We start from the raw sequence: 576,716 nt of genomic DNA, 5'->3' as shown, positions 1-576,716 counted from the left end.
AACTAGTGATCCTTCTCCAGCTGCATGTTATAAGCAAGGAGGGGCAAAGGTCGAGCAAGCACATGGGAAAATACTTCCCTCCAACCACTGTTTCCATGTCTTTCAGGTGTCAGTAACTAAAATTCATCAAACAAAACAAGAATAGACTGCCATTTGGACCATCCTGACACCTTATGTTATGGCATGTATTATAGAAAGGGGCAACTGCCAAGACTTATCAGTGAACTGGAGCAAAATTCCTCCCAAATGCTGATCAGTTAAAATGAAAGTGTGCAAAACAGTAGTTTTCATCGGTTTGTGTGTGTGTGTGGGGTGTGTGTGTGTGTTTTTCCTTTTCTTTTTCTTGCTTGGGTAGAGCTTTCCAAGCACCTCAGTTCTTCCTGTGGCAATTTTTTTACCAGTTTAAAGTAATAGTATTTACAAGGCAAATTTTATATATTCAAACTGATTTACAATTTCTTCAATAATCCTTACAACAATCCTGTAAGGTGGGCACTCTTATCCTCATATTGCAGATCTTACACCAGACTATCAAACCATGCCCTTCCACTCATCTTTGGCTTACCCATAGTACTTCTGCATTCTGAATACTACCCAGCATGCTGCTAAATAAATGTTTGTTGATAAAGGTAATGCCAAAGGAGATGGAGACAGAAAAAAACAACAACATAGACCACAGTCCAAAAGGCCACTAATATGTCAATTAAAAATAATCATACAAGCTCTGCTTATGACTGCCCTCCTTCCAATAAGAGAGTGGTTTATTTTCTTGCACAAGAGCTGAGAAACAATCCCCAAATGAAAAGTGATTTAAGCATCCTCTACTTAACCTTATTAGGAAGGTCAGCCAGTTTTGAGAAAGAACACTCCCTGTTACCCACATGGGATAATAAAAAACACATGGAAAAAAACACCATCTCCAGATGCTCAAAGAGTTTTGGTTTTGCCCTGCTGTAGCAAGTTTCATTGGAAATCTTTTCAGAAGCTTTGCTGAAGTTTTGACCCCTAATCTGCAAGAAGAACTACCTTGTGAACTCAGAGCATCATCCGTCTTGTTCAACATTGTGCTAGCATTATTGATCTGGAGTATTAACAACCTCTTAAGGGAGCTATTATCCCAGAAAAGGTGCAGAGGAGTATGGGGGACTTACACAGTCAATGCGTCTATCTGGTCCTCTGTTGGGTCATTGCCTGCAGCTGGGTGATGGCTTGCAGATCGGACTCCTCTATTCTTCTTGATTAGGCCCCTGCTGATCAAGCTGTCTGGCAGCCAAACTGATGTTCCTCCAGCAGCTTCCCAGCTGGTTTGCTACCACCATTGCTCCTGCGGCCCAAGCAATGGGGGAGATCTGGGAATCAAGGTAGGGCTGGGGATGGGGTCATGGGGGGGCAGATGATATAGTCCTTTCCAGGCTGCCCTTGGACTGATGCTGGTTATTGTTCTGTGCAAATGGGTTGCTGCATGGGGCCCCAATCCTTTCCCTCCTAAGAGGATCTTGACAACTAGGCATGCTTAAGTCTGATAGATTTCAAGGAGACTTCAGTGTGTAGTGAACTACAGGAAAATAGGAAGCAGCATTGGATGTTGCCTTATACCAGGCATCCCCAAACTGCGGCCCTCCAGATGTTTTGGCCTACAACTCCCATGATCCCTAGCTAACAGGACCAGTGGTCGGGGAAGATGGGAATTGTAGTCAAAAACATTTGGCGGGCCGAAGTTTGGGGATGCCTGCCTTATACAGTGGTACCTTGGTTCTCAAACTTAATCCATTCCGGAAGTCCGTTCCAAAACCAAAGCATTCCAAAACCAAGGCGTACTTTCCCATAGAAAGTAATGCAAAATGGATTAATCTGTTCCAGACTTTTAAAAACAACCCCTAAAGCAGGAATTTAACATGAATTTTACTATCTAACGAGACTATTGATCCATAAAATGAAAGCAATAAATGATGTACTGCAGTCAAACAGTTAATTGATCATAGGTGAACTGGGTTCCACACAGTCACAAAAACAAAACAAAAAGAACAGCAAAAACAAAAATGCAAAATAAATAGCCAAAACAGACAGACCTCAGAGTAACTCTCAAAACAGATGCGTGACACTCAAATCGGAAGTGTAACACTCAAAACAGAGCCCATTCAGCTTCCCAAAAAAGTTCGCTAACCAGAACACTTACTTTCGGATTTGCAGTGTTTGGGTTCCAAGTTGTTTGAGTACCAAGGTGTTTGAGAACCAAGGTACCACTGTACCAGTCAGATCAGCTGGTACAGTATTGTCATCACTGACTGGCAGCCTGTTGTCTCAGACAACAAAGGGGTGGGGAAATCAGCCCATTATTTCCTGGGCGCAGAAAAACCTATCTTACAAATGCAAGCCTCCCTCTTTACTGTATTTCTTTTGAACACTTTTGGATTTGGCTTTTTAATAGGCAAACCAGTCAGCCGCAATGGGCAAGACACGGCTTGTGTCAGCCAGTCAGAGATGACTATTGCAAGGGGAAATTGGATTAAGTCCTGCTAAATATTGACTCGTTCACATGCCACTACAGCGTAGTCTGACAGGATGTCAAAGCTTCATTTAGCCATCCACAGGTCACTCACACTTATTATAATCTCTGACCCAACAGCTTGGAAATAGGAAGAAGTATCTGAGAAGTGTTAGGGCTCAATGGCAGATTTTAATTCACAAAGGAAATTACATGGGCACACACTTGTCCAAGCAAACTTTTTTAGGCAGACCTCATATATGGAGCCTGTCCAAGTTAGCTGACCAAACTTTAGAAATCCATCTTATTCCTTCAAAATCACCTCTGGGGTGCTGTTTACCTCCCAAGGGAAGAGATTGCTTATGGGGAAGCAGAACAGGGGAGGGGGGACACCATTTTGATTAAGAAGATTACCCAAAAGGAAAGGGTTACATAACGCACACCCTGACCCAACTGATGCGAGCTGACCTTCACCCTTTTTAAAAAATAAATAAATGATGGGATGGAGATCGTCATGAAGAAAAAGAGATATAAAATTATAGAACTGCAGAGTTGGAAGGGACCAAGGGTCACCAAGTTCGACCCCCTGCAGTGCAATGAATATACCACTGGTAAATCTCACCATTGTAACCTGGTTTCGGCATTCAATCCTCATGCAAACAGGATTATGTGAGATGAGTGCAGGGCTGCACTCACAGATCCTAGTCCCTCTGCCATGTTTCTGTGACCTGCATGCATCATGTAAAGGGAGATGCTTCCCCTTGTTAGGGGCAGGACAAAAGATGTGGATTTCAACTGTGATCTGCAGCAGGAGGCTGACTTGTTCCAAATAGGCAGTGCTATTTTTCTAGAAAAAGAGGTGCCAGAACTCACCACGAGCACCTCCCCTTGTTCTACAACAACAACAACAACAACAACAACAACAACAACAACAACAATTTTTATTTGTATCCCACCCTCCCCGGCCAAAGCCGGGCTCAGAGCAGCTAACATCATAAAACAACACAATATCCATAAAAACAGACATCAATTAATTAAAATACATCTTAAAATTAATTCAGACAAGTTAAAATCTGGGCAGGTGGCAATTATCAGGTTGGAATTGAGAGTGGTTAATACTTGCCAGGACCAACTGTTTCCACTGATCACACAAGGACCTGTGAGCGGGTTGGGAGCCTCCACCGGGCTTATTTTATACAAAGGAAAGTAAGTCAAACTGCATCCTGCCCAAAGGCCTGGCGGAACAGCTCCCTCTTGCAGGCCCTGTGGAAAGATGTCAAATCCCACAGGGCCCTGGTCTCTTGTGGGAGAGCATTCCAGCAGGCCGTGGCCACATCCGAAAAGGCTCTGGCTCTAGTCGAGGCCCGTCTAATGGTGCCTACCTGAAAGGTGCCGGAACTGAATTCGGGTGAGTTCCAGTTGAAAAAAGCCCTGCAAATAGGTATAACAAGAAAAGAAAGCCCCTTCTTTTCTGGGCAACTGCTTTTGATGGGCACCAGGAGTTTTTTTATTTTATTTTAAAAAATTAAAGTCTCCTCCCCCCTGCCCCTGAGAGTAGCAAGAGGTGTTTTTACCAGCTTCTCTGGGAACTGCCATTTCCCAAAGAAGCCAACATGTTAACGGACTGGCAAAGTGCTTAGTGATACTTCACTGGCTCCTAGAGGTTAATCCAAGATAAATGATTTGTGTGTGTGTGACATCGGTAATGCTTTGCAGCACAATAGAATTGCCAGTTCTTTGCTTTCAGATAAAAAAGGCATCATTTTATGAGAGATGTAAACATTAATCAGTGCAGTTAATCATTTGACGCATTGACGCCAGACTAAAATGCCACAACTGATTTGTCACTTGAGTTTATATCTGTGTAGGGAAGATCAGTGCTGAGAGAATGGGCTAATTATTTGTGTAAGTATACGACAGATTAGGGGCCAAGCTAATCTGAAACATCTTCTGTTGTGCACAGTACAGGGGAGCCAAACTCCACCTGTGGGACCTCTGCCTGTTATGCAAGTTATACAACTTTTGTCAGGGGAAAAGGTGCCATTTCCTGCTCTGATCTGATATAGCAGAAATTGCAAACACCCCCCACAGAAGAGCTAAGACATATCTGGAAGGAATTCTGAATAGCTTCACTCTTGAATGCTGTCTTGACTTAAAGCCAGTGCAGCCTCATAATTTTACCAGTTTATGCCAGTGGATAAACCCAAGAGTGCGGCTTGCAGCAGCTGTACCTGGCAGAGGATGTGAGAGATCTGCCTTTGGCACTGGCAAACTCTCTCATATCATAGTGAAAGCTTTCTGGCATTCGCCTTGTTTTGCAGTGCAATTAACTGGCACAAATTTTGTTCTAAGCCCATTGAGACGGTATCTGCAACCAAAAGGGAGCAAAGTCCACATCCTTCCCCACAGCATTATTAATTCTAATGCCAAGGCTACTGGGATTTTGCTTTCTGAACTAAAGCCAGCAAGGCAGCAGAGAAAGTGTTGAATCTAAACCTCTGATTCCCCTTGGAAGCATCTGATCCCATAAAGCTAAGCAGCATCTGGCCTGGTTGATACTTGCATGGGAATACTGGGTGCCATATTTTGCCTCCTCGAACTGAGATGACTCAGTCAGTAGAACTCTTAATCTCAGGGTCATGGTGTGACGACCCGGGTCCCACTCTGCCTTACTATCACTGCAACACAGGAATCCAGAGGGGAAAACACCCACCCTCTTCTCCTGCCGCCTCAAAAAATAAACCCCTTTTCCTAATGGGTTTCTAAGTAAGGAGAGCCTTCCAGCCTACGTGGCCTGGTACCTTAAGAAACTCTAGGCTGTCCCCCAGGAATAACCTCTTGCCTCCTGTAAAGGGTCTCCCTCAGTTGGATTCCCCCACTGTAGAAGTTTGCCCTAGGCACTCTGGCAACTTCTTGGCACCTCAGGTTACCCTTCTAAGCCTCCTCCGTGTAACTTCAGGACACAAACCACCACCTCCCTGCCTGAGGTGAGTTTGGCCCTCTCTTGAGTCACCACGGCTGTGAGTCCTGGTACCTCGCTGGAAAAATACAAACGGACCTCTTGTTGGCAAAAACAGAGATGAAGTTTTATTGTGTTAAAAACATAAGTGATTCTTTAACGTGTCATTTATTAATTAGCTTTGTTCCAGTTGTACAAAATAAACTCAGTCAAACATTTAACTTTAAGTTTTCCTAGCCTCTTAACTGTCTTCATATAAGCCACCACATAACATCACACCACACCTTCCTCCCTCTCCCTCCTAACTCACCAAACCGACTCTCCCTCCTTTTTTAAAACCGGGCACAGTCCCGCCCCCATCAGAGTTCTATGCCAGTCAGGCTGAAGGTGGGTTAACTCTTTGCCAGCCGGACAGAAATAAACATTTCAAAAGTGCTTCAATTTGTCACATATCTCCCCCACCACAAAGACATTGCGTCGGCTTGCTCTTAACTAACTAGAGCAATGCCAAAGCAATGGGCTTGGGGTTATAAATCCTTCAATGCATTCTATAACACTCATATTACAAAGTCAACTAAATTAACATCTCATAAACTTGTACACAAATAAACCATGTTTGACATGTGTTAGATTATAACGCCTAAGCACAAATGTTTTGCTAGGGTTACCACCGTTTCATATAATAATTTGCACCATCCTATACCTCTCAAAAATACCTGGATAAGGCGTCCGCTATGATGTTTTCCTTCCCACTTATGTGCTTACCCTGTGTCTATTACATGAGTTGCTAGGCTGGTCCTCCCTGGGATGTTTGAGAAGATCTGGGCAAACTGAGCAAGGACTATTTTTAACGGCTCCTTTTTCTCTGGGGTCAGACTTTCATCGAATGACACTTCTGCTAGAGTTGTGCCCTTACTCAGCTCTCCCCACCCAGTTAAATGAATTCCTTGTGTCATCTTCCCCTTTACTTGTAACACCAACTTATTTCTGTCAAAATAAGGCTTAAGTAAATTTACATGAAAGTTTTTACATCGGTTCCCTTCCCCATCTAACTCTACCAAATAGTTCACCGCTGATATCCTCTCGACCACTTTGAAGGGACCGTCCCACGACATCTCCAACTTCTTTCGACGTCTTGTTCTTAACACGAGCACACTGTCACCAGGCTGGAAAGATCTGTCTCTTGCGTGTGCATCATACCACTGCTTCTGTCGACGCTGTGCCTGCTGCAAGTTGTGAGCAGCTTGCTCCCGTAACTCTTGAAGGTCGCTCTGTAGCTCCTGTAGATACGTCACAACATCAGGGCTGTCGATCTGCTCCTCCCCTGACCACGCTGCTTTCATCAAGTCTAGGGGTCCTCGTGGCTGTCGTCCAAATAGGAGTTCAAAAGGACTGGACCCTGTGCTCTCCTGCGGCACTTCGCGATAACCAAATAGGAAGTGTTGCAGCCTCTCATCCCAGTCGTTAGGATGATTGATGGAATAGGTTTTTAGCATCCGGCTCAGGGTCGAATTAAATTTCTCCGTCAAGCCATTCGACTGTGGATGATAAGCCGTAGTTTTAACATGCTTAATTCCACAAAGAGTTAAAAGCTCTTCCATGGTCTTGGACGTGAAGGATGTCCCTAAATCTGTTATAATTTCTTTGGGGAATCCCAGCCTTAGGAACACCGACATGAGGGCTTTTGCTACAGTCTTTGAGTCAATGTCCTTCAGAGGTATTGCTTCTGGATAGCGCGTAGCATAATCCACGAGGCATAAAATAAACTTATTCCCCCTTTTTGTAACTCTGGAGATAGGCCCGAGGATGTCCACTCCTACTCTGGAAAAGGGCTCAGTAATTACGGGAATAGACTGTAACAAGCCTCGCGTTTTGTCCGCTCTTTTGCCTGCTTTTTGGCAGATCACACAGGACTTGCAATACTCTTTGATGTCTTTGCCCATCCCAGGCCAGTAAAATCTTGCTTGGATTCTATCACTAGTCTTTCTAATGCCTAGATGCGCTGCTGAGGGTGCGTCGTGCGCCATTTGTAGCACTTGCAACCGGTAAGCTCTTGGCAACACTAACTGTTTCTTCCTTTCCCAAACAGCAGCAGTTTTCCTCCTCCTAGAAATTCTATACAGTCTTCCCTCAATGGTGGTAAATAAGCAGGGGTTTTCCACAGTTACTTCTGCAGTAGGACTTTGTGCTTTACCCCACAGCTCTTTTATAGTTTCATCCTCTTTTTGATCACTCAAGAATTGGGCACCGTGCTCCTGGACCACTGGCACGCTAATCAGCCCTTCATCCTCACCAGGCTCTATGGGTGACTCTATAACTGCAGGAGGATTACTCTCAGTGACTTGAGACTGTGACCTAGTTATCACTTGAATACGGTGCTTCTGACTAGCTAGGTCATTCCCTATTAAAAAGGGTACCTCCAATTCATTTAGGATTCCTACTCTCCATTTGCCACAAAATCCTTTGTAGGTAATATCAACTTCAGCTAATGGTACTTCAAAATGTGGGCCCCATATGCCTTTTAAACTATAGGACTGACCCTTGAGGTACTGCTCCTTTGGAACAAATTGTGATTTGACCAGTGAGACTTCTGCTCCAGTGTCCCTCAAACCTAAACAAGACTGACCATTTAATTCAATTGGCTCCATGTAATCTTGGTTGCACTCCTGCTCAGCCCTCCAGACCTGTAAGACCTTAGAAGTAGTCTCAGCTGGACTGTCTGATTTCTCTGAGCCTTCTGTCTGAGGCGAGCTATTTTCCTGTGACTGCATTACCAGTTTTACTTGTTTAGCTGCAGTAGGTGTAGTTTGCGACTTAACCAGCAGGGGGCACCTGGCACGTACATGGCCCTCACGATTACAGAAAAAACAAGTGATTTTCTTAGACCCTGTCTTGTCAGAAACTGATTCCCTGACAGGAAAATTTTCTTGCCTGTCTTTAATTTCTCTGTTTCTCCATGGATTACCCTTCTGTGAGTGTTTTGGGAATGCTATTTCATTGAAATCACCTTGTAGTTCGTCTAAGACCTCGGCAACCTGTGCCACAGTTTTCAGTTTTTTATCCCTCAAGAACCAACGTAAATTGCTAGGGATTTGCTTAAAAAATTGTTCTAAACAAATTAATTGTTTTAACTCATCAAAGTCCTTCACTCCACTCCCTTGAATCCATCTGTCAAGTAATTTATCTAAGCGGCTAGCTAGTTGGGCATAAGTCTCTTTATGTTCCTTTTTTGCCTCACGAAAAGCCTTTCTGCTTTGTTCAGCCGTGAGTCCACATCGAACCCTGACCCTTTGCTTAAATACTTGGTAACTTGACAGCTCTTCTTCCCTCAGGTCAGCATAAATTTCACTTAGTATCCCACAAATTTGAGGTCTTAAATAAAGCATCCAGTTCTCCTCAGGTATTTGAAATTCCACACAAACGCGTTCGAAGGTAAATAGAAACGATTCGACATTATCGTCTTTTCCAAATTTGGGGAACCTTTTTAAATTAATTGCGATACTATCATTATTAACTGGACTCTGAGTTAATTCTGATCGCAAACGTATCTCTTCAAGCCTCATTCTGTCCTGTTCTAATTGTGCCCTTATCCTCTCTGACTGCATTCTCTCCTCAGATGCCATCTTTTCCCTCTCAGCTTCAATTCTGGCTTTTTCCCTCTCATTTTCAGCTTCAATCCTAGCTTTTTCTCTCTCACTCTCAATTCTAGCTTTTTCCCTCTCCCTTTCACTTTCAATTCTGGCCATCTCAATTCGTAGTTTCATAAGTTCTACCTGAGAATCTGGGCTTCCCTCAGCCCCTTCCGTTCTTTCATCTCCTTTTGCCTCTCTGGGTTTTCTTACGTGAGTCATTTTCCTCACAGGAAAATCCTGACAGACTCAAACCAAACTAAGCGCGTGAGCTTTGAATTTCGATCACGACGCTGCCACCAAAAATGTGACGACCCGGGTCCCACTCTGCCTTACTATCACTGCAACACAGGAATCCAGAGGGGAAAACACCCACCCTCTTCTCCTGCCGCCTCAAAAAATAAACCCCTTTTCCTAATGGGTTTCTAAGTAAGGAGAGCCTTCCAGCCTACGTGGCCTGGTACCTTAAGAAACTCTAGGCTGTCCCCCAGGAATAACCTCTTGCCTCCTGTAAAGGGTCTCCCTCAGTTGGATTCCCCCACTGTAGAAGTTTGCCCTAGGCACTCTGGCAACTTCTTGGCACCTCAGGTTACCCTTCTAAGCCTCCTCCGTGTAACTTCAGGACACAAACCACCACCTCCCTGCCTGAGGTGAGTTTGGCCCTCTCTTGAGTCACCACGGCTGTGAGTCCTGGTACCTCGCTGGAAAAATACAAACGGACCTCTTGTTGGCAAAAACAGAGATGAAGTTTTATTGTGTTAAAAACATAAGTGATTCTTTAACGTGTCATTTATTAATTAGCTTTGTTCCAGTTGTACAAAATAAACTCAGTCAAACATTTAACTTTAAGTTTTCCTAGCCTCTTAACTGTCTTCATATAAGCCACCACATAACATCACACCACACCTTCCTCCCTCTCCCTCCTAACTCACCAAACCGACTCTCCCTCCTTTTTTAAAACCGGGCACAGTCCCGCCCCCATCAGAGTTCTATGCCAGTCAGGCTGAAGGTGGGTTAACTCTTTGCCAGCCGGACAGAAATAAACATTTCAAAAGTGCTTCAATTTGTCACACATGGGTTTGAGCCCCATGCTGGGCAAAAGATTCCTGCATTGCAGGGGGGTCAGACTAGATGACCCTCATGGTCCCTTCCAACTCTACAATTCTATGATTCTATGAAACGGCGAGAGAGAGAGAGAGAGAGAGATGTTAATACAGACAAACCTTGAGCCAGCATTCATCTGGAGGATTTCATATCACAGTGATCCTTGGTGGTATTTCTGTGCATTCTTTAATTTCTTATTTTGTCCTCACTTTAGCGATCTTCAGTTGTTACTCAGATGTGTTGGAGATTCATTCCCCGTTGTCTGTCATAGGTTTGTTGTCTGTCATGTGACTATATGTGTTTTCATTCCACAGAGTGGGAAGTGATGTAGACAGGATGTTTGTCTTACTGTGTTCCTGAAGTGGAACTGTTGTTCTTTGTTCTTTCTCTTTGCTGTCTGATGCTAGAGAGAGGGAGAGAGGGAGAGAGACATGTTTGCAGTGCTCCGTGTGTTTATATGTAAATAAAGCAGATTAGCCAAGATCCTGTGCTACAGAGTTCTGTGCTACTGAGTTAGGCAACTGCGCAACCTCTGTGGATCCATGAAGTGTGCTGATGTCTTCTGGCATAAGTCGCTGTGATGTTTGGACTGGGGAATGCTTAAGAAGCTCCTGAACGATCGCCCAGGAGGGAGGGAACATGCCAGTCGGGCATGTGTCTCTGCCGAGGTTCTACTTGTGAGTAGGACACCTCCTGACAATATGAAGGGGGAATGTGAGTTGGGTCATGCTTTTAGCCCCACACTATCTTTTTGATGCTTTTGTGGGCTGATCACCCACAAAAGTTCAGTTGCAATTTCTTCAGGGAGGAGTCCTTTCTACTCAGGAGGTTCCTGGCCATCTGGGGTTTTAAGCTGCATTGAGAGCTGCATTCTTGAACAGAAAAGGTTTCCATGCAGAAGTTATGGCTGAACTAGTGAGCCCCTTTGTCCTCACTTACCCTCTTCCCATGAGTTACAACAGTAGAGGACTCCAGGGGCATGTTAAATGCTACGTAACAACATTATCGGTGGTGTTTAGAAGCTTGCTCGGGCAAGGCTTCTCTGCACAATTAATTTAATAAGTCTGCATAGCACTTTTATTTAAGACACTATAGCAGCTGTCCACAAACCTTCTAATTTGTTTGGCATTCATATTCACAAATTGTTACATTTCTACAAACATATTATAACTAATCATCCTCGAGGTTGCATTCCTCAATCACGCATACGCGCACGCTCACACACACTTCATCCCAGGCCACTTTCTTATTGAGAAAGGTATCGTGTCACCTGGGCTACCCACAGATACACCTGCAGCTTCCCAGCAGCAATTTCCACGATAGGCTGACCCATTTCCCAGACATCACAGTCAAGGCAATTTTTTCTCAAAGATCACATGGAGTGCACATGCACAAAAAAAAATGCACATGGAACAATTTTTTAAATGCCAGAGCCAGCTCTGAGAAAGAGGGAAGCACAAGATCTGCCCATGTGGGTAACAGAAGAATAATATCTGCTCTCCATCCCAGAGAGTTTCCTGGACGCAGGAAACAGAGTTAAGAAGAATTTTGGAATACCTTGAGATAATGTCATTGAATCAAATCATTCATAGGGCAAACAAAAGAGAAAAGTAAATAAAAAAATCAACTACATATTACAGTGGTACCTCGGGTTAAGAACTTAATTCATTCTGGAGGTCCATTCTTAACCTGAAACTGTTCTTAACCTGAGGTACCACTTTAGCTAGTGGGGCCTCCTGCTGCTGCTGCACCGCCGGAGCATGATTTCTGTTCTCATCTGAGGTAAAGTTCTTAACCCAAGGTACTATTTCTGGGTTAGTGGAGTCTGTAACCTGAAGCATCTGTAACCTGAGATACCACTGTATTCCTGTGCACAAGACAGTTGCTCAATACAAAATGAAGGCATAACTTTCCCAGAAGTGCCTGATGCTGTTTAGCTGTGTTTTCAAGGAATGTATTTCCTTGTCCACTTACCCCTGACAAAGAAAAAGAAAAAGAAAAAGAGACCTTGTTCGGTTCCCATCACCACTCCCGTACTGGGGGCTATTAAAAAAAGAGATGTAAGTCTTGGCTACCTTGAGGCCACCTGCTTTATTTTTGCAGCGACCTGCTCTTGCAGGACACAGCAAGCCAGACCACGGCGAAGGTTTGTTCTTGGCTACAGCTTGTGATTAGCAAGGAAAGGAGTTCAACCACAAGACTTGCTTTCGACATCGCACTAAGCCAGACTTTGGCTTAGCTCGACATGGCAGCATGCTTCTGAACACCATAGTTCTGGTTACAGTCGTTTTCGGTCATCAACAGCTATCAGTCAGTCAATCACCCACTTCCACCACCCTTCTGAGTGATCTCCCCTCCCCATCCCCACCCCTCCCCACCCCTTCTCTACATAAGTGCCTGGGGACTTCTATTTCACTGTATCTGAAGAAGTGTGCATGCACACGAAAGCTCATACCAAAATAAAAACTTAGTTGGTCTTTAAGGTGCTACTGAAGGATTTTTTTTATTTTACTTCGACCCAGACCAACACGGCTACCTACCTGTAACCAGAACTATGGTGTTCAGAAGCATGCTGCCATGTCGAGCTAAGCCAAAGTCTGGCGAAATGAGGTGGCAGAAAGTAATTCAGTCATACGGATGCTGTCTGGTTGGGGTTTTGTACTTGGATGGATTTTTTTTTTATGGATTCTAGGCAATGCAATAAATTAACATTTCAGAGCTGTCTGTTGGCAGGGATGGTACATAATTCATGAAGGGTTTAAGGCATCTGAAGAGTCCACCGACTCCAAGGGAGGAATCTTAAGCATTCTGGGTTTATCGTGTTACACTTGTAACCTCTCTGGTCAATGCTGAAGAATCTGAGACGTGTTGAAAAAAGTGTGATGGCGTCTGAAGGTCATTCCCTTGCACAAACCGAATCCTTAGCAAGTCACATAAAGTAATGCTAACTATCTACCTATATGGGCTTTCCAAGTTTCCTGAGACTTTTTCTATAGACACTTAATTTTAATGATGGCTTTTCCTTCCCTTTTTTATTTTGTTTGTCACAAGAACATGAGAAGATAAGAAGAGTTTAAGCAGGATCAGGCCAAATGCTCATCTAGTCCAGCACTCCATTCTCACAGTAGCCAATCAGATGCCTGTAGGAAGCCCACAAGCAAGACCTGAGCAAAACACTTCAAATTGTCCAATAGCTCAAATGTGTCCATCAACCCACCCCCCTACGACCCACTTACTAGAGGGCATTAGCCAAATGGTACATTGGTGCAACATTTAAAAGACTCTTAGCTCATGGGACAGGCTCTAAATGGGATGCAACAGCACAAAAATTGGTCTAGATGGAAGTCACGGGATTATTAGGATTTTCCTGTTGCTGCTGCTATTTGTTTTCCTTGACTGCAGCTCCTTGTCAGCTTTAAACAGGGATGTGGAGAAATTTGGTTTAGTTTGCATTTAAAAGAGAACTTACCAAGTTTGCTCTTTCTGGAGCAATATGAGAACTGAAATACAACCATCTTGCAAATTCACACTTATCTGAATTTTGTGGTGCAGTTTTCCAACCAAACTATGTTTCCAAAAATGCAGTTATTAGGGGGAAGTGTGCCTAAAAATGAATATGGTAGTGGAAATAACATTCAAATGCATGCTATTAGAGGAAATTGCTTGCAAAAATGTGTCTATTAGTTCAAATTGCATATAAAAATGTGTTTATTAGGAGAAATTTGCACTAAAATGCTGATGAATTTTCACGAGAAGCATGATTTGGCTGCCAATCTTGTTTTTTGGAAACAGAATGCAAGAGGTGCCACTTCTGCCTTCAACTTGGGCAGCAAAAAGTCTCAGGCTAGCCCTGCACTTTGTTCTTATGTGTGCAGAAAACATGGTTGGCTGCATAAAGCATGCATACAATCCGTTCCTAATATATTCATCCAATCATTTTTTATGCCTTTTGTATGCACAGCACTTTCTAGACTAATTTAAGCAGCAGCAGAAGTCTGCTGCAGCAGAAGATCTCTGCAACAAAGAGATGTTACATTATGCAGATAAAAATGTTTTGAAAGAGAAAGCAAGTGTAACCATTAGATTGTTTGTTTTTGCTTTTGTTTGCTTTTTAATGACATAAACCCACAATTGTGCAAGGGTGAAATGGAACTTCCTAAGAAAAGCCCATCAGCGGGAAAAGAAAGCATGATCATAGGGTGTTGGGAGGGGGAAGTTTTAAAAGAAAATATCTTTCTTAAGACATTGAAATCCCTCAGGAAAGTCACTAGAGTTCCTTAGAATTAAAAATCCCGCTATTGCCCAATAACTCCATGTGAAATGAAGATTAGGTAAAGGTAAAAGGACCCCTGACCATTAGGTCCAGTCGTGACCGACTCTGGTGTTGTGCGCTCATCTCGCATTATTGGCCGAGGGAGCCGGCGTATAGCTTCCAGGTCATGTGGCCAGCATAACTAAGCCGCTTCTGGCAAACCAGAGCAGCACATGGAAATGCCGTTTACCTTCCCGCTGTAGCGAGTTCCTATTTATCTACTTGCATTTTGATGTGCTTTCGAACTGCTAGGTTGGCAGGAGCTGGGACCAAGCAACGGGAGCTCACCCCGTCACAGGGATTCAAACCGCCGACCTTCTGATCAGCAAGCCCTAGGCTCAGTGGTTTAGCCCACAGCGCCACCTGGGCCCCTGAAATGAAGATTAGTTTATGAAATATTTCATCTTATAAATTCAGTAGTGTTAAGGGACTTTATGTTCATGTCTCTCACAGTGGATGATTCTGAGACATATTAAAAGAATTTTTATTATTTACCTGAGTGGGTGAGTAGGTAAGTAGAGTGCCATTTGAAAGTTCTGCCTTAGATAGGGTTGCCATATGTCCTCTTTTTCCAGGACGAGTCCTCTTTTTCATGGGTATGTAAAATGAGAGTTGTCATAGTGATTCATGTGTCCTCTTTTTTTGCTCTTCAAAATAAGGCAACCCTACCAGGGCCCAGCCAGCCTTGGGTTGACATGTCATGTCTTTATTTGAATTTGGAGAGGCTCAAAAGTGTTCTCCGTTCCTGTTTGAAGAGCTCTGAACCTTCAAGGGCTATCCAGTTGGCTGGAATAACTTAGCACACATCCAGCATGACAAACATCAACCTTAGCTGAGGAAAACAGGAAGAGCAAAACTTCCAACAAAATTGTCATGTGAATGTGTCCTATTTAGCGCCGAGTTTAAGTCTCTCTTGCCATGAAGTACTAAGCATTTCTAAAGAAGGGAGAAACTTTAATCAATATTTACTTAAGGGTGATTTTCAATCAGTAGACCAGTTGAAATTAGTGAACTAAACTTTGTCATGTTTATTCATTTCAGCAAGTCTAGTCTGCATAAAACTTACTTGAATACCACCCTAAGAGTTTACTGAGAATACATTGATTCTGTTTTAAGGTACCTCTTAATACAGGGCTGTCCCTACCATTAGGCAGAGTGAAGCTGCTGCCTTGGGTGGCATGGAGCAGTGGGCAGGTATTAGAGAGCAGAGCTGTGTGTGCCAAAGAACATGCACTGCATCTCCAGAACAAGCCTGTTGCCCTGAGATGTGGTAGAAGATGCTGAAGAAAGGGTCAGCTACCAGTCTAGTTGGATTTGGTATGAGGAATTTGGGGAGGAATGGAAGCCCCATCTTTTCCATCATCTCAAGCGACATATTTGGAGCCACCCTGTCTTCACATGTTGTTTTTCTTTTTTTAAAAAAAGAATATAATATTTGAAGAAATCTCAAGCTTGAGATGACTATATCTGTGTGAGCCAACCATGAAAAGCCTACAAGCACTGTTTGCAAGATGGTTGTATTTCATTTCCCATATTGCCCCAGAAAGAGCAAACTTGGTAAATTCTCTTTTAAATGCAAACTAAACCAAATTTCTCCACATAGAAAAGCTATGGTTTTCCCAGTAGTGATGTATGGAAGTGAGAGCTGGACCATAAAGAAGGCTGATCGCCGAAGAATTGATGCTTTTGAATTATGGTGCTGGAGGAGACTCTTGAGAGTCCCATTGACTGCAAGAAGATCAAACCTATCCATTCTTAAGGAAATCAGCCCTGAGTGCTCACTGGAAGGACAGATCGTGAAGCTGAGGCTCCAATACTTTGGCCACCTCATGAGAAGAGAAGAATCCTTGGGAAAGACCCTGATGTTGGGAAAGATTGAGAGCACTAGGAGAAGGGGACGACAGAGGACGAGATGGTTGGACAGTGTTCTCGAAGCTACCAACATGAGTTTGACCAAACTGCGGGAGGCAGTGCAAGACAGGAGTGCCTGGCGTGCTATGGTCCATGGGGTCATGAAGAGTCGGACACAACTAAACGACAACAACTGTTCTATGTGGGTGGGAGGGGGGGAAAGCCATTGGATTAAGATCTGAAGGCGATATAGCTCTTCTGTAACTCCAACTTGACTTGATTATTAGGTGGCAATGTGAACATTTTGGGGCTCTGAACTATGTGAGGGGTATTGTTTATTGATTCTCCAAAGGAGATTCATTTGAGGGGTTAGTAGTTTTATTACATGTCGGGTCTCAAGTTGAGAAAAAGGAGGCAGGAAGGAAACACCTGGAATTTTTTTTAAGGATGTGTCCAATCAGCAGCCACATCCCCCAGGAACAGCGAATCGGAAAATGAGAGGCATTGTTCGATTAGATGTAGCATTACCTGCAAGAGACCCCCCCTTTAAGCAGACAGCCTCAATGATGGGGACAGGGACTGTTCACTTTGTAGACACCTGTCCACAAAGGCATTTATGTTAGTGCAACCTCATGTGTGCAATATATAATAGCAACTTATTATAATGGGATTGCTTCTGAGGAAAAAGGCACCTCTCAGAAAAAACCACAAAGGACCAGGGTGCTTGGAAGGTCTATGGAGCAAATGCACAACAATAGTACCAATCAGGGTTATTTTTGATCTTTTTAAAAGGCCCGTTTTGGTCAAAGCTGCATTTTTAGCAAGAAAACAGCTTAGCTGAAATTCTTCTCCAAGCAGAATTTAATCAAAGCCTATCCCTGTTCTGGGATTTGGCTTTACTTACAAAGTAAACATAGCAAACATTCCAGACCCCACTTTCCCCACCGTTTGACTTCCTTTATATCCCACGATGAAGTTAACCATTCCGTTCCTGCCTTGCCATAAATCTTTGCTGCTGCAAACACATTCACTCAGGGAAGATCAGAAAGGGTTGGGGTTAGGGCATTAAAAATGTGACACCGCAATTAAGTCAGTCTGAAATGGTATAGTCCATTCTACCATATTAAGATTCAACCATTATGTGTGCAAACCAGGCAAATGGGGCGCACAGGTGGAAGCGTTTGCTAACCCCTCTCCTCACCCTGTTCTTGCGTGGTTTCAATGATGCGGCTGATTGCTATTATATGTTCAGCGCTGATGGTTGGAAGCTATTATCTGCTTTGAGTGCCTCCACTGGAGGGGGAAAGCAGGGTGGGACTCTTAATATCAATAAAACAATATTTATTCTGCTTCAAAGTAACTTCCTGGAAGATATCATCACCGGCAACAAAGAATCAGCTGCAAACTGAAGTACTGTTACCACTTTGTGTATGTAGCTCTGCCATCATGGGGCGGGGGGCCTGACTTTGCGAAGCCTCCCAGATAAGTTTCCATTTCACTCTTTCCCCACTGTTCAAAACGTCTTTAAAAGTTTGCCTGCATTTTTCCCCCTTGATAGGTTTTGAATCTCTGACGTGCTCAAGGTTCCTCCACACCTGCTTGAAAAGCCAGCTCTGCCTCCTTGTGACAATTAGATCCGCGCAGCCGAAAAATCAATCTGTGAAGCAAAATTGAAATCCTCTCAGACGCTCGGCATGTGGTGTAAATGAATAGACTTGTCTGTACCAACCAGCAGGCAAGAGAGCAAGCCCGTGTTTCTGCTCCTGCCAGCTATTTTTTTGTGGAGGTGGTTTTAAGTGCGATTGCTACCATAAATTAGGAAGAGTCACTATTAGGATGCATGCAGTAGTCACAGCAGCTATCCTCTTGTATGACAACATAACTTGGCGAGGAAAACTGTTGGCTTTGTCATCTCTTGGGTTTGCCAGAAATAGTTGCTTATCATTCCCAGCGGGGGGGGGGGGGGAGGGAGGAAGTGTGGAGTGAGGGGATGGATTTAAGACAATAATATACAAACACAGAAGACAGTGCTAAAGTGAAGAGAGTAGGCATGGGGTTATAAGACATCCTTCTGACATACCGTATATTCTGGCGTATAAGACGATTGGGCGTATAAGACGACCCCCAACTTTTCCAGTTAAAATATAGAGTTTGGGATATACTCACCGTATAAGAAATACAACCCGGCGTATAAGACGACCCCCAACTTTTGAGAAGATTTTCCTGGGTTAAAAAGTAGTCTTATACGCAGGAATATACTGTATTAAGGTTGCCATCCTTTCCCCTCTCTCGAGGTTCCTGTACCTTTTAACAGCTATGTGACAGGAAATCCAACAGGTGAAGCTGTCTTCCTCACATCATCTCTGCAACAGAGAAGTTCCACGTTGAATCTCTGCATGCTCTGTAGTCTTTAAAGGCCCAAGAGTGCTGCAAGGGGGGGGGGAGGCAATTCTTAAACATAGGGATACCTGAATAATTTGATTTCTGTGTATTTCAATGCAGACCAATGCAATGTTCAGCTCCTGGCCGAGCATGTGGATCAGAATGTAATTTATCCTTTGGATTTCACTCTTCTCCAAAGTTTGTGAAATATCTTCAGAGAGAGAGAAAGTGAGCGCAGGTTTAAAAGCCGATACAAAATAAGTGTGTAGCCTGATAGCATATGTTCAGTATTAGTGACCGCTGGCTGAGCCACAGTACACTTGTAAAAATTAGGTAGTGTATAAATCTGCATTTCAATGCCGAAGGTTAACCAGATGCTATAAAAATCTCATTGCCTGTGCCATAAAATTGATCTCGGTGGATGTGGTGCAAAGCCTAAAACGTGTTGAAATGCATATATCTCCATATGCTCATTCATCTTGCAGGTCTAAAACGCACATTGTATTAATCAGTAGTGCGGACATCTTTATTATCTGCCTGAAAGGTCAGCATGTTACTGATTTTACAAATGAAAAGGGGGTGGGCAAGAAGAGAGAAAATTACAAAGTGAAAGTGAGCTCAAACAAACATTAGGTAGCTTATGTAAACAACACATTTATTAAGGCTCCCGTCTGCACGATACATTTAAAGCAGTATCAGACCACTTTAAACAGTCATGGCTTCCCCCAAAGAATCCTAGGAACTGTGGTTTGTTTGGGGAGCTGAGAGCTGTCAGGAGACTCACAGAGCTACAGTTCCCAGAGTGATTTAACAACCAATCCCTTTTCTCAAGGAACTCTAGGAACTGTAGATCTCCTAACTCTCAGCACCCTTAACTACATTTCCCAGGATTTTAAGTTGTCCAGCAAAGACATTTTTATTTCCCCGATGTTTTACCACTGTTGTGATTACTTTCAGGGGCAGCTTGAAAGTATAAAGTATAAGTGTTCACTATCAATCATCAAAGGGTCAGAAATATTTGCAGAAGGGTGAATCAAGGGGTGCAAATCTAGCATTTCATTAGAAGAATTTAAGATTACAGAAGCTCTACTATAGCCACTCTGTATTCTCAGACAACAAACTGGAGATAGAAAATGCATCATTTTAAAATGAAAGAAAGCTGGCTATGCTTTGACTATCAATGAAAGAACAGAATACCAAAAAGACATGAAACAGGCGTTCACGTGCAGTGGTTTAATAAGCTATTTATGAATGGCAGACCCCTCTAGCAGAGTACAGGCAACTGGTTCTCTGCTCTGGATAATGAAGAAGTGAAATGCTTATCCTCTCTGGAGGGGTGCTGAAAAGCTCCAGCACACAAAGGGAGCCCTCGAGCAGGAATGCAAACTGTAAGGGTTGATTCCTGCTCTGTGAGACTGCGGCTGACTCTTCCATTTCCCCATTGCTTCTCTTCTAAGTAGAGTTGGACAAATCTGTGAATTTTGGTTTCCCTCGGTTTCTCATTTCTCCAGACGTAACTTCAGCTTACCACAATTCGCCAGCATTTTAATGCAAATCTCTCCTAATAAGCAGTCTCTGTAAATTTGCCCCATGTACACATTTTTGCAGGCAATTTCCCACAATATAATGAATTTTTAGATGCTGTTTTCACTTATAAAAGGTAAAGGGACCCCTGAACATTAGGTCCAGTCGTGACCGACTCTGGGGTTGCGGCACTCATCTCGCGTTATTGGCCGAGGGAGCCAGCATACAGCTTCCTTTTTTTTTTTTTTTAAATATTTTTATTAATTTTCCAATTAAAACCAATTATATCACATTTCAATATTTCAAATTATACACATATATATATCAATCAAACCGAATGTTATGCCAAATCATCTAAATAATTTATTTTTGGGTTCCCATGCTTCAAGAAATTGGGAATTCCTCGCAACTGTCCACTGCCGTCTTATTTCTAAAGTTCAAATCGTCCTCCAAGCTCATAATATTCCAAATCTTCCCCTTACAGTCACCTAGATGTTTTCCACTTTCATCCGATTGTTCCAGCTGCTGAGATAAATGTCAAACGAAGTTTCACAGATGTTCTTTCTCCTGTGTGAGTTAATCAGTCCAGCCTCCCCATAAATCTTCTTAGTGGAGCTCCCTGTTGCGACGGAGTAGCAGCGCCATCTTAAAAGGCTCAAATCACTTTCATTTTCTCTCATAGCCATGAAGATTTACGATTTATTTATCTTTATAGAATTTACAGCTTTTTCAGGCAGGAGACCCAAACATCCAACCATGAACTCTTGGTAAATTAATGGATCTCCTTGCCCTATAGCTGAACTTAGCTTCAGGTCGCTGCTCCAATTTAAAGTGCGTCACAGCTCATAAATCCTCCGAACGCGTCCAGAACTCCTTCCGTCTGACTAGGGGGGGGCTTTTCTCATCGGCAACTTCACATCTTTAAGAAATATGCTCAGTAACAACAGCTATAGAGTTCAACTCACACAGTCTTTTGCTTCTCTTTCACTCCAAACAAGCCAGGACATCGCGTCCGGGAAGATACGAGGCAACAATATGAAGAAAAAATAAAAACTTGCTTCCCTTATCGCTCCGTCCCCATCAATCCTTCTTCCTGATGCCGTACATTCTTTGACTCCTCTCGCTCAGCAGCATAAAATTCTCAGCAGTAAACAGCGCTTCTTCCCCTCCTTCTGAAGTATGTCCATAGATTTAAGCCTAATTATCTTCTTTAACCATGGAAATCCCCGCCATGCAGATTAGCGTCCGGGAGTCCTGGCCGTCGTAAGTGCTCAGCCCAAGCTCCCCCCACTCCAAAAACAGTCGGAGTGGGTCTGGGGGCATCGCGGGCCAGCGGCCCCTCTCCGTAACCCCCGGAGAGGGTAGGGGGTTGCCATTTACTCCCCTAGCAACCGCCAAATTCCTTACGAAGGTCAGAGAGATGGAAAACAGGTCCGCCATTCCTGCAGGCGGAAACCGGAACCTGAGCATACAGCTTCCAAGTCATGTGGCCAGCATGACAAAGCCGCTTCTGGTGAACCAGAGCAGCACATGGAAACGCTGTTTACCTCCCTGCTGTGTTGTTGTTTAGTCGTTTAGTCGTGTCCGACTCTTCGTGACCCCATGGACCATAGCACGCCAGGCACTCCTGTCTTGCACTGCCTCCCGCAGTTTGGTCAAACTCATGTTCGTAGCTTCGATAAATAGCGGTAGCTATTTATCTACTTGCACTTTGACATGCTTTCGAACTGCTAGGTTGGCAGGAGCTGGGACCGAGCAATGGGAGCTCACCCCGTTGTGGGGATTTGAACCGTCGACCTTCTAATTGGCAAGCCCTAGGCTCTGTGGTTTAACCCACAGCGCCACCCATGTCTCTGTTTTCACTAATAAAAGGTAAAGGTAAAGGGACCCCTGAACATTAGGTCCAGTCGTGACCGACTCTGGGGTTGCAGCGCTCATCTCGCGTTATTGGCCGAGGGAGCCAGCGTACAGCTTCCAGGTCATGTGGCCAGCATGACAAAGCCACTTCTGGTGAACCAGAGCAGCACACGGAAATCTATTTCACTAATAGATGCCCATTAATGCTCACCTTCTCCTAATACACATGCAGTTCAGTGGTAGAGCATCTGATTTGCATGCAGAAGGTTCTTGATTCAATCCCCAACACCCCCAGGAAGGGCTTGGAGTGGCCACTGCCACTAGAGCATCAATGTAGCCAATACCTCTTTGTAGCCAGTAAAGTATGGTGGTCAGAGTGTCAGACAAGGACCTGGGAGACCAGGGTTCAAATCCCCGCTCATCCATGAAGCTCACTGGTTGCCCTGGGGCCAGTCACTTCCTCTCAGTGTAACCCACCTCACAGGGTTGTTGTGGGGATGAAATGAGGATTGGGGAAACCATGTACGCCCACCCCCTTGAGCTCCTTGGAGAAAAATGTGGGATATAAATGTGTGAAACTAATTAATTATTTGATTGTTGCATCATAAACGTATGGAGAAGTGTGAGTATTGAAGGATATTATTATTATTATTATTATTATTATTATTATTATTATTATTATTATTATTATTAAAATTTATATACCGCCCTATACCCAGGGGTCTCAGGGTGGTTCACAGAATAAAATCAATATATATATATATATACCAGTATATAAAATACATAATAAAAATAAAAACAACAACCCAATAGCCCCCCCCCAAGAACATTTTAAAAGGGCATAGGACTAGGCAGAGGGCCTTCTCGGTGGTGGTGCCTGCCCTGTGGAATGCCCTCCCAACAGATGTCAAAGAGGAAAACAACTACCAGACTTTTAGAAGACATCTGAAGGCAGCCCTGTTTAGGGAGACTTTTAATGTTTAATAGATTACTGTGATTTATTTTTCTGTTGGAAGCCACCCAGAGTGGCTGGGGAAACCCAGCCAGATGGGCGGGGTATAAATAATATATTATTATTATTATTATTATTATTATTATTATTATTATTATTATTATTATTATCAGATCAACCAAAGACCTGGTTTAAAAGGAACATTTTTGCCTGGTGCCTAAAGGTGTATAATGAAGGTGCCAAGTGAACTTCCCTGGGGAGAGCATTCCACAGACAGGGAGCCACTGCAGAGAAGGCCTGTTCTCGTGTTGCCACCCTCCAGACCTCTCGAGGAGGAGGCACACAGAGAAGGGCCTCAGAAGATGATCTCAGGGTCCGAGTAGGTTCATATGGAAGGAGGTGGTCCTTGAGGTATTGTGGTGCTGAGCCATTTAAGGCTTTATAGGTCAAAACCAGCCCTTTGAATTGGGCCCGGAAACTAATTGGTAGCCAGTGCAGTCGGACCAGGATTGGTGTAATATTCTCAAACCGTCTTACTCTAGTAAGCAACCTGGCTGCTGAATTCTGCACTTAGCTGTACTTCAGTTCTTTGTGTGAATTAGGTGGGCTCGCATCAAAATCTGAACCGAACCAAATTTCTCCACCCACCTCTGCTTTCAAGTCAGCTATGATCTGCATACCAGCTGAATCCACTTCTAGTGGGGAAGGGCCATATCTCAGTGGTTGAGTACCTGCCTTGTGAGCAGAAGGTCCCAGGTTCCGTCCCCAGCATCTCCAGGCAAGGATGGAAGAGATGACTGCCTGAAATCCCAGAGGGCTGCTAGAGGAACCAATGGTCTGACTAGGTCTAAGGGAGCACCCTATATTCCCTGCAGTTAACCAGGAAGCTCAGCAACCTAGGACAACAGCACTGTGATGCTGATGGGACAAAAGATGGGAGGCAGGAAATATTTGCAGCCACTTGCTATTATTTGTCCAAACTTATTTTGCAGTCCCCTAATCCTTCAGGGGTCCTGCGCAATAGCTTAATTTCAGCCCAAAGTCCTTTTCATCAGCTGGGATTTTAATGCAACAGCACAAAAAATGTGAACATGCAGATGTTCGATGAGCACAAACAAGGGTGAGTGGGAGAAAAAAGGGGTTGGGAAAGGGTGTGTAAGGCTGGCAGCTCTGCTTTTATAATTCCCTGCTGCCCTTTAACTTCAAGGATAAAAAAAAAACAGACACAAGCTCTGCGTTCAGGGATGAGTAATTACTTAGGGAAAAAAATCACGAGCCAAAAGGGTCACAGTTAATGACCATAATTTGGGCATAAATTGCATAACAGAGCTGATTGCCAGGCCACAGCTGGTCTGGGAAGAGTATTGGTTTTATCTGCAATATTTTTCATGTAACATTTCCAGAGCAACAGAAACAATAAAGAGGTCTGTAGTAAGTTTAGGAGCCCTTGTGGGAAACAGGGGAAGGTTGAAGACTATGGAGGGGTTGGGTGCATTATAGAATCAGAGTCAGAAAGGACATTGGAGGTTAATCTGGTCAACTCGCTTGCTTCATGCAGGGTCTGCAGTGCAGAATGAAACAATAGCATCCATGACAGATGGCCAGCCAACCCCTAGGAAAGGGAAGGTCTATCACCTTCCAATCATCTGACAGCTCTTCTCATTTGGATGTTTCTCCCAATTTAAAGGCTGCAATTTCTACTCATTGATTCTCATTCTGTCCTCTGGATCAAGCAAAATGGGGGAGAAATTGAATTCCGGTTGTGTTTAAAGGCAAAACTACACAATTGCCCTTTCTGAAACGATACACAAACCCGAAACACAACCATCTTTTGGAATTTGCATTTCATGAATTTTACAATCCACTCATCCAGCCTCATAATGTGTACAAGAGGGGTAAGGTGAGCATAAAAATGCATATACTGGTAAATATAATATGCAAATATGCATTATATGAGGGGGAACTGCTTTGCAAAAATGTGTGAATTAGGCAAAGCTGCATTCAAACAGGTATGTTTCGGAAGACATTCACACTGGATTACTGATGAATTTTAATGGAGAGTTTTCTTTTTTAAAAAAAAATACAAACTAATGTTGAAATGTGGAGAACTGAACTCAAGACTGGAGAAAACATTTGATTGGCACACTGACAAAGGCTCGTGCCACTTTGAGGGCGAGCAGAGGGATGCTCGGGCATATCTACCACCTTTGAATTTGGTCCCGGATGGAAGATCCTCTACAATGCAACAAAAGGACCACTTTTGAGCAGAAATGAAATAACAGAAAGTGGCTGGATCCCCAAATCTGTTTGCGAAATCTTAGAAATGGTTGGCAAGAAGAAAATCTGTGGTTGCTTCCCTCCCCATAAATGTCAGCTGAGTGACACTGTTGGAGGTAGCCCTTTCTTTAGATCATGTTTATATCACACTTTTCTTCTCTCTCTTTCTCTCTCTTTTGCAAACCTCAGAGTGCAGTTTCTAACTTCACAGCCACAATACATGGTAGCTTTTTGGCTGCAAGACAGAGATTTGCCCGGGGCCGTTCAGTGCGTTTCACAGCAGAAAGAGGATTTGACAGTGTTTCCAGCTGCCTTCCTTAGACCTGGTTCTGTTGAGGCAACGAGCCTTTCATTTTTCTAGTTGCCATGCTCCATCTCTCAAGGACATACCTGACATGAAACTTTGAAAGATAAGAGGCCCTTTGGTGTCGAGGGCGGCTGTTTTTCCATGGCTGCATCTCCAGCCTGGCAGACTTCTAAGGGTCACGTCGCTCTCTTCAGAGCGGATTTGTTTTTCAAACAACTGGTCCCAGGGAGAGATTGTGTCCTGCGCAGCATTTGTACACAACAGCGGCACTTTAAAACGGAGAAAATAATTTTGTAACTTTTCCCCTTGAACCCCCCCAAAGCAGAACATGATACTTTGAAAGGATGAGAGCTGTTATAAGCCATTAACTTTAACTTCCCCTTCCATTACTCCTCCAAAAGGCCTAGATAAAAGCCTACTCCAAAGGGACAAGTACTAATTCGATTCTCACAAAAGAACCTAGATTTGTGATTTCAGCACATCTGATCTCTCACACAATACACATGTCCAAGGTGCTGCAGACCACACTGGTGTTCCTGGGAATGCACATGACTGATGGAAGTGCTTCTGGGACCAGAGTGGGCTGTGCAATGTGGACATCTGGTCTCCTTTTGCAAAAAGGACAAGTGCCTGGAGAAAACCATGCCTTTTGCAGTCCAACTGGCAGCACACACAGCTGCAGTTTGGAACTTTTCCGATACTGATGAACGCACACCCCCTATGTTTGTTTCATCCATGATATATTTATGAGCACACATCTTTATCTCATTAAAAAGTAAAACAGGCGATGTTAGCCAAAAAGTTAGGCTATATATTCCTCCCCTCCCCCTTCCCTCCTTTGATATATTTGAACATGGCTATTGACCAATGGTCTTTTAGGACTTTCCAATCTTTGGCTACTTTCACTGTGTATTTTCTGTACTCACCCCCAGTTGAGGACTATGGAGAGACAGAAACACTCCTCCCACTGGCTGAATGAAAGTGCCGGCCAGCAAGAGAGAGGTCTTCCAGCACTGCTTGCAGTTTCAGCCTATTACTTGCAGTTTGTGCTAACAACAGGCACCACCAAGCCTAAATCTGAACCAAAGATAACCAGGGCTTAGAATACAGTCAGTGCCGGGGCTCATGGGAGATGTGAATAATGAAAGCAAGTTGAGTATATACTGAGTATCTTTCCCACAATAGTGAGGAAATGTTTCTATTCAGTAGGCAGGACCTACAGACATCTCTTATTTTAAAAGTTAAACACTGACACCTTGGGCTACTGCTGGCACACCAAAGCCCTGGTTTCATCAGTTATTCTGATTGCCCTTGGCGCATCAATATTTTGCAAGTCTTCTGAGGCTCCGTTCCTCCTCTTCACTTGTGACAGTATGGATAATGTCCTCCTGACCCACACTTTCAATAGGAAACACCTTCCAATGTCTCTGAAACAATGACAAGCAAATCTATCAATCACATTTTCACATCAGTTTGTGATTATTTTTAAAGTCCTCACGAAAATTCATCAGCATTTTTATGATAAACTCTCCTAATATACACAATACACACGTTTGCCTGCAACCTTCCCAAACATAACACATTTTTGTTTGCTATTTTCAATACTACATGCATTTCCGGACACATTACTTGACTGAAAAGTGAATCAATGAAGGAGGGCCGTGTTCCAATTCTTGTGTTGTTTCAGAAAGTGTGAATGAGATGGGCTAGCCTTGATATTTGACCTGAATCCATTCCTTCCCCCACTTCTACTCTGACGTTACCTTAGTGGTGAGGCTGCTATTTATATTCCATGCTCTGCCATGCTCTGTGATACCTGCAGTGGGCATCTGGTACAACCAAGAAGAGGTAAATGGGTAACTGTTGAACAAGGTGGGAGCTGGCCTCACCATTTAGAGGTCTGTCACGGAGAAAAGCTCAGCCATCCAGGTCTGCCTCTGACCGCGCTTCCACTTCATCTACAGCAGACATCGCCTAATGCCACCTAGAAATGGCAATTAAAATGATCGGTTTCTAAAATAAACCTGACAGAGAAAGGACACTCAGTGCAGCAGCCACAGCTAAACAACAAAGAGCTTGCTCTTTCAGCATTGACTCAGCTGTGGACAAATCTTTGGTGGGCGTAAATTAAGTGCTTACACTGCTATACAAATCTCTTCAAGGGCGGATTAAGGCGTTTTTTAAATGGAAGCAAGGTTAAGAAAAGGAAAAGGTAGCAGCTGCGCCAGAACTAAATATGCAGGCTGACCTTTCAGAAGCCTCGATTTAGCTGTTAAGTGGCACCTGAACTTTGTAACAATGTTACATGGTGAGGCCTATATTCTCCTACTATCCAGAGAAAGCAGAGGGGAGGGCCATTCTCTCCCCCCCCCCCGCTTTTATTGTGCAATGTACAAGAAAGATTATCCTTGTAGCCTATGTTCCAGGGGAAGAGAAATAGGCTTGGAGAAATCCCCTCCTTGCCCCACATTATAATTTTGTTGGGTGATAATTTTGTTGGGTCTGTTAGGCAGTTGCCAGCAGCACGCTTGATAATGCCTTCCGGTAGCTATCTTGAGGAGGCCAGGTTGGCCTCAAGGAGAGCCCATCGCTCCATTTGTAGAGCACAGTGGCTTGCAAGGTGCTGGATACAATCCCTGGCATCTCCCATTTTAAAAGGAATAACTGACACAAGTGCTGTGAAATCCCTCTGCCCAAGGGCCTGCAGTTAAAATGGAGAAGGCTGATGGTCCAAGTCAGTATTTATAAAGCCCTGTCATGTGCTCAAGATTAGGCTTTGAAATCCCTTGCCGTTTGCAAAATTGCCTGCTTGTCTAGAGTTCCTGTCTCTGGCGTGATCCAATCTGCTTTGAGGTACATATAACCCAATTGTTGTCATACAGGACAAAAAAAAATGTGCAACCGCCAGGATAACTTGTTGGGCTGTGCATTGCAAGCCATTTGTTTGAATCTTGACTTGAATCAGGCCCATTTGTCCTGATTTGTGCCAAATCCAGATTGGGTCAAGGCAGCTGCAAATAGCTATGGAGTGGGTCAGGTGGACCCAAATCGATTGGTGTAATATAAGGATTGTCCTAGACCTCAGTGAGCATCCTGCATCTCTGAATGGGCAAGGCCAGTTACCATCTAGCACCAACAGGATACCGCCAGAGTCACACCAGCGCTGTTGTCTGTCAAACAGCCTCATGGTGCAGTCTCAGATGAGCCATATGCCACTCATGAACCTTTATAAGAGATTTAAGGGCTGTGTGTAGGCTTCCTCCCTCAAATTGGTGATGGAGGAAGGGCTGTAGCATCTCCCTTGCACACAGAAGATTGCAGGTTCATTTCCAAGTAGGGGACCCCAGTTGAAATCCTGTAGAGTCAATCTAGGCAATTCTGAGCTAGATGGACTCAGTATTAGGCAGTTCCCTATGGTTTTTAAGATAGGATCTCATTTCATTTCAAAGCATCCTTCCAGAGGTTCCAGGGGAGGGGGTGAGTACCTATATCATGGTTGGACAGTTCCCTTCATAGAGCAAATGGCAGCTTTTAGGAGGGGCTTTAAATCAGGAAAAGATGCAGGGATAAGGCCTCCTAATTAAGAACACAACAACACACACACATTCACACATGGCTTCTTACACCTATCCCCCCGCAAACACATGGGTGAACGTGTCAATTAATGTGCCACAGATTGCGCTCACAGATTATGATCACAGATTACTCTTCAGTAGATGATTCCCTTGCGCTTTAATACTGAACCTTAGGTAGTAAAACACTTTTCTTTCTTTCACAAATTAGTACATAGCAAGGAATCAGTGAATGCCAATCCATGGTTCTGACCTCATCGATAATCAAGTGACAAACGCTGCTCTGAATTTCAAGTGTGAAATTTGCACATCAAATCTACTTCATAAAAGAGTTGAGTTTGGATTTCTGATGAGCTGTAATCAAGGGCATATTCAAAGACAGCAAGTCTAAGCACTATCTTGTGCACTTGATAAGAAATACACAACCTTGAGGCTCTAAGAAGGATGCTCTAGTTTCTCTTTTCCGTGATAGAAGTAGTGCAGTGTGCACTGTTTTCGCTATAATTCTGTGCATGCCCCTGAACTGTGTGACCACTTTGGCTTTCCTGTGTCCAGTGAGATTGGTACCTCTGCAAACTAACAGAGGAAGCAAACCTTGGCTTAAATTGGCTGACCTCCCTAAACAACAGGAGCACTACAAAAGAGCAAAATCTAATTAAATCCCTGGAACGCCATACTAATGCAAGCATTTCCATTCAGCCTGAGGGCTTCCTCCCATCTTCCACCGGTAAATAGATTGGGACTTAATCTGTATTTCCCAGGAAGGTGCCACCCACTTTCTCCATCTGTTAGTTCTGGTTAGCCTGAGACCTTGTGATCATACTGCAACTATGCAAAAGGAATATCCTCTCCATCCCGCTCTGCCTAATGAAATGAGATTTTGCTTATGGACTCACAAAGCTGTTTACAGCCTCAGCATAACATCACAATAAATAGAAAGCAACCAATTTACATGACTGCAGGCAGAAGCAGCACACTAGGTGGGTAGAGGTCCTATGTGTCATTGTTGAGGGCTGAGGCAGTGAGAAGGTCAGCACAGTGCAAATGCACTGGCAGAGCCAATCCAGTGCTCCTGTCAGTGACTTTGCAGCATGCCAACCTCACCACTTTCTTGCTACTACTTCCTCGTCCCCTGGTAAGCAACAGCACCCCAACTTCTGGGAAACTAGCATAGGGGCTCACCCCACTTAGCAAGCTGATTTTGACTGCATGTACGGATCCCTCCCAAAAGCATTAAGCTCTCTAAGAAAGAATGAGAAGGCCTGCACAGTTTGCTTAGTTTTTGAATGTTGCTATTTATTTTGAGTATTGTGGAAATACGTGATTTAGTATAGATTCCTGCATTGCAGGAGGTTGTGGCTCCTTCCAACTCTACAATTCCATGATTCTGTATTTCAGTTCAAACCACTTGCATAACTTAAAAAAATAAATTGCATTCCCCCCTTCCCACAATGCCACTGTCCCGCACCTTTTCTAGTTAGAAGCTGGGGTGGAGTGGGTGTGGAGGAAGACACAAGAGTAAGTAAAAAAAAAAATCAGGTGGCATTTGGAAAACTTGCATGCAAAACAAAACATAACACTGAGGTCAGAAAGGCAAAGTTTGTAGGTTATCTATGACAATAATTGAGGGGCAGCAGGTGGTGTTAAGTGCATTCTTAAATTCCATTGAGGCTAATGAAAGACAGAATCTGATTTGTCTTGTGACTGTGACTACTTCTTTAACAGAAAAGGGAAATCAGAGATAACAAGTCTTGCAAAAATGTTCCATGGAATTGCTAAATGCGAGTGAATATTGCATGCAACAGATGTTTGCATCCCAGTTTCTCTTCCTTGCAGTCCAAATAATCAGAAAACCTAACAAATAAGTTAAAATAAACTACAGCTTGCATGCAGTGGTCTTGAACAGAGGTACTCAAACTCTGGGAGTCTTATTTATCAGGAAGTGAGCAACATCATAGCATGTCAAATAACAAAATCCCTACAACTGGCCTTGTTATGCCTGCTTACAGATATAAACATGGATGTACCCCATAGCAAAATCTTCATAGGCCACATTTCAGTGGCAGCAAGATTAACTTGGTATTGTAAAGATATGGAAGGCACCAGTCTTAGATTAATGGTATGGTGATTTTTGTCATATTGCTTTGATAGTAAAATTCAGAAGGTTGGGAAAATATACTGGAACTTCCTAGGAGGATTGGTATGACTTTATTGTGAATATGAATAACAAAACACATCACAATGGAGCACCTTCCTAATTTCTGATGGCTAACCTTCTGGGTTTTTTTAAAATAACAATTTATTAATTCCCACCCACCCACCAAAAAAATAACAAAAATCAAAACAATACAAAATCAAAACAAAACAAAACAAATTGACTTCCCCTAGTCCCTTCCTTGGTTCCATTATTTATCAATGTACTGCATGTCCATTGTTAACTTTGAAATTCATGTAAATTACCAATTGTCCATTCATAACAAAATTACAAGTACAGTATTCTTAAAACTCTGCTAATGTATTAATCTGTGTACAATGCTTCTGTATATATGCAATAAACATCTTCCATTCTTCCTTAAATTCATTGTCGTCTCTTCCTCTTAATTTCACAGTCATCTTTGCCATTTCAGCATATTCCATTAATGTGACTTATAGAATCATAGAATCGTAGAGTTGGAAGAGACCACAAGGGCCATCCAGTCCAACCCCCTGCCAAGCAGGAAACACCATCAAAGCATTGCCAATCTTCTATAGCTGGGACACCTTCTTGCTTCCATTGTTGTGCTAATAGTGTCTATGGCTAACTTTCTGGGGGCCATGGGCCAGTGATGAACAGGGTCAGAGGGAAACAGTGGGCGTGGCCAGAGACAAATGTGGGTGGAGCAATGGGTGGGACTCTTTCCTTTGCACAGTAGCCTGCATTTCAGCCACACAGAGAATAATAATAATAATAATAATAATAATAATAATTTATTATTTATACCCCGCCCATCTGGCCGGGTTCCCCCAGCCACTCTGGGCGGCTTCCAAAAAAAACAGAAATTCTAAAATACAGAAATCCATCAAACATTAAAAGCTTCCCTAAACAGGGCTGCCTTGAGATGCCTTCTAAAGGTCTGGTAATTGTTCTCTTTGACCTCTAGTGGGAGGGCATTCCACAGGGTGGGTGCCACTACCGAGAAGGCCCTCTGCCTGGTTCCCTGTAACTTGGCTTCTCGTAATGAGGGAACCGCCAGAAGGCCCTCGGAGCTGGACCTCAGTGTCCGGGCAGAACGATGGGGGTGGAGACGCTCCTTCAGGTATACCGGACCGAGGCCGTTTAGGGCTTTAAAGGTCAACACCAACACTTTGAATTGTGCTCGGAAACGTACTGGGAGCCAATGTAGGTCTTTTAGGACCGGTGTTATGTGATCTCGGCGGCCGCTCCCAGTCACCAGTCTAGCTGCCGCATTCTGGATTAGTTGTAGTTTCCGGGTCACCTTCAAAGGTAGCCCCACGTAGAGCGCATTGCAGTAGTCCAAGCGAGAGATAACTAGAGCATGCACCACTCTGGAGAGACAGTCAGTGGGCAGGTAGGGACTCAGCCTGCGTACTAGATGGAGCTGATAAACAGCTGCCCTGGACACGGAGTTGACCTGTGCCTCCATGGACAGCTGTGAGTCTAAAATGACTCCCAGGCTGCGCACCTGGTCTTTCAGGGGCACAGTTACCCCATTCAGGACCAGGGAGTCCTCCACACCCGCCCGCCTCCTGTCCCCCACAAACAGTACTTCTGTCTTGTCAGGATTCAATCTCAATCTGTTAGCCGCCATCCATCCTCCAACCGCCTCCAAGCACTCACACAGGACCTTCACCGCCTTCACTGGTTCTGATTTAAAAGAGAGGTAGAGCTGGGTATCATCAGCATACTGATGGACACCCAGCCCAAACCCCCTGATGATCTCTCCCAGTGGCTGCATATAGATGTTAAAAAGCATGGGGGAGAGGACAGAACCCTGAGGCACCCCACAAGTGAGCGCCCAGGGGTCTGAACACTCATCCCCCACCACCACTTTCTGAACACGGCCCAGGAGGAAGGAGCGGAACCACTGCATGACAGTGCCCCCAGCTCCCAAGCCCTCTAGACGGTCCAGAAGGATGTTATGGTCGATGGTGTCAAAAGCCGCTGAGAGATCCAGCAGAACAAGGAAACAGCTCTTACCTTTGTCCCTAGCCCGACGGAGATCATCGACCAGTGCGACCAAGGCAGTTTCAGTCCCATGATGAGGCCTGAATCCTGACTGGAAGGGATCCAAATGGTCCGCTTCTTCCAGGCGTGCCTGGAGTTGTTCCGCAACCACTCGCTCAATCACCTTGCCCAAGAATGGAAGATTTGAGACTGGGCGATAGTTGGCCATATTGGCCGGATCTAAAGATGGTTTTTTAAGAAGCGGTTTAATAACCCCCTCTTTCAGTGGGTCTGGGAAGGCTCCCTCACAGAGAGAAACATTCACCAACCCACGAAGCCCATCGCCCAGCCCTTCCTGGCTAGCTTTTATAAGCCAGGATGGGCAAGGATCAAGGAGACAGGTGGTTGGTTTCATTCGTCTAAGCAGCCTGTCCACATCCTCGGAGGTAACAGATTGAAATTGATCCCACAAAACTTGACTAGACAGGACTCTAGCACTCCCCCGCCCCGGCCCTGCTCCCACGGTGGAGTCTACCTCTTCCCGAATCTGAGCGACTTTATCTGCAAAAAACTTTGCAAAATCATTGCAGGAGATCATGTGGCCCGTACTGGGCCCGGATGGAGCAGGTGGTTCCGCTAAATTGCGAACCACCTGGAAGAGTCTCCTGCTGCTGTTTTCTGCAGATGCGATGGAGACGGTGAAGAAGGTCCTCTTCGCCGTCGCCATTGCCACTTGGTAGGCTCGAAGTTGAGCTCTAGCCCGTGTCCGGTCTGATTCAAAATGAGTTTTCCGCCACCGGCGCTCTAGCCGTCTCAACGACTGTTTCATTGCCCTCAGCGCCGGGGAAAACCACGGGGCTGTCCGGGCTCCATGCAATCTGAGAGGGCGCTTCGGAGCCAGACAGTCAATAGCGCTGGTTAACTCCGCATTCCAGCGGGCCACCAGGGAATCAGCTGAAAGGCCATCGACATGGGATAAAACATCCCCTACCACTCTTTGGAAGCCAATTGGATCCATTAAGTAGCGGGGGCGGACCATCCGAATCGGTCCCACCTCCCTGCAGAGGGAAAGGGTTGCGGAGAAGTCCAGTTGCACCAGAAAGTGATCTGACCATGGCACTTCTTTTGTTTCGCTTTTACTTAATATCAGATCACAAACATCCATAGAGGTAAACACCAAGTCCAAGGCATGTCCGCGGCTATGAGTTGGGCCAGACTTATTCAGGGACAGCCCCATGGTGGCCATGCTTTCCACGAAGTCCCGAGCGGCTCCTTGTAAGGTCGTGTCGGCATGGATGTTAAAATCCCCTAAGACAACCAAGCTAGGTGTCTCCAGGAGCACATCCGACACGACCTGAAGCAGCTCGGGCAGGGAATCCTTGGTGCAGCGGGGAGGTCGGTACACCAAAAGGAATCCTGTACTGCCTCTATTGCCCAACTTCCAGAACATGCACTCAGAGAACTGGGTCTTCCCAATAGGACGCCTGGTGCAAACTAATGACTTCCTAAAAATCACTGCAACCCCCCCTCCCCGCCCAGATGGCCTGGGTTGCTGTGCATAAGAGAAACCTGGTGGGCAAGCAGCGCCAAGAACGGGCCCATCGGCTTCCTCCAACCAGGTCTCTGTCACACATGCCAGGTCAAATCCTCCATCCACAATCAGGTCGTGAATGGCGGTGGTCTTATTCATCATCGACCTGGCATTGCACAGCAGCACCTTCAGGTCATGTGGGTATCCCTTGCTGATTCCAATATCCGTCCGGTCAGGACCAGACCTGGAGGCAGGGATAGTCCTCAGACAACGACTAAGTCTGCCTCCTCGGTAATGACATGGTCTGGTCTTAGCGTAACTCCTCCTCCTACCCGTGACCACTGAGATCGGTTGTTCCAGTGCACACCCCCCTGTGGAATCTGCCCCAGCCATTTTGCTTGCTGGGACCCCCTCCCGGGCAGCCCTGACCCCTCCCCTTAAAAACAAAATAAAACCTCTGTAAAAAACAGCAAAGAACTCAACAAAAGAAGAACGCAAAAAAGACAATAAAACAATAAAACCAAAAACAATAAAAATTACAAATACACTAAAATTTAACAGATTCCCACACCCAACTAAAAATCCCTCCCACCTACCACCCCAAACACAATAAAACAATAAAACCAAAAACAATAAAAATTACAAATACACTAAAATTTAACAGATTCCCACACCCAACTAAAAATCCCTCCCACCTACCACCCCAAAGAAGATAAAAACATTAAAAATTCTTTAAAAAGCATTTTAAAAAGGACTCTGTGCTGTTTCAAGTTCCCCTGGGCAGCACCAGCAGCAGAGCGGCGGCAGCAGTCCTTTATGAGGCCTTCCAGGCCCCGCCCTAGACCAGGTGGAAGGAGGCAGGGACAGGGCCTGTGGGCACTCACAGCAGGAGAGAGTCCTGGGCAGCACCAGCAGCAGAGCAGCGGCAGCAGTCCTTTATGAGGCCTTCCAGGCCCCGCCCTAAACCAGGTGGAGAGAGGTAGGGACAGGGCCTGTGGGCACTCACAGCAGGAGAGAGTCCTGGGCAGCACCAGCAGCAGAGCAGCGGCAGCAGTCCTTTATGAGGCCTTCCAGGCCCCGCCCTAGACCAGGTGGAAGGAGGCAGGGACAGGGCCTGTGGGCACTCACAGCAGGAGAGAATCCTGGGCAGCACCAGCAGCAGAGCAGCGGCAGCAGTCCTTTATGAGGCCTTCCAGGCCCCGCCCTAAACCAGGTGGAAGGAGGCAGGGACAGGGCCTGTGGGCACTCACAGCAGGAGAGAGTCCTGGGCAGCACCAGCAGCAGAGCAGCGGCAGCAGTCCTTTATGAGGCCTTCCAGGCCCCGCCCTAGACCAGGTGGAAGGAGGCAGGGACAGGGCCTGTGGGCACTCACAGCAGGAGAGAGTCCTGGGCAGCACCAGCAGCAGAGCAGCGGCAGCAGTCCTTTATGAGGCCTTCCAGGCCCCGCCCTAGACCAGGTGGAAGGAGGCAGGGACAGGGCCTGTGGGCACTCACAGCAGGAGAGAGTCCTGGGCAGCACCAGCAGCAGAGCAGCGGCAGCAGTCCTTTATGAGGCCTTCCAGGCCCCGCCCTAGACCAGGTGGAAGGAGGCAGGGACAGGGCCTGTGGGCACTCACAGCAGGAGAGAGTCCTGGGCAGCACCAGCAGCAGAGCAGCGGCAGCAGTCCTTTATGAGGCCTTCCAGGCCCCGCCCTAAACCAGGTGGAAGGAGGCAGGGACAGGGCCTGTGGGCACTCACAGCAGGAGAGAGTCCTGGGCAGCACCAGCAGCAGAGCAGCGGCAGCAGTCCTTTATGAGGCCTTCCAGGCCCCGCCCTAGACCAGGTGGAGAGAGGTAGGGACAGGGCCTGTGGGCACTCACAGCAGGAGAGAGTCCTGGGCAGCACCAGCAGCAGAGCAGCGGCAGCAGTCCTTTATGAGGCCTTCCAGGCCCCGCCCTAAACCAGGTGGAAGGAGGCAGGGACAGGGCCTGTGGGCACTCACAGCAGGAGGAAAGTGGTGTACTCCATTGTTAGAGATCAGGTAATTACTTTATAGTTTAATTTGTACACTCCGGTTTATATAAATAAACCAACCGCCAGGGCAATGCTAAGTGCACTTACTCAGAAGTAAGTCTACCTAAATTCACTGGGACTTAGGCCTTTGCAGGTATGCTCAGAAGTGCAGCCTTAATGATCTCTCTGCTGTGCCAACTCACAGGCAGCGGGAAGACATGTTGCATGTCTAACACATCGCTTTTCTCCCAACTCTCAGGTTCGTAATTTTGTACAGGCACAGAACACCGGGGACTCAGCTAGAGTAGTAAAGAAAAAGCTATTTATATGTGTTGTGTGTGCAATAAAACATTGTTCCACCAGATGGCGATGTGGAGTCCCGTTTGTCTCTACCTGTTTTCCGTGTTTAAATTTACAACGCTTTAAACTGAAATGCTTCTTTGATGTGCCTAGATTCAGCCTGGCTATTATCTAGCTATCTACCAAGGATCTGTAATATGCAGGCCTGCCACATTAATTTGGTTTTATAGATCTGCGGTGTTCAAGAATAGGTAACATCCTTTACATTAAAGGACAGCCCATAAACAGTGTATCTGGCAATTCTAGCTATAAATCACACCATTTCAGGCCTCCGCATGCTGTGTGAGTACCTAACTCTGGCTTACTCTTGTTTCCACTTATAAGGAATATCTGTCTGTGACCCGGTCAGAGCACTCTAATTGGAATCACGCCCCTCCTCTCAGCTTCTTTTCTTAGCCAGTTTTCCTCACCTTCTGACATATGTCAGATAAAAATAGGTACACCAATTTTAAAGGAATTGACAAATGTGCATCAGGCTTTGTGGTGAGTAAGAAAACAGTATGAGCAAACCAGGTTTTTTTTTAAGGTGGACGTGAACTGCGTAAACACCTTGTTTGCTTCACAAACTTCATTTCAATTTGCAATGCATCAAAGTTTCTGATTACCTGGCTTGGGAGATTAATTAATTTAGCTCTCGGTGCTGTATTTCAAACAGAGGGTGCTTCCAAAAACAAACAAACAAACATGTTTATTGAGCATTCATCCTTATTTTTTAGTGGGGAAGTTAGATGACTGTTGCATCAAAGCGTTATCTCACACTTTCTACTGCATTGTTCATTTTTTGCAAAAAGTCTGATCTTTGGGGGAAAGTAGACTCATTTGGGAAATCCCCTTCCCCACAAATCAACTGTCATTCATAGCCAACTGACTCGTTCCAGAGTGTGGGAGCCAAAATACAACATCCCAGGATGGAATCAGAAGCTGGGGCAGCTTCTGTAGTTCTGAGATGTCCCACTTTAATTGGGACAGTTGAGCGGTGTGTCTCCCTTTGCAGACACCAGCTAGGGATGAACGAATCTGTCCATTTCAGTTTCTCTCTTTTTTCACTCTTATTTCAATTCCCCACTTTTCTACATCAGTTTTTCATTTTTGAAAAACCAAGTTCTCATGAAAATTCAGCAGCATTTTAGAGAACCTTTCTCCTAATACCTTCATGAGCAATTCGGGCCCAATATGCCATATTTTTTCCATGTATAAGACTATATTCCCTCCCCCCATTTTTTTCAAGTTTAAAATTGGGGGTCGTCTTATACACGGATAGTGCAAATGGGGGATTTCTTTATTTGGAGTCCCAGAAAATAGGGGTCATGTTATACACGCCGTGTTATACACAGAAAAATATGGTACACATTTTTGCAAAGCAGTTTCCCCTTTTATAATGCGTTTTTGTCTCTTTCGTAGCAGAGTGGTGGAGTTTTATAAGTTTTATAAATAAAGAAGAGATGAACCAATCTGTAGCACCAGTTTTATGGAATATCTGGTTGGTATGGTTTTTGTATTCAGCAATGTCTTTGTGCTTAGACTGCTTAACTTGTGTGATGAACCATACCTACCTTGGCATTTGTTGTCTGTTGTATGCGGGAGGCATGCCAAAATATGCATTTTAATGCACACGTTACCCTAGTATATGCCTTTTTGTACACATTACTTGGCCTGAGAACTACATTGCAAAATTTGGGAGAAATGCAAATGCTGAAGGGTGGACATGCTTCAGTTCCTATATGGTTTCAGAAAATGTGAATTAGGTAGATTCCTCTGTAGGTGCAAATTGAATTGAATTTCTCCCACATCCTTAACTGCAGCTGAATTTCAAAACAAGGGCATAGCTTAATTTCAGGTTCCAGCTTTTTGCTCTTGGCAGTCCCTCCTGATTTCAACTTCTCCATCCTCCCCAGGCCTAGATTTGGATATGGCCGCCCCTGGCCCTTGGCTGTGTCCAGAGTCAGACACCAAGTGCCTGTGCTAATTCAGAGTGCAAAGCTGATCAACCTCATTTAGCCTTGTTGTTGGTTTACATCCTCCTTGGGAATCCAAACATTTCATTACCTCTCTTATTTATTTATTTATTTATTTATTTATTTATTATTTTTTGCTTTTGTCTCTTTGTAAAGCTCAAATGTTGTATGATAGAACACTTGAAACACTCAGGCGGCACATGAAAGATACCATCAGTCTGGCTTTGATGTAAAGAGATATATAAATGTTCAGTATTTGCCCTGGCAGGGACATTCTGTAGCCCAAAGATGCGGTGAAATAACTGGGACAGGACACTAGGTGTTGGGTAAAAATCAGGCCACATCTTTTTTTATTGAGTGGCAGCAGGCAGGCAGGATTAGTATGACCATGTGGCAAGAATCAGTTCTTCAATAAGATTTGCCATTCTTATTGATGGAATGGCACTTATTGTGATTGGGAAGTATCCAACCCTCCTCCATAGGAGTTGCCCAGCTTTAATCCCTGTCATGCCAAAGGCACCAGCTTCTTGAGATGGTTGAGGGGATCCGACGCAATATCCTAATGTCACACGCACGACATCATGCAACATGCAGGCATGACATCACGAGGAGCTAGAGGTGGAGCCAAACGCCCTCTGAACATTAAGGGTGGCCAGTCCCCTAAAAATAATGGGGGCCAAGTGCTTCGGCCCCTAGAAGCCAACACCTAAGTGTCATGGTGAAAATGAAGCATCAAGCGTCTCACTGGGCAATTGGTGTTAGTATTCTAGTCAGGCAGTGACCCCAAAACAAACTTAGGGCATGCTGTAGCTGAACCTTTATGGCCCCTCCTTTACTATGTTGATCCCATCCAATGCCATGTCTACGCACAGTTGTAAAACAAATTACCCAACCCCCAGTGTAAATAAGCTGCATTTCACTGTGGGGAAGGTGGGACAGCTCCCACCCCAAACCAAGGAGCAATTAAGGATGTGAGGGGAAATTCCTTGCTGGGAAGTTTTCTTTCAGACGGAATCGTTACAAGCATTGATGTGTGACAGCTTATTTATAAAGGATTCCAGTGATGCCAATATTGATGATCCGCTTGTTGAGCAATGGTACCCTATAAGTGTATACTATATACCTGAGCTGGAAAGTAAAGTAACTCATGCAATAATAAAATGCTGATGGAAGAAAGCTGTTTTGGGTCTTGGGGTCCTTTATTATGGAAGTTGCTGCAGAAGTATCAAAGCAGGGAATTCAATTTTGTCATATCTGCTCACTTCAAAGGTCAAAGAGTGCTCCAGCCATTTTCTTGTAAAGGTTTTTTTAACACTTGCATGGCTGGTTATTACTGTACTAGATTTTGTTTCGCAAAGGTTAAGAAGCGGCTGTAGCCTATCGCAGATGGTCTCCAGAACTTCAATACTCTTTTGAAGTATATTGCACTGGTCACCAGCATGCCTTTGATGCACATCAAAGCTCTCCTCCAAGTTAGAGCACACCAGCATTCTAGGTGGAGCTTGTTAAAGCCAATCTGAGCATCTTAAGGAGCATCGTACATCACCTTTTGCACAAACACATTTAAATGACTGGCGAATAATAATAATAATAATAATAATAATAATAATAATAATAATAATAATAATTTATTATGGTCAGAGACCAGTTTGTAAAACAGATAATGGGACTGCACTCCCAAAAGCAAAGCAGACATTTAAAACAATATACAGCAATGGCTTACATGTTAAAATACTGGAGAATACTAAACAGCCCAAGGCCTGGTTGAAGAGGAATGTTTTTACCTGGTACCTAAAGATATATAATGAAGGCACCAGGTGAACCTCCCTGGGTTGGTTTGTTTTTAATTATTTTTTAAATGCCTGCATGAAGATTTGCATGCCCCTTTTTGCCCATTTCTTCTAATACACACATTTTGCAAGCAATTCAGCCTAATATAATGCATTTTTGTATGTTATTTTCTCGATGACATGCCTTTTGGGTTGTTTGGCTTGACAATTGCATTGTGAAATTCACAGAAGTGTGAAGTTTGAATGAGACCTGTATTTTGGCTCAGAAAGTGCAAATTTGGTAGATTTGCCCCAAAATGCAAACTGAACCAATTTCTCCCCATCCCTGTCCCTGAAATTGTCAGCAACGGATCAGTCTTCAGAATCTGGGACCGAGAGCACCATTTAGACGGAGCACACTGTTTCAAACCACATTTGATAATTCTTCAAGAGCATATATACCTCAGGTTAAATTATTGGTTCTCAGACTACATGACAATTAGTCACTTATACCAACTCATTATATGTGCCCACGATATTTTCAACGTAGTTCACCGATTGTATGGGTTAATGTGTCTTCTTTCTGCAGCCATGATAATGGTCTGCCATAGGTTTGTTACAGTCATAGTGTCTCAATGTATTAGGAGTGCACAACTGCTACATTTTAACTGCTACACATTTTAACTGCTACACAACTGCTACATTTAACTTCTACACAACTGTTACATTTTGGCATTTTAAAAGCAATTTAGGGTCCCGGCACAAATATCTGAGGCTGTGTACGCACTATACCTCTAACACATATTCAAAGCTCATTCTTTCCTTCAAATCATTCTGGGCACTTTCGTTTATGCCTTCCCAGCAGCACTTAATATACTACAGTGCCCAGAATTCTTTGAGGGAAAGGATGTGCTTTGAATGTGCTTTAAAGGTATCGTATGTACACAGCCTTATTAAAGAGAGAAGAGGCCAGTTCCCACACAAATTCCCTGACATACGCATGCTTCAAATAAAATTAAAAGGTGCTCGATCTCTTCTGGGTGTTGAAAGCAATTTAAATTTCACCCTTGTTCACAAGGAGCTGGTAGCTCTGCTGCCGGCTTGAAATTGCTAAGCGTTGGAAGTCTGTACTGTATTGGGTCCTTCTGAGGATGAATGTTTTGAAAGGTTGTGGGACGTTGCCTTATCTGAGCATTTAAGCCAGCAGAAGAGGGGCTACAAAATGAGGCCATTCTGATGTTGTCTGGTTTTTGTTTATATGCTTTTTAAATAAACGAAAAATGTGCTGCAATGACACACAACTCTATGCGAAAATGCTACCTTATTGAATATGTACCATATTTTTCCGTGTATAAGACAAGGTTTATTTCTGTAAAAAGGATGGTTTAAAATTGTGTTCATCTTATGCATGGGTAGTGCAGAGGGGGGATGGTGGGTTGTTTCCTACCATGAGCCGTAGATTGTCACTGGCGTTAGTGCATGTGATTGGTGGCTGCAGCCATGGCTGTTGTCGATTAGGCGCTGCTGCGGGAATTGTGTGGGTGATTGGCGGCGGCTGGCGGCAAGCGGAAATACGATTAGAGGCTTTTGTGTCACGTTCGATCAGAATCATTGGCCAGTCAGGTGAGCATTTTTAGGCATCCCCCCCCCTCCAAAAAAGCTCAAGAACTCTGGGCAATCTCACCCCCTTCTTAATTTTGAGTCCCCCAAAATAGGGAGCGTCTTATACACAGAAAAATGCAGTAATTCTTACTAGTTACTAAATGTCCCTTGGTGGAATCAATTTTATTATGATGCCTCCTGAAAAAGTGCAATGAACCTTCTGTTTATTTTATTCCAACTGCAATGATGTGCTCCACGCAGTCCTTGTTGTTTGTTTCTTTATCATTTGTGTGATTTGCATGTTGTTGCCTTTGAAAACTCAAGAAACACTTTTAAAAAGGGCTACAAAAAACACAACTCCCAAACCTAACCAAATCCAGCGAAGTAACCAGCAGAGTCAGTTTACCTGGTGGCCAGTTTGCAACCAACTCTGGAAATGCATTTCTTTTCTGAGCAAAATTTAATCCCACGGGTCTCCTTGCAATAGACCGATCAATCAGTCCCAAGCACTCAAATCCCAAACAAAGAACATTTTAATACATTAGCTGCTCCTGCCAACTTGTATAAATTCTGAAAGGCAAAATAGATTGTATCTTTATTACTGGGTTGCCAGCTCTCCCTTTCCTTAGGTTTAATTCTGAACACAGTTAACTGAAAATGAGATTGTTATTTAAACTCATAAATTTGATTAACTCTGAATGGTATGAGAGAGCTTCATCTCTCGGGAATACACACTCTCTACCCACTGTCATTCACATCTATGGTTTGCATAAGAAGAAAATCGTTTGGAAAATGAGGTCTATAAACAACATGCTTTTTTAAAAAAAAACAAATTAGCTTCGATATCAAGCGGCTCCAGGGGAGGGAAGTCTTCAGTTAGAGCCTATTTAGCTACTGTAGAATGAATGGCTTTGCTTCCTATTTGGGCCTCACAACTTTGCTAGTGCGTGAGAAATATTGAGTATTTTAACGTCAACAGGAAAATTAAAACATTTTGCATGATGAAACAAGTGGTGCTGTGACCCCAGAGTCCAGCAGTGACCAGGACACCACATCAGAGGCTACCGAAGCACCTGATGCTGTTGGTCAAGAGTCCACTGGTCAAGAGGCAGCCACTGAATGAGATGCCATATCATCAGGTGCCACAGAGCTGCAGCCAAGACCCTCATGGGCTCAGGAAGTGTGATCATATATTGCGTCTAAAGCTTCAGAGCAAGGCCTTCTAGGCAAAGTACCCAGGTTTGTGCATGAGTCATCACTGTGGTTTGCTATGGCAGCTAGAATGCAAGCTTACCTGGGATTAAGGCTTGTTGAAAACAATGGGGTTTATTTCTGATTAAATGTGCATGGGATTTTACTGGAGTATCACATTAATCACCTGTCCCCTGAGGTCTGATCAGTGGTCTCTGACTGAATGACATAGCCTTTTATGCTCTTCGTTGTCTGTTTGATGCTCCTAACCCTTCTTTTAGATTATTTTAGCTTCTTACAGTCTTTTACATATAACTTCTGTTTTAATAACTTTAGATTTCCAAAATGTTTTATAGTTTTTAAATGATTGTACCCCACCCTACTTATGCTGGTCCATGACCGTAATAAATATTTGATTGATTGACAGCATGACAATGAGAAAGACTTCATTCCGACACAAAGCCTGGGCCTACTGCAGCCACTCACCACTGGAAGGCATGAGCAGCCCAGATCAAACCTTTCTCAAGAAGGGAAACAGGAAAATTTAGAGCTAAAATAATTGGAGTCCGTTGCCAAATTCAAAAAACTTCAGAGGCTTAGGGAGGAACTGGGACACAGTGTACTAGAAAACAGCAGCGACTTGGCTTCTTACCTCCTATTGTGTGCCATGTAGAAAGACTTAGGCTGCAGGACAGAAGCTCATTTAAGCACACTTTCTTCTGAATGAAAAAAAAAAATCATTTACCTGCTGTTATCCCTAATTTGTACAGTACATCATTTAATTGCTTGGTAATTATCTGTGCTGTGCATTTCCTAAGTTGGCAGAATTTAAAGTGAAACACTCTGTGTATGTGTGTTAAATTAGACTATACCAGAAAAAAATCTTATCACATTTTTTTAAGGATGCAGGAAGGAACATAAAAATTAAACTCACATTGTTGAAAGTAGAATAATCATTTCTGGGTTATTTCTCATTGTATTTTTCAAGGTCTTTGTACAACAAATAAAGCAGCATTAGAGTTTCAATTAGCCCATGAAGCTGTGTTCTGCTGTAGGTTAGCAAATATGTCTCCATTACTCCTTGAGCTCAAGGAATACTGCAGGCCCTTGTCTTGTTCATATAATTACATAGCAATCCGAACTCTCCCTGGGGACCAGTGCAGTGGCAGATTCACCATCACATCTGGAACATCTGGAAGGTAGGCTGTGGGGTTTTTTCCTCCATTTTTTTTGCTACACTAGCTCCAGGCTGATGGAGCTGAAAGCCCCAAGGATCAAGCCACAGGGCTTTGCATCCAGCATGTCAAGAGCCCTGTTTCAGGATATTTCACTGCCTTCCACACTGCCAGTGGGAGAACTGGCAGTAAGAGTGAAGTACTGGGTGAAGCTAAATCCTCTGCTATGGCAGAGTTTCTCTCCTCCACCTCTCCACACTGTCAGAGGTCAGCAGAGAGGACACAATGGGTCATCCTAACTGCTCCCCAGCCATCAACATGGTATTGGGGTGGGTGATGCAGGATTGCACTCTTATTATATAGCATCTTACATCTATACTTAGGGTTGCCAGACTCAATAGTGGACAGGACTTCTGTGCCTTTAATTGCCCTGCTCTCTTTTGAGTCTGGAAGCCTTAAAGAGAAACCAGCAGACCCTTTGTTTAATTTCCAAGCATAGGGTCTGCTGGTTTCTCTTTAAGGTTTCCAAACTCAAAAGTTGTAGTTGTTTAGTCGTTTAGTCGTGTCCGACTCTTCGTGACCCCATGGACCATAGCACGCCAGGCACTCCTGTCTTCCACTGCCTCCCGCAGTTTGGTCAAACTCATGTTCGTAGCTTCGAGAACACTGTCCAACCATCTTGTCCTCTGTCGTCCCCTTCTCCTAGTGCCCTCCATCTTTCCCAACATCAGGGTCTTTCCCAAGGATTCTTCTCTTCTCATGAGGTGGCCAAAGTATTGGAGCCTCAGCTTCACGATCTGTCCTTCCAGGGAGCACTCAGGGCTGATTTCCTTAAGAATGGATAGGTTTGATCTTCTAGCAGTCCATGGGACTCTCAAGAGTCTCCTCCAGCACCATAATTCAAAAGCATCAAAAGAGAGCAGAGCAATTAAAGGCACAGAAGTCCTGTCCACTATTGAGTCTGGCATCCCTACTGGTGTTTTACACAGTGACAATAAACTTCGTGCCAAACCTTGCGGCCTTCAGCTTTCAGGGATCTTAGGCCCAGGAGCTCCTCCTCCTCCCTCCTGCCAAGCTAAACAAAGCAGCTGCCACTCAGCTTGGAGGGAACAGCCTCATGTCAGTGCAGAGGATCTGACTATGGAGGGAGCCCTCCTTGCCAAACTGCAGTCTGAAGAAAGATAAGACAAACTGAGCTATTGTGTGGCTCAATCGTGCTCGCTTCTCCCCTCACCCAAACTGCATGTGGAATTAAATACATGCTCACATTAGTGTGTGTGTGTGTGTGTGTAAGTATTTACAAAACTCTCTGTGAGAGGGGTAACCTTTCCCCTCTGCTTCAGGGTCCTATTTGCTCATATTTGCCTGACCTGAGTTGGGGGTGGGGAGGAGAGGAGTTATTGTGGGTGAAAACAGATTTTGACTGAATGCTAGAATAAACTTTAAGATCATAAGAATTATTTGACTGTGGAATAGGCTGCCTCAGGAGGAGGGTGTGGTCTTCTTTGCTGGATATATTTAAGCAGAGGCAAAGGGATGCAGGTGGCGCTGTGATCTAAACCACTGAGCCTGTTGGGCTTGCCGATCGGAAGGTCAGCGGTTTGAATCCGCATGACAGCGGTGAGCTCCCGTTGCTCTGTCCCAGCTTCTGCCAACCTAGTTGTTTGAAAGCACACCAGTGCAAATAGATAAATAGGTACTGCTGCGGCAGGAAGGTAAATGGTGTTTCCATGCACTCTGGCACTCATCATGGTGTCCCGTTGCACCAGAAGCAGTTTAGTCATGCCCGCCACATGACTCTGGTACCCTTGGCCTGAAAGCGAGATGAGCGCCGCAACCCCATAGCACAGCTGCCAAGTTATCCCTTTTTTAAGGGAAATTCCCTTATGCTGAATAGGCTTCCTCGTGAGAAAAGGGAAAGCTTGGCAGCTATGCCCCATAGTCACCTTTGACTGGACTTAACCGTCCAGGGGTCCTTTGCCTACCTATTACATGAGCAATACAACATTGACATCAAGATCAAGTAGCCATCGGTCTGCCTATACAAACAGCAGATTCCTGTTCCAAACCATTCCCATCTGGGTAACTTCAAGGTTGGACATTTTTACTTTTTTAAGCAGAGGCAAAATGACTATCTTTCATGGATTCTATAACAGCATCTTCCATTGCAGATACGTATTTTAAACAGGTTTTCTGATTGGTTGTGTAAGAATAGCTTCTGGTGTGCTTGTGGTCATTTGGTAGATGGTTGCTTATTCATAGTCCTCTTTTATTTTCTTTAAAAAAATATCCACATAAGTAATCAATGACAACTCATTTCAGCAATAGAATTCTCTTTATATTTTTCAGACCAGCCCTGGATTTGATTCTATTTCTTCTGTGTAACAAAAATAAACCTGTTGTACTTCGCAGAGAGCATATGTACCTTCTATATTAAGCCAAGCAGCTCATTGCTACTCCACTTTTAAAGCTACCATTGTGTGGGGATAAGGAATAATTTGAAAGCAAAAAAAGAAATTTATTCAAGGGTTCAACTGTGCTATTTCTCATCCCTCCGGTTCTTATTTTGGGAGCAGTAATTTGTAGTGCAGAGAAAATATCTTCACTTGATAGAAACAAAAATTAGATACAAGCACTGACTTGTGGTTGACAGATTCCCCCCCCCCTTCAGCCGTGTGGAGAAACTCATTAGAATTTTTCCCATGACACTTCACAAAAGATGGCTAGAGAAAACAAAGTGAGAGATGCTGGGGCTTAGTCGAAGCCTTTGTCCTTGAGAATCTCAGCCTTTCTGAGTCTCACGGGCCAATGCTTGCAGAATTTGGGGCAGCTGATTAATCTTTATTGTGTCCTCTTGCCTAAATATAAAGGTTGTGGGTTGGAGATACAATGTTGGGTTAATTGCAGGTTGTTAAAAGCTCTGTGATTAGCTTTAATGTTTACAAAATGCTCTATCATAATTGCCTCTGATTGAGCCTAACCTTTTCTCTGTGAGGTAGGGTCTAATTTTCATAGTGGGGGTGCTTTCGAACTTGCAACTCCTCCCCACACAAAAATAAATGTGGTAGAATCACACGAGAGGACTGTACCACAGCAGTTTCTGCATACTTGAATCTGCACACCATTTAGAACTGCAAAGGAAATGCAATGCATGTGTTCAGCCTCATTTGAATATCGCACTTTAAGAAGGTTGTAGACAAACTGGAATTGGTTCAGAGGAGGACAACAGAGATGGTCAGGGGCTGGAGAAGTGAGCATGATTAGCCTAGAGAAGAGAAGACTGAGGGCAGATCAATCAATCAATAAAATATGAGAGGAATTCAACATCAAACTAAGGTGATTATTGCATCAAGGCAAGCATTTCGGCTTCTCCTGCAGAATGATCACACCCGCCCTTCCCTGTGTGCTGTTCTGGGGGTTCTGCTGACCCCCCCCCCAATCCAAGCTAAGTTTGGAAACATGGGGGAAGTGGGGGAAGCGCTTCTGCTCAGGACACATTAATTGAATCCCATCACATATATTTATTTTACAATTTATTTTACAAATTCTATACTGCACTTTACCAATAATTTCCTACAACTATTACCCATATACTCTCAGTCTGCCTTCCATGCTCCAGGTCATGGATCTCTTCACAAGTGTACACATCCTTTACATATAATGCTGCTACTACTTCCTTCCTGTTTTGTCCATCCCTTTTGAACGGGTTATGCCCCTCAGTTTCTACATTCCTGCCACAAGTCTCATCTCACCATGGTTTCAGTAATGCCTATATTTGGCATCCTGTATTAAGAGTTAAAATTTGTCTTGTTTGTTTCCCATACTCTGAACATTAGTATAAAGACAACTGAAATCATGAGTCATTGCCTCCATCTGCTACCTTCTTGTAGTTTCCTGCCCTTTGGCAGGTTGCACTAGATACCCTATTAAGACTACTTGCAATTCAGTTTATAATTATAAGTTTAGAAATTAGTAATATTGATAACAGTGTTTCAATCTGTTTCAGACTATGAATGCAGAATGCTTTCATATATTTGAATCCTGAGGAAATATGCTCCTGAGGAAGTATAGAATTATGTATTTTATTGATGAGGATCTCAGGGCCTTTCTGCATGTTCTTTTTTATTTGAAGAAACAAGGCTTTCCTGTTAGTCGTGTGTGTGTGTGTGCGCGTGTGCTGTTGCCTATACATAAATCCTGAAGTCTGTGCATGTGGTTTGGGGATGCCAGACTTTCTGAGATAGAAACAAGCAGATTGTAACTGCTTTGCTTTATTTATAAAGCTTATATCCCCAGAGAAAGAGTTACCTTTGAAACACGCCAGAAATAAAGGATACAGCATTGCTCTGCGTTGTTGTCTTTTGCCTTCTGCTGAATTTAGACATTGTTCCATCTAGCCCTGTAGCATCTAGTCTGACTGTAAGCAGCCTCAATCAATTTTTTAAGTGGAGATAACAAGAGATTGAACTTGGGGCTTTGTGCTTGCTAAACTCATGCTCCCTCTAAGGCCTGGCCACCTATCCCTAGATGTAAATGGTCCATGCCTAGTATGCACCACATATGCAGGTCTTCCAGCCAGCAGCAGCCAGAGCAAATACTTGGCTCTTTTATTTCCCAGACAACGAGCAAGTAGCCCACCTACAGATAATGATACTTCATAATGTCTTCCATGTGACTGGAAAACAGACAGTCCAGCTGTAGGCAGGCAGGCTGTGTGTGGTGATCTGCCACTTTAATTTGCTTTGCATGACTGCTGCCTCCATATGCAGATTGTTTGGAGCCACCTACTACCACCACCGCAAAACCCACAGGTGGGTGGGTTTGTGGCAGTGCAGGAACACAGCAGCTTTTCCCAAAAGGCAGATCACTCCAGACAAGCTCTGAGAATGAGGCGTGGGAAGAGAAACTCGTCCAACTCGCTTATTAATGCTTCAGAACTAGTTATGGGAGAAGTGTTTGTTTAATTCTATTAAACCAACATTGACGAGTGAATGATCAGTGGTGTGGGTCTTTTAGGATGCCTGGGAAAATTTCATATTCCACCCCAGGTCGTTTTAGAAACACCGAGCTCGCACCCCCTGTTTATGCCACGACTCACGCAACAAATGTTCACTTGCCTGCTTCAAGGGGATACAAATTTCCTCCTAAATGCTTTGCTTACGAGTAGTATGATGCTGCAGGCATTGGGCAAGGAAAGAAGTCAAAGCCTGTTGCAAATTGCAAAAGTGGTGCATTGTAAAATGGAAGCAGAAGAAGGTTTCTTTATGCAGGTTAGCTTTAACATCTGCAAGGCCTACTTAGTGCAGGAGGAGGGATCCCCAAACTGTGGCCCTCCAGATGTTTTGGCCTACAACTCCCATGATTCCCTAGCTAACAGGACCAGTGGTCGGGGAAGATGGGAATTGTAGTCCAAAACATCTGGAGGGCCGAAGTTTGGGGATGCCTGGTCCAGGCTAACAGCTCAAGCTGCCAGCCTGTCACCTATGAGACTTCAAGGTGCAAATGATGTTGCTGGAAGCATTGCAATCAGCTCAAGGCGGATGGGGTGGGTCAGGCTACAAAGCATTCACAGCAGTTGGGACTAATCTATGTTCAACAGGAGAAAGCTGCACTTGACAGGAGCCCTCCTCAGGTATTCAAGAGAACAGCTCCAACTCAGTAAGGATGTGACCTCACCTCCTCCACTCCCAACCTCCCTATGTTGAGTATGAAGGTCCGGTATGGGTTTCATACTGGAATGTGGTTAGAATCCTCCCTTGATAATTGGGATTCCAAAGAGAAGGGAAGATCTGAACCCCACGAGGACATTGGGGCTGGGGCTGGGGCTAGGATGCATGTGCCTTTGTCCCCTACCCAGTCTGAGCAACTGTTGCCCGCCCTGTTCCTTGCTTAAAGTGGGATGTGTGAATCCCTTCCGTAAGAGAGTGAATCACGAAGAGGAAGAGGAAGAAGAGTCACAGCAGAGGTCAAATCACGGGCTTTTATATGCTAGCTGGAACCACAGAACAGACTTGTTAACAAAGTTCCATGCGCTTGATTTGAGATCCTAAGTGAACTGCTGGAAACATTCACTTTAAGGAATTGTAGGACTGACCAGACGCAAAGGAAGACAGGAAACCTGGGCTTTGAATAGGACAACATTTTGGAGAACAAGACCTTTTGGTAAGCTAGGCTCCATTTGTCATGCAGAGTTTGTTTGTTTTAGTTTTTTTTAAAAAGCTGCCCCTGCTGAAATTCCTTCTTTTACATGACTTTTTGAGGCCTGACTTGAATTCTGTTTCTTGCTGCTCAGTAGGGGAGACCCACCTTTCTCTTCCAGGCAGCCCTGTTTAGGGAAGCTTTTCATGTTTAATAAATTATTGTATTTTAATATTTCTGTTGGAAGCTGCCCAGAGTGGCTGGGAAAATATTATTATTATTATTATATTTAGCTAATCAACAGTGCACTCCTATACATGTCTGATCAGAAGCAAGCCCCATAGAGGTCAAAGGGACTTACATCTAAGTAAGTACCGGTAAGTACAGTCATACCTCGGGTTGCGAATGTGATCCGTGCAGGAGGCACGCTCACAACCCGCAGCGCCACATCTGCGCATGCACGTGATGCAATTTGGCACTTCTGTGCACGCACGTGGTGTCATTTTCGGTGTGAGCACCGAAACCCAGAAGTTACCCGTTCCGGAACTTCTGGGTTTGGCGCGGTCCACAACCTAAAAACGCGCAACCAGCAGCATTCACAACCCGAGGTATGACTGTATAGCATTACAGCTGTCTGGCTAACTGAGCAATTCTCCTTATCTGTTTCAACGGAATTTTGGTCAGTGTTATTCACTACTTTATTTGATGGCATGTGCTGACTTTGCAGGGATGGTGTCAGTTTTAGTGTTAACATTTTTTTTATATCCTGGTATAGAATGCATTCAGGAAACTGTTGGGTCAGTGAGCAGGATATGAATAATACTAAGTGAAAAAGATAAAATTCTGTCACATTACTAAACTTCTCTCTCAGTTTGGAAAAATAGTGCTCGTTGTCCAGTTCCCCCACTTTAAAATGCATTACTGCAAACTGCTTTCAGTGCTGAAATGCATGGAAAAGTGGAAATCTGCAGCTTAGAGCAGAATAATTACTTCCTGGCATTTTTTTAAAAAAATCTTATTACAGCATTTGTGCAGGGCCATTTATTCATTAGCATTTAATTTGATGGACATGGAAACAATTGCCTGATCTGAAGTGGCAGGCTGGGAAATCCAAGCCACTTTTTGGGAAGGGCATCACTTGTAGCCTCGTGGTTTATAAGCAGTTAGAGCTAGTACTGCGTTGAACATTTATCCTGACTTAGTTCTTGCTGTTGTTACCATTCTCCAGCAGTTAACAAGAACAGAAATTGCATTCGAAAAATATCAAAGGGAGAAGAAAAATTTGGTGAAGTTTTCACGTGGGAGGTGCAGGGTTTGGGTTGTATTTACCTTACTTTTAAGCTGGCCAAGGGGTGTTTATGAGCACTCTTTCCTGAAAAGTCCTGACTTTGTAGAGAAGTCCTCAACTGGGCTTCCTTGTGAGGTGATCCCAGTAGGTGATTCACTGCTGCTTACTGGGAGGAGGCAGAGGTGCAGCGTAGCAGGGAGGGAGCTGCAGGGACATTGGATTGGCTCCTCCGGTGCACGTGTAGCATGCCACTCTGCCTGCTGCCTCGCCATTCCCCCTCCTCCTTCATGAGAGCAAGTGGGGCGCTGTCCCACCAACCTCTGCCCTGAGCCAGTCCCCACCTGCTTGCCTTCTTACTTAATCCCATCCAGTCCAGAGGGTGGCACTTCCTGTCAGCTTCCTCCTCATTAGCAGTTAGCTATGCCTGCCACTGGCACTGGTTGTACAGTGGTACCTCTTGAGATGAAATTAATTCGTTCCACGAGTCGTTTCATGTTGCGATAATTTCGTCTTGCGGAGCGCGGTTTCCCATAGGAATGCATTGAAATTTAATTCATGCGCTCCTATGGGGGGAAAAGAAGTGCAAAAGAAAAGGCGCCGACTCACCTGCCACGGCTGAAAGTCTTTAAGGTTCTGGGGAGGGGGAAGCAGGAGGAGGGCCAGGGGTCTCCTCCCGCCGCAGCCTCCGCTCCTTCAGGTGGTGCCACTGTTCCCGCCAAGGGCCGCCTGGCAAGCCCCGCTGCTGCTCCTGCCGGATCCCGCCAGCCCCCGGGGAGGAGCTGCGGAGGCCACTATGGCCGCCGAGGAGGGCAAGGCCGGAGCCGCAGAGGCCGCCATGAGCGCCGCGCCGCTGCAGGAGGCAGAAGCGGCGGCCATGGACGTCACAGGCAGAGTCCTAAAGGTAAGCGGCGGTGGCAGCGGCTTCCCTTCCCTTGAGAGCCAGTGTGGTGTAGTGGTTAAGAGCAACTCTCAGCACCCTTAACAAACAACAGCTCCCAGGATTCTCTGGGGGAAGTCATGGCTGTCAAAGTGGCACAATAGTGCTTTAAAATGTAAGGTGTAAGTTGCTGGGAAAATGAGTTTCGAAAGGGTAAAAGGCAGCCTTCGGACCACCTCATAAATGCATAAGTATCTTTCCAACCACTCTGCCTAAGGAAATATATATATCAGAATGCAACATGAAATGGAATGGGCTTAATATCAATGATGTGTAGAATTGACGCACCTGATCCATCAGTCCCTAGTCAGGAGTTTCCTGTTGCTGCTCTGTTCTTATTAGGAAGAGAAAATAAGTTCTTGTCTAACTCTGAATGCTGCGCCCTTCTCCATTACAGTCAATAGCAAGGTTTTGTTTTGTTTTTAAAGAAGAAAAACTGACCCTGAATTCTAAAGGCATATAAGGTCAAGTGCAATCTTTGTAAATTGTGTTGCATAGAGCAGGCTTATCATCAAAAGCTTTCTGGCATCAAACCTTTTACTGTTTACTCCTTTTTCTCTCGCTACACTTCTTTCCAAGGACATTTTTATGTGTGGGTCTCACTGCTTTTAGGTGTGGGAATTGTGCAACTAAGTTGACCTGGTTTACTTTGGTCTCCTTTCAAGAAACATTAACTTAAAAGAAAAACACCAGGAAACAATTTGCTCCTTTGTGAAGCTTGCAAGAACAATGCATGGGTTTGTAACAAAACTCTCTTTATGTTACCTGCAAGTTATTTACCTGCAAATTATCAGCAACTTTATTTCTTTGCATAACTTAGTTTCAATGCATGTTAATGGAACTGGATGGAGTTCAGAGAACTGCGTAGCTTCTCCAAGCCACATGGCAACCTACTTTTGAAAGTAGAGGGGCATCAATAATGGGTTGTGTGCTATGGCAATATGTGGGCTGCGGGAGACACTTTGCTGTTGAAAGGGAAGCAGTAAAAAGAGGGTGCATGCTCAGAACCTCAGCTATATAGCTCCTGACCAATAAATAACAACAAAGCAAGTGCTTTTCACAATGAACCCCATATTCTATGAAATAGAGTGTCCTATGTATTTTGATGTAGTGTCTGCTCTGTGCCGCTGTTCATAATCTTACACCAGTATACATTGGTTGGTTGGAACAAACACTGGCCATTAGTTGCCATATTTACTTTTTATAGAGTTGCTTATGTTTCATTTGCAATATTCAACAGCATTACAACAATAATGCACCAATATAATACTGTACTCATAATAATAAAACGGGTAAAAGAGAGAATTACAATTATATTCAGCACATATATTTAGCAATAGAAGGAGCATTTGCAGAGTCTAATACTTTATAGATTAAACTAAATGGTATGTAATATCCCCAAAGCTACGTTAAATTCATAAGGAAAAGGAAAATAATTTTGCAATATTCCCAGCAGAGCGTGTGGATTTGTGTTTTCCTATCCCTTATTGCACCAGTTATTTGCACCATAACAAAGAAAGCCCATTTTTCAACAACAACAACAACAACAACAACAACAACAGTGAAAAATGCAGTCATGTAGAATTGTAGAGTTGGAAGGGATCGGAGGGTCATCTAGTCTAACCCTCTGCTATCCAGGTATCTCAACTAAAGCATCCAGGACAGATGGCCATCCAGCCTCTGCTTAAAAACCTCCAATGAAGCAGCATTCAATACTTTCCAGGGGTGTCTGTTACACTGTCAAACAGCTTTTACCACCAGGAAGTTCTTCCTGGTGTTTAGTCAGAATTTCCTTTCTTGTAATTTGAATCCATTGGTTTGGGCCCTACCCTCCAGAAAGGGGAAAAAACAAGGTTGACCCATCTTCCATGTGACAGCCCTTTAGATATTTAAAGATGGCTATTATATCTCCTCTCAGTCTCCTCTTTTCCAGGCTAAACGTATGCAGGTCCCTCAACCGTTCCTCATAATCATGTCCCTCACATATATGTTGGGAAGTAAAGTCCTGTGTGAAATCACACCAATTACTGTTTCATTGCCTGTACATAGTAGGAAGCCACTGCTGAGTGCAATTTCCCAATGTCTACACATCCTGAATAGCTATAGCTTAGGGCCCCACTCTCTTGGGGCCCCCCAAAAAAAATTAAAGGGAAAAAACCTGGATGTACATTTCCAAAATATAAGATAAAAAACAAATAAAATAAAACCTACATACAGCAACATGTGTTCTGTAGGCTCCTATGAGGTAAGTAATGGGTCCTGCCTGCTAGCCTGCTCCCTAAAGTATCACTGGTTTGCTCATTTCTATATTAATTGCTTTGATAAAATACATATTTTGTTATGTGCAAATGGCTTTAGATACCTATTAGGTCCATAAATTATCATATAGCATATATTCAACACAAAAAACTGTGACAATTTGTTGTTGACAAAGGATAGCTGGACATATAAAGGGCCCCATTACCTTCAGTAGCTTAGGGCCTCATCAAACCTCAATCTGGCCCTGCTTCTGACTCAAAAATTGTAGACAAAATCTTTTCAAGCTGCTTTGTCTTCTGCAGAAGGGTTCGTGGGGGGAGAGGGGCTGCTGCTTCAAAACTCCCCCCCCCCATTTTCTTTAAGTAGATAGGGCATGGATTCTGCACAGCAGCAAGAGGCCAAGTTCAATTGCTTTTCTTCTATTTAAAAAAAATGTTTGGGGTACTATCATTATCCTACTACTCATATTGAAATATTCCTCCTCAATGAGGCCAAACTTAAATTCACAAAATGTTTAGGGGTATGCGTACCCCTGCGGCCCCCCCCCCAGGAAAAAAAGCACTGTCTGTAGTGCACGAGAGCAGACCCACAGTAGCTAAGCATAACTCTAATGAAGCGCATGACACTTTCATGGCTCTCTTAATGGCTGTTTCCATTCTTCTCTTTAGTCTGATTACAATAAATGGTTCCCACTGGCCTGACCCTCCCTGGCACTTACTTTCCTTCTAAATGCTACCGAAACGGCTTCCCTGGGACCCGAAAACTAATTTATGCAAATTGTTACACTGCATTACTGCCGCTGTGATACTGCTACATTGTTGAGATGGCTAATTACTGGGATAATGCAATTTGTTCTTTAGTCTCTTGTGCTAATGCTAAAAGGAAACAAAAGGCATGGCATAACAGAGACAAGGCGAGTGAGAGAATTGAGTGCCCTATTAATAGGAGTCATAAAGAAAATAAAAGGATAAGGTTGATTCCCAACACAAATAGTGAGATGTTGTCTGTGCCACAGGAGGATCTTGGCTATGCGTATGAAAAGTTATTTGTTTCTCAACGGACAGAGAAAACTCAAGGCTGCAGCCCTATGTACATGGGTGTAAGTCTTATTAAAATCAATTGGAGCTACTTTTGAGGAATGACCGCTTCCCCAACATAAAGGGGAGGCGCATTTTGCGCAGTCGCGTGCAGCCCCCCCCCCCCGGGATCCCTGAGGCAGTCCTGGAAGTTTGGGGGCTGGCACTGCCTACCCGAGGCTGGAGGCTGGAGTTGCCACCCACTCAGTCAGCTGACCAATCCGGCCGAAGGGGGCGTGCCAGGGGGATTGGCCAGGTAGGATCAGGTAGGCTTACCTGCACACAAGGAAGAGGAGCCATTCTTGGGAAGCAGCTGACGGATTCAGAGCTTTCCCACCCTCCACTCCCTAACTTTTTGCTTGCTTTACAGGTTATTTACTTCCACAGGCTTCTTGCTTTTCAGGTTTTTCTTCCACAGGCTTCTTGCTTTTCAGGTTTTTCTTCCACAGGCGTACACGCACGCAGGCGCTGCTACGACCGGTCGCTGTTAAAGGGCTGGAAAGGACTTTCCCTGCATTGGCAGGTTTCGCCTTTCCCGTAGCAATTCGTCACAACTTTGGCGGATGCAGGCCTTGGGCGGAATCCTTTAGTCAAGGTCTTCCTACATCTGAATTTCAATAAAGTTGTGGCCAATTTTAATCCCATAAATACGTGGTCCTGTGTCATTATTCCACTCGGGGCTGCCCTGGGGACTGGGGGGGACTCCGCCTGACTGCGCAAATATGTATTGGGTCAGGCTGAAAGTGACTTTCTTTACTTGCAGAGATTGCCACTTGTCGCAAGATAATCATAAAGCCTGAGATGGATTTTCATTGCTACATCACCATTTGACTCGCATGAAGTGTGCCCTGACAAATGTTTTACACAAAAATGCGGAGGGTGGCTAGGTCCTCCCCACCACCACTGGTGAATGCAGATGGTGATTGATTCCTTCTGATAACTCATCAGTAGCATGATTTTTTATTTCACAAATACCTTCTCAATGTGAGTGGAGATCATGATTTTTTGTTCATTAAGAGCTTTTCAGAAAGCTTTTACTCTATGGTGTGTGTGTGCGTGCGCGCGTGTATGCATGCAGAGGTACACACACACACACACACACACACACACACACAGTCATTCCTCTCTAGGTCATACCTGCCAAGTTCTGGCCTGAGAAATAAGGGACTGGACCGGAAGTAGCAGACCGGAAGTAGCGCTGCCGCCATTTTGGAACTGGGCGGAGCATGCTCAGAAGCGACTTTTTATGCTGCTCTGCCCTGTTCCAAAATGGCCGTCACACCAGAAGTCGCGCTGCAGCCATTTTGGAACTGGGCAAAGCAGCATCAAAAGTCGCTTCTGAGCATGCTCCGCCCAGTTCCAAAATGGCCGCTGCGCCAGAATAAACCGGGGGGAAAAAAATCAGTTTTTTCAGCTGGGGACAGCTGGAAAAATGGGGGTTTCCCGGGGAATACGGGAGACTTGGCAGCTATACTCTAGGCATACTGCTCCTTATGGAAGCTTGCCCCTCAGTTTGAGAGTGTGTGGTGTGCAGTTAGAGCCACTTACAGCATATTGTTACTGTTGGCCTTTCTGATTATTGGACTCTTCAATCAGAGAGGATGCTTCTATTTTGTATTTACATTCTGCTGTTCTAGCTTTAACTGCAGAATGCAGCTTTTCAAAAGGTCTGAGGAAAAGGAAAAGGAAAGAGGGACTTTATACTCCTTTTGAATTCCTCTTAGTGCATTAAGTTTGCCAGGAATGGCTTTTTTAACCCACAAATAAAACTGAAATTGAAAGATGAGATTAGAGGCAGGCTGTGAAAAGGATGACATGCCACTCTGGTTCCAAAACATTTCACAGGGACTGTGTAAGTCTTTTAACAGTTTACTTCTGTTTCAGAAGGCAGACAAATTGTCATACACATCCACAGATGTCATGATCAAATGTATAAAATGTATGGCTATGGCAGGGGTGGTGACAGTCTGTCTTCTGCCTGGCTTGTTTTGTCAGCAACATCAATTAGAGTCTCTTTCTGTCAACAGTGCAAGCCAATAACTGCTCTGGAGAAGTAAGTGCAAAACATTTTTATTACTTTAGTTCCAAGTGCATTGCAGATGATGATATACTTAAGGCTGGGTATAGGGAAGTAACGCCACAAAGAGAGTCAGAGCTGTTTCACATTAGATGTCATGTATATAGATGCCTCCAAGCACCTATAGTGGGCTTTTGACCAGACTACCACTGCAGGAACATGTGGCTAGAACACTTCCTCCCTCTTTACTTCAGGCAAGGAGGGAAACACTGGTCCCTGCTCACTGTTTTTTTTTTTAAATTATTAAAGATTTCTTAGTTTACAAAAATTACCAACAAGACAGAAACAAGAATCCACAGTTTATGAATCCATATGGCTAATCTGATCCAAAAATCCACCCCCTCACACATTCAGTCACTCACACAAACAAATCTCACTACAGCCAACCAAAGACATGGGCCAGGAAACCGCAAACCTGTGCCTATACAGCATTGTTCAAAAGGTAAGTGTGGGAAAGCCCTAACAGGAAAGGTGAACAGAGAAGTTGGTACTTTCTGTTTGGAGTATCTTCTTAGTGGGTGTCTAAGTTTTCTAGCCTTGTTTACTTCATCAGGCTGGATGAGAGAAAGAGAGAGACCATGATGAAGTTCATATTTCCCCAAACAACAGTGGTCCAATATGTCGCGACATTTCCTGCCCTTTGGCAGAGTTAGAAAGAATCCATCTTAAAATATTAAGTCAAATCTATGTTTGCAGAAGAGAAGAGAGGGGGAAAAACAATTTAATGATAAGCTTCATTAAGGACAGGAACATAGCTTGATGCCTTTTTCTGTAACTTTTCTGCTTACCTCTGGTTTTCAAGCAATATTAAGTGCCTTCCATATTTGTATCTCAGTGGCCAGATTCTTGCCCTTAGCTGAACATACTTTTTCTTTTCTTTTATGTCTTCATTTTTCTGCTCGAAATAGTATTACTTCCTTCAATCAAGCACAATTACCTTCACTCCCATCTGCAATTCTTGTCTTTTGTGGAGACTGTTTTTTCCCCTTGGGGCTTCTCTTTGGATATTTGGGGAGGCTGCTTTATCAGCAGAGTGCATTGGGTCGGGCTATCTTTCATCTGCAGATACCTGTTACTAAACTGACATCTTATTACAGTGACTTGCAGCCAGTTCTGAAATAATATTTTGTATATATAGAATGACTTGGAGTTCCCCAGGGAAAATGCAGACAGCCTGCTTATAGACCACTGCACACAAACCACATCTATTTACAATCCAGTCCCATCCATCAGATATATGTCTGACCCATTCAGATACCATTGGAAACACAGAAATTAGAAGTGCAAACCACTTGAGACCCTTCCATCAGATATATGTCTGACCCATTCAGATACCATTGGAAACACAGAAATTAGAAGTGCAAACCACTTGAGACCCTTCCATCATGCTCCTTAAGAAACAACACAGCAGCTATGGGGATAGGCCACCTCAAGCTAACTTTATTGGCCAATGGGATAGTGGTGGTGAAAAGTCCCTGGCATGCATGCACAGGATTTGGTTACAGCATGCCACCATGAAACATTCTACCTGTGGGTTGGAAAGCACCCATAGAAACTGCCTTATACTGAATCTAGCTCAGTATTGTCTACACTGATTGACAGTAGTTATCTGGAATTTCCAAGAGAGGGGTTCCCAGCCCTACCTAGAGACCCAAGAGGACCTAGAGGACCTGGGATCTTCTACATGTGAGATAGATGCTTTTCCTATGACACCATGGTCAGGTGTAACTTGACATTTGCTTAGGCTAGTACAGGGGTTGGCAAGGTTTACCTCGCCTGGGCCGGTTCACTCCAGTGGAGATCCCTCTGTGGGCCGGATTGCATGTGCGCATGTGCCTGCGATTTCTGGCATCTGCATCTGCGCAGACATGATTTCCGGCATCTGCACATGTGTAGATGCGATTTCTGACACCGCGGAAGTGAGTCCCCATGCTGCGCCAGTTTAGCGCAGCACGCAGGGACTCGCCAAATGGGTGGCTCGGTTCGGGGGGGGGCGGCTCGTTAAACAACCCCTGTGGGCTGCTTGTGGCCCATGGGCCTTAGGTTGCCTACCCATGGACTAGCGTCTCCTCAAGCTGCCACAGTGTGAGATGCTAAAGAAGACGGGCTTTCAGATTACTTTCCTCTGCAGAGTTCCCATATACAAAGGGCTTTTTGCCTCTCCTCATGTTATTCCTGAGAGGAAGTGCCGCTCAATCATGTATTTCCAGAAATGGTTTAAATTTTTTTTAAAAAATCTCGTTTTACACTTCCAGTAAATAAAAAAAAGGGGGGGGGGAAGGACACCTTTTACTTTTTCCTGTAATCTTTGAATAAGAGTTCCAGCTTTCCCTAGTAAATCTCAGGAAATTATACCACGAGTTATCCTGTGGATATAAGATGCTGTGCCAAAGACAGGCTCCCGGCATCTGAGAGTAAAAGAGGAGTGGGATAAGAGGAAATCTAAAAATGTGTATGGGGGAATAGTTCAACCCCTTGGCAGCCAAAATCTCACAGATGCCTAGTAGTGGTAGCCCATATGGAACCCCCAGTCCAAGGTCATAGAAATATAATATGACTCCTTGGTGCCTCCTGCTTGCCATTACTCTTTAGACACATATTCTCTCAGAAGGAGGTAAAAGAGGACCTGAAACATATGAGATACATTTCTTTATTTTGCCCGTGTTCCTAATGCAGCATCCTATAAATGAGGTCATGAAATTATTATCAGATTCCAGGCACTGTATACAATTCTACACAGATTGAGAGGAAGCAAAAGAAAATGAGTTGAGTTTGAAGCATCTTTTTCAAAGCCAGTCTAGAGCTTACAGCAGTTTATGGAAATTGTGCACTGATAAAGGCATACCAGAAAGATGAATTGAGTAAAAATAGACTTTTGAAAATAAATTTGCTGGTAGAATTCACTGGCCCCTTAATTTTAAAGGGAACTATGGTTGGTTTGATGGATACACTGGAGCTGGAAGATCTGAACCAGGCTCAAGGGCGTCCCCACATAGAACACTTTGCAGTAATCCAGCCTCAGGGTTACTGATACATGGACTTGTGTCATCAAGCAATCCCTGTCCAGGAACAGACATAGCTGGTGAACCGGACAAAGTTAGTAAAAGGCATGCCAAGCTACAGAAGACACTTGGGCCTCTGTATATCCAGATACCTTAAACACATTCTTGCAAGATAGTGCTGCCCACTGCCCTTAAAGAGGTGGTGGTGTGACCCACTCTGGCTAGCTTTTATTAATACCAATAATAATAATTGTTATAACATTTTTATTGAGAATATTTCAATTGAACAAAATAAAATAGAAATAGAAAGTGAATTTTTTAATTAAAAAAAGGAGGGAAATGTATATTATATCACTATGTATGCAAACAACTACTGTTCCATATATGCTTGTCTGTTGTTGTTATTTGTGTTTTGTGCTGACCTTTAAAGCCTTAAATGGCCTCAGCCAAGTATACCTGAAAGAGCACCTCCACCCCCATCATTCGGCCTGGACACTGCGGCCAGCTCCGAGGACCTTCTGGCGGTTCCCTCACTGCCAGAAGTGAAGCTACAGGGAACCAGGTGGAGGGTCTTCTTGGTAGTTGCGCCCGCCCTGTGGAACACCCTCCCATCAGATGTCAAGGAAATAAACAACTATCTGACTTTTAGAAGACATCTGAAGGCAGCCCTGTTTAGGGACATTTTTAATGTTTGGTGTTTTATCGTGTTTTTAATATTCTGTTGGGAGCTGCAGAGTGGCTGGGGAAACCCAGCCAGCTGGGTGGGGTATAAATTTATATTCATCATCATCATCATCATCATCATCAATATTTAGGTACCGGTACATAAATTTTATTATTATCTAAATACATATGTGGTTCTTTATAATCTACTATATCTTTTATTAATGCGTTCCAAGTATTGTTATACTTCCCAGATAAAGTCTGGCTAGCTTTAATAAGCCAGGAATGACAAGGATCTAATGAGCAGGTGGTCAGGTACATTGCTGCAAGCATCCTGTCTATATCATCAGGCTGTATTAACTGGAACTGATCCCACAACACTGGGCTCAATGTAGTTTTGGCCACCTCTGCTTGCAACAAGATCCATGATGCAATTGTATAATCTGATATGACAGGAATAAATCAGACATGGAAATCATGGCATGTATCAAATCATGTTTGAAACTGACCGCAAAAGCAATACAAAAAAAAGTATTCAAGTGTTAATAGACTGGAGTGGGTTGCTGAAGACACTCCCTGCCTGGGGCACCAGTTAGTCTAGGGCAGAGCCTAACCTTATAAGATTGGAGGGGGGGGAATAAAAAAGTGGGGTCAGATAGTGGGAAATGAAAAGCAAGTGAAAGGAGCTTTAAGTAGCACAAAGGGGAGGGGAATTGATTCTGTTCAATTAATCTTGAAATAAGACCTTATCTCTCCCTGTTTGCTATGCTAGATTTTTAGGTATCAGTGCCATTGCTGTCTATTTTCCTGCAGGATTGATTAAATATGCTGTTTTTACAAAAAGACATTTAAATCGGGGATCTTCCATTTTTCCATTAAAAAAACTTTTTATCTCATATGTTGCAACCATACAAATCAGCTGCTCATCAACTCTGAGTAAACTAGCTGAGCGGTGTTGGTAGAAATCCTCTGTGGCCTAGTCACATACTGTCCCAGTTAGATAGAGCCAGATGAGTGATGGGGCCAATGACACAAAATTCTTACCACCTGAATCTTGTCCCTCCAGTTGGACCATATTCACAGTGTGTGATTCCTGTATCCTATCATTACAGGAGCAGGGTTGGAAGAAGCCAGCAGAGAAAAGTTGACGTACCAGCAATCTGGTCCACCCATCACCTCAGCTCTACCTCATAGTGATTGATGAATCTGCCCATTTCAGTTTCTCTTGGTTTCTCATTTTTCCAATCTTAAATTAAAGTTATGACATTAGTCTGAGGGTTGTTTTTTAATAATAATAATAATAATAATAATAATAATAATAATAATAATAATAATAATAATAGATGTCTTCATTAAACTTCATCAGCATTTTAGTGCACCTTTTCCCTAAAAGGCATCTGTATATGCAATTTCCGCTCATATAATGCATTTGGTATGTTATTCCATGGAAACTACTGTATAATGTTCAACAACTGGTGTGAGTAACTGTCAGGAAGTTATCTCATCTGTAGCCCTGGAAGGCTTGCACAGGAAACTATCAGATATGCTTTAAGTAAAATATTTCTGGGGTTTAGACAAAGTTAGGAGAAGATCACTGTGTAGCTCATTGCAAGGCTCATGTTTAACACGTCTTTGATGCCAGAAGGCCAGTAAGGTAGAAAATCCTTGCTACTGTATAATTCCCTCCCCCCCCCCTCCAATATCTCATATAGTTTCTTTTCACTCGCCAGAAACATCTTTTCCCTCTATCCCTTCCCCACACATTGTGATTTGAATGCTATGCACACAGTCTGTTCATGAATGCTGAATTACATACATGTGAATTTCCTTAGGCAAAATTGCCTGGTCTGACAGAAAAGCTTTCCCTCGGCAGTTGCAGAGGTGACTCTGGTTCTCTCCTTGAAAGACGGGGAGAGAAAGCTAAGTTAACAAACAAGGAGGGGAATCTAGGCAGCTCCAAACAAAACAGAATCTGAAGAGGGTATAATGAGATACAAATTGAAAACAAGAGCAAGCATTGGCATGTTGTCCATCTACGCACAGCGAAAACATCCACCTTGCAAAATGCACACTGTGCAGCAAAATGCATAAAATCCAGAGTCTGCTGCCTCCTGCATAATATTTCTGAGGAAGATGAGCTAAACAGTAGGTTTTTGGTGCAGTTGGCTCTTCCTACTGAAATTCATTCTGTTAGTTTGGGCTATGTTCTCCAAATCTGTTAAGGTCATCTTGAATCCCAATTCTGTATTTGCGGCCTTGGCTGCCCCCTCCCAGCTTGGTGTCATCTGCAAATTGGATGAGTGGATTCCCTCAATTTCTTCTGTTTACAAAGATGCTGAACAACAACGGACAAAACCCTCCAGCATCCCGCTTGTCACTTTTTTTCCAGGATGAGGAAGAACCATTATTGAGCACTCTTTAGGTTCAGTCAGTCAATCCACCTAACACCTTACAGCAAATCCACCTAACAGCTGCCTCAACCAGCCCATATTTTACCAGTTTCTCCACAAGAATATCATGGGGGATTTTGTCAAATGCCTTATTGAAATCAAGATGCACTTACATCCACAGCATTCTCCAGATCCCCCAAAATCTCCTGATTTCAAATTAAAGTTAAGAAAGGGTAATGAAATGGCAGCATATATTAATTAAAATAGGACCCCACAATCATATTGCTGAGGAAACTGAATGAAGAATTGCCAACAAATGTAAACACAGTAGGAGATATATTAGCAGCAGACAGAATGTTGATTGCTAAACACTGTAATACCCAAGAGCTGTCATCTATTGTTGCAGGAACAAACAATTTGCCTAGAATAGTAATGTACAGTATCAAACTTTTGGGATGGGAAGCAATACAGGGGGGAAAATCACTAGAATGTTATAAATTGATCAAATACTATAATAGTAAAACTCATTATAAAAACATTGCAAAGGCTATGTGGCATGTAATCCAGAACTGTTTTGCTTATGAGTAAAAGATAAACTGGCAGCACAACAAAAAAACATTTAATTCTAAATCTTTATTCTTTGAATTTTTGTGGTTAGTTTCCTTTATTTGTAATTTTGTTACCACAATATATTCTGGCAATAAAAGTAAAAATATAATTTATTGCTGATAAATAAATTTATATATTAAAAAGAAATAAATAAAAAGAATGAAAGCGTGGAAATTAAAAAATAATCTAAATTAACAGATTTTATTCTAATCTACTGTACAAGGAAGTCTGTTATATTAAACAATGGCATTGAAAGCGATGTAGTACAAATTATCTACATTCTGACCTGAGAGAAATGACTTCCTCTCTACATGGACATTTATTTGAAATAAAGTCTAAAATATACAGGGAGCAAAAGGGGGAAAGACACACAACACAACAACACACAATGTCAGTTGTTTAGGACTGGACACTTGTCTCACTTTGGACAGTGGTATGAAACTGTTTTGAATTCAAAGATTCTGGGGCAAGCAGGTTGTGAACTGAATGCCTTGAGACTTGGCCAGGGAAATTAATTACCTCAGGGGCCAGCCAACCTTCAAATAAAGGAAAATATTAGCACCTCATAACCTGTAATTGCCACAAAATGCTCCAGCAGGCCATGAGAATAAGTCTCTCAGGAACCCTTAGCCTATCCCTGTCATGCCTTTATGTCTCTCCCCACCATTTTGAGATCTGTTATCAGTGAATTATTTTGGGTTATCAACAACCTGTTGTGTGAATCATTAGTACGTAGCCAGGTCTGAAACCAAAAGGTCTTTCATCAGAGGGCCTCAGAGTTTGCTGCTTTTATATAAATAATCAGTGCCCTGTTGGGGGAAATAAACGGAAATAGGCTCTGAGAATGAACAGCATGTGTTTATTGAGCATTTCCCCTGTTATCTGCTTCCAGCTGCTTCCTTTCCCAAACTCAGCCCAGCTTTTTATGTTGACCCCCACTTGCCTGCTGAAACACCCACTTGCCAAGCCTGGGTCGGGGACTTGCCAGCTCCATCCCGCCCTTTTCAATGGAAGTGGCATACCCATGTCTAATAGTCCATTTTATTCCACCAAAAACTGTCCATTTTTACCAAATCATTAGAGATTGTAACATACTTAGAGAGGTCACCCATTGTTATTCTTCTTTGCAGTGCTCCAGCACTGCAACTCACCAAGCTCCCAAAATTAAGATGGCTTCCTTACACACACATTCTGGTGTGCGCACAACTGGCAACCCATTTTCCAGCCCTGTTGTCTCTCTTCTGAAAGGACTCTTTCACTTTTGGCTCAGTAGATCTCTTTATGGATCTCCTCCCGTACAGCATCCATCCTTCTTTGGGTATCCTAGCTCAGTAGTGTGACCTGTGCTTTGCATGCAGAAGACCCGGGTTCAATCTCTGGCACCTCCATTTAAAATGATCAGTGGGAGAGCCTGGAGAAGACAACACTGGGCTAGGCAGACTGATGGGCTAACATTATATACACTCTTTTACATAGATGTCTGTGCATGTATGAACAGAAACACATACACTCAAGTTCTCCACAACCTTCTGCAGCAGGACTTCCAAGTTTTGTGATGGGGAAGTCCAAACAATTATTGCTCTGGCAAAAGTGTTAAGAGGGATTACCCAACATGCTGTCCTGTCTTGATGGCCAGTTCCTATGGGAAGAACCCAGTATTGCTGCTGGAATAGGGGTCTAGAAAAAAATAATGTGTGAAAATAACTAGGTAATCTCCACCTCCTTGTTTTCTTCTCTCCATCTGCTAAAGGGTGAGCCAAGAAAATATTCTCTTACAAAGTGATTTAACAAAACTGCATGAGAAAAACAGTGGAGTAACGAGTCATTCATTTCTATTTTTGCAGTAATGATAACAAATGTGTGCAAAAATAGCTCGTGTAAGTATAGCTGATGCTGAATAATTCTGTTATATAATAAAAGGAGGGACCTGTAAAAATTATATTATAGTTTGTTATTATTCCCATCACTCCTGCCAGATTTGGACAGCGATGAAGTGCTATTTCCCTGTGTCCAGGTTGCAGAGAATGATGTAATATCAATTTCCTTTTCTCTGATTACTTGGCAGCAGAATTATGTCTATAAATAAGCACAACTGATTATGATGATTCCCGCCTTTATTTATTATTTCTGTGTACGTTGCAACCATAGCAAATCATTCTCAAACTTTTTTAAATAAAAAGTTATATTCTCCAAAGGAAGTACTTTTGCATAAAGTGTTCATTAAAGTTAGTGGGGAAAGTATTCCCTTCAAAGGTTCATAAATGACCCAATTGAATAACCCCAGGCAGAAATGCAGATCACCCTAAGTCACTGCGATCAGGTTTTATACTTATCTAAAAAAATCAGGGAGCACTCTGGGAAGATGTAGAAAATGGCAAGGAGCGAGAGCTTTCCAATTCCCTTAGTAAGACAAAACTTGCCACTTGAGACTTACCGGTAATTTTGCCTTCCAAAACCCAAATATCATCACCCAGATTAAATAGTATCTGAGGCCATTTGCCTCATATCCATTGGATTTTCATATAACTATATAGATTTGGAAGGGACTTCCAAGGTCATCGAGCCAAACCCCCTGCTGAGACAGAATTTGATGAGCTCGAGTTGATGAATATTACTAATGGTATGAAGAGGAATCTATAAAATATACAGCATTTGCAAAGGTAAATATAGTGGACAACTTGAAAATGGAGAGTACAGATTGGTGTAGCTAGGCATGGAAGGAACTTGTCTAGTGATGTCATCATAGCTACGTACCACCCAGTATGGGCCATGGTATCATTAACAAAACCAGCTTTTCTGTAAGAAAGGAATCACACTAGATGGGAGCAAGAACTGCTTGTTTATGGAATGCTCTCCGCTGATGCCAACACTGTCATTGTTTTGGCACCAAGCAAAGATGTTTTTGTTTTCCTCGGCATTTGGGCAGCACCAGTGATGTGTTATTGTACTGATAAATCTGCTGTATACAGAGCTTCGTTTCCCATCGTGTTTTAACAGGCAATCCCTCTTCCTATGAATCTCGGGAGATCTCCTAAGTTCCCACAGATCTCTGCACCCCTAACAAACTACAGTTCCCACAATTCTTTAGGGGAAGCGGTGAAAGTGGTATGATGCTACTTTAAACGTGTAGCACAGATGGGTCCTGAGGCAGCTGTCTATGTTCTTAGAGGTCTCCATTATGCCTGAACTGGGGAACTATTGGCTTAATACAAGCCAGAATCCTCATGCCAAAGCAAGGGAATGATGGAACAGGGGACAAGCACTGAGCCTCAAAACTCATTCCTAGTTTCATGATAATGGTTTACAATAATCATGTGATTTGGGCCTTTCTGTGTGTGTGTACATGCCTGCCTGCCTGCCTGCCACACCCTCCTCCAACTTGTAAATTTGTAAATAAAATAAATCTGGGGTACTCTATTTTTCTCTCCCTCATAAAGAGAATGGCCAACTTGAAACAACACTAATGGGTTGCCCATAGGGGCCTGCTGTCTATGCAATCACTTTGACTTCAGGGAAGTCATTTGATTTCAGTTTGATTATGATGCTGCTGCTGTAGCAAAGAATGATAGGGAGGGTGGAAATCTAATTAACAGTGGTATAATACTGCCTAATTTGTGCAAAGCAGTGCCTGAGTGGCTGTAAATTAGATTACCATATTCAATTACTTACTGGAAACATTCCTTGCTGAGAATCACCTAGGTCCTAGGAGTTCTGCAGGGGGGAAATGCTAGCCCCTCACCCCCATGCCAAATGCACTTTTTTTGTTTTGTTTTTTACAATCCCTGCCTCAGCACACATAAAAGGAAAGACAGAATGGTCAAAGACATGTTGTTTAATATTTTATTTGGGTAGATTCATACAACCAGATATCTTCAAGGTGATCATTTTTTCCTACCAATGGTGGATAGCCTCAGCTTGACAGGGTTTTTCACAGGGTTTTTGTGACGGCAAAACAACACAACTACATGTAGTCATGGAAGCAATGCTCTATAAATTACAGTACATACAAATTAATTGAATTTACACATTACAATAAATTAATGAAAGTTTACTTTTTGCTGTTGTTGTCCTAGAGGTAGGCAGCACTAGGTTTCCAGAACACCCTTTGGCAGAAGGTCACCTGATGCCAAGTCTCAATCTCATATTTTTGTACAGGCCTTTCAATCTGTCTGCATTGTTGAGATACCATATTCATTTGATCTGAGCTGTACTGTGTAAGTTATATTATTATTTATATTTGTATTTATTTTATGTTCTCATTTGTTTTTGAATGTTGCCTGTAAGCTAGTTTTCTTTAATCTGAAGGATGGGGTGTTGAATAAGTGAACGAATGAATGAACAAGTGAATTATGGCAAAAAAGTATCCCAAATATCCTTAATATCTATTTATTTTAAGAAATTTTATTTGCAAATATAAGAAAGGGAAGGGAGGGAGGAAATAAAAACATTGCCAGCTGACCCTCACAATTAAAATATTCTATCAATCCTGATTTAAATGCATAGATTAATATAAGCAGTCCATCTGTCTAAATAAGTAATTAATCAAGATTGATTATTATAAGCCATTTTTTTTTGCTTTCAAAGGTAGAAAGGGCAGTGAGATCTTCAGACCACTGAGTCGTGGATCATTGGTGTTTGACCTTCCAGCTTTGCAGTAAATGTTTCTTGGCCACCACAAAGTCTCACAGACCTCACTTTTGTTGTCCATCTGCTAGTTCCCAAGACACAAGGATATAAAGGAAGAGTGTATGAACATCCACAAGCATCAAGGATTTCTCCAAGACAAAGTTAACATAAATGTGCTGTGGAAGGGGGGTTATTATGGGTTTGTTGTTTTTCTTATTTTTTACTATGTATTCTGTGGCTTTTATATTGTAATGTAAAGTGTGTCCTCCCTAAAAGAGGGCACATATTGCAGTGAGACCTGGAGACTGATCCCCTGGTTTATTGGGTTTATTGGTCAGTCACAACACCCGATTGGTAGGTCCCTCGTTGCTGGGTGCAATCTGGCCAATGGGGTGCAGTCTAAACGGGCCGAGGGGCCAATATAGACCTATGCACGTGACCCAGAGCTTCCTCTTTTGGCTCATGCATCGGAACGCCCACCCACCTCTCCCTATATTTAGGGCATTTTGCGCTTGACCTTGCTATGCCGTCATGTGTCGTCTGTCGTTGGGACAGGGGCACGGCAGAAATTCCCCCCACTTGGCTGATTGGCTGTTGCCATTTGGGTTTCGCCTGCCGCGTAGCAAATCGTCACAACTTGTAAGGTTGCGGATAGGCACTGGTTCAGGTGATAGGGATGGGAGAATGGTCTCGCCATCCCTATGTGAAGGGTATTCCATTAAAGGAATCCAGGAACTCAACTTGCTTTGGTCACCCCCGAGAGGGAGTTATTCCTGTGCCTGAACCCAGGGGAGCATCTAGGGAGTGGATGTAGTCTGTTCCCAGCTTTATACCTACCTACCCTTGGCTGACCTATGATACAGCTCTGGGTCAGCGCTACCTGCAAGGGTGCAGGGAGCTAGTCGAACCAGAGCCTATGCAACCACTCACTTTCTGTAATCAATAAAGTTGTGGTCTAAATTCTGCCAAAAACCAAAACTAAAATTTGAGTCAAATGTGTCTTTATTTAGGGGGGAGGTCTCTGGGTCTGAATACGCAATGTTGTGTACGGGCTTGAGATCTACAGATGTAGGTCAGTATACAAACAAATGGAATAAATAATAATAATAAATAGGGTTGCCATATTTCAAAAAGTAAAATTCCTGACACCCTGAACTTTTTTTTAAAAAAAAATCATTTAATGTGTCAACATGAATAGAAGTTATTAATATTGTAGTTGTTGTATAAGGGATTATTATTATGACCGGAATGTAATTGAAATTAATAAGATTTTGGAACGCAGAAATAAAGAAAATCATCAAACCATCAATTCTAGCATGTGTGGGGCCACTTTATATAATTTATATAATTGGTATTTGAACGTTTGGCAAGATGAGCGCAGTAAACCCATGGTCACCTTAGACTGGGCTTAACCGTCCAGGGGGTCCTTTACCTTTTTACCTTATTAGTAATCCTATATAATAAAGTCCAAGTTGTCCCTGCGTCCAAGCTGTCCCGTGTGTCCCTGGGGTACTGCGCATGTACCCCAGAGACACAGGGATTGGACGGAGAGACAACCAGGGACACAGGGATTGGACGCGCGCACTCCCCCCCAACCCCTCTGCCAACCCCCGCTCCGCCAACCCCCGCTCCGAAGCCCAGTCTCATGCTGGAGGTGCGCGGTGAGGCGGCGGGGGAGAGAAGCACTCCCCCCGGCAGCCTTGCCGCGCACCGCCGGCATGGGACGGAGGAAGCCGAAGCGGCAGCGGGCGCCGATGGAAGGCGGCTTTGGCTTGGCGGCGGCGGGAAGAAGGGGAGGAATTCCTCCCCTTTTTCCCGCCGCCGCCAAGCCAGTCCCTGAGCCGAAGTGCGGCGCGGCGGGGGCTTTTCGCTGTTTGCCTTCCCGGAGCCATCTCCCTGCCTGCTTCCCCGAGCCGTAGCGCATCGGGGGACAGAGCCGAATTGAGGCGGGCGCTGTTTGCCGGGGTTGACAAGCCCCGGCAAGCAGCAGCCGCCGATCTTCGTGTGACAGGCGGTGGGGAATGCAGGCAGGCAAGAGAGCAAGCGCCTGCCTGCCTTCCCCGCCACCAGTCCCCCGGTGCTTTGTGCAGCGCTGCTGGGTGCCGACCCGGCAGGCCGCTTCCTTGATCTGGCGGCCTGCCAGGTCGGCGCTGATCAGCGCTGCGCGGAGCCATGCCATGCCATGCTTCTCCCGCCCCCCGTCCCATGCCGGCGCTGCACGAGAGCAGCGTTCTAGCGCCCGTGTTTAAACGGGCTGAATTCCACTAGTTGTATTATAAATCGGTAATGTTATAATGAGGCTATTATTTGATTGTAATTGAAAACTAATAAAAATTATTAATTAAAAAAACATGTAGCGAAACATAGTCTTCAAATGGTTGTTATCCTTTAAAAGTAAGAATTCCCTTAAAGGTTTCCCAGTGAGCAAAATTTAACAGTTTAAAGGGTTGTTTATATATTGACAGAAGCACAGTTCAAGGACCTTGGCTGATGAAATCAAGTCTGAAATGAAATCTCTTGTTTGGAAGAAGGTGTAATAGTCAATAAATGATCCTGTGGCCTGTAAGTATGCACAGGGCCGCTCAGGACTCTCCAGCGACGGTTCAGTAGTTTTGAATCACTCTGTTTCCACTAAGATTTCCTTTGTCCTTGAAATGACAATCTTCTAGCTAATCCTTTGGAGGCCACATATTCTTTGAATTCATTAGACATACATATTTTTTGCTCCAAAAGCAAAAAACAAAACCATTACACTCTTTTCATTTCCTTGAGACAGGGTATGTTAAGTCTCAGTAAATTCAATTAGTAATTCTTTATTGTTCTAGCAATCATCTTGGACCGAATGACTCTCTCATAAGAGAAAGCACGGAGGCCCACAAATCTGAGCATTATCTTAAAAAACTAGAACAGAACTACCTATTTGAGTCTTCATAACAATAGAATTTACCTGTTTCAAATCACCTGCACCCCACTTATGAAAGTAATTCTGCCTTCATAAATTTAGTAAAGTGAAACATTTCTGTGTCTCTTTAATACATGGAAGAAGCGACCAAAGCAAGCAAAAAAACAAAAACAAAACTTAATTATTGATAGATTAATCAACTGAAATTTGATTGGTGAGGTTGAGTCCTAAAGGCATACATTTCTAAGGTTATTAGTTTTTTATGTTTGTTATGATAAATGGGAAATTAAAATACCAAATAATGTATTTTTTCTATCATCATTTCTATTTGTTAAATTGTATGCTATCTCACAAATCTTTCAATATTTCAAAAAGTATACTGCTGATGTAGCACAGTATCTAATAGTGCGAACCTTTTCACTGTGCAGCACAAACGTGATCCCAAATCCCATTATGCTGGCAGAGCAGCACATCACATGAACATAAAAGAATCAGGCTGGCAAAACGTCACCTGCACAATAAAAGAAACTTGGTTGTAGTGGGGGGCATGCAGAAAAGGAACAGAGATTACCTGGAATCCAAAATGCAGGGGTGGAGAACTTCTGGCCCAGAAGTCTTCCCTATTTGGTTCACCATTTCCTATTTGGTTCACCAGTCCATGCCCACCTGACCCACACCTGATGGGCCACCTGTGGTATTGTCACCTGTGGGAAAGGTAGAGATGCAGCTGGGCTGGCTGCTCACACAGCTGATTCCTGCAGAAAGCAAGACTTAGTTCCACACACACCTGCAGGTTTTGGGTGTGTGAAAGTGTTTCATGCAAGGAACTCTTTAGCTTACCTGAAGCCTGCAGGATTGAACACCCTGCACATCTGCTGAAGTGCAGGGACTTTAATCCTGCTTGGTACAAGAGGTATAAGAGACACCCTCACAGGAAACTCTCTCATGCATCAGAACCCTGCAGAAAGCAGGATTCAAATGTGGGATGTTTAATCCTACTTGGTCACTATCTCCTACCACACGCATAGGGCAATTTTGGCAGATGGGCAGGACCACCTGCATGTCAGTCACCTGAAATAAATATGGAAATCCGGCCTGCCGGGCCTGAAAGATCCATGCCACTGCTATTCTCCCTCAAGGGACCACATAACACCGGTCTTGAAAGACCTACATTGGCTCCCAGTACGTTTCCGAGCACAATTCAAAGTGTTGGTGCTGACCTTTAAAGCCCTAAACGGCCTCAGTCCAGTATACCTGAAGGAGTGTCTCCACCCCCATCATTCTGCCCGGACACTGAGGTCCAGCGCCGAGGGCCTTCTGGTGGTTCCCTCACTGCAAGAAACAAAGGTACAAGGAACCAGGCAGAGGGCCTTCTCGGTAGTGGCACCCGCCCTGTGGAACACCCTCCCATCAGAGGTCAGAGAGATAAACAACTACTTGACATTTAGAAAATACTTAAAGGCAGCCCTGTTTAGGGAAGTTTTTAATCTGTAATATTTGATGTATTTTAATGTTTGTTGGAAGCCACCCAGAGTGACAGGGGAAGCCCAGCCAGATGGGCAGGGTATAAATATTATTATTATTATTATTATTATTATTATTATTATTATTATTATTATTACCTATTATTATTAGGTCATCCCATCTCTTTCCATTATACCTCCAAAAGCTGAGGTGTCACTCCAAACAATGTGGCACAGTGAAGCACACAGAAGTTCCTCAACTTCAGTGGGAGATAAACAAGTTCATTTGCTGGAGCTCTTGTTTTTAACTGTCAACTTTTCATTCTGTATGTTTTAATCTGCTCTTTTATATGGTGCCCACCCCCAACCTTTATAATGTTGTAGGATATAATTGGGAAGGGGGGTGTACAAATTATAATTTCATCATTCCCTCTACCTTTAGCTTTTCTCTAAAGCATGATATCTGCTCCCAATTCCATTGTTATTGCATTTCCCATATGGCTCACTGGTGCAGTTTGTACCATGTTCTCCTTGTAGTCCCTGTTGTTTCTCGTGCCTAATTTTAAAGAAAAAATGTATAAATTATATTACAGTATTTATTTATTTATTGCAGAAGGGTTCTATCAGTGTGTGTGTGTGTGAAAGAGAGTGGGGGGAGGGAGGGGTAGGGAGAGTGAGAATAGTTTTGCTATGATTTTAGGAGAGTGAAAAATAAAGAGAATCCACATATATGCTTTGTTCTGTGTGGTTATTCATTTCCCTGAGGAACAGGAGGGGAGTCACGGGGTCTTGGCATGCAAGGTTTACAAGCTGAGCAGAGTTAGCATCTCTCTTCCTGACCAGACCCCCTAAACCCACGCTATTTCATTTTCAGCAAAGTTATCTAAAGCTGACCTTAGATCTTGGTGTAAACAAACCAGTGTAAGCCACTGTCTCTTATCACAGTCTACGTGTGAGAGCTGCTTTAGCCAGAGGGGCACGTAGACTTCTTTGGAGGGAGAAGCTTCTTCAGTTAATCCTTGCTATCATTTGGAATGTTTTAAACATGTCTGATTTCTAATAAGGGTTGGCCATAAGACACCACAAATGGAAGGCCAGAATCGCCTCCACCCAAATGCACCACAGACTCTTATTCCCTATCAAATCAGATGTACCCAAAGAAAACTGCAGAGATGGAAAAGGCTCAGAAAAGAGTTATTAGACTGCTCAAGAAAAGTTTTTCCCCTTTCCCTGGGCAACTTAAACTCGCCAGGAGCTTTCCATATGTGCTGCGTCAGGAAGATTTGGGGCATCGCATGGCAGGACAGAGTCTCAAACAAAGATGTGCTCTTCCAAGCCCACATTCCCAGCATGTTCCCACTTCTATTTCAGCAACATCTCCACTGGCTTGGTCATGACCATAGAATGGAAGATGGCAGGATCTCCAAGGACGTGCTCTGTGGGGAGCTGGCTTCAGGCACCAGGCCTGTTGGCAGACCAACTCTGTGTTACAAAGATGTCTGCAAACGGGACATGAAAGCTGACAGCATTAACCTCACCATGTGGGAATCCCTTGCAGACAGTCACAGTGCCTGGAGAAAGACAGTCAGGTTGTGTATCCAGAACAGTGACATGAGGAGAAATAATTGCTGGGAGAAGTAAAGGAAGAAGAAATGCCATGGTGCATCTGCAGCAGCAAAACTGGACACCTCCATCTGCCCCAGCTGTATTAAAACATGTCTCTCCTGTATCAGTCCCTACAGCCACAGCAGGTGCTGTGACTCTCAAATGGTTTGACTTTACTCCTGAAGGTGAACTCTCCAGAGACAGACAGATGGCAATCATCTCTAACACCAGAGTTACTTTGCTTCTGAATACTGGTTGATGGGAAACACAATTGGGGGGAAAGTGTGCTTGTACTTTTGGGCTTCCCATAGGCATCTAGTTGACCAGTGTGAGAACAAATGCTGAACTAGATGGACCTTTAGCCTGTTATAGCCAGGCTGTTCTTATGAAATTATTCAACAGTGGTGCAAATAATTATTATTTATTTGTGCATTTATTTATTCATTTCATTTATGAATTGCTTCCCCTGAGGCATTCCAAAGAAATCTGCAATACAACTTTGGCTGCTCATTCCCCTTGCTCGTAATGAGCATGTTTAGTTAGTATTGCCTGTGATTGATGTACTTACATGGCAGTGAGTATGGACATTATCATAGCTGTCAAGTTATCCCCTTTTTTAAGGGAAATTCCCTTATGCTGAATAGGCTTCCTCGCGAGAAAAGGGAAAACTTGACAGCTATGGACATTATACATTTAGATAGCATCAACAATAAAAAAAAATGATGTGGCTACTTCTGACTGCCCTTCTGAATTTTTCTCACCTTCTTTTAGGTCTTTGTTTCTCTACCTCAGCCACTCTCTCTAGCCCACATTAGACAGAGAACGTCAAGCAGACCTGTCTCTTTTCCTGCAATGCAGTGACTCCTTGTGGATGTAGATGCAGAAGCTCTGGTGCACATGTGTGAGCTCCACTGCCCACAAGAGCATCATCTCTTACCTCAATGGAAGGAATAGCTCCACACACACAGGGAAACCCATACATGTGTACCTACTGCGTAAAAATGAATGAGAAGGCCTGTTCTGTATGCAGCAGTGTATAGATTGAATTGTTGCTCAGGTTAACAGTAACTTTGCAGATCCAATGCTCCAATGATGTCTTTCCCCCCAGTTACCCATCATGTCTAGTAGCAACTGAGGAGAAAACTGAGCTATGCCCTTGGGAGACTCAGATCTATTGTGAGGTGCTGGGCTAGATGGGTCATTGCCCTGATCCAGCAGGATTCTTCTTTTCTGGCCACTATTCCCAACCAGAGACCTCTCCAAAGAGGTTGATTATGCTGTGTTTATCTTGGCTTTCTCCTGGCTGCTACACACACCCCTTCCTCCTCCAGGTTCTGTTGGTCTCCTTGGACCATGGGATGTTATCTTGTTCAATATTGTCTACACTGACCTGCAACAGCTCTCTGGGATTCCCATCTGGAGACCTTGGGGATCGAACCCCAAAGTTCAATAGCAGATGCTCTGCTATGGAGCTATGGAGCCCTTCCTCTTAGACATTCTTTTAGACGTCTCCTCCAATTCATTCCCCACTGCTTCCACATAGCCAGACTGAGTTCCATTCCTGGCCTTGAAGAACATCTGAGTGGTGTCATTCTTGGGTAACTAGATGCAATAATTCCAGGGATTATTGTTGAAATATCCACAGAGCTTCCAAGGATCTCATTATGTCCTTAATCTAAACAGCATCCATCTTTATTCAATCGCACACTACATGCTGAGTGTACCACAGCAATGTATTGTTTATCTAAAGGCACACTCTTGACTACTCTGAAATTGCTTTTGGCTGGCTAAACAAGTTTTGAATAATCTCATTACAATGCCTCCCTTCTCCTGATACCGGTAATCTGAGTAGCTCTTCTTCCGCACTTGGCCCAGCTTGAACGAACAGTTCTTGGACATGTTGCAGGGCTCAAAACAGTGCACAAGAGAAGATTAATTTTTGATTCTCTTTAGCCATTTTTATTTTAGGAAAACAGAATAAAAAAAATCCCCCAACAAACAGCAAAACAAAAAGGAAACATAGATGTAGTTACCTCTACAAGTAAAGATGAATTTGAGCAACATTGCATCGGGGCTTACCGGTAGTTCTGGGTCATATAAAGCAATAATTGTGCATAATGAATATTATTGTGAATATGCTCATGGGCCATGCAAAATAACACACTCTCTGTTTAGATTTTTGTTCAGCTTGGTACTTGATGGTTGCAGAGGCGCCAGCTTGAGCAGAAGATTGCAGGGAAGCGATGACACTCACCTAATGCAGCACAGCTTCAATGGCTGGTGGCTCCTTCTCTGTGGCACTTGGCCTCCTCTTCCTGTTGCCACTACTGGCCCAAGCCTGCTGTCCCCCTCCTTCCTCTCCACAGCAGCAGGAGGAGGATGAGCCGCCAGCCACTGAAGCTGCACTGTGCTCGGTTGTGCACTCGGCCTCCTCCGCTCCTAATTGTTCTCAGCATTGGGGTGGGGTGGGGTAAAGGGACCTGGGCCTCTTAGAGTTGGCGCTTATGGATGGTGGACAATTGGCTTTCTAAGTATCAGCTGGTGCAAACTAGGGAAATTTGTGTTAACTCCAGTCTTTATTTGCCAAGAGGTTCCTGGCTCCCAAAAATTATCTTGAGGGTTGAAGTCCACCACACAACACTAGAATTTGCCCCACAGCAGCAAATAAGGGGCAATCACAGCTTCAGGTGGGACAATTTTAATGTGAGTAAACAATGGCTGTGGTTAGCTTTTGAAAAGTGGGAGATCCTGATCATGGATCCATGCTTTCTACCCAACTGTTCAGCCACTGCATTTATGAATAGGCAATTTATTCAGAACAAACAGCACATCACAAGTCTTCAAGCCCCTCTCCTCCTCACAAAGAAACTGCCCATATAAAAACTTCACCTGGCCTATAGTTTGGATAAGTAAAAAATACAAAAAATAGGTGTGTTTATATATTAACTGTGTTTGTGTGTGTGTGTGTGTGTGTGTGTGTATGTGTGTGTGTGTGTGTATTCAGGTTGATAATGATGAATAAGGAAGTGAGAGTGCCTTTGAACATGTGCTGCATACTCCTTTTACAGCCCCAAGTGGCCCAAAATTAGCCAAGGATTAAGAGAGAGGGTTGTCAGGTCAAAGGACATGACTTTCTAAAAAGCACTAGCCCTGGTGCCCCTTAGAAATTCATAAGGCACACAGCATTCCTAGCGAGACCTTATCTCTTAGGCAGATGCCAGGGTTTTTCACCCATAGGAGTACAGGAATGCAGAACTAATCTCAGGCAGCTTTAATTGGTTTTAGGAGAATGCAACCTGGCTGAGAGGCAACCAACTCTTTGCGGCTCATTCCTACTCTAGACTGATACTTTTTCAAGAGGAAAAGGAATATACCTGTTAAAGGAGGAAGGGGGGAAGAAAGAAAAGTAACTAAACAGAATATGTGGGTGTAGTCAGTTGGTGTGAAAAATCAAACATTAAAAATCCTCATCTGCAGAGAGATAAAAATAGGTAGCACATAGGAAGCTGCCTTATACGGACTCAGACCATTGCTCCATCTATCTCAGTGTTTATTGTTTATTGTCTACTCCACACAGACTGCCAATAGCTCTCTGGGGTTTTATCTAGAGATGCTGGGGATTGAACCGCGTGCAAAGCAGGTGCTCTACCACTGAGCTCCAGTTGAGAAAGAGAAATTCCCTATTTCAGCTTTCAGGTGTATCTCGACTTGGACACAAATGAAAGAGCAAACCAAGCTCTGCACTGCAGCCCCTTCAGCAAAGGCTGAACATGCACCTTCTCCAAAGCAGCCAGGTGCTGTTTAGTGTAAATGTAGGAAATCCAGCCCATATAATAAAGCATTGTGATATTACATGTGATGGTATCATTGCACCACATGTCCAGTGCTTGCATTTTGTGTGTTTTTCTGCTTGATAATTGGCTCCAAATATCACTCTGCCTTCCTTGGGCCATCTTCTTGCATTGGATGGGGTGTGAAAAACCGGCAACCGTCATTTGCAAATATTGGCCTATGGCCAACAAACACAGTTGCACAGTTAGCAACCATCTGTTCAGCTGCCAAGGCTGCAAAACTCAGATTTGTCTCCATTCCTTTTAATTTTGCAAACAGTGTGTAGTTTGCTGTCAAAGAATAGGAACCTGGCTGGGCCAAATGCTGTCTTGCAACCTTATGTTTTGATGACATCTGGCGGTCAGGTTGACAGATTATTTCCCAATGCTCTCAAACGTTTGCAGGTGGAATTTTAACTGCTCACGTAAGTACTTCAGAAGTATTTGATTAGCAATAGGGCTTTTATTGACTAAAGCTTTCTAACGATGTGGTCTAACACAAAAATGCACTTGTTGTCAGGGGGGTTGTTCTCTTAAGTGAACACACCACAAAGAGGCATGAGTCAGTGCTTGCATTTCCCCAGTCACCATGGACAACTGTCATGGAAACAGATATAACTCTGTAATCTTGCCAAATCCATTCAGCTTTGTCACCAAGGGAAGTGTGTGTTTGAAGAGCTCAGGCATATGTGCTTTGGCCTCTGCTGAATAATGTCTGCCAGCATGAGTGTGGCTTAGGGGGAAATGTGTGGCTCTAGACAAAAATAAAATTATAGATGTTCATAGAAATCCGACCTCATACCCAGAACCTGGGCTACCCATGAGAGTGGACCTGTGCCCTACTTTACAGAAGAGAGGTCTCTTTTCGAAGGGATGTGCTGTTTGAAGGATTGTCCGATTTGAAGATAAAAGAGCCCAAAGAAGGGGCTTGGGGAAGTTGTCCATCAGTTGCACGCACACAGGTCACTTGGTCATAGGGCAGGATTCAACAAATAAGTCCAGTCAGCGGAAGCCCTGCACATGTGATCTCACTCAAAAAAACAACAACCCCAAAGCCTTGGTAAACTTGCAGGTCTGGAGTTCTCACCACTCAGTGGCGAACGGTGCCGCTTGGCTGACTGGGGCGGCACCCCCTAGGGGCGGGGCAGCACTCTGCAGCACGCATGCATCCTGATGCATGCATTGTGATGTCACGATGCACGACGCGCACGCCAGGACGAGCCAGGACAGACTGCGCATGTCCACACATGCACAGTCCGTCTGGATTGGCGCTGCTGCTCTGCTCGGGCAGCGCGCTCTAAAGCAGAGTGCGCTATGGAGTGAGTTGCCACTGGGTGGTGGCAGTGCTGGCAAACCGTGAGCAAACCGCAGCTCGCAGTTTGCCGCTACCTGGCAGCAACTCGCTCCATAACACATACTCTGCTTCTTCCTGCTTGGGCAGAGGAGGTGAGGGGCGGGCCAGGGGCCGGGGGCAGCACCCCCGTGCGCCGCGCCCGCACTGCCCCCACCAGAGCGGAGCTAGGGATGGTCCGCCCCTTCACCCCTCCCTTGCTATGTGCCTGTCACCACTCAGATAATTGGGATACAAGCTTTTAACACTGCAGAAGTCCTATGTTCATATTTACAAACCATCAGATTGTGGGGAATAGTCATTTTTTGGATAATGCAGTATCAGGAGAAATGTTGTGGCATATCCCTTAAGACAGTCTTCATTGTTAGCTTACTTAAAATTAATGAGAGGCTTCCGGTGAATATAGAAAACTATCTCAAGCATGATTGCATGGAGCCTCATCTCCATGGATCTGCAAGACTCTGCAGTCCATTCTGACAGATGTTCTGTGTAGCAACCACACATGAAGCAGAGAAAACAAAATATACAGTGCAAAATGTTGCTTGCAGTACGTCATGGTGCCTATTTTATATCCAAGTAATTCCATTTTTCATTTTCACATATATTTAATACAGTATGTTGTATATCATTTAAAACCTGAGTAAAACAATCAGAAGCAGGACATGCAAGATGACCCAGAATTTCTTTAATTTCCCCCCTAATCTTCCATTAAAGGCCTCTCCAATGAAATAGATAACATCTTAATGACCTTTTGTGGCATTGATAGTTTTGCTTTATCATTTGATAAACTGAATAGGAATAAAATCAGAATAAAACTACTCTCGGCTCTGTGCTATGTTGGTTACCAAAACACTTACTTTTCCCACCTAACCAAATGACAAGATATATACGTGTGTCTGTTTGAATTTTATTCTCTTCTTTGAGTTTATTAGCATTAAGAAAATGTGACAAAATGTTACCTAAAACATTATTTACATGTAACAGTTCTTGTGACCAACACATCACAATATGCAACTTACAAAGCATATCCCGTGTTTCTCCTAAAATAAGCCATACCCCGAAAATAAGACATACCCTGAAAATAAGCCACTGTGTGTGTGTTTTTAGGGGGAAAATTAATATAAGACGGTGTCTTATTTTTGGAGAAACACTGTATGTGTTGTAATGCACATTTAAACTCCTTTTTAGGAATGTTGTAATTTCGTTCCTGATTCTTCTTCTTCTTCTTTGGCAATCACTTAGCCAAGTAAGATTGTCTTCCATAAACACAGTTTTAAAGGTGAGTCCGTAAGTGACTGTGGAGGCCAATTCTGGATCCACACGTCCTTCCACAGTGGGGACATAGTTTTCTGGGTGGGTGTTGATCATAATTATAAGGTCTATTATTTGTACAATACCATCAGTGTAGGGCACCTTACAGGGTTTTACAAAAAGAGACAGGCCCCTGCTTTCAAGAAGCTTACAATCTGAAAGATACCGTATTTTTCCATGTATGGGATGATGCTTTTTGCTAAAAAAAAAATTTTTGACAAAAATTGGGTGTCATCTTATACACAAATAGTGATTGCAGAGGGGGGACGTGCAATTAATGGCAGCAGCAAGCAGGAGATTGGCAGAGGCGATTGAGCAGGTCATTGGTGGCTGTGGCTAGGTGTGCGATCGGCAGTGGCTGTGGCAAGCAATTGGCAGTGGCGGGCAGGTGGGTGAGCAATTGGTGGAAGTGACCGCCCCCACCCCCCACCCCAAAAGCTAAACAACTTAATTTCTTGATTTGGGGTTTAAAAAATTAGGGGTCGTCTTATACATGGGGGCATCTTATGGTGACTCAAGCAAGAGAATAGTGGATATGTTACTGGCTGTTCCACAGTTTGCCTGTGTAGAGATTAAAAATAAGACACAGCTGATTTTTTTTTTAAATCATTTAAAGCACCATTCATTGTTTGTTTTGCAATGTTTGGCAGATAGCTGTTCCTAGACGTTAAAATATTAGTTGCATCTTGTGATCCTGTGTGTCCAAACGGAAAAAATGCCATGCCTCCTGTGATGGATCCCCCACCTCACTGCTTTAACCTCAGAGGCTCTCCCTGTGCTTCTCCACAAACAGGAGAAAAAAAAACCTCCAGAGTCCAAATAGGACTTGTCTCCAGAGTACCTCAGGCTCTGCGTTCGAAACCTATGGCCACCAGTGGGGTCTCCCTCCCTGGGATCCCTACTGCTACAGTGTGCCTCTCCCTTAGGCAACTATGTGGCTCCTTCGGCTTCGCTAACCAGCCCTTTGTATGACAGGAGAAACAGCAAACAGTTTCCTCTTCCCCAGGAAAGCTTTGTTCTCCCCTCTTTGTCACACCTCTGAAGGTACTGAGACACTGCCGAGTCAGTGAACGTTTAAGCACAATTAACTTTATTATTTAACTTATAAACATGAGTTTCTTTGGTTCTTAAAAGCACCTATCTTCTTTTTATTTAACACAGTTTTCTTCATACAGCTCCTGCATCCCTCTTTAACACTCTACTCTCTACCAACTCCCTAACTCCCAACTGCCAATTGCCTAACCACCTCTCCCTCGCTCCCACAACTCTCTCTCCGAATTAACTGCCTCCCATTCCTTTTAAACTCCTGGCAGTCCCGCCCCTCAGGAATGGAATGCGTCATTTATCCAGGAGGTTGGGGTTTAACTCTCTGCACCCTGGAGTTCTTTTGCCCACCAGGCCAATCCGTCACACCTCCTCATTAGGCCCACTGAGCACTGCCACTCTGGTGCCATGTTATAAACCAAGTTGTTCCATCCGGAGCAGGAAATGACTCTTAACTTCTAGTTAAAAACCTCCCATCCAAAAACCCAAAATATCCTCAACCTACCCCATCTCCTGTTAAAAATGCATTGATTTGACGCATATGACTAACCACATTGCTCTTTTACACAGCTCCTGATGCAACGCTTGGCAAATCCGTCCCTTTAGGCCCTTCCTAATGCCTTTCACGAGCCTGTTTGGTCTGTCTGCTTAAATGCTTTGGGACACCAAGTAGACGTCCAAAGGCATTTCCCATGAATTTTGCCCTATTGTGTGCAATACACTTTCAATGCATATGATCCCTAGTGACTCTGAAAAGAGAAAGAGAAGATTATGTTTTAAATGAGTGCTTAATGTGCTGTTGGCTGGTGAAATATTGGTTAATGTATTGCTCTTTTGAAGCTGGGAAAAAATATTCAGATAAAGCAGGTTAGACGAAAAGGAAAATCTTGTAAAAAGGGGCAGGACACAATCGTAAGAAACTTTCTAGACTGTCGTTTTACCGCACAATAAATACAAGTATTTTAGGGGAGGGTGGCTGAGCAAGATGCCTTTTACGGGCTCCTGCCCTCCTGCCTAGGGGTGTATGCCTTCCCCTACCTCTGCACTAGTTTCCGGTGTGTTGCTTCCAGGCTGCAGGTGAATTGACTGTCTTTCCTAGCCCTGCCAATACCTTCTGTGATTGGTGTCCAGGAACCAACCGCAATGCCCTGTAAAACCTTTGGCTGTATCATCTGATCAAAGTAAATGTGGGCAGTAAATTATCCACACAGTTACTAACTTAAAAGAACGAGAAAGTGGGACAACTTGCCTCCAGCAAGGAGAGACTATCACATGCATTGAATCAGCTTGCATGAGGATGACATTTCTGAAAGATGGCATTGCACAGATGGGCAAACATCAAAAGTATAACCAACTTGTGGTTTGCTAGATTTCCTTTGCTGGGTGGTATAACAGAGTGATTAAGTTTTCGAAATCTTGAATTGATTCTCTAGCTTATATGGTTCTCCTTACAGCATACCTGCCAAGTTCGGGACGTAAAGATCCGGGATCGGCAGCACGCGCATGACCGGAAGTGGTGTGACGCAACTTCCCGTGGCGCTTCGCCCTTCTATGGGCACCAGAAAATGGTGGCGCCAGCGCCGGAAGTCGCTTCCGCGCATGACCGGAAACACGTAAAAGCAACTTCCGGCGCCGGCGCCGCCATTTTCTGATGCCCATAGAAGGGCAAATCGCCACCGGAAGTCGCGTCACGCAACTTCCGGTCATGCGCGGAAGCGACTTCCGGCGCCGGTGCCGCCATTTTCTGGTGCCCATAGAAGGGCAAAGCGGCACCAGAAAAATGGCCGCCGGGCAGAAGCCGATTTAAGGGACAATACCGGGATTTTTCACTAAACGGGAGACCGCCGGGAAACGGTAAGAAAAAATGGGTTTTCCCAGCGGAAACGGGATACTTGGCAGCTATGCCTTACAGTGGTAAGTATAAGTGCTTGTGAAATATTAGACACTGTCTTTAGATGCAAACCTGCATGACCCTAGCAAAACTGCCTGACTTTATTCACATTATATGCTAACCTGTTAACTTTCATATTGATTAGTGCTAGGAATATTGAATAGATCATAGAATCATAGAATCATAAAGTTGTAGAGTTGGAAGGAAGCCTGAGGATCTAGTGCAATGCAAGAATATGCAGCTGTGTAATATGGGCCTTGCACCTGCGACCTTTGTATTATTGAAGGCTGAATGTAACTGCATTGTAATAAAGGTAAAGGGACCCCTGACCCTTAGGTCCAGTCATGACCGACTCCGGGGTTGCGGTGCTCATCTCGCGTTATTGGCCGAGGGAGCCGGCATACAGCTTCCAGGTCATGTGGCTAGCATGACAAAGCCGCTTCTGGCGAACCAGAGCAGCACACGGAAAAGCCGTTTACCTTCCCGCTGTAGTGGTACCTATTTATCTACTTGCACTTTGATGTGCTTTCGAACTGCTAGGTCGGCAGGAGCTGCATTGTAGTATGCCTGGCTATAAAAACACAGCTATGTGGTGGCTGTTGTAAATAGTACAAAGTGCCAGAAGTTCCCCATGTCTTTTGATTCCAAAGGAAACCCAAAGTCAGAAGTGCTGGAAACCCATAACTTTCACTGCTTGGAGAACTGGGGTATATGCATAACAGTGTTTTCTCAATCCCTCCTTGCCATCTTTTTCTCAGCTCTTAAAGCTTCCTTTGAATCCTCATCTTTTTCATGTAGCCTTTGGTAAGACACACTCATCCTCATGCTTTACCCAGACTATATCACAGTACACATGTAACTAAGCTGAAAATTCTGAGAGAGCATTCCAAACAGAGAGCTGTTGTGATTCTGATCTTCTGTTATCCTAACTGCATTAAGTAAGCTGTAAATCAAGGTGGGCTTCTCTTAACTCTGGCATCATGCAATATTATTCCAGTCTATACTTTCTATTTTATTTACATATACACTCAGGTTATGCTTAGGTGGGGGGAAGTGTTTGACAGGGTACACAGCCTAGGGGGTACCGCTGCTGTCACCTGAGGCTCAGGTGGCCTCAGTGGCATGGAGTACCTTCCATCAGCTTTGGCTGGTGGCCCAGCTGCGCCCCTATATGGACAGGCATAGCCTAACTTCTGCTAGCTATGCTAACCTCTAGGTTACATTACTAATACTGCAGTATGTTATGCTTGAGGCTGCCTCTGAAAACAATTCGGAAATGTCAACTGAGGCAGAATTCAGCACATAGGTGGCTCACCAGGGCAAGATGGTTTGAGCATATTACCCTGACCCTGACACTGACTGACAAGTAGTTTCTGAGCTCAATTCAAAGTGCTGGTTTTGAGCTATAAAGCCTTTACTGCAGGGACACTTGGAGGGTCTAGTCTCATGGGCCAATGTTTGCTGCAATACAAAGGAAAAATAAGTCACTTGACATCATTGGGATGTCAGGTGATTGACAGGTGGGCAGGCTGCAAACACTTGTCAAAGTCCTTAGAGGAAGAGCAATATATAAATTTAATAAGTAATAATAAAAGTCACCCTCTGAGGTTGGGAGACACCAAATCTAGCCAGAAAAAAATGTTATGGTTCCTTGACAGAAAACTTTAGATTCCAAAGGTTTCTGTCAGGAAACAAGACCACTGTATAATAATTTTGTTCACAAGGGAAATGTTTTAGGCAATGCATGTTCTACCCCAGATAAGTGAGCTGATTATCTAAGAGATCAGTAATTAGTCTCAAAGGCCTCTGGCTGAAACATTAGCTGACCTGTCTTGCCTGTAGTTTGTTTATAGAAGAATCAGACAAATGACGTTTTCTGCTTTGCCTTCAACTGCTCTTTCTTGTCCACACCCTTTGGTATTAGATAAAAGAAGCTGGGAGTCTCTGCAAACTTTGAAGACTAAACTCTTACCATCTTTCATGTTATCCCAGGCAGCCTCCACTTAAGAAAAATGCTGCATTTGAAACACCAATCTTTGTAATAACAATCTTAAGATGCAGTGTAAGGAACTTAGTCCTTCATGCAAAATTACTGAAATAGCTATTTAGCAACAGTGATGGGTGGGGTCGGGTGTAAAAGGCAGCGTCAGTCTCTCTCAATTACCCCAGAATACTTTCCCAAAATTCACCTTTACATATTTGAAGGCTCCAAACATTCCTCCCTCCCTTCTTCCAGCAAATTAAATGCTCAAAAGAATGCCAGTCCACACGGACCTGGTTTTATGACTTCTAGAGGAATTAAATAAAAAAAGTCATGTTAGATGTGACATGTGCTCCATGAATAGCAATGTTAGGAGCTGCTTGCACATGGGTGTGAGCCTCTTCTATTATTAGGATTTGTTTGGGATTTTTCCTTTACTACTTTGGACCATTTAACCAATTGTCTTTTTTAAAATAAGGAGTATATTTAGTTCAGCTTTGCATGGGACCCTAAGCAGAAAAAAATGTAACAGCTTGTTTTCGATAGAACAAGAAAGCTACATGAATCTTGTCGATTGGAAAGTGTGGTTATCATTTTGTTTCAGCTGCTCAGAGGACATATTGTTATATGTCTGGGTCCCAGAGTCATGGGTGCTGGGGCATTAGTAAAATTAATAAATTCTAGTAAAAGTTAAAACTGTGACAAATACTGAAACCCATTGATTGAGCTCAGTGCTTTTTTTTTTCCCTGAGGGGACGCATACCCCTAAACATTTTGTGAATCTTCGTACTTTTGTCTATTTAGTGTATTTATTGTTCCTGATTTGAACTATAAAATGGTGGTTTTCTTGAGTCAAAATGAGAGTAGCCCTAAACATTTTTTTTTTTAGAAAAAAGCACTGATTAAGTTTATGCTAACAACATTAACCAGTTTCCTCATGAGGTAATCACCATGATTACCTCATCATGGAGATTACCTCATGAAGGTTCCATGATCACTGCAGATGGTGACAGCAATCATGAAATTAAAAGACGCCTGCTTCTTGGGGGGAAAGCAATGACAAACCTAGACAGCATCTTAAAAAGCAGAGACATCACCTTGCCGACAAAGGTCTGTATAGTTAAAGCTATGGTTTTCCCAGTACTGATGTATGGAAGTGAGAGCTAGACCATAAAGAAGGCTGTTGCCTGTGGTAAACAACAGGGGAAAGTGCTTTTTTGCAACAGGCTTCGGAAACAGGGGTTGCCAGGGTGACAGTAGGTGATGATGTAAACAAAAGGGGGACTTGCGTTTGGAAGAAGTTCCGGGAAGAAGAAGCAGGAAATGGACAAAACTTCAGGCAAGCTAAGATAAGCTGGGGAAGAGACACAGAGATGGTGCCCTGGAATCCATTCCTAAAGGAAGCAAGACCTTCTTGAGATGTGAATGCTCTGAACTCTCTCCACAGTAGGTTCATGTGTAAATAAACCATATTTCATAAAGACACTTCAGTCTCTGCTGTGCCTCATTTTTCCAAAGGAAACATAAACCCTGGTTGAGTGCCAAGACCCCTGGAATCTCACACCAGAGATTGGGGTGGCCTGTAACAATATGTTAATTGGGAGGGGAGGGCATCACTACTGTAAATAATAATAATAAAACCACTGTATCAAGGGGTGGCTGATGCTCTTGTCTTCTGTTAACAGAGTCATGGGCCAAGGCTATACACTCCTATAGCAAAGATGTGTGGGTTGGTTACAGAGCCCACTAAACTTCTGGTTTTTGTGAGGCAGCCTGCATATCATGGCATCTTCACCCTTGTGTTGGCAAACCCTTAGCAAGCTACTGGGTGGAAGAGGAAGAAAAGGTAAGGTTTATCAGATGCATTACCTTTCTCCCAGAACCAAGCCATTTTGTTCCATGGTCCTTCTTTGATCCTGCAGCCTGTGACATATATAGATCATGAAAGAAGGATGTGGACATTGCAAGTGACACACGCAGTGTTCTTGCTCTTCTCCTTGTGGGTGTGCACCAGGAACTGAGAGTCTCACAAGGCGTTTCCAGCTAAAGGAAAAATGCAAAATGAAGTTATGCAATGCAGTTTGCGAGAGACTGGCGGATGTCCCTGAAGCGGCCTTTTGCTTTTGGGTGACCTAGGAGATGGCAGTGCTGAGCCTCAGAAGAACAGGTGCTGCCAAATCCTGAGAAAGGCAGGTTCTTGAGACACCATCCTGGGAGTCCCACCATCACGGCTGTGACTGCAGTTAGCGAGAAGGCTTTCCAAAGGTAACTCATATTGAATACACTGGAATGGGGGAGAAGGAAAGAAAACCCGAGGGTTCTTCCTGCTGTTTAGTGTGTGCAAGATATTGCAGGCCCTTCAGGCTCTGCCCTAGGTGGAAATCAGGCTCCGCTTACATGGGGTCTGCCACAGAACTATGTCTTCCCCTCACTAAAGAGACCCATTGGTTGGTGACAGATCACATGGTGGCATGCAGAAGATCCTGGGTTTAATATCTGGAGCATCCCAAGGTAAAAGGATCAGGAAGCAGAGCTAGATAAGATTCCTGCTTTAAACCCTGGAGAGCAATTGCCAGCCGGAATAGGCACTTCTAGGCTTGAGAACTTTAGGAAGGCTGCTGCTACTGCAGAACAGAACACTCAAATGGGAGGTGGGACGGAATAAGGGGAGTGAGGGTTGGATTTCATATGCTGTATGGCTAAACTAGATGGCTTAAAAAGACAAATTCATGGGGGATAAGGCTATCAATGGCTACTAATGGTGTTGGTTGTACTTTACTTTACTGTCTGAGTCAGTGTGCCTCTGAGGACCAGGTGCTGGAAACTCAGGTGGGGAGAGACCTATTGCCTTCAGGTCCTGCTTGTGGACTTCCTACAAGTATCTGACTGGCCCTTCTGAGAAGAGGATGCTGGAGTAGATGGGACTTTGCCCCAGTCCAGCAGGACTCATCTTACGTTTGGAGGAAGATGAGAGGGTACTTTCCAGATGGCTGGTTTTTCTGGATCCATTCCCCCCTCCCCAGTCCATTTTAGCTTATCTCAAGAGCCGTTCTGGTTGGTTTTGCTGGCTGCCATGATGGACTTACCAACATAATTGATTTGATTTATTTTAATCACTTATATACAGCTTTATACACATATATATATTTAAAATCCTCAAAGCAATTTACAACCTAAAGCATCAAATAAAACATTGTAGATGAAAGCTGAATACACAAACATGTCAGAGAGAAAACACGCCAGCTTGTGAGACTCCTCAGTGACCCTTGCAGAGTTCGGCTGCACTTATTTTTTAGACACCTATTTTAAGGGTGCTTTTCAAAGGGTATTGGGGGGGGGGAGAGAGCCTGACTCCAGAAAGCAGACACAGATCAAACCTAACTGCGCCCAAATCTCCACCTTGCAAACATTTCCATTTTCTCCTGGAGCAGGAAAAACATAGCACCCTTCTTCCTCTTTTCCAAGGCACACAGTTATCAGGGAAATTGGCACAGCAGCCTGTATGCATCATGAGTGTGGCACAACTCTGGACAAAGTGTTCCAAGAATAAGCACACCAGTAAAGGAACAACCATTCATAATTAGCTCTTTGAGGGGGCGAGAGAAGAGTAAGTATAAAACCACAGCAACACAGAGATGGAGAGGGCGAAGGAGTGAAGAAGACTGGTTGTGCAACTCACCAATGAGAGCAATCTCTCACCCTGTGGTTGAATGAATGCCAGGGTAAGATTATGAATAGAAGATGACATTGTTTTGACACAAGCTTGCGGTTTCCTCTCCTGATACATGAACTGGGGTCATGTGATTGTCTTGAGTCACGTAGCCCTTTTCAAAGTAAGCGCTTGCTCTGGGAACGATAGACTTTCATATCAGATAGGTCTCTGCCTTTGATCAAAATTATTGCCTTGGAGCTGTGGCCACTCCAAAGTCGCACTGAGTCCAGCTAATGTCTACATGCTTCCACAATCTTTCCAGAAGGTAAAAAGAAATGAAGTCTGAAGTGAGCACCGCAGAAAAGAAGATTACTACATCATAGAATTGTAGGACTTTGGAGTTGGAAGGAACCCAAGGGCCATCTAGTCCAACCCTCTGCAATGCAGGAATGAGATTCTGCATGCAGAAATCAGCTGCGCTAGCAAGACGGCAGCATTGGAAACAACCCTAACAGCTGCTGATGCGACCACTACGATCACGTAAAGAATGGAAGCGCAACAACACAATTGTGAAATCTTTCAAATAAGACTATAAAAAGGAAAGCTGGATCTTAGGGGGAATTGGGACTCCGTCACATTCCTATAAAATAAAAATCTAAGCGAAGATGAGCTTCCTTGATTTTGGGATCGTTCATCTTGATGGCTTCTCTCTTTTCCTCTCACTTCTACACTCTCTTGGTATGAGAGCTTTTAGTGGGACATTTTTTGAATTCCCTATGTATGTAAGACCTGAGACTGAAACAGAACGCCTGTTTGGTTCTTAGGAGGGAACCTAATCTTAGGTGCCCTGACAGAAAGAATGAAAGGGTGTCAAGATTGATAAGTAGCAGGCCTATGGAACATGTTCACAGCTTGGTACAAACTTAAAAAAATCAATAAATGCCAGCCCTATCAGATTTCTGTGGAATAGACGCTGCACATTCCTAAGAAGGAACTGACTCATGGGGAGTTGGAAAATCCATTCCCTGGACAGAGATATGGAGCAAGCCATACTGATCTCAAATCAGCTGCCCAACAGGGCTGACGGAGGGCGGGGGAGCTTTCATGTCCTGGGAAGCAGCAGAGACTCTAAGACTCTGATCTACACTGTGGAATTTGACTGCCATGGTTTTGTGAGCATTTCGAGAGGATAAACTGATTCATTCCACCGGTATCAGCCCAAAGGGTCAGAGATGTCACCCACCTGGGGAATCTCTGGGAATTGTCCATCACAGTTTATGCCTCACTTTGATGGAATGTAATACAATACCAGCTCCCTAAAGTCTGCCCTGCCCCGAGCATGAGCTCATTTTCACATTCCAGAGGAAGATTCGGGACACTTTGTGGCCATTTGGTGAACTGTTTTTCAAGCACTTTTGAGTATTTGGACGACCACTGGTGCAGGAAGGATCTCTAAGTTGTCTGGCCTTGCCTGGATTGGTGCTTGACCTGGGAGTGTGCTTTCCTCCTATGTTTTACATTCTCTCACCTGTCTACTCTGTGCATGGTAAGAACTGCTCCCGTTTTTGCACACGGCTAAATTATGCACCTGAGAAACAAATGCCCAATGGGTGCATGCGCTTCCCACAACCAATGTCCGTACCATGGAGGCCCACTTTGACAACAGTTAGAACAAGGCTGGGGAATCTGTGGCTCTCCATATGTTGCTGGACTGAAACTCCCACTATCCCTGAATATTGGCTGGGGCTGCTGAGAGTTGGAGTCCAATGGCCTCTGAAGGACCCCAGGCTCTCCATCTGTGAATAAGATAATGAATAAAAATATCAGTGAGAGATCACCTTGTTGCAAAGAGTCTGCAAAGTCATTTGCACCTTCCAAGCATTGAAATTGTTTTTTAAACAACAACTGCTGGATGCCTCCTCCTTCCCTGATTTTCCTTGCAATGTGGTGTTGCTCAGACCATTAAGCATTGTGTTCTCCCCTCCACACATGCATACCTTTTATTGCAAATCATGCACCCTGCAGGGCTGCACTTCTGCTATCTGTATGTAGAGTCAGGTTGCCTGAGTGATGGGGATTAGTTTGAGCCTTCCCATTCTCCAAATGAACCACATTGTGTAAGGGGTTATAGCCTTTCTTTAATCTGAGGGGCGCATTCCTCAGTGCACAATCTGCCAGGAGCCACATACCAGCGTTGAGCATGGCCTTTTTATTGCGTATAGTGGGTGAAGAGATACCAAGGGAAGACAAAGCACTGTTTATGTATGCAACAACAGTGGCAAGAATTCTTTTAGCCCAAAAATGGAAACAAGAACTATCAAACAAAGAAGAGTGGCAGATGAGAATGATGGACTTTGTGGAACTGGTGAAGCTGACAGGAAAAATCCAAAATCAGCATTATCAAGTATTGCAAAAGGACTGGAGCAAATGAGGAATGGCTTAGGAACGGCTTAGGGAGCTGGGTATGTTTAGCTTGGCTTGGAGAAGAGAAGGTTAAGGGGTGATATGATAGCCATGTTCAAATATATAAAAGGATGTCATATAGAGGAGGGAGAAAGGTTGTTTTCTGCTGCTCCAGAGAAGCAGACACGGAGCAACGGATTCAAACTACAAGAAAGAAGATTCCACCTAAACATTAGGAAGAACTTCCTGACAGTAAGAGCTGTTCGACAGTGGAATTTGCTACCAAGGAGTGTGGTGGAGTCTCCTTCTTTGGAGGTCTTTAAGCAGAGGCTTGACAGCCATCTGTCAGGAATGCTTTGATGGTGTTTCCTGCTTGGCAGGGGGTTGGACTGGATGGCCCTTGTGGTCTCTTCCAACTCTATGATTCTATGATTCTAAATTCATATGGTATTTGAAAGATTACTGTAAGCAATTAACAACACTACTAGCAGGGTTGTCTGAAGACTAGTAATGAGAAATTTTCTCCCTCTTTATTTTAACTTAAATTTTAATGTGTTTTTTTTTCATAATGAGTGAAATTAGAATTGGAAAATGTAAAAAAATGCAATGATATAAAGGTTGCTTTTGAAAGCCATAAGGCGGAAGGGAAGGAAGTCAGTGGGCTCTAAAGAGCCATGGAGGTAAAGTGGATAACAATGATATGATTATATATTATTAAATGGAAAACTAATAAAAATTATATACACAAAACAAGAAAAGAAAGTGGTGTAATCAGACCTACACCGGACTCCATTCTTCATCCAGGCAAGCAAGAGGTATTACCATGGTTCAAGCACACATGCCAGCCTGACAAAATCATGAAAAAAGGGTCAGAGGAGGGCCAGTGAGGGGTGTGGCCAGGCTGCTTGGCAGAGTCCCTAGAGCTAGGCCAAGAGGTCTGCATTTGGCTCCCAGGTCTGAGGGTGCCTATCCCTGAAAAAGCAGATTAAAAACTCTTATGTAGGACCTAACTTCAGGAGCCATAAGCCCATTTAGCCCAGCATCCTGTTCTCACAGTGGCCAATGACAAGCCTGTGGGGAGCCCCATGTCAAGTCACTTTAACGATGTATTAACAGGATATCCTTTTGTTGGAAAGCTGGTTTCAGTCTGTTTGGTTCAGTGCAGTTACAACCAAAGGAAACTCCGGAGTCCTCCCTCATCTCGGAATCTCAAATATTCGAGCAAAGGCTGATTTATACCCTTCAGCCTGCATTGCTGAAAAGCAACACCGTGCTGCCCTCTAGTGGCTATTTCATTGGCTGCCCACATGATATTCCCCAAGGAGATTCTACCTTGATAGGAAATTCCTGCCAGTCTGTTGCTGCAAGAGCAGCCCAAAAGTCCTGTGGCACTTTAAACACTTAGTCAATTTATTGCAGCATAGTTGTTTGCGGGCTTGGGGCCACTTTATCCAGTGCATAAAGTGGGCAGAACTGCTATTCCTTCCATTTCATAGCCTTTTTTGGTGCCACTGTTTACAAACATTGTTCCTTTAGAAGATTGAACAGTGGAACACATAGTTCCGAACGAACAAGTGGAGCCTACAACAAAATGTTGCAGTGTGAGGTACAGCACTTCCTTGTCGAGTTTCCAGCCCCTCCATTCCATTGTCCCTCCCCACAAATCTTTCATCTGCCCTGCTGGACCCCCCAAAACAGACAGCATTCCAAAGCCAATGAGCATACAGTCTCCAGTGCAGACATAGGCAAACTCAGCCTTCCAGATGTTTTAGGACTACAACTCCCATCATCCCTGACCACTGGTCCTGTTAGCTAGGGATGATGTGAATTGTAGTCCCAAAACATCTGGAGGACCGAGTTTGCCTATGCCTGCTCTAGTAGGCTGTTGGGGGGGGTCCCCCACTTTGGGTTGTTCCTCCCTAAATATTTTTTGTACTTCTGCAGGCCTCAAAATTTTTCCCCTAGCCTAAAAATACTGTGTGTGTGTGCGTGTGTGTGTGTGTGTGTTGTGTCATTTTGGCTTAATAAGCAGCAGCACCTGAAGTCTGAACACCAAAAATGGAGGGCATGGCACTGGAGGGGGGCCTCTTCCCAATGAATAACTTTCACACACACCATGTGCCATACATTGAAAGCACATGGCTTCCCCCAAAAAACAGGGAATAATTTTCATCCAGTTCACGTTTAAAGGTTTGTTGTTTAGTCGTTTAGTCGTGTCCGACTCTTCGTGACCCCATGGACCATAGCACGCCAGGCACGCCTGTCTTCCACTGCCTCCCACAGTTTGGTCAGACTCATGTTCGTAGCTTCGAGAACACTGTCCAACCATCTCATCCTCTGTCGTCCCCTTCTCCTAGTGCCCTCAATCTTTCCCAACATCAGGGTCTTTTCCAGGGAGTCTTCTCTTCTCATGAGGTGGCCAAAGTATTGGAGCCTCAGCTTCACGATCTGTCCTTCCAGGGAGCACTCAGGGCTGATTTCCTTCAGAATGGATAGGTTTGATCTTCTTGCAGTCCATGGGATTCTCAAGAGTCTCCTCCAGCACCATAATTCAAAAGCATCAATTATTCGGCGATCAGCCGTTTAAAGGCACTTTTCAAAACAATACGGGAAATAAAACACAGGCATCCTTCAAAAATCACACTTCTCAAAATTTTGCATTGTCTTTCTCCAGCCAAGTATTATGTACAGTGGTAACTTGGGTTAAGAACTTAATTCATTCTGAAGGTCTGTTCTTAACCTGGAACTATTCTTAACCTGAGGTACCACTTTAACTAATGGGGCCTCCCACTGCCACTGGGCCGCTGCCACACAATTTCTGTTCTCATCCTGAAGCAAAGTTCTTAACCCAAGGTACTATTTCTGGGTTGGCGGAGTCTGTAACCTGAAGTGTCTGTAATCTGAAGCATCTGTAACCTGAGGTACCACTGTACAAAAATGCACATACTAGGGCATAGTGAGTATAAAACACATATATTAGTGAAAACAACATACAAACATTCATTGTACATAAAATGGCTTAGCAAAACTGTGCATTGGAAGAAATGTGCACTAAAATGCCGATGGATTTTCATGAGAGTTTTTATTTTTAAATAATAAAAATAATCTCAAACTGATCTAGAAAAGTGGAGAACTGAATTTAAGATTGGAAAAGTGAGAAATAGTGAGGAATTGAAACTGACCTGCCCCTAGTTGCAGGAGAGGGAGATAGATTATGATTTCATGGACCATCCTTATTTTTGCATGCAGTGAATCTGCAGCAGTTGTTGCCCAGAAGGAATGACAGTGCCCTGTTAACCTGTCATATTAAGATTCTGGATTATTAATAGGGACGATACCTCCCTTGTAAGCAATCAAGCGATCAGGCCTCCCAATTGACCTTTCAGTCACTTCTCTTTATGGCTAACCTGTAACTGTATCCCACCCACACGCTACTCAAAAGGCTTTCATTCCTCTGAGCCAGCTCTTCCCACTGTTACGTTGCGAAAGAGCAATATGAAAAACGCTGTTGCTACTGAAACACACTTTGTAACTGGGTGTTAAAGGGCACAAATTATGCAGATAATGATCAAGTCAACTGTAAAGCCCTTTTCGTCTAACAGAACAAGTGAATAAGTAACAAGTTCCTAAGGCATTTTCAATGCTGGAGAAGGTAAAGTTCATTGGCTTTTGCCCAGATGGTTGACTTGACATTTTTGCATTACAGGAGAAGCAAAGTTGTTGCTTGGCTGTCATTTCTCCCCCTTCCCGGGATTCCCCATCTGGAATGATTCAGTGAACACCTGAAACCTTTCAGTCAACAAATCTTGTGTGACCCGAAAATGGAGAAGCATCTGAAGAATATTATTGTGGTTTCAGTTGGATTCTTGTTTCTATTTACTGCTTATGGAGGGCTCCAGAGCTTGCAGGTAGGTGGACCTTGTCATGGAGTGTATTACATTTTAAGGGGGTATCTTTGAAGACGATCTGTGGGGATATAATGCAACAGGGATGCTAGCCCAGTGAAAGGTAGCATGGGTCTTCCATAACAGAAGAGAAATCCCTGGAGATCACACAAACTTCTGGATCAGGTTAAGGGTCTGTCTAGTCTAGCACCATAGAGACCTACGGAAGTCAACAGCCCTCTTCCACTTTTGCTTCCTAGCAACTAGTCTTCAGTGGCATGTGGTCTTTGAACATGAAAGTTCAATATCATCATCATGGCTAATAGCCATTGGGAGACAATGTCTCCATGATTTTGCCTAGTTCTCTTTTAAGCTAGTGGCCATCACTCCTCCTAGCAGTGAACTGCATTATCAAATTATGCATTTCTTTTGTCTCTCCTGAACCTCCTACCAGCCGGAGCTAGAAGACTCTGAACTCTGATATTATGAGAGAAGGAGAAAACTTTCTCCCTCCTATCAACTTCTTTGACACCATGCATCAGTGTATAGACTTCTGTCATGTCCCCGTTAGACATTTGTTATAAAAATTGTTTTTAACTTACTGTATTTTAATATTCTGTGCTGTTGTTGTTGCATTTATTTCTGACCCTTCTTCCTCCAATGAGCTCAAGGTGTCGTGCATGTCTCTCTTGCTCTCCATATTATACTCAGTATTTCCATTGTCCTTTGCAGTGTTGGTGCTTCCAAATGCTCCACTTAAGTCCTGGTCTTAAGGACTTGCTGACTTCTCTCTCTCTCCCACCCACCATGGTCAGTCAAAGTCCCCTCATTTATTGCAACGTTTTTGATTCCAATTCATTTTATCTCTATAGAGCAGCCTCCACTCTCAAGAAGGCCTGGGCGTTGCCTCTCTGAGTGTTGTCTATGCAGCCCTTATCCTCTCCTCCATGTTTCTCCCACCAATCCTCATTAAGAAGCTGGGGTGCAAGTGGACCATTGTGGGATCCATGTGCTGCTACATCACATACTCTTTGGGAAACTTCTACGCCAGCTGGTAATGCTGCTAGCCTACTTCTGATTAGATCTGCCATATATTTGGGGACCCTGGTCTACTTCCATCAGCAGCCCACATACAAACTCCAATGCAGAAAGGTTCAGATACTGAGTAAACAGACAGACTTTTGTCCATAGAATGACTGTGGCATCACTGCAAAGACATAAGGAACACCAGTTATGGCTCCTGCCACATCTCATTTGACTCCCAATTGGTTGGTTCTCCGAGATGTCCACAATGTTTTGCCATTTCTCTAAGCTCAATGCCTATTAAATGGTTTTTGGGTTTTTTCTGGAACTCCATAATGGGCACTCAACCCTGGAACTTCCTTTTCTGGTACTCAAACCTGCTTTTTCTTGCCCATTTCCATCACAAATACAGTATATTCCTGCGTATAAGACTACTTTTTAACCCAGGAAAATCTTTTCAAAAGTCAGGAGTCGTCTTATACGCCGGGTCATTTTATTAATACGGCGAGTATATCCCAAACTCTATATTTTAACTGGAAAAGTGGGGGGTCATCTTATACGCCGGAATATACGGTATATTATGAGGATTCGCAGTGGATGCAATTACCTTTCTACCACAACTTGCAGTGCAATCCTGGACATGTTTTCTCAGAAGTATGTCCCATTGAATCTACTCCCAGCTAAATGGGTATATGGGTGAAGCTTTAATGTTGTGTTTTTCCCCCAAATCACTCTATTGAGAGCTACATGAATGAGCTTATTTCAATCCCCCACCCCCACCTAACTTGAAACGAACCTGAGACACAATTATGCCCCGCCTCCTAGACCTGGGAAAAAACTTCCTGGTGAAAAGTCCAATGCATATGGAGGTCTCCATCTATCATGCATTAGCCAAACATGAATTCTGAATATTGCTTAGAATATGATAGGCCGGGAGTTAGCAGCGAACCTTCAATACCATCTAGTTCCTTGTAGATCTTGTATCACATGAATATGTCTCCTTATAGTATAGGGCATGGGTAGGCAAACTAAGGCCTGGGGCCAGATCCAGCCCAATCGCCTTTTACCATAAATCCAGCCCGCAGACGGTCCAGGAATCAGTGTGTTTTTACATGAGCAGAATGTGTCCTTTTATTTAAAATGCATCTCTGGGTTATTTGTGGGGCATGGGAATTTGTTCGTGGTTTTTTCCCCCTTCAAAATATAGTCCAGCCCCCCACATGGTCTGAGGGACAGTGGACCAGCCCCCTGCTGAAAAAGTATGCTGACCCCTGGTATAGGGGTAAACATCTGAGCAATTCATCTTGAATTTAATGATGTAACAAGCTGTCTTTGGCCTCTCTTTCCAGAATGCTGGCAGCTTAAAAGAGATATCTAAATAATGTGGTTTTTTGCAGGTACACACTGATCCCCACATCTATGATCTTGGGACTAGGAGGAGCACCACTCTGGTCAGCCAAGTGCACATATCTCACCATCGCTGGAAACGCATATGCTCGGAAAGCAGGGAAAATTGGGAAAGATATTGTCAACCAGTACTTTGGAATATTCTTTCTGATATTCCAGTCCTCTGGAGTATGGGGAAATCTTATATCGTCCCTTGTGTTTGAGCAGACTCCCAAACAAGGTAAATATTACATACACACACACACACACACACACACACACACACACTAGGGGCTGTGTCCCTGCTTACACCACCTGCCAGCTCCCCTGCTATCCATCCCCATATGAACCCTGCCTAGAGCTTGCCCATCCCACCCCATGCCACTGCTGAACTCTCCATTCACCCTACCAGCCCCGTTTCTGAAGCTGCTTCTCTTCTATTCTACAGCCTCTATCCCTACAGCCTTGTTTAGGGAAGTTTTTAATCTGTGATTTTTGATGTATTTTAATGTTTGTTGGAAGCCGCCCAGAGTGGCAGGGGAAGCCCAGCCAGAGGGGCGGGGTATAAATATTATTATTATTATTATTATTATTATTATTATTATTATTATTATTATTACAGTCCTGCTTTGCGCCTGTTCTCCCCTTCGCTCCCATGTCCTTGCATCCTACCTCTTCCATTTGTGCACCCTGCCTTTACGCACAAACCACCCTCCTGGTAACCTCTGCCACCTTCCTCCTCTCGCACATTGCAACTACCTTTTCACTCTGACTTCATGAAAATCCAGGATTCTGATGTGGCACTACAGATCCTCCAATGAGGGCTACATGATGACAGCCTTACATTTTTTATGATATTACCACTTCCTTGCCTATATCTGCCTTTGGAAGTGCTACTGATAAGTAAAACCATTTTTTCACCATTATTATTTTTTTTATAAAAAAACCCTGTGATAATGTATCAGATACAGTAGTATAGATGCAATTTTAAGGATAATGGAATAACCAAAGCCTAGCGTGGTTCTTTCAGCAGCCCCCCATAACCTACCTATATTGCTCTGGAGGGCATCTTGATGCCCCCTAGTGTGGCTGCAGGGGGGCGGGGGCGGGAAAACACCTTCTGTTCAATTATCTGAGGATCTAAACTGTTAAACCCACTTAAAGGATTGTTTTCTTATTGGTGTGGGTGTCCAGATTGCAGTTCCTGTGGACAACTTCCTAGAGCATTGGGAAGAGGTCTAGTGGAATGGTTGTGGACTCTCCTTCCTTGGAGGTTTTTAAGCAGAGGTTGGATGGCCATCTGTCATGGATGCTTTAGCTGAGATTCCTGCATTGCAGGAGGTTCGAGTCCCTTCCAACTTGATATTCTAGGTCAGGGGTCCCCAAACTACGGCCCCCGGGCCGGATGCGGCCCAATTGGCCTCCCAATCCGGCCCGCAACGACCCCCGCCGCCCGCTGCTGCCGCCCGCTCTTACGGCGCGTGGCAATCTTCAAAATCGGCAAAAAATCGCCGAAAATCCTTTGTGCGCATGCGTATGGGCCTCTCCCGACCCAGAAGAGGTCATTTCCGATGCACTTCCGGGTCGGGGGAGGCCCATAGGCATGCACACAAGCGATTTTCGGCGATTTTTTCCGAGCGTGTGCGTGTGCGCACGGGCGCGCAATCCCCCGCCCTCCGGCCCGCTGCGCGCACACTCCCCTGCCCTCCGGCCCGAAGTCCGGTAAGTCTGGGGACCCCTGTTCTAGGTCTTCTAATGATTCAGTCTACTCTATGGGTTTGTCTTCTGTGTGTGTGTGTGTATTCAGCACAGGAGTTAAAGGATTAACTGGGCTGTGGTTGTTAACTCAGGCCAGGTGGAGTAGGCCAGTTAAAAGCAAATCCAGGGATAACAATAAAAGCAGGCTGCCTCAAGGGACAGATTAGGGCTAAATGTCACCGGAACTATATGGGGCGGCGGGGGGGGAGCCTGTTCCACAACTGCAGTCTTAAACTAGTCTAAGGGGATAAAACTCCATTGGCTGACCAACCAAAAGTTACTGCAAGGAGCAGATTAGAAAATGCTGGTAACGTCCTTGAAGACTGGCAAGGGATTGAAACATTTGATCATGACTCAAAGGCGCAGTTACTTTGAAACTGCAAAATACCAATACCGTATGAAATAGCAAAGCTTAAAGAACAGAAGTAGCATCCTCTGAAGCTGTATCTGGCTTTTACACTATTGTGCGTGACAGTCCAAGTGAGTTCCCTACAGCACTATCAGAACCTATAGGACCACAAGGAGCAATTTAGATGGTCCTGATCTTTGAAGTGCCAGAGGGCACAAGAGTGACCAGTTATGCATTGATGGGGCACATCAAATGCCCCGCTGCTCAAGCAGCTGCTTCCACATGGATTTGTCCACTAAAGGAACCATGTCAATTGGCTATGGCATTTCTCTGTGTTGCAAAGGATTCCTGGACAAGTTCCATTATTGCCTCTCAAGCAGCTGTCCACCATTACTGATCTCATTGACGATGAGAACCTCAGTCAGATTTTGAGATACCTACCTCAGGGTTCTTTGGAACATACCTTGAAATCCATTGAGGATGTATGCTTGAATTTATGGTCTTGATTTTGACCGCTAACAACCACTGCTCTTTTCTTTTTCCTATGGTCTAGTGGAACACTCAGACGCAGATCTGTGCTGTGGTGCAGAACATTGCATGGGGGTAAATGCTACAAACAGCACTGTGGCTACAAAGAAACCACACGATACCTTAATCTACACTCTGCTGGGAATCTACACAGGTAGGTGCTTCCAGACACCATTTGTTTGTTTGTTGTTTGCTTGCTATTTCAATTTATATCCCTCCCTTCCTCCCAAAGGAGATTGGGGCACCAAGCATATAAATAAATAAATTAAAAAACTTTTAAAAAGCATTCTAAGAACAGTTATCTCAGGTGTGCCAGGAACAATGTCTTTTAGCCATCAAATGCCTAGGTAAACAGAAGTGAACTACATGTCCCAGGATTCTTTGTGGAAAGCCACAACTGTTAAAATGTTAACTGTTAAAGCTTTAACATATAGCATAGAAGGTGCGCACCAGATCATCTCCAACATTTCACTTTAGGTGGTCATTGCAGAGGAAGAAAATGAGTGGTGGGCAAAGAGTATTTCATGGACCTTTGTCTGCCATTATGCTTTGTTTCCTGGGAAACCATTTGTGATATATCATATTTTGACAGTATTTTATGGTATGCAATATAATTTAACTGTTTTGATAGCTGTCTTGTAACTCACTTAAAAAAGCTTACAGCATTTGATAAACAACATGCAGTGATTTTTTGTATTTGACAGCTTTCAATCTGCAAAATCTAGGACTGGTTATGATGGAGGCCCCCAGGCAAAATTATAACTGTCAGAAAATACCAACAGTTCCAAAGCCTTCAAATTTTAATTTTTCGGGTCAAGATTTCATCTTCCAAATTGTTGGTTCAGATTATGAATATGAATTTTCCCACTCATAACTTAACAGGAAAGTTCAGCAAATTTGACGTATTCGTGAATATTCATTTCAGATCTAAATTGAATGGCATATCTTTGCCTATGAGTGATTCAGGTCTCAGTTAATGAAATAAAGTCTAACATTCCAGTTCCATAGTATAATTTCTCTTTTCACATATGTTTTGGAAAAGACTGTCACTAATTCTGAAGCCAGAGGCTCTGGAAACAAATTCATCTAGAGGCAATGTTGACAGATGCAATCCTGGTGCCCCCATGGCTGATCTCTCTTTAACCTCTGACCTAACCTGGAAGGGTAAGAAATCTGTCTTATGCAAGAGCACAGTTGGTTTTTCCAGCTGTCATAGCACAAATGGCACCATTGCTGTGCATGGTGGATGCCCTGATATCGAAGGCAGACAATTAATTTTATTTAAACTCTCTTGGCCTCTAGGGCTGAATTTAAAGACACTTATTGACTGAGTATTCTAAACCCATAACTGAGCTCTGAGAATAAATCTATGAATTGCTTGTCACTTTGGGAATTGGTTCTTATTCCAATGCATCCAGGCAGTGGGGTGCTAGCTGTGTTGCTAGTTGCTATTTTTCTGGATCGGATCACAGACGACCAAGCAGAGGGCGAGAAAAAGGAGACACCTTCCTTGTGCTTCACTTTCATGGCAACATTGCGGCATCTCAAAGATAAACGCCAGTGTCTCCTGATTCCCCTGACCATGTACAGCGGGTTTGAACAAGGATTCCTTGCTGGCGACTACACCAAGGTAGGAACTCAAGCGAAATGCGGTTGTTACGTTGCCTACCCTGAGTTCTTCAATGAATACATGGGGAAATGTTCATGGGACACTCAGGACTCTTGAGTCCCACCTCCCACTACAGATAGATGCCCTACTGAGAATACGTGAAACCCGCCCAAGAAGCCTCTGGAGTCAGTGAAGAACGTGTTTAGATGCCATTAGCCAGGAAGAGCAGGAATCAAACAAAACACACCAGTAGATGCACCAAGGGACCAGAGTAAAGGTAAAGGGACCCCTGACCATTAGTTCCAGTTGTGACCGACTTTGGGGTTGCAACGCTCATCTCGCATTATTAGCCGAGGGAGCCGGCGTACAGCTTCCAGGTCATGTGGCCAGCATGACTAAGCAGCTTCTGGCGAATCAGAGCAGCACACGGAAACGCCGTTTACCTTCCCGCTGTAGTGGTACCTATTTATCTACTTGCACTTTGACATGCTTTCGAACTGCTAGGTTGGCAGGAGCTGGGACCAAGCAACGGGAGCTCACCTCGTCGCAGGGATTCGAACCGCCGACCTTCTGATTGGCAAGCCCTAGGCTCTGTGGTTTAACCCACAGCACCACCTGTGTCCCTCCGGAGAGACCTGATGAAAATCATGTGCCATAAATCCCATGTGGCTCCAATGCTTTCTAAAGGTTCTGTTGTCACTCGGGTCCTGCTTGTGGGCTTCTCATAGGCATCTGGTTGGCCAGGGTGAGAACAGGATGCTGGATTAAATGGGCCTTTGGCTCTTCTGATGCACTTGTTATGTACTTATGTGACCCGCTAAGGGGAAGAGGGAGCGGACAACCACTCGGTGCTGCAGGGATCAGAGGCAGTTGGATCTGAATGGGGAAACATTGATATAAGGAGCAATTGCCATGGGTCAGACGTCAAGTGCCAGGTTTGTCACTTCTCTCACACAAGACACAACACCCCTGGAAGTTTAACTAGTTGAGGTTTATTAGCAATAACAGGCTTCCAGCAATCCGAGCTTCCTACAGCTCACTCCTCACTGTCGGAGCCAGTTGACTCGACTGGCTTCCTGCCCTTCCCAAGGCCAGATATACCCCAGGCCCGCTCTCGCTTCCTGTTGGTCCTCCTTTGTTCTAATCACTTGCTCCACCTCCTGCTTCTTGGAGACTCGGGTGCAGCCAATTCCTCATCCTCAGGTATTGAATCCAACTCCCTTTAGCACCTGCATCCTGCTCCTTCATCTCTGTGCTGCTGTGAAAACTTACAGGCAGCATTCCAAAGCGAGAAGGACTTACCTCACATTCGTTGTGTGAAAGAATCAAGTTTCTATTTCCCTCTGCCTCTTCCTCCCCCTCTGCAGATTCCTCTCTGCTGGCCATGTCTATGGCATCAAGCCTAGAGGAGAAAGGCATCTTTCTGCCTGCCATATTGATGGATTTGCTTTATTAATTTAATGTCCATATTGTCCCCCAACCCAGGGTGCCTTGCAAATCACAGAGGCATTTCTTATTTGGGTAGCCCTTGCATTGCCTCCTAAACAGCCCTATAGTCGCACAAATCTAGCTGGCTGACAGTTTGCATACTCCGAATGGGCATGCACAGGTACAATATCAAAAAGATACGAGGTTAATGTGAGCTTAGTGGCAGCTATAAGTGAGCATACAAGCAGGTCTTATGGTGCTTTTTTTGTTTTAATGACGCAGGTCTTAAGCCATATTTTTAGTAATAGCTTATTGCTTCTGTGGTCTCCATCTTATTAAATGCATCATACTCTGATGTCCAGGAAGCCAAAGAGTTACTCATATGGTTGGCAATCATCTTCCTTTGTGGACACTTCCAGGCAGCTTGTTTATGATGTTACATCTAAGCAAGTGTTATCCTAGATCAGGCATCCCCAAACTGCGGCCCTCCAGATGTTTTGGCCTACAACATGATCCCTAGCTAACAGGACCAGTGGTCGGGGAAGATGGGAATTGTAGTCCAAAACATCTGGAGGGCCGAAGTTTGGGGATGCCTGTCCTAGATCCACACTTCCCAGTGCATTTCCCCATCACTTTCCTTACTGCAAAAAATCCCATCTTTGTGGGAAGCAGGCATGTTATGCAAGACCTTCCAAATCAATTATTGTTGCCCAACCTCAACTCAGTGGTATGTGATTGAATCCCACCCCAAAATAGTGGCAGCCTGGAAGCACTGTGTGTCAAGTCCTCTCCCTACATAAATGGTGTCCATCCATTTTCAAAATCACACATCCCCAGTTCTTCCGCTGCTTCAGCTTTTGATAACATGTATGGCATATGAGGAAATTATTCCCTTCCCCCCCCCCCCGGCCCCATCACTGCACAGCAGGCACACACATTAAAACTGGAGGCCCTACGGCAAGGCACAGAGCTGTGCTTTATTGATCGCATCTTCTCTGTATGAATATTCACCCAGCATTCAGAAATAGACACGAAGTCCTAAGCCTCAGATGACAGAATCAACGTTGCTGCGTTGAATAATAATGCCATGTGTGCCTGTGTGTCTTTCTCTTTTCCTCTAGTCCTATGTGACCTGTGCCCTTGGGATAAATTTTGTCGGCTATGTGATGATCTGCTTCTCGGCTGCAAATTCACTCTGCTCCCTGCTCTTTGGGAAGATTTCCCAGTTCACTGGCAGAAAAATTCTATTTGCAATGGGTATGTAAAGGCTAACGGAGGACCGGGGGGGCTCATTTAGTGTGAAAAATTGGGTGTGCTCATACTAAGAGGCAGGGGGCAAGATTTAATGAAGAACTGGCTACAAACATGATCAGTCCAGATGAGGATTCTCCCCTCATTACTGGGAATGAAACAGTATTCACCAATTTGAATTTCAAATATGTCTGTTTGCTCAGTCACTTCAGAGAAAGTCTCAGCATTTCTAACACAGCAGAAGATGGTTCTCAACTCGTGAATCACATATACTAATAGCAATCTCAATTCTCTGGGGGCCAGTTCTGAAGCCGTCAAAACAGCACTATTCTCACACAAGAAAGTGGGATCAGCAGAGCTGGTTTGCAGAAGGATAAAAAAATATATATATTGAGGGTGGGGACCCCAAAACAGTCCATTGAGGACTGAGGGTTGCATCCAATGTAATACTAACAAACACATTCTGTCAGGAAAAGATTTATTCTCGTGCAACAAAATGTCCCCCCCTCTCCTCCCCCTAAATGTGTTCTGGGGGTTCTCCAAACCCTCCGGGGCAGATTCGGAGAGGGCACAGATTGTGCATGAGGAAAGGACAAAGAAATCCTTGTGCAAACAGAACACAATAGTCAATGTCACCCTGAGCATGCTCGGTTGGTGTGGAATGCTCACTGGTGGCTAAGAGGGGGAACAGGGAATGGAAAATGGAGATGGAATAGAGGAGCCTAGGAAATAATGTGGCTGGTTGGTTGGAAATCTGAGCAGAAGCAGATTTTTGCTGCAGGTCCCCTTTGTATTTCCAGAGTGGCTGGGGAGACTCAGCCAGATGGGTGGGGTATAAAGAATATATTGTTGTTGTTGTTGTTGTTGTTGTTGTTGTTGTTATTCCTCTGAAACTTTACTTCTGTGTGTCCACATGAGGTTCTTGGAGTGGTTGCATGGCATACTGATTTATACCACGTGATCCAGAATGAAACGACCCACTTTCCTTTCAAATCACAAATAAATCCCATCCCAGCATCTTGGACAGGGGAGAAGGTGGCTCCCTTCCTTTCATCCAATGACTGGCATTCCCTGAACAGGGAGGTGTCATGGCTTCTGCGGTCATGAAGCAATATGCTACCGTACATATTTGCCTGACCCTTTTGGAGGTGCTGATCTGACAGTTGCATAATTTATAGAGTCAACCGGCTGCGCTTGCTAAGGCACTGATCTGACCAACATCAGGGAGGGAGGGAAGGCTATGAAGAAACATTCGGTGAACTTGGCACTGCTGGCAAATTATGTCTCTTGGGGTTTCTATTTCTCATGTTCCACTGGACTTTTTGTTTTTTAATGAGCTAGCTCTGCACATTCTCCAAACTGAATGTACTTCACATCTAATATGACTTAAGAGGAATGTTCCCAGCTACACAACCTGGATAAAATTTCACTCTTGAGGAAATCAGCTGGCATTTTTCTGCCTACGTCACCCATGTCATTAGGCTGACAGGTGCCCATTATTTGCCAGGACTAAATTATTTGCCTTGACAATGCAGTGGCTGGCTTGTACGGCTAAGCCAAGCCAAGCAAGAATGGGTGGGCAAGAGAGTTCCCAAAGAAGAGATTGTGGCTCCTGCCTGCAATCCTCCTGCTGCAACACCACGGTGCCCTAAGCCATGGTTTGGCATAGCCAGCATGTCATCTGAACCAGGACTCGGGGTTTGTTTCCTCCAGGCAACCAGCAGAAGAGATAGCGGGTCCTTACCTCTGTGACCTTGGGGGCCAATGGGAATGAGAAGACTCTTGATTTGTTTCCTGAATGGCAGGGTACATTGCCCAGCCACTGTGCTCCTAAGCAGCCTCATTGCCCCTCTGTGCACTCTGGTGGCTCTCCGAAACATTTATGTAGCTGGAATTTTGACATCCCAGGTGGTTGCTTACTTCATCTTTATACTATAGCCAGGATTGCTGATCCTGCTTCTTTGCTTCCAAAGTCACCTGGGTGGCTGCCACTGTTGGAAGCTAATGGACAATGTGGACCTTGGCCTGGTGCTTCTATATAATTCTCACTATCTGAAATGGCCCACTTCTGAAACTTTATAGTGTTTTCTCTCAATCTTTCATCATCTTCCAGGTGGAGTTCTCAACCTTGCCTGCATAATAGGACTATTGCTCTGGAAACCTCGCCCAAGCCACCTTGCCCTGTTCTTCGTATTCCCTGCCCTCTGGGGTGTGGCTGATGCTATCTGGCAAACGCAGACCAATGGTAAGCCTTTTCTATCACGGAAGACTGGCAGCACAAGCAGAACTCTATGCAAGTTTACTTGGAAGCCAGTTCCACTGGGATCAATGAGGTTTACTCTGAGGAAAGTGTGCATGGGACTGTGTGGCCTTAGTCTCACTGAAAGCAGATTATCTAGACTCCAGTAACTATCAGTGCTTCCAGATGGGGGCATAATATTGCAAACTGACTGTTGCAAATGGGAGTTGCTAATAGCTTTTTTTTTTAACTGATTAGATTTTCCCTAGAAAGGGTAACTTGGAATTAAGTGATGGGGTGAGCAATTCTATGCTGGCTGGCATTCTATGCTGACATCACATGGATGCTGTGAAACATTTCTGTGCATGAGGAGCACCCGTCTGGAAGCTCCTGAGATATGTCTGAGTAGAATGCACCTTGGCAGAAAGAGTTGGAAGACTGGGGCTAGATCTACACAGCTATTAAAAAAAACCCGTTGCAAAGCTCACAATGGAAAATATCACTGAGTTGTTATTTCAGCTCTACAGCACCATCTGGTGTCACAGTGTTATAACACATTTTTAATGTTGTAATTTGACTAACGTAGCTGAGTCCTGGGTCTAAAACAGGTATGCTGTAACATCACTTGGGGGGGGGGCATTTTATGTAGCATATATGTAGCGTTTTATGTTTTTGGCAAACTTTTCCATGAATCTTTGAATGCTGCAGTGAGAGAGGCATGAGCTGCTCTGTTTAATTACCAGTTACATGACTCGGCTCTTACTTTAACAGAGTTTCATTACAAAGTTCCAAAGAGAATTCTAAAGACTGAAAATTTAACTCTTATCAGGGTTTAAGCAAGTAGCTGTTCCAGATCTCTTGTGGTTGTGGAATCTAATATTGACCAAGGGCTCCCCCTAAAGGATTTTAATGGGAAATGCCTGAATCTTTGCCCTACTCCACATTTTCAGATTCACCTATCCAAAAGTGTGTGTCATATTTTGGCACCTCACTGTATTGTAAGTTAAATCTGTTTTATTTCATTTGTTCTTCTATAAGAGCTGCTTTGTATATACTGTAATAATAAGCATACTATTATGTACACACAAGCATCTTCCACACAAGCATACTATTATGTACACACAAGCATCTTCCATGCTGGAGTTTTGCAGTAGTTGTGTTGTGGATTCGAGCCCCATGTTGGGCAAAAGATTCCTGCATTGCAGGGGGTTGGACTAGATGCCCCTTGCGGTCCCTTCCAACTCTACAATTCTTTGAGTCTATGCTGTTTAAAGAGTTGCATGGCCCTGAACAACACCATTATTATCCTCTTCAGCAGGATGTAAAAAGACCCCTGAACATGTTAGAGCATGAGCATGTTCTGCCTTCACTCTTAGAGGCTGTTGCTGGGAATCGCAAGTGAGTAGAGCGGCTGTTGCATTCAGGTCCTGCTTAATGCCTTCTCACGGGTATCTGGTTGGCTGCTATGAGAACAGTAGCGCTATATTAGATGGGCCTTTGGCCTGATCCAGCAGCCCTTGCATTCTTAAAAGTAGAACAGATGTTCTAGCCAGCAGCCTCCCCAATGTGGCATTTCAACAGCTTAATTATAACATGGGCACTTCCATTTGATGTGTGGATCATCCCAGGAAGTTATTCAGCCTCTGTATATTACATACCAGAACTGAAAGCAGATATTACCATACCCTTCCTTTTTTTAGACACAAACTGCCTGATGTCATCCATGGGTTAGTTCATATATTCATTCCTGCAGCAACAGAGCTCATAGTTTGCATGCGTGAGGGTCCAAGTAGCACTGTTTTGAAGATATTGCTAAGAGCACGGATAACATTGGCCATATTTGCACCATACGTTTAAAGAATTGTGATACCACTTTAAACAATCATGGCATCGCCCAAATAATTATGGGAGCTGCAGTTTGTTAAGGGAAGGGTGCCGAGAGTTGTCAGGGTGCCCCTGTTTTCCTCCACTCAGAGCTACAATTCTCTGAGTGGTTTAACAATCCTTCACAAGGAACTCTGAGCATCGCAGCTCTTGTGTCTCTGCCCCTTCCACCAGCTGAAGGTGTCACCCTCCAAAAGGGGAGAGAGATTTCCCACACAAAGGAACAAAGATCGTTTTTTAATGTCCCTGGACTGCTGTTGCCTGGCGATGGGCCTGTTCACAGTATACTCAAAACCCAGCAGTATATGGTTTAAGCTACAACGTTGTGTGATCCTAAGCAGCTTCCTAAGAAGACATCCATCATGTATTTTCTTGCAGCATGACCTTTTCTGGGTAGAAAGAGGGTTAGCCAGGCCCGGTGCGTCCATTTAGGTGGACTAGGCCATTGCCTCGGGCGCCAAAATGGAGGGGGCGCTGCCGAGCCTGCCCCGCAATACCCCCGCGGCGCCGGCGCCTGCCCACTCCCCGAGGAGCTCACAGCGTCGTCTCCACAGGCGGGAGGAGCGCGAGCCAAAAGGAGAGCTCAGCGCCCTCCCACCCACGGAGGGGACGCTGTGAGCTCCCCAGTGGCGGCAGCGCCCGCAGCTGAAGCCTTCAGCTATGGGCGCTGCTGCCGCCGCCGCCACTCACTGCAACCGCCGCCACTGAGGAGCTCAAAGCCTCCCCTCCACAGGCAGGAGGGTGCCGAGCTCCCCCCATGGCCCGCGCTCCTCCCGCCAATGGAGGGGACGCAGGGGCATCAGCGGCGTGCGTGCGTCATGACGCATGCGCCCGGGGGGGCGCCAGAAAGTGTTTTGCTTAGGGCGCAAAAAGCCCTAGCACTGCGCCTGGGGTTAGCTACTGCTGCTACAGTTACAGACCTACATGGGTGTCAGATTTAGGCTTCAAACATAAAGTTGTGCCTAATTCTTCTCTTTCCATTTGTTTACAGCTCTCTATGGAGTGTTGTTTGAAAAGCACAAGGAGGCCGCCTTTGCTAATTATCGCCTGTGGGAGTCCCTGGGGTTTGTCATCGCCTTTGGTTACAGCACGTTCTTAAGAGTCAGCGTCAAACTTTATATTGTGCTGGCTGTACTGGTGGTGGCCATGATATGCTATGCAGCAGTCGAGCACCTGGAATCAGAGTCCTCTCCTGGTCCTGAACCGCCCAGTATCTCAAAGCAGGAGCCAAACAAACTAGACGAGAAAGATCCGCAAACCCATTTGTAGCCCAGCAAAGCAAACCTCTGTAAGGCCAAGCAAATGGCCCAGTCCAAAAGTGCCTAATTTTGCCCATGTGCATTTTGTATGGGCTACCAGAGAGTAGTGCTGACATTGAAAGAGGCAGCACATCACAGGACTGGTGCCACAGATGGCTTCTCAAAAGGCTCGACACCAAGGAAGGCTACCATGATTTGTGCAATATGTAAATAGAAATTTCAATTCTTTCGAACTGGTGCAAAAATGTACATAGGATTTTTTTTCCCTGCCAATACTATAATGTCTTCAATTAAGACAGTACAATACTAGGGACCTTCTCTTCTTGCTACTAGTGACAAAAAGTTTTAATGGGTCTTTGATTTTTTTATGGGGGGGAATAAATATACATTGATAATTCAAAAAAGTTTTATTTCTTACTAAATCACTCATACCCACATAGAAAATACAAATTGACTCTCAACTGGAATACAGGCTTACCACTCCCCTCAAGGAAATAAACATGAAACAGTGTTTTCTCCATCCAAGTCTCCTAAGGAAATTGTTGGAGAATGCCCTGGGGGTGCCTGCAATCCCCCGGAACGCTGAGCATCCTCCGGTACGCACAGCTCTGGAAAAGGCATCTCCCTTCTCTTCCAGTGCACTTCTAGCGACACACATCATAGTGATATATGCACACTAAGCTTCTGGCAGCAGAACACAGCAAGAAGCGTGAGACATCGATGAAATGGGGGTGAAGGATGCGACATGGCATTTGGATGAGGCCAACGAGCTGCACCGAGTCCACAAGACACTGCCATGTGGAAGCAGTCATGTGGTGCAATGAATGTCCCTCCCATCAATGGGAGGAATGTCATGGGGCAGCCAAACAAAACTTCAGGAAAGGACAGGAGAGCGCAAGAACCAGGGGCGCCAACTTTACTAAAATATTGGGGGGAGGGGCGGTTAAGCCCCGCCCTGCATAATTGATCACATGATGTGGTGCATGGACACCATTTGAATGGCAATGCTCATTAACTTTTTTGGGGGGGAGGCCTCCTCCAATATTGTATTGGGGGCGAAGACCCCCACAGCCCCTAGGAGTTGGCTGCTCCCACCCTACCAGCACAAGCCCAGCACAATGCTCGAAACTACAGTTCAGCCGCTGCCACTTCCCTTTTGGATTGCAGCTTTAGTTTTGTATTAACTATCCACTGCTTTGGCACATCGTGCTGTTATTATACAGACTGGATTCCCACACTTCTCATGTGATACAGCAGCCACCTGAATACCCAGACAGAACCGCATTCTTCTCCGCCCTCTATGGCTTCATTCTTAGCTGAAAAGTTCTGCTGGAATTGGACACAAATTCTGTGCCATGATTATACCCATGATTGTGCTTTAATGTTGCAACCCGTCCTTGGACCTTAGCATTAAGGTTGGTCAATAATAAATAATTAGAGCAAAGGCAAGTAAATAATAATAATAATAATAATAATAATAATAATAATAATAATAATAATAATAATAAGAGCATAGCAGCAGGGCCTGTAAAATAGTTGGCTCAGTTTGAAAAGAGGTCTAGAGTTCAAGGATGCGGGAAGTGGAAAAAGCTCCTGTGACCATGAGAGCATTCGCTTTTGTTCCCAGGATCTGTTTTGCATTGCTAAGCAACCAAGCTTTAACCCTCCTGGCTGGCTGGCCATCCAGGTGAAAGCAGAAAGCAGGTGATGATTCAGACAGCCCGCAAATTCCTCTTCGGGTCTCAAAAAGAGGACGGAAGGAAAAAGTCCTTAACTGATGCCCTCAGCAGTGGAGCTAAATGTGTTGCACTGGTGACTCTGAGGATAATTTTTTATGCTGAAGGAGAGGAGTGCCATCGCTCCAGTGCAGGCATTCCCAAGGGGGAAAGGTATGTGGATATTACGTATTGCAATAAAAAGGTAGCAGCAATTAATTTTAACTATGTGACCATGAAGGAATGAATTGGCCACAGGCAAGCCATACACTCTGGATTGTATCCAATGCTTTTCCAGTGGGGTTCCAGTGGTGCAACAGAACTTCTGTTTCTCCTCCTCCCTTCACGCAGCCCCCCCCCAAAAAAAAATCTGCTGTGGGATCCCCCAACCTTCCAGAGCTGATGGGGCTGGTGGAAACAGGAGAGTGAATTCAGTTGCACAGATGGGGGCGCGCGCTTGTTTGAGCGGATAGGGCCCCCAGTCCCAACCCCAGTTTAGGATGTAAAGAGGTACACCGGCCTACCTTGGAGTCATGTTGTAAGAAAGTCTGAGGTATGGTATGAAAAGCAGCATGAATGCTCTGGGATCAGCAACTGGGCATGTGTCCAAATGTAGGGTACCCATTTTACTAATGGGGTCATGATTCTGATGTCGCTGCCTATCAACAGGATTATTCTCAAGTGCCATAAAGGGAAACAAATTGTTAGTATTTAATTTATGGCTATAGCATTCTTACTCCCAGTCAGGGAAAGACATTGGTGGGATTCTCTGCCTCAAGCGTCAAAATAACTGAGCTGTTCTCTCTTGGACTGGCCTTGCTATAAGGATGCAATCTTATGCACACTTATATTGACATAAGCACCACTACATGGTGGGATTTATGTCTGAGTAAATATTATAGGACTGCTCTGTAAGTAAATCAACGTTCTTTTAAATCTATGGCCTGATCTAAAAGCTGATACATTTAATATAAAGGTTACAATCTAATTTTTAAAAAGTTAACATGAAAAAGATATCAAAATAGAACATACAGGGTGATATTCAGCCATTTTTAGTCTGTGCAGGCCAACTGGAATTAATGAGCGTGAATGAGTTAGGTCCATTAATCCCCAAAGGGTCTACTCTGAGTAAATTGACTACCACCCATGGCTTGGGAAGTAATGTATTTATTGAATGCAAGAGTTTAATGCAGAGGGAAATCCGTTGAGAGCTTTCCTCCTGGAAGCCCATTTCAATAAAAGCTAATTGTGGAAAATATGTCTTTACCTTGCACAATTTCCAAACATCTCCCAGTGGGGTGTGAGCAGTGGGTAGTGCCTTTCCATAAATGCACAATCTGAAAAGCTGTTCTAGCTGTGAGTGACCAGGTAGTAGAACAATATGTGAGATGAGGGTGTCCCTGAATATTCTACAGAATGCTGAAGTGTGTGACATGCTGGCACAGTGGAAGTTTCTATGGTGATTTAGAACTTGAGAAATATACATGATCAGTTTTGCTTCGAAAGCTGGGACTCCAGAAAGGAAGAACAAAAGATTTTTCAACCCATCATGAGATGGTAACGATGTCACTATGGCAAAAGGCAAGCCGCAACCCTGAAGAAGAAGATCAGATTTGCACAGCTACAAGAGAACTAAGGTTTGCACATTTTCTTTTTGAAGTAAATGTGGGTATTCAGGGACCAGGGATCTTCCGTATTACAGATCTATAACAGGGAAGGGGAATCATAGCAGTACAATAGGACAGAACAGCTAAGGACTGCCACTGAAATAGGAAAAGAGCTTGCAGCTCTGATTCGTAAATATTATTTGATTTTATATGGTGCCATCACCGCAGCTGGTAGTATACATAGAACCAAAATAAAAGTACTTGCTCCAAATAACTTACAATCTAAATTTTGATGGGGAAAGACAAGAACACAGGATACTGTAGGTAAGAGAGACAAGGGACAACATGGGGACTAACACAAATGGAAGCATTCGAGATGGAGATATATGATGCTATGTAATACAATTTTATTTGACAGTTTCTCATTTACTCTTGCATATTCACAGTACTGAACACCTGGTGGGATTGAGGAGTCCGATAAAAGGTATTTGGTTTTTTTGAAAAAATTCTCTTTAAACCTTCCATAAACTCAGCTGCCTGAGTTTTCCCAAGCTGGTATAAAATTATATTCATCACTGAAGCCTGTTTGGCATCGTAATGCAAAGCCTACAAAACAACTTAATTTCTCTTGGGACCTGAATATGAATAATGTTGTAGTTTCCCTGGTTCTGGCTTGAGCACCTGACATAGTTCAAATAAGAACCTCTCTGAGCTCCCCGCCACATACTTGCTGTTTACAATCAAGCAAAAAATAAACGGGAGCTTCCCTCCCATTGTAAACAGCAGGTATGGAGTCCAATGATTTGGCTTGTTTCTGCCACAGCCCCAATCTGGCTTACATGTGCTCTGATGTCATTTTTTAAAAGTAAGCATGGCATTAGGGACATGACATCAAGCTTGGCCAACCCAATAACCCACCATGCTAAGGTGGTCACACATATCACAACCAAGAAAGAAGCTCGTCACTCAAGGAGAATACAAGAGATGGGAAAGATCTGCATGAAATTTCCAGACACATAATTTATATGTGTTTATACAAATTTAGAAATACAGTGGTGCCTCACTAAACGAATTTAATTCGTTCCACGGGTCTATTTGTATAATGAAAAATTCGTTCAATGAATCCCATAGGAAAGCACACACACAGATATATACATATATATATGTGTGTGTGTGTATATCTGTGTGTGTATATATGTATATATGTGTATATATGTATATGTATATATATATATATTCCTTAAATTTCAATGCATTCCTATGGGAAACTGTGATTCGCTAGATGAATTTTTCATAAAACGAATTCGTCTAGCGAGGCTACCTCCGCTCGAAAAATCTCTTCGTTAAGCAAAAAATTAGTCTTACAGGGCATTCGTCTAGCGAGGCACCACTGTAATTACTAAAATCTAAGTAGAACTACAATGCAACCATTTCCTCATGATGGGGAAGACCGCAACCCAGAGACCCAAGTATCAGCTTAATTTGTTGTCTAGTAGTTAACTGTTGATAGGCATCTTCCAGCTCTGCTCTCCTTTCTTAGGGTTATCTTTAAACTGACCTTGGGCCAGGCAGCCCTACAAATAGAAGACTTTCCTGTGTAAAGTAGGACACACAACCACCTTAAGGGACCCAGGGTTGGAGAACACATGCTAGATGTCCCTGTTACTCATGACTCTTCCCTGGGGATCAGATCTGTGAACATCGGTGAGAGTCATTGGACTCACATGCTGAAAATGCATGTCTGTTTTATTACCATGCATCAATCAATGTGTTTGTACCTTGCATATAACTATATGCACGGGACAACTCAGGTTGCAATCAAAGGAATGCATTCCTGTCGCCATTAAATTACCCAAACCAATAGAGAGTCAATTGTTTGCTTCCCCCGCAGAAAATACCAATTTTCCAGAAAATCAAAGCTCCACCATAGCAAAAGGGGTTGATTCAGGAGGCTCCATCAAGCCACTAGCCTTCCGGCTACATGACAGCGTTCCTCAATTAGTCCGTGAGATTCTACTGGAGCGTGGCTGGATCGAGTATGACGAGCACGAGCAAGATAACGAGGACTGGAACCTGTGCTGGCAGAACCAGCCTTTCCGGATGACAGACCACCGAAGCATTAAACCATGGCAGAGGCTCAATCACCACCCAGAAACCTTCCGGATCACCAGGAAGGACTATTTGGCAAGGCATTTGAAGCGCATGAAGGGAATTTATGGCACGACCCTCTACGAGTTCAGTCCAGCAACTTTCATCATGCCCAACGACTACATAAAATTCATAACACAATACACCAAGGAGAGGCAGATACCCGGCAGGAAGCTGAGCTACTGGATCTGCAAGCCTGTCGCCAGGTCTCGTGGGAGGGGCATCCTCATTTTCAAGGACATTAAAGACTTTGTTTATGACTGCATGGTGATTGTGCAGAAGTACATCAGCAACCCCTTGCTTATTTCCGGCTACAAGTGGGACCTCCGCTTTTACGTTTGCGTCGCTAGCTTTTGCCCCCTCACTGTTTACGTGTACGAAGAAGGGCTGGTGAGGTTTGCAACAGAGAAGTTTGACCTCAAGGCCCTGGACAATGTTTACGCCCACTTGACAAACACAAGCATCAATAAGTTTGGGCCCTCATACAGGAAGGACAAAGATGTCATTGGCCCCGGATGCAAGTGGACGTTCAGCCGTTTTCGGGCCTACCTACGTAGCCGCAATGTGAACGATGTGCGCCTCTGGCAAAGGATCAACCACATCATCACCCTTACCTTGCTTGCCATCACCCCCTCGGTGCCATTTACCTCTAACTGCTTTGAGCTCTTTGGGTTTGACATTCTTGTGGATGACAAGATGAAGCCCTGGCTCCTGGAAGTGAACCACAGCCCAGGTCTGCACCTTGACTGTGCCACAGACGCAACTGTGAAAAGAAGCTTGCTCCATGACATTGTCGACTTGCTGAACTACAAGGAGGCCGACGCGCTGAGAAAAAGCAAAGGGGTGATCCGGAAAGTGTCGTCCTTTGGCCGAACGCAGTCTTTGTTGACTACGAAAACGGACATCTCTCTCGATTTCCTGGCTTGTGAGAAAAGAACCAAGTCCGCAGCTACTTCCCCATCCCCATCACTCTTGCAGGTTAATAAGAGGAGCCCAATATCTGACAGGACGGGCAGCGCATACCCCAGGAAAACCTTAACCTCACAGCTGCGTGAACGAATGAACATGCCCAAAACATCCCTGCTGCCATCTAAAAGCAAACAGTTATTAAGAACTAGTAGTTTCCTATATGAGCCTGTTCAGTCTACCCGGTGGCGTAATTCAACTCAGCTCTGTACACACAAGCCATCTATCCCTCCCTTTTTCCTCTCAGATAAAGACAAAAAGCCATTCCCTCGGGTGGGTGACTTTGTCCTTATATTTCCTTTCAATGACGCAGTCCTTGAAGCATCTAGGGATGGGATCAATGTCAAAAGTGTAATAAAAGAAATACACAAAGTAATGAGCAAAGAATTGCAGCCAGAACACCGGAAATCAAATAAAAGCTTATTTAACCAGTAGATGAGCGGGACGAGCAATCCTCTATGTCATTCACACCAGAGGGTGCATGTGCTACAGCTACGCTGGCACATGTTATGCCCCATTCTATAAGACTCCCACATAGGTGGGAGGAAGGATGCCACTATGAGGACATCTGCACCAGAGAGCAATGGCTACACCACTTTAACAGTCAGGGCTTCCCCCAGGAGGATGTGTGAGACCATTGTTGAAAATCCATAGCCGCTATGGATCCCTCTGACCTGAACAACCATTAGTTAGTGTCCCTTTTGGGGGTGGGCAAAGTGTTGACTTCAACTCCAGGTGCTTCTGGATGAGACAAATTGTATAGACTCATTTCAGTTAGGATTATGGCTTAGATCTGGAACAGAAACTGTTTTTTGGTGGCCTTAGTAGATTGATTTTGTTTATTTGTTTATATAAATTGCTGGACCGTAATAAAATGTTGCAGCAGTGCACACCAAATTAAGCACACACACACACAAAAAAAAAAAGTACAATAAAAGTTCATTAGTTCAGCAGCTTTCGATATCATTCTGAACCACCCTGCTGCGTTAGGGCCGAGTGGCAGAGTTTTGTACTGGCGTTGGTCCTCCCTGAATGGTAGACCCCAGAAGATATTGCTGGGGAATTAAACATTACACTCATTGGCCTTTGACACACAGCATCTCACAGGGTTCCATCTTATCCCCTCCCCATGCATCTCCATGAAACTGTGGGATCATCTGTAGCGTCTGGGTGCAGTCCAACCAATATGCCAATGATACCCAGTTCTCCCTTCTTTTTCCATCAAACCGGAGGCAATGGAAATTTAGCACTGTCATTTCTCAAAACTGAGGCACCCATTTTAACTGCCTCATTTACAGGACACATTAGAATTTCTTTATAATCTTGGTGAGTGCAGGCCTGAGCTTGCCACACCTTTGCAAGGTGGCCAAAGTTGTGTGTGTTTCTTTAAGTTTGTCCAGCACTCTGCAGTCTCCCTAGCTGCCACATGCTACCATTCCCAGGCTTTTACGTGAAGTGTGGGAAGCCAAGCAGGATGATTACTAGGAGCCTGAGATCGGGGCACTTGATGGTTTTGTTTTTAAGGGAAGTCATTGGTTATAAAACAACAACAACACTTATTTCATTAAAAATAAAAATACTTCAGTTGGAAGTGGTCAAACTCATATTAGGCAGCCTCCAGGAAAGCCCAGCCAGGGATGTCATAAGGCCTTCAGTAAGCACAGGCACCTGGGAAGGCTGCAGGTTGCAGACTCCTGGAGAGTTGATTTGTAGAACGAACAGAAAGGACACTGTAAAGCTTTTGGCCACCACAAAAGTAAGGTAAGTTCACCACAAACCCCACACCCTGGACAAGGCGGCTCTTGGGCTGATCCAGCAGGACTCTTCTTAGGTTATTATTGTTTGAGGCTAAGCTGATGGAGACGTGATATTTGGTCTTCTCCATGGTGGCTCCCGGGCTTTTGACCTCCAGGAGGTGTCCATACTCCTTTCTTTACTTTATTCTTATGACAGAAGGAAGTAAAAAATTAAAAACAACAGCTAAGCTATTCGGATGCATCAAATCTGTCTGGCTGTTTTGAAGACATTACTGATATGTTGCTGTTTTCAGCTGCAGTACTTTGATGCCAGTTATATTTTACCTTATTGCTTAAATGGTGTACAGTCATACCTTGGTTCTCGGAAATAATCCATTCCGGAAGTCCGTTTGACTTTCGAAAACCAAGGCACGGCTTCCGGTTGGCTGCAGGAGCTTCCTGCACTTAATTGGAAGCCGCGGAAGCTACGTCAGACGTTCGGCTTCCAAAAAACATTCACAAACTGGAATGCTAACTTCCGGGTTTCTGGCGTCCAGAAGCCAAAACGTACGAGTACCAAGGCGTTCGAGAACCAAGGTGCAACTTTGGAGACACTTCGGACCTTTCTGGCCAAAAGATGGAATAAAAAATAAACAATAACATAACGTCATGAAAGACGATGTAAGAGAACATAATGAAATGCTAAGACCACCACCCAGCGAACACAAGTTACTCCTCATCCAGGATGACAATCTCCTTCTCATCTTTGATTCGAACCCGTCCTGAAGAATACTTGGTTTCCTGCTGGCCATTAGCATAGACAGTCTTGACAGTCCCATCAGGGTATTCCCTTCTCGTAGACTGTGCCATATGAATCTCCTTTTGCCCGTTATGGAACTGGATGGTTTTAACTCCACTTCTGTAAAGTAATAAAACAAAACAGCCCACTTCAGAGCATGTATACCCATGGGAACTCTGTTTACATTTTACACATAAGAACAAACCTAGTAAGTCAGCTCAGTTGCCCATCAAGCCTAGTATGCTGTCTCTGGGAATTGCTAGAGCTGGGTGCTTGGGGTAGGGGGAAACACAACAGCACAAGGCATGTGCCCTATAAGCCTGCAGATCTAGAGCAAATTTATAGTTTGGAGTAACATGTATTATATGTAATGAGGACCAGGGCAGACAACTGCCTGGCTTTATTGGTTTCTGGCAAAGGGGCCAATATGATTTTGCTGCCCAAAATTTCCCTTGTAATATGGCATTGCAAATCCTGAGATCAAATATGTTAATATCCTTTGTACCTCAGCACTGACAATCAACACAAGGAGTCGGGGCAGACAGACTAATGGATTCCACTGATAGGGCCCATTTGGGTTAGCACTGGCTCTATGTTCCCTGGCCCCACTGGGGGACATAGTTATGGGGGTACCAAATACAAATGTTTCTTTTTAAGATGATGACAAACATTCCCTGTTGCATTCAACCTCAACTTTGATTGTAATTCTCAAAAAGGGTAACCATGCTATTCCACTGCAGCAAAACACACACAAAAAGGTGTCTTGGGGCACCTTAAAAACGAAGACATGTATTCCAGCACAAACTTTCGTGGACCACAATTCATTGGATACACAAAGTGTATCCAGATTTTTTTAAGCAAGGAGGTCAGAGGGAAATGAATGCAGAAAACACAGAGGCAGTGATGATTATGTAACTGACAGTGGTTATTCTCATTTTTTTAAAAAAAACAACACCTTTGGTTCTGCTTGTATTTATGTAAATGGGAGGGCAGAATCCTAGCAAAGCACAATCCCTTGCAACAATTTTGCCTTGCAGAGCTCTACAAAATTCTCCAACGTGAACAGGAGAGTGTTGAGACAGTGCTGAAATGGCACTTCTATTGAATGGTTCCCCCTTTGCAGTTCCTGAGTACTTTATTACTTACTTTTCCACTTTCACAACTGTACCGTCTGGGAAAACAGTTTCTTCCACCATACCTCCGTCATAGCGGCGTTTCACACTCTGATCTGGAAACACGATTTCTTCAGTGCCGTCGGGGTGGTACTTTTCTGTGGAGCAGGACATTGTTTAAAAGTCTCATTTGAAACATGTGTGAGCTTACCTTCCCAGTGTGGCTACACCATGCCTGATACATTGACACACGTACATACACACACTGCATGTAATGACTTACACACAGATTGCATGTTATTTCTCATGTGGATGTGCCTCAAATGCAGATATATCTGGCATGTCTGAAGCAACCTGAAATATGCCACTTGGGATGCTTCACAACTCAGCAGGGATTTCTGCACAGGCCTGTTGGGTCCCACCTCAGTGTGCAAACTGAATTTCTGAATAATATGCAATATGAGAGTTCATTTATTTATTATATATAAGTTCTGACATCAGTTTTTAAATTGATTGTCCTTGGAGGGGAAAATTCAGAAAATTTATTATCTGATACGCTGTTTGGTAAACATTGCCTTTAAAATTAGTTCTAAGTTCATAGTAAATTGACGTACCAATCTGATTATTAGGAAACTGCAGCACTTCCAATCCATTTGGGAAAACGGTTCTGGTTGTCTGTGTCTCTGCATAATAATAAATCTGCATAATAATAAATAAGGAAAACAATAGGAAAATGCACTGGAAAATGTGGAATAACAATTGTTGATGCAAATTCACAAACAAATCAGAACGAATGTTCAGTAAACAGCTGACATCATCTAACCTCCCCACAAACATTCTGCAAATAAATCAAGATGAATGCTCAATAAACTGGTTGTGTAGAATAGATCATAGTTCACTCCCTCTCATCTCTGGCAAGTCGTCTACAAAGTATATACATTAACACATTCAAAAGTTTGTTGACTTATTTTGAGGTGGAAAACTGCTCAAGAAGGGGGGGGGAATATGGCTGCCACCATAGTGACTTTGTTACTGTTTATAAATAAACCGTTAAGCACTCTCAGAAGCCAGAAGGGTGGAAGAGATTCAGTGGTGTGAACAACTCTTCCCAAGACTGGCAGAAGTGAAATAAATTATGCAAAGTTAGGATTTGCAAAGTAAGCATTTGCATAATTTATACATCGCAGAATTCAACCAGTGAGTTGCTCTGGCACAGATTTCTTTCTGCACAAGAAATGTGGAGACTTGCTAACTTGCTTATAAAATATTGTTTAAGCTCAGGTCAGAGCTCAGTTAAAAAAAATTTCCCCTTCTTGAAAATTAAGACATTTAGAACTGAGGTCCATCATTGTCATCACAATTTAAAGCCCCCCCCCCCTCAAAGCAAAATAAAATAAATATACATACCACTCTTTGATCTGGCAAGATCTTCTTAATATCTCCATTGTAAAAAGTAACAACAGTTGTTCTTTTATCTGTGCTGATCTCCATTTTTGTTCCGTTGGGATATTTAGTAATCCTGCGCCCATCAGTAAACAGTTGTTTCACCTTTAAAACCAAGACCAGATGTGCAGGGTTGGTGTGTATTCACATTCTCTTTCTTCCCTCTCTTCCCCCCACAACACCCCTCCCCCGTAGTTAAACTGGAATACTTGAACTGAAGAAGACTCTGATTCATGTAAATGAATCACTGTGCTTTATTATATTAGATATTTAAACTTCTGTGACTTTTAATAAGCTTCAGCCCAGAACACCAATTTTAACATGTTTCACCAGGTTAGTTCAGAAGGGCAGAGCTACATCAGAGGTGAGCAAGCAGACCAGGGATTATCCAGTGTTCCACCTGAATGCTCAGAAACCGGCATTTGAAAGAAAGCTAAAAGGAGCCAATTTATTTCTTTTGTCCAGAATGAACTTTCCCCCTCTACCTATTCCCAAGTGGGAAAGTTCACAATGGGAGTCAGAAAGGAATAGCAGGCAGCAGAGACAGATCCCATCCAAGGTGAAACAGTCCTCTCTTCTTTCCTCTTGATCCTTTGTAAAATGAAAACACACTAGCGGAGGTTGCCTCGCTAGACGAATGCGTTTTACGAAAAATTTGTCTAGCGAATCACGGTTTCCCATAGGAATGCATTGAAATTCAATTAATGCGTTCCTATGGGCAAAAAAAATTATAAAAAAATTCAATGCATTCCTATGGGATTAGCTAGACGAATTTTTCGTTATAAGAAAAGACCTGTGGAACGAATTAAATTCGTCTAGCGAGGCACCACTGTACTAGCTGAAGGAGTTCTCAACAATATTAACTCTGGCTAATGTCAGTGATTGAGGACAAGAGAGGAGAGGATGGGAAGAATGGGATCCTATGGTCCACTCCTGATCTCTTAATCATGGTTAAGAGATCCCTCCACCAGTCCAGTGAGAGTACAAATTCACTGTCCATTTTGTAATTTTGTATAGCATCTGCCAACATAAAGGTGCAGAAATCTGGGGCGCAAAGTTGGAAGAATATTCAGATGCCCTCCCCGGCGGCATGGGGCCATCCCACAAAGAAGCAGCTCCCATCATTGTACAAAATGAAGCTAAGTGTGAGGATATGAAGGGCGTAACAAGGCCAGAAGGAAGACCCTTGTGATTGAATGAATTGCTCTTTATTTCACAGGTTCATTGCTTGGACATGAATGTGGCTTTGACTTGTTTTACATTTCCACATACACTAGGTTTAGTTCCATCGGTCGCTCTGGTGTTTTGTGCTAATTAATTAAGTTGCTCGCGGTGATTCGCTTTGATCTTCCTTTTGGTGTGACAGAAGCAATAAATGACGTTTTAAAATATTATGCTACCTCTGTAGTAGCAGCATGTGGAGTCACTTCTGCCTATGTGAATGGGTGGCAGTGAAGTCAGGGCGGTGCAGGTACACCAGTGCAATTTCTGGATTGGCAGCAGTGGTCCTGCCACTGCATCACATAGCCCCCACCTTGCTGCTGCCCTGCCCCAGCCCTGCCCAGGTAAGTAGCAGTGTTGCCAATGTGGGGAGAGTAGCTCTAGGGCCACACACCCCACTACTTCTCTCACTTAATATTTCTACTGCTTTTATACTTAGCTAATATTTCTTACCTTTCCATCAGGGTACTCTATTACTTCTTTCACTTCCCCATCCTCCTTTATTTCAGTATATAGTGATGCTCTTCTGGACAGTATTGATTTGAGAGGAGAAGCCTATCAACAATCAAACATGATTTTTAATTGCATGTACTTTTCTGCACAGAGTGGCATGATCTATAAAATCCCACATAAGAAGGGGAGTGGCATGGTATTTTATTCAAGAAGAGGGTGTTAGGGATCCCCCCATATATATCCTTTCCAACTGTGATGCCCAAGCTAGCTAACTAAAACAAATAATGAAAAACAATATAAAAAACCATAAAACAACACATAGATAAACCTGGTGTAAGTCTAACAGAATTGAAGGTTATCTTAGCACTTGGTTGCATGACAGAACAAAAAAGAAACACTACTGATACAGAAACATAGACTTGCAAGGAGAAATTGAGACACCCAGAAGACCAAACCTTATTTTTAGTTTCCACAAAAATAGGAAGATTTTCCACAGGTGTATTCCTGCCATTTGAGGCAATGCTGTTTTTCCTGGAGGTGGACATAGAAACCACTTGCTCAGAAGATTTATTGGATCTCTGAACCCTTTTATGGCTAGGATTCTCTTTCACCTGTAAAAATTGTTACCTGTCAGTAATCATCTGAAACCACTTAAGCCATATGTTTAAAGGAATCTACTATATTTAATGCCATATGGTTTAACTGATCAATAAAAGAACCCTGTTTTCCCCACCCCTTTCCCCCAGAGCAGTGGCGTAGCGTTGGTTACCAGAACCCGGGGTCATGTGGAGGGCATGGGTGGGTGGGAGGGAAATGGGCGGAGTGCGCATGCACATCCAACTGCCTAATGGCGTTTGTGTCACCTAGGAGATCGCAGCCACAGAGATAATAAAAGAAGAGTTGTTCCGTTGTCTGGCGAGGTCACTTCTTGGTTCGTATGGAGAAGCCATTTTTAATCGGAGCCCAGTGACAGAAGCAACTGGGGCAACTGCCCCTGTGCCCCCCCCAAGCTACGCCACTGCCCCAGAGACTCTGATCAGAGTAGGTTTTTAGGCCTGCTGTAAAATATGCTCAAGGCTTATACATAAACATACCTGTATTCCCACATTACTCAAGGATGCGGCGCTTAAACTGTCATTGCTTTGACTATTTAAAAATGCTGTGTCTTCTGAACTACCTGAAGTGGAAGAGAACGTGCCTAGAGGGATTAAAATATTTACATATTAAAAACTGTCAACAGCCACATATGAAAGTACCGATATTTTAAGTCCTGTATTCGGACTCCAAAATATTGATACTGATGTTGATTTTGGCCAGCAAAAGGGACATGTCTGAACAACACAGAATCATAGAATTGGAGGTTCCGGTTTCCGCCGGCAGGAATGGCGGACCTGTTTTCCATCCCTCTGACCTTCGTAAGGAATTTGGCGGTTGCTAGGGGAGTAAATGGCAACCCCCTACCCTCTCCGGGGGTTACGGAGAGGGGCCGCTGGCCCGCGATGCCCCCAGACCCACTCCGACTGTTTGTGGAGTGGGGGGAGCTTGGGCTGAAAAGCACTTACGAGGGCCAGGACTCCCGGACGCTAATCTGCATGGCGGGGATTTCCATGGTTAAAGAAGATAATTAGGCTTAAAACTATGGACATACTTCAGAAGGAGGGGAAGAAGCGCTGTTTACTGCTGAGAAATTTATGCTGCTGAGGGAGAGGAGTCAAAGGCTGTATATCATCTGGAAGAAGGATTGATGGGGACGGAGCGATAAGGGAATTGAGTTTTTTTTTATTTTTCTTCATACTTCGTACCTTCCCAGACGCGATGTCCTGGCTTGTTTGGAGTGAAAGAGAAGCAAAAGACTGTGTGAGTTGAACTTTATAAACTGTTGTTACTGAGCATATTTTTTAAAGATGTGGAGTTGCCGATGAGAAAAGCCCCCCCCCCTAGTCGGACGGAAGGAGTCCTGGACGCGTTCGGAGGATTTATGAGCTGTGACGCACTTTGAATTGGAGCAGCGACCTGAAGCTAAGTTCAGCTATAGGGCAAGGAGATCCATTAATTTACCAAGAGTTTATGGTTTGATGTTTGGGTCTTCTGCCTGGAAAAGCTGTAAATTCTATAAAGATCGTTAATCTTCATGGCTATGAGAGAAAACGAAAGTGATTTGAGTTTTTTAAGATGGCGCTGCTTCGTGTTGAGAGTCGACGCAACAGGGAGCTCCAGACCAAGAAGATTTATGGGGAGGCTGGACTGATTAACCCACACAGGAGAAAGAACATCTGTGAAACCTTGTTTGATATTTATCTCAGCAGCTGGGAAACAATCGGTTGAAAGTGGAAAACATCTATGTGACTGTAAGGGGAAGATCTGGATTATTATGAACTTGGAGGACGATTTGAACTTTAGAAAAAAGACGGCAGTGGACGGTTGCGAGGAATCCCCAATTTCCTGAAGCATGGGAACCCAAATAAAAAAATTTCTAGACGATTTGGCATAACATTCGGTTTGATTGATATATATATGTGTATAATTTGAAATAATGAATGTGATATAATTGGTTTTAATTGGAAAATTAATAAAAATATATTTAAAAAAAAGAATCATAGAATTGGAAGGGACCATGAGAGGGTCATCTAGTCCAACCCCCTGCAGTTCAAGAATCTTTTGCCCACCATGGGGCTTGAACCCATAACCCTGAGATTAAGAGGCTTGTGCTCTACTGACTGAGCTATCCCAATAGGAAATATGCAACCATTTGAACATACTTTACCTTTCACATGCAGAGCTGGGCTGGTAAGTGCTCTTGGTTCTGATTCAGACACTGGTGTCTTCCTTCCATAACTGTGCTGCTGACTGTGAGCCAACTGAGGCAAAGCCTACAATGGAGAGGAAGCCTTTAAATGAAGGCACACAATGCTCCTACGTACTTGAAGTGATTGAACAGGCAGGCTTTCCTCACTGTCATGTGGCGCTGGGCCAAAAGCAGCAGGAAATGCCATGACTCTTAGAGAGAAAGGTATTGTGTGCTTTAAGACACCAGATTGAAGATACGCTCCAAAATGTTTAAATTTGGATGTCACTTGGCCACACGCTGTAGATCTTGTGAAGATTTGTTTATTTAGAGCATTTGAACCCTGCTCTCTTCAGCCAAAGAGGCTCCCAAAGCAGTCCTTTGGCAAAACAAATTCACTGGAAAAAGAGGCTGGCTTAGCCATGATTAGGATAAATGCATTCAAATAATGCCTAACTAATTTATCTTTTATTTAAATGGGTCTACTATAGGCCTGAAAGGTAAGTCTTGATCTAACCCAAAGGTTTATATATATGCAGCAGGCTAGTTTAATTATATGCCAATAAAGAAAAAAACATTTTGTAAGAGGAAGAGGCAGTAGGCAATAATCTTCATAGCATCCTGCTTTGCCTTTTGCAGCATTTCCCCAGAAATAGTAATAACAAATCAACGCTGCCAATCTCTGTAGACAACACTAAGGTAAATGGACCAATGGTCTAACTCAGTACAAGGCAGCTTTTTACGTTCCTAACTTTTCAGTCTACTCAGACATTCCTAGATTGTTAATATCAGCAACAGTTGTGACTTGGTTACTGTGTAATCTGTTGCACTGCATTTCATGCTACTTTAAAACTTTATTTATTATACACCGCTCAGAGGTTTCTTTTTTTAACATAAGCATTTTTTATAAATTTCCTAAATAAAGTCAAAGAATGTGCATTACTTTCTGTAGTCCAAATGGTGTTTGATGAGGGATCCTGTGGCTTATGGGTGTCACACTTCTGTTATGAACTGTTTTACACGGGCTCTTCACTCTTTGTTCTCCTGCTGCAGATTTCAGTGACTCAGACCTTTGCAGAGCCCTCCTTGTTGCCTAGAAGAGATTAAATGCTTTTAAAAAAAATACTGCATGGTGTTGGCTTTTGCTGTCTTATTTGTGAGCATGCAACTAGGAATACTTAAAAACTGAAGATTTAACATGTTTCCCCAGTATTTAATAATACCAATAGTTAACATTTTCATAATACTTTCAAATGTGCTTCATAAGCTGGATGTAATTTTTACAGCAATTAGGGATGCTCAATGAATTCTGCATGATGGACTAATCTGATCTATTGAAGCATAACTGCATTCTGTTTTTGTTTTATAGATATAATTTAGTTTTTGTTTTATAGATATAATTTTATTGCAGATGTTATGTTCATTACAACACACCAGCTGTACACCGACTGTATGTATGCTAGAAGCAGTATAAGGTTATATGGGGACTGGGGAGGGATCAATATATCTTACCTGTGAATCTCTAGGGGCCAATTCATCTGGTGGTACTATTTTCCTTCCCAGACACTTATCATCAGGGCTCTTGTGGCTATTTTGCGGTGGTTTCTCTACCAGGGTTCCTTCAGATGGTGTCCCTCTCAAAATAGCTGATGAGACCTGAAAAGGAAATTATAATGTAGTAGCAGTTAAGAATGTCTCATGTGCTCAGTAGGTTCAGCAACCATTCTCTATACGCAGAGCCGGCGCACGCATGAGGCAAAGGGGAACAGCCTCGGGCGGCAAGAGCCACAGGGGCAGCGGATGTGTCCTCCAAGGAATGCATTCAGGTGCCAAAATGTTTTGGGCCAGCCTTGTCTATATGTCTAATTTAAAGAGCAGACAAAATTAAGGCTGCTTGCAGGCCAGCCACGTTCCTCCTGGAAAAAGGATGGCAACTCTCATGAGACTGCTGCTCCCTGTAGATTCCTACTCAAAACAGATGTGTTAGTGAGGATGGGCTCCAACTCTAGCCTGTCTCTTCTCAGAGGATCCATTGCCTACCTGTGAGCAGATCTGCTGGTGGGGAAAGAAAGGGGGAAGGAGCCAGCTTTCCCCCATTCCTTCGGGAAGAGTTCCGAAGCCTGCTCTAGTATAAGAAGCAACATCCATAGTCGTAATCCTTTCCCCATCAGTGAATTTTTTAACAATGAGCATGGCTACATCAAAACAGCCGCAGCTCATTCCCAGCAAGGGGCAAAGCAAGCCAAGAGGCTACACACAAACGCCTATCCTACCGGCGTTTCTCTTTTTCTGCCAATCAAATCCACAGCTCCATGTTTTCTTTCGTTTTCCATCTTCTGTTGCTCAGAGACCCTGAGCTCGTCTTGAAGCTCCAGGTTCTGTTTGGTCAGTGCTGCGACCTGACTCCTGAGCTCGCCATGCGCAGCGTACCAGCGGGTCTCATTCCTTCTGAACTCCTCCTGCAGCCCTGCTATTTGCTGCTTTAACATCTGTCATTAGGAAAACAAGGTTGTTGATTTTCCAAGGAAAGGTGCGTTGCCATTTCTGTGTTGCAACATGGCTGAGTGACATCAGGCCCTCTCCTTATTTCACTAAACCCCACATGAGTACTACTGCTAGGAAACTAACCAACATGTGGTTAATACCCAATTGCACCACTGTGGGCAATTGTCAGCCAAGGCTGGGTCATCTGACTTAACTCAAGCAGGGTTTCTAGGAGGAGAAGCCATGTCCACTTTAGAGTCTCGTGTTCTACTGAGCTATCCCAACGGGTAATATGAAACTGTTCTGTTGCATCTGATTAGCTGCCTTCTGAATTTAAGCTGCTGAAAGTGCAGCTGAGGGAGAATAAGTAAGTCTATTCTCATATAATTTGGGGGTATGGTGGAGATGTGTGCCAAGGCGAGGCAGGGTGTAAGCACCATTTGTAACTTAAGGACTTGGGAGGTAAATCTTGAAAGGACCAAGTCCAGGGTAGTGATAAAACAGGTTCTTGTACGACAGGAACTGACAAGCCTGGAAACAGAAATGTAGGGACTGGCAGTGGTCTGAAAGAGACTGCTCCTGAATGTTAAAGGGCTTCTTTTCCTGTGTAGGAAGTAGAGATGAAAAGAGTTGATGAAGGACAAGACAAAGAGCAGGAAAGAGAGAAGTCATTAGTCAACTTAACGGCAATAGGAAAATCTCCCTAGGTACAAGAACAAGCCCTCCTTTCCCCTGTCCTTGCAAGTAAACTCCACCGTTAAATTGCAATGCAGCACTCACCATTTTTCCAGCTCCAGTAAGAGGAAGTGCTCTGATACACCAAACTAAAGGAGGGCAGGCCTATGGACAGCTGCTTTAAATGCTCATTTAAAAGACGGAATTAGATTCAATTATGGGGAGATAGCTCAGTGGTAGGGATGTGGGTGGTGCTGTGCCTAGGGCTTGTCAATCAGAAGGTCGGTGGTTTGAATCCCCATGAATCTCCCGTTGCTCAGACCCTGATCCTGCCAACCTAGCAGTTTGAAAGCACGTCAAAGTGCAAGTAGATAAATAGGTACCGCTCCAGCGAGAAGAAAAACGGTGTTTATGTGTGCTGCTCTGGTTTTGCCAGAAACGGCTTAGTCATGCTGGCCACATGACCTGGAAAAACTGTCTGCAGACAAACGTTGGCTCCCTTGGCCAGTAAAGTGAGATGAGCGGGCAACCCCAGAGTCGTTCACGACTGCACTTAACTGTCAGGGGTCCTTTACCTTTACCTTTTTTAGCTCAGTGGTAGAGCATCTCCTTTGTGTACAAAACAGAACAGGTTCACTTCCTAGCATTTGCAGGTAGGGCTTGGGGAAGCCCTGTCTGAAATCCTGGAAAGCCACTGCCAGTGTAGACTGCACTTAATTTTGAAGTTTCTATGATGCAAAAAGCATCATTGTGCAATATACAACTTACTTGTATTTCCCCTGATTCTCCTTTACCTACTGTCGTATGCTTCTCAAATTCTGCCTTTTCTTTCTGCGATTTCAGGGCTTCCTCAGTCTTGCACTGCTCCAGGGAATGAAACTTCTGTGACCTCTTGGCCTCAAATTGGTTTATTTGTCTTCTGTTGAAAAAGAAACCAAGGGGTGATGTAAAAGACTAGGATATCACATGTACAGGAACTCAAGGGTTTGTTTTCACAGATCTGAGACTTGGGCATTTTTTTAAAAAATAGGGCAAATGTGCTTAATATTACCTGTATTAAAATCAGGTATGTCATAGTCTTGAAGAAATCTATCTGTACTGGACCACAAGGCTGGAATGGAGTGCTGTTACATTCACATCCGTCTCAAATTTTGTGGTGTCTTCCAAAAAAAGCTCAAGCCTAGTTTAGTAGAACTTGAAACTTTTGCACTATTCTATGACATTTTGGTTAGCTTATGAAAGGTCTTTCCCTAATTTGGCTTGATAACGCCATTGTGCACTCAGTTGTAGGCTGGTTATTAGTGTACAGGTGACACTGACACAACTTATAATTTCAATCTTTTCTTTATGTCTTTATTGTTTGTACAAGGACATTTTGTTGCATGCAGAAGCTTTTAAGAATAGACGGCAAAGTTTGGAAATCTAAATAGCAATGCTTTAAAGAAGGATAATGATGTTGTTCTTTGCCTCAGATACAAAGGGATTGCACAAGAGCTACCCAGGGGAAGGATGGCATATGAATTCCTATAGGAAAATAACCACAAACAATTTCCTTACCTAAGAAAGTCCATGGCTTTTGCTTGTTCTTCTTTCATCTGAGCTAGGAGAGAAGTTTCTCTCTGATGCACCTGAACTTCTGGTTCACATTCTAACTTATCAGTGTGCCTTTTCTGAACTTGCTCTACGAAGAGATTTATGTTAACGTGTGTTAAATCACAAAGAGTCAAGTCAGTCTGTGTAACCATTTTGGTTGAATTTGATAATGGAGGTGTCTTCAACAAAGCTTTACTACTGCACCATTTATCTGAGCTTGCTGAATGCAAGCTGAATTTTCTGGATATTGAATAAAAATCACTTGTCATTTTAAAATGTCTTACCTGGGGTAAATCTTTTATCATCTACATTTGCTTTGCTTTTGAAAGCAGGGAAAAGGTTGGCCACAAGATCACTTGTCAAGGAAGGAGGTTGCAAATTATACTCTGCACTGTAATTGCTGGCAACACCATTGCTCTGTGTTTTTGGCTTCCTTCCTCCTCTTCTAGTTTTTGAGGGGTGGCAGGAAGATCTTCTAAGGAGGGAGAGAGTCTTTCCCAATTTCAAGCTGCCATCATCAACACTAGATTCATTGCTGCTGCTACTACTTGTGATAAGAGTGGCCTCCTGTTGACCTGCTGGCTCCTGGACACCAGACTTACTGGCAGGCAATTTTCCATGGTTTTTCAATGAGTAATCATCAGCTCCACTGGGTTCATCAGTGGCATAGTCAGCATCGGAAAGATCCATGTTCTTGCCAATGTTAGCTGGTCTATGGTTACTAGGCCTTATTGCGTACTGAGAGCAATGAGATTTAGGTTCATCTTCACTATCAGTAGATGTGCAGAGTGAATCACTAGAGAGGGGTTTTCCTTCCCGTGTGTTAGCAGCACCCGCATTGCTGTTCTTTTGGAAATTAGCCCTTGTGGTGACACATTTTATATCTGATTTAGGTGTAACTTTTACTATTTGATCATTGAGCTTCTTAAACCCAGGGTTAACTTCCACTTGGCCCTCTGGGCTTTCCCCCTCAGCAACACAATGCTCATTTTCACATTGTCTAATCCGAGTCACACTTTGAGCAACCTGAAGTCCAGAGCTCTGCTCCTCTTGGTTGCCTTGGTTGCTTTCTAAGTTATGAAGCTCACGGACATCTGGTGAAGCATCCATGGACCTTCCTACCACCTGCGATACACTGTCTTCTATGTTCTCCATAAGCCACATTGGAACCTTAAAATCCAGGGACCTCTTGTCAACCCTCACCAAATGATCATGAAACCCAAGACTTGAGGTTTCATTTTTTTCAGTCACCTTTGCTTTAATGTCAATTATTTGTTCATGACATTCCTGTGAACATTTGGACCTGTCAAACTGAGGTGGTACGCCAGATTCTTTTCCATTTACCATCCCTTTGCTATCACGACCACCAAATTCGCAGCTGTCTTTTATTTCATCTGACCTTCTCTCACAATTATGAAGCTGGCCTTTTACATCACCCTTGAAGGTGATACAATGTGTGTTTTCATCATCCACGATCAGCACGGTGGGGCTAGTGACCTGCCCTTTCGACCGTGAGAAATTATTTTGACAATCAAAACTAACGCATCTAGGAAGTCCAGCTGGCTCCTTGCCAACACTGTCTCTCTTTTTTTCAAGCCTTGCAGTCCCTTCCCCGCGTTTCAGAAATGACTTCTGAGCAGTGGCTTTAGTCTCACGGGAGTTCTGTAAGGAAGGCAGTGACGTTAAAATGTGGCGAGATATCTTATCATTTCTAATAAATCATGAATCCCATTAAAAACAAGCAATCTCAAAGAGCTTGGGTGTGAATTTCCAAAGTTTCTGAAGAGAAGAATTCTGGCTCCAAGGACAATGGTTAGCCTCCTCTTGATTTTATTGGGGATTTATCATAGGCTACCACGTTAGAGGTCCTCCACCTCAAGATGATGGTGGTTTCCCACAAGTATATATGCCAGGCCACTGCCAGCAACCTAGTGTTCTCTTGACCTCACGGCCAGCTTGCTTGATGCCTCTCCCAAGGAATGACTCTGACGCACACAGAGAGACACCTGCTGATCCTAGGTGTCTCAAACCTTACATCTACACACCAGAGTGTTATAATCCGAAGCCCTGCAAACATAGGAGCTTCCAATTTTCTTCTACGGGCCAAAAGGTGTTGTTTATACATGAGAAGTCCTCAATAAAGAATGCCAGGCATGTTCCTGCTCACAGAAGGAACCCCTGTTCAAAGAATGAATCATGCCAAATGGGTTTCAAAATCATGCAGAACCATAGGGTTTTAGCAGCATAACAAACTTTGTATTAACACAACTTATGCTCTGGTACCTGTTGGTGCTTCTCTGCTCGTTGAGAATCGACTTTAAGTTGCTTCTCAACAAATTCCTCAAACGTCTTCTGCCTCACTCCAATTCCAGGTCTGATTGGTCTAGGGAAATAATATAGCAGATTTGAACATAAGTATTCTGCAGCCATTTTCCATAAGGACTAATGGTGGCTGAGGCATGTTACGCTGCTTCAAACTTGGAAGGGGAAATGGCAGAATACTAATAAGAGAAATGGCAATGGATATCCTACCATTGTGTTCCCCCCACTCCCCCCTCAAGAGGTTCAGAATTTCCTCACTGTGTCAAGTCTAATTAGCTAATATTTATCAACACCCTCATGGTGCTTTGAGAAAACCTGCCAAAAATCCTAGAATGCCACTGCCAGTCACTGTTGACCATACTGAGCTAGATGGACCAAGAGTCTGAAGAAGTCTAAGGCAGCTTTCTACAGGTGAAACTCGGAAAATTAGAATATCATCGAAAAGTGCATTTATTTCAGTAATGCAACTTACTATTTTTTTATTTTTATTTTTATTTTTACAAATGCTTTCTTTTGGAAATTTCACAGTAATAAAACAAATAGTTACAATAATACAAAAATAAACATCGCTATTACATTTCATTAATTACATTCCATTTATAATTGACCCCCCCAACGACAAATAATTACAATTACAACAAATAAAGGCTTGACATATCTTGCTTTGCATGCCATGCATCTATCTCATATATTGGTTTCACCTTTGAAATTGTGTTACTGAAATAAATGCACTTTTCGACGATATTCTAATTTTCAGAGTTTCACCCGTATGTCCCTGGGCTGATTTTATGGTAAGTTTCTTAATTTTAACTTGAAATAATGCTGTTCATGTAAAAAATGCTTCCATCTCTAGACATTATTGGATTTGGATGTTGTAAAGATATCGAGGGATCCTTCCTATATGAGGGGTGAGGAACCTATGGTCCATGGGCTGGATCTCACCCTGTACTGAATTTCATCTGGACTGCTTGTAAAGTGTGGGTCTTTGGAGGTTTAGAGAACTTTGAAAGTGCCAACCAAATTGGGAGACAGTTGGGCCAATCTGCACATTCAAAGCTCTCCCTTCTCAAGTGGAAAAGTACAATCATCACCAGTTGTCTGCTGATGTGATACATGCTTTCGGTGGCGGAAACCCGGACTGGGTCAGCAATACACATTTTCAAAACTCTCTTCAAGAACTTTTTACTTTTGTGTGGCCCCTGATTGACTCCTCGCCCCTCCACCCCATGGGACTTTGGCTCCTGAGAGAAAAGTTTCCCCATCCCTATCCTATACAAAAAGGGGATAAATAAAATGTGCTCCTTTCCTCACTTAACATTTACACCAAAAGAAGAAGAGTTTGGATTTGATATCCCGCTTTATCACTACCCGAAGGAGTCTCAAAGCGGCTAACAATCTCCTTTCCCCTCCTCCCCCACAACAAACACCCTGTGAGGTGGGTGGGGCTGAGAGACTTCAGAGAAGTGTGAGTAGCTCAAGGTCACCCAGCAGCTGCATGTGGACGAGTGGAGACGTGAACCCAGTTCACCAGATTATGAGTCTACCGCTCTTAACCACTACACCACACTGGTTCTCAAAGCTTCCACCAGTTGTAAATGTTTTAACAGTTTTAGAATTTTTTAATGTTTTAAGAGCTTTATAATATTAGATTTTCCCCTCACCTGTCATCTACATTCCGTGTCTTCATGTTCATTCTTAGTCCAAAGGGGGAAAGAGAAGCATTTTCCTCTAACTGTTGCTCCCCTTTTTGTTCTGCAACAGGTGGCGAAGTTTCAAGCCAAGGTTCTCCACCTGGCAGACTTGCTTCTAAAGAATGAAAAGGATAAAGGCTTTTACTACATTAATTAGGTCTCAGGGGAGGGGAAAAGGAGGGGAAACTGGTAACAATGTTCCAGGGAACCTATTCATGTATTAAAAGGTAGAAACATACCCAAAAAATATTTGTTTCTCTCAATAAACTGAGACTGAATCTGGATAAGATGCAGACTGTTTGCGGGAGCGGCTCTTGGATCTACCATTGTCATTTGAGGCCCAGGTAGCTTCAGTGGCAAAGAGTGCTGACTCCCCTCCACACACACACACACACACAATGCAGAACTCGCATTTAAGGGATGAAAGAAAGCATCCGTTTCCACTCCAACCCAGGTTCATCGCATGCAGCACTGTTTCCACTGCACTGCAGGTTAGCTTCTGGCAAAAACTACACTAGTTGTGTACTGTGTGCTGTGGCGGAATGTCATGTCATGTCATGATTACATGATGTTATACAATAGCATTCATTTCAGTGCAAAGGAAACACAATGGAAATGGGGGGATCATTAATTACACTCCACATGTAGACAAAAATAACAGTGAATACCTACTGTAGACATTGGATTTCTGTCCACAAATAAATGAACATCAGCCATTTCCGCTCTTGTTAGGCTACTCCACCATCCCTACTACCAACTAGGGCTGGTGGACAATTTTGGTTCACTCTGTAATTTGGAGGGAACCTCTCTGGGTCCATATCCAATTGTTCATGCTCAAATTAGAACCTAGACACATAGATTCAATTGCATGTCTACACACCTTTCCAAGTCTGATTCACTCCAACTTATGTTTTGTGGGTGGGTGGGTAGGTGTGGGTGTGAGAGAGAGATAATAAATATAAAAACAAAAAATCATTCACTCTGTATTTCTTTCTTCTGTTTAAACCATTGCTAGGTGCTTGCAGTTTTACTTTGGTTATTTTATTTTAGCTCGTCACCTTTTTTGTGAGGTTCAAGGTGCTCCCTTGAAACTTCTAAGAAGTTGCTGTTTGCTGAGGTTTCTGTGGCAAGTTGCTGCAAAGTAGGCTTTATTATTAAGGAACTGGTTTGTGAGCTTCCATTATTCTGAGCTTGCAAAGAATTCTCTGAAGGAGATTGGACAGGGAATAAAGCAGCTGGGACTCCTGGAAGGGATGGGATCATAGCAAGAAGGTGAGGAGGAATACCAGCAGAAGCTGAAAAGCCTAGATAAAGAAACAAAGCAAGGAGCAAAAATTAGTGTGGTCCTTGATGTGTATTCCCCATTTATCCAGAAAGTATCTACTAAACTGACTTCACACATGCCTGGGAGTCATTTTGGACTCACAGCTGTCCATGGAGGCACAGGTTAATTCTGTGTCTAGGGCGGCTGTCTACCAGCTCCATCTGGTACGCAGGCTGAGACCCTACCTGCCCGCAGACTGTCTCACCAGAGTGGTGCATGCTCTAGTTATCTCTCACTTGGACTACTGCAATGCGCTCTACGTGGGACTACCTTTGAAGGTGACCCGGAAACTGCAATTAATCCAGAATGTGGCAGCTAGACTGGTGACTGGGAGCGGCCGCCGAGACCACATAACACCGGTCCTAAGAGACCTACATTGGCTCCCAGTACGTTTCCGAGCACAATTCAAAGTGTTGGTGCTGACCTTTGAAGCCCTAAACGGCCTCGGTCCTATATACCTGAAGGAGCGTCTCCACCCCCATCGTTTAGCCCCGACACTGAGATCCAGCGCCAAGGGCCTTCTGGAAGTTCCCTAACTGCGAGAAGCAAAGCTACAGGGAACCAGGCAGAGGGCCTTCTCGGTAGTGGCGCCCGCCCTGTGGAACGCCCTCCCATCAGAGGTCAAGGAGATAAACAACTACCTGACATTTAGAAAACACCTAAAGGCAGCCCTGTTTATGGAAGTTTTTAATCTGAGATATCTTAATGTATTTTGGTATTTGTTGGAAGCCACCCAGAGTGGCAGGGAAAACCCAGCCAGATGGACGGGGTATAAATAATAAAAAATAATAATAATAATTTAAAAAACAAATGATTTATCAACCTCAGTGCCAAACTAGTTGCCCAACCTTTCTGAAGGCTATTGATTGTTTACTTCTGAATGCACATATGGTGAAACTATAGGCAACTCCAGATGAGATCTTAAAATCTGAATGTAGATTATTGATATTATCACAAATGGGTTGCCAGCATCAGCTTTTTCTTAAACATTTGATAAACTCTAGGTGCTTCCAGATGGGGGCTGAATTTTCAAATAGGTCACTGATATATCTCAAACAGGCTGTTGACTAGAGGCCATTTCTACTCGCTGGATTTTCCCTGGAAATGATAGACCCAGAATAAAAGGGTATGGAGAGTAAATGACAAGCTGGAATTTTGATGCCAATGATGTGTGGGTACTACCCAAAAAAATGCATGCATGAGGGGACTGATCATCCTACAATAAACACCTGTCTATTCCATCTATGTCTATCATTAATCAACAGAAAATGATTATTTGTGTGTGACATTTTAATAGGCACTAGAATTGTTTTTGTGGAAAAAGCCAAGCATCACTAGAATGTCCTGCTTACCCAATCTTCCTGAAATTCACTGTAATTTCTTGCATCCACTCTGCTCTTTTGAAATGTGTTTTAAAAACCAGCACCTTGGGTCAAGATGACCCAAAGAGCTATGGTTATTTTTATAGCCTCCTCAAATTATGCTGGAAGATAACTGATGAAAAAGGCAGGAATCTGACATTCCTTGTAGTACCTGAATTAAAGAACGAAATTATTTTCTGCTGTTCAGCTACTAGCCGTTGAAGGTGCTCCATCTGGTGCATTATGAGCTGTTCCTGCTGCCCTGGACTCTGAAAGAAGAAAAGAAAATGAAAAATGGTCTAATTTAACCCTTAAAAGACAAAGATGGGGACATGGCCGTCTCTAGGCCCGGGTCCGGTGGCGCGGGGCGCGAGGCGCGAGGCCACCAGGGGCGCTGCTGTGCCCACTGAGAGGCGCCGCTGAGAGGCGCGGCGGAGGCCGCCCCAGGCACGCCTCTCAGCTGTTCAGCGGCTTCAGGCTGCTCTCCGGAGGCACGCGGGCCTGGGGCCACCTCCGCCGCATGCAGGGGCGTCGCAACAGGGGGCGGGCAGCGCCCCCTGGCCCAGGGCCAGCCCTAAAGCCAGGCTGGGTTGCGCAGGGCTCCGGTCCTCCAGGTGGCAGCCGCGCTGGGAAACGGGGTGGGGCGGGGGCGCCGGAGGGATCCGTCGCACCATGGCGCCAGGGCGCCAGGTATGTTTAAGACGGTCCTGGATGGAGAACCTGTGGCCCTGCAGATTGTTGGGCTCCAACTCCCATCTGCCCCAGCATGGCCAATGGTTAGGGATTATGGGAGTTGTAGGTCAACAACCAATGGAGGTCCACAGCTTCCTCATCTCTGCAACTGGGCTTAAATTAGTCATGGGTTAACTACAATCCTATGTACATCTGAGAATGAATCCCTCTGAGTACAGTGGGACTTACTTCCAAGTAATGTATAGTCAAGGAATAAATGGTCAGGGCAGATAAAAGAAAGTATTTCTTCACACAGCACATAGTTAAAAACTACAGGATTCACTCCCACAGTGATGGCCACCAATTAGAAGAATTAAATAAATTCATGGAGGATGCAGCTATAAGACTCTCTCAAGGCAAATCCAAAAAAATGTAATATAAACACCAACAGTTGGGAAACACTGGCCTGCAAGCATTCCAGTTAGAGAACAGCTTTTACCATGGACTTTGAAGACACTTGAACTCAGGACGAGAAGGAGAAACATGCTAAGAGGAAGGCACACTTGGCAAATCCACACCGCGATCAACTCCTGTCTGGAAACCTATTTCCCCGCTGTGGAAGGACGTGTGGATCCAGAAATGGCCTCCACAGTCACTTACGGACTCACTGTTAAGACTGTCTTTATGGAAGACAATCTTACTCAGCCGCGAGTGATCGCCAAAGAAGAAGGAGTTGTAGTTTCACTGTTGGAGGCAGTATGCCTCTGAATACTAGTTACTGGGAATCACAAGGGGGGAGAATGCAGTTTCATTCAGGTAAGGCTTGCCTATTTCCCATTGGCATCTCATTGGCCACTGTGGGATCCTGAACCCGACAGGCTTGCGGCCTGACACAGTAGGGCTCTTTGTTGTTAAATGCAGATTATATCTTTAAGGGAGGAATAGACAACTGCAGTACCTCTCACATTATCCTTAATTATTAGCCGTTACTAGGTGAGGCTGACGGAAGTTGAAGTCCAGGTACTGTAATCTATTTATTTAGCATTCATCATAATTTGCCTGCACAAAACTTACATAGCTGTTAGAATATCAGTATGTCATTCATTCTGATTTGTTTACAGAGCAGTTAGACAGCAACAAACTTTCATCCTCATTTGCTTGTGGGGTGTTTACATGCTGCCCCGTTAATCATTCAATCATCTCATATTTTTCAGTCCATTTCCCCATCACTTTCTTAACCACAAAATATCCATTTTAAAATTATTTTTAAAAGTGGATTTGTTGCACTAGGACAACAGGGTGCTTTAATACACTTTGACTGTGGAAAACCTTAAATTTAAGCACAAATTTAAGTGTGTGCTTAAATTCCTCCTGTAAAATAGTGACAGCCTGCAGGCACTCTTTGTTTTGGATAGACACTATCTTGCCAACTAGTGCAGAATTCAGCAGGGTGTACAGAATTAGAGGGTTTGGATTGTAATAATGTTAACTTAGTTTAAATGAAACACAACCTCACCTGTTTCTTGTTTTGGCAGCATATAGCATCTTGAGATATCAGAGGAGCAGGATAAGTAGCAGCGGCAGCACTGGGGATTCCCAGGGTTTCACTGTTTTTACCAGCAGGGACTGTTCCAGCCTGAGTTGGTGGTAAAAAGTGAGGAAAAAGAATAGAGCTGGCTGTGTAACCGAATGGCTTGGCATCCTGAAAGGTTTGAAGGTGGCCTAGGTCACCAGGTAGGCCAACATCTCTTTCCAGTGTGCTGGACGTATTGAAGGATGCAACCTGTGCAGGAAAGGAGTTGTTTGTGCTGCTTGCCCAACCCAGACTTAAGGAAGATCCCGTTCTTTCATCAGTTGTGCTATGACATGATGCTTGGGCTGGCGAATCTTTAACAACCTGCTGAGATAAACAGTCTCTCCTCTTGAAAATATCTGATTCCATTTCCCACCTTTTGAAACTCTTCTTAAGGAACTGTGAATGTAGCTGAAAATGAGTAAAGTTTGTGGAAACTAATCCTAAGGTCCTTCATTTTGATTTAACAGAATTGGGGTGTTTTGGTGTTTTTTTGCACTGAAGGATAAAACCTGGAAAAAATATGCAGTAGTCAGGTTTTAAGTAGCTAAACAGTAAACATTAAGTAAGCTGTTGCTGTTGTTGTTGTTGTTATTCATTCTAAACTAAGGTTACCAGATTTTTTTCAATGAATCCGGGAACACTTTAAATAAATAAATACTACACGTTCAGGACGTTGATGCTGCAGTGATGGTAGTGGAGGGTTGTCCTATCTTTTGTACAAAACACCCAAAACCCAAGATTTCACAGCTGCTCGGAGCAGTTTCAGTCCAGAACTATATAGGAATTCAGCATAAGTTTTCTTAACGTTTAACTAACATCATTTCTGAACTTTTTTCTTATTATAGTTTTTGTGACACACGCACTTTAAAAAATACAGTAAGTGCAAGAATAGCCAATGTTATAACAGCAGCCATTTGCACATTTGAGAGGTTTAAGATGAAATACTGAAAATCAGATTACGAAACTGCAAAAGGCACCTGCTTAATGCAATCCTATGTACCTTCATGGGAAAAGTGTGAAATTTACTCCTGATTAAAGCTGTCTCTTAGGTACTATTTGGTAAAGGGTTCATGCATTACACTGTCCAAGCATGAAACATAATGACTGAGCCTAGTGGGAATTGCTCCAAGGTAACTGTGAGCAGGATTGTAGCCTCACAATAGCAAAGAACTTGAACCATACACTTCAGCCACACAGGCATCAGAAATGCTGTATGGTTAGGAAATATCATTAAAATGTCATGAGGCTCTTCCAAATTGTGTGCTATGTATCCCAAGCAAAATGTGCCAAGGAGCCAGTGTGGTTCTAGACTAGAGCCTGGATATCCCAGGGTTCCAATCCCCACTCACTGGGGAAGCCACGAAGCTCACTGGGTAAGTTTGATCCAATCATGGTCTCACAGCCGAACCTACCTCACTGGGTTGTTGTGAGTATAAAAGAAGCAAGAACACCACATTGAGGAAAGGTGGGATGTGTTTGTGACAGAGGAAAGCGTTCACCTCTAGCGCTCATCCAGACGCGTCTTCTCCACTCTGACCGTCTCGGTCGCTGCTGTTTCTGGATAGGAAGCCTCCCGGGGCTTGAAGGAAAAGACCTAATCCTTCGAGGAGCAACAGCAAGACGTCGAGGGCTGCCGTCGTAGCTACAGCAACCGTAAACAGGAAGGGCTGAAGCCTCGGCTCGCCAAAGGGGCGGGGAGGGGCGGCAGCGTGGGAACCCCGCTTACTCCCCCCCCCCCGTCGGAAGAGAGCTGCGGTGCTCCTCGCCTCGTGGAGACAGACCTGGTGGGAAGCTTCTCCGAGGGGCGCGGAGGGGATTGCAACGAACAGAGCAGATCCTGGACGTGCACAACCGGCTGGTCCTTCCCCCTCGTAGGCTCAGCCTCTCAAGCCTCCTCGGCCAACGGCAGCGTGCCGTTGGCCAAGCAGCGTGGCTCCAGGATCGGCAAGCAGCAAGCGGGAGAAGGAAGTGTTGCCACCGCCCCGTCCCGGCCGAGACCCACCTCGGGCTGAAGGGGCAGACCCCACACATCCCTCGGCCTCGGCGTCCCCGCAGGGAGATCGTGGCGGGATGGGAGACGAGGGGCGCGCGCGGGCGCGCAAGGCCAGCTCCCCGCAGGATTTCCCGTGCTTCCCGTGGTTCCATAACTGCAAGCCCAGTTCAGCTACAAATAAGTGCATGTATGTATACATTCAGGGTCGCCTCCCTCCATTTCTCTGCTGGGACTTTTGTCTTCTGCTTCTGCTCTTTCTTAGGTTCACCTCCAGTATATGACACCATCAAGTTCAGCTACTGCCTTGCACGGGATTGTCAAGTCCTTCGTTGGAAGCATTGCCATCCTCATCTGCTCGCTTTCTTCTTTTATTGGGGCTCGAGCTATAAACGTTGATTGCAAATACTGTAGACGTGTGGGAGAAAGGAGGGGGAATCCCTGTGGCAAAAGCGCAGTTTCATTCATGCAGGCAGGGCAAGACACAGCCCATGGTATTGTAATACGTTTGTGGGGTGCATGGGCGTAGGCAGGGGGGGCAGGAGGGGGCAATTGCCCCCCCCTAGAAGCAGGGCCACTGGCCAGCCTGCCCCACTGCCCGCCCGGTGCCGTCTCCCTTCTCCCTGGCTGGCTGTGGGGCGGGCGGCGGGAAAGCACCAGAGCCGCGCAAAGCGTTTGGCTGGCTTTCCCTCCCTCCGCCCCACAGCCAGCAAGGGAGAAGGGAGACGTCCCTTCTAGCCGGCTGGCTGTGGGGCGGGCGGAGGGAAAGCCAGGCAACCGCTTTGCGCGGCTCTGGGGCTTTCCCTCCACCTGCCCCAGCGATTGCAGAGGGGGAGGAGGGGATCGGAGCAGCCCGATTTCGGGCTGATCCTGGCTCCCCCTCGTCCCTTCCTATCGCGGAGGGGGAGGAGGGAGTCGGAGCAGCCCGATTTCGGGCTGATCCTGGCTCCCCCTCGTCCCTTCCGATCGTGGAGGGGGAGGAGGGAGTCGGAGCAGCCCAATTTCGGGCTGATCCTGGCTCCCCCTCGCCCCTTCCGATCGTGGAGGGGGAGGAGGGAGTCGGAGCAGCCCGATTTCGGGCTGATCCTGGCTCCCCCTCGCCCCTTCCTATCGCGGAGGGGGAGGAGGGAGTCGGAGCAGCCCGATTTCGGGCTGATCCTGGCTCCCCCTCGTCCCTTCCGATCGCGGAGGGGGAGGAGGGAGTCGGAGCAGCCCGATTTCGGGCTGATCCTGGCTCCCCCTCGTCCCTTCCGATCGTGGAGGGGGAGGAGGGAGTCGGAGCAGCCCGATTTCGGGCTGATCCTGGCTCCCCCTCGCCCCTTCCGATCGTGGAGGGGGAGGAGGGAGTCGGAGCAGCCCGATTTCGGGCTGATCCTGGCTCCCCCTCGTCCCTTCCGATCGTGGAGGGGGAGGAGGGAGTCGGAGCAGCCCGATTTCGGGCTGCTCCGATGTGGCCCCGCCCCCGCCCCTTGCTCCCCGCCCCTTGCCCCCCCCTGATTTTCATCCTGGCTACGCCCCTGGTGGGGTGCCTGGAGCCCTTTTCTACCGTAATTTCTAGATGCCAAGCACTAGGTTTAGCATAGTAAAATTGTTGTTGTTTCAATTATATACTGCCCTTTATCAAAAGATCTCAGGGCAGTGTAGAACATTAAAAACACATTGGAAACGTTAATGATAATCTCATAATAAAAACACCAGTATCCTGAGCGAAAGGCATCCTGAGCGACAGCCTATTAGTAAAATAATCAGCATAATAACAGTCTTCTCCCCCACACTTCATAGAACAAACCAGTCTTCCTGAGTCCAAGCTAACCTGAATAGCCAAGAAAGAAAGACAGGGTCAAGATCTATTCAGGGAGCCATCAACAAGGCAAAGACCCTCTGCCAGGCTGGAGGTGAATCTTTGCCCAGCCCAGAACATCTCCCAAGGCACAGAGTTCACCATTCCACCTGCCCAAAGTGCAGGTAGAACTACTGCCAGCAGGCTCTCTTGTCAGCAGCAAACCCACTCAGAGTGCCCCAGTGGAGTTTCACATGGAGGGACTGTACCTGCCCAGGTTCCACTGGCTCCTGAAGCAGCCCCAATGATGACGCTGGGCCGGATTGCCACACCATCTCCAGGCTAGTGCAACCCACAAGCCTGCCCTGGCCAGCCCGAGCGATGGGGTTGCGGGTGTCTGTGTCATGTGACTCTGCTGCCTCCACCTGGCCAGTGTTTGGATTCCTCAGTCAGACTCATCTTCATGCTGCTCTGTATTGGTAATAAAACTAGTGAAACACTATGCCATCTTAGGAAAATAATTGAATCTGCAACACAAAAATCTTTTCATGCTGGAGGTTTTTTTTGGGGGGGGGGTGTCAGTCTGGATAATGCCCCGAGTCCCTTCCCATTCCTGGGGCCCTGATTCCAGTGAGGGTTAAAATCTAGTAAAGGAGGTTCCTGGGCTGGTCAGCCATGTTTCTTTGGCCACTAAGCCAAAGCATCCCAAAACAATGAGCTAGGTTGCAGGATCTACAAGTAAGTAGTGGTGCCCTCCAGGCTAATGGGTGGGCTTTTCCTCCAGACCCACTCACCTAGCTACTAATTATGAGAACAGTAGCCAGAAGAATTACTGCTATGTGTGAGGAAGCTGGAAGCAAGAGACACAGAGACATGATTGCTCTCTGCTTGAGCCATAGCTCCAACTTTGGATGTTTGGGGTATTCATGCTGCAAGGTTATGCTCAGGTTGTATATACTGTATGCAGAAATAAAAACATAGTATTAAACCAAACCAGCTAAAGAAAAAGAATTGGGGAGCATTATTTTATTTTTAAAAAGCAATTGTCAAAAACTTTTCAGCCACCACTAGAAATCCAGTCAATAACAAATTGTTTGTACATCTAAGTTACAAAAGTAATATACAGCTAAGAGAAGTGCTTTTTAGTAAATAATGTTTTGTGAATACTACTCAGCCATCAAGCAAGGCTGCTATGTAATGTACCCTTGACGGGCCAGACAGATAGATTTGTAACTGATCCAGTATCATTAATATTGCTGCTGCACTCTGATCATTTCTGTTGTTGTGGTGCTTCTTCTTCTTCATCACCATCCTCGCTATCTAGGAAAGCCATTTGTCTTGTGAGGGAAGGGTGTTCTGTCAGATTTAGAGATCCTGAACTCTTGACATGGTTCAGCAGCTGCACTGGCCTCCAATCAGCTCTGCTCTCAGGATGCTCTCCTTTATCCTCAGGTTGGTCATCTGCAAAAGACACTCTGCGCTCTGTTTGTCTGGAAGATTCCAAAGTTTCTGCATCCGATATGGATAGCACTCGCCTTGGCCTCAAGTCAGTTAAGCTCCCAGTATGTACACCTTCAGCATCATAATATTCATCTGCAAAAACCACTCTGCGCTCTGCTTGTTTGAATGATCCCGAAGTCTCTGCATCTGATACTGGTATCTCCTGCATTGGCCTCATATCCGCTCTGCCCTCAAGATGCTCTCCTTCATCTTCAGGTTGGTCATCTGCGAAAGCCACTCTGCGCTCGGCTGGTTTTGTAGGTTCTGGAGTTTCTGCATCTGATATGGTTAGCACCTGCACTGGCCTCAAGTCAGTTACACTACCAAAGTGCACATGTTCGCCATCATAATGGTCATCGGCAAAAGCCACTTTGCGCTCTCCTTGCGTTATAGATCCTGACATTTCTGCATCTGATATGGGTAGCACCAGTATCGGCTTCAACTCTTTTGTGGTATCAGGTTTCTCTTCTTCTTCTTCTTCACCATCATATTCGTTGAGGAAAGCCACTACATCTTCTCTTTTATGGGGAATGCGTTCTGAGTGTTTTGCAGAATCAAAAGTTTCTGCATCTGACACGGTTAGTTCCTTTTTTGGCCTCAAATCAATTTCACTTATAAATTTCTCTTCTTCATCAACCTCAAATGTGTTTAGAAAATCCAACATGTCTTCTTTTTTGTAGGAAATGTATTCTGGATGTTTTATCAATCCACTTTCACTTTTAAATGATGTTTCTGGTGTGTTTAGCTCTTGCATTGGCATCAAATCTGTTTTTCTTTCAACCCGTTCTTGTGAGTCAATATCTAATGTCACAGCAGAAGATTTTGGTTCTGCTTTTGTCAAAGTCCCTGTCATACTTTTAAAAGATGTTGCTTCTGACTTCATTATGCTTTTTAATGATTTCACACTGAATGATTTAACACTAAATCTTTTTGAATGACAAGATTGAGTCTCATCAGCATCAAAAATTGTTTTTGTGTATGAGGAAGTTAGACTCTGAAAGAAAAGAAATACAGAAAAATTATTATAGGGACTTGATAGAATGAAGAATCTGATGCAAACAATATATGATCTTAAGAATTTTCTCTGACTTCATATACCCTGTCCCAAGGATCATCACTGTTCTTAGAAATTAAGAAAGCTACATCAAATTATATTGAAACCTAAACGTTTGCCTATTAAATAACACAATCCACAGAATCTTAATGATGACTCAAAGCTCTTCCCACAAGAAATTGATAACCAAAACAATTTCAAGAGCATATTCTCTGGGTCAAAACTGAATCCCAACAAAATGAGTCACTTTGGGCTAGTGGTTCTCTATTTTTCTATAAGCAATTTTTATTAAAAGTTTTCAACATAAGATACAATAAATGTCAAGCAAATCTAAAGAAGAGAAATGAGAAAGAGATCAGAAATTCCCTGTCAGACACCCATCTGACAATGACTATATTTCAGTGCCAAGTCAAAATCTGGCTTTTTTTACTCAGTAATCTGGGCCACAGTGAGGGTCATGCAGTGTTTTGCGTGCTTGTGTTGTTTGTTGGTGTTGAATAATATTAATTTTTGTAACACTTTTAAACTGCACAGCCAGGATCACCCACACTTTTGCCCTGTACAGATAGTACAAAATTCTGTGGCAAAGCCAGATTCTACTTGTATAGAAAAGAGTGTAGAATAATGGTATTTACCCCTAACGAAGGAGTGGGAGATTGCCAAGGAACTATGGTGTTTGTTATCACACATACAGAAGCATTAAGATAGTTTTTCGATGACTGTGTTGTTTCTCTTTGCAGCCATGGAATGAAAGCAAGGATGCTAGCTGCGGCAATATTGCAAATTCCAGTTACTACAAAACCAATGTTGTAGCTGCCGAGCAAGTCATACATTGCACCTGCAATGAAAAATATGCACCTTACTTTTCCAAACTTAATTTCTCAAAGAATAACTTCATTTCACTTTGCTAAATAACTGTAAGGTGGTGGTGGGGTGGTGGTGCTAGGAGCTAACCGCCTAATAAAATAACAGATTTGGATTGGTTGATTTACCTGCAAAGGGTGCACCAAAACAACTGCTTGCATTGACAACCATGAGAAATCCCCACGCAACTGGCATTTTCTCTGGCCCCATCAAATCAAACGTAAGGACAGGTAAGAGAACATAGTTTCCTGCATCAACAAATCCCAAAACAGAGCAAGCTGCTATTAGGGAGGGAAAGTTTGTACAGTGAGGAATGATAAAATATACCACACCTGGAAAACAAAACAAAAAAAACTACATTGTAGGATATTTTATTACAGACAAACATGCTTACCGATTCATTAAAACACATGACAATAACGTTACAGGCTTAAAAGTCCACTATCCAGCCCTTACGAAAGCTCAGTGTGCCTTACTCTACAAATTTCTGTTTCTTAAACAGCTTCCCATCTCTGAAGGTACCATGGAGTAAATCAGTGCTGAGACACTGGAGGTTTTTAAGCAGAGGTTGGATGGTCATCTGCAGTGGCGTAGCGAGCCGCCACGACACCCAGGGCGGCAAATTCCCATGCACCCGGGGGGGGCGTCGTCGCTACGTAACGACACATGCGTGCTACTGGAGGGGCTCCCCTTGGGAGTCGCTGGGTGGGGTGCCGACTGTAACCCCCCCCCCATAGTGGAACCCAGGGTGGCCCGCCCCCTAGCTCCGCCCCTGGTCATCTGTCATGGATGCTTTAGTTGAGATTCCAGGATTGCAAGAGGTTGGACTAGAATCTCTACGATTCTATGATTGCTTAAACTCAGGAGAATTTCATAAGCAGATGGGCAGGGAATCAAAAGTCTATTGGGTTAACACTAGCCATTTTCTAAACTACACATTTGAATATCAGATTACCTCAACAACTGCACTGTTATTCCTAGGCTTTTTTTCAGAATACTTCCAAAATAAATAAATCCTATTGAGTGCTTTTTACTCTGTTTACTGGGCCGATGTTTTTTTTGGATAGGATACATAAACAATATCATTGGTTGATCCCTTAATGGGCGTATTTCAAATGGTGGTGGAACCCATATGATTCTTTTAACTGGTCACAAATGTTCTTAAAAAGTTGGGGGGAGACTACATTTGAATACACAAGGTATGTATACTTCAGCATTAATCCTAAAAACAAATACTAGATAGTTGTTGCTGATAATTATTTATTTATTGAGCCATTAAAGGGCAAGTATCCAATGAAAAATGAACAGTCTAATGCTTGTCCTAGATATATAGAGGCCCTATAATTCTTATGATCAGCCTAGTGTGTTGTTTGGGATGACTTTTCCATCTACATGCCGATAATTAAGAAGAAATGGAATATCCATTCCACTGAGCCCACCCCTAAGTAGCTGACCTCCTCCCCCCATAAGACACTTGGCAGAGAAAAGAGAATGGAGTGGGTCGCATTTTCAACTTTTTACAAAAAGGCTTTGCACACCCTGACCAGAGAGAGAAAACACATATGCAACATGCCATCCAGCTGTGGAGACACAGGTAGAGTTCTGATTACACATGCATGGCTGAATCAAGTAGTAGAACTTCATTTATTTCAGTCACAGTCTTAATCGGCAATTGTGCTCACCAACCTATATCCATGGAAGTAGTTTTTCTAATATTGACTACTGTCTTGAAAGCTTTGCACTATTCAAACAAAATCAAATAAATACTTATGCAGAATACTTACCAACGGACAATATGGACACTTGGTTAAGATACAGCCGGTCGATTCGTTCAATATCACAGAGTTTTCCAAATATAAGAGAGCTAACCATGCTGCTCACTCCAATTGCTACCATAAGGTAGGATGCTTTCTCCAGTGGAATGCCCAGGTCACCAGCAAGTTTAATCTGCAAAATGAGGCCAATGAGTTTATATTCACCTCTGTATGCATTTGTCAAAAATACAATGTATATTTAGGCAACTGAGTGCTGATTACAACTGAGCAATCCAGGTAATTAAGTGTTACAGTGGTTCCTTGTGTAAGTCAGAGTGTTTGAACGCACACTGCTGGGAGTCATCAAAACATACATTAATGCAACTAACTGAGAATCTGCCAGGAAGCATCAAACCTCCTACTTCTTCTTCTCCTCCTTGCGCTCTCCCTCTTCAGTAGAGTATATGAACAGCTGCAATGACATCATTGATTTGTCATCATAAAGGGATGTGATCATTTGCATCTGACAGGTTCTTCATATAAAATAATCTTTAAGCCTTTCTGCAGAGTAATTAAACAACGAAGGAAGGTGCAAATGGTCTCAAAAGGAACTGCTAAGATACCCTTTTCTCATGCTTATTTATCTATTGCATTGATATCTCTTCTTCTCAAGGAACCAAAGGTGGAGTACATGGCACTCCTCTTCCTCATTTATTCCCCTACCTATGAGGTAGGTTAGGGTGAGAGGCAGTGACTGCCGCCCCAAGGTCACCCAGCGTGCTTCTTGGCCAGGTGGGGATTTGTACCCTGGTGTAAGGGACTGGGCCGAGGAGGAGGAACGGTGGAGACCGCCTCCGCATCCTGACCCTTCCAGGGAGGAGGAGGAAGTGGAAGACAGTATAGATTTACAACAGGGGTTTGTGGGAGGTGGCAGCTCAGAGGCAGATGAGGGGAAAAGCTGGGAAATCATGGGAGAGCCAGAGCAACACCTGGCTGACATGTTGTCATTAGAAAGCATTCCAGACCCTCCATCTCCCAGAACCCAGTGAGCCTTAAAAGTAGGAGAGCAAAGAGCTTGAAGACAGAGCACATGTAGCAGCACCCACAGAAGAGAATGACGAATGAGGAAGTAGGAGAGATGGGGGTGTGGAGATTCCCTTGGGACAACACCTGGTCTCTAGCTGTTAGTCTGACACCCCGATTGCTACACTACCCTGTTCTTGTTAGGTGAGTCTGCCCTGCCCCCCCCCAATGATTTATTTGAAGTCTATTTACACCCTACACCTTCAGCACTGTAGTATTCCCAGGCCAGCGTAAAAGTTAAAATCATAGAGTTGGAAGAGACCACAAGGGCCATCCAGTCCAACCCCCTGCCAAGCAGGAAACACCATCAAAGCATTCCTGACAGATGGCTGTCAAGCCTCTGCTTAAAGACCTCCAAAGAAGGAGACTCCTCTGCTTAAAGACCTCCAAAGAAGGAGTTGAATGTAAAAATAAGCAACAACAAAATCTGTGCCTATAAAGTGTCATCAGATATATACGGTCCCTTGGTAATTATAGCAGATCAACCTTTGCCAGCCTTCCCCAGGGTTATTTAAGATGAAAACAATAAAATATTATCCTTTTTGGTGCACTGATATAAGATCACAAATATCTCCTATTCTCAAAATGAAGACAACCAAGGACTTCACTTTTTTGTACCAGCTTTGTGCAAGTCACTTTTTCTCAGCCACCACTGACCATCTGTAAAATGTGGATGGAGAGCACAGTTGTCGTAAAAGCACAAACTACAATGACAATAAATTGCATATCTGGCATATAAATAGGTTACATATTACCACAATACAGCTGTACCTTGGAAGTCGAATGGAATCTGTTCCAGAAGTCTGTTTGACTTCCAAAGCGCAGCTTCTGATTGGCTGCAGGAAGTTCCTGCAGGCAAGCAGAATCCATAGAAGCCCCTTTGGATGTTCGGCTTCCCAAAGAACGTTCAAAAATGGGAAGATTCACTTCCGGTTTTTGATCGTTCAGGAGCCGAAACATACGAGTTCCGGGGCGTTCGAGAACCGAGGTATGACTGTACTTGCTAACACTTTTTAAATTGCCCAAACACTGACTGGGTTTCCCCCCCCCCCAGGAAGATACTTATTTAGAAGAATTTTATTATGAAACATTTGATTCTATGTTGAATGTTGTTGCATTGTAATTATATAGAAAATTACATATAAAATACTGCAGAAAAGAAGTATACTGAGGATTTCGCATGGAAACAAATGTACAAACTAGTTCTTACCATATGCACAAATGGTATGAAGAATCCAAATTTGGCTAATCCAAGAGAACACACCCAAACCTCAAAGATACGATCTTTCCACAAACTTAAATCAACAATAAAACCTCTTAGTGGGGATGTCTTAAACTTTTCGACTACACTTGGATGAGCTCTATCTTTAAAAAAAAAAATACAATTGAAACCAACTATTATTTGCATAATAATATTTACAAAATACCATGGCTAATAAGGATGGGGGCCCACCATCAAGAAGCAGTAAAGATGAGAAGACCCGTTTTAAACCCTGATCACATATATGAGGTTTCAAACACATACAGCCAGTGCACAAAGATCTAATTTGTATTTTTGCTTTAAGTACATAGAGACATAGGAAAATGCCTTTTGCTTAAAAAAACAAAAGGTAAAAGTGATTCCTAACTTGTCTGCTATGTCTGCATAAGTGGTACTCTGACCTCGCCCTTAAATTTAGGAAGCTTGCTACATTAGAATTAAAATGCTCATATCTCACTAAAATTTCACAAAACAAGATGGAAATCTTCTCTTTCCCCCCATTGGCACCAAACCCTTTATCAACTGAATCCTGGGGAAAGAGGGGGGGTCAGTTGTGGGATACTGGCCTAGTTTCAGCCACTGCATGACCTGGGAGTCCTGATCAGGCTACTCTACTCAGCCCCTTGAGTACAATTTTTTTTTCAGCCAGAACTTGGCAGAACTCAGTTCTGACACCTCTCAGGTGGGTGCCATTGTCATTCGAAGAGAATGAGGGAGGTGTTCACGGTGAGTTCCGGCACCTCTTTTTCTAGAATAATAGCCCTGTCCTTGAAGTTAACCGAAGACAAATTTCTCATGTATATTTCAAGGTCCTGTTCCCCACTCTGTAATGTCTAGACTAGTTCAACTGACTCCATGACCTAATGCCATTATAATGGGCATTCCCTGCTCCATTTCACATCACTGATGGCTGGCAAGGATCTAGTTACAGGTAGGTAGCCGTGTTGGTCTGAGTCGAAGCAAAATAAAAAAATTCCTTCAGTAGCACCTTAAAGACCAACTAAGTTTATATTTTGGTATGAGCTTTCGTGTGCATGCACACTTCACACATTGTAATGGTATCAGGGTGTGGAAGAAATTAGAATTTGTTAGATATCTAATCAGATATTGTTGGTGGGGGAAGAGGGACTTAACGTGTGCACATCCTTTTCAGCTGCAGCCCTGTACTTTAGTTCTAACTCAGCAATTACTTCTGCATCTTACAGGTGATTCTGAGCCAATGCAACTTATGCATTCTTAACATGAAAATACGAAAGGAGCCATGGGAAGTCGTTTGCAAGGTGGGGTGATCAGGTAAGATACAAGACTGAACAGTGAAATGCAAGAAGCAATTTCAGCATGTGCAGCTTTCCTTACTCTTCATTCAGGAGTGGCAAACTATACTTTCCAAAATCTCATTTTCTTCTGTGGGGAACCTTTGGCCCTCCAGATGTTGCTGAACTACAACTCCCATCACTCCTGACCAGTTGCCATGTTTGCAGAGGCTCTTGGAAGTCGTAGTCCAGAAACATCTAGAGAGGCAAAGCTTCCCCACACCTGCTTTAAACATTTCAAGTCTGTCTGGACATTAAGATCTGCCTTGGAAGACCTTGCTTGCAAGCCCACCAGTAAGACTGATTCAGCTGCCGGGCAAAAGAGACAAAATATTTTCTGTGATGACTGCCGGATTATAACTCCCTCCTCACAGAGGTATGGATGACCCTGACTTCAAATTTTTAAGCAGGGTTTCAAAACCTATTTATTTAGGACCACCTTTTCTTAACTATGGCCATCCTTCAAAGCAGGGCTGGGGAACCTTTGGATCTCCAGCTGTTGCTGGACTCCGATTCCCATCAGCCCCACCCAGCACAGCTAATGGTTAGTGACTATGGGAGTTGTAGTCCAGCAACAACTGGAGGGCCATAGGCTCATTGTTCCTGTCTTCCTGACACATCTAGTTGGCCTGTTGCAAATGAAAACATATCTGCAACAGGAATATAACAAGGCAAGAAGAAGAAAAACTAACTAAGACGATCAAAACATTACATACGTTTTTGAAGGGGTTTATATGCAAATCCCGCAATGATGCATATTGTTAGAATTACACTGTATACACGTAGACTACGTCTCCATCCAAGTTTCTGAATTAAGTACTCGTGAAGTTTATTCTGCACAAAAGTTCCTGCGCACCCTCCTGCCATCACCATTCCAGTTGCAAATGAGCGCCTTTTAGTAAAGTAAAGGCTGACCATTATCAGGCCTACAAAAAAACAAATGGCAAAAGTTACTAAGGTTTTCCTGCCCCATCAAAGTCTATGCAAAACAAGGTTTGGTAAGAGAGTGTCCTGCATGACTGAAAGTAAAAGTGCAGCTACAATTTTGTCAGGACCGCCATGTCTGCAGGGGGGAGCCACCTAGTGGATGCGATGTGTCATGCCTTTTCTTTTAGTTAAGAAATATCAGTGTGGAACAGTGGTTAAACAAGAGGCCATCAACTCTCTGGAGCCCATGAGCATATTTAGAAACTTGAGGAAATGCCATAGGAGGCCATTCCCCATATCCACACATGCACCCCTGACAGCAACACCTACACCCCATATGACAGTGTGGTGCAGTGGGTAGATGAAGGGTCACAACCCACAAGCATTTGGGGTCTATGGGCACCTTCAGAAACCTGAAGAACTGTCATGGAGGACACCCCCCACCCACTGCAGTGCAAACCCCTCACACTCTTCACACCTCAACCCCATAACACTCCACCCTGCTGTGACCTCCACATCACAGTGCCCGACACTGAAGCTCACACCCTGCACACACCACCCCTTCCACACACAGGAGATTGCACACCTAAACAGATATATATGCTTCAAATAAATAAATGGTAGCAAACTTTTCAGAAGACAGAACGAATGCAACTGGCTATTTTATTGTGATCCATGTTGCTTGACTGATTTTTTTTTTTAAGTGTTACCTGGGGTGCTGCCCAGGCTTGATCCTACGCCAACAATGATTCCTTGAGTGAAAAATAGTAAGCGCAAATCATAGGAATAAGATGAACATGTTAGACCAAACATGACAACCATTGCTCCAATTATTGCCACTTTGATGGCTCCATATTTCACCAGAAGTTTTCCAGATACAGGACCAAATATCATAATGAAAGCATAGCTGATGGATCCGATCCAGGCTAAAAAAAAGACAAACAGCTGTAATTAAATGAAGGAAAATGCACACATGCCACGTACAATATACATAGGAAAAGTGATTGCCATATGCTTCACAGGTATGAAATACTATAACCCTTGAGGTCTATGAAAATACGGCAACATATACAAGCCACATTGTTTTGTTATTTCAACACATCAACAAGATGCAACAGGAAATATTAACTCCCTCTTTATTTTTTGTATTAACCCTTAAGGTTGTAGTCAATGTAGCGCTAAGGTAAATGTTCTGTCAGCACAAAGATTTATCCTTGCGCAACGCAACATCCCACTTCCCCCCGCACACCCACTAGAGTAGACCTTTTGAAATCCACAGGCCTAGCTTAGTTAATGTTTGCTCATTTCAGTGGGTCTACTCTGAGTAAAACTTAGTTGAACACCATCCATTATATCAAAGTCATACTTAATCCAACTGTAATTAACATGTGACGATGACCTACCTATCCGTGAGTTGCTTGCCTTGAAGGTTGTAAGAAGGGGCATCATATAAACGCCAAAAGCACTGTGAAAGCCACTGATAAACAAAGAATGGGTCGCTGCTGCCAACACCACAACCCAGCCCCAACCCCCGTCAGGAGGGGGGTATAAAAAAGAAGCATCTGCATTGATCTCAGCCAGAGTTCTCTGTCGCCTCAAGCCATGTCTAACGAACAGTACCATAGACTGAAGTCTCCGCAGTATGCTCATGATGGAAAACAGAGATCTGTAATGGGGAGGGGGGTGGAATGGATGTCTGTTAGCCTGCAAAACATGGAAAGGGTCCTTAATATATAGATTATATAATCTAAAAATCTCATTATTGGTGCACCAAGACCTGCTCTGCAAACGAAGTTGAACCGGTTATAATCCACAGAAGAATTCGCTGATTATTAATTTTATAAAAACCAGCAAGTAACTCTGTTGATCATGTTGATTTTTTTAAAAAAATACAGAAAATTAAGGGAATCTTTGAGTACACACTTCTAATTTGCTGCAAGATGCATCTTTCCACTTAATTTGGTGCATGCACTGTTTTTTAACATGATAAAATCCACCTCTGGGGCTTTTTGGGTTGTGGGAAGGTAAACAATGAGGTGAGGTTTTTAATTGAGCATATAAGTATTATTTCCTGTTTAATTTCTGCATTGCCCCTTCCTCTTATGAGCATAATAATAATAATAATAATAATAATAATAATAAATCCCTCAACTGTTTAAATAATATGAGGAACGTTTAAATAATATGAGGAACGTTAAGGCTTTATGTTCACCATACTGTTCCCAATTAACACTACTGGACTATAACTCCAGTCATCCCAGGCCATTTGGCCATGCTGGTGCGGGCTGCAATCCAGTAATGTCTGGAAAGCCACAGGTTGCACATTCGATTCCTCAGATTGTTCTTCCCGCTATCGACCTATTTACACTCTCCTGACCAACACCTTCTACGGAGGGAGCTAAACGGGAGCGGGCACCGCACCGCAATTTCGCGAAAGGTGGGAGGTTAGCTGGGGTGTCATCGAACATTCGGACCTTTCCGTTCTAGTCCACTGTTAGCATCCCAGCAGCCGAAGGTGGCCTAGGCCCCGCCCCCATTCCAAAGCGGGGGCGGGGACAATGGGAATGTGGCCGAACACACACACACACACAGAGAGAGAGAGAGAGAGAGAGAGAGAGAGAGAGAGAGAGAGAGAGAGAGAGAGAGAGAGAGAGAGAGAGAGAGAGAGAGAGAGAGAGAGAGAGAGAGAGAGAGAGAGAGAGAGAGAGAGAGAGAGAGGCGGGGGGCGGGGCTGCTTTCTAGGTTGCCACAGAGATAGAAAGATGAGAAGCACACTTCCACTTTAAGGTTCCAACGCTCGAGGCTTTTGTCAACCGCGTTGAAGTTTTATTGCCATCAAGTGGCACATAAATCTTGCGAAATAAGTAAAGGAGGCCAGTGCGTCGTCAAGGGAAGTATATTATAAAGCGCGCCTTCCTTCAATGCAGCGCTACTTCTTGGGGTTTTTGAGACCACTTAAATGATATTATTATTACCCTTGGCGCAACTTGAAGAGCGTTTTATAAGGTTCTGGTTTTTCTTTCTGCTGGAAATTCAACACAGTCCTGGCAGAAAGTAACGAGTGCTGTATGTATTTGCGGGGGATTTGTGCTCCTTCGGGTGTTGCTAGCATAATTTAACAGTCCTGGAAATCGCCGACAGATCGAGGATAGACTACCCCTCCCAAATTTCATTCTTCTTGAAAATGCACGTGCTTGCATCGACCAAAACAACTGCGTTGCGAGGTCGACTCTGTTTTCTGGGCAGTAATAACACACCCACACCCGACCAGTCTGCCTCTCAACTGTTTTCCAGGCGTGACTTGGAGAAAGGGACTCCAATGAGTGTTAAAGCAGCTGGGGAGTCTCTCTCTGGGAACAGAAAATGCAGCAGTTGATTACCCATTTACCCTCTTCCTCGCCACCCACCCACGGCCACGGATGCTGCGGAGAGCGACTTCGCAGAACCCACGCCCGCGAGATCGATCGTGAGGAATCTCTCCGCGTCACGTGTGAACCTGATCTCTGTAGGAAAGGGGGGAAGGTCTCTGCAGTCAGCAAGGGGGCGAATAAAACACTGAAATGGGAAGAAATATACAGTACGGTAGTTTTTTTCTCTCACACACACACGCGCGCGCGCAGACACACAAAGAAAATGAGAAGAAAAGTGCCTGTACATTTTGCCTCCTGTCTCAGGTTCTACAAATGCTTGAAACTCACTTGAAAAGAAAAGAAAGAAAACGGGGGATCTGGAGATTATGGTTCATGGGGAAACAGAACACTTGTTCCACACCCACACCCAGCCATGGACACTCATGGTACATGCATACCGTTTGTTTGTTTGTTTGTTTGTTTGTTTGCTGGTTTGTTTAATATCCCACCTATGCTTCAGGGAGCTCAAGGTATTGCTGCCATTTATTTTCAGGACAACCCTGTGAGGTTGGTTAGGCTGAAAGTGGGTGACTAGCCCAAGGTCACCCAGTGAGCATCATGAGCTGAGTAGGAATTTGAACCCTGGTCTCCCAGGTCTTAGTCCAGCACTCTAACCACTATAGCACATTGGCTCATAATACTTTAATAATTTGCACCACAATAGGGGGGGGGGGTATCAGTAACCAGATCCTGCTTATTCTCTGCCCCCACCTGCAAACCACTTGCCTCAGCCCCACTTTCAGCCCGCTTTAGTATTGACAGTGGACTTCGCTGAAGGACTGTCACATAAGCTACCATTTCTCAGCTTCCCCTGCCCCAAATTTTCAATGTGAGGATAATAGGGGACTGTGTTGCAGAGTTGTGGCAACTTGAGCAAGGGACAGTTGTGCAGCTGGCACGAACTTCCTGGTGGTTCTTGCTGTTAGCTGCTAGGAAGAGGCAAAAGGAAGTTTAGAAATGCAGATATCTATTATAAGAAAAATCACAATAAACCTAGGAAGCTACCCTCTGTTGAGTCAAGATGAGGACATTCCCCCCTGCTGTGTTTCCAAGGTGCATTTTGACGATATTCATATTAGAGAAGAAAGGGTGGGGATGTCTTCACTTGATGTACATGACCTTTTCAGATCCTGCCCTGAACACTCCCCCCCCCAATAAAACTCATGAAACTCATCTGCGTGTGTGCGATGGCTGCCACAAATGTACACACCATTCTTAAGTACAAAATGAATGCAGCTTAAATTTTCAAGTCAGACTGAGGCTGGCTTGAGGGGGAAATGCATCAATGTCAAATGTATATTGTCAAGTAACTACAGGAACATTATGAATTGTGGCTAATGTCATGTGAGCACAGCTTCAAAAACTAGTAGTAGGAGCGCACTGGATACAGAGTGAGTGGTCTTGTGAACAGGCAATTGATACATCTATTTTGCTGTGATTCCTGCATTGCTGAAGGGCTGGACTAAATAACTCCTTGGGTTCCTAAAATTCTATAATTTGTTTGAACTGTAGAGATTCTGCACTGACTGGAAATAGCTCTCCAGGGTTGGAAGTAGGCTTTGCTCCTAGCCCTACCAAGCAATGCCAGGGATAGCCCTTTTCATGCAACTCCTGAGCTACAGCTCTTCCTCAAATATTCCTCCCCTCTTGTTGATATCTCTCTCCTGCACAATAAAAATTAGAATAGGAATGACCTTGTATTGGAACACCAATACAAGGTAATTTCTTGTATTGGTACAGGATGGGTGACATCTGGCTTAAGAGCAGTACATGTGAAAAGGATCTAGGAGTCTTGGTAGACCACAATCTTGACATGAGTCAACAGTGTGATGCAGCAGCTAAAAAAGCCAATGCAATTCTGGGCTGCATCAATAGGAGTATAGCATCTAGATCAAGGGAAGTAATAGTACCACTGTATTCTGCTCTGGTCAGACCTCACCTGGAGTACTGTGTCCAGTTCTGGGCACCACAGTTCAAGAAGGATACTGTCAAGCTGGACCGTGTACAGAGGAGGGCAACCATAATGGTCAAAGGCCTGGATACAATGCCTTATGAGGAACAGCTTAAGGAGCTGGGTATGTTTAGCCTGGAGAAGAGAAGGGTTAAAGGGTGATATGATAGCCATGTTCAAATATATAAAAGGATGTCATATAGAGGAGGGAGAAAGGTTGTTTTCTGCTGCTCCAGAGAAGCGGACACAGAGCAATGGATTCAAGCTACAAAAAAGAAGATTCCACCTAAACATTAGGAAGAACTTCCTGACAGTAAGAGCTGTTCGGCAGTGGAATTTGCTGCCAAGGAGTGTGGTGGAGTCTCCTTCTTTGGAGGTCTTTAAGCGGAGGCTTGACAGCCATATGTCAGGAATGCTTTGATGGTGTTTCCTGCTTGGCAGGGGGTTGGACTGGATGGCCCTTGTGGTCTCTTCTGACTCTATGATTCTATTTTTCTATTATTTTTTTACCTCTTGGCCCCCTTGTAGCCCAGGGATGAGCTATTTTGGTGTGAGCAACAGTTTCAGCTACAAGGAAATGAAACAGGATTTTAAACGGGTACACATCTAACTTGATTTTTTATTTATAACAGACTAATGAGAAATCAAGGAAAGTTTAGATCTAAAATTCAGAATTTGAAGGTATCAACTCATCAGATAAAACTTAAAAAATAATGTACCTTCACCTTGTTTTTATCATTTATTTCTTTATTCACTTTTTTTAAAATACAAATTGAAAATCAAGCATAAAAAAACAGGCGCAAAGGAAGAGTATTAACAAGTCTAAGGCACCACGGTCACTATGTATACTGATAATCTTAAACATTTTCTCCTTTAAAGTTCATTTGCAGCGTTTTTCTTCACAGGGTTTCAAGATAAAGAGAGAAATAACTCCCAATGTCTATAGTCTGGTATATCAGGGATGGAGGGCAGTCATTATCCTTTACACTTGACCAATCAATAAAAAACTTCCTATATCTTCTTGAATGGGTCCTTTATCTTTTGCCCCCTTATTACCTTTAGTTTTTGCATTTTTGACTACATATGATAAAATTAATTAAAATGATAATTCTAAAAACCCTATTACGGGCCAGAGAGGGGAACCCAAGCCTATTTCAATCAGCAAAAGAGAAGCCTATTCCCAGTGGTCAACAGGTGCCATTGCTAACAACTTAGCCAATTCAAGAAAGCAGTGGGGCAAACCATAACAGCACACTTTCGATAATTCTTTTAATATCAATAGCTGAAGTGGAACTATAACAAAACCAACACAGGAGCCGGCTGCACCCATTAAAGGAAGAAAGAGTCCCTGCATTTCCAGAAGATGGCAATCTTGTGTTTTTCTGGTATGTCTGAAGAGAAGAGGTATGCATGCAAACACCCGGAAACCTGGTCCCACTATGGGAACAGAGAGACTGGCTTTATTTGAAATGTGTAAAGAGCTATTAGCTACCTTTGAAACTGACCAGTTTTCTGTGGCAGAAGCTTATACGGGCATGATGTATTAAGTGAACTGATTTGAGCAGTATAAAGAAGCCAGCATATCTGTGTGAGGCCTGAATAATGATTCTACCCGAGAAAAACGATGTTGTATATACACAATAATCCATTCTGTCATTCACAAACTTCACTTGTCTGTCTGGAGTGGACAGTATCGGAACTTATCTTTGAACCAAGGGTAGTTCCACAGTTCATATGTCTCACACAGCACAGGCTTGTGATTATTTTCACAAAGTAGTTCCTGAACTTCACACCAATGAATGCATACAGCACAGGGTTCATACCACAGTGCAGGAAAGCCAGAGTTTCTGTTACATATTTTGCGTAAGCCAATTGCTTCTCACTCTGGCAAGCTTTGTCCAGTTTCCCCATAGATTCTGCCGTCACCAGGAGAACCATATTGTACGGAACTTGGCACAGCAGAAAAACAACCACGATAGAGATAATCACACGGATGGCTTTGCTTCTTTTGGAATTCTGAGCCTGCACTAAGGTTTTGACAATGAAGGTGTAGCAAAAAACCATGAACAGCAGAGGGACAAAAAATCCAAATAAAAGCTGGAAACTTAATATCAGCAATTTCAGTTGTACATTGGAATTTGCACTGGATTTGTGGTCACAAATGTATGTGGTTGCATTGCCTGGAAGTGCGTAGCTTTCACTGAACATGAAAGTAGCACTTGAGATTAACATAGAGGAGACCCAAACAGCCAAGCAGATCACTTTACTGTGGGCTAGACACCTTGCCCGAAGTTTAAATGACTTTATGGCCTGCACAATGGCAACATACCTGTCTATGCTTATGCAGGCCAAGAGCAACATGCCACAGTTGAAGTTAATGGCATAGATACCTTTGGTGAGCTTGCAGAGGATATCCCCAAAAATCCAGTTGTCCAGAGCGTAGTTTACTGCCCAGAAAGGAAGAGTAAGAACAAACAATATGTCTACAATGGCCATATTGCAGAGGCAGACATCAGTTATAGAGTCAGACCTCTTATACAAAACAAATGTCATCACTACAAACATATTTCCCACAAACCCCAGGACACCGATCAGGGAGTAAGCAATGGGAAGAAAGGCTTTCGTAAAGTTTCTGACTTCATCCTTGTCACACGGCATTGCAATCTCAGCATACAAATCGGAATAATCTGCGATGGTTGTTTCTTCCTGAAAGGACAATGGATTCCGTTAAACTCGCATTTTGGCAAGCTCTGGTTTAGGTAAGGAAAACTTTTGGTAAAAACATTTGGTCTTCCTTTTGTCTGGTTCTTAAATTTACATTCCGAGGCAGGGGGAATTCCATGCTCCATAGGAAAGGCCTGGGATATATGTAGTGGGAATGGAGAATCACCAACATTAAGGCAGGGACAGGATTTCTTTAGTCTGGAGAGAGCAATGTACATAGAGTGGCACACATGTCTGTCTCAAACTATGACCCCCAAAAACTTCCTGTACGAGGCTCAACACACTCCCTCACTCCATCTATTCTAGCAGAGAACCTTGGCTGGCAAGCCTGCCGTTCGGAATGTCGTCAATTCTGTTTTAACACTGCTTAACTTCTGATTGGCTTCAGCAAATCTCATAAAATCACGATGTCCCACATAGCCACAGCAAAATAAGTTACCACAAACATCATTAAATGTGATCGCACAGTTTGGTCTCAAAACTTTCCCACACAGTAATGGTCTTACAGCCCAGTCTTCCCCTTCCCCCACCCTAAAAAAACCATCAAGACACAGTTAAAGTGCATCTCCCCACATACCCCATACATGTAGCTTTATATCCACACATTATAGGATGTGTGCATGTAGAGGAAAGAGGGAGAAATGCATACATTTAATAAACTCACACAAAGTCATAAATGAATCAGCACTTAGATTAGCACACTTAGGGGTGCCATACGTCTAGGAATTCCCGGGCGGACATGTCCTCTTTTGGGGTTCCTACATGCCCATCCGGGGGAAATTTTACATTTGTCCTGGATTTTTTGTTTAAAGCTTGTGCATTCTGTTTGTGCAGCGTCTCCACCTCCACCTCCATCGTTCTGCCCAGAAACTGAGGTCCAGTGCCGAGGGCCTTCTGGCGGTTCCCTCGCTGCGAGAAGCCAAGTTACAGGGAACCAGGCAGAGGGTCTTCTCGGTAGTGGCACCTGCCCTGTGGAACGACCTCCCACCAGATGTCAAAGAGCAAAACAATTACCACACTTTTAGAGGACATCTGAAGGCAGCCCTGTTTAGGGAAGCTTTTAATGTTTAATAAATTATTGTATTTCAATACTTCTGTTGGAAGCCGCCCAGAGTGACTGAGGAAACCCAGACAGATGGGCGGGGTATAAATAATATATTATTATTATTATTATTATTATTATTATTATTATTATTATTATTATTACAACCTAATATGCTTAGGAATTATGGACAACTCTGTGACATATTTTTCACTGAAGTCCTGTACGGAGGATAGTTAGGACGGGCATTTCAACCTAGTCTGAGTTATATGCTGTTGGCAGACTTGCTTCAGAGAGCTGTTTAGGGACAGAATAAGGAACAAGAAACTTAAAATATTAAATAAACATAATCTCCTGTGGCCTCTTCCACCTAGCATTTGTTTCCAGTGCATGTGGCAAATCTGCAGGTGTGGTAAATATATATTTTTCAGAAGGAACCAGAAAAAAGTTGACCAGTGAACCGGAGCGAGAAAAGCTGTCATTTCCATTGTTACAGTGCAGTTCCATACATGTTTATCAAGTTCAATGAGAATTACATTGCAATCCTAACTTAATGGGACTTGCTCCTAGGTAAGTGGAATTAGGATTGCAGCCTAAGGGGGCTTCCAAACTGTCACTGTTTTCAAGTGAGATTCAGTCACTTACGCAGGCAAATTCAGGTTGCACAGATCAGACTTTTTGTATTAAGGAAAGTGAGGGGAAATGCAATGGAAAGTGTCAGATGCCACTGGTTTTGACACAACAACCGCTAGCCAATGTTCTCTTATCTTCCTGTAAACAAATCAAGATGAATGTGCACAATCTAAAATTCCCCCAAGTCTCACACCAAATATGCACAGGTTGCAGCCTCAGAGGAAGAAACAGAATTGGCTTTGAAGTTCAAGGCAGCTCTGCTTGATCTCCCTCACTGGTTTCAGTATACATAACATAGTATTGCTTCCTCTTTTACCCTCTGTGGCGAAGAGAACTGAGTTCAGCAGAAAAAGACATACCCCGCTCATTATGGTGCTCTGTCTTTCTTTTGACCAGAGAAGACTTGTAGCAATGGCAGTGACAGTTCAGTTGGATGAACAGAAAGTCTCTGCAAAGAAAGGAAGTGGATTAGGAAAATGAAACAGGAAAAGTATGGGTCTAATAAGCCCTATGGAAAAACTGGTCAAAGTCTAGATTAGTGTCTCCTTGAACTTCTTGAAGTACACTTATTAGCTATTGTGCTGCCTTTGATTTCATAAGACTCTGTGTATGTTAAGTTCTCCCAGAATTTCAATATGTGGAATAACATGAAGGACTGAATCCAAGCAGCTCAGACTCAGAGCTATTGAAATCAACGGCTGTGATTAACATGTCTGTTGATTTCAGTGAGTCTGAATATGATTTGGTTGCATTCAATCCGGACTTTTTACTGTTTAATGAACGTGAACAGCTAAGCACAATACCATTATGAATAATTGTTTTTTTAATAAATAAATGAATAATGATTTTATTTTTATTTTTTATATTGGTTTGTTTTCTGCGGCTTTATTATGAGAAAGTTGCATTTTAGTTGTTGAAAGTGAATCTGAGCAAAGGGAAAGTAGATGGGTGGGGAACATGTTTCTAAACCAACCTTTTTCCTCCAGTGCAGTCAAGGTGATCTACATACAGAAGAAGCTTTCAGTTGTTGTTGTTGTTGTTGTTGTTGTTGTTGTTGTTGTTGTTGTTGTCTATTTCCTGCCCTTCACCCTAAGGTCCCAAGGAAAGTCACAACATTAAACTAAATTAACATTAAATTAAATTAAAATACAACACAGGTCAAGTGTCAAAAGCCAAGGTAAAAGGGTTCCTTTAGCATTCGCCAGGAGCTGTATAATGAAGGTGCCAGATGCGCCTCTGTGGGGAGTCCCACAGCTTAGGGGCTGGAGAATGTAGCCCCATTGCATCCTTCAAGTAGCACAATGGGTTAGTGCATCTGGCTAACCAGAAGGTTGGGGGTTTGAGTCTACCCAGTGACATCCGTTGGCAAGATTCCTGTATTGCAGGGGGTTGGACTAGATGACCCCTGGGGTCCCTTCCAGCTCTACAATTCTGCTTCTATGAGTCTATGGCACTGCAACATTCATCCAGGCCCCATGGAACTGACTGCATGCATCTTCCCATACAGCTGTGAAACACACATCCCAGTGCAAGGCAATCAGCTGTTGCGCCCAACTGGTGTCCTATGTCAAGAGCTAGACCAGGGCAAAAATGACATAGAATAAGTGAAGATGCAGATTTGGGCTTTTTAATGACTTGCTTTTTTTTTAAGTTACTGCACATGAAAAAAAATAAAGTATAGAAAGTACATGGAACTGAATGAAAAATTCAGCATAAACCAAAGGCTGCAACACAAGAAAGCTTACTGTGAAAAGTATTGGCTGAGTGGTGCCAATGAAGACGAATCTCCTTGTTGAACAAAATAAGTGTATCCAGTAATGTCTGAATGGTTGCATGCATGTGTTGTGGCTTCCTGTGCACACAACACGAAGTCTTAAACACAGCACATTTCAACCTTAAAAGTTGTTTCAATCCATTTACCTGGGACCAAAGTGCCTGGACTGTTGATCTTATTTATTTTATTCCATTTATGAATAGCTTCCTGTAAAACAAAATATTTTTTTAAAATACGGTAAATAATTAGTTCATTCCTTTTATATTCTGCCTTCCCATCAGACAGCTCAAGATGGTGTATGTGAGGATTAAAAAGAGGGTCACAGGGCTGAATGTTCATCCAGTGATTTTCATAGCCGAGTGAGGATTTAAGCCTGGCTTCCCAAGACATATAGACTAGCCATTACACCACAGTTCCTTTCCATTTACTGTGGACTACGTCGTTTGGTCCAAATAAATCTAGTAAGGAAGGATGATACCTTCTGCAGTGAAGGCAGATTGAAATACTTAATTTTGCTTCTCTGCTTCTTTGAGTATTTCATTTGCATATTTATCCTCTAACAACCCCATTGCCTCTCAGGTTAGTTCCCTGCTTTGATGCATTTACAGCACAAACCTGTACAAATTTACCTGAAAGTAAACCTTGCTGTGTTCAGAGGAATTACTTCCCTTGTAAGCAAGTTTAGATTTACAGTCTAAAAGAGGTTTTAATTAATAGGCTGTGGAACAAGCAAATGCTAGCAATCATATTATTAAATCTGATTATTTCTTCATCTGAATTACTGTCATGGTATCCGTTAAGCAGACATATATACAATTTTTTTCGGGGGGGGGGCATCCACCTAAACATTTTATGAAGCTTTGTACCTTTGTCCATTTACTGTATTTATTTTTCCTGATTTGAACTATAAAATGGTGATTTTCTTGAGTCAAAATGAGAGTACCCCTAAACATTTTTTTAAGAAAAAAGTACTCCATATGTAGATCAGTGCATTATATTCAGCAACAAGAAAATATCTGAAGAAGTTTAGTTTCTATCGTGCCTATTGCAGTTAGCTGGACTTACCTGCTCAGTGTGATACCTTTTGCCGTGGTTATTAAAATCTGCAGAAAATGAGAGATGTTTTCCAAGTGCTGAAAACACATATAAGGTATTTTCTAAAGCACCTTGCCTGAAAGTCTGTTACGCATGCAAATAAAACCTACACGTTGAAGCCTTTGTTCTTCTGTCTCAGTTTGAAAAAGAACATTGACTTTGCTAGTGTGGTTATTGCGGTTTTCCAAATCTCACCATGTGTCAGCTCTTGGCTACCACAAACCAAAGCAAATTAGCAGATAAGCTGAGAGAAAACAGGCACATGAAACTCAACGTGCTCCAAATAGGTTCCCAGGTGCAAGCAGCTTTTCCTGTCCCCTGCTTCTAACCTTCATCACAAACACACAACTTATTTTAATAATCTGCATAATTGCAAACAGTTTTATACATACAAATTAGCTTGGCATTTCTGCACAAAAGATACGCAGCTTAGTGCGTGACAAGTATTCTATGCATTTTATTTCATGGCTTACTTAGGCAAGTTTGTGCCTACAAACAGTGCTGAGTGTCGCTTTTTTTTCCGCTGCAGAAGTGAGTCTGGCTTCTCAGGAACTTTCTACTTCAAATGAGGGCAGATACCTGTTCTGAATCAACGCTGATTTCCTTTTCAACGTGGATGTCTGCCTTTTAAATAGAGTTTTCATGTCTTCAGTCATGATGCGATCAAATGTTGGCTTGGCACAGCAACCTCTGGAGGGCCACAGATCCCCCACCCTTGGTTCAATTCCTGTTTTCAAACTTGAAAAAACTCCTGAAAGATGGGTTGACATGGCCCTACAGAGAGGGACTCTGATTCTTATGCTGTGTGTGAAGCATCTAGACCACACATAACTTGCTCAAGTGTTATGAGTTTTTTTGGGGGGGGGGTAGGTTGTATGCCAGAGCCCCTCTTCTAATTCCTGCACCCAGCACAGATTCAATTGCTGCAAGCGCCAGGCCAGCCTGGTAATTGCCCTCTAAGTATGAGTCGCTAAGGGAATCGAGCAGGATTGAGTTGCATCGCGATGCCGACACACCCACCTCTGTGGCTGGGCGCATCCGCGGTCGGCCAGGTCCTGCTCTCCCTGGTTGTCCATGTCCTGCCCTTGCTCAGGTGTTGTATGTGTGTCTGTGTGTCCGCAGTCGAAGCTGTGCTGCTCACAGGGCAAGGCATGGTCCTTCTGGGGCTGACGCGGACTCCCGAAAAGGGCACAGAGGTGGGAGAGGCTGCGGCCGCCGGTTTTTGCCTTTCATTTAAGGGCCAAGGTGCGCTGGTTTGGGGGTGGGGTGGGGTAGGAGAAGCGGCACCTAGGAGAGCTCCGCAGCCCAGCTGGTTTGAGGAGGGAGAGAGATCACACACTGGTTTAAGGATGGAGAGGAGAGGAGGGAGGCAAGAAGGAGCCGTGTCTCTGACAAGGCAAGGCAGGATCAGGACCAGCAACAGCATCGCCTGCGCAGCTTTCTTTGATAGGGGGTGGAGGGAGGGAGGGAGAGAAGGCGGGATCTGCATTGCGATCGCCTGCGCGACTCTTTTTGACAGATTTCAATTTCAATGGGGGGGGGGATTTCTGCACTGGGTACCACAAGACCTTGCTACGCCACTGAGGCTCAGGTTGTATATATGTGTAAATAAACTATCATAACGACACCACAGTCCCTGCTACCCCTCATTTCAGGAAACCAAACCCTGGGTAAGCACCTGTAACCCCTTGAGTCTTGTACTGCTTGGAGATTGGGGTGGCATACAACTATATACATTCCCCTGAGCTCAAGGGAACTTACTCCTAAGTAACGTGCATGAGATCACAACTTTCAGCTGTAATCTTGTGCCCACCTTCTTAAGAGTGAAAGTCATCCTGAAGTAGGACATGCCAGAATAAATAGGCACAGGAATGGTTTTTGTTATTTCTCTAGATAGATAATTTTAGATATTATCAAAATTCACTTAAAATTTATTATGTATTCTCATAGCAGATCACTTCTCCCCCCCTTTAAGATTCTTTATTGGAATACCGTATATTCAGTGAAATAATCGAAAGTTGTTACCAAATAATGCTGACATGCAATGCACATTTACTTTGGTGTACAGTGTTTCTAAGTATGTTAGACATACCTGTACTTAGAATCACAGAACAGTAGAGTTGGAGGGACCCAAAGGATCATTTAGTCCAACCCTCTGCAATGCAGAAACCCTGACAAACCCATCAACCTGTTTATAAACATCCAATGAAGGAGAGGCCACTACCTTCTGAGGGAGTCTGCTCCATTGTCAAGCAGCTCTTACCCTCACCTCTGAGTCAGTCAACAGGCATTGGAGTAGGTCGTGTGTGCTGAATTTGGGTGCTAGGCACTGGACACCTCACTCCTTCGTCTGACTTTCCAAGCAGTTCTTTGTTGCTGGGTTTTACTTCTTTAGCACTCTCCTGTTTCCAATTGCCTCATCACCCCAAATAGTTCAATCATGTGCTAGAGGTAGCTGCTTGTTTCATAGATGTCCACCACCTCAGACCCGTTTCTACTATTCACAATAGCAGCCCACACAGTATTCTTTTTATGGGTTAATTAGAGCTCGAGTTCAACCATGAAATACATAAATAATAATGAGAAGAGTTCCTATGAACACATATAGAGCGCTGGTCCCACTGCCTCTAGTAATACACAGCCATCATGACTCACAGTCATTGATAACCTTAACCTCCATGAATTTTTCTACCATCGCCATAACTTGTGGCAACGAACTCCATAGTTTTAAGAATGCACCATGTGAAACATGTGGTTTCCATTACACAGGATCTCCCTGTTTAAAAAAATAACTTTTAATTATTACTTCCATTTCTGCTGTTTAGGCTTTATGTGCTTTTATAGTATGTCACTGGAACAAAACCAATGATACGAGCGAGATTTGGGGGAACCTTGAGGTTGCAGAAGTCCACTCCCCCCCAAAAAATGGCTTTAGAAAAAAACCTTTAGAAGCAGGAGTCTCCCCCAAAACAGCCCAACGGGGACTGAGCAGGCTCAGAAGTCATGGACTGCTGTGGAGGAAGGTATGGCTGACTGATTAGAGCAGTGATCAGGAGCACCCCATGTGGCAACCTTTTGTTGCTGGTCTCATGTGCAGCTCTAGAATTAATACCTTTCAATTCTAGAAGTCTTTCTGGATCTGGCTTAAGTGTTTTGAGATTCGTTTCACAAAGAAACTCATCTTTCACAGGGTCCCAGGAAGAACAGGAAAAGGCGACACCTGGCACAATCTCCCCATCATTGTTAAATGCAAATGAGCCAATATTTCCTGAAAGACAGGAAATTGTCTTTCACATCGACTCGCTGCAAGTCATAACTTCAGTTTCTTATTTGAAAAACCAGAAATCACATTAGCAACTCTTTCCAAGACCATTTCTTAAGTCTGAAGCACTTCCAATAGGTGGGGACATTTAATGTGATATCTCGAACACATTAAAAAGGTAGGGACATGACTATAGCCCAGGCATCCCCAAACTGTGGCCCTCCACATGTTTTGGCCTACAACTCCCATGATCCCTAGTTAACAGGACCAGTGGTCGGGGAAGATGGGAATTGTAGTCCAAAACATCTGGAGGGCCAAAGTTTGGGGGTGCCTGCTATAGCCTCAAGACCAGGCACCCTCAAACTTCAGCCCTCCAGATGTTTTGGCCTACAACTCCCATGATCCCTAGCTAGCAGGACCAGTGGTCGGGGAAGATGGGAATTGTAGTCCAAAACATCTGGAGGGCCAAAGTTTGAGGATGCATGCTCAAGACCATGGGTGGAATTCAGCATTGTGCTCTTCTATCCATTCTATCTATATAAGCATTGCAGCTTGCCAGGTGGAACAATTGCCCCTTCTCCTTCCCCCACAAGCTGTTATGGGGGTTATCCCATCACCCCCCCTTTTTTCTGGACTAGTTTCAAATGAGGGGCCTAAATCCATGACTTTTTTTAAAGAAGAACAAAAAAACAGCTTTGCTTTTCAAGACTGTTCCAGATGCACACTTGCCTTCCAGATGCATACCTATGGCAGAAGATTCTGTGTCAGCACACTACACAGAAAAACAGACACATCCCCTAATTGCAAGAGATAAGAACATCTGGCTTAACATCCATCAGAGCTTTTGCACCCATCTGCTCAGTTCCCTGTTTTACATAATTTGGTTAATGCGGTTAATTATCAGTCATAAGATTTCAGAAATTTTCTATCTATCTCATCTTGCAGTTAGCATATGCGGTAAGAAAATGGTAGAGATGAGAAAATAGGTCATCTGCCATGTGATAATGCTGAAGAACTGCAGAGAGAAATTTCTTCCAAAGCCAATATGGTAAACATCCTGGAGATGGATGATGATACTCAGTCTGGGGAAGAGGGATTTATCTCTGTCTGGAAAAGTAGGATCACAGCTGCTAAGCCTTGTGTTATGGGTTAAGGTTTTGGTTCTTCTGTGTAAACTGGCGATCAAGGCAGAAGGATGAGGTTGTATGTCTAGCTTCTCTCTGAAAAACCATAAAGGAGCTGATGACGGGGGTGATTTTTGAAGGGAATTGTGCATAAAGCACTAAACAGCATGTTTAAAAGAAAGAAACACGTAACAATTCCCCAGTCTTTTAAGCAAAGAGAGTAATCCAAAAAGTTATAAGGCATCATTATTTGTGGATTTTCTTCCTGCCCTGATTTTTTTTTTTAAGCGATTCATGGACGTGTATGATAAAAATGTCCCTGACGACTACATAATTAGTGGAAGCCTTAAGAACTATTTTAGATGGCAGAAATCCCTCCATTTTCACATTTCAAAAAATCCACATTACCCCCTCCCCAAGCAGCTGGCAAGGCTTTTAAAAAATGTACAACTAGGGGGAGGGGTCTCTGTTACACCTGTACTGAAATCTTAAGAAATCCACTCATACCCAAGAAGAGCCTTCTTTTTTAAAAAAAATAAAAAATAAACCCCTCCCTTTGCTCAACCTCCTTAGACTTCTTAGTACCACGAAGTGGCACAGACTCCCTTTGTCTCTGGGATCAATGTCCCTGATTATTATGGCACACTGAACCCTCTCACCAGGTAACCCACCCTATGGCTTTTGAATAAGGAATTCTGGTACTGGTGATTCTTGAAAGGGCACGTTACATAGGAAAGCACAACTCTCTTGATCCTAGCTTAACTGCACCAGAATGCTCTCTGTTCAAGCCAAGGGCCTTAATTAGCAATTTGCTGTTCAGAATGCTGCTTGCTCTGATCCAGCACTACTTCTCTGATTAACTCCAGCAAATCTCACAAGACCTCAATTCTAGGTAGTGTACATAGCTACAGGAAAGCAAGTTCCCGTAAATATCTCCAAACATGCAAAGTAGCCACCATTGTTTTCCTGTAGTCTAGAACTACACTTTCTAGGCCTTGGGCCCTGCTTCTAGCAGTTATGGCTACTTAAGACAGGAAGTAGTTATTCCTGATTAATTAACCTGGTATGAAATTATTGACACCTGCCATCTTTAAAAATTAAGCAGCCCTTTAAAAAAAACCCTACTTATTCTACATATAGAATGTAGCTCATTCTAACAAACTTAAGCGCCCATGAAAAGCTCTGCTAGCTGCTTAACCATTTTCTAGTTTCCTGTTTGCTATTTATGTAACTGACATGTATTTGTAAAACACATTACATTGGTCTAAGACTCTCTCAGTTAAAGAGGCAGGGAAACTGATAAATTATGTTTATGTGTACATGTATGAAGGGAACATTATGTTTGTTGGTCTCTCTCCTCTAGAATAAGGGGGATCAAGTACCTAGGTTATCTGAACAGAAGTATTAATCCCCATTACAAATGATACAACAAGTGTTTGATTTATATAAAGGAGCATACTTGCGGAATAATACGGTGCAAGTAACAGACACTACAACACATCTCATAAATCAACATGGTTGCACGTTATCTTGAACCTTGTTATTCCAGAATAGAATGAACAGATACCATTTTCCAACAGCTTGCCTGCCTTCTCTGTCTTGCTTTGCTAAAATTGTTCATTGTTTTCTATGGGCTGCTCTAATTTCTGCCACAGGTAAATGGAAAATGACCTCTAAGAAAAATGGAAAGCTGGCTAAAGTATGCAAATCTAGTAATGAAGTCCATGGTTGGAGGTTGTTGAAGCTGCAAATTGAGCATTTAATGCTGCCAACATTATGTATCAAAGGCCTAGTTTCTCAAATATAGTAAGCCCATGAAGTAATTCATCTGGAAGTAGTCTTTAACTAGTATTTTCCCCGTTTGTTTTCCTCATCCGTGGCTGACCTTGTCTATTTTTTCCCTACTCTTTTCCTTCCAATTAATGCTAATGCTATTGCATTAAAATAAATAAATGAAAAATCTTGTGTGTATTTTTTGTCTTTTCTTTCTTTTTAAAAGATGTAAACCCACTCAATTTAAAATAAAGTTTAAAAAAGGGGAGGCGGAGAAAGAAAATTGAAGGAGGAGCTCAAGCAGGTTAAATAGTTTTTGTTATCATGTATAGTATATGACCCCTTCATGGATCAATGCCTTGTCGTGGTGAAGGGGCTTGAATAACTCAGAGAAGCTATGAGCTATGCCATGCAGGGCCACCCAAGATGCGACAGGTCATAGTGGAGAGTTTTGACTAAACGTGATCCACCTGGAGAAGGAACTGGCAAGCCACTCCAGTATCCCTGCCAAGAAAACTCCATGGACAAAGACAACAGGCACATAAAAGTTATGACGCTGGAAGATGAGCCCCTCAGGTCGGAAGGTGTCCAACATGCTACTGAGGAAGAGCGGAGGACAAGTACAAGTAGATTCAGAGCTGATGAAGCGGCTGGGCCAAAGCCGAAAGGACGCTCAGTTGCGGATATGCCTGGAAGCGAAAGGAAAGTCCGATGCTGTAAAGAAAAATATTGCATAGGAACCTGGAATGTAAGAACCATGAATGGAGGTAAGCTGGATGTGGTCAAAAATGAGATGACAAGAATAAGTATCGACATCCTGGGCATCAGTGAACTAAAATGGAAGGGAATGGGCGAATTCAGTTTGGGTGACTATCATATCTACTACTGTGGGCAAGAATCCTGTAGTAGAAATGGAGTGGCCCTCATAGTCAACAAAAGAGTGGCAAAAGCTGTAATGGGATGCAATCTCAAAAATGACAGAATGATCTCGATAAGTATCCAAGGCAGACCTTTTAACATCACAGTAATCCAAGTTTATGCACCAACTACCGGAGCTGAAGAAAGTGAAATTGACCAATTCTATGAAGACCTACAACACCTTCTAGAAATGACACCAAAGAAGGATGTTCTTCTCATTACAGGGGATTGGAATGCTAAAGTAGGGAATCAAGAGATAAAAGGAACAACTGGCAAGTTTGGCCTTGGAGTTCAAAATGAAGCAGGGCAAAGGCTAATAGAGTTCTGTCAAGAGAACAAGCTGGTCATCACAAACACTCTCTTCCAACAACACAAGAGACGACTCTACACATGGATATCACCAAATGGGCAGCATCGAAATCAGATTGATTATATTCTCTGCAGCCAAAGATGGAGAAGCTCTATACAATCAGCAAAAACAAGACCTGGAGCTGACTGTAACTCAGATCATCAGCTTCTTATAGCAAAATTCCAGCTTAAACTGAAGAAAGTAGGAAAAACCACTGGGCCAGTAAGATACAATCTGAATCAAATCCCTTATGAATACACAGTGGAAGTGAGGAACAGGTTTAAGGATTTAGATTTGGTGGACAGAGTGCCTGAAGAACTATGGATGGAGGCTCGTAACATTATACAGGAGGCAGCAACGAAAACCATCCCAAGGAAAAGGAAATGCAAGAAAGCAAAATGGCTGTCCAACGAGGCCTTACAAATAGCGGAGGAGAGGAGGCAAGCAAAATGCAAGGGAGATAGGGAAAGATACAGGAAACTGAATGCAGATTTCCAAAAAACAGCAAGGAGAGACAAGAGGGTCTTCTTAAATGAGCAATGCAAAGAAATAGAGGAAAACAATAGAATGGGGAAAACCAGAGATCTGTTCAAGAAAATTGGAGATATGAAAGGAACATTTCGTACAAAGATTACCATAATCAAGGACAAAAGTGGTAAGGACCTAACAGAAGCAGAAGACATCAAGAAGAGGTGGCAAGAATACACAGAGGAATTATACCAGAAAGACATGGAGGTTTCGTACACCCCAGGTAGTGTGGTTGCTGACCTTGAGCCAGACATCTTGGAGAGTGAAGTCAAATGGGCCTTAGAAAGCACTGCTAATAACAAGGCCAGTGGAAGTGATGATATTCCAGCTGAACTATTTAAAATTTTAAAAGATGATGCTGTTAAGGTGCTACACCCAATATGCCAGCAAGTTTGGAAAACTCAGCAATGGCCAGAAGATTGGAGAAGATCAGTCTACATCCCAATTCCAAAGAAGGGCAGTGCCAAAGAATGCTCCAACTACCGCACAATTGCGCTCATTTCACATGCTAGCAAGGTTATGCTTAAAATTCTACAAGGCAGGCTTAGGCAGTATGTGGACTGAGAACTCCCAGAAGTGCAAGCTGGATTTCGAAAGGGCAGAGGAACCAGAGACCAAATAGCAAACATGCGCTGGATTATGGAGAAAGCTAGAGAGTTCCAGAAAAACGTCTACTTCTGCTTCATTGACTATGCAAAAGCCTTTGACTGTGTCGACCACAGCAAACTATGGCAAGTTCTTAAAGAAATGGGAGTGCCTGATCACCTCATCTGTCTCCTGAGAAATCTCTATGTGGGACAAGAAGCTACAGTTAGAACTGGATATGGAACAACTGAGTGGTTCAAAATTGGGAAAGGAGTACGACAAGGTTGTATATTGTCTCCCTGCTTATTTAACTTATATGCAGAATTCATCATGCGAAAGGCTGGACTAGATGAATCCCAAGCCGGAATTAAGATTGCCGGAAGAAATATCAACAACCTCAGATATGCAGATGACACAACCTTGATGGCAGAAAGCGAGGAGGAATTAAAGAACCTTTTAATGAGGGTGAAAGAGGAGAGCGCAAAATATGGTCTGAAGCTCAACATCAAAAAAACCAAGATCATGGCCACTGGTCCCATCACCTCCTGGCAAATAGAAGGGGAAGAAATGGAGGCAGTGAGAAATTTTACCTTCTTGGGCTCCTTGATCACTGCAGATGGTGACAGCAGTCACGAAATTAAAAGACGCCTGCTTCTTGGGAGAAAAGCAATGACAAACCTAGACAGCATCTTAAAAAGCAGAGACACCACCTTGCCGACAAAGGTCCGTATAGTTAAAGCTATGGTTTTCCCAGTAGTGATGTATGGAAGTGAGAGCTGGACCATAAAGAAGGCTGATCGCCGAAGAATTGATGCTTTTGAATTATGGTGCTGGAGGAGACTCTTGAGAGTCCCATGGACTGCAAGAAGATCAAACCTATCCATTCTTAAGGAAATCAGCCCTGAGTGCTCCCTGGAAGGACAGATCGTGAAGCTGAGGCTCCAATACTTTGGCCACCTCATGAGAAGAGAAGAATCCTTGGAAAAGACCCTGATGTTGGGAAAGATTGAGGGCACTAGGAGAAGGGGACGTCAGAGGACAAGATGGTTGGACAGTGTTCTCGAAGCTACGAACATGAGTTTGACCAAACTGCGGGAGGCAGTGCAAGACAGGAGTGCCTGGCGTGCTATGGTCCATGGGGTCACGAAGAGTCGGACACGACTAAACGACTAAACAACAACAACAACATAGTATATGAATGTCAGGATCAAGGGGAGGTGCACTGTAAGATCAAAAAAGACCCCTTGCTATGTTGCCTCCTTCTCCCAGCTATAGAGAAATAAAGTATTATCAAGTCAGTTCTGCTAGCTGTTTAGTACTAAATAAATGAGAACTAAAGCTTCTGCTAGATCAGGCACCCCCAAACTCTGCCCTCCTACAATTCCCATCATCCCTGACCACTGGTCCCGTTAGCTAGGGATGATGGGAGTTTTAGTCCCAAAACAGCTGGAGGGCCAAGTTTGGGGATGCCTGTGCTAAATCATACCAAAGGCTCACCTAGTCCAGCATCCTGTTTTCCAAGGGGCCAACCAGATGCAACTGAACTCTCCCCACTTGCAATTTCCAGCAACCAATATACACCAGCTTTCTGCCTCTGACATGGGTTGAATGCAGCCATCACAGTTAATGAATACCACAGCAGTGTATGGTTCAGAAGGATAGGCAAGGGGGGGGGGGAGCTGTACACTGCTAGTCTCAAGCACCTCCACAATGTTTTTGTTCCAGCCTTTAGCCCTTGTGTCAGGGCTGTAGATATACCCCTGCATTTTGTTCTGAGGATGGTAAAAATACATGTACTGTATTTATGGCACACAACTGATATCAAGCTATAGAAACAATCACATCAGTTAATTGTGAAATTTAGTTCTTCAACTATGATGGACAAATCACATCAGTCCTGATTACCAGAACAACTACTAAGAAAGTAGTTACAGGTAGGTAGCCGTGTTGGTCTGCCGTAGTCGAAACAAAATAAAAAAATTCCTTCCAGTAGCACCTTAGAGGCTAACTAAGTTTGTCATTGGTATGAGCTTTCGTGTGCATCTGAAAGTGTGCATGCACACGAAAGCTCATATCAATGACAAACTTAGTTGGTCTCTACAAGTGCTACTGGAAGGATTTTTATTTTGTTTCTACTAAGAAAGAAGTTTGTAGTCTTAAACTTTAAAGTATGCTGCCAAATACAGTAAATGAATGCTTACTGACATTTGTTACGATAACTGTTATACCAAGAAGTAAACTGCTCAGAAAGAAGCTATCTTTTTTTTTTACTTAATGTATCTGAGAAGTTATTTTTTTACAGTACCCAAAGAATTACATTTTTAATTCCAGTTTCACAAAATGACCAGGACTTAAATTAACATATCATGCAGCAGGTATTGCTGAAGTTGTATCAACTTTTGCATCACTGACTCTATTTCACAAAGCTTATGGTTAAAACCTGTTTCCACATACATTTGCTCACAGACAAGTCCCACTGTGGTAGGGCATGATTTGAGATTAAGCATGCGGTCCACCAGAGTAGTCCACCAACCTCTACACAGCCTCCCTATGTGCTTTATTTGGAAGCTTTCGTATTGTCATTCTTTGGTGAACTGCAGCCTAAAGCTGCAATTCTGCACAGTTACATACATACAGGTCCCTTTGAAATAAATGAGGCAAATATATACACAATTAGGGGTGAAACTTAATTTGCATAGGGGGCTTCAATGAACTTACAAAGGGATGCTTTAGATGTTTGCCATTTTTAGATATTTGGATTCAAATTGATGCAGGTGCAATCCACAACTTAAAAGAGGCCCAGATTAAATGCTCTTCAAATCCACACGTAAAAAACAAAAGACCACACACACACGCAATCATTTTAAGTGAAGGGTTCTCATCACATAATATTTCCAAACTTTAAAACAGTCGTTCTTGGGATAGTTTTATTCAGTATTAAGCTGTGTTTCAAAAAACAACAACAAAAAACCAACCTCATGCTAACAACCATTTATAACTTTCATTAATTTAATAAACAAAAGACTACCTTAGAATAACAAATGTTTAAATATATAAAAATAAGTTTAGAGTTAAGGCTCATATTCCAGCTGCAATTTTCAGAAGTACCTAGTGATCTTGGCCATGCAAAACTAAGCACCTAAGTTGCAACAAGGGACCAGCTGACTAGAAACCACAGGGATTCATGATTCAGCAACTGAAGTATTTTAATATGCCTCATGTTAGGCATTCTAACAAGTCAGTTTTGAAAATCTTGGTTCATATCTCCTGGTCACTAATGTAATTTCAACAGCTAAGAGAGAAAAACTGTAATTTTAATTAGGTCAATAGAAGAGCAAGTTGAAATACTGTTTGTTCTTCAGCAAAAAGCCAAATGGTTGCCATGACATTAAGCCATGTTTGCCACTGTTTATCTGTTTTGTAGATCTCTGCCCTTATGAATTCTTGTAGATCAATCATCTTGATGTGTCTGTCGCCTGCAACGGACATCTTTCTGGGAAATATTTGACATATTACACATACAAATTAGCTTAACGAGACCGCAATACCACACTCCAAAATTACTTCTTCTTTCAGTTCTTCCAAGTTTAAAAACTCTTTCCCCAACTCCAGTTTGTTGGGGGAGTTTCTGTTGAAACACAAGGCACAATTTGGGAGGGGATATTTCAGCAGAGTGATTGTCTTAAAATATAGTCTACAAAGTTCCTCAAGTCAACAAATTAAGATCTTTGCTTGTTCTACTCATGCAACATCCTCTAGGTAATCTGCTTCACCACTTAACTGAGAAATGGTGAAATCTTGTGTGAAGTCTTCAAGCTAGGAGAAAAGAAAATATTAAAATGTTAACTGATGTTTAAAATCCAGTGTATTTTATAGCTATGCTGTTCTTTAAAACATTATCTTCTATTAAAAACTCCTATCAAGACGATCTCAAGTACTTTCCTATGAGCAAGAGGCAACACACTACTATCTATCTATCTATCTATCTATCTATCTATCTATCTATCTATCTATCTGGGTTGCCATATTTTAAAGAACAAAGAAGAGGACATATTTGCCAACTTCTACTTTTAACTATGGATCGCTATGATGGAGGAGGACATGTCCTGGAAAAATGGACATATGGCAACCCCACGTAAGTCTCAGTGAGTTCAATGAAATGTATTCCTAGGAAAGATTGTATAGGATAGCAGCTTTAGTACTGTACATTAAATTTTCAGTAAAATAAGGAAGGAGAGCATATTTTTAAAATCAATATTTAGAAGCTTTGTGCCACTGCCATTTTATTATTGTAATGCTACCAACAGGGCTTCCCCTTATCTTCTTCCCTACAGCATGCCCCTAAAATCTGCTCCAGAAGATTGGGAGACTCTCTGCAGCAGATTGTGGTCCAGGATGGAGCAGATGCAGGCATAAGGAGAAGAAGGTGAAGTTCCATTGTGTTTGCTGGCATGATGATGGATTTCATGCATAGTTTGGGAAATATATTAGCAATTTCATATACTCAAACACGTTATTTATTTCTTTTCAGTGAAGATTAAAAAATAAACTTTTACAATATATACTTGCTACTGAAGCAAAATGAAGAATGAAATGGCATTTGTTAATGTACAGAGAGGCTACCGAATACTCCTGAGGTAAGAGAACAGTGATTCATATCATACAGATAATTCTGTTGCCTGAACTGTAGACTTAAAAGTATTAAGCTTTATTAAGTTCACATGAGACTGTTAGTTACTTGGAAAATCTCAATATGTTTCAGAGTCTCAGGTGCCACCCCTCCCTCCCTTATTTTGACCATATGGAAAAAGCATGTGTGAGCTATACTGTGCTATGCTTCTTGAAATATGTGGTATCCCCAAAACCATAACCTCCACCTCTCATCCTCCTTCAAATAGAGAATATACTGCAATTATTAGGGAGATCTTACATTCAAATAAATTAAGCAGAGCTCAGTTCACACATTACTCATTCTGCACCGTAAGGAGAAAGGGCAGGGAATGCTAATGTGGTACCATCCAGATGTTGTGAACTAGAACTCCCATTCCCCTTTGCCTGCCCTTCAATCCCATCCCCTGCCTGGTGTTCCAATCAGTGCTGCAAGGCTAGGTCTGAGCGCCATCAATTAAATTTCCAGCAGTATCCCTGATGTAGAGTTGCTCTGGGGCATTGTGGGATTGAAATGCTGATTCCCAAACTCAACCACCAGGCACTGTTTGGAATACCCCTGCTGCATTCAAGTAAACCGCCTGGGGAGTGAGGATTACACTAAAGTAGGTGGCCCACTAGGTGGCACTTGGCAAGGGTCCCTTAAACACAGTTGCAAACAGATACAGCTATTGTTTGGCTTAACAGTTTCTCACAATAACGGTATGTTTACAAGCAACCTTCAGGAGAATACAAAAATGGGATTCTACGCAAATAGCTTTCTACTGAGAATGAAAATGGATACATGCCCACCCCAATGTAAAGTATAATATACATACTTTATCACTAGTATTGAAGTCGTCTAATTCCACGGAAATATCATCTATTTCTTCACCAATGCTGGCTTCACTTTTCTCTGACCGATGACTAGTACTGACATGAGGAAAAGTTAAAAGATTGAAACAATGAAGCTCTATTCTTTAATCTTAAAGAACGCCTTATAAATTCAAATATCTACGAGAAACATTTCTAAATACCTAATAAATAAAATGTTGAATTTCAAAGTTACGTGTGGGCTGAACTGCTTAAAAAATCCTACATTAAAGTAAATTCACCAAATACCAGGAGTCATTACTTCAAAGTGCCAGTGACTTACATGGAGCTCCCCGCATCCCACAAAGTGATTCTATAGAGAATTGCTGGTGCCATGTGATAACTTAAGGAAGTGTATATTTACTTGACTTCAAGAACCAACCACGACAGCTCATTAAAAAAAATATTTTCACACATTAAAATTGGAAGCACATAATTGGCTGTGTTCACATGACACAGTAATCAATGGCTAATAGTTTATGTTGAACACTCTACTCCTTTCTACTAGCAAGCCAGAGCAAAACACCATGATCCTTGGGCTTAGTGTTACATCTGAACCAGGGATCAGGGTCTTGTTTCACTCCGAACAAATCACTGCCTGGAGCAAAGGTTTGTGAAACAAAGCATGATCCCCAGCTCAGACACAACACTAAGCCAAGGATCATGTTTTGTTCCAACTCAATAACAAAAAGGAGCAAACTGGAAATTATCAGCATGTTCGCTAGCCATGACTTTCCATAATGTGTGAACATGCCCAGAGTATTAGAACATCAAGAAATTCATAAAAGAGCAGTAAATAGTTCAAAAATGCTTGTGTGGTGTATAGCTATATGGAAACACAACTTTTTAAAACCTTTTTGAGAAATAATGTGCATCCTTTTTAACTTATATCAAATGCTTATATCAAATGCAAATAAATGCTTGAAGTATACCACTCTGAATTTTCTCTTACCTATTGAAGTCATCAGCATATTCCTCTTCATCCCCTGCTTATAAATAATTAAAATGGATTAGAAAACTTGAAATTGCATACAGTATTTAATTAGAAAGATGTGTTTGCTATCAACCTAGTTTAACAATGAAAAGAGTACCATGAGGATCCCCCCTGAAAAATAGTAACTTTAGAACAGCTTTTAACATGCTGCAAAGCATTTCATCAAATGCTGAAACAACTTATTACATTAATCTATGTATAGAAATATTTTTTATTTTTTGTCTGAACAATTACCAAACAAGATGTGGCAATAAAAAGTTCTTAATGGTGTCCTTCTGAAGAGCTACTTGCCTAGTCCAAGTGATCCAAATTTAGAATTCATCTTCTTTACATCTTTCAAAATTGAGTTTGCATCTGTAAAACAGAGGTTAGGAAGATCAAAAGAGTTTAACTGCTTCCTACAGAACCTACTTAAAATGCATGTTAACCAGAGAGATGACAAGAGTGAAAATTTGAAGTTGCTATGTTGGTAATGGGACCCAGGTGGCGCTGTGGGCTAAACCATTGAGCCTAGGGCTTGCTGATCAGAAGGTCGGCGGTTCGAATCCCTGTGATGGGGTGAGCTCCCGTTGCTTGGTCCCAGCTCCTGCCCACCTAGCAGTTCGAAAGCACATCAAAGTGCAAGTAGATAAATAGGGACCGCTCCAGCGGGAAGGTAAACGGCGTTTCCATGTGCTGCTCTGGTTTGCCAGAAGCGGCTTTGTCATGCTGGCCACATGACCTGGAAGCTATACGCCGGCTCCCTTGGCCAATAATGCGAGATGAGCGCGCAACCCCAGAGTCGGTCACGACTGGACCTAATGGTCAGGGGTCCCTTTATCTTTACCATGTTGGTAATAAGAGCAGCCACGCTGATTTTCTATGCTCATGTTATCATGTCAAGATAAGACAAAAACCATGAGTTACTATGTATGAACAAATTACACCCACTTCACTACTCCTTCCTGCTTGTACTGGAAGCAGTTGCAGTTAGTGGTGAAGGCTGCACTGCGCACCTGGCTTTTGAATAGCAAGCACCGACACTGCTTTCTGAGCAGGAAAGGGACAAGGTGTGGGGAGCTCAACACAGTGTGGGTCCAGTGGTAGGGCCAATCTGACTCTCTTGCTCCCCCTCCCCATGAGCTCCCTGCACCTCTTGTCTCCTAGTAAGTGGGAGAGGTGTCTGCCGTTTGGAAGCCAGGTGCCCCGCTGACTGCCATTGACTGGAAGGAAACAAAATATGATCAGTAAGCCAAGAAAAAACCTTGGCTACAGACTGTGTTTGTTTGTACTGAAATAAACCATGATCCCTGGTTTAATGCCATATTTGTTTTTTTCATCCTAGCAATGAGTAGGGAGAAGCGAAGAAGGCGAGATTTGTTTATGCACAGTAAGTCATGATTTATAGCTTACTGTGACATGTGAATGCAACCTTCATATAATACTGGGGAACATACTTGACAATTCACTCTCCTACTTCATAAAAGGTGACTGTTGCAGTTGAAAACAGATAGCTATCCAAGAAATATAGAATGAAAAAGTGCCTAAGATGTTATTTGATTGTTTTGCTGATTGAACAGATTCTGTTTAAAAATTGCAATCTGCTTTGGGTCCATTATAATAGTCAGCAGATCATATAAAAGAAAGATGCATGCTATATAAATTAGAACCAATGTACAAGAACAGTGGGGGATGCAGAAATTTGAATGGATATACAGAATGGGTGACTAGCCTGTGGCCTTCCAGATGTTACTGCACTGCATTTCCCATCATTCTTGACCACTGGCCATGCTAGTTGATGGGAATTGGAATTCAACAATTTCTGCAAGTCCACAGGTTAGCTTTATAGCATCTGAACTGGTTGTTGGGAGTAACGTGCTGCAACCAGCAATGCACAAGAACACTACATCACTATTTGCCAACTAGTCCTGGTTGCACAGCATTTATCACAGCCAGGTACCTATCCTCTTTTTCTGGTGCAAAATAATAACTTTAAACTGTTTACAACAACACCAGAATGTACAAAGCTAAGTGAAGGTATGCTCTTGTAATGCAAGATTATTATAATATTTAGAGCAAGGGAGTGTAATTTCTCACTCAATAACTTACTGTCAGACTTTTTTAGAGGAGGTGCTCCAGACAAAGAGCTCAGACCAGTCTTTATAGGTGGTACATCAGAAAGAGAAGCATTTCCTTCCTTGATAGAGTCATTCTTCCTTTAAAAAGGAGGGAAGGGGGAAAGATACATCATTTTCTAACTGCTTCAAAATTCATTAACATGCTCCATCTGACAAAACAGGAAACAAGACTATACCATTTGCTACACCAAGACAACAAAATAGGTACAAGCAGCATCCACTGAGTAATGAATAATGGCTCTTAATGCCTTATGTGGCAAGAAAAGCTCTGTACACATTCTCATCTATTCCCTATCCCAAAGCTTCTTCAGTGTAACTGTTTATGTCATGTGATGTTTTATCAACATAACCCAGAGGAAGAGATTTAGATATAAATATAAACTGTATCAACCATGTTATGATTTTGAATTCAAGTAAAATTTTCTTCAGAAGAAGCAAATCTGAGTTGACATGGCATCAGTTGATTATTCCTTGAACCTGTATAAAGTAGTATGCAATAACAACCATTTGGTTGTTACTATATTTCCACTTGCCTCAAGGGAAATTATATGAGCACAGCATACCATTTGCATGTGGGCAGAGCAATCCACACACACACCCCTCAATACATCAGCTTGTTGCTCACTTTGAGACAGGGTTGAAGTGTCTTCTGCTTTCCTCTCCCAGCTAAGCTGGAGTCTGCAGACTACCAAAAGTGCAGGCTGCCTGCTGGTGGGATGCCTGGAGGCAGCAGTTAGCAGAAAGCCCTGAAACAGAGCATTCCAAGACTAGGGAGGGGCTGAGCTGATCTAGTCCAGGATCTGCTTGATCAAGTCTCACTTCTGTCATGCCGTGACATTGAGTTTGATAAGTATTGGCTTGTGTTGGAGGCGGGTTTTGGAGTGCCATTTAGTTTCTGGGACAGCTTAGTTGATGCACAAAGCTACTTTTAGACAGAATATTCTGAAGCTCTGCTGCATGCAGGGCTTCATCCATCATTCTCTAAGATGAAGCACTGGTATCCTGACACCGCCAGCCTTTCCAAACACACTGAAGCCATTATGGTGTCATCATCACAAAATACATCTGCATATATAAAGACATGAATATAAATATTTCTGTATTACAGAGTTCTATTGTCTAGTAGGAAATATATTTTCTTATTTTTGAAAAAAGTGATTTCTGTAAATGGGGGAAACACACAGGCAATCTATGGGCACTGCAACAAACTATTATTCTACATTTTGTGCAAAACATGAACCCTCTCTTTTATTTATTCTAAAATACAAAAGTGCAGCATCCTCCAGCCTAAAATGTCTGACTGTTTTATTGTCTAAAGGAAACATGCATAGTTGTAGTTCATTCATTTTACCAGTCATACGTTTGTTCTGGTTTTGGTATGGGATCATCAAAGAAGGAATCTCCCTCTGTATCTTCTTCTACTGCTAGATTATTCTTTTCTTTGGTATCTGTATCTTTGTTTGGTTGAGAAATTAGTTTTGTTTCATTGGGTAAGAAGTGAATGCTGCCTTTGCTCTTTGCTTCTCCAGACAAGATACTTGTATCACTATGACTTGTTCCAGTAACCTAAAAAAACAAACAAACCATTTCCTTAAACAAGTCATATAATTTGCTTCCCTTGAGCTATAATCCATTTTGTATACAAAAAAGAACATACAGTAGTACATCAACAGTTAAGTAGGCAAAATGTCACTTCAACAGTTTTTCAATTATTTGTTAAATTTATTGCAATGTGTAGACAGAAATGCCAGTTTCAGAATCTTGTAAAAGTAGTTAATTTTTTTAAATATGTGTATTCTGCTGTAGCATAAAAAACATCAAAGCAGTTTACAGCAATAAAATCATAATGCCATATAATAAAAGCATAAAAAGTTAGGTTATTATAGTTATTAACCTGTAACAGATATAGTTATTAAAGCTCTGAGATGTTTGCTACTCACTTGAGCAATATCATTTTTCATTCACAAGATTGGTAAATTAATTTCCACATCTGCACCAACCGTTTTGCCCAAGCCTGCATGGAGTTCAACCTATTTATCAGCCTGAGGGGTCAGGACATCACCAGCATTCCAAGCCAGCACTCCACACATCAGCATAGGCAGCCACACGCTTGAGGTGGTAGACTGGGTTTCACCATAACCAGCAACCTTTCAATCGATGTTGAGCTGGACGAACATATTGGCAAGGCAGCTACAGCAATGGCTCATCTCTCCAAAAGGGTATGGGGAAATGTGATGCTAACAACCAAGACCAAGATGAAGGTCTACCAGGCTTGTGTGCTGAATATACTGTTTTATGGAAGTGAGTCATGGGCAACTTTCACCCGCCAGAAGCAATGCCTCAGGCCTTCCATTTGTGCTGCGTCAGGAAGATTTTCAGCATCACATGGGAAAACGAAATGTCAAAGAAAGATGTGCTCTGCCAAGCCCACATTCCCAGCATGTTTGCAACCCTGTCTCTGTGACATCTACACTGGTTTGGTCATGTACACAGAATGGAAGATAGCAGGGAGCACTAGACCTGCTGGCAGACCAATTCTGTGTTAAAAGATGTCTGCAAATGTGACATGAAGGCTGGTATGGGAATCCCTTGCAGACGATTGTAGTGGCTGGAGACAGGTCATGTAGCCACAGCAGTGACCAGAGGAGGAATGACCACTTTGAGAAGCAGAGGGAAGAAATGTCATGGCACACCTGTAGCACCAAAACAAGATGACTTCATCTACCCCACCTGTAATAAAAATATTTCTCTACTGTATTGTTCTCTATAGCCACAGCAGGTAATTCTCCAATGGTTTGACTTTACTCCCAAAGGCTCACTCTTCCCAAGACAGACAGATGCCAACAATATCTGCATAAGCAGTGTCAGCGATTACTTTTAAATCCAGGTCCCTTACCCAAATATAAAACATATAGAGTACTAGAGTTAAAAATTTAAAAGGTGTCGTATCAAAAACTCTTCTTCAGACTCTCACAATTCAACAAAGCTACAATTTTCTTAGAATAGAATTTTTGCATTAGTAATCTGATACAATTTTATAGTTAAGCATTTATGTCAGTTTCATTGTAACCAGTTCTGAAACCAATTTAGTAGTTTTAGCAGGTAAATTGCCATTAACCACTCATCTAGAAATTTCATCTAGATTTTGAAGGCTGACTAATGCAAATTTTCATATAGTGAAACAAATTACAACTTTGGATGAATGATTTAAAAACTATTCTGAACACTTAAAATGTGGTATACAAATACTAAGCATTACTATTACCACTTCTCAGTAGCAGCATCCTACGTAGAAGGATGATACCAAAACCCTTGTCCTTTCATAAAGATTTACAGGCTGAAAAAAACTATGCAATGCAAACAGGTAGGCACATCATTCCCCAAACACCTGCTATATAGTTAATAGCAATTGGTCCACCTAGCAGAATATTGGGAAGGGGGGTTAAGGTGGGTTTTAGTGCAGTATCAAGAGGGTAGGAGTGCTTAACCTTTGCCTTTCCCCCACCTATCAATCCTTCCCAATTCTTCAGCTGGGGGCCTATTTTTTATCTTTGATCTGGCTATAAGGGGGAAATGGCCACTGAAAAAGGTTGCAAATGGCCACAGCTCAGTGCTAGAGCATGTGCCTTGCATGCAAAATGTTCCAGGTTCCATCCCCAGCATATTCAGGTAGGGTTTAGAAAGACCCCCGATTGAAATTCTGGACAGCCACTGCTACACAGTGTAAGCTGTACTCTGCTAGGTGGACCAATTGTCAAACTCAGTATAAAGCAGTTTCCTCTGCTTATCTGTCCAACTGATATATTTATTAAAATATTTCTATCTTGCCTTTTCATTAAAAACTACTCAAGACAGCTTATAGAATAGTGGAGGTGACATAATGAATCTAGGAAAATATAACCTTAAGACCAAATTAGAAACTAATAAAAAAATAGAAAAGCATCACAGGGTGGAAGAAAGGTTAAGCATCACTGCACACATGCAAATGTCTCCCCCACCCCACCGGCATTCACACAATAGGAGGCAAAGATAAAGCTGGGGACTGTCTAGTTTCATCCTGAATACACACCAATGAAGCTGGTTCAGAGTTACCGTAGGTCACATCCACCCCATGCATTTAAAGCACATGGCTTTCCCTGAAAGAATCTTGGGAACTGTAGTTTGTAAGTGTGTCTGCATGTGGGTAAACTTCAGTTCCCACAATTCTTTGGAGGAAGCCATGTGCTTTACATTATGGTGCAGATGTGACTTCAGTTGAAAGTAAAAGCTGCTTTCAGAATAGACAAAATTCTGAGACACTTTTAAAAAGCAATCCAACAAATGCCTGCTAGCCTTCAAACCAATGACCAATGACAGTAAAGCAGGCACCCCCAAACTTCGGCCCTCCAGATGTTTTGGACTACAATTCCCATCATCCCTGACCACTGGTCCTCTTAGCTAGGGATTCATGGGAGTTGTAGGCCAAAACATCTGGAGGGCCGCAGTTTGGGGATGCCTGCAGTAAAGTGTTTCAAAAAGAACTAAAGGTCAAGTGCAGTCATCCATTACTTGGCCTTTATGCACACACTAGAACCTCAGTTCATAACCCAAGGCCTGCTCTAAGTGACTCTGCCAATTGAGGTATAGGTAGTAGCTATGCGTGAAAATACGTTTTTTGCTAGTATCCCCATGGTAGTTGTACGGGCTCCCTAGAGAGACTTTGCTAGTATCTACTTTAACATATTTTAGTGCCAGGCAAATTATCTGTTTTTAACACATTTCAATTGTAATTGTGTTCATTTTTTTATCGTGTTAATCTCCCAATAGTTTCTGTTACAGGAAGGCTTATAGACTTTATATGCAAATAAATAAATACACTACTTGATGGTGTAGTCTTTGCCTTCTCCATTCCTTCAGAACAGGGTAAAGAAGGGAATATGAAAGCTACCTCCTAGGAAAAACAGGAAAACAACAAAAGCATCCTTTCCTAGCTCTCTTCATGCCTTCTGGACTGGCTTTCAAAAGATGCACAAGGCTGGGGGTGGAGCAGAGGAGCAGCAGTACTGTATTCAAGTAAGTGAAACAGGAAATGGGTGGCTATTCCTTGAAATCTTAATTGCAACTCTGCCACAAAGCTGTTTTTGTATAAGGGTCCAAATATCCTAACAGCCAAACTGAAATGTTTCAGATCAAATAATTCACTCAAGATTATCAAAGATACACACTCCCATTATCTTAGCACCAGTACACAATATGTTTAATGAGCAACCACATGTAACTCAGCCCTGGTCTGCCTGGTTGGAATCATAAAGGTTCTCCCTTTATTCAGGGAAAGTTAGATAGTCCTCAGCTGCTTGCCTGCCCCTCACCTTGGGGGTGGGAATTATCGGGTCCTCTATCCTCAGCAAAGTGAAGGTCAGGCAAATGCTTTAAATTTTAAAGTCATATTTGGTATGTAGAAACATTCAGAATTCCAAGTGGGTAGGAAAGGATATAATTTCATGAGTTAATGTGTGAACTGGCCTTCAGTTAACCAAGAACTAACAATATACAATAACATTACTGAAAGAAATTGTGTCAATATACCTAATTGTTAAAGTTTTGGAATCCAAAGATGTGACCTTTTGATACAAAAACTGCACGGAGAGTCATAAAATGCATGAAGGAGGGCAGGCAAGCCAGCAGCCACTCCATAAATATAAAGGCAAAGGTAACCCTGACCATTAGGTCCAGTCACGGATGACCCTGGGGTTGCACACTCATCTCGCTCTATAGGCCGAGGAAACCGGCGTTTGTCCACAGACAGCTTCCAGATCATGTGGCCAGCATGACTAAGCCACTTCTGGCGAACCAGAGCAGTGCACAGAAACGCCGTTTACCTTCCCGCCAGAGCGGTACCTATTTATTTACTTGCACTTGACGTGCTTTCAAATTGCTAGGTGGGCAGGAGCTGTGACCGAACAACGGGAGCTCACTCCGTTGCGGGGATTCGAACTGCCAACCAACTGATCAGCAAGCCCTAGGCTTTGTGGGTTAGACCTTTAATGAGGTAAAGCTTATTAATAAGCTTTGCATTAAATTTACATAATGTAATTAATATTGTGCCACAGAGTCTGTGTTACATCTACATATTTGTGGAGTTAGTTTGCACAATGCCATGAGTCAGTTGCAATGATTTTTAGTGCAAGCTGCTCTTTCTTAAAGGTAGAACTAGAAGCACCTGTCAGTTTCTTCTCCTCATGCATTTTACCTGCTCAGTTGTGTCCAAGCACCATTTCTGTTTACGATGTCCTTTATACCTTGGTATCTGAGCACAAGAATAAAATAATGGCACAAAAATGAAAATAAATTATATGTGGGTTATGTTATGTGAAATCTAGATTCTTGAGTTAGATCTATGCTATCACTCTAAAAACTTGATTAAAAGCCTTGCCTACTAACCAACATTCTCTCTCTGCTTGACCAGTAGAATACTTCACCTCCCAGCTATTTAAAAATAATCACAGGCTTCAAATAAAATATGGCAAGAGATGTGATGAATGAGTCTGATAAATTTCATAAGCATTATAGATTATAATCTACAAAATTTTCTTTCCAGTTTCTTGCCACAGGAAAAAATTCTGTGTTCCACCATGCTTTGCACACGTACAATTTTACCTTTCTTATTTGGAAGGCATTTATACTTTTGATGTTGTAAGCTACACTAATCAAAGAGTGGGTTTTACATATGAGTAAATGAGCACTGGACTAGTGTGCAAGTTCCATAAAAATGCTAGAGTACAATTTTATATGTGAAGTTATAAAAGGTGATATTTTGTTGTGAAAAGTAATAAAATATATGTAGGTTTGATAAGGAAGTATTACTAATTCTATTTCCCCCTGAGGAAAACAAATTGGTTGCTTTACATCTCTATACAGGACATTTTTTTTTATCTACTAGGAAGACTATAAGCACTTGGTAGGATTCAAATGCCTTGAGTCATGTACCCTCTGCTGCTCTGTACAGAATTCTGTTCACAGATGTGCAACTTGTGCTTAAAGACTCAGACTGAAACCTTAAATGAGACCACAGCCAGTATGCAGATTTTACAATTATTACTTAGACACCTTGAACAAAACATTTTCATTGTTCATTGCGGGAAGTCATGCCAGTTAAAACAGTTCTAAACTAGTATAATTTAGCAAACCAAAAAGTTCTAGCATGTGACATCAAAATCATGTTCCAGTTTCTCAACACCGACAGCACCACTATGACAGTCTCCTTTTGACCATCAGTCATTTTAGCAGTGTTCAGAAAGACATCATTTAAAACACACAAACAAAAACAAACACTTTAGTATTTCGCAGCAGCCTAACAAAAGATAGCCATCAATTGTAATCTTCTTACAAGATTCAAAAGAATCTTCTTACAACTACTGTATCCACAACAGTATCCTCACAAAACACCACTAAAACATTTTATCTTCAGAAAAACATTACTAGCACATTGTTAAGTTTAATAGTTCCTGTGATCCCAAATGATTACCCAAGCACTGGAAGATGCTATAAACATTTAGAAACCTTTAAAAAGTGACTTGGGAAAAACAATTGGGGTGAATTTTTGTGAATATACCGCCACCTTGCTTTCAATATTTACTCTTCAACAAACTGCATTTAAAAAAGAAAACAGGTATTGTCAAGATTTTATCTTCGGATCACACAAGGCATTGTGCAGAGAACATTTTTCACCTAGATTTAAGAAAGGGCCAATTCACCCAGCTTATCCTCTTGCCCCCAATAAAGGAAGATTCATATGAAATGATGGTGTGGGAGTTATCCAGGTAATGAAACCCATAAAAGGAATTCTCCAAAGCTAGAACAAGCAGCTGCTACTTTAAGTGTTCCAAGAAATTAACAAAGACTTTGGGCTGCATGACAAATTGTTAACATGTTCTTTCTAACGTTGTAATGTATGCAAACAGAAACATTAAACAATGCATTGCACTAGGGAGTCAGGATTGGCAACAGCTTTCTGATACATGTAAACATGGTGGAAAATGTTATTGATGCCAAGAGACATAAAACAACATTAGCTTACAGGAAGTCAGACATTACTGTTCAACACATCAGAGTGTGGTTGGGTTTACATTTACAGGGCTCCACTTCACTGATGAAGTAAGTGGCAGAAGTTCTCTCTGCAATGTTGTTTCTACATATAGACAAAGTAATCTCTGTTCTCTGTCCTACAAGCAGCTCATTCACGCTAAAACAAAGGTACCTTTTGCTCTTCACAATCACATCAGTAGTGATTGTGAAGAGTGAATGTGAATGTGATTTGCTCTTCACCATCACATTGAATACATAATCTCTCTGTTTTAACCACAGCTACTACAACTTTTTAGCCGGTAAGAGGATCGTCTCTGTTCCACAGCAACACCAGCAGATGTCTTACCAATTCATGCCAGTTTTATATTGTCACCTACAAAACAGATGATTCCTATGACCTGATCATCTTATTGCCTTCTGGTATTTTCTCTTGCAACCCCAATGCTCCCCAAAGAGAGGTGGAAGAATCGTCATTTGTACTTAAATACTCTTTTTCTCCAGCAGATCAAGAAGCAAGCACCTGGCCTCTGGAAATAGAATGGTGGACTAGATGGGTAAGAAGCCATCAAGCCTGTGGTCCACCTAATCCAGTATCCTGCTCTCACAGTGGTCAACTAGATGCCTAAGGGAACAATTCTTTCAGTTAGTTTACCTCTGTCCAGTACTTCTCTATGTATAGCATTCTTTATTCAGTCTTTATTAAAATAAGCAAGAATCTGGTTAAGAAACATGAGTCTCTTGGGACAAGGTAGAAAACAGAAAAGCAAAGAGGTTGCAAAGAATTTCTCAGTAACTCTAATAATAATAATATAATTTATTATTTATACCCCGCCCATCTGGCAGGGTTTTCCCAGCAACTCTGGGCGGCTTCCAACCGAATATTAAAAACAGTACAGCATCAAACATTAAAAACTTCCCTAAACAGGGCCGCCTTCAGCTGTCTTCTGAAAGTAGAATAGTTACTTATTGCCTTGACATCTGCTGGGAGGGCGTTCCACAGGGCGGGTGCCACTACCACTACTCTTCTAACAATGTAAAGCTTTAATCAAGATAATCAAGGGTGAAATTTCTTTTTAATATTCTGCTGGATAGTCAATACCTCCTTTTTGTATTGGCACACTCCTTGGTTTTGCTAAAACTACTAGAAACACAGAGCCAATCAACAACAGTTAGTCTTCTACCCGCAGACATGTATCTCATTAAATCTGTTTGCTCCTACAACCAAGGCATAGAGTGACACTGATACAAGCCTTTAAAAAATCAAACTTGCTGCCACCACGGTTCTTTTAAGTTGTAATTTGATAATAGGAAAAAGAAAAAATCAACACTACTAAAAATCTAACCTTCCTTAACCGATACAAGGAACAAACAAGAACAAATATGAAAATAAACAAGTCACATATGGTCCACATGGTCTACAAAACTAATTTCCCCAGCAAGTAGGCTTGCACAATTTAATATGTATCAAGGTAAAGGTAAAGGTAAAGGTAAAGGGACCCCTGACCATTAGGTCCAGTCGTGACTGACTCTGGGGTTGTGGCGCTCATCTTGCGTTATTGGCCGAGGGAGCCGGCGTATAGCTTCCAGGTCATGTGGCCAGCATGACAAAGCCGCTTCTGGCAAATCAGAGCAGCACATGGAAACGCCGTTTACCTTCCCGCTGTAGCAGTTCCTATTTATCTACTTGCATTTTGACGTGCTTTCGAACTGCTAAGTTGGCAGGAGCTGGGACCAAGCAACAGGAGCTCACCCCGTGACAGGGATTCGAACCGCCGACCTTCTGATCAGCAAGCCCTAGGCTCAGTGGTTTAACCACAGCGCCACCTGGGTCCCAATGTATCAAGGCAAATACAGGTAATTCAATAAATCCATAATATTCAAATCAGGCAAGCAACCTTAAGTAAACAGAAAGCTGGTACAGACTGCCCCCCACATTAAGTTTCAATGACCTAGTTTGCACATTACATTAAACCACAATTTAAAACAAATTTCTGCAGCGCTCCTTCTCTCTCCTAGCATAGGCAAAAGAAGCTAGAGCCTTGTCATATCAGCTGAACCTGTACTTGTGGTTTGATTTCACCAAACAAACCATGAACAATAAGCCAAGAACAAACTTTGGTTACACTTGTAACCTTTTGATTCCTTCAGATAAACCACATACCTGCATGTGAATTACATGGCCATCCAGACTTTGGCTAGTTTATCTACAGCATACTGTAGCAGCAGGAGTGGGGGGGGGGGAAAGCAGTAGAACTTTTCAGCTATTCATGCTCTGCCTCTCAAATGAAGTAGCAACAAAAATTGCACATCACACATTGTCATTCTAGTTTTATAATACCACATTCCAACTTCTTTCTAATTTATACCTGCACCCCATCAGATTATGGTTTTATTTCATTGAACAAATATCTGTCTTTATCATTCCCTGATATCTTACTTCCTCTTTAGAAAGTCAAACAGGGTCTATTAACAAAATGAAAGACGTGATAGACAAGAATGAATAGAGAAAAAAACCTGAAAGTTCAAAATGTGCTTCTCAAATAATATTAAGCTTAATTCCAGTACTCTGACTTACCTTACTTGGCAATGAGTGTATGTTAGATCTTCCATCTGATGATTTTGGAGGAGAATGTATACCATCAGATATTACAGGGGCTACCTAAATAATAGTTTTAGAATATAAAATAAACAATTTTAAACACACCAATAATAAACATTTAATTTGCTTGTCATAGTTTGTTTAGCATGCCTACATCAAGATAAACAGTTTATCAAGAAAGTTAGTATAACTAAAATACTACACATTTTCAAAATCCTTACCTCTCCAAAGTTAGACACTCCCTTCTTCTGCTGGCATCTTCTGATCACTTCCAGCAGTAAGGGCGCTTCTTTTGTAGCTTTAGCTTCTATAATTCCCAAGTCCCGTGCTAAATTTTCTCGAGTCTCAATGCCATTTAACTAAAAATAAGCATAAAGCATTCCAGGCCATTAACACAATATATTTTACTCAATTGTTCTTTCTCAAATTCAAGATTTGACAGCTGATTGACAGAAAAAGAAATTGTCCCTAAAGTGCATGAGCACAACATTCAAGTTAAAGTTCTTAATATCCTCCCCCATTTATTCAAAACCAAAACCAAAGGTTTAAACAGTGTTCTATTGTATTTTGGAGGGAGGGGGAAATCAGATTAGCTCTGCAGTCTTATGCTTGTCAAATCAGAAGTAAGCCCCACTGTGTGCAATGTTTACTCCTAAGTAAACATGCTAATGAACTGGAGGGATGATGCAGAAAACTGAAATTGGGGACAAAACTGAGGGTGGGATAATTTCAAGCCTTTTGGTCAAATTATTGTGTTATAATGTATTATTATAACAATTAAATGTGTTATTATATTATGTGTTGTTATAAGAATTAAAATGAATATAATGTGTTATTCTCTAATGTGTTCTTATGATTAAAATGTTTACTTACTGTGCTTGATTCAGGCTGAAAGACAGCCAAAGTAAAATCAAGATTGAAGAATTGAAGAAATTCAGCAACCAGACTAGCCACCAATCGACCTACAAAAGAAATGAGTCACATTTGGTTTTCCTGTATAGCATTTGGATTCACTATTTTCAGTTGAAATGTGAGTTAAGTGCTACTGTTTACAAAACAGGTATGATAAAGTGAAAAAATGCTTTTGGCATTCAGTAATGAATTTGTTTGTAGATAAGTCTTCCTATATTTCATTGGGTGGGTGGGGACAGGTGAACAGTAAGGAAATTCTAGGCAAGGGAACCCTTTTCATTGCATGGTTATAATGAAGGTAGACAAGGAAAGGAAGAGCCAGTGGTAGTGATGCTACACTTGAGAACGGGAAAATAGGAAGAATGGAGAAAGAAATGGGTGGAGGTAGGGCTAGATAAAAAGCAGTGTGATGCTATGTACTGTGTTAGTCATATACTGTACTCTGAAATACTCCTTTATGAAGGCCTACAAAGACAGGAGGACTTCGCTTTACACCAGCAGTGGGGAACCTCTGACCCATGGGTCTAATGTGGCCCAGTATGGGTCCAAATTTGGCCTTTAAGGCAGTTCCCCACAAACCAGACCCACCTGCCTCACACTTGATGTTGTATACAAGTTCCTAAATGCTTAAATAGTTTAGATTTTAGGTCCTGCACACTTTTCAAAGTTGACCCATGGGTTGGGGGGGGGAAAGAATCAGGGATCTGATCCACAAGCTAGATTCAGTTCCCCATCCATTTAAAATCTTCTAGAAACAAAAGTCTTATTTCGGGGACACACACTTCTGTAAATTCCAAGTTACTTTAGCCCTAAAACCCTAGCAATTTAACTGAGCACATTTCCCCAGAAACATCCATTTTCCAAATGTGATGAATAATCACTCTGCAAACTTGCTATAACCTACATTTAAATATGAAATGCAGCCTTGTTTCCACTGAGGTTGCTGAGACTGGCCTTTAACTGTAAAGCTATATCCTTCACTTGAGTTTGGGTTTTATTATGAATAAAAGGATTTATTAAGCCTTTTAAATCTTCAAAATATTTTACACATTACAACAATCCTGATAGCTTACTATTCCTATTTTACATAGGGAGAAGCAAGAATGATTTGCTCAAGAACATACAGAAAAGTACCAGGTCCAAGTATAGCTTTTAATCCACTTACAAATTCCCATTTAGTTTCCCTTCCTCCAGTTTTATCATTCAAAGGTCTGACATGAGTAAAACTTTCACTCTGAAACTGCTTGAAGTTCTATGCTTATACTTGCAGCCAACAAAAGTATAGCCAAGTGTAGAATTTGCAGATTCTGTCAATCAAACGCTGACAAGATGGAATTTGAACTAAATTAAGAGGGATGATAGAAAGTTAACAGAATTTGGAGAGACAGAGCTTACCATCTTTTGTATTTAAAAACTTTTTCAAACTTTCATTTACCAGAGGTGTTTTGTTCTGTCGAAAAAATGAGAACAATTAATGATTACAGACAGAGATATAAAACAGGTATATAACAATTATCTATATATGAGGATGAATGCTTATGCATCCTCATGGTGAAGCTACGCCTATATCATACACTACCAGAATTTGGCAGTGATTGATTTTGAATGCCCAAACCAAGCTGAACTTGGGTATTCTAGGAAGAAAAGAGCAGGATAAAACATTAAATAATAACCAATGCTCTGTTTTGTGCAACAATACACAAAGTTTGAAATTTCAGTTCTGGAAGTAAGTTGGCAGCAGCAGCACCATTTTATTTACTGTTGACTCATTCTTTACCTACTTGATGATGCCAAAGGCTAGGGAAACAACACCCTGTTTTTTTCTGGAGCATTTGGCTTTCATCAACTGTAGACTTTAAAGTAAGGAGAAAGCACAGTGTTTCCCTCTCCTCCTTTCAATTTGCAGCAGTAGCCCTAGAGTTCAGCATCTCAAGCTATACTGTCTACCTTGGGAGACAGAAACAGTTGGTTAGACTTTGGGATGCTTGAACAAATAAGATCCACAACCCAAGACATACCTAGGTGTAACACAAACTGCAATAACTCAGTGATTATACTTCTACCTGAAGGCTGGCTTCCGAGGATAACAATGAGGGACACTTGTTTGACTCCTTAGAACTTGTGTTGTGAGGTCACACAGGATTCTATTATGCTTCTTAATGCTTTTTGACATCTATATGAAATGAAAAGTTCATTGTTTTGGCAGCTCCTTACCTCTACTTTCTCTTGCTCTTCTAGTGCTAAAAATACAGCTGCTCGCAATTCTGCCTGTAACAGAGAGCCAGCATTTGTATACCGGTAAATGTATAGCATTTTGCAACTATATATTAAGAAAACTTGATACCAAGACAAACCTCACACAGAAGGGTCCAATTTATTCACACAGAAACACTGTTCACACGGAAGTATGGTTAGGGCTACAGTACCTCCATCATTTAAACTACAACACAGAAAACCACATAGCAGCACTTAAGCCATGTGAACGACACTTCAAGTGTTCAAGTCAAGTCAATACTCATGAAAGAGTCTAGGGACACCGATTTTCTATTTACTTACCCTTCACACATTGTATAAAGTAGCCAGTTTAGAACTTGGAACAATATCATTATTTTATTAATTTAATTTGCTAGTCACTTTATCTTGCTCAGGACAACTCAAAACAACATACAAACAGACAATATATGCTATTGTGTTTGATCTAGTGATTGCAATGTTGTTGTTTTTTAATGCTATTGTGATTATTATGAGCTGCTCTGAGCTCAGCATTTGTTGTAGAAAAAGTGGAATGCAAATATGTAATCGAATCAGTTAGATACATAAAACCAAGAAGAAAAAACATTTAAAATACAGTATCCTGCTCACATGTATTTAAAGTTCATATACAGAATGAAAGGAAAAGAAGTATTATATTCTCACTTGAAGTTGTACAAAAGTATGTAAATGCTTTAAATAATGTTTGGACACAACTGGAAATGGCTAAAAATACGAATGACAAGGGATAATTTTGGGTAATGGATTATAACTGGAGATAATGTAAAATACTTAACATAGTAATATTAGAAGTTAGGGTCACATCAATAAAGGCAAGAGGGAAGTCATTTAATCAAAACTGTATTAATTTGGTATTAATTTGTAATAATTTGTGGAGATTGGGTTGAAATTTAGAAAATCAATCAAAATAATCGGCAAAAAGTAAAGTTTTTTAACCCATGGGATTGGTTTCCTTTCTTCAGGCTCCTTCTGTTGGGGGTCTTCATTTTCCACTGACACTTTCTCATCCATAATTCAAATCCTGCACCCCTTCTCTCCTACTCCATCTAGGGACATTCACTTCATGCCTACCCTCTCTACACAGCAAGTAGCCCAAATATTTAATGAACTGTCTCATGCTGCAAGGTGAGACTGCCACACATTGCATCTGCTTCTGAAAAATGAACCCAAGTAAATGACTGTGCTAACTTATCATTGTAAGATCTATAAACCTTTTTCTTGGACGGTAATGTGTGCGTAACCCCAAAGAATGAGAGAAGCAGTTAAATTCGAAATAAAAATGCCCAAAGGCTATTGGAAAGCATATATCCTGTGTCTTGGGGAAATGCTATACATTCTAGCTAATATATGTCATGGACTGCAAGAAGATCAAACCTATCCATTCTTAAGGAAATCAGCCCTGAGTGGACCAGGGGTGTAGCCAGGATCAAAATTAGGAGGGGCCAAGGGGCAAGGAAGGGCCAAGGGGTGGGGGGAGGGGCCACAGTGGGGCAAGGAAAGCCATGGTCGTTCAGGGGCGAGGGGGCGCCAGGATCAGCCCGAAATGGGGCTGCTCCAACCCCCTCTGCGATCGGCAGAGGCGAGGGGGCACCAGGATCAGCCCGAAAATGGGCTGCTCCGACCCCCTCCTCCCCCTCCGCGATCGGCAGGGGCGAGGGGGCACCAGGATCAGCCCGAAATCGGGCTGCTCTGACCCTCTCCTCCCCCTCCGCGATCGCCGGGGCGGGTGGAGGGAAAGCTGGCTTTCCCTCCACCCGCCCCACAGCCAGCCAGGGAGAAGGCACCGGGCGGCGGCGGGCAGCGGGGCAGGCTGGCCTGCGGCCCTGCTTCTAGGGGGGGCAACTGCCCCCTCCGGCCTACGCCCATGGGAAGGACAGATCCTGAAGCTGAGGCTCCAATACTTTGGCCACATCATGAGAAGAGAAGACTGCCTGGAAAAGACCCTGATGTTGGGAAAGATTGAGGGCACAAGGAGAAGGGGACGACAGAGGACGAGATGGTTGGACAGTGTTCTCGAAGCTACGAACATGAGTCTGACCAAACTGTGGGAGGCAGTGGAAGACAGGAGTGCCTGGCGTGCTCTGGTCCATGGGGTCACAAAGAGTCGGACACGACTAAACAACAATAATTTGTTTATGGTGCCTGACAGACAGTAAACAATCTAACAACTATGTATTAAATATTAGTGATCCCTCCTACTTCTACACTGTAAAGAATGAAAACATAGACCAAACTAAAATGAAAAAGTCAATCAACAAACAGAAGTATGGCTTCAGCCTTCATTTCAAGGTCAGTGTATTCTCAGCTTCAGCTTTAAGTGCAGCTTATCAAGTGTAAGTGTTGCCCTCAGATCAATTTAAAGTCAGTTTTTAGTCATTTAAAAACCTACAGTGCAAGTTTAGAAAAGTGCACACTGTGGTGTTCATAACTTATCTAGAGATAGGGTGGCAAAACCAAAGAGGGATTGGGAGGAGCTCCAAAAGGAACTCCCCAATATGAGTGAACTGGCACAATTTAAGGAGGATATTGACAAGCTGAAATGTGTGTGCAGAGGAGGGCAATTTGATCAAAGGTCTGGAAGCCAAGCCTTATGAGGGAGCTGGGTATGTTTAGGCTGGTAAAGAGGAGACTGGGACTGTAGCACTGCGTCCAATATTGACTAAAACAGCCAATATTGTAATGCCTTATTATAAGTTTATGCTATCTTCACACTTTGGATACTTTGTGTAGTTCTGGTCAGTGGTCACCCAATGTTTTTAGCAAAAGGTGAGAACCGGGGGAAACAAAAAGTTTATACGCTGTGGAAAAATCATGAAAATAAGTCATCTCCCTTTCTCATAATACTAGAACTCAGATCGCCCAATGAAGTTGAATGGTGTCAGGACGAACAGAAGGACTTTTTCACACAGCACTGTTAAACTGTGGAACTTGCTTCCACCAAACGTAGGAATGGTCACCAACTTAAATGGGTTTACAAGAGGATTGGAGCATAAGAGAATCAGAAAATAGTATGCCTCTGCATACCAGATGCTGGGGAGCAACAGCAGGAAAGAAAGCTCCTACGGCCTGCTTTATGGGCTTCTATGGGGCACCTGGCTGACCACGGCGGGACAGGCCTTTGTTCCGGGGCGGGAAGTCTCTCCGTTATGTTCTCATGACCACCAACCAACCCTCTTATCGCTTCAGGAGTTCCACGCATGCGCCACGAAGCGAAAGGCAGCGCGCGACACTTATGCCTAAGCGGCATTGTCCAGAGGGCGGGGATGACAGTTGGGAGTCCGTTAGCGCCGTTGGTGTCGACCCGCTCTCTCGCGAGGGCCGCGCCACCAGCACCTCCATGCACAGCACGCCTCTCCCGGCGTCAGGCGGGCATACACCGACACATTTCTGAGGCGCTCCCCTCCATTCCATAAAGTCTCCGTCCCGCTCCCCGCCAGCTCCTCACCTTGATTTTATTCAGCACCCCGCTCGTCTCGAGCGTCTGCACGAGGAGATCCCTCAGCTCCGTGTCTTCCTCCGTCGCGGTCGCCATCTTGCTTCTCCCTGACAACCGCCTAAACTGAGCTAGTGACGAGACGAGTCCCCGCAGATTCGTCGCTCTGGAGTCTGGAGCAAAGGGGGATATTTGCCGGGAAAGAGGCGGAGCGCAATGGGCCAATGACTTCCTGGCCGCAGTCGCCGCCCAGTTTGGAGGAGGCTGCCCAGCGAGCCGCGCTTCCGCGCGCGTCGAATGTGCGAGTACGAACGGGCTGCTTGCGATCCGGCTCCGCGATTGGCTGGGGAGCGCGAGAGGCGGGAGGTTTAGAAGGAGACGATATTTCGCTAGATGGGGCTCTGCGGTTCTTGCCATCCTAACTGTGCCTACTCAGAAGTAAGTCCTGTTGAATTCAACGGGTCTTACTCCCAGGTAGGTAAATGGAGATTAGGATTGCAGGCTCAAGCTCAGTCCTGAATGGAAATACATAGAGCGGGGTTTTGTTGGTACGTCCCCCCCCCCTCTGGCTGGCATGCAAAATGGTAGAATATGCACTGCACTTTCATATGATAGAGTTCATTTGCCCCACGGCTCTTCGCGGACTATTGTCCAATGAAGATTCATTATCGCAGAATATAACTAGATGAGAAAGGGCCTGCATAAACTGAGAACTGCAAAAATACCAAACTCCAAAACAATGAATACTTGCAATCTAATTCAATGTACATGTATTTGGAAGGAAGTACGATCTAATTTAATTGGAGTTACTCCAGTTAAATTAAGCAAGTTTAGGATCCCAATCCCTAAATATATTTTGAACCACTAGGCACTGTTTTTTTGTTAAATGACTGGCATCCTTAAATGTACTGTAGTTCATGAAGCATTTACTTATGCCCCAATTCTAAAACTATTTAAACTCAAGCCTTATTGGTTGTACCCAATGTTATGCCTCCTCAGACCTGTTGAAATGAACGGTCATGGACTATCTGAGGTTCATTATTTCAGTGGTTCTCCTGTGTATAAGTTATTGTATACTGTACAACTCTAAAGTCTAAGGCTGCATTCACACTTCCGTTTACTGTGCACTTGTGTTTGCACTGCTGGGTGTTTAATCTGTCCTTACATGTTGTCCAAAACACACTTTGTGGTTAAATATTACTGGTTTTTTGCATGCGTAAAGACATCCCTGCCTATCAACACCCACAAACAGAAATGAATCTGACACTTATTAAACTGTTGATGTCAACAGCTAGGGGCAAAGCAAATTTTTTTTGGGGGGGGGGCAATATCATTGTCTCTAAGGTGGAATTGTGAACACACCCATAAGTTCTAGTTAGGTGTCTTAAGGTCTGTTTCCTGAAAATATGTGTGTGGTAACTAATAAGATCAAGAGCTGAAGGTTTTGTCAGAAATTATTTGGGCTGCACCTGTCTATGAACACTTTATCTGTGAGTAACATGCACAGGATTGGGCTGCTTTGCTGGTTCCTGCACCTATTGTACTAATTATGGTTAAATCAGATGACAGTCCAAATAAGGAAGGGTGGAATTGTAAAATGGTAGATGCTAGCAAAATTGGAAAGGGCCAGAAATGTTTATGCCACAATCTTATGTCTGTTTACTAAGAAGCTGAACTCACTATGTTCAGTGAGATTTACACGAAGAGTCGGACACGACTAAATGACAACAACAAGTGTGCATATGATTGCAGCTTTATAATTTCATTGGAGCAAGGAAACATCCAATGTAACTGTAATGCAGAGGAGAAAAATCTCACTCAGAGTGGATGTTACAGGTCAGCTTAAAACACTTTAGTGATGCCTGGGTGTACCGGTAAGTAACATTGGAATCAGCTTACCTTTTAAAAATATTTGCACTCCTTTTAGATTTTGTTCTGCTGAAAGCAACAAGAAAGCAACAATCACCTTAGTGATTTTAACCTGTGCTGAACAACACTTCTAGGGCCACTTTTTGATGGAATTCTAAACCAGTCTGCTGTAAACCAAGATGTAATGTACAGTATTGTGTTGAGTGTTTATCATTGCACAGTGGCCCTGCCAAACAGATGAAATAAGCCCCCAAACTAATGCTGATACCAAGCTTGTAGAAATGTGCATTGTACTTAGTGTGAAAAGCTACCCTAATATTCAGTGTGATTCCTTTTTTCAAATGAAAATAGCATGATTAATTTTTAGTGTGTTGTTTCTAGAATTATGCTGCAGGTGGCACCAAAAATCTGTTCTGAAGTGCTTTAATACTGCTGACTTCTGAAGCCGAAGACAAGTATGCATTATGCTTACTTGTTTAGGAATAACCACTATTGAGTTTAATGAGACTTATAAATAAACACACCATGTGAGTCTTTAATGGGTCTGTTTGTTTGTACTTGGTAATTTGTAGTTTCTTCATTATTATTTTTATTATTATTATTTGAATTTGTGTGCACTGCTCTTCATCTGAAGATCTCAGGGCAGTTCACAGCATAAAAATACAAGCGAAAAACGCAAAATACATAATAAAAAACAAAACAAAAATGTTTAGGTTTGGCATGTGTAAGCTTTCTGATTTTACAGAAACCTAAGAACCCAAAGGATGCTTAGGGATTTTTCATACCCTGGCCAGTACTTTCTTGATCTCCTGCCCTTGGACAGAAGATATAGAAGCATGATTAGAAGCACCAACAGGGTAAAGAAAAGCTTCTATCCGTGGGCTGTTAGGCTGCTGAATGAAAAGATAACAACAGGGCAACTGACTTGGGTTTGGTGGGTGTGCGTCAGTAAACGAGGGGAATTAAGACTAAGAGAGCTGAGTGGGGGTGCTCGTGTAATCTCGCTGTATACAAATTGTACAAGTGACAATAAAGTATTTCAGTTTCAGTTTCAAAGCTTCAAACTCCAGTAACCTTTTGTAAAACTAGGAAGTACTGTAGTAAAAAAATAAAAATCCTAAACGGAGCCACGAACATTCTTTTTTCTAAAGAAGGTGGGGGGGGTGGAGACCCTGAGATCTGAAAAGCCATCTGAATATTTGTGGCAAACAGCAACAGAAAAAGAAAAATCCTTTTCATTATATGCAGGAGACAAGTGGAGGCATAGCAGACTGCAGTCGCTGTATTTACGCAACGCCTTTTCCGTTGACTAGACACGAACGACCCACAAGGGGCTCAGCGAGAGGCTGTGTGTGGGCGGGATTTAGTCGCCCAGCGGAAGTGCTGGTTCCTGTAGGGAAGCGAAAGCTGATTCCCCCGTTGCACCAGCTTTCTAGTTCAGCTCCTGCAAGGCAGGTACAAAAACAGCCGGTTAAACTTGTGAGTTGATTATTATTTTTTACAAATCGTAATCTCTTGAAACTTGGAAGTAAGTCTCCCTGGTGCGTTTTGTTTTGTTTTGTTTTGGAGTTCTAAATAAATACGCAGCTTAGAGCTGCAGCTGTAGAGCCGGGTATGATATGTTTATTCGAAGTAAGTCACACTGTGTTTAATAGGACTTACTTCCAATAACTAGTGGAACTTCGTACCTACACAATTTGGTATCTAGTCCTATGTACAAGTAGTACAGTACTTGCGAATACGCAGCAGTGAACATTTTCTAGTAGCCACAAAGAAGACGCTGGGCGAGAGGCGGCGGTTGGAGGCTGAAGTTTCTTAGGGCTTTTCTCCTCGAAATCATTCCGGGCATAGGACGTTTGAACCATGTGGGCAGTTGGGAGATTGTACCATGTAACTCGGCAAGGATGACTTCGAACAAGGGGGGTTAGGGAGCAGCTGTATGTGTGTATTGGGCACTTCTGTTATGCGAGGCTGCCTCGGGTCGGAGCTGTTGTGTTGCCAAGTGTATTGGCATATGCTGCGCATGTCAAGAAGGGAAGAGATTTTGAATTATTTTATAGTGAGTTGCATGGTGGAAGTTCTGGGTACAAGTAGAGTTTAGAGGAATTGTTTTTAGATTTGTGGCCTCTTTGTTCTCAAAACATTTCACAATCTGCATTTTCCGGAGATGCTTTTTTAATTGATTACAAGCACCTAGTTTCTATGCTTGGTTTGATAATTTTCTGGCTTCCAGTATTTGCATTGATATACTACTACCTTTCTTCTGTAAGACAATATATTCTCCCTAGGCATCCAAAGCAGCCTCGTGTCTAAGCACTGTCTGGATTAGTTTCAGATTACTGTAATGAAATGTCCACATTACTGTATCATGTGCCTTCATGCTACACTCACCCTTCCTTTCCTATGACAGATATTTCCTGTACCCTTTAATGAGGGTGATGCAAGGGGATCTTCCCTGCAGTTGTGTTAAGCTTTGAAGGGCTCAAAAAAGAATGGGAAAGATTCCTTCTCTACAGTAGGTGGCCAAGGTGTTCAGAATCTTTTGGCTGTGCAGAGCCAAAATGAGCCCTAGACTTTTCCTTTGGTTCTGTTGGGGAAAGTTGGGACAGGCTGTTCTTGCATTGGGCAGCCAAAATGCTCAAATGGCTCAGTTGGCCATCATGAAAACAAGCCTTTTCTCTAAAAGTTGGAGTTGGAGAGGAGAACAGGGCCTCACAAGGTCAGGAGCTGAGGCTGCTTACTTGAGGATGAATATCATTGTACACAACAGAATTCATTTCTGAATAAACATCTTCTGTATGATCTAGTTGAGATTCCTGCATTGCAGGGGGTCAGACTAGATGACCCTTGGGTACATTCCACCATTACAGTTCTATGATTCTCTGCATTTTCTTCCACTGAAGATGAGGAGCAGAGTCTTGCCAACAACAGTTCTTGGCTTGTCTGGCAAGGCCAGCCAACATTTGTGTCCCCCTGCTTCAGCCTGTAGACCTGTTCCTGTGACTAGAGCCACACCTCTTCCTGTGACTAGAGTCTTGTGCTGTTTATAGCTGAGGAAGTGGTGCTAGCGCCAACCATCTGTCATTCCCTCCTCTTGTCCCCCTCTCAACAGTTAGCTAGCATTTTGTGGCCACTAAATATGCTCAGACCTCATTGACCTGTTTGGGAGGTGTTTATTGTTTTATCCTGCTCTTTTAGACAAGTGCTGTCTCCCCAAACAAACAGCTTGCATCAATAAGAAAAAAGAGAGAAGTCACTGTCATTATGCTTACGAAGAGAAACACAGGAAGAAAATTGGTGGGGATAAGTAGAGAAGGAAGTTTGCTTATTTAAGACTAGAACAAAATGGTGAGCTAAAAGAAGGCATTTGTACAGAATGAGGACCAGATCAACCTTCCCTTGTTCTTGTTCTTTCTTGAATAGCAGTTAGTCTCCTGCCACCCATTCTTTGGCTCATAAATGGAACAAAATCTCCTCCTCCTCCTTGCTTCTTCAGCCCCAAGATAGCTAGCAGTTGAAACCAAGGGTTCTTTCCTGAAGGAGAGGAAATCAAACTTCCTTCATCTGCTCATTTTCTGACCAATGAATGTGGCCAGGTTTGTCTCCCCCTTTCCATGAGCAGCCTTATATGGACTTTGGTCCCCTAGGCATTGGCCAGTGTATGCTGTTTTCAGTGTGTGCTGCTTTCAGCACTGTAGTCCCAGGGTAAATGTTATAGTAGTGTCTATAGTGTAGCCCCCAGGTTTAAGATGATAATTTTTAAGAGAGGTTGTTTTTAACGCAAATAATAGAGCATTGTTGAATGTTTTAGAAACAGCGGAATGGGGGGGCACTTCTAATTCTAGGGTAGTCAAGCTGGTAGGGAACTAAGATGAGAAATAAAGGAAGTTCATCAAGGAAAAGCACAAGAAGTGAGTGGTAGTGAAGAGGAATCAGAGTTCTGCTTTATGCATATATATTTTATCGTGTTTGAAGATGATTCTGTTTTGACTTGATCTGACTGGAGTTGTGTGCCAGGTAAACTGATACATGAACAGAACAGAACAGAATCAGCTTAAATGCAAATACTCCCTTTTAATTGACTTATGGAGAGAGTTTTGGCTTTTTGTGATCTGCCTACTTTTTAGTGCCATTTAATTCTCAGGGGTTTCATTTGAAGACATTTAAAGGAAGTTTTGAGTAGTGCTCAAATTTGTTTGCATGCACTTAATGGCTTTAGCAAAGCCAGAAACTATAGAAGGCCCAAACCGCTTGGTTTGTTTATAAGGCTCACTCTGTTCTCTTGAGCCCTCTCATCAAGTCCCGTTTTTCCTCCCTTCTCATGCACACAGTCATTTTGCCAAGTTCCTACAGGTTCCTTCGCTTTTCATATATATCCATTGCTAGCTCCCTAACACCACCACCACCTTATCTGGTATCAGATTTGTGCACACCTTTCTCACCGCAAAGGAAGTGGGGAACAGCGATCTGCTATGCTCCTTGGGATCCATCCGCATGTGGATATTTTACCTACAGTAACGTTGGAATGAGCCCCCATATAATCATGTTAAGATCCATGTTATTTCAACAGAGAGAAAAAGAAATCTCGCAGGAAACATTAGGAAGCCTAGAGAGGAAGAATGACACCCAATAAGATACTTGTATTACCACTGTATTCCAAACAGCCAGCATTTATGGAGAAAAGCAAAGTGACTGTGCTATCTCTCAGAGGAATATACCCATTTTTAAATGTGTTGTGTTCAGTTTATCAGGATAAATGTTTTACTGCATAAGTTGGCCAGGCCACATTCTAAGGTTGGATTCAACCCAAAGAGTTAGGCTTGGTTAAGTCAATTGATTTCAATTTGTTTAACAGCATTTAAGTTTGTATTAGACTGCAGCCTTAATTGCTAGGGTTCACAGTTTTAAAAATTGCAAAGGTGTAATGTCACTAGGTGTGACTTTCTTGCACATTGCTGGAGCAAGAAATACTAGTAATCACATTGTATATTTGAATTGAGTATATGTGTAGCTCTGAACTAAATACATAGGACTTGTCTATCAGGAAATCTGGTATTTGCCCCCAATGGATACCAGAACAAATAGATTAGTAAATGAAAGGATAAACATTAGGATACATGTATGGTTTTCCTTTTTGAAAATCATGCACAACTTTCTATTGCAGGTTGATTGGCAGCAATTGATTTCTAAAATTTCAGTTCTCGTTCATGGTATCATTTGTTTTAAAACTGCGATTGAGAATCTGTGTCCCTCCAGATGTTGCGGCACTACAAATCCCATCGCCATTGACTGGTGGTAATGGGAGCTGGAGTCCAACAAAATCTGGAGGGTCAAAAGTTTGATTTCTCATTCACTTCTAACAGTTGCCTGATTGTGGTCTTGTGTTTACGTGTTTTCTTTTCTATCATAGAGTCACCAAAAAGGACCATGAATCCTATTACGCCATACTGTTTGTTTGTTGGGTGCTTTTGGCTTGCTATCTTTGGTGGGGCTGCTGCACATGAGTTGGAGGATAAGTAAGTATTGAAACATCTTGTACAGTGAAGAAAGGCAGTTTTAATAACTTCTATGCTCTGTGTCTGGTCCATGGGGTCACGAAGAGTCGGACACAACTGAACGACTAAACAACAACAACAACATAACTCTGTTTCCTATTTCAGCCAAATACTATTGCAGGTGTGGATAACCTCTTTTCAGCCAGAGGCAAAAGTGGGCAGAGCAATGAAGATACTCTTTATTATTTCTACACACCCCTCTCTACTTTCCTGGTTTTAGAATCAGCATTGCACGAAAATAAATCCAGAAAGTGGTCTACAAACTGACCTAGGGTTTTAGAGAAAGCAAATTCTTTTCCCATGGTGGGCACAAATTTATTTTATCCCTCTGTGGTCTCTCATAAAATTGGTTTTGTTGGCTTTTTAAATAATGCAAAAACCTGTTTACAAAAGGCAAAAGTGAAGCTAATACACACACTTCAAGTCTACATCCTAGCCTGCCTGCAAGTCCGAGGGGGGAGGAATGTATGTCCATCTCACTATAAATTCTTCCAGTAAGGTGTGCCCCACATTTTACTCTTAGAGTGTGGCTTTGTTAAACAGTAGTTCTGTAAGTGAGCTAACTAATCTCAAAAAACAAAGTGTTGTGTTTCTTATCATATTGTATTACTCTTAGTTTAATTATTTTTAATAACCATAGCAGTCATTTTCTTATAGTTAATTTCACTTCTGCTTGCCTATGTTTATTTGCTATCCCTCACATAAGATGAACCATCTCAGGTTTTTCTCAAAACAAATGTGGGAAATGAATGCTTTGAACCACAGTTCACCAAATCTATTGATGCATACAATGGAGAACTGTGTTTGCAACTGGAAATTTCTTTGTTGTTTCCACCACTACTGCTCATAAGGTTGCCAAGGCATTTTAAAATGAAAAACGTGTTTCTTCAGCAGTTTGAACAGTTACTGTAGAAGCTTCAGAACAAATCTTGGACTTTGCTTGCAGTTTTCGGTTTATTTGGATCACAGCCTTAACATTCTTCTTGTAGTAAAGGACCATAGAAAATGGCTCAAGTTATCTTACACTAAGCAGTAGAAAACCCAATTGTAGTATTAGATTGCTGTGTACAAAGCTGGTAGAACTGTACATTTTATCAGCTGTAAAAATTGATACTAAAGATCCCCCGAAATTTCTATTGTTACTTGCAGCCTTTCTGTTTTTCAAACTTCTTGAAAAATATATTTTTTGTTTCAGTAATGATCATCCTCATAAGTGGGAAATGTTGTACCTTGTGCATCAGTGGCCAGTGACAGTATGTAAGGTGAGTTGTTAATAAAGACATGCATTTATTCAAATGTATACGTAGCCCTATCATAAAAGCTAGTGGTAGATAACCGATTTTTTAGCAGCATGGAAATTTAATATATGTAATTTAATAAATAAAAATAATAATGATGATATTAATGCTCCTGTTCTTTTAACAGCTATAGCAATTGGCAGGTTTAGCTAAGTTTGAATATTGGAAATTTTTAGCTTAAAACTGTGTGTGTTTTTGTTTAGCTGTTGTTTAACTGGCTTTCCCTGATAAATTGGTTGACTTGTTTTCTGCAGATGAATGAACATGATTGCAAAGAAGATCCGCTATTGTACTGGACAATCCATGGACTCTGGTAAGGTTTTAACTCTGAAAATAATGCTACATTATATCACATTTAATTAAGAGTTTGGCCTAGATGACCTATATAACTCCTTTTGGTCAAAGCCTGCGTATTGAAACCCCACAAAAAAAGAAACTCATTGGAATGTGATGCATCAGATCCAATGAATGGTGATGGCCTTGAATTTCGATTCTTCAGGGATTGGAGGAGGATGCTTAGCTGCAAGGCCACTGAATGCTCAGCCACAAACCTTGGTGGTTTTATTTCCGGGCTGGGGAACCTTTAGGCCTCCAGATATTGCTGGACACCAACTCCCATAAGCTCCAGTCTGCGCCAGTGGTTAGGGATGATGGGAGTTGTTGCACAACAGCATCTGAAGGGCCACAGATGCCCCACCTCTGTTTTAGTGGCACCTAACCCTTACTATTTTACACCTACTTTATGCATGTCAAACTATTAAGTACAGCAATGGTCACTTACACTACATCTTTTTATAAGCTGGTAGTGTCTTACATTTGACAAGACTGTTAATAGTATACCACCTCTGTTCATCCTATATAATAATGTGCAAGTGTCTCTGCGTCCAGTATTCCCTGTGTCCGCGCTACTGCACATGTGCCCCACAGACACAGGGATTGGCCGCAGAGACTTGAAACGCACACTCGCGCGCGCGCGCTCTCCCCACCCCCCACCCCTCTGCCAACCGGCGCTCACTGCGCGAGGAGGAGGCTGCTTCCTTTGCTGCCGCCGCAGAAAGAGATCGAATCACGGCCTTCTCCTGGGCGCCCGCTGGCCAGCTGGCCCAGCTGGGCTCAGCGGAGCGCCCCAATGAAGCGGCGGCCGTGGGAGGGGCCAGCCGGCCCCCCCACGCGCCACCGCCGCAGAAAGAGGCCAAAACGCGCTGTCAGACGGGGGGAGGGAGAAGCGGAGGATCAGATCGGTCCTCCGCTTCTCCCTCCCCCCACCTGACAAAGCCAGCAACCCCGGCATCTGTGCTTTCTGTCGGCGGTGGGGGGGAGAGGAATGAACGGAGAGAAATGGCTGCTTTCTCTCTGTTCGTTCCTCTCCCCTCACCTCAGACAGAAAGGACTGATCTCGGGATGTCTGCTTCCTGTCGGCGGCTGGGGGAGAGGAACGAAGGAGAAGAAAGCAGCCCTTTCTCCTCCTTCGTTCCTGTCCCCCTGCCGCCGACAGCAAGGACAGGTCCCAGGGTTCAGAGAAGTGCTGCGCAAGCGCTTCTCCGAACCCCGGGATGTTCTAGCGCCCGTTTACTGAACGGGCTGAATTACACTAGTTTGGAATAATTAACCACCCTATTTTGAAATACTCAAGAAAGGCAACAACTTTAAATGCATAATCACAATAATTTTAAAATGCCTTCATTACTGTTTCCATTGTCCTCCACCTCTATGAGAAAATGCAAGTACGGATCGGTACCTCCTGGTTAAAATGGATGCATTTCTGCACATTTCATTATCACTGTAATTTGCCCTATTTTGAACAAAGAAAAATTCATTTATATTTAGGATATGCTTGATAGACAGGTCAAGTTCTGCTGGTACATGCTATTGGATATCAATGCAGTTTGAAACTGCTAAAGAAGCTTTTATGTAGCTTATTTGTTTTTATAGTGATATACTGTGAAAGCTTTCTATTAGGCATAATATTGTAGAAAAGGGATTCATTTTTTCCAAATGTAATTTCGAATTGCAATATTATGTAGACCAGCTTCATCCACCCCCACCCCCACTGTTTAGTGGCATTTAAATTTTGTTCTGTTTATTCTCTCATAGGCCTGATAAAGCAGAAGAGTGTAATAAAACTTGGCACTTTGACATATCTGAACTTCAGGTATAAATGATATGAAAATGCAGATTCTGAGTATGGTTTTGTTTTTTGTTGTTGCCTCATCCAGATTTTTCATAGCCTGTCAATTGCTACTGGAGGCAGATATGCTTTTTTTATTCTAAATCTCTTTCTGTACTATCCCACCCCAAGGGTTTGTGGTGGATCACAAGACATTACATTTTATTTTATAGATAAAGTGTTTGTTTTTTCATATATGGTATATTTTTTGCATTTTCAAAAACAGGAACAGAGAGCATACTTGACCCCCCTCCCCCTCCCTCGCATCCCCCTGCCCCACTTACAGCTTCGTACCAAATACAGCATGTATACATATACCATATGACTTCCCTTCCACCTTTTTCCTGGTCCTTTTGCTTTTCTACTACTCTGCATAATCCAAATTTTATAGACAAAGTGTTAGAATATATAGGGATTAATACAGTGGTACCTCTGGTTACGAACTTAATTCATTCCGGAGGTCCGTTCTTAACCTGAAACTGTTCTTAACCTGAGGTACCACTTTACCTAATGGGGCCTCCCCGCCGCACCACTGCACAATTTCTGTTCTCATCCTGAGGTAAAGTTCTTAACCCAAGGTACTACTTCCGGGTTAGCAGAGTCTGTAACCCAAAGTGTTTGTAACCCGAGGTACCACTGTATAGCCTTGTGTTTGTTAAAATCTTGTCACTGAAAGCCAACCCAGAAAGTTCTTAGAACACCTTTGGGACTATTTGAGCAAGTATCCAGAGAGAAGGGCATAATACTTTAGTAGCGGAACACCTGTTTTGCATGTGGAAAATGCCAAGTTCACTCCTAGGCATATCCAGTTAAAATGACAAGCTAATAGGCAATGAGAATCTTCTAAGACTGGCATCTTGAAAGACTGCTGCCAGTCAGAGTAGACAACACTGGTCTAGCTGGACAAATAATCTGAGCTGGTATATATAAGACAGCTTCATCTACCCTTAAGTGTTTAATTTTTTGTGTAAGAGCCTCTATGCTCGAGTGTGGTGTCTTAAGGTGTGGTAGAGTCTGGAAGGCATTCTGTTTGTTTGTTTGTTTGTTTGTTTGTTTGTTTAGGTTATTTCCAGGTTACCTGATGACAAGGTTCTCTAGGCTGCATAAAATATAAAAGAAAAAAATAATATAACAGCACAGTTATAATAAAAAATACAGAAAAGCAACAAATAAAGCACCACCTTAGATTGAAATGCGTCACTTAAAATAGGGAAACAGGGATAAAAATACACAACATTCTCGCCCAATGATTCACAAACTTTAATAAAATAAAATAACTATTTTAAAATCTATTGTGCTCCACTTTTCTTTGTCCAAGAGGAGCACAAATCAGCTTACACTTAAAAACTTATCTTACATTTAACCCCAGTGGAAATTAAGAGTAGATATGTGACATTGTACAAAAATAGAAGATTCAACATTGTTGCTATGTGCCATGTGTGAAAGAAGCTTATGCGTGAGATGACCACACAAGTTTTTTGCTTTGTTTTTTTAATGCAGATGTAGCTGAATAGACCTGATGGCCCCTTGAGCCCCATCCAAAAAACTTGCCAGACAGGAGCTGAAATACTGGGTTGGCTCCTTGTGATTTAAAGTCTGCAGGCATAAGTGTACATGGGGGTGCTGCCATACCTGTGTTTGCTCTACAGTCTTTACAGCCAGGGATAGGATCAGATTCTCAGTGTAGCTGCATGTTTTATATGGAGCTCAGTGCTGCGTTTTAGCTTATGAGAACTTTTATTTCCTTCCTTCCTTCCTTATAGGATCTCATGGGTGACATGAAGAAATATTGGCCAGATGTGCTTCATCCAAACCATACCTTTTTCTGGTGAGTTGTGCCACTATTGAACATTTCGGTAGTGTTACAAAATTATTCATTTTCAGTTCTTTTTTCCAGCGTGGATAGACTCTAGACATCCGTAGGAACTAGGTGAAAGTGAAATCTAGCACAGAACTTCTGGAAATTATTATGCCTTTGCTTTATCTCCCTTTTCACCCACACAAATCTCTGGATTAAATCCAGAGTTTCTTCTGCTGACAGCAGCAGCATCTGAAAAAGGGGACCATTGCCTCCCATTTCACCTCACCCCTTGCTTCACCCCCATGCTGTTCTTGGGTGTTCCCCAACTGCCAGATGGGCCTCTGCAGGAGGATGAAAGAACTGACAAAAATGTCCCCCTTTCTGTCAGTGGGACTGCACTGAATCAGAAACTTTGGGTAGACAGATGTGAGTCCTTATGTTGGCAGAAGGCAAAGTCTGGATCCAATCCTCTGTAAGTTTGTAGGATATATGGAATTTTATGTCAGAGGAATATATGTACCAGATCTCAGTGCTATTTATTTATTTATTTATTTATTTTAGAGCACCTTTCAGGAATAAAATTCCTCCCAAAGCAGGTCACATGAAAAACAACAATAACATACAATGGATAGCATTTTAAAACATCAATAAAACAATTCCATCTTGTTAAAACTAGCAATTCAATGTCAAATATACAACGTAATAAAGTAACAAAGTTACTGACACAACAATCCTGAGCCATTGACATTATCAGGCAGAATTTTAGATTTATTTCTTGCTTTAAGTCTGATATAGCAGAAACAGCATTTATTCTTTAAAGCAGTCCATCAGGCATGGTTGAGTTATAACTCCCGTTTCTTCCAATTGAAGGTGCTTTCTGCTCTGTTTGAGACTGGACTGAAATACGGGCCAGAACTAGCCATTACGGGGAGGATATTGCCGTCACAACCAATGTCTCCATGGAACTGTCTAGTAAAAATGATATGTGATATGATATCCCTGTGCTCAGTGTGTTCTTTGCCCTGTACAAATGGCAGCCAATAAAGTGGAGTGGGCCCAGGAGTAGTGCGCACAGTGATAGTGTGTCATGCCATATGTCTTACTTTACTAGATGTTGCTAATGAATCAAGGGTCAGAGCCAGCCACACATCTCCCTTAATGGCAATGTTGGGCCATAGTTGCAGCATCACACTCTTGATGGCTGCATGCACAATTCCATATTGGAGCTCAAAGCTATATAATGTGAACATAGTGCAAAAGTCCCAAAAACTGGTAGTGGATAAAAGAGAATGCAGCTTGCTGTAATGTGCGCTGCTTTTCTCTGTTCCCTAGCTGTCTCATTGATATGTCAGGGACTTACCCTAAATAAATAAATAGAATTTGTATGTTGAATGTGCAAAGTCCTATCTGTTTTCTATCTGTGGTGCTCCTCTTTAACCTTTCTCTAATTCTCTTTCAGTGCGTGTTAATTGTTAATTGTTCAATATTCTCTTTTGGTGTGTGTTGTCAACGCTAAAGCCTTGTACAGATTCTTCCTCCTTTCAAGGTTACAGACCCTCTGTAACCTTGAAAGGAGGAAGAATCTGTACAAAGTTTTAGCGATGACAACACACACTGAAAGAGAATATTGAACAATTAACCTTTGTCTTTTTCTGTGATGCAGTCAAGCTAGTGACATCGTGCTTCATATTTGACAAATGGAAATCTGCTAGGAACAAGGACAAGATGGTTTTGTTGTCAACTGACAAATGAAAAAAACCACCTAGTTTTTCTTATATGCAGAAGCTTTCAGCGTTTGTGGTTTCCATGGTTTCCAATTTCATATGAAGCAAAATGCTATGTCTTTGAACTGAAGCATTCTACTAGCTTATCTCTTTCTGAGTACTAACAGGTTCCTTGCAAAATACAGAACCAAACACCTGAAGAACTCCATTAATACAGAAAAAGATTCAAGAGCATTCAAGCATACAAGTTTCTCTTCAATATGGGAAATAATTTTGAACCCAAAATCACAATGGGAAAATATCTAGCAGGCTTCCACTTACGTAGCAGGACTTGCCCTTCCTCTCCCCTTCTTGCATTGCCTCCCAATTTCCTTTGGAGGTTCTCCCAACACCTTGGAGCTGATTTGGGTGGTGGCTGTAAGGGTTATACAAAAACTAAACTATAAATATAAGGGGGGGAACAATATTATAGGAGCAAGGTGTAGGTAACACATTTCAGATACCTGTTTGGATCCTAAGTTAAATAACACAAATGTTTTCATGAAAGGAAAGCTCCCCATTTCACCCTAATCACCCAACCCTATCAACACACGCTCTTTCTTCCCCACCACCCCCCTTACAGGGACCCTCCCCTAGTCATCCTGACCAGCACTTCGCCCAGTGACAGCACTAGCAGCGGGTCAGGAGGAGTGAATGAGGAATGGAGCAGGGTGGAGAAAGGGTTCTCAGACGCGTCAGAGCCTAGGCACCGACCCAGCTGGCCAGAGAGGGAAGGGCAGCACAGCGAGGTGCCGGAGCCTCTGCAACACTCCACCCAGAGGACGGGAGAAGAAACGCAGCCCTTTCCAGCGCCCAAATTGAGGCGCGCACCCACACGCAGGGCTAGGGGGAGGCGCTTTGGGGTGCCCAGGCTTTTATGCTGGCCGAAGAGCCGGAAGTAGCCATTGTCGGGTTCTGAATCGGACTAGGCAGTCATGTTTTCTGATATCTCTGCACTGTAAATAATATGCACAATAAAACTCTGAAAGAGCGGACTGGAGCGTCTTTACTCAAGAGTAGCCGCAACAATCCCCTGACAACACCTATGCTAAAATTACGAATACTTGGGTTTTTTTCTATAGGGCAGCAATCACTTCACCAGGGAAAACAAGCATAAAGAGTTTGAAAACAAAGCAAGAACTTTCTTCTTAAGAGTCTCTTCATCTAATTGGCTAGATCCTAAATGTGAATCATTGCTCTGGCTTCATTCTTTGGTGAAAAACACTAGTGGTGCCTGCAAGTTTTGTGGTTTCTCATACCACAAATGAGGGTGGTGCCTGCAGGTTTTGCCTCATATGTCAGGTTCTACAGTTGCTAGACAATTACTTTTTATAAAAATGAAAGCTGGGAATCTAGGGATTGTGGTTTATGGGTGGGGGGGACAGCCGCTCTGGCCTCTTTCTACATTGGGAGTATACTCATAGAAATGAACATTGTGATTGAGACTTCCGAAGTGTTTAATGATATGAAGAATGAGAGTGCTTAAGGGGAAGAGTCCTTTGAGTTGGAAGTTTAACCAGGTGCACATTTGAAATTTTCTTCTGAAATTTTTAAGTATTTTTGCTATAGAATTTTCTTGTAGACCTCTGAATATATCCAAATCTAAAGATGTAACCCAACACTTTTTGTTTTCTTTTATGTAGGAAACATGAATGGGAGAAACATGGGACTTGTGCTGCTATGCTGGAATCCCTTAATTCTGAGGAAAAGTATTTTAGTAAAGCTCTGGAGCTCTATAAAAGAATTGATCTTAGCAGGTGGGGAAATGGATTTCTTCGGAGACCTCTGCAACATACAGGCATTCATCAGCAGCTATATTTACTATAGCTATATAACCATGAATGTTAGCAGGCCACTGCTTTCCAACAGCCAGGACTTTCCATTGATAAAGTATATGTCTATAACACTTTAAATGTTAATTATTTCTTTATGTGGGCCAGAACTTGAGTTGCCAGTAAAGTTGAGGCTTAGTAGAGAATATATTTTAAAAAACCATAAGACTCCAATTCCAATTCATTCTTATTGAAAGCATCTGTTCTGTATGTCGCTGGCAAACAAGTAGCTACTGAATACAATGCATTTAGATATTGGGGGGTCAATATTTTGAGGAATACCAACAACTATCCAAAATAACAAAGAAGCTTGTGGGAAGATAAGGAGAAAATTAAGTGCATGGAAAAATAAAGTATAGACAGAATCTAAAGCGCTCTGGACAAGTTTCATGTGGGTTGGTAGTCACACCTCTAGGGTCTCATCATCATCCTACCCAAACTGAAGCTAGGGTGTCTTACCTCAGTACAAAGTTGAATATTGGTTGACTATAACACAATAGGGACGCGGGTGGCACTGTGGGTTAAACCACTGAGCCTAGGGCTTGCTGATCAGAAGGTTGGCGGTTCGAATCCCCTCAACCTAGTGAGCTCCTGTTGCTCGGTCCCAGCTCCTCCCAACCTAGCAGTTTGAAAGCACATCAAAGTGCCAGTAGATAAATAGGTACCGCTACAGTGGGAAGGTAAACAGCGTTTCCGTGTGCTGCTCTGGTTCACATGACCTGGAAGCTGTACACCAGCTCCCTTGGCCAATAGTGCAAGATGAGCGCCACAACCCGAGAGACGGTCACGACTGGACCTAATGGTCAGGGGTCCCTTTACCTTTACCTATAACACAATTGAATGTAGTGAATTTTTCCTGTTCAGTGCTAGATGAATTATGTCTTTCTTTCAGTCATCTCTCAAAAGTTGGGATAACACCAGGCAGTACCAGCTACCAGGTATGAGGAGAAATTGTTTTGCATTGTTCTATGCCATTGTTTTGTTGTTGTTTTTTAATAGGTCTTTTGGTGTATTGTTTTAATTCTATTTGTGTTGAGTACCTTTTTGATAATTATCGTTCTGTGGTTTTAGCTTTCTCTATTTTATCTGTAAGCTATCTTGAGTCCCTGTCTGGGGGGAAAGCAGAGTATAAATAAACACAGAGTAATACTTTGGTACTCGAACGGCCTGGCTCCTGTACAAATCGGCTCCCAAATGCCGCAAACCCAGAAGTAGGTGTTCCGGTTTTCAAATGTTTTCCGGAAGCTGAACGTCCAATGCGGCTTCCGCTTGAGTGTAGGAAGCTCTTGCAGCCAATTGGAATCTGCGCCTTGGTTTTCAAACGGTTTTGGGAGTCAGACGGACTCCCAGAACGGATTATGTTAGAGAACCAAGCTACCACTGTAATAATAGTATTAGTAAACTGTTAAATGTTACTGTTGCATCGTAAAACAAAATTAGTAAACTGTTAAATGTTACTGTTGCATCATAAAACAAGATTTAAATATAATTCTTTATATTTCTTTTCCATAAAGCTTTTGGGTAAATATTTGTTGAAGTGGTATTTTAACTCTTTCAACTCTTTCATGTTTAAATCCCTAGCTGGCAGCCATCAGAGATGCTCTTACAGATGTTTATGGTGTAACACCAAAGCTTCAGTGTCTTCCTGAAAAAGAGGTATCTGTTTATTAATCTTAGTCAACGTTTCTCTTTTAGAAAGATTGTTTTCATTATTTGACATCTTGAAGTGGGGATTGCCCCCAACTTTTGAAAATAAAGATGTCTTACAGAATTGTATCCATTATGTTAACCTTTCAGCCCACTCTATTCCTTGATGAAAATCTGTTAAACAATTTCTCAACATATGTTGGAGGGATGTCGTCCTCAAATTTTGTTAAGATCCAAATTAATATTCACAGAATTTGAAACCTTCCTAATCTGAAATGATACATTTTAGTTTATGTTTACTTATCTCTTAGTCATCTTGACAATATAACTTTTTAGTCCAAAAACAAAAAAAATCATTATAAAATGAATATTATTTAATATGAAAAAATGTAGTACACCTATATCTCATTAAATGCAGCAACTAGCACTTTGTTTATCAAGATTGTGGCTTCATTTCACCCAAATGCCACACAACTGATTAACCAATAACATTTCTCTTTAGTGTTTAATATTTCTCTTTTTCTAGAAATGTCTATAGTGGGCTTTTAAAACAGAAGCTCCATTTTTGCTTTATTTCCCTACCAGGGTCATATACAGATAATCGGCCAGATGAAATTCTGTATCACCAAGGAGTTTACCATGAGAAACTGTACAGAGCCAAAGACAGATTCCTCTCCTGCCCCTGAGCAGCATTACTTCCATACGGAAGATTTGGAAATATGCAATGATACACTGACATATTATCCTTCACATCTCCGTGAATGAAGCAGGAAGAAATTGAAAGTACTTTTTGAAATACCCTTGAGATTTAACAAAACATATTGCATTATTTAGAGAGAGAGCCATCCTTTTATCCCACAAAGATACTTACTGTAATACTTCATTTGAAATTTTTGAAATCCTACTTGCTTTGGAACATGTGCAAATGACAGTATTGGTACTAAAGCTATATAAATGGAGAAGATTCATTTCTATGGAATAGCTGTTCTTTTATTTGGGCAACTAAATTACCATTTTTATATTTTAAAAGGGGACTTCATAAGGCTTAGCTTTTCTTTTTTGAGGAATTGTAACTACTTGAAAGTGTTTGCACTAATGCAAAATTCTAAATTAGTAGGTAATTCTATTAGGATTTTATGGAAGAGCTTTCTATATGTTTCAGAAAGTGCATGAAACATTCCCCCCTAGTCCCTCCCCCATTAAGCATTACTGCAGTTTGAATATTGTTGGCAACAATGAAGGTACAATACTGATTGCTTCCTTTCAGAGAAAGTGAATTTACATAGTTGATAGCTGGTCAAATAGCAAGCTGCTTCTGGTCTCTATGGCAAAAGCAGTAATGTATAGCTTAACTTACACCAAAGCAATGGCTGTAGAACAAGTATGTTGAAACTTTGAAATTACTACAGGCAGTAACCATTTTAGGTATGTCTGATATGTACACAAGCACACACACCTGCATTGCGCTGAACCCAGAAGTGACCCGAAAATGTCACAAAAAGGGGTGGGGCAGGGGCGGAACAAGGTGTTTTCAGGCTTTTCTAGTGATGTTTCAGGTGTATGCAATGTCATGTAAGCACATGGTGCCTTGGAACACAACCCCCATGTAAATTGGGAGCTGCCTGTGTTCAAACAAACATGGCCAGTATTTTTTATAGAAATTTTGGCTTGGGCCTGCAGCAGTTTATCATCTCACATTCCATGAGGATACTTTCCCCATTCCACCCCCCCCCAAAAAAAAAAGTTGCTGGAATTTCATCTGTGGATCTTAATTTTTAACACTGAAATGAGTTTGACAAGATTCAGGATCCATTTCTCTGTATCGGTGATTACATTCAGCACTTTGACATGCATGGAGCAAAAGTTTGTGCATGTTAGAGCAGGCATCCCCAAACTGCGGCCCTACAGATGTTTTGGTCTTCAACTCCCATGATAGCTAAGAGGACCAGTGGTCAGGGATGATGGGAATTGTAGTCCAAAACATCTGGAGGGCCGAAGTCTGGGGATGTCTGAGTTAGAGCCTGTCACTTCAAGCACTCTTTTTTTTTGCTGTTCAACTCTTTATTAATTTTTTGTTTTTACAAAACATAGCAGAATATCCCAAAATGACAATACAAAATAAACAAAACACATAGAATAATATAATAACAGGATATTCCCAAGTAAAATACAATCCTTGGCAAATCAGAATAAAAAATCCTTTCATCCAATCATATCAGTCCAATTCTTTATCTCCTCCCCTTACCTCCTCTCCTGATATTTGCCCTCCCCCTCCCCCTCCTGACTTCCCTCACCGATATACAATCTCATTTAATCTTACCTATAAATTTTCTGTTGCGTTATATAAATTATATTTGAAATACTTTCCCTTCCTGTACAATATATTCCTCCTTCTGGGAAATGTCACTTAAATAATAATAATACTCGTGTTGAGAAATTATGTGTTACCTTGTCAATTCTTCTTTTTTTCATATCACGGTATCCTGGACTGGTTCTGTGGAATGGTAATTAGGGGCACTGTGCTACAGTAGTTCAGATAGTAGCACTGGGAGAGTGCTTTTTGATCCTCTGGTGGTTACCTTATCAGGGCAGTATTTGGTCTCCAGTGCTATTTAATATGTATATGAAGCCACTGGGAATTGTCATTAGGCGTTTTGGGGCAAGCTGCCATGAGTACACTGATGACATTTCAGCTGTGTTTCTCCGTAACTTCTGAATTGGGGCAGGCCATGCGGTCCCTAGGCCAGTGCCTGAACACAGTAGTAGAATGATGGATGGGGGGGGGGGAGCTGAGCTTGAATCCTGAAATGATGGAGGCACTGTGGGCGAATTGTTCCTGTGTCCAAGAAATTGGGCAGTTTTCTTCCCTGGACAGAGTTGCACTCCCCCTGATAGCTCATATGCAGTCAGGCGGGGTTGGAGGGTGTAATTCTGGATCTAGCTTTGTGAGTGCAGGCCCAGGTAGCCCCAGTGGCTAGAAGCACCTTTTAGGAGCTGCCACCGTTGGAAGAGCTTGACCACCATAGTTCAGGCAATACTGACTTCAGTATCGGATGAATGCTATGTATTCTGTGGAACATCCTTTGTGCTTGACCTGGCAACTGCTGTCACTGCAGATTGCTACAGCATGGTTACTAATATCAAAAGCAACACGGTGGCCAGAAACAATTACAATGTGAAAAACTTTACATCAAAACCAACAAACTGAAGTCTCTGAAAGTCCTTAAATGAATCACGGTGCTAGATTTACCCGGCGGAGAACAAGCTGTAAAGCTTTGTATAATCGGCAAATGTCCAATTCTGATGTCCAACTCTGAACTCTGCTGAATTTCTTCATCAATCTATATAATCGCATGTGCACTGTTCCAGAGTATTTTTCATTCAGATGTATATTATATCTATTCGAAAAAAGATTGGTTAATGAAGATATTCAGCAGAGTTCAGAGTTGGACATCAGAATTACATGCATCCATGATGTCCGTTTTGTCATCCTGTCATGTGAGGAAGATTATGGTGAGAGATTAAACCTTGGGCTAGTCTGCTTAAATCTCTTACAGGTTCACAAATCAATAAGGGAATATTAGCTTTTCATTTTATTTGTGCCTATCACTGTAATAATAATCTGCTGTCATTCAGAACACAAAATAATGACTAAGTCTTAACCTTGCAAGAGATATGGTAACCTGTTATGGTTATTTGTTGGCAGAAAATTGCCTGCACTTAAATTGTCACTGTACAAATTGGGTTTTGCTAGACTGTTAATAATCTTTAGCTTCCTTGCTGTTAAATGCCTGTCTTTTGGAGAGTGTTGAAATAGTACACTTCTAATGCACTTCTGCGAAAATTCAATAAAATTCCATTTTATTGTTTTCTTTAATAGTTTTCTTCTTCATTAAATGTTTAGGTGCATCACTGTTGAAATAAGGTGAGATATTATCAAATAAAAAAATGAAATAAGGTGAGATATTACCATAATATGTGGTTTAAGAAACTCCCTGATGGAAGATTCTGTCTCTGTAGTTTTAATCGAACTGAAGTACCATGAACGGCAATGATGGAAACATGTTAATAACACTAGATATATTTAACATATGTATTTCTACTCTGTTTTGAACTGTAAAACTCTTGTATAAGAAGCCTCCTAAATTAAATGTTGCCTGGTTTCGCTGCAAATAATAGTTTGTTTCTGGAGTACTGAAAGACACATAAGCTCTCAAGACATTGTTTTGGACAATGTATCATTATTCTGATTCTGGTACTCTACAAGCAGAAAATATGAGAGAGCCAAACTCAGAGGTGCAGGATGTGTAAAGGTACGTATATAGTTAAGACTTCTTATGCTAGTGATGGGTAACCATTGGACTACAACTCCCATCATCCCTGACCATTGGCAATGCTGGCTGAGGCTAATGGGAGCTGGAGTGCAACAACATCTGGAGGGCACCATGCTGGTGGCAGCTTCTGTAATTGCCCAGCTGCGTCAAGACAACAGAAGAAGATGGTACAACATTTTCTTACTCCTGAGGAAGCTTGGCACCTACAATGCTTTCAGTGACGCTTTTCCTTGTAACAATTGGAAAATGCCAAAAAATTCTCATGTTGCTTTCTTCTTTTGATCATTGACCTCATAACACATTCATCTGCTATGTTCCTGCTTGCTTTTCCTTGATGAAATTGTAATGTATTTTTTAAAAAACACACACACACACCTTTAAGCATATTTTAATTAGTCGCATTATTCAGTTCTCTTGCCACATGTGGGAGTGAAGGTATTGTCTTTTAAACACAATTATTTCAAAATTGCACATGAAACCGCGCTCTCTGAATGCAAGCCTTTGGTGATGTGCTTTTAAAATGTGTTTTGAGAGAGAGAGAAAACCACACATTTGCCTTTTAGGTTAGAAGCCCCTCTGTTTTAAACGTAATATTTGACAATAAATTGAGTGGGCACATATTCTCTTAATTATTCTGTTAATTAATCAGGAGTATTCATTGGCACCTGCAGAGGGGAAGGGAGAGAGAGAAATTCTAAATGCATTTATGCATTTATTTTAATGTTCACAGACACACACACCTCCAGCTAGTCAACAAGAAGTTTAGAGTGATCTCTGAGATCACTCCTATTGACAATGGCTGCCACACTCAAACTCTCTGCACTTTCCTAGAGGGAGTGCCTTTCTGGGCCAGTGGACAGCTCAGATAATTTTTTTGCTTGTGATCACAAGTGAATATTATTCAATGAAAAAATTCATTCCAGTAGCACCTTAGAGACCAACTAAGTTTGGCATTGGTATGAGCTTTCATGTGCATGCACACTTCTTAAGATGGGTATCTGTCTCTAAGGTGCTACTGGAAGGAATTTTTTAATTTTTTATTTTGTTTCGACTACGTCAGACCAACGCAGCTACCTACCTGTAACTAGAATTATTCAATAATAGAGCCAGTCACCAGAGTTCTGCAATCTATGAAACTACATAGATGCAATGGAACTTAAGGACATATACAAGAGTTGCTAGGAATAATGGAACAGCACAGGGAAGCCAGACCTTTAGCATAAGAACAGAGAAGTGCAAGAAATGGCAGAGGAGGTAGGTGTGGAGCATAAAATGCCCAGACAAACCAAACAACAGCAAAAACAAAAACACGCCAATCATCCCAACCAATCCACAAATGAGTTCAATCGGTGGTCCATCTACATCATATTGTGAGTTTCCTCACTTCTGTTCCTGTGGCAGCTGGTCACAGCATGATGGTGCCTCGTTGCACAGTAGACATACTACAGTATATCTCTCATACGGTCTTTCATTAGCTGAGTCTCTCATGGGTTGCTATATGAAGACCTTGAGGGAAAGACCTTGTATCCAGAACTGTATAGGCACATTTTCCCTAGAGGTAGCTTTGCCCCTCAAAACACTGCCATGATGGGAGTCAGAATCCAATAGCATCTGGAAGGCCACAGGTTAGCTACCGCTGTTAGAGCCCAATGCTGGACTAGCAGTAAAACACTGGGGAAGAAATGGAGATGAAAGGAAATAGTTCAGTGGTCTGGATCATTTGTGTCTGTAACATTCATTTGTATAACAGAGCTTGATTATATAACAGTGCAATTAATACAGTTGATTTCAGTAGCAATTGATGGAACATCCTTGTGAGCAACTGGGGAGGGTAATCATAATTGTTTTTGTTATTTGTAGGGAGGGTAGGGGAATTCTGTTTCATGCTTTCTGACTTCTGAGCAAAACATTTATTAAACTTTTTGTTCACAGTATATAGAAATGGAGCTCTTAAATATCAAAACAAGCTGAGATGTGTACCTGATTTGCTTCCTCTTCTCTCATATTTAGATATTCTTCACTTGAAAGAAGCCCTGAAAAATGTCATTCTTATAACTACATGTATAGAGGCATATTCAGAAACATTAGCACATTAAATAAGATTCCCTTCATTTTCTCTGGCGTTGCAATGAGCCTCAGTGATCTCTCTGGCTCTTCTGAAGGCTCCTAGGGCCATGGAATTTTCAAGCACTGCTTTATTAAATGCTGTAAGAAAAGCAAGTCTTTTTGCTAATCTGGAGCTGTTTACACATTACTGCTTACTCTGCATCCAGTGTGCTCCTAACTGCTAGTTTCTTAAGACGCATAGACATAATGTTAGCTATAATCCATTTTGATTCTTCAGTTCGTTGAAAAATATGGCTGTTTGCTGCACTCCCCCCCCTTAAACTAGCTTCAATCCAACTAGAAAACGTAAGCCACATTCACTTAGTACTTGAACCAAGTGTGTACCTTTGAGACAGTTGCTGTGCATGCACAGATGAATACACATCCAGCAATGACCGCTTCAGAAATAGGTGTTCTGGGAGGCTTGGAGAAACCAAACAGGTCATGTGCAGTGGGTGAAGACATCCCTGTCCCCACACTGATGTGTACAACACCATGCCAATGCAATTGGACATGCAGTGGAGGAGAGGGCAACCTCGCTGCATTTTAAACTGATAATGCATACATAGTCTGAGTAGGGCTGAGTGCAGGTCTTCTGTGATAACTGATGTGAAAGCTGTTAAAGAAGACAACTCCGCTGAAAAACATCCAATAAGTAGACGTTTAAAACAATGATTACAACAATTAAAAAAAACAACACAGAAATATAGGTTCTTACTCAGAAATGTTTTGCTTACTAAATTATAGCATGGTGTTCTGTGATTCAGATGACTGTACAGTTAGTGTTACAATGAGGACAATTTTACCTGTTTCTTTGTAGTTTTTTTTCCTATTTAAGTCCAATGTTTCATCTGTTTTCTTGGACTTCCAGGACAGCATTATTCTGACAATTTAAAAAATGAAAATCAGGACATTCTGTTCCTGGGTGCATTTATGTTTTGGATGCTTCTGTGTGAAAATAGCTGTGATCAACATTACTGTTATATAACAGAATTTGATGCTTCTGAATATCACATTTCATTTAATCTGAGGGAAAAAAATACATTTTATAGCTATTGGGTATAAGAGTGACTTTTTTTTTAATAAGTGGGCTATAGCTAAAGGATATTAGCATACAACCCAAACTTATGGATGTGCATTACCTGATTTATTTCCCCACACCAAACTCCATTTCACTGAAGCTGTTATTTGTATATGTACAATGGCTGCCTGAAATGTACACACTGGCCAGTGTTTTCTAATTGGATGGTAGCTGGATTGAGGGGAAGCACATCAAACAGGAGTATTTCCCAATAAGCTACAGGATACAGATGGATTGTGGCTAACGTCGTGGGTATTTGGCTGCAAACTGCTTGAGCCACAGAAAATGGTAATGTGTACACGGCCTAAGTGCCAGAGATCAGTAGGGTCAGATAGCATGGTCCAAACAGGCTAGTGACCAGGTAATGGAGCAGGCAGACAAAGATACAAAGGGCCAGAAGCAGATGATATGATCTAATATGGGGTGCTGGTGTTTAAGTACTGGAGGGAACAGACAAGGGTGAGGTGAGCATCTGTTAGCACTTTCTTGCTCAGGAAAAGACATAATAAGGCCGGCAGGACCTCTGTTGACTTTCCTTCTCTCCATTACTGGTGGGGAATAGTGGTGCAGCAAAGCTCAGGTCTGCCTGTTTACCCTTCTCCAAGTTGTCAATAGTGATGCAGAGAGTCAGAGCCGTCTTTCCTATTGGGCTTAGTGGCGCATTCTGCCAGGGCACTGGCCTCTCAGGGGCACCCCAGCGAGTGGGGGAGCTGTGCGGCTTTGTTGGCGGCCTCCCCTTTCCCTGCATGCCCGCCAGCTGTGCCCCATCAACCATATGGCTGGTGGGCATGCAGCTTGCCTCCCAAGCCTCCACGGGAGAAGAGCGATCCCCGCAAAGGCTAAGGATGGAAGCTGCACCCTGCCAACTATATGGCTGGCGGGTGTGCAGCTTCCTTCCCAAGCCTCCGTGGGAGGAGAGTGATCCCCGCAGAGGCTTGGGGAAAGGTAGACAACTCTGGGAAATTGGGGGGGGTGGCGGTGCTGGAGGGATCTTTGCACTACGGCACCAGATATGCTTAAGACGACCCTGTAGAGAGTAATGCACCCTGCTGCCAGATTGCCTAGTTTAAGCCTGCTGGCACTTTTCAGTACATTTAGGGTTTCCAACTGACTATCTTTTAGCTATTTCAGCCTTTTCTTTGTTTTTAGCCAGTTGCTACCGGTAGACAAGAAAGCTATTCATTTTAAAAATGTTTATCTGTATTATTTGAACTGTAGATGCACAATGTTCCTGGAGTGGGTGGAGTCTGAGTATTTGATAGGCACAAGTCAGCAGCATTTAAAGCTATCTGTCCAGTAAGGCTCCCTGACATCCTCCCAGCTTAAACTAGTTGGGCTAGCCCAGCTGCCCCCCCCCCACAACTGTGCCAACTGCAGGACTGGGGAAGTCAATAAGGCTCTCAGCAATGCAGTGCCCCCTCCCAGCTTTGCCTGGTTGCCTGGTTGCCCCAAGCACCATGCTGCCATGCACACTCCTCCCCAGATTGACCTTGCTTGCAATCAGAGAGGCATGGGCAGGGTTGAGAAGGCACCTCTTTACCAAATAAGTCTGTTGACCTGCCTGGGCTTGTTTGTCAACCTGTTTATGTACTGTTTACCCATAATGTCTTGCCCCCACATCTCTATGCCTCTCTACTCTTTTGGGTCTCTGTTCTTGTCTATCCCTGGGGCTGATTTTATTATTTGGCTGTGCCTCCTCCTCGCTGGTATTTAGGAGGCTGGTGAAGGCTGTTTTATTTCAGAGGGCATTTGGCTGAACTTCAGTTGAAATTCTAAGCTGTGGAAATGAAGGCTTTAATTCCTATTTGGTTGTTTATTTCATGGATTTTTTGTGATGGCTTTGTTTTTTGAATTTATTTCAATAAATAGAGAAATATACAAATCAGCAACCTATACATTAAATAAGTAGCCTAGAGTCTGGACAATGCTATGGTTTGTGATGATGTGATATGTGCAGACAGTTAATATTGCTTGATGATAGGGGACTAATAAGGACATGCCAAGTATGAACAGATGCCTTTTGCAGTGGGTTCTGCCCTTGGAACCAACTCTGAGCCTGGCAAACCCCATACTTGGACCTGCCTTAGAGCTTAAGAGTTGGCAATTCTGTGAGATTTGTTCTAGGGGGAATTTATTCTGGAGTCCATTCGTTTAGAATGATGTAAGGGTTTGGCTATGACTTTCCAAGGCTGGAGCAAAAGACCAGGCATTTTACTGAATAGAACAATTTTCAAGAGGGACATCTGGACTATTCATTTTATTTACCAAATACCTTTAAAATGCCCCTCCCTAGTCCATATGCACAATTGAATATGTTACAGATACAAGTTTACAGAAACACATGAGGCACCAGCACATAGATAACAAATATGCTACTGGTGACACAAATTGGATGGTGCTAACAATGAAAAGTCATGGAGGAAACCATTATTTATGAATACTTAATTAAGCAGAAATGCCATATAGTCATGCAGCAATCCATACTAAAACACGTTATGGGAAATCAATGGGACAGTTCATAACACAGCAGGCGATATCTGCAGCAATCTGCAGGGCCACTTCTAGTGGATGCTCTGCAAATGCAATTAACATACAAAACAGCGCTTAATGTTTTTGTTTGCAAGAGGAAATTACCCATTGTTACAAGCAAGTAAGCAAACTAAGCTTGATGCTTTCTCAAACCATCAAAATAGATGTCAAATAGCAATTGCAACTACGTACATGAAATCAAATTGTGTTCTTTGGTTAACCCTAATGATGGTGCATAACTCATTTCCAGGTTAGGGTAGAATTGCAGCTTCCAGGTGATGGTGGGGAAGCTTTCCAGAGCAGATATGGAATGTGTGGCTTTCTGCCAGACATTTTTTGGAGCTACATTAGTGGTGGACACAGTACAGCCCTGGTTACTCCACAGCTGCGCTACATTTTACCACTTTAAAATGCTTACAAGACCCCCAACATTGTGGCAAATGTGTAACAACTTTTTTTTGTTTTTAAAAAACAAACTGTTCTGCAGTAACACCGAGTAATATACATTTAGTAGCATTCCAGGGCAGGGTGGGATGTTTTTCTGCTCTAGCCATACAGTACAGTACTTTGTTTTTGAAGAGCACTGACTACGGCCACTTCATGTTTTCCAACTGACCTGGCTATGCCATGCCCATTGAGGGTGGGTGGAACACAGCAGCATAGATACATACACAAAATGCTGAAGCATGGAAAGCCAAGTGCAATTTTGCATATACTGTACTGTACAGTACAGTAGCTTTCAAATAGCAGTGGCTAATGAAAAGGACAGAAAAAGTGGTGTCTTCCTGACAGTGGCAACACTGTGCTCATTGTGACAAGAATGTGGGGGCCCCCTGCAATGTTGGGGAGCTATGGGTTGCACACGCACCTGGAGAATTGCACCACAGCCATTTTTATTTATTTATTTGCATACATTGAGTTTACCATTGTAGAAGTCCAAAAGAGGCATATCTCAACTTAATTTGAGCTTGATCTTATGCTATGTTATCAGCAATAATTTCAGTAGTGGGCCTTATGAGTGAGGCTTAATCTCACAGAGCTATACGCATATTTAACAATTGTTAAACATTATGTTGTTGGAAAGCCATCAGATACTCACCATAGCAGAAGGCTCAGCAGGTGGATGCCCAAACAACCGACAAAAATAAATGGAAAACAGAATACAAGAAGATAATTGAGCAAATATCAAACAACGTGCTAGGGAAACTCCTGAAAATAATTTATCTGTAAAATGAGAAACTTATAGTATTTATTGTTGTTGTTGTTGTTGTTTAGGCTGCAGATGCTTCCCTCAGAAAGTAGGCACATTATGTTACAGTTCCTTGGATAGAAGGGTCAATAGGGAAATGCATATTTAATTAGCTTTTCACTAACTTAAGAGTCACAGTGACACAGCAAAGCAGGGATGCACTTAATCCTTCCCTCCATCCTCTGCAATTGTTAGCAGCCAGTAAGTAATATCATCATGACATAAGCAAAGCCCTGGCTAAACTGTACATTGCTGTCTCAAGGGGAAACGCAGAAAAGAACAGAACGGAGAAGGCATCAATCATTTGTGCTTAAAATAAGCTGCTTCTGAAGTCATGAGAACATTTAAAGCTCTAGCTTTCAGGGCAAGCAGAATCCTGACTTTTGTAACACCAACATGGGAGTAGCCAGAGAGGCCAGGGGGCAGCTGTTTCCCCTAAATCAAGCAAATAAATAAATAAAGCTACTTAACTAAAAGTAGAAATAATCAGAATATTTGAAATTGAAATGCTCACTGACGGCACTTGAATGATTTTGTGGTGCATTCTAGCAACACAACTGGCAACCTGACTTAATGGTAGGTGTGGCTTCCGCAAACTGACCAATTGCGTCGCAGGTAGCTCAGTTCTAGAACAGGACAGGTGGGTGTCCTGCCCCGCAAACATAAATCCCGGCCACACCCATGTTTCACATGTCTGCACAAATTCTAGCATCCAAGTATACTTCATGGCTAAACAGATATCTGAAACTGCCCTTTCAATATCCAGAAACAATTTCCGCTGTACTCTGAGCCAGCTACCAAGAATGGATTAACTTCTATATTTTATCTGTATAAAACTGATCCCAGTGTAAGATCTGAAAGGCACATGAAGTCACCACCTAGCTGAAGTTAATCAGGTTTGTATCTGGCAAGTGCCCGGATGGGAGACCATCAAGGAATCACAGGTAGGCTCTAGGGTCCCATGATGGAAGAAAGGCAGGATTTAAGTGGAAGAAAGTGATACATTTTTTCATAAGGCATAGAGCAGCAACAAAATATTTGCTAAATAAAACAATTGGTGTCTCAGTGCCCTTGGGAAACGATTGCTAATTTGTCCTAGAACTGTTATTACTGAATAATAAGTGAAGAATTAATTGCCTTGCAGTGGTTTTGTCCTCATCTTTTAACAACTTGATTGGAGGTACTGCTGCAGTGCAAATCAAGTGTTTATGAAGCACTAAGGATTTTGTCATGAGCTCAGCAAACTTGGTGGTTCTCCCCACCCCACCCCACCCGATTTCACCTTATAAGTTATTTAGATGTTAGAAACCTTTTTCAGCTTCGTTAAAAAGTACGGGAGAGGTTCACAACTGTGCAGCAGACATCTGGGTTAATTCTATAGCAAAGAGATAGGCCAACAAGGTTCAATCATTTAAAAACACATTGTTCAGGTTCTTTTACAATGATATACAAAGACACAGCTGATAACATTTGGCAGTCCCTTTGACTGAACTCTAGTGACACTGGAATTGGCATTTACAGTGACTTCGTGCGATCTTGCATAAATGTTGAGATATACTACATTTTGGTCTATACTACAAATAGTGTAGAATAAATTCCCCTGTAATATTGCTGGCTCAGACAGTTTGGGTGGGCATGCTGCCCTGTCCTTTGAATCATCTGCACCCGGTGGAAGGTCACATTTCGGTTCCATTATTGAAGGTTTGCATGCTCTCCCTCTTTAGTGCTGGGCTGCATTTCTTACTCCATTTGTTATTAAAGTGGAGCACAAAGTCCATTTCTCTCCATGCAGTGATGGTTCCCACTGATGCATGGGGACTGGATACTGTTGGCACTGTAGCATCACTAGCGTGAGTATAATTGAAGGGAAACTAGAGGTAGGTGTGTGTGTGTGTGTGTGTGTGTGTGTGTGGTGTGTGTGTGTGATATATATATATATATATATATATATATATATATATATATATATATATATATATATATATAGGGACCCCTGAGCATTAGGTCCAGTCGTGACTGACTCTGGGGTTGCGGTGCTCATCTTGCGCTATTGGCCAAGGGAGCCGGCGTACAGCTTCCAGGTCATGTGACCAGCATGACTAAGCCGCTTCTGGCGAACCAGAGCAGCGCACAGAAACGCTGTTTACCTTCCCACCGGAGTGGTACCTGTTTATCTACTTGCACTTTGACATGCTTTCGAGCTGCTAGGTTGGCAGGAGCTGGGACCGAGCAACGGGTGGGGGAGATGAGAAATAAGCAGACCATCCGATGTACAGTAGTTGTTTGCTGATATCAGTCTCCAAGGATGCAGGGCTTGCCTATGGACAGAATAGGGAAATATAACACACCACACGGCTTCCTCCCACCTCGCAAAAGGACAGAAGCCGAGGGAATCACTGTTTAGTCTGGAGTCGACAGACGGTTTCGTGTTTGGGCTGTTTCTGCCTCCCCACTCCTTTTTATCTAGCTCTCCTGCAAATGCACGGAGACTTTTGTCTGCCTCCTCCGTCCTGACACATTTGAAGCGAGCTTCCCTCCCCTCTCTTCCCTAGTCCGCCCCTCTCGCCCTCTTCTTCCCTCTCTACAGTCAGCCCTACGGCAGGCAGGCAAGGGGCTCCCGGCTTGGCCCTTCCGCCCGGCAGGCAACCCTCGGGGCGGAAAGCAGAGGCCCCGCGCGACGACGCCTCCCTGCAGCCCGGTGCGCGGATGCAGCAGTTGCTATAGCAGCCTCGCACAGCCGTCTCCTCAGGCTCAACTTTCACCCGCTTTTTTGTGTGAGAACGAATTGGGAGGGAAAACACACACACACACACACACACGTAACGGCGGGTTGAGGGAGGAGAAAGAGAGACTGAGGTAAAACGTAGTGGAGTTGAAATGCTGCTAAGGAAGCTCTTCTCTTGCCAACAAAGTCAATTTGCAGCGCAGGGCTGTAATTACCGCTCCCCCCCCCCCCGCCGCTTCTCTTTCAGACGAGCGCTGGGAGGCAGAAGCAGCGGCAGCTCCTCACAGACTCTCCCCGCGCAGCTTAGTGGCTGTTGGAGAAGCCATTGATTAGAGAGCCCGCGCTCGCGCTCGCGCTCCCGCCCCGCAGCCAGGCGCCCTCAAGTGGAGAGGCGCCTTCCCTCGGGACTCCTCTCTTCTTCGGGAACTGGCCACCTTCTTTGCTTCTGCTTTCCCCTCGCCAAAGCTCCTCCAGCGCGCGCTCCCCCTTGCTCCGCGGACGACAAGAAAGTCCTCAGAGATGCCAATTGCCCATTTACTGGAGCTATGGAAAAAGATAGAAGTGGAGCCTATGGAAACGGAGGTGAGCAACCTAAGGCATCGCGCGGCAGCTCCCGAGCGCCTTGCATGCAGGGTCAAAATGGGGCGAGGGACCCTTAGGAAGCTGGTTTCTCTCTTTTAGGGAACTTATTTGTGTGTGTAGTGGGGCGGGGGGGGGAAGAGACTTATCTGAGCCCAAGGGGAAAGAGTGAGCACCTGTCTGGTCAGTTGGACTTTAAAGATGTGTATCTATTCTCCCCCACACACACTCTCTGTGTGACGTATGCAGAGCCACTTGTTGATACACTGCGAGAATGGGAAGGGGAGGAAGGAAGGGAGCCTTGTGACTTTTTGTGCACAGGCACATGCAAGAAGCAGCTTAGATTTAAGGAACTGGCATGCGCTGTTTGCGAGCCTCTGGCCCCTGCAGTGCTGGCAGTGGCAGGCAGCTTCAGCTTCGCAGGATTTCTGCATTAGTCCTCGGAGAAGGCGGGAAGCAGCGCGGGACCAGCCCTAGGTGTGCGATTCACAAAGTTGGTGCCTTGTGTTCATCCAGCACCAGAGACGGCTGCATATTGTTCCTCAAAGTTGCAATTTCGTGTATGGGCTTGCCTTTCCCTGGGACCACAAAGAGATGGCCCTTGCCTTAGTTAGGACTGAGCAACTCCAAGGATAGCAAGGCTTCTGGCCTTTGGGACAACTGTTTGGTGTAAAGTTGCTTGTATTGGGAGTCAGGGACAGTTTGCATCTTTTCCTTTTGTTGTGTGTCAGGTGCATGGACAGTTGCCATGCATATGTGCCCTCAGAATTACAAAGAGTTGTGACCAACCCTTTTCCTTAAGAGTAAATAAAGTGAACAGTAAATATCCAGACTTGATAGTTTAATTTCCTTCTTCAACAAGTGTGTGTGTGTTGCCTTCTGTCACCCTTCACACACCCAGGAAGAAACTAGTGATTGGCTCTCTTTTATGCCACTTGTTTGGGAGACTGCACTTCATTGGTGCCTCTCTGTCAAAATGCAACACATTCAGTTGCATGTCCTCATGACTGTTCAGTAGTTTATATGAAATTACCTGTTTCTCTGAGCTATCAGCATCACACAAAGCTACTTTGATGACTTGAAAGTTCCTTATCACAGAATGCTGTTAAAATGGGATGAGTATTAACACTTAACAGTGCAACAAGTTAATAATAATGGGGCTGTGTCTGATACCTGAACTTACAATAGGTGCTTGTTAGCATAGGTAACAAGTTTGCTATGCTACCACATCTTTACTATGGTTCTACAGGCAGATATACCAGCTAAAATGTTCTGGAAGAGAGGTGGATAAATATAAATTTCTCATCCCTCTTATTCTGGTGGCATCCATAGATGACTTTACCAACTAACTTTATGCTTGTAGATGTCACTGATGTATAAAGCAATTGTGCACAGCACAACTCTAGTGAGATTCTGACTGAACAAGTGATCTCAAGACCACAATATCCCTACTTTACAGCAGTTCAGTGCAATGTGATGGTAACACTGTAGAGAATACAGGACGGCAGCCTGAGTATTTCAGATTGTTCTTCTGCTTCAGTCATTCATATATTGAATGGTTGAAGTAGTCTTGTCACCACAGCACTAAAACATGTATGAAAATAAAGAAAACAATAATTGGGCAGGAAAAAAACCATTTTTAAATAATGTTAACAAGGCTTCAGTATCTTGTGAATATCAGGTACACAAAGCAGTGCCATTTAGCTTTTATTCTATAGGGTTTCAAAGGAACTGGTTTATGGGTGTCTGTGGACTTCAAGGTACTACTTTGACTGAGACAGTGGGCACCATCACACAATGCTGGCGGGTGCCATCTTTCATTCTGCTTCATCTTATTTTTTAAAAATCACCATCTCTGACTCAAAAACATTAAAGTAGTTACACCTCTTCTAAAATAGTACATGACACCTGCTGGAACTGCATGATGATGCATGTATGCATCATAGTATACAGACACTACATTAGAAGAGACATCCTCTCATGTGAAAGAAAATGGATAATTCTCTTCTAAGGTGATGGCATTGGCTGTCTACAATTTTTTTCAAGTACTAACATTAAAATACTAGATTTAAAGCCACTCAAAAAAAGGTTTAATCTGTTAATCTAACTCATTAATCAAATGTGGGATATTGGATTCAATTGTTGGGTCAAGAATGTCCACAAATATAGAACTTTGGGGGTATAGTGTTGTGGTGTGTACTGCATGATCAAGGAAATCTGCAGTCCTGTTTTACAGGCAAGAATGAGACATGAATGGGGCATTAACATCAGAATTCGGCTTCTACCATTATGCATAATGTGTAATACCTTCTAATGAGCTATACCTAAGCAACAGATGTGGCATTTGGGAGGTTTGTCCTTCTAAAACCCTAGCCCAAATGGTATGACCTATGCTCAAAACTGGTTATGTTTTATGTTCTCCCTCAGAGAAAGATTTTGTTGTTTTTCCAGCTTTACAAAATACAGTCTGTCTTGATTTCAAGTCAACAAGATTATTCATAATCTTGTAATGTTAATTGAACAAGTCTGTTCTAGATTATTCACCCGTACTCTTGCATAAAACCCCCTAGTAATTATTCAGACATAAGCATGCTTGCTTAGGAAGCGATTCCCACCAAAGGAGATGTGACTTCACAGTAAGTGTGTTTTAAGACCTTTGGATGTTTCCGTACAGGCATTTAGCACTGTAAACAGATTGTTGAGATACCACAAAATGATCACTGGCAAACAGTTTGGTTATTTATTTATTTATTTATTTATCGGATTTTCCCTGGAAAGGGTAGGTCTGAATTAAATGTGGGTGAAAACATGGGCTGGCATTTTGACAACAGTGTTGTGTGGATGGATGCTGCAAAAGACTTGCACGCACACAGAATGCCCACCACACAATAAATACCCATTTGGAAGTACCCTTTGTATCTTTTCACTCATGCTGCTTTCTCTTTATTTTTATCTGTTTTATCTTCCTTTGACTTAATTTGATCGGAATATTTTCTTAAATAAATGCATGAATTACAGGCTCATGCCACATAAAAACAAACTTCCATTCAGTGCCTTATACTGTGCTTACAAAAGAAACAGGTGTAGATGTAATATCATACCATATCCAGGAGGCAAAGATTGTCCACGTATCCCAACCCCTACAAAAAGTGTGCAATCCACTAACGTTAGTTAATTCATTAATTATTCCATACATTCATTACCCACCCTTTACAAAGGATACTAGTGTGGATTAAAAGGTAAAGGTAAAGGACCCCTGACAGTTAAGTCCAGTCATGAACGACTCTGGGATTGCGGCACTCATCTCACTTTACTGGCCGAGGGAGCCGACGTTTGTCCGCAGACAGTTTTTCCAGGTCATGTGGCCAGCATGACTAAGCCGCTTCTTGCGAAACCAGAGCAGTGCATGGAAACACTGTTTACCTTCCTGCTGGAGCGGTACCTGTTTGTCTACTTGCACTTTGACGTGCTTTCGAACTGCTAGGTTGGCAGGAGCTGGGACCGAGCAACAGGAGCTCACCCTGTTGCAGGGATTCGAACCACCAACCTTCCGATCGGCAAGCCCTAGGCTCAGTGGTTTAGACCACAGCGACAGTGTATTAAAACAGTAAAATACACAAAACACACAAATAATGAATCACTAAAACAACAGTGCAACCAGTAAAGCTATTAAAAGAGGATGAATAATCAGACATTTCCAAAAGCCTGGATAAAAAACTATGCCCAAAGCTTCTTGGGTCTGAGAAGACCATCTTACATAGGACTGACATACATCTGGATCTTCCCGAACATTACCGTGATTTCAAAGGTGGAATTGATGTCCAGGGGGAATTTCCGAAAGGTAGCCCTTTGTCCTGGATCTTAGGCAAGTCATTCGAAAAATTGCATTTTTAGGGGTGTCCTGGTTTTTACTTTTTGAAATATGGCAACCCTGTCCTACATGGTGCCATCCCATAGACCTCTAAGGGCACTAGGTTTTCCAATGAGGTCTCCTTTGCCTTATTTCCAGGCTGGTTTATAAAGAATGAGGTGATCTTGGGACCCAAGCTGTTAAGGGCTTTATATGTCAGTACCTTAACTTGTCCCTGAAAACAAATAGGCTACCAGTGCAGTTCTCTCAGAATTAGTGTAATTTAAGTCCTGCTAGCTGTGCCAGTCTGCAGTCTGGTAGTCATATTCAGGGGATTGCATTGCAATAATTCAGTCTAGAGAACCCAAATCATAGACCACAGTTACCAAGTCATCCCTTCATGGCACTTTCATAGAATCATAGAATTGCAGAGTTGGAAGGGACCCTGAAGGAATCTAGTCCAACCTCCTGCAATGCAGGAATCTCAAATAGATCATACATAACAGATTACTATCCAACTTCTGCTTAAAAACCCCTAAGGAAGGAGAGTCCAAAATGTTCTGAGGTCTGTCAAACAGCTCTTGCCATCACAAAGCTTTTCTTTTGGTGCTGAATCACACTGTTGATACTAAGACCTCTAGATACTTTTCACACGCACTACTGGCAAGCCAGGTGTTTCCCATCTTATATTTGGCAGCTGGTATTTCCTGCCTAAGTGTAGACAGTGGCGAAGTAATGGGGGTGGGGTGGGGCGCCGCCCCAGGCAGCAGGCCCGGCGGGGGGCAGCAGGCTGGATGGGACTGACCACCTCCAACGGCCGCCGCCACGTGACACAGCCGCCGCCATGGAGGAGAAGCCCCAATGCAAGCGAGACTGCCTCACTCTGCGGCTTGCTCGCGGGGTTTGCCGCGTCGCCGCGTCGCATGCCTCCTGTGTGCACATGTGTCGCATGCTATACCGTGTGCATCGCACATCATGACGCACGCGACGCATGCACGCGGCGGACACCCCGCCCTCTGGCGGGGTGCCTTCCAGTTTGCCGCCCCGGGCAGCCAGGTGGCTAGCTATGCCACTGAGTGTAGAACCTTATATTTGTCCCTATTGAAATTCATTTTGTTAGTTCTCCAATCCGCAAAGGTCATCTTGAATCCTGATTCTGTCTTCTCTGGCATTGGCTACCCCTCCCAGTTTGGTGTCATATGCAGATTCGATGAGCATCCCCTCAATATCTTCACCCAAGTTGTTTATAAAGATGTTGAACAACAATAGGCCCAGGACAGAACCCTGTGGCACCTCACTTACCACTTTTCCTCAGGTTGATTAGGAACTATTAGTGAGTACTCTTTGTGTTCAGTCAGTCAACCAGTTACAAATCCACTTAACAGTTATCTTGTCTAGTCTACATTTTACCAGCTTCTTCACAAGAATACCATAGGGCACTTTGTCAAAAGCCTTACTAAAATCAAGATACAATATGTCCACAGTATTCCCCTGATCCACCAGGCTAGTAACTCTATCAAAAAAAGGAAAGAAATGAGATTTGTATGGCATGACTTACTTTTTAAAAACCCATGCTGGGTCTTAGTAATCACAGCATGTTTTTCTAAGTGCTTACAGACCCACAGTTTAATTATCTGTTCTAGGACCTTTCTTGGTATAGACATCAAGCTGACCAGTCAGTAGTTACCTGGATCTCCCCCCCCCCCCATTTTGAAGATGGGAACAACATTTGCCTGCCTCCAGTCCGCACTCTGCAGGGACCTCACCTGTTCTCAAAGAATTCTCAAAGATTAGAAAGATGCGCTGAGATTACAGCTGCAAGCTCCTTTAGTACCCTTGGGTGCAGCTCATCAGGCCTTGGAGATCTGAATTAATTTAAAGTAGCCAAGTGCTCCCTTACTACAGTACCTCTTTTTTTTTAATCTTGGGTCGCAGTTCCTTCTTTGCATCATTTATTCCATCATCACCATGTTAGGCACTGACAGGCCTTTGATTCAATCTTATTCAGCTGGGTCTTCTTATGAACCATGAACCAGTTATTGGCTCTTATCCTAATAAAAACATGACAGATAAAATAATATTGCTATGATCACTCACCGATTCTATGTTGTTTTTAGCCACTGAATGAAATAAATCCAGTTATATGCAATAATGTTACAATAGCTGGTTTTTTTGTTTAAAAAAGAACAATTTATGTATTTGATGTGCAGTTTAATGGTTTCTCAGATTTACAGTGTCTTCATAACATCTCCATCTCTCTTTTTAATTACCAGCCGGCAGCAGAAGATGCCAGCCTGGATGAGGGCTTGGATGAGTCTACAAATGAGGTAATTCCATTTGTTATGCCCACTTCATTAAAAATAAATAAATACTGAAGATGCTTAGCATTGGTTATGTTGTTAGAAATCTTGAGGATTTCTACTGAGGAAACATCTATATGTGAGCGAAGGATAGTGAGTTCATCAGGGAGCTGGACTTGCGGGTTTTGTACTTGGTTCTGGGTGACAGAGACCGAAAGATCTTGTTGGTGCACTGGCTCCTCCTGCAGCTCAACCACCTCCATGACTGAGCTAGTGGAGGGGGGCTCTGGTGTGGCATTGGATAATCGTAGGACAGAAGTGCTGAGCATCTTCAATATCCACGCAATCCTGCTTTGCCTGTCCAGCTCAGGACTTTATGGTTGCGTGGGGCTTTCTCAGTACACCATACATCCAATGCATATTGCAGGTCATACCCTAGATCTGGTTTTTGCCACACAGGGGATTGGGAAGGATATATTGGTTCTGGGGTGTGTGGGCATGCACAGATCACTTCTCGGTGAGGTTTGGTTTGGTTTGGGTGTGACTTGCACACCCTGCAGGGGAGGGAGAACAGTTGTGGAAGGATTTCTGAGCACTGGGGGATTTCCCAGGCAGTATGACAGATGCTTCTGTTGAAGCCCTAGTTTTACCGTGGAATAGTAAGATGGAGAGGGCCATTGACATGAATCCTCAGGGAGTCTGAGAAGTTTATTGGGTTTCTGAGGAGCTCCAAGCGATGAAACAGGCCGGTTAATGACTAGAGTACATGTGGCTCAAGAGGTACAAGCACCCAGCCATGCATACCATATGGCAGTGTCGCTACAAAGAAAATATACCTACCTCTGTTGCAGCTTATGAATTGTCCCAGCACTTCATCATTAACAATGGACCGTTCAAGAACCTGCTGTGAAAGATTTGTGAGGCTCTGTCTATCTGTTAGAACAACCAGTCACAGTGCTGCTTGGTTTCATTCAAATAAGACTTCATAAAGTAAGAGGGTTAATAAGTGATTACTGGAAATTAAGAATGAACCAGCATTGATAAATAATGCATTTTCTTCATTTGGATGATTTCTGAATACATATTTTTGTAGTTAGCCAATGATATATGAACTTTCATCAAGGCTAGCAGTAATCTCCACTCCAGTAAGAAATGCACTTTTGGTACTTGAAATAAATTATGCAAATCATGGTTTGCATTAGTTTACATACCAAATTCAAATTACAAAACTCTCTTTCAAAAGACATTCCTGTCTGATGAGTTTCAGGTGGCACTTAAAAGCATTAGTCTTTCACATAGCCTTTGGTGAGGCAGATAAAGGATGTTCTCTGCTACTTACGGTTTTTAAATGTCTTTTTTTTTTGTCTATTCTGAGTGTTAAGCTATTATGCTGATATTAATTCTACGGTGCTTTTTTTAAAAAAAATGATAGCTGCCTGTTGTAGATCTTTATTTTGGAAAGGCAACATGGGAAATATTACACATTAATCAAGGTTTCAAGGTTTCAACATGCAGAGAACCTTTTTCAGCTCAGTCCTGTGCATCTCTCTACTCAGCAGTTAAGTCCCATTGAGTTTAGTGGGGGTTACTGCCAGGTGAATGTGCATATGATTACAGCTAGTGGTGCCATCAATGCAAGACTTTGGGGCTGACAAATAAGCCAGAGGGCCCCCAAATGCAGCAGGGCTGGCTTACCACATTTTGAAGTAAGTGAAGCAATGCACATTACTATCTAAATAGTGCCCCCCCATAAGATAGTGATGACAAGTTCTAGCCTTATTTATAAAACAATAATGGGCAAATCATTAGGACATCCACCCAATAACTCTTAAAGAATTCAAACGTGTCCTCTTTTTTGGTGATGCATAACTGGCCACCCAAGCCTTCATGAAAACAGACCAGAATGACAAGCATTTGTTTTTATTTGGACTGGCCATCTGCACAAGACTAATAATGCTAAAAAGTGAGGTTGTAATGAGAGAAGCAGCAATTGCTTTAAAAACAAAAATCAAAACCTTCACAGTATGCATTTAATCTGCAGGTGTTTTAGGTTAATGTTTAATTAGAGGAAATACAAAACAGGTCAGGCAATATATGTAATGAAAAATATTCCATCCTTATGAATAAAGACACACACTTTTCCTTCTCGTTTCTGTTGTCATGCCAACAATAATCTATTCAAAACAGTTCTCTGCTTGTGGAATACACTAAACTCAAACCAACACTAGAAATGTCCTTGTAGAACACTTAGGCATTTTTCATTTACAAGTTAAGGGAAACCTAGAACAACAAATGTCTGCCCTATTTACAGGTAATCATAATTTGATACTGGAGGCACAACAATGTTCTTAACTAGCCTCTGAATTCAGCAGACCACATTTAACATGAGCCTGTGATTTTAAAATCAAGTTCAGACATTAACCCACCCCCCATGTTTTAATGTTATGTGTGAATTCAGTTTATGTATCTTACAAATACTGAACTCTGGAAAGTCTTATAAAACTTAAGCAATTACCTAGTTACAAACCTTAGTTTCTCATAGGGGGCTAACAGAAGTTCCGTCGACACAAGGATTTATATTTGCACAGAGTAGATTTCTCTCCCTTCCCTCTCCCTGTGCACACCCTCCGCAAATCTTCTCCAGAGGATTGGGAGAAGCCCCAAGACAGATGGGGCATGAGGAGAGGAGAGGGAGGGGAAGTTCTGGTGTGAAAGTCCCTTGTGCTAATGGAACTACTTTGTAGGATACCACCCATGAAGTTTAGTTAACTAAATCTGCTAACATGTGCATTTGAGAAAGACAACTGCAACACATGTGAACACAGGGATTGACGGCACACCAACCTAAGGTGGGTCAACAGCTGCTACCTGGACATCCAAACCAAAGCTAGATCTAGGAGTACCCTCTGCCTGTTGAAGGAGAGTGATAACCCATCCATTAGATGCTGAATCCCTATTCCAGAATTGGCTCTCTCTTAACCAGGATCACCTTGTCAGGGTCTGTTCCTCCTCCATTTAGACTATCACCACCTGCAGGTACTGTATTTCTATTTAAGTTACAGCAACCATTTCTAAAGTTGCATCTACACATAAACATTCACTTGTGCAAATGCAAATAACAGATACTGTTAGAACCACAAGATAAACAGCTCCCTGCTGCCTTGATGGGTAGCTGTTTGTGATTGATTTCAAATGCCAAAAAGGTATTTTAAATAATATTGCTTTACTAGCTAGCAGTGAATGAAAAACATATGTGGTGCTTGAAAAGGGGGAAATGAAATCAGCTTTAGCATTTCTGCATGAATTAGGAGGGAGTACCTGTTGCTCCATGAATTAATCAGATGATGAGACTCAGTTAGCAAAAGAAAATACTTTTATCTATTATATTTGGTTTCCCTCTTGGTTATACAGGCCACTGCCTATTCTAGCTGAGGTAAGCAGAGCTGGCCCACCCATTAGATGGGGTGAAGCATCTGCCCCAGGCCATAGCTGCCAAGTCTTCCCTTTTCTCGTGAGGAAGCCTATCCAGCATAAGGGAAAATCCCTTTAAAAAAGGGATAACTTGGCAGCTATGCCCCAGGCACCAGAAGCGCAAGAGACTGTGCCCTGCTTGCTCCACTGCTTCCTCCACCCCACCCCAATTAGGCAGAGAGAGTTGATTGCCAAGACCTCACAGAACAAATTTTGGCAAGGGGGGAGGGTTGGGCAGTGGCAGTGGCAGTGGTGGGGTGGGGGTGAGGCATGGCTGCAGGAGATGCGGCGACTGGGGGTGGTGGCAGGAGATAGCACATTCCTCTTTCATGAAATGGGACAGGCCGCCCCTGGAGGTAAGCATCAGGATCTAAACTGCTCATTTGGAAAATGTGTTCACAATTGGTGTATAGAATCATAGAATTGTAGAATTGGAAGGGATCCTAAGGGTCATCTAATCCAACGCCCTGCGATACAGGAATCCTGCCCACAGCCATCCCTGGGTGGGCTCAAACCATCAACCTTCTGGCTAACAGACAGACCCACTGCACCACTGCAATTGCTTTAAGAAGAGGGTTTTTTTTATTGGGTTGTTATTTTTGTTTTGATTTTATGTGTTTGATATTTTATGTGAGACCTGAAACCTTCGGGTATAGGCCGGTATAGAAATTAAATTGAATGAATGAAAATACACCCAAGGAAATTAAAACAGAAAAGATTCACAAAATTCAATTTCAAGAACAAATTAGAGTTGATAAACTGTAATAATTTAGTTAAACTTCAAACCTTTTATGTAACTCAAGCTGAAAAGTAAACTGAGAACATTATTAATCTTATCCTAAAAGCTTCAAATGTTATTTACTTTGGAACATAAAAATAGAGACAATGTAATTTTTATATAGTAGACACAGTTTTATACTGTATGCAAACATTGCCAGTTTATGTAAATTATTTAAAAAAAAATACTCTGAATTCCAGCTACAATGTTTAGTCCACCAGTTTGTTGACAATTGGGACCTGCAACAAAATGGTGCAGTCTATTCTCTGAGAGCCAGTGTGGTGTAGTGGTTAAGAGCGGCAGACTCGTAATCTGGGGAGCCGGGTTCGTGTCTCCGCTCCTCCACATGCAGCTGCTGGGTGACCTTGGGCTAGTCACACTTCTCTGAAGTCTCTCAGCCCCACTCACCTCACAGAGTGTTTGTTGTGGGGGAGGAAGGGAAAGGAGATTGTTAGCCGCTTTGAGACTCCTTCGGGTGGTGATAAAGCGGGATATCAAATCCAAACTCTTCTTCTTCTTCACCCATAACATGAATGTTCCTGTTCAGGGTTCTAGCTAGTCACCCATACCCCCCTCCATTACAGTATATGCCAGGGTTTCCCAAACTTCGTTCTCCAGCTGTTTTTGGACTTCAACTCTCATCATCCCTAGCTAGCAGGACCAGTGGTCAGGGATGATGGAAATTGTAGTCCAACAACAGATGGGGGAACCTTGCTATAAGCTATAGCTATAGGCATGGGGAACCTTTGGCCCACCAGATGTTGCTGAACTATGACTACCATCAGCTCTGGTCATTGTCCATACTTACTGGGGTGACAAGAATTGTAGTTCAGCAACATCTGGAGGGTCAAAGGTTCCCCACACCTGTTTTAATGCAATGAAGCAGGACTTTCCATACCCACACCCAATTTTCATTTACAACTGTTCTTTAACATTATGCAGATACTGAGTATGTTCAATCCTCTTTGCATTTAAAATAATAATCTATTTCTACAAACTTTAGGGCTCCCTAGAGAATGTGAATACTCCCTCTTGTTTTGGCTCCAGTTCTATTGGCACACAGTGTTCATTATTAGTTCAATATTAGAGGGAGTGCAGATGTAGTGTGGATTTAAAAAGTACTCCAAGGTAATTTAAAAATGCACTGCCAATTTTCAAAGTACCCCAATCAATGCAGATGGCAAGCACTATCTTACTTATGTATTTTGCATGCGTTTATAATCCACACTTTCATAAAAATATATCAAGGCAGTATACAACATAAAAGAATAAAATCAGCAAAAAGCATCCATAAAAATAACATTTTTTAAAAAATCAATAAATTATCAGTAAATAGAGAACAACCACATTGCAAACGCCTGCCTAAACAATAGTTTTCAAAAGGCATCTGAAAGAAGCAAGAGATCTTAGAAGAAACATTCTCTACTGCAGAGCTTTCTAAACTGTGTGTTGTGATGTGTTAGTGTGGTCGGCTGCAGTGTGTAGGTGTGTTGCGTGAACACTCCCTACACTCCTGGAAAGGGGTTAGTTTAATCTCCAGTTTGCTAGTAAAACCGAATCTGTGTCACAAAATGATGCATGTCTAAAAAGTGTGTCACCAGTGGAAGTTTGGAAAGCTCTGCTCTACTGGGTGAGAGAGAATGGAAAGTAATTCTTAGATGATACCTGCTATGACAAAAATGCACTTCATATAAAACAAAGACAATATAAAGAAAAAAAAAATTTTTTTTTCTTTTGGATGATGTTCACATGTGTTAATTCTTGAAGGTTTGCTCTCACCATGGAAGGAATGCCTTAGTTCCATCCTGAAACACCTTGCAGAGCTGGAGGAGGGCTCACAGGAAGGCAGATACTCTGGAATTCCAAAGAAAGACACCCAAACCACCAGAGTGATCAAGTCTAACAATTTAATAAAGAAAGGTGCAAACTTATAGCAAAGGTCCAACGGCTCCTTCCTTGCCTCTGCTCACAGCATTCCGTGGGATGGACTCTACAGCGAGTAATGGTTAATACCAGGCATCCCCAAACTTCCCGTCCAATGCCCTGCTGAAAGCTAGGGCCATGGCACGACCCCCGATGACACCAGGGGGAGCTTTCAGTTGTATTTGCATCAACAGGCTCCTTGTGTTACCCCAAACATGCTTATAAGGATATAAGTGCAACTCAAGCCACTCGGAGCTGCAACCTTCTGTTTCAACATTTAAATGTCCGCTGACAACTTTCCAACTCCACCAGGCAAATAAGAATGCATCTTTCCACAATGATTAATTGATGCCTGTTTTTTACTGTTTGGCTTTTACTGCATTGTTTTATGTTGGTTTCTGTTGTGAACCACTTTGATATATTTTATAAAATAACACTACTATACAGTAGAACCTCAGTTGTCGAACGTAATACGATCTGGAAGTGCTAGGAAGCTATTTCAGTTCTATGAATGGTGAGGAGAGATTTACTTAAAATGCAAATCCATAGATTATAGATTTTGGAAACAAACAAAAAGCTCAAATGATTTCTGTACAGTATTTTCCTTGGACTAGATGACCCTCCAGGTCCCTTCCAACTCTACAGTTCTATGATTTTGTGAAGTAACAATGTAATTGCCTAACAACTGAAAAAGAACTGCAGGAAACAAGTAATAACAAGAAAATGAACATGCAAAGAATACCAGTTTCCCTAGATCTTGTCTAACACAACAGTGAATCATCTGGCAGTGTCTTAAAAGGTACAAAGCTCCCTTTCTGGGATTAGTGATGAGGTAGTTAAAGCATTTTTCCTTGTTTAATGTTCTGCCTTAGATGACACTGTCACATTCTGGGCTTGATGAAATGTTTGTTACATATGTTTAAATAAGGAAGCTGCTCCAATTAAAATCAATGGGGTCGATCCAAATTTAATCATGCTTTGAGTTGGAATCGTTAAAATCAACAGGACGTCGTCATGACTAACTTCAAGGTTGCATTTCTGTGGGCTGAAGGCCTTTTGTTAAAGGTAATAATATACACATGTTGAACCTCTGCAGCCACAAGACTTGATCAGGGGATGGGCAAACATACAGTACTGTATATCCCCGGCTGAAATGCAGCTTGCTGACAGTTGCGTCAACCTTTGCCAGATCACAGAAACCGAACAGCCAAGTGGCTCCAGTTGGCAACGCTGCTGGAAATAAAATTCACCAGATGCCATTCAGAGCTGAGTAGCTGCTTGACTTCTTGTCCAAGAAGTATCACAGCGTAAGTTTCCTTGCTTGCAAGGGATAGGGAAGAACTGGCAGCTGCAGCACTTTCAGCACTTTTCTGACGGGGAGACCAAAGTGTTAATGGGCACTGACTGGGGAGCAGTCAGTGCTGGTACCAGGCCACGAAAGGCAGCCCAAACCTGGAGCTGAGCCCAACAAAACATCAGGTCCCTGTTCCAAGGAACGTACATAATCTAAAATTCAATACGGGGAGACAATAGAGGGAGAGGAAGGATTATTTCTAACTCTATAAAATGAATAATAGATTCCCGATTCTTGAAAAAAGAACCAACATCTCATAAAAAGCCCCATGCCTCTCTTTATTATTTTATTTAAACAATTCTACATACCACTTAACTACAATAATCTCTATGTGGTTTGCAAGGATACAGTCAAAAATGTAAATAACAGTTAAATCTATAGAATCAAATTCCAATTAAAATGCCTGATGGGATATTAAAAAGCCTTTTGGATGATCCCTTTATTCAGAGTTGCTTGTCAGAGTTTCCTCTGTAGGGTACGCCTGACTTTATGTGGGGGTCATCTGAATCCAGGGGTAGACCCTCTCTGCTGTCCAACCATTCTTCGCAGCCAGTGCCTCTGGGTGCCAGTGAGCTCTGAGAACACTGTGACTGCTTGGAAATTTACTGCCTAAGTAGAAAACTAATTCCTTACTTACTGCTTAGCTCGCATATGGAACGGGCAGCACTGCCATCAAGTGGCATTTATTTAAAAGGTACAGAAATATTTGAAATTGTGACACTTTTACAACATGAAGATTTTTCACCCTGCCAGGAAAAGCATGGACCTCCTTCATTTAATACCCATGATATCATAGTTACAGGTAGGTAGACGTGTTGGTCTGACATAATCGAAACTAAATGAAAAAATCCCTTCCAGTAGCATCTTAGAGACCAAGTTTGTCATTGGTATGAGCTTTTGTGTGTATGCACACTTCTTCAGATACCTCGTGTGCATGCACACGAAAGCTCATACCAATGACAAACTTAGTTGGTCTCTAAGGTGCTACTGGAAGGAATTTTTTTACCATGATATCATAAGTGTCCTTTTCACCCTGGATGTGTCAGGAATGGTACATCAGATCCTCAGTGTATACCCCTCGGTCTTCCAGCACTGTGGTCTTATTCATGTTTACTCAAAGGTATGCCCCATTCAGTAGTGGGTGGTGGTGGGGCAGCCTTGCAAACAGGACTTGTTTGTTTCCTCTGGAAAGTAAAGGGTTACAGCAACAAACAATTGAGCATGCAGACTTTGGTTGCTTGTTCCTGCCAGTCATGCAAACTAGGCAGGGTTAGTTTGTAATCAATCTTGGTTTAAACTATTAAAATATTTAAGTTTGTTGGATGGAAGTCGGACTTTCCTTTCTTGTAACTTGAGAAATTGGATTATTATGTATTTTATGAATTTGGGGGATAGATTAATTGACATTGATTTTTCAGAGTTTCGTTGTACAACCTTATACACATCTACATATGCTTTTGTAAACGCGTACAGTGGTACCTTGGCTTATGAACTTAATCCGTTCTGGAAGTCCGTTCTTAAACCAAAGCGTTCTTAAACCAAGGTGTGCTTTCGCATAGCAGCAGGGGACTCAATTTACAAATGGAACACACTCAACAGGAAGCGAAACATGTTCTTATTCCAAGGCAAAGTTCGCAAACAAAAGCACCTACTTCATGGTTTGCAGTGTTCTTAATCCAAGTTGTTCATAAACTAAGCTGTTCTTAAACCAAGGTACCACTGTATATGATTGCAACCTTGACAGCATTACTTACAAGTTGTTTTCAGCAGCATGGTAACCTGATATTTCAGCACAAACATGACAGTTTTCACATTTTATATTTTTTGTGGAGAATAGTACTCTTACACTCTTAGTGTTTTTTAAAAAAATATAAATTACTAAATTGTAATGGGTGGGTATATAGTTTTGTAATGAAACTATTCTTTGCTTGCAAAGTCAGTGATCTAATTGTGCAGTAACTTTACCTGACAGCAGAGGTCTCTCTTGTTTATCAAAATGAGAAACCTCATTCTGAATAAGCTATACAGTGTACTGTATTACTTTAGCTTTATAATTTTGAGACCTGGGTGTCCCTTACTCCTCTGATACTTTCCACTCTCTGAAGAAGTGGGACATTCATGAAGAGCAGACAAATTGTGTCTGGTTCACACACAACCTCATTGCAATGGCATGCATGTATGGTTTTGGGTTCAGGTTCCAAACACATAGAAAGATGGGAGTGGGGGGATCCCATATTAAAAGCAAAAAGAGGAGCATGTGTATATGCAGCTAAATGTTCCACAGTTGCCAGTTGCTAAGGCTGATGTTCAAAGAAGAACCAGAGAACTAAAAAAACACCTGGTGGATAAAAAAAGCTCAAGAGATCCATCACTTAGCCGGCACTCATGATGCACAGAGTTTCTTTAAAGCCACAAAAACCATCTATGGGCCAATAAATGCCCCCTATGCTCAGCAGACAGTAGCACACTTCTGAAAGATAAAGAAGCTATTGCACTGTGCTGGAAAGAACATTTCCAACATCTCCTTAACTGCAAATCCCTCGTATCTGCTGAGGTCCTCTCACAAATTCTGCAAAAACAAGTTAGGGATGAGCTTGCAGTATCTCCAAAACTGGGAGAGTTGTGTACAGCTATTAAGCAAATGAAAAACAAGAAAGCCAGTGGACCTGATGGAATACCTGCCAAAATCTTCAAGGTGGGTGGAATTGAACTTACACACCAACTTCACAAGCTCATTGAAAAAATCTGGGAAAGAGAAGAAATCCCGGCAGACTTTAGGGATGCCAAAATTATCAATCTCTCTTAAAAAGGTGACAGAACTGACTGTGGAAACTATTGAGGCATCTCTCTATTAGCTGCCGACGGCAAAATTCTTGCAAGGATTTTAGCAAACCATCTCTTAACAATATCCGAGGTGACCCTTCCTGAATCCCAAAATGGTTTTCGGCCTTCTAGGGGGACAGTGGACATCATTTTCAATGCTCGACAGCTTCAAGAAAAATGCAGAGAGGAAAACCAACCCCTGTATATGGCATTTATTGACCTAACTAAGGCTTTCGACACTGTAAATCGTAACGCCCTGTGGACTGTCATCATTCGGCTCCTCCATGATAATATGACAGCAACAATCGCAGATAACAATGGCTCTCAAAGTGAACCATTCACAGTGGGATCTGGTGTTAAAAAGGGTTGTGTTATTGCCCCAACTCTATTCATTATTTTCATTGCCATGATCCTACACTTTGTCAAAGGGAAACTCCCCACCGGAGTAGAATTCATATATTGAACAGATGGAAAGCTCCACTGACAACCGGGAAACACTGGCCTGTGAGCGCTCCAGTTGGAGAATAGCCTTTACCAAAGGTGTCATGGGCTTTGAAGACACTTGAACTCAGGACGCAAGGGAAAAACGTGCTAAGAGGAAGGCATGCTTGGCAAATCCACACCGAGATCAACTCCCGCCCAGAAACCAATGTCCCCCACTGTGGGGGGTGGGGTGGATCCAGAATTGTCCTCCACAGTCACTCATGGACTCATTGTTAATAATAATAATAATAATAATAATAATAATAATAATTTATTTATACCCCGCCCATCTGGCTGGGTTTCCCCAGCCACTCTGGGCGGCTTCCAACAGAAACATTAAAATACACTAATTTGTTAAACATTAAAAGCCTCCCTTAAAACCGTGTTTATGAAAGACAGTCTTACTCTGCTACAAGTGATCGCCAAAGAAGACTGAAGAAGACTGCCTTGCAGCCCCTCTCTTTCCTCAAGTGCTTTTCTCTTTTCATGACCATTTTTTTTTGTATTGGAGCCCTGACTGAGGCCTGTGGGGTGGGGGTAGGATTTTGCACTCCTTACCCACAAAACATTTTTGGCCTCTAGTCACTCTTTCTTGTGTGGTTTACATAGCTCTCTGTTTAAATGCACAGTGCTGATTTTGTCACACTTTATTTGGCTCTAGGCTAACCTGTTTCCTAAACAACCTGGATTTAACCTACCTGAGCAACCATCTCTGCCACAACCTCAGGTGCTCCCAGGCATATAAACAAGCCTATAGAAGACACAGATATCATAGAAATTCTGTACTTGGAATGATGGCTCTCAGTAAGGCATATAAATGAAATTGGTCAAACACAAACAACTTATAGAACATATATGTATACATTGACACCATCATTCTGATTATGGTATGCTGCAAGCAGAAAATATGAAAAGACCAGACCTTAGAGGTACAGGATGAGTTAAGGCATGTAATGAAGACTTCTTATGAGGAACCTGGGGCACTCCAGATGTCATTGGAATACAACTCCCACCATCCCTGACTATTGGTCATGCTGGCCAGGGGGGTGATAGGAGTTGGACTCCAACAACATCCAGAGAGCCACAGGTTCCCCATCCCTGCCTTAGGAGACCTTGAAGAATGAAGACCTTTCTTTGAATTCTATTCCAATCATAGTCTGAGCTTCAGTGGCCTCGTGAAAGTCCTTCACTTGCAGTTTCCTCATATTTATTATTTATTAAATTTGCATACCACCCTTCATCAGGGTGGTTCGCAACATGTGTAAAGTTTTATTAATAACCTATATGAATGAGTTGTTATAAGTGTACACTAAGTGCTGAAGAAATGATAGCAAAGCAATATAATATGCACCCAATACTGCATATTCATTAGGTTTGTGGTGTAGAAAGAGTATCAGATGTTTAGGTAAGTCACTCTCTTACAGCCCACACAGGACTGCTATCCTCACAGGGTTGTTGTAAGGATGTATAGATTAAAGAATTGAGTGCAGTGGGGGGAAAATGGATAAAATAAAACATAAAGGACTACCAAACTTTCTTTTTCATCATTTTGAGTGGCTTTCTTTTAGGTCAAAATTTTAAAACACAAAATTCTGAGCTCAAAGATGCCTGAAGAAATTATTGTGTTTGCATGGGGGACATAGATGGCATGTGTTATGACTCTTCACTCTGACATTTCAGGAAAAAGCTGTTTTCTGCTCTATTAACCATGAGGGAAAAGCAGTACAAATTCATACAGCTGCCTAAAACAATGTTTCAGAATCATAGAAGGGACCCCCAAGGGTTATTTAGTCCAACCCCCTGCAATGCAGGAATCTCAGCTAAAGCATCCATGACAGATGGCCATCCAACCTCTGTTTGAAAACCTCCAAAGAAGGAGAGAGATTTTTTGCAGGTTGGAAAAGGACAAGGTAATGCACTAAAAGCATTTTATGAAAGCACGTCAAAATGCAAGTAGATAAATAGGAACCGCTACAGCGGGAAGGTAAACGGCGTTTCCATGTGCTGCTCTGGTTTGCCAGAAGCGGCTTTGTCATGCTGGCCACATGACCTGGAAGCTATACGCCGGCTCCCTCGGCCAATAATGCGAGATGAGCGCGCAACCCCAGAGTCGGTCACGACTGGACCTAATGGTCAGGGGTCCCTTTACCTTTACCTAATGCACTAAAAAGTGTGGGATAAGGACTGAATGACAGGAAAATGCATAAGCTCCTCACGAACAAATCAGAATGAATACTCAGTAAAGAGTGGACGTTGTATAACCTCCATACAAGCTTTGTGCAGCCACATCAGAATGAATGCATTATAAGCAAGTCATGTGGAGGAGCATACAAACAAATAGTTATTTCATTCTGTTCTCAGTTTGGTCAAGCAGGTTTGACGGGGAATTTTTGAAGAAATATAACACCTGTTTTTGAAAGACAAAAGTGGGATTAAAGTAGCAATCCTGCTTTCTATTTTTATATGTTTTGGTTGGCGGTAGAAAACCATCTTATATTGATGCTAAGCACAAATCACTAGTATGACTACTATCTCTGCACTTTTAATACTCTGTATGTATGCAGGGACCCAGGTGGTGCTGTGGTTAAACCACTGAGCCTAGGGCTTGCTGATCAGAAGGTCAGCGGTTCAAATCCCTTTGACGGGGTGAGCTCCCGTTGCTTGGTCCCAGCTCCTGCCAACCTAGCAGTTCGAAAGCACGTCAAAATGCAAGTAGATAAATAGGAACCGCTACAGCGGGAAGGTAAACGGCATTTCCATGTGCTGCTTGGGTTTGCTAGAAGTGGCTTTGTCATGCTGGCCACATGACCTGGAAGCTATACGCCGGCTCCCTCAGCCAACAATGCGAGATGAGCGCGCAACCCCAGAGTCGGTCACGACTGGACCTAATGGTCAGGGGCCCCTTTACCTTTATGTATGCAATTATATGCATACAAGACATGGGTGGCGCTGTGGGTTAAACCACAGAGCTTAGGGCTTGTCGACCAGAAGGTCAGCGGTTCGAATCCCCGTGACGGAGTGAGCTCCCGTTGTTCGGTCCCTGCTCCTGTCAACCTAGCAGTTCGAAAGCGTGTCAAAGTGCAAGTAGATAAATAGGTACCACTCCTGTGGGAAGGTAAATGGCGTTTCCGTGTGCTGCTCTGGTTCTCCAGAAACGGCTTAGTCATGCTGGCCACATGACCTGGAAGCTGTACACTGACTCCCCCGGCCAGTAAAGTGAGATGAGCACTGCAACACCAGAGTCGTCCACGACCGGACCTAATGGTCAGGGGTCCTTTTACCTTTACCTTTAAGACTTCAAAAAAACTTATCTCGTATTTGAAGAGATGCATGCACTGAAGTGTTCAGACATTTGCAATAAAGTAAATAACTGTAATCATTTGTTCTTTCGTGATGCTGCTAAGCAGCAACCCACAAAGTGGCCACTAGCATCAACGTTTTGTTAGTATACCATATACAGGTATTGAAAAAAGTCCAAACCTCTGTGCAAAATTAGAATTTGAGATCACCCCTCACACTGCTTTTTGTAAACACCCTATCCACCAACAATTCTAACTTCCCCATCAATTTTCTAAGATTGGGCACTCACATATAAAATTCAGACTTCCCTTCCCTTTCTAATTTTAGAAAGATGTGTTTGTATTCCTTATGTAAGTCTCACTAATTCATCCAAAGAAGAAGTGAAAATGGCAGATTATTTCATTGTGCTTGGCTGACTCATACAGAACGCTCACCGTTAACAGGTGTGCTGTGGCAAACTGCATGCAGTAGGCATAGCTTGGTATCTCTTACTGTTTTGGATACTGAAACAGATTCTTCTGTTGCACGGGCTTTTAAGGAGCAGATGTTGAGAGAGGTGGCTTATCTCCTGCTTCCCCCCCCCTTTTGCTTACGCTTCCCTTTCTAACAAATAATGCAGCTTCCTTTCACAACTTCTCAATTTATTTTGATGCAGACACAACCAGGAGGCTTTTTGGTTACCTTCTACTCTCTTTTTAGCTGACAAATAGAACTACTTGGCACCATCCAAAACCAGAGCACAAGTCTCCCGGTATTTTATCTGAATCAAAGATTACTTCCAGCCTAGCCCTTTGCTTGTAATCTCCAGCTGTTTGGGAGGGGTGCTGTTTTCTGGTGTGACGTGCAGGGTTAAGCAGCTACTGGGAGATAACCAGAGAAGATGAAATGTGCCTGTTTCTCTGGGCAAAATGGACTGAAAATCCAACCGATGCCACCTATGTAAATGCTGAATAAAAATGATAAAGCTGCCTCACAAGAAATTCCAAAAATTGTTCCTTAAAAAGGTAAGTTTCTCTGTGGGATTTTTGTGTGCATGTTTTTGTTGCCTTGATTCACTAAAAGTTTTGACATTTGCTTTGGTTTCATGTGATAATAAATACAAAGGCTCAGTGACATAGAACATCATTCATGCAAGTTCTGCAGCATGTGACATAGTGCAAAACTGGTTTATTGCTTGCAAACATAACCCCCTCCCCCCATTCTGGCTATGGTGTTTGGGGAAGTAGTATGTATTCCAATAAAAGTTTTTTGTTTTTTTGACTGTAATGTCTTTATCAGAAAGATGATACATAATACTCATCTCACCAAGTGATATATACTGATAGAAGAAGAAATGTAAGGGGAAACCCTGGGAAGAGAAAGGAAGAGTACACTGGTTTTAGTGTTTTATTGGGGCATGTTCCTCTGATGTTGGTGGGCGTGCAGGAAGTAAGAAAGAGTAAAAAATGTGCAGTAATTATATTCAGCTCTGATAGATAATTGCAGGTGATCTAACATGGGGATTAAATTGTGCCTTATTAGTTGCTATATCTGGAACTTTGTTACTCCTATAATTGCCCTTTTTAAATATCTTAATTTCATGCAGAGAGAAGTGTGCACTATTACTGTAAAAAGTTTTTTAAAGCATATATTCTTCACATTTCCACCTTTATCTTCATCTTCCTGTACTTGGTGATTTCATGGTATTTTTAAAAATATTGTAATAACCATGGCAGGTAAGACAAGGGGTGAGGAGTTGGCAAAAACTTTAAGGTTTCGGCCCCTTTATGAGCATTTTCTAGTGCCACTGAATAAGCAAGGAAACCTTTGCAGCATCCATTTAAAGGACAGCTTATGTCCCTGCTGAAATCTATTATTTCTTCATCCTCTTGGCACATACATCCATTCCTGTTAATTCAGGGAGACTGTAAGTTTTCTGTTCAAGGACAGAATTGGTTTTTTGTTTGTTTTTGTAGAAGCAGTATACATGGAGTGCAATGTATCCAAACCATAAAAAGCAGAGGAACCTGTAAACACAGAGTAACAAGAAACAATGAAACTGCACCAATGATATTAATCATTGACTCCTCCCACATTCCATCATAGACAAGACGTCATTAACCATAGACTTTAATCTCTTCATTGCTTAAATTGGCTGTTGTACTGTACTGTTGAATCTCTCTCTGTCTCTCTCTCCCCTCCCTCCACAGTAGCATTTTAAGAGACTTTAGTCTCTCCTTTTTCTCCCAAGGAGCTCAAGGTGGAATAATTGATTCATCCCCCTAATTAGTGTCACCATCACCACTACCCATCTCTTAGACTGCTGTTGTATCTGCACATTAAAGTCTGAATTTTAGTGAATTTAAACGCACAATTTGGTGGTTCTGGGATTGCCTTGGGTAGCAGAGATTAGATAGGAAAACAGGAAATTTCTGGACACAGGAAAACCAGGAGGATGGAGAGAATCCGCACTATATTGGATCAAGGCCATAATATATAACCATGGATATCTCATCAAACAGTCCCACACATTTTGATTGCTGGCATTTATAACCTTTTTAAATAGTATGCATGAGAAGAAAATATTTAATTCTTCACCCTTCAAATTTTAATTTTGTGCAGTCTCTGATTTATGTAGTTTGTGTTAGTGTGGCTCACTGCTGAGCAACTGTTTTGGTCAGATAAAGTGAATGTGGGTGTAACAGAAAAACGCTCAGCATTATTCAGAGTGGAAAAGCAGCTAGATTATTGGTGATGCTTGGTGTCCCATAGCAACCTGTTCTCTTGTGAAAAGGTGTATCTATGGGGTACACACTGGGATATATATTCATCAGTGCTCTGTTCACACCATGTGGTTTGTTTGTTTTTACCAGACATGCTAGAAGGGAATAATTTTTCCCCTTTCGCCAGGAAAAAAAAAGACTTATTTATGCCAGTCCAACGTGAAAAAGCATAAATGTGCAGCAGTGTCAGAGTTTTCGAGCAATAACAAGGAAGATTCTTGAAATACCTGACTATGACATACAGTCACACTTTACATTCAGACATATACACAGAGTCTGTGTAGAAATATAACATTTTCAAATCCAAAGATATTGGATTCCTGTCTCATTACATATGCTAATCATCTGCATTCTATCCCTTGCTTTTTCCTGTAGGACTAATTGCAGTCGTTAACAGTCATCAACAGGTTTACCATACCCATCGAGTCAATCACCCATCTCCTACTACCCTCCTGAGAAAAACCCCACCCCACCCTCCCACTATATATAAGGGTCTGGTGACTTCTGTTTCAGTGTATCTGAAGAAGTGTGCATGCACATGAAAGCTTATACCAAGAACAAACGTAGTTGGTCTCTAAGGTGCTGCTGGACAGTTTTATTTATTTATTTTTCAATACATTTCCAAAGCCATTTCTTCTACACCATCCTAGCATTGGTAATCCCAATTTGCTTTGGAAGCAGGATAAACATACTAATGTAAGGACCCAAGGGTGAGTCTACAAGTGAGAATATCTGAGGCCTGGGACACAAGGCACATACTTTGGTTTGAGGGTTCAAGTAGGCTTAAAATCCCATGAAGGAACTTCTCATTTCCTCAGCTGCTTCCACCCGCAAATGTATCTCTCTCCTAGCTACCAAGGGGCTATGCTCGTGGCTACTCTTCTTCCATAGGGATCTTTCCAATGTCACACTCCATCCATAGAGGTAATGTCAACCTGCCTTTCCATGATTCAAAATAGTGACAGGAGTCTCTGGGTAGTTCTGTGCTCTCAGCACTGTTGTGAATCTTCACACTGGTATGCCTGAAGGGTATGCCTGGGGTATTGTCTGAAGGCAACCCCAAAGCCACCCACCCAATAGCAGATGGCCTAGTGGGGCTGTGGGGCTCATCTGACCTCCAGTTGGTTACTCAACTGCTGCTTACAAAGAGGATTGGTTCTGTTGCAGCATCTGCACCATTCCGACCTCACTCCTGTCTCCTCTCCCTCTTATCTCCCAGTAAGTAGCAGCACAAATGACTGGCGTTCAGGTGATGACTGCCACCCCATCATGCTGTCCACCTTACCAAAATTAAACAAGTCTGAGTCTGATCAGTGCCCAGCTGTGTGGGTGACTGTCTTGGGTTCCATGAGAGGATAGAGGTGTTGTACAAATTTAATGAAATGAATAAGCCATTATGTTGCAAATTGTAACTTAGAAACCACAAAAAATATGTTTAGGATTAACCTAAACCACAGAGCTTAGGGCTTGCCGATCAGAAGGTCAGTGGTTCGAATCCCCGCGACGGGGTGAGCTCCCATTGCTCGGTCTCAGCTCCTGCCAACCTAGCAGTTCGAAAGCACGTCAAAGTGCAAGTAGATAAATAGGTACCGCTCTGGCGGGAAGGTAAACGGCGTTTCCGTGCTCTGCTCCAGTTCACCATGCTGCCCACATGACTCGGAAGCTGTACGCCAGTTCTCTTGGCCAATAACGCGAGATGCGCGCTGCAACCCCAGAGTCGTCCGTGACTGGACCTAATGGTTAGGGGTCCCTTTACCTTTACCTAACTGCACATTAAGGGAAATTTTAAAAAGCTGACGAGAAACACTTGAACTTAAGTGTTATAAGGAAAGAGAGAAACATGATGAAAACATATTTTCATTTTTGTAAATTGGAGGGTGAAAAATTATGAAAAATGTAAATTATGTTGTTGGTTGTTTCTCATTTGCATTTATGTAGTGCGGCTGATATTCAGCCAGCACTTTATAAATATGCATATATAAATGTCTTCTCTGAAATGTTAGAAAGGGGAGGGGAATAACCTGATATATTCCTCCTCAAGAATATAGGAGGATTTTATGTTGCCTGATTATTGCTTTGTAATAGCTTGTAAGAAATAATCTCCATCTGATCTGACTACTATCACCAGTGGAAGTTTTTGTCCTTAGAGAACATATGCTTGAGTCATCAATACAAGGGGAAGGAGGAATGGAGAAAAGCGAGATAAGCCTTTCATTGCTTTCAGCTTTATATATCTGTTAGACATCTCTGAGGATCCACCCATTTCATATGAGAATCATATACATGGGCAAGGTATTTCTGTTCTATTGAAATTGATCCCTTTTCTTGTTTTTCCACAATTGCATGAATGTGGTAGAATGAAAAACGTTTCTCCTAATTTCTACTTAAATGCTTCCTTTTGCACTTATTTTTGCTGTTTGTCAGTGCCTGCTGCTTCTTATAGCTATTTGTGAGGTGCTTGTTTATTTATGAGAGAGGAAGAAAATCTGAAAAGAGGAGAAAAGACATAGGTAGATTCGTATGCAATTCTGATCCAAGTTTGAACATGAGTGCAGTTAACTCTCTTTTCCTGGTACTCCAAAATCAAAGTGAGGGTTGTAGGAAATGTTGGTTTTAAGATTTAACTCTGGAGTTAATATGATTCAGTTCTCAACTATGAAAGGGAAATGTGCTTCATTCATGAAGAATGCTGTATGATTTATGATTAGCATCAGTATTTAAATAGCAAAGGTCCTCAAACCTGCAGATTGCTTACCGTAATTGTCTCACTAAGCCAGGCTAGCCCAACCATCTAGGCAGGTGAGTGCCAAAATTCCAAGGCTTTCTGCTTCACCTGCATAGGAATTTTAGAAAGAGAGAAATAGCCACTGCCTGTACTTCTAGAGGTGGCAATAAGACAGCCTAACAGCTGGTGGACTGGCTGATATGCCCCATATTACAGCCAATGACATTGAGAGCTATCTGATCACAGATGCAAAAAGGAGGATAATGTAACAGAGATTTAAAAGTGAAAATGAAAATACTACATTCATGTAAGAACTCAGCCACATAACTTTTATTTAGGGCTGGTCCCCACAACATTGTAAGACAAACTATGGCTTAGTGAGACTGCAAACATGTGGGCTCCCTGAGAGGAACTCACAGTTGCCCCAGTCCTTTTTACGACCGTGCCATGCTGAGCTAAGCCAGGGTTTGTTTTGTGTGTCTTCCAAACTAGGACTTTTAGTTAAGTTCTGTCCTTACTAACCACAAGCTGTAGCCAGCCTTGGTTGCAGATCAGAGAGAACTTAACCACGAGCCTTTTTTTAGCTTCACCACAAGCCATGGTCTCAGAGTTTGGCTTTCAGGGTTCTGTAAACCAGTTTAATGTCCTGTCTCCCTGTCTGCCTTTCTTCCTGTCTTGGCTCTTATTTAAAATCCCATTATCGTTGCTAATTTGTTATTTCAGCACCTTATATGAACATAGGGAGTATAACTGCCTAGCAACAAACAGTAGTCACTTTCAAACATCAGTCTTATTCACTGTCCTAAGATGAATTTTTGAATGCATGGCTATCTCTGAGATTAGGATCAAAGCACAATATTTTGAAATTGTTATTATGTATAGCTTCTTTATGAGATAGGGACGCGGGTGGCACTGTGGTCTAAACCACAGGGCCTAGGGCTTGCCAATCAGAAGGTCAGCGGTTTGAATCCCCGCAACGCGGTGAGCTCCCGTTGTTCGTTCCCTGCTCCTGCCAACCTAGCAGTTCGAAAGCACATCAAAGTGCAAGTAAATAAACAGGTACCACTCTGGCAGGAAGGTAAACAGCGTTTCCGTGCGCTGCTCTGGTTGTTTGGTGTGAGAAATAATAATATATATTATTTTTGTGGTTTAATGCTTTCTTTTTCCTCTCAGTTCATTTAACATCACCATTTTGTTCCTAAGCTATTAGTAATCATTTGTTTCGGTAATTTCCAAACCATCTCATTTTGTGATTAGCCTATTATGTTTTAATGGTCCACATACATGTGTATGTGTGTCTGGACAGATTTCATTAGGAAAAAAGCTTTTAGCAGGAACCCATGAACTCTGTTGCATCATCTGAATTTTATCCAGCTTCCTTTCACTGCATTTTGTGGATAATTTACACTAAGGGTGCATCCATACTTTGGTTGGGTCCACTTTCTCCGAGAAAACCTGCTGTTTTGGAACAAATGTCAGTGGGACAAAAGAGAAACCTCCCAGACCTGTTCCTAGAAGTCATGGACCAAACAGAAGAAATTGCAGGACAATGGGAAGAGTGGGTGAACCCTAAGCAGGCATTTTGGTTATTCTGAACCTGAAAGCTCGACCTTTAAGCTAACTCTTCTGTGCAGCCGCTGCTGTTGGGAAAATGCCTCAGACATATAATGTATTAGATCAATAGGGAATTGCTGCCTAAGTGATGACAGGTACTAGATTTCTGTCCTCATTTTATTTAAAGATGTTGGTCTGAAAAGAAAATGATAAAAGTAAGCAATTTCAGTAGCTGGATTCATCTCTGAAACCTTTTACAGATGCCAGCCCATGAGAGCTATAGAGAACTGAAATACAAAATGTCTCTTCAGAATTGTTACTCAATTTTGGTGCCTCCATTTTTGAATGCCTTTCTTTAGAAAGCTTAAGCCTTCTATTTGTCTATTCAACACTGTCATCTGTCACTGAGGTAGAAGTATTTTCCCTCTTAGTCAAACCTACTGGTGTTAGGTGGGATTTCAAAAAAAAACCCATGCCTGGTAGCAAGTAGTAGGTCCTCTGTGTGGAGAAGATGGAGAAATGCTGTTGGATGACAGAAAGAAAGTGGAACTGCTCAACACTTACAGTACTTTGCCCAAAAGGAAAGGAGTGCCTAATTTGGTGATAACAGAATAAACAAGCAGCCCAAGATAAAAAAAAGAGGTAGTAGGGAGCATTTGGCTACTATAAATGAATTCAAACCTCCAGGGCCTGATAAGCTGCACCCAGGGTACTAAAGGAGTTTGTTGATGTAATCTCAGAGGCTTTGTCTATGACAGGCGTCAGCAATGTTTTCTGCCCGTGGACCGGAGGATTCCCATGGACTATTGTCCATGGGCCGGACATGGGCTGCATAGGCGCAGAAGCGATTTTCGGTGCTGCGCTGCCCATGTCTCAAACACCAGAAATGGCTTCTGTGCATGCCCGCGGCTGCGCAGAAGCAATTTCTGGTGCTGCAGACATTTTGGAAATGGGCAGCGCAGCACCAGAAATCACTTCTGTCTATGTCCGCGGCTGCACAGAAGCAATTTCCGGTGCTGGCTGCCCATTTCCAAAATGTCCGCAACATCAGAAATCGCTTCTGTGGCTGCGTAGATGTGATTTCCAGTGCCGCTTGGTGAGTCCTTGCGCAGCACTGTGCCGGTTTACAGCAGCGCATGGGGGGCTTGCTGAGCGGGCGGATCGGTTCACGGGCAGCCCGTGGGCTGGATAAATGGCCTCCATGGGCCAGAGGTTGCCAATGCCTGGTCTATGATCTTTGAGAATTCTTGGAGAACAATGTGAGGTCCCTGCAGACTGGAGGCAGGCAAATGTTCCCATCTTCAAAAGGGCGGGGGAGAAGACCCAAGTAATTATTGACTGGTGAGCTTGACATTGATAGAACAGGCCCTACTAGAACAGATAATGAAATGGTTGGTCTGTGAGCACTTAGAAAAGGATCTTCTTCTTTGGTCATCACTCATAGCCGAGTAAGATTGATTTCCATAAACATGATTTTAACAATGGGTCCGTAAGTGACTGCGGAGGCCAATTCTGGATCCACACGTCCTTCCACAGTAGGGACATTGGTTTCCAGGTGGGAGTTGATCACAGTGTGGATTTGCCAAGCATGCCTTCCTTTTAGCACGTTCCCCCCTTGCATCCTGCGATCAAGTTTCTTCAAAGCCCATGATACCTTTGGTAAAGGCTGTTCTCCAACTGGAGCACTTGCAGGCCAGTGTTTCCCAGTTGTCAGTGTTTATACTACATTTTTTAAAGATTTGCCCAGGGACAGTCTTTAAACCTCTTTTGTTGACCACCAGCATTGCACTTTCCATTTTTAAGTTCGGAATAGAGTAGTTGCTTTGGAAGATGATCATCAGGCATCCGCACAACATGACCAGTCCAACGAAGTTGATGTTGAAAAACCATTGCTTCAACACTGGTGATCTTTGCTTCTTCCAGTACACTTATATTAGTTTGCCTGTCTTTCCAACTGATGTGTAAAAATTTTCGGAGATACCATTGATGGAATCTTTCAAGGAGTTGGGAGATGGCGTTTATAAGTGGTCCATGTTACACAAGCATATAGTAAGGTTGGTAGTACAATAGCTTTGTAAACAAGCATTTTTGTTTCCCTGTGAATGTCCTGGTCCTCAAACACACTGCACTTCAGTCAGGAGAAAGCCGCAATTGCAGAGCTCAGGTGATGCTGGATTTCAGCATCAGTGTTGGCCCTTGTGAAAAGATAACTGTCTATGTAGGAGAAGTGATCGGCATTTTCCAACGTTACACCATTGAGTTGGATTTGTGGCACTGCAGAGGGGTCATTTTGTACTTGTTGGTGCAGCACTTTGGTTTTTTGGATGTTGAGTGATAGGCCAAGCTTTTCGTAAGCTTCTGCAAAGATATTTAGGATGGTTTGGAGGTCATCCTCTGAGTGTGCGCACACTACGTTGTCATCAGCATACTGAAGCTCTATGACGGAAGTTACAGTAACCTTACTCTTTGCTTTCAGCCTGCTCAGATTGAAGAGCTTTCCATATATTCAATATACAGTATGATTTCTACTCTGGTGGGGAGTTTCCCTTCGACAATGTGTCAGATCATGGCAATGAAAATAATGAATAGAGTTGGAGTAGTAACACAACCCTTTTTAACACCAGATCCCACTGTGAATGGTTCACTTTGAGAGCCCTTGTTATCTGTGTTTGTTGCTGTCATATTATCAGGGCCATCCCTAGGCTCGGGCTGGGTGGCGCAAGGCGCCAGGGTGCCTGGCCATCAGGTGTGCGGAAGGGGCGCCGAACACTGGTGTCTGCCTCCACGCACCTCTGCTGTTGAGAGGCTTCAGGCAGCTCTCCGGAGGTGTGTGGGGAGCGCGGGCCTGGGGCCGCCTCTGCCACGCCTCTGTCTCAGCTGTTGAGCAACTTCAGGCAACTCTCCAGAGGCACACGGGGAGCGCTGGCCTGGGGCTGCCTGAACAACTGAGAGGCGCAGTGCGGCGGCCCCAGGCTCGCGCTCCCCGTGCGCCTCTGGAGCTTCGCGCGGGCAGCGGGAACCTGGGGCCGCTTCCTCCGCGCCTCTCAGGTTTTGAGCGGCTTCAGGCCACTCCCGGAGGTGCGCATGGAGCACGAGCCTGGGGCTGCCTCCTCCACGCCTCTCAGCTGCCCGCGCATCCCTCCTGCCCGCTTCACTCACGGGGGGCGCCGGAGGGATCTTGGCACCAGGGCGCCAGATATGGTTAAGATGGCCCTGCATATAATCATGGAGGAGTCAAATGATGTTTACAAATTTATCTGGGCAGCCAATTTTCAGAAGGGCAGTCCACAGGGCATTACGATTTACAGTGTCGAAAGCCTTAGGTCAATAAGGCTAGTTAGGTCAATAAAGGCCATATACAGGGGTTGGTTTTGCTCTGCATTTTTCTTGAAGCTGTCGAGCAGTGAAAATCATGTCCACTGTACCCCTAGAAGGCTGAAAACCATTTTGGGATTCAGGAAGGGTCACCTCGGATATTGTTAAAAGACAGTTTGCTAAGATCCTTGCAAGAATTTTGCCATCGGCAGCTAATAGAGAGATGCCTCAATAGTTTCTGCAATCAGCCCTGTCACCTTTTTTTAAAGAGATTGATAATTTTGGCATCCCTGAAGTCTGAATTTGCCATTCTGATTGAATCCCCCCCCCCCAAAATAGTGACAGTCTGGAACCACCCATAGAATACAGCAGTGAATTTTAAGCCTCAAGTCTGTGACTATAAATGCTAGCTTATACACATTAGTGGTATATCTGTCATTGCTTTGACAGCTGGCTTGGGCTTTCCTATGCTTCCAAACTGTGGTACAGTGTAAATGTTAATTGACTGTACAGTTTCTGAATGATGTAAAAATTATTTTAGAATAATGTTTATAAACCGCCCTATACCCAGAGGTCTCAGAGTGGTTCACAGAATAAAATCAAAATATAAAACAACAAAATACATAATGAAAATAAAAACAAGAACCCAATAACCCCCCTCCCCCCCAAAACCCACATTTTAAAAGTGCAGCAGATGTCAATCAAATCCACCAAAGGCCTGATAAAAAAGGAACACTTTTGCCTGGTGCCTAAAGGTAGGCTATATAATGAAGGCACCCGGCGAAGTTCCCTGGGGAGAGCATTCCATAGATGGGGAGCCACAGCAGAGTAGGCCCGTTCTTGTGTTGCCACCATCTGGACCTCTCTAGGAAGAGGCACACGAAGAAGGGCATATTTGTCATTAGTTGGTAGATGAAATGCTACCTGAAAACTGTAAACCTGAAGTAATGATAACTATAGTAATGTATGCTGGCAGTTTTATAGTGCTATATTAACTGCCCAGCAGAACAAAGCTCCAAAACACATATACTGTAAAATCCTTTAATCCTCTTTAAATCCAGACAAATCTGCATGACTGTGGGCAATATTTTAAAACTGTATCAGAGAAGCCACACATGGAATATTGTCAGCCTGATAGTTCTTCATTAAGTGTTTGCACATCTATTCTTCCCTATCACCCTAGACACTAAAGATACATTCCTTTTATTGCTGAGTCTCTTGTAATTAACTGTTACATATACCCTAAGACCACCAATTTCCTACCGATGGTGAGGCTATAAAATAATAATAATAATAATAATAATAATAATAATAATAATAATAATATATTTATACCCCACCCATCTGGCTGAGTTTCCCCAGCCACTCTGGGCGGCTCCCAATCGAGTATTAAAAACAATACAGCATTAAATATTAAAAACTTCCCTAAACAGGGCTGCCTTCAGATGTCTTTTAAAAATAGGATAGCTGCTTATTTCCTTGAGATCTGGTGGGAGGGCGTTTCACAGGGTAGGCACCACTACCAAGAAGGCCCTCTGCCTGGTTCCCTGTAACCTCACTTCTCACAATGAGGGAACCGCCAGAAGGCCCTCGGTGCTGGACCTCAGTGTCCGGGCAGAATGATGGGGTGGAGACGCTCCTTCAGGTATACTGGACCAAGGCCGTTTAGGGCTTTAAAGGTCAGAACCAACACTTTGAATTGTGCTCGGAAACGTACTGGGATGACCTAGTTTCATCTGGGATGACCTCAGAGCCGTCTTTCCTACTGGGCTGACTGGTGCGTTGCGCCAGGGCGCCGGCCTCTGACTGGCTTCTGAGGGGCGCCCCAGTGAGTGGGGGAGCTGCACGGAACAAGCGCCCCTCACTGCCCACATGGAGACGAGGCCGGGGTCCGGCTCCTCCATGGCATCTCCTCCCTGCCAGAGGAGCCGCCCTGCCAGCAGCGCAGCCCTCACCTGCCTCCACCATGTCGCACTGCAGCTGGAGCCTCCTCCCTGCCGGAGCTCTGCCATCACTCTGAATTTGCGTTGGACGGATCTCGCGGAGAAGGCAGTGCAGGGCTGTTCCCTCCCCCGGCGCCTTTCCCGGGCTGCTCAGCCATGGGGCCCGGAGGCGCCTTGCCTCGCTCCACCTTTGCAACACCCCGCCCGCCTGGCACAGCCAAGCAGGTACTGGGATGCCGCCCCCGCCCCACGCCGCCCCAGCATGTCCAACCTCGACCCGCTGCTCCGAACAAGCAGCCAGAGAGAAACGTAAGGAACCCCACCACGAGGCCCCGGGCTGGGCTGGTATGGGCTGTGGAGCCCGGCACGCAGAGCTGCGCTCCACATGGCTTTTCTGCGGCTCCAGCCTGTGTGCAACACGGTTTTTGCCCAGGGCGTGTGTGGAGGTCGCCCAGCACTTGCCTTTCCCCGGGCGGGAATGCTGAACGGGGCGTGGAAGAGACGCACTTGCGGCGCCAGCTTCATATGGGTGGCAGGTGGTGAGAGTGCACCTGCCCTCTCTCTGTTCTTCTAGCAGTACCTCACACACGTGTATGCATGAGCTCACACAGTTACCAGTGCCACTCTTCCTGGGTGGGGTTGGGGCACCAGAGGGATCTTTGAACCACAGCACCAGATATCCTTGAGACGGGCCTGGATGACCTAGTTTCAGCCTTGAGATTCAAAAGCATTTCCAGGTATTGCTCTGTGTGGAGATGTAGCTCTGTGGGCTTCAATTCCTTGTTATAGACTCCCAGGAGAACAGATGCTGATGCCTGGAGTTCAGCAGCAAGATACCTCTAAGCAGTGTGTGTGAAAGCTATCAGTCTGTCTGTCACTCTTCAGTTGGCCTTGACTGCTTGCACAAACAACAAAGTGCTCTTACATCAAAGTTGCCCATCACCAAGTTCACACTTTTAAACTCACAGTTGTAGAATAATAGGAGCAAAATGATTTGGCACTATGACACATGTGTTGTTATGTGACCTGTGTTCCTTGGCTGGGGCTTATAGACACCTGGTGCTTTGCTGCGATTGGCTATGGGGTCAGTGCCAGAATATTTTCTTCTTATCTGGCTTATCGTCTGCAGGAGACAGAGGGAGGCAGTTGCCAGTCTCTTCACTGGCTCTTTCCTTAATTGTTTTGGTGTAAAGTTTTCCTGGAATCATGGGTACAATTGGGAGTGACCTGAGCAAGCTGGGTTGCAGCAAGTCCTCATGAAAGTTCATAAGCATTTTAGTGGAAATTTCTCCCAATGTACACATTTTTACGTAGCTTTTGACTAATGTACTTGTTTCTGAAAGCAATTTATCCTATATTTTCATTTTATGGCACACTTTCCCCAATATATACAGTGGTACCTCGGTTTGCGAACGCAATCCGTTCCGCGGAGGCATTCGCATGCCGAGGCATTCGTTCGCCGAAGGCAGGCTTCTGCGCACACATGCGCTGTGCAGATTGCGTCTGCGCATCTGATGCTGCAGAACCCAGATGTAAACACTTCCAGGTCCACGGTGTTCATAAATGGAGGTTTTCGTAAACGGAGGTAGTCGTAAACCGAGGTTCCACTGTATATATTTGAAACATTGTTTCAGGTGAGTGTCTGTCACCTTGAGCTCTTTGGATAAAAAGTGGGATATAAATGTAATAATAATGAAATAATTCTTTAGTTGGCAATCTGCATTGCCAAATTCGGAGGTGTGCAAATTTTGAAGGACAGCTGTGCTTTGGCTAGTGCATTAGTTTGAGAAGTGTGAATTAGGTAGTTTCTCCATAGCCACTAGCCATGATGGCTATGCTCTGCCTCCATAGTTGGAGCCAATAACGCTTCTGAATACAAGTTGCTGGATACTGCAGGAAGGGAGAGAGCTATTGTGCTCGGATCCCACTTGCAGATTTCCCATAGGCATCTGGTTGACCACTGTGAGAACAGGATGCTGGATTAGATGGACCATTGACTTGCTCCAGCAAGCTCTTCTTCTGTTCAAGAAAATGCAAACAAGATTAAATCCCCCCCCAAAAAAATCCCTGGAACAAGCATTGGATTCTGATTTCGATCTACCCTGCAACATTCAATCACTTTCCATTTCCTTCCTTAAACAGGTGATGCCCCACAGGCATGGGAGTTCCACTGGTACAGCCTTCCCCCTGTGCAGCTGCACCATAACTTTGGCATAACTTTGTATTCTGCCAGCCGAGGGGGATTTCACAACCACTCTGTCACATGAGGGCCTAACTCCAGGATAAGATGGTTCTGCTAGACAAGAATGCTGTGAGGAGAAATAGTTGTTAAATATCAGCATCGGAAACACCCATGCTGTTACAAGATTGAATCTCTGCAACAAAAACAAAAAAACCCTACACTTGCACTATATAAAACTTTACTTAACAGGAAGAAATACGATTTAGAATATGAAAGACAAAAATGGAGTAAAGAGCTAGGAGTATAGATAACAAATGATATATGGGAGACAAGTATAAAATCAATAGAAAAAGCCCCTATGGATTTAAGACTTAGACTTATTCAACAGAAAATAATATTTAGAGTCCACTGGATTCCAGCAAGATTATATCAGAAGAAAATAACAAGTGTAGATAACTGCTCGAGATGTGGGAGTAAAAATGCAAACTTAATACATATGTTGATTAACTGCCCGATGATCAGACCATTCTGGAGTGAGGTGAGGATATTTATAGCAAAAGTAATAAAAAGAAATTGTTATTTAGGGGAACTGAATTTAATTCTAAATTATATTCCAGAAACTTGGAAGATCTCAAGGGGCCAAAAAAAGTGGTTGTATTGCACTATATTAGAAGCAAAAAACCTTGTTTTGATGAATTGGAAGAGTCACAAAAAGATTCCAATGACCATATGGATTGATAATATGGACAGATTAGCTATATATGAAAAAATTGCTTGTTGACGCAAAATAAGAATGGATAAATACGAAGAAATTTGGAACGAATATCTAAGTGACAAGGCAGATAATAGTGGGAAATAGAGAGGGGAGAGAGTGGTGTTAAACAAGGAATAGGCTTAGGGATATTAGGTAAAGGTAAAGGGACCCCTGACCATTAGGTTCATCACGGACAACTCTGGGGTTGCGGTGCTCATCTCGCTTTACTGCCCGAGGGAGCCGGCATACAGCTTCCAGGTCATGTGGCCAGCATGACTAAGCCGCTTCTGGTGAACCAGAGCAGCGCACAGAAATGCCGTTTACCTTCCCACCAGAGCGGTACCTATTTCTCTACTTGCACTTTGACGTGCTTTCGAATTGCTAGGTTGGCAGGAGCAGGGACCGAGCAACGGGAGCTCAGCCCATCGCAGGGATTCGAACTGCTGACCTTCTGATCGGCAAGCCCTAGGCTCAGTGGTTTAACCCACAGCACCACCCGTGTCCCAGTGTGGTGTAGTGGTTAAGAGCAGTATACTCGTAATCTGGTGAACTGGGTTCGCGTCTCCGCTCCTCCACATGCAGTTGCTGGGTGACCTTGGGCTAGTCACACTTCTTTGAAGTCTCTCAGCCCCACTCACCTCACAGAGTGTTTGTTGTGGGGGAGGAAGGGAAAGGAGAATGTTAGCCGCTTTGAGACTCCTTCAGGTAGTGATAAAGTGGGATATCAAATCCAAACTCTTCCTATAGTGATATCACTGTATCTAAATTTGTGTTGTCAATTTGTGTTATTATTGTTATTATGGTTTTTTGTTGTACGTTTTTTAGTTTGGTGTTTGTACTGACTGGAAAAAATGAATGAAAAATTTTTAAAAAGAAGAAGAAAGAAATAGTTGTTAAATAGATATAGATATGTATTAGACAATGTTTGTAGTTACTCATGTGAAAAAGAATTAAAAATGTTGCAAAGTACCGGTATTAGTTGAAACAATATTTATCTCTGAGTATGTGCAGTTGGCCTTTGACTCCACGGAGATTAAAAATAAATAAATCCCAGTGGAACATCTAATTTTTGGTACAGTTACTGGTGTTCAGTCGTTTTAATGTGCTTTTTACACTCACTCACTCCTGTTTGCTTTGGAGGGAGGTTTAAATGTGTGCTTTGATGCCTGATTTATTTTAAAGCTATGTGTTATGTCCTTTTAGCAGTCACAGACAGATTTAGCAATGGTGCTATTTTAAGATACGATTCATAATGCATCTTGGACTGATCATTATCATCTCCCTTGTCATTCTACTCCTTCTCTTATGAGGGTTGTATTTGTGTGTTCATTATGCATATCAGGTTAATTTAAGGGTGTGTGTACAGCACAAGCTTAAAACTAGCATAATTCCCTCTTCCCAGGAAGCTGTAGCTCTTTGTGAAGGCCTAGGAATCTCTCAAAGAACTTTCCCTGCACCATGGTTGGAAAACTAATAACAGTAAAACTGGTATACCAATATAGGTTTCATATGCTCTTACCACTATGTTTAAGCCACCTTAAATTACTCAGTGTGGTGGGTGCTGTTGTTTAGTAAACTGTTGGTTTGGTATAGCTCATCACATTGATTGGGTGGCATTAATTATGCCAGGGATAGGCAGAAAGTAAATTGTAGTACATTGGTGGGTCATTAGGTCATCCTAGTTGGCTACCTAGTGCTCACTAGTTGTTGGGATTGTTCTAAAGAATGCTGGATCTTAGGTTTGATCCAGCAAGGCATTTCATATGTGCTTAAGGAAAAGGAAAGACTAGGAACCACTTAATGCAAACTACTTGAGTTTTAACTGATGAAATCCTAAGTATGCTTTCCAAATGTCACACATTGATGGACAACGGTGATTCTTCTCCCCCCCCCTTTTGCAGCAATAACACCAGATCAGCTTTAATTGTGTAACCTGAATTTGTTGGTATGCAGTTGAATCAACCCGTAATAGCAACAATTTAGAAGTGCTGGCAGTTAAAAGAGAATGGGAATATTTACAAGTGATTTTTGTACTGTGACTGACATTCTCCAAGCTAGATTATTATTACATGGGTTATACATTTCTCCAAAACAAATAATTTGGTTTGCAGTGGACTATTATCAAAACGTTCCCAAACATTATTTATACAATAGATAAAAATTAACACTCCCAAGAATCAATGAAAGCCCTCTGCAAAAGCTTCCATGGGCTGATCATGTTCATTTCACCTTTGAATCATGGGGGAAACTCTTGACAAACTAAAGAGATAAGTATCTCAGGTGCTTGGCTTGTACAGTTGGAATGGTTTATAATTAGGTTTATTGCAGATTTTTAGTAATTTTCCACAGTACTGTGTTGGGAGATTGTTGGAGTATAATGTGCACTTAAGTTGAACCAATGCTTCACGGTGATAACACCGGCTAGACTTTGCTCTTTGAGGATCCGGATATTTTCTTCTGTTTCAATGTTTACAAAGTACAAATGCACAGCTAACTAGGTTCCGAGTGCCAGAAAAGATTTCTGTTGGTGTAACAAAAATGCTCCCACATAGAACACCCACACAATGTCTTTTCAAATATATATGTTGTTTCCTTTTATGCAGTGGATGTACTGGAAGCCACAACAGACATTTCCTCTATGCTACCACCGTTAAAGAAAAATGCTAATCAAGTAGTATTTATCCTATTATCATGGATGAACTGATCTGGACCCTACAATCAGCATCTGAGGCCCTCCATGAGAGGATGGCAACACAAGAACAGGCCTTTTCTGTGATGACTGTTTGTGGAATGCTCTCCCCAGGGAGGCTCACCTGGTGACTTCATTACATATCTTTAGGCCCCAAGCGAAAATGTTTTTTCTATAACCAGGCCTTGGGCTAATTAACATTCTGTGGCCTTTTAAATGTAGATAGATAGATAGATATAACTTTATTGTCATTGTACATAGCACAACGAAATTGAATGCCGTCCCATGTGTTTGTGGGAGGGGAGTTATTGGTTCATTTTTGTTTAATTATGTTCTCATTTTGTATTTTTATGTTGTGAACTGCCTTGAGATCTTTGGAAGAATGCAAATTTTTAATAATACTAATAATAATACCACCAGTTTCAGGAAATAGACTTCAATTTAATCATTTAATCCCAATATAATGTGAGTTAAGGGTCTGATGTTTTTGTTTTGTTCATTATTAAACACCTATGAATATTGCTTTATCAGATAAGACTGAAAAGTCTGATTAGTTGCTGTAGTTTGAATCCTTCTCCAGACTGGAGCCTTCTTTCTACTGGAGCTCAATACTCTGCTGCAAATAAACTGGATTCTTTTTTTGGAAGCCACATCCATTGGCAATTATCAGCAGGTGCTTAATAAGCAACAGACACACGACAGCTTATTTAAATGAATTGATTACAAAAAAAAATTCACATTCTCCACCTTTCCCCACACAATCCCCATCCCCTGCCAGCCCCAAGCATAGGTAAATACACTTGAGTAGGCTAAACATGCCAGTCTCCCCAGCCTTAGTACATCAAACTTACAAGACATGAGCTGCAATTCCAAATTCCCTTTCCTCTGGAAGAGAACACCCAGTGGGCAACTAATAAATAACAGATGCATAATGACCCATCTGGGTGAATTATTTACAACCCTTCCTACGCCACACATTACCATCTGATTATATACATGAAATTCTCTCCTTGGGGAGCAGTTTATTCACACAAACTATTTCACTGGCTGGAGAAATGCATACTAACAAGCAAGTCAACAGACCTAGGTAGGAGTCTTAGACCATTTCTTGAAAGCCTCTGGTGGTGTGGTGAAAATAACAGTGGCATCACATGGGGAAGGGCGGCGACCCCAGTCACATTTTTTGGGAGGGTGCATTTTGCTCCATGCTATTCTGCCAGCTCTGCGCCACTGGACCCCTGTTTGCGTGTGGCCCTTGGTGGGCACATCAGTCATGAGCCCGAGGAGCGCACTCATGCTGCCCTGTCAACCCTGCACCACTTTGCGATGCTGTAGGGCTACATGCATGCACCCTTACTGTTCAGGGCCCGTGCCTGTTGTGTCCTCCTCATGAAGACCTGCAGCATCCTAAAGCAGTGTGGGGCTGGCAGGGCAGTGTGAGTGTGCCCTTTGGGGGCTTGTTTGTTGCGCCCGCCAAGGGCCACGGGCAGGCAGGGGGGCAGCGTGGCCCTGCTTGGCTCTGGTGGGGTCACTCCGGTACCTGTCCCCGTGGCTACTAAAGAAGGGGCATTCTTCACAAATCTGACATGAACTCTGTACTACTTCTCATATTCTAAAATCAGGATGCCAACACCAGTGATACTAACACCTGTTGAATAACATTATTGTTAGTGCTGTGAAGCCTTTGAACAGAATGTCTTGCATATACTATTAGTATATGTATCCTGAATTGATAATGCAGATCTATTATTTCAGCTATTGATTCATAATAATTAAAGGCATGATAAGTTCACTCTGTGTTTGTTTTTAGCTTCCCAGGTTTTGCAGGTCTGCTTTCACAAATGAATTATTTAATGGTTTAAAAATAACTTTCTCTGTGACATTGTGAAGTGTTGGATCAAAGGATTAATATATTTTTTGCTGTGGAATTCAGCAAAAGGACCCTAGTTGGTTCATAACATCAGCTGTTCAAGAAAGAGAGCTTTCGGTGTTTTTCAGAGATGAAGTGTTTTAGTCAATGATTTTAGTCATAATGATTATGCAAAACCTGTTGATCATGAGCTCTACACATTAAGTGTTTGCAACGTGGTCCTCTTGGATAGGGAATGGTGTGTGTATCCCTATAACTTTCACCGATCTCCAAGGGAAGAGGAACATTTTTATGTCCTGGCAGAAGGAGTTGTACATGAGGTCAGATCCCTTGCTGGCAAATGGCTTCATAGATCAAATCTAAAATTCCAGTCATGTGAGAGCTCACTAGTACAGCATAGATAAAAACATAGTCTGGAACTGTATTTTGCATTTCTGCCCAAGAAGCATGCCGCTCAATAAACCCTTGTTCTTTTGAACAATGCAGCTATGCTTGGAGCCTCATGGACTGTCTGTATCTCTGAATTGCTATTTCCACCTAATTTGAATATTGAGTTGGAGGATCAGGAACCCCTAAGTCCCAGCAGCCAGACAGAGATACTAGAGGGCCTCATTCAGCCCTTGGGGTGGAAGTCCCCACCCCTGCTCTGTTCCAAAGGAAAGTCAACCACCAACTTATCTATACATTGCTACCAACAGACACAACTGATTCAAAATATCCAAGTGTCTTTGCTGCAAAGTGCTAAAATGCGTAACCCTGGCTTCGAGTTTGGATTTTTGATTTGATATCCTGCTTTATCACTACGCTAAGGAGTCTCAAAGCGGCTCACAATCTCCTTTCCCTTCCTCCCCCATAACAAACACTCTGTGAGGTGAGTGAGGCTGAGAGACTTCAGAGAAATGTGACTAGCCCAAGGTCACCCAGCAGCTGCATGTGGAGGAGCAGGGACGCGTGTAAAAACACAATACTGATCATTTAAAAAGTTACAGCCCCTTTGCTGAAATGAATACGTCAGGGCCCAATGTGTGTACAGAATAACCCTGTATGAATTTGAACACATAGATTTCTGGGGTAAGGTGACATCTTCTGCCTTACTCTCCACAATATAAATACACATTTTGTCATGTAATTAGTAACTTTCCTAGTAATATGCACTAGTAAACGCTTCTTTGCTCATTTCTATGTATGTGCAGTAGTTTGATTGGCTCAAATGTAGTAAGACGTGGTTTGCCTCATTGTGTATTCACTGTGTAGGACAGCAATAGGCACTTTTCAGGAAACTAACCCTCATTATAATGACAGGTCCAGAATAGATTCACCCTCCACACTATAAATCTTTCCCCCCAGTGTGAACAGGTGAAGATGGATGGTTTGCAGTAGCTAAGAGATTGAGCTACAGATTAGGAAATCCTCATTTTAGATCTGAATTCTTACCTCAGCCATGAACACATTAGGTAACAGCCATCCATTACCCCCCATCCTTCAATGCAACCCTAATATCTGCAACATAGGGATAAGAATGCTAAATTGTCTTGCAAAGTTGGTGCACAGATTTAAAGAAGAGAATGTATGAAGTACTTGGAACATGCCACACTATGCTATTCATTCTTACAGATTTTTAGCTAGTCAGATTATTTGATCCTATTCTTTATTTCAGATTTCCTAGATAGTATCTGATCATGTTCTTTTCCTAGTTGCATCAGCAAGAGAATCCACCTCAGATTGATGATATCTATATATCTATATTATAAAAGATGGATAATGTTTAATAGCACTCCTACACATAGTTTTGGAAGTGTAGGATTTCTCCATTTAAAAAAGGAACAAAGCCAACTAGCTTTAGAAAGATTTACAAAAAGTTTATCTGTTAATGCTTAAGTAATTATCGTGATTCTGTCTATATTTCTTCACCAGAGGATTTTGGGCGGTGTGTGTGTGTGGAAATGGGAGAGAGAACAAGAGAAAGAAAAAGGAAGAGATGTACATTTATATTTACTGGTTTATTATAACTTCTACCACACATGGCTGCAAATAGATGTCATTCTAAACAAACAGTTGATTGCTTGCTTTTGGGTGACATTTATAACCAGCTGCTGTTTATTTACCACTTGACATGTAGGAGACTTTTGGATAGAAGACGTTGATAAAACCATTACCTCAGTACACAGTACACAAGCTTCTATGAGAAATAATTCTCAATTTGGGGTATGTGATTGACAAAATCCCTGTGATTTCTGCAAACTGTTTAAAGCTATCCGCAACTCTTCTGATAACTTTGCATACATTTTCATGTAACTAATGTGATACTTACGCTTAAAATAATGTAGGGATTCTTTAGGAAACCACTGAAATGTCCATGAAAATCCGGACATATGGCAGCCCTAAAGAATGGTAAGTTTCCTTTGGAATTCCAAGGAGGAGGAAAACAACCATGGGCTGTTCCAACTGGAGCTGAAATCTACTGAATATTGTAGCATAGTTGCCAAACCAGAATTAAGTAAAAATGAGCCACAGGAAGCCTTGGGCTTCATGCCCTCCCATTCCTACCTCATTGCAAGGAAGGGCTTAGAAGTTTTCACTTCCATTTCCCCCCTGAACCATAGCTTGTCATATTACCCAAAGCCAACTAAAAGTGGCTTATATTAACTATGGTTTGTTTGAAACATGCCAATTTTAAATCATGGTTTAGGTGATGTTCAGATCAGTGACTACTGAGGACAGTGGATTTTGTGGAGTGTGTGTGTGTAAACATGAAAGTGAGCTGTGATTAACTGGCTGGATCTGATTTTGGAAGGGATGTGGGCTGTCATCTGTTCTCAAGGAGGCAATAGTTAGACTTCTGCACTCATGCGAAAAACTTTTGCCAACCTGGCTACCTACATTCTCCAGCCTCTTCATTCCGTGCAAGGTGACTGAGCTTATGTCAGGATTGTGACTCCAAGCATTCCTTGATCAAGCAATCTTCCTCGATCAATTCCAGTCTGCAAGGTGAACTGCATCTGATAACCTTCTTGTGGTTTCTCCTATATCATTTGGTGGCCTTTGAGGTTTTAAAACTGTGATTTTATTACGTCATCTGGAAAAATCTAGGTGGCATCTTTGGAAAGGCTTTTGATTGATTCCACTTAATTCCTCTCAGGACTTAGCCAGAGCGTTGCCTGTTTCACATCACAGCAATTACAGTGTAGTCCTGGAAATATTTAAGATTACATTTCAAGGAAATAGCAAATTTTAAAACAATTTGTTGTAGTGACGGGAAAGCTCTCAATTCGGATTGGGACCAGCAATTATGAATAAAAGTGAATAATACATGCGAGATGAAGGGAGTGCCAGTCCTATTGTGTGACACACCCACCCATTCCCTGCTTCCCACTGTAGCACTGCAGTATGAATGAGAAGGGAGGGAGGGAAGGAAGGAGAGATACCGTCCCCCTTGCCTTTCTGCCACCACTATGCTGCAGCAGCTAGGAAAATGAGTGTGTGGGTGAAGAGTATAAATGGAAGGAATTATTTTGTAGCTTATGTTAGAATGCATACCAGAGAAGAACTCAAAAGCTATAATACATGTACAGGCTAGGTCAAATATCCTGTCCTCTTCTGCAAGATTCCCTCTGTGAAAAGGGGGATAGTTGGAGGCACTGAAGTGTGAGTGAAGAAGGGAGAAAATTTTAAGAAACTGAGCAATATATACTTTAGTACATACCGTTTCCCCATATTTTTATATCTTAAGAGAATAATTGCACTTTTTTTTCATTAGGGGAAATCTCTAATGCTTATCTATCTTACATGATATATGAAATTATATAAATGAAGATGCTCTCCTTTCCTTCATTCTAGAGCAGCTGAAATCTCCACATAAGGCTTCAAGCCAGGGATAGTGATTAGCCAAATGTATTTTGGTGACGATAATATTCCTATTCATCATCTCAGATTATGTCCTGAGAATATTAAACATCAGTATGTGGGGAAGCCCACACCTTCTATTTGATAGGGTTTTGGTGTTTTGTTTTTTTGTTATTTTTATCATAGTGTTTTTTGATCAGGCCACCATCACTGGTTTTGAAACTTAAATTAATATTGGTCACAAAATCATAATGTGCTGATTGTCTCACCCTTTGTTTTATTCTGGTTGCCAGACTGAGCTGCTACTGAAATGATAAATCTTGGCTCCTTCGCTGCCTCATCTTTTCATCCGTCTCTCTTCCTTCATCATAATTTAATAGATGTTTTGGGACTGTGATTATGAGCATTCAGAATACAATGAAATCCCTTTCATTTGCAGATTTGGATGGCAGGAAATCACTCTATGATGAAAATCGGTAGCCCTGCCTCCAGACAATTTGAGGTGATTTGTGGTGGCGAATCTGCAACTTTGATTTAGAGCTGTTTTCTGTTCCATGGATCAAGCGGATTAGTACTAGCCCAAATTATTTAAAGCCTCATTCCTCATGGCATGACAATAGGCAGCTGAGTGGAATTTGCACAAATTCTGCAAGTTTCTAATCCTGGACAACATATTTTGGCTGGAAGAGACTCATTTAATTACTACTAATTTTGCTGTCTTATGTAGTCACCCCCTAATTTGCACATGTATATAGCCTATATTAAAGTTTACAAAATAGCGGTTTTCTTAAGACTGCTCTTCTATTCCCCACACGACACACAAGCTAAATGAATGAAAAGTATCAGTGAAAAGTATAAACCTCTCTTGATGCTAGGTCAGTCCTTAACCGTTCCAAGAAAAATGCTGCTGTGCCAGTACTAAGGGTGCTGACCTGTAGTTCTCAGTGAGGTTGGTATGGGAGAAAGTGCTCCTTCAACTGATTGCCCTTAGAGGGCTGGAAAGGAATTTTCCATGCCAGTTTGAGTGAGTTAGAATCTGATAGAGTTTGAAGGGGCACACACATTTGCTTTTTTCACAGTGCAATCTGCCCTTGGGGAAGTTTTATTTATTATTGACTGTATTTACCTTTGGACCAAGTTGACTGAGTCTTTGTGGTTATCACTTTCAGTGTAGCAACTCTAAAGCAGAGGTCAAGCACCCCAAATGTTGCTGAACTACAACTCCAGTGATCTCCAATCACTTGCCATGCTGGCTGAAGCTGAAAGGAGTTGCAGTCAAACAGCAGCTGGAGGGTCACTGGTTCCCCGCCCCTGTTCTAAAGCAGCAGTGAAGGAACATCAAAGTTAAAGATATGCAAAAGGAGGATGCTGGATTCCTCAGCGAGTTGTGGGTAGACAGAGTGCCAGAACTCCTAAATCCTCCATCTTCCCTCCAGACTTTGATGGAACTTGGAGCTTTCCATGGTGCTGCAGTCCCTGGTCTGCCTTTCCTTATGGATCCCTTCTGTAGGCAGGTCAGAACAACAGCATTTAATTCAACTTTCAAAACAGCAGTCTTATGCATGGTTACCTTAGCTCTGTTTATTGCAGTGAGAAGTACTTCAAATACAATACACACAAGATTTGACTCCACAACTATATTAGTAATTCTATCCAAAGCACCCAACGATCTCATAAATTATATACTTGTGGGTGCCTGTCTCTCTTCATTTTCAGTTTCATGAATAAGCTAGAAGAGAAGGAAAAAGTGCTACATCACAATGCATACTGCACCCACTCTTTCTTAAAGAAGAAAGAGTGGTTAGTGCAATTTGGGATAAAAACAACAACCTTCAGATTTATTGTATGGCTATTTCTGGATCTTTACAATTGCTGCTAGATGCTGTAATTTTAGTTACATGCACAAAATTCAGCATTATGTAGGCCAGAGGTGGGGAGCTTTTTTCAGCCTGAGGGATGCATTTCCATGTAGGCAGGCTCTTGGAGAAGAATTCTTCTAGAGGTGTATGGGGACCAGAGGCAAAAGTAGGTGGGACAGGAACTGATGCCCATATACATTGCATCAATATAGTACCCATTTGTCATTCAAAATATATAAGTGGATTTGTTGGGGCTGTTTTTTTGTTTTGCTGAACTTTCTCCTGCAACCCCCACCTCACACCCAGAAATTGTGACTTTTAAAAAATAATAATTGACACTTAAGTTGCACTAACCAGACTGCAACAAAAAAGAAGCATCATCTTGCTAGCCAAAATCAGAATGCTTTATATACCCTTCACACATCCCACACACAAACTCTATCAAAATTTCAGTGCTTTAAGTTCCTTCAAGTTGCTTTGACTGACGTTTTTCACAGTTTTGCTTGCTATGGAAGGCGGAGGTGCAGGGGAGCATCACCACTGGTCCTTAAATGAATTTTTCTGACTTCATTGAAGACTCTTGGGCACTGGCAATGATTGCTAAGTGCTCTGGGAGTCCAGGGAAGGAGGAAGCCTTGCAAGAAATGCTGTAGTAGCAGTGCACTTGTTTCCTTACAGACCCACAAAGATGGTTAGCCAGTTGGAGGAGGAGGAGGAGGAGGAGGAGGAGGAGGAGGAGGAGGAGGAGGAGGAGGAAGAGGAGGAGTTTGGATTTGATATCCCGCTTTATCACTACCTGAAGGAGTCTCAAAGCGGCTAACAATCTCCTTTCCCTTCCTCCCCCACAACAAACACTCTGTGAGGTGGGTAGGGCTGAGAGACTTCAGAGAAGTGTGACTAGCCCAAGGTCACCCAGCAGCTGCATGTGGAGGAGCGGAGACGCGAACCCGGTTCACCAGATTACGAGTCTACTGCTCTTAACCACTACACCACACTGGCTTTCACCAGTGCAATCAGGCCTAAAAGATGCCTGATTGCAGAAAAGGGATGGTTTCAAATTGGATGCAAGACTATATGTCGAGATTCCTGCATTGCAGGGGGCTGGGCTAGATTACACTTGGGGTTCCTCCCAATGTTAGACATATTTTATTTTAGGGTTAGGGTTTCTCTACCTTTAGTTCTCTTTGTTTGGAAAGATTCACATTTTGGTACATTGTGCGGTTTTTAAAGCCACAATATCCTTTTCAGACAAATATGGCAATGCTAGGCATATGTCTAAATTTTGCACACACATCCTTTCACAAAGCAAATTTGAAGTCAAGAGTGTTTTTAATGTTACATAGTTCACATCAATGGCTTCCAGCTTCATTGGATTATGACTAATGCTAGATGGTTCATTGATCCTTTTTCTTCCAAGACTCCAAGTGAGACAAAACAGAAGGAAACCAAGGGAGAAGCTTTGTATTGACCGATGCAACATTTCATGTTGTGAGGGCCTTTGGTGGTAGTGATATATGCATAACCTACATCTGGTTATGCTATTCATTGAAATTGACATGGCAGGGTATAGAACAGGGTTCCTGAATTGACTCAGAGGACTGCTTTAAAAAACATTTTTAGTCATTCAAGAGGACTGTATTAATCATGAGAATACATTGTTATAATTTTAATGCAGCATTTTCTAAATTAATTCTCTCTTAACCTTCTCTCTGCACCAACACAGATCTCAACTTCTCTATCTTAACTCTCCTTTATTTTCACGACCCTGTAGTATTCTTCATTCTATACATCAGCATATGTTATTATTTGTTTGTATTATTATTACATTTATATCCCGTACCTTCCCCCGAAGGGGTCCAGGGCAACACAGGTTGCTTTCTTCTTTTTCCATGTTCCTTCCTCACATTTTCCTGCATCTCTCTAGAGATGAGAAAGAACTGCAAACAACTAGTATTTGGAATCCTTATGAGGAGCACAGGGACACAGGAGGCTGTCTTATACCAAGTAGAGGGATGGATCTGTCCATTTCATTTTCTCATTTATTCCACTCTTAAATTCATTTTTTCAAATCAATTTGTGATTAGAAAAACAGAAGCCCTCATGAACACTCATCAGCAATTTTGTGTTCATTTTGCCCAGTATATACACATTTCTGTGGAATTTTATTTCTGTGAAACACACATGTTTGCGAAGCAATCTTCCCCAATGCAATGCATTCTTGTATGCTGTTTTCACTCATACGTTCATTTCTATGAACACTTTGCCAAAGTATATGCATTTTTCCACACATTACTTGGCTGAAGAACTGCACTGCAAAATTCAGAGAGGTGAATTTTGAAGGATGCCTTGTTTTGGTTCATGTTTTGTTTTGGAAAGTCCAAATTTGATACCTTAAAATGAAAACTGAACCAGCTTCTGCCCATCCCTAAAACCATTGACCCATCTAGCCCAGGATTGTCTATTGTGTCTGGCAAAAACTCTCCAGGTTGTCTCCCAACCCTACTTGGAGATGCCAGAAATTGTACCTGGGACCTTCTGGATGCACATATCCACAGATAGTTAGGGAGAGAAATGATTTAGATTGCCCAGGCCTGTTTTAGAAGAAACAATAATGTGTTTATTTACTAATTTATTTTCATTGTAAGGACAGACCCATGGAAAAATGTGGAGTCTAACCAAACCAGGAAAGGGAACCCCTGAATCTGCTAGGATTAATCACATCACATATTTATTAGAAGTTTGAAAACTCAGCAAGGTCTGTCTTAGCCTATTCACATGATATGAAAGAAATCCTTAAACAGCAAGGAAGAGGGGACAAGACTTAAGGATGTGTTGGCCATGTTTCCACATTTGAAGCCTACACTGTTACAATGTTTTATTTCCAAATACCATGCAAGACTTGATTGTTTTGGAACTTGCTCTAGTGCAAGCGTCCAACACAAGCCTTTGATAGGAGCCTGCTTGTGCCTGTTCTTAATCCTGACCACCGCACGTTCAATGGTTCTGTGTTGGCCTTGATGATTTAAAGTGCTTTGTTTTGGTGTTGATTAATGATTTCATGGGCAAGGCTGTTAGGCATATGTGTCTTTGTGTACATTATGCATTGAAAGAAACCTACAATTATTGTTCTCTAATCAGTCTATGCAGAGGAGGTGGCATATATAATAATAATAATAATAATAATAATAATAATAATAATAATAATATATTTATACCCCGCCCATCTGGCTGGGTTTTCCCAGCCACTCTGGGTGGCTTACAACAGAAAAATGAAATAAAATAATCTATTAAACATTAAAAGCCTCCCTAAACAGGGCTGCCTTCAGATGTCTTCTAACAATCTTGTAGCTGTTTTTTTCTTTGACATCTGATGGGAGGGCGTTCCACAGGGTGGGCGCCACCACCGAGAAGGCCCTCTGCCTGGTTCCCTGCAACTTGGCTTCTTGCAACGAGGGGACCGCCAGAAGGCCCTCGGTACTGGACCTCAGTGTCCGGGCAGAATGATGGAGGTGGAGACGCTCCTTCAGGTATACTGGACCGAGGCCATTTAGGGCTTTAAAGGTCCAGCACCAACACTTTGAACTGTGCTCGGAAACGTACTGGGAGCCAATGTAGATCTTTCAAGACCGGTGTTATGTGGTCTCGGCGGCTGTTCCCAGTCACCAGTCTAGCTGCCGCATTCTGGATTAGTTGTAGTTTCCGGGTCACCTTCAAAGGTAGCCCCATGTAGAGCGCATTGCAGTAGTCCAAGCGGGAGATAACCAGAGCATGCACCACTCTGGCGATACAGTCTGCAGGCAAGTCGAGTCTCAGCATACTATATAGTTCTCAACCATCTTTATTATGCTGGTCTACAAACAGTGCTTTTATTAGGGAACCAGTTTCCATTTTTGAATTCTCATAGGGGAAAGTGGCAGATTCATGGTAGGAATTGTGCTGTTAGCATCAAATATTACTCTTCATATACTACTTCCTTCTCTTTATTGATTTTAGTGAATAAACTGGAGATTTATGCATGCTGTTCGAAAATGAAAGGGTTCCTCTTCTCCTTTTACATCTCCTTTGATGTTTATACTGAGGCTGGGGTTTTTTTAAATAAATAAATAAATGGTGCAAATGGCCCAAGTATGACATCTCCAGGAATATCCAGGTGCAATTAGTGTTCCTATATCTGACTGTGGAAAAAAACACCATGTGTTTTAATGAGCGTAGATCCTACACAGATGTTAATTGTAAATCAACTTTCAGTGATTAAGACTGAAATTAGAAAATGTGACCTCTCTATCTTAGCAGGAGGCAGATTTGGATGCAAACTCTCTCATTATTTGCTTAGCTGGGACATCTGTCTGCTGTGTGTATATAATTAATGTTGCCAGAGAGTGTGCGGCTGCACATTCTCAGTGGAAAACTGTGGGCAGATGTGCCTGATAAATGGAGGTTCTTAATGTCATTGGATTCTAACAAAAGCTGGTGTCTGGCATGGAATAAGAGGAAGCCAACTAATGAAAAATGACCCAAAATATGACATCTCATCTTAAACATTTTGGCTGGATTCTCTCCACTTTAACTGATGTCATAGGATACCATATATCCTGATATCCCAAGAAATTGAGTAGGAGACTGCTATCTACTGTTTGTGGGAGCTGTTTTTCCAGTTCTATTTTCAACTTGGTCTCTCTCTTTTAAACAAAAAACAAAAAAAAACTATTCTGTCACAGTTATTGCAATCAGGCATTGCAATAGGATATAGCTACTACACCAGCACCTGCAAGCTTGTTCTGCATTTCAGAGTCCGCAATAGGATGGCGTTTTCTGTGCAGATAATTTGTTTCATGGGCTTCCCACACACCATAGTGTCTTCACTCCTTTCCATTTGGATGAAATCTGACTGCAAGGTAGAGCCTGTGGCTATGCCTCATCATATCACTGCATTGCATGCTTGGCGTGCAGCATAGCATAGCAGTAAAAGAGCCCACATCCAGAAAGTGCTTTAGAAAATGTGTTAATGGTGCCAGCATGTTAAAATATGTAGTAGGCTTAAGAGAGCTGTGTAGGGTGGTTAAAGCACTCCTGCATTCCTTTTCTGTCACCCTCAACACAGGTTTTTTTTTCTGGCATGAGTACCTGCTTTTAACATGTGGACATGCATACAAATAAAAAGTGGCAGTGTAGCTTGTCCACTCATGCTCTGCAATGGGCCATTTGGATTATAGGCATCGCCAAGGTGCTTGGTTTTGGTTTTTTAGTAGTTGCAAAGGTTGTGGTGTAAAGCTTGAATAGCAGACCTTTGGTTCAGGGTTATTCCATATGGAGAAAGGCTGTAGCTCATGTAGCTTTGCATGCAGAAGGTCCATGGGTCAATCCTTGGCATCTCCTGGTAGAGTAGAACCCTGTCTGAAACTCCGGAAAGGCATTAGTTACAGGTAGGTAGCCATGTTGGTCTGCCATAGTCAAAACAATTTTTTGTTAAAACAGAAAGGCATTGTTGTTGTTGTTTGAATTTATATACTACCCTATACCTGGAGGTCTCAGGGCGGTTCACAGAACAATCATGGTCATTTTCTGGGAGAAAGCATGCCAGCAACATAGCTAGCTAGAGGATGAAGTGATACCATGGTTTCTAGGTCAGTGGTTGGCAGATGACTCAGCAGGACAAATGATGTTCCACCTGGCCCTATAATGAAGCTTCAGACTCTGGTGTGATTACTCGTTCTGTGCAATATGTACCTTTAATGACCAAACTGCTCAAAGGCTGCCGAGTGCTTACTTGGCCTTTTAGGGCTCACAGTTTGGGAAGAAAGGATTCCACCATTTGCTGCAGTTTGACCCATGACCCCTACTGCCAATCACTTTCCATCCTTTCTTTGGGACTCTTGCCTCTGTCCCTGCTTCGTCATCCTCCACAGTCACTCAGTTTTGATTCCATATGTAAGCTGGGCTGTTTGCTTCTCAATTCAGTGCAAATCATATTCATATTTCTTTCCTTTCAGGCCAGTGAAGCAGGACTAGTGATGTGAGATGAGAAAATTCTCCGGAGAATATTCTCCACAAACTGTAAATTCTAATGTAAGAACCAGTTTTACAAAAGTGGATGCAGTGGTTGTTAGGATTTTGTGTACCTGATGTAGGGCAGTGTGATTGGTGTGAATCACATGAGTTGTCTGAGAAAAGTGTGGGAACGGAAGACTGCCTTATCTCTTCCGTCTGAGAGTGTTATTGGATTGTACTTTCACTTCTGCAGTGTGTGTTTTAGGGCTTGTTCTGCTTGAGCTGGAGAACACAGACGTGCTTATGGATCCTCTGTATATATTGTAAATAAAACATAGTTTAGACCTACGGATGTTTCTTCTTCTTGCTGCAAGATGCCAGACGAACTGTGTGCACTTTTCCAAGGAGGAGTGTTGCAGAGAGGCACTCTGGGGTGAAGGGGAATGCCATTCCAGAGACGTGTCTTCCTGGATTCACTCAGAGGTACTGGGCGTCTGTTGTCCCCTCCCCAGGAGTGCATTCCAACAGTGGTTTGGTGGAAGGGAACTTGCTTTGGTTCAAAGCTTAGCAGAGTGGCTGTGAACATTTTAAATATGCCACCAATGACAGCTCCAAAAGAACATAGCTTCAGTACTTCTGGACTTATTCATTCAGCAAAAAGGAATAGGCTTACTGTAGACAGAGCAGGAAAGCTTACATATGTAGCTCATAACTTAAAACTCCTAGAAGAGAAGAAAACACAGCTTCTAAAGAGCTGTGGTCTCTTCCAACTCTACGATTCTATGATTCTATGATTCATACATAAACAACATAATTAGAGTTCAAAGTTGATGGTAAATATATAGTTAGTGGCAGGCTTAGTGATTAACGTGAATTATTCACGTTGAACTTTCAATTTCAAGTCTGGTGTAAAAAAATCAAAGAATGAATAAAAGTATTGAATAAAAGTATCTGTACAGTTTTTGGTTGCCATCTGAACAAGTTTACCCATGAATAAACATGTATATTAACTAATCATATCATTTTCAATGCATTAAAAGGAATATTCTCCTATTTTAAATGAAAATTCTCTAATACTGTATTCTCATTAATCAAGACTATTCTCCAAAATATTCTCCAAAAGATTATTCCTGAGAATTTAACATCACTAAGCAGGACAGTCTTGCTTTGCCTCTATCCTTGGTTTATGGTGTATTAGTCACACAAATAGGTCTGAGGTGAGGGAGAAGAATGATGAAAAGGCTGATTATATCATAAAGGCAGAGGCAGCTCCCTAAATCAAAGGAAAAGAGCAGCACTCTCTTGTGCAGTTCCTAGACGAAAGCGGTCTTTAGAAGTGCCCTCAGGTGAGCGCTTTCCCAAATTAACTGGCACTTTCCCTTCCCTCTCAGCTTTAAAGGTACCCCTCCTGCCCATCTGAGCAAATCAGTTCAGGAGAAGAAAATGGACAGGCTCATTTGGCCATTATTATTAATATTGACAAATTGCATTGCTGCATAATATAAAAACAGCATGTAATCATCGGCTGCAGTGTAACACAGTTTAAAGTGCCCTTAAGCCCATGGCAGTCAATTACCTTAATCATTCTAAACAATGCAATGGATTGTAGCTTCCATCCTGGTCCCCCATACCTGAGAGTAAGCTGCATTGCATTCAATGGTATTTCTGAGTAAATGTAGTTAGGACTGAGCTTATAAAAGGAGAAGAACTGGTGACCCCCAAAAGGAGACAATAGTATCAACTTGTTACTACCAATAAAGGGTTCACACCATCTAGAGAATCAGTTCTTTTGCAGGTGCATCATAATTGTTTCTCCCCCTCCCCCAGCGTTTTATCAGTAGAGTTACGTGCACCTAAAGCCATTCATTTAATGGACTCAAGTGTGCCTATCTTTATTTATTGAATAGGCTGTAGTCCTAGCAGTGAGATATTTCAATAGGTAATGTAGATTGCGTTTTGCAGCCTTAATCTTATGGTGATTATTTTGGAGCCAAATTTTCTCCCAAAATATTAGGCAGGTGTTCCTCAGAGTTAAAACCCACAAACAAGATCATAATCCAGCTAAGAGTTACAGCATTCACCTAAGCATGTTTGCTCAAAAGTAAGTCCCATTGATTTAAATTGGACTTAATTTCTAGATGAGTATGCTTGTGAATGATGGCCTTAGACATTCTAACAGTGTGCTGGATTGTGGCCCATCTTGTGTCTACAAACATTAATAATTTTTCCCCCAGTAAGGTAACCTCCTACTGTTCTTCAGCAACCTTACAAAAGAGAACCTTGTTAATTACAGTTTATCCACAGATGGCTTTGAAAAGAGACTCTAGTGTTCCATTCCAAAATTGCACAGGTATTGTCATACCAAGCCCTTACCTGCTTCTAAGTAATGAAACTCTTACTTTAACAAAAGAAAACAAAAAAGCTAACTTGAATGCTGTACAGTGGTACCTTGGGTTACAAACGCTTCAGATTACAAACGCTTCAGGTTACAGACTCCGCTAACCCAGAAATAGTACCTCAGGTTAAGAACGTTGCTTCAGGATGAGAACAGAAATGGTGCTCCGGCAGTGTGGCGGCAGCAGGAGGCCCCATTAGCTAAGTGGTGCCTCAGGTTAAGAACAGTTTCAGGTTAAGAACGGACCTCTGGAATGAATTAAGTTCTTAACCAGAGGTACCACTGTACAATAAATTCTGCACTACAAAAATGTAGTGTGTGTGTTGAAATTTAACCATGTTTAATTATAAAATCTCAAGAGAGGAAAATTTGCCATTTTGTGAATGAAGAAGCCGCCATAGAAACCTGAACTGTATAACAGGTAGGTCAGGCAGTGTTTTCCTGGCCAATTGGCAACCTATTCCTGAGTACGTTGGTAAACAGAAACATTCTAACTCTTGGATGCAATATTCTTCCTGTTGGTAATTTCTAATGTATACAATGAATTATGCTATAGAGCAGCTTTCTTCACCCTGCTTCTCTCCAGTTGTTTTGACCTATACCTCCCATCAGCCCCAGCCAACAGGGCATCTACTACTGTTTTTATTGTTGTTTTCACTGCACAACAAGGTAGGATATCGCTCTGCAGCAAAGTCAACATTGGACCTCTATTGCCAGAAGAAACGATACAAAAAACCTCACACTGTACATGACAGTTACACTTTCTAATGGTTGCACAAATCAGATTTTTGTTCAACCTGTGAAATTACCAAGGGTATACTTAATTCATCGGAAAAGATGTCAGAGACTGTCAAAAACTCAATGTGGTTTCTTGTCAGGTCTTTCCGCACTAGTACAATGCTAGGCAAAGTAATCAGACACCAGGGTTTTTTAAAAAAATATTCTGCTCTGTATTCTTTCCAATCTATTTCTCCAGCTAGTTGGATGATGAGGCAGACATGTAGCAGATGTTGAAATCTGCTCTGTGTCTTTATTGAATATATATATATATAATGTCCTTTTTAAGTGGACAGAAATAGGTCTGTGATAAATTGGATAAATTGGAGCATCTGTGGTTATCATGGTTACTTGAGATGGGTATGGAGACTGTTGGCTGATTGGATTTCAACTAGCACAATCCCTTTTAAGATCTCCTACCCATTTAGAACCCCAGATTGTCAGAACATGTGTTTTTCCCCCCTACAGTGATTCTATCTAAGGACAGATGGATGAAGGTGGTTTTTTAAAATCGCCAAATATATTACTAATATTTGATAATTGAGACCACAAAAGAAGATAATTCTCCTGCAAGTCTCAGATGAGAAGGAGACCGGAGGGAGGGGGTGCAATTCCATACATTAACATTGATCTTAGAAGCCAAGCCTGTTTAGGGTCAGTTGACTAATCTGCCTCCAGCAGACTCTTGTGCCCCAGTGTTGAAGAGTGTCCCCCATCTTTCGAGCCTACATTTCAAGGGACAGCCCATTATTTGAAGGCATCCTATATCCAGGGCCGTCTTAAGGGTATCCAGCGCGTGGTGCAAAAATCCCTCCGGTGCCCCCCCCATTTCCCTCCTGGTGGGCAGGCTGGAGGGCGGCTCCTCCCACGAGGAGGAGACTCTGGGTGTGGCACTGCATGGTGGAGGCAGGCAAGGGCTGCTAGGAGGGTGCTGCCGGCAGGGCTGGAGGAGGCGGGTAGCAGCTGGAGGGCAGCTCCTACAGCAGGGAGGAGGCTCCAGGAGCGGCGCAGCATGGCGGAGGGCAGCGAACTGTTGCCGGGAGGCACCGCATCCAGCCTCACCTCTTCCTTGGCGCCCTCCAAAACGTGGTGCTGTGGAGCCCCACGCCACTAGCTTCTATGGGCAAGACGCCCCTGCCTATATCTGACGTGTTGCCAAGCAGCAGCAATACACTCCCCCTGGAAGTGAAATCAGGGAGGGGGAGTTAAGGTCAGGGTGGACTAGCAGAGCCAATCCACTGCACCTGCCAGCACACCTGTGGCACTCCAAGCTCACTGTCGCCTCTTCTGGGAGGCTAGTGCTGCAGTTCTACCCCACCAGGTAAGCTGCTCCTGCTGTCTGGTCCAAGTCCAGTTTAATGAACCTTAAGGAGGGAGACTCAGGGGGGCTGGATGTTGCCCATTAACAGGTAGTACCCTGACAGTAGACTAAGGCACAGCAGACTAAACATGGGTTACAGGTTTTCCCATGATGGTGAGTTGTATGATTTTCTATTTAAATTTAGTTTGAACTTACACATGTAAATTAGCACGTGTAATTTTTTATTGAAATCTGCATTCTCTTTTGTTATCTTTTTTTTTAAAAAAAGATGGGATGGCGTGCAGGACATACAATTGGATGCTGGGGCCAGGATAGGGCATTTCCGTTTGTGAACTGCTTTGAATCAAGTTGTCTTAGGTTCCAATCCATAAATAATAGGAGGAAAGATTTTAAGTAAGTGAATATGATGTTCCTACTCCTTGGTGTGGTGCCATTCTGGCAGGTGCATTACAGAGCAGCACAAGGATCTGCATGTGGGCACTTCTAACATAGTAGTTCCTGCATCTATAGCTATAGCTATATATCAAACTGACAGTTTTATGAGCGAGGCACTCTGTGTAACCAAAACGGAAATACGGATACGCCTAAGGGCTGCCTCCACAAGTGATTTATCTGCAGTAACTACGTAGCATGAATAGTGATGGCCAGCAACTTGGGCGGCATGAGAAGACAATTAGACAATTTTGTGAAGGATAAGACTATCAATGGCTACTCAGGTATCAGAAGCTGCATGCCTCTGAATATTCATTCGTTGCTGGGAATCACATGTGGGAAGAGCTTCAGGTTGGCCTCTATGGGAACAGGATGCTGAATTAGATGGGCATTTGGTATGATCTGGCAGGGCTCTGCTAAAATATCACCTGTGGTATCAGCATCTGTTTCCCTAAAGAATTGTTCCTTATAACTTCTCTGATAAGTGAGCCTCAGCCTACAGATGACTTACAAATAAGTACCTGCCTCTTCTCTTCCCATCCCATCTCTTTTTTGTGTCCTGTCTATCAGGTGTACCATGTATGATACAATCTTATGCATGTATACTTGGAACTAAGGATTGTGGCCTAAACTCTAATGCACTGTGGGTGGAATAATTTTTAATGCTTAATAATAATCAGGTAAATTTGTGTTCCTGTTATCATCTACCAAAAATGCTTAAGGTGAAGCTTATGTGGGTGGAAAGTGGCTTTTAAATATCCCTTTAGTTTACTTTAGGGCATTTTGTTTTTTAAAAGGCTGGGAAAGCGATGTATGTTGCATTGGCAAACCATAGCTATGGACTCTCTCTGAGCCATGTGGGATCTGAGCAATGATCTGAGCAATGATCTGCTTTTCACAGGCTCCTGAATGGGTATGGAGAGCCTATATGGCATTATGGAGAGGAAGGGTGGGATATAAATTCAATAAATTATTGTTACATCTAAATTTTTGCATATGATCTCTGAGTAGGTAACATGAGGCTCTCCACTTTTGAAACCTGAGAGCCACTGGCGGAGGAAGAGGAGTGTGTGGGGAGCGCACCGCCCCCGGCAGCGTGATCCTGGCGGGGTGCAATCATGGCTGCACCACACCCCCAGGACACACGCCAGCCCTGCCCCCGCCTGCTCTCCACCCCCCAGGGTTGGACCATGAAGCTCCGCCACTGCTGAGAGCCAATTGTTATTCCTTGCCTTAAATCACAAACGTCTCAGTATAACAAAGGCATACAATAAGACTTAAGCAGAGTAAAGGTGATAATATATAAATACCCAAAAGTTAAATCACCCACACTCTTTCATTGCCAGGCCAGTACTGAAAAGACCCTCCCTCCTTCTTGTAGCCACCCCTTGTACTATGGCAATGCAGTTCTCAGCCAGAGCCCACTCTTAGGCTATGTGGGCCCTTCTCTGCTTGTAGCAGAGGGAGAAAAGTTTTTCGCAACCCAGAATCGTTCATGCTCATTCTCAGCATGCTTTGTTCAATCTAGATTGATTGTAGATCCTGCTTGTCTGACAAGTAGTTGGGCATGGTTGCTTGGTATGTGTTTGAAAACACTTCCCTTTATTAGATCGCACATTTGAAAACCCTCCTTTTGCGATCTTGGTGTTTGTCCAACAACAATGTCATTGGGCAGACGTGGATACACCCCTCCATCGCCAGGACCACATACACCTGCTTTCAGATGGGTACACCACAGGGCAATGTAGAATCAATCTGCAAGAAGGTTTTATTTTGGGGATGAAACCAGTTTGTCAGGAGCAAAATATATGCAATAGATCTATATTGTTTATGGACTACATAGGAAAAAAATAGTTTCCATTTCTCCCCCAAGAAAAATATGTCATGTGTATAGAGTCTTAAGTGTGCCTTTGAGCACACAGTGGATATCTGCCTAGGACTGGGGCATGCCTAGAAGGAGCAAACCCAACATGTTTCCATACTGGCTATGCCACTCTAGGTTTTCTGGCTCTCCTCTGTTCTCCTCTGACTCTACAGATACTCATGAGCACATCTGAGCCTCAGTCTAATTGTGGAAATAGGTTCTAACAATGCACTATATAATGGCATTTTCTTCTGCTTCTTTCTACTGCATTGTACACACTAACATGTGTGTGTGCTTTCTATCATTTTTAGCCATGTTTTCTAGTTCAGTAAGATCTAAGTTCAGTAAGAGTCTGACCAAACTGTGGGAGGCAGTGGAAGACAGGAGTGCCTGGTGTGCTCTGGTCCATGGGGTCACAAAGAGTCGGACACGACTAAATGACTGAACAACAAATATCTTAAAATTGTTTATGGCTCTTCCAGGTTTTGTTCTATCTAGAAATTGCTCTCTATTTCTCCATTCTGTTCCTTAATAGCATTATCACATATAACTGTACAGACCCTTGCAAACACCACCAGATAAAAAGCTAAGAAGCTTTATTTATTAGAAGATTTGCACATGGTGGTTTATTAATAGCATTATTAATTACTACTTTATTTCCTAGCTGTCCATCAAATGGTAGTCTCTATAGCCAATATTTTCCTGAATGATTACGACTACATCCAATATTTTTTGATGGAAAAAGTTACCACTTTCAACAACTTTTGCTAATCAGCTTCCCCTCACCCTGTGATTGATTTCACCCCTTGACATCAGCCATGGAGTGTGGTGTGGTGCCAATCAATGGAGTTGTGACATTCTCCAAAGATGAGAACTTCCTTGAAGATACATGTCTTATTTCAAGTGAAAACAAATCAATGAAAGCTCCTGTTTTGTTTTGCAGGCATTATCTTTGATTTTCCCCTATTCTGCTTGGAGAAACATAAAACAGGTCAGCCTGTAGCTCTAGTGCTTTTCATTAGTGTACCTTAGAAACAATCGCCCATCTGGAATGGTCATTAGAAATCTTAAATCCCACATTACATTGAAGGCTTCAGCGGAGATAAGAGAATGCCCACAACAACTTTCCCATTGAAAACAGGACTCTTGTTACAGGACTCTGCTGTAACAAAAGAGTTGTGATGTAAAGGTAAGCTCTCCATGGCATATTGTGCCAGGCTGAGCTAAATGACCATACACTGAAGCTATTGCTGGATGCTGCCTATTGACTTGCAGGGGTCAGCACTCTTCTAGGACTACTAAGCAATTTGCCTTCTGCTGCACAATCTTGAGAAAGGCATCGTTCATCATTTCATACTGTAAGTTGTTTATTGCTGAATACAAATTTCCTAGATTCTATTGCACAGGTGCTCACAGTGGTTGTCTTCTAATGATCTTGATGACTTTTAATCAAAAATCTTTATAGGGCTATCAGAAGCTACTTGTGCTGAACCCTGCCACTGGTCTATCTAGCCTAGTATCTTCAACACTGGCTGTAAGCAGTTTTCCTGAATTTCAGATAGATCTTTCCAAGTCCTACCTGAAGATGCTAGGGACTGAACTTTCTATGTGCCAAGCACATGCTCTGTCACCAAGCAGTAGCTGTCCCCCAGAAACCACAATGTTCTGTACTAAAAATGCCAGCATGTTATTTACCCCTGAACCCCCCCCCTCATATCTCACTTTATGCATATCCATTTATTGATTTCTCTCCCCTCTCCTTCTGTGGTGGTAGAAGTTCTTCTGAGGGGAGTCAATTAAGTAGTTACTAGTACGAATCCCTAATCTCATTTTTTTGCAATGTAAATTGCTCCAATCATTGTTTGTCTGTAACTACAGTGGTACCTCCGGTTAAGAACTTAATTCGTTCTGGAGGTACGTTCTTAACCTGAAACTGTTCTTAACCTGAGGTACCACTTTAGCTAATGGGGCCTCCCGCCGCCACCGCGTCACCAGAGCACGATTTCTATTCTCATCCTGAAGCAAAGTTTTTAACCTGAGGTACTATTTCTGGGTTAGCGGAGTTGTAACCTGAAGCATTTGTAACCTGAGGTACCACTGTACATCGAAGCAATTTCCAATTTAATTTATTTTTGGCTTGTCCCTGTTTATTGGAACCCTGTTGACTGGAACCCCATCACATATGCCTTGGGTATATTTTATTGTCTGCAAATAATGTCTGTGTAGGTCTTTTGCTGGGATATAAAACAGTCTTTATCCTCCTGCATAGGCAAAATCTTCAAATTTACAATTTCCATTTTATGTATTATACTTGTATTCAGTCATAAATCACACCAGATTTGCCAGATCAAAATAATGCACAATTTTTGAAGCTGCTGCTGCTACTAAGAATAATAATAATACTGTAATTGCAAAACAATGGACAGTTTTGAATTGTATGGGATCAAGGACTGTACTGCCTTTCTGACCACAGAGAGGCATTAAAACTACTGTTTCAACAGCTGGAGCCAGTTTGTCCAGGAATTCTTTAACAAGACTTAGTTGTGATTCCTGTATTGCAGGGGGTTAACCTAGATGACCCCTGTAGATGACTCTACAATCTCATGATTCTAAGACAGGATGGACACATGCTGTTGTCCAAACACTAATTGACCCAAGAAGATGCTGATTACATATGAGGATACTTCTTGTGTGTACACATTCTAGTACAGTAAGTGGTGCATGAATATGGTGGACAAGAAGTGGGAGTTGTGTTGGGATTTCATGAGACTATAACTTAAAATATATTTCTGTCTTTTCTTATATTTCTGACTGGGTGGCAAATGGCAGTTGACCAGCATAATCAGCTGAGACAACAGAGAGACATGATTAGCAACTTTCACACATGCTACATTCCTCTTTTTAAGGCTGAATGATTGGTGGCAGTAGCAGTGGCCTCTGGGAACTATCTTCAGCATTGTGTTGTCATCTACATGTATCTGACCATCCCAACTGAGTCATGAATAAGTCATCAGACAAATTCATTGTCAGTGTGGGAAGGAGGCATCTCCATATTGTAACCTTTTTATGTGGAGACAGAATATTAGCAAGAGGGAGGTGCAATGTTAGTTTGGTGGAACAAATGTGGGGAAGAACTTGGGATTTTTTTAAAACATTAAAGAAATTCCCTACCCTACAGCTAAGATAGAGAGAAATGTTCCCAAGAGAAATTGCCAGCATAGGCTTCCAAGTATGGAAGAAGAAGAAGAAGAAGAAGAAGAAGAAGAAGAAGAAGAAGAAGAAGAAGAAGAAGAAGAAGAAGAAGAAGAAGAAGAAGAAGAAGAAGGAGAAACCTTCAAGTTCCACATTCAGTGGAGTGGCCATTTTGGCAACTGTTACTGCTGGATTAAGGAAACTGTGGCCCTCCAGACTCCAACTCCCATGAGCCTCAGCCAACCTGGCCAATGGTCAGAGAATTAGAATCCAAGGACATCTGGAGGGCCACAGGGTCCCCTTCTTTGCAACAGCAACAGCTCTTTGATGATGCCAGTGCTCATTTAGACATTTAATGTCACAAGAACATAATAGCAGCAATGTTTCATAATTTATGTACCTGACTCATTTTAGAGCTTGGTCCTTCGGATGCAAATATCAGCTGGCCCCCCAAGTGCTGCTCTCCCACCCAAACCCTTTGGGCACTCCTTTGCATTTTTAACATCCCTTTAATATCATTGCCATGCAGACTATCAGGATGATTAAAGAGGATGGTTTTTAAGTGCTTCTAAGTGCATTTAAGATGAAACTGTGGTTCTGAAAAGTCAAGGTGGTGGTATGCAGTTGGTGAGTTCTGGAATGTGAGCTTGTATGTAGAGATCAGATGGAATCTTTTAGTTCTGTAGCAATGCAAATGAAACAATCTGATGTTTCAAGGTATTGAATGTTCTCTCTAAAACTGAACCATTTTTTTTCTTTGTGGGGGTGGGTGGGTTGGTTGAAACTCTAGAAAAGTCATAAAGGAGGAAAGACATTTACGACATCAGTTGTTGTGGCTTGGGAAGCTGCATCTCTTCTGCAGCAGCCTGGTGTGACTGATTAACTGACTGACAGGAGAAATCTCCCAGGAGAATCTCCTTTGTTGAGCAGCTCATCTCTTCCCAAATCGGACCAGGATAATTATAGCTCTCCCTCGCTCTGCTGCAGTTTGCAAGCGGCTTAGGGCGGGAGTGCAGCAGGGCCCCTGCTTCCACTGCGCGATCCGGGAGAGCCGGGAAATTGACAAAAGACCTGCTTTAACCAAGAGGACAACTAATAGGCACATTTAATATTTATCTCCCATCTGCAAGGGCTGGGGATTTGGAGCTTCTAATGCGGGCAGCAAGAGCCCGGCTCCGATTGGACGTAGTAGCGGGACCGAAGGCGAGGGAGGGGCGCGAAGAGGGCGGAGAGGCAGCGAGTTGGGCTCGCAGTTGCAGCGAGGAAATGTAAACATCGGCGGCGGAGGCGGAGCGGAAAAGGCGCTTCATCTGCTCCGGGCAGCGAGCCGCGGGCGGCGGGGGCGCTTCTGGAGATGCGCCTCGGAGGGTCTTAGTTCTCTATCTCTGTCCCCGGGACTGGATGAATCCCCGAAGGGACCTCCCTTCCCCTGGTTGCCCAAGGGAGGAAGGCTCGCCCTCCGCTTCTCCTCCTCGGATGGATCTAACGCGGGAGTGTGCCGGGCTGCCCTAGCCGCGCGCGGCCACTGCGGCTCCTCGGTCGGCTCCGGTGCCTGCTGCCCTTCCAGACGGGGCGATGGAAATGAGCATGAAGAAGTTCACAGTGCGCAGGTTCTTCTCGGTCTACCTCCGCAAGAAGTCTCGCTCCAAGAGCTCGAGTCTCAGTAGATTTGAGGTAACCAAAAAATAATAATAGTACCCGGCACGGTCATAACTTCACCGGCGGCTGACAAAATGCTCGATGTTCAAGTTCTAAAAGATAGTTTTCTCTCTCTCTTTCCCTCTTGGGCTCATTGCTGCGGAATTTGCTAATGACGTTGCTGGTGCAAGAGTCTTAGGACAAGAGAAAAATTGTGTGAATTAGCCTTTTGAAAAATGATTTCATTTGTTTATCAAAAGTAATTTCACTTTCCAGCTGAAGGGTGGAAGGTGGTGTTGGGGAATGTTAGAACCAACGCAGTAGATCCCATGGGGAAACCATTTCCTCAGTTTTACAACTGTTTCCCTAAAGGTGTGGTCTCTTGCTCATTTTATTCCACCCTCCTTCCAAGGAGCTCAGGGGAGCACACTTAGTTCTCCCACCCTGCCCCCAAATAATCCTCACAACAACCTTGTGAGGTAGGTTATGCTGAGAGGCTGTGAGTGGCCCAAGGTCACCCAGTGAGCTTCATGGCCCAGTGGAGAGTTGAACTGAGTTCTCCCCAGTCCTACTTCCATACTTTTAACCACTCGCTCTGTTCCCACGGTGCTGCAGTTGTAGCCTGTCTACAGATAGCTGTCCCCTCAAGACCTCTCTTATTTGTGCATGGTAAGGCTAAGGTAGGTTTGTGCTTCAGGCTGAAATAAATAATACTTCTGTGGAATTTGGAAGCCTTCCGAGTCCAGTGGCAGGCAGCATCTCCATCCTTTGGGGTCATGTCAGTCTTTGAAGCCAGTGATGCATCTGTTCATTTCGCAACTAGTGTAAGCTGGTACAAGAGATTGTAAAGATTGCTAAGACCCAGTTTCACATATATTAGTAAAAATGGCATAAAAAATCTACAGCACAAAGCCATGCACGTTTGCCCAGGAGCAAGTCCTACTGAGTAAGGATCCAAGTAGAGTATGCACAGGATTGCAGCTGGACAAGACATGCCAGTACATGCCTACTAAAAAGCCAGCCTCAGCAAGTTCAGTGGGACTTTCCCCCGGGTAAAGATAAGTGTATCTTAAACAGGATTGTGGCTTTAAAAAGGTTTTCTGCTCTGCTTTTCCAATTCCTCTCTCTTGATCCCAACTACTGCAACTGAGAGTTTTGCTAGGGAGCTGTGTTTGATTCTATGGAGGTGTTCCTTGCTCGTGGTTGCACTGTTTGAAAATGGATTTTCTTTTGATGGTCTCTATAAGTTGGCAGCCTTGATAAGCACCTGCATTCAGACCATGCAGTACTGCATTTCCTCTGAGAAGAAACTATTATTCTAAGAGAAGTGAACTGTCAAGAGGACGGGGAAATGTTTAAGGGCAATTAAGGAAGTGGGAACACTGAAATTTTCTGTGTTGGGATGGGTCAGCTCAGATTTCTCTGTTCTTTCTTGATGCTGCTTCTGGCTGTCCACTTAGAACAGTGGTTCTCAACTTGTGGGTCCCCAGATGTTGTTGGACTACAATTCCCACAATCCCTGACCACTGGTCCCGGTAGCTAGGGATGATGGGAGTTGTAGTCCAACAACATCTGGGGACCCACAGGTTGAGAACCACTGACTTAGAACAACAATATATCTGCATGTTAAAAGCAATTGAAATACAACATAAAACAAGGGATTGCTAAAGTTAAGGCAGGGAAAGCCCACCCCTAGTGGTCAGTATTGAACAAAAAGATTTTTTAACAACATTAAATAATGTAAAACTATTTTCAGAACAAGCAGAATGTGCACCTTTTAATTTTTGCCGATCTTAGCAATGCTGACATGCTTCATAGTTAAAAATGTAAAAGCTGCCTTAGGGAAACCATGGCCATTCACACCTTTCTTCACTGTCAAGGCGCACGTATGTCTTTGCCCCAATTGGACAGCTGCTTGATGGAGTTGATGCCAAGTAAATGCCAGCAGTTTTCAGAAGTGGACATCTTCTGAGAAGGCTACCATATGGATTCAGGGCAAGTGAATGGCAATTGGTCATCTATTTTAGCACCCAGTAGGGTTCAAGAGGTGAATGAATGAATCTGTTTATTACGGTCACTGACCAGAGATGTTCAATAGGTGATTTTTTTAAAAAGAAAAAAATGCAAGAATTCCTTCTACTTGACTGTGTTACTGTACTTAGGAATACTTCATTACAATACTCTTTAATGTTTTTGTTGTCACCTGATTGTGACAGTGGATTCCACACCCTCCACTCAGGTGGCTCCAATGCTCTCAGTCGTTTTCATAGAAATGTGGGATAGAAATATTGGGAACAGATAATAAGAAATGTGTTTAATAATAATAATAATAATAATAATAATAATAATAATAATAATAATTTATACCCCACCCATCTGGCTGGGTTTCCCCAGCCTCTCTGGGTGGCTCCCAACTAAGTATTAAAAACACAATACAGCATTAAACATTAAAAACATCCCTAAACAGGGCTGCCTTCAGATGTCTTTTAAAAGTAAGATAGTTGCATATTTCCTTGACATCTGATGGGAGGGTGTTCCACAGGGCAGGCACCACTGCCGAGAAGGCCCTCTGTCTGGTTCCCTGTAACCTCACTTCTCACAGTGAGGGAACCGCCAGAAGGCCCTCAGCACCTACAATTCTTTGTAGGAAAAAAGTTCCATGTTCAAATGGGGCTTAGTTCTGAGAAGACATGTGTGTATAATGTTACTTATAGTTTAGTTACTAGGTGGCACTGAACTTAATTGTATTTGTTCCTGAGATCATCCTCCATATGTGAGGAATGGACAGTGGTTAATGTAACACTAGTTTTGTTTTGTTTTTTAAGATTGAATTGGGGGGGGGTATAAATTACAGCCGAGATAGCTTAATGTCTGTTTTGGCATAAATGTCTGGAAATCATTATTAAAGATTGCTGAGTGGCTAGGTGATAAAATGGCAAATGCAATTCAGTGCTAACATGTGTAAAGTGATACATGTTGAGGCAATGAATCCTAATTCCACGCATAAGCTCATGGGGTCTGACCTTGGTGTGCCTTGACCAGGAATGAGTCCTTGGAGTTGTAGTGGGCAGTTCTATGAAGATGTTGACCCAGTGTGCATCAGTTGTGAAAAGGGCAGATTCCATGCTAAGGATTATTAGGAAAGGAATTGAAATTAAAACTGCCAATATCATAATGCTGCTATACAAATCTGTAGTGCAACCACATTTGGAATACTGTCTACACGCAGGGGTGCCCAAACTATTTTCAATGAGGGCCAGATTTGATGACGTGAACATGCGCGAGGGCTGGCCAAAATTGTGTTTTTTTTTCAAATAAGACTTTATTGTTTAAAATATTGCAGAACATAACATATGTATGATATAAATACAACGAAAATTTTCCTCTTATCGTATCCCATACAAAAAAGATAAATACAAAAAACTAAATGCATAATTCAAAATAAATTCTTCTTCGCAATGTGAACAGTATACCATCTTTATATTACATCCTATTTCTTCCCTCTTAGACACTTCCCGTCCTTCTAATATTACAATTTCAAATTCTTTATTTTCTACGGGTCTTCGTTATAGTTTTCTTCCTTTCTTCTCTATTTTTCCTTAATCTCATTTTTATATTACAAACGTTATTCTATACCTGCCAATATGGAATTATTAGGATAATACACTTTTAGATATTTTTTGTAAACATTCCACTCTTTGGATACTTTTTGTGTTGATGATCCTCTTACTGAGTCAGTAAGTTTAGCTAGTTGTACATATTCTAGCATGAGTGTTTGCCACTCCAATACAGTGGGTAGATTCTCACTCTTCCACTTTCTTGCCACTAATACCCTGGCCGCAGTCATTGCATACATCAGTAAGGATTTTGTTTCTTTTTGAGTTTCTGGTGGTAGTATGTTTAATAAGAATACTTCCGGCCTTTTTTTTATTGGTTGTTTAAATAATTTTTTAATTTCTTCATATATATTATTCCAAAATTGTTGACAATTTTTTTTTAGGATTGCTGCTGTTGAGTTTTTTTTTCTTGAGCTTTTTTTAGGATTGAAGTTGATGAACTCTTTTTGGATTTTACCCCAGGCCATATACTGCCACGGGGGCCAAATTAGGTCCCCGAAATGGGCTTTGGACATGCGTGGTCTACAGTTCTGGTTGCCTCACTTCAAGAAGGATATTGTAGAGTTGGAAAAGGTTCAGAAAAGGGCAACCAACTTGATCAAGGGGGTGGTGTGACTCCCCTGTGAGAAAAGGTTGTACTGTTTGGGACTTTTTAGTTTAGAAAAAACACAAGTAAGAGGAGACATAATAAAAAGTTTATAAAATTATGGATGGAATATAGAATGTGGATGGAGAAAAGTTTTTCATAACACTAGAGCTTATAGGCATCCAGTGAAGCTAAATGTTGGAAGATTCAGGACAGATGAAAGAAACTACTTTGCACAGCATGGGCTTACCCAGTGAGGGCAGCTGCCTCCTCAAAGCAAAAATAATAATAAATGGTAACTTGGAAAGCAAGCTGCGTGAGCCCTGGAGGCCCCCCACATGCCTTCCCCACGCCTCCCTCCCGACAGTGCCAGGCCCTCCTACCCCTCCCCGTGTTCTCTTCCTCCGGCGAGGCAGGCAGGGCGCGCCCAAGGCGAAGCCGGTCCCTCCCCAGGCGGCCTGGGAGGAAGCTCATAAATAGAGCGCGGCCGGGCGGAGGAGGGCGCCTGCCGGAGCATAGTGCAGTACATAGAGGGGGATGCTGCCCGCTTGCACGCCCGCCTGCCCTGGACTCACTGGTTCGAGACCCGCCAGCTGCCCTCCTGGCATGGCTTCGCTGTTGGGTTCATACGCCTGGTCTGAGAGGCTGGAGTGCTCCTCACTGGAGCTGCCCGACGGGGGCGCAGCATCCCGCAGCGTTGGAGGGATCAAAAGGCTGCCCCCCATGCCCCTCGCTAGGTACGCCCATGTTCATTCGTCTTTTCCATGCTGAAATGTCACAATCTGAATGACCATGGCTCGCCCCCCCCCCCCCAGTTTTGATCCTGGGTATGCCCCTGTAGCACAGCACATAGTTAAAATGATTGAATTTGCTCCCAACTTGGATCACATCAGAAGAGGGTTAGAGAAACTCACGGAGGATAGGGCTATCAATGGCTACTAGCCACAATGGCTCTGTTCTTCTTCCACAATTGCCTTTGAATACGAGTTGCTGGGGATTGCAGGTGGGGAAAGTGAGGTTGTGCTCAGATTCTGAGTGTGGGTTTCCTATATGCATCTAGTTGGTCACTGTAAGAGCAGGATGTTGGACTAGATGGACCTTTGGCCTGATCCTGCAGGGCTCTTCTTATGTTCTCTTTGAGTAGAGTTGGGAGTTTCCTCTTGCTGTTCTGTTCTCATTTAAGAGAGACAATGAAGCTCTTGTCTAGCTTCCTGAATGGTGTGCTCTGTAAGCCTTCTGTGATACGGTGTCAGAAGTCAAAGTTTTAAACCTACGGATTCCAAACCAGACAAAGAAAATGGCATTGTTCCATGCACCAAGACTCCCCAGCTTCCATGATCCTGCAGCATGGGCTGAATGGAAAGAAAGAGTTGCTTGCTTTAGCCTAGCTGCAAAAAGAGTTTAAAAAAAAATAGTGCAAGTACGTTCCATCCTGGTATGGGGAAAGAAGCCAGCACCATTTATAAATCATTTTCTAGCCATTTTAAATACTGGTGGTGGTGATGGGGAGGATTGCATCCTTTGTTTGTTGGTTGGTCTGTTAAATTATTATCCCACTCTTCCTCCCAAAGGAGCCCAGGGCAGCAAGCACACAAGCAATATAACAATGAAAGCATTTAAAAACAATTCCAAAACAGATGCAGACTGGGAAAGATCTTCACTCAGAAGGCTTGTTGAAAGAGGAAGGTCTTCAGTTGGTGCTGAAAAGACAACAGAGACAGTGACTTTCAAACAGCATGCACAAGTTGTGGAGAAGTTCAAGGCATTGTGCGGTGTGGGGGTTGACCAACAAGAGAAGTACAGTGAAGGGAATATTGAAAAATAGGTCAGTTTGCCACTCTGTGTCATTCCCAATTAGTACAAGAAGTAATCAGATATATTTTTTATTAGGCTTTATATTTTGTATTTTGTAAAGACCTCGACCCACCATGGAGAATAAACTTTACAATTTGTGGGACAACAGTTAATTCCAAAATGTGTTCAGGAGTTGGTGCTGTGGTTATTTCAAAAGATTCTGGAACTCTTGCATGAGGCCGAAACTGTTTTACGCAGCCTAACAGGTATCCTGTTCTGTCTTGTATGCCTTGCCAGACAAACAAGCTATGAAGAGAAGCAGGTCACGTTCACTATGTGTGTGATTTGAGAGCAAAGCCTGCATGATTTCCTCAGTCATGGAGTAGCTGCCTGGATGGGACTAATGAAAACATTGGGAGAGGGAGAGGTCTTCAGAGACAGTGGTCAGCTAAAAAGTGATATTGTTTTATTGTATGGTGTACAGACATCATACAGAGTCCCTACTCCATGGGTAGGCAAACTAAGGCCCGGGGGCTGGATCCGATCCAATCGCCTTCTAAATCCGGGCCACAGATGCTCCAGGAATCATCGTGTTTTTACATGAGTAGAATGTGTCCTTTTATTTAAAATGCATCTCTGGGTTATTTGTGGGGCCTGCCTACTGTTTTTACATGAGTAGAATGTGTGCCTTTATTTAAAATGCATCTCTGGATTATTTGTGGGGCATAGGAATTCGTTCATTATTTTTTTCTTTCTAAAATATAGTCCGGTCCCCCACAAGGTCTGAGGGACTGTGGACCGGCCCCCTGCTGAAAAACTCTGGCCTTTTGTCTCTGCTATCTCTCTCTCTCTCATCCCAGGGAGAGGCTTTCTCCATTTGCTGTCTGGCCCAGAGAGTCTTGGATGGGACTAATGAAAACATTAGTCATTTTTGGTGCTCTTTTAATGGTGCATCTCTCCAGGCAATTCAGGAAGCCAGCCTGGCTTAGAAAACAAAACAAAAAAACCACATGGTTCATTTTTAACATGCTAAATTGAATGTCTGGCACCTTCTCTTAATTCTAACATTTACTAAATCTAGGACACATGGGTGTCTTGGACCCACAAACTCTGGCATCCAAAGTATATAACAATATTTTCCAAATTGGATGTCTTAAGCAGGCTTAACCAGAGCATTAACTTGGCTAGTACTTTGTGGGAGATTTGTTTTCAATGCTTCCTACCTGGAATCACACAAGTGCCTCTGAATTTTTTCAAAGGAAGGTGGCAGAACTGCTTAGATACATAGAAGGAGTTATTGGGCTATGCCCAGCACTCCAATTCCATTGGCAAAAGTTCAGTGTGTGCAACAGAACTTCTTCCTCTCCTGTCCCCTCCAGCCCACCCTGCACACCCTCAGAACTGGCTTGGGAAGATTGTGAGAACATTGGGAGTGGATTTTGGTGGTGCACAGTGGAAGGAGAAGAAACAGAAGCCCTGTGGCACCAGTGGATCTCCACTGGCACAGGATAGGAAACAACCCATTGTCTTCATGGACTTCATCCTAATAATTGGCATGCCAGTGGAAGAAGATGACCAATTTCAAGTCTTCATAGCAGGGTGAGGAATTGAGAAACAGTCCTGAATTCTAGGAAATCTTGTTATTCTTCCAAGTCAATGAGTCAAGGGGAATAAAAGTAACTAAACTTCCAGAGTTCATGTTGGAACAGCTTAGAGTGCAAGAACAGCTTGCACTGTTAGAAGCAGCCTTTGGCTTTAACATCTATGGTTCATTCCCTTTAACCCCACCTCATAGCTCAGTAAGTTTGTGGAAGCATGGAGAAGGGGCAAGAAGAGAAATGGGCAAACTGTGCCACTGCTATACAAGTCAAGGCAAAAACTTTCTACCGAACCAACATTTGGCTTAGATATTTCTGAACTGGGGATGTTTGGGGAGTTAGGAGGGAATCAAAAGTTATTTTCTATCCCTAGTTTGAGCCACTTGCCATATGGCTGGTATAATACATAGCTCAGCCCTATATTAATTAAATCTGAACTTTGCAGAGGAATGCCAGTAGACAGTATCATTATGATTCCCTGTTACTCCACAGTTGTACAGTAAAAGCTGCAGATTATTGTTTGGCTTCCACCCTATTTGATTTCTGCAGAGTACTGTACTAATGGTGATGTCAATGCAGCATTCATCAAGACTCTAAAAAAATTAAAGCTCCAAACAATGAGCACATAGTAACTTCACTCTGTTACATTGACTTGCATGGCACCCACAGACATTTGAATGGTATGATGCCCAGATATACACAATGTATTCAATTTATTTTAGCATGGGAGACCCCGTGGCATCTATTAGAGCAAAAGCAAAACAGGACAATTAGAAAGCAAAAAGGAAGCCAGATGCATATAACTAAAGACATGCTCATTCGCTCATTCAGCATTCAAAACAATAAACCTCAATACACATCTAACACCATGAACAAATTTGCAAGCCAGGGAATTAAAATTCGTCTAATTTTTATAGGAGCACTGCCTACATACTCAAATGTCTGAAAAATCCCAGGTTGTCTAAAAAAATCTTTTAGACATATATTTTCATAATGGGCACCTTGCTCTTGCAAATGTAATGTGTTTGCTTCCATTTTCCCATTTCCTTCGTGGCCTGTGACCAGATCATATAAATTCCACTACGATAGATGTATGATCTGTTTAAATAACTAGAGTGCAGAATTGACTTAACCTGACTGTGTATATTCAATTCTGCATTTCTGATTGTTTTCAGTGATTAAGTGGCAGCGTTGCCCAAATGTTGGCCTATTTTCTCTTTACTTTTAAGCAGTAGTGGCTTGGAAGCCCAAATAAAAGTTCTAGCCCAGGGTGGTCCAGCCTTTCAGACAAGAGTACCTCGACACAGAACCTGAGGGCCACACACTGAACTAAATTTCCGTTTCGTAAATTAAAGTGTTTGCAATATAGCTCATGTTGTTTAATATACACAATATATATAATTAAATACACAAATAATAGATTTAATATGTTTATTTGTTAAACAGCATTTAATACACAAACAGACGTATGTGCTTTCATTAGCAACCCAACATTGATTCACTGTCAGGATAAAAAGGTGGGGTATAAATAAATATAAGCTCTCCACTTACCTCTCAGAGACAGCAGCACAGCCAAAGGGCCGCCCTTTCAAGTCATGCCAGGTACGGGGAGAGGAGCTGCTGTCCCAGGAGCACCCACGCTCAAACCGCCCAATCCCTGGGAGTCCCTTGCTCACGCTGCCCTGGGCAAAGTTAGAGAGTAAGGAGGGAGAGGGCTGGCCCATTTGGCCTCACAATGTCTGAGTGAATAACAAGAAGCACTATTTGCTGTTGGTTTTCTTGCGTGCTTCACAAGAACAGCAAGGCACTTTAAGATGTCTTGAATGTTGCTGAGCGCCACCTGTGAGGTGGCTCTCCAGGGTTTGACTGGGGCTTCCCCCAGCCGTACATTGAGAAGCTGAGGATTGAACCTAGGGCCTTCTGCATGCAGAACAAGTATTCTACCTCTTAGCTGTGACTCTTACTAGGGAGGATGACAGAGGCAGCATCTACAGTGAGGAGGGGAAGTATTTGATCCCCTGCTAAATTTGCCTGTTTGCCCTCTGACGAAGAAATGACCAGTCCATAATTTTAATGGTAGGTTTATTGTAGCTGTGAGAGACAGAATAACAACAGGAAAAACCCCCATTTAAAAGTGCCTGGCAAAACTGCTGGTGCTCAGAAAATGTTCACATGGTCGCAATTGTGGATTTAAGATTTCTCTTCTTGGATGTTAACAGGATAAAGGAATTACACTATGGTTTACATTGGCTCTGCAATCCAGCAGACTCTGAAACTGTAATCTTGCAAACACTAAGAGGAGAATGAAGCAAGAAGCAGTTGCCAATTTAAATCTGAGAACAATAGCTAAAACCCGTGTCATTTCCTTCTTAAACAAGACAAATGGTTTAGCGTGGCACAGGAGCCACAATATATACCTTAAATTGAGGAAGATTTGGACGTAGTTCCGCATTGCACAATTCCTTTTTGCATTTGGACAAACATGCGCCAGACCCACTTACCCTCAAAGGAGTACAAGATAGTGGAAAGCAGCATATAAAGCATCATGTGGGGTCCAGTACAGGCCAACATTTTACTGGGCCACTTTTTGCATGAGGAAAGGCATGACCCAGCTTGTTTTCCCAAAAGGAGACACATTTGTGATGACTCACAGGTGTCTCAAGATGTCAGGAAACAGCAATTGGGAATAGAAAGCAGCTATACGCCAGCTGGCTCCACAATAATGGAAGTAGACAAGCACACGCCAGAACAAACCTAACTAGATATTGTACTTAAAAAGACTATTTAATATATATGCCAACATTCTGTCATACTCTAGTGTGACCAAGAAACAACTCAAGACAAGGCTTTGCAAACAGGAGCAGGTTTAATTCTCAGTTGTGAGAGTCTATGGCAGGGGTCTCCAAACTTATGGCACTTTGGGCCAGTGCCTGCAGTGCTGATCGCGTGGCAGGCCGGAGGGCAAGGGAGCGCAGGGAAGCGTGCGCCCATACATGTGCGCACACGCTATTTCCGGCGCACTTTTGGGTTGCAGGAGAACCGGAAATAACTTGTGTGCATGCGCATGGGCCGCCTCTGACCCGGGAGTGTGCCATAAATGACGCTTGCCTGATAACTGCGTCCTTGGGCCGTAGTCTGGGGATGCCTCGTCTGTGGAGTCACTAAGGGCAGGGAGCAGATTAAATGGGTGATGCATGTCCCTTTACTTTCCTCCATATAAGTGAATTGTTGATTCACTTCTAAGGGGGAAAGTGGAGAGCTAGAAGACTTATATATTGTGTTGTAAAAGCCCGGCACCTGTCCCTCTCTCTGCCAAGCCGTGTGTCCCTTTGGAGAATAGAAGACATGGCGGAGATTATAGTGCTTTAAGAAATAAGGTTTTATTCACATATTTACACCTTCAGTCTGCCTGGAAGGGGTCCAGATCTTACAGCATGGCCCAGAGCACTGCAGGCAGTCCTTCCTTCTCCCTCACCAAGATGAATCTCTTTCTTCTTCCCATAAGCCCCTCCCCCCAGTAGTTACCCTGGCAACCTTCCAAATCTCCAGTCTGTGGTCACACCTGGTGCTAGAAGTGCCACTGTCTTGTTAACAACCCACAGTGGCTCTCTTAATGGCCCTAGTTTGGCCAGGCTACCCAGGAATTCCTTTGCAGTTCATATTCTCCCTTCATATCACCAATAACCCAAAATCCTAGCATTTATTAATTTTAGTGTTTAGGGGAACACCACCAGTTCTGTAACAATATATATATAAAACCACACATTTTATTTCCTTTTAGATTTAGAAAGAACTAATGCAAAAATGCATCGTGTAAGGACTGGCTAAATAAGTTACTCTGGAATTATAGACTAGATATAAGCCAGAATGGCTGACGTAGTTAGATTCATTTGGAAATCTGCACACACATTATCCAAGCACTTCTTAATCTTAAACAACCATTTAATCAGACAATGACAGAATTTTGCATTCAACAATACAGCCACAATAATTAGTACATTCAATTATGTTTTCTTTCTTATGGAGAGGCCAAATTAATGGTGCTATCTGTTTCTCTGGCATTTTATTTCTCTAGATGTTGCAGATGAGAATACTATTTTTTTTCCTCATTAACAATATTTTTTATTTAAACTTTCTTTGTCTTAACATTCAGCTTGGTCCTCTGCAGAATAAATTGGAAAGAAGTCCTACTGAGTACAGTGGCATTTACTCCCAAGTCCATGTACATAGGACTGCAGCAGCTGTTTCTCTTTTTTGCTTGGCAATTTCAAAGCCAAGTTTATTTATTGTAGAATAAACTGAACCATGAAGTTAGAGGGGTTTAGTAAGCTGCCATGTATAGTTCCCTGCATGATGAAGGAATCCCAGATCACAAGCATTCCCAACAAATGACTGCCTGGTCTCTGCATTAAGACCTCCAGCAAAGGAGAGCTACCCTTCACCTCCCACCCACCGCAAACCAGTGATCAAATTGCTCTTACTGTTAAGATGGTTCTCTTGATGATCAGCTGATATCTACCCTGTAACCAAAGTCCATTAAATCTAGTCCCACCATTGCATATGCTGCTGATATTTTAGTCACTTTTTGTTTAACATGCAAAACATCAGAATAAAGCATCTTTGCTGTCAACTCAAAATATACTTTTTCAGATTAAAAGATAGCTTTGAGTTGCAGTTACTAAAGTGGGGTGGGATTGTTAGGGACTTGGGGTTGGAGAAGGGTGGGGTTGGATTTCTGAGGTTAGTAATCTAGCATTACCCACCATATTATTTCATGTGAACGAAGGGGTTGGTTTGAAAACATGGGTACGTACCAACCATATGGGCATCATTCTATAATACTTGCATTTTTCATCCAAGAGGCTCCTAATATTGTGAAACTTAACTTGCTTCACAGTGTTTTGTACCTGCTGTTCATTTGTGCTACTTAATGAATTTTCTGCATGGTTGTTTCAACAGCCAGAACACTGTGCTATGCACCCTCTAAAGCTGTTTCTTAATTATTTAGACTGCAATCCTAAATTCCCCACCCCCAGGCTTGTGGGGCATTACAAAGTGGGTGGGGACCACTCCCACATCCACAGCCCTGCCACACATGGCAGCTGGGGTGGAAGTAGGGGAGCAGGCAGACCAGGCCCCAAACAGTCGCAGGATCTGACAGATTAAGGGCTGGCTCAGCCCTGCCCCCTTCCATCCCTGGAAGGATCCCACCTGCAGTACTTCCACCTGCACATTCAGCAGGTGGAAGTGAGAGCTCCACACCAGCTGGCACCACCATCCTGTCCAAAATCGGTACAAAAGGAGTTTGGATTGCTCTGCCATTTGCTGTATTTTTAATCCTGTTTTTCAGGCAGTTGTTGTGAATTCCCCTTGTGAATGTTCTTTCATGTACAGCAGCTGGTGGCTCTTTTTCAGGCAAGGGCCATAGTTCAGTGGTAGAACATCTGCTTTGCATGCAAAAGGTCCAAGTTTTGATCACTGGCATCTCTACGTAGGGCTGGAGGGGAACCCTGCCCCAAATCTCGGAGAGCTGCTGAATGTTGACAATACTAAGCTAGATAGACCAATGGCCTGACTTGGTATAGACAGCTTCCCGTGTTTCCACTGAATGGATCAGCTGCATGGAAAAGGGTTTCCAGACAGCTACCAGAAACAATGAGTAACATGTAAATCAGCCCTGGTAACGAAAGGAAGAATGAAGTGGAACCTGTAAAGATGGGAGGGGGTGATAGGAAAAGAGGCACAGCAGTGGCTTGTATAAGGCAGCTTTCTGTGTTCCTTTGGCCAACGGGTGAGCCCAGAGTGTCCCATCCTCTTGCTTCTGCAGTTCCAGGGCAATTGGTGCACAGAGCAGAGTAGTTTTTTCCAGGCAAGGAGAAGGGGAAACCAAGTTCCATGCAGCTGTCCCTTCTTGGGCTGGTGGGCGAGTCTAGGAACTCCCTCTTGTCATAATCTCCTTCCCATTGTTCATTGATTCCTTGGCCTCATGGCAGAGGCCATTGCAGTATCAGGGAAAGGAGTAGCTTGCTTCTCTATGGATCCTCCATATTATCAGGCTAAGGTTCTACACAACTGGTTATAAATAGGATTCTTTGTAAGGAAACCTCCTCTGCTGAGTCTGATATGACAAGCATATTTAAAGGTAAGAACCAAGTAGGAGGAATGCATCAGCAGCTATGGATAAATCACTGTTTGTAGTAAATTCAGTTCTATCTCTGGTGTTGGCTCTGAACTAAGCTAGATCATTGCTAGAGTTGCCTTAGCAACCCTTATTTGTACAGGCATGTATTTTGGTAACACTACCATCCACTAGAGTTTAGCTTCAGGAGGACTTTCCGAAGCAAAATAAAGCTGGCAAGGGATTTCTACAGTTATCTCAACCCACTACCTGCAGCTCTCTTGACTGTTTTCCTGACTTCTAGGAGCTGCAAGATTAACCAGTGGTTCCTGCTCTTCAGATTCTCCAGAGATTGAGTTTTCCCTCATATGGTGCACATATGTCAGTCTTAAACAAGATCCATAAGTCCCGAGCTCGTGTGTTGTTCTCACCCAAGGAGAATGCTTGAATAGGGCATTTGAGGTATATTCCATTGAGTTCAGTAACTAATAATACTGGGTTATGTCTGCTTAATCAGAATATTGTGAAAGTGATTGCTTAGTCTTTCCCATTAAGCACATGCAGCCATGACCAACTGAACCTTTCTTTGTAGGTGTGCATTTAGAATTCAAGCTTTTTAAGTGCTGTATAAGTAAGAACTATTGTCAAGCTGCATTGAGAAACAAATTGCTTCTTTCCTTTTGTGAAACCCAGGATTCACTGATGCAGTGGTGTCTAATTGAATTTTTATAGTGCCAGAACAATAGCACTGACAAACAATAGTTCTCAGAGTTGTGATCTGTCCCCCATGCATCTTAACACACTCTCAATTATTCTTCAAGATAATGAGAAAATAGCTCACTACAGAATTGCTATATAGCTGGTCATGTGCCGTTTTGAACAAAATGTGTTCATCTGTTTCAGCATTTTTAGGAGCTCTGAGGTGAAGTAAGTTTGCTCTAGAATAGATGTTCATTATCAATAATTTGTGACTGAGGTTGGACTCTCATCATCGGAATATTGGATTTTGCCTGTGAAATAGGAGCCAGAAAGATATGTACTAGCAAGTTATCATGAACAAACTGGAGTCACATCAGCCACTAAGCTATTCCACTTGAAAATATTTATTACTTATTTGATGTTGTTCAGGCAAATGGTGACGTTTCCTATTGATGAATGGATCTGTTCTTTTGAACAGTAAGGAATCTTTTTTAAAAAAGAAAGAAAGAAAGAAAATTCATAGTTCTCTGGCTATTGATCAGCAGCCAGAGAACTTAGCTTTTAGTGAAATTGCATTAGAGGGGAAAGAGTGCTCTTTGACATAACCTTTCTGTTGAGTTTTTATAGTTCTTTAACTGCTTTGAAATGAAGCCCCATTTATTTTTATTTATTTTTTTTAAAACAACATTGGCCAAGCTCTATTTTGTTCAGTATATTTGTTATCTTAAAAAAAAACAACAAATATGGAATTTAGTTCTGTTGATTCATTTTTAAATGCTATTTAAACCTATTTTACAAAGCATTTTGTTTAGCAGGAGCATATATAAAGCTGCAATTAGTACAAAGATCCAAAGAATCCATGTTTCTAATGTCTGTCACTATTAAAATCAGAGCTTTGACAGCCATGAAAGGATACATGCAACTAAGCATATACATTCCCAGTGATGGTAGCTGAATGGGGTGAATCCATATACGAACACGGGAATAACAAATGAATTAATCAAGCCAGGTAGAAAATTCAGATTAAAGAGAACATAAGGTTATTTCAGCAGATTTGATTCCAGATCAAGAATCTGTTTTTTCCCCCCTCGCATAATGGAAGGTATGGTTTAAGACAGGTATGGGGAACCTCAGACTGAGGGACTGAATGCAGCTTTCCAAGACTTTCTGTCTGCCCACTAAGACCCTCCCTAGGCTCTGCTCTCTGTCTTCCTTGGGTGCTGTCACCCAGTCGGAATGTGAGCTTGAACTGTGATAATTTCTCTTGTTTGCCTGGTTGGAAGAAAATTCTGATTTTTTTAGCATAGCCTATGAGCGAGATGTGTGCCGCAACCCCAGAGTCGTCCACGACTGGACCTTTACCTTTTAAGTCACATTTGTTGCTTCATCCACTTTTTGTCTCTGGCCCTACCCACAACCATCATGTGACTCCCAGAAGGATTCCACAAGGGAATGTGGTGCTCAAGCTGAAGATGGTTCCTCATTCCTCCTGATTTAAGGTGAAGTCCTTATTACCTTGAAGTCACTGGTGTTTTCATTTTGACAGCTGTGAATTGTTACAATCTGTAACATATTGTCAGTTATTTTTGTGTGCCAGTGAGGTAGATGAGAATCTAGATGTAAATGATCCAACTGCAGCAAGAATATTATTAGCTCAAAGATGTAAATAGGAAGAGATTCCAACGAAGGAAGAGTGGCAGATGAAATTAATGGACTATGCTGAACTGGCGAAACTAACTGGGAAAATTCGGAACCAGCAGGAGTCAGGACCAGACCTTTCTGAAAGACTGGAATAAATTAATGTTGTATCTGAAAGACAACTGCAAATAATTGACATCACTAGTAGGGTTACAAGAGGTTTTGTAAGATTAAATTTATAATTTATTATTCAGTATAATTCTTAATTGGTTTATCTAGGAATATGATTTAAGAGTAATAATAATAACAAAATGCAATATTAGAGAATAAGTTAGAAAACCATTAGCCAAGGAGGAGGGAAGTCTAAGGCTGATATAGCCAATTGTCTTTTTTTTATATTATATATAAGATGGATTTTATGTTTAAAAACCAATAAAAATCATTATAAAAAAGAGAATCTAGATGTAGATTATCATAGAATCAAAGAATTGTAGAGTTGGGAGGGACCATGAGGGTCATGTAGTCCAACCCCCTGCAATGCAGGAATCTTTTGCCCTATGTGGGGCTCAAACCCATGACCCTGAGATTAACAGTCTTATGCTCTACTGGCTGAGCTATCCTCTAGTTGCTACCATTGTAAAATAATAATAATAATAATAATAATAATAATAATAATAATCATTAGGCTGCAAACCAAATTTCTTATAATGTCAATGAATCCTTCAGGATACTTTTCAGATCTTTCAGCAACCACAATTGGGGAATGTGCCCACCCCTCAGCTTGCACCTGATAGGGCAGTTTCGAACTTCATGATGGAAGCTGGCCAGGGAGGCCTTCCAATGGGCAGTCTCCATGGCAAAATAATTTTGCTCTCTGAGGGTGTGAGGGACTGCTGTGTCAGGCTGCAACCACACACCTGACCAGGTGTTCTGACCAGGTAAGCGGCCATTATCAACCAACTCTCTAAACCATATTTTAAAGGGGAGCTTTTATTACTGTCTTACATTTGTATTCACGAGTGCAAGGAAATTACATATTCATCAACATGTCAATCAAGGTGAAGGTACGCAGGATTTTACATAAATGACACAATACAAATGACTCCTGAGAAACTGGCCTCTTGTCCATTCATTCCCATATCCTGCTTCTCCAGCATTTATCTCCTAGCCCTCCTATCCCAATATATCCCTGTCTGTGATAGTCACTGTTCTTGCTCCACCACCCATGGCCACCCGAAGGCCCCTTTATCCTGCTTAAATGTATCTTCCCTTTCTGTCCCTAGTGTCTAGAACTTTGTCCCAGAACAGCTACATGATACCACCAGAGCTCTTTCTCTCTCCCTTCCTCAAAAACTGTCTACTTCATGAAGACTTTTATCTCTTATTCCTCATCTTATATAGAAATGAAGCCTAAGGAGTTATAAATGGCATCTTCTCATTTACTTTACATTTGTAAATGGTAACCATTGGGTCAGTTTAACAACAGACGAAAACATAGTGGCATGCATGCATGCTATAGATATAGATGTATAAAGCTATACCAGGGGTCAGCAAACATTTTCAGCAGGGGGCCAGTCCACTGTACTTCAGACCTTGGGGGGGCTAGACTATATTTTTTTGGGGGGGGTGAACAAATTCCTATGCCCCACAAATAACCCAGAGATGCATTTTAAATAAAATGACACATTCTACTCATGTAAAAACACGCTGATTCCCGGACCGTCCGCGGGCCGGATTTAGAAAGCAATTGATCCGGCACCCGGGCCTTAGTTTGCCTACCCATGATCTATACAATTTACAGGAATAGTCTTAAGATATTTACTGTGGATCTTTTCGGCTGCTGAAGAGAGTTATGTAGATGCTACTGTACATTTATGAATTGAAGCAGCAAGCTTCAGTAGTACTGAAGCAAGACATCAAACTAAATTCAGTTTGTTTTCTATTCTTTAATCCTATCCATGGAATCATACTTTTAACATTCAGATGGACCTCAGTGGTCGTTTAATCCAACCCCCTCATTCAGTGAATGCTCTGGTAGAAAGGCTCTGTCCAGCCTTCAAATATTCTGAAATATCTCCAGTGAAGGAGAGCTCCCACTGCCCAAGGTGCTCTAGTCCTACCCATGTTCTGAGTGACAAGCCTTCAGAATATTTGAAGTCAGCTATCATGTCTCTCCTTAAATCTGCAAAGCCCCATTGTGCCTCTGGCTTGCGAGGAGACCCTCTCTGGAGCCTGTAGAGGATGTCCCCTTTGGACTCTGGGGAGGGTCTTTTTGTGAGCCAAATGCTCAGCAGGGCTTTGCTGAGGCTGGTCGGGTCTCTTACTCCATTTCTGGAGCCCAGCTGACAGCTGCTAGAACGCTGTTCCAGCATGTTCTAGCTGAAAAAAAGCCCTGGAAACACAGGTGCCTTTTTTCTGGAGCTTCGTAGTAAAGATTTGTGTTTTCCTAATATTATGAAAGTGTATGAATGAATAACTTCTCTAGGTCTAATTGAATGTCATCTGGGATTGTGGAAAGCTGCATTGGTTTGCTTTAAAACTCCAGCTATTGTTATTATGTAAGTTCAATCCGATTTTTCTGATGGTTCACCTCAGCTGTCCCATCCTTCTGAAGCAGTTTGTTTGGTAATTCAATAAAGGCAGCACATTGTGTACATTCCCAGCCCCCCACAGGGTGAATATTGACATGATGCTGTTAAATTGTTTGTAAAAATGGGCACGCAAACTTCTTCAGAGAATGGAAAGATTGTATTATTGACCACTCTGCATAGTATGTCTGCTTTTCCTTGGAGACCACAACTCTTAAAGCAAGCAGTTTTAAGTCATTTTGAGAATGTTTTTTTTTTAAAAAAAATGTTCCTTTTGAGGGGAAATGATTAGAAAACACAATCAGTATTTTTCATCCAGGCTTTTGCACAGGATACAATATTGGTAAGATGGTGACGTTCTGTTACGTACAGTTTTATGCCCGAAGCACTTTTTAAGCACTGGCAATGATTAACATTTGAGCAGTGCTGTAACTAGCTACTCAGGTGTCCACGGGTTGGGGTGAGTTCCTGAGGGAGAGGTGGCGGGCAGACGCAAGCCCCACACTGCCGTTTTGGGCAATGCGGAGCCTGCAGGTGCCTGAGTCACCGTGTCACTCCTAGGAGTAACACATGGCCCAGGCACGCAGCACCCCCCCCCCAAGTGTGGTGCCCAGTGCACCTAGCCACCCCCCCCCCCAGGTACGCCTCTGCATTTGTGTTAAATTGCTAAGTAGATTGTTTTACACTTCCTTTTGCCTTTCCTCTAGTTATGATTCGGTTCTTCCTTCCAAAACCCCCAACGGCCAGCGTTCTCAGAGACTATTCATGGGGTCTTTGAGCCTCATCCTCCCCACAATACCCTCTGTTTAATGATATGGATATCCTATTGCTTTTTTTACCAGGATGATAGGAGTACTGTGATATCATATATTCACCAAGGATTTGACACTGTCATACATGCCTTAGCAACCTCTATGCAATGTATGTGAGGGTGCCATTGAAGACAATTCAAAAATGTTTGCATTGAGCAGGAACTTCTTGATGGTGGCACCAAACTGTGTTGTGGAATTTTGAGACCTGCCCTTTTGACATTTAGGATGACCATGAATACTTTTTCATTTTACCAGACTTTGGGCATTAATCTCAGTCTGCAAGGGAGTAGGGAGAACATGTTGTAGTTTGTATTCCAACTTCTCTATGGAAAATGAGTTCAGAGGTCAAGTTGACATTTGCACCTGGGATGTGGGATGTTCTGGCCAGACAAAAGCATTTGAAGAGGGCCATTGAGCAAGACCAATAAGGGAGTATGACTTGGGGGAAGAGTCCTGAGAGTGAAAAAGTAAGGTGGGGGGGCACATTTGGCCCCCAGGCACCAGGACCCCCATTACTAGTGTACAGGAGTGGAGCGTTAGTTACCTGTTATTGCTTTGAATAATACTGGCCTTGCTTTGAAAAACCTCTGGTGTCACTCACTGATTTTGAATATCTTCAAAAGATTGAAGTATGGAACCGGAAATAATTTGGTCATATTCCTTTTCTTTTTTTCTTTTATTTATAATTTTCAGGTTTATACATTTCAATAATTTTACAGTAATTTTAACATTTCAAAATTTGACTTCCTTCCCCCTCTTTCTGCGGTTCCTTAATTTATTTTTTAACATTTTCTGCATATCCAAATTAACTTAATTTGATCATTTTTCATCTACTTTAAATATATACTCTTATAAAGCTGAAGGTTATTACAATAATCTGCCAATGTTCTTATCTGTTTACAATTTGTAAATATTCAATAAACCATTTCCATTCTTTTATAAAAAGTTTGTTATCTTGAATTCTTATTTTTCTGGTGAGTTTCGCCATTTCTGCATATTCCATAAGTTTTTGTATCCATAATTTCATTCTTCTGAGGCATAGTTAAATAAAGAACACTTACAGGAAAGTGCATCATAATCCCCTTTCCTTTTCAGCTCTCCATCCTAGTCTGTTTTACAGTTGTTAATTTAAACACACATGACACTCATCAGCAGCACATGAACTGGTCAGATAAGGTTAAACTGCCAAAAGCCATGAAAAGGGGAACACAAGGCTTAACTTGTGTCCTTAATCCCTCTTACTGCTGTGCCTGCCAAAGGTATTTAAAATACTGTATCCATACCCTGATTTTTTAGGCGGCAGCTTGTCTCTTTGGGAAACAGTTTTAGGATTTTGCACATGTGTGTTTCTGTCTATGTCAAAGTGTTTTGACAGTTTTGACAATCTCCCAGGGAGGGAGTTCCAAAAGTGTGGAGCCACCACTGAGAGAGCTCTGTCCCTTGTACTCCCCAGCCTAATAGCTCTTGCTGGCTGGTCGAAGAGCAGAGCCTCTCCATGTTTACCTCAGTGCTTGGGCAAGCTCATTCCATTGTAGGTGGTTTTTCAGATAGCATGGTCCCAAACCCTTTGTGGCTTAAAAGACCAATACCAGCAACTTCAGTTGGGACCAGCAAAATAGGTGGCCAGTGTAACAGATGCAAATAGGTATATTTTGATCTTGAGCTCCTTGAGTTCCTATAAGCATCCCAGCTACTGTACTGCATTCTGTACCAACTGCAATTTCCAAATCTTCTTTAAGGATAGCCTTCTAGTATAATCTATTTTGTATAAGTATTTATAACCTGTATAAAAAGTGCAGGATGAGATGCCTCTTCTAAAATGCTTGCTGCTGTGACATAAGTGCAGTTTATTTCCATGTATGTTTTAGAATTAGGATGTTGGAGGTCATTCTGAAATCTGAAGTGAAGTAGCAACAGCTGTTTTTGAATTTGATAGATTTCACAGGCTTCCATGTTACAGTGTATTACATTTATCCAAGTTTGGTTTTTTTGCTGGGGGGAGGGGGGTTCAGGAAAAAAGCCAACCATGATTCATAAATAGCACCTCTTTTCAATGCTAATAATATAATATAAGTAAGGATATAACAGAATGAACTGTCATCTTGTTCTCTTATACTTGTGAACATGCTTTTTTAATATATAAAAGAGCTTCATATAATCACAAGACAGATGAAAGCTTGAGTGATTAAGTGCACAATTCATGTCTACTCAAAAGTAAATCCCACTAAGCTCAGTGGGGCTTACACCCAGGTAAATGGTTATAGGGATGCTCTCCCAGAGTGCCCAGGAACAGATTTCACTGACTCCCCCTGCAGTGTGATAACAAAAATAGCACTATCTTTATCGGATTCCTTCCTGAGGCAAAATCCAGATTGATGTTGGTGCATAAAAATAATTGTAGGAATGATTTGGCCTTGAGTGCCCAATGGAGGGGATTGGCATTCATTTTTTATGAGCCTTCATAAGGCCACTGTTTTCCCATTGGTGATTGATCGCCATTATGTAATGACACCGTTTAATACACACTTGTCAGGTGGCTGAGGAAGGTCAGTTCAATTGTGGCTGCCGCTGTTTAGCAGGTCCTAGAAAGGTTGCAGACTAGATTATTTCATATAAAGAAGCCAGCAGCTTTTTAATTTGTTTACTGGCTCTTGGGGAGCTGGTTGCCCTTTCTTTCGCCTTTTGAAGCCTGAAGAAACTATGCTGTGATGCTGAAGTCATGCTGCTCCTATTGACTAATACCCACAGTGCACAGTGCCATTTAATGAACTCGTGTTAAAAGGCATGGGGGGGGGCTTAAGTCTCATTTGGCACAAATATCTGGTTTTGGTGGCATTATCAGTGAACACCCAACACAGGGCAGCCACTCATGAAAAGCAGCCCAGGGTCAAATCTCCTCCACTTACCCAGTGTCCTGATATCATCATGATTAGAATTCGCCCATCCTTGCCAGCGGCAGCCAGCGGCAGGAGATAGAGAAATGTGCATTGCAGTAATATTAGGACAGTATATACTTTTGTATTGTACTTCATGCTAGGGATGGCTGACTCTGTCAATTTCAGTTCCTTTCAGTTCCTCATTTTTCCAGTCTTATGTTCGGTTCTCCACATTTCCAGTTTGCAACATTTCTCTCTCTCTCTCTCTCTCTCTCTCTCTCTCTCTCTCTCTCTCTCTCTCTCTCTCTCTTGCAGAGGGTGGGTGGGGAGTCCTCATGAAAGTTCATCAGCATTTTAGATTCATAGAATCATAGAATTGTAGAGTTGGAAGGGACCATGAGGGTAATCTAGTCCACCCCCTTGCAATGTAGGGATCTTTTGCCCAATAAGACTTAGGGCTCAAACACTTGACCCTGAGATTAAGAGTTAAGTGTGAATATTTCAATATACACAAATTTGTATACAGTGTTTCCTACTGGGTGCCATAGGTAACATAATGCATTTTTGTATGTTACTTTCACTAATATATACATTTATATGCACATTTTACCCTTTCTGTTCATATTACTTGACTGGAAGACTGCATTGCAGAATTTGGAAAAGCATGACTTTCAAAGGATGGCTGCGCTTTGGTTCACATATTATTTTGAAAAGTATTCATTCTTTAAGTTTGCTTCAAAACATGGAACCAAATTGAATTTATCCCCCTTCTCTCCTTTACACACAGCTGTTCTCTGCAGAAACTTTGTGTTCTTTGTAATGAGCTGTCCCGTACAGTATTTGACTTAAAAAAAAACCCACACACCTGTGTTTACAATATGTTCTATTCAGTTGCGGAGGTTTACATTTAACATAGTAAAGAAGGGGAGCAAAGTGGGGGTAGAATCTGTGAGTAAAATATTGTTAAGCTGTTTTGTAAGACTTCCTTTTTTATTACACTCCCCCAATAGAATTACCTCATATAAATTGTTGGAGATTATTCAGCAATTCTCATTAGGTTTTGATGCCTCAGGCACTGACAATTTGTTATGGATATCTCCTCATGCCAAGAGGTTTCCATAAATTGAAGAAGAGAGCCAACTGCTGATTAAGACTGTTGATTTACTTCACTTCCATAGATTTGAAATGGCAGGTTCCATTGCTATTATGGTCATAGCAAGAATCCCAGTGGCTTTTTAGCATAATTGCAGAGCAGGGTTGTATCTAATCCCAAGTTTTGTGGTTTAAATACAACCGATAACAGGATCACTTAAATCTCAAAGTTAATAATTCCAGCCCAATGCAGGGCACTTATGTTAGCCCGACTGAATGTTTCCCCCCCAGCTTTTGTTAAGGGCAGATATGTAAACATCTCTAGAAATGATGGACATTGCAGATGTTATTTGAATGTGCCGGACACTATAGAACATATTATTTTCTATTGTCCACTGTACAACCAGCTACGTAAATGCATGTTATTCCCCTTTTTTGGGTAGTTTAACATCATGGCACAATGAAAATATCAGATTCTACCTGTCTGATATTAACCCAGAGGAAACTGCAAGGCTGGCTGGTTTTCTGTCAATAGTATCTCTTAGAGTGGTGAATGGCACAGTTTAGTGGGAAGACACTCCAAAGAAAACTTCTTTTACTACTGTATATATCTTATATGGCTGTTTCTTTGTATGTATTTTAATTTTTTTTGTATATGAATGCTTTAAGATGTCCTATATCTGTGATGCCTAATAAAGGTTTGGAGAAAGAAAGAAAGCATAATTGCCCGTATGCCAATAACACTGGCTGACTTACATAATAGACTTGGAAGTGCAATCACTCTGCATTATTTAAAATAAGCAAGCTTAATCTGTTCAAACGAATAATGCAGCTGAAATTCTGCCATTGGTGCTAACAGTACTGCACTCATTTATACCCTTAAATGCATGCAAAATTCATTCACATTAAAGTATAATATGTATAAAAAAGAAACAATATTGCTGACAACTATTTGTAACGCTAAACTTCCATAAAATACATGCAGTCCATCTCTCCCCCCCCCCACACACACACACTTATTTTCAGGAATAAGCAGATTTTGCCCTTTGTATGTGCTGGTATTTCTCTCAGAGTGAAAGACCTTTTACCTTTCTGGTCTTTATTTGTTTATTTAAAAAATGATTCCAATTCTCTAAATGGGATATAGTTCCCAGGGCAAGAATAATTTATAGAGTTTTCCCATAAAAGTGATGAGTACTGCCAGGAAAATGTCAAAATCCAGGTGAGGCGACTCCACTCATGTCACCTTAAAAACTAAGCAGATTTATTGTGGTGTGAACTGTGGGATTACAGCACAACCTCTTTTCTTGGGAGAGGTTTTTGTAGTAAATCTCTTAGTCCTTAAGATTCCATGACACTCCACCAGGAAGATGGAATAGAAAGAGAATTTCTGAATGAAAGAGTGCTGAGACCCAGCATCCTTAATTCTTCGTCGACATGCATAAACTCCTAAAAAATTAGCTGGGGAAATTAACTAACCTTTCACAGTGGTTTGATAACCTCATGTTCTTAAGGGGAAATTGCTACTCCTGGTGAGCATCCTGCACATTGTACAGAAAGTGGAGAATACCAAACACACATTTTTAGCCCTGGACAGTTCTCGTATTTTCCCCTGTGTCACTTCTTCTGAAACAACAAAGTTGACACAGTTGCTGTATTTAGTATGGTGACCATTTTGCCTTCAATAGAGACACTTTATGCTGTTCGAGCTAGGAAGAGAACAGAGGGAATTGTTGCAGATCCTTTGCATCCCAGTCCTCATCTGTTTGATTTACTTCCATCTGGGCGTCGCTACAGGACTCTATACACAAAAATGGCTAGGCACAGAACAGTTTTTTTCCTTGTGCCATCAAATTGTTAAATTTGTAGCAGTGTAGCGGAAGGGGAGGCCAGTTATAGGTGGGGTTCCTTTGCTGTGCTATTGTATTGTGAGTGGAACAGTGTTTGTATAAGGTACATTTACATTGCAATGTAGTCAAAGCAAAATTCCAAGTATATTTGGTACTTGGCCAATAAATTATTCCTTATCCTTCCTTAAAGGTAAAGGTAAAGGGACCCCTGATCATTAGGTCCAGCCGTGACCGACTCTGGGGTTGCGGCGCATGAATAGGATTGTGATGTTAATTATTGGTCATCTTCACTTTGTTGAACAGTGGTAGACACTAGCTTCCATTGTGCAGTATTATTTACCGGTAAATGTCTGTTGTAGGCTTTTTGAAACTGAAAATTATTTTTAATTAAATATGGCATAATTAATTTGTTTACTGCAATTCCACTGAATTTGCTAATATGGCTAGTACCAAATGGTCAGCAAAAAACAAACAAACCAAAGCAATTGGAACACCTGCTTGTACTTGAACACTTGCTTCTAGTTAGTGTGGGAATGGAAAGGAGTATATTTTTCATTAAAAATAAATGAATTGATGCCAAGTCCAGCTATACTAGATAAGGCAAATAAAAGCCCTGGTCAAGCTAGGAACCAGAGACAAACACTTAATAGAATATGACATTCAGTATTAGGCATACTTGTTTACTTTTGTGGGTTTCAAGGAAGGAGAACTGTCTTCACATTTCTAGCAAAGCAATGCAAGCAGTCGCTTTTATTAATTTTTCTTTAAAAACACCCAGTTTACTTAAGTGTTTTAAGGCTCCATTGTGTGATTTACTGTTTCATTTGCTGGAACGTGTAGGATTGTGGGCTTAAGTGTTCAGAGAGAGAGAGAGAAAGAGAGAGAGAGAGAGAGAGAGAGAGAGAGAGAGAGAGAGAGATGAAACATCCTATGAGCCATGCACATCAGAGACTTTGCCAGCTTTAGGTATAAGTAGGGAGGGCTTGCCAAGCACAGAGGCTGCCGGAAGAGCAGCTCTGTGTTTCTTCCCTAATGCAGGATGCTGGAGCAACTGAGGCAAGTTGCTGCTTGTGTGGTTGCAGCTTCCATGGCAGGCAGGATCAGCTTTTCCAGCTCTGTAAGAGATAGAAGGCGTGTGAGACTGAGTCAGCCAATTCTGTTCTTCAGGCTTCACTACCAGGATTTCCATACAGTTTAAGGCATTTCAGAATTAAGATCATGTGTCTTGACAGAGACCTGAAAATGAATCTGCTTGTATATGCAGCTCATGGTCAGTCACAATGGAAAATTGACATGGGCTCTGGGTATCCCAGTCTAATATATTCTTCCACATCATTGGCTACTTCAGGAGTTCTCAAAACTTTCTATCACTTGACATACCTGAAAATTGCTGAGTCACAAAAGGATGGCTAAGGAGCAAAGCCGGTCACAAAATGCTGGCAGATGCAGGCAGGATTTGGCATAATCAGCTGGCTATTGCTAACAAACACTTTCTACTGATATTTACTCTGTCCTTGGAAATGGGGAAATTCTTTGCCACATCATTCTCCATCCACACTCATATTGCACCTGATCCCCTCACCCCAATCCTTCACCCCCACCAGTTTCTTCCATCCATCCTCCTTGGTCCTTTACATTTACTTCTCCCTCTGATAACAGTTTCCTCTCTAAACCCTTCCTTTTTATTCCCAGTTTATTAATTTCCTTCAAACAGTGATAACTTTTTGCCTCTCTAATTCCCATCAACAACTCTTCTGGGCCTTTCCTTCTGAGGAGAGAAACCTTTCTCTCATCTGCACACAGACCAAATTCTTGTCTCCTGACCATCTCTACTCAGCATGCAAGGAGTTGGTGGTGGTGGTGGTGGGTCGATCCAAAGGCTATGGCATTGTTAGGGGTGAGGCAGGCAAGTGAGGTATCAATGAGCAGGCTGTGACATTGAGGCCCATCTGAAAGTGCCCCAAGGCCCATGGATGGGTCCTGGCCTGCTATCTGAGCAACACTGAGTCAGTTTATAAAAAAATGAAATTCAAAAATAAATTATTCCATTAAGGGATACACAAAACAGTTTGGCCCTGTTATCATCCACTCAGGTGGTTCTCGGGAATCATATTAAAGCACTATTAACAAAAAAGAAAGATCCTGTGTCATAGTCATCACTCCTTCAAGTATAAGAACAGTGCAATCATTTCTTTCTCCTCCACCACCACCTCCTCCATTTTTTCCCCTAATCACAAAATTATATGTCTATATAGAAAAGTGTTTTCTATTTAGTCTTTGTAGTTCATGGCATTTCATTGTGTTCTATCAACCGCTTTTGAGCCTAGGGCACCTTCATTTAACCAAGGCAATAGTTACTCAGCTTGGTCAGCACTTTTAAACTGCATTATATCACAGTCTGTGCTGTGTCAGAGCCTGCAATGGAACAGAGGCATTACTCAGCAAATGTTTGCTGGAACTCTGAGACATAACTGCAAATTAAGCACAAATGTGGTCAGTTAATGAGACAGTTTATTCAAAGATGGTTTCACTATCTGGCAGATAGCAGACAAGTTCACCCAGTGAGGGGCCCAGGTTGATTTGTTAACCGCAAGGATCCAGTTGTCTGGCTCTGGTGAAACGGAGCCCATGGACGAATCAGGGGGGCCAATGAGCCACCTGGAGGAGAGGAGAAGCAAGAAACAGGCAGAAAGGTTTAGTACAGAACAGGAATCTCAAAGGTAGCTCTCTCAGAACCCACAACAGAGCCCAGGAAGCAAAGCATATGCTTAGCCTCAGCTGATCCCTTTGTGCTCCATGGCACAGACTACTCCTCTCAGGCTTTGAGACTCATGTCCTGTGCCTCCTCAGAGAGCAACCCTCTGTGTCCATGGTCTAGGTTGCTACTGAATGTCAAGGTAATGACACTGGCCATGTCACCGAACAGATTTAAACGTTTTGCTTAGAAAAACCAGTGTTTGTTAAAGCCTTCTTCCATAAATTAACTACGTATTACCGCTACGACCGGATGTGTACATTTTTTTTTTTTCAAAACCTCATAATTCATAGCAAGTTTCCCAACTTTGCTCCACAGTATTGATACCTTGTACTGGACTCTATGCTATGAAAAGTTGTATTTGTTCCTGATTACATCAGCAGCAATAATGAAGTGTGTGGCTATTCTATACGTGGAAGATATGGTCCCTCACTCCAAAAGTGAGGGTGCCTGAAATGAATCAGGCTGGAAGTGACTGTCACAAATTGTAATTTGCAGGTAGAAACCTGAGTAGAGCCCCTTCCGCAGATGAATGATAGAAGGTATCAAATTTCCCTTCCATTATTTATTAGCATTGCAATTTTTCTATGATTAGTTTGTCCTTTGTATTGAACACAGGCTAAGAAAATTAAAAACCCTTCACCAAAGCATAATACGCTGGACTTCCATGGGACAAAGCCTTCATGCAGTGAGCTTTTCAGCCTTTATTTTCCTTCTAAAATGGAATTCTGCAGTCATTAAAAACAATAGTTCTACCACTTTATCATAGTTGACCCTTCCCATCTTGACTAACTTGTTGTAGCAGTCACACTACTGTGCTCCCTAGTAATTGTTTACTCTGGCTGGTGAAGCTTGGCACCAGCCTCTACATATCCTGTGAAGCCAAAGGAGCCAGATACTGCTGTGCTGATGTACAGAGAAAGATCAAGCTCACTCACAACAGAAATGCATTGTGGCTATTTCATATCATTTCAACTATGTGCCAAGTTATATTGAAAAAAATAGGACCTAACCTCACCTAAATAAAACATCAGGCCTATTAAAATGAACATCCTTTAAAAAGTTATTTTCCACTCAGTTTCTCACATTTTTACCATATGGGGTTTCTTGTGCCTGTATGCCCATTATAATTCACTCCAAACCTGTGTTAAGGGTTTTGATTTGTTAATTTTACTCACAATGTGCCTTCAGGGCCCCACTGCATTTAAGATAGTTTGGGTCTTTATCTGCTGCATCAAGGATAAAGAAGACATAGCAGCTCTGTCCTGTTGGCTGTCTGAGTCACTACACAGCTGTGAACTGGTCCTTCGGCAGATATCTCTTGCCATTGTGCAAATATCAGGCCCTGGAACATGAGAAGGAAATAAATTTCCTGGAATATGTAGCACAATTTCTGAAAGAAATTTCATTTCAGAGTCCAATATATTTAATCAATGAGTAGCAGGTGATTGTAATCTACTAGATGTCATTTTCTTTCTAGAAAAAGGGTGATGGTCTGCTTGAAACACTGATTTGACCTGTGAAGAAAAGTGACACTGCTCTTGCAAGTGGCTTCTTCCTCATTCATTCCTTGTGCTAACTTGGTGCTTCTTTTATTTCTCCAGAAATATAGCAAGTAAGATTTCTGGCAGAACTCTCCACCCCCCCACCCCACCCTAAATGAGCAGGTTCATGTGATCATCTCAGGTTCATGTGATCATCCAAACTGGCTCAATATCTTGTTATTCTCCAAGAAGTGGGAGGTGAAATGATTTTACGAAGGAACAAAAAAAGCTTGGAGATTTGAAAACATGCATATATCTCTGTGCAAACTGTGATCTGGTCTCATGATTGGAAATAGCTGTCAAGGAAATGAAACGTTTTCCAGGCTTCTTTGAGGATATATTTAATACATTAACTTAAGAAAGGTATTTCATTTTTGCCCCTCTCAAGTGTCCTTGTAGGTATTTCATTTCAGTGTTTACTTAGTTCAGTGCTGGAATTGTGAGGCATTTAAGTTTTTTCCCATTTCTGCGACTGGAGTGGGAAAGAGGTAATGAGAAAGGGCATTTCATTTTCTCAAAAGGAAGCATGGCAAATGGGCTACCCACTTAGGTTAATTATAACCTCCAAATGCAAAAGGTACTTTCTAAAAAGTTATTTTAAATTGTAGAGCAATGTTTAGTAATAAAGGCAGTTAGCGAAATGGAAACGTGTGTGCAGTTTATGCACTTGGCCGTTTTATTTTGGGAGCGTGAGGGAGCTCTGTCCTCTCTTTTTCCTGATCTAGGTCAGAATAGGAAGCATATCTGTAGCCACAGACACCCTGGGAAGGGGAAGAGGAAAAGGCTATACAAAAGAGCTAATTCTATTATTTCAAAGGAGCATAAGGAAGGCATCAAATCTTTGAAACTGTAGACATCATTGACTAGACTCCGTAGCCTTCTTTTGTAGGCTGTATTTCAGAAGGAATTAGATGTTATGGGGCACAATGTGCCGCAGTTTCGGTTGTGCTGGTTTCCTGTAAAGTGTGTTGTGTTACAGTACAGTTGCAACTAGAGGTGTGGAATAAATTTATTTCAGTTTACATATAAAGCTGAATTTATCAAATACGTTGTTTTTGAAATAATATGAGAACTGAAAAACAGCCGCCCATTAAAATCCACAGTTATCTGAATTTTGTGATGCGGTTCTCCAACCAAATAGCATTCAAAGAAGTGCATGTATTAGAGGAAAGTGTGCACAAAAAGAAATATATTATTTATTTATTCACTGCATTTATGCACTTCCTTGGGTGCCTTGGCAGAAAGGCAGTATATAAATGCAATGGATAAATAGCACTAAATTATTACTAAGAAACAGTATAACGTGTAAAATTAATGACTGTGGGGAGGGAGAGACAGTCCAACTGGAACAAGCCCGGATGTTGTATTTTCATTGCAAAACACTTGGGAAGCACGAGTCTAGCAACTTCATATTTATTGAAGAGGTGATAGACAGGTCTGGATGATTAAGAGGGGATAATTATTGCTCCACTTGTACTTCATCTTGCTGATTAGCTGCCGCAGACAGTGACACCCAGTTCTCACTTAAAATCTGTTGTTGCAGAATATGTTTGACATTTCCCCCTCTACTGGTGCTGTCATCAACAAACCTTATATAACAAACACCTGCATTTGCTCTATTTAAAAGTATGAATTGTTTTCTTCATTTATTTAGGATGGTACTCCATGCAAGATTATCTCTCCTAGAGCACTAAGAATTTAGAGCAATAGTCAGCAGCTAGATTGGCCAGATGGTCAGTTCTTTGCAGCAAGTGAGGGTAAGGAGCCAATGCCTTTCCTTCCTAACTTACTGATGTGCATAACACACATGGGCTGGTGATCATCCAAGGGCCACAATCAAAAGGATTGATTGTGACTTATGCTAATCTCTGCACTGTACCACATCTGGCCCAAGAAGATATAAACATGGGCAGGCCAGAAGTGGCATAGTGCAGTGATGATGACCAGTCACCAGGGATGTTGTTGTTGTTGTTGTTGTTGTTTATTCAATTTATACACTGCCCTATACCCACGAACAGGACCACAACATATAAAATCAAACCAAAAACAATAACCCAGTAAAAAAAAAAACCCAAAAGAACCACATTCTAAACGGGTGTTGGATGTCAATAAGATCAACCAAAGGCCTGGTTAAAAAGGAAGGTTTTTGCCTGGTGCCTAAAGGTGTATAATGAAGGTGCCAGGCAAACTTCCCTGGGGAGAGCATTCCATAGACGGGGAGCCACTGCAGAGAAGGCCCGTTCTCGTGTTGCCACCCTCCAGACCTCTCGAGGAGGCACATGAAGGAGGGCCTCAGAAGGTGATCTCAGGGTCCGGGTAGGTTCATATGGAAGGAGGCGGTCCTTGAGTTATTGCAGTCCTGAGCCGTTTAAGGCATTACAGTGGTACCTCTATTTACTAATTTAATGCGTTCTGAACGCACATCCGTAAGTCGGAAAAAAAATGTAAGTCGAATCCCATAGGAATGCATTGGGAGAAAAAATTCGTAAGTCGAAGCAACCTTATCTAAAAATTCGTAAGTAGAAAAAATCCTATCTAAACCGCATCCAAGATGGCGGACGGAGCTCCGTTTGTAAGTAGAAACATTCATAAGTAGAGTTATTCGTAAGTATAGGTACCACTGTATAGGTCAAATCCAGCACTTTGAATTGCTTCCTCCACCAGCTTATAGAGTGGGGAAGCAGCTGCAGAAGGAAGAAGGAACCCCTTTACAAAGGGGTTGGAGAAATACTTTTGTCACAGTGTGGCAAGAAGCAGGGTCATATTTTCAGGCTGAGAAGCCTACAGGGAGCAAAGGATTGCTGGCACAGAGAAAGTCGGGACAAAACGGGAGCACAGGCAGAGGAGAAATGGAAGTGGGGAAGAAGTACTGGGTTAAGGAGGACATGTGTAGGAAAAGAGGAGGACCTGGTGTTGAACTCAGGCCCAGCTTTCCTGCTTAAAGGAACAAGAGATTCAACAAACATCTTCAAAAGGAAGGTCTGGGGCTCTAAAGGAAAATCTCTACAAGCAGATTTAACCACAGACTAGCTATTGCCTGTCATAGCAATTGCTAGATGTTGCTGTTCCAGAAAATGAAATTTGCTTGTCATTGTGGGCTAGGAATAAGAGGATGTTGCAAAGAAAAAATGAAGGGCTGCTGACATCGTGGAATTGACAAATACACTTATAGCTGTTTTTCTGTCTCTCCTGCCTCTCTTTAAAAAATAATTATTGTTTTTTATGAGTTTTCAAATTGTTATGGAACCACAGCAACAAGTAAACAAATAACAAAAATTCAGTAATATATCCAACTAAAGGCAGGTCATATGAAACCAAAACATACTAAGTAACGCACAATCTAAAATCACTCTCTCTTGCCTTGCTGACAACTTCTTCTTCTTCACCACCAGTCCCTCCATCTTCAGAACCAATTATTCATCCCTTGCTGTTGCTCTTCACAGAACTTCATTTAGTCACCATAGAGAGTGCTTTATTTACATGATGCTTTGCTGAAGAATGCTTCTTGCTGCAACAAAAGAGCTAAAGACACTAACTGCATTCCCCCGCTGAAATCAAATCTCCACAACAAGACAGCACAAAGAGCTACAAATCATGGCACAGTAGCCGATTGCTGGCTCACTTAATTGGCAAGGACAGTGGCGCTCTTTGTGCGTCAATGGGCATGAACAACATTGATCACAAGAGGTCTTATGTTTGGGAGAAAATTTGTCCATTTAATTCAGTTTTCCCGATGGCATGCTGGCCTTTGCTCTGTGGCAGTTTTGACTTGAAGCAGTTTTGACTAAGGCTGTCATCACAAAAGATTCCATTGTGGCAGGAGTCAGTTGTTCCTGAGTTATGTTCTCACCCAGCAAGTGATAGCAGCATGTCGGTTTTACAAGCAGCTGAGAAAGTGGAGCACCTTTCAGCTTAGCATCCTACTCCTAAACATGATTACTCACAACTAAGGTCCTAGGTAGCCATTGCTCTCATCATGCAATTAAAATCAGCAGAGATGTGTTCACTAGCTCCACCCTCTCCATTACATCACTGTTGCCCAGCCCTGCTGCCCTCAATGCTCATAGAGGCTCTCACAAGTTAGGACCCTGAACATGCTAGGCTCTAAATAAGCACAAGGAGCCCCCACGATGACTCCCCACTGCAAATATTTGCCCTCCAAAGTGTGGGGGGCAGTGGGACCAAGTGAGGAGATTTGATGGAGGAGATGGAAGTATTGTGTCCCCTCCCACTCCCATCATCTTGTGAACAGGGTCAGGTCTCAGTGACTTCAGATAACCATGCTTAGGACAACAGCTATGGTGTTGCCCTTTTCTGTAGGGAAAAAATGTTTTAACACAGTAAATCCAGCTTTGTTTGTGATGGATTGGAGTTGCATTTACTCAGTGATTCAGTAGCCTGTTTACACTGGATTTCTCTCTGAGGTTTGAATATATAAATCCAGAACACCTGGGATATCTATCAGTCCTCTCATTCCATGGACTCTGAACAAGGAATTAGTCCCTCAAGAAGTTCAGAAAACCTCCTGTGCTGCCATGCAGTGGAGCTGTCCAAAAAAGCTGCAGTGCAGTAGGACTTTCATGACGGAAAGGAACAGGTTGTGAAGCAGCCAGAAGGGTGTGGAAGCAGTGAGGCAAAATGTGTTGAAGAGATCAAAGTAGCCATGGATCCTGGGGGGGAAAGCTGCAACGTTTCCTAACTTGAAGAGGCTGCATATGGTGGCTAGGAGAATGAGCTCTCAGTCTGCAAGAACTTGGTTCAGATTTCGTTTCCGTAATGAACTTACTGTGGAGGGTTGGTCCTACTATTAGGCAAATGTTATCAAACATTTTCATTGACTAGTATTTAAGAAATGGATATTATAATACAATGAAAATATGCTGTTTATTACATGAATCATAAGAGACAAGTGGTAATTTGAACTCAAGATGCTAATTAATTTGAGGATGTAATCAATTGATGTAATTCATTTGAGAATGTGTCAAATGCACCTATCTTTTTACTGATACAAATACGAAATCAACATAACTGTCCAGAAGGGTGATGTGGAATCTTTCAGATTATGAAAGTCAACAAGGTTCTCTTTTGGAAATCAGGTTTTGCAATTCTTCTGCATTTTGTTTACTTTGATTAATAAAGTAAAAGGAAAATCTGCTGATTGAGTTCATTGTGCAAGAAATTTTGTAGCAGCTTGTAATGGAATATCATAAATTCAAATATCTTTGTTTTGGCAGAACGATAGGCATTTAGCTAAATGGCTCTGCAAAAAACAAACAAAAACAAACCAGCTATATAAATCCACCAAGCTACATAAACATGGTGAAAGTATCTGTAAATCTATTGGAATATTTAGACCTCACTTTAAAAACACTTGGACAACCTGAGCATTAAGCGTTCTCTGTTTGTTGTGAGTGTGCTTCCAGGCTTCTGCAAAACAACTTTCTCTCTAAGCCTTTGTATAACTTGAGAGCAGAAGGTGCTTGTCTTGCATGGTCTCTGATGGCTGGTAATTACTCCGGGCCACTGGAATTCAGGTCACAGCCCCTCTGCCTAGGTAGTTGCTGAAGGGAACAGTTTTACAGCTTCTGTTTTGTCACAAAAAGAGCTCTTGCAGTGGCTTGCCAGGAAGCTGTCTTGAGGGGTTGCTGCTGTTTGGAGGGACTGGTGCTATTTTAGGAACTAGCACTGCTTACGTGCCTGCTCCTCCTCACCCCAACCTTTACATTTGTAAATAAAGAGATATTATCAAAACAAATCTCACAAGCTACTCACAAGACTTCTGCATCACAGGAATCCTGGCACTTTCAAATCCCAACTTTTCTGTCCCACAATAATATATGGGTAGGGTCCTCTCAAATTTCTTTGTATGGAGAGATGACTATAGGCAACAACTCTTTCTACTTCCTGGAGAGTATGTAGAAAAACTGCACAAGCAATGTTTTCTCTATAATCAGGGGTTTTTTCATCCACCTTTGTAACCGAAAATATTACAGATTGAACCAATGGGTTCAAATTACATTAAAGGAGATTCCACATTAGGAGATTCCACATTGGAGGTAAGATTCAAATTCTCTTGCGCAAGCTGGACAGCCCCCCCCCCATACCTGGCCATCCCCTGGCAACACCTCCCCAGGCAGGATTGGACGCTGGGCTTGGGTAGGCGGAGACCCCTGGCATCCTACCTGGGAAGGTGGTGCCAGCCCCAAACTACCAGGGAGTCGCCTCTGGGATCAGGGGGCTGCGCGCGTCCATGCAAAAGTTGTCCCCCATTGATGTGGGGAGCGGTCATTCTGACACTAAGAGCTGATTGATTGGTTTATAATAAGAACTAGATAAATTGGTATGATCGGCTTTATTATGTACAAAAAGAAAAAAATAAGAATACGATGAGGAATGTTTGCACATGAATAACACAAAGGAGACACACCGCGGAAGGTGACGGGAAGTCAACGGATTTGATGTAATTGGATAGTTATGTGATGGACTGACCCTATGAGTTGTTTTCTTTTTCTTTTCCTTCTTTCCTTTTTTGTAAATTTGTTAAATTAACAACGAACCATGGTGAACAGAAAATGTCAAATTAATAATGTATAATGATCATGGATACTAAAGGTGTGGAAATAATTGTACAAAACCATTACGCTTTAATAAAGATGTGCTTATCTGGAAAAAAAAATACACTGAAATGGACTATAGCTCAGAAGGTGATGGAAGTTTTTTAACAGAAGTTGGATGGGCCTCTGCTGGGTTTTTTAAATTCTGATTCCTGCAGGGGGTTGTACTAGATGACCCTTTGGGTACCTTACAATTCTTTGATTCTATAGAGATGAACACATGTGATATCTACTGGCAGGCATTCTGAGGCCCAAGTGCTCAAAGAATGCAGTAGCATAAAAATGTACCTGTTCTTTCCCTGTTCCTAGTTTTAACAAAATATGTGATCTGTGCTCGGCTGATTGGCTGAGCCCAACAGCTCCAGGAACTGATTCTTCTGTTTAAATGTACAGGTTCTCTTTTTAGCTAACTATATATGCTAGGTAGAAGTAGACAGAGTTTGATGTTTCAGATTCAGACTCAATATATTCTGCAAAAAATATTGTGTAAAAAAGAGAGGGTATTAATAGTTTTAGGAGTAGGATTCTTGGTCTCTCAGTAAAAAAAAGACGGAATAAAGTGGTAGCTGTTAGAATAAGTGATATAATTTGTTTTATCCATGCTAAGAAGTGTGCTTTGCTTTGTTTCTCTCTTATTCGCAGGAAGAAGGTATTGTGAAGGAGATAGACATCAGTCATCATGTAAAAGAAGGTTTTGAAAAAGCAGACCCATCACAGTTTGAGCTGCTGAAAGTGTTGGGGCAAGGCTCCTACGGAAAGGTAAGATTTTACAATGTGCAATATGCTACAGTGGAATCTGGAATCAGCACTAAATTCAATAAACAACTTGATCCTTAGCTCATACCCTCTTAAGATCTGCTCTGGAGATTCCGAGGGAGAAACAGTCAATGAGGTTTGAGTAACTTCCCCCCTCTTTTTAGTCTCTTCCAAAGCAAAATAAAAAAATTCCTTCAGTAGCACCTCTTCCAAAGCAGTAAGATGGACTGGAAGGAAATATGCTCATCTTCCCTCCCTTCTTAGTGATACAGTTAGCACATTTAACTTAAATTTGTAAGTACTATGAGTCTTCAACACTTTGATCATCAGGTCACCTTGGGCAAAACGGATGCTACAGTTGATGCATGGCTGCCATCAAAGCATTAGCACTATGTCATCGCCTCTTCCACTCTTCCTTGGTAATGCTTAGTAAGGCAAAATGGATAAGGGGGTGTCATTGCACTGCCAGTTTCCCTGTTTTGTACAATCGGTAACCAACTGAGTGGGATAGGGAAATTTACAGCACACTGGTGTTGACATGTCACCATGTATTTTATTATCTGCCCCCTAGCCCCACTCTGAAAACTGTCCAAAGCACTGATTGAGCCTGCCAGTCCAGGGCTGCCCTGTGCCATGATACAGCGGAGCTGCCTGACCAGGGGTCCCCAAACTAAGGCCCAGGGGGCCGGATCAATCACCTTCTAAATCCGGCCCGCAGATGGTCCGGGAATCAGCATGTTTTTACATGAGTAGAATGCGTCCTTTTATTTAAAATGCATCTCTGGGTTATTTGTGGGGCATAGGAATTTGTTCATTTCCCCCCAAAATTATAGTCTGGCCCCCCACAAGGTCTGAGGGACAGTGGACCGGCCCCCTGCTGAAAAAGTTTGCTGACCCCTGTGCCTGACCATGGAAACTGAATGGCTCCCTCCATGCATGCCATGTGGGAGGCACAATGAGGTCTTGCAGTGGAATGGGAGACAAGCTGGGTCTTGGGTGTGATCCTGCCTGTGTATAATCTATTCTGATTCCTGCCCTGCTTCCATCCTCATTTGCCTTTCAAATCCAATCCCTCTTTAAAGAGAAGCAATATGTTTACTCTGCAGTCACATATGTATGTTGGTGTTAAAATGCCTCCACAAAAGAGTTCCACTTCTTTCTTTCTTTTTAGTTGATGGAGTTATAGGAAATTATTTTGCAGATCGTGGTTCCCTTTAAAAGCAATAAGGCATAGTGGTGTTTTGAAAGAGAACACATTGTCATTTGTTGTATTTTTCTGCAGTTTTATAATTATTTTCATGTTCTCTTAGCACACAGCGTTCCCCGTCTGACTCATCTGTTTTGAGGGGAATACAATAAAATCTGATATTACTGACTATATCAGGGAACAGCTAACAAATGACTAGTAACTAACACTGAAGGCCTTTTCCACATTCTGTAGCAACCTGGCTCTCTTCAGATGTTGTTGGACTACAACACCCAGCAGCCTTAACAACCAAGGCCAGTGGTCTGGAGTAATGGGGGTTGTGCTTGAACACTTGAAGGGCACCAGGTTGGGAATGGCTTTTATGGAATGAGGTTGCACATTTACTTGAAGTTTAATCAGTATTACTTTCCATTGCATGAATGCTACAAAAACCATTCATGTAAACATGTTTCAGTTTGTTTGTTTTAAGTTGGTTAACTTTGCTGTGTTAAATGTGCATTCTGTAGTTGACCTCCTTTGTAATGTTTTCTTTTGAAATCTTTAAGATAATATTTTAGTTTCCTGTTAATTATGCTGCTTGGAATGTATACTTTATATTTGACTTTCTTTAGTAATGTTTTATTCTGGATTACTTTTTTATGTTTCAATATAGGTTATTGCTTTGGAGGGTATTTTTCTTTAAAACATAAAGGGGCGTAGAAATGAACTACTACAACAACAGTAAACATACATTAATGTATTGCTTTTTGTGCTTTTTTCACTTCAGGTGTTTTTAGTGAGGAAAGTGAAAGGATCTGATGCTGGGCAGCTGTATGCAATGAAGGTACTTAAGAAAGCAACTCTGAAAGGTAGGAAGTTTAATTGGGCTCCAAATGTATGTACAACACAGCCTGCTGTTAGTAGGCGAAATACTTTGTTGTATTTGAAGTTGCTGTATGTATTCCTATGGCATAAAACAATACATCATTCTAGATACTACATTATGGGTTTGGATCTTTCATTTCTCTGAATCAAGATAGGTGTGGATAAAGCAGGCTAGCCATATAGCTTTCTGCTTATCATGTATGACGAAGGTGGAAATTCAAACATTTAGCAAGTGTTTTGAGATCTTCCTTCTATCTCCCTTTATAATCTCAATTTACAGTATTTACATTTATTTTAGGTTTACTGCTGAACAAATGGCACTGATCCCTGGCTTGTTATTTGGTGTTATTTGGTGTATTGCCTCCTTCCTGTGGAGAGGCAGAAGGCTGTTTCTTTCTCATAGTTCCCTTGTTGTGCACAGACTAATTAACTTTACCCCATGCCTATGCCATCTCTAAGTGTGATAGCATTGATTACGCCTCAGGTCTACATCTTTTAATTCAGCCTTGAAGGGCATGATGACACCCACCATGAAGTTACAGGTGAAAAGAAGTTCCCCTTTCTCTCTCTGAAAATATGAACCAATGGAAGCCTATGATGTGGCACCATCACATCACACTGCTCCATGTTCTTGGCTGAGGGGCAGGGCGAGGAAGCAATGTGACTATGATGCTACATGTTGCATGATTCCATAACTGTGAACACATTGCGCCAGTCCTTTCTTACCTGCATTGGTCTTTGATTTGCTCCTGGGCCCAATTTAATGCACTCTTTTTGATCCACAAAGCCCTACATGGCTTGAGATCTTGGGATGTTAGGTAAATCATGACTTTGTCAACAATTGCCTGCACCCTAGAGACACCTGTAATTAAGATGTCATCGTTTTTTATTGTGTTTTATGGTGTCCATGATTTTGTCAGCCACTTTGAGCTTCTTTTATAAGTGGGGTATTTCTGGAAAATAAGTAAGTAAGTAAGTAAGTAAGTAAGTAAGTAAGTAAGTAAACACATTTCAACACTAGTCAGTATGATTTAGAAAGCTTTGCACCCAACATCATGTCAGGCAGGCAATGGTAAAACTCTCTGTTCTCACTATTACACACAAACACATTTGCAAAGCTTTTTTGCTTCTTTGCTATTGCATATCTGGGACTTATAAAGAATATTGCCAATCAGCCCATACCTGCTTCCATTTATTTTAAGCTGGGAGTAAGAATGAATAGAAAACCATCCCTCTCTTACTTTTAATTAGACCTAGGAATATTCACCAAGCATCCTTTTTCACTTATTTTACTTGATTTATGTCAGTATTTAAAAAGGACCACACTAATATAAGGACTAGGGATGCGTGTAGCCTGCATGGTGCTCCCCAGATGTTGTTGGACTACAACTTCCATCACCCCTGACCGTTAACCATGCTGGCTGAGGCTGATGGGAGTTGGAGTCCACCAATATCTGGAAGGCACCACATTGACTTCCCAGGCCCTAAAAGAACACACAAATTGGTCAACAAATGTCAGTATTGTCTGCACCAGCCATAAATTGTAGCTGAGTATTTTGGGGTACCAAATTGCAGGCCCAGCTATAGAAAAATGATGGCTTCTTCTTTTCTCTGACAAAAGGAAGGAGCATCTCTGACTTGCCAGTTTGTTGCCTCCACTGCCTGAAGATATACTTGCATTTTGTATTAACAATGGTCAAACAGCATAACCAAAGAAAGCCACATACTGACTATGATGGGGTGGGGGGAAATTAAATAGTGAGGGGAAAAAGAGTGGCTGCTGTAGATATGGTAACTCAGTCTGAGTAACAATGATAATACTATTTGCCCTTACAGAAAATAAAATGTTCAGTTTCCCATTTTATTATTGTTAATAGCTGGGGTTCCGAGCGAGGTCACTGAGTCTGTTTTATCTTTTCTCACCACAGAGCATGTGAACCAATAAATAATTTCCTACTTGATTTACTATACGTGAATCATTTCCCCCACCTTTACAATAAGGTTTATTTATAGCACTAGAGAGATGAGTTAGTATGGCCACAGTGATCCATGCGACGATCACCTCCAGGCTTGACTATTGTAACTCGCTCTACGTGGGGCTGCCCTTAAAGCTGACCCAGAAACTCCAGTGGGTGCAGAATGCCGCGGCGAGGCTCCTTACAGGGTCCCGACCGCGGGATCACATTCATCCAGTGCTTTACCAGCTGCACTGGCTCCCGGTGGAGTACAGGATCAGGTTTAAGGTGCTGGTTTTGACCTTTAAAGCCCTATGCAGCTTGGGACCCTCGTACCTACGGGACCGCCTGCCCCGCGGAGGACCTTAAGGTCCACAAACAACAATATTCTGGAGATCCCGAGCCATAAGATGGCTAGATTGGCCCCTACTAGAGCCAGGGCCTTTTCAGTACTGGCCCCAACTTGGCCCCAACGCTCTTTCCCAGGAGACCAGGGCCCTGCGGGATTTGTCATCTTTCCGCAGGGCCTGCAAGACAGAGCTGTTCCGCCTGGCCTTTGGGTTAGACTCAGCTTGACCCCTGTGTTTTTCCTCCCTCATGGCTTGGATTTATGGAATACTTGAATTGAGGCTGCACTTTAAATTTTAATACGGTATTTTAATCTGTATTTTAATTAATTGTTTTTATGTTTTATTGTAATTCTGTTGGTGTCAGCCGCCCTGAGCCCGGTTTTTGACTGGGGAGGGCGGGGTATAAATAAAAATTTATTATTATTATTAGTATATTTCTGTTAAATGCATAAATGTAAATAAATGTTTCAACAGCAGAAGCCGTTTCTGGAATTGGTTATATCAGGTAAAACTGTGGTCCTAATAACATGTGGTATTATGGTCACCATGTTGAAGCTAAAAATATATATTTTGTGGTGTGGTTCAGTGTGTGGATAAGGTGCCTTTGACCACATCACCACAGCCTCAGTCTCCTGACCAAGGATAATGGCATCTACCAAAATACATTCCCTAGTGGTGATGGGAGATCTAGAATGTATCTTAAAGTCCTGGTGGGTTCAGGAGTTTGTAGGCAAATGGACAGCAGAGGAGAGCACATGGTGAGAGTCTAGAATGGCAGATAAGGTATCAGGATTCTGTACTGTGGAGCAAGAAGTGATTGAAAGGTCAGCAAGCATATAGCTCAGATGTTGCTGCCATACTGGTAAGATGTCTGAATGGAGTCTGAAATATTGCTGAAAGGTCCTGTCCTCACCTTTCTCAATAGGATGGTTATAACATTGTATCCAGGGCCGGATTTAGGTTTGATGAGGCCCTAAGCTACTGAAGGTAATGGGGCCCTTTATAAGCAAGTAAGTAAAATATTTAATATAATTATCATATTTATATATTGTCACAGTGGCCGGAGCGGGCTACTTCAGAGTAACGACTCTACACAGCTCTGCATTTTATCTTTTATTGGTGCTGCGTATTTACAGTGCTGAAGGCAATGCTATTTACAAGGACACATCTTCTCAGCTTGAATCAGAACCTCCGAATGGCGTTTGGCGCGTTTTTCTCCAACATAACAACTTTGGTAGACCCATCCTCTTCCCTCTCCGCTTTCTGCGCAATTCCGGCGTTGGGGGGATGGGTCTGCCCCCCTTGCTTGCCCCTTCCTGTCCCACCTGGGACCCTGGCTCCGCTACCTTGTCTGAGCCTCGGACACGACTTCCTGCTTCCCCACTGGAATCGGAACTCTCCCTGCTTTCCCCTGCGCTCGGGGATGGGCTTGAACTCAGGAGGGGAGGGACTTCGCGATATCCCCTGTCCCTCACATCCATCCCCCTCCCAAGCCCCCCTTCTCCCCTCCCAGGGGGCTCCCCGGGTGTCGGTGACGACTGAAAGCCTAAAAACTCTGTACTTTCCGAGCCCGTAGGTGTGAACACCTCCCCCCAGTCCTGCGAGCTCCCTCCTTCCGCCTGGGAGGACTGAAATCCCAAAAAGTCCGTGGCATCAGAGCTGGTGGGGGTAAAAATACGCTGCCAGTCTGCCTCTTCCTCTGACAGGGTGGACCTCGGAGACACCCATACTTCTTCCTCCTGGTCCTCAAACTCCGCTTCCCATCCCCATGGTGAACTGCTCTCCACTACTTCCTCCCCCTCCCCCTCCCCCTCCCTTTCCATGTGCCAGGGCTTGGGTCTGTGTGGGAAGAGGGTGTGAAATTCTTCCACCAAAAATTCCTCCTGTATCTGAGTGGCCGGGACCCATTCATTCTGGGAAGGCGGGGCATCCTCCCATGCCATGAGGTACTCCAGGCCCCCCACCCCTCTCCTTGAATCAAGGATGGCCATGGCCTCATTGAGTTGCTCCCTGCCTCCCCTCTTCCCCCCTCCCTCGGGGGTCTGTTCGCTGTCTCGGAGCCTGCTGCTTTCCCTGTACGGCGACAGCAGCGATCTATGAAATACTGGATGCACCCTCATGTCCTCTGGCAGTGCCAGCCTGAAGGCAACCGGGTTGACCTGTTGCGTGACCGTGAAGGGGCCCAGCCGTCTGGGTGCCAGCTTTTTGCACCTCCCTCTGGTGGGAAGGCCCTCCGAGGACAACCAAACCTTGTCCCCCACCCTGATGACCTCCCCTTGTCGCCTGTGGCGATCTGCCCCCTTCTTGTACGCTTCCTTGGCTCTCTCCAAGTGTTCCCTGAGCTGCTGGTGCACCGTCTCCAGTTCCGCTGCCCAGTCCTCTGCCTGTGGGCCCTCCTCCTCCTCCTCCCCCTCCCTCTCCGGGAAAGATCTGAGGTCGCGCCCATAGTTGGCCTTAAAGGGCGACACCCCTGTGGAGACGTGCACTGCATTGTTGTAGGCAAATTCTGCCAGTGGCAGGCGATCCACCCAGTCCGTTTGCCTCTGGCTGACGTAGCATCTCAGGTACTGCTGCAGAATGGCGTTGACCCTCTCCGCCTGTCCATTGGTCTGTGGGTGCCGAGCCGTCGACAAGCTGACCTCCACCTGCAGGAGGTTCATGAGCCGCCTCCAGAACCTGGAAACAAATTGGCGGCCTCGATCCGAAATAACTCTCAAAGGTAATCCATGCAGTCTGAATACGTGGTCAACAAACAGTTTGGCTGTCTCTTCTGCAGAGACCGCCCTGGCACACGGTATAAAATGGCACATTTTGGACATGAGGTCCACCACCACCAACACTGCGGTCTTGCCCCTGGACGACGGCAGGTCTGTGATGAAGTCCATGGACACTACTTCCCACGGCCTGTGTGGTGTGGCTAATGGCTCCAGCAACCCTGCTGGTGGTGCTCTGACCACCTTTGCTCGCTGGCAGGTGTCACAGCCCCTTACATAGTCCCGAACATCTTCCCGCACCCCTGGCCACCAGAAGTGTCTCATGACTAGGTGAGTGGTTTTGTCCCTTCCAAAATGACCCGCCGTCGGGTTGTCGTGCATCTGCTTGAGGACCTTACCTCTGAGCTGGTTGGTGGGCAGGTATAGGGCTCCCCTGTAAAAAAGGAGCCCCCCGCGTTCTGCAAAGTCCTTTGCCTGCTCCCTCCCCCCTCGCAGCTCTCTGAAGATGCGGGTGGCAAACTCATCTGCTGCCGTCAGTGCTGTGAGTTCTGCCTCACTCACCACTGCTGCTCCGCAGGACCATGCTGATGGGGGGGAAATGTGCCAGGGTGCTGGTGGCAACTCCTCCTCCATGTACTCCGGCTTGCGGGAGAGGGCATCCGCCTTGACGTTCTGCTCCCCCGGTATGTAGTGGATGGAGAAGTTGAAGTGCGAGAAGAACTCTGCCCACCGTATCTGCCGCTGGTTGAGCACCCTGGCTGTTCTCCAGAACTCCAGGTTTTTGTGGTCTGTGCACACCTGAATGGGGTGCTTGGCGCCCACCAGGAAATGTCTCCAGTGTTTAAACGCAGAATGGATCGCGAGAAGTTCCTTATCAAACACCGTGTAGTTGCGTTCTGGCTGTGTCAGCTTTCTGGAGAAAAAGGCACAGGGTCTCCACTCTCTGTTGGCATCCAGTTGCAACAGGATCGCTCCCAAAACTCTGTCTGAAGCGTCGGTTTCCACGCGTAGGGGCGCATCCTGCACCACGTGGAACAGGTTCTGGTCTGAAGCGAACACCCTCTTGAGGCTTTCGAACGCTGCTTGCGCCTCCTGTGTCCACCTGAACTTCTGCTTGCCTCTCAGGCAGTCAGTGATGGGAGCCGTAACCCGCGAGAAGTTCTTGATGAACTTCCTGTAGAAGTTGGCGAAGCCTAGTAGGCGTTGGGCATCCTTGCGCGTCCTGGGGCTGTGCCAGTCCAGAATGGCCTGCACCTTGTCCTTGTCCATCGCTAGCCCCTTGTCTGACAGCTTGTAGCCCAGGAAGTCCACCTCTTTGGTGTGAAACTTACACTTCTCCAGCTTCACATACAGGTGGTGCTCCTTCAGGCGCTGCAACACCTCCCTGACATCCTTTACATGCTGCACTGGGTCATTGGAGTAAATAAGGATGTCATCCAGGAAGACCAAGCAGTTCTTGAAGAGGAGGGACCCCAGGACGTGGTGCATGAAGGCCTGGAAGCATGCTGAGCCCCCTTGCAAACCGAAGGGCATCACCAGATATTCAGAAGAGCCCAGAGGCGTGAACATCGTGGTCTTCCACTCATCGCCTTCCCGGATCCTGATCAAGTTGTAGGCCCCCCGCAGGTCGAGCTTGGTGAAGATCTTGCCCCTGCGTGCCGCTGTCAGCAGATTGTCCACTCTGGGCATTGGGAAAGCCACCGGTTCTGTTATGTTGTTCAGTCGTCTAAAATCCACCACCAGGCGGCGCTGTTGCGTGTCTTTCTTGTCCACCCAGAAGACCGGGCTGCCCCCCGCTGCCTTGCTTTCTCTGATGAACCCCCTCTTGAGGTTCTTGTCTATAAACGCACGCAGATCCTCCAGCTCCTGATCTGACATGGAGTACAGCTTGGCTGGGGGTAGCGTGGCCCCCGGCACCAGGTTGATCTGGCAGTCAAACGACCTGTGCGGGGGTAGGTGGTCGGATTCCGCTTCACTGAAGACCTCCTGCAGGTCCCAGTACGGCTTGGGTATCGCCTCACCCCCCTTGATGTGCATGGTGGCCACCGTGGCTATGGGAGGCCCCTCCCCTGGTTGGTGCTGCATGCAATGTTCCAGACAAAAGTCCGATCCAAACGTGATGCATCTCTGGTGCCAACTGATGGAGGGGTCATGGCGCGCCAGCCAGCTCATGCCCAAGACGATGGGGGGGGGGGTCTGAGATGGTGGTGACGTTGAATGCCAGTGTCTCTGAGTGTCGTCCCACCGTCATTCTCATGGGGGGGGGGGTCTGGTGGGTGATGGCCCCTCCCAGCAACTCCCTGCCGTCAATGGTGGAGACGTGCAGGGGAAAATCCAGCTGCAGAAGTTGGATCTGGTGCGCTTCTGCAAAGTTTCTCGAAAAGAAGTTGGCAGAGGCACCTGAGTCGATTAACGCGAGGACCGTCAGGGGATACCCATTAGGGAGCGTTAGCGTCACTTCTAGAACCACCCCTGCTCGGGGGGTGGGTGGGCTGGCGCTGCTCCTCGCTGTGCGGGTGGGTGGGCTGGGGCTGTTGTTTGCCGATTGCGCCTGGCTGCTGCCCCTTGTCTCCTGCAGCCAGGCTGTCTCGTTTCCCTGCTGTGGTGCTGCGTCAGTGGGGGAGGGCACAACCGTTCCCGCCTTTCCTTGCCATTCCCTGCGATGTGGGCAGTCTCTGACGAGATGCTGAGGGGAGTTGCAGAGAAAGCAATTCCCGCCTCTTCCCTCCTTGCGTCTTGGCGCCACTGGGGTTTGAAAAGCCCCCCCGCGCGCGCTATCAATTTGCATGGGTTCCTGGTCTTGGCTGGCCCCTGGCATGGCCTGAGATGGCTGTTGGGGGAGTGGCTTCTCCTGCGACCGTGGGAACCAAGCTCGCTTTGCGCGCATTGGCTGCTTGTCGTTCCATCGGGATTCCTGTCTCACCCCCACCGCCAGAGCTGCTTTGCTCAGCTGATCCATATTACTGGGCTTTGGACCTCTCGAGAGCTCATCTTTCACATCCTCATGCAACCCCAGGTAGAACGCCGCTTCCATCGGAGGCGAGTTCAGTTCCCACCCCAGTCTGTGCACCAGCATGGTGAATCTTGACCAATATTCGCGAACTGTCATTTTTTCTTGTCGTAAATTATGCAGTTCCTCTTTGGTCTGGTCCATATGGCTATCAGACGCATACATTGTTTTTAAAGCCCCTAAAAATAGTTTGACATCCTTCATGCAAGGATTTTTTGTCGTGATTAACGGTCTAAGCCACTCCCTGGCTGCCCCTGTAAGGTGTTCCACTATAAACGCTACTCTGTGCCCATCATCAGGGAACTCATCATGGTGCAGCTCAAGAGCATACACAATCTCAGTCTCAAAGCCATGATATTCCCTCGGGTCTCCATTGAACTTGCTTACTAGGGTCCCTGCTCTCCTTCCTGGCAGCACTTGGAGTTGGGGTCCCCCTCCTCCCTTGTTTTTCTCTGCATCCAGCTTGTTCTGGAGGTCCACCGCTACCGCCCTTAACTGCTGCTCCTTCTCCTGTAGCGCTCTCACCTGTTCCGCAAGGTGCTGCCTGTCCTCCTGGACCTTCTTCGTTTCTTCTTTAGCTGCCTTTAATTCTCCCTGTGCCTGCAACGCCAGTTGCTGCAGGTCCTGCTGGGCTTTCTCTGCGATCTGCCGCCATTTCTCCGCTTCTGGCGCGCTCATCCCGGCAACTCCAAAGTAGCCCAAAAAAGATTCGGAGGTTGCTGTCACAGTGGCCGGAGCGGGCTACTTCAGAGTAACGACTCTACACAGCTCTGCATTTTATCTTTTATTGGTGCTGCGTATTTACAGTGCTGAATGCAGTGCTATTTACAAGGACACATCTTCTCAGCTTGAATCAGAACCTCCGAATGGCGTTTGGCGCGTTTTTCTCCAACATAACAACTTTGGTAGACCCATCCTCTTCCCTCTCCGCTTTCTGCGCAATTCCGGCGTTGGGGGGATGGGTCTTCCCCCCTTGCTTGCCCCTTCCTGTCCCACCTGGGACCCTGGCTCCGCTACCTTGTCTGAGCCTCGGACACGACTTCCTGCTTCCCCACTGGAATCGGAACTCTCCCTGCTTTCCCCTGCGCTCGGGGATGGGCTTGAACTCAGGAGGGGAGGGACTTCGCGATATCCCCTGTCCCTCACATATATAGTATTATAGTAGCAAGTGGGGGTAATAGGGAACTGTACTAGTAAATAATAATATAGGCTTACTAACTAATAAAGATGAATATTTTTCTAAAGTAATTTTATAATGGGACCAAATTAAATAATGTATTACATGAAATCAATCAGTAGGCATAAGACTCATACCCTTAGTCTATGCTGCCTGATCATCAGTCTACAACAGGCATAGGCAACCTTGGCTCTCCAGATGTTTTGGAACTACAACTCCCATGATACCTAGCTAACAGGGCCATTGGTCAGGGCTCATGGGAGTTGTAGTTCCAAAACTTCTGGAGAGCCAAGGTTGCCTATGCCTGGTCTACAAGCACTCTTTAGTATTAGCTAACAGGTACAACAGCTTGACCTGCATTCAACTGTGCTGCACTGCAGTCTGCAGCGGTGTCGTGCCTTCAGCACATAATGTTGCCATGCAACCAGTCTATGAGCCTTGTGGAATGCTCTTCCAACAGAGTTTCAGCAGACGCCCTCAGGATTAACTTTTAGCCCTTTGCTGAAAAGTTTCTTATGCAGACAGTTGAAAGGGGGAAACACATTCTCTTTACCGTTAGCCAGTGATCTGTGAATCTGGTTGTGTATTTTTGTGTGTGTTGTTATACACAGTTTTGATTTTTGATGGAATTGTGGCATAAAATATTTTTGTTGTCATTTCAACGAGCTACATGGAACTTCTCTTTATATATGTGAGCATAGAATCATAGAGTTGGAAGAGACCACAAGGGCTATCCAGTCCAACCCCCTGCCAAGCAGGAAACACCATCAAATATGGCTTGACATATGCCTGTCAAGCCTCTGCTTAAAGACCTCCAAAAAAGGAGACTCCACCACACTCCTTGGCAGCAAATTCCACTGTCGAACAGCTCTTACTGTTAGGGAGTTCTTCCTAATGTTTAGGTGGAATCTTCTTTCTTGTAGTTTGAATCCATTGCTCCGTGTCCGCTTCTCTGGAGCAGCAGAAAACAACCTTTCTCCCTCCTCTATATGACATCCTTTATATGACATCCTTTTATATATTCATATGACCCCTGAACCTTCTCTTCTCCAGGCTAAACATACCCAGCTCCCTAAGCCATTCCTCATAAGGCATCGTTTCCAGGCTTTGACCATTTTGGTTGCCCTCCTCTGGACTGGACTGGACACGTTCCAGCTTGTCAGTATCCTTCTTGAACTGTGGTGCCCAGAACTGGACACAGTACTCCAGGTGAGGTCTGACCAGAGCAGAATACAGTGGTACTATTACTTCCCTTGATCTAGATGCTATACTCCTATTGATGCAGCCCAGAATTGCATTGGCTTTTTTAGCTGCTGCATCACACTGTTGACTCATGTCAAGTTTGTGGTCTACCAGGACTCCTAGATCCTTTTCACATGTACAGCTCTCAAGTCAAATGGCTTACAAGATTTGTCACCAGCCGCTTTGATCAGACAGCTGTGAAGCGAAAAGATGGCAGCATTCATTGGACGGAGCATTAAAGCGTTAGCAGCACAATAGTTCTCAGTGCTGAAAATGCCACTATTCCTACCTAAGTGGCAATTGTCACTTGGGGAAACAGAGCAAAGCATGGAGCACTTAAATCTGCAACTTTCCAGGAACACTATTAGATAAAAGCAATTTTATTGCTATGTGCAGAATCATGTATCTAAGTGGTATCCGCCCTTTTCTTTTCCCATGTGATAGAAGGCACTTAATAAGGAGGGTGAGTCAGAAAACTGGGAAATAAATATCTTTCCAGCAACATATTGGGTAACTTGTTGTTCTTTGAGTTCCTGGATGTTCCTGGATGTTCAGGTGCCCTGTGCACTAGCTGACAATATTATCAACAGAAGGTTAATAGAATCATAGAACTGGAAAAGAACAGGGGTCATCTTTTCCAACCCCTGCAATGAAGTAACCACAACATGCGGTTCCCCCTCCAATTTGAAACCATGCAAGATCCTGCTTAGTTTTGCAAATGTGCTAGCAGTTTTCTTGCTGCACCACTGCTCACTGTAGATGAAATGTTAGAGCCACCAAAATTGATATCATACACAATATTTTAAAACTGGGTGAGGTGGGAACAGAAGGTAGACAAGGATCTACTGGTAGATTTAGAGGTGATTTTTATTGATCAGCAAGGGTTTCTGACTAATAATAGTTTAACAAAAGCAAGAACTAAAAGACTCCATGCACAAATTAGGTTGCTGAAACAAAGAAAGATGGCAGGGATCAGGAGTGGATTTGTGTGTGAAAGTGATGTGGGATCCTTCTGGTCATAAAAACCAATTCCTGGGTCAGAGAATACCCTGCTCCTTAATTCTAAACTCTCTTGCACCACCATTTTGAATCTGGCTCTTGTTGATGGATCTTAAGGTTCTAGTAAAAAAGCAAGGACAAAAAAATTTCCTTAAGCCTGAAGTTTGCCTGCCCCTGTTTTAAACTGAAGCTCCTAAGACATGTAAAAAGCCTGAAATCGTGATTTCAATTGTGCATTTTTAAAAAGATTTTCTTTTTAAAAGCTTTTCATTCATTCACAATAACTCTGGTTTTAGTGCTAACTACGCAAGTGCTACTATTCAGTGAAAAATGGCAGGGAGTAATGTAATCAAGGCAATGGTACGGGCTCCACTGTGAATCCATTGCTGCTCTATTCTGATTGCTTTAACGCTGAATGACCCCATTACAACCACTGAGATTGCTTAGCAGGGATTTTAAATCAGAAACCAGCAGAATTCCTGTCAGGCAGCACCATGTCATTTTTTGGCACCAAGGGGCAGTTGTTATGACAGCTTAATTAAAGGTTTAAGCAAGTTTTTTGAATTACCCACTCCCAGAAGCACTAAATCAGTTCAGAATTAAGCATGTATTACCACGTCAGAAGTTGAGTGGAAATGCCTAAGTTCTTGTTAGCAATAAACTCAAAGGCTGTTGGCAGGAGCATTGTAACCTAGTCTAATGGCAGTTATTTTGGCTTTTTCTCCTTCCCCATTCTCCTGCATCCTCAGCTGTGTTGAGAAATCTGCTGTTTTGGGGCTTTAGGAATTTGTCATATGAATGACCCTGATGTAGACCATCATGGTCCAGTAATATCTCTTCTGATTGGCTGCAGCTTTAAAGAATCATAGGCAGAGACCTTTTCCACATCAATTGCTACCTGATCCTTTTAGCTGGAAGTGTACGGGATTTATCCTGTAACCACTTTCATGCAAAACATGCTCTCTGCCGCTGAGCTGTGTCCACCTCCCAAATCCCTCTTACCTTTCTGCTCTTTCTCCTTTCCTCACCTCTCTTCCCTGCACCCCCACCATTCCTTTTGCTTTTATTACTAAAAGCAAGAATCTCGTAATAGCATACCAACATGATGTTATTATATAAGAACAACATTGCTAAGGTTGGGAACAAAAGAGCACCGTAAGAATACCATTTGCTGAGGTTATTCTGTGGAAGTTGGATTCTGTTACATAAGAACATTATTTGCTGAGCTATTAAAAGAGGAAAGCTATGTCTGTGACGTGAAACTTTGTTCCTAAAATATGGCCATCACTTTTTCATTGATTCCCTCCCCCCTCCCCTGTGCCTTTTGAAGAGATAGTGCTACATGGTTTGGGGTTATTGTGATGCTGCATCCCTGCAATTTAAGATTAATAAGGAGTAATCCTTTCCTATTATATCAGCACTTGTTTTCTAATATCTGAAGTGTATCTTCATAGGACCCTGTCTCTCCAGCAATTGCAATTGCTCTGCAAGACAGACATGAATATGTTTCTGTATCTTATATAGCATTATCAGGATAGTGCTTTTTCATAGCTATGCTATTAGGTCTTGAATGACAAACACACAAAATTTAACTAATGGCCTGGCTAGTTTTGAGGCTCCTGGGCCAGATTCCATATGAGAATTGTCTCTGAAAGAGAGAAAGCCCCAGTCTCCATGCATTTTGCACTAATGCATAAGGGAAGGCCGAAAGCTTATGTGACTGTACACAGTACCAACCAATTCATACATTTGAAGTGGCTGCAGTGCTGCTCAGCCTCTGCCTCTTACCTTATCTGTGCAATCCTAAGAATGTTTATTTGGATGTATATCCCCTGCCCCTGTCCAAGGTAGATTACTCCATAGCAGGTTTATTTAGTCTTGTTTAGGGTATACATTTGTATAGCACTAAACATGATGTTATTGTAGAGCGCTGTCAGAGGACACCCCTGTATTTGAAGGGCTGTCCAATCCAAGCCTGCTTTAAAAATAAAGAACCCTAAGAAGAGAGAGCAGAAGGGGCCTTGAAGTTGCCCATCAATGGGTAGCACCTGTGCATCAGACTGAGCAAGCACACACATCACCTGATCGCAATGGTGAGATGTTCTGTATTTCTAATTAAATTATAATAATTGGATGGGATACAACTAATGAGTCATTTCATCAGAAACCCCCTGCAAGGACTCCTGCTTGTTCAACAGAGCTTTTCTCTCTCCTCCTCCTCCTGTATCCCCCCTGAAATTGTTTTTTGCAGGAGGTCAGGAGAACCCCTAGAACAGTACATTGGGGAAGGAGAAGAGGGATCTTTCCATTCGGCAAGCTGAAATGCTTGTCCTGATGGAACAATTGCCTTTGTGCAATGTTGAATTCATCCCATTATTCCTAACTTTGAATCTGTAGTGTATAAAGTACCATTTGCAAATATTGTGCAAATAGGTCTCCTGTCCCCCCCCCCTTTTTGGGTTATGATGCCTTTCCACATTTCCTCTTTTTTTTCGTAATGCATTAGTGTCCATTCTATGTAGTTACAACAGACAGGAAAGCATCTGGTTCTTCTGAGTGGCTGAAACAGTTTTATCTGCAACAGACTTCCCAGAAAAAAAAACCAACAACTTGGGAATCACAGCTCAAGCTTTTGGAGATCTTCTGTGGGGTCTGTTTTGTACTGCTTTCAAGCATCCTGTGAGATTCTCTTTCCTTTGACAATGTGAAGCAAAGAAGAGAGCTGTGTTCTATCCAGGCATGCCTTCTTAAAGATGTTACTTGATTTCAGAGTGGGCTGTGGGTGAGAGAAGCAAAGGCAGAACATGTCAGTCTTCTTCACTGAAGTAACATTCATTTTCCCTGACAGTGTCCTTTCATAGAACTGACAATACTTTGGCTTTTCATTAGTCATTGTTTAATCTGCCTGTTCCTTAATAGCAGCAGTGCAATGATATAACGATTCAATTTGCATGATCCCACTTTCTCCAGCCTCTGTAATCCTTAATCAAGGGAGTAGTGAGCATTTATTACAGGAGATGTAATGAGGGAAGGAGGAATTTAAAATGAAGATAAGAAAATTCTAGAAGAGTAGCCTTGTTAGCTTATCAAAACAGCCAGGAGTTCTTGTCCTCCAAATGCTGTTTTTCGGTCAGGCCTGCCATGTTTTTAAGATTTCTGCTGTCAAGGGTGCTTCCCAGCCAAAGAAATGCAGATAGTTAAGTATTTATTGTCAAAGATAACACTTACCGTCACTTCTACAGCTCTGGATATCTATGCACACCAATCCAGCCAGACTCCAGTTCTTCAGTTGACCAGAGGCAGCAATCAATGGGTGGGGATTTCATTTTTATTACCTAGCCCGGGCTAGAAAGGCCTGCCAGTTGCTCTATGACCCTGTTAAGACAATGTACTATTTCTATCTCAGCTGCAGGACTGCTAACCATGGTCCTGAACCAGAACCTTAGTCCTTGTCCAAGGTCCTTGCCTTGCTATCTGATCCTAAATCCTGAGCATACCCATTTCCATCCTTCTTGAGGGATTATCTTCCTTTTGGAGTGTACATCACCATTGACCACGGCACCTATGGCTACTGGGAGGTCTTTCCAGGAACCGTCAAGTGGCCAAGCCTGTGTCTTTTTAAAGTACATTAAATGAGTTTGGTTTTTGCACAAAGGGTTCTATCTCCCCCCACCAAAAATAAATAAATCTTTTCTTCTAGACACCACACAGTAGGCAGAAATCCAACAGATTCCCATCAACACATCCTCATGGTGAGGCAAATCATACATGCTAAATTGAAGACACAGCCCCTGTTAGGAACAAATGGGCCAACCATAGCTATGGCTCACAGTGAAAGCTATAACTACCGGTAGTAGTATATTTTTCTACACAGGTACATAATTCTCTCAGCCAGAACTGTGTCAAAGAGTCAATTACCTCTTAGGATTTAGAAGTTAGTTAAAACTTGATGGTTAGGTTTAATGTCTTTATCCCTATGAAATAATCACAGGCTAGTAAGTCTCCTGAATGCTTTGCATTTAGTACAAACCATAGGAAAAGGTTTCATTTCTAAATCCTAAGAGCTTACAAAGCTTAAAACAATAGACTTATGGGTAAGCTATGAATAATTACAGATCAAGTAGCCAGTGTTTATGATGTAGTGAAAACCACCATCACCAACATAATCTAATATAATTGTAGCTTGGGGACATCACCTTGACCTGTTTTGTAATTGCTGAATGTTTAAGTTTCCTTGGCTCAGACCTCAAGACAAGCCGTTAGTCTTTCGGTCTGTCTGCAGTATGCGGATACTAATAATATTTGTTTGCTTTGTAGAATTCTTGTAAGGATTGATGAGAGTCCAAGTAGACATAATATCAGGTGAACTGTGATAGGATCCCCCACTCCGTTTAAACAGTTTACTAGCAACGACAGGGGGAAATCTTTTTGGAGACCAGGCATCCCCAAACTGCGGCCCTCCAGATGTTTTGGCCTACAACTTCCATGTTCCCTAGCTAACAGGACCAGTGGTCGGGGAAGATGGGAATTGTAGTCCAAAACATCTGGAGGGCCAAAGTTTGGAGATGCCTGTTGGAGACCCTCCACAAAAAGAAAAAAGAAAAAACCTCTCTGAAACTATTTGACTTATGACATCTGAAGGCAGCCCTGTTTAGGAATGCTTTTAATGTTTAATAGATTATTTTATTTCATTTTCTGTTGGAAGCCACCCAGGGTGGCTGGGGAAACCTAGCCAGATGGGTGGGGTATAAATAAATTATTATTATTATTATTATTATTATTATTATTATTATTATTAGGGGAAATATACAGGTCCCATTCAGCTAAATGATGACCTCATGCACACCTGGTCTAAGTAAAGCAACAAAAATCACAATACACTAGAGAAGAAAATCAAATTAAACATAATGTTATGTTAATTTGTATTGTCTAAGACAGGGGGATAACTTGGGGGCTATGGATGGGGTTTAATCTAACATGAGGAAGAACTCACATGACGCAATAAGCTGCCAGTTCTGATACACACTGGATGAGGAAATTCCTGTAAATCTTTTACAAGCTCCCCCTCGATATGTTCTTTTAAGCTTTAATGATTCATTAGGAAAGTCCAATCCTTCTCCTCAATTAGTGAGCCTAGCGTGATTTCTGCAAGAAGTATGGCCGATTATCATTGTCATTAGGCAGCACTGAGAGCTGGCACCTTTCCAGATTGTTTGTTTGTTTGTTTGTTTGTTTTTAGGAAGGGGTTTTTTTTAATGGAAGGCATGTGGCCCAGAAGTGCATATGCTGAATATTAATTCTCTTTTCTCCTATTATTTCTTTCTGGTTATTCATGTTAGCAAGCCATGACAGAAAACCTAGGAGTGTTATTTCTTTATACAGTATACCATTTTTAAAAGTAAAAGTAGCAAATCCTCATCTGTCCCCAAATCACCTGAACTGTCCCCTCTTCTTCTTCATGAGCTCAATCCTTCTGTTACCAGCATCATTTGGGTAACAAATGCTTCAGCTGTCAAACAAACCTCTTTATTATAATGATTTGCTTATTTGCTTGTTTTCTTTTTAATAAGACCAAGCAAACAACAAAAGACAAGACCTCCATAGCTCACCTTACCCTAGCTAGCCCATCCATCAGAGAAAAAGGAAATAACAAAAGTAGGCTACAGTAAGACAGAAATCTTCCAAGCTTTTTTTTTTATTTGATTGTTTCTTAAGTTCATGACTAAATATGAATAAGTACAAATGCAATATTGGGCAAGCTTGGCAACTTCACAGTTTTTAGTTCTTAGAAAAAGCAAGTTAAATAACCATGCTAAATTAGATCACTCTCCAGGACATCAGAAAATGTTCCAGCGCAAACATGGAAAATTTCCAATGCAAATTAGGAACATTTTCCAATTCAGATTTTTCTGGGAAATCCATGTCATTGGTAGGCTAACAGAATAAGCAGTCAGAGCGGGATTTTTTTTAAAAAAAAGAAAGAAAATACAATGGCCAGGCATGCAAGAAAATCAAAGAAAAGAGAGGGGACTAGAAGAGAGGTCATGGGGAAAGTGCAGCGGCAGAGGAATTCAAGCAACATGTGATGTCACTCCTCCAAAAAGGGAAATCTTGATAAATATATGAAGAATGTCAGGGTGTCCAAACAAACTCAAGGTACTTAGTGATAAGCTTACATTTTATTCTGGTAACCAGCAGGAGATATCTATGGTAGGGATGGGGAAGTTGTTGCCCTCCAGACTCCAACTCCACCAGCCTCAGCCAGCATGGGATGATGGGAGTTTGTCCAGAAGCATCTGAAAAGCCATGGGTTCTCCGCGGGGCTCTAGAGAAAGCCTCCCTGTTGGTTTTCATCAGATGCCTTGCAAATGCTCAGCAGATTGTTTTCTTTATGCTGCTCAGTTGGTACGTACTGTTATTCTGCTGTTCTACTTTTCATGTTACTGTAATTTTCAGGGTTTGATCATCTTTTGTAAAGCTGTTGTTTAGCAGCCTCAGAAATTCAATGAATCACTGTTTTAATAAAGTTTCTATTAAGGACCATAACAAACTTGTCTGGACAGCGACCTTTCCAAGCTGCGTTATCAGTGTAAAATTATGGTGCTTGCAGGCTTTAGTAATTTTTAATTGATAGATTAATCAAATGAAGTCTCAATTTGTCAGTGTGAGTCAATTTAAACCAGAAAATTAGTAATTTCTTGTTAATACTTTGGGGTTTTTTTAAGTTATCATTCATTGCCACCAAAATGCCAATGTTTGCAATGCATCCATTTAGATTTTGACTGGTTTTACTGCAATATGGGTGGACTAAGCTTGAATCAATTATTGAGTCTGTAACCCTACGCACTCATACTTGGAAATAAGCGGCATCAAACTCAGTGGGATTTATTTACAAGTAACCATGCGACTACAGTATTCTGGGTATGTCTGGGAAATTCTGGATGCATAGCAACCCTAACGTAGCTATAGTTACTATTTTTGCTAATGAATGTATAGTGTACATATGTCCAATGCAAGGCCAACACACACACACACAAAAATCCAGTAGTGATGCTTTTTGGTAGTTTCTTGTGTATGTTACAGATGACACTTTTGGATATATGCAGCTATATAAGGTGGGTTTAAAGTTGCCCTTCTGTGGCATGCGGTATGGTAAATGAGTGTGCAAGTCCATCCAAATTCTTATCAAAGAGGAAACTATTATTGGGACCATTTGATATAATCTAATGACTAGAATCTTGCAAATTCATCTGAAATGCGGTTAAGACATTCCTGCTATACATATTCTGCGTCATTTCTTAAAATTAGTTTGAACCCAATAGACGTTCCCTAATTAGATTTCTCTCATGGGCTCTGCTCACTTGATCCATCACAGTCGTGACTGATAGCCCAAGAAAATAAGACTTGTCTCCTCTGACCTAGCCTCTGACTTGTCTTCTTACTCATTGTGTTTTTATCAAAACTGTATCCAGGAAGTGGTTTTCTGTGAGTCATCCTTACTAGTAACATTAGTTCTGGACAAATATTCAAATACACGTAGGACTGATCTGTGGTTAATACCTGCTGCTATGATTATATATTGTTCCTCGTGTTATGAGCAATTTCAGAAACCATGCTATAACTTTTGGTGGAAGCATAGAAGGTTTGAGAGTGTCTTTGTAATATTTGCTTTATATACAAATATACAACAAGCAGGACATAATGGGAGCAAGCTGTTTTTAATCTGCAGTCCTGGATCCATTTACAGTCATACCTCATGTTGCGTCCACTTCAGGTTGTGTCTTTTTAGGTTAAGAACGTGGCAGACTCAGAAGTGTTTTTCTCTACTGCGCTTCGCGCGTGTTCAGAAGCGCCACTCTGGTTGCGGACTTTTGGGGGTGTGAATGGCACCCCGGAACAGATCGTGTCCGCAACCTAGAAATAAGTCTCACTGAACTCAGTGGGGTTTCTTTCTGAATTTGTGCAGCCCTCAAAAGTACAACATAGTTCTAGCTAGTAATTCTCAGCTTGCTTGCTCACTCTCTATCTGTATTTTAAATTTTTTGTTGTTGTCTGTGTCTCTTCTCAGCCAGTCAGGGCAGCCATCTATAGGATTGGGCTGGATGTCCCTTTCTTGTCCTTTCTTCCTCAGGATCTAACCCAGTGCCTCTCCCGCCATCTTCAGTTTGATGATTGTTATGAGGAAAGTGAAAATCCATGGGACCAAAGCCAATCCCCCTGTGGGCAGAATTCCTCCTCAGCCCTGAAGCCAGCAACCAACGTTTGTCCATAGCAATGTCATTGGACAGCAAATTCATTCCTGCAAAGCCGCATGAAATGCAATAAAAATGAAAGCCTGGGTGGGAAAGTCTGGCATGACTGAGATGAGGAGAGCAGGTATGGTCTGCCTTTTATAACCCAGGGGCAGACTTGTCTTCTGTCCAGTCCATTCCCAAGGCCCCACCCCAGGGAGCCCATGATGGCAGCTGTTTGGCTTCCCAAAGTCCCATTGCCCCTGTCCTCCAGCCAGCTGGAAAGCGTACAGAGCTGCTTCTAACCATGCAAGAGATGTGTCCCCCCCCCACACACACACACCGTGCTGGGCTGCAAATGGCTCTCCCTGATAAGTTGGGGAGTTGGGAATTATTCTACTGCCACTGCCATTCTAGGTGTGTTTAGCAAGAAAAATCAAGCTGTAAACTCCCTGTTTATCAAGAAAGGCAAGTATCTATGGCCTGTCATACAAAAGAAGAGTTATGCACCTGCAGGATAGAATTGTATGCACATAAAAAGCTTTTCTTCCCTTTTGCACTGGGGCAGCTCACAGTGCTCCCTTTTCCTAAGTGGCTTGTCTCTTCAGCAGAGGGAACCTGCTACCAACAAGGGCAGCAAAAAGCTGCAGCGGTATGTGCAGCACATGGCTGCCTTTGATTCCTTGTCTGCGTGCTCCATTGAGGGGATAGCAACACGCATACAAAACTAAAACGAGCTATTCGTGGTTATGCTGCAGCACAGCGGCCAATCTAACCGTACAACGTGAGTCTCTTGAACCATGGGGTATCCTGATGTTTTATTGTTCTCTCTTTACAGTCCGAGATCGTGTCCGATCAAAAATGGAAAGAGACATTTTGGCAGAAGTGAATCATCCTTTCATTGTAAAACTTCATTATGGTAAGATTTCTCTATAAATCAATTCCTAATTGCCTAGGGATATTTTCCACTTGATCCCTTGCTATTCAAATTCATTATCTATGTGTGGTTTTTGTTTGCCTACTTATATATAGATTATATTTATCCAGTCAAGGGTATGCAGTACTAGCACCTTCCCCCACCCCCCAATGTTAAAAGTGTGGCTGTTACTGTAACAACTTCATGGTGAATATTGGTACTTTTTTTTAAAAAAAAAGAGCACTGTATTTATATGTTACCAATGTACCTGGTCTATTCTACAGGAGGTTCAGAGCGGTATTTTAACCTCCCAACACCATTGCGGAGCAAAATTGCATGAGAGATAGTGGGTTGCACTAATCTACCCAGAGACTTGAATAATGGAATGAGCATAAGTTGCCATCTGCAATATTCTGTCCCCATCAATGGAAGGTGATGGTGATCTTTTCCATCATGGATATCAAGGGAGCACAGGCAGAGTTACTAGGTAGTCTCCCATCTAGACACTGATCAAAGCCAGATGTGTTTAGCTTCAGCATCAAGTGCCTTCCCGCCATGCCCTGACTGAAAGACCATTATCTGTAATAATAGACTATCATAGCTTCTGTTATGCAAAAAAGTGGAGGAAGCACCCACTGCCACTGTGGTCCCAGCCAAAACAAAACATACCCATTATCCCCTTCCCATAAAACACCATACTTTCACTGATCTTGTACAGAGTGAGGAGCTAGCCATATCCCCAGTGTCCATGTGTTCCGCTGAACATGGCAGGGATCCCTACTCACACACAGATGCATGTGCACAGGGGCCCCTGTCACTCATTCAACTAATCACATGGATGCCAAGGTGTGTGGTGAGAAGGCCTGTGAACCACCCTGAGATCTTGTGATGTAGGGAGGTATATAAATCTAATTAATAATAAAATAATAAGAAGAACACACTAGCATTGGGCATGTAGTGAACATGCACATTTGTGGAGCATTCCAGATTTTTATGTCCTATGCTTATGAAAATATTTTATTTTCTTGCTAATTATACTGTTTTAAATGTGTTTATAGTTTTTATAATAAAATTATAAACAAATAAATGTGCATTTTATATTGGTTTAATATAATTTTTTCTGTTAACTTTGCTGTGCTAAATGTGCATTCTGTAGTTGACCTGTGTAAGGTTTTATTTTGAAATTATTAAGATCATATTTTAGTTTACTGTTAATTATGCTGCTTTGAATGTGTATTCTATATTTTGCTTTCTTCTGTGATTATAGAATCATAGAATTTTAGAGTGGGAAGGGACCCTGAGGGTCATCTAGTTCAACCCCCTGCAATACAGGAATCTCAGCTAAAGCATACAGTGGTACCTTGGTTGTCGATCGGCTTGGCTCCCGAACAAATCAGCTCCGGAACACCGCAAACCTGGAAATGTGTGTGCGAACGTTTTTCAGAAGCCGAACGTCCGATGTGGCTTCTGCGGCTTCTGCTTGAGTACAGGAAGCTCCTGCAGGCAATCGGAAGTCACGCCTTGGTTTTTGAATGGTTCTGGGAGTCAAACGCACTCCTGGGACGGATTAAGTTCGACAACCAAGGTACCACTATATACTAATGCTTGTAATACTCTGGCTTTCTCAAAGGGGCAAAAAGAAAAGGAGAGAAACACTATAATGTCAAGAAGAAGAAGAAGAAGAAGAAGAAGAAGAAGAAGAAGAAGAAGAAGAAGAAGAAGAAGAAGAAGAAGAAGAAGAAGAAGAAGAAGAAGAACAACTCAAGCTGGCCGCCTGAAGAATTTATTGATCCAAATGCTGTCCAACAAATTTTGACAAAATGTCTTCCTTGGGGTGATAATTGCCAATCCTCATTTGAAAAGATGCTTTCTCAAGAGTTCTAGTTCACAGTGAAAGCATCTTTTGAAATAGGAGAACTTGCATTTGCCACCCCTGAGGAAGCCATTTTGCTGACACATATTGGGCTGTGTATTAGAACCAATAACCTGCCTTTAAAGTGTTGGCTCAAGGCTTATCTTTCTTTTTGCTTCTTTCGGTCACATAGAGTTCACCCACTGCTACTCATATGGCAACAATGGTTGATTTTCCATTACAATCCTTTTTGTGGAGGAGTTAAGGTCCAACCTATCTAAATATCCTACTGTCTTTTTCTACTGTAGCATTTCAAACAGAAGGAAAGCTATATCTTATACTAGATTTCCTACGAGGTGGGGACCTTTTCACCAGACTTTCCAAAGAGGTGAGTCCAACAGATTAATGTGTTTTGTTTGAAAAACAAACCAAAGTAATTCTATATTGGTGGCTGTGCCTCTTCTTAGCAAAATCCTTCCTTCTAGCTTCTCATATATTTAGTTATTTTTAAAAAATTAAATTTATACAGTATTCCACCTTTCCATTAAGGAGCTCAAAGTGGTGGATATGGTTCTCCCCATTACCATTTTATCCTCACAACAACCCTGCAATCCTCTTATCCTGAATACATCTAACACATAGCATCATGGCACTTTACAGCATTTATCTTTAGGGTTTATTTTTATTAGCACTGGATCAAACATGCTGTATTCTGTCCATACACTTGAGGATAAGGCAAGGTCACAACAAAGCTCAGCAAATGCTTTGTTGCTGAACCACACCCTGAAATATCAAGAGTGCATCTTCCCATTTACATCATTTTTGGAGCCAAAGCATAGCAGTTTGTTGGGAAGACCTGCCATGCCCGTCAGCCGAGGGTGCCAATGGCTATCAAAGCACCATCTGCAAAGCAATGGAGCAACTGGAGAGAGGTGCATTGCCTGCTGCTAAACACTTGCTGGCAGCAGAAATGCAGCACTCTTGATCATCGCAGAGCACTGGCCATCCTTCAGTCACAGCCATTTATTTGTTCTAGCACATTTTACACTTCAGACACACCTTGGCATCTGCCACAAAGGAAAATTGTGCTTGTTCTTCCCCATCCCGCTAAAATGTGAATATTCAAACTTCAAAATCAATAGATGATGACACCAGTTTTTTAGCCTTGGTACTGACTGTTGGCAGGAAAGCTTTTATTTTGGCAGGAAAACATTAATTGCTCAACTGGGCAGAACAGGGGAATATTCAGTTTTTTAAAAAACTGGGTTTCTCAGTGCCAAATATTTACTGTATATATTTTAGATAGCATTTTCCGTTCCAGTCTTAATTAATTTCGCTCTTTGGGCAATATCCAACCAAGCCATGCTCAGACAATGGACTTGTGTTATTTATTTATTCATGCCCTTTGTTTTCAGAGGGTCTTCCTCAGACTATGACCAAGGATGGTGATTATCCTTTCTTTCTCTGCCCATACACAAGTCTCTCTTCCTATTGCTCCTTCCTTCCTTTGCTGCTGCCTCTTCATTCATCTTCCAGGGCTGATAAACGTGTTGCTCATTGTCTGGCTGGAAACCCTTTCCCTGTGCAGGTGATCCATGCAATGGGAACATAGGGAGCTGCCTTGTATGGAGTCAGGCAATTGGCTCTCATAGCTCTGTCATTGCCCACACTGGCAGGCAGTGGCTGTCCAGGGTTTCAGACTGGGAGTCTTCCCCAGCGCTACCCGGAGATGCCAAGGATTCAACCTGGGACATTGTGCATATAGCGCAGGTGCTCTACAAGTCAGCTACAGTCCCTTTCCCCAGTAGCATCTCAGTGCCTGCATACCAAAAGCTAATATGTTGTGCTAAGCTAAGTCATTGCCCACATGCATTCTCAGCAATAAGCATAGGTGCGAAGTAACATGTTAAGTCCTCCCCTATTGAAGTTGCTTGAGTAAGGAAAGTCAACTCTGTCATGATGACCTGAGTGCACCAAGGCAAAGTGAATGGGAGTACATCAGGCTGACACCATGCACCACTAAAAGAAAGAAAGAAAGTGCAGTATTCTTCTTTCTCCAACCTGCTCATGTCTGGATGAGCCATAATGACTGCTCACTTCTAAACCCTGCCTAAAGAGCTGTGCCAACCACAAGAGTCATTGCCTTGAAGCAGATGGCCTTTTAAAGTCACTCCCAGGGAGCAATTCCTTTGACCGTGGGTGAACTGCCTGTCCGTCTTCTTCCTGTGGCTTTCGATATGCTCTGCAAGCAAGGTCATGGAAGTGTAACACACAGCCTTCCTGCCATTATCCCCAGAACACAGAAATAAAGTCTTTGTCCTTCTATAAGGAATCAATGTTAGCGCTATTGGGAAATGTGCAGTTAAGCATTATTTCCTTCCCCCTCCTTCCTTTTTTTAAGGCAGGGTCCTACTGGTTGCTCCTTACAATGATTTAGCCATCTTTCCTTTAGCAATAAGAAAAACCTTAGTTTTTATTTAGTAATAAGTAATTTAGTAATAAGAAAAAACCTCCCAACATATTAGTTGGGATAAGGAGGATTAATTATAATACTGGGAAGCAGAGCTTCACATACGTTGTGGAAACATGGAAATAATGTTGCTGTTGTTGTTGTTTTAAAAAATGTAGTTATGAAGGAAAGCACATTTTTATTTTAAAAATGTAAATGTGGCCTCTTCATTATGGCTCCTTTTAGGTTAGCTGAAAGAGCAATTTCAAGAAGATTGATTTTCTTCATATTTGATAGATTTTTCATATTAAAAAACCCCAAGTGTGCATGAACACAAAAGCTCATACCAAAATAAAAACTTAGTTGGTCTTTAAGGTGCTACTGAAGGAATGTTTTTATTTTGTCCCAAAACATAATCATGTTCATATGTAATGCTAGGCCATGGTTATACAGTGGAACCTCGGTTTATGAACACCTCGGTTTATGAATTTTCAGTTTATGAACGCCGCGGACCCATCTGGAACGGATTAATTCACTTTCCATTACTTTTAATGGGAAAGTTCGCTTCAGTTTATGAACGCTTCAGTTTATGAACAGACTTCCGGAACCAATTACACCCATGTTTCAGTTTATGAACGCTTCAGTTTAAGTACTTCGCGGACCCGTCTGGAACGGATTAATCGACTTTCCATTACTTTCAATGGAAAAGTTCGCTTCAGTTTATGAACGGTTACTCCGCGGACCGTCTGGAACGGATTAATCCACTTTCCATTACTTTCAATGGGAAAGTTTGCTTCAGTTTATGAACGCTTCAGTTTATGAACAGACTTCCAGAACCAATTGTGTTCATAAACCGAGGTACCACTGTAGTTTGTAGCTTGCCTGGAGCAAGGCAAACTATCAGCTTGGTTTTGGATGTCATTGTAAGTCAAACCATGACTTTACTCACAGCAACAGAAAGAAGAACAAAGTGGTCACCATCTCTTCTATAGGAACCCACATATTTGTACTAATTGCAAACCAGATCAGTGTTTTGGGGGCGGTCATAAAATTGGATTCATTTTATAGGATACCTACCGGTACAGACTCCAAAATGACCATCTGTAAGTGGGAAATAACATCACCTATTCTGCTTTTGTTCCTAAGGTTATTCAGCTCTAACATGTTAGCGATACACTTATTTTGTAAAATTTAGGTTGCAATCATATCCACTGTTCTGAGAACTCATGATTTCTGGGTAGACATGGATTTATGATGGACTGGAACTTTTGGATGTGAGGAACAGAACAGTATCCCAAATTTGATATACGTATAAATATCCAAAATCCAATATTTGAATTGATTTCGGTAAATCAAAATGGATTTAGCAGAATCCAGTTTTTGGCTTTTGAATTGTTAACCTGTTTTCCATTTGGCTTATAATCAGTTGATTTTGTTGGACCAATATATTGTCATAGTATCCTAGCAAAAGTTTCCATATAAATAAATCCACTTGTGCATTAAAAAATACTGCTTTTTCTGCTTCTCTCTAGGTTATGTTTACGGAAGAAGATGTTAAGTTCTACTTAGCTGAGCTGGCCTTGGCTTTAGATCATCTCCATGGTCTTGGTATTATTTACAGGGATTTGAAACCAGAAAAGTAAGTTGGGACAGAAATGCATTTGGGAATATTTTTTTAATGGGGTTACTCTGTTTGGATCACAAAATGCCTGTGAGACCCTGCATTAATTTCCTTTTGAACTGCATGTCTCTTGGAGTGATATTCTCATTTATCTGAATAGCTTGGAGAACACCCTGAAAGTTGAGAGGATAAGAAACTGTGTTTGTAGTGGGGAGAGGTTAGACTGAGAGGCAGTGACTGGCCCAAGGACATGAAACTCACTTTCCCTCCGTCTATATCTGACCAAACTTCCAATGTGCGGCAACTGAGTTGTAAAGGTAAAGGGACCCCTGACCATTAGGTCCAGTTGTGACTGACTCTGGGGTTGCGGTGCTCATCTCGCGTTATTGGCCAAGGGAGCCGGCGTACAGCTTCCAGGTCATGTGACCAGCATGACAAAGCTGCTTCTGGCAAACCAGAACAGCACACGGGAACAAGGCTACTCAGGATGCATCTAGGTTGGCTGACCATTACAGCCATTTCCTTGATAGGGAAGATTTTTCCAAATGGGGAACCTTGAAGGACTGGGTGCAACCCACATGCCTTACAACTATCTTTGACCAAAAGGCTCAGTAATCTTTTCCCCAAACTCAGTTGCTTTTGCCAGGGCCATGCCAGCCAATTTTCCATTTGGTTAATAACATCCCCAGGGACTACATTCCTCTCTCCTTCCAGGAAAACTTAGTAGGGGCATTCAAGGCGGAAAAACAAATAGTAATGCAGATTCAGTTTTCCCCTTGCCTATGGAAGATATGCTCTCTCTCTCTCTCTCTCTCTCTCTCTCTCTCTCTCTCTCTCTCTCTCTCTCTCTCTCTCTCTCTCTCTCCCTTCTTCTTGTCTGTGTTAGATACAGATAAGGGGATTGTAGAACAGCATTGTTGTCTTAAATGAAGATTCGTTGCGCAGCAAGGATTGTATACTCCTTTTGTGGTGTACAACTGTTATGCGCATGGCTTTGTCAGAAGAAGCAAGCTTTGTCAGAAAGGCAATAGAGAGATAGTAGTTGAATAATAGTAGTGACAACTGTCAGTATTCATTATTCATTTATTCTCCGCAACAGTCTGTTCCCAGCCCACAAATGTTCTACCGAGTATCACTTCCTTTCAGATTACATTTCACTGCAAAATACAACAATGTGGGAGTGAGAGTTATTGTTGCAGTTTTCAGAAAATTTTATTTTTTAAAAAAAATGATAGGGGGAATCACACACAATCCTTTTTTTTTACCCTTGCCCAAATGGATGAATAGAAAGGAATGTGAAGAATAAGCTCATTGGATGGGGTGGGAGAGAAGCAAATGGCAAGCTACTTGTTACACTGTCCCTACAAGCCTATACTCCTGGGGCCATCCATTAGATCAGGAGTGGAGAACCTCCAGGCCCTTGGGAATCTTCCCCAGGCACACTTCTCACCAGCCCTCTCCACATTCCCCTCGACTGCTTTTGCCTGGCTAGCCTGGAAAATAGCAGAAAAGTTTACAATGCCCCACAGACATCACACACTATGTGTGCAGACCCATCGTTCTGAGCCAGGGGTTTTTCGGCGGTGGTTCCACAAGTGTGGAATATTATTCCATATGATATTAGGCAGTCCCCATTCCTGTATATTTTCAAGCAGACCTTTAAAACTTGTTTTTACCTTGCCTTAAAGGAAACTAATTGTGGTTGTGGCTCTGATTGTTTGGCCTGGTCTTTATTATTTTCTTAATCCATATTTTTGATGTTGAATTGATAGTTTAATAATATGGCATTGTTTTATAGAGATGTTTCCAAAGGTTCCCAATTGTATTTATTTTTGAATTTTATGTGAACTACCTCACAGAATGTTTGAACATCTTGATTGGAACCTTAACATATTTTTTTTACATTTTACAATAATGGGTAAACACCAATTTTTTATATAATAATAATAATAATAATAATAATAATAATAATAATAATAAGAAGAAGAAGAAGAAGAAGAAGAAGAAGAAGAAGAAGAAGAAGAAAGGACATTCACATGCAAGTTTATGGATCATTGAAGGAAAATTATCAACATAATAAATTACACAATGGGATGGTACACTATATACTTTGTCTGTCTTATGGGCAGAACTATGAGATAGTGTGATGTTATTTCCAGTTTAGAGATGCAGACCTGAGGCTGAGACATGGTGACTAGTTCAGGATCCAAGCCTGGTCCCCTTCCATTGAGCTGCATTTGTTCATGCGGAGACCTTTACAATACACAAATACAAGAGGAAGATTAAATGGATGCCTGTGGTTTTCTTCACACTGAATTGCTTCAAGTTCTATGCACCAATTATGCAATCTGACTTTATTTAATATGTTTTCTGACTTTATTTAATATGTTTTCCATTTGTCTAAACTTTTCTATGCATCATCTTCCAGCATACTTCTAGATGAAGAAGGACACATTAAGATCACAGGTGTGTAGTATTCCCCACAACCCATGTAGCAGCTCCATCTTTTTGCATTCTACCTGTCATTTCCTCCTGATGATGAATAGACACTGAGATACATGCTTGAACTTTCACTGGCTTCCTGATCTCTTTTAGCACGATTCAAGGTTTAGCTTTAAAGTCTAATTAGATCCCACCTCCTTTGTAATCCATTGCGATGAAAATTAATAGATGCCGCTCTAATGGCCTTGTTTTCTGATGTTTTAATCTAGGTTTTAAGTTTAGCACGTTGTTTTACTTCTTCTTGGTAAGCTGCTTTGAGAAACGTGTGAATAGAAAGGCATAAATTCTTCAAATTAAATAAACAATCTCTCAGATGCAGCAAAGCTGCCCCCTAAATATAGTACAGTGGTACCTCGGCTTATGAACACAATTGGTTCCGGAAGCCTGTTCTTAAACTGAAGCGTTCATAAACTGAAGCGAACTTTCCCATTGAAAGTAATGGAAATTGGATGAATTCGTTCCAGACGGGTCAGCGGACTACTCAACCTGAAGCGTACTTAACCCGAAGCATGTGTGTAATTGGTTCCGGAAGTCTGTTCATAAACTGAAGTGTTCATAAACTGAAGCGAACTTTCCCATTGAAAGTAATGGAAAGTGAATTAATCCATTCCAGATGGGTCCGCGGCGTTCGTACACCAAAAATTCGTAAACCGAGATCTTCGTAAACCAAGGTTCCACTGTAATAGCAATTTTGCATCAGGTTCAGAAAACAGATAGCATTTTGGGGGTGCTCCTCAGTTGTGGAACTCCTTCCCATTGCAGATTTACTAAAATTCACTCCTTCCCACTGCAGACCACTTACATTGCAAGGCTATTCCAAGCCCACTTTACCTTGATGGCAGCATCTGCTGATGCCGAACCTCCAGGGCCACCAACTGAGCGCAACACTCAAAACTTAGAAGAAGTGTATAAAGTTTATATTTCAGCTTCTAAGATTTACATGTGGCTTCTGGTTTTAAATTCTCTTCCCTTTGTTCATTGCTTGGTTCTTCTAGAAAAGAGACTAATAATTTTTGTTAAAAAAAACTAGAGCTGGATCGGTTTCTGTGTCTTGACTGGTGTATTTAAAGTGACTGCAAGTGTCCTTATATCACATACTCAATTTCTTTCTTTTTTTTAAAATCTACCTTTATTTAGATTTTGGCCTGAGCAAGGAAGCCATCGATCATGACAAGAGAGCATATTCATTCTGCGGGACAATAGAGTACATGGCCCCAGAGGTGGTCAACCGGCGAGGCCACACTCAAAGTGCAGACTGGTGGTCCTTCGGTGTCCTAATGGTAATGAGACAATCCTTATTTTGGGATTGACTGCTTTAGCCTGGTGGACCCTTTGGCAGTGGCTGTGCTATTTCCTATTAAACCATTATTAAGCTACTTCTAAGGAGCACTTTTATGAGTTTGAGTTTCTTCACCATCCACATATCAGCATTGGGAAACGAAATCATCTCTGGAAGTTATCATTGCTATGAAGCAGTTTTATTCTGAGCGTTTAGTATTTTAGCTTCTTTCGCCGAGAGTCTGCCATTCTGGCAATTTCCCCCATTGCATCCACCTCAACTGAGGCTGTCCACACTTCTTTGTACTTCTTTATGTATTATCCAATCCCAAGGGAAGGGAAGTACTGTAGTTGAGTTTTTGCTGCAGCTTCTATTCATTAGAGAAGCACAGCCTCATAATCCATAACATGCTGTTGCTAGGAAACTGGAGAGCCTTAGTGTACTGCTGCCAGATGAATTAGTGCAAAAAGAGAGGTCAAGAAAGAGAGAAATTAAGTAACCCTTACTTGGTCTCCTCAGGATTATGAAGTGGCTGTTCACTTACTCTGAAATTACAACTTCCTATTGAAGGAACTGGAGGCAAAAGATTCCTGCAATGCAGGGGCTGGACCAGAAGACCCTTGTGCTCCCCTCCAGCTGTACAATTCTACGATTCTTTATCTGTGTGGGGAGTAAAACGGGGCTTCTGAGTCTTCTACAAGATATATAGACACCAACAGGGCCTGCCCAAGGCATTTTGTTACCTGAGGAAAAGACAAGATGGTGTCTCCCACCACCATTCCATAAAAGCTAACCAGACTGGCAACTGAACTTCAACAGTGGCAATGTTGATGGGAAGCAGGCAGCTTGGAGGGCACAGGTCTGGCTGTGTGCCACACACAACTTTGTCCTCCTCCAACAGAGGGGAACGCCCAAAAAGAATGGCAGGGTGTGGGAGCAGCAAACCACAGACACTCACACTCCACCATCTTCTGCCTGAGGCAGCTGCCTAACTCTGCCTAATGGTAGGGCTGGCCCTGGACACTAAGGGGAAGTTAAGAGACAGAGCTGATGAAGATTGATTTGGTGTCATCTGAAACCCCCAGAATGTGCTCACATCTATATTTGAATTCTGTTCTGTCTGCGGTGATTACCGGAGACAGCCTCTATATATGCGGTCAGCAGAATGAAGGTCTGTTTTAGGACACATATCATTTCACAGGTTTATTTAACCAAGAATAACAACATTTCCCCAAATCCAGTATTCACCATCAAACACCAGTCACAGGGCCAATTCATGCAGTTATTTCCCCCTGCTTCCTTTTTCTAAAGAAGATTGAACATAGCATAATGAGGCAACAAAGCAAAGTATTCGTGGCAATGAGAGTCCAGCTGAAGCTCTCTGTACAGCCTTAAGTTTCTTCTCTCTTATCTGTAAGTCACAAAATAACTTTCTGAAAGGATAGTGTGCACTAACCTCTCACCTGCAGGTTGCTGCTGTGGGTTTCATGCGCACAGGTCTTCCTATTGTATTTTGTTTCCTAGCAGGAACTTCATTCACCTTCCTTCCTTCTGTGTGAATCCCAGTGGATCTCTTAGTCATTCCTGTGCCCTCAGCCTCAAAGAACAGAGTAAAGTGACCTTAAAAAGTATCAATCAGTCTTTTTGTGCCAGAGTGACCTTAGAAAGTGTCAGACAGTACCTTGCAGCCAGCTGAGTAACCTACAGCCATCAATTTTAAATTATCTGGATGCAGGGGGAAAGTACTAAAAAGAAAACAAAGTTTGTTATACTGTATGATTATTTTTTAATAGACTGTACTCCCCACTCAAAGAGGGCATTGTTTCCATTATTTGCTACTTTTTCGTGATGTTAAATAGAAATAATGTATATGCCAACTCTGCCCCCACCCTCAATATCTAACTTTCCTTAATGTTCATACATATAAGGTACAGTTAACATTTACAGCCAGAAGGATTCTTCTCCTGTATTCTCCTCTCAAAATTGTAATGGCTAGTCTGTTACAATTGGTGCTGCAACTAAACGTTGCAGTGTAGAATCCTTCTAGTCAGGGTTCCAGCTAGCCAGCCATGCTCTTTTCCAGCACACTCCATTCCATTCTCCTTCCTTTCCCCACTCGTCTGCTGTGTTTTCTATTCCCTCCCCTGCAACAATCAGCATTCTATGATCAGTTGGCATTTCAATTCTCATTGGAGTGGGGTTTCTTTTTAAGGGGGAATCTCCCTTTCTTTCTTTTCCCCCCAAAGAATGTTTCTACTCCTGCAAACCTTCCCTCTTGTGCACTGCATATTTGTGATCCACGGCATTAAGCTCACATGGATGTCATAGTCCTAGTTCATGTTTTTTCTTTTCAAGATGTCTTCTATCCGCATATGATACAGGGGGAGCTTTTAGTTTTATTAGCATCAGTAGCTTTTGCAAGAACAGCTAGAGTAATTTTTCTTTTCACTAACAGCAACAAATTCTTATATAGACCGATGGATCTTGTGTGCTTGATGGAAACTCCAGCTTCAGCATTGTGTAGACATGTTCTGACATTTTATTTTGAAATGGTTATAATTTTCAAACATTCATTTAAAAGATGGTTTTCTATCTATCGGCCTACACTGTCAGGTGACTATCACACTTTGCTGGTAAAAGTTTCCACATTTGGTGAAAGATGGAGCTGCTCCTCTTCTTAAGAAGGATATTTCATTTCCTAGAATAGCTTTTGCTATATACTGGGTAGGTCAAATTACACCTTGTCACCTTTCTTTCTTCTCTTTGGATTTTCATCTCTTCAGAATAGTCCTGAGCACTTTTGTTTTCTCTTCTGTAATCCATGGACGTTTTTCTTCAAAACATGGATGTTGCTCACTTGTAAAACTTCAAAGCCTGTATCTCTTTAAATGCAGGCTCCATATCTTGTTTTCCCTGTGACATCCAAGCTCTGGTAAACTGGTTAGTTTAAATCAGGGCTGTGGAAATTGTGAACCTCCGCATGTTGTTCGAGTAGAACTCCTGTTATTCCTTACCACTGACCATGCTGGCTAGGGCTGATGAGAATTGGCATCCAGCAACATCTGGAGGTTCCTCAACCCTTGCAGAAGTTTTCAGTCGCCTCCTCTCAGGCATGGGACAGAGTAGAGAAGAGCACACAACTGAGTGAGCACAGGTCTTTTGCAAACCCATTTTTGTAGCAGGGAAGAATGATTTCCCATTATGTCTGAACTGGACCATTGTCTTTTAGTATCACCAGATGCCACATTGGACTCAGGCTATTTGCTGTACTCAGTAAGTGACATTTTGAGCTAATTTTCAATAAGGGGAAAAAATACAATTCCTGTGGCACTTGTGTGATGCTCCTTGAATTTTGAATTTGGTACGGCTTTTTAAAAAGCCATTCAATCTGTCAAAGCAAATGTAGAACAACTATTCTTTGGGGCTTATATTTCCACTTGTATTGCTTTCAGTTACCAAAATGTAAGTGAAAGATGTACTCTGAGCTATTTAAACTAGATTTAGTATCCAATTATAATTTGTCTTAATCAAAGGGGAACAGATGTTAGCATGATGCCGATCGCTCGTGGTTGGAGTGGCATCTCGTAACTAGGGAGCTGAAAGAAATTGGGGGGAGGGTGGAAGGAAGGCAAATGAAAGAGGCAAAATGATTTAGGGGTTAAGGGCTCTAACCATAGAGTTTGGACTTCCCTTGGGGGCTCTTTGAGGTAGGGTCTATGACACCAATTGCAATGATCACCAGCACTTCTGCCAAGAACACCACACCACTACTTACAATGCTTATGCAATTAGGTCTTTATTTAGCTTTCTGCTCTCCTTTTACAGTTTGAAATGTTGACAGGGTCGTTGCCATTCCAGGGGAAAGACAGAAAGGAGACAATGGCTCTCATTCTCAAGTGAGTAGTAAGCTCCAGCTTGTTTGTTGACGTAAAACAAAATGTGTATTCTTTTGCTTGGAATAGACAAAGTTTGCTTGGCAGTAGAGGTGGGGGAGTCAGTTTTCATTTAAAGACGAACCTACCAATTCTGAAATAATCTCTGAACAGTCAGACCATTGGCACATTGGCACATACCCGTGTTTCTCATATTATAAGACATGTCTTATATTTATTTTTTCCTCAAAAAAAACACACTATGGCTTATTTTCAAGGGATGTCTTATTTTTTTCCTCCTCCTCCTGCCGCGGCCAGCATTGCTGCTGCGCCTATCACTATGTCTTATTTTCGGGGTATGGCTTATATTCCTTGAATGCTTAACAGGGTATATGGATTGACAGCAGTTCTCCAAGATTTCAGATCGGTCCCTCCCAGCCCTATCTGAGATGTTGGGGATTGAACCTGGGACCTTCTGCATGCAAAGCAGATGTCCCACCACTGTGCTATGATACAGCCCTTCCCATACATGAGCTAGTAGCAGGGTAAATAAAATAAATAGCTGGGAGCTCTAGATCAGTAATCTGCAGCTATATCAGACCCTGACCTGCAACATGGCATCCAAATTAAATTATTTATTGTGTATGCCCATTTTTCTCCTATTCCCACTAACTAGGGTGACTAGATGCAAAGGAGGGCAGAGTTCCTGCCATTTTGTATTTAAAGGGGAGAATCACACGCTTCCCGTAGCCATTGTGAAGAAGAATAAGCATGGTAAAGACTATGAGGAAAGAATAAAAGAAATGTTTAATAGAGTCAGTATTATGGAGCAGTCTTTATCCAATATGCCTCGAGATTACTTTGGGAACTCTATATATTTTTTCCATATATATTTCCTCTGCACATCTGTATTTATTTTCACTGCTAAATATGTGTGTGATCTTTTTAGACATTTCTGAAAAGTCCTCCTACATTTTAAAACTTTCTGTTCTTTCAGAGCCAAGCTAGGAATGCCACAGTTTTTGAGCACAGAAGCTCAGAGTTTGCTTCGAGCTCTTTTCAAGAGGAATCCGTCCAACAGATTAGGTATGGGATTCATTTGATTTCTGGTCTGTGATAAATTCAGCGATAGATTACAGTCAAATGTTAATCTGTGGTTTGTTTTCCTTGTTACTTAATTTTGATTTGTTCTCATGTATATGGCATAGTTGAACAATGTGCTGGGAAGAGATGCAAGTTAATGGAGCTTTAATTAAATATGTGTTTTGGGCTTTTAATATGGATTGCACAGATTGATGAAGAATTGGTTTATTATAGTCATGATAGCTAAGTGTTGTCTACACATACCGAAACAGATGCTAGTTATTTATTTCCTTATACTGTAGGAGTATTTCTAAACAGCCAGCTCATACAGAAATAGTACAACAGTGATGTACAATATAAGCATTAAAACATCATAGAATGATAAAATTATAAAATACTGAACAAATTACCAATACTGAATCAAATTAATTCCACACCCACCCACTCATCAGCCGATGTCACTTCTGATGCCCTCTAATGAGTCACAGGGCAGAGTTAAATCCTGAGCTGGCTGTGCATGCCTGTTCCCAGTCCAGAAGGGGAGCACATAGTCAAAGCAGCAGGATTTTCCAAGACCTTTGCATCAAAAGCCCTGATAAAACCTAGGAAAAAATTGTTTTAGCAGTGCCTTGCAAGGTCCCAAGTTCAGGGCTTCAAAGCACCCTGAATCTTTGTGACATTCCATGATTGACAGGTGAGTGGCCACATCCACATCTAAAATTTGGCCCGCATTCTGATTCTGGTGCATGGAAACAATTAAGTTCCCTACCCAGCTCTCACCATCTTCCAATGCCCTCTTTTTATGTGCTAGTCTCTTGTAAAAACCACCAGAAAGTCTTGTGGCCTTTTAAAGATTAACCAAATTGTTTATGGCATGATCTTATGCCATAATCAATTTGTTAATCTTGAAAGGGCCACAACACACACACACACACACACAGCTTGCAAGAAACTTAAGCAGAAAAGGGGAAAAATACTATAGGGAAAAGAAAAAATGAACCTTTGTCTCTTGTAAGATTGGTCTCAGGATTTTTTTTAAAAAATACCTAATTTCCCAGTTGATTAAGGAGTTCACTGACAGCAGTACCCCAGGGGATTATGACATCTAATTAAATTTCTTTTAGAGAGCCAAACACAGGACAGAGCACAGGGCCGTCTCAAGCAGGTCGGGCGCCCTGGCGCGGAGATCGCTCCGGCGCCCCTGCCCTCGCAGCGCGGCTTCCGCATGGCTTCACTGTGCAGCGCCCCCCCTGCCGGCCTGGCACCCTGCACCACCAGGACTATACCTAGAGCCAGGCCTGACATAGCAAGTGCGGATAGATGTGAAAACCTGCTACCGTGTCTAAGCTACATTACCAGCTTTCTGACTTGGATTCCAAATAAACATGTAAAGCTAAATCAAGTACATAATTTGATCCAATCAGAGCCGAAAAGGAAATCGGAGAGGAAAAGGAAAGATGATTTTCCTCCGCCTTGCATCCTTAGCTGCTCAACTGCTTGAGGTGGCGTGACGAAGGCTGGCTATGTAGAGCATTTGATAGCACACCCACCAGTCCCTCCAGTAGAGTTCTAACAGGCAGTTGTTAGCAGGATTCTTGGCAGCCTGATGTCATTGCCATCTGGCTGAGCTATAGGTCTTGCATTTCTATTGATGTGTAGCTGAGGAGGAAGGAAACTCTCGGGTTTTGTTTTTCTTTGCTGGAGCTGCTACAAATACTAATATAATCTTTAAGGTAAAAGTTTGTATTTTATGATGCACGCATGCCAGCTGCTACAGGCCATGAAAGGAAGCTTAAGTTTCTGGGATGTCACTCTGAAGACAGAAGTAAAAAGATCTTCCTCTGCAGTTAGGCTGGCCTTTGATGGACTGATCCCACAGAACTATCCTTTATGCTGTCCATAATCTTAGCCTATGTCTTCATTCTTTTTAAATTTTCCCCTAGGAATGTTTATCAACTTAATCAAACAGTGAGATACATGTAGAAAATATTCCAATGGAATTTAAGGCTCATGTAGATTCCTTCTCAGCCCCCCATACTCACAGTATTGTATAGGTATATATATATACCGTTTTGAACCCAAAGGCCCCCAAACAGCATATTATATATTATATATTATATATTACAATACAATATAGTGCAATCATAGGACATCCCAGTTTGAATCTTGCCTTGACCATGAACTTAGATGGCCTTAGGCAAGGCACACACTCTTACCCTTCATCCTTCCCCCTTTCCTATGTAGGATAATAATATTGACTTACCTTATAGGGATGTTACAAGGCTTGCAACTAGCTAATGCATGTGAAGTGCTTTCGATACTTGAAAGTGCCGTGCAAATGCTCCTGCTCCTGTTATTATCACCACCATAGATCAATCTAAAATAAGGCATGTAACTTTTATTGTGTTTCTGTCATGTATTTCCACATACAGAGCCACCAAGTATCCTCTCAGGATACTGCATTGCTTCCACATATTTATTTATTTGTTTATTTATGTATGCCCATCTGGCCGGGTTTCCCCCGCCTCTCTGGGGTCCTTTAAATGCACTACAGTGTGTTCCATAACTGTCTGAGGCTGGACTTGGGTCCCATCAGCGATGCAAGAGGACATTGTCCCTTGCACCAGAAGTTGGAGCTGGATCCCATAAGTCTCTGCCTCAGCCATAGCACTGCACTGAAAAATGTTTCATGTGATCATTCACACTTGTTACAAGTAGCACTGGGATCAACTGACAATGAACATTCAGAAGACGGTTAAATAAAGGAAGATTGGTGATGTGGTTGCAATGCTTGCTTTGAGTGCGCAGCCGACGTACGCTTCATAAAAGTATTTGCGTTTTTGGCCTGCCAATGTGATTCTTTCTCTGCCCACTTATATAACTACAGATTCTACAGAAAACAATTTGTTCTTTTCAAGGCTGCCTATAGAATTTTAACTAGTAGTCTTTCCAGGAATTACTTTGATTAGATGTTGCTGTTCAGCACTACATAAGTGGTAAAGCACTAACTGAAAGCAGGAGCAGTTATTGACAGTGAAGGGGTCAATTACGTTAGCAGGAAACAGAAGGTGAGGGCAGAATGATTCTGTTCCTCTTACTACTACTATTATTGTTATTTTTAAACTCTGGTGTACAGTACTACAGCTGAAAATAAATGCTGTATACTATTTGTGTTGGCGAGAGCCCCTTGGGACATGCATTGTTTCACAGTTCCTCTTAACACAATTGATGCCTCTAACCATGGAACACAAACAGCAGCAATAAAATCCATCATTGGGAGGCCCCAACAGAAGAAGAAGAAGAAGAAGAAGAAGAAGAAGAAGAAGAAGAAGAAGAAGAAGAAGAAGAAGAAGAAGAAGAAGAAGAAGAAGAAGAAGAAGAAGCTCACTGGAATTTAAGTGCTCACATAAAAGGAGGCAAAGAAGGGACCAGACAAACCTTTCTTGAAAGCCTATTTCGTAGTTTTGGAACCACAACCAGAAAGCCGCCTCTCTTGCCCCCACAAATCTCTTGCTGGGATTGGGGAGACAATGAGAAGGTCCTCTTTATTATAAACTGTGTTCATTTTACATCCTTTGTCTCTCTCTTTCATTGCTTTGGCAGGTGCTGGCCTTGATGGAGTTGAAGAAATTAAGCGGCATCCTTTTTTTGCTACCATAGACTGGAATGTAAGTAATTCACAGGATTGTCTTCTCTGACCAGTTAGATGTGCAGCCCAAATCCCAGATTTTTCCTTGCTCAGAACAGTCTGACTCCAGCACTGCTTTCCCAGTGTGTTTGCAATCCCATAGAGCAACTCTTTTTTAAACAAAAAACAAAAAAAACCTCCACGACAGCTGGATTGTATCCTACCTGTGCATTTGCACTGCACAGACCTCCCAGTGCCTTCTTTGCGTGTCGAGGTCACCAGATTCCCCCCAATAAATTCACACACACACATGAATTAAGTTTAAGGTTTTTGGCATTATTTTGGCCACAACTTTATTAAAATACAATCAAATGCAAGTGGTTGCTTAGGCATTGGTTAACCCATCTGTCCCCCGCCCTGGGACAGATTCTGCACTGACTTCCTCTAGTCAATTGTAGAAGTCAGTAGTTAAACATTATCAGAGGGAGGACGGAGCCGGGTACCAGGCCCTTTTTCTCCTCCCTCGAATGTTCCCCGAGGCTCAATTTGCTCTGTGTTAGGCCCAATTCCCCTAACGGGGTACTGACGAGAGCCGTTCGAGCCCCATGATTCCTTTACCGGAATACCTCTATAAGCAGCAGCAATTTAGGGTAACTTTCCAGCCTTTCCATACTCCTCTTTCCAGCCAATTTCTTACCAGCCAATTTTAACCAATGCCTAACTGCTATGCCTGATTTGCTATGCAGTAGGCAAAAGCCAAATGGCAACAGCCAATCAGCCAGATGGCAAAATTCCTACTGGGCTCCTGCCCCAAAGCAGACGACCCCATGACAGGCACAGCAATGTCAATACGCAAAGCATCTTTTAAAAAGGAGGTGGGCGGGTGGGAAATCTGAAGCGCTTGGCAAAAGTGAAACCAATATAGTCACGCAGAGGGTTTTTATAGGCTAGGGGCCAACTCTTATTCCAAACTGCAACAAGCTTTTCTACCCAGCAACAGCACCAAAATGCCCAGTCATGCCAGTGGCCATTTTACCTAATCTGCCTAGCAACAGCAGGGTCATCCTGATTTCCCCTCCCGCAACGCTTGCTCTCCATAATTGTAGAACCCGTTTTGTGCCCTTCCTCGTACTGGCATGGGTGGAGCATCTGTTTCTGTCCTCTTGTCTAGTATAGATCTACATAATTTTGTTTCCATCCAATCTGTGCTTCTGCAAATTTGTTGGGTCCAAGATTTAAAGGTAGACATGTAAGTGACGATAGCACTGCTTCTGCATTTGACTAGATTACGAAACAAGCAGCACCCTTAGGGCTTGTTATTAGAAAGGTACTTCCAAATGTTGCAGAGTACAGAACATCTTCAGGTATTTGGCCAAGGAACACAGTCTGGGATTCTGCCAATTATAACCCTCCTGCAGCACCATTGCAAGGCCCTTGCACAGCACAACCTCTGACTCATCTTACTTCTTTCCTACTTCAGATTCCTCCACCTTCTGCAGCATGTGAAAGAAATTGGTCTATTTTTGTAAATGCTCACATCAAATCAAGCAATAAATTGACATGTGGATGGGTGGGATTTTCAATCAGGCCAAACCTTTGGCTTTTGGAGGTCCGTGATAAATGTGGTGGCAAATATAAAAAAAAAACAGGAATGGTTAGCTTAGAGGAAGAGACCAATTGAATTTCATGTAGTGTTCATTGAGTCTTGTCTCCCCTCCCCTTTTCCTCAACTCTTTTTATGTCAACTTGTCATTGTGGAGGACTGGAGAAAACAGTAATTTTTAGAATAAGTAATGATTTGCTTTACTATAATATTGATAGTTTCTGCTATCAATTTCTGCTATTCTTTTTATTATAATATTGATAGTTTCTGATAGTTGTGCCTGCTTCTCATAAACTGGCAATACCAAAAAAATGTCATGTTCCTTACAATTCAGCCGCTTGTAATGCCACTTGTAATAAAAACTTAAAATGTTTATTTATTAAATTTCTATACCACCCTTCTTCTGAGCATCACAGGGCAGTTTACAAAACAAAAACACACAAATACACAACATAACAACAAACGAAACAATAACCCACCCACACAGTTTAAAAGGCCATAGATTGCTTAATTAGCCAAAGGCCTATGAGAAGAGGAATGTGGGTTTTTTCCTGGCGCCTAAAATATAATTCAATTTGTAATTATTGTTTGAGTAAACTGTACTTTTAATATACCAAACATATATTCTGTGGTAAACCAAGTTATACATAATGCATTTTATGTTCCTAAAGTAAAAAAGTGACTTGCAATATGCAGAGAGTACTTTTTTTTAAAAAAAGAAAGTATGGCATTTCCCCCCCAATTAATTCTGTTCTTTTCTGAAATCTCTAGCGGGGGACGACGACACCAATTCCACCCCCTCTCCCAACCTGGTTTAAAAATTTCTTTAAAAATTACATTTCTAATCTCAGGTTATACAACTGCTAGACAGCTACTTTTTAATGAAAGAAAGCTACACATCTGGGGGCTATGGATCATCTGGGAAGGGGACCGCTCCCCCCCCATGGACACCAATGAGTAAATATAATTGAAATGTGAAAGACTAATTTCCACATAATGTGCCTATAGTTCAGATAAAGTTTTTCTGGATTCAACCCAACATAATTATGAATGGGATTTTAATGTTACTATTTCAGCCTGGTTGTCTAAGGCTGTTCATCCGAGGCATAGACTGGCAACGCCACTATTTGCAAGGGACATTTCAGGTCAGGGGTGGGTGGGGGTTGAGTGTAGATTTTAAAAGCCCAGTAACGGCAGATAGTCTGTTTGACTTGATGGTTTTCTGAATATGAACCAGCATGAGTTCTGAACGGAAACTAGTCCTTGATGTCTTATAATGATGCTTCCAGCTGCTGAAAACGCCTTTGTGGCTAGAGACGAGGAATAGCGCTAATGCAGGTGCTTTCTTCTCATCGCTGTTATTACTGGGAAAGGTCAGCAATGAGCTCAGTTTTGTTCCAAGATCACACACTTTTTAGTCTTTCTTATACCTCTTGTCCCATTCAGCACACATGGTATGAATATTGATATCTTTTATTGATGGAGAAGAAAACCTTCCTTACTTTCGCTGCTGGTTATGATCCAAAGTATTCAGACTGCTTTTCATTAAATGCTAATAAGAGAAGTAAAGACAGTCTAATTACCTATGCCACATTATTCTTATAATATTTTCCCTTCACATTTGATGGAAGCATTGTTTCAGAATAAAAACACCACACCACAGTTCCCATTACTAATTATAAGTACGGTATTTAAGGCTGCCAACTAATTAAATGTTCTGTATTTTAAAAAACAAATCATTTAATAAAATAGCTATTAAATATTACAAATATACACCTTGTATTTTGAGAATGTCTCAACAGACATTTATATCCTACCTTTTCTCCAGACTTGAACTCAAGGCACAGATAAAATACGAAAGGGTAAAACATATTAAAGATACAGTAATGATTAAAACAATTTTAAAAACAACATTAGCACTGGACATTGCACTCAAATCCCATTAAAATCTAGTGCTACAAGTGTTTATCTCCCACCTTCCAAATCCTTATGCTCCCCAGCTTGGCCTAATAATAAACCTCTGGTTGTTAATTAAAGGTAAAGGTAAAGGGACCCCTGACCATTAGGTCCAGTCGTGACCGACTCTGGGGTTGCGCGCTCATCTCGCATTATTGGCCGAGGGAGCCGGTGTACAGCTTCCAGGTCATGTGGCCAGCATGACAAAAGTCGCTTAATTACTCTGCTTTAATTGCATCCAGCCAGGGCGAGTCTGCATTGTGGCATCTGCTTTTCAGGAATAAAGCAACAGTTTTGGAAATGTCCAGTTAAAAAAATTAAGATGTGCTGAAGCTGCCCCTTGTATTGTGAGGTCACCCTACAACAACTTCATTACTTGTCGTCATCCATCCTCTGTGTATATGGACCAGCAGAGGCTGAAGACTCAGAGTGGTGAGATGCCGTTGAGGAATTCATCTGACCGTTTAACAAAGCCCCCAAGTGCAGAGACTCCAAAGGAGAAGGGTTTTGTTTTTATCCAGTTCTGCCGCCTAAGAAATATATTCATCAAAAACATCAACTGAAGTTAAAAATAGAAATGAGCTATGTGTGCCTATTAACAGAGAAATGGAAAAGTGATTCATAGATCTAAAGTGATGCCCTTTTTTGGCGTCTCCTGACAGTATCGCTTTGTCAGTGCAACGGTTGAGACTCGATAATCTTCCAGAAGATAATTCATCGCTGTGTCTACTTACTGGATTGTGTGTTCATGTTCCTGTGTAGCAAGTGTATAATAGTTCGGGGAAATCATTCCTTCATCCCTGTGCGGAGCAGCTTTTTCGCTTTGCTGTGCGTCACTAGCTGCAGTGCTGCCTTTCTATTTCTGGAAGGTATCTGGAGATCAGCTCAGTTTCTCATCAAAGTCATTAGCTCTGTGCATACCTTTAAATAGTCTGGAAATGGACAATCTTAGAGAAGGGAACATAAGACTGTGCCTGTTCTCTCTCCCCCTGCCCCCCTTTGGAGCTTGTGCACCTGAGCCCTTGGGACAAGCATTGGTTCTGGATTGGTGGACCATACCTTGCAAACATGGAACATACAAATGGCTCATTGAGTGCACTATTTGGACAAAGGTACATACGCATATGCACAGGTTTCCATTAATGAATGGAACACAGTCACCAGGTGGAATCTTCTGCCGTCATCCCCATGCATTCATTTCTACACTGTGTGAACATCTGCACAGTGCTATTCATTGCAGGAAATGACTAAATAATGCTTAATTCAATTAAATGAGCGTCCTTCCAGATGATGACTGCCAGATGCATATAGAACATGTGTTTACATCTGCCTCTCTCATTTTTCTACCTATTTTTTAAAAAGGAAATTCTGTTACACAAAGCATTCATATCTTCACAAATAATGGCAATGATGCTTAACATGTGACTCATGGTAGCTTCCTTCTTCTTCTTCATGGTACGTTATATGGATCCTAGGAGAACATGTCCTCTGTTAGGTTTACATTGAAGTCCTGGGCAGAGTTATTGGAAACACACAATAGCAGCAAGAAGCAAAGCTCTGCGCAAGGAAATGTGTAAAGGAGAGTTTGAGAAAGCAACATTGCAAATGGCATTAGAATCCAGTCAAAACAAAGAAAACTCTGACAGGAATATTGGCCTGATATGAAACAATATCAATAAGAACAACAAACAAGTGGAGGAAGTTGCAATCGAATTTAAAAAGTTAACTGTGAGAAATAAACAAACACCCCACACCCCTCTTCCATCTTAAATATGTGTTCACAAGTCTGCTTTGAAGCATTTTTAAAATCAACTTTTAAACAACTCTTACCTCATTCAGCACATTAGGATTTGCAGTGCTTATCTATTTCCTGCACGTGGATCACCTAAGTCTTCTCTCTCTCTCTCTCTCTCTCTCTCTGTCTGCCTGTCTGTCTGTCTGTCTGTCTTTTTCTTGCACAATATAAATAAATAAATAAACAAACAGCCCCTCACATTCTTGAGTGGGATTACATGCGGCATCAAACAGATGGTTGCTTGCTTGTCGCAGTCTTCACAGTGCCAGTCACTTGTTAGGGAGTGAAAAGGCTTACTTCAGACCTCCACTTTGCCTTTTCCCTTCTCTAGTATGTAGTCAGCAGCGTTAGACATCCACGTGTCTGCAAATAGACATCCACGTGTCAGCTCTGTGTGCAAGGAGCTGCACTTTGTACCCTTACCTCATCTGTCCTCACAGCAATTTTGTGTAAGGTAAATCAGTTATTGTTCCCATTTAAAGGAAGACCCCACCCAGGGCTGACGATCACAGAAACCCCTTAGTGGTTGTTTTCACACATTGCATCATGGCACATTACCACGCTAATACCTCATTTGACTTGTGTGATACTGCTAAGCATAGAGGAAATAGATGTTTGGGTATTAGAATATTTCAAGGGTGATCTTCCCACCTTTTCCTAGGCTTAGCACTAAACACAAGATGCAATGTATGTATTACAATACCACTCTATGCATGTATACTTGAAAGTATGGCCCATTGTGTTCAATAGGGCTTATTCCCAGGTAAGTGTGTATAGGATTGTAGCATGAGCGTAGTCAGGGTTTATTTGGGGGGGTAGGCTTTATGTTGGGGGGCAGAACTGAGTTATCTGTGATACAATTGGTCAATTAAGTACTTTTATTTATTTACTGGGGGGGGGCAGCTGCCCTCCCGGGCTACACCCATGGACTGTAGCCTAAAATATATTTCCTGTGTTTTTGTTCTTTTATGTATCTTCTTGGCAATTATTTTAATCCATCATTTGTGGTGTTTTGCAGAAGCTGTACAGGAAAGAAATCATGCCGCCTTTTAAACCTGCTGTGGGACGGCCAGAGGACACCTTTCATTTTGACCCTGAATTCACTTCACGGACACCAACAGGTAACCAGGAACAGCAGCAAGATAATTAAAATAAACAAATTCAATGGAAAAGATAATTATGAATGTTTTGTTTTATTCCATCTATGAATCACTTCCCGTTAAGTATCTTGAAGCGATGTCACATTAAAAACATCAGCAATAAAAGGGTTTTTTTATCCCATATGTAGAAACAAAAACAATTCCATATGTAAAAAGAATCCCATATACAAACAATTTAAAACAAGTTCATATGTAAAAATTAGTTTCAAATCCAGTACATAACATGGGATAGGGCTGGTAGTCTTGTGGGATCTTAATGCAAACACAGAATGTCTAACTATATTTTGAAAGTAGCCTTCCTCCCCCTTCACCAGACACCCCTCTTTTGAAACAATAAAAATAAGTTTCTATGAACATTATGACCAGGTGATCCTGGGGGAAAAGGATACCAATCCAGATAGTTTTTCATACAGTTTTTACTTAGTTCTCTGTAACTAAAATTTTCTGGCTCTTCCAAGAACCCAAGAATCAGTTATACAGGTACATTGTTCTTCCATAGGTGTCTCTTGCATTATATATACTATAACACCACAGTTTCCTATGGCAACTAGACTACACATTGCTGGAAATATTGGAGCTCTAAGCAAAACCTAATAAAACACTAGCCTTTTTTCCCCCTTCCAGATTTGCAGCAAGGGGAGGGATGCATATGAGTGAGAGAGTGTTATGCTTTGACCCACCCTATTCATATCTCCTGTTTCCTCCCTGCATAAGATTCCGACATACAGTAATAGTGCTTCAGAAATTGCTCCTTTCTGTCCCAAGCTAAAACCAAATTAGCTCATTCACTGCAGAGTTCTCAAATTGCTGTAGTCAGTCACCGCTCTTATAACCTGAGGCAATTTCTCAGTTATAGAGATCAAGTTAGTGTGAGCTTTTGCATTTCTCTGGCAATGTGGTTGCTGCAGCAGCAATGTTCCTTTCTATGCCTCCAGCATTTTGTGACATGACCAGATTACATGGAAGGAGTCCATACTGTGATATCTTACCACACCAGTTCAGCTTTATAAAATCTGGAGTAATACTAGCATAGAGAGAAACTGTGATGTGGACAAGAATTTCCAACACATCTGTATCCATTCAGAAATCCAGGGAAACAGGAGAGTAGTAAAGTCTTCAGGTGATTGGATGACATAGGCTATGTTCACATTACCAGATTAAAATGCAGCTCCGTTCTTTTCCCAATTCATTTGGAAGCTGATTTAGGGTGAAACACATCAGAATGTACTATTTCATTTAAAAATAACAGGAAAGGTGTGGGTTTTGGTTAATATCATGTGTACACTGCTTCCCAAACCAGCAGAGCACACAGGATGAAGAGTAAACAAGAATGTGCACACAGCCATAGACTGCCATCTCCCAGCCTTGCTAACTGACTGCCTAAATAACTGGCTGCTTGGTCATCTTTTTTCACCTTTAGTTTGTGTCTGCACTGGTGCAAATCAACAGATTAGCTCAGACTTCCTCAAACTCTGCCCTCCAGATGTTTTGAGACTACAATTCCCATCATCCCTGACCACTGGTCCTGCTAGCTAGGGATCATGGGAGTTGTAGGCCAAAAACATATGGAGGGCCGAGTTGGAGGAAGCCTGGATTAGCCGTATATAAATTGTGTACTGTTGTGCTGCAAACCAGTTCTGCAATCTGCACAGCAGAAAGAATAAAAAAGAAAATTGTTCAGTAACCAATGTTCTAGCATCTAAAGCTTAAAGGAGAGTTACTGGCATGGGCTCATCTTGCAGTATGCTGCTCCCAATTCTAAAAGTAATTTTGTACCTTGGCTCCTCGTCCCACCATCCATTATGTTCACGCTGCCACTCCTGAAAGTACAGAGACAGCTTTATGTTTAAGTAAAGGTGCACTGGGAAGAGTTTGCATGCACAGGCAGAGTGAGGCAGCTGCCCCAAGTAGGAGATGCTCACAGTGAGGAGCAGAGCTGTGTGTGCCACACATTCAGTCCTGCGCCCACTAAGGTAGCCTGCTGTTAGTTGGGTCAACTTTTTAATCTGGAGTTATTTCTTTTGGTAGGGCCTGCATTGTAGCACTCTACTTTCCTGAAGGAAATATTGTACTCTCTTTGTATTGGCTTTGGAATCCCCAATCATCCCTTGAATCATATCTCACCTCCTCTGCAGATTCCCCAGGCGTCCCTCCAAGTGCCAACGCTCATAATCTCTTCAGGGGATTCAGCTTCGTTGCATCCAACTTGGTACAGGAGCCTCCACAGCAAGACGTCCACAAAATCACAGTTCACCCCATTGTCCAGGTAAGGATGCATCTGGTGAAAGTGTGTGCATGTGTGTATGGTCACTGGAGGCTGATAGCAGTCTGCCATATTTGCAGATATCCAGGGTGAACACAGTTGACCCTTACGAATGTTAGACACAAGCCCAAAGCACAATATTTTGCACAGGCTGGACATTAGTGTTAGGCCTATTCCTTAGTATTGTATACATTTTCCTGATTGTGATAGTCCTATTGACAGAAATCATGATGCAAGTTGAAATCATAATGGGACACTTAAATGCAATCTCAAGAAGCTTGCAGTACTCTAGTAGGTTTTCTTTCTTTTTAGTCACTGGGACCCGGACTTTTACCTGAAATGCTGTGGTGCTTGCCTGCCTTCAGTGTGATGTTTTTGCATGTATGCAATATATAATGCCATTTTCATTAGCCAAATCTGGTAGAATGATTAAACACCGGAAATATGGCAGGCAATGGTTATATGGAAGGAGAACTTGCATATTGTAAGGACCCCTGAGAAGCTCAGTGCTTCTCTTTCATGTTCTGCACAGAGATCTATTGGATGCCCCTGCAGGCAAGCCTCTCAGCATCAAGAATGACAAGTAGGCAGAGGAGCAGCAATGTCTCCAAATGTTTGTACCATAGGATTAAAGGGCAGCAATTCACTTTTATGAGAGAAAGCAAGCAAGAGATTTCAAGGGTGCTTTGGGAAAGAAGAAACCGGTTTCTTCCAGCCGTTAAAAATTAAGCCTACTCCTATATACAGCTCTCGAAAAGCCCCCTGTTATACTTCAAACCACAAGAAACAGATAAACCCATAACTAGAAAGAAGTTTAAAAAGCATTGAAAATCTGGCAGAACAAAAAATGTCTTAATTGCTTCCCCAAAGGACAAGAGGGAAGGGGCTAGTCTCATCTCTTTTGAGGGAGTTCCATAATTAAGGCACTACCACCAAAAAGTCCCAACCAATTGCACCTGCTTTGGGAGAGGACCACAGTGCAGAGCCACCAACAATGTTTGCAGCTGATGGTTAGATTCACGCAGGAGGGTCAATCCTTCAAATGTCTTCAGAGCCCTGCCCTGGGTTCTGTTTCTTATATGTAATTGAAAGTGGGGGGATTCCTCTAGGTCAGGCATCTCCAAACTTCGGCCCTCCAGATGTTTTGGACTACAATTCCCATCTTCCCCGACCACTGGTCCTGTTAGCTAGGGATCATGGGAGTTGTAGGCCAAAACATCTGGAGGGCTGCAGTTTGGGGATGCCTGCTCTAGGTAATAGTAGCTGATATAGTTCCAGGTGGCTAATATGGGAAACTGGAACTCTTCCAGGCATGCATTATAATGTGTGTGTGTTTTAATGCCTTACTCTGGTAATGAGATGCTTGTATTAAAACATCCAGAGAGCAATGTATTTTTTTATATAAAAAAAATAACACTAATTTATAGCATCATTTACAGCCTACTTCCATTTATGTTTGCTTAGAACAGAGAGGGGAAACTCATTGCTCTCCCAATGCTGGTCTCCAACTCTCATCAGCCCCACATGGTCGACGGTCGAGGATGATGGAAGTTGAAATCCAGCATTGGGAGGATCCAGAGTTCCTCATCCCTAACTTAGAATAAAGTCCCACTGAGAATTCAACTCAGTGGGATTAATTTCAAGTAAGTGTGCAAAGGGTTATAGCACGGGTGTCAAACACAAGGCCCGGGGGCCTAATCCGGTCCGCCAGACCTCGTCATGTGGCCCGCGTAGCTGCTGCCGATAATAGCCGCTGACAGTAGTTCTGGAGCCTGTGATTGGCCGAGGGTCAAAACCGGGGGCAGGGCTGCAGGCGGAGGCCTTGGCCAGGGAATTTCAATTTCGAATGAGGCTGAGGGAGGCGGTGGCACAGCGGCCAGACGGGGAAGTGAGATGCAGGAGGAGGAGGAGGAGGAAGCCCGCCGAGGAGGTAGGAAAGCCCTACAGGCACTGCCAGCAAAGTTGGTGCCGGGACGGAGCAGCGCTGGATTTTTTTTTGGCGGGCTTTGCTGTTGTCTCCGAGAGCGAGTGAGGCGGCACTGGGGAGCCGCCACCCGCCGCTTCCCTTCCTCTCCTCGGCTGCATCCGGGAGGTGGGCGAGCGAGCGGGCGAAAGGGACGCGGAGTGAGCCTGAGGGGGAAGTAGGCGAAGCGCAACAGCCGCTCTCTTGATGGAGCCGGGTTTCTCTTCCCTCTTCCCCCGTTTTCTCCTCATAGACACTCGGGAGGGTGCCTGGCTTTTGCTCTGCCCCCCACCCCCGAGCCGCCCTTTGGCTTCTCAGTTCCGGCAGAGCTGCTCCCTGGGGGGCGGCCGGGAGGGAGGCGGCGGCGACGGCACGGGTTCCTGCTCTTCCTGCTCTGCTGCCGCCTCCTCTCAGCCCCTCGTGATGTAGGGCTCCAGATGGAGTCGCCTCGCGGTTTGAGTAGGTGGGAGGGGGATTTGGGGGGGGGAGGTTTTCAAGCCTCCTCTGCCTGCAGTCCCGGTAGGGAGAGGCAGCGGCGAAGACGAGAACAGCGCGGGTGGGGGGAAGAGCAGCTCTGAGGCGAAGATGCACGTCCGCTGGGGCTGCCGCCGCCTTCCTCCTCGGGAAATCCGCTGCCCTCCCTCAGCGCAAGGGGAAGGGACTCTGGCGCTGAGGAGGGAGGATGCAAAAGCAAAGCAGGGAGTTGACGCTGCACCGCATGTTCCTGCCCCTCTCCAAAGCATGGGGTAGGTTGCAGCGTGTGGCATCCTGCCTAGCGGGGTTTGGGTGTGCGCAGGGCGGGAGAGGTTTTTAATCCCAGCAGTGGCTTTCTCCTTCCTGCCGAAGGTTTAGTTGAGCCCCCCCCCCCCCCGGAAGCCGTCGATCCCCACCTTTTGTTCAAATTTCCCTCGTTTACATCCCCTCCCACACACGCGCCATGACGCCATGACGCAGGAATGTGATCCGCGTGGGGGCGGGAATGAGCTTACATTATTACAAAAAAACAGTAATAATTGAATGCAGTGACAATAATTTATGATAATAAAGAGTGGACACATAGTCCTACAGACACAACCGGCCCTTTGAGGGTGACCAAACTGCTGATGCGGCCCCCGATGAATTTGAGTTTGACACCCCTGGGTTATAGTGTTAACTGGGCTGGCATAAATTAAGAACTGAGGCTATGTGAGGAACAATTGTCTTTTAGTTTTCATCTCTGTTTGGTCTTCTGTGGGATACAGCCATAAGACCTGCCTTCTTATGCTATCGTTTTGTTTTCCTCTATAGCAGTTACATGGGAACAATATTCACTTTACAGATGGTTATGAAATCAAGGAGGACATCGGTGTTGGCTCTTACTCAGTATGCAAGAGGTGTGTACACAAATCCACAGAAGCAGAGTTTGCCGTGAAGGTAAGACATCACCTTGTCATGCTGGCATCTGCAGAATTTCAATGGCTTGAGGGGAGAAGAAATTTATTATAAACAATTGATCATATACACATTTGGAGCTTGCACACTCATTCTCAGGGAAACTTTATCCATTCACTGTTAGCAGAATCATTTGCAAAGCAGCAATGATATAACAACCAGCAAATAATATTTCTGTGATATACATCTTCAAACATGTACAATCAAACTTGGTTTTTCAGTTTCTGTATGTCTTTGCATTTCTTGCGCCCGTGAATTTGTATCTTTTTTTTCCTTGTAGCTGAGTCTTCTCCTTCTACCACTGCTATATTTTGTTGATTCAGAGGTGGGAAACTTGCTTAGCACTGAAAGCCTCAGTTGAAATATATTATGGAAAGTCACAACTAATTTGCATTTGCATGCATCTAAGGCTGTTTACATATTGTTTTCCCTACATATTTTATTTGCTACTGGTATTATTCAATAGTATTTGATGGACCACCTGCCGTGGTATAAACCTGCCAAGGTCTTTAACTTTAAGCACAGAGATGCTGCTTATCAGGCCTTTCCTCAGAGTAGAATTGCTCTATATCCCCTTGATCATTTTGGTTCCCCTATTTTGAACCTTTTCCAACTCTATAATATCCTTTTGGAGGTGAGGTGACCAGAACTGCACACAGTATTCCAAATGTGGTCTCACCTTAAGGTGAAGGTAAAGGGACCCCTGACCATTAGGTCCAGTCATGGACGACTCTGGGGTTGTGGTGCTCATCTCGCTTTACTGGCCGAGGGAGCCAGCGTACAGCTTCCTGGTCATGTGGCCAGCATGACTAAGCCGCTTCTGGTGAACTAGAGCAGCACACAGAAACGCTGTTTACCTTCCCGCCTCTTTATCTACTTGCACTTTGATGTGCTTTCAAACTGCTAGGTTGGCAGGAGCAGGGACCGAACAATGGGAGTCCACCCCATCGCGGGGATTCGAACTGCCGACCTTCTGATCAGCAAGCCCTAGGCTCTTTAGATTTGTGTAACGGCATTATGATTTATTGCACTATCTGGGATCCAAGTTTATCATAAGAGTTAATTTAGCCCAACTGATAGATGCTTTGTGAATTGCTTAATTAAAGGGCTTAATGTTCAAATGCCCAGAGTGCTAATAGCAATACAATTGGAGGCTCGTGTTATGATTGCTGAGTCAATGAATAGTGGAAGTGACTGAACCAATAATGCCAGCAGATATCATGGCACACTCTGTACTAATGACCACGCTGCTCAAAATGTGTGTGTGTGTGTTTCTCCTTTATCTCTTTTCAAAATAGTGATTATTCCAATGTTATAGAAAAGTTAATCATAGCACAAATGAATTGCTGAAGCTAATCAAGCTTAACTGTGCAAAAAAAGAAAAGATCCCCTACAAACAGTTAAAATCATAATACCTCTCATCTGAGAGGGAAAATAGAATTATGCCATGTTCTTTTAAAATAACGCTAGCAATACCATAGTAATTTTCTTACAACAGTGGTAATTTGGCATCGGGGGGGGGGGACAAAAGCAGATAAAAACCACTCAAAGACTTGTTTTAAGGAGAGGAATTTAAATGGAAACCCATGTATTTCACAGCAGCAAAGACCTCCAGTATTTTTACTCAGTATTAATATTACAGATTAATTAATTTTAGACAAAACTGCCACTTTAAAATTCATGCATTATATGTCTGTTAATGCTCTTCCCACCCCTGGACTTTACATTCATTTTACACATAGTTAGTGGATCTGCTCTTTCTTATAGAGTGACTTGAATATGAAATGATCCACAAAATTTACAAATGAATTCTTTCTACCACCACCTCCCAAAATGCATTTCACTATGGTTGGTATCTGGCGTCGTGGTGGCATCCATGCATCCCACACATATGCCCTACAAATACAGGGCTAGATCCAAAAGGACCCTGTCACAATCTAAGCACTTTTACTCATACAACGGACTCCACCATAATTTATCCTCTCCATTCGCAGCCCCAGTACCCTATCCCCACACCAGTTGGGTGGAGGATGGGGTATATCATGGGGAAATCTTGCTTCAGGAGTGGAGTTCAATTTGTGGTTTATTGGAAGCAAACTATTGTATCCTAACACATGTTATACCAAATAGAATAGTTCAAGCAACGTAAACTGCCACCTCTTTCTCTATGTTTCACCTCTAGAATTGACATCTATTTGTTCTTAATAGCTAGGAAGATTCCCTCCCCCCCTTTACAATTTGCTGTTTTTAATTATTCCGCTTAACCAATGAGTTGATGCATCTCAATGAGTCTGTGGCAGCATTGTAACCGATGAGGTTAATCCGAGGCTCAGTTATTGCTAATTGAAATTTTAGTGTGCTGATGCACTGTATGTCTCCATTTCTTTGAAGCTCTTCTTTTGAGTAAACACACAAAGGAGGCTTATGAATGCTAGCTGCACCTTTACTTGAATACAACACCTAATTACCATTGAGTCCTTTTCCTCCTCCTCCTCCTCCTCCTCCTCCTCCTCCTCTTCTTCTTCTTCTTCTTCTTCTTCTTCTTCTTCTTCTTCTTCTTCTTCTTCTTCTTCTTCTTCTAGATCATTGATAAAAGCAAAAGGGATCCCTCTGAAGAGATTGAGATTCTTCTGAGATATGGACAGCACCCAAACATCATCACTCTCAAAGATGTAAGTGGTTTCTCAAGTCACCAAACAGAACTGCAGAAAAATATGAACAGTTGGTTGTAGACAGTGGTGTGAAGCCAATTCCAGCTACATTTTGTGCATGTATGACTCAGTGGAGATTTGAGGTTGGTTAAATGTATTCATGTTACTTGTAGGAAAATAACTTCCTTTCTTTTTACTGGTGACTCAGTTACACTAGATTCCAGGGGAGGGGTCATAAAGTAAAGGTTTAAATAAATAAAATCAGGAGCTCTGAGATGCAAGGACTTTGATGTTCACATGGAGCTTCTAGATGGTTTGAAAATAACCAAAACCAGAACGGTCAAACTAGACAATCAGCAATGTGTTGTCAAGATTTCTGACTGCACTTAGTTACTACTATCAACACGGTAGGTTCCTGAGGAGACAAAAGAAGAAACAAGTGGTTTCTTCACCAATGTGCAGCAGGCAGAAGCGGAATGGGCTATGGATTATGGAGGCTACTTCTGCTACTGTTTCCCACCAAGTTATTCACGTATATCTCCAAACGATTGTCAGTGTTTGACAAGGAAAAGGTTCTGACTTCCTTTGTCTCCTCAGCCTGGTCCTCGGACTCTTGATTGGCATAAAAGAGTCCACGAGAAGAGTGCCCTTGCAGAGTATTTTCTGCTTTTATTCTTAAAAGTCTTTATCTGCAAAATGACCAACCAACTGTACACACATCAACACTACCAGCTTTCTCCAACCAACCCACCATCAATGACCACTCTATATACAGACATATGTAGGTGAAAGGTTGCCTGAGTCATGCAGGCTTTGCCGATTCATTGTAGGCCACTGACTCATGCTGACTCAGTTCCTTTTGTATTAAAGAAACAGCAGCTAATTTTAAGATGTGGCAATATGCTGCATTCTATATGAGTATACAACCATCAGTCAGGTAGAGCCTAGAACTGGGCACTGGTTCTCTCTTTAAATTATCCATCTAACATACTGCCATTGGGAGTATGTGTTGTGATTATTATAGATGGGATTGGCTTATGTACTCCCTTTCATAAAAAACAAGTTCTTTCCCCCATCTTTTTTTCCCAGAGGCTTTATAGTGCTCCTATTTTCTCCTGTTACAATCAGCACTTTAATTATATATTTTTCATTATGGATTCATGCATGTTATGATTATTTATTTAAAATGATGTCATTGGGAGGTTGGGTTTTAGGAGGACCCTCTCTAAACACCACCGCCAAGCATCAAGTGAAAGACGAATCTCCTCCATCTACTGTTTCCTATTCAGCTACTTTAGCTTCCATTTTCTTCTGGTAAAACCTTGTGCTGGCACATTAAGACAGTGCCCACAGGACATTTAAATCCCAGGGAGGAAGGGCAATAAATGAAATAAATAAATGGATGGATGGAGAATCTTGATTCACGCACCTGATTGCTTCTCTGCACGAATAGGTCTATGATGATGGGAAGTATGTATACCTTGTGATGGAGCTGATGCGAGGAGGGGAACTCTTAGATCGAATACTTCGGCAGAAGTGCTTCTCAGAACGAGAGGCCAGTGCTGTCCTTTGTACCATTACCAAGACAGTCAACTATTTGCATTCCCAGGGAGTAAGTACAATTTCTTCTGCTTTCTAAAAATGTTATCTTTATTTTATTTCTTATTTGGGCATTACCCAAAATGGATTCGAAAATGTGCATAAACTTGTAAGTTACTAATTTACTATTGAAGAACACGCCTGTACAATAAGGGATGCTATATCAAATATCTCACATTTGGATAGTACCTTCCGTACCGAAGAGCTAATCCTTATTACTTTCCTTAAACCCATAGGGCAGGCATCCCCAAACTTTGGCCCTCCAGATGTTTTGGACTACAATTCCCATCATCCCTGATCACTGGTCCTGTTAGCTAGGGATCATGGGAGTTGTAGGCTAAAACATCTGGAGGGCCACAGTTTGGGGATGCCTGCCATGGGGTATAATAGACTTTATCATAAACATTTATATCTGGACTAGCCTCACTATTTTATTTTTTTTGGGGGGGGGGACATATATTTAACCCTATGGGAAGAGGAGGCAGACAACATAGCCAATCTGAAATCAAATGGCCCTTTCAATTCAAATCTGTGTGTGTTATGGGTGAATACTAATTTAGTGAAAATTTGTAAAATTTCAGAAGACCAGAGATAAATAGAAAATCATTATTAAATTTATTTGGTTTATGACTAAATTTACGACTCTGTGTACAGTATCATTTGGTAAATGTCAGCATTTATCAAGGCATGACACCAAATAGGCCGAAACAAACTTCAAATGGTAAATCTTGAGAATTTCCAGCTGCCAACACAAACCAAATCCGACATTTATCATTGCAACAGCTACTTCACTTTATATAACAGTTTTAACTTTCTTTACAGGTTGTTCACCGAGATCTGAAACCTAGTAATATTCTTTACATGGATGAGTCAGGTAACCCCGACTCCATCAGGATCTGCGATTTTGGATTTGCCAAACAACTGAGAGCTGAGAACGGCCTGTTAATGACACCATGTTATACAGCCAATTTTGTAGCACCTGAGGTACATAGCAGAGTGATCCCTGTTCCATCATATCCCATATTTACATCATGGTTAGAGAGGCAAAACAGCTTTAGATTGGCCTCTCAGTTGCTTTTGATACTGTGGTCTATGGCATTTTCATTGAGCATCATATTTTATGATGGTTTCATTCCCTTTTGCCTGATTTGTCTCAGAAGGTGACATGTGGAAAGGCAAGCTCAAACCCTGTGGCATTCCACAGGACTCAGGGCTCTTGGCTTGCAAACATGCAAACCCGGGTGTGGTATGGAGTGGTGTAAATCAGCTGGATGAAGGTTCAGGGTGCAAAACGCTGTCAGAGGAAGAGTTAGACTCCTTTGCCCCTTTTCCTCTTTGTAAGAAATGTCACAGCTGTTTTAGCAAGCAGCTTTTGAAACTTTTTCTTCTCTAATGTCCTGAAGTTCACCTCCAACTTCACTCTGATCCCAGACTCCCTTGCCACTGAAACATTTGTCCAATTAAATTGAACGTTAGGAAAGCAGCCAAAGGGAATGGCAAAGGCGAAATAACATGCCTGCTTACATTTAGTCTTCTCTGTTTTACTTGGAATCCATTGATTTTCTTTTATTTGATGGCAATGTCATAATTACAACATGAACGATCATGGATTGTTAAGGATATCTGAGAGGAGGAATTGGCCTGCCATCTAGTGGGAGCAATTGCAGGAAAACAAGCCATGAATCACAAAGGCTGTTAATCTCACGTCAGTGTGTAAATTATTTTATTCTCCAGTTTTCATCCAAGTTAGGTGGTCTTTGTCTGTGGTCTTATAGACTGCTGGGGAAGATATTACAGATCTAGTGCCAGGTAGCACTCACCATACTTCTTAGGTTTTGGCCCAGCATGGGAGGAATTTTATGTAACTACATGCTGTGCTGTATTTCCAGTTTCAAAGTCTGATTTGATAATAACCTTTCTAGCTTACATGATTAAGACTCCCACAGGCAGTTTCATACTATCAGTATATAATAAAAACTAAAACCATACTATTGCTTTGTTTCAAAATCCATAGTGACTTTACATGTAGTCATAGCAATTTATTTCTGAAAACTTAAAGGCTTTTCTGATCAATGAAACTTAGTTTTTGAAAAACAGTATTTCATCATCAACTGCTAAAGTAATTGTACGCATAATGTTATAGTTGGTTACATGTTGAAAACTTTATTTGTTTGGAACAAATATGGGAATGAACAACTGCGTCTGTGGCAAAACAAGACACACACATTCATCGTATGTGACAGTTAGGAATGGAAAGATCTGTCAGTTTTCGTTCTCTCATTTTCTCATTTTTCCAATAATAAATTCAGTTTTCCATATTACTTCAGCAACTTACAATTAATTTTTATTCTTTTAAAAACAAACCTCATGAAAATTATTCAGCACATTTCTCTTAATAAACCCATGTTTGTTTGCAGTTTTGACTAAGGGACACATTTTTGCAAACAATTTCTCCTAACAGTATGCATTTTTAATGTTATTTGAATGCTATTTTTTCTAGTACTGTATATCCATTTTTATGCTCATTTCTCCCTAACATATGCATTTTGTAAACGTTGTTCAGTCGGATAACTGCATCACAAAATTCAAATAAGAGTGAATTTGGAAGGATGACTGTATTTCGGTTCTCATGCTGCTTTGGAAAGTGTGAATTTAATAAACACTTATTTTCCTGTCCAAGATGACCACTCTTACTGACAAGTTCAGGCAAATGTGAACCAATTTCTTGGTCATAAATTTCTTTCCAAAAAGAGTTTTATAACCTGTTTCTTCTACTTGTTCTCCTTTCCGCAGGTCCTGAAACGGCAAGGCTATGATGCAGCCTGTGATATCTGGAGCTTAGGGATTCTGTTGTACACCATGTTAGCAGGGTAGGTGCAAGGCCTTCCTAGTATCTTTGCACAAGTTGGAAGTCTTCCCCATGGGCTACTGCAGTGGCAGCCAAGTTTCCCTCCTGGACGTAACCAGTGCCAAGCATCACTCCAAGGAGCTCCTTTTTCCTGTTATTTATTGTAAAGAACAACAATCAAAGTGGGGATTTTACACAAAGTCTGCTGTCTGCTGAACAAATGGGATGCCTTACATGTAAACAGCAATTGTATGGATGACTTTTTAAAAGTAAATTGCAAGCATCGGTGGCCCAATCCAAATTGGGAGATCAATCCAGAGCAGGGTTAAAGCACCTTGTCCCCAACAACAGGGTCCCATGCTGAAACAGGGATCCCACACTGCCATTTACTTGTAAAAAGCAATTCACACAATTGCTAATTGCATGACTAGCATCACATCTATTTCAGCTCCTAATACAAGGTCTTATTCTTCTTTCTTTTTTGCTTTAAATATCAGAGTTGACACTTTCCTAAGTCTCAGGCCACATGCTAAACTATACATTCAAAGTACATTTCCCCCTCAAAGAATCCTGGGAACTGTCGCTTATTAAGGTGCTGGGAACTGTAGCTCTGTAAGGAGTGTACCAATCCCAGCATTATTGAGATGGGGGGGGATATGGTATAGTGTGTATGCAGATTCACCCCCACAGCACCCCACACCACCCCATTGTGCTAGATCTCAATTATTTGTTCTGCTAAGGGTTTAGTTCCTTTCTACTTAGGTATTTTTTTAAATAAAATAACAAATTAACCAAAACATTCTCCATTTGCAAGGAAGATAAATAAAGGGGACATTTTGGAGGGTGAAACACCCTTTTCCCCCCTCTGGATGTTTTGTTATGACTGAGACAGTTCAAAAGAGGTATTGTACAGTTGTGTTCGTGAAAATGAAGGGCCTCACCTCACAATTCTTGTTGTTACTTTAGTTAATTATGCTAATCATTTCCATCAATAATGCTGTTATTTCTTCAGTGGGTGAGGCCTGAAAAGTTTTATATAAGCTAAACCTATTATTATGCTCTGGTAACTCTGCATTGTGCAAACACCTCTTTAAAATACCCGTTTGTGGCTCAACAGATTCACTCCTTTTGCAAATGGGCCAGATGATACCCCGGAGGAGATTCTGGCCAGAATTGGCAGTGGAAAGTATGCACTTACAGGAGGAAACTGGGATTCGATATCTGATGCTGCTAAGGTAAGCATATAACATATTTTTAGGTCGGCCTTTCGGAACTTCCAAGGCTGTCTGTGACTCAAAAATGTATCAAAATTGTTTTCATACACATATTTTGAAAGAAACGTTATTTAGAAATGTCTACTTCAGTACAAATTTTTGTGTTTGTTTTTAAAACCATAGATTAAAACAGAAATAGGTAGAATGGACTTATGGGTGAATGAATGTGAAGGTAACACAGACCAGAAGTAGACTTATTCACCCATCCCGATCCTTAGTACATGAGAAAAGGAGTTAAAACAGTCTTAGCACATTACATGGACCCCTTGACAAGTGATCAACATCTTGTCCTTAATGACTAAAACTAATTCTTGATCACAAGGGGTGCCAACTTGAGTAAAATACTGGGGGGGAGGGGCAGGTAAGCTGCACCCCGCATCATTGATCACATGATGTACACATGCACAACATTTGAATGGCAATGCCCATCAGCTTTGGGGAGGCCTGGCTCCCTCAAATATTTTAAGGGGGGCAAAGGCACCTCAGCCCCCAGGACTTGACTCCTATGTTGATCACCTAATATGCAGAATTGGGCTGTGAATTCATTGCAGCGCCTTCAGATACCTTCTTAGGATAAGTTCAAAACTGTGCTTGAACACAGGGAAGCTGTTGCTAAAAGCCTCTTTTGCACAGTATCCTATCCATTGTGAAAATGGTGATTTGGAGTTTTAGGGCATTTCAATATAGTTGCTGTTTTTCTATGGCGGGGTGGCCAACTCCCAATAGACCATGATCTACTCACAGAGTTAAAAACTGGCAAGTTGGGGGGGTAAGTTGATAAGCTTTTTTAGGGAGGAGGGAAGCCCCATTTTTGGGTGCAGGGCAATGTTGTTAAATTTTTTTAGGGAGGAGGGTAGATAACGATCTACCTGTTGGACATGCCTGTTCAAATTCAGGTTGCCCAATTACAGTAGGTTGGGAAACCTTATACTGTACTGTACTGAAAACCTGCTTCTCCAAAAGATTGGACTACTTGCAAAAAAGGAAGTACTGGAAAGTGTGGGGTAACAGTTGCTTGACACAATGTAATCTAACCTCTCTACAAACAAATCAGGATGAATCCCCAATAAGCTGATCCTCTAAAAGCCCTTTAGTAGCAGGGAGGGAATGCACTAACTGGCTAGGACCACTTCCTTCCATGCTGCATTCTGTGTTACAACCCAGGTAAGCTCACTAATCCTCTGTTCTACCTGCCTAAAAGTCAACACTGAGATTGCTGGTTCATATACACATTTCCAAGAGAACATTCTAGAGAGTTTTGGTGTGTGCGATTGTGGCAGTATGTCTTTCCCTGCCCCACCCATACCCCACTCCAGCAACCTACCGTGGAACTTTGTTTGCAGTGGCTACATTCAAAGGGTGCAGGACCGGTTCTCAGATGATGAGTTCTTAGTGGCATTTTCCATTCCAGTATTCCATATTTTGAAACTGCCACCATTACCCAGGCTTTAAAATGGAAATCCTCATGGGGAAAAGAAAGCAAAATCACAGGTTTTCTTCTCCTCTGTAATTTCTCTTTAACAGGATATTGTGTCAAAGATGCTTCATGTAGACCCCCATCAGCGCTTGACAGCAGCCCTGGTTCTAAGGCACCCGTGGATAGTAAACGGGGAATATCTATCCCAGAATCAGCTCAGCCGACAGGATGTTCACCTGGTAAAGGTAAGTCCAAATGAAGCTGCTTTGTATTCTTGCATACAGTGGTCCAACATGCGGCCCTCGACACCTTTTTTGGGTGGCCCTTGGCAACATTTGTTGCCTCCTAGCCTTCAGGCTGCCTTCCCAAAGCTGGGTAAGCGAGGGACTGGGCTTTGGGAAGGAGGCATGAGGCTCTGACAGGGTCCTAGATTCCTCCTTCCTCCTTCCCAAATCCTAGTTCCCATCTGTCAATTAGTATAATGGATTGGTAGAAGTAAAGAGGAGTTGCACATACACATGTACAGCTACATTTTTTTCTGGGTGGGATCTGAAAGATCTGGTGCAAAGAGAAACCTTTTGAAATCCTCATTCCTCACCTATGTGTAGGCACATGCACACATGAACCAACAAACATGTACTCCTTCTCCAATATGCACTTTTGCTGCATATGAACATAAGCAACCATGTGCATGATAATCCGCAGTGTGATATATAACTAATGATTCAGCTGAGTCCCACAGTCAAAACTAGCCTTAGCGGTTGAAGAATATAGGCTCCTTCAGAAAGTAAAGAAGCAGTCATTGGGAGAAGCTCCCTTTGCTATAATGTCTTGATACAGATACCCCCTCTTCTTTAAATTGGGGGTGGGGAGTGGGACTGAAGAGGGAAAGCAGGCATTGTTCTTAAATCTGCATGGTTTCAATTTTTATTTTGCAGGGAGCAATGGCAGCCACCTACTTTGCTTTAAACCGAACACCTCAGGCACCAAGGCTGGAACCTGTATTGTCCTCCAACCTGGCCCAGCGGAGGGGGATGAAAAGACTGACCTCAACGAGGTTGTAGTGGTCCCAAAGAATGCCTGGTTGAAAAAAGGGAAAACATGCGCCACATGTTGCTCAGAGAGGCTGATCCGTATTGCTAATTTTGCAGGACTTTGGACTATTGGCACATAAATTGCTAAAATTAGCAGAACTCCAGCATAAGGCAAAGATATCCTTTGCTTTCCGATTCCTTTTGTTGCTTTTGTTTTTTAAGTTAATGCCAAGATCCTGAGTTAGCAGGTACTCAAAGATTGTCATGTGCCAATTTTTCAACTGCTGTACTGCTTCTTATTTAAGTGTATACCACTAAGATCCTATTCTCATTTTCTCCAAATGTTATTTTTGGGATCTTTTAGATGCTCTGTAAGACCACTTTTTGTAAGCAATTTTCAGTCGCTTTGGTTTTAGAGGTCAATTCTACCAGCATTTATGTCATGGTGAATTGTCACAGCTAGCAATTGATACTGCTACCCATTATCACCTGCAGCAGAGTTCATCTCCAAAGAGCTGAATGTGAAAGGAAGACGCGTGTGATGCTGTGAAATCAATGGCCTACTAAGAACGGTATTTAACATGAAGAAAGAAGAGCTGGCTGAGTAGTGCCTGCTGTACTTCTCAAAAAGCACCCTTCATGTGTTTGGTCTGTACAGCAAATAATGCATGGGGGGGATTGTGGTTGCACCCACTGATGCTGATAGCCACACATTCAAGGACATCATTTGCTCCTGACATCCATTCTTATATTAATTAATCAACTATCTATGCTTGGATAAATTGAGGGTATGGATCATGGATAGAGGCCCTTATGGCATCATAGGCCTGTATGTGGCGGCTCTGTGCAAATAGAACTTTGAGTGTGTGGAGGCTGTAGTGGGGCAGTAAGCATGACCTAGTCTCCCTATGGGTGGATGAATGAATGCAAGAATAGTGCTTTCTAAGGATGCTATACTGTGTTACAAACTCTCCTACTTTTATCATGGAGATGGCAATCTTTTGTTTGCCTGTTCCATTTAAAATAATGGCTCATAATGCCACATGATTACCTACATGACAAAATCACCTAGTCTCTGACAAGCAGAAGGGAAAGAAACTGTCAGCGGAGAAATTTCAGTGAGAAAAAATCTACAATATTTTTCTAACATCAGTGGAAACAGGTGTAACTGTGATGTTGAACTAGCATTACCTGACTGTATTGGCTTGTGTTGTGCATAAAGTGATTGACAAGAATGGATACGTTCCGCCTCCCACTGACATCAGTGGCAAGCGCTACTCTGGATTGCACTCATTGGCCACCACCCAACACAGACTTAACTTAAGCATGTTTAAGCCCTTCGAAATCTTGGGTTTGGCAGCTTTATGATTCTGAGTTGTATTGCGGCCAATATTTTAAGCACTTTACTTGACTTGCATTTTTATAATGGATTTCGCCACCTTTCAAAACTCTGCAGGAAAAACCAGCATGTTACATTGTCTCTCGTTTCCTCTTATGGGGGGGAAACGTGAAGACAGAATATTGTATCCTATAGATTACATTTATTTTGCTGAGTGGTGAAGCCATTCCAATACTAAACACAGCTTGGGAGATTGATGTCAATTGTGCCTGCAGATGCAAGAGAACAGATTTGTTGCATTAGCTACTGTAATATGCTCCTTAGGGTCTGTTTCTGTGTGACAGAACGTCATGTAATTTATTCTATTTTGTCCTTAATTTTTAAATTATATTTAATGTTTCATTTCTATGTGCTGTGCACACAGGACGGCAGCAGAGAAGCTGTTCTTGAAGTGTGACTTTTAGAATAAAACAATGCTGTGAAACTCCATAAAATGAAGGTTTTGGCTCAGGCTTGACAGGTGATAGGTATATTGTAGATATTTGAAATCTTGAACATGTGGACCTGTTTTTCTGTTGTGTTCACTTTTGCCCTTGCTTGCTCCTTTAAATAGAAGAGCCCAGTGCACCCAAAATCATCAAGAGCCCTGGCTATTTCCTAACAATCAGAGTGCAATTTCATTACTTCTTGGACTTGGACTTGGACTTGATATCATAACCCTACTCAACCAAGGGAATATTAGTCCAGTCCATAAGTGACTGCTGACTGTGTGTAAATATTGCCCTGTCTACCCACATATACCACAGGAGATGTTGCACCCCACTTGTAGAGTCTGTGTGGTGATGATTCACATCTATGGTGATAATGGCAGTAGGAGTATAAGTACAGTCATACCTCGGAACATACCTGCCAAGTCCGGGTCGTAAATATCCGGGATCGGCAGCGCGCGCATGACCGGAAGTTGCGTGACGCAACTTCCGGTGGCGCTTCGCCCTATGGGCATCAGAAAATGGCGGCGCCAGCGCCGGAAGTCGCTTCCGCGCATGACCGGAAACACGTAAAGCGACTTCCGGCGCCGGCGCCGCCATTTTCTGGTGCCCATAGAAGGGCAAGCGGCACCAGAAAAATGCCCGGGTAACAATTGCATTCTCCTCCACAGTCATAGCTGCCAAGTATCCCGATTTAAGGGACAATACCGGGATTTTCCGCTAAACGGGAGACCGCCGGGAAACGGTAAGAAAAAAGGGTTTTTCCCGGCGGATATGGGATACTTGGCAGCTATGCCTCGGAAGTCGAATGGAATCCATTCTGGAAGTCCATTTGACTTCCAAAACATTTGGAAACCAAGGCACAGCTTCCGATTGTACCTCGGGATCCAAGGTACGACTGTAATTTGCATTATATGCAATGCACACATTTAGAAATAACTGAAATTGCATGTTGCTCCTTCACAGAATCATGGTGCTTGGGTGCTTTTTCCCAGTGGAATATATTATGTGCCACAGATTAATTTTGTAATCCCTTATACTCTCTCATCCAGTTGGATTTAGAGAAGCATTGCATCTGATGTGCTTTTTCAGTCATTTCCAAATCTGTGTTTCATCTAATGCACTTCACTGGTACGCCAGTTGCCGGAAAAGGACAGTAGCTCAATGGAAGAGCACGTGCTTTGCATGCAAAAAGATGCCAGGTTCATCCACTGTTATTTCCAGGTAGGTCTGGAAAGGGCCCCTGTTTTTAACCCTGGAGAGCCACTGCCAGTCAATATTGACTTAGAAGGACCCAGTTAGTGAGCTGATCCAGTATTTTCCAACTGCCATTGCTACCATATATCTGAATTAAGTTTGCTCATGCGGGACAACTCGGCTGGTAAAGCATAAGACTCTTAATCTCAGGGTTGTGGGTTTGAGCCCCATGTTGGGCAAAAGATTCCTGCATTGCAGGGGGTTGGACTAGATGGCCCTTATGGTCCCTTCCAACTATACAGTTCTATGTTTTTCTAAGTAATCACCTTGGAAAATGCACTTGTAAACCCATGTGTGTGTGTATGAAGTGAGAATTGCATAGAACTGCTTGCGTAATTGCGTAACACCATGAGGCCACTTGTTATTTGGGGCAATTGAATCCCTCTGTTCTCAGGTGCTCAAACACACTAAAAAGTCTCCTATTGTTACAATTGTTTCAAGCACAGATATGGAGCTGTGGGTTTTGCCTTTGATTAATAGTTTGCCCCTTCCTCAGAGTATAGAGATACTGCAAAATCAGGCCTTTTCCTAAGGAGAACGAAACAACCAGTGGCTTTCACTTGTCTTGCATATGTGCTGTTCAGGTGCAAATAATTTCTTGGCTTTGGAAAGATCACTGGTTGGGTCTGGTGCAGTCCAAAACACCCAGAGACAGTGGTGTACTAGTCATCTGGAACCTGTGCAGAGACATCATCAGTATATTAATTCTCAGCAGAACTCCTAGTGCCACAGGGTTTCCAAGACCATGATTCACCTGGTTTAATAATAGACTCCCCAGCACCTTCTAGTTGCTTGTGTAGTGCAACTGAAATAACCACAGGCTCTGCAGGCTCCACCTCATGAGCGGGCAAACATACACACCACTCTGGGATCAGTGTCAAAGAAAGTGAGACTAACAAGAATGCTTGAGGCTTGTTTTGACAAAGCCCTGGACAGAAGAACTGTCATATCAGGAAGGCTGCCTTTTTGGTTCCCTCTCTAAAAGGCTTTTTGAAGCCAAATGTTTGTTTTCTTCCCATGCTCTCTAGTGCTGTTTATGAAATCATAAAACAAACCGGTGGGAACATAGATCCAGCTCTTCAGAACATCTTCCCCTGAGGGTTTTGAAGAGCTTGTCAGGGATGAAAGGGTGCATCATGATTCAGAGAAATACTTTACCCAGGAAGACTACATCACCTTTACACTCTCCTGCTAAATAGACTTGTGTAATGCCTTACAGATTGAACCCATCAAACAGGTGCAAAACCTGATCTGCAGGAAACAATTGGACGCTTTATGAGTCTAAGGAACCCAAGTGAGGAACCTTGCTTTTGTCATAGGCCACATTCCCTCAAGGGAAATCTATTGGGGACAATGTGCCAGGGGTGGGTAGGGACAGAACCAAAAGTGGGCAGGGCATCCCATTTCTCTCTATCTTTGCCACCACCTTTTCCATTTTCCTCCTCCTTGCCCCACACATGAAGTTAAGGAGCTGTAAACGGTTCATTTTGTGGTCTGTGGTTACGGAATAGCTTTTCTAGATAGCGGTGCAGCATTTTATTTGCCAACTCCACCTCCATGTTTGTGAACTGTTTGGTTTGAAATGTCCATGCTTCAACGTTTCATGTTTGAAAGGGGCTGCAGTGTACAGACATTTATTATATGTACCAGAGTAACTTTTTTAAAAAATAAACTTGGTCTTATGAAGTATAATATTTTTTATAGCACAATGATCATTTGGGACTTTGTACCTTGTTAGACACAATTGCATTTAGGGACGCTTCTTAATCCTGTTTTCTGTGTGCTGTGTCTACTGTTGCTGCTTCTACAGCTGCCGGCTTCAGCTGCTGGGTGAATGGTGTGAAGTTGTCTGAATTGGTCTTCAGAAGTCCACATGTCTATGCTGAAGGATGCTGGCAGAAAAAGATAACTGTGGGTTCAAATGGGCAAGAGTTTACTGTGACAGGTTCCTAGGAAGGAACCTCAGTATTGGCCTTCATCTGTACATCTCTATTTATAATGAAATACTGCAAAAATAAAACCTATTGTACCTTAATTGTTGATCTGACTCTTTGTTAAATTGAAAGCACTGGTCATGTTTAGTGATTTGTACTGAAGTCCTTCAAGTATACTCATTCATTTTTTTCTCATTCAGTCACATTTCCTTTCACTTTCAGTCAGTCACTCACTCTTTAGTAGCCCTAGGTCAATAGTGAATATCTCCATGCAAACATCTGATGTGGACGCAGATGCATAACCAGGTACCAGTGCACATAGTGGATGTCTCTCTTGAAGCACATCTCCATCTGGGACCACTAGTTACATGTAAAACACACAACTACAGAAAGGCAGAGAGTAGATGATAGAGTATCAGACCATCTCATAATGTAAAACCTCATGATCTTTGTGTTACAGAATGTACAACATATGGGTATAGGTATTTAAAACAAAAGAGCCCCTATCCACCAAGCCCACCAGTCATATCTACAGCATGCTCTTAAAGCACATGACTTCCCTCAAAGAATCCAGGAAACTGTAGTTCTGTTAAGGGTAAACTACAGTTCCCACAATTCTTTTGGAGACATGAATGTTCAAGTAGTATAAATGTGCTTTAAATGTATGGGGACAATATTCAGCTGAATAATTGTGCAAGTGCAAAGATTACTAGTGCAATGGGACTTCCTCTTTTCCTGCTGTGTGTGCCCCACACCGTCCCCAAATTTAGTCCAGAGGGTTGAGGGGAATGCCCAGAACAAATTTAGGGGGTGCATAGGGGGAGTAGAGAGGGGGCTAATATTCCATCACGTGAGAAATGCTTGTGTTGACAGAACAATTTGCTTAGTGCTACATTGAAGACAAGCCATGCTGTGGACATGATCCAATTAAGATAAAACATAACTTTTGGGCTTTAGCTATAACCTTCCTTTGTCATTTATCTGAGGCTCCTTCTCTCCAGTTCTAGGAGATGATTTTTAAAAAAATCCAGGCGATGAAAATTAAATGGGTGGAGGAAGCTCTCCATATATGGAGATGTAAAGGTAAAAACTGACCATTCTGAAAAATCAGAGTGCGTGAATCCTCTACCATGCTGAGTTCTGGGGTCTGCAGGAAACTTCAAAACCTAGAAACTGTTCAGAATAAGGTTCTTAGAACCATTCTGAGAACACATTTCTCACAACCAAAACTCTCAGAGCCATAGAAGCCGACCTCAATTCCTCTCTCATTGACTCCAATAATGTAGGAAGATTTCTCCGCCTGGCACACTTTTCCTTTCCCCTCTCCTCCTGAGTTGGGGATGGTTTGGGTGCTGTCTTGGTCCTGTCCTGATGCAGATGTTTGAATTGCATAGTGGGAGGTTAGTATACCATGTCAGTATACTTCTCCCTATGCCTCACCTATGACCAGGCCTGTGCAGAGCTCGTCTGAGGCCCAGGGTGGGAGCCTTGTTAGAATAGTTATACGTAAACGCAAACCAAAAACCAGCCAGTCCCTGGTGGGGCCCCCAGCCTGCTTAGCCCTCAAAGCCCTCCAAGAAGTGTACCCAGCTGCCCCCTCTTCCTGTGCACAGGCCTGCCTATGATTTCTACTCCATTTTCAGGGATCTGCAGGGAGAACTTTACTGGGGAAGCCTTTGCACAATGTGCAGAGGCACTTCCACAGGAGTGGTTTCAGATAAAGCCTCCACTTCAGAAGACTTCAAGAACTAGTGAATATAGGATTGCACTGTCTATGACGGAAGGATTTTATGGCTGACAGAAGCCCTGGATTGGTTCACAGCCTTCTGAAAAACTTGGCAGTTCACACTGTACTTGAGCAGCTGTCACTTTCCCCTTGATCCCAGTTATTTTGAAAAGGACATTAGTGTTTACAGTTTTCAGGACAGTCCTCCATCCAGCATACTCACTGTTTAATAATCCACCACTTATCGACCTAAATTGCCTTTTGTGTGTGTTTGTCAAGGAACTGGATCAACTGTGATGATAATGAACAAATTAGGTGAAGGGTTACTTGTCTCTTTCACTCATATAGTCAAAGAAACTGTCCCTATGGAGCTTGGGTATACTGAGCCCCAAGTGACATTTTGTGTGGAGATGTTCTGATTCTTCTTTTAAAAGCCTCTGTTAGCAACAAGAAGAATTCAGAACTTCTCTTGAGGAGTAAGAGCTGCAGGGATATAGAGAAATGAAGCAAGGTTAAACTACCGTAGTTCATAAAGCGTGCTGTTTATATCCAAAGGTAACAGGGAAACAGGCATTTTCGTTATCTCTTGCTTCTAACGAAAGATAACAGCAACCATCCAACTTGTTTGCCTGCATTAGAAGAGGCTAAAAGTCATGTTAAAAGGCAGCATTCCCTTGGTTAAAAATAATCTTTTCTAGATAAAGGTCTCCTTGCACTTTTGAAATTGAAAGCTTTTACAGAGCCATCCAGTAACTGTTTTAAATATGCCAGTGGTTCCTAACAGGTGGTCCGGGGACCCCCAGGGGTCCGCGAGCTATGCCAGAGGGGTCCGCAAGATGCTATTAGAATATTTCGTATGATAACAGATTTTTTGTTTTGGCCGCTTCCTGCATGAGCAGAGTCTAGCGCTAAACTAGAATTAGATAGAGGCAGTAGTTCTGCTGTATGCCGTTAGGTGGCGCTTTACAAACACTACTGTTTTGCAAAGAGGCAGCGCACGCATTCTACTAACGCTCACCTCCCCAAGATGCTTTGCGCGCATCGGCTTCATTTGTGCGCCACTGCGCAGGTACCCTGTCTTCTCCATTCCCCTCCCTCCTCCCTGGCGCACGCTGCCTCTTTGCAAAACAGTAGTGTTTGTAAACAAAGCGTTGTTTTTCGCGGAAGCTACAGTTTGCGTAGTTAAAAATGGACCGTTGGTTAAAAAGTGGTTCATCTCATTAAGAACTGAAAATTAAAACTAACTGTATACTGATGGAGTACTCTGTTGTAACTGTAAATAACGTATAAATATAAAATATAAAAAGACTCTTAATTTGGCTCTCACTTTTTAATTTTAGGATTAGGAATTAATGGGGGTCCTTGTCACAATAGCGGCTCGATGAGGGGTCCTCGAGAAAATTTTGTTGGGAACCCCTGAAATATGCAATAGGTAATATTCACTGTTAGTCATACTCAGAGCAGACCCATAGTCCATTTATTTCAATGGGTCTACTCTTGAGTATGATCTAGCTAGATATATTCCAATGTGTTTTGATTTAAATGTGGAAAACCAGCAGTTCACTTCTACTTTTAAAAAACTGCAGATGATTCTTATGTATCTAGAAGTGTGTGGGGGGGAATCCTGGCAACTAAAAAGAGGGTATCTAAAATAATTTATAACATTTGTACCCCACTCTTCAGCAAAACATAATCCCAGAGTACTGTATCTTACTTACAATCAAATAAGACAGCACCTGCCCTCAGACTTACAATCTATTCCCCGCCCCTAGTTATAAAAATGGCATTAAATTGAGTATCTATCTCTCTGTGTGTCTACTGAATTGAGACATAAACTAATGACATACTACGCTGAAGATCTGATGGCTGAGGGGCTATAGGATTTGGTGGAAGCACTATTAAGCTTGAAGAATGCCAGATGTATCATTGCCATTACAGCTACACCAGTGGAACACTCCAGATACTGTTCCACTGGGAAATATACAAGCTAATACCAGTCAAAACTTACCCTAGTATGTAACATTCTTGCATTTACATCATTGGAGTCTATAGTTCTTTCACCTTTATTTTCACATTGGTGAAGTTGAAAGATTCCAAGAATTTGGCTTCTGTTTTTGTGGAATGCAGGGGGAACAGTAAGCATAAGTGCATGTACTGCTAACTGGAGCAGAGGTGATGCAAACAATCTATTACAGCCGTTCTTCTTGCCCTTGACAGGCGAACTGAAAACCATGTTGGGGGTGGGGGGGATGAATAGCACGCCGTGCCATCGGCCCTAGCCAATAGGAAGCAAGCAGACTCTCGCGCGCAACCAATAGAGGCTCAGAGAAGCCCTGCCCATCATGACGCAAGGGCCATCGCCCGGCCAGGGGGCGGGAGTTAAAGGCCAATTTGGCTTTAAATGTTGTGGCATTCAGTTCCCGCAACGCCCCCCTCCCCGCGGCCTCCGGCACTTCTAACCAAGGGGCCCCTCCCGCGCTTTACGGCACCTCGTTGGAAAGTTAATGAGGAGAAGGGGCGCCGCCGCCGTTTGCGCCAATGGGCAGCCGGGTTGTGATGATAACGGAGGCGTTACCGTAAAGCAGAAGCCGGTCGTGAAGAGGCGTCTCGCCCTCCGCGCCTGAGGAGCTTGTCATTGGAAGCGGCAGAGGCGACGACTCGGGCGGCTCTTCTCCTTCTGCTCTCCGTCTCTCCTCCGCCTCCGCCATGGCGGCGCTGGCCCGCAAGGCCGCGGACTACCTGCGCAGCAAAGACTTCAGGGACTACCTCATGAGGTGGGCGAGAGGAAACCGGTCTTCTTGCGGCCGAACCTACCTTCGCGGGGCCTTCAGGGCGCTGCGCACCCGCTGCCTGGAAGGGGAAGGAGCTGCGGGCGCGTCTCGCATTTGGTGGGGTGGATTCAGACAGCCTCTGTTTCAGCATCAAAGGGGAAACACGGGCGGGAGGGAGGGATGGCTTGGAGTTACGGGTGCGAGTCCGTGTGTGCTTGGCTCGGGAGAAATATAGTTCGTTCTTTTTTGCGTTCTGTGTCGTGTCTGCTACCTGGTCTCCTGTCAGGATCTTCGTTGAGTTCCCTTGCGCTCCCATCTCCGGGTGGTCGTGGTGTGGTTCAAAATGGACATCTCTTGATCCGCAGACGGGCGAAAACGGGCCTCCCTTTGCCCAGGGTGACCCTTGAAGCTCAGGTGGCATTCGGTGTCCTTGGGAACGGAGCCTGCGCGGGGATTTTGCCAGCTCGCGGTGGAAGCATCCCGCCCGCCCATTCAGGTGAAAGGGCCAAGAGGGTGGTGGTGGTGGTGCTGCTGCTGCTGCTGCTGCTACTGCTGCATCCGATGCGTCTATAGGAAGCTAATTGTCGGCTAGGCTGCTGTAGGGAACATAGCTGCCAAGTTTTCCCTTTTCTCACGAGGAAGCCTATTCAGCATAAGGGAATTTCCCTTAAAAAAAGGGAGAACTTGGCAGCTATGGTAGGGAATGGGCTCCTTCTCGTAAATATTCCGTGGGTGGGGGTGAGGAACGGGCCCTACAGTTTCAGTTTCAGTGTTGTAGAAATGACAACTGCACTTGCTGAATATAGTAATACAGTAATGCTAGTAAACCCGAAGATGGGAACCTTTTTGACCAGGTGGACCAGATCTTTTATATACAGGTAGACATATACCCCCAGAGAGAGAGAGAGAGAGACTTTGAAAGAGACAAGTCTCATCCACCTGCCAGTCATCAGATAGCATAATGATGTTTGGTGGGACAACCCATCTGTCAATCACCTATCGGATGGTGGGCTGACCTGTTCAGTCTTGCTTTCTGCAGGGAAAGCAGCTGTGCCTCTACCTGCCTCACACCTGATGTCGACATGTTGCCATCTTTGAGGAAGGTGGGTGTGGTTTAAGGAAGACAAATGGGGAGATCCTGAGACGATTTGGCCTGTGTCTGAAAATCTTCCTCTGCTGTACTGTATATGCTTATCTGGGATTAAGTTCTACTGAACATAGTGAGACATCCATGGGTGTAGTCTGTGGTAATCTTATTCATCTCTAGTTGCCATTTATCCCTGTTTAAGGCTCTGTATTCTGCACCCACAGAATAGGATGCAGGCTACTGCTTTGGGAGTCTTTGGGTACCTCAACATGCAGAAGGGGATTGAGCAGGTTTGAGTAATGAAGAAAACCTGCAGTACTCTAGTGACTGATGAGAAGACACAAAACATTACATGGAGCGAACTGGACTTAAGATCAGAAAATATGTTTAGGATTAACCTAAACCACTGAGCTTAGGGCTTGCTGATCAGAAGGTCCGCGGTTCGAATCCTTGCGATGGGGTGAGCTCCCATTGCTCGGTCCCAGCTCCTGCCAACCTAACAGTTCGAAAGCATGTCAAAGTGCAAGTAGATAAATAGGTACTGCTACAGCGGGAAGGTGGCGCTGTGGGTTAAACCACAGAGCCTAGGGCTTACCGATCAGAAGGTCGGCAGTTCAAATCCCTGCAATGGGGTAAGCTCCCGTTGCTCGGTCCCTGCTCCTGCCCACCTAGCAGTTCGAAAGCACAGCAAAGTGCAAGTAGATAAATAGGTACCGCTCCGGTATGGCCATCACCTTGAGGCCACTGGCTGAAAGCCTAGCCAAGTAAGTACAATGGAAATAATTGGTCCTTACTCCCAGGTAGGACGCGGGTGGTGCTGTGGGTTAAAACACAGAGCATAGGGCTTGCCAATCAGAATGTCAGTGGTTCGAATCCCCGCGACAGGGTGAGCTCCCATTGCTCGGTCCCCACTCCTGCCAACCTAGCAGTTTGAAAGGACATCAAAGTGCAAGTAGATAAATAGGTACCGCTCCGGCGGGAAGGTAAACAGTGTTTCCGTGTGCTGCTCTGGTTCGCCAGAAGCAGCTTTGTCATGCTGGCCACATGACCCGGAAGCTGTCTGTGGACAAACGCCGGCTCCCTCGGCCTACAGAGCGAGATGAGTGCTGCAACCCCAGATTCGGACACGACTGGACCTAATGGTCAGGGGCACCTTTACCTTACAGCAGGAAGGTAAACGGGAAGGTAAACGGCCTTTCCGTGCACTGCTCTGGTTCGCCAGAAGTGGCTTTGTCATGCTGGCCCCATGACCCGGAAGCTGTACGCCAGCTCCCTCGGCCAATAATGTGAGATGAGCGCCGCAACCCCAGAGTTGGTCACGACTGGACCTAATGGTCAGGGGTACCTTTACCTTCAAGGTAACATTGGTTTGTTCTGTGCAAGTGAAATATGCTTAATTGTGGGTAGGGTGCTTTGTTGCTAAATGCTAATGTTAAATACTGAGTTCTGTTAACTATGATACAATTGTTAACTATGATACACTGCATGTATAAACATGATGTGATTGGAAAAGTGCTTTATGCCCATTTCCATGATGACCCCAAATCTGTTTTTACTACGGTAATGCTGTGCTTATATTGCACAAGATAGAAACAGCTTGCACAATATACAGATCTTTCCCAATCATTTGACATTGCTGCTTAAGACAGGGATGTAAGATATCAAGAAGACAAAGCATATGTTTAATTTTAAAGGATGACAATCCTTTCCTTAAGTTAGGACAACCACTCCAGTTCACAAGCTAGTACTTTAATTTAATGAATTTTTATGCCTCCATTCAAAATATACTAGAACTAGCTTTATCATTCAGATCAGTACTTTATTTAATTATACATTTTTAAAATGCCAGCATTCAGAATATATGCTCTTCACACTACTTTTAACCATCTTTTACCACCTTTTACCAGCTCCATCTGGTTCACCTACCATTACAACAACAATATGGTTTTAATTGTATGGTTTATGTACTGTCATTGTAAAGTGCTTTGACATTTTTAATGAATAATGGTGTATACCGGTAACTACTTTGATAAATAAAAAATAAACCTTAAAAAACCAATGTACTAATGATAATAGTAATAGGAAAACATCTAGGTTATTCTGATCTACAGGTGAAACTCAAAAAGTTAGAATATCGTCGAAAAGTGCATTTATTTCAGTAATGCAACTTAAAAGGTGAAACCAATATGAGATAGATGCATGACATGCGAAGCAAGTTTTGTCAAACGTATATTTGTTGTAATTGTAATTATTTGACGTTAGACGTCAATTATAAATGGAATATAATTAATGAAATGTAATAGCGATGTTTATGTTTATTTTTGTATTATTGTAACTATTTGTTTTATTACTGTGGAATTTCCAAAAGAAAGCATTTGTACAAATTAAAAGAAAAAGAAAATAAGTTGCATAACTGAAATAAATGCACTTTTCGATGATATTCTAATTTTCTGAGTTTCACCTGTATTTCTATCAGCCCATGTAAGAGATTGCAAAATGATAAAGGGACTGGCTTTCCCCTCCAACAATGTTGCTTGTGAGTCTTGTTGCTAAGTTGCTCTGTAGCTGGTATAATAAATGTTAGTTCAGCTACTGGCCTACATTCCAAAACGAGAGAGAGAGAGAGAGAGAGAGATCTGATGCAACACTATCCATTTATTAAATCTTGGAGCTTCTAAATACTGTATATATATATACTGTCTTTCAAAGCCTGCTGTACAAACTGTGGTTAGCTAGTAGTAAATTAATATTTAACTTTCAAGTAAAGGTTGTCTGCACTATAGGTTACCTCATTTCAGTCCATTGAATTATTGGGTTGCATCTATGCTTTTGCAAACAATTCTCTCTTGTTCCTTACTCTCCATTTTTACTCCTGTAGTTGGAGCTGTCTTTGATCTGAGTTGGGTTTGCTTCCCTCTCTCCCACCCCCACCCCAGATTTTTAGTTTTTTCTTCAAATCTCACAGTAGCAATCTGTAATTTTACATTCTTGCCGTACAGAAAGTTTAATTGTAGATAACTGATTAAATCTCCATGACTATGCCAGCACAGCTTTACAAATAGGTCCATAAAAGTAATTGCAAATACAACCCACAATTACTTTTGCTAGTAATTTTGTATATGATTCACAAGAAGATGGCAACCAGTTTTTGTAAGGCTTCCCTATCTGATCACTGAATTCCAATTCTTACTTTCCATGGGAGATTAGGTTAGTGACTACAAGTCTGTTCTAGCAGCAACAATGGTTAAATTGTCTTATAAAACCAGCAACAACAGATAACCTTTATAAAAACCAAGCTGAAAATACAGGTGAAACTCAGAAAATTTATTTTTTCTTTTTCTTTTAATTTTTACAAATGCCTTCTTTTGGAAATTATACAAAAATAAACATCACTATTACATTTCATTAATTACATTCCATTTATAATTGACCCGCCTAATGACAAATAATTACAATTACAACAAATAAAGGCTTGACGTATCTTGCTTTGCATGTCATGCATTATCTCATATATTGGTTTCACCTTTTAGGTTGTGTTACTGAAATAAATGCCCTTTTTGATGATATTCTAATTTTCCGAGTTTCACATGTAAGTGTGCCTACATATGAACATTCACTTCTAGTGGAAGGGAAAACAGGATATGCAAGACAGGCATCAAACATAAACCAAAGGGAGCCATATGATGACAATAGTTAAGAAATTAGCATGGTGCTTCTTTTTTGTCTGTGTACACATCTGTTTGTAAACGATAGAGAGGAAATTCTGGTGTAGATATGCCCATCCTGATTTCCTTACTAAAGCAATCTACTTCCAGTGTATCTTCTCAGTTTAAACTTTGGAAGAACAAGCAGGTTACAATGGACTTTTGGGAGTAGGTCTTGAAATGCTTGCAATACTACATTTCTACGCAGCTAATTTCTGTATTCTCCAGGCTTTCAGGTGATATGTTTGATAAGAGACATATTATTGCTCCATAAACTGTTGCCAGGCACATCCTGGTCATGCTGTTGAGTGCCTGTAGTGATCAAATTTATGTTAGTGCTGAAAAGCTGGTGTTGATTTAAAGTATACTTATTTTAAAAAAATTTTTTAAAGAAGTCGGAGCCTATTGATAGAATGGGCAAGATGACTATAGAACAGTGAACTGTCCTTTGCCTTACTGAGCTATGCAAGATTTACTGCATAAACAAGAACCTAGAATCTTCAGTCACTGGAATTGTTTGGGTTCCATTCTCACATGACCCCAATAGGAGGTAGTGAGCTGATTTCATTGAAGACTTTCAATATGCCCATCTTATTTAGATGTTCTTGCAGCTGCAAGTGATCTCATGGACAGTGGATTCAATGTGACTGGCAGGATATTTAAAGGCCACCTTATATGCAGCTCTTTTGCAATCCATATCTGGGATAATATGCATTTTTTAAAGGAGAAAACAGATGATGATCCCTGAGCAAGAAGAAAGGAGATATTTCGATATTGGGAATTTTTTTAACATTTAGGCACATGTAAAGTTTAGGCAAACTAAGTAAGATCCTAGATAATGAAGACCTTCCCATAGGGGCATTTAGGATCATCATTCTGGGGTAAAGTACCGTAGATGAAGTATGTTGACTTGCAAGAGCACAAGGTGGGGGGAATGACAGAATGAAGAACTTAAATCAGTGGTTAACAGGTCATGCATGGGATGCTGAGAGAGGAACTGTTGCGTGGAATAATGAAGCCTTTTAATTGTTTGCAGATACAGGCATAATGGCACATAGTAGCCTGAATTAGGAGTGTGCAGGTTAAGTACAATCCCATGGCACCTGCTTGGTGTGCCAACTTTAGTCTTTGAAAGATTTGGCTTTCATTAAAACAAGTGGAGACCTGCAATAACTCATGGTGCATGGAAGCGACTCTGCAGAGGGAGGGGAAAGAGTGCCTGTCCTTCACGGTGCTTGCTTCTCATATATGTCCTCCAAATCTGTGAGGTGGCTCTTTTGATGTGACTGGCAGAGGATCAAAGTGGAATCTATCACCATGAAACTTTCAAAGGAGAGTGGCATAGTGACCAAAGATACCTAACCTGGGAAAAGGAGGAATAGAGTTTTTGTATCATCCAAGTAATATTAAAAGTATGCCACCCTAGTTCTGACGTGTTTATATAGACCTGCATTCTTATTTATTTATTTATTTATTTATTTATTTATTTATATATATATATCCCGCTCTCCCCGGCCAGGGCTGGACTCAGGGCAGCTAACACCAAATATAAACTACAATAAAACGTGGGGGGGGCAGTTAATTTAAAATACGGCTTAAAATGCAGCCTCATTTTAGTAGTAGCCCATAGATCAAGACCATAAAGGGAAGAAACATCAGATATTCATCCGAACCAGCTATCCATGCTGGTTCTACATGGGCCAGCAAAAAGCCAAGGGAAAATTATATAACAAATCCTATATAAGGGGTCAGAGTGATTCTAAGCCGAAGGCCAGGCGGAACAGCTCCATCTTGCAGCCCCTGTGGAAAGATGTCAAATCCTGCAGGGCCCTTGTATCTTGTCACAGAGCGTTCCACCAAGTCGGGGCCAGTGCTGAAAAGGCCCTGGCCCTAGTTGAGACTAATCTAGGGGTTGAGACCAATTTAACCTCTTTGACTGCATGTGTGGCTGTCCTATTTTTCTGTTTAAGTTTGAAAGTTAATTTTACAGGTGTGAAACTTGGGGCAGTGCTGCATATGCTGCAGCTCCTTCTAACCTGGTAGCCCATGGCTCTTAAGATAGGGATTCAGCCCTTCTTTCAGTCTTCACACTGAGACCTTATTTAACACAAGACTGCTATTTTTTACGGTCCTTTTTCTTTCTCTTCTGTTGCCCTACCTTAAAGCTAAATGGTTATGCTAGAGGAAGACAAATCACAGTGTCAATATTTTTATTACTCTTTTCCCCTTTGCAGATCAGGAGAGAAGCATGTATTTTGAAAATGGGGGCACTGTGTCCAGTACCATTGTTAAAATAACAATATACGGTACTGTTAATACATCCCAGTCATGCATATAATGTCTCTAGATAAACTTATTGTCTCTATTCATAAAGTCGGTTGTCTCAAATAATGCAACAACCTTTAGAAAATGTCATGTTGAATATATTTTGTAGATGGCTTCTTATTTCCAAAGACATGAGAATATAAAACACATTTTAGTGATTTGTTGCTAAATGAGCACACTAAAGTACTTTGACTTATTTGTGAAGAACTATATGTGGCATCTCTCATATACACACTAAATTTTATTTCAGGAAAGCTAACAACTATTTACTTTCTCTTTCATGTACCCATTAAATGATGAAACATGATGGCTTCTCATAACACAGTACGGTAAGGCACCGTCTCTGCTTTCTTTCACCAATTGTAATTGTGCTGTTCTTGCTTAGTTAAGAACAAGCCTGCACAGTTGATGTGCTGTTCCTCTCTGTAGATGGGTTAGATAAAATATTATTTCTTCTGCTCCATTAGTATCATGCCCACATTCAAATAGCTACCCCGACATCTCAATAAATTTACCACTTGATACTAGTGTAAACAGAATTGTTGTTCAGCCATTGTATTATGGAGATATAAACTGCTCCTTGAAATTGTATATGACTTTTGGTGTGTCTGCCTCACACTGCCAAAAAAGGAGAGGGGTGCATTTAGTACAAGTACTTCATTTAAAAGGATGAATGCTATTCATTGATTAAGTCAGTATTGTTCAGCTATGACTTTTTCTAGTACATATATCAACTGTTTAATAATGCAACAAGGAGTTGCAGCTAGCTGAAGGGGTCGCTGCACTCTGAAGTATGCTCAAGGCAATTGTGCTGCTGTGCCTCTTCTCTGATGGCTGCAAAATTAGTTTGTAACTCCCCCAACAAAATAGCAATGTGTGGGAGCATTTGTTATTTCAGGAAACTATTGAACTAATCTTTGTAACCAGCAATGTTATATTTGCTTCCACATTGAAGCAAAAAGGGTCCCAGAGCCTTTGGTAATTATTCTCTCCCCCCCCCCAAAAAAATCAGGCTTCATTAGTAATTATTAGTAAATCCAAGTGGGTGCCAAATTAATCCAACTCTCATGGAGCTTTTAAAGATGGTGTTTTCTTACACAGAAAATTCTTGTTGCTTACTTCTTACCTTAGCAATACTAATTCAGCTGGTTTCCCAGTAATATGGTATTTAATAATTCCTGAATATCCTATTAAGTAGTCTTAATATATATGTATGTTAAATAAATATATTTCCCCTTAAAAAAAACCTCAGTGACAGGAATCATGTGAATTTGAAGCTTTTTGAGAAGGCTGAAAGTATACATTTCTTCATTCTATTCTAAACCTTGGGAATCCACTAGACTTGAGAAATGACTTTTAGGTAAAAAATCTAATTCCATAGAATCCTTGCTTTGTATTAATTGGACTGTCAGTGTAAGTTTATTTCATACATTCTTCTGTTCTCCTATTGGAGAGTAAATGTACTATGCTAAACATTTTATTTGACTTAATATACTGGGTGAGAAGATGACAGACACTTTTGCCAACCCATTCTTAGTGCGTAAGAAATAAGATGGTCCCTATTCAGCATTACATCTTGAAATTCTGGTTTAAAAAATACGAAGAAGCAGGGGGATAAAGCATCCTTTCCTCTTATTATCTCCATTATAGCACTTCTGGGGGCCAGTAGCCAACTGGGGACTCCCTATTGCTGCTATTAATGACATGAAGAAATCACCAGATATCATCAGTGGCCGAATGACCTTTGGTAAGTAGTAAAATCTAGGGATGAAACTAATTCTTAAAGTGTCAGCTAACTTGCTTAGATGTGTAACCTGCATTTATTGCTATTTCTTGGAATAATAATAATAATAATAAATTTTTATTTATACCCCGCCCTCCCCAGTCAAAAACCGGGCTCAGGGCGGCTGACACCAACAGAACCACAATAAAACATAAAAACAATTAATTAAAATACAGATTAAAATACAGTATTAAAATTTAAAGTGCAGCCTCATTTCAAATAGGCCATAAGTGGCTGACACCAACAGAACCACAATAAAACATAAAAACAATTAGTTAAAATACAGATTAAAATACAGTATTAAAATTTAAAGTGCAGCCTCATTTCAAGTAGGCCATAAATCCAAGCCATGAGGGAGAAAAACACAGGGGTCAGGCTGAGTCTAACCCAAAGGCCAGGCGGAACAGCTCTGTCTTGCAGGCCCTGCGGAAAGATGACAAATCCCGCAGGGCCCTGGTCTCCTAGGAAAGAGCGTTCCACCAGGTTGGGGCCAGTACTGAAAAGGCCCTGGCTCTAGTAGAGGCCAATCTAGCCATCTTATGACTCGGGATCTCCAGAATATTATTGTTTGTGGACCTTAAGGTCCTCCGCGGGGCATACCAGGAGAGGCGGTCCCGTAGGTACGAGGGTCCCAAGTCGCATAGGGCTTTAAAGGTCAAAACCAGCACCTTAAACCTGATCCTGTACTCCACCGGGAGCCAGTGCAGCTGGTAAAGCACTGGATGAATGTGATCCCGCGGCCGGGACCCTGTAGGGAGCCTCGCTGCGGCATTCTGCACCCGCTGGAGTTTCTGGATCAGCTTTAAGGGCAACCCTGCGTAGAGCGAGTTACAATAGTCAAGCCTGGAGGTGATCGTCGCATGGATCACTGTGGCCAGATCGGGGCGAGAGAGGTAAGGGACCAACTGCTTGATGCGGCGGAGATGGAAAAATGCCACCTTTGCTGTGGATGCAAAGAGCTACATTTAATAGTATTTATTAAACAGTTCCACACCTGGCAATGCTGAATCAACTACTGATCAAAGAGATTAATTTAACTGAGGTTGTGCAGGCCTAAGGAATCTCTTTGATTCCTAGCTGATTTTCCGAACTCCTGTATCTGACAGGAGTTGGATTCTTGCAGTCATTTAAAGAACTTGGAGGGGCTGCTAGTTGACATATAGACTATAGTCCTGCTGAAAGAGGCTGTGAGGCTTATAAATATGTGACAGTATCCTTGGGTTTGCCTATCGCTATTTGCAACTCTGAAGTGCAGACACTGTGTAGCTATTTTGTGTATTTTTGGGGAACTACTAAATTAAACAACAATGTACTGTATACAGTATACATATTCTGCAGCCTTCAAAAGACTAAAAGCAGTTAATATTTAACTGCTTCCACAAGGGGGTTCCTTATTACAATACTCACAGCTTTTTTTTAAAATGCCAAAAAGACACTTTCTTTCAGATGAGTAGGTTCAACAAACCCAAAACAGTTCCATGCCTGGCAATGCTGAATAACAAACTACTGATCAAAGAGAAGGACTGAATTGAGGTTGCACACGCCTATGGAATCTCTTTGATTTGTAGCTCATTTTCTGAACTACTGTATGTGACAGGAGTGGGATTCTTGCAGTCATTTAAAGAACTTGGTTAGTCCCAAGAGAAATGGAGCCAAAATAGGTCCACTGAGAAAAAGAGGGAGATAATCACAGTATGCTCAGGGGAACCCTGAGGTTTGTAGAAGTACCATTTTTTTAGGAAGTATAGGCAGCAAAAAAAACCGAAACAGCCCAATGATTACTGAGCATTCTCAGTAGCAAAAGCATCTGCTCTAGTAGTAATTTTAAAATGATGAAATACATATATCTAATTGTTAGTGTGAAGTGAGGTTCACTTGGAATGTAATTAAAATAGTAATTGCAGAAGTTGGAGGGAACTGCCTAGTCAGAGTTCCAGAATAGCCTACTCTAAAGTCTTGTTAATTTTACTTTTACAGCCCTCTGCTGTTACTCGTTGACTTTCATGCGGTTTGCATATAAGGTGCAGCCAAGGAACTGGTTGCTGTTTGCTTGTCACTTTACCAATGAAGGCGCACAACTTATCCAAGGAGGACGATTAATTAAATACAAGTGAGTACACTTTTAAAAAATTGTTGTAACAATTGATGAGATAAACTAAGCAGTCTTTTATCTCATACTTGTTTTCTTCATAAGCCTCGTTGGATGGAGACTTTTCCTTGAAACAACTTTTTATTTTTTTCTCTTCTTCACAGCATGGAAAAGAAGAACTGAGTGCCTGTTTAACAGGGGGAAATGGAAAAGGTGCTCCACAGATTACAATCAAGGAATGTTTTTGCCATCCACTGTTGCTGTGTCTAATATTTTTGCATCACCATTTCATTAAAATTAATGGCAACGTCATCCCATCCCTGAATTTTGTAGCCTGCCTTTTAAAAAGAACCACCCAGCAGTTTGAAACATTGCATCAAACATCTTGCCTTACAAATACTGCATTTTTATATTTATTTATTTATGAAATTGTTCAGCATACACACATAACAACCCTTCAGGAGGATAAGAATTGTTCACAAGCTGCAACAAACAGGCTCTGAACCAACTTGTGCATTTTGATTTTAGAATTTAACAATGGGTATTTGGCAGCCTGGCACACATGTACTCAAGAATGGTGGTTCTGTCTCCTTAAGTGCATTGTAGTTGCCATAAAATGGAGCTTGTGTTCAGAAGCACCCATTCCTGACTGTTTTTATAATTAAATTGTATTATCAGGGTCTCCTATCAGCAGTACGATGTTGACTGAAAAAGAGTAGTTGCTGACTGACTGCTGGCTGATTTGAATGTTGTATCTGTGCTCTCTCATATATTCCGGCCTTAACTCCATTCCCCGCCCCCCAATAAATAAACTGAAGCGGGAAAACAGAAGTTCCTTACTGTTTATGGGCTGATTCAGACAAAATCTGAGAGTGGCACAGGCTACATGTAGGTGGAAAGTAGAATTATTATAGGATTATCTGTCCTGCCTCAGACCTGCTAGACATCCACACTGCAGAAGTAATGTTTGCATGGAGCCTGAATTGCAAATTCCAGCATTTTAGGTCTGAAACGTGGGATAATTTCCTGGGTCTTATGTAGGTTGACAACCATATTGTTTGGACCTATGTCCAGAGGAGTTTCACATGTGGATTATTTGTAAATGTTACATCCAGTGCTTGAATATACTGTTGTCTGTGGTCAGGTTTGCCTAGTGAACAAAGTGTGTGTACTTCTACATCTTGATTGTATGTAGACTGCACCCCTAAGAGCTAAAGTGACCCACTTGTTGCATGTATGCTGAATGTTGTGGATAGTCAAGTTGTGTCTGTGTCCTAATTCCATCTTAATTGTCCCTTGAAGATGTTACTAGAAACTTTGTGTTATTTAACACAAAACTTAACTACAGACTTAAATGAAGGCTTTTAGAGTGTTGAAGGATACTCTGGTCTACCAGAATTATAAATTTCAGCACAATGTTCTAGTTATTTCCTCCTATAGCACTTATGACTTTAATCAACAATTGTAAAGTACCATGTACTGAGCACATTGAACAGTTTTCTTTTTAGTTCAACAACTTTGGGGGCAGTAAACTTTCTCAGCAGGTAAAGGAGTTACAATATGAAATTATTTAAACTAATGGCAATAAACTATTTTGAGAAAATTTTGTACTAACGTTTTTTTAGCTATGCTAATAAAAATGGTACTGTACTTGCATTATTGGATTGAACAAAACAAGCTACCATTTATGAAAAATCTGTGAAGGATGGAATTTCTTGTGTGTGAGGTCCATTTCTGTTGTAAAGACCTCCAAGCTAATATTAATACATATGTTGGTAAAAGCATACAGGTAGTTTCTCTTCTTTTCTACTGACTTGCTCATGTGGAAGTGGACTGTATTGATTATAGATTGGTGTAAGGATATAAGGAATCCAAGGGAAGTAAGTGCAAAAACAATCCTTTGACCACTGTTAGTGCTATGGTTGTGATTTTCTACATTTTAGTAGCTACTTCCTTTGTAACTGGGAAGAACAGGTCCCTAAATATAAATGAATACCAGATTATTCAAATTATTTTCATGGATTAGGACTTCAGAGTCCTTAAGTCATATAGCTGCCCAAACCTTACCTAGTTGCTACTTCCATATTTTCCTCTTTTTTAAGAAAAGCAGAATAAATGCCAATGCAGCATTATCAACTGATTCTTCTTCCTCTTCTCCTTCTCCTTCTTCTTCTTCTCCTTCTTCTTCTTCTTCTACGATCACTCGTAGCCGAGTAAGATTGTATTCCAAAAACACGTTTTTAACAATGGGTCCGTAAGTGACTGTGGAGGCCAATTCTGGATCCACACGTCCTTCCACAGTGGGGAGATTGGTTTCCAGGCAGGAGTTGATCACTGTGTGGATTTGCCAAGCGTGCCTTCCTCTTAGCACGTTTCTCCCTTGCTTCCTGAGATCCAAGTTTCTTCAAAACCCATGACACCTTTGGGTAAAGGCTGTTCTCCAACTTGAGCGCTCGCAGGCCAGTGTTTCCCAGTTGTCAGTGTTTATACTACATTTTTTAAGATTTGCCTTGAGACAGTCTTTAAATCTCTTTTGTTGACCACCAGCGTTACGCTTTCCATTTTTAAGTTTGGAATAGATGCTCAGCACTTGGCTATGTAACTTTAGACCTTATCTCACAAAATTCTAGACTCTGGAATTGGGTCTAACCATGCAGACATCATGCTAGTTCTATGAAATAATATTTGCACTTTCTACAACTATAGAGGAGTCAATGCACTAAAAAGAATTATGTGGGATAATAGCATTTGGTGGTGGTACCTGTTGAAATGAAATGGTCTCTGCAAGAAAGCTGAAGATTATAAAGGAATGAGGCACGGTTGCATGGGCAGGGAGCTCCACGACTTATGCATAGACCCACCCCTGTTTCATCCCAACTAAGTGAATCTTCAGAGGCAGCGAGGTGGCGAAACAGGAATGTACTGCATGTATGGTGAGCTTGGGCTGCCCAGACTGCAAGATTCCCCCTCTGCCTCACTTGTGTGGCCCAAAGGAAAGGAGGGCAATATATTTGGCACCAGCTTGCCTGCAGAAGTTGTCGGAAGGTGTATAAGGCATCATCCAGCTGTCTTAGGGCTGCTTTCCAGATTTGTGTACGGTTTACTCCTTAGCTCATTTTTCTCCCAAAGACAGTGGAAGTTTAGGATTAGTTTTCCTTCCCCTACTTGAGCTCCCTTTTTCTATATAGGCCAGTTATCCTTAAGATTACACATACTCTGTGTCTACCTCCAGTCTTCTAGTACCTAGAAGACTGTCCCTTTTAGCTGTATTATTTCCAGTATATATATGAGACTACTGAAATGTGGGCGCTGACCAGCTGACCCAATTATTGAATTTAAAATTATTACTATTATTTTGAGGCAGCAGAAAATCCAACTTTTTTGCAATGATTCAAATAGCAAGCAATGATTCAAATCAAAAGAGGGTGAATAAGTGCAACTGAAATTTGGGGAGGAATGTTTATTAATGATGGGGGTTTTTGTAATGCCCATTTGCCTCACTTATTCTTACTAAGCATGACTGCATCCTATGAAACTAATATTTTATCATTCATATGGTACCCTTTCCCAATACACTCAAGGCAGTTCTTCAGTTTAAAATGTAAAAATTGAAAAGAGAAGGTAAAAACAGCCTTAATACGGTCATAGAGCAATACATGGGTCGTGAGGTGCTGCACAATTCTTACACGTGGTTAGAACACATAAACCTAGGCGGCTTCTGATTTAGCCATTGGTTTACATATATATATCGTCATTTGTTTTATCTCTACCATTTGTCATTGGCGGTTTTACGTTCTATTTTGTGGAATTATGTTTACTTGTGCCAGCGCTCCTAACACTAAAAATAAACGCAGTTCATTGATAACAGAAGGAACCCTCAGCGAACGACACACCTGTGTCTGAAAGTGATGGATCGGTTCGATTAGACAAGATTGGGGGACGATATCTGAAGATCGGAAGAAAAGTTACGCGGATACGAGGATGGGAACAAAACGGGTAAGAGACAATAGAAAAAGAAAAAGAAAAAGCGAGCTGACTTCGGGTTCTCCATTGAATGTACGTGGGGGAAAAACAATGTCCCGCACATGGCGGCCTTCGAAGAGAAGCCAGAAACGAGCCGTGCTGCGTGTGACAAGCAAAACGAGAAGAGGGCGTGGCCAACGGGTATTTTGATCGCTATTCGGCGAGGAGAAGGAGAGGGCGGAACTACTGATGTCGGCGGGGTGGGAGGGGGGATTTGGAGCCATGACGGTTGGCTGAACCCAACTCGAAGGTGTTTCCGGGTTTTCCTCGACGGCCAGTTTCCGGTTTAGCTTTCCCTCAGGAGGCGGTTGAGGCACAGGAGCTGACAAGGCGAGAGCCCCGCGAGGAAGTGTAGGCGCTTCTCGGCGACGGGGGTCGGTGGTGCTGAGGGGCGGCTGCCGCAGCAATGGAAAAACTCCGGCGGGTGTTGAGCGGGCAGGACGACGAGGAGCAGGGGCTGACGTCGCAGGTACGGGGAAGGGCTTCGCCTCCCTTCTGCCTTCTGGCCGGGCTCCTTCGCCGTTTCCTCAGGACGAGCGCCAAGACTCGTGATGCGCCGGGTCTGCGCCCATTTACTCGAGAGCAGGCGCTGCTCGCGGCCACTCGCTCTTCCTCCTGTCTCCCAGCCAAGGGAAGTGAAAACTTTCGCTTTCCTTTGGCCTTATTAAGGGAACAGAAACTTGTGGCGAGTTGTTGTTTATTATCAGAGGGCGGCTGGGGGGGGAGGGATCCTGAGACCATCTATAAAAGGGGCAAAGAAGAGGGGATCAGTGAAACCTCTGGCGGGCCTCCGTAGACAGTGGTTATTTGTGGGTGCCTTAAGCCCCTTCTTCCCTCTGGGATGTGCAGGTGATTTGAGGAAGGGACCAGGCTAGGTTAGGAAGGGACCAAATCTTCTGCAGGAGCCAGAAGAGGCTTTTGCCCTATCGCATTGGGGAAGGTGGGTCATTCAGATCAGAGGAAAGAACATTTGTATTGTATACAGAAGGATTTAGGTTCCCACTCTGGCTTCCTCGGGAAGGACATGGAAATATTTATATATGAAGCGCCTAACTGGTTAGATTCTGATGCAGCCTGAGGCATGGTTGGGAGGAGGAGGAGGAGGTGAAGTTGGAATGTGAGCATGAAAGGCAAGAATTTTTCTCTGCTTTATTTTGTGGTGGTGCCTAATGAATATGAGTATCTGCTGCAAAAGGCTAATGGGCACATATACATCTGGCATCTCTTGCCCCTTTACTTACTAAAAAATAGCTTGGTCTGACCCCTTAGCTCAGATTGAGCAGTTGTGAAATGGAGTGGTGGTTTGCTAATTGTGGAGTTTGTTTAGTAAATACGGTAGCTCACTCAGCTTCATCTATGAGCAACCACAGCACAAATGATCACATCTGTTTAACAGAGGCCTTGGAAAACGAAACATATTGACCCCCTCAAGGTTAACTATCTATCTACTAACTGCAAATACGGTATATATTATATTTCCTATCTGTTTTCAAGTTAATCTGGTCTGGCTTTAAAGCTCAGTAGAAAAACTTTTCTCCAAAAGTGGTTTTGTTCACTTCTACATGTGGGTAGCTGTGACATTGTATGATGAGTTATTTTGAGAATCACCAGCTTCATAACATCTTACTTAAAAGTAAAAATGTATGTGATATTCTGAAAATGCTACACATTTAGCTACTCATGAGGCCTTTCAGTTCTGAATAAATTCCTCTAATGTGGATTTAACTAGCTTCGGAAACGTATGGAACATACATTGACACACTACTGGGACAGGGTAATTATACTGAGTAAAGCGGTGAGTGAGCCATACATAGTTGTGTCAAGGCTAAACACCATAAATATGGATCACACGTTTTCCTGGGATATTCAAAGATATTCAAAGTTCACAAAGTTCCTCTCAAAATGAGGAAACCCTAGTCTCTGATCAGGAATGTCAGAGTTGTTTGTTATCTCACTTTTGGGTGCTGCTGTTGAATGTTTGTATTTCTTTTCCTTGCTGCCTATATATGGATAAAGATTTTGATAGGAAAAGGTAAGTTATACATTGTTACATTTTGAAAGCTTTAAATTTGTTTTTGGTCATGGGAAAAGACATTTCAACAGAGTAGGAAGTCAGCACAATGGCCTAAGAAAGTAATATCTGGTCCCTGATAATAGCTCTATGAATTAAAGGTGGGGACTGACAAGAACAGCTGCAGATACAACTATCTCCTTAAGCATGAGGCAAGGGCAGGGAGGGAGGTGGAAGAGAGACATTCAGGAAGTCTTCCATTTCCCCTCGTCTGTGACCTTGTTTCTTTTGGGTGGGTTAAATATTTAATTCTAAATAGCTTGGCCAAAATTAAACCAGAATATGATCGTGTTAAATCTACAAATTTTAACACCATAATGTTAAAAGTTGCATCTCAATATAAAGAACTAGCAGGGAGTGTTCAGAGCTGCCCTCTTGCCAAGTTTGACGACAATACCTAAGTTTAAAAAATGGGTTAAGTCACACCAAAGTCAAGTTTTGGTCCTCCATCTTGATTCAAGATGGCAGCCAGTATCTAAACGTCAATGAAGAGTGCTGCCCACACCTCGGGGAGCCAGCCTTGTGCCAAGATTGGAGATGATATCTTGAGATGCGTCCAGACTTAGAGAGAACAAATGGACACACCCCTTTCCAAAATATATAGTAGATGAAGTATGGGAGAAATTATTTTTAGGTCAAAAATAAGTATGGCATGCCAAGTCCTATATAGTGGTGATAAGAGTTTGATGCAAGATGGGATGGAACAGGAACTGGAAGTTGGCCTGGACTCCTTGGCTCCAGGAGATGCCATCTCATATCACTTGGAGGATCATACATTATGTCCAGATTAATCTTGTTTACTCATACTTTTATGATTTCTAACAGCTTATGCTGTGCTACTTGCTATCAAAGCAAACAAGAACATTTCCATTTCACATGAACATAAACTGCTCTGCCCAGTTCAGTTCCTGCCCTTATTTTTGGCAGGTTTTGAGTCCTTAATTGGCTCTACACTCACTGGCAGAACACCTGTGTAAAGCACATGGTCTGCAATGAGCAAAAGTTTTGGGTTACTTTTTTTTAGGGTGGGGGCATGGGAGCAAGACATGAGAGTCTTCCAATAATAAGGTATGGAAGGAGTAAGTAGGAATAGGGGAAATGTCCTTCCTAGGTGATGTCTCTTACATAGCTGTAAATTAACATGCTTTAGTGGACAATCAGTACTCTTAAGAGGGTGCTGGAGTTTTCAGGCCTTTGAACCTTTGAAGAGAATGCTGTGCAGAAGTGTTTGAAAATAAAGACCTGTTGATGTGCTAGACCTTGTGAAGAGGGCCACCGCACCTGGCCATGTCCTCAGTATTGTGCCCCTTGTTGGGGATCCCAGTTGCTTGGATAAGCCTATGCAGCTAGCTCCCCCTTCATAGTTCATGAATGTGTAAAGGTCAGACAGAGGGGTAGGCCTGGGTGGGTGTAGGACATTGGTTCACTATATTCATTGTGCATTCCAATTTCAAAGACAGCAAACTCCATTAAGGAAAGATGTTCAATTGCAGATATCCTCAACTTTTTATATTGAATCTCCAAAATTTGCATGCTGTCTACAATGGGTTTGAGGGAAGAGTAAGAACAATGTATTTTTGCCTAAACATATTGGAGAAAAAGCCAGATCCTGAAAAGACAGTGGTGTTCTTTGAAGGGGGTGATGATGGCCATTTAAATTGAATGCAGCTTATTATGCCTTGCTGCATATTGAATATATCCCTGTATTATACCTGTATGAGCTCAGAGAGGGAACCAAGTAAAGGTTGATCTAGGAATCCCAAAGCAGGGCCTGGTTCACTGTCCAAACTGTTTCTAGCACCCCTTGCACCCTGCGTCACCCTTTGCCCATCTGCTTATTGTCCTCCCCGGCTATGCCAGAGGCCCCAAGATGTAAAAACCTTGAGAGGGAGGCATTGCATAGAACTGACAGGAAGACAGAGCAGCCTTGTAAAATGTAAACATCCCTGGCAATGTAAAAGGTAAACATCCCTGGCGAGGATCCTCTTATCAGAGGGAATGATGCATTAGCTGCCGGAGACACAGGGAGAGATTTGCTAATTGTATTATTGAGCTAAATTTGATCCTATCGTTTGCATTGCCTGCATTGTATAATTCTGATTGTATGGCTTAGCCCGCCCCCCGCCCCCAATATTCCGTGGATGCTTTTCTTCTTAAAATGCTTTCCTCTTTGCCTCTCTGTGTGTCAAAGTGTAATGTAAGCAAAAGGAACAGTGAGACAGCTTGCTGTCAAGGCCGAATAAGCTAGCCTTGTCTGGAACACAGAATGAAAGGCATAGAGGAGCTTATCAGCGGATGCATTCCCCGCCTGACGCTGGAAGTTGCTAGCTTGACGCATAAACTAGTCTTACTGAAGGCTTTGTTGAGTCAGCATATGTTTATGAGAAGGACCGGACACAGGAAGATCCATATATGTACTTGTAACCTATGACCCTCTTGCGTGTGCACACTCACAGAGTGGATTCCTGAGGAGGGGGGAAGGAGCCCAAGAAGTGTATAAGAATCTTTGCAAATTTGTCTTTCTTTACTCTTGTCGTGAAGGTGATCACCAAGAGTCTCTTAAATTTAAGAATTAAATTCTTTCTCTGGATTCAACCCTCGGTGTCGTAATTGACTGTCTTTGTCCCTGCCTGGGCGCAACTTAAGGACCCTTATTAGCAAATAAGGCTACATTCTTGAGTTGGGGAGGTGAAGAGACAGCCTGTTCTGGACTGGGTTGCAGTCCTCCGAAAAGAAGCTTGGTGCTCTTGAACACAATACTGTCCCTGGAGGTTCAGGTTTACAGAATCATAGAATTGTAGAGTTGGAAGGGCCTCTGAGGATCATATAGTCCAACCCCCTGGAGTGCAGAATTATGCAGCCATCCCATATGCAGATTGAACTTGCAACCTTGGCATTATCAGCACCACGCTCTAACCCAGGCATAGGCAAAGTCAGCCCTCCAGATGTTTTGGGACTATAATTCCCATCATCCCTAGCTAACAGGACCAGTGGTCAGGGATGGTGGCAATTGTAGTCCCAAAACATCTGAAGGCCGAGTTTGCTCTAACCAACTGAGCGATCCAGGCTGAAGTACACAAACTCTAGTGGTGGGTTGTTAAAGTTTCGAGATTACTTACCTCACACTCTTACACTTGGTCAAAAAACAACCCTGTAGAGAAAGGCCTTTTGGCTCAAAGACATAGTCTGTACATGCTCTGTTATTCAGCAATTATGTGACTAGGAAACCGTTAGTTGAGAAGCCTGTTTGTGTGAATTGCTCTAAGATATAGTACTGTTAGAAGCTAATTTCTTTCTTTCTTCACCCACAGGTGCTTGATTCTTCAACTCTTAGTTTTAGTACTCGAGTCAAATGGTTTGCTATCTGCTTTGCAAGTGGCATTGTGTGTTCCATTCTTGTAAGTAAAAACTTTGTAGAACATATGAAAAGCAACTTTGTTTCTTGGCTTTCTTCTTGTACTTCTTTTTACTTTCTGTTCTTGAACAATTTTTTTTTTGAGATACATAAAATTCCTTGGGCAAGCGATAGTAAATCTTGATATTCAGAAAGTGGTATAGCTCTCATGGCACTGTCTTGATTTCATTCTGAAATGAGATTGTATATTGAATACACTTCACCTCAAAATCCCCTATAAAATACACTTCACCTCAAAATCCCCTATAAAACAGCTATAAAGCTAGTCTCAAATGCATATACATAAAATTTCTACATGCAGGGAGGTTTTTTTAAATATATGTGAGAAAGCCATTCAAACATAGTGCTCCTTGTAAGGGTTGTGCACGACAGGGTATATGTTCATATACTACTGTTCACTTGAATTTATCAATCACATTTGCCTTTAAATATGAGCTCAGACCAATTTCAGACCTAAGTCTTAAAATCAGTTGAGCCGTGACAGTGATAATTAAAATTATATTTAATTCATTTATATGCCACTTATATGCCAAAATGTATTTACAGTTAATAAAAATATCAGCATGAATATTTAAAAACATTCAACCATTTTCCATAAGCTGTCCGGGAACGCCTCCAGAAATTAAATAAAGCATAGAACGGAAACTGTAGATGGAGATGGCCATTCCCTGTCTGAGAGATCTCCCAGATACAGTCTGGGTGTTCACACAGAAAAGGGGCTGCTTCACATCATGGCCATTCTTTCTTTTGTAAATGAAGGCATGCAGGACAAGGTCTCATTCTAGATCATAAAGAATGGAGAAGCATTTATCTCATGGTCTGAGCAGTGCGACTTTTAGATTAAACAAGACTAGCTACATCTTTTTTACCATTCTGAATGGAAGGTCCCTTGTAAGATCTAGGTTTCCTGGTGGTCTTATATTGAGAGACAGAAACCTGTACTAGGAAGTACTGTTGATTTGAAATATTATTTCAAATAATTCATTTCTTACAGTCAGGGAGATGTGATTTACTGAATTGCCTTAAATTTGGGCTTCTGCTTTTTTAGTTGTACTTTTAATTGCAAGAAGAGTTATTGTATAAATTGGTAGATAAACTGATTGACTTATACATGCAATTCTATTAATTTCAGATATTTAAGTCTGTCACAGTTACAGTGAGAAGAAAAAGTATTTGATCCCCTGCTAAATTTGCCTGTTTGCCCTCTGACGAAGAAATGACCAGTCCATAATTTTAATGGTAGGTTTATTGTAGCTGTGAGAGACAGAATAACAACAGGAAAACACCCAGAAACCCAGAAGACAAAAGTCAGATATTGATGTGCATTATGGTGAGTGAAATAAGTATTTGATCCCTTTGCAAAAGATGACTTAGTACTTGGTGGCAAAGCCCTTGTTGGCAATTACAGAGTTCAAACATTTCTTGTAGGTGGCCACCAGGTTTGCACGCATCTCAGGAGGTATTTTGTTCCACTCCTCTTTGCAGAGCCTCTCCAAGTCAGTAAGATTTCAAGGCTGATGTGTAGCTACTCGAACCTTCAGCTCCCTCCACAGATTTTTGATGGGATTAAGGTCTGGAGACTGGCTAGGCCACTCCAGGACCTTAATGTGCTTCTTCCTGAGCCACTCCTTTGTTGCCTTGGCCATGTGTTTTGGGTCATTGCCATGCTGGAATACCCATCCTCAACCCATTTTCAATGCCCTGGCTGAGGGAAGGAGGTGCTCACCCAAGATTTGATGATACATGGTCCCGTCCATCGTCCCTTCGATGCGGTGAAGGTGTCCTGTCCCCTTAGCAGAAAAACACCCCCAAAGCATAATGTCTTCCTCCATGTTTGACGGTGGGGGTGGTGTTCTTGGGGTCGTAGGCAGCATTCCTCCTCCTCCAAACACGGCGAGTTGAGTTGATGCCAAAGAGCTCGATTTTGGACTCATCTGACCACGACACTTTCACCCAGTTCTCCTCTGGGTCATTCAGATGTGCATTGGCAAACTGCAGACGGGTCTGTACATGTGCTGTCTTGAGCAAGGAGACCTTGCGGGCTCTGCAAGATCTTAGTCCTTCATGGTGTAGTGTGTTACCAACGGTTTTCATGGTGACTATGGTCCCAGCTGCCCTGAGATCATTGACAAGTTCCCCCTGTGTAGTTCTGGGCTGATTCATCACCATTCTCATGATCATTGCAACTCCAAGAGATGAGATCTTGCATGGAGCTCCAGACAGAGGGAGGTTGACAGAGGGAGGTTGTTTTTTCCATTTGCGGATTATTGCACCAACTGTTGTCACCTTCTCACCAAGCTGCTTGGCAATAGTCTTGTAGCCCAGTCCAGCCTTGTGCAGGTCTACAATCTTGTCCCTGACATCCCTGGACAGCTCTTTGGCCTTGGTCATGGTGGCTAGTTTGGAATCTGCTGGAATGATTGCTTCTGTCGACAGGTGTTTTTTGTACAGGTACTGTAACGAGCTGGGATTACAGGTAAGACCTCCCTTACAGCAGCTGCTTCTAATCTCAGCTCGTTACATACAGTGAAGATACCAAGTAGCCTGGCATCTGGCTGGTTGATAGGGGATCAAATACTTATTTCACTCATTATAATGCACATCAATATCTGACTTTTGTCTTCTGGGTTTCTGGGGTTTTTCGTATTGTTATTCTGTCTCTCACAGCTACAATAAACCTATCATTAAAATTATGGACTGGTCATTTCTTTGTCAGAGGGCAAACGGGCAAATTTAGCAGGAGATCAAATACTTTACCCCTTCACTGTAAACACTTAGAGGCAGTTAATTAACATCAGTATATCTAGTTGCCAGCAGAGGGTAATATTGGAATGTGCTAGATGTTTGCTGCTGTGATGATTTTGCGTTAGTATAATATTTAATGCCTTACCACTCAGACATCAACATGCTTCTAAAGTTCGCAAATGGGCTTATTTTGTATAGGGGACAGCAATGCTTTGGCTCCCAGGCTCTGGCACAAAACTCTTTGCAGTGTTCTATACCTTAGGAAATATTGCTGCATTAGCCAGGTATGGACAGATTTATTTATTTAAAAGTTTTAATGAGATGTGTAGTTTTAAGAACTGCAAACTGAGAAAAACATTGTATATGGTACTTTTAAAAGAAAGGACATAATAAAAAATGAATCTCTTTGTAAAATGAAAACTGCCTTCCTGTGTTGCTGTCTGTTTACGTGTATTTGATGTGAGACCTTAAAAAAAAGAGGATGCATCTTATCAGAAAATACTGACATTTCACAAAAGGAACTGGGGCATGCCTGCCTATCTGAGTAGATTACTAGTATGCACACCACCCTTGTAAATAACCCCACAAAAATTACTAGTGTGCCAAATAAGTTGCTAGTTTGCAGGGGGCTGGTAGCCTAAGGATCTAGACCTCTGCCCTCCTTCCAGCAGATGGCTCCATTTCTATGCTTTTACACAGGAAGTTTCCCTCTTATAGGAGCCTAGGGACAGAGGGCTCCATCCCCTCTTCACCAAACCCCCCACTCACCAGCATGCAGTTCCTTGTTGCGTATGGCTACCAGGCAATCATTTACATACAAAACTGATTACATATATATTTTTCCATGTACTTACCTCTTCTTCAAGATTAAGTAGTTTGCTCCACCACCAATTTTGTCTGTCAAGAACTTCAATTCTGAAGTTTTTTCACTGCAAAAAGTAAACTACAGTGGTACCTCGGTTTAAGTACACAATTGGTTCCGGAAGTCTGTACTTAACCTGAAGCGTACTTAACCTGAAGCAAACTTTCCCATTGAAAGTAATGGAAAGTGGATTAATCCGTTCCAGACGGGTCCGTGGAGTACTGTACTTAAACTGAAAGTACTCAAACTAAAGCGTACTTAAACTGAGGTATGACTGTACTGCTATTCTTTCTCTGCTTTGTCCCAGTAAAACATGGGTGTGTGTCTCTTTACAGTACCCTTGGGAAAGATCATTAAATACATCTGGATATTATAGGAGTAATAAGGCACTGGGCTACTTGCTGGTATTGCAGACATACTTCTTAAAAATTAGAAAGCATCCTTATGCTTTTAAAGGAATGTTTTTATCTGTAACACTCTACCCTTTTTTTGGTCTGCTAATATGACGCGTCCAAATTTTTGGCAGTTTTTAGAACTGGGTTAAAACTTGTAACTCTGTAACGCTTTATTAATTTAAATTAAGCAGAAAGTGCAGAAAGTGCCAGTGCCACAAGGAGGCAGCTGCTTCATGAAATTCCAAAACTAGCTGGATTGCAAGGTCTTCCTATATTCTTCCTATATTCTCAATGTATATCTGTTCTCCTCTAATTATGCTTTCAACACTAATAGAGGGGTATGGGGTTTAAACTATAAACAGTGCCGTTCAACAAACACACATGCTTCTTTGGTTCAGTTAATGACAGGCATGCTTATTGTTTTAATTTCTGACAAACCAGTACTTGCTTCTTGATGGGCCCTATGAAACAACTGAAAAAGATGTTTGAACCAACAAGATTAATTGTGACAATTGTTATGCTGGTAAGCTACATCTTTTCTCTATTTTAAAATAATGAAGCGTAATGTTGAGTTTCCCTGAGGGTATTCTGGCAGGATCGGTATTTAAATTAGAACTTCATAACATCACTGAGATGTGCCCCCCCCCAAAAAAAACCCCACACTGTGTTATGTATAACAGATCTGTTTTTAGGAGGAATCAGAAAATGGTATGATACAAGCAGACAACTGAAGATTGTGTTCAACTTTATCAATATATTTTGTCAGCAGAATAGGTAATTCAGGTTAGGTTATGCCTGTGTAGTGAGCTTACGTAATGCTTAGGTGGTATCTTTTGATTTTGAAATGTGAAAATGGAGGGGAATGGGTACATAGTACTTCTGGAAAAATACTAAATAAAACATTGAAACTGCCAAAAATGCACTAACTTTGGTAGATTTTCTACATTTCAGAGTTTTAGTGGGAAAATATTGCATAAATTATGTATTGCTTAAGTATATACTGATATGACTCTCCTTTTCTCCAGTTGTGTTTTATCTGTACCCTATGTGCTGTGTTCTGGGTGAGTAATATAGTCTTAATGTCAGCCTTTCTGGGTGTATTGGCACATTTGGAATTTTGAAAGTGCACCACCCCCTCTGTTTGTTCTTCTTCACCCTCCCTTAGTTTATTCCCTTCCCAACAAAAAGTGCAGTACACACATACACACACTTTGTGTTTCCAAGGAGTTTGGGCAAAAGTTTGATCTACTGGAGTTAAAACAGGCCTCTTGAATTTGCAGGGGTTCTCCAAAATCCCATCAAATTAAGCTTATATTGTAGACTACACAATAAAAATCGCAAATCTAATGTTTGTCAGCACCACGGAAACATTGATCCAATGCAGGAAAAACTTCATAATTTTAAACAGGATGACAACAAAACTACCAATGAAAGACATAAAGCTTTTGTAGACACAGAGGGGGGGGGAAGGAAATTCCTCAAGAGCACCATTAAACCCAAGGGTGCCATACTGGTGACCCCTTACCAGATTTAATGTGTCATCAGCATAAATTAGTTTAATGTTGAAAGCTGGGTCTGTAGGCTTTTGCTGTATCTAACTGAAGTCTGAAGTCCTTGGGTTTAGGGCTTGTGTAACATACTCTAAATCTAGCACAGGGAACCTGTAGCCCTCCAGACATTGTCGGACTATGACTCCCATCACCCCTAACCATTGTCCATGCTTGCTGGGGATAATGGGAGTTGGAGTCCAACAATATCCAGAAAACCATATGTCTCCCACTCCTGCTCTTAGTGCTTTTACTACTGATGTAATCCTGGCCATAATTTTTAATGAAAACATCTAGTTAACATAGTATTTTATATGGTGTAAGCCAGTCTAGTGAAAATATTTGCATATTTAATACTGCAGTCCTATATAAGCTTGCTTGGGAATAAGTCCCATTGGCTTTGGCAAAAGTTACTTCCTAATAAATATGCATACTTTGGGCTATGCCCTCTAATGGAAGTGTATAGCAATGCATTTTGCTCAAGGGTTAATTTGCTATTGGAGCTTCTTGAGACTCATTTTAAATTTATTGATTTTAAAAATAGTGTCAACAAGCTCACCATATGTTCCTTATCTCTCTCTCTAGTGGGGTAAGAAAGGGCTAGCTCTGCTCTTCTGCATTCTGCAGTTCTTTGCAATGACCTGGTAAGTCATAAAATTTTTTAACACTGCTGTCATATGAAACTCAGCATGTATGTGCGGTATGTTATCTTGCAAGCTGTGCAATGTGATATTGCTGTCTTGATCCATAGCCTTTTATAAAAGTATCTCCTCTGCTTCAGAACTTACTGCAGGTATATTTAAAAAAGCAGAATTGATTTATCTTTTCTCTCTCCCTCCCTGCACCCACTCCCACCTGTTGCTTGGATTTTGAGGTCTGAGTATGTGTGCATATTTAGTAGTTTTCAAACAGTGTTCTTGTGAGCTTTGAGATTTCTGTGAAAGTTACCAGGGGCTCCCCAATGAGATCAGGAGTAATGAAAGCAAGGGGATATCCTATTGCAAAAGCAGAGAAGTCCATTTTTTTGTAGGCATAAACCGTTGGAGGTCATCCAGTATTAGATGGGGGGAAATAGATTCCGAATATTTTTTTTCTGTAAGCTTTTTCTAAATTTAAATTTATTAAACTGCATGTTGGGGCGAAGATAGTGTCCTATTTTATTACAGCCTTGTTTAGTACTAGCCTGGTAGCCATGGGCAACAAGGTATTTCATGCTGGTGAATGAATGCATTAGCGCAAGAAGGACACTGTGTTCCATCCCACCTCCGTCAGACCCTAGCGGGCTAGTCACTTGTGCTTATTTTCAAGGCTGTTTTTGCTTCCTCTTGGACTACTTCGGTTCTGTGTCACTTGCATAAGGCCAGCTTGTGTACCATCTTGGAGGAGGCTGTGTAATTTGCTTGCAACAAAATCTGAAATGGAGAGTGGATTCAGGAATGCCTTGGCAGTACACCTAGTTATTTCAAAAGCCCTCTTATTCTAAATTTACGTGTAATCTGAATAGGTAATCTAAAGGACATATTGCAACAGGTTGACATTGTAGAAGGTGAAGTAAAACAGGAAGAGTAAGCTAGTGTTAACTTTTCCTCTTTCTCTTTCAGGTACAGTCTGTCATATATCCCTTATGCACGGTGAGTCAACTTGCTCTTTTGCCCTGCAAAAACAAGAGCCTATATAGTTATCTTGTAGCTTTTAAAAACTGTTCTTGTGAGAAACTATTCTTCAGATTTTTTTCTATGTAATTGTATCTAGCACATCTTACATCACTAAGTATTTTACAATTGCTATCCAAAAACAAATTTCCTGTTACACTCAACTTAACCTTGTACTGTGCATCTTCTTACCAAGTAGAGCTTCTAATATTCCCTTCCTTAAAGGACAGAGGATTGTTTTGAAAGCAACACACTAGTTCTTGTGATGGCTAGCTGACAACCTGCCACCAAAGACAGCTAATTGTGTGCGCTCTGTCTTGATACATGCTTACTTGAAAGTTGTTGTTGTTGTTTAGTTGTTTAGTTGTGTCCGACTCTTCGTGACCCCATGGACCAGAGCACGCCAGGCACTCCTGTCTTCCACTGCCTCCCGCAGTTTGGTCAGACTCATGTTGGTGGCTTCTGTTAAATGCAGTGGCCTTTATTGCTATGAAAGCATATTGCTCATCATGATATACTGCTCAAAATAAAACAGGGACAATTTCATGTGAGAATGTATTTATTGAAAGCATATTGAGGAGGAAAATTCCTTTCTCAGACCATCAGTAACACAGTAGCCTGGTTCACACAACATGCTAAGTCAAACTATAACTTGCTGAGACCATGTGAACTCCTGGAGAAATGCTCACAGGTGTTTATCTCCTCCCTGGTCCCGTTTAGCTTTGCATGAACTAAGCTAAAGTTTGGCTTAGCATGCTGTCCAAAACCAGATTTGTGGTTAAGGCATTTCTTTACTGACCACGAGATGCAGTCAAGGTTTGATTGTGTCATACAAACCAGATTTGTATCTGATTTCCTGGTAACTAGATGTTATCACAATTGTTGTGAGTGTTATGATAATAAATGTGATTGATAAAATTAACATGCAGTATAAGCATACAACACACGGTGAGATTTTCTTTTCTTTTCTTTTAAAGGGATGCAGTGATAAAATGTTTAACGTCCTGCCTAGGTTAAAGTGAACTGAGAAGAAATCTGCAATATTTTTGGAAGCCAACTACATTTCTCCCAAGTTTACTTGGATTGTTTCAGCACCTGAAATGGTGAAATCCACCTTCCACAATAGATTAGATTGTGTTAGTAAAATAATATTTTAAAAACACACAGCACTGGCATATCAGGAAACAATTGTTTAAATATTTGTTCTTAATCTCAAAACTAGATCAAGGTAGTTTTTGGATGTCAGGTAAAATGCCTGTAAATACTTTTGTCTAAAATTTGCTATTTATCATACCATTTGTGCATTATTGTTACATGCTTTTCCCAAAGAATTTTAAAATTATTGTAAAATGAAGTATTTGCTAAATTTATAGCTAATGTGGCTTTTTGAAAAGTTAAAGTATGTGTTAGCCTGGAAAGACTGTAAATGTGTAATGCTGTTTTTAAATGCTTGAACTTCTTGTTAAGCTTATATTTTAAATGCCAATTTTTTTGTACTGTGATACTTAAAATACACTTGACTAAAAGTGCTTATGAGTAATATATTAAATCATTGACTACAAAATAAATATACTTTAAAAATATGCACTCTTGAATTGAAGATCTACCTGTTTTGTAGAATAATTTCACTTGGATATTACTGGATTGGTTCACATCCCATGCCAAACCATTATAGAGTAGATCCTTGGGCTCATGCATTCCCTTCACACGTTCAGTTACATACTTCCTGTTAACTTCTTCTTTGGTGATCACTCTAGCCAAGTAAGATTGTCTTCCACTAACACGGTTTTAACAAGGAGTACACTGTAGTTTGCAGGGGGCTGAATGTGTACTGGCAACATTTACCGGTACTCTGCGCGCAACAGACCAGACGGGGCATAACGAGGAGAGGCGATACAGTATTTTTGTGTGTGTGTGTGTGTGTGTGTTTTTAAGGAGAGACAAACTACAGACGCGCAGAGTCGTGTTTCTGGAGGCGCGTTGGCGCTCGCGGGATTTTCTCTTTACGGCTGCCCCTCCGTCCGCAGCCACGGCGCCCGGCTCGCTGGCCGGCCTCCGCCGCCGCCCTCGCCTCTTCTCCCCCCGCCCGGCCCTCTCGGCTCCTCCTCTCGCCTCCAACCAGCCGCGACCGCCGCGTGTCTCATTCATCCGCAGTGCCAGAGAGCGACGTTCGCCGCGCGGCCGGGCTCGTTCGTGGAAGCTGCCTGGAAGCCCCGGCTGAGGGCGAGAGGCTGACCGCCGCCTCCTCTGAGGCGAAGATGTCGAGCTGAACTACACCACACCACACAGGAGGAGGAGGAGGGAAGGGGCTCCCGCCGGCGGCCGCGCCATGTCCCTGCCTCCTATCGCGCCACCACCTGCTGCCGCCCCCCGACTCCAGCTCCGGAATGCGCAGCAGCCGACCCCGGGGGTTCCCAAAAAGGCGCAGGCGCCGGCGCCCCCCCTCGCGCCAGCCAAGCCCCCTCGGAAAGGTCGCGGCGGCGGGGTCCCCGCGGAGCGCCCCGGCGGTGTCTTCTCGAGCTCCTGGCCCAGCGCTTCTCTCCCGAGGCAGCTGCCGCGCAACAGAGGCGCCCCGCCGCCGCCCTCCAGGAACCCAGCCGCCCCGACCGTGGGGGCGCCTCCGTCTCCGGCGTCGCGAGGCCGCTCGGTCGTGGGGCCGCCGGGCCCGGGCGCGCGCTCCTGCGAGAGCCTTTGCGCGGCGGCGCAAGCGGGGCGCGGGGAGGCCGCGCTGCGCTTCTCGCTTAGCCTGCCTCCCGAGGCAATCCGGGTGCTGCAGCGCCGGAGCCTGGAGAAGCAGCTGCAGCAGCAGCAGCGGCCGCGCGGGAGGACGCCCCGCTCCGCCTCCCCGGACGCCGCGAAGCGCCCCCTCGCTGGCTGCTCGGCCGGCGGCGGCGGCGGGGACTTGCGCGCCCTGCTGCAGGTGTCGCTGCTCAACGAGCGCCACCGCTACGACGACGTGGAGTACGAGGAGGAGGCCGACGGCGAAGGGGCGGCCGGCGTCCCCGGAGCGTGCGCGGCCGACGAAGGGCTGGTGCGCAAGTGCACCGAGTGGCTCCGCGGCGTCGAGAGCGCCGCCGCCCGCGACCGCGCCGACAAGCTGGACACGCTGCCGCACTTGGGCACCCTGTGAGCGGCCGGCCGGGGGCGCCTTTTCCCGGGAGCCCGAAAGAAAGGGCCCTTGGCCAAGAAGCAGGCAGACCCCAGCCCGCCATTCTGTTCCTCGGGGTTGTGTCGTAGTTCGTTCTTCGTCGCCAAAGGCCGCCTTCCCACATCACCTGTTGTTGACTGCGAACGGATTTCCTTCTCTGTCGGCAGAAAGCTCTTCCACCGGCCCGGCCTGTGACTGTGTGTGTGTTTTCTAAAATATAACATAACACGTTCCAAGCTCAACCACGCCGTTGTCTCTTATAAGAATTGCTTTCATCTCGACCCTTTTCCAATGGATTACTGCAGCTCAGACGAACAATTCATCTCTATGCAGATAGTGCGTGGAAGAAAATGTGCTTAAACGCCCCCTACACCCTTTTGAACGTGAGAGGTGCCTCCCTCTTGGGCACCCTGCGCTGGGAATCTGTTCCACATTTGTTTGGGGCTGCTGTTGTAAGAAAAGAAAAGTTATTGCTCAAAATCTTAATCGAAAAAGACAGTTTTCCTGATGATCTTATGGAAAACCAACCCTTTGTGTTATTTTTGGCTGGAGCAATAGAGACAATACTGTAGCTTTAAGGTGATGGGGAACGAAGTTCAGCCTCTCCGTGTATAGATTTTACTGTGGCCAAATGTAAATGTTGAACTTTTTCATGGTTGTGTTTAACTTATTATGGTAACATAGTAATGCATTTTTATTTTTGTAGCCTGTGAAAAGAACCGAGTGCACAGAGACAGCTGAATGTTTTGTCACACTTTATAAAAGCATAATTCTCAGCCTGAGGTCTAGGAGAAGGTAGGGAATCTTGTTAGTTTCGCCAATTTTTCTTCCCTGTTCCTGAGACTGCGAATGTTAGGAAAGAGCTTTTGTGCTACATGACTTAAGTGCAAGTGACTCCAAAGAAAGAGGCTGTGTACAGTACAAAAACTTGGCACAAAATGTTCAGTACTAACAAACTTTTTAAAAAGTAGCCTATATTGTAAATGAATAGCACAGTGATTTTGTAAATTTGTAATATTTCTATTTATTTGAATAAACAGTTAAAATTGGTGAGGAAGCATATTTTGCCTGTTTATTCTGCTACTCCACAGTTATGGGGTGGGGTGGGAAATAAAGGATATAGGGTTGAACAATCCTGTATTTTTAAGTGCTATTGTTTCAATGGGTGAGATTTAAGCATAAAGCTCTCTCAGTTGAAATGGATAGGGCTGCAAATTGCTTTGCTCTGAGTGAATTGTTAAAATAATTGCTGTTTTTATAAAATAAACCCAGCAGATTAGTAATCTCACACTGGAATGATAGCTAGATCTTTGAGATCATTGTGCATAAAGGAGCCAGGGAGGCAAGATAAAAAGCAAAGGCTCTGCATCAAAATTGAGTTTTCTGAGGAACTCTAGGTGAGAGATATTTAGCATTTCCGTATTTGTGCTGTGTACCTGTCTTTTAAGAGAACTGATAGAAACAAACACCTATTTTGACCCTAAAGGATAAACAAGCCCTCTTTTCTTGCTAATCGTTAACAAACTTTCGTATGGAGCAAAAAAATAGCACTTAGTTATAAACAAGATAGTAGTCAACGCTAGTCCCAGGCAGAGTACATACACCCATTGAAGTTAATAGGCTTAGGTTTAGTAGGAAGGAATTCAATATCTGCTAAGGCAATTGTTCCATCAGGGCAAGCATTTCCCCCTTTTCCCACCATGTGCTTTTCTGGGGGTTCTCCCTATCTCCCCTTACAAGGGGCTCATGGTGGGGAGGAGAGCCCCCTTGTGCAATCAGAAGTCCCTACATAGGGCTTCCATGGAAAGGACTTGTTAGTTGAATCTTGCCCTTAATGTCAGTGGATCTGCTGTGAGTAGGGCTTTGTTGAAATTCAGTGTAAGTTTTACTCAAAGCAAACCCATTGAAATTAATGAACATGCTGATTCTACTTGAGTTAGGTCCGTTCATCTCAATAGGTCTGCTTTTTGCTGAATTCTATCCAGAGTCCCTTAGCTGGAGTTGGTGCCTAAAGATTACCCAAATGAAGGCAGCAACCAGTGTTCTGAGAGCGGGGGAGGCCTGAACATCTTTTTTTTTCCTGACATGATTCAGCTTCTAACTAAATACATCTTTTTGGCTTTAGCTTTGTGTGCTGGTTTTATGCTTATTTTAAAATACAAAGAACACATTCATTGGAAGGTTTTTTTTTTAATGCAGCAGGCAATGAATTTCTCCAAAACATTGATGCCAGCAGCAAGGGAAATGCTTTAGACCAGGGGTCATTTCATACATTATCTGAACAGCATGGGAGCTGCTTGAATGTGGCAGAATCCCACGCTGCTCTCAGCACTTAGAATGGAAACAGCAACTGATGGGGATTCTCTCTGCTTCCCCTGCCAGCCTTGCCCAGCCCATAATGTTCTTCCTAACAGATGTTACCAGGGTAGTATGGACCTAAGGAGGCAGTAGCTGCCACATGACTCAGGTGGCACATGGACTGTCTTATGAATCACATCTATAGCTTGGAGAGAGAGAGAGAGAGAGAGAGAGAGAGAGAGAGAGAGAGAGAGAGAGAGAATGAGAATTATTTGGCAATGTTTGGGATGGAATGGTGTGGAACACAATAATGCATCTGCAATTTAAAAAAAAACCATTTTAACTATGTTGCGCATTAAGAAAGAACAAAATAGTGCATTGCATGTTCCAAATGGTTTTTAGACTCCAAGCAGTAAATATGAGCATAATTGTGAGCCTGTTAAACACAACATGATCACAGCTTTTGGAAAGTTAAGTAGGGTTACCATACGTCCAGAACTTCCCAGACATAGTCAGAATACTGCAGTTAGAAGCAGTGTCTGGGTGGAAATCGCTGAAATGTCCGGGAAAATTTGGACGTATGGCAACCGATGTCAGAAGTCTAGATTTTTGTGAATTTCCTTAAAACTAGCTCCAAAACTTCTTTTTGAGGAAAAAAAGCTCAGCAACTTTGGGCAAAGCTGTCAGATTTTCACTTTTTGAAATATGGCAACCCTAGAGTTATGCTCCAAGTCTCATCAAAGGTAACTGCTTCAGTATGGCATTATCAACAGCCAGCCAGAGTAAACAGAACTGTTGACATTTCCCAGCCCCATATATAGGGAGCATTTGGCCCTCCAGATGTTGCTGAACTACAACTTCCAGCAAGCATGGTCTATATGGAGGGCCAAAGTTTCTCCACATCTGCCCTATAATGAGCCTTGAAATCTTAAAGAGAGGGAAGAGACACCAGAGCTTTGATTCTGAGAAACCCTAATACTGCTTTTTTTCTTCTACCTCATTTCATTATTGTATAGTAGATGAGCTGTGGCCTTCTAGATGTCATTGGACTCCAACTCCCATCATCCCTGGCCATTGGCCATGCTGACTGGGGCTTCTTTCGTTATTTCTTTCATTTGGTCTGTGACTTCTAGGTCCCAAAGGACCAATTCGCAGAAACCCCAATTGATGCTTGCTTCAATTCAGTAGTAAAGAGAGGGTTTTCCAGGGAAAGTGGCAGGACAAAAGAAAGACCTCTCAGACCTCATGGCCCAAATGGAAGCACAGATGAGTCCTGAATCTCCTGCCCCTTCCTTTCTTTTAATACATATTAAACTTCTTTTTTAAAAGTGGCTTTTCAGACAGCAGCTGGCTGTCAACTTTTTCCAGAGGCATCTGTCTACGTGAATAGACACGTGCAAATTAGCATGCACAGTATTTGTGTCATGGGCCTATGTCCTGAGTCCTTTCAAGTACCCATCAACGCCCCTGCTGCGTACATTTGCACATCTGGGCTGGCTTTTCTCTGGGTGACTAACATCCAGTGGTGATTTGCTTTTTTATATAACCTCATACCATGTCTTTCAATAGTTCACAAATTCTGTTGTATGTTAAGCAGCCCAGGGAGGAGACTGTCAACAAGTGATGAGTGTTCGTAGTAATATTAAGTATTGTTGATCCATGTATGTACTGTTAAAATTCTTTATATATCAGTTTGTGGTTTTTATATATTTGAGCCATTAAAAATTGTATTTTCAGGCTTTGTGTGTTAAAATTATATCTTATGTAAATACAAGTCACTTCTAGGATAATTAATACAGAATGAAGTATGAAGATAAACAAAATCAGAGGGATCAATCCTTGTAGCCACCAAAATCATTTCCCCTATCTATATGACAGGAGCACAGTTGAAATATTTTTGGAGTTAACTTTGTTAAGCCCCCCTCTCTCTATCTCCCTGTGTGTGGGGGGGGGTGTTATTGTTGTTGTTTATTAGCCTCCTGGGGGCTGACAGAAAAGGGATGGAGAAGTCATTTATGTGCTGGGCACAGAGAAGAGGGTTCCTCTGCTTTAGCAACCTGCTTGGTTGTGCAGTGAGAGACTAGAGAGCTAAATCCCTTCTTTGCCAGCCCACTTGCTTGCCTGCATGAAATTATTAGTCATCTATTCTCCCAGACTAGTGTTTAAATTAGGATTGGAGAACCTATAGTTTTTCAAATGCCGCTGGACTACAACTCCCATCATCCCTGACCATTGACCATGCTGGCTGGGACTGTTAGGATTCAGAGTCTGGCAGCATACAGGGAATCTTAAGTAGCTTTACTTGCAAGCAAGCTCCATTAACGTAAATGAGATTAATTCCAAATAAAGCCATTTGATATTATGCGGAAATGAATTGAAATATATCCACCTAATATGTTTAGGGGACAAGGCTTTTATTTGCCAACAAAAAGTTATTCAAATCTCATGAAAATATTGTGCAGTTAACTTTCAGAACCAGGATCAAAAAGTTCTAAAATAATATTAAGTAGGTAGCTAGCTTTCACTTTTTATTTACTTCAGTTGGAATAATAATAATAATAATAATAATAATAATAATAATAATAATAATATATTATTATTATTATTAGTACCCCGCCCATCCGGCTGGGTCTCCCCAGCCACTCTGGGTGGCTTCCAGCAAAGATTAAAATACAAAAAAATGTCACAGATTAAAAACTTCCCTAAACGGGGCTGCCTTCAGATGTTTTCTTAATGTCAGGTAGTTGTTTATCTCTTTGACCTCTGATGGGAGGGCATTCCCCAGGGTGGGCGCCACTTCCGAGAAGGCCCTCTGCCTGGTTCCCTGTAGCTTTGCTTCCCGCAGTGAGGGAACCGCCAGAAGGCCCTCGGCGCTGAACCTCAGTGTCCGGGCAGAACGATGGTGGAGACGCTCCTTCCGGTATTTTGGGCCAAGGATGTTTAGGGCTTTAAAGGTCAGCACCAACACTTTGAATTGTGCTTGGAAATGTACTGGGAGCCAATGTAGGTCTTTCAGGACCGGTGTTATATGGTCTCAGTGGCCACTCCCAGTCACCAGTCTAGCTGCCGCATTCTGGATTAGTTGTAGTTTCCAGGCGACCTTCAAAGGTAGCCCCACGTAGAGCGCATTGCATAGTCCAAGTGGGAGATAACTAGAGCAGGGGTTCCCAACAAAATTTTCTCGAGGACCCCTCATTGAGCTGCTATTGTGACAAGGACCCCCCATTAATTCCTAATCCTAAAATTAAAAAGTGGTTTTATTTATTTTTCAGTTGTTTTCCTCTTTTCTTTATCCTTCTGGGGGGGGGGCCGTTGGTGTGGTGGTGGCTGTGGTGGCGGCGGTGTGATGGCCGTCTGGGGGTCGGTGGGTTTCCCTCTGGAGGGGGGGGGAGGTTTCTACCCTTTCACCTGGGTTGAGGGTGGTGGTGGGGCCCTCTCTTCCCTGTCGTCCCCTCTTCTTTTCTCCTCCTCTGGGGGTGGCTGTATTTGATTTCCAAGCAAAGGGTCTGCTGGTTTCTCTTTAAGGTTTCCATACTCAAAAGAGAGCAGGGCAATTAAAGGCACAAAAGTCACGTCCACTATTGAGTCTGGCAACCCTAACCGCGAAAGGAGAAGAGCCTTTGTTCACAAATGAAAATGTATGACCTCCTACTTCCTCATCTTTCTGTCTCGGAGAACCTGCGGCTCCCCATTTGTTGAACTCCCATCAGTCCCAGCCAGTACGGTCCGTGGTCAGGGATGATGGGACTTGTAGTCCAGCAACCTCGGGGCCACATCCTCACATTAGCCGCCCCGAGTTTAACGCATTCCAGTGGCCGCATAAATATTCATGGAGGAAGATCTCTCTAGGTTTCCTCATGCCTTTTCTTTACCGGGGCTTGGAGCCCCGTTTCCCGGTGAAGCACTCCTTTGGGAGAAGTGAGCGCGGGAAAGAGGCAGGGTCGGCGTTCTCCTGTGAGGCGCTGAGGGCGCGCTTCTCGCCGCCGAGGGCGGTGCAGAAAGCGGACGCAGCTGCGAAGACTGGCGCGCCTCTGCCTCGCGCGGCTCCGGGGAGAGCCGGGAAGCCGCGTCCCGCGCCTGTCGCCTCGCGCGGTAAGTTGGCGCGGGGCGGGAGGGTCTCCTGCGAGAGTCTCTCTGGTCTTGGGAATTGGGCAACTGGAGGGCTCCCCCCCCTCCCGAGAAAAGAAGCCCCTTGCCCCCTTCCTGCCCGAGGTGTGGAGCGGTACAAACCCTGGGAGGAGCAGTGGGATTATGGGGCGCGCGCGTGCGCTAAAAGGCAGAGGGCGCTGCCTTTGGAAAGCTGGTCCCACTGGGTCCAGTTAACCAGTTTCGTTGAATTAGTTAAACTCAATAGTTTAAAAACTGGAATTTTGAATAAATGTGCGATTGTGCTTTGAATTTCACTGGGTGGTTTCCTGGCTTAACGCGTCTTGCAAGCCGCTGTTCTGCTTCTGCCTAGCGTGGCCCGATTTTTTTTTTAAACCAGTAATCTGGTCAGGGGTACTAACTTGAATAAAATATTGAGGCAGGTAACTGGTAAGCCCCGCCTTGCATAATCGATCACATGACAGGGTACACACGCCCTACTTGAATCGCACTGTCCATCAATCTGGGTGTGGGTGTGGGTGTGCAGCATAGCTGCCAAGTTTTCCCTTTTCTCACGAGGAAGCCTATTCAGCATAAGGGAAAATCCCTTAAAAAAAGGGATAACTTGGCAGCTATGGTGTGCAGCCCAATCAAAAATTATATTAGGGGGCTGAAGGGATCTGGCCAATTGAAGGTCTGGGAACTACAGACCACAGTCATTTATTTCAGGGGTTAGGCAGAGCTCAGGCTTGGGGGATCTACTTGGTGGGTTTACTACAACTCCAAGATTCACCAATGAGAGCCTGGTGCCAAAAATACGCACTTTTTAGGTTAAAGAAGGTTGAGCCCAGGAATTTGAAGCAGAGCTGAAATGAGAGCACAGTTCTTCCGCACAGAAACCTCCTCTTTGTTACCCCCAAAGGATTATTCATTGCAGCGGTATAATTTAGAGTGGGAGGGGAGTCGCTTTGTTGCTGTTCTTGTTAAACAATCGGGAGCCAGACATTCTTGCTGATCTGCTGCACATCACCCAGAGAGTTACCATTAGGTCCAGATGATCTAGCTCCTGCCCACCCCATGTCTCCTTCAACACAAGGCTGCCGGAACAGCCAGCCTGGATTATAAGGCACTCAAGTTCACTGAGCTGATGTGAAATCTTTTTTCTCATAGAGGGAATGATTATCCTTCTCCTTGCTGTGGGAGGGGAAGGGCTGTAGCTCCAGGCTAGAGCATGTGCTTTGCCTGTAAAAGATTCCATGTTCAGTTCTCACAATCCTAGTAGCCCTGGAGAGACTTGTGTCTGAAACGGTAGGGAGCCGAGGCAAGGTAGAGAAGGCAGCATCTTGTACGCCTAACCTACTCTCTTGGGATGTCGGGGAAAATAGTATTCCCTGTTGCAAGAATTCTGAAGTTCCATACTACAAACCTTCCAATATTTCAAAGAAGAAAATCGTGACACCCTTAGTTGATTAAAATATCCCTGTTCTCAAACCAAGGATTGATGCCTGAGGATCCGATTGCCACTCTCTCACCCTGCAGTGTTACACACTGTGAATGCCTGATTTACATAGTCTTTGTTTATTCTCTAGTAGCCTTTATCTTTCACTGACTTCTGAAACAGGAAAGGGAATATTTTTCTAAAATTCAAGAATGTTTTTTCTTAAAACTTAAGAATGTTTACCAAAAAGTGTTTAGCAAAATTTGATACATGCAAGTTCAGGTCAGTTTAATGGGGCTCACTGCCTGATGAATGGGTACTAGATTGCAGCCCTGGGTTGTGGTCCTGTACATACTTACCTGGGAGTAATTCCCCAGTGGGCTTACTTTTGAGTAAAGGTAAAGGTACCCCTGACAATTAAGTCCAGTCGTGAACGACTCTGGTGTTGCAGTGCTCATCTTGCTTTACAGGCCAAGGGAGCCGGTGTTTGCTTCCGCAGACAGTTTTTCCGGGTCATGTGGCCAGCATGACTAAGCCACTTCTGGCGAAGCCAGAGCAGCGCACAGAAACACTGTTTACCTTCCCGCCAGAGCGGTACCTGTTTATCTACTTGCACTGTGTGCTTTCGAACTGCTAGGTTGGCAGGAGCTGGGACTGAGCAACGGGAGCTCACCCCGTCGCGGGGCCTCGAACTGCCGACCTTCTGATCGGCAAGTCCAAGTGGCGCAGTGGTTTAAACCACAGTGCCACCCGTGTCCCAAGCTACTTTTGAGTAGACATGTACAAGACTTCATCTCACAGTGGAACTGACTGAACTTGCATAATGGCAGCAAGTTGTTAATGTTGCTACACATTTTTATGTGGGTAGGCCGTGTGTGTGTGTGGGTGAAGAAGGGAAGTTTTCTGCATGTGTAGGTGCGCCCAGCTTTGCAGGTACCATTTAAAACAGTGGGTGTACTGTAAATGAACATACATGCTGGCTTTGTGCTGCAGGCCAGCTCCTTCCCATGCCTCTCTGTCTTCCATCCATGTAAGCAACAGTCACAAGCATACATTCCAGCCAGCCAAATACAGTCAAGGAGAGTGTGAAGCAAGGCCAATGAGGGGGGTTTCCTGGGCTGAAAGTAGGTATGAGGTTCCACACTCTGATTTAAAAGAAGAAACCAAATGGTCATATATACCCTGTTGGATGGCATATTCCAAGCCTCCTCCCAGCAACTCCTTCAGCCACGCTGGTGCCAACCGTTTCCTTTGGACCACATCTGTGATGCTGAGAGGGTGTCTTGTTGTCTGGGCAGCCCAGGACCTCCATACACACTGCCCAGGCTTGCACCGTGGGGAGGTCCCTTTGGTGCTGCTAACACAGCAGTTTGACTTCACCCCTGGAGGCGCATTCCATTGACTCTCTAGCCAGATGGATGTCAACAAGGTATCTCTAGCCAATTCTGAAACACAGCTGTGGGACATTACAGTATTGCAGTCAAACCAACAATTCATGTTTTGCTAGATAGGCACATGAAGGGGCTGAGGCTCATATCGTCTCCTAATGTTCATGCCTCCAGTAGCAACATATGGAACATCATTTCACGAGCTACTTCATAGATGAGCAGCAATTTGAAGTCTACGTTAAAACCCAGCACAATGGTTGTGGCACAGACTGTCCATGCTATACATTTAAAGCACCTCCCCAAGGATCCTGAAAATGGTAGTTAACCCTTCATGGAGCTACAATTCCCAGTGTTCTTAACAAACTACAGTTCCCAGGAATATTTTTTGGGGGGTGCTTTAAATGTATAGAATGTACGCAGCTACAGACAGAATGGGCTTACCTCAATAAGTTGGAGGGTAATTCGTTGTCTAAATGTATTTGAACTAGAACTGCCATTTGTCAAAATTCTTCTATGTGAAGCATAACTCTAAGGAGCATTCAATATTTACTTTAAGAAAACCGTAACTGTACAAAGGGGGGTGACGAATCAATGAACTGCTGCGTAATTATTAAACAGCAGAATCCAGAATTGCAGTCCTTGGGCAGTTTTACCGGCAGCGATGGTGGAGGCAGCACCCTGTTTGTTTAATCTGGTGCACAAACACTTTGAGGACTGGGTTGTTCAGGTAACTAACCTGTTGCTCAGGTGAACAATATGTTGGTTTGGAACAAAAGCCTTTATACAAATGCCTAATGTTGATTTAAGTGTTCGGCTAGTCCGACCTAATTAGATGTGGCAATATTGTGTTCTTTGCAATGTTTAAATTTGTTTACCTTCTTTTCTTTCACAGTACAGTACTTCCCTCACAGTAATGCGATATGGCTACCTACTTGCACCTTTACAAGAAGAGTACACTTCCTCCACTTCTGGATAGGTACCTCCCAGTTAATTCTAGGAATCAGGTAATCTTTGAAAAGGTGCCATTGGCCTTGAATGCTTTCAGTGTAATCATTGGAATCATTTTATGTGAACTCTGGAATAAGTTTGTGTCCTTCCTCTCCTCTTTTTAGGAAAGTCCCATGATATAACTAGTATGTGTTTGTCACATGCTCAACTGATGTTCCTCTTCTCCATTGCAAATTTTAATTGCTTTTCAGCCCAAATTCACTATGTACAAAAGTTACAAGGTAAACAAGGAAAAACAAAAGCACTACTGAAATGATTCCTCTGATTGGTGGCTTGCTGTAAATAGATACAAATTTATGCATAATTTGGGGAGCTTCGGTCATAGCAAACATGGTCATCAGGCCAAAAAAAGGTTAGCTACCTTGATCTAGTCTAATGAAGAGTTCTGGAGACCACAAAAGCATGCACCCTCTTTTGTGATATTTTGGTTGGTCTGATAAAGGTATTGCCCTAACATGGATTTTGGAGCAGGGGGAAAAATTACTTTATAGCGGCGCTGATAACTCTCCCAATGACCCTGTATTAATGCGTTACCTTTATTACCATGAAGGTACATGATGCTATTTCAGTTTCTGGGGTGTTGTCAAAGGCACAGATCTGTATGTAAAAAACTTTTTTTTTTTAAAAAAAGTCATTTTCTACTCTTAAATAACACTTTTAGAGCCAGAACACCTTCAAAGCAAGAGGCAAAAAGGATCTGTTACAAGTGCAAAGAGGATGAAAGTGGCATTCGTCATTCATAATATTGCCATAGTAACGAGGCGATAAATATAGCCATTCATTGCAAAGTGTGGAGGAAGGATGCAAACAGGCCCTATTTATTAACACTGAAGTTAAATGTAGTTGAGGCACCCCTCTTGAGTATTGCAGAAGCAGCAGTGACTTGTAAATCCAGTACCCCCAGGTTTTTAAAGTGCATCCTTACACAATCATTGATAGCTGGAGTGGCCCAGTAGACAGGCAGGTCTTCCCCACCCACTAAAGACAACTTTGGCAGGTGGGCAGTGTAGCAGGACCACCTGCCTGTCAATCATCTGGCATCATAATGTCATCAGATGATTGACACCTTTCAGAAGTTCAAAGGAAATTACTATAGAGCAACCTCCTTTGAAGACTGACTCCTGGTGTGCCTGGCTCCCTTTAGCTGAGAGCTAATGGTCGGTTAGAGGCAACCCCTTTGAAATGGTCTTTGGAGCTTAATTTGGCCAACAGACTGGAGGCTCACCGTGTCTGAGCTTGGGGCGGGGGCAGGGGGGAAATAAGACACATAAATTACAAATAAGCCCCTTGTTACAGCTTTAGGTTCAAGTGGGTGCTTTATCTGAAAAGTGGAAGAATGCTGGAATAAGGATATCATCATATGGCACACATCTCTGATCCCAGTAGGGTGATGTCATCCTAGGAGCCTGCTCAGAAATGCACCCCATTCACTGGAACAGAGATATTCAAATAGTTGTGAAATGTGCTGGTAACAGTGGTAAGGGATGATATTTTTCTTCTTTAAGGCACAGTGTCCCGGTTTTGCCTTGAAAAGTTAAAGAGTTGCACGTACAATCCCTAGAACGAATCTGTCTTTCCTCTATCTGTCTATGCTGTCTCTTGGGGCCCAACCACATAACTAGATCCATAACCAGATCTCCTATGTTAAAAGCAGTTAAAAGCACCTGGGCACTGTGGAGTAGAGCCCTTTCCACTGCACTGTTTTCCTAAATCAAATCCCTCGCTTTCATTTGCCCTGCTGTGGAAGAAACACACGTACCGTTTAAACATTTACCTTTTCCTCTACACAAGAAAGCAGCTTTTGGAATTAAGCAGTAGATTTGTGACATGGCAGAAAGGCCACAGCTGGTACCTTGACTTTTGTGTCAGAGTCTGTCACCACTTAATGCTGCCCATCTGTAGAAGCCTTAGAATTGTAGAGTTGGAAGGGACCACAAGGGTCATCTAGTCCAATCCCCTGCAATGCAGGAATCTTTTGCCCAACACGGGGCTGGAACCCACGACCCTGAGATTAAAAGTCTCATGCTCTACAGCAGGCATCCCCAAACTTCAGCCCTTCAGATTTTTGGACTACAATTCCCATCATCCCTGACCACTGGTCTTGTTAGCTAGGGATCATGGGAGTTGTAGGCCAAAACATCTGGAGGGCTGCAGTTTGGGGATGCCTGCTCTACAGTGCTATTGGCCTGACGCCATTTAATAAACCGGAACCATTGAACTCTGTATTGGCCTAAAGATATGATACAGAGATGCTGAGAATAGTGTGATGGGGTGAGATGATGAGGCATATGATTCTACTTTAGCTGGGACGATGAAAAATACTTTTCGAGCTGCCGCAGCTACAACTTCTCTTTTTAGTCAGGCTCCTTGGCTGCAGAACATCCCTGAGTTTGGCTTATTGATGTGTTCCCTTCATTTTTCTCCTCTCAGTCCAGTGTACTGAACTGCAGACCTTTCATAACTGCAACTCAGTTTTTCTACCATTGTGGGCAGGTTGAACTTCCTGGCTACTTAAAAATTTCCTCCACCACCCTTTCGATTTTGTTGCCTCTGCAGGACTGCTCCATCCCTCTGGCCCCTTTTGTAAACTCTGAGGCTTTACACAAGTAGACCTTTCTTGGAATGGCCAGGATTATGCATGTTTGCAGTGTGTCCTTGGTAGCAAAGAATGACACACAATGTGAGGAGAGTTCTTGCCAATCTGAGCAATGTGCTTATTAAGCAGTATGTTGGTTCTCATCCAGAGACAAAGGTTCCTTCTATAAACAGAAAGGAGAAATCATTTAAGAACTTTTTAAGTTTGGAAAGGTGTCTTATATACAAATAATTTCTCTTTACAAGTCATTTTGTTTTTACTTATATCCTTTGAGCTTCATTTCTTATTATTGTGTTCACTCATATTGTTTTCTGACTTAATTGCAATGCATTTTTTGAGAGAATGAATATGCTCAAGTTTCTGATACTGACAAGAAAATTTTGCCGTACACGTGCTTTCTTAAAAAAGAAAAATGAATTGATTTTCTTATTTAAATGTGTTACCCCAAATTCTTAAGTCATATGTTACTCTTTCATTTATTTTATCTGGGAGCCAGTAGGTGTAAATGATGCTCTGATTCCATTTTTTAAAAATGTAGAGTTGATCATGTATTTTAAATATGGTTTGTTTCTGCTCCTTTTCTCTTAAAGAAGGCTCAGTTTTGCCAGGGCAACACACACCACCAGATTCAGATTTGACACACAACTAAAAATAAATAAATCCCTCTGAACACTGAATTTGAAGACAAGTTTTGTCAACTTCTGTGTACCTCAGATATGCACTTCAAACATGACATGGGCTATTAAAGATATAGCTTCACCCATTCTGTATTGCAGGTGACCAATAGGGTAATGACCTTTTCATTTTTTCTCTCAAAAATTATTTCCTGTAGCACAAATGGATGAACTTTTGCCCATAAATGACTAAAATGAGGCATATTCCATTGAAATATTAAAAAAGGTTACGCACAAACCGTTTTTATTTTTTTTGTATGCCGTTTTACCATTTCATAAAATTGTATTAACAATTCTATATATATTTCGTATCAAATTTGGACACAACACCACATTCCACAATGGGGAGTGTTCTTAGCAACATAGGGTATACAAATGTCACACCTGCGCAAGGTAAAAGCCTCTTTTTGGGACCTCAAAACTCAGCCAGCAGACCCTGCTGGGCATGCTGGGGAAAGAACCTACAGGAGAGGTAGCAAAACATTGTCCTCTAGTGGCGTCTATACTGTTACTGCAGCTAAAAAAAGCTTCCTTGTGTGTTTGATGACCCTATATAATGTTGTATATATGAGACTCTAAAGCTTGGGTTCAATTTTATATCTGCTTACAGTGACTTCAAAAATGGTAAAAAAACTGATAAATAATTTTTTTTAATCATTTAAAATGCCAGGTTTATTTATCCTCGAAGCCAGTGGCATTTCTCACACTTATTTACTGAATTTAGCTTGTAACAGTTAATTTGTGCTTTACTAACAAATGAATTTTATATCCTTTTTAAATGGCCTCTAATTACTTAATTAGTGGTTGGGTTTTCTTGGAGCTGAATTTCCGATCCTGCGTCTTTTCACAGTATTCTGTTTCAGACCATTTGAAAACACAGACCAGTGTGGAACGAACAGGTTTGCCGCTTTTTCCTTTGCCTTCAACATCTGCATGATGGTCGGCAGAAATTCAATCGTTGCTGCTTCTCCTGGTGTGGAGATGGAGTAATAGGAAACTCCAGTAAGACCCTTGTCACTGAATGCAGCTTTGCAAAAAATATCTTGGAGCCTTTCTTGTGCATGTATGTCACCTCAGCATATGGCAGCACATAAGCAGTGGCCTGTGGCATCTCTGCTGGTCCATTTTTAGAGTTTTGGTGTACATCGACTTTATGGAATTGTAAAAAACACCACCACAGTGTTTTCCAAACAGAAAGTGCACCCCCAGGTCAATAGTACAATTTCAGGCCTGCATAATCCAGCGCTATCTACTGCTTGCATGGTTTCAAAATGTTATGTACTAGTCCAGCATCCTGTTCTCAAGTGGCCAACCAGATGCCTATGGGAACCCTGCAGGCAGGATCTGAGCACAGTGGCCCTCTCTCTCCCTGTGGTTTCCAGCAACTGGTATTCAGAAGCCTACTGCCTCTGGCTTAACTGCAACAAGCAAATACAAAAGGCTTGTAAAAACCAATAAGTAAACTCACTTAGGCCTCTAGTTACAGTCCTGGCACAAAGGAGGGCTATTAGAGCATACTTTCCCCTCACTGGACTGCGATGCTGAATTTCCAGTGTTTAAGATTGACCCCACGAGCATCCTGGAGACCCACACAGCCTCCCTTACATATAAAAGAGACCTCAAACCATGCTTTTATTTTTAAATATCTGCATTGCACTTGAAAATACGCTTGCGATGTCTTATGGGGTGGGAGGAAATTTGAGTTACCTTTCAGATGTACATAACATGCTTATATCCTCTAATGCCATGCAAGAGAAAGTGAATATGGTGTTAGGGCGAGAGGCAAATTTAAATGCAATGGCTTCATTTCAATTTTTGTGTACATTGTTTTTGCCTAGAATGGTCCGAACCTGCAAACGATAGAAACAGACGATAAAAGGAGGCCAAGAAACAACAAACATGTTTTAAGTAATGAAGATAAAGATGAGCTCATCCAGCAGTCTCTGCAAGAAAAGGTAACAGTCCACCATGATAAATGATGTGTTTGATGTTTTCTCTACTTGTGAAGGTGCAGCTTAAAATGTGTCCAGAGAAGCTGTTACTACAGGTAGCCCATTTTCTGTATCTTGAATGTGGCATAGAGCCAGTTTCTAAGCTCTGTTTGCTAGGTAGGCATGGGCCCCTACATCATGGCTGATGGGGAAAGACAGAGACTTTTCTACCATTCTGTGTTGTTATGTAAAACAGGAGCATTTGACTAATATGCAGTCATCCCATTCAGTATGCAGGTTCTTCTTCTCATGTCAGACTAATCTGATCTCATTTTTTGACAGAATTACAAGCCTGGTAGATGAAGGGAACACTGTGGATGTAGCCTATCTTGATTTCAGCAAGGCCTTTGACAAGGTGCCCCATGATATTCTTGTAAAGAAGCTGGTAAAATGCGGGCTAGACAATGCTACCATTCAGTGGATTTGTAACTGGCTGACTGTCCGAACCCAAAGGGTGCTCATCAATGGCTCCTCCTCATCCTGGAGAGTAGTGACTAGTGGGGTGCCACAGGGTTCTGTCTTGGGCCCAGTCTTGTTCAACATCTTTATCAATGACTTGGATGATGGGCTTGAGGGCATCCTGAGCAAGTTTGCAGATGACACCAAATTGGGAGGGGTGGATCACACTTCAAAATGACCTTAACAGATTAGACAACTGGGCCAAAGCAAACAAGATGAATGTTAACAAGGAGAAATGGAAAGTACTACACTTGGGCAAAAAAAATAAAAAATGAAAGGCACAAATACAGGATGGGAGACACCTGGCTTGAGAGCAGTACATGTGAAAAGGATCTAGGAGTCTTGGTAGACCACAAACTTGACATGAGTCAACAGTGTGATGCAGCAGCTAACAAAGCCAATGCAATTCTGGGCTGCATCAATAGGAGTATAGCATCTAGATCAAGGGAAGCAATAGTACCACTGTATTCTGCTCTGGTCAGACCTCACCTGGAGTACTGTGTCCAGTTCTGGGCACCACAGTTCAAGAAGGATACTGGCAAGCTGGAACGTGTCCAGAAGAGGGCAACCAAAATGGTCAAAGGCCTGGAAATGATGCCTTATGAGGAACGGCTTAGGGAGCTGGGTATGTTTAGCCTAGAGAAGAGAAGGTTAAGGGGTGATATGATAGCCATGTTCAAATATATCAGGGGTGGCCAACTCCGAAGAGACTGTGATCTACTCACAGAGTTAAAAACTGGCAGTGATCTACCCCCGTTTTTTAGGGGTTCAGGTCAAAGTTGTTGAGCTTTTTTTTAGGAAGGAAAGCCCTGTTTTGGGGGTTCAGGTCTAAGTTTTTGAGCTTTTTTTAGGGGAGCCAAAGTTCTTGAGCTTCTTTGGGGAAACCCAGTGATCTACCACAAACATCCGGTGATCTACCAGTAGATCACGATCTACCTGTTGGACATGCCTGAAATATATAAAAGGATGTCATATAGAGGAGGGAGAAAGGTTATTTTCTGCTGCTCCAGAGAAGCGGACACGGAGCAATGGATTCAAACTACAAGAAAGAAGATTCCACCTAAACATTAGGAAGAACTTCCTGACAGTCAGAGCTGTTCGGCAGTGGAATTTGCTACCAAGGAGTGTGGTGGAGTCTCCTTCTTTGGAGGTCTTTAAGCAGAGGCTTGACAGGCATATGTCAGGAATGCTTTGATGGTGTTTCCTGCTTGGCAGGGGGTTGGACTGGATGGCCCTTGTGGTCTCTTCCAACTCTATGATTCTATGATTCTTAAGATGTGGGTAGAATACTTCAATCATGCTGAGAATACAAGGAGCTTGTATGGATTCAGTTTATACTATGCCATTGTTGCCCTTCCAATTTTCTTTTGCAAGAAACTAAAATAATAATAATAATTTTTATTTGTTGACTGAGTCTTTAAATTGGATGGGTGGGGAGGGTAACCTGGTGTCTTCCATACCTTGTTGAACTAAAACTCCCAAGATCCACTCCCAAGCCGGTGGCTAGAAATTATGTGATGAGTGGCCCTAGCTAAACTGGCATTATTGTTCAAACAGCAAAACAACCAAAAGCCCTGAAGAAGTGTAGAATCCTATATAGTTGTGATCAAGAGTGTCCTTCTGGACATTCTCCAAGTCCGTGAGCCACAAGCAGTTCCTGTTAAGCACTGCTGAGTGAGTGTTTAAATGACCCAAGCAAGCAGACAGAGTAAATTGCATACTCCCTCCCACCCCTCCTGAAAGAAGCAGCTCTCTCAGTGCTCATTCCATGAGACAGAGACATGGGATCAGACCCTGTTCATGTTGGGTCGTTTTACATGGTCAAAAATTGGCAGCTCCCACACTCCTGGAAAAATGATAAAAGAGGGGCATGTAAAAGTAAAAATGGCAGTTTTCCCAAGAGCTCACCAAATTGTTTTCAAATCATTAAAATCAATGCCTGCCTGTCAATTGGAGTAAAACTGTTGTAACTTCCATAGTTGTAACTTCTCAGTTGCTCAATGTGCATTAAAGATAATTTAATTGAGAGATTTATGCTTACCAAATTTTTGCATCTTGATGCTCAGTGGTCCAAAAACTGCTAGAAGGTGAGACGGGTTTGTTTTCTGAATAGTTGGGTGGAACTATTTTGCTTATCCCTCGATAAGGGTTATATGGACCTAAGGAAGGTGATTCAGAGAAGAGATCTGGAATACTCTGCAGAAATACCTTCTTGTATTGTATTGCTAAATGATTTCATGGTTGTTTGTTCATTCATTCATTCGTTCAATTCATAACCCATCTTTCCACCAAGGAACTCGGGGTGGAGTAAATGGTTCTCCCTTTCCCCATTTTTTTCTCAAGCACAACCGTAAAGCTGAGAGACCATGACTGGCCCAACATCACCTAGTCAACTACAGAACCTGTTGTTATAGGAACTGTGGTATCTTCCAGAATCATTCAGAAAAAGTATGATTATATCTCACAAATAGGCAAAGGAATAAAGCTACACACTGAATGAAATTTGGGCTTTTTCATTTAAGCACTCAATAGCACCATCTGTTGGAGGCTCACCATAAGTACCTAGCATTTATTATTTCCACTAAAAGAAGTAAAAAGTTGTTACAGTAGAAGTGACGATGCATCAAAAGAAAAAAGAAGAAACATTTACAAAACACCTTTAAAAACAATGACTCTGACATTGTGCAGTACTGAAGGAATGTCAGTTTTAAGGAGAAATATATGCCAGTAATAAATCTTAGTCTGTGTTTCTTTTGCAACATACATACTGTCATCTAGACTTATATGGAGCAGCAAGTGTTATAATAATGTTTATCACAAGAGAAATGGTGCGACTATTGAAAGGGTTTTTTAAAGAAGCCACACAGCTTCTAGTACATATGCTGCGATGTTTCACAGCATATCCTCTTCAACATGAAACTATACTTTGGTGGGTGTAAGGTTGCATGGTACAAGAAAAAATACGTATTTGGGAATGCATGGATTAAGGGAAGTATAAAGAGGATTTATTGCCATATACTAGGATTTATTGCCATATACTATCAACAACCTCAGATATGCAGATGACACAACCTTGATGGCAGAAAGTGAGGAGGAATTAAAGAACCTTTTAATGAGGGTGAAAGAGGAGAGTGCAAAATATGGTCTGAAGCTCAACATCAAAAAAAACCAAGATCATGGCCACTGGCGCCATCACCTCCTGGCAAATAGAAGGGGAAGAAATGGAGGCAGTGAGAGATTTTACTTTCTTGGGCTCCTTGATGACTGCAGATGGTGACAGCAGCCACAAAATTAAAAGACGCCTGCTTCTTGGGAGAAAAGCAATGACAAACCTAGACAGCATCTTAAAAAGCAGAGACATCACCTTGCCTACAAAGGTCCGTATAGTTAAAACTATGGTTTTCCCAGTAGTGATGTATGGAAGTGAGAGCTGGACCATAAAGAAGGCTGATCGCCAAAGAACTGATGCTTTTGAATTATGGTGCTGGAGGAGACTCTTGAGAGTCCCATGGACTGCAAGAAGATCAAACCTATCCATTATGAAGGAAATCAGCCCTGAGTGCTCACTGGAAGGACAGATTGTGAATCTAAGGCTCCAATACTTTGGCCACCTCATGAGAAGAGAAGACTCCCTGGAAAAGACCCTGATGTTGGGAAAGATTGAGGGCACAAGGAGAAGGGGACGGCAGAGGACGAGTCGGTTGGACAGTGTTCTCGAAGCTACCAACATGAGTCTGACCAAACTGCGGGAGGCAGTGGAAGACAGGAGTGCCTGGCGTGCTATTGTCAATGAGGTCATGAAGAGTCGGATACGACTAAACAACAACAACAGGTTGCATGGTACAAGAAAAAATACGTATTTGGCAATGCATGGATTAAGGGAAGTATAAAGAGGATTTATTGCCATATACTAGAGTGAAAGTGTCACATTGATGTAAAACGTATTTACTCATCCTGATTAAAGTGCAATAGAAAGGCATGACAGTAGGTGGCAGTGAAGAATTGCACTAGAGGAGCACCCTATTTGGAGGGGGGAATAATATTTTCTTAGCTGTAGCAGGTTATAGTTTGAGTGCTTGCAAAATGTGATACTTTCCAAGCTGAAGCACTTTCTACAGGGAAATGATCTGGATAACGCACGGAACTGGTTTGTTGCAGTTTAAATTGATTGCATGAAAAGTGCTGTGGTTAGATGCTGTACCACCCTGGGAATTCTGTATAAAGGATTTAAAAGCACCTAGTTCGGCAGTGCAGAAAACTGCCAAGCGGATCTACTCTTGCAAATTCCCTATCATGATATTCCTGCAAATTAAACATCTCTTTGGCTTTTTCCATGAGAATCTAAAAATATAATGCTGAAAATCTCTTTCATTTCAGCGTTATCTTGAAACCTATGAGAACATGCATAAGCTGAAAACATTATTGAGTAAACGCTACAGGACGTTGTTGAATCAGAAAGTTAGAAAGCAACGAATTCAGATCAAGATGTCTGATCTCAGAGGCCAACAACTTCTTAAACACAAAACGAAAAAGGTAGGAGATAATATTCTGTAGAAGGAAAAGGAGAAGTTGCTCGGTTGACATTTGCCCAATTGAGAATTTGCATTGACTTTGAGGTCTTATAAATCATGGCCACAGGGAGGAGAAAGCTTTTAGAGTTTTCTCCCCCCCCCCAAAGTGTTTTTTTTATTTTGTGCGGAGTTGTACAATAAAGTCAACATTAATTTTTAGAGTTGTCTCAGCTTTTCATGAGCATTCTGCCTGGTCCTGTGCAAAAACGTTTTTGCACGCAGTTCTAGTAAACACTGCAAGCTAGCCTATCAACAGAAAAAATCTTGCTTTGGCCTATACAAAACGGCAGAATATGTATGTTTTATCATCAAACTACTTCGCTGAAATATGCCTTTATTACAAACAGGAAATTTGCTGCAGAAGGGAATATTTTCACTTTGATTAGAAGCACATAATTAATAACAACACACTCCTTTTTTGATGCACTAAGGCAGGGGTCAGCAAACTTTTTCAGCAGAGGGCTGGTCCACTGTCCCTCAGACCTTGTGGGGGGCCAGACTATATTTTTTGGGGGTGGGGATGAACAAATTCCTATGCCCCACAAATAGTAACCCAGAGATGCATTTTAAATAAAAGGGCACATTCTACTCATGTAAAAACACGCTGATTCCTGGACCATCCGCAGGCCGGATTTAGGAGGCAATGGGGCCAGATCCGGCCTCCGGGCCTTAGTTTGCCTATCCAGGCACTAAGGTGTCTTAGATAACTGCAGAGATTCGGCAACCATACGCATGCATGGATGTCAGGTGGTATGTGCCAAGGCTGGAATCAGATAACAAGACAAGGGGTGGAATCAGATAACAAGACAAGGGGTGGAATCAGGGGGTGGAATCAGATAACAAGACAAGAGCATATCCTACTTGAGAGCTTCCCACGGAGTTCACAAAACCTCCTGGTGCACACGGGGCCTTAAATGTAGCTCATTGGAGCCCATCGTTCACAGTGCAGAGTCGAAATAACCATCTCTCCATGTGCACATGGGAAAAATTGACTGGGGACCCTAAAATCTGCTGAAAATTTTACTTCCTTTTGATCTTGAAAGCCTTTGGGGTGCCAGAAGTCCTCATTTTAGCCTCGTGAATCTGTTTATTAGACAAGCTAGTTCCTTCCAAACTTTGCCTGTTGAACCCTGTTCTATGGTGCCCTGTATTTGAATGAATATTGTTGTTTCACTCTCAGACAAGAAAGAAGCAGGCTATCAGCAGCTACTGTAACTGCTTTTGAAATGCTTTCATATGCAACCAAACTGAAGGTTTGGCTACCATGCAGCAAACCAGCAGACAGCCCAGCTCCAGCTCCCATTAACTCTACTGGCATGACCAGTGGTCAGGAATTATGGCAGTTGTAGTCTAGGAGAGCAACAGGTTCCCCATCTTTGCTAGGTATATAGTGCTTCCAGTTTGGTCCCTTAGTGAACTTGCAAAAAAAGAGCCGGGGGGGGGGGGCTGGAATCATGCCACATCAGATGGTGTAAAGGTAGTATGATTGGAATGGTACCTCCAGGACCTGCCAGAAGGAGGATGCTCTGCTGATAAGCCCCCCCCCCCAATGAAATCCCAGTGCTTAATGTTCAAAGGAGGACATGGATTCTGGGAACATAAAGACCAAGCGCAAGTACCCACCATCAGGGCCGTCTGGAGTATATATGGCGCCCTGGCACGACAGATCCCTCCGGCGCCCCCGCCCCGCCCCGTTTCCCAGCACGGCGGGCGGAGTTGCACGGCTGGAGCTGCACAACCGGGCCAGCGGGCGGGCGGGCGCAGTGCACAGCGGGGTTGCCGGGGGTGCAGCTCCGTGGCGGGTGGGCGGGCGCAGCCGTGCAGCGCCCCCTGGCGGGTGGGCGCCCTGGCACCCTGTGCCACCCAGCCTGGCCGTAGGGCTGGCCCTGCCCACCATGCAGTTCTTCTATTGAAACTTAACCCTTTTGCCACATATTCACATACAGTACAGTTGTATTATTTTAGCACCATTTATTATCCAGGTGGCGCTGTGGTTAAACCACTGAGCCTAGGGCTTGCTGATCAGAAGGTCGGCGGTTCGAATCCCTGTGACGGGGTGAGCTCCTGTTGCTCAGTCCCAGCTCCTGCCAACCTAGCAGTTCGAAAGCATGTCAAAGTGCAAGTAGATAAATAGGTACCACTACAGCGGGAAGGTAAACGGCATTTCCATGTGCTGCTCTGGTTTGCCAGAAGCGGCTTTGTCATGCTGGCCATATGACCTGGAAGCCATACGCCGGCTCCCTCGGCCAATAATGCGAGATGAGCGCGCAACCCCAGAGTTGGTCACGACCGGACCTAATGGTCAGGGGTCCCTTTACCTTTACCTATTATTATTATTATTATTATTATTATTATTATTATTATTATTATTATTATAATACTACGGTATGAATCACTTCCCATGAGTGTAACATAGATAAAACAGTTACATATATAAAAACAATTATAAACAAAAAATCAGTTTAAAATAACAAAAGCATATACATGCCTAAAATAAATTCAAATCCAAAACAGATTGGTTATGGGCTCTGTTTAGACCTCTAAATTGCGGTGGAGATCATGTGGACCTCCAGAAGTTGCTCAACTCCAACTCCCATCATCCCTGACCCTTGGCTATGTTGGCAAGGATGGATTGGAGTTTTAGTCCAGCAACACCTGCAGTTCCCCAGGTTCTGCATTCCTGCTCTAAAGAGATTCATGAAAGGTAGAGATGGAGTTTGTTGCTGTGATCCCACTGCCAGCTTCCCCATAGGCACGCTGTGCAGCTTGAACGTCTGGGAAAAGGTTTATGTTGCAAAATGGGCTGGTACTTGAATACGTATGGATTGCTTGCAGAAGGCCAAACATACCGGTAGAAGATGTACTTGTTTTCACACTATAGTCACAAGCAAAGAACTTGTACTTTCTGACGCAGAACTCAGAGAGGCATTTGTGGAGGGGGTGGGTGGGTGTTTCTGCTAGCACCAAACAGTGCAAATAGAATTATACAAATAGCTTGTGCATCATGTTGCAGAAATGGCAGTACCCTCACAAGATATACTTGTGTGGTTTTATTTGAGATGCTTGTACATTTTTTTATCATGTTCTCTTGCTGCATTTTTAAAGACACCTCTGCAATTTACAGTATTGAGCTTCAAAAAAATCCCAAACATATGACATTCAGGTCATTAAGAGTTAATGTCATTTTTTAAATGATGGTGTTTTCTGGTATGTTCAAGGTTTTAAAAGCATTTTATTTATTTTTAAATAAGTTGTTAATTGTGAAGCTTGAGAATCCAAAAATAAAACAAATGAAACTGGTAAACTGAAAACACATTGCGTACATCGACTAGTTTGGAAGGAATTAAGCACACAGAGAGAAATTGCTTTTTCTGTATAATATATTGTATAATATAAGATGTAAATAGTGTCATTTAATGGCAGCAATCTTAGATGGACTTCCTTGGTGTTAAGTATAAATTCAAAATGAATTTCTTCAGCAATGCACATTTGGAGCATCCATATACATTGTGGGACTTTAATTTTACTTAAAAATAAAGGAAAATAACGATATTGCATTTTAAAAGGCTAAAAAGACACTTTCTTCTATTTCTGTTTTCTACTGCTGAGTCGATACATTTCTATTTTTGTGACATCATAAATGGCTATAAAATTAACTTTAGAAAAAACTGTTCCTTTCTGTGCACTTTTCTGAAATATTTAAGAATTGAAGCGGGTCAAGCAGAATTGCTCATCAGGTTTTCACCAAGTATTTAAACAACCATCACAAACATTGTTACATGTGTAAAAAGAGAGAGAGAGAGAGAATTATTAATCACACCAACTATGCACAGTTTTTGTCCAATTAATCATAATAACACAGGGAAGAAATACATTATGTATTCTAAAATAATCTGGAATTGCTATGTTGAAAAGGCAAGTCAGTTTTAAGAGGCTAGTTTAGTTACTAAGCAGACTTGTATAAAAATAAAGAGTTGTTTCTTATAAAAATAAAGAGTTTCTTCTTTCGTTTGATTCCTCATATGACTCTGAAGAGCAGAGCCTGAGCTTTTTACTGCAAGGTGGGAGGAAGACGCCTTCTGTCTTGAGAAGGCTAATATATCAGGATGTCTCTACAAACCGATGTTAAAACAGAGACTGTAGGCTTATTAGCATCCTATTAATATGTGCATAAAATGTAGTATGTGTCTCAGCCCAAATACACAGATTGGGAAATCAAAGAGAAATCCTTCACACCTTTTGCTGGCTTCATCCTGAACTTTTATTTATCTTAAAACAACTTCCTTAAGAGAATTTCCTCTTCTAAAGGAAGCACTTATCCATATTTAACAGGCAAATTCTGAATTGAACTATCTTTATAGTTGTGTGATCACCAAGAGACCAGCAACTCTCCTTTAATTGTTATTTTTAATGCTGACATGAATGGAAAAGTCATTTTGAATGACAGTTTGGACTTTGCTTTCATCTGAAAGGAGAATAATAATTTTAATAACAACTTCAGTAATTGCCGTTTTAAAAAGTTTGTCTTTCTTTAGAAAACATCAGAAATAAAGTATATACCATTTCTGAACAAGATTTCTCTTTAAGAAATAAAACTTTGATAACTTCAGGCAGAGTGAGAGAAGAAGTCCTGCTGGAGGCAGGGATTGGCTAACAGAAAAGAACTGTTCTAATTTAATTTGAATCTGTTTATGACACAATGGGTTGTATCAAATAAATAGATCTACATTGGACCTGCCCATAAACCCTAATGGGTCTACTCTCAGTATGACTAGCTTTGGGTACAACCCAAAGTATGTTGTGTCAAGCTTTGCAAATTTCCTTTTGGTTTTTGAAAGTGCCTAGTATTACTATTTATAGTAAATGGTGACAACCAGCACACTTACTTCATACAACTGCATTTTGTACAGATTTCACTCAATGCATTTTTATATATATATAGACAAGTTCATGTTAAGAGTGTTAAAGTAAACTTTGCAATAACACTGACCCCTGCAGTGGGGAAACAAAAAGCATCATTTATCTACAAACATGTATTGTGCTTTTGGGTGTGGAACTTGAGATGAGGCCAACGTTTAAAAACAGTATCTATCTCTGTGTTGAATTTTCCCTTCTCCCATGGGCAGGAGCAGGGGGGCAGCTGCCCCCCCATCAAGTAGATCAATAAAAATACAGTCATACCTTCGATCCCCAAAGCCTTGCGACTCGAATGTTTTGGCTCCCGAACGCTGCAAACCCGGAAATGAGTGTTCCGGTTTGCAAACCTTCTTTGGAAGCCAAATGTCCGACACAGCTTTCGATTGAGTGCAGGAAGCTTCTGCAGCCAATCGGAAGCTGCGCCTTGGTTTTTAAATGTTTTCAGAAGTGGAATGGATTTACGGAACGGATTCCAGTTGAGAACCAAGGTACGGCTGTACTTAACTAACTGAGGTTCTGCCCCCCTAACTTGAAGGCTGCCCCCCAACATAAATCCTGGCTACACCCATGCCTTGCAAACATCTGGACACCTTTACACATGCCGAGACAGCTTCTTCCTGTGCTTTTACCAACCCTACCAAAGGCAGCCAATGAGATGTGCATGAGGGAGAATAAACACCGGATGATAAAATAGTATGGGAGAGTTAGCCAGGAAATGGGAATCTGTAAACAAAAATACAATTCAGGAGTGGTATACCGCCCTATACCTGTAGATCTCAGGGTGGTTCACGAGGGGTACGGTCCACTGCTCTGGCAGAGAAAGTAACTCAACAGATCATTAGGGGTTCCAGAAACCTCAACTGTATGTAGATGACTTTTACAATGCTATCACATTTTCCAGTTCGCCAGAACTCTCTAAAAATCTTGAGAAAATATTTGGAAAATGCAATACAGGTCCCACACAACACCTTTGGCACTTCAATGCAGATTTTGATTGAATGGACAGCTTTGGTGGGTTGTGCAGTTTTAGTTTGTTACATCGTTAGTGCCGGATGAAACGAGACAGTCTACTTCCAGGGGAGGGGGAATGTACTAATAGCTCCATTGCACGTAGCGAGGAAGCAGCAGAGCTCAGCATCAAGATCAACTTGGGAGACTGGGAGATCAAGATCAACTTGGGAGCTAGGTAGGCCTCTCACCTATGGACTGATTACACTTGCTGCTTCCACATAAGATGGAGCAGCATTTCCAAAAAAGGGGAATTCTTACAGCTATCCATGAAAACTGCCCTTGTGAGACACAGGGCCTTGTAGTGGTGGCATCTCCCCCTGGGTGAGATTTGGATGGCTTCCTTGTAACTCAGACAGAAACGTATTTATTTCAGTAGGGTTTTACGGTGTAATTCTGCTGTGTGTGATTCTTTTTTTTTGAAAATAACTTTTGTTGGCTAGTTTGTATTGTTTCAATAGCGTGATTGTTGTGTATTGTATTCAGCATACCTGAAGGAGCGTCTCCAGCCCCATCGCTCTGCCCAGACCTGAGGTCCAGTGCCGAGGGCCTTCTGGTGGTTCCCTCGCTGCGAGAAGCCAAGTTACAGGGAACCAGGCAGAGGGCCTTCTCAGTAGTGGCACCCGCTCTGTGGAACGCCCTCCCACCAGATGTCAAAGAGAAAGACAACTTCCAGACTTTTAGAGGACATCTGAAGGCAGCCCTGTTTAGGGAAGCTTTTAATGTTTAGTAGATTATTGTATTTTATTTTTCTGTTGGAAGCCGCCCAGAGTGGCTGGGGAAACCCAGCCAGATGGGCGGGGTATAAATAAATTATTATTATTATTATTATTATTATTATTATTATTATTATTATTCACTGGTGTAAACTGCTCTATAATAGGGATGGAGAACTTGCGGCCCAAAAGATTTTTCTGGACTGCAACTCCCATCGTCCCTGGCTGGTACTGATGGAGTCTCAGAACATTTGGAACGCCACAGGTTCTTCACCTCTGCCATATAAGCAGAAGAGTGCCATATAAACATATTTTTTATTATTAGTAATAGACAAGCAGTGATACAGCTCTTCCCTGACACTTAATATTTCATGCAGAATTACAGGTTTGTAGTTCAAGTGCTCCACCACCTGCCTGCTTAGGCCCAAATGTACGCCTGCTGTCTCATATTTTAAAATACTAATGTAAATTTTCAGTTGCCCACACCCCCAACCTAATTCAGTATTTCTTTCTTTTACATTTTTAGCTCATTTTATAATGTATATAAAACCGAGAGAACAATTATAACAAGCAAAAAATATGTAAAGCAAAACTATAATATAGGCACATAGAATGAGTAGTTGCATATGAGTTAAAATAAGTCCAAGTAAAGACTACCGGTATCAACCTTATCAGATCATGTATCATTCCAGATTTGCCAAGCTGCTGACAAGGGTTGTCTTGAAAATACGTGGCATTTTCATGATATGTCATGAAGGAATGCCAAATCGTATAAAGTGTCTGGAGGTTCCAGTCCTTGTCAAAATCTCAAATTATGTGTGATTTTCTCCATTATAGCTATATTCCAGAGTAAGTGATATCCAGGTGCGCAATATATGATTTTGGGCTATTTTATACTGAGTTACAATTACTATTTGTGCTGCCGAGATCATTTATAAGACCAATTCTTTTGACCAAATATTTACATTGATATAATCAAAAATATTCAATAATATTAATTTTGTACAACAAACAATATTTTCTTTAGCAATATTGATCATTTCTGTCAAAATTGAATTCCAAAAATCTTACACCAGCTGACATCCCTACCATAAATGATACATATTATAATATGTACCTAGCTTATTGCAGCCCCTCCGACAATTAGGTGATATAGAAGAAAATATGTTTGACATTTGCAACAGAGTGCGATACCATCTGTGTTTAGTGAGTTTTCCCTAAGAAAACTGTCAACAGATTTAAAGGGTTGTGATGCACAAATTTTATTCCAGTCCTTGGGAAGAATGTGTGCGCCAATATCTAGTTCCCATGTATTTTAAAGGGGTTTCATAGATCCATAACTTACATTAAGCAATATAGAGTACAATTTAGAAACTATTTCCCCCCATCCATTGTGCTTAATAAATTTCCAAATTTGTTAAGGGTCTCAGAGCTTGTGCATTTACATTTTATTTTATAATAAAGATAAGAATTTGATTAAAATAAATCCAGTGTGTGTTAAGATTTGACAAAGTTTATTGCATTTGCTTAATGGATATAGGTTGATTATTGCTATAGAACTATCATAATGTGTAGTAACCTTTGGATTCCCAGTGTTCAAATTGCTTATCTCTCCCTGGCTGAACTGTTACAGTATTTCTTTTTGAATGCTGATATCACGGAGACACATATACAACCGCCTACAGCAAAGTGTGGACCTTGCAGAATTTTTCAAATAAAACAGAAGGGCTAGCATACGAGCAGCAAAGTTAACAGCATCCTAAAGGCAACAATCAACTTACTATCTTACTTTGAAATGATACCACTCTATTGTAACAAGAAAGGTAGCACAGCATTGCAACAGATGCGGGAGGTTGCAAAATGAATTACTGTAAATGCAACTGAGGAATGCCTTGAGTGGGTTCTTCAGATGAATCGTAATTCTTTGGGGATAAACACAGCCACTCTGCTCATTAGGTATGTTAGCTGTATGTTCTGAGGCCAACCAAGGAGGCTCAAAAACACTCTGCAAAACTGCATATTCTACTTCTCAATACTTTTTCCAAATCTTTATTTTGTTGTTCCGCCTTGCTGGAAGAGTTCGGCAATAAAACAGAGCTAGGCTATGATGAAATGGCAAGGAAATACAGGCAAATGCTCTTCTCCCTACCATTTGAATTTCAGTAACTTTATTGGTACTATAAAGTTTTAAAGTGCGGAGAAAGTTAGAACAATCAAGTGGTAGTAAAAGGCTGTGCGTCCGCCCCCCCTTGCCACCCCATAAAGGCTTGCTTTAGCTTTCATAATCCATTTACAGGTCCAGTGCATGAATCAGTTTCTTTGCTTTTTCACAGGGGCCTGCTTCAAAAGGAACTGCTCTTAAGTTTATATTTTTCTCCAGTGTTACCAAATTGATGCCTAAATTTTGATTCACTCACATTTAAGTGCCGGTTCACTTTTTTTTCATTTACAAAAAATTGGCACAACAGCAAAAGTCCTATACAAAAATGATGCTATAATGAGAAGAGTTAAAACAATTTAGCAATCAACCATTATCAGCCTACCTTTGATCAGTAGATGACGAGCTTGTTAAAATAGTACCTTCCAAAATAGCCTATAGTTGCTAGGAGACAAAACAGGGATCAGGAACTCTTCAGTTTGAATCTTCGCTCTACCATGTACCCACTAGATTGCATTAAGCAGGCCAGACTTACTCAGTCACAGACACTTGTCTGCAATATGATCTCAGCCCCTCTTTAAACTTCCATGATTGTTGTCAATGCTAAAACAAGATATGTGTGTGTGAAATGCTATATAAATATTAAGTAGGTGAGATTATTGGTTTGTTTTTATTACAGTATATGATTGTTTGTTTTTTATCTTGCCTTTTTATGTTGTGAACCACTTGGAGATCTACGATTGAAGGGTGGTCGGTATACACATTTAATAAACAAATTAACTCTGCATGGTAGTCTGGTATTATTATCCTCTTTTTGCAGTTGTGGATGGGGACAAGGCTCAGAATATAGGGATTTTCTAAGGGTAATCAATGACTTTGTGGATGTGGGGCTGTAACTCACTGGGAGCTTGCATGCAAATCGTTCTAGGCTCTGTGCCTGAAATTGCTCATTAAAGGGATCAGGGAAGAGGTGATGGGAAAGGTGTTGTAGATGCTTTGCTTTCAGAACAGATAAAACTGTGCTCTATGGGCCAACTCAGTGGCCTGGTTCAAATGTAACAGAAAATGGTAGTTTTTCTCCTTGACTGAGTCATGGCAAGTTTCAGACTCACTTGTTTCCTCTCACTTCCTTTCTTGTGCTCCGAAAACATTTCCAAGTTTAGGACCGAGCTGTATGCTACTTATGCCTTCTGCTGAATTTTGATCCAAAAATAATTTGTCTTCCTTTCTTGCCTTTTTGAAAGTACTGTCAATAAAGAAGAGCCTTGAAGGGTGGTTTTTTTTTAAAAAAAGCAAACATTTTCTTAACACATATTGCTTTAAATCTATCTAACTGTTGTACACGGAAGAAAATGGAGAAGACAAAGGAAGTTCTTGCCGCTGCTTAATTTCTCCTTGCCTCCAAAGTATTTTCCTTTGGGCAGACAGTCATTGTGCCTTCTAATGACACAAACTTGAAGGGAAGTAGAAAAAAAAGACTACAAACAGGTTTTATAAGCCTATCAATGGGAATATGTGGCTACAAATTGCTGAGTAAATGGAACAGCCTGCTTCCTAAGCCTGAGTCTGTGAGTCTTATGTCAAAGCATTTGGGGTGGGGCAAAAGCACCAGGGGGTGTTAGGGATACCTGCTGAGCCCTAATTGGTGCCCACTGTTGTTAATGGCTTCCTGTGGCTGAATGTTTACTTGTCATTTGTTTTGAGCTTTGTTTCCCAGCTACTAGGGAAAAAAATACCAACCAATATTTTTTTTAATCTTCTTTTGAAAAAGTGTATCTCCAGTCCCAGAGTGCCCTTCTGCAGTTTGTCTCATGATACAAAATACCTGGAGTCCATCCCACACTCAAAAAGTTACCAGGTAAGGTATAGGTCTCAGCTTGCTCTTATTATTGTAAGTGGTTGGTTTTAGACTATAAGGACTAGAAAGTATCCCAAGAAAGATTACTATCTTGTTCTTTGGAATACCCAAGTGTTCTCTTTTCTGGGGTGTTGGTTCCGCATCTGTCACTGCCAGCCACATGCGACAGAAGCGACTACTGTAATGTGAAAGTGAAGTACCCTACAGATCTGGACTTCAAGCAGCCAGAAGCCAGAATGGAGCACTTCCAAATCTGACTCCTATTAAGTGCCTGGAAGTCACCTTGGTTAGTTAGTTAGTTTATTATAGTCACATATCCAAAGGCATCCCAAAGCCATTCACGTATCCAAAGGTTTCCAAAAGCAATTTACAATAATGCAATGTGAAGTGCCTTAAAATATTATATAAAACATTACAGCCATAATGCACGAAAAGTATTCATCCGCATAAAAAGTAATCTAAAGCACAGCACAATATATCTGCTTGCTCAACACAAGATGAACACCAGTATCACTGAGCATTGAAAGCAATTAAATCCTTTCTGAAATTCATGGGCATTAAAGACTTCTGTGTACCCAGACAAGAAGCACTGTATAGCTTAACATTGATTTCAACTTTCCCAGGTCTCTCACCAGAAGTACTTGGAAGGACAACAACTTCCAACTGTTTCCCATTGTTAATATCTGTTCAAGCCTGCCTACTACCCCATGGTTGTTTGATAGCACTAGGAAAATTATAAACTAGAAATTTAAAAATTGGCTACATAGCTGTTGGCAGATATATGCTTTAAGTTACAGCATCACTAAGGAGTAAACAGTCGGTGAGACTTTGACTTTTATGCAGATCTTCTTGATGATCTGCTGCCCTTATGGAGATTTGTTTTGTTTTGTTTTGTTTGAACTACAAATTGATCTTAAACAGCTACTCACATCTCTTTGTGAAAATGCAATTTATCTTCAGGAACTAGCTCTTAATCTACATATCTTAAAGTACTTTCTCAAATGCAGATTTTCACTTTTGGATACATAATAGGAAAACATTTCATAACCATGGAGAAAAATGACTTTCCATTCAAAAGTAGTGTATGCACTGATACTATATATATTATTACATCTTATCATTACGTGCAATTTTCTCTAATGGTCTGTTTCCCTGTATGCTATGTTCTATTACTCAGTTGTTTAATTCCAGTAAAGTAGTCCTGTCTGCAGCAAGAGACCTTTCATTCATTGTTTAACTCATTTGCTTCCAACTCACTCACTGCAGAGAATGAAGTAAAGGTAGCTGAAGAGATGTAAAATATATTCGCCTTCTGCAAAAAGAAAAAGAAATTTACACTCATGAGATCATTTGAAGAAAATAAATCCAATTCATTCACTTGTTTTATTCTAGTTATTGTCTGTTTTAAAGGGGAAAACGAGTAAAGCTAGTCTGACTGATTATGTTGATTTTTAAATTTGTAAATAAAAGTTTCTTTGAACAGATGCAGTTAAAAAAGGATTACATATTGTAACTTTTTTGACTTGAGTTTGTTTTAATATACCAATACAAACTATAAGCTGTATGCTCAAAACCAATATTTTAAATCAATTTGTATTTGCTTTCACTTAGAAGCCACTTCTGTATTTAGCACACAACATAAAATGCAAATCCTGTTAAATTGACAGGCATCAGATATATCCTGCTAATGTGATGGCCCTTAATCTGCAGGCAAGTAGGCGGCTACAGTGGGACTAGGACACTCTTCTGCCCCTGCTTTTTAGCTAATGCATATGCCATAAACTGCAAAGAACACTAGGGAAACACACATTTCAGCAATATGCTTCCAGTTTCTTTACAAGCCTTGCAAAACCCAGTCTAGTCTGTTTAGGGAAGCTTTTAATGTTGCATTTTAATGTTCTGTTGCAAGCTGCCCAGAGTGGCTGGGGAAACTCAGCCAGATGGGCAGGGTATAAATAAATTGTTATTATTATTATTATTATTATTATTATTATTATTATTATTATTTAACCAGCAGTTTCTGTCCACCATAAATAGCATATCCAAAAGTATCACAGTTCCCATGATTCAGTATCTGATTAATTCGAGATGTGATACTTGATAAAATAAACCATGTTAGATTTTGGTTTTGGTGCTTATCCGTATGCCTCTCTTATTCTTTCTCATTCTCTCCTAAGATTATAGGGTTGCAGAACGAATTAACTAAACTTGGAATCTTAAAGAACCAACAAGACAATGAAAACTTTTGGAAACTCATCCAGGCAGGCATTCATGGTTCAAAGCTCAAAGAAAAGCTTCCAGATATAAAGGCAAAAAGCTGAGTATCTTTATAATGTTTTCATTTTGGAACAGCTAAAAATGTCCCAATCTCCTTGGGTAACAGTATGGATTTAATGAACTTGGTGGGAAGCAGATTCATTCGGATCAGAGTAGTACCCTCAAGTACACACTTGTATTGAACAACTGCTTTCCCTGATTGTGACATTTTCCTCTGGCAGTCCCCCCCCCCATCAATTTTGTTATTCTAGCTAGGGTTTTTTTTGGGGGGGGGTTGTTTTTGAGATTGTACAACCAAACAGCAGAGTCTAGAACCCCACCTGAGAAGGAGCTCCAGGAGGAAAATTGCATGCAGGAGAAACGTGGTCTTCTCCCATCTGCCAGCTCTACCCTAGAAACTGCCCCCTCTAGATTCAACTTTGCAGTGAAGCCCACTCACATCATAAAGAGCTCTTAACCTACCTACTCTCAGCAGCCAGAAACATCATAGCCTGCCAGGTATCAAATGGACCAATGGTATCAAATAGTATGGGAAACAGTCTTACTAGAAAAACTAACCAATGAATTGAAACTGACACGGGGACAAATAGAAGAAGACACCTTCACTCCAGTATGGCTCCTCTTTATCACATACACAGCCCAACAAGAAAACAAGGATTCGCTAACAGCATACGAATCAATATTGCTAACCTGATCCAAACACACACACACACCCCACTCACATATGAAAACAAAGTCCATCACAGCCAAATCGCAAACAAACAACCACACCAGCCTAGGCCACCCCCAACCTCTCTCACCACCAAAGGAATACAAGTGAATACGGTAATACGCACAAGCGACGCTGACACAAACCCCACACATACACTAAGTCAGCATTGCCACCTGACCCCACCCCCACTCACCATGGCCCCCTCCACCTCTTTCCCCCTTTTCTTCCTAATGTAAAACTAATGTCTCAACAAATGAAACTGAAAAGAGACATTGAACATACTTTTGTAAACCAAGAAATCTTTAATAAAAATATGTTTAAAACAAAACTTTGCAGTGAAGAAGCAAGAGCAATAGGCATCTGAAAATACAAGTTTGCTAGTAATATGCAATACATACGGTAATTTAGTTATTAATCACAAAGAGTCAGCAACAAATGACAAAAAACAATTTACTTAAATATCTTTTGCTTTTAATCGACAGTGTTAGCTACAAAGTCTTTGCCTCTGTCAACTTCAGCAAGAACCAGTCCAGTCCAGCCTTTTGATGGCTTTAAAAACAGTAGCAGCCTGGAAAAAGTAAGCAAATACGTGTTTCTGTTTATAACCTTGGATTTCTAAGTACTCTACTTTATGAGGCTTCTAATTATAGTCAGCAGTCTTAACCCAGCTTGATGGGTGGGTGGGAGATTTCTCTGATAAGATGCTTCATGTGATGCTTAAGTAGGCTTTAACTTTTCTACATATCTGAATGAAGCTACATTTTATAGTCCTGTAAAATCTATGGCTTCCTGAACTGTGTTGATATCAGGTTGCATCCTGTTGCTTTCAGTAAGTCAACTTTAAGAAGGATCCAACCTATAATTCACAAGTGATTCCCTCTAGGCTAGAAAATTTCCCTAAAATGCCCAGAAGAGTTATTTACTCCTTTGATTCAATATTCTACAGTTTTTTATAAGTAGATAGCTCAACAATTGCTTTCATGGGGTAGAGAGCACAATTGTACACAAAACACCTTTTGTGCAGGGCGCTCTGCCCAGTATTTAACTTCTTAAACTAGTAGTGGCGGGACAACCAGCTTGGAAGCATCTTCCCATCCCTAGATGCCTGTGTGTTTTAGGGAACACCTGTCTACACAACTTCTGGTGCCCTCTCTTGTTCATTACCTGGTATCAACAAGAGGTTCCGTGGCTAAGTCCTGCTTGAGCCTTGATTCAAATTAAACCCTTGCTTTCCCCTTTTCCTCTGTGAGAGTGGAACTGTTCTGCATTTGCAATGGGTACCGTGGCACAGAGTTTCCTGTCTGAGGTGAGGAAACAGGATGTATTTGCTGTGGTCAGGATGCAAAGGGGCAGGTGGTGGCTAATGCCATTTGCTTCCACCATGGCGCTCAGGAGGGTTCCTTAGTTTCCTTTCCACAAAGCTTTGCACTGCACAAGAATCTGCTCCTTCAAGAATCTCTGGTTTTTAGGAGTGGTTTGTCAGGTGCTAGGTAGAACTACAGTCAAAAGTGGAGTGCGGTGACTGGGAGCTCTGAAACTATATTTCATCTTTGGAATCTCTCAGCACAACCATTTGGATTCTGGCTGATCTCTTCAACATAAATGGGAGATTTCGAAGAGTCTGGTGATAAAATCTAGGTGTTTTTTTTAAATATGCTCAACATCTGACAAGCTTTCTGGTTCCTTGAAACTGAGTTCAGTTAATACTATATACAGTGGTACCTCATTCGTTCTGGAGGTCTGTTCTTAACCTGAAACCATTCTTAACCTGAGGTACCACTTTAGCTAATGGGGCCTCCCGCTGCACCGCTGCTGCACGATTTCTGTTCTCATCCTGGGGCAAAGTTCTTAACCCGAGATACTACTTCCGGGTTAGCGGAGTCTGTAACCCAAAGTGTTTGTAACCCAAGGTACCACTGTACACGTGTTTCTATATTAGATATTATTGTATTATGTTTGCCACTTGTAGATAACAAGACCCAGCAACTTGTCTCACATTGCAAAATGTTTCAAAACTGAGAAACACCAGATGGGTCACTGTTTTCGTACATGTGAAGATGTCTTGTGTGAAACATGTTGTACAGAATCTGTGGCCCAAGTCACATCTTGGGTTTCTGAGCTCATGGGTCAGCAGACTGAGATACCACAGTTGAGAACTCAGTTTTCTTTGAATAACATGTACTTAGGAGTTCTTAGGAGAGGGGGCGAGCACTGAAGAAAAGGTTAAAAGAAGAATGAATGATCCAAACTTGCCTTGGACCCTTAACTATCTCCCCTTTCCCATCTCCATTTAACTATGTACAGTGGTACCTCTGGTTAAGAACTTGATTCATTCCAGAGGTCCGTTCTTAACCTGAAACTATTCTTAACCCAGGCATCCCCAAACTGCGGCCCTCCAGATGGCCTACAACTCCCATGATCCCTAGCTAACAGGACCAGTAGTCAGGGATGATGGGAATTGTAGTCCAAAAACATCTGGAGGGCCAAAGTTTGGGGATGCCTGCCTTAACCTGAAGCACCACTTTAGCTAATGGGGCCTTCTGCTGCCGCCGCGCCACTGGAGCACAATTTCTGTTCTCATTCTGAAGCAAAGTTCTTAACCTAAGGTACTATTTCTGGGTTAGCGGAGTTTGTAACATGAAGCGTTTGTAGCCCGAGGTACCACTGTACTATTCACCACCTGTGCTCTGAAAAAAGGATGCAAGGATGGCTGAGCTCTTTGTTGAAGTTTTATCCCTAATGAGTGATTGATTAGCTCATTAGAGGCTTTGCCAAACTTCTGTGTAATGATCACATCATGCTTCCAGTCCGCCCTGTACCAAGCAGTGTGCTTTGGGCAAGTTGTCAGGTTCCTGGATCTGGCCTAAAGGGTTAATTTGCAACTTGAATTGTTTACTCAGGTATTTATTGCATTCTCTGAATTCTAACAAAAGGGGAGACACGATTTTGCAGTCTGACATGCCATTTATCATTATGAGCTTCAAGTTATCTAATAAAGTTTCTAAACTTTCTGGATAACTTTTTACATTTTAGATGACAGTTACCATGCTGAAGTAAAAAGGAATACGTCAATGCTTTGCCTCAGTAGGAACTTGCAGATTCACCTCAGTCTGTTCATGGTGGGTGCTTAGAGAACGTGAGACTCTCGATGCCCCCCAAAAGGTGGCCAAGGAGCCACGATATGGTGTAAGATTGAAGATTGACAGCATATTAAGGAAAGTCAAACAGAATAAAGGTGGTAGAACATTAGCAAATAATGATCATGTCCTGAAAAAAAAAAGGTCATAAGATACTTTCTGAGAAGAGCAAAAATTTCAAGGTCACCACAAACTGGGATGCTTGATACCATTTCTGACACCAAGGTTGTATATAGAACATGGCCTTAGAGGAGCTTGGAGACAGTCATGTAGCCCATCAAAGGGGCACAATAAACAGGTTGCAATTAGAGGGAGCAGATCCTGTATGTCACTCCAGCTGCTGGAGTTGGTAGCATTACCTCTTTATGCAGCTTCTGGGTTATACCTTCCATTATTCATCCTCCTCCTCCTCCGGCCTGTTAAGTTTTGGAATTTGGAGGGGCATTAGGGAAGGTTTGGAAAAGCAGCTCTTCTTACCTCCTTTCCTTCTCCCCCTGAGGCCTCAGGGATGGATATATAGTTGGGGAGTGAAAAAGAAGTACTGTAAAGGAGTCAATTGGCGAAGCACTTGACAGGCGCTAAGCTGGTAACATAAGAATTCTTGTAGTGAATTGGTTCACATAGCCCAGCATTTTCCTTCTGAAAAGTGGGCCATTGGACACCTTTGAAACCCCACAATCAGAGCATGAAGGTGATACTGGAGACAGATAGATGATTGCTCCCAGCACCAGGTGCCGGGAGGCGTATACACTCTGAATATGGAGGTTTCCTTTTAACCATCATTCCCTCTATTTCTGCTGTTTAAGTTCTGGGTGTTATTGCTGATGTAGCAACAGAGCACCACTCAACAAGGAAATACTGGCTGGCTTGGGGAAGTCTCAAAAGTTTGCTGAAGTACAAAAATATTGAGAGGGGGAACTAAGGGAGGGGGGACTTCACAAACAGCCCAGTGGCCACAGAATGCTAACTGTTGTGGGGAGGCTGGGAGGGGGAATGGAGTGTTTTGGAGGAAGGCATGGCTGTCTGTCTGGAACAGAAGCACTTCATACTTCAACATTTTCTTGCAGGTCCAACAGCTGTTGACAGACTTAACCCTTCATTAATTTGTCTTGCCCTTTAAAGATCTGTCTAAGCTAAATCACCACATCTTCACATACTGATGCCCATAATTCCATGCCAGATCAGGGTCAGTGGTGCTCCTCATTCCTGAGAAACTCCCAACAAACCCAACAAGATTATTTAGAATGGGAAGAAAATGTTTTACTTTGGGTCTGAAACTGAAATCTGTTTGGGACTTGCCTTAGAAATTCTTTCCTGCAGGTAACTCTGGGTGACTTCTGTAATTGTTTCCCAACGGAGGGAGGATTAGTGGAGATGTCACCAAACCGTTAGGAGGGCCTTGTTAGCCTTTCATCCTACCCCAGTCAAAGGTAGGCCACATGGGCCCCTGTTTGCCTGGCCTAAGACAAATATATCTTGGCTGATTCCTTATTACTGTGTGTCTGAGGGAAGCAGGGGGAAAGTGTTCGCAGATATGTGAGAAGAAAATAAAATGGAGAAATGGAGATGCACCCTTTATATTGTTGGAATGTCTAAGGGCCTCTTGGAACTGAATTCAAATCTTATTGGAGATTACAGTGTGATAGAAAGAGAGCTAAAAGCAAGTAATAAATAAAGCAAGCTATGTGCACCTAGCTTTCAGAAAGGCTTGCAGTTCATTGGTAGAGCTTCTGCTTTGCACTCAGAAGTTTCCAGATTCAATCCCAGACATATCCAGGTGGGGCTGACAGAGAACCCCCATCGGAAATCCTGGGGAGCTATTATAGACAGCACTGAACCTAGATCAGGGGTCAGCAAACTTTTTCAGCAGGGGGCCGGTCCACTGTCCCTCAGACCTTGTGGGAGGCCGGACTATATTTTGGAAAAGAAAGAAAGAAAGAATTCCTATGCCCCACAAATAACCCAGAGATGCATTTTAAATAAAAGAACACATTCTACTCATGTAAAAACATGCTGATTCCTGGACCGTCCACGGGCCGGATTTAGAAGGCGATTGGGCCGCATCTGGCCCCTGGGCCTTAGTTTGGGAACCCCTGACCTAGAGGGATAAATGTTCTTACTCAGTGGAAGGCATCTTCCTTTGTAGCCAAGGTGAGTAAACCAAATGAGGCCAAGCGATTTTATGAACTGTACCACCTTTATATTTTCAACAACTGGAATCATAATAATAATAAATCTTTTAATTCACTTTGTTTCTGAAATCGTGGCTTTAATTGGGCATCTTGACATTGCTCATTTTTGAAAGAATTTATTCTTTACCAATAACTGTAGAGGAAGAAAATAAACAGAGTGAGCATTGCAAATGAAGTGAGGTTTTTTTTTTCATTTAGGAAACAAACCAATCTTTTTCATGTATGTCATATAATATTCAACTTCTAAAGTTGCTCTTTTACTTCTCTTCTTCATTCTACACGTTTTTGAGTTGTTGAGAAATACTTCTTGGCAGGAGTGGGGCGGAATATTCTCACCCGGTAGCCACATTTGCAAATGGAAAAGCAAGCGTTTGCAGTAATAAATGACTTGTCTGAACAGGTCATTGCAAATCTTCCAGGCTTCTTACTAATTTTGGTAATTGAATCCCTCCCTCCATCTAGTACTGCCTTATAGCGTACCACAGATCCTACAAAGGGGGTTAGAAGCTCAGTGGCAATGCTAGCAGCTGATTTTGGCATGTCTTAGCCATTGACTACAGGCTCGCTGCTGTTGGAAATGTAATGTTTTATTAAGCGCAGCCTGATATGACCCAGCAAAACCTTTCTAATTCTGGGCAAAAGCTGGACATAGAGAGCTCCTACACCTGCAGAATCTTGTCCACCTACTGCAGTATTTGGTACGGCTCCACAACAAGCAGTGAAAATGTTCACTTACTGGAACCAATGACTTGTAATCAGGTCTCAATAATTATTACACCAATGGATGTGTCTCTCACCCAAACTGATTCTCCTCAAAGGAGGCTGAGGAAATCTTCTCTCCCCAAGTCATTTTTAGGGTTATTTACTGTCTGTGTGTATGCCTATTTTGTCATTTTCCACCTTAATCCAAGTACGGTTAGCTGCTCTTCCTCCTCTAATTCAGAAATATTATTCTTGAGAAATGTGGCCAATATAGCACAAGAAATCTGGTGCAAGAGTGAGCTTAGTTTCTATTTTGGAGTCTGTTTTCTATTCTTTCCTAGGTGATTCACCATCCCAGCCTGTGGGCCTGGCTTTTAAAAGGTATAGCACTCATTCAAATGTCAACACACTCTTACCCAGTTTTTGAATTTGGTTTCTGCTACTTGTATGATCAATTTGTAGGTTGTGGTTAGAGTGATGGACCCGGGTTCAAATCCCCACTAGCTATGAACTTCACTGGGTAACTTTGGATCAATCACTGTCTCTCAGTCTAACAGGATTGTTGTGTAGATAAAATGCGGAGGAGGGGGGACCATGCACACTGCTTTAAGCTCACTGGAGGAAAGGCAGGATATAAATGTAATAATAATAATAATAATCATAATAATAATAATACTCTGTTCATGAAGACAGAAAATAATAATATCTATTATTATATTCAGAGCATCTGTTGTGTCCCATATTGCACTGTCATTTGCTGAAGTGCAAAGTAATTGTTAATTAGATAGTCAAGTTGATTCCAGCTAACCTGTAAAATTATGTACATTTCAAGTACTAGACCATGTCAGTTGCTCACATATTTAGGTAGCTAACTAGATACACAAACACACACAAACTGTGGAAGAGTAGTTATACCGATAAGTTTGAATCAAGTGCCAAAAAGCCACCTAAACAACTTTAATAAAAAAAATATTTTAACTGGTGAAGCGTAGATAGGAATTGGGAGCATCCTTGGTTTTGTCTGCCTTGTGACCTAGGGCCTGAACATTTAGTTGTGAAGGCATCACTAATGATGTGCTAGTTCTCAAGGATGTATCAGAGTGCTGCAGCTAACACCCGATAATATCGCTCACTCCAGTGCTGGCACACTTTGACTGCTTAGTGCAAGAATCCTAACTAAAACAAAACAAGTTGTCGTCTTCTCATAAGTATCATATCCACACACCTCTATAAACAAGAACTTTAAAAAGAGACAGCAGTGCATTTAGATATTTGGTTTGGTTTTGTGGACTTGCTTTTGTCTTGACCATTGGCATTCTTTTGTAATTTTAAAATGAGGTTTGGTTAGTTTTGGACGACTCCTCTTATAAAAACCTTTTGCCGTATATGATGTATAGAACCATATTCCTTTCTTGCTGGGTCAAAGCTGTGCAGTCTTTGTACCCAGTTCTTCATTGCCCTGTTGTTCGGAACAATGATTCTCCTGGAATGGTGTAGGGGAGCCAGAGACTAAACTTGATCATCTACTATTCTACTGATTTCTTACCTCCAAATTTGTACATCCCTGATCCATTCTTAGATTGTTGTTGTTGTTAATTGCCCACCCTTCATGGTGAAGGCTTCACCCTAAGGTCCAAGTGTGGGTTACAACACTAAAACACCATAATTAAAAACTGTTTAAAACAACAGTTTAAATTCTTTCTTGCAACTCTGCTAAAATTCTTGTTGCTTTCTTCAAGGAGACTGATAAGATCTTGCATGAAATTTCTTAAACGCCCTCCTTTTGTTCTTCTCCTGGCTCCCATTCCAAATGAGTTCACCTTGCCCACTTCTGTGTCTTCACTTCCATATCTTTCTGTGTTATTCCCCCCCCCCCACTTTTGGTTAACTTTTGTCTTCTTATAACTTCTTTCTCCTTAAGACAGCATCCTTAGAGCTTTCCTGTCCTCTAAATTGCTGCCCCATGGTTTCCTAGCATTGGATCGGCTTTGTATCTTCTCCATGAATGCCTGCCAATATGCCTTTAATTCAGCTTAGTCTATTGAAACTGAACTTAAGAAGTTTTCCTTGAGTTACTGTATAAATCCTCTCTCCACTTTTCTTGTGCTGTTGATCATTCTGTCATTCCATGACTTCTTTCCTTTTTGGGCTCCTGTGATTACAGCCACGTTCTTACATACTGCTAAACCATGAACTAGTGCTATGTGGACACGCTTTAATGAGCCCGAGCAAAATGTCTGGCTCACATGCTCTCCCTTCCTTTATACTGAGTCAGGCTTCTGCTGAGTTTAATTTCACTTTTAATGAATGTAATCTTAGTGTTATGCTCAAACCAGGGGTGTTGGTTTAAAATGGTCTCTGGCCAGTTTCATAATAACCCAGCTTCAAATGGCCTCGGTCCAGTATACGTGAAGGAGCGTCTCCACCCCCATCGTTCTGCCTGGACATTGAGGTCCAGTGCTGAAGGCCTTCTGGCGGTTCCCTCACTGCGAGAAGCCAGGTTACAGGGAACCAGGCAGAGGGCCTTCTCGGTAGTGGCACCCGCACTGTGGAACGCCCTCCCATCAGATGTCAAAGAGAAAAACAGCTACCAGATTTTTAGAAGACATCTGAAGGCTGCTCTGTTTAGAGAGGCTTTCAATCTTTAATTGATTATTTTATTCTTCTGTTGGAAGCCACCCAGAGTGGCTGGGGAAACCCAGCCAGATGGACGGGGTATAAATAATAAATTATTATTATTATTCAAACCATGGGTTATTAAGCTGTATTATTAAAGTGGCTTTTAAAGCCAGGATCCCTGGTTCAAATGTAACATCAAGTTGAGATTCTTTAAAAGCAGAACTGAACTCATCAGAAGTCCTCCTCCAATGCAGGGTGGAGGAGAGTATATGAGCCCAACTTTTCAAATGGGTTCATTGGTGTTCATTCACATCGTGCTATGCTTTTTGTATAACTGGGTCAGTATCAACTTTCAATTCTCTAGCTTTTTCTCTAACATTTTCTTCAGCTCTTGCTTCACTTCTCCCTCTCCTTGAAGGGGTCCAAGTGTTTCGGCATCTATTCTTCCTGTTGCCCTCTGTTATGGGAGGTCTATTCTAAATCTGTTTTTCCATCTCATTCTGTGTAAAATAAGGTTAGCATCATAGCTGCCAAGTTATCCCTTTTTTAAGGGATTTTCCCTTATGCTGAATAGGCTTCCTCGTGAGAAAAGGGAAAACTTGGCAGCTATGGTTAGCATTAGCTAAAGCTAGGCCTCTGTCTCCGTGTCTCCAGCTTTCTCAGCGTTTTCTCTTGAATGGCTTACCATAATCTCAGTCTGAATTTAGACAAGAATACATCCTTATACTTTTCCATCACTACTCCAAATATCACCATTCCCCAGTCTTCCAAATAAAAAACAACTCTGGGAACCCATTGATGCACTCTTCTTTCTTTTCCTGTCAATCCTTGTTCAGTGTTGCCATTTCTTCAAAACTTCTAAAACTTTCTTCTTTCTGTTTTGCACCTGTTGCAAAAACAAAACAAAATGATAAAAAAACACCTTCATTCTTTGGTCATCTCTTACCTGAACAGTAACCATCTTCATTTTCACATTTATCAGATATTTGTGGGTTGGTGGTGTTTGTTTGTTTGTTTTAAACTAATTCAATTTAAAGGACATGCATCACAACATGATGAGCTTCGGTTGTTGTGTATAGGTCTTGTGTAACTTCTGGGTTTCTTTTAACTCTTATTTGTAGAATGTGGGATGGGGAGGTAGAAAGAAGGGATGGAATATGGGATGCTTCTCAAAGAGAAGTTTATTGTTTGTAGAACAACAGTAAAATAGATGGCCAACATGGGGCACACACTCAGGAAGACTAATATCCCATCCTCTCTTTGTTCAGCTGTCTTGTGCTTAAACTAAACAATCTGCTGTAACAATGATGTTTGCCATGGTTCCTGCATGCGTACAGAGCCAGGATACAGCAGTCTTGTGACTTGGGAGTTGTAACAGGAAACCTAGACTTGCGGATTTAATTCGTGAAACATTTTCCAATAAAGTTGTTTTTTGCAACTCAGGAGAAATTTGTTTAAAAATTCAACTAGTTCACCCGAGTTACAATTATGGCATCACGGTTTGGGATGGTATAAGCAAGTCAGGAACAAACTAGCTGCACATGTCAGCCTTTTTGCAAAATTTGATGCTGCCCTGATTTGTTTATAGCAGTACAGTACTAATAATATCAGTTTGCATGGCATTCTTTAACTGGAAAGAAAATCAATCTGTGATAGTCACACATGCAATATAATCTCTGTTTTGAAACCTTAATTTTTCTTGCAGTCTTGCTCAGATTATTCTTTCTGTCACACGATCACTGCCCTGATTTCACGGAAGTGCAAAGAGACCTATCCGATTGGCCTTGCCCCTTTGGTTAGCAATATTCACATATATGCTGCAGCCATGTGGGAGCCACCATGGGAAAGTGGCCCCCACATGAATTGTGGGTTGTGTGAAGAGGGCTAATACATCTCACCACATATCTCATCCTTCCTCATGTTCTATAGGAAACGCTGAAAGAAAATGCACGACTTTGTTGCTGTTTCCTTCTAACGTTTCCCTAACGCTCTGGGAAGTTTGGATGCTTTATTCCCAATGCTTAACACCTGGGCCTTTCACCTTTGTGCATTTTTACACTGAATATCCAGAATATTAATAAAGTGATGAAAAAGTGTAGTTTCTACATGGCAAAGGACATTACCACGTAGCATTTCCCTCCATCAACTGGAAGAGTGTTTAAAGCAACAAACTGGAAGTGGGGGAACTGGCACGTAGCAGAAGTGTTGGTAATAGCACTGGGGTAGGATAGGTGCTACAGCCACTTTATCACCTCGTGCCAATCGCCACTCTGATCCAATTACTGCTCATGTGGGCTGATTTCTCCTAGTTGTTTGGGCTAGCAGCAGTCAACACTGGAATTCCCACTGCCTCCATAGATTGTGAATTGTTGGGCTCTATTAGTCTTTAAATCCCACTGTTCTTTCTGGTTATTTCATATTTTTTATTGCTTTCTATAGTTTGCTACAGAAAGGTGAACCCTAGTCACAGTAATAAATATAGGAATCAATTTGAAAATGTATCTTGAACACAGGGTCTGTGTAAATCCTGTGTATAAATCTCTCTCCAAACATCCTTAGATGGAAAAATAGAGTAAAATCACTGGCATATAAGAACTCAGTTTTCATTCCCTGGAAAAGTAAGATCTAGTAAATATTATTATTGTTCACTATATTTTAGTATGCTGCTTCATATTTTAGAAAATCTCAGAGTGGTTTATATCACAGCAAAAAAACAACATTATATAAAAATACAAATTCCAAATTTGGTACAGCAGCAGTTGCTGCTAATCATCATTACCCACATTTTAAATAATATAATTAAGTAGTAAATATCTAAACAATGTACATAAGTCCATATATTTTTATGCTATAGAAACAGGTGTTCCTTGACTAGTCTAACGTGTTTCAAAGTTTAGGATTATATTAATGAAAAATAAGATTTATCCCTATTTATTGATGAATAGATTCTTCCTTCTTCCCTGTCTGCCTTTTCAGCTAAATAAGTTAAACAAGAACCATAAATCAGTGTTGTTCTCTACTTTGGTTATTTGTAGTTTTCAGCTTTGAGGCAGGTGAATTTTTAAAAATACTATGCATTTAATAAATTCATCATAGAATTGTGAATTGTGTGCGCGCTGAGCAACAGAAATTCAGCATTTGATTCCCCTCTTATTTTCATGACAGAGTACAGATTCTTTGCTGCCGTCTGTTGACGACCGCCAGTCTCCAGCTTATCATATGAGGAAACAGGTAAAGACCCAGCAAGAAACGGAGCAAATGTTTTCAATGATAGGTGAGAAAACCTCGGGCCTTCCTGTCCTTTAATAAGATTAGATTAGAACAGGTGAGATTATGAAGGAGTTATACTTCTGGTATTCCTACAATTATTCTCCTGGCATTGCAAAACAGCCCAGTAGCTTGGGTGGGAACTGTGTTCAAAATACTCGTTTACTCTGACATCAAATGTACAGTTTTGTGACATATTTGGTACATAGAGAGTACCAGATTTAGTCTGAGCAGCAATTCCCTCTGCCCGCCAGACAATTTTTTTATTCTGTCAAAAACTGTAATTCACTGAAGGCTACTGCTTTTGTCAGAGTTCCATCTAGGGCCTGTTTCTTATGTTCACCTTTACTTAGGGCTTCCCGTCTCGTAAGAAATTCCACAATTTTTTCAGATCAACATTGCCCTCATTTCCCATCAGTTGACATGGCAACTGATGACATTTGCAGCTTGCTTCCAAGGGAAGGGGGCATCTGAGAGAAGGTTCCATACCTTGCTCCCACATTGCCATTTGCGTGCTGCTGTTGGAGTATGAATGCAGCCATGTGAAATGAAATAGAATGAACCAACAACAATAAATGCTTTTGGGTGCAATCCTATTGTCTCTAGGAGGGCACCCCAAGGGCCATAGGATTTCACAGAACTCCCTTTCTGTCAGCAGAGGGCACTCCAGAGGCGGAACAGGGGGTCCACCACAGGGCATGGGCGTAGGCAGGGGGGGCAGGAGGGGGCAATTGCCCCCCCTAGAAGCAGGGCCACTGGCCAGCCTGCCCCACTGCCCGCCCGGTGCCGTCTCCCTTCTCCCTGGCTGGCTGTGGGGCGGGCGGCGGGAAAGCACCAGAGCCGCGCAAAGCGTTTGGCTGGCTTTCCCTCCCTCCGCCCCACAGCCAGCAAGGGAGAAGGGAGACGTCCCTTCTAGCCGGCTGGCTGTGGGGCGGGCGGAGGGAAAGCCAGGCAACCACTTTGCGCGGCTCTGGGGCTTTCCCTCCACCTGCCCCAGCGATTGCTCCCCCTCGTCCCTTCCGATCGTGGAGGGGGAGGAGGGAGTCGGAGCAGCCCGATTTCGGGCTGCTCCGATGTGGCCCCGCCCCTTGCTCCCCGCCCCTTGCCCCCCCTGATTTTCATCCTGGCTACGCCCCTGCCACAGGGGGACACCTTGTTGCAGCTACTAAAACCTTAGCAGCTATCCCTCCTCCACCACTGGTAGGAGGAGGAAATAAAAGCTATTGGGAAGGTGGGGCCTTGGAGTCCACTGGATTCAAAGCCCACATCCCAGGACTGGTTGAAAAGTGCACATTCTGCATCCTCTAGCCTGCTCTGTAATTATGGTAAATCTTAAATATGATACTGCTTGTGCTAGTTTGAATTTTCCCTTGTTCTCATCAGGCTTTGTTTGCAAATATTGTTTAGTAGCCAGTTGGCCCACACATTTCTTTCTTAATCCTTTTTTTGGTAAACTGATGGCCTGAGAGGGTGTGGAACTCCATCTTTCCCAGTGTCATTGTCTGATTGCCTAGAGTCAATTCCTACTCACCCAAGGTGAGCAGGAAAAGGACCTTGTATACAAGCCTGCATTAGCCATGCAAATATTTTATGACCCATAGATTTTAATAGCACTTGCTAATCCATTGTAATTATTGACACCTGTTTTGAACTAATCACCAGAAGTGGCTCGTTGAATAACATTCCATGCCAAAATCATTTCTTAATAATGGAGACGTAATTATTTCAGTTTCTTACATAACTGACCAAAAGAAGGGACAAAAAAATAAAAAAATTCCTTCCAGTAGCACCTTAGAGACCAACTAAGTTTGTCATAGGTATGAGCTTTCGTGTGCATGCACACTTCTACCTGTAACTAGTCCTGTACTATCAAAAGAAGGGAGTTATTGTTATAGCTTAGACTGCATGTGAGGCTCAACTTTTTGCACCATTTGGCGGAGAGGTATGATGCTGCTTCAAAACTGAGATTTTGTTTCTCACGAGTCAACATTACCATTTAGCTGCTCAAACAGAGAATAAGATCATTACTTATTCCTAGTGGATGGGTAAATATGGGTAAGTCTGGCAGTCAAGGAGAACTGCCAGAGCAATGACTAATGATAATATTATCCTCTTTTTTTTCTGAGAATCCCATTTGCAGCATCTCACAGAAAGGAGATGTGGAGCCAACGTATAATCTGCCCTGTAGCCTCTCTTGCTTCCCCTCTCTTTGCTGTGGGGTCAGAGCCTTGACATTAACTCCATTCCTGGTGGAGCTTTTTTTTAGTTGTTGTATACTTTTTTTTTCAAACATTCAATGGATTATCAAATAGATAGAATATAAAATACAAAATTCCATTCTAAGCAAGACTAGCTGGCACAGAAAATTTATATGTATGCCAATTTTTACTTATTCCCTCTGTCTGAAGCACTGGGTGCCTAGTTTTATTTCCTGCATATATATGGATACACACACACAGAGACACACACACCCTACCTTTTCATATTGGTTTTTTGTTTTTGTTTTAAAGACTGTATTTTAAATAATATGTTCTGGTGATAACACTATTACCAAAACATTTTTAAAATCGCTGGTTTTTCATTCACTTCAGTGCAGTTCAGAGGAATGCACACTCGAGATGACAGAGGGTTTATTTTGTTTAATTTGCCACTGACTCACAGCATGTAGCAGTTGGGGTAAAATCAGAACTACCAGTGGGAATTAGATGTGAGCAGTCCGATTCAGCTAAAGCTAATGGTTATTGTGAATCATTGAAAGCCTTCTAAGTTTGTCCCTCTGGTTTTAGTGAGGCCTTCAGTATAATTCCACACATGTTAACTTGGGAGTAACTCCCACTATTTTCAGTGGGTCTTACTGCATAGTAAACACGTTACGACTTCATTCAGCCTTAGTCACAACTAACTTTATTCAGATTGTAGGAGAGTTGTGTTAGGTCTTCAGAAAAATAGTTTTTTGCCTGCCTCCATCCCTGCTTCCGTCAGACAGTGAGGCCAACCTAAGCAACTTGGAGTTATCATTTGATTTAGACTTTTGCAAGGTGAAGTTAACGGGAAAGTAAAAGTCTTCACTGTTGTGTGACTCCACTACTATGTCTAATTAGAGTCTCAAAGCATTTAAAAAAGCCATATAAGGTGAATCATCTCCGTAAACAGCCCTTGACGTGAAAAACCAACACCTTTGCAGTGGGGAGGATACCTTTCCAAACAAAGAAAGGTGGCTTTCTGCAGTCAGCCCTTTTCTCTAGCAGCACAGCATGGGGTGACGGAAAAATCATTAACAGGCTCATCCTGCACTTTTCCCTTTTCCACACCTGCATACCACCATCCCCAATGCTGTAGCTTTATGGGCTATGAGGAGGCAGATTTGCCGCCATGAAACTCTGGAGTAAGCCGACAGCTGCAGAACAGCAGACACTAAAATGTAAAGGAGAGGAAGGGGAGAGATCACCTTTGAAGTCTACCAAAAGAAAAAGGGGAAACAGAAGGACTTTGACCAATTCTTTTTTTTAATTATCTGTCTCAGGTGCATTAAGATATGAGCCACTGGGGCAGGGTTTCTTTTGTTTGGAAATATGCATGTTACAGTAATATGTGGATTCATAAGACCCTTCAAAATAAATACCTGCATTTAAAAATTACCATAGACTAGTGAGGGAAATGAGCCTCTTGAGCTAAAAACAAATTCTGAGTTCAACAAGTGTGAACAGCTCCATAAATTCAGCATTAAAGCAGTAGTTGGAATCACATGCAAGGCAGGAAGTTCATAGTTAGTGTTTCTAAAGCATCAGTAATCTCTCCCCCCCCCCCCCCGGAATTATGCATATGTAGTATTTTTATTAGTCAGTGATGTGGTGTTAAGTTTTTGCAAAATTCTACTCTCCATTAACCTGACTGAAGTGACTCTACATATAGGATTGCACCGTTGTTGTTGTTGTTGTTGTTGTTGTTGTTGTTGTTGTTGTTGTTGTTGTTGTTGTTTTGTTTTACTGATTATTTGATCTTGATGCAGAGATTTTTATTCTACTACATAGCAGAACTTCAACTTGAAGGGCCGCTTGTCTTTGTGATATAAAAGAAATATTAAGAGCGAATTCCCATGCCAATTGTCATAAGTGTCCCAAAAGTTCCACCATTCTGCATCATGGTTTTGCCAATACCACCCATCAGTTTTCGCTCTCATGCCAAACCTGAGGCAAGAAAATGTGCCGAACAGGGCACCTGCTGCATTACCAACAGCAAAGCCCACCACGAAGCCCATTTTCACTCTGTCAAAACAACTGGGTTGGGATTGGCCATATGGCCCCACTGCCACAGGCATCTCAACCATTTCATGCTTTGTAGGATTGCATTGTTGAAATAAAATCTAAATACAGTGGGCATGATCCAGCCAAAGCTAAGCACTCTTATGTCTCATTGATTTTTGTGGAAGAGACTTAAGTATGTGCTAAACATTCCCATGGAAACAAATGGAACTTAAAGCTGCATAACTGGCTAGACAGACCTCATAGTATTTTTGAAACTCATCACAACATACGCAAGGGATGCGTGTGGTGCTGTGGTCTACTCTAAACCACTGAGTCTCTTGGGCTTGCCGATCAAAAGTGGTTTGAGTCCGCACGATTGCTTCTGTCCCAGCTTCTGCCAACCTCACATTTCTGAAACATACCAGCGCAAGTAGATAAATGACTGGACTTAACTGTCCAAGGGTCATTTGCCTTTTACCTTTACCATTATCACCATACATCTGAATCCCGTTGCTTGCATTGGTGGGAAAGAAAGCAATGGGCACGGGAGATAACTTGCTGCACCAGTCTGGAGCTAGCGCCTGACACCATGAAGTGTTGGGGGTTGTTCAGGATCCACCTCGGCCCCTCCCTTTCCTTCAGAATGGCCCACTTTGGACTTCCTGGACATTCCTGCCCTGTTTAGGGAAGCTTTTAATGTTTAATAGGCTATTGTATTTTAATATTCTGCTGGAAGCCGCCCAGAGTGGCTGGGGAAACCCAGCCAGATGGGTGGGGTATAAATAATAATACTTAATAAAATAAATAATAATAATTAATAAAATAAATAATTAAATAATAATGATAATGGACCCAGGTGGCGCTGTGGGTTAAACCACAGTGTCTAGGGCTTGCTGATCAGAAGGTCGGCGGTTCAAATCCCTGCGACGGGGTGATCTCCCGTTGCTCGGTCCCAGCTCCTGCCCACCTAGCAGTTTGAAAGCACATCAAAGTGCAAGTAGATAAATAGGGACCACTCCGGCGGGAAGGTAAACGGCGTTTCCGTGCGCTGCTCTGGTTTGCCAGAAGCAGCTTTGACATGCTGGCCACATGACCCGGGAGCTGTCTGCAGACAAACGCCGGCTCCCTCAGCCTATAGAGCGAGATGAGCGCCGCAACCCCAGAGTCGGACACGACTGGACCTGATGGTCAGGGGCCCCTTTACCTTTATTTAATAATAATAATAATTCATTGGGCACAATATGTTGCTCTGTGGGTCGTGAAACCCCAACCTTCTGGGCTTGATGCAAAGAGGGTTTGCATCACAAGGCAATTTCTATCGAAAGGAGGGAGGTAAACAACAGGTATAAGGAGAATTCAGTTCTCCTCACCCACACATCCATGTTCTTCTAAAAATGGGATACCTATCTACCTTATTTTCCTGCATTGTAGGGAGTTGAACTAGATGACACTTAGGATCCTTTCCACCTCTATAATTTTATGATTCTGTGATTCTGGAAGACCTGGGTTTCAATAGAACAAGTATGTTGCCGCCATGAGAAGTTTGGCCCTACTACTACTCCTGCAGTGTCTAAAATCAGCTAGGAACATCCACTTGAGCTTGCCATGTCATTAAAAGGATGTTGCTCTTAGGAGCAGCCTCGCATTGTTGGGATTCCTGGCGACCCGCCAACCACCAAATGAGCCCTGCACTCTCATTCTTGCCCCTGTTTCTGGTCTTTCATCTATGTTCATTTTGAACTGGCTCTTTTAAGCAAGTAGCTATTCTATTCCAGGCATAGGCAACCTTGGCTCTCCAGATGTTTTGGAACTACAACTCCCATGATCCCTAGCTAACAGGGCCAGTGGTCAGGGATCATGGGAGTTGTAGTTCCAAAACATCTGGAGAGCCAAGGTTGCCTATGCTTGAATCTATTCTATATCATTTCGCATAGAAAGAAAAACTACTCAGTGGCTTCTGTGTAGATTGCTTGACTTGTTATTTACTGCAGGTTGCAACATGGGGTGAAAATAGCAGCTGGGGGATTTTTGACAGGAAACTGGATCAGGAGCAGGGCTCTGCAACTGTATTTCCTTCAGAATAAAAGTGAAAGGATTGAACACTTTAAAAAACACACCAGGATTAAAGCAATGTGTAGTTTGGTCTGTGGAAGTCTGAATATTTTCAACTCCTTTCCTGGTGTATAATTAATTTACCTTCTTTCCCTCCCACCCCAACACTTTGAATAAAGTCACAGCAGCAGATAACAGTTGCAGTGCATTAACCTGAAATTACGAGTCAGACACCTCAATAAGAAAAACTGCCTTATCAATGAACTCAAGGTTGGCCAACATTAAGATGTCTTCTTTCCATGGATGCCCTCTATTGGTTTACTGCAGAAAAGCATTCACCAGTAATTATTGAATAAAAGGTAAAGGGGCCCCTGACCATCAGGTCCAGTCGTGTCCGACTCTGGGGTTGCGGCGCTCATCTCGCTCTATAGGCCGAGGGAGCCAGCGTTTGTCAGCAGACAGCTTCCAGGTTATGTGGCCAGCATGACTAAGCTGCTTCTGGCGAACCAGAGCAGCACACGGAAACAGTTTACCGTCCCGCCGGAACGGTCCCTATTTATCTACTTGCACTTTGGTGTGCTTTCGAACTGCTAGGTGGGCAGGAGCTGGGACCGAGCAACGGGAGCTCACCCCATTGCAGGGATTCGAACCGCCAACCTTCCGATCAGCAATCCCTAGACTCTGTGGTTTAACCCACAGCGCCACCTGGGTCCCTTCCTTATTATTATTATTATTATCATTATTGAATAGACTACTTCAAATATTCTTGAATGCTGCCGGAAGTCAGGTGATTTACTGTTTTATTCCGCAAGAGTAATTACTTTCATGTACTGCCTTGGCTAACAGTTTATCTTCCTTACATCTTCATAGACTTTAATGTTTTTTATAATAATAATAATAATAATAATAATAATAATAATAATAATAATAATAAACTGTTGACAGAACCGAAGAGGCAGCTGTGTTAATTTGTCACAGAGCAAAAACAAAAAAGAAAAAGGGATCATATGGTCTTTTTTGTGCCCCCCCAATTTTCCTCCCACAGTTGCTGCTTTCTTGGCTTTCTGAAGTGCAGAAAAGACTTGGAGAGCCATCTAGGACTCAGCAGGTGGTGAGTTCTTTCCTGTAATCTTGATCAGGCTTGTCCCATCCCACCTCTGTCTTCAGAGGAAGATGGGAGCCTTGTAGTAATACTTGTTGTTGTTGTTTTGAGGTGGGGGGAGGACTGGTCAATGGGGGCAGTCCTATTTATTCTCTGTCTGGAGAAGTCAGAGTGTTACAGTACGGAGGAGGAGAATTTCCGAAGAGTCAAGCTCAAGCTGAGGCCCAAAGGAGGAGAAAGGGAAGTCTTTATTATGATAATAGAGATGAGCTGGGTTAAAAGAGCTCTCACAATGGGGCTAGGCTACTGTGCCTTCAGCTGCTTCCTGCCAGGAAGATTCACAAGTCTTCTTTACATAGGATGATTAGAGAACTACAAAGTCAAGGGGAGTGGTGGGTTTCACTCTCTTATCTGAAGCCCATCCAACTCAACAGTTCTGACCCTCCAAGACTGCAGCTTTTATCAGCCCAGCCTGTGAGGTTATATTAAATTATAAATGTTTGGCACTCAATATAGTGCTATTTACTCTCCCGGCCCCCCTAAAATAATGGGTCTGATACCAAGAAGCAAACAAAACCCCATGCACTACAATTGATTTTGGTGGGACTTTATTTCAACAGCAGCAAAACTAGGACACAGGCATTGATACTGGTTAGTTTGCCTATTTGTCCATGCACCCTTCATTGTAAAGAGGGGTGAGGGGAATCAGTTAATTTTGGGGAAGTTTGCTCCTTAACCATGCCAGGGGTGTCTCCAAGTCTGGGTCAACATTGCCTTTCAAAAGGTTTCCCTCTTGCATTTTCCTCCAGGACACTCAGCCTCCTCCTAAAGGTGTAATCAGGCTTCCTAATCAGTTATGTAGATAGAGAGCAGGTTTGGGGCTGCCTCCCATTTAGGACTATAAATCTCGGCTTACATTGATTACCTTTTCCTGTAGGTCTTTCTTTTGAAACCCTTTTATATTATTACTGTTTCATCATTTAGATTATTTCAAACCGCAACGTTTCCCAAGGAATAAGAATCAAGCATCGTATGTATTGTTATATAAGCATGTGGGTCACAATAATAGATTAATATTGTTCCTGCATATCAACTCAAAGTATTGCAGTGATTTCTGCATTAATGGATTCATTGGATTTTAAGCAGTGAGAGTGAGAGACAATGGTTCTTCCTCCTTACATAGTTGAAAAGAAAGAGCTAATATGTCAGTGGCGTATTAACAGAACATACTACTTCACATACTTTAACATACTAAGTAGTTCAAAAGTATAGCAGATGTTTGGCTTTGGCCAATTTTTCCTGTTGAAATTTGACTAGATGACAAAGTGGGCCTTTTAATCATACAAGGACTGAATAAGATTTCTGAAATTTTTGGTAGAGGGTAGAAAACTATTGCATTTTAAAGTAATATACATATGACATACCTGTCTTTATTATTTTGCTATTCAGGTCAATAAAAATGTGAAGTATGTTAAAATACATTGTCTATCTTGCACACTGTCACACTCGGTGGGTGCCACTGAATGAATGAAAGTGTTCAATGGAGGCCTGAAGTTTTGAAAAGGACCTACTTCAGCCAAACCCTGTTCTGTTAATACGCCACTGACATCTTACAGTGCCATCTTAACCGTGTCTACTCAGTCCCATTGAATTCAATGTTTCTTGCTCCCAGGTTACTTAAATAAGTTTTGAATACGAAGTTATCTTAGGCCCTTTTTGGTGGTATTGCTTTAACAAGAACATCATTTAGTATAATAATTAAATAGCACTTGAGAATGTTCAAAACACATCACTTACATTATCTTAGCATTCCTTACAAAACTGCCCTCAGAGATAGGCCAGTATTTATAATCACCATATTGCAGATGAGAACAAAGGCTGAAAAATGCTGGTTTATCTTTGGCTTCCTAGTCAGTTGGAATTGGGCCAAAGTTGTGATATTCTTTAAGCATATTCCGGAATCTAGAAATGGCCAGTATCTTTGTAGACCAAATGGTTCATCAGGCTAGATGTTAAACAGAGGAATTGGCTGGGGAGGGGGACAAGAAAGAGAAATGCAATTAAGCACCTCAAAACTTCCCAGCCCCACAATTTACAATGGGGATAAAAGAAAGTACTCTTCATTTTATCCATTTCCATTGCCTCAAGGAGGTGATGTTTATCTGCACAGAGTTCCTGGCTAAGGAAAGTGTTGTTTCTGAGAAAAGCTTGCAATACAATTAAGGATGAGATGAAGGAGCCAAGCCATGAATGATCTACAATTTATTCTGGAGTAGTCCTGCTGGCATTGGTGGCTTTACTGTACATACGGTTGTAGAGCACATATATTTGTAGATAGAATTGGACTTTGCCCATGAATGCAGCTTAAGTTATATGTCTGCTGCTATGCTCACTATGGGTTGTGTCAAATGCCGCTGTTCTGCTCATGCAAGAGACCTCCACTGGTGCAATGGGACTCCCCCTTCCTCTCTCCACCTCCAGCCCCACACATGCCCTCAAAATCTTCTCCATAAGGTTGGAGAACCCTCCAGATTTTGGGAGCACACGAAGGAGGAGAGGAAGGGGAAGTCTTGATGCATAAGTAGTCAGCCAAGGCAGCTCTGCATACAGCCCTATGACTTCCCCCCGCTTTCTTTCTAAAAGCTGCACACACACCCTCCTCAAAACTTCAAGGTCTCCATGCAGGTCATCCCTCCAGCACATAACATCTCAGTAGTACTGAAGCAGGCTGCAACCACAGTGTCACTTTCTGTCAGTGGCCAGTGATTATATTCCCATTCTTGTAGTTCTTTCCAGCATTGGTAAATACCATACTTTTAGCATTCCTCTCCTTTGCTTATCCCTGAGCTGATTGAGATGGAACAGAGCCTTCAAAGCTCATTCACCTAACGCCATTCTACATGTAGCACCTGAAGGATCAGTGGGCTCACATGCTCTCTTCTTCTCCCTTTGGTACACCACATTTCTCTCCTTCCTTTCCTGGGTTTATGTCACACCATAGTTTGCATTCCATTGGAACTGGCAAACTCTGGAAACTGCTTCACAGAGACAATTTTCATCCATTCCATATTTTATCCATTAAGTAAGGTTGAGGCTCCACAAAATGAATGTGCAGATTGTTGGGATGTGATTACATGCTGATGATATATTTATTAGATATTTTCCTTCCTTTCTCATGTTTGTGAGTTCAGCAGAGTGTTATCCCTTTGCAGCTTAAAAGGGAAGCTTAGATAGGCAAGTGTATAAGCTCTAACATGTTTTTTTTTATTACTGACAGAAGAAAACATGCAAACAAAATGGGAAATATGAACAGCAACTTCACTCATTGCACCATATGTATTATTTTTCTCTTCTTAACATGGCACTATCCAGGAGGTGAGTTTGGTAATAACTTTGCACAACATAGAGGCAATTTGTCTAGTATACAACTTTATAAATGGCTTTTATGACTCTGTGCTTAAACTACCATGCAGGCAAAGCCTATTGTAGTTTTGCCAAAGCTAAAAGAAACCATTTAAGGATCACAGTAAAAAGCAGTTGTGATTTAATGCACAACTAAATCCCATAAGTCATCAAAACTTACTTCAGAGTAAACCTAGCCAGATTTGAGTTTATTATGTACAACCATTCGCTTCCTTGCTTTCATGCACACTTAAAACAACTATAATGCATTGCCACTAAATCAAGGAGATTGTGGGTGGGAATTAAGAGCAGCTAGGACAATACCTGCTCTGTTTTTAAGAATCTATAATCCATGTTTCTTTTCTTGATTTGTTTTTTGTTTGCTGCTATCTAGGCTCCTAGAACAAAACGGACAGTTTACAGATGTCAGAATACAGCAGAGTGTGCATGATCTGGTTAGTAATCACAACAATCAGCTACATATATATGTTGCGTTCTATACAGGCAAACATTACTCAATATGCCTTTGATTTGAATTAGGCTCCTTTCTTTGTTTATGCCACTTGATACTTTATGTTGTTTAACCTAAAGGTTATAACACTAAACTTGACTTACCTGTGGAGTTTTAAGGAATAATTCCCCAAAGGGTGTTAATGGCGTTTAGCACTTAAACACACCAGCGGATGTTGAACTCAGCACTGAATCACTGCTCAAAGAGCACACTTTACCTGGGATATAACCACATGGAAACTCTGTATTTAGGAAAATAAGAAACCTACATTTATTGCAGGAAATATGCGCTTGATAAGAAAGATCCTACCGGTAGTTCTAACCAAGTAAGGTGGAGAATGCCAGGAGCCATGCTTGCTCATGTATTTTAGCAGGAAAGACACAAACTGTGTTTTGTCGCCTGCCTGAGGCGAAATGGGAAGGTGTTGCTCTGAATGTGCACCATGTGCTGCCTGCCCCCACTTGCCTCCCTCGCCAAAGCCTTGCTGTAGCTTCTGGGTCTGTTTTGCGAGAGCCCTGAAAAACGCCACAGCGATCTTGCCAGAACCTGGATGCTTTTGCAGTTGATTCTCCTTGCCTCTCGGGCAGCAGTGCGGCACGTCCCAGAGGGGCATCCCTTGGATTCTGCCACTTGAGGCAGATGCCTCAGTCTGCCTTATGGATGGGCTGGCCCTGTTTGAGATTGGTCAGCAACTGAAGCAGCAGGGCACAGCTGACAAGAGTTTTCACTACCAGTAGATGAATCTTGGAAGAGACCCAGAAAAAAATGCCTGAGAGATGGGTGTATTAACAACTACTACAAAATGATAATGAGAGCCATCCTGATCCTTCATAACACTCCACCCCCGACATGACACTTTGGAGGTTGTGTGTGGTCAACTGTATTAAGTTAGAAGGATCCACAATTCTCCTCTGCTAAGGTTCAAATAGCAGTAGGTTTGAGTTTTGAATTTAGTAAACAGGATTGTTAGATTTCATGTTAAGACTCATTTTTAATCATTTTAATTGCTTCAAAATGACATTTTTAAAAGCCTTGCATTATACTAATGTTGTTTTCATTATCTCAAGATGAATTATTTGTATCCAAATTTCCATCAACGATCTGGAACGAATCAGAGCAAGAGGTTAATAGAGGAAAACTTGGTTCCATCTTTCGTCAGTGAAAACCTGCAGGAAAGGCATTGTAAGGACTCCACCAAAATATTAAGAATTTCAAAAGAAAACAAAAAGATGTTGGAGCAACATGAAGATAGAAGTGTTCTTGAAATATGAGTACACTTAACCTGTACAGGCTTGTGTCCATTTAGTCTTTTACCTGGTAGATGGATATCACAACTTAAATGAAGTTGTCATTTCTAATAATGTTATTTTCAGTTTCTCTGATAGAGTTGAAACTCGGAACATCTCTACCTTTGCCCAGCATGAAATGGTTACTGTGCCTTTAACTCTGGGAGATGTTGTTCTCTATACTCAAGTTGTGATAGATTCATACTTTTCCCTTCCTTTCCTTTATCGAGTTACTTATTATGACATCAGTAATTCACAGAACCTGGTTTATCAGGTTCATCTAAAATAATCCTTATTGGAAAGGAAAAAATGGGTCTTTAATGTGAATGGGCATTCTGTAAAATAAAATAAAAACCAGTTTTCATACATCTCTTCTCAATGCTACTATAATTCTGTACAGACCCAATTTGCAGTATCTGCCAGACATTTCAAATTAATCTAATCGTGTGTGTGTATATATATAATTTTTTTTGCAATATAAGTCAATTAGGCCTCTTATCTCAGAGGTAAAAAAATAATTTTTTGTGAAGTACAACATGCTTTTCCCAGTCATTTATATAGAAGATCAGTACCACAACTGTTGGCATTATGAAACAGCTGTTGCTCAAGCTTGTATTACTGTTCATGCACATATGCTATTTTCTTGGTTGTTAAATTGATCATTCCGTATGGCGTATATTTATCAATATACAATATATACAATATACATATACAATCTATGTTGCTTTTTAGGAAACCACACCATTAAACACATATTGGACAAATTATGTTGACAATGACTCCATCATCAACAGCAAAAAAGAGTAACTACAAGTGGGATCTTTTGAAAATAATCTGCTCTGTAGATTATTGTGATTAGTGTTGAGATTGGTGTGTGTGTGTGTGTGTGTGTGTGTGTGTGTGTGTGTGTGTGTGTGTGTGTTCCCCTACCATCCCTTTCTTTAATTAAAAGTTGAGAACATTTTTGAAAAGATTATTGTTGTTTAGTTGTTTAGTCGTGTCCGACTCTTCGTGACCCCATGGACCAGAACACGCCAGGCACTCCCGTCTTCCACTGCCTCCCGCAGTTTGGTCAGACTCATGTTGGTAGCTTCAAGGACACTGTCCAACCATCTTGTCCTCTGTCGTATTAATGCATAGGGTTCTTTTTTTCTTTGTTGAAATATTGGGCATTGCAATGTATCCCCCCCCAATGTGATTTATTGTTATGCATTTATTCTCTCTCTCATTACTCCATATGCAAGTCTTGTTTTAATTCCTAAAAAAAAAACCCACAACCCTTTGCATCCTTTCCATGGTGTTGCTCAAATCTGCATGGGCATCGGTTGTGATAAATACTTTTTTCAATTAAAAAAACAAAACGCTTTTAAATTCCAAGTTGTGCAAGATAATACTATTATTCTTTCATTAATTAAGAGGATGAACAGCACAAGTGATTGTTCCTTCCATTCCCTACTCTTAAATACGTTTCTTTGCCAACGTCCACATGTACTAAGGACTATTCCCAGAACCCTGAGGTTCTTTCTTCCGCCACCACACTAGTGCCAGAGGGCACAAGAGACAGACCAGCCTTGCTGGAACACACACTTCAGAAACCGAATGTGGCAACTTTAATTGCGAGATCATCATTTCCAAAGGGCCTTGTCTATGATATGTTTGCAAAAGTATTTCATCTCCTAATAGGCTTCAGTCAGTGATGGGCTAACCCTCCAGGCTACTTGCTCTCTGCTGTAGGTCTTGCTCTTCAACCTTAGGGGTCATGTGGGAGTTCCATGACTGGAAACCACTAGAGAGCGTCTCCACCCCCATCGTTCTGCCCGGACACTGAGGTCCAGTGCCGGCGGCCTTCTGGCGGTTCCCTCGTTGCGAAAAGCCAAGTTGCAGGGGACCAGGCAGAGGGCCTTCTCGGTAGTGGCACCCGCCCTGTGGAACGCCCTCCCATCAGATGTCAAAGAGAAAACCAGCTACCAGATTTTTAGAAGACATCTGAAGGCAGCCCTGTTTAGGGAGGCTTTTAATGTTTAATCGATTATTTTATTTTATTTTTCTGTTGGAAGCCGCCCAGAGTGGCTGGGGAAACCCAGCCAGATGGGCGGGGTATGTATAAATAAATAAATAAATAAATAAATAAATAAATAATAATTAGAATTGGGGCCATGATCCTGGGGGCAAGGGCAAATTCATTCCAAGACATTGGACTGCCTGAGGCAAAAGACGATGAGTGTGCACACATGGCTAGTTCTATGTGCAAAGAGTGACTGGACTGGTAAATACATCTTACTTGAGCAATGACAACAGTCGAGCATCTTCCAGTGCACATAACCTCCCCACCTCCCACCCCAAAGCTTTTTTTAGCTGTGAAGGGAAAGATTTATGAGCTAAGCCTGTAGATTTTTCACTGTATGGCTAACAACAGAGAAGAGAAACTTTCTGACAGTGTTTGGTAGCTTCCCCGAAACTTACCTGATCTTGGTACTTTGCAAATTTAATCAATCATGCCTTTGGGTTTTGTACAGCTAAGTGATCAAATATATAGTCTTAAGGAAACATGTGGTGTTCAGAGTGCCTAGCTTCCCAGAAATTCTTAATGATCACGTGCTGTGAGGTATTGCAGTTTTGCTCAAATGCTTGCCGTTAGTTTGTAGGTAGATTAAACTGATTCTCCTACTCAAATGTATGGCCAAGAGAATGCTGATGCCACAATGCCTGCTATCTTTCCTCAGGGACCACTGATTACCACAGCTACTACTTCCAAGATTTGTCCTTACATTATAGGCCAAGTGAGAGGAGTGGCAGAGGATGGGAGTGGGGGATGCTGGTGAAGCACTAGAGGCCACAGCTCTAAGTGAAAAAGGGGCCTACCATGCACCCTCTAAACTCACCTGCTGCCCTCAGTGAGGAACACCACTAGGGTTCAAAGAAGATTCATCTGCCAGTCACATTGGCTTTTGTACATGGAAAGTGGGGCGGGAGCTCTTGTCTTTCGCCTCAGACAAGAAGACACCTTGAGCTGGTTCCTGGCTCCCATTTAAAATAGCTGCTGCAAGGAAAAGGGAATTGTCCCTGATGAATATACACCAATCTTATGATACTTCAGCTATGCTTGAAAGACTAAAGCAAGCTGCAAATTTTAGAAAGCAAACCATAAATGATGGATTCAGTTTAAACTATTGACTGCACAGTTGATCAGTCTCCAGTTTTAGAGCCTGTGAAATTGTTTTGTAGTTGGTTATTTCTTGCTTGGGTTTGGTGTGGGTGGGTGTTTGTATGTGGTGTTGCAGTTTTAATAACAGGCAGTGCACCAGTTTCATTTTATTTGAGCAGTCTACGCCACCGCGCTCTTTAAAAAATACATGTTTGCACTGCCTAGCCCAAGTTACAGTGCTGGTTGCCTGCTTCTGTATGGTCCCTTTCTTCCATGTTCCATAAAAGACATCACAGCACCTCGAAGCTGCCATATATATGCCCACATGATAGTGCAATCCAGATGCTGTAGATTCTTGGAAAGCAAAATACATTGATCCAACACAAGCAACCTATGAACAAAAATAGATTGCCTGTGATCCCACAGAAAGTTTAAACTTCATCAAGAGCCTTTCATATATAATTTCCCACCCATTTTTATCCTACTCACTTCTGACACACTCTTCCATTTCCATTTCTTTCCTTCAAACAGGCTTCTTTTCAACTGCTTTTTTTCTCCCTATAATCTTTCAATATCACATTACAACATTCTCTGCAAGTTCACCTAAATCTGCTATACTGAATAGTTGGTTGCCGACATTTTTATTGTGCATTAGTAAGGTGACACACAGAAAGCTGTGGGGGGTGGGGGTAATCTCTCCCAAACTGGCCTTTATGAATATTACTTAACCCTAAATAGTCTTTGAAGGAGAAACCCTTCCCTAGGGCACATCAGAAAGAAGCTACCCCCAGGTCCTGGAAATGTGTGAAGGTTTGGTAGTATATTGCCCCGTGGGTATGTTAAGTACTTTAAAGCATCCTGGCTGTTTCCTGTAATTACAGTCTCACTTTCTCTGTTTTGCTCCCTGGATCTCCTGTTTCCATGTCACCTACTTCTCTGGGTTGCCAACTGCTCCTTCACCAGCAAACCTACCCCCCCCATCTCACCCCCACCACAGCAATAAGCCAAGTTCACTTTTGCTGCCTCTGAATGAGGCAGGGGACCATGGAAATTTCCTGGCAAGCAAGTAATGTTAGAGGATTTCCTTCCCAGATTAAACTGCCACACTTTTTACATGGCAATCTGTTATGCTGTGATACTTCTGGTGCTTGTTGCAGTAAAGAGGTGGTGTAAATGGCAGACATGTGAAGGTGCCCTGCTCTGAGTCAAACCACTGGTCCATCTACACTAGTATCATCTACTCCAGGGATAGCGAACATGGTGTCTTCTAGGCCTTGTGGACTACAACTCCCATCAGTCCCAAATAGCATGGTCAATGTTCAGGGATGGTTGGAGCTGTAGGCCGGCAACATCTGGATTTCTGATGCAGAACAATGTAGGAAGCACATCTTTGAAACAATGTGGTATTTCCAGTCATGGAGACAAAGGGCCAACACTTTCCTCCAACCTCCATGCATTATTACTTTTTAACCTCCATTAATCGCATTATTAGAACCTACAACCTACCAGCCAGGAGGACTCCCCTGCTCAGCGCCTGAAGGCCCCAGTCCTGCCACTCATCATCTGGCCCAGGGCGGGGCTTGATGGGCTTTATAAAGGACTGTTGCCACCGCCACTGCTGGACAGAGAGGGCTCCATTTTGTTTTGTTTTTTGTTTAAATTCCTGTTATTTTTTACCTATGTTATTTTAAACTGCATAAAGGGTGTATTCTTAGTTTTAGATTTTGATTTATGTCGAAATTGTTTTCCATTCGGTTGTGTATTTTTTGATGTGGTTTATGGATTGTGACTTTTGTAATTGTGCTATTGCTGTATTGTTTTGATATTCAATTGGAAGCCACCCAGAGTGGCTGGGGAGACTCAGCCAGATGGGCGGGGTACAAATAAGAAATATTATTATTATTATTATTACAACAGCAAATAATAAGTGACCTAACACTGAATCTTATATGACAGTCAGAGCAAGAAAGAGACACCAAACATAAACTTGTGCTGGGAAACTCAGCCAGATGGGTGTGGTATAAATATGTTGTTGTTGTTATATAATTGTTTTTATTGAAAGCTGTGCACTCCCCTTCTCCAGCACTGGAGTGTGCCTCTACCCTGATTAAAAACAAAGAACCAGCACACATGAATAGGATGATTCACAGCAGAAAGACTATTCCCACTCTTCTCCATCCCATCAGGACAGGAGACTCCAGTGGTACTGGATTGAGGCTGGTATAAGCAAAAAATAAATAAATGAGTTTTCTTAGTTATCCAAAGTAAACTCTCCAGACTGTACCACATAGTTATGGCACAATTGTTTAGCTGGGCAAGAGACTCTGAGCATATTGTAAGAGAATTCGGCAATTGGCAATTTCTTCTTTGGCATCTTTGGCATCTCGTGCTAATCCAAAACCTTTGATATGAATGGGATGTTAGTAGTACAGCAAATGGCTACAGAAGACCCTGGGTATAATATATGAGGGCTGCAATCCTAATAAATTTAACTGAAGTTGTCAGATCCTATTTAGGACTGGGATAATAGTACTTAAATATATATATAACGAATACAAAACCTGTCAAATTCTATAGGAATGCTTTGGGGAAAGTGATTAGAGGCTTGCAGCAGCTTTAGCGGATTTTTCTTGTGCCCTAAAATAAAAAACAGAGGGGAGTGTAAATGGTTGCGGTTCAGATATTAGGGAAGTGAGAAGTGATGTGTGACATAGATCAGAGTTAGGATTAAGCTAGTTCACACCCAGCAACAAGGACTTGCAGAAGGGAATATGCGCCTTGCATTTTCGCAAATAATCTGTAACTGGAAGAACTAATACCAAAGAGAAGACCAAGGAGGGAGTTCAAGGGCAGAGATTCTTAAATGGTCTGCTACCACTTAATAAAAACACTTGAAACATGTGCTGCAATAACAAAGCAGGCCCATCAGCAGCCTCCTTGAAGCTGCAGAGTATACAGTGAAATGGGTGCCTGCTCAAGTCTTTGAAGCACCAGCTCCTCAGGGCCCAATAAGATGTGATAGTGATCATTATCTGTGAACATGAACTTGCTGCTATGATAAAAAAATTCCTTCAGTAGCACCTTAAAGACCAACTAAGTTTTTATTTTGGTATGAGCTTTCGTGTGCATGCACACTTCTTCTACTGAAGGAATTTTTTTATTTTACTTCGACCCAGACCAACACGGCTACCTACCTGTAACCGCTGCTATGATGTGAAAGTGGGAGTGGGTTAAGTTTTTAACAGCAAAAGGGGCATTAGGTGTACAGGGTGCATAAACTGCCGCCCCACCTGTGGGATGTATTAATCCTCTCCTACCTTCCCTAACATTCCCACACCACCACACGCCTACAGCTTGGAGAGAGAAATTGCAAGGAGAGCAGCAGGAGGGACAGTCTGTATTTTTTCACCATGTGTCCCTTTTGTCCAGTTCCATGTTGCTATCCTTTCCAGTTTGGCCTTTAGAAATGACTAAACGAATGCAATAATGCTCCAGTCCCTTGACTGTGTGAAAGCACACTGGTGTCACTTGGTGCTGGTGCATTTATGGTATAAAATGAAATATATAACTTGGTGCAAAAGCAACAGGTTGCATGCACTTGATTATACTGCACACATTTATCATCAGCATGTGATGTGAAAAAATGCGGCAGAATCTCCACTGGAAGGATAATGGAAGGGATAGAATCATGTTTATTAGTTGAATACCCAATGGCTAGCCTTACAGGTTTCAGCTGGCATTTTGTTCAGATAACTTAATCTTAAAAGCCTCGGGATGCTTTATAGGAAGCAGTTCATAAATGATATAATCAAATAATGTTGTGTTATTAAAGAACAACTTGATTATTAGCCCCTACAAGTATAGACAGACCATTTTTCCATTTCAGATTTCTATAAATGTTTCTAGTCGTCTGCAGTAGAAAATAACAACTTTTAAGAACCTGGAGTCCCACCAAAACATTTAGCCGCCCCTTCTGCCTTTGTGCCCATCACCTTCCATAAAACTGAATTCCTTTAAAGAAGGTGCCATCCTGTCAGCACATCTGTCTTGAGACAGGCAGGAAGGACGGAGGATGGCTGTTCATTAATGGCATCATATTAAGCTTTGAGGCAGACAAGTACTTGAGACAGCCAAAAGGTGAGGATTCCGAGGTCCTCCTAAGACAGCAACCTCCGCCCCCAGAGCCCCTCCTCCCTCTCACAGGCTTTGCAAAACTGTGGGGGAACAAAGTCTTGAGAGAGAAGCACAAAAACAAAAAGCTGCAGAGGTTTGTTAAATTCATTTTTTTCAAGAAGAGAGTTTGCAAAAAATAAAAATTGCCTGATCAAAGGGGAGGCAGGGGATGGAAGAGAAATGTTACTGAGTCCAGCAGCTGAAGCTGCAAACCAGGAGTATAAAACAAGGTACCTAGATTTAAAACAGTTCTGTGAGGGACAGGGGATATCGCGAAGTCCCTCCCCTCCTGAGTTCAAGCCCGTCCCCGAGCAAAGGGGAAAGCAGGGAGAGTTCCGATTCCAGTGGGGAAGCAGGAAGTCGTGTCCGAGGCTCAGGCAAGGTAGAGGAGCCAGGGTCCCAGGTGGGACAGGAAGGGGCAAGTAAGGGGGGAAGACCCATCCCCCCAACTCCAGAATTACGCAGGAAGAGGAGGGGCAAGAGGATGGGTCTGCCAAAGCTTTTGTGTTGGAGAAAGACGCGCCAAAAGCCATTAGGAGGTTCTGAAACCGACTGACAACATCGCTCCGTGTAAATAGCAATGACTTGAGCACTGTAAATACGCAGCACCAATAAAAGAATAAAATGCAGAGCTGCGTAGCGTCGTTACTCTGAAGTAGTCCACTCCGGCCACTGTGACAGCAACCTCCTAATCATTTTTGGGCTACTTTGGAGTTGCCGGGATGAGCGTGTCAGAGGCGGAGAAGTGGCGGCAGATCGCTGAGCAAGCCCAGCTAGAACTGCAACAGCTGTCGCTGCAGGCGCAGGGAGAATTGAAGGCAGCTAAAGAGGAGACTAAGAAGGTCCAGGACGACCGGCTACAACTTGCGGAACAGGTGAGAGAGCTCCAGGAAAAAGAGCAGCATTTAAGGGCGGTGGCGGTAGACCTCCAAAACAAGCTGGATGCAGAGAAAAACAAGGCGGGAGGGGCACCCCAAGTCCAAGTGCTGCCAGGAAGGAGAGCCGGGACCCTAGTAAGCAAGTTCAATGGAGACCCGAAGGAGTTTCAGGGCTTTGAGACTGAGATTGTGTATGCTCTTGAGCTGCACCACGATGAGTTCCCTGATGATGAGCACAGAGTAGCGTTTATTGTGGAGCACCTTACAGGGGCGGCCAGGGAGTGGCTAAGACCGTTAATTGCAACAAGGAATCCTTGCATGAAGAATGTCAAACTATTTCTAGAAGGTTTGAAAACGATGTATTCGTCCGATAGTCATATGGACCAGACTAAGGAGGAACTTCATAATTTACGCCAAGGAAATATGACAGTTCGCGCGTATTGGGCGAAATTCACCATGCTGGTGCACAGATTGGGGTGGGATCTGGAGTCTGCCCCAATGCAAGCGGCGTTTTACTTGGGGTTGCATGAGGAGGTGAAGGATGAGCTCTCGAGAGGTCCAAAGCCCAGTAATATGGATCAACTGAGCAAAGCGGCTCTGGCGGTGGGGGTGAGGCAGGAATCCAGATGGAGCGACAAGCAAGCAACGCGCGCAAAGCGGGCTTGGTTCCCACGGTCGCAGGAGAAGCCACTCCCTCAACAACCCTTTCAAGCCACGCCTGGGGCCAGTCAGGACCAGGAACCCATGCAGATTGATAGCGCGCGCGCGCGGGCTTTTCAAACCCCAGCGGCGCCAAGACGCAAGGAGGGAAGGGGTGGGAATTGCTTTCTCTGCAACTCCCCCCAGCATCTCGTCAGAGACTGCCCACATCGCAGGGAGTGGCAAGGAAAGGCGGGAACGGTTGTGCCCTCCCCCACTGACGCAGCACCACAGCAGGGAAACGGGAAAGCCTGGCTGCAGGAGACAAGGGGCGGCAGCCAGGCACAGTCAGCAGACAACAGCCCCAGCCCACCCACCCGCACAGAGAGGAGCAGAGCCAGCCCACCCCTCCCAGAGCAGGAGTGGTTCTAGAAGTGACGCTCACGCTCCCAAATGGCTATCCATTGACGGTCCTCGCCCTAATTGACAGTGGTGCCTCAGCCAACTTCTTCTCGAGAAACTTTGCAGAAGAGCACCAGATCCAGCTTCTGCAGCTGGATTTTCCTCTGCACGTGGCAACCATTGACGGCAGAGAGCTGCTGGGAGGGGCCATCACTCATCAAACCCCCCCCATGAGAATGACGGTTGGAAGGCACTCAGAGACACTGGCATTCAACGTCACCACCATCTCAGACCCCCCAATCGTTTTGGGCATGAGCTGGCTGGCGCGCCACGACCCCTCCATAAGTTGGCATCAGAGATGCATCACTTTTGGATCGGACTTTTGCCTGGAACATTGCATGCAGCACCAACCAGGGGAGGGGCCTCCGATAGCCACGGTGGCCACCATGCACGTCAAAGGGGGTGAGGCGATACCCAAACCATACTGGGACCTGCAGGAGGTCTTCAGTGAAGCGGAGTCCGACCACCTGCCCCCACACAGGCCTTTTGACTGCCAGATCAACCTGGTGCCTGGGGCAACTATACCCCCAGCCAAGCTGTACGCCATGTCAGACCAGGAACTGGAGGATCTGCGCGCTTTTATCGACAAGAACCTCAAGCGGGGGTTCATCAGAGAAAGCAAGGCAGCAGGGGGCAGCCCGGTCTTCTGGGTGGACAAGAAAGACACGCAACAGCGCCGTCTTGTGGTGGATTTTAGACGGCTGAATTCGGTGACAGAGCCAGTGGCTTTCCCCATGCCCAGAGTGGATGATCTCCTGACAGCGGCACGCAGAGGCAAGATTTTCACCAAGCTAGACCTGAGGGGGGCGTACAACTTGATCAGGATCCGGGAAGGCGATGAGTGGAAAACCACGATGTTCACGCCTCTGGGCTCTTTTGAATATCTGGTGATGCCCTTCGGGTTGCAAGGGGGCTCAGCATGCTTCCAGGCCTTCATGCACCACGTCCTGGGGTCCCTACTCTTCAGGAAATGCTTGGTCTTTCTGGATGACATCCTTATTTACTCCAACGACCCGGTGCAGCACGTGAAGGACGTCAGGGAGGTGTTACAGCGCCTGAAGGAGAACCACCTGTATGTGAAGCTGGAGAAGTGCAAGTTTCACACCAAGGAGGTGGACTTCCTGGGCTACAAGCTGTCAGACAAGGGGCTGGCAATGGACAAGGACAAGGTGCAGACCATCCTGGACTGGCACAGCCCCAGGACGCGCAAAGATGCCCAACGCCTACTAGGCTTTGCCAACTTCTACAGGAAGTTCATCAAGAACTTCTCTCGAGTTACGGCTCCCATCACTGACTGCCTGAGAGGCAAGCAGAAGTTCAGGTGGACACCAGAGGCGCAAGCAGCGTTCGAAAGCCTCAAGAGGGTGTTCGCCTCAGACCAGAACCTGTTCCACGTGGTTCAGGACGCGCCCCTACGCATTGAAACAGATGCTTCTGATAAGGCTGTGGGCGCCATTTTGTTGCAACTGGACGCCAACAGAGAGTGGAGACCCTGTGCCTTCTTCTCCAGGAAGTTGACCCAGCCCGAGCGAAACTACACAGTTTTTGATCGGGAACTTCTTGCGATCCACGCGGCGTTCCAGCACTGGAGACACTTCCTGGTGGGCGCCAAGCACCCCATCCAGGTGTGCACAGACCACAAGAACCTGGAGTTCTGGAGAACTGCCAGGGTGCTCAACCAGCGGCAGATACGGTGGGCGGAGTTCTTCTCGAACTTCAACTTCTCCATACACTACATCCCAGGAGAGCAGAATGTCAGGGCGGATGCCCTCTCCCGCAAGCCAGAGTACATGGAGGAGGAGGCGCCACCAGCCCCAAGGCACATTTTCCCCCCGTCGGCATGGTCCTGCGGAGCAGCAGTGGTGAGCGAGGCAGAACTCACAGCACTGACGGCAGCGGATGAATTTGCCAACCGCATCTTCAGAGAACTGAGAGGGGGGAGGGAGCAGGCAAAAGACTTTGCAGAACGCAGAGGGCTGCTTTTCTACAAGGGTGCGCTGTACCTACCCACCACCCAGCTTCGACGTACGGTCCTCAAGCAGATGCACGACAACCCTACAGCGGGGCATTTTGGAAGGGACAAGACCACTCACCTAGTCATGAGACACTTCTGGTGGCCAGGGGTGAGGGAAGATGTTCGAGACTATGTAAGGGGCTGTACCACCTGCCAGCGGGCGAAGGTGGTCAGAGCAGCGCCACCAGGGTTGCTGGAGCCCTTAGCCACACCACACAGGCCGTGGGAAGTGGTGTCCATGGACTTCATCACAGATCTGCCTTCGTCCAGGGGTAAGACTGCAGTGTTGGTGGTGGTGGACCTCATGTCCAAAATGTGTCACTTTATACCGTGTGCCAGGGCAGTCTCGGCAGAAGAGACAGCCAAACTGTTTGTTGATCACATTTTCAGACTGCATGGATTACCTTTAAGGGTTATTTCGGATCGTGGCCGCCAATTTGTTTCCAGGTTCTGGCGGCGGCTCATGAACCTCCTGCAGGTGGAGGTCAGCTTGTCGACGGCTAGACACCCGCAGACCAACGGACAAGCGGAGAGGGTCAACGCCATTCTGCAGCAGTACCTGAGATGCTACGTCAGCCAGCGGCAAACGGACTGGGTGGATCGCTTGCCGCTAGCAGAATTTGCCTACAACAATGCAGTGCACGTCTCCACAGGGGTGTCGCCCTTTAAGGCCAATTACGGGCGCGACCTCAGATCTTTCCCAGAGAGGGAGAGGGAGGAGGAGGAGGAGGGCCCACAGGCTGAGGATTGGGCAGAGGAACTGGAGACGGTGCACCAGCAGCTCAGAGAACACTTGGAGAGGGCCAAGGAAGCGTACAAAAAGGGGGCAGATCGCCACAGGCGACAAGGGGAGGTCATCAGGGTGGGGGACAAGGTGTGGTTGTCCTCGGAGGGCCTTCCCACCAGAGGGAGGTGCAAAAAGCTGGCACCCAAATGGCTGGGCCCCTTCACGGTCACGCAACAGGTCAACCCGGTGGCATACAGGCTGGCACTGCCAGAGGACATGAGGGTGCATCCAGTGTTTCATAGATCGCTGCTGTCGCCGTACAGGGAAAGCAGCAGGCTCAGAGACAGCGAACAAACCCCCGAGGGAGGGGGGGAGAGGGAAAGCAGGGAGCAACTCAATGAGGCCACGGCCATCCTGGATTCAAGGTGGGGGGTGGGGGGCCTGGAGTACCTCATGGCATGGGAGGATGCTCCACCGTCCCAGAATGAATGGGTCCCCGCCACTCAGATACAGGAGGAATTCTTGGTGGAAGAATTTCACGCCCTCTTTCCCCACAGACCCAAGCCCTGGCACATGGAAAGGGAGGGGGAGGAGGAGGAGGCACGGGAGAACAGCTCACCATGGCGCTGGGAAGCGGAGTTTGAGGAACCAGAGGATGAGGTATGGGTGTCGCCAAGATCCACCCAGTCAGAGGAAGGAGCAGATTGGCAAAACATTTTTACCCCCACCAGCTCTGACGCCACGGACTTTTTGGGATTCCCGTCCTCCCAGGCGGAAGGGGGGGGCTCGCAGGACTGGGGGGAGGTGTTCACACCAACGGGCTCGGAGAGCACCGAGTTTTTAGGCTTCCAGTCGTCACCGACACATGGGGGGGGCCTGGGGAGGGGTGAAGGAGAGCTTGGGAGGGGGGTGGATGTGAGGGACAGGGGATATCGCGAAGTCCCTCCCCTCCTGAGTTCAAGCCCGTCCCCGAGCAAAGGGGAAAGCAGGGAGAGTTCCGATTCCAGTGGGGAAGCAGGAAGTCGTGTCCGAGGCTCAGGCAAGGTAGAGGAGCCAGGGTCCCAGGTGGGACAGGAAGGGGCAAGTAAGGGGGGAAGACCCATCCCCCCAACTCCAGAATTACGCAGGAAGAGGAGGGGCAAGAGGATGGGTCTGCCAAAGCTTTTGTGTTGGAGAAAGACGCGCCAAAAGCCATTAGGAGGTTCTGAAACCGACTGACAACATCGCTCCGTGTAAATAGCAATGACTTGAGCACTGTAAATACGCAGCACCAATAAAAGAATAAAATGCAGAGCTGCGTAGCGTCGTTACTCTGAAGTAGTCCACTCCGGCCACTGTGACAAGTTCCATTCAATTCACTTCAGTAAAATTGAATATCAGTATCTAAGTGATGTCACTTGACTGGGTAGATTCAGCAGTTTGTTGGCTTTAATTCATACTGGTTTGTGGAGTGCTCCCACGGAGCTCAGTCCTAGGCCTATTCATTCAGCAGTCCCACTATGTTCAGCCTTAGATCTCAGGCCGAGCTTGTTTACTGCCTTGTTGTTGTTGTTGTTGTCGTCGTCAATTTCATTTATGTATCACTTCCCATCAGGCACCCCAAAGCAATTTACAATGCAGTAAAAACTTACAATAACAACTGCATACAGTGGTACCTCTGGTTAAGAACTTAATTCGTTCCAGAGGTCCGTTCTTAACCTGAAACTGTTCTTAACCTGAGGTACCACTTTAGCTAATGGGGGCCTCCTGCTGCCACCGTGCCGCCAGAGCACAATTTCTGTTCTCATCCTGAAGCAAAGGTCTTAACCCAAGGTGCTATTTCTGGGTTAGCAGAGTCTGTAACCTGAAGCATCTGTAACCTGAAGCGTCTGTAACCCAAGGTACCACTGTATATCAAAACAGGTAAAACATTTGGATGTAAAAAAGTTTTTAAACTATACACACACCACCTATATAAAATCAATTTCCAATCCAATACAGATAGCAGCTGGGCTAAAAGTCTCCACTTCGAAGACTTTTTGAAAGAGAAATGTATTCAACGTGCACCAAAAGGACAATAGAGGACAACCATGTTCCTTGACATGGTTGATGGAAGAGGGAAGCTTACCTTGTCTAGACAAAGAAACTCAGAACCATAAAGTTACAGGGAAGAGAAACAAGCCACTATCTGATTTCAGATCATTGGTTCTGAACTTGCCTCACAAGACACCATAATAATATATGTTAGTCTTCAAGGTACCACAAGAGCCATACTAGGCACTAAGTAAGGTGAGAGAACCAATTCACAGGAACAAAATGGAAATGTGAGGATGTGGTCAGATTTTATCTGGGTTGTGTGATGAAATGGATATGTGAATGCTTCATGAGGAATAAAATTCAACCTACGATTACTGCATAGTAAATGCGGGTTGGGCTGAGTCAAGGGTAAAAGAAAGCAAACATGATCATATACACCTCACTCTCAAATGTTCAACCCAAATTATCACCATGACAATGTGGCTGTGGGAATCAGCTGTTATATAAACTCTGGTCACAAGTAGATTAGCTGTGAGCTGATGGAGGCAGTTCCTATTGCACACAAGTGGACCATCCCATTGTAAAAGCAAAGATTCCTACAAGCTTACAAAACTTGTGGCTGATCACAAAAGCCTGGGGGTGAGGGAGCGTCCAGGTCAAGGCTATGATGTGAAAGTACAGCTAATTCCACTGAAATTAATAGGGCTGTTACCCCTTGACAAGTGTTTAGAGCCTGAGGTGTCTACATAATAGCTTTTGCTATGTGCAACTTTTCGAAGTTAATGTCAGTGACATCCTCATACTCAGTATACAATTCATCTGTGGATTCAAGCCTGTTTCGTCCCAGTGACTTCTGGCAACTTACTTAGACCAGTTTACATGACTATGCAGGAATATAGATTTTCTGCTCTGAAGCCCCACTGAGTTCCAGGTACGTATGTGTGTATAGGACTAGCATAGATGGGGGCCTCAACCTTGGCCCTCCAGATGTTTTTGGCCTACAATTCCCATGATCCCTAGCTAGCAGGACCAGTGGTCAGGGATGATGGCAATTGTAGTCTCAAAACATCTGGAGGGCCAAGGTTGAGGAAGCCTGGCCTAACACAACAAAGAGTCTTGTGACACACTCATAGCTGCCAAGTCTCCCGTTTTCTCCGGGAAAACCCCTTTTTTACTTACCTTTTCCCGGTGGTCCCCCGTATCACTTCGTCTCCCGTTTTCCCCCATTATTTTCTCCTGCCGGCGGCCATTTTTTTCTTTCCGATTTGCCCTTCTATGGGCACCAAAAATGGCCGCCGCCAGCTTCAAAAGCCGCATGTACGCATGTCCGGAAGTGCATAGACGTCACTTCCGGTGTTGACGGCGGCCATTTTGGTGCCCATAGATGGGCGGTGCGACACCGGAAGTTGCATCGGAGCACTTCCTGACATGCGCACAAGCGATTTTCGAAGCCGGCGGCGGCCATTTTGGGTGCCCATAGAAGGGCAAATCGACACCGGAAGTTACATCGACGCAACTTCCGGTGTCAAATGGCTGCCGGTCCCGGATTCTGCAGTCCGGAACTTGGAAGGTAAGGACACACTAGACATATTATGACATTTGCATCTGTAGACTGCAGTCCACTCTATTAGATGCATTAAGCATTGTCCTCAGATGGCATGTCTCTATACTATACGGTAGCACAGGTCTGTCATTGTGTTCTCTTCATTAGCTCCTTCCCTGCTTCAATCAAAGTTTTCCCATTGTTTAAAACCACCACTCCCCCCCCTTGGGGAACATCTCTTTGTTCCATTCCTCAGCTGCCTCATGTAAGAGAGATAAAGGATGTGGAGCCCTCAAATATCACATACTACTTTCACACAATTTAATTTCACTTCTGGTACCATGTGTTGTCCTCAACATGAAGTTACAGATTCAACGTAGCAATTTAGAAGAGATATTGTATAACAAGCAAACACCAAACACCCATCAGCTGAATGTAACCTCTAACTCAACAAACTGACTGATAGGCTTACTCTTAGGATTCTATTCCTCTTAAAAGATACATAGTAACATACATCATCCTAGGGTGTGCGTGAATAGCTGTCAGAATAGGAGAGATAAGGATGCATGGAAATGGTCTGTGTGGAAGGTTTTTGGTTGTTGTTGTTTTTTTTAGCAAACTGTAAGCAGGTTGGTTTTCATCCCTGCAACTTCATTTCAGTGAAGTTATAAGCATATCCAGGCAGAGAATGTAGATGGACCATTGGTAGAACTCATCTGAGATGATTGGCAGTTTTTCTGTTGTGTGGTTTGATGATTTAAGTTCTACAGCCACTTTCTTCCACTTCTCTGTTCTTGTGCTGTAGGTCTCCTCACTAGCGTTCCTATGCTGTTCTATAACTCCCAGCAAGTTGCATACATGTGCTTTTATTTCCATTACATCTAACTTTCACAGATTTTAGAGCCTGAATGACCATCTCCAGCACTGAAGAATATTTGCTTATGAGCACAAAACAGACAATAAAAGTTTATGTCCTTGAAGCACACAACTGGTACAAAAGTTCTTTTGTCTTGGTGTTGCTTGATCCTCCCAATACTGTACTGTAGTTCGAGTTCTGAGACAATACTTGTGTACCTTTCTGACTTTTTTAGTTCACCATATTTCACATAGCATTGGTATGTTGGGTATTAGATGTTGTCTTTGGATGCTCTCATGGGGGGGGGGATGTTATGATGGCTTTCATAGTGTCAACTGTATTTTATGCACATCCTATTATTATGTATTAAATTTGTATACTGCCCTATTCTCAGAGCAGTTCAAGACATTACTTTCACTGTTTAGATCATTTACAGTCCCTGGGGATAGGCAGGGGACAAAGGATGCCTGAGGATATATTGCCCTGATGTATGCTTGAACCTCACCATCTTTGCTGCCATGGTTGTACATCGTATCCTTGTTCAACTAGCTTATTGACCTTTAGTCCAAAATTGGAACAAGCAGATAAGGTTGCATTGGCTGTGCCTAACACAAGGAATTCCGCATGTACAGGTGCATTCCTTTCAATTTCTTCCACAAATCTTACACCTGGAGACAGCTGTTCTAGGCCAGAAATAGCTGCTGTTTCATCTGCTAAAACTGAGAATCTCATGGTAGCGTTAGCTTTCACAAATGCATCTTCAGTCTGTGTCTGGGGCTCCGTAGCAGTCTTCTGCTTTTTGAAATAGTTGCAGATACCCCCAGCTATACAAATACAAGCAGCTCTGCTTCTCTGCTTTCTCTAGCAACCTTATACTGTATAGAAAATCCTTGTGCCTTTCTTTTAACTTTCAACCCATCAAAGCAGTAGCGTCAAATTTTTGTCTCCCAGTAAAAGGATGTTTGTTACCCATTTCTGGCACACCTTGTCAGCACTTTTGGTTTTTCTTCTGCTGGGTTACTCTTGGCTTCTATTCTGGGCCATATCCCTGCTACCTGTCCCTCAAAAAGCAGGGTTGGGTCCAGCAGCACCCCTAAGCTCACCTGGTCACAAAAAAGGCACCACAATGCCTTTGCTGATATTATTATGGCATTTTTAGGATTCCCAAAGCTTGTAAGATTTGCAGAAGCAAATTTGGCAGCCACTCAGGTCTCAGAGATCACTCTAAATCTCTTGCTGACTAGCTGGGTGTGTGTGTTTGTGTGTGTGTGTGTGTGTGTGTGTGTGTGTGTGTGTACATTAAAATAAATATAGTTTGGATTCTGAAGGGGGCAAGTGCCTGGCCTTACATGCACACACCTCTGTGGCCACCCATGAAGTCTGCTCAACCGTGCACTAAACTCCTTCGTGAAAAATGAGATTTATTTATTTGAAAATGATAATTATATAGCTAATTTCAGAAGTCCCACTGGTTTCAGCATGACTTTGGAAAGGCAACAGGCACCTTTTGCCTATAACCAGAATGGAGCAGTAAACCCCCATCTCCTTCCATGAAAGCCAGTGCAATGTAATGGTTAGAGCGTTGGGACCACTTGGCAGACAAAGCCAAGTCACCATTTCACAGCCTGACCTACCTCACAGGGTTGTTGTGGGGATGAAATGGGGAGGAAGTGACCCCTGTACATCACACCTTGAGCTCCTTTAGAGGGAAAGTTGGTGTAGAAACTTGATAGAATAAATTTAATTAAATTCTCAGGCATACAGACAAGTCAGGTACTGTAAATCCCTGCACTGGACAAACACCTGTTATATCAGGGAGGACGAGCTTTCACCTGACGGGATGATCAAGGTTTTTTTTTTGCGCATCCCAAAGAGCGGACACCCTCGCCAAGCAGCAGGCAAGCACCTTTCGGACTGGGTGCGTGCATCTGATTCTTCGGAGCAAAAGAGCCTGGGCAGCGGGGAAGAAAGAGGTACCGGAGGAAGCGCGGCACCAAGCCGGGCCTGGAGAGAGCGAGAGCGGACCGCGTCCCTCGCCTAGCGTAACGAAAGGAGAGCCGCGATCTAAATCGGGAGACTTTACAGCCGTGGGGCTGGAGGAAGTTTTTGGCTATAAACGGTCATGCACGGCAGCTCCTGCTGAAAAGGCTGCGAAGGTGGGGAGCTGCTTTTCTTCCCTGAGAACCAAAGTGCCATTAAGATCACTCAGGGGAAAAGATGGGGAGGAGAAGGGCCAGGGGCGCCTCATCACAAAGGCCGGGGCGGGGCTGAGAGGCGGGAGCTTCTTCAGGAACAGGCTGGTCAGCGCTAAGCTGATTAGAGCGCGCTGCTAACAACGCCAAGGTCGTGGGTTCGATCCCCGTCCGAAGCAGCTGAATATTCCTGCATTGCAGGGGGTTGGACTAGATGACCCTCGGAGTACCTGCTCTGATTCTTTCATTCTTTCATAGCTCGCTCCTGTGACCAAGTAGCTGCAAAGGTGTAGCAGGGATGCCAACTAGAATAAAATATGGGGGCGAGCAGGTAAGCTCCTCTTAATCGACCACAGGACACGGTGCACGCACACCCTTTGGCAATGCCCATCAAATTTGGGGGGCCTAGACCCCTGAAACATTTTAGAGGGTGCGAAGTGATCTCGGCCCCTAGGAGTTGGCTCCTATGGCCCCGCGTAAAGCCGCGAACGAGGCAAGCCTATATGTCACTGACCTGGGAGGAGGAAGCCCCCTTGAACTTAGCGGGGCTTACTCCTGAGTAGACGTGGGGGAGCCCGCGTCCTAGAAGTAGGCTCCATTGAACCCGACGGGCTTTCTCCTGCGCAGGATTGCGCAGAAGCTGAACCTCAACACGATTCGCTCGCGCGCAAACACCGTGCGCGCCCTTTGCTGTCTACGGAACGGGGCTAAGGGCTCTTTGGGGGAAAGCTATTGACGGCTCCGTTTAACAAAACAAATATTCCGCAAGGGATCTTTACTAGTGGCAAAATAAAACGTCACCGCCTCGCTTTGCGATGGGCATTAAACAGGAACGGGGAGCGGGGAGGGAGGGGGGGAGAAGATGGAGCGGGATTTGAAAGCCCAATGAGGTATCAGTACCACGACGTGGGTCCGGCGGCCGGCCACCGCCACGCGATCCTTCAGAATTCAAAAGCCCCGGAGCGCATCTCTCGCTGCTCAAAAAGCGCGATGCAGGCTGCTCCACAGAAGAAAACTGAGCCGGTGTTTAAACATTTCCCTCTGAACGCCAACAGATTTACAAATGAGTAGTGTTGCCCGGATCGTGCCCAAACAGATCTCCACTTTGAACAAGCCATACAATATATTTTTTAACATTTCAAAGCTATTTATTTATTTAAATTTGTATACCGCCCTAGACCTAAGTGAAGTTTACAGCATAAACTCAATACAAATTACCGTAGATTGCTCACACATTAGACTGAATGCTTGACTTGCGCCTTCCTCATCAGAAATTCTAGAAGTTCGAAATGACGCAGTATTCAAGTTAATAATTTTCTCAGCATATTTATTTCTCACTTATTTTGCTGTAACTTGTGGAACTACATCCCGTGTCTAGAAGTGTGCTTGTGTGTTCCGTATCACAGTTATGTATGGGATACGCGTGTGTTATAAGTGACTTGGTTGTTTTTTTCTTCCTTCTGTATCATCGGTATTGCTGGTTTGATACAAATATCTCTCAAAGGTTAAGAGTTATTAATACCACAATTTTTTTATATAGAATGTGAATAAATAGAGCTCAATGTCCCTAAATTGATTTTTTTTCCAGCAAGAGTTCACATCCCCATCCAGCAATTCACATCCAGCAATTTACACATGCTTACCGGCCAGTCCGTTTTCTCGTCGCTAGGCTGCGATGCTAAGCAAACTTGTGTGGAAACAAACGTAAACGTAATTGCAGTAAGTGGACGTTTACTGAACGCTGTTGCGTGTTGGGTCAAGATGGACGCGTGTTTGTAGGAAGAGGCAACCATTTCAAAAAGCACAAGACAGTCCTTAGCCCACTTGCAAGCGAGTAAATCCTACTCAGCTCAGTGGGACTTAATTCTGAGTTAACCTGTATTTTGAATAAACCTCAATAAGCAATAGCCTGTTAATGCGCTCTCTCTCTCTCTCTCTCTCTCTCTCTCTCTCTCTCTCTCTCTCTCTCTCTGTGTGTGTGTGTGTGTGTGTGTGTGTGTAGTATGTGTGCATGTATATATGTATACGTGAAATGTTTATTTCTTATACCGGTATTATTCTATTTTATCTTTCAGCCACTTTGAATTCCTGACTGGAGAAAAGGTTGAATGATGATGATAATTTATATATATATATAAACCCTCCGCCTGTCTCCGCAGAACTGTGAGTCCCACTGAGTTCGGACTGTTTCCCAGTAAGCCTGAGCATGATGGGTCTGTGCCTTCCACCGACATCAAGTGGGGCTTTCTAGTCCAAGTAATGGGGTCAGGAGCGCCTGGGGTTGACCTTGTGATCCAAATCCGATGTACTGAGAATTAAGCATCCATCGAATCGCGGTCTTAACGGCAAGGACCGAGCCTAAACTGCTCTGTGGATCGCTTGACTAACTAAACTGGACTACGCAGCTCCATAGCTGCCAAGTTATCCCTTTTTTACAGGGATTTTCCCTTATGCTGAATAGGCTTCCTCGCGAGAAAAGGGAAAACTTGGCAGCTATGCGCAGCTCCGCTTCCACTGGAATTGCTTTACTGAACCAGAAAAAATGGCCGGAATGGGCTTGATTCACCCGAGTTGTTTCAGGGTCTCCACTTTCCTACTGTAGTAGTTGCGTGACTTTTCCCCTGAGTTTTTCGAGGAAAAAAGGACAAGAGGGCTTTATGGGATGCTGGCTGATCCTTCTTGCGCCCCCAGAAGGGCGCAGCACGCGGCGCGCCAGAAGCCTGTCCTCTCCCCTCTCCGCCAGAACTCTCGCCCCTCCCATAGCTGCCAAGTTATCCCTTTTTTAAAGGGATTTCCCCTTATGCTGAATAGGCTTCCTCGCGAGAAAAGGGAAAACTTGGCAGCTATGGCCCCTCCTCTGCCCGCAGGAGCAGCAGAAGCCGAAGGGGCTGCGGCTACTGGTCCACCCTGAACACGGCGGCAGCCCTCTCGGAAGGCTGAGCCACCTGCGAGACTCAGCCAAACTGAACGCTCTTTGCGCGGCTCTTGGTTTGGAGGGGAGATAAAGTCACAGAATTATACAACGCTAGAGTTGGAAGGGGCCCTGAGGATCATCTAGTCCAACCCCCTGCAATGCAGCAATATATTGCAAAATGGGGATGTGAACCTTGGTCTCCTAGCCGGCACTCTCAACACCACATCGGGAAAAGGGCTGGTCAGGGAAAATCTGCCCATGGGGAAATGGTTTATCACATTTCCATATGCGATCCAATCCCCCTGCTTCATATGGCTGCCATTAATTATTATTATTATTATTGGAAAATACTTCCCCCACCCCGTTGGATAGTATTATTTTCTTCCTTCGCCCAAATGAGTTAAACTGAATGGAGGGGCCCGAGACTTCTAAGCCTGATTCGCTATACTGTATACTTAATGGGAAGATTGGAAGCTCTTCGGGGCAAGGCAGGGATCTGCCTGCCTATCTGCGCAGGACCAGGAGCGTTCCTGGGGTAACGCGAACACCTAATGCAGACATCCCCAGACTTCGACCCTCCAGATGTTTTGGACTACAATTCCCATCATCCCTGACCACTGGTCCTCTTAGCTAGGAATCATGGGAGTTGAAGGCCAAAACATCTGGAGGGCCGCAGTTTGGGGATGCCTGATCTAATGCAATCTACATATGCCCAAAGCTTCAATGGGAATAACCGGTGAATGATGGACGGTGATGTCTAAGAAATGCAGTGGCGCAGCCCCTAGTAGAGTTGCGACCTGCTGTCCAGCCTGCCTAAAAGAAACCCCGCGCCGTTATGTGCTGCGTTTTCCGACCGAGGCGGCCCCTTTCCGACGGGCTCGTGCTGCCCTTTGCAGTCGGGGTTTTTTTTCGCCGTCTGCGCGGAAAGGGGTACTGCGGCGCGGGCGAGTCGCCCGACAGCTCCTTGGCGGCCGGGGCTTCCCAGGAAGGGAGACGTTTTATGGCTCTGCTGTGGGAATCTCTGCGGGGAAGACAGGGCGGGAGTGGGAGGGCACAATGGGCAGGAAATGGGTCGGGGAGCCTGATGGAAAACAAGGAGCATCTCGCGAAACGGGAGCAACGGTCGCAGCCACCTAAAGTAGGGAGCCCCCTGCTCGGCCAAAGCGCTGCGCTGGGGGCCACGGGCCGGATCTTTCTATGGCCACTACCTCAGGCGCAGGCGGAGTTGGGGGGGGGGGTTAATTCATATTTCCCTCCAAGGAGCTGTACCTGGCGTGGCTCCTGCTCAATGAATCCTTTAATCCCCACAACCAACCCTGTGGGGTAGGTTCGGCTGAGATGCACTGACTGGCCCAAAGTCACCCAGGGAGCATCGTGACATGGAGGGGACTCGAACTCCGGTCTCGCAGGTCCCAATGAGACATTCTAACCACGACGCCACGCTATCCCTTTCATCTTAACATTTATTAAATTTGTATACCGCCCTTCATTCGTATCTCTCTCTCTCTCTCTCTCTCTCTCTCTCTCTCTCTCTCTCTCTCTCTCTCTCTCTCTCTCTCTCTCTCTCGGGTTGCAGCCAGGCCTGTTTACTCCAATGTTAGTCCCAAGGCACAATTCTGCTCCCGGGGATGCAGCAGACCCAGTCCCACGTCCTGCGTTTTACCACCACCCTTAATTTGAGGATACGGCCAGGTCACTGTCTCTCTTCTCTCCAGCGGTGTCTGAGCTTTCAAAGAACCATCGCCCGAGGAAGAGTCACCATAATTAGCCGCAGATACTTTGTTTCGGAGTTAAAATATAACATATAATCCGACCTATCATTGGTAGGAGGAAAGGGTGGGAAATTGTCCACTTCTTCCCTTCCTTGAGTTTACATGGCAGCAGGGGTGCCAACTTGATTAAAATATGGGGGGGGGGGAGATAAGCCCCTCCCCATATAATCAATCACAGGATGCTGCCGCACACACAAACTATTTGAATGGCAATCCCCACCAACTGGGGGGGGGCATTTTTTTGGGGGGGGGAGGACGAAGCATGGGCGTAGTCAGGATTTATGTTAAGTGGGGCAGGCTTCATGTTAGGGGGGGGGAAGAACCTTTTTATTGATTTACTTGATTTAGGGGGGCAGCTGCCCCCCGCTCCCCTTGGCTACGCCCATGGGGCAAAGGGACCTCGGCCCCTAGGAGTTCACTCCTATGCACGTCAGTCAACTGACTGGGTATCCATGGGGCAACAGCAGACTGGAACCCAATGCCCACCCCAGCCAGTCATGCGACGCCGCGCAAGAGATAGTGGCAGCAAAAACGTTCAACTTGCAGCCCAATCCTCTTCGTAGTATATACGAGCGAGGAAAGGAAACCCAAGAGCAAAACCTGTAGAAATATGCGTAGAAATGTGGTTTTAACACCGAGCCACTGGAGATGAGAGTTTGATAAAGTTTCTGAAACCACGAAAGTCTGAATGTGGGGGCAACGTCTGGCCGCAACTATTCGACCCAAAGCCGTCTTTATCTTTGCTGGAGGGTCCCGCCGCATCTGCCGGTGGGTGGGTGATGCTGCCAAGCCCAAGCCAGGCCAAGGGGATGCTGCTCCCCGGTTATGGCGCTCTTGTTGACATGGCCCATTTCCTCTGGGGCTGCAGCATCCCCAGTCACCGGCGGCTTTGATAGAGGTGCAAACATTTGGGGACAAATTTACATAAAATACCGCGTTTAATCCCACTGGCTGCAATTAACATCACAGGCTTCCCTCCCCGCCCTCCCGCGCGGGCAACGTTCTGATATGACCGCAGGGAGCCAATCAAGTGGGCGGGCCGGACACATCAAAGAGACTCTCCTCCAATCAGGTGAGCCCCCTGTCGGCATTGTGATGTCACCAGGAAGCTACTTATAGGGGGCCACGTAATTGCTCCCCGCTTGAGCAGTTTCGAGGAGCGCCTGTCAGAGGTCAAGTGGAATTAACCCCTCAGCACCCAAACTGCGGGTCCCTCCTCCCCCTGCAACTTCGTCTATACTTCCCTCCCCATTTGCAACTTCGAGCGGGGTCACCCTGGACAGGTTCTCCAAGGTGGAGAGCGTGGGATCCTGATACCCTGGAGGAGCTAGCTCAGTAAGGAGGCTCTCGGGCAGGGCGGGAAGGAAGGATGACCTCTCCGAGCACGGACAGCTCCGGCAAGAGCCTGCAGTACCGGGTGGATCACCTGCTAAGCGCCGTGGAGAATGAGCTGCAGGCGGGCAGCGAGAAGGGCGACCCCACCGAGAGGGAGCTGCGCGTCACCCTGGAGGAGAGCGAGCTGTGGCTGCGCTTCAAGGAGCTCACCAACGAGATGATCGTCACCAAGAACGGAAGGTAGGAGAAAGGCAGGCAGGTGGGGGTGGACCGTCTCTGGTGGACAAGATCCACTCCCTGCTTCCAGTGACTTGTCGCACAGGAGCAAAAACTCACTAGCATTTATTTCCAATTCTACTGTAGCTCAGATCACGGATGGAGGACATGCCTCCCATGCTGTCGCGTCTCGGTGTCCAGTTTTTGTTGTTTTCCGTGGGGCACACCTCATTGCTGGCTTCCTTTCTCTTCCTCTTGGCCACCTCCCCTTCTGCTCACATGTCCTTTCTCTTTCCCGTGTCCTCTAGTCTAAGTAAGCTTCGTTAATAGTTCCTTCTGGCGGCTACTACGTTGATCTACCGGTATACAAATTCAGTTTGCAATCCGTTCTGGTGAGCTTTTCAGGCAGGGCCTTTGGTTCTTATTCACCTCACTCTTCAATTACTTGCTCTAGACAGCTCAGCTTCGTTTCTAAGGTAGCGGCTGCTCTTGGAAAGCCTCCTTGGGTGTAGGTACTTATCTGCAGTGGCGCGCTTTCAAGGTGAATTTTGCACGCAATTTTGGGCGGCCATCTCTCTCGTTTTTGCCTCTGTGCGAAATACACCTTGCGATGCCTCAAACTTCCGTCCATTTGCATCAGAGCGTTTGCTGCAAGGCAGGAAAGGGTCCCCGCAATTCAGGTGAAAAACCAGGAGGTTTTGCATGGTAAGTTTGGAATGGAAACTTCCTCAACCCGCAGGGAATTCTAGGCAAAACTAAGGATGGTTTTCGTCAGTGGGTCTACTCTGAGCAAAGCCTAGTTAAATACCACCCTAAGCAACTGGTTCCCAACAATCCTTTAAAAAGAGTCTTCAATACTCTTGCTCCATTTACATAAAAGCAACACTACATTACATCTTATTGTCTGTAAGATGTTTTACCGATTTCAGAACTTGGGCCCCAGTGCTTTGTGACAGTCTTTAAAAATGATTGCCTTCCACCCCCGACTATTTGCTCGGTGATGTTGTCTCCTCCAGTTTATTGATTCTGCGAATTTCCCATCAACCTACAAACAGCTATTTGTTAGTATTGGGTTGGATTCTAACTAAGCTACCTGACCGTTGGTTCCCACTGAAACCACTGTGAAAAGTTAGTCATGATTATGTGAAGCAGGGAACTAAGGTAAACGGACTTAAGTCTGGATCCAACGCTTTACAGTACAAAGGACCTTGTTAGTCCTTTGCAGCAACAGCAACAAAGGGTCTTGCGGCACCTTAAAGACTAGCATTACATGTCACCGAAAGCCCGTTAAAAACCAAATCGGAGAAATAACATAAACAAAAACTTCTCCCGTTTCTTGTTTACATGCGTGCACGTTAATCGCAATTGAATTTCAGTGTAATCGGTGGGACTTCCTTCCAAATCAAAGGACCTAGGAAATGAGGATGAAAATTCAATTCGTGAGTCGTTTCAATGGAATTGGCTTCCATATAGTTTGAGGGCAATGGGCTGCTTACACCTCCGTGGTAATTTCCCAAAGATATTTGCACCTCGTCCCTAAAACGGTTTATTCGTCAGGAAACTCGACGGAATCGGACGGATGCCAGCGCTTCCTTTCAAAATTAGGCGACTTAGGGTCCCTAATGGACTGCGAGCCTGTATGGCAAATTCCGTCCCGTGGATTTCACTAAGCTTTAGTGAAAGCCAGCGGAAGTCGACCAGACTTACCCCATGCACGTTTACTTGGAAGTAAACGTTTACTTGGAAGTAAACGTAGGAACGGCAGCCCAACAGCCTAGTCCTGTTGGGGTGAAATCAGACCTATTTTGCTTGATTGAGGCCTGAAGAACCTGTGCGAAAAAAGGAAGCCCGAGGGCGGCGGGCGAGGCCTTGCTCTCTGCGAAGCCGGGCGCTCCGTTGGCTCGGGCTTTCCCCGCTCCCCGCTCTCTCTCGGGGCCCCGAGGCCTAGCCGGAGGGCGCGCCCGCCTCTTACCGGGCCTCTCCTCGCGTCTCCTTCCCTGCAGGCGGATGTTCCCGGTGCTGAAGGCGAGCGTGTCCGGGCTCGACCCCAACGCCATGTACTCCTTCCTGCTGGACTTCGTGGCCGCCGACAACCACCGCTGGAAGTACGTGAACGGCGAGTGGGTGCCCGGCGGAAAGCCCGAGCCGCAGGCCCCGAGCTGCGTCTACATCCACCCGGACTCGCCCAACTTCGGCGCGCACTGGATGAAGGCGCCCGTTTCCTTCAGCAAGGTCAAACTCACCAATAAGCTCAACGGAGGCGGACAGGTGAGGAAGCCCCCTCGGCAGGGAGGCCGGGGGCGCCTGGGCGGCGGCGGGGGCGGGGGCGGCCTTCCCTCCCTACCCTTCCCTCCAGCGGTTGCCCGCCTCAAAAGCGAGAGCGGTGCCACTATAGAACAGGCCCGGTTCCCCAAATGGGAAATAACGAAACGCAGCACCTTCGCGCGCCCTTTCTAAGCACGTTCTCCCCGCCCCGCGCGGACAAAACGCTGCTGATTTGGTTGGCGTTAACCTCAACTAAGCGTGCTTAAGGTTACAGCCTTATTCTCATTTCCAGTTCACGACACAGTGATGTCCAGTACTGAGAGGTTGGAGGAGTGTCTCCCCTTCTTCTGCACTACAGTATATGAACAGGTCTCCGGAATTTGGCAGTGGGAGATGCTAGTTCCCCCATGGAATAGTAACTACCAGTTTTTCTGCGCCTCCTGAAGAGGTTGGCAGTTTACAGAAGGTTCTGTGTGTATCTCTCTGTGTCTCTATTTTATAGCCTAGAACTGGGGGGCTACTGTGTAAGTGTAACACTCATCACATCAGAGGTCATTGTTTGACCCCTGTTCGCAGGCTGCAGTGTTACTCATTGCTGCCCATCACAAGCTTACCCTGCGTTCATTTATTGCTACCAGTAGCTGGTTTCAGGTGTTGAGTGACCACAGTGTGGGGACTTCTGCCTGCCCCCTCTTCCAACTTCCACAACTTTGTCTGAAGGGACCCCATGCATATGCAGCTATGTAAGCCCAGTTCAGGCCTTTGGAGAAATTTGTGGAAGATGGGGATGTGGGCAACTGGGCATTCTACCCTCCAGAAGAAGCACACAGAGAAGGGTTCAGATGACAATTGCAGGGTGCGGGTCTGTTCATGTGGAGAGAGGGGGGTCCTTGAAGTATTGGGGTCATGGGATTTGAAAGTTTTAAAGGTCAAAACCAGCACTTTGAATTGAGCCCAGAAATTAGTTGATAGCCAGTGCAAAGTTAGCCTCTCTGATCTTTCTAGTCTTTGGGAATAACAAGAAGGATTAACAAATGTAACCTCAAAAAACTCTTGAGACTGCAACCCCATGCACACTTACCTGGCAGTAAGACTCATTGAATGTAGGCGGACTTCAGAGTTCACCTGAGTAGGCTTATGCTGTTTAACTAAGAAAGTAGGTGGTAGCACATTGTGGGATAGAGAGCTTTCTCAATAATTGACAAATTTTGGAAACTTTAGAATAGACTCCAATCATTAGGAAAACTTAAGATTTCCATTAAGGATAGTTTCATGTGTGTCTTTACTGAGTGTCATTTCTCACTTTGTATCCTGGATATTAAACCAACTAAATGCTTAATTAAGACCTTTACTTTCTGCAAAGCTGGTAACTATAGTCCCCTAATTTTGATGAAATGGGAAACTGATTAATTAGAAGCTTCTTGGTTTGATTGCTTAACCCATGAATGGGCTGTATGCACAGACAAAATATTGGTTAATACCTCATCTTATTAAGCTGAGATATGATCATTTGAACTGGGCCATTATTTTAAATAAGGGTAGCGATTGAGACAGTTTGGTTGCATAGGGTTGTTTAAATCAATATACTTAAATTAGTCATATCAATTTATTTCAGTAGGTTTATGCTGGGTATCACTTAGCTGTATACAAACCTTCTCATTCTTTTATATTTAAGCTAGTCAATTAATTACTCTTTTATCATCCTTTAAGAAAAACCCACACCATACAGTAGTATAATATCGAACATTCTCTGACTACTGTTGTCCCTATATTGACAGATCATGTTGAACTCCTTGCACAAGTATGAGCCTAGGATTCATATAGTGAGAGTTGGTGGCCCGCAGCGAATGATCACCAGTCATTCTTTCCCGGAGACCCAGTTTATAGCTGTGACAGCTTACCAAAACGAAGAGGTAGGAACAAAACGAGGACGGGCCCTGCATGGATTTTCCTTCTTTGATGCACCAAAGGACAATTTTGTGGCATTAAGGAAGGGGATGCTAAGGTGGTAGTGGGAAATGTTGATTGTGTACAAGAATTTAAAAGGATGCCATGAAAGAGATGTAAGAATTGTTCATCTCCACCGAGAACTGGACAGTTAAAAAGCAGCGGAGTGTCTGGAAGGTAGGTAGATTGGGAGAGATGTTGTAAGTATAAGAAGACTAAGCCGAGTAAGATTTGTGTACTGTATTGTGTATTTCCTTGATTGAAGGAAAGAGGTTTTGAAGACAAGATTTGAGCAGCTATCAGCCAGAGATATTTAATCATAGTAGGGACAGCTGCATATTCCTGCTTTGCAGGGGATTGGACTAGATGATCTGCAGGGTCCCTTGCAACTCTATAATTCTAAGGAAGGCTTAGAGGTCTGCACAAATAATTCTATATAACTTGTTTGTTTCATATCTCTATTAAAAAGCAACCCCTTTGCTGCATTTTCAGTTGAATGTCAAATGAGCTTGTTCAGTTAAATGTTTCCTTTTATTCAGACAAAGTAGAGCAACACTACTGTAGTTTCTGACCTTATGCCTTCACATCACAGCCTTGTTTGTAGAAAATTCTAATTAAATGTTGGACTTTTTTTTCCAATCCCCCACTCCCGAACTATGTGGAATTTGATTTTAAATAAGATGTGTTTAAAATCTTCACCAAATTTAATATGTTGTGCTGAGCCAATGAATCAGGCTAAAATATAATTAAATGTTCACAGATTCTCAATACATGCAAGATTTTGAGCTTATTTAATGTAGAAAATAGTTTCAAGGTGACAGCATGATCAAACATTCTCATTTTGGAAAACTCCCTGTAAACAGATTGTTAGACTCAAGAGAACCTAGATTGTGTACTGTTAACACCAAACAACTTTTCACAGGCTGTAAATTGAGAGAGGATGTAAAAATCAATATTTTAAAATGTTTGATTGCATCCCCCCACCCTGTCAGCTGAAAAAAGTACTGGAAAATCCCAAACTTGATTACTTAATGTGAGAAAATAACTATTGAAATATCAAGAGTAGCTTCACCATGGACCAATATGTGATGTTATTTATGTTGCTGCATAACTTTAACCTGTACTATAACCTAAAAGCACACAGTTTCTCATTTAGAGTAGTGTAAAGGAATGTAAATAATGTGATTGCTTAGTTGCCAAGATAGGGTAAAGAGTTGCTTGGGTATGTTTATATAAATTTTAATCTTGCTTTATATGTGTCCTCTTTCTAAGAATGTAATAAGTAACCACCAGTCTAGCCTGTTGTGTCTGAATCAGTTGCTAAAGTTTAATCATAACTATTATATTTCTAGCTTTCAGTATCCAATTAAACACAGGAGCAGATTCAGGATTTGTTGTCATTACAGTTTCTGGGTCAACATTTTATGAAAAATGTTATTTTCAGAACTGATACCAAAGTAGTATAACTAATCAAACTGCATAAGCAGCAGTAACACTTAAACATTGTTTTCCCCCAAAAGCTGGAAATGAAGGCAAGCCCACCAAATGTATTTGCTTATTTAGGAAATTTTATAAACAAGTCATTAAAAAGCCCTCAAGTGGTGTATATTTTTTATTTCCAAAGATGGAAATGTGTATTTGCCTCTAAACACCGCTTTCAGCATAAATAATTTCCAAAACAGTATGTGCGGGGGCGGGGGATGGGGACACACATTTTCCAATATCGCGTTATGTGAAACACACAATGAGCAATTAAGGAGCCCGAAACCAAATTGTTGACCAGTCTTCTGTTAATTCTGCAAGCAGCACTTGCTGTTTCCCACATATGAAATTTTAACTTCTTGTGTTTCCTTGAATAACAACTGGTAAAGGTGTGATACTAGTCCTTTGCTGTTATATTATGTATGCTCGATTAATAACTCAAAAGATGTTCTAGTTACAGGTAGGTAGCTGTATTGGTCTGCCATAGTCGAAACAAAATAAAAAATTCCTCCCAGTAGCACCTCAGAGACCAACTAAGTTTGTTTTTGGTATGAGCTTTCGTGTGCATGCACACGAGGTATCTGAAGAAGTGTGCATGCACATGAAAGCTCATACCAAAAACAAACTTAGTTGGTCTCTAAGGTGCTGCTGGGAGGAATTTTTTTAAAATTTTGTTTCAAAAGATGTTAACTACTATGTTTTTAATGTGACCGTAATATTCATGATCAAGGTATTTTTCACTGTTGTGTTACCCAGAAACCTGAAACTTTTTATAACTGTTTTTAGTGTATCCCCCCCTCTTATGTACTTCCTTAACAGGATAATAAAACCAGGCATTTAAATCAGGCAAAGGGGTGGGGGGAGGTTATGGTGGAGAGAATGTTTTCAAAGTATGCTGTTGCAGTGTGTGAGCTGTTTAGCTGCTGTTTTGTTAATTCCATTCTGAGCCATTTCCCCACTAGAAACCATTGTGAACTACCCAGGGGAGGGTAGAAATGTTGTGTGACTACTTTATGAAAAAAATGTGTTAAAATGTCATTTGAATTTGAGACTTTTTGTTTGTGTTTTTTTTAGATAACAGCTTTAAAAATTAAGTACAATCCCTTTGCAAAAGCTTTTCTTGATGCAAAAGAAAGGTGAGATCTGTTGTCTGCTTTCAGTTGTATTTAAGAATCATATTTCTGCAAAGAATTAAATCTTTTTTGGCTACAAAATATGATTTCTTTGGCAGAAGTGACCACAAGGACATGATGGATGAAGTGGGAGATGGTCAGCAGTCAGGGTATTCGCAATGTATGTCTAAGCTCTCTTCTGAAAATTATTTTATAGTATGCCTCCAAAATCAGTTCTTCTTTGCTCAGGTACCTTTTTTGCTATGTATCTAAGGATATTTTACATAAATATAGTACAAGTCAAAGTGTTGACTTGTAAATGTGCCCTTTTCCAAAACATTGTAGCTACTTTTGTTTCTTTTGCCTATATCTATGGGTTTGCATTTTTCTAATTGTGTGCCGTATATTTAATCACAAAGACCACCAACAGTATATTTTTAAAAGTTCTTATAGTGAGATCCATTAGTGTAGTAGGGCTCAACCTTTTTTTTATGCCCCTGCTCCTTCTGAACATTGAGGGAGAAGAAGAATCTGCACCCAGTTTCCCCAAAGCACACACTGGGGAACAATGGGATTGTGAACAATTAAGTAATACAATATGGGATGTATTCACAACTAACTTTTACTCAGAGTAGACCCACTGAAATTAATGGACTTAACTTAGTCACATTCATTAATTTCAGTGGGTCTGCTCTGAGTAAAACTTAATTAAATTCCAACCTATTGTACACTGGCAACTACCTTCTTGAGCCAGGATAGAATTTGTACATTTCATAATGCCTTGCCCAAAAGTAAACCTATGCCTGCAAACAGTCCATATCCCACTGAAGTTGTCACTGAAACTCTTGATTGCTTTTAATGGCAGAGGCCTGTATCTATAATCTTTGATGTAGGGAAGAAAGCACGGAAGCCTTTATATCCATGGCACTGAAAACAGACTGGAAATACAGAAGAACAGCTAGTGCAGTTTCACTGCCCTAAATGAATAAAATGCAAACACTAGGCCAAACATCTCACAAATTCTGAAAGAGGCTCTTTGAAATCCCCTTGAAATCTATGAATGCTGGCAGTAGTGTAAAGTTTTTGGGTATTTTAGTGTGATGTTACCCTTGCTGGAAGTGGAATGCAGAGTTTGATGACATCACAAGCGGGGCAATTATTCCTATTTATTTATTTATGTCGTTTATATAGTGTCTTTCTCCCAAGTTGGGATTCAGGGCAGCTTACAACATAGTCATAGAAGCAAACTAGTTAAACCAATAATTGAAATACAGCCTGGTTGTTGGGGGAGGGGGGAGAACTTATAACAATGATGCCATTTTTGTAGCTCCTCTGTAAATAAAAGGATTTAGTTACATGGTGCTCCGGGACATCAGTTGCTCACAGGTCTTGTTGGCCTAGTGAAATGTCTCCTCTTCTTGCAGTAGGTGGCTGGCTGATTCCTGGAACAGGGACTCTGTGTCCTCCTGCCAATCCTCACCCACAGTTTGGAGCGCCTCTGTCACTCTCCCCTGCTCACAGTTGCGAAAGGTACTCATCCCTGAGGAATCACCGCCCTGCCCCTTATCCGAATCCATACACTCATAGAACCAATTCTCCAAGTAAGTTTTTTTTATTTATTACTGGCCTCTGGTGGTTTGCTATTGTGGGGAATCAACTGACTGATCAAATACCAACATGAACATAGAGAATGGACAAAAAACTGTTCATAGTGCACTCGATGACTGTTGTCAAGAAGTAGCATACAGTGATTTGATTTATTTTTCACTCTGCCTTGTTGCTTATTAATGCTTTGTGTGTGCGTGAGCCAAGTGATTTTTGTTTTACTTCTCCTTGACAAGCTTATTATTAATATCATTTATTGTTCATTCTCTGTGGGAATCTGGTATATGCCTATTTCTCAGATGTACACCAATGCTGGCAAGAAGCAGCACTCAGTTAGAGACTGTCTGTGCCCAAAGCCTTTTCCTTGCTGAACCAGGTACCTGAATCAAAACACTTGTCTGTGCATAATTCCATCTATAGTCCACAAACAAAACCAAAGGAGTAAAACAAATCACTTTGACTCTCCCGCTCCTTGCCAAGTATAAATATAAATATTTCTAGAGCATATATTTGCACCTGAAATAAGGGCTGCACTTCTCATACAGATGCTTTCCTTTACAGCAGCATATGGTGATAGCTCTTCAGCCTGCCTTTCTATGCTCCAATCCCATGACAACTGGTCCAGTTTAGGTGTCCCACCCCCGACAAGCATGCTGCCTATGAGTCACAGTACCGGTCCACCAACCAGCTCCAGGTAGGCTGTATTCCCTGAGCAAGGAAGCCATCAAATTTCTATAATCTGGAATGTGGACTTTTTCATTAGGAAAACTGCTGAGGAAGGAACACTGATATTGGGTGTGGGAAATCTCTGGCCTGAAAGCCTAATTAGGCCCAGCACACATCCCAGTTGGGCCCGTTAGGCCATTTCCCCCAAACCATACCAACCTGCCCCATACCTGAAGTAAGTTGTGCCCACAAAAGATTTGTTTTTTTGTTTTGAGTCAGTAGACATCATTGTGGTGTCAGGTGATTTACAGGTGGGCGTCTCACCCACCTGTCAAAATGACCTGTGTGTGTTGGGGTATTTGGAATCCAGCCCACTGGACAGAACATGTTCTCCACACCTGACTTGCAAGGAGGCTAAAGGGGTTACAATTAGTTTTTTTAAAGGAGTGGGGGATGCAACTACTTCTCCTTCCTATGGACTTGTCTTAAGGGCCTCGGATGAGGTGGGGCTTTATTTCCCTTTGAAGGATTTCCCAATTCGGTTGAAGACCCTAAAATTCTGCTGTAAACCTAATCTGCATACTAATTGTCAAAAATAGGGAAAATATAATTCTAAGACAGGGGTCCTGAAACTATGGCTTCTGAACCTGGCCAGGGTTCTGAACCTGGCCTGCCCGGGCAGAGCCAGCACCGCCCCCTTCCCTGGGCCTTATTCCCGATGGAAGCAGGTGCAGGATTGCCACTGCCCCATTTCCCCATTACAAGCTCTAAAACGCGCTTGCAACCAGGTTAACCTCCGAGGGGCTTGCTCATGAACAAACGAGACGGGCATTCATCTGATCCGGCCGTGTCTCAGTGCCCCTACCTTGGCAGCCACCTCTGCCACTTGCGGGTCTCCTCTGAGGAGGAGGCGCCACACTGAAAGCCCCACAGAGCAGGCTTGTTCTGCGGGAAGGGAGGCAACAAAGGCGAGCCCTCGCTTGCGCTGCCGGCCCGCCCTCCTTCTCACTTCCCTTCCTTTGGGAATTGGGAAATAGGAGGAGAGAACAGATCGTGTATGTCCCCACTTCGAGTGCTCCAGGCTAAGTGAGCCTTTGGCTGGATCCAGCTGCAGCATTCTCCAGATTTTCACAGCTTCTCCTACCCTTTTGCGCTAAGCAAGTTTCCAACCATTGTTCCACCTAGCTCAGTATTGCCTACACTGACTGGCAGCAGTTTCAGTCAGTCAGGGCTTAATAGAGTAGCATAGGAAGGAGGCTCTTTGTATGATACACCCAACCAGTGCTTTTTTTCCCCGGGGGGGGGGTGCAGGGGGACGCATACCCCTAAACATTTTGTATTGCACTGCAAATAAAATATGTGCAGTGTGCATAGGAATTCATTCATATGTTTTTTCAAACTGTAGTCCAGCCCCCACCAGTGTCTGAGGGACAGTGAACTGGCCCCCTGTTTAAAAAGTTTGAGGACCCCTGTTCTAAGAGCTGTTGGGTATTTTAATGTTCTATGGCTGCCAGCAGGATTCCAGAGGGACTGTGTGCAAGCAAACAAATTCTGTAACATTTCTCCATTTTGCAGAATGGCCAAATGAGTCGGTACCATAATATAGAAATTACTATGTACCACCAAGTTGGAGGAAGGGATTCATAATTATCTGATGTTAGAACCCAGTGTGACATCTTCTATCCCCACTCTTGCAGCTGGGGCTTGGAGGCTGGAAGAATAAACTCTCCAAGGCTATGCAATGCCTACGTGACTGGAGAGAGTCCAAGTTCAACATTCTGTTCAGGAGGCAAGACTGGGGGCCCAAATCAAGCTTGCATTCTGAAATCTTTCTTTCTTTCTCTTGCAGCCAGTATCCCAACCTGTGGTCTGTCAGCAACAGCACCGTCTCACCTGTGTCACAGTCAGGTGGGATGCCCAGTGGGATAGGATCCCAGTTTTTACGAGGCTCCACGACCCACTATCCCACCCTCCCTCATTCTGTCACCACCCCTTCCTCAGGATCTCCATTGTACGACAGTGGGAACCCCACAGACATTGCCGACAGTCAATATGATGCATCAGTGCATGCTAGACTTTCTTCTACATGGACTCCAGTCACAACGCCTTCTATGTAGGCCTTTCCTTTTGACAAAGGACTTTCTAGCTGCTCTAAACCAGGAATCCAGAAGTAACGTTTCAGGAGGGCAGACGGAAAAGGCACGAAGTATGCTAGCAGTAATTGCTTTATGCTCATCTCAGTATTAGAGTGTAATGATAGTGGCACAGACACCTTATGAAAGGGGTATGAAACTTGTTTGGCAGTGCAGTCCATGTCGGAAGTGTTTGCCATCCCTTTTTTCTTCTCTGCAGGTGAGAAATGTTGCCAACCCTGAGATATAAGGGCTCTCCTTTTTCAAAATAAGCCTTTTCAGTTTTCAAATTTCACCAGAAGCAAAATGCACCACAATGGCAATGGGCTGGTCATGGATTATATATTTTTTCCTCTTCTGAGCTGTGTATGTATATATATATATACACTCCATTGAGGAGTAAGAAATTACACCATGTATGTATCTCATTCAATGAGCAGTTGCAGAAGAGTGAGTGAACATTGAGAAGTAACCTGCATGTTTTCTAGACTCGAGTGCTTGATCTGTGCTGGCTTGCATATTCATTGCTTGGTGACAGCAACTTCGTGTGAACTTCCACTGAGTGATGACTTCTCATTTGCTGCTCTTTTATTGCGCTTTATCATTAGACACATTTTCCAGCCCAGATTGTGCCAGGCCCATAATGAATGGGTTAGGTGAGTAGTTCACCTTGAGCGTAAATTGTACTTTCATACTAAACAGCTTGAGGTTTGGGTGGTGGCTTGACCTGTTGGACACTGCAGGTGATATTTGAATCTGGGAAAGAAAAGAATGGTTTGTCACATGTGGAGTGATGTGAATTGGCCCCAAATGATGAGATTTCTTGTTAGAAATACCTAGATGGAATCAGCATTAAAGGACGATAGCTAGCTAGAATAAAAAGTGCACTACTATAATGGACATGCCTTGACCATATTATTTCCCCTAATTTGCAGATTTATGCACAACTTTATGTTTATTTCTTTGTAACTTTTGAAATGACAATCAAAAAGAGCTCTTCCCTGCATAACAAATGCAGTTTTTGAAGTTTTACAGATCCGTTCTTGTTGTTTAAAGTGCCTCTTTGTATAGTGTGCTCTGTTCTTGTGCAGTGTAATCTTACGTATGTTTGCTCAGAAGTAAGACCGTAGTGGGACTTACGGTACTGTGAGGTAAGTGTGCCCAGGATTAATTGCAGTCTTAAAGCTGATTCACTGCAATAGTTCCTGTACAAATACTTGTTTTGCCACGTTTACACATTGCATATACTCGGTGAGAAGCCATTGCAAGCAAAACAGTGAGAAACAATCGTTTTATCAATATGTGTACAAATGGTGAAACTGTCATGCATTCATTTGCCATACACAATCATATGCAGGCTATCTGTATGTGGTTTTCCTATATGAAGTGATACCTGTTTAGGAAATTGGGGTATGTCTGTGTAATATAGCTTACCTTTAAAGAGAGGGTTGCAAATGATTTTTAGCCTATTTAAAGGGCTGTTGTCTAAGGGCTGTTTGAAGACCTTTAATTTTAATATACTTGAAACCAGGCTCAAAGTAGAAAGTGCACATTTGAGAACTTTTTTTCTAATTTATTTTATTTCAGTATTGTCCGCCAATGAGCAATATTTATTTGTTAGTATAAGCTTTTGTATATGTGTATATGCTTTTTCTGTGTACTTACAGGGATGAGAGTTTGTAGTCCTTCTGATATTGTTGGACTCTCATAAGCCCCAGCCATTGTTGCCAGTGATCAGGAGTTAAGGTCCAGCAACCTCGAGGGCCACAGACTCCTCATCCTTAGTTTACTGTATCTTAAGACAATCACCTGGGGGACACTTCTCCCAACAACACTTTTTGAATGTGTCAGAATGGCGCTGCCTTTTCAGGTTAGCAAAGCCAAGCCACATTGTTGTCTTGGGTCTTATAATTCTATTCATATTAACAGAATTTTGCATCCTCAGAGGGCTGGAGACAAATTCCACTATAGGCCAAGGTGGTGGAGGCATAGCTGCCAAGTTATCCCTTTTTTACAGGGATTTTCCCTTATGCTGAATAGGCTTCCTCGCGAGAAAAGGGAAAACTTGGCAGCTATGGGTGGAGGGCTTTGATTTCATTGCTTACAAACTGCTAGCAACAAGAAAGCCAACACCGTTGTGGCCATCAATGGATGTTATGCCGTGTGTCAATATAATGTAAATAAGCTCTCGTGTTTTATTGTGAAAGCTAATCTTGTAAATTAAGTCTATGCAATTATTATTTAGTGCCTTCTGTGGTTAGCAAAACTGTATGTAATTGTGCTTTTGTCATTTTAAATGTATTCAGTTAAACTGCAAAATAAAGTAGTACATTTCCTTAATAAACCAAATGCTTAGCTGCCAGTTGTTGCGAATACTTCACTTGTGTCACACCAACAAATAGATTACTTTATGGCACAAGAACCTCTAGACTGAAACAACTGGGTGATACTTATTATTGTACTATTCCGTATGACAGAAGCCAAAGACAGAGACTGTAACCAAACGTAGCCTACAAAGATGCAGCAGTACAGCCAAGGTGCCTGAGTTTCTGCAACTTGACTGAATTGTTTATTACTTGCAGTAATTTCAGAGAACATTTGTTTCACAGCTAGACAGTTATATTCTGTAGGCAGCAACAATAGTTTTTTAACATGTAGTGCATATGAATATGTAGTGCATATGCCCATACTTACCTTTCTTGGCTAAAATGGATGGATTGGGCAATCATCAGATGTCAACCCTCAGTTCCCAAGGGCATACCTCCTTATTCTCATCTTCCAACAGAATCTCTTTTGAGGATCGGGCTGCATCTTAGCAACCAGTGCTAATGGAAATGTTACTCATATCGTTGTTGGCATCTGGCTAGAGAGACAATGGAGTGCGTCTCCAGGGGTGAAGTCAAACTGCTGCATTAGCAGCACTGAAGTGACCTTCCTGGGGCACAAGCCTGGGCAGTATGTATGGAGGTCCTGGGTTACCAAGACGACATGACCCCCTCCTCCTGGTGTGGCCCAAAGGAAAGCAGAGAGCAATGTGTTTCACACCAGCTTGGTTGCAGGAGTTGCCAGAAAGAGATGTACAAGGCGCCATCCAACCGCCTTAGGGACTACACTCCAAAGTTGTGCAGAGTTTACTCCTTAGCCTTTTCTTCTCCCAAAGATGTCCCACAAAGCAGTGGAAACTTACAGTCAGAGTTTTCTTTCTCCTGGATGGGCTACCTTCCCAGGTTGATGAGCCTCATCTGCCCCCCACCTGCCTGTACAGCACATGCAGAGGGAAACTGCCTTCTGGACCATTGGTCTCATCCCTCATCCCCCAGAGGCTGCCTTCACATGCAGGGGAGGTCCCTAACTCACTGAGGGTTTGAGACCCCTCATCTACCCTCACTTGATTTAGCCAGTCAGTCAAAGCTGTTTCAAGGGTGTGGCCACTGTTGCACACTGACAGATTATAGGAGCCACAAGTGGGAGATGAGTGCAGAGTGGGGAACAACTAAGGGTGGACAAACTACCCCAGAAGGAGCACAATGTGTCCCCCACCAGAGGTGCAACCCATCCCTTACCACCTCAAATACCCCAACTCATTCCATAATGTCATAAAATATAAACTCAACTTTCCAAACAAGATCCATTCAAGACCAGCTTTTGTTTACCCAGGGAGTCTCTTCCTCCCCATGTAGCAAGCAATTTTATCAAAGAAGACTCAGTGAAAGGGAGTGTGGCTGTCACAGGCATCCTTTGCTTCCCATCACCCCCTGACTGCTCTGCTAGTGACATGGGTGGCGCTGTGGACTAAACCACTGAGCCTCTTGGGCTTGCCAATCACCCTGTGACGGGGTGAGTTCCCGTTGCTCTGTCCCAGCTCCTGCCAACCTAGCAGTTCGAAAGCATGCCAGTGCAGGTAGATAAACAGGTACTGCTCTGCTGCAACCACCAGTGGCGCTGAGATTGCAGAACTGCAGGGAAACATAATCCGGCCCCAGCAATAGGCCAGAGGACTAAGGGCTGTTTGCACAGCTGTGTGTGCATAGTTGTGGTTGTTTTTAATTTAGATTTATTTTGAAGATTTCCAAACTGCTTGATCAAAGAGCTCTCCAAGCAGCATTGTTGCAAGCACTGTAATGCACTGTAAGCACTGGATATGGTTCTGTTGAAAAGAGATTTGCAGTGGTACCTCGGTTTATGAACACAATTGGTTCCGGAAGTCTGTTCATAAACTGAAGCGTTCGTAAACTGAAGCGAACTTTCCCATTGAAAGTAATGGAAAGTGAATTAATCCGTTCCAGATGGGTCCGTGGCATTCATAAACTGAAAATTCGTAAACTGAGGTGTTCATAAACCGAGGTTCCACATCGGTTTATACATCCTCAAAATAATAATAATACTCCACTCAGCTCCTCAAAGACTTTCCCCAGGTCTCAAGCAAGCAAGATGAAGAGGATGTTCTTGATATAACAAGTGACTGCCTCTGAGGATGCAGTGTTTCCATTCCTCTCTTGGTCTTCAGTGTGTTGGGAACAGCTTCTCTGTACATATTCGGAATGAAAGAAACATGGATAGAACTTCCTAGTTGATGACTTCTAAGCTCCTGTATGATGCCTATATATTCCCACCCCCCAAGGAAATAGCAAACTGGGGGAAGAAATTTGAGGGAAGGTGTTAAACATTCTTCCCGCACATTTCCACATCCAAGTTAGGGTCTCCCATAGAAATAAGGATCTTCAGATGAAAGGTGGTATAATTTTAATAATAATAATAATAATAATAAATCTGTGTCTGACCTGTGTAATGAACTGGACACCAGACAATAAACTGAAGCTCAATCCAGATAAGAATGAGACTATTTTGGTGGGTGGTTCGCCTGTCCAGATGAGTGGACTGCATCCTGTTCTGGATTGGGTTACACTCCCCTTGAATGAGCAGGTGTTTAGCCTGAAAGTACTTTTGGTTTCAGCACTATCACTGGAGACACAAGCAGGTTGGAGTGCCTTCTGCCAGCTTTGGCTGGCAGCTTAGCTCTGAGGCAATTAGGTGGGGATAGCCTGGTTTGGGGTGTCTATGTTCTGGGAACCTCTAGGTTAGACTACTACTGAATCCCATCCCACCCACCCCCAACACAGAGGAACACAGACTTTATTCATGGAATTTGGTGCCACAGGATGTGTTGATGGCCACCAGCTTAGTTGGCTTTAGGAAGGGAGGTTGGTAGCCATGGAGGATAAGTATCTCCAAGCCTACTGCTAGCCATGATAGCTATATGGAACCTCCCTAGGCAGGCTGCAATTGAAGGCCTGTTGTGACTGAATGGCAACAGAAGAGGGACCACATGACTTCCTTGCAGCCTTCCCATTGGCACCTGACTGGCCACTCTGGAAAAGAGGTTGCAGGATTACATGGATCTTTGGTCTGATCCAGCAGGGCTCTCCCTATGTTATCATGTTCCCTCACAACAGTGATCTTCTATGCTGTGTCAGAAACTTTAAAAACCTCCCTGATTCTCAGAAGCAGTGCACTATGCTCTGTGCAGAGCCGTAGTTCAAAAAGCTCAATTCTGTATTAAGTACTGTTGTATGCACAGAACTTTTATTCTTTAACTTCTAAGCATCCTTGTCTCAACACAATTTTATTGAGGGTTACAACTTCTGCAAGTTTTACAACTTTAAACAAACTACACCACATAAATACCAGCAGAGTGCTAGGCCCTGTGGCAAACATGGTAAATTGCTGATATATAATAAAATCAGAAGTGTTTGCACTAATTCCTAATACATTCTGTAAATTATTGGTTTGTTTGGTAACCACTTGCTTTTGCTGTACTCAGTAAGATTATTCCATCTTACCAAAAAGCTATCTTTGATTTTGTTCCCTAAATCTAAGGTAATGTGTTAGTTTACTAATAGTGGGGAATTCCCATAATTTCTCCATCCATTCTATACTAGAGGATGTATTTGCCAATCTCCATGGTTTTGCAAAAGGTATTCTAGCTGCAGGTAACATATAGGAAACTAATTCTTTGCATTGGCGGCTGAGTAGAACTTTGTCTTGAAATTTTCTGGATTGTAGCTCCTGTGTTGAGCCAAGTTTCACTGAAGTCCAGAGGGCTCCCTTCCATGTTTGGTTTTAGAGCTGGGGTGTAAGCAAACAAACAGGATATTTTCATTCCTTTAAACCCAGCAGAGCTCTCAGTGGAATGTAGTGTACTATTCCGTGGAGGGGGGTGAGGAATTTGGGCGCAAAGAAGCTATAGCCTTAATAGCATTCTTATTTACAATTGTTGACAAGTCTTTTTGCAAAGTTTATACAACTTCTGGAAACTTCAAACTTGCTGTCAGGCAACTAGTTCAGATTACACACACACGTGCTGAAAGAATGTGTAAGTTTTGTTGTTTTTGCCAGGGCACAAAGCCTAGCCTCACTCCCCACTGCTGTTGTAAGGTAAAGGTAAAAAAGGTAAAGGACCCATGGATGGTTAAGTCCAGTCAAAGGTGACTATGGGGTGTGGTGCTCATCTTGCTTTCAGGCCGAGGGAGCTGGCATTTGTCCACAGACAACTTTCTGGGCCATGCGGACAGCATGATTAAACCGCTTCTGGAGCAATGGAACACCGTGATGGAAACCAGAGCACATGGAAACGCTGTTTGCCTTCCCACCACAGCAGTACCTATTTATCTACTTGTACTGGCATGCTTTTGAAGTACTAGGTTGGCAGGAACTGGGACAGAACAACGGGGATTCAAAGTGCCAACCTTCCAATTGGCAAGCCCAAGAGGCTCAGTGGTTTAGACCACAGCCCCACCTTTTACTGCTGATGTACCTGGTGGTCATGTTCTACACATGTATCAATGTATGCACATAGATCTCTTCTACATGAGGATCCCCCTCGCATATAGGAGTTCTATGCTCTACACATGTACTGATGTATGCACATAGATCCTGACGGGGATCCCCTACATATGGAGGAGTTCTATGTAGTACACCTGCAAGCATGTAGAGCCCTTTCTAAGTGCATGTGTGGACAGCGCTGTGTGTGTGGCCATTGAAACATCAGCAGCAGGGGCAGGAGCAGCTTGTGCAACCCCACCACTGCCCACCAGATGTTCTTTTAGAATGGCATATGTGTGAGTGTGTGTGAACCTGCATTGCGACCAAGTTTTGGTTCTGTAATGGAACCTTGGCATTTAGACCCATGCCAATCAGGACACAAATGTTGCGCCCTATACCTTGGGGGCTGTTTCCTTGCTGATCGGTCAATTACAGATGCCAAAAATAGAATACAGGCAAAGAAAGCCATCCAAACAGATGCTCTAAGCACACGAGGCAGCAATTTGGCCCAAGCAGCTGGGCAATCTGATGGTCTGACTTCAGCAATTACTTCTCTATGTATTTTTCCTTATGAGCAAATTCTTCCAGCATAGGTGAGGAATGGCATTCATCTTTTGACTGCCTGCCTCTGGGAACACAAACTGCTCGAGGATGCCAGCAAGTGCCTGACCCTCCTCCATCTTTGGCTGTCAGAAAACAGCTGCAATTAAACACCCTGAGAAAAATGGCCTGTCAGGTGATTAAATGGATGTTTGTCTGCGTCCAGTCTTTTTTTTTTTTTAAGTCATGGGTTCACTTTGATGTCTCGTAGGCAGCAAAGGTTAGCAGGCCATGAAAAGCAAACTAGTCTATCCATAAAAGCTAAGAGAATAATTCATAATGGGTCACTTGTTGAATGTTACCAATTGTCCTGCTTGTGAGCAGTCCAGGGAATCCTTTCATGAATTTACTTTTCAGCCATTTGGTTTTCCAGGCATCAGGTTGTAACAATTTTTCCAGTGTGAGGGGATAACTACACATAATCCACACAACAGAGCCCTGGTGTGGTTATTTTATTATTTGTGGAAGATAAAGCTATCAAGGACTGCTAAACATTAGCTCGGTTGGTTGGAGTGTGGTGCTGATAACGCCAAAGTCATGGGTTCAATCCTAACCTGCATATTCCTGCATTGCAGGGGGTTGGACTAGATGGTCATCAGGATCCCTTCCAACCAGGGGTGCCAACTTGAATAACTGACCACACATAATTGATCACATATCATGATACACGCATGGCAATGCCCATCAACTATGGGGGCCCCCTCAAATATTTTATAGTGTATTTGGGAGTCAGTGCCTATGCTTCCAACTCTACATTTCTGTGATTCTATGATAGCTAGGTTCTACTTCCACAAGGCACTGGCAGTATGCCTCTCTATACCAGTCACTGGGAATCACAACTGGGGAGAAGGATGCTATGCTCATGTCTAGTTTGCAAGTTTCCCACAGGCATTTGACTGGCCACTCTGAGAACAGGACTAGATGGGCCTTTGGCCTGATTCAGGCAGGCTCTCCTTACATTCTTGCAGCACTCAGAATCTCTGACCATTGACCATGCTGAAGGGCTGGGAACTGGAGTCTGCGAGCTGGTTCTGGCCCTACCTACCATTGGTCTCTTTCCCTTCCACCTACCAATACCAATGGCCACAGGGCCCCTTCCCTACAGTAAGCTGTTCTGAAGAACAACCTTTTGGCAGTGCCCCATTGGCCCTAATGGCCCAGCCTCCACTAGTCCATCATGATTGACTAAGGACACACCAATTTCTGTGTGTCCTCAATCAGCCTTCTTTCATCTCTCATTTCATTTTGGCTCTCTTTCACACTAGTTTAGATCAGTTTACAGAATGTTCTCTCTACCCCCCCCCCGCCCCCGCCGCCCAATTCCTTAATTTGAATGGGACCAGAGAGAACATGATCTGAGCATTGCTAGTACAGCATGTTACCAACATAATTACAAGAGCTAGCAAGCTTTGGACAACGAAGATGGAAATTATGTGAATTACCTAACACTTGTAATACGTGCCTGGAATCAAGGTTGGAAATTTACAAAAATGTTTGCACAGTGCTGACTGAATGTATCCCATTCATCTCAGAGCCAGGTATTGCCACCTGTCCTGTATTATACAGGTTACAGGTAGGTAGCCGTGTTGGTCTGGATCGAAGTAAAATAAAAAAATTCCTTCAGTAGCACCTTAAAGACCAACTAAGTTTTTATTTTGGTATGAGCTTTCGTGTGCATGCACACTTCTTCAGATACCATCACAATCTATTGCAGCCTAGATTGTATTATACAGGATTGTCTTGTATTTCAATGCAAAAGGTTATGTCCTGTATTGATAAAGTTTTGTCCTGTATTTCAGGTCTTCTCTCTCTCTCTCTCTCTCTCTCTCTCTCTCTCTCTCTCTGCCAAGTAGTTAGGGATCTTCTCCAAATGCATGTGTTTGAAACAATGTGTGAAAGATCATATATTTAAGCTCTGGGTAGCCAGACAAAGACAGATTTACAAATTAATGTGTATTGTGTGCATGTGTGACAAATTCCAGAGGGTCCATCCTGTTAGGCTGCAATAGATTGTGATGGATTGTTTTGAAGTCCCTTTAGCACCAAATGGGAAAAAAAATTGCTCCCCAATCGCCCTGTATTCTGCCAGAACAGAAGTGGCAACCCTAGATATACCCAGAATCTTGATATTGGATAAAGTAACTCATTTACTGTGGCATTAGCTTGTGAAGGCAGCTATCTTTGTTATCAGGTATAGAAGTCTATGAATCAAGGGGGGTTGACAACAAATAATATGCTCTCTCTCTGTGTGTATCCTTTCAGGGTTTCAGCCAGCCATGCTTTCTTCCAAGTCATCCCATTCCATCCTCACCCCCAACTATTTGACCCCCACCAGCAGTCAGCCCTCCGTGCCCACTGACCATATATTTAATCCTTATTGAGTTGTTTGGGTATTTTTTCCCTTCCCTATATACTTTCTGTACTTCTGCCATCTTTTGGGTTCCCCTGAGTCTGCTTGTGCCCACCCTGCTTCTGCAAAGATGATGCAATTTTGGTTACACAAGGAGTGACACTTGGAGACTTAAGCTTGCTATTAGCATATATAGTAGATATTGTTTTATGCCAAAAGTAGTGTATTACCTATGAAAACTTATAAAGCAATGAGTTTCTATTGATCCACAGGTTTCCTTTTGTTTTTGTAACTGTGGTGGTCTGCAGCTGTTTTTCTGGAATCTCTGCCTCAGTAGACCCCACCAACTTTATTTGAATTTTAACCTTCTCCTTTATACTTTTCATGTTTTGAAACGCTACTATACGGAGCCAAGGATGAGTGGTGAAATTTCCCTGTTGCCGATTTTGGGCTGGGTTAGGTAGGTAGATCTTCACATTGTTGCTTGATTCACCGGTCTCTGTGCTCCACCTTGTGGATGTCACATTTCATTTTGTAAGAACAGGCAGAAAGGGAGGCGAGAGTTTGCAACTTCCTGCCTAGCTATTTGATGATATGTGTTAACAATACTCTGCTAGGTGTGAGCCCTGTGTGTGCTCCCAGAACAAGGTGCAGAGGATCTGCCCAAGGAAAAAAGCAATTCCGTGATGTCTCGAGGAGTATTGCAACACAGATGTGGATACATGCTGCTGAATGCACACCAATCTTTAAGCAGTGAGGAAATTTGGGGATGCCTGCACCTATCCAGAGTTCTGTTTCCTTGAAAGAAAGGAGCGGTTCTGGTATAATTCAATGGCCTTGCTTTCTGGTCTGTCCTCAGCACAACTAAATGTATTAGTATTGAAATGGGAGGCTGACTGTTCTTAGTGGGTTTACACTCCCTCCGCATGAGTGGCTACACAGCTTGGGGGTACTTCTGGATCCATTGCTGTCATCTGAGGCTCAGTTGGCCTTGCTGGCATGAAGTGCCTTCCATCAGCTTTGGCTGGTGGGCACCTAACTGGATAGGAATAGCCTAACGTCTGTTGTCTATGTTCTGGTAACCTCTAGGTTAGATGACAGCAATGCATTACACATAGGGCTGCCTCTGAAAACAGTCCAGAAACTTCAGTGCAGAATTCAGAGGCCAGGTTGCTTACTGGGGCAAGACGGTTTGAGCAAATAGCATCAACCCAGGCCTAACTACACTGGCTTCCAATTAGTTTCCAGGCCCAATTCAAAGTACTGGTTTTGATCTGTTGTTGTTTAGTCGTTTAGTCATGACCCCATGGACCATAGCACGCCAGGCACTCCTGCCTCCCGCAGTTTGGTCAATGTTATGTACTGAGCTGAATCCTAGAACAATAGGATTCAGAATCAGCGGGAGCTACCCAATCCAACTCCAGGTGGAAGTGAATCCGCAACCTGATTGGCCTGCTGGAGCAGCCAATCAGGCGGCTGGCAGAAGTGAATCTGCTACCTGATTGGCCTGTAGGAGCAGCCAATCAGGCTGCAGGCAGAAGTCAATCCACAATATAATTGGCCCACAGGTGTAGCCCTGAAGTAGCCAATCACGCAAGGCCCATTGTGTAAATAATGTATATAAGCAGATGGTTTTGGGAAAAGAGCCATTCGTCTTCTCTTCTTCTCCTTGATGAATATGAGCTGAATAAAGAGCATGAAATCCACTCTCGACTCCGAGTATATTTCACTGGCGACGAAGGTGGGATCCTGCTGAGCTGACCGCCACCACGCACTGCACCGCAGCACCGCCACCTGCTGCACCGCTGCATCGCACCGTGCATCCAGGCTTCAGCTCCAGGACCCAAGGAACCCAGAATGGCAACCGACAGCAGCTTCTTGCCATTCAAACCAGCATCGGGAGACTGGGAAGGGTACGCCGCCCGTTTCAACTTCCTCCTGCAAGCGAAAGAAGTCACCAACGATGCCATGAAGAGGGCGACATTCTTCAGCGTCTGTGGAGAGGAGACGTTTGAAATCGCCCGGGCTCTCCTTGCACCTAGAGATGTCGCTACCGTCTCTTACAAAACAATAATGGAACGGCTGAAGGAGCACTTTTCACCACAGCCCTCGGTGGTAGCTTGCCGAAATGCCTTCTACGCAAAGCGGCAAGCCCCGGGGGAAACCATAACTGGGTTTGTGACCTCCCTCCGCCAAGCCGCCCGGTTATGCAACTTCTCAGAGTTGGAGAACATGCTTCGTGACCGCCTCGTCGGTGGCCTGAGGGACGAGATGTTGCAACGACGCCTCTACGCCAAAAAAGACCTCACGTTCCAGATTGCTCTGGAGGAAGCCCTGGCAACCGAAGCCGCCGAGAGGTCAACGCAAGAGGCACGACCGGCCCCGCCATCCCAACCGAGGGTCTACCACGAAGACCTCACTGACGAATCCGAATCTGACAGGGAGGAAGTACACCGAGTACAGCGGCGCACTCAAGCAGCACACACACCACAGCAGCCTCGACGAGAAGGAGGGAACTGTGCAAGCTGCGGGGAGAACCACGAGAGGAGGACCTGTCGTTTCCGCAACGCAGAGTGCAGGCAGTGCAGAAAATTGGGACACATCGCCCGGGTGTGTCGGGCTCGACTCACCCGTCGACAAGCATCAGATGACCGACCCAGGAGCCCCAGGTCACACGGCACCATGCACCAAGGCAACTCGACGGAGATCACGGACTACCAGGTATTCCAGTTGCCCCATCCCAGCACAGAGAAAATTTATATAGAGGTACAGATAGAGGGAGCCCCATGCCGCATGGAGCTGGACACGGGTTCAACTCTATCCATAATCTCGGCCCGAACATTAAGGGAACTGTGCCCTAATGGGGGTCCCAAACTAAGGCCGGCCCCATTCACCCTCCGGGACTTCCAGAAACATAAGGTCCCTACAATGGGGGTGGGAACCTTCAGGGTGCAATATCGAGGGCGAAAGCAACAATTGGACTTGCTGGTAGTTAAGGGCCCCTACGTCAGCTTACTGGGACTGGCATGGTTTGGACCTCTGGGGCTAGCCGTTACCGGGGTGAACCGCACTAGCTTACAAGTGGACGTGGACGCCATATGCAAAGAGTTTCCAGGGGTTTTCGATGGGGCATTGGGACGATATACAGGACCCCCCATTGCCCTACAGCTAGACCCCGCTGTACGACCCATCAGGCACAAGGCCCGCCGGGTCCCGTTCGCCCTGAAACCCCGCATAGACGAGGAATTGGACCGGCTCGTGGAGCAAGGAGTGCTGGAGCCGGTGCCCAACGCCCCCTGGGAAACTCCAATTGTCACACCCGTCAAGCCTAACGGTTCGGTCCGCATCTGTGCAGACTACAAATGCACCATAAACAAGGCTCTCACGGCCCATGCATACCCAGTGCCAGTGGTCAGCCATGTCCTCGCCACCCTGGCTGGGTCAAAAATCTTTGGCAAACTGGACTTGGCCCAAGCGTATCAACAGTTGCCTGTGGACGAAGCCACAGCAGAGGCTCAGACGATTGTGACGCACAGAGGGGCATTCAGAGTAAAGCGGCTGCAATTTGGCGTTAGCGTGGCACCAGGCATATTCCAGAATCTAATGGACTCTCTCCTGAAAGGGATTCCTGGCGTCACCCCCTTCTTCGATGATGTACTGATCGCCGGGCCCACACCAGAGGAATTTGAGGACCGCCTCCGCTCCGTCCTGCACCGTTTCCAGACGGCGGGCCTCAAGGTGAAGCGGGAAAAGTGTTTACTGGGAGTGCCGCAGGTGGACTTTCTGGGATTTAAGGTGGACGCAGAAGGGGTCCATCCAACCGGTGACAAGGTACGGGCCATTTGTGAGGCCCCAGCGCCCAAGAGCAAGCCCGAACTTCAGTCATTCTTGGGACTATTGAACTTTTACCATGCCTTCCTTCCCCATAAGGCAGCGGTAGCGGAGCCCCTACACAGACTCCTAGATAAAAGGGCCCCTTGGGTGTGGGGCCAGCGACAAAGGGCCGCATTCCAGGCAGTCAAGGACTTGCTCGTCTCGAACTCGGTCTTGGCACACTTCGACGAGAGGCTGCCAGTGGTGCTGGCATGCGACGCCTCTCCCTATGGCATCGGCGCTGTCCTGGGACACCAACTCCCGGATGGAAGAGAGGTGCCGGTGGCATACTTCTCCCAGACGCTTGCTGCAGCCGAACGAAACTACTCACAGATTGACAAGGAGGGTCTGGCAATCGTGAAGGGCGTAAAAAAATTCCATGATTTCTTGTACGGGCGGCCCTTTACCATAGTGACTGACCACAAGCCGTTGCTTGGCCTGTTTGCCCCCGAGAAGCAGACCCCCCAAGTGTTGTCTCCACGTGTCCTCAGGTGGTCAATTTTCCTTGCCGGCTACCAGTATGCACTAATCCACCGCCCTGGGAAGGCGATGGGCCACGCAGACGCACTCAGCAGGCTACCACTACCAGAAACAGGCCCCGACCCAGCGCCTGCGCAAGAGGTTATGACCCTGGAGCTGCTTCCCGACCGACCCATTCAGGCACAAGAAGTTGCGCACCATTCCACAAAAGATAGGGTCATCTCCCGGGTCCTGGACTGGGTGTGGCGAGGATGGCCCAGCAGCAGCCCCGGGCCAGAATTCGCTGGCTACACAAACCGCAAACATGAACTGTCGGCCCACAAGGGGTGCCTGTTATGGGGAAGCAGGGTTGTTGTTCCCCAGCCCCTCCGCAAAAGGGTCCTCACAGCCCTACACGAGACACACCCAGGGGTAGTGAGGATGAAGGCCCTTGCCAGGAGTTATGTGTGGTGGCCGGGGATTGACAGAGAGATAGAGGCCTGGGTCCAACACTGCCAGACCTGCCAAGAATCCCGCCCGGATCCCCCAAGGGCCCCAGTCCAGCCCTGGGAGTCCGCCCGACATCCATGGTCACGCTTGCACGTGGACTTCGCTGGCCCCTTCCAGGGAAAAACATTCTTCATAGTGGTGGATTCCTACACCAAATGGCTGGAGGTCGCACTGGTACCGTCCACTTCTACGGCGGCAGCCATCCGGGTACTACGTAAGCTGTTTGCAACCCACGGGCTCCCTGACACCCTCGTCTCGGACAATGGAACCGCATTCACGTCAGAGGAGTTCCAGACCTTCACAGCGCAGAACGCCATCCGCCACATCCGCTCAGCACCATTCCACCCTGCCACCAATGGCCAAGCGGAGCGCATGGTGCGGACCACCAAGGACAGCCTCCGCCGCATAACACAAGGGGACTGGGAGTACCGCCTTGCCGCATTTCTTCTAGCACAGCACAGCACCCCAAGCACAACGACGGGCCGGAGCCCAGCTGAACTACTTATGGGCCGGCGCCTTGCAACTAGACTGGACCGACTTCACCCCGACAGAGCTCAGGATGAGGTAGTGGTGGGGAAAGGCAGGAACCCCCGGACATTTGTGGCCCAGGACCCAGTGTATGCAAAGAATTTTGGGGCAGGCCCAGCATGGGTACCCGCCACAGTCACCAAGGTGACCGGTCCCGTGTCGTACGAGGTACTAACGGAAGGGGGGCAATGTTGGCGCCGCCACTGCGACCAGCTACGGCGACGATTCCCAGGAGGAACCCGGGAGGAGAGCGGGACAGAGGGGTCCCAAGGGGACAGCAGGGCAGTGAGGCCTGTAGAGCGAGAGGGGTGGGCAGGGGAAGCAGAAGCAGTAGGCACAGAGGGGCGCCCCGAGGCTGGAAGGACACCGGAACCAGAGTCACAACCTAGTGGTTCAGTGGCGCCAGACCAGACAGCCCCGGCACAGCCAGCAGCCTCGGAACACGAGCCAGAACCAGAACCCCTGACCAAGGAACACCCCAGGCCACAACGCACACGGAGGCGGCCAGCAGACCTTGGGGACTACGAATGCAACTTCCCGGGCAGGACTGGAACTTAGAGGGGAGGGGTGTTATGTACTGAGCTGAATCCTAGAACAATAGGATTCAGAATCAGCGGGAGCTACCCAATCCAACTCCAGGTGGAAGTGAATCCGCAACCTGATTGGCCTGCTGGAGCAGCCAATCAGGCGGCTGGCAGAAGTGAATCTGCTACCTGATTGGCCTGTAGGAGCAGCCAATCAGGCTGCAGGCAGAAGTCAATCCACAATATAATTGGCCCACAGGTGTAGCCCTGAAGTAGCCAATCACGCAAGGCCCATTGTGTAAATAATGTATATAAGCAGATGGTTTTGGGAAAAGAGCCATTCGTCTTCTCTTCTTCTCCTTGATGAATATGAGCTGAATAAAGAGCATGAAATTCACTCTCGACTCCGAGTATATTTCAGTCAAACTCATGTTCGTAGCTTCGAGAACACTGTTTTGATCAGGGCCGTCTTAAGCCCATCCAGCGCCCTGGTGCTAAGGTCCCTCCAGCGCCCCCCTCTGAAAGTGCAGCACCAAAGCAGCCCCCTCCTGCCTTGCTGGCCAAACCAGCTCCTGAGCGGCCAGACTTGGCTCCAGAGCCTGTCCAAGGACCCGGGAGTGCCAAGTGGACCGCGGCAGCAGCGGGAGGCCACCTCCGAGGACTCCGCGCTGCACCTCCTTCTCGTTTCCCCAGCGCTGGGTTCCGCTCAGTCAAGCTTTGCCACCAGCATGCGCACCGCGGGACCAGCAAGAGCTGCTTGGGCGCTGTGCGCACGCTGGTGGCGAAGCTCGACTGAGCGGAACCCAGCGCTGGGGAAACGAGAAGGAGGTGCAGGCAGTGCGAGTCCTCGGAGAAGGAGAGAGACGCGGTGCTGCCTCTCAGCTCGTGGAGTGCAGTCCTGGTCAGATGGCTGGAACCCTGCGCTCACTTGGCGCCCTTCCAGCGCCCTCCAGCGCCCGGCGCCGTGGTTCTCCGCGCCACTAGCCTCTATGGCCAGGACGGGTCTGATTTTGATCTACAAAGCCTTAAATGGCTCAGGACCGCAATACCTCAAGGACTACCTTTCCCCATATGAACTGACCCAGACCTGCAGTCATCACCTAACATCCTCCTTCATGTGCCACCTCCATGAGAGGTCCAGAGGGTGGCAACATGAGAATAGGTCTTTTCTGTGGTGGCTCCCCATTGGGGGAATGCTCTCCCCAGGGAATCTCCCCTGGTGCTTTCATTACATAACTTTAAGGCCCAAGTGAAAAAGTTCGCCTACAACCAGCCCTTTGGCTACAGTCTGTGACCTTTTAAACTGTGTGTGGGTGTTACTGTTTTCTTTGTTATTATGCTATGTATTTTTGTGTTTTTATACTGTAAACCACCCTGTGATTCTCAGACGAAAATGAGGATAAATAAATAAAAATAACTTAAGACACTCTGCTGAGCTCAGATTCAAAGGCAACTGAACCCTAGATAAGTGCTAACACCCCTAGAGTCTCTTGCCACTCAGAGATTTTGCAGCATGCAGCAGCAGCAGCAGTAGCAACAACAACAACAATCTGATCCTCTTTGAGTATTCAAAGCATCTCATATATGTGATGCCATTTACAGCAGTCCTAAAAGATTGGTCAATATTACTATCCCCATATTACAAATGGGAGATTGGAGGTTGGGAGACTTCAGTGGAGATGTAGGTTTTGAACTAGAGACTATAGCTTAGAGGTAGAGGCTGTGCCGTGCCCAGAGAAGGTCCTAGCTTTAGCCTCTGGCATCTACAGTTTTCCTTTTTAAAGAACAGATAGCAGATGATGGGAAGGAATTATCTTTGCCTGAAACTCAGAAGAGCTGCTTCTAGAAGCTGTGGGCTGCAATATTATAACCCCATCCTGGGGAGTAAGTCTCAGTGAAATCAATGGGGCTTTTCCTCCTTCAATAGACATATATAGAATAGACATATATAGCATTGAGCTGTTAATATACATGGGGGAGTTGTCAGTTGTCCAACTAATAAAAAGTGCATCAGCCACAATGTTAGCTCCTGCACTGCAACTGACAAAGGTGTGATTGGTGTGAATTCCCTTCCTTTTGCAGCTTTTGGCTTTGCAGATTAATGTGTACAAGTCGCCCAACTCTTGAGAAAACAGGATATTCTTTAAAATCAATATTTGATTGGAAGTGCTACTCATTTAAAGTGCAGTGGGGAAACGTACCAGCTTCTTCTGGACAACAGTTTCCCTCTGAAATTGCATGCCATCAAATGGGCCTCTAGGTGGCCTTGTGTATTTACCTGAAATCCAGGATCTGATTACCTCCTTTTACATGAGTTATTTCTGGCTGCAGATTAGGAGCTCACCCAGAATGCTCAAATTGTGATAATGCATTAACCACAGGCACAGATCTGGCCACTGGTGAGCAAATGCCATATCATGCAGAATTTGAAAATAGGTTTCAATGCCTTCCTATAGCACTTTCATTTATCTAGTAATAGCAGCACAGGCTCACGGCGCAATAAAACAATGCACGGCTTTTTAAAAAGCAAAAGGGCTAACAAAGGGAACTTAGAGAACCAGATAAAACACCTAAATCCATGTCTGTGTGCAGAAACAAGTTTTCACATGCAAACAACTGACCCCACAACACGTGTGAGGGGGAGTAAATCAGTCCCCCAGGCATAAAACCATCAAAGCTATCCATCCCTGGGCTCCCCAATCTTTCTCACCACCAATGAAAACTAATAAATGAATAGATAAAGAAACTAGCCACGTGATGCTGACATGAAAACTTCACACATACTATTCCCCCTTTCTTTCTCCTCCGTTCTCTCTCCCCACCTCCTTCCCCAAGCTCATACTGCCTATAACAATAGTGTCTCACATCGAATGTAACTTATCTGTAGAAAGGACCCAATGTACTGAAAGCCGAGATGCTCTATGTACTTTGGTCACCCAAGAAAATATTTTAATAAAAACAATCATTTAAAAAGCTGTATGTGCAATTCTGCTGCCGGTTCAGGGTCTGTTGGCTCAACAGCATTCCTTTTTGGGTCTTCATGAAATCCTCCAGCACGCTGGATCCAGAGCTTCCTCTCCCTGTCTGCTACCCCCACCCCCACCCCCCAGCATGGCCAGTATTTCATAGATGACAGAGTACCACTGATCTTTCCAGCCAGGAAAGGGAAGCATCTTGAGTACCATACAGCACATCTGATCAGAGCCAAACAGGACACTTGTTATGCTTAACTCAATTCTCCAAGTGGTGAGAATTCTATAGGTGCAGCATGTACACAGGTTTGGTTGGGAGACAAGTCACAGTAGATCTAATGGTATTTTGTAATGTCTTCATTTACAGATGTACAGGTTGAGCATAGACGGAGCGTCCAGCTCAAATGCTTCAGTTGTTTGTTCCTCCCCATCAGATTTCAAGGTGTGGGGGGAATTAGTACTATCAGAAAACTTACTGAGACCAACTCAGCCTTATGTCCTTTTCTCTCTCCATCTACAAACTACTTGTTGATCATCCTACTGATGATATCCCCCACATCCTCCAATCATCTCTCCTAGTGGCTTCATATAAATCTTAAGCAACAAGGGGGCACGATGGAGCCTTGTGAGACTCTACAGCACAACTGCAATGGGGCAAAGAAGTCCTCATTGCCACTCTCTGGAAATGGCTTTGCAAAGGAAGAGCAGAACCACCATCTCAACATCTCAGGCTTTAGTAGCTTCATAAAAACCTGCAGACTACCCCCTTTTGTAGGATCCTCCAGATGGCTAGCATAATAACAGTTCTCAGGTGGGCTTTGGAAATATAATAATAATAATAATATTTTATTTCCCCAGCCACTCTGGGTGGCTCCCAACAGAATATTAAAAACACGATAAAAGTCGGATAGTTGTTTATTTCCTTAACATCTGATGGGAGGGCATTCCACAGGGCAGGCGCCACTACTGAGAAGGCCCTCTGCCTGGTTCCCTGCAACCTCACTTCTCGCAACGAGGGAACCGCGAGAAGGCCCTCGGTGCTGGACCTCAGTGTCCGGGCAGAATGATGGAGGTGGAGACGCTCCTTCAGGTATACTGGGCCGAGGCCATTTAGGGCATTAAAGGTCAGCACCAACACTTTGAATTGTGCTCAGAAACGTACTGGGAGCCAATGTAGGTCTTTCAGGACCAGTGTTATATGCTCTTGGCGGCCACTCCCAGTCACCAGTCTAGCAGCTGCATTCTAGATTAATTGTAGTTTCCAGGTCATCTTCAAAGGTAGCCCACGTAGAGTGCATTGCACATGCACCACGTCCAACATCATAGCCAGTTCTGTATCTTACAGAAGAAGGCATTTATAAAAGGAACTCCTGAAGTACCTTCAGCTTCAGCTTTGAAAAGTAAATTATAAATAATTCTAACAATATACTTGTGGGTAGGGCTGCAACCCAGAGATCCCGGCAGCCTTTAAAAGCTTCCAAGCAACAAAAGATGTAACTGCTGTGCCTCCCACCTAGCTCTTTCATCAACCCTTTTCCTCATTCATCTCCCCTCCCCAATAACGAGGGACCAGAAATGCACTACAAGCAGTGCACATCTGCACAAGAATATTGAAATTCAAATGTAAGTCCATTTTCCTGCAAGCCCTTTCAATCAATTTAAAGAAAACGGATTCCTAGACTTTGGAAAGAGCATTGCAGTTCTTCACACAAAGCAGCACTCAAGAAGCTAGAGTCACTTTTAGGGAATTTTAGTGAAACTTCTCTCTGTTGTGAGATTGCAGATTCTCAGTGTAAGCATGAGACCTAGAAGCACTGTGGAAAGACAGAAAGGAGATTGTGGGGAAAGCACTTTCAGTTGCACAGGGAACAAACAGACAAATGAGATTTTGCATGTCTTGGCTGGGTGGACTTTTAATAATCTTTGCTTATATTGTTCTCTGGGGAAATGGTTGTGGCAGCCTGCCACAGTACTGTGACACAACTCAACTGTTAAATGCTTCTACCTTTAAAACAGTCAATTATCTCTTTAAAATGTAGAAATTAATTAGCCATCTGGATTGTCTTTCTTCGCACATAACACAGAAGAATATCATTTTCTGCCAATGAATAGTCTGAAATTAAGCAGTGCTTGTGCAATAGTGGTGGAAGGATCCATGGCAATCAATAATGTGTTCTGCTGTTACTTGCGACAAGGTATTGGAGATGAACACTTACTCCAAAATTCACCCATTGCTACAGCAGCTGTAATCACTACTGACAAACTGCATTTTATTCATGCTCTACTAAGTTGTGAAAAGCACCATTAATGGGATCTTCTGCAACTTACTGTGGCAAAAGAAATAATGCCAACTACAAATGCTGTGAATACAATGGGTTTTGGTATGCAGTAGTTTTTTTTAAGCCGCAGGGAGTTGTAAATGGTGACTGTGTGATTCAAGAATTGCTCAAAATCCAGTGCAACATGACTTATCCTTACAAATTCTTCCTCCTCCTTTTCTTCATAGTTTGGGAGCGGAACATCCAAATGTTTAGGTAATCATATAACCACACTATACCTCACAGTTCTTCCACATTAGGGTTTTCTCTGGAATTGACACATACTTTGTACAGGGCATCTACCAGGCTGAAATGTGGCTTTGAACTATGATTATCCCTCTTGCTTGCCTAGATGATAAAGATAGGTAGGTGCACATGAAGTTGTAGAAACCTCTGGCTTCCATGTGGCTGGAATGTAGCTTATAGTACACCAATAAGTGACACTCTCATTGCTCCACCCATGTTCTGCCTCTGGCCATGCCCACTGCTTACCATTGACATGCGGCTCCCAGAAGGAATGTGGCCCTCAGGGTGACATAGGTTTGACACCACTGGTCTAAATAAACAAGATGTGAGGCCTGTGTTCTCAAAATCCCAATAGTTCAGGGGATCCATTTGCAAGTTTGATCAAAAGGTGTCGCAGCCCAATAAAATAGCTCTATGGAAGAAAGCTCCACCATCCTTTCATGTCTTCTGCTGGTGCATTTAAAGCCACAGCCTGGCAGATCCAGGATCATGGAATGCTGCCTTATCCTGAGTCTGAACCTTAACCCATCCAGCTCAGTATTGCCTGCACTGACTGGCAGAGGCTGTCCAGGGTCTCAGGCTTGAGTTTTACCTAGGCCTATGCAGAGAAACCAGAGATTGAATCCCAGAACTTTCTGCATATGAGGCAAGGCATGTGCTGTAGCTCTGAGCTATGGACCTCTCAGTAGCTACAATTCTGGCCTGAAAAGTTCAGTTTCTTTTGTGTTCCAGATCTCTCTTTGACACATGCAGTTCTCAAATCACATACAGCAACTTTCTTTTCTGGAGTGCCCTTTCAATGTGGAACAGATGTAACCCAAAAGCTACAGGGAAATTAAATGTACTACTCTTTTAAAACCTATGCTCCTTAGCCAGAGACATTCTGTCATTCCTAAAGCACACACCCCTTAAATGGAGATTACAAAAGGTCTCCAAGAGGGCAAGAGGAAACAGCAACAGTACATATAATCTCTCCACCCTTATTCCGACTCTGGCAAAGAGTGGTTTGCAGGCATTGCTTTTCTTTGCTGAGATTCTCCAGAAAACCACAAAACCTTTGTTAATAGGTTGCAGGCAGCTAGATGGCTCCATTCCCCGGTAATTGCATTATTTTTCATATTGGTGGAGACCTATTCAAGAAAGAACGCTTAACTACACCTCTGCCAGAACCAGTGCAGAACCACATTCACTAGAAGGTGGAGGAAGTCGCAGAGAGGAGCTGCAGAGTTGGTGCTCTGGTTCACAAAAAGCTGCAAGGGTTATAAATTGATGTGGGGGGAATTGCTTGTGTTTCTGCAGCATAATTTCTTTGTAGTATGTACTTTTTAATATTAGATACAGGTAGGTAGCCGTGTTGGTCTGTTGTAGTTGAAACAAATTTTTTAAAAAACTATTCCTTCCAGTAGCACCTTAGAGACCAACTAAGTTTGTCATTGGTATGAGCTTTCATGTGCATGCACACTTCTTCAGATACACTGAAACAGAAGTCACCAGATTCCCACATATAGTGAGAGGGTGGGGGGGCACCACTCAGAAGGGTGGTGGGAAACCGGACTGTTTATGACTGCATTTGGTCTTGCAGGAAGAATTTGTGACTGTTTACTTATTAAAGGTAAAGGTAAAGGGACCCCTGACCATTAGGTCCAGTCGTGACCGACTCTGGGGTTGCGCGCTCATTTCGCATTATTGGCCGAGGGAGCCGGTGTATAGCTTCCAGGTCATGTGGCCAGCATGACAAAGCCGCTTCTGGCAAACCAGAGCAGCACATGGAAACACCGTTTACCTTCCCGCTATAGCGGTTCCTATTTATCTACTTGCATTTTGATGTGCTTTCGAACTGCTAGGTTGGCAGGAGCTGGGACCAAGCAATGGGAGCTCACTCCGTCACAGGGATTCGAACCGCCGACCTTCTGATCAGCAAGCCCTAGGCTCAGTGGTTTAACCACAGCGCCTCCTGGGTCCCTGTTTACTTATTACTATGTACTTATTAATAGGTACTTCTATTAAAATATCTTCCCATTAATGGTAACAGCCTCAAGGATATTGTTCGATCCTGATTGTCTGATCACAGACATCTTTGGGGGAGCCTTTGTTTGTGGTCCTCCATAACTGGGATGCAAGGCTCATATCTACAGGAGCCCTGTGTTTTAAATTTTGGCCCTCAATTTTATTTCTTTATTACACTAATATCCCACCTTTTCCCCAAAGGAGCTCATGGCTCTCCCCATCCTCATTTAATCCCCACAACAACCCTGTGAAGTAGGTTAGGCTGAGAGTTAGTGACTGTCCCAAGGTTACCCAGGGAGCTTCATCATGGCCGAGTGGGGATTTGAACCCTGGTCTGTCTGGGTTCTAATACAACACTCTAACCACTACACCACACTGGATCTCTTTGGAGAATACCCTTCCAGTTGAGGTCAGACATACACTTGCTCCCCACTCTCCCCCCTTGAACTTCTGATGCCTAATGAAGACTTTTCATTTTTATTCCAGCAAGTGTTTTAGCTGAATTCTGACTGTATAATTTCTTTTTTAAAACATTTTTAATTAGCTTTTCAAATTTTACATTTTTAAAAACAATCATCAGAACATATACCTCATATCAATTGACTTCCCATCCACCCTTCCATGGCGTTCTTTTCTTACCTTATAAAGCTACTATACTACTCATATTTTACCCACTATATACGTTAATTATAAATTATTAAACCACCTCTTCTCATCTGCTGCTATATTTCAAATCATGCATACGTTTTAACATAACATCAAGGTATTAATACTTTCCTAAAGCATCTGTTCATTTCAGTGATGGGAACATAGCAATTAAGGTTGAGAGGTGAGATATGGAAGAGAGATTCTTTTCTTTTGTAAGGGTGACAGCAGTAGCAGCAAACACTGCTGTGGTGGGTGCACTTTCCTCACACCTGTGATTCACCTGGGTGGTCTAGAGTCGTAAAAACATAACAGCCTGCTGGATCAGGCCAGTGGCCCATCTAGTCCAACATCCTGTTCTCACAGTGGCCAGCAGATGCCTTAAACAGCTTAGGACTGCAATACTTCAAGGGCTGCCTCTATCCATATGAACCTACCTGGATCCTGACATCATCCTCTGAGGCCCTTCTTTGTCCATCTCTTCCACAAGAGGTCCAGAGGGTGGCAACAAGAGAACGGGCCTTTTCTGCAGTGGCTCTCCATTTGTGGTATGCTCTCCCCAAGGAAGTTCTGCTGGCGCCTTCTTTGTACACCTTTAGGCACCAGGCAAAAACATTCCACTTCAACCAGGCCTTTGGATGGTTGACATCTGATGCCCCTTTAAATGAGGGAATTATTGGTTTGCTGTTTTTCTTATTTTTTAAAAGTATCTGTCCTGGGGAAGGGATTACTTTTACATCTAACCAATGAGGAGTCTATTAGCTCATGGTCGAAACTATGGCCCCAAAAGCCTCCTCGACTGGTCTTTCACCATCCTTTTTACATTATCTGGGCTATGATGTTGCCCTTAAATCCCTGAGGCAGAGGTTATGGGATATTTCACACAGTGATCTTCACTCTTGATCCTATGTAACCTGTGGACCATTTGCATCTGGAATCCACCATGGCCATGATTTTCAGTTACCATTGTATTTCATGAATCTGTCTGTAACCAACTATTGCCGATTATTCACCTAAACTAAATTAAATGTATTTCCATCAGAAGTACTAAACGGCAGACTGTCTGGAATACCCTATTGTCATTTTATGTTATGAACCACACTGAGATCTGCAGATGAAGGTATAAAATAAAATAATAATAACAACAAAATATCAGAGATCAGGGATGTATTCGAACCAGGCAAACACACTCCAGAAGGAAGCAAAGCAGGGCTGGTGAGGGTGTGTCCTTGGGAGAGTCTTGAGGACCAGAGGCCTAGAGGGCCAAATTTGGTTTCCAGGTCTGAAACTCCCCACCCCACTGCCCCTACCAACCTCATTCTGACCCAAGGCAGCCTTCACCTGCCTGTCTTCTTACTTACAACTTGTCTAAAGGCTGGCCAAGGCTGCCAATTTCCTCCTCAGTCTCAGTTTTGCCCTTGTAGAATTCAGCAAAGAAGAGGATGGGGGACAAAACTAATTAGTTGGCTTTGGCCATCATTGACTCTAGCTCCACCTACTGTTGCCCTCCGTACCTTCTACCCTCCCAGCACCACCCACTACTGCCTGAGACAGTTTAACATGCACTCCTAAAATTCACTTTGTTTTGTGTGGGTGTGCACAGAGGAATCTTTTTCCCCTGGTGTTGTCACGAAAGGAGTTACATTGCTTTTTAAAAACATCTATCAAGGTTCTGCAGTATAACATCTCTGCAACTTCGGAAGTTTGCATATTTGCAGAGTTGGTTCTCTCTCACAAACATAACACACCAAAACTCTCAACAGCTTTTAAGAATCCCCCCAGTTAACCAACCTGGCATATAGTAAGGTTATCTGGGGTCCTCTCTGCCTGGGTGTCTTTTCTAACTAACAGCACATTTGTAGTTAAATAAGTGCAGCCCTTGGACTGCAGTCATTTTGATTTATAGCAGCAGGGATAAAACGAGAAGAGTACAGACGTCAGCGGTGCTTCTGCTGATCTGGCAACAGAGACTTCCTAATGTACAAATGATGTCTTTCACCACACAGCTCCCTCTCTTTTACTAACTCAGGGCAGGGAACGTGCTGTTATTGAGTGCAAAGTGCAGGATGTACAGTGCGAACACCGGATTTTCTTCAGGCTGCAGAATCCCAATGATGCATAACCGATCAGGTGCTCACACACCCCTTTAAATTCACATTTTTAATTTCTGCATGGTAACCTGAAAGAAGAGGTGAGAAAGAAACAGCGGAGGGGATGGCTGAAGAAGTGCCTGAGGAATGATTTACCTGCGAGACACACACGCCCTGTGGGCACCGGCAGAAGAAAAATCCTTCCTGAGAACTGGTAATGTGCTCCAGTCTCAAAGCTGAGAAATCACCCCTAGGTCTGTGTTGTTAGGTGTAAAGCTCCAATGCTCTTATGCTCTTATTGAAAGAGGATCAGACTAGCCATGATGGCTCCACTCCTGGAGGAAGTATGCTTCTGTATACTAGCTTCTGGGAATCACAAGAGGTGGGGTTGGGACAGAGTGCTGCTGCAATCGGGTCCTGCTTGTGGGCTTCTCATAGGCATCTGGTTGTCCCGTTGTCTTCTTATGATCTTGCAACATAACCATATATGGCTTAGTCCTAGGCTATCTGAAGGACCATGTTCTCCCATAAGAACCTGCCAAGCTCTGAGATTTGGGGAGAGACCCTTCTCTCAGTGCCTATCACCCTCAAAGGCATGTTTGGTGGGGACACAGGAAAAGGGCTTTGTGGTGGACACTCCCACACTTTGGAACTCCCTCCCCCAAGAGGCTAGAATGGCTCCAGCTTTGTTGCCCTTCCACTGGCAAGTGAAGACTGTTTTATTTCGGCAGGCTTTCAGGAATGGACTGTTTTCAAAGGAAGAGCTGTTAACAGGGCAATGCTGGTTTTTCTAAAACTAGATTTGTTTTCTAGATTTTCAATCATTTTTAATTTAATATTTATTCACTGATTCAGGATAAAGCTGTAAGAGAAATCAGAAACTGCATAGAAAGAAAATGAAGGAAAGTTTCTAGCCGACCTTTCTTTGGATACAGTGTCTAAGTAATGTACATGAAACAGTAGCATGCCTTACATCCAGAGTTGCATGAGATGCCTTTGTAGCCTGAAGAAAGCTAGTAGCGATCTTCAGGAGATGCATGCAATGGATGAATAGACAGATAAACATGTGCCTCCTGTGCATCATGCCAAGATGTATCTTGTTCCATGGTTGAGGTAACACACAGAGAGAGGCTGCTGTTTTTTTCTGAAAGAGGCTAACCTTGACCTCTCAGAGAAGTGGTTTGACAGGATTGGCAATGAGGCTACTTGCGGCTGGCAGCCAGTTCTTCAGGACCTAGGACAGCAGCCACTTAGCTCTGATGTTGTTCCAACCAGGGCTAGAGTTCAGTGGAACCCTTCAGAACTCCTGCAATCTCAAGCACTAACACCAGCCTCCGTTAACTGGTGACTTGTAGCTTTGCACTCCAACAGCACCAAACAGCCTGCTGATACACCATCTATGGCAGGCACCCCCAAACTCGGCCCTCCATATGTTTTGGGACTACAACTCCCATCATCTCTAGCTAACAGGACCAGTGGTCAGGGATGATGGGAATTGTAGTCCCAAAACATCTTGTGGGCTGAGTTTGGGGATGCCTGATCTATGGCCTCTGATCTGACCTCCCTGGGAAAGTATGGGAGTTGGATTGTTATTGAATTCTCAGGGCTGAGGATTTGAGCTCTCCATTTGTGTTATTTGATGGCCTTGGCTACAGAGCCGGATGTCTGGGCTCCATCTTCAGGGGAATTCTGAGTTTCTTCCCCTCCACCTCTCTTGGAGCCAATCTCTGAGACCCATGTCAGCCTCAACTTGCCCCACATCAGTAGAGATTCCTACCATATCTGAGTCTCTGCCTAGCACTAGTAATAGCCAATAGGGTTGGTTTTGTGGTAGTCCAGAAATTACACTGAAACCAAATGTTTCAATAGAGATGAACAGCACTATTGTATGCATGTCTGTTCAGGGGAAATTCATTGTCCACTATGCTATTTTGCTTGACAAAGACCCTCTTGGGTATTAAAATTGGAAGAGGGGGCATCTTGGTCATTCTGTCACCCTCAGAGGTTTGGCATGGGTGGCAGACTGGGAGTTAGACAGCATTATTGATGGCAGCTTCTAAGCTATGGAATTCCCTTTCCACAGGGATGCACCTAGAACCTCCATTGTATAGCCTTCATCATGTGCTGAACACGTATCTCTTTATCCTGCATTTTATGTCATACACACCCACACACTCTATTCTTCTGATTGTGAATTGTTTAGCTGATTCAAACATTGCATCTTTATATTGTAACACACTCTGGGATCATATGGTGAAGAGCAGGTAAGAAATCCAATCAAGCAATAATGATAAGGACTCTCCTCCACTTGTTGTTGTGCTGCGATAACAATGGTTCACGCAGTGAGATGGGGCAATATGAAGAACTCTTTAGAGCTAAGAAAAGTCTAAAGCAACGCACTTCATGTTCCCATTTGTACAAGCCAACACCTGGGTGGCAGGTCCATGATGCAGAAGGAGATACCCTACAACTCCATCTTTATGTCCACTCTGTGTCTCGCACAGATCATCTCCTAAATGGCTACATTCATTTGGAAACAGGAAGTCCCAGTTGGGACTCCTTGCCAAACTCTTCATAAAATCCTAGCTGCAGTGTGGAGATACACTTCCATTTGAATTACATGGGTAACTCCAGTGCATCTGCATTGGAACTATCTTTGTGGAGGAAAAAACAGGTAAAAAACAGCAGGGGCAGATATTGGAACCATGTGGGCATCAGACCATTGCTAAGAATAAGCCTCCCTAGCAACATCGCCCTGTAAGCTATCATTGCCACATGACATGGCCATGCCACTCCCTTGTCTAAGCAGCACCATGATGGGGTTTGTTGTGCACTCTACTGGGTACAGTGGACTCATACTGGCAGAAGCAGCTCTCCTGGAGGGGCAGAGATACTATGTTAACTTCCCAACAGGTGGGTCACTGCTGATTACTTGGAAGGAGAGGGGCAAGGCAGTGGGGAGGGAGGCGTGATGCAAACACAGTGGCGGAGCCAATCTGGTACTCCTGCTGGTGCATTTGCACCATGCTGCCCTCCCCACCATCTTACCCCTCCCAATAAGCAACAGCAACCCAACCTGGAAGAAAGCTATGGTAGCTGTGCCGCCCCATCCGATGAGCTGCTTCTGCTTACTGGGCTTTAGAATCTAGTCTCATTAGCTAGTCACCCATGTGATCAATAGGAACATTCATTTTTCTCCATTTGCTGTAATGGAATTGGGTTACAGGCAACTCCCTATTTATGCACATTTAAGACACATGCAACCTTACATGTGTGCACTGCCACAAACCTGGAATTGTCACGAAAATGGCAAAAATGGTGTGAAAACACCGTTGAGCAATCCCACAAGCCTTTGACCAACCTTTGAGGCCTGTGGAGAGTTGAAGTTTGAGCAAGGAGGTTTGGGGGGGCATTGGGGTGTTTGCAGGCTTTTTTTTACAGTGTTCCCAATATTTGTTGTTGTTTAGTCGTTTAGTCGTGTCCGACTCTTCGTGACCCCATGGACCATAGCACGCCAGGCACTCCTGTCTTGCACTGCCTCCCGCAGTTTGGTCAAACTCATGTTCGTAGCTTCGAGAACACTGTCCAACCATCTTGTCCTCTGTCGTCCCCTTCTCCTAGTGCCCTCAATCTTTCCCAACATCAGGGTCTTTTCCAAGGATTTTTCTCTTCTCATGAGGTGGCCAAAGTATTGGAGCCTCAGCTTCACGATCTGTCCTTCCAGGGAGCACTCAGGGCTGATTTCCTTAAGAATGGATAGGTTTGATCTTCTAGCAGTCCATGGGACTCTCAAGAGTCTCCTCCAGCACCATAATTCAAAAGCATCAATTCTTCGACGATCAGCCTTCTTTATGGTCCAGCTCTCACTTCCATACATCACTACTGGGAAAACCATAGCTTTAACTATACGGACCTTTGTCGGCAAAGTGATGTCTCTGCTTTTTAAGATGCTGTCTAGGTTTGTCATTGCTTTTCTCCCAAGAAGCAGGCGTCTTTTAATTTCGTGACTGCTGTCACCATCTGCAGTGATCAAGGAGCCCAAGAAAGTAAAATCTCTCACTGCCTCCATTTCTTCCCCTTCTATTTGCCAGGAGGTGATGGGACCAGTGGCCATGATCTTGGTTTTTTTGATGTTGAGCTTCAGACCATATTTTGCGCTCTCCTCTTTCACCCTCATTAAAAGGTTCTTTAATTCCTCCTCGCTTTCTGCCATCAAGGTTGTGTCATCTGCATATCTGAGGTTGTTGATATTTCTTCCGGCAATCTTAATTCCGGCTTGGGATTCATCTAGTCCAGCCTTTCGCATGATGAATTCTGCATATAAGTTAAATAAACAGGGAGACAATATACAACCTTGTCGTACTCCTTTCCCAATTTTGAACCAATCAGTTGTTCCATATCCAGTTCTAACTGTAGCTTCTTGTCCCACATAGAGATTTCTCAGGAGACAGATGAGGTGATCAGGCACTCCCATTTCTTTAAGAACTTGCCATAGTTTGCTGTGGTCGACACAGTCAAAGGCTTTGGCATAGTCAATGAAGCAGAAGTAGACGTTTTTCTGGAACTCTCTAGCTTTCTCCATAATCCAGCGCATGTTTGCTATTTGGTCTCTGGTTCCTCTGCCCTTTCGAAATCCAGCTTGCACTTCTGGGAGTTCTCAGTCCACATACTGCCTAAGCCTGCCTTGTAGAATTTTAAGCATAACCTTGCTAGCGTGTGAAATGAGCGCAATTGTGCGGTAGTTGGAGCATTCTTTGGCACTGCCCTTCTTTGGAATTGGGATGTAGACTGATCTTCTCCAATCCTCTGGCCATTGCTGAGTTTTCCAAACTTGCTGGCATATTGGGTGTAGCACCTTAACAGCATCATCTTTTAAAATTTTAAATAGTTCAGCTGGAATATCATCACTTCCACTGGCCTTGTTATTAGCAATGCTTTCTAAGGCCCATTTGACTTCACTCTCCAAGATGTCTGGCTCAAGGTCAGCAACCACACTACCTGGGGTGTATGAGACCTCCATATCTTTCTGGTATAATTCCTCTGTGTATTCTTGCCACCTCTTCTTGATGTCTTCTGCTTCTGTTAGGTCCTTACCACTTTTGTCCTTGATTATGGTAATCTTTGTACGAAATGTTCCTTTCATATCTCCAATTTTCTTGAACAGATCTCTGGTTTTCCCCATTCTATTGTTTTCCTCTATTTCTTTGCATTGCTCATTTAAGAAGACCCTCTTGTCTCTCCTTGCTGTTTTTTGGAAATCTGCATTCAGTTTCCTGTATCTTTCCCTATCTCCCTTGCATTTTGCTTGCCTCCTCTCCTCCGCTATTTGTAAGGCCTCGTTGGATAGCCATTTTGCTTTCTTGCATTTCCTTTTCCTTGGGATGGTTTTCGTTGCTGCCTCCTGTATAATGTTACGAGCCTCCATCCATAGTTCTTCAGGCACTCTGTCCACCAAATCTAAATCCTTAAACCTGTTCCTCACTTCCACTGTGTATTCATAAGGGATTTGATTCAGATTGTATCTTACTGGCCCAGTGGTTTTTCCTACTTTCTTCAGTTTAAGCTGGAATTTTGCTATAAGAAGCTGATGATCTGAGTTACAGTCAGCTCCAGGTCTTGTTTTTGCTGACTGTATAGAGCTTCTCCATCTTTGGCTGCAGAGAATATAATCAATCTGATTTCGATGCTGCCCATTTGGTGATATCCATGTGTAGAGTCGTCTCTTGTGTTGTTGGAAGGGAGTGTTTGTGATGACCAGCTTGTTCTCTTGACAGAACTCTATTAGCCTTTGCCCTGCTTCATTTTGAACTCCAAGGCCAAACTTGCCAGTTGTTCCTTTTATCTCTTGATTCCCTACTTTTGCATTCCAATCCCCTGTAATGAGAAGAACATCCTTCTTTGGTGTCATTTCTAGAAGTTGTTGTAGGTCTTCATAGAATTGGTCAATTTCACTTTCTTCAGCACTGGTAGTTGGTGCATAAACTTGGATTACTGTGATGTTAAAAGGTCTGCCTTGGATTCGTATCGAGATCATTCTGTCATTTTTGAGATTGCATCCCATTACAGCTTTTGCCACTCTTTTGTTGACTATGAGGGCCACTCCATTTCTGCTACAGGATTCTTGCCCACAGTAGTAGATATGATAGTCACCCGAACTGAATTCGCCCATTCCCTTCCATTTTAGTTCACTGATGCCCAGGATGTCGATATTTATTCTTGTCATCTCATTTTTGACCACATCCAGCTTACCTCCACTCATGGTTCTTACATTCCAGGTTCCTATGCAATATTTTTCTTTACAGCATCGGACTTTCCTTTCGCTTCCAGGCATATCCGCAACTGAGCGTCCTTTCGGCTTTGGCCCAGCCGCTTCATCAGCTCTGAATCTACTTGTACTTGTCCTCCGCTCTTCCTCAGTAGCATGTTGGACGCCTTCCGACCTGAGGGGCTCATCTTCCAGCGTCATAACTTTTATATGCCTGTTGTCTTTGTCCATGGAGTTTTCTTGGCAGGGATACTGGAGTGGCTTGCCAGTTCCTTCTCCAGGTGGATCACGTTTAGTCAAAACTCTCCACTATGACCTGTCCATCTTGGGTGGCCCTGCATGGCATAGCTCATAGCTTCTCTGAGTTATTCAAGCCCCTTCGCCACGACAAGGCATTGATCCATGAAGGGGGTTCCCAATATACACGCTTTCATTTCCAAGGCATGATGCCTTGGAACGTAACCCCTGCATAAATGGGGAGTTGCTTGTATTTCTGCACTGGCCCAAGGAATGCTCTCCAAATTAACTTAACTGTGGCAGTCATGCTAGCACTATAATCTCCACTCCTTCCTACCCTGTGCCTGCAAGTAACCCGGGATTCAACACAAAAGGTAATGTTCTTTCAGGAGGCCTTTGCACCACAAAGATTGTTCTAATGTTTCTGATTTCTGATGTTTCAATCTATGTTTTAAATTCTGTAGGTGGTTTTGTTCTTGCAAGCTGCTTTGAGACATACAGTGAAAAGTGGGCTATAAATCCAATAAGTTAATTACATAAATAAATTAATTAATTAAATAGCATGTGACACATCAGTGCAATTCCGATGTGGATCCAAAATCCCAGTTTTCAGAAGCTGCTGGTGTGGTGGAATGGAGTCACCCTTGTGACAGAGGCATAGAGGCAGCTGACCTGTATGAGGCAGGATGGCAATGAAATTATGGCTGGGCAGATTCAGCTGCTGTGCCAGATTTGCTGCCCTGGTGTACCTGCATAGCCCCAGCCTCGTTGCATTGCCACCAGAGGTGGATTTAGGGGAGTTTGCCACTGGGCACGGAGCCTTGGGGGTGCTGCAGGTGATGCTGCAACCCTGCCAAAATGGCTGCTCCTGGAAATCTGCCCCCAATGACATCTTTAGCCCCGGGTTCTAGTTAAATCAAACAGAACTGGGGATTCTCAAACCCTTCTATTGGCTTTGAAAGCTGCTGCAGGAACAGTGCAAATATACACCAGGCAGCCATGCTCAAACTTGCCTATAGCTTTCCTTTTGTTGTTGTTGCTGTTGATGATGATGATCTAAATCTACTTAGTTGCTTGAAGAATGTGACAATGGGGAATGCGACAATGGGGAGTTGATGGGGACTGCCATTCAAATAGTCTGAATGCACCGCATCATGTGATAGATTATGCGGGACGAGGCTTACCTGCGTCTCCCCATATTTTATTCAAGTTGGTACCCCTGATGGGGAGTTTGGTGGTGGGGCAAAGGGATTCTGGCACTAGCCTTCTTGAAGCCGAGATTGTGCTTATTCCTATTAGCTTGCCCCGTGGGGTTTTGTTCCTGAGCGAGCAGGAGGAGAAATCGAGCCAGAAGCCTTTACAAAAAAGCGAGGAGGGGGTAAATCAAGAGAGTTTCGCCGCAGCCCTCTCTGCCCGTGTATTTTTATCCCGCATAAATATAGACACACGGAGTTGCCGTGTGGTATGGCAGGCACCAAGAGAACACAAGAAACGTTCTCTCTCTCTTTCCAGAATCTACCCAGAAATACAGAGTTAAAGAGAGCGGGGGCGGTGGTGCGGGGGGTGAAAAGAAAGGAGAAAGGGGGATCATCGTTGATTCTCAACGTGCCAGCAGCAGCAGCAGCAAGTTGCCCTAATGGTTTGATTTATAAGCAGGATAATAAAAATCCCATTAGGCTTCTCATTGAGAAAAAACACAGAAGAAATCAGCAGGGGGAGGAGGGAAAAAGCCCGCACGTGTGTCACTGAGGCAAGCATTGACGCAGGCAGCGCTGACGTCAGCAGCCTCAGCAGCAGGGACAGGACTGGGTGAATGGAACACGAACGCGCGAGGGGAGGGGGGAGCAGCCGCCTCTCCATTCACTCCCGCAGCCAGAGCCGCTGCGCCTCCCCTCCCCCAGCCCCGGCGAGGCGCGCAGCCTACGAGCCCCGCAGCCTGCATCAAAGTGCCAGGCACGGAGAGCAGGGCCGGTCCGGCTGCTCCCAACCTGTCCCAGGGTTCGATGGCTGGGGTGCGTGGGTGGGGGAGAGGCTTGGGCGGGGAGGGGAGGGGGTGTCCTGGCTCCTGGAGAAAGCAGAATCCCGGGGAGAGGAATCCAAGGGAAGGGTGGGATGCAGATAGCAGGCTGCAGGGGAGGCCAGCCTGGGCTTGGATGAGCGAAGGCAGCAGGCTTGGTTCACCTGGTGAGGCGGGAGGCATTAAGAGCATGAGACTCTTAATCTCAGGGTCGTGGGTTCAAGTCCCACATTGGACAAAAGATTCCTGCATAGCAGGGGTTGGACTAGATGACCCTTGGTGTCCCTTCCAACCGCCATGGGCCTAAAACTAAAGCAGGGCCACCCCAGTCCTGAAAGCCAGTGTGGTGTAATGGTTGGGCTAGGAGCTGGGAGACTACGATTTAAATTGCCACTTGGCCTCGGAGCTCAGTTGATGACTTTGGACTGGTCACTACCTCTACCTCATATGGCTGTTGTAGGGATTAGGTGAAGGGGGAGAACCATTCTCCTTGGAGAAAATGGAGGGATATAAACGCAGTAGACCAGTGTTTTCCAGCTGGTGGTCTGGCTGGAACCACCCAGGGGTCTGTGTAAACCACCCAGGGGTCTCTGGCACCATTCACATAACAAAAACTACCATAGATATATCAGCATTTTCAAAAGTAGGGGGTCCATGACTTGGCTTTTGAAAAACAGAGAGTCTGGGAACCACAGCAATAGATAAAAGGCATAGCCCCATCTACTTTCCTCATAAGTTCAGATGGGAACATGCAGGTGTTTTCAAATAAGGCAGCAGCCGTTCTTTTGGCATTTTCAGATTCTGTAGTATCAATGTTAAAAGCTTCACTGGCCAGAATGAACAACTGATTTATGAATTTTCCCCACTCCCCACCCCCCACTGCCTATCCTGCAGTGACACCATTCAGATTGTTTCCCCAAAGGGTCATTTGAGCATTTCATGCACAATTTGATTTGTGCGTGGTACATGAGCATTGGAATGGAACAGAATGAGGATGAGAAGGGAAGTGGAATCTAAGTTCACCCTGGTGTAGGTTAGCATTCTCACCACAGATGACTTACAAATCTGGGTGCCCTGGAAGATCCCCATGCACACCACAACCAATTGCCAGAGAGAGGTTCAAAGGCACTTTTAATAGTTGCATAGAAATAGGTCTCTAATATGTTCTTTCCATTGGGGTCTTTATGAATGGAAAACCCACCTTGGTGAGAAGGCCCATTCACTTTCTCTTTGCCACACTTTTCTGCATGAACAGCATGCACACAGTAGTGTGCCGCAGATGTAGAACAAAAACAAGCAAGGGTTAGCACCCAGAGGAGCCTATGATGACAGAGGATTATGCAACTCTGGCCATGGGAGTAGCTGGGGGGATGGGGGCAGCTGCCCCTCCCCTGATCAAGTAAATAAATAAAAATACTTATCTAACTGAGGTTCTGTCCCCCTGAAGCCTGCCCCCCCCACCAATCCTGGCTACGCCCATGACACTGGGAGAGAAACCCCAGGAAAATGATGGGACGCTATCAGTGCAGTGTGAATTCCTAAGGCGTCAGTTTCACTTCAGAAACAAGACCAGGTAACTGAACAGAAAAGAATGGGGTATGTTGGTGGTTGTTAAGTAATACTTATTTGTTTGCATATTGTTACGGTTTACTGTTCTTTCATTTTTTGTGTGAATGAAGATATATTGATTCAACCACAGTAATGTGTCCTGTCAGTAAAAGCCCTGTGCATGAACTTCCACTTGTGCAACAGTCCTCCCCTCCTTCCCCCATGGCCCTGAAACTGTCATGGGGGAGGGGCTGAGGGTTGCAAGAACACCCAGAACAGCATTCCATCTGGTGAGCCAAATTCCTTGTGTTGATGGAACAATCACAACATTGAATTCCACACACACCTTAAGAATAGTAAAGAACAAACAGAAAAGAAGTGAAAAGAACAAACAGAAACCAGGTAATTCCCAAACTCTGGGAAGATATCCATATAAGAAGAATTTCAGAAGCATCTGGGGCGGGGCGGCGGGGGGGAATCATATCACAAGGATGTAAGAAAAGCCGTACTGGGTCAGGCCAAAGGCTCATCTAGTCCAACATCCTGTTCTCACACTGGTACCTATCAGATGCCTATGGAAAGCTTCTGAGTGCTGTGTATTATCTGATTTCCTCAACGTAACTCTTGGCAGAAGAGAAGAGAAAAACAATTCCATAGCTTAAATACATGAAGTCAATGGGAACGTGGGCAGTGGAGCTGCCTTTTAAATAATTCACCGATGCCTCACTTCCTACTCAGGACTTTTAAATACCCAAATGATTTTTGTCATGTGTGCTGTGCTCACTAAGGGATGTTGTTCTCCATGAGGATTAACTTTCTGAATATAAAATTCTCCTCTCACTTCTCAGGACGTGAATGGAAATTTAGTGGGGCTACGGTGGCCAAGTGAAACCTTGCCCTTGAATAGCTGTGTAGAAGAGGGAATTTCTGCTCTTCTGCAAAACTATTAAATGCCCAGGAGACCTGGCCTCTATCTCACCTGGCCTTCCTAGGTGCTTATAAACATGGGACCCAATGATAAACATGCTTATAAACATGGGACCCAGTGATGCTGAATTTAATCCAGTACCATGCCTCAGACTGATTGATCTCTGGATTGTTCACATTCCTTTTTCTGCTGTGTTCATATCCTGCTTGCAGGCTTCCCATAGGTACCTGACAGTCCAATGTGAGAACAGGTTGATGGACTAGATGGGCTCTTACGTTCTAACGTATTTGAGATGCTATATGTGGTGAGCATAGGAAACTGCCTTATACCAAGACAGACAATTGATATCTTTAGCTCAGTATGTGCTGCCTGTAGAAACTGGCAGTGACTCTCCAGGGTTTCAGACAGGTAACCTTCTCAGCCTACCTGGGGATTCTGGGGATTAAACCTGGGACCTCCTACAGGAAACACACATACAGTGATACCTTGGTTCTCAAATGCCTTGGTACTCAAACAACTTGGAACCCAAACACTGCAAGCCTGGATGTTACTGTTCCGGTTTGCGAACTTTTCCCGGAAGCCGAATGTGCTCCGTTTTGAGTTTTAAGCTTTCGATTTGAGTGCCACACTTCCATTTTGAGTGTTACGCTGAGGGCCATCTGTTTTTGCTTTTTGCAGCTTTTTTGTTTTGTTTTTGTGACTGTGTGGAACCTAGATTAGCTACTGATTGATTGGTTGTGTGACTGCAGTACATTGTTTATTGCTTTCATTTTATGGATCAATGGTCTCGTTAGATAGTAAAATTCATGTTAAATTGCAGTTTTAAGGGTTGTTTTTAAAAGTCTGGAACGGATTAATCCATTTTGCATTGCTTTCTATGGGAAAGCGCGCCTTGGTTTTGGAACGCTTTGGTTTTGGAACGGACTTACAGAATGGTTTAAGTTTGAGAACCAAGGTACCACTGTACTCTACCTGTGAGCAATGGCCATTTTCTCTCTGTAAAAAAAAGAAAGAACTCTGTATGTCTCAGCTCAAGGAAGTCTCTCCCACCACCTAGTACCTAAAATGCTTTTAACTATGGGTTTTCAATCCAGGACTTTCCACATGGAAAGCTTGTGCTCTACCTTGAGCTGCAGCTTCTCCTCTGGCGTTTGATCTGTGATGGTGCATTCACCTGAGGAAGTGGGTCCCTGATGCTGCAGCCGCCCGGTGAAAGGATGTGTGAATCAGCCCTAAAGAATGTCCAACCACCGTATATCAGGCTGGTTCTGATGTCAGACCATTGCTCCAGTTAATGAAAAGGAATAATGGAAATGAACTACTTTTGATCACAATTAACTTTCACTGGCAATGTATTGTTCCCTTTGTGCATCAGTCAAAATCATTGTGCTTGAGAAATCTGGTCTATAGATTCACAGCGCAGCATCTAAAATTGGCACCTCTTTTGCATTTGAGTTGCAGTCGCACACAAAACAAACTGACATTTAAAAAATAATAGTAATGAAGGTAACTATTGCTGCATAATTATGGCTAGCTGTTGTGACAGGACACATGGCAGATTGTGGTGACAATAAATGTTGGCTACATCCGAACAATTTCTCCATCCTGCCCTCGCCAAATACCTTGCATTCTTTTGTGGATGAGGAAACATGTTTGTCAAAGAAACTGGTATTGTAAGCCAAAATAAACTTCAAATGACACATCTCTAGATTATTGGCATGAATTCTTCCTCTATTCCATTTTTGTGAGGAATTTTAATTTAATTACAGGAGGCTGGTATGTCATTACTTTTCCTTTACAAGGAACCCAGGAACCCAGTTTGGTTTCCAAAATAGGTCCTGAAAGAGTTCCCTGGAATTGTTAAGTTGCACGCTTCTCTAGAATGTGCTGGGAGGTCTGTGCAGACAACCTTTTCTAGCATAATTAATGGGTATTCTGGCCCAACGGTGCTCTCAGGGCAAGACTTCAGGGCAGACGTATGGAGCAACACTCAAGAGAAGAAACAAAAGGGCCCCTAAAACAAAAGAAAGCTGGCTTCCTTCATTTTGAAGTATGTGAAGTATTTTATTTAAATATCTTATTTTGATATTTATAAACTGAACTTTCATACTACAGTACAACAAGGCGGTGTACATCATACAAAATTACAATAACAAAAAAATTAATAAAAGCATCATTAAAAGCAACAGGGAAAACATTAGTAAATGAAATAAGTTCATATTTCAAAGACCTGTTTGAATAGTGCCATGTTTAGCAGGCATCTAATAGCAGAGGCAGGGTTTCATGGCTGAGTGGAGCTTTTAGTCCAATGCTCTAACCACTACACCACATTGCCTTTCATTCCTTGCAGGACAAGGAGCTTCCACAGTCCTTGTGTTGCTTTGCATGCTGCGTCAGGGCAAAACGGGTACATAAACTAATTGTGGAAATGCAGCAAACAAATATGTAGCGCGGCCAATTCGGGTAGTACGGCCAATTCAGCCACACTGGGTGCTGTGCTGAGAGGGTGCCACAACAATGCTGTAGAACAGAGCGTGAGAGATGCCCCCCCCCAGCAAATTTTAGTGTCACACAGGGCACCACTGAAATTGGAGAGCCCAAAGTCAGCTACTCCGAATATGTGGCCACTAGGGTGGTGAATTTTTTACAACCTCATATCCCTGTATTATAGTTTGATAAGCTTTCATTAAAGATTAGATAAAATCTTACTTTCAAAGAGAGTTAATCAAAAAACCTCACACACAAAATGATTTTAAAAATTTTATTTATCAGTTTTTTGACCATTTTTGAAGTCAGTGTGAGCAGATATAAAATTGAACCCAAGCTTTAGAGTCACATATATACAACATTATATAGGGTCATCAAACACACAAGGAAGCTTTCTTTAGCTGCAGTAACAGTATAGACGCCGCTAGAGGATGATGTTTTGCTACCTCTCCTGTAGGTTCTTTTCCCAACATGTCCGGCAGGGTCTGCTGGCTGAGTTTTGAGGTCCCAAAAGGGGCTTTTACCTTGCACAGGTGTGCCATTTGTATACCCTATGTTGCTAAGAATACTCCCCATTGTGGAATGTGGTGTTGTGTCCAAATTTGATACGAAATATATAGAATTGTTAAAACAATTTTATGAAATGGTAAAACTGCATACACAAAAATTTAAAATGGTTTGTGCGTAAACTTTTTTAAATATTTCAATGGAATATACCTCATTTTAGTCATTAATAGGCAAAAGTTCATCCATTTGTGCTACAGGAAATAATTTTTGAGGGAAAAAAAATGAAAAAGTCATCACCCTAGTGGCCACAGTCACAAGAAACGTAAGGTATGGACTACTGTATGTATTAAGGTTAGCACCACAATAATGATAAATGAGCTGAAATGTAATGGAAATGGAAACAAACTGAACCAACCATCCTTTGGCTACAAAGTCCCAGTGGCCTTCACCAGCAGATGCAGGAAATGGAGGAAAATGCCTTCTGGACATCATTTCCCAAGGTTTTACTCCTAATTTAAAATTTAAGGCACACACTTTCATGCTGTGAAGACTTAGTTTTAGAGAAGGGGCAGGGGACCTCTGGCCCTCCAGCTGATGCTGGGCCCCCATCATCCATGCTGGCCCAGGCCTCATGAGAATGGTAGTTAGCAATATCTGGACGTTCTCCCTCCCCCTTTTGTAGAGAGTGTGAGAGAGTAAGAACAACCTGCCCTTAGAGAAGTCCACCAGCACGGTTGAATTTCTGCATGATTCATTCTTCTGGGCATGGTTCCCTTGAGGGCAGGCAATTGTGCTCGCCTCCTGCATAAGGAGTGATTGACTGGCCTAATCACACCCAATACAGAGACATAGAAGAATCACCCACCTCCAATGAAAGCAGACTGGAAAGAGGCCAGATGTGGTGGGTGGCCTCCTCTGGGGGGAGGGGGAGGAAGAGAATTAGAGACTCATGGGAATCTTTAATTATTGGATTGCTTTCTCACAGCACACAATTGGGGAATCCCTGTTCTAGGAAGAGGCAACAAGTAGCAAGGATGATTTAATGCTGCCGTTGTAGACTGAAGCTGTGCCATGCATGGCAGCTTGCTTGGCTGCCACCAACCGAAGGATCAGCAGGTGGAATGCAGGTGCACAGGTGGCACCCGAGAAGGGAAAGAAGAGGCAGGCAAGCAACCGCCACACACACACACACACACACAGACACACACACACACACACAGAGAGAGAGAGAGAGAGAGAGAGAGAGAGAGAGAGAGAGAGAGAGAGAGATGGGCCCCTCTCTTATTAATTGAAGGGAAGGAACTTTCCACATGCAAACGGTTAACAGAATCATTGCTTGGAGATTAAAATCAAGCTGCAATCCTAAGGATGCTTACACATCCTTCAAAATCAATGGAGAGACAGAATTTTAAAAAATGTGATCATTAATGTGAAATCAACCGCTATTTCTCATTCAGTAACCTGACTTGTGGACCAAAGCTGCCTCCCGCAAGCACTTTGCCCCTTCCGTGCCTCTTGTATATTTTTTCTTGGTGCTGCTGCTTCCTAGGGATCAGGCATATTGATTCAGCTTGCCTGAAATGAACAAAAAAACTATTTCACTGGAAAGCATCCTTAGCTGTTTAGATCTGGAATCTTAATCTTTGGGTGAAGGAGACTACAGTGGAACCTCGGGTTACGTACCGTTCTCCTTATGAACGCTTCGGGTAATGAGCTCCGCTAACCCAGAAGTAGGTGCTCCTGGTAGCGAACTTTGCCCCAGGATGCGAGTGGAAGTTGAGTGTCGGCAGCGCGGCAGCAGCAGGAGGCCCTATTAGCAAAAGCGTGCCTCAGGTTAAGAACAGTTTCGGGTTAAGAATGGACCTCTGGAACGAATTAAGTTTGTAACTGGAGGTACCACTGTATAACACCACACGGTATTATTTCATCTTTCAGTCTTAAACTCTTGTGTCTGAACGTTTCCCTCATCTGCCCCTGGGCGGAATGTTTTCTTATGCCTCTCTGCACTGTCTTAAATTGAGAACAGGGATTGCCAGGCGCTGCTGTTTGTCCCTCTTGTCTGGTTTTTAAATCTTATGCCCTTTAAAGCATGGCGCAGTCAGTCCTGCCGAGCCAGTAAATAATGTCATGAAGTGCTCTTTGTAAGTTGGACTGACACCACCTCCTTTGATTTAAAATAAAGTGTTTGCAAATTGAGATGTGTTTATGGAAGGGCCTTGTGATGAGACAAGAACTAGAAGACAAAAGGCTAAGGAAAACCACGGTTGATTCATGATATTAATAGCAATCACAGCCTTGGTATGAATTTTGCAAAGCCTTCAACTTCATGCCACAGGGTCTGGAGCAGGGTCCCCAAACTATGGCCCGCAGGCCAGATGCGGCCCAATTGGCCTGCCAATCCGGCCCGCGACGACCCCCGCTGCCCGCTGCCACAGCTCGCTCTTACGGCGTGCCATACGGCGACGCGCTTCCAAATCAGAAAAAAGCACCGAAAATCTTTTGTGCGCATGCGTATGGGCCTCTCC

General features: G+C 43.2%; 13 protein-coding genes, 2 long non-coding RNA genes and 1 pseudogene across 39 annotated transcripts; 10 read left to right on the top strand and 6 right to left on the bottom strand.

Moving 5' to 3' along the window:
- The first annotated feature begins 89,513 nt into the window (after positions 1–89,513).
- On the top strand, positions 89,514–112,452 carry UNC93A (unc-93 homolog A). Of its 5 annotated transcripts, none has more exons than XM_035108562.3 (9): positions 89,514–89,660; positions 97,157–97,358; positions 98,207–98,388; positions 99,755–99,984; positions 102,404–102,532; positions 103,797–104,008; positions 106,537–106,672; positions 108,780–108,911; positions 111,781–112,452. In XM_035108562.3, the coding sequence occupies exons 2-9, from the start codon at positions 97,272–97,274 to the stop codon at positions 112,056–112,058; spliced, it is 1,386 nt and encodes a 461-aa protein (XP_034964453.1). In that variant the 5' UTR covers positions 89,514–89,660; positions 97,157–97,271; the 3' UTR covers positions 112,059–112,452. The 5 variants fall into 5 exon arrangements, with proteins under 5 accessions (XP_034964453.1, XP_088522474.1, XP_034964454.1 ...); XM_088666348.1 differs by lacking the exon at positions 89,514–89,660 and adding an exon at positions 110,221–110,303 and having other exon boundaries at positions 96,940–97,358; XM_035108563.3 differs by lacking the exon at positions 89,514–89,660 and having other exon boundaries at positions 96,942–97,358; positions 98,212–98,388.
- A 113-nt stretch (positions 112,453–112,565) lies between these two features.
- On the top strand, positions 112,566–119,760 carry TTLL2 (tubulin tyrosine ligase like 2). 6 transcript variants are annotated; one of them, XM_088666346.1, is made up of 4 exons: positions 113,801–113,937; positions 115,270–115,400; positions 115,817–115,854; positions 117,262–119,760. In XM_088666346.1, the coding sequence occupies exons 2-4, from the start codon at positions 115,318–115,320 to the stop codon at positions 118,917–118,919; spliced, it is 1,779 nt and encodes a 592-aa protein (XP_088522472.1). In that variant the 5' UTR covers positions 113,801–113,937; positions 115,270–115,317; the 3' UTR covers positions 118,920–119,760. The 6 variants fall into 6 exon arrangements, with proteins under 6 accessions (XP_088522467.1, XP_088522472.1, XP_088522470.1 ...); XM_088666345.1 differs by having other exon boundaries at positions 113,802–113,937; positions 115,179–115,400; XM_088666341.1 differs by lacking the exon at positions 115,270–115,400 and having other exon boundaries at positions 112,566–113,937.
- LOC118082733 (uncharacterized) lies at positions 119,310–143,367 on the bottom strand. Of its 4 annotated transcripts, none has more exons than XM_060272822.2 (20): positions 143,231–143,367; positions 141,672–142,240; positions 139,656–139,752; positions 137,857–138,102; positions 136,769–136,913; positions 135,069–135,168; positions 133,070–134,447; positions 132,750–132,873; positions 131,961–132,111; positions 130,307–130,522; positions 129,546–129,689; positions 128,977–129,126; positions 128,013–128,118; positions 126,343–126,446; positions 125,704–125,859; positions 125,249–125,350; positions 123,539–123,679; positions 122,746–122,830; positions 122,166–122,289; positions 119,310–121,139 (listed from the first exon to the last, which is right to left on the bottom strand). In XM_060272822.2, exons 2-20 carry the CDS (start codon positions 142,095–142,097, stop codon positions 120,950–120,952), a joined length of 4,185 nt encoding a protein of 1,394 aa, XP_060128805.2. In that variant the 5' UTR covers positions 142,098–142,240; positions 143,231–143,367; the 3' UTR covers positions 119,310–120,949. The 4 variants fall into 4 exon arrangements, with proteins under 4 accessions (XP_060128805.2, XP_060128804.2, XP_060128806.2 ...); XM_060272821.2 differs by having other exon boundaries at positions 143,144–143,282; XM_060272823.2 differs by having other exon boundaries at positions 131,991–132,111; positions 143,144–143,282.
- Positions 143,368–143,629: 262 nt separating this feature from the next.
- LOC148686294 (uncharacterized) lies at positions 143,630–147,942 on the top strand. The gene is made up of 2 exons (XR_015949049.1): positions 143,630–143,911; positions 146,954–147,942. It is a non-coding gene; the product is annotated as an uncharacterized LOC148686294 (long non-coding RNA).
- Positions 145,813–156,912, bottom strand: LOC118082734 (uncharacterized). Its single transcript, XM_035110564.2, has 8 exons — positions 156,661–156,912; positions 155,968–156,183; positions 155,047–155,256; positions 152,967–153,121; positions 150,704–150,866; positions 149,048–149,251; positions 148,691–148,893; positions 145,813–147,995 (listed from the first exon to the last, which is right to left on the bottom strand). Exons 1-8 carry the CDS (start codon positions 156,905–156,907, stop codon positions 146,772–146,774), a joined length of 2,622 nt encoding a protein of 873 aa, XP_034966455.2. The 5' UTR covers positions 156,908–156,912; the 3' UTR covers positions 145,813–146,771.
- A 4,438-nt stretch (positions 156,913–161,350) lies between these two features.
- Positions 161,351–168,084, bottom strand: CCR6 (C-C motif chemokine receptor 6). The gene is made up of 5 exons (XM_035110644.3): positions 167,857–168,084; positions 166,938–166,998; positions 165,991–166,106; positions 165,377–165,465; positions 161,351–163,324 (listed from the first exon to the last, which is right to left on the bottom strand). The coding sequence occupies exons 4-5, from the start codon at positions 165,383–165,385 to the stop codon at positions 162,272–162,274; spliced, it is 1,062 nt and encodes a 353-aa protein (XP_034966535.1). The 5' UTR covers positions 165,386–165,465; positions 165,991–166,106; positions 166,938–166,998; positions 167,857–168,084; the 3' UTR covers positions 161,351–162,271.
- An 11,199-nt stretch (positions 168,085–179,283) lies between these two features.
- CEP43 (centrosomal protein 43) lies at positions 179,284–202,463 on the bottom strand. 4 transcript variants are annotated; one of them, XM_060272818.2, is made up of 13 exons: positions 202,348–202,463; positions 198,846–198,899; positions 198,027–198,081; positions 196,593–196,681; positions 195,941–196,078; positions 195,696–195,779; positions 191,286–191,342; positions 186,408–186,622; positions 185,028–185,134; positions 183,231–183,293; positions 182,898–182,931; positions 181,912–182,005; positions 179,284–180,241 (listed from the first exon to the last, which is right to left on the bottom strand). In XM_060272818.2, the coding sequence occupies exons 1-13, from the start codon at positions 202,432–202,434 to the stop codon at positions 180,167–180,169; spliced, it is 1,152 nt and encodes a 383-aa protein (XP_060128801.1). In that variant the 5' UTR covers positions 202,435–202,463; the 3' UTR covers positions 179,284–180,166. The 4 variants fall into 4 exon arrangements, with proteins under 4 accessions (XP_060128801.1, XP_060128802.1, XP_034964458.1 ...); XM_060272819.2 differs by having other exon boundaries at positions 186,417–186,622; XM_035108567.3 differs by lacking the exon at positions 191,286–191,342.
- Positions 202,464–202,616: 153 nt separating this feature from the next.
- Positions 202,617–224,144, top strand: RNASET2 (ribonuclease T2). Of its 4 annotated transcripts, none has more exons than XM_088666339.1 (10): positions 202,617–202,809; positions 209,615–209,720; positions 210,955–211,021; positions 211,312–211,370; positions 213,152–213,209; positions 214,988–215,052; positions 218,432–218,545; positions 219,513–219,558; positions 220,202–220,276; positions 220,853–224,144. In XM_088666339.1, exons 2-10 carry the CDS (start codon positions 209,632–209,634, stop codon positions 221,030–221,032), a joined length of 753 nt encoding a protein of 250 aa, XP_088522465.1. In that variant the 5' UTR covers positions 202,617–202,809; positions 209,615–209,631; the 3' UTR covers positions 221,033–224,144. The 4 variants fall into 4 exon arrangements, with proteins under 4 accessions (XP_088522465.1, XP_034964462.1, XP_034964461.1 ...); XM_035108571.3 differs by lacking the exon at positions 202,617–202,809 and adding an exon at positions 205,599–205,655; XM_035108570.3 differs by lacking the exon at positions 202,617–202,809 and adding an exon at positions 205,599–205,659.
- Positions 224,145–234,525: 10,381 nt separating this feature from the next.
- RPS6KA2 (ribosomal protein S6 kinase A2) lies at positions 234,526–404,256 on the top strand. 2 transcript variants are annotated; one of them, XM_088666336.1, is made up of 22 exons: positions 234,526–234,873; positions 240,994–241,047; positions 335,079–335,195; positions 337,166–337,247; positions 357,780–357,860; positions 360,018–360,097; positions 363,691–363,797; positions 366,208–366,245; positions 367,419–367,561; positions 371,386–371,456; positions 372,430–372,518; positions 376,119–376,183; positions 382,516–382,618; positions 384,793–384,923; positions 388,171–388,296; positions 390,897–390,986; positions 392,419–392,577; positions 393,387–393,548; positions 395,358–395,434; positions 396,530–396,647; positions 398,211–398,348; positions 399,042–404,256. In XM_088666336.1, exons 1-22 carry the CDS (start codon positions 234,811–234,813, stop codon positions 399,165–399,167), a joined length of 2,220 nt encoding a protein of 739 aa, XP_088522462.1. In that variant the 5' UTR covers positions 234,526–234,810; the 3' UTR covers positions 399,168–404,256. The 2 variants fall into 2 exon arrangements, with proteins under 2 accessions (XP_088522462.1, XP_088522463.1); XM_088666337.1 differs by lacking the exons at positions 234,526–234,873; positions 240,994–241,047 and adding an exon at positions 297,823–298,291.
- On the bottom strand, positions 394,137–408,464 carry LOC148686293 (uncharacterized). Of its 3 annotated transcripts, none has more exons than XR_015949047.1 (4): positions 407,890–408,464; positions 403,952–404,130; positions 398,011–398,339; positions 394,137–395,563 (listed from the first exon to the last, which is right to left on the bottom strand). It is a non-coding gene; the product is annotated as an uncharacterized LOC148686293 (long non-coding RNA). The 3 variants fall into 3 exon arrangements; XR_015949046.1 differs by having other exon boundaries at positions 398,011–398,148; XR_015949048.1 differs by having other exon boundaries at positions 398,011–398,148; positions 403,952–404,113; positions 407,890–408,439.
- A 48-nt stretch (positions 408,465–408,512) lies between these two features.
- On the top strand, positions 408,513–421,424 carry MPC1 (mitochondrial pyruvate carrier 1). The gene is made up of 5 exons (XM_060272817.2): positions 408,513–408,655; positions 414,331–414,334; positions 417,419–417,515; positions 419,529–419,661; positions 419,805–421,424. Exons 1-5 carry the CDS (start codon positions 408,588–408,590, stop codon positions 419,821–419,823), a joined length of 321 nt encoding a protein of 106 aa, XP_060128800.2. The 5' UTR covers positions 408,513–408,587; the 3' UTR covers positions 419,824–421,424.
- Positions 421,425–423,955: 2,531 nt separating this feature from the next.
- SFT2D1 (SFT2 domain containing 1) lies at positions 423,956–437,933 on the top strand. The gene is made up of 8 exons (XM_035108576.3): positions 423,956–424,132; positions 429,046–429,132; positions 432,093–432,178; positions 433,593–433,674; positions 434,177–434,212; positions 435,284–435,342; positions 436,300–436,329; positions 437,328–437,933. Exons 1-8 carry the CDS (start codon positions 424,070–424,072, stop codon positions 437,365–437,367), a joined length of 483 nt encoding a protein of 160 aa, XP_034964467.3. The 5' UTR covers positions 423,956–424,069; the 3' UTR covers positions 437,368–437,933.
- A 355-nt stretch (positions 437,934–438,288) lies between these two features.
- On the top strand, positions 438,289–443,535 carry PRR18 (proline rich 18). Its single transcript, XM_035108577.3, has one exon. The coding sequence runs from the start codon at positions 438,680–438,682 to the stop codon at positions 439,478–439,480; it is 801 nt and encodes a 266-aa protein (XP_034964468.3). The 5' UTR covers positions 438,289–438,679; the 3' UTR covers positions 439,481–443,535.
- A 1,892-nt stretch (positions 443,536–445,427) lies between these two features.
- Positions 445,428–499,138, top strand: LOC118082817 (uncharacterized). 4 transcript variants are annotated; one of them, XM_088666333.1, is made up of 12 exons: positions 445,428–445,888; positions 449,601–449,712; positions 454,825–454,941; positions 459,814–459,969; positions 470,578–470,664; positions 472,842–472,980; positions 474,136–474,230; positions 485,469–485,534; positions 492,912–492,977; positions 496,246–496,343; positions 496,765–496,825; positions 497,949–499,138. In XM_088666333.1, the coding sequence occupies exons 2-12, from the start codon at positions 449,629–449,631 to the stop codon at positions 498,150–498,152; spliced, it is 1,173 nt and encodes a 390-aa protein (XP_088522459.1). In that variant the 5' UTR covers positions 445,428–445,888; positions 449,601–449,628; the 3' UTR covers positions 498,153–499,138. The 4 variants fall into 4 exon arrangements, with proteins under 4 accessions (XP_088522459.1, XP_088522460.1, XP_060128796.2 ...); XM_088666334.1 differs by having other exon boundaries at positions 445,546–445,888; positions 492,912–492,974; XM_060272813.2 differs by lacking the exon at positions 445,428–445,888 and adding an exon at positions 449,397–449,435.
- Positions 489,597–489,888, bottom strand: LOC118082884 (reactive oxygen species modulator 1 pseudogene; annotated as a pseudogene).
- A 23,470-nt stretch (positions 499,139–522,608) lies between the features above and the next one.
- On the top strand, positions 522,609–536,758 carry TBXT (T-box transcription factor T). The gene is made up of 8 exons (XM_088666332.1): positions 522,609–523,073; positions 525,053–525,317; positions 527,093–527,227; positions 529,818–529,879; positions 529,975–530,036; positions 531,280–531,456; positions 532,022–532,154; positions 533,976–536,758. Exons 1-8 carry the CDS (start codon positions 522,868–522,870, stop codon positions 534,241–534,243), a joined length of 1,308 nt encoding a protein of 435 aa, XP_088522458.1. The 5' UTR covers positions 522,609–522,867; the 3' UTR covers positions 534,244–536,758.
- The last annotated feature ends 39,958 nt before the right edge of the window (positions 536,759–576,716 follow it).

This window comes from Zootoca vivipara, chromosome 3 (genome assembly GCF_965207765.1).
Source record: "Zootoca vivipara chromosome 3, rZooViv2.hap1.1, whole genome shotgun sequence".
Taxonomy (NCBI): Eukaryota; Metazoa; Chordata; class Lepidosauria; order Squamata; family Lacertidae; genus Zootoca; species Zootoca vivipara.
This window is presented reverse-complemented; position numbering and strand designations above follow the sequence as displayed.

Coding starts and splice junctions, on each gene's coding strand:
- SFT2D1 (XM_035108576.3), top strand. CDS start 424,070: ATGGAAAAACTCCGGCGGGTGTTGAGCGGGCAGGACGACGAGGAGCAG. Junction 432,179..433,592: donor AATATTGCTGCATTAGCCAG/GTATGGACAGAT, acceptor CTGACAAACCAG/TACTTGCTTCTTGATGGGCC. Junction 433,675..434,176: donor TTGTGACAATTGTTATGCTG/GTAAGCTACATC, acceptor CCTTTTCTCCAG/TTGTGTTTTATCTGTACCCT.
- RPS6KA2 (XM_088666336.1), top strand. CDS start 234,811: ATGCCAATTGCCCATTTACTGGAGCTATGGAAAAAGATAGAAGTGGAG. Junction 382,619..384,792: donor CACTTCACGGACACCAACAG/GTAACCAGGAAC, acceptor CCTCCTCTGCAG/ATTCCCCAGGCGTCCCTCCA. Junction 393,549..395,357: donor CCAATTTTGTAGCACCTGAG/GTACATAGCAGA, acceptor TCCTTTCCGCAG/GTCCTGAAACGGCAAGGCTA.
- MPC1 (XM_060272817.2), top strand. CDS start 408,588: ATGGCGGCGCTGGCCCGCAAGGCCGCGGACTACCTGCGCAGCAAAGAC. Junction 417,516..419,528: donor CAGTGGCCGAATGACCTTTG/GTAAGTAGTAAA, acceptor TTACTTTTACAG/CCCTCTGCTGTTACTCGTTG.
- UNC93A (XM_035108562.3), top strand. CDS start 97,272: ATGGAGAAGCATCTGAAGAATATTATTGTGGTTTCAGTTGGATTCTTG. Junction 97,359..98,206: donor GAGGGCTCCAGAGCTTGCAG/GTAGGTGGACCT, acceptor TTATCTCTATAG/AGCAGCCTCCACTCTCAAGA. Junction 102,533..103,796: donor TCTGCTGGGAATCTACACAG/GTAGGTGCTTCC, acceptor CAATGCATCCAG/GCAGTGGGGTGCTAGCTGTG.
- LOC118082817 (XM_088666333.1), top strand. CDS start 449,629: ATGGCTACCTACTTGCACCTTTACAAGAAGAGTACACTTCCTCCACTT. Junction 485,535..492,911: donor CTTATCATATGAGGAAACAG/GTAAAGACCCAG, acceptor TTCCTCCCACAG/TTGCTGCTTTCTTGGCTTTC. Junction 496,344..496,764: donor AACATGGCACTATCCAGGAG/GTGAGTTTGGTA, acceptor GCTGCTATCTAG/GCTCCTAGAACAAAACGGAC.
- PRR18 (XM_035108577.3), top strand. CDS start 438,680: ATGTCCCTGCCTCCTATCGCGCCACCACCTGCTGCCGCCCCCCGACTC.
- TTLL2 (XM_088666341.1), top strand. CDS start 113,756: ATGATTCAGACAGCCCGCAAATTCCTCTTCGGGTCTCAAAAAGAGGAC. Junction 113,938..115,816: donor GGCATTCCCAAGGGGGAAAG/GTATGTGGATAT, acceptor GCATATTCACAG/TACTGAACACCTGGTGGGAT. Junction 115,855..117,261: donor ATTGAGGAGTCCGATAAAAG/GTATTTGGTTTT, acceptor CTTCCCCCGCAG/AAAATACCAATTTTCCAGAA.
- CEP43 (XM_060272818.2), bottom strand. CDS start 202,434: ATGGCGACCGCGACGGAGGAAGACACGGAGCTGAGGGATCTCCTCGTG. Junction 196,682..198,026: donor GTTTTTAAATACAAAAGATG/GTAAGCTCTGTC, acceptor TTTCTTTTGTAG/GTCGATTGGTGGCTAGTCTG. Junction 191,343..195,695: donor TACACTCATTGCCAAGTAAG/GTAAGTCAGAGT, acceptor TCTTGTGCTCAG/ATACCAAGGTATAAAGGACA.
- LOC118082733 (XM_060272822.2), bottom strand. CDS start 142,097: ATGGAATCAGATATTTTCAAGAGGAGAGACTGTTTATCTCAGCAGGTT. Junction 139,753..141,671: donor GCTGCCAAAACAAGAAACAG/GTGAGGTTGTGT, acceptor TTCTTCTTTCAG/AGTCCAGGGCAGCAGGAACA. Junction 132,874..133,069: donor TGATAAAAGATTTACCCCAG/GTAAGACATTTT, acceptor ATCTCTTCGTAG/AGCAAGTTCAGAAAAGGCAC.
- TBXT (XM_088666332.1), top strand. CDS start 522,868: ATGACCTCTCCGAGCACGGACAGCTCCGGCAAGAGCCTGCAGTACCGG. Junction 525,318..527,092: donor AGCTCAACGGAGGCGGACAG/GTGAGGAAGCCC, acceptor CTATATTGACAG/ATCATGTTGAACTCCTTGCA. Junction 529,880..529,974: donor TTTCTTGATGCAAAAGAAAG/GTGAGATCTGTT, acceptor TTTCTTTGGCAG/AAGTGACCACAAGGACATGA.
- LOC118082734 (XM_035110564.2), bottom strand. CDS start 156,907: ATGAGCATACTGCGGAGACTTCAGTCTATGGTACTGTTCGTTAGACAT. Junction 156,184..156,660: donor GGCAAGCAACTCACGGATAG/GTAGGTCATCGT, acceptor TCTTTTTTTTAG/CCTGGATCGGATCCATCAGC. Junction 148,894..149,047: donor TTTTGGTGCACCCTTTGCAG/GTAAATCAACCA, acceptor TTTTCATTGCAG/GTGCAATGTATGACTTGCTC.
- RNASET2 (XM_088666339.1), top strand. CDS start 209,632: ATGAATCCTATTACGCCATACTGTTTGTTTGTTGGGTGCTTTTGGCTT. Junction 213,210..214,987: donor TTGACATATCTGAACTTCAG/GTATAAATGATA, acceptor CCTTCCTTATAG/GATCTCATGGGTGACATGAA. Junction 215,053..218,431: donor CCAAACCATACCTTTTTCTG/GTGAGTTGTGCC, acceptor TCTTTTATGTAG/GAAACATGAATGGGAGAAAC.